Here is a 485,315-nt window from a genome sequence, read left to right as displayed (position 1 = left end):
GTATTTTGTACGTTGGGGATAACGCGAAATTCAGATTTTGATATAAAAATTTTTTAAAAAGATGGTTAGTTTGGGTTGAAATAAAGTTATTTTCGCGTAAAAAAAAGATTTTAATAAAATATCTGAAAATAGGGTTAATTTTGGTGAAAACAAGATTTTTTGACAAAAATGTATTTAGTTTTGGCTAAAATAAAATAGTGTAAGTTTTGGCGAACACAAAGATTTACATATATTCTACAGTTTTTAAAACATTTTTCTGCTTCGTCGAACATAGCGTGGGTGCTATGGATCGACACATTTAGTAAAAACCTACGGTTAGAAGTTCAATATTAAAAAAAATCTTAAGATTCTATCACATACATTTTAAAAGCGAACAATTGAAATTCTACTAGAAAGAATTATACTCTACTGTATGAATATAAAAATTACAAACATATTAGGCTCAGCCTGTCATAGGCGTACGTACATGTTGGCATCTCCTTTAAGTTGTAGGACATATCTTTGATTGTTTCTTTAGTTTTATCGAGCTTCAGTAGCAATAACGGTCTATAATTATGGATCATTGTCATCAACTTAATCCGCTTAATGACAAACAAGTGTGTATAACCGTTTGATGTTGCACATTTCGGATGAAGCAGAAACAGAAACATGTTAAAATACTTTCAATTAACATTGCTTAATTTACTTAAACTTACAAAAACATTATTATTTCGAAACATGTATGCATATGTGTTATGTAGACCAAATAAAAACATTTTGGATTAAAAATTGTCATTTACGACAACAGAACTATGTTTTCCTGTTTTTATCAAAATCTTTTTTCGCGAAAATAACTTTATTTTCCCCTAAAACTAACTACATTTTTTGTCAAAAAGGCTATTTTGGCAATAATAACTTTATTTTAGCCAAAACTTACTGAATTTTTGTCAAAAATGTTATTTTCGCCAAAACTAACCATATTTTCAGATCTTAGCAGATTCTTATTTTCGCGAAAATAACTTTATTTTAGCCCAAAACTAACTACATTCTTGTAAAAAATGTTATTTTCGCCAAATAACTCTACTTTCAATTTTTTATCAAACTCCTTTTTTCACGAAAATAACTATTTCATCAAAACATTATTTTCGTATTTTAGTTAAAAAAAGCTATTTTCGTATTTTAGTTAAAAAAAGCTATTTTCGTATTTTAGTCATAGCGTTTCAAAGTAATTTTATGTAATACTATTTGCTATACTGTTTTGTAGCTACTACATACAACACATACAACACACGCACACACACACACACACACACAGCAGTCATTCAATGCAAATATTGCGTAGTCACTATTTATTCACAGTTTTATAATTCGGTGTTATTTTGTGCAAACTAGTCATTTGACTAGGATATTTGTTTAGTTGTCTGTAACCTATATATAGATTTGTGATAATTTACGACATGATCACAAACCCCGGAAGTGGCTTGCAGACAAACTTGGAAAGATGAATACAACGTAATTTAGTACAGTGAATATCTCCTCCGCTCCTCACTGAACCGAAATGACAACCTTTAAGCTTGGGTCTTCTAAGCCTGTTCTTCATATTGTAGTTATAGGCTTTCATCACAAGAAAGGGTGCCAGGTAAATATCTGACATATACTATAAGTATCTTCCATGGCCGAGAGTGTAAGATAGGCTCATTCCGACCCGAGCGTAGCGTGTTTTGCGGAAGCGAGGTTTACCGAGTTTCCGCAAAACACCCTGCGCGAGGGTCGGGATGAACCTATTTTACACGAGCGGCTATTTTAGATGCTTTTTCTCCCATCTCAGTTAAACAAAATTAAGTCAAAATGTATTTTTTTGCTGGAACTCTTTTGTGGTTAGAAAAAATAATTGCATATGGATATGCGATAATTCGTGGTCTTCATGGATATACGCGCAGTGATTCCGATTATGTTAATAGTCAAATCCGTCTCAGTTAAATAGTTCTTTTGAGAGTGACGCATTATTTTTTGAAAGGTGCGTGAAAACTGTTTTATGGTAACATTTGAAGGGAGAAATAGTTAACTAACGTTCTAAATATTGCCACAAGACAAGGTTTCCATGACGACAGTATTCAACAAGGGAGGTAATTACAATGTGGTGACCATTAAAAAGGAGTTCCATATGGGCATTTTATCTTCGCCCGTGGGCAAGGTAAGAATTTCTAGCCTGGTTAAATTATTGGATCTACTTATCTGAGGTGGGAGAAATAAAATTCCTGACTTCCACTAGTGACAGATAAATTTGTCATTCTTATTTATATATAACAGAGTTACACAAAGCTTGATAAACAGATAAGCAAGAGGGTTGTATCATTTGTTTATAGAACCTACATTTTGCATTTTCAGGTTGACTATGCCTTCCCTCCTCTGATACCTGGTGGTGCGGTGCATAGTTCTGAGGCCCCTCCTGAGTGGAAGCACCTTCCATCACTTGCCATACCTGATGGTGCTCACAACTACACTAAAGGTAGGAATATTATTGCAATGTCTTAGTTGATCCAAGCTGATTGGACTGCCTTTTGCTTATAATGCTTTCAGTGAGTATAAGACAAATTCATATCGCAACTTAACACAGCAGGTAAAGCCATAATGCAGCCATTATAGGGCGCGGGCAGACCTATATAAACTCAACAACAACTTAACACAGCTGTGGTTAAATTCAGACACTCTGAGTTTCAAATATAGTGTCAAGCATCACTTTTTATAAACAATATCATTTTAAGATTGATACCAGCAATTTTAATATGATAGATTTTTTATAACTGTTTAAAGCAACCTATATGTACTTGAAATGTGAACATGTTGCCCAATAATAATCTAGGTAGAAATTATGTGTCTGTGTTTATATAGAATTGTCATGCTGGTTTTCATAGCCTAGTTACCTAAGACTCTATACCACACAAATCAATAACATAAAAAGGCAATATCAGTCATGGAAGACTCAACTGAGCGAGAGCGTTACAATTATTTAGTAAATAATTAAATAAAACCCAAATATTTTGCAAAAATTGTGATGCAAGCTTATTACAACATTACATTTTGTTGGTGTGACATTGCTAAGAAAGTCTTAGAGGTATTCACGTTCTGACAAAGAGCATAAATTATTTTAATATTAACCAAAGCAAAGCCTGGATGTTTTGTTCTTTAAGACAGCATATATTTCCACCTTCCCGGAAAAGATGGCAGTGACAAAACTGTGTATGGAGTGGCATGCTATCGCCAGATTGATACAAAGGTATCAAACAACACTTATATATCAGTTTTAAAGCTGCACTCTCACAGATTGAACATTTTGACAACTTATTTATTTTTTTGTCTTGGAACAGGCCAATTTATGTGAAAATGCATGGAAACCAGTTAAATAAATCATATTTAAGTTCAAAAATTGATGTTTTATGGATTTTTCTTAAACTGTTAGTAATGCTTTTAGCCATAAAACATTAATTTTTGATCGGAAATATTAATTATATATTATAATAATAATTATTAATATTATATTATTTTGTCAGCAGTCTTAAATCTCTAATTTGCAGATGTTAACCAAAATATTGGCTCATTCCAAAACAAAAAACAAAAAAAAGTTGTCGGCACAGTAAATCTGTGAGAGTGCAGCTTTCAAAGCTAACAAGATATTTACTAACGGTAAAAGTTTAAATTGACGTTTGTAAAATTTTGACTTGGTCAGATATTTCCAGCGACAGGAAAAAACAAAGATTATAACAAAATTAGTTTAAAGCCATCTTAAAATACATATAGAATGTATTTACATAGGTGTCTGATTGTTTTCATCTGCTCTCAGGACTTGAAGATCAAGACCGATGATATAACCCGAAGTACTGTGCAAAAAAGTGTCTGTGTACTCAGCAACCTGGTATGAACATTTGTATTTACATTCTGTATAAAGGCTTTGTGTTTATCATGGGTGTCATCTTGCCGCCTCTTGCAGCAGATGAAATAATTTTATTGTATTAAATCATGAATGTGTTGAGTCTAGATCTTTTTAATAAAGTATTTATATTAATTCAAACTAAACTATTTTTTAAATGTATGCTCTGTTTTTTCGAAATAACGAAGCATTTCTTGATTTTAAGAGTCAAAAAGGCGTATTTAGAGGCACTCAATAACTTGAACGTATATAAATCTGAATTAATAGATCAGTTTTGAGTGATAAAAAGTGTGCATTTAAAACGCGTGTTAAAAAGAAAAAGAGAGCATATAGGACGCGTAAAGCTAAAGAATTGTACGAGTTGCGAAGTAAAAAACCAAAAGAATTCTGGTTGTAACCGTACAATCACTGTTGTGACCACTAATCATCTGCATTTCCATAATGTATCTAAATAACTAGATAAACAGCTTTTTATATCTATTATTATTCACAATATTGTTCTACGTGAATATTCTCCATATTTTTTTAGCTATTCTTGAATTGTTATTGATATTGGCTGCCTTGTAACGATGATCACACGCATGAATATTTTGTTTAATTGTATATATTTGTTTGACGAGATGCTTTGTTCCATAAGTCGAAATAAACTTCTGTTCTGTTCTGTACTTGATTTTAAGAAAAAAAGGTTAAAGCATAATCCTTAATCCTTAAATTTATTAATAAAATTCCTGTTTTAGCCACTGTATGGACTGATCGAGGCAAAATTGGAGCTGATCACCCACGCATACTTCCAGGAACTAGATTTTAGCCAGGTGTCCCTTCTAGAGGAAACCTATAACAACCTGAATGCCTCCCTTACAGAGTCACTGCTAGATGGGGGCTCACAGGTACAAAGCCAAGGCCTGGGTAGGTGGGTTGGTCCTTTCGGAGTCACTGCTGGATGGGGGCTCACAGGTACAAGGCCAGGACCAGGGGAGGTGGGTTGGTTCTTACAGTGTCACTGCTAGATTGGGGCTCACAGGTACAAGGCCAGGACCAGGGGAGGTGGGTTGATCCTTACAGTGTCACTGCTAGATTGGGGCTCACAGGTACAAGGCCAGGACCAGGGGAGATGGGCTGGTCCATACAGTGTCACTGCTAGATGTGGGCTCACAGGTACCAGGCCGGGCCTGGGGATGTGGGTTGGTCCTTACAGAGTCACTGCTGGATGGGGGCTCACAGGTACAAGGCCAGGACCTGGGCAGGTGGGTTGGTCCTTACAGAGTCACTGCTAGATGTGGGCTCACAGGTACAAGGCCCGGACCAGGGGATGTGGGTTGGTCCTTACAGAGTCACTGCTAGATGTGGGCTCACAGGTACAAGGCCAGGACCTGGGGATGTGGGTTGGTCCTTACAGAGTCACTGCTAGATGTGGGCTCACAGGTACAAGGCCAGGACCTGGGCAGGTGGGTTGGCCCTTACAGAGTCAATGCTAGATGGGGGCTCACAGGTACAAGGCCAAGGCCTGGGGATGTGGGTTGGTCCTGACAGAGTCACTGCTAGATGGGGGCTCACAGGTACAAGGCAGGGACCAGGGGATGTGGGTTAGTCCTTACGGAGTCACTGCTAGATGGGGGCTCATAGGTACAAGGCCGGGCCCTGGGGAGTTGGGTTGGTCCTTACAGAGTCACTGCTAGATTGTGGCTCACCGGTTCAACGCCGGGCTTGGGGATGTGGGTTGGTCCTTACAGAGTCACTGCTAGATTGGGACTCACAGGTACAAGGCTGGGACCTGGGGAGATGGGTTGGTCCTTACAGAGTCACTGCTAGATGGGGGCTTACAGGTACAAGGCCGGACCTGGGGAGATGGGTTGGTCCTTACAGAGTCACTGCTAGATTGTGGCTCACAGGTACAAGACCGGGCCTGGGGATGTGGGTAGGTCCTTACAGAGTCACTGCTAGATTGGGGCTCACAGGTACAACGCCGGGACCTGGGGAGATGGGTTGGTCATTACAGAGTCACTGCTAGATGGGGGCTTACAGGTACAAGGCCGGACCTGGGGAGACGGGTTGGTCCTTACAGAGTCACTGCTAGATGGGGGCTCACAGGTACAAGGCAGGGACCAGGGGATGTGGGTTGGTCCTTACAGAGTCACTGCTAGATTGGGGCTCACAGGTACCAGGCCAGGCCTGGGGATGTGGGTTGGTCCTTACAGAGTACTGCTAGATGTGGGCTCACAGGTACAAGGCCCAGACCAGGGGATGTGGGTTGGCCCTTACAGAGTCACTGCTAGAGGGGGGCTCAAAGCTACAAGGCAGGGACCAGGGGATGTGGGTTGGTCCTTACAGAGTCACTGCTAGATGGGGGCTCACAGGTACAAGGCAGGGACCAGGGGATGTGGGTTGGTCCTTACAGAGTCACTGCTAGATGGGGGCTCACAAGTTGAAGTCAGAGGGTGGAGGTGTACTCCTGAATGCCTCCCTTACAGAGTCACTGTTATAGGGGGGCTTATAGGTACAAGTTGGGTAAGGGGAGGGTGTACTTCTTACAGTCTGGGTGTGTGAGGGTATGTGATGTATAATGCCTGGTTTGGGTAGCGAGGTGAATGTGCATGCAACTTAAGTCACATGCCAATGCTACCCAGCCTGAGGAGACTGATAACAATTTGACTTACACTGCTGGATAGAGGCTCACAGGTACAAGACCAAGGGTGTTTGGTTATAGGTCCTCCTTACAAAGTACATGTAACGGCTAAATGGGGGTTCATAGGCAGAATCATAGGTAGAAGGATGGAGGAGGGGGTTGAGTACTTCTTATAAAGTCACTGCTTAAGAGGGGCTCATAATTAGGGCTTTGATACTCATTCCAGAGTGGCTGTTAAATGGGGAACACAGGTATAAGTCCTTGAATGGAGAGGGGAGGGTCATCCTTGTAGAGTCACTGCGAAATGGTAGAAAACTTGGAGGGGGGTGGGGGGTAAAGTTTTATAAACCAGCACATTATCATAATGAGTAAATTTACTATCACAACTAGTCAACAAAATAATTGTCAACAGTCGTAAACAAACTTAATGTCTTAGGCCACATCACTGAATTTTCTGATCTTTTTAAGAACCACAAGCATATCAATTTTTATTGCTCAAAGTAGCTCTCTGCTCCCCCACTAGCAACCGGTATTCCTAAGATATACTTTCCGGGAGCAATTTTCAACTTGATCACAGCGTTGTACCGCTGTTCAGCCATTTTGACAACACTACCTAAATCATGCTATTACAACATGTTTAATTAGTTGAAAGTCAACGCAGAACCAATCAGAGTGGAGGTAACAAAAGGTTATGGGTTATGTCAAAATACGAAGGAAACCGAATTGGACGTTGTCCATTCATACTTTAAACCATTGAAGGTAATCAAGGTATGCCCCATATCGCTGTTAACTGTTACACCTCTAATGCAAATGCTTCACAACTTAAGGAATCTGACAACTATTTGATTGTTATGCTTCTGCCTGTCTGTCCGTCAGACCCTTCTGGAAAATAACTTGAAAATTTCTGATGAGATTGAAATAAAACTTTGTATATAGATAGATGGCAATGATAATAAGTGCAGTGCACAAGAACCATAATCTTATTGTGCATATTTATTAAGTTTTCTTTCCTTAACTATACTCAGTGCTTGGCTGGGTCATATCTTTGGTAGTACTAAAGGGATTTAAATGAAACTTCAAGTATAGATAGATGGCAATGAGAGAAAGTGCAGTGCATTATCATGCTCAACACATGTTCTTGTTATCTCCCCTAACCTGATATTTGTTGTGGGCCATATCTTAGAAATTATAATTATAAGTTAAGGGATTGAAACTAAACTTAAAATATAGAATGACAGCAGGGAGAGGAAGTGCAGTGCACAAGAACCATAATCCTATCATGCATTTATTGTAAGTTATCACCACTTTACCTTTTTGAGAGCATCCACAGCTTCATGCGATACTCTTGATAGTTAGATTACTGTCTCAGTTCCACTTTCATTAAATTTAGACAATAAATGGTTGTGAATATTGTGCTTCATGTATTTGTTAGTTTCTTGACCTGGTATGTTTAAGATACAAGATGTCAGTGTTTGTTCCACAGTTGGATTACACTTCCTGTCTTGACACTGATTTCTACCATGGCTACAGATTAACTCTTGTTTCCAGTCAGCTATTAGCTTTCCACACACTGATTTCACCTTTACTACTGTAAATGACTGGGTATTAGACACACTTTTTTTCCCTCAGATTTAGGTGTAAAAAAAATGCCTGCGTCTTATAACCAATAACAAGCTTTTGAACTTTTTTTCCGAGGTTGATTTAAGGCCGAGCGTTTAGATTTATGTAGAAAGGGATGTTACTCTCATCATATTGATCGAGTATATATTGGTTAAAACGGCAATTGAAGATTGGGATACAGTATATCGTAGTCGTTTATAATTTTAAAATAGAATTGTACGATTAAAATTATTAAAATTATTCAATATTAGTTTGAATATAACAATAATGAAACATGCATATAAAGAAGCAAAGCTGTGCACTGTCAAAATATATTTTTTTCAGTTGTATGATAAGGAGTGAAAAACTAGCACTGCCTTTAAAGCTGTTTAACATACCAATACTACAAACTGTTGCGATAATGGTCTTGTTTTTTCGCACTTTGCCACATTCTTTAATTTTTTCTGTAGGTGTTGACGTTTTGAGAACAAACCTGTACAATATAAGGTTTTTGCATTACTAACGTTTTCATTCTCGGCAGGTTAACGTTTACGATATACTGTCAGAAAGAAATCTTACAAATTGTCATAAAAGGTACTTTTCAGTGCCATCCAGCTACAAATTTAAAAAAATTGTTATGTTTTATATATCATGAAACGAATGAACAATGAAACCTATTTTGCTTTGTATTAGAATTGTTTGGTTTTAAAAATAACCATCGCCATTTTCACGAAAAAAAAAATCGTCACTGTCAACAAACATTGTGGCCGATCGTGGCAGACGATTTTGCCTTTTTTTCTATGCGTCCTATAACCCAAAACATAGATTAAAAGATTTTTCACAGATTTTTTGCCTGCGTCTTATACCCCCTTTCGTCCTATACCCAGTCATTTACGGTACAATGCCTTAAGGGTGTCATATTTGTCCATTCAGGTATACCTGGGTATGGATGTGAAGGAGTTGGTGCAGATGTTCAGACACAAGGTCGTCATGCTCTTCAAACTTGTGCTGCTCGAGAGAAGGGTGAGATGTGCTCACATTCATTTAACACTTGTGTGAATGTTTGATGATGTTTACACTGATTCAAACAACACTGCAAGGTTTTTATTACTTTATTTAAAATGGCCTTGTAAGAAAGTTAGGATGACCTTACATCAAATTTAATAAAGACACCTCTCAAAATAATTTGAATATATTTTATATTGAGATCCTAGATACTTAATGGTGTTTATCATGTGTTAACACTTCAATGATACATCAGAATCATCACTAGATACTGTTGATGGTCACGTTTCTGATTACGCTGGCAGTGTAGCTAACTCATTGACAATGTTTCCCTGTATCTGCTACCACAGGTGCTGGTTACCGGAGCCCCTGTAGAGAGACTCGGCAACACACTCATGTCTCTACTCTCACTCTTCCCAGGTATCACATTTTTAGCTTGTCAACCAATCAAGTTATTGTTGTAGACTTGATGTCTGTGATGTGCAAAATTGTTAACCTTTGTCATAACTGAAAAACTTTTCTTCAAGGGTTTAAAACAAAATTGGTATACATGTTGCCAGAGGCAATATGCATGTGTAAAGCAAGGCTTATAACTCTGGCTTCAGGCTTGAATAGCAGTTTAGTTATGCCCCTTGTATGATTGGATAATGGACAAATATTTGTGTCACTCCTGTGCTGTGTATAATTATGTTGTAACACTCTTGCTTTTTTTAAATATAAATAATAGTTGCTACTTATTTTATACTTATAAAATAGACACATTGCTGGGAGTGTTGTTGATTAGTGGAAAGACAATCACTATGCTAGAAGAAGCTCAAACAAAAATAAGATGTCACAAAGTAATAGTAATACATTTTTTATTTTGATTGTATTAGGACATAACACAAAACATTATAGCATTAGCTCTTGCTGAGTACATTGTGGCAAAGTGTGCACTCCAATTGGTTGGAACATTGTTTGCAGTATTTATTATACAGTCAAGCATGAGTTTCTTCTTTGTGTTATTGCAAAGCTGGAGTAATTATGTAACAACATAATTATACACTTATGACTCAATACTGTTATATTGTTAAACTTTGGTATTCTGGAAGCAAGCAGATAAAATCATTCCATTACTTTTTAAGGCAAATCTCTCTGAAACTGGTTTTCTTCTATATTAAATGAGAACAGTTTATTCTTAGTTTTCACTGTAAGATGCACAAGTTACTAAGAAGATCATAATTACGGCATAATTTGTTGTCCTGTTAACTTTGCCTCTTTATTATGCCACTTAGAAATTCTGGTTAATGTCTTGCATGTTAGCACACATAGGATAATATCTCAGCAACTACTTGATGTGTTGCTTTGAGACTTTATACAATGGTATTCAACCACCAAACCTAATTGAATAACCAAGTTAGATAACTGTATTTTGCAAATAATGGCCCTTTATTACTAAACTTAAAAATTCTGGTTAAAATTTTGCATGTAACCAAATTTATGTTAATATTGCATTGAAATCTAATCTAACAGTGATCCATGCATGTTTCGCCAAAACTTTTCAATCCTTACACTGAAAAGCGGCGGAATAGTCGAGCGCGCTGTCTCTGTGACAGCTCTTGTTATACTTATTTTTAGCTGTTCATGGTCAGGGTGAGCTATAGTGATTGGTCTAAGATCGCGGTCTGTACAGTTTTGATAATACTTCACAGGGATTTTCCTTAGTTGGTACCCTCTCAAAATTATTCCAAGAAATGAGATAGGCCTAGAGGTTAGATATTTAGTGTATGACATTGTCTAGTGGTTCTCTACCAAGACTGATCAATTTAAACCCCTGGGGTCAAAATAGACCAAGCCCTGGTGTCACTCATTTGACATAAAGATATATAGGGATATCTTTGAAAATCTTTTCATCCAAAACAGCTGGGCCCCTTGATATTTGGTATGTAGTATCATATAGTCCTGTTACAAGTTTGTTCCAATTATGCCCTTTGGTTCAAAGGCATTTGGACCATTTGTTCAGTTCTGAAAACAAATATCAATGTTTTCTTGTCTGACACTGCAAGCCGTAGAGCTTAGATATTTGGTGTGTAGCCTTGTCTTGTGGTCCTCTACCAGTTTGTCCAAATTATGCCCCTTAAATCAAAATTGGTCTGGCCTCTTGGGTTATATGTTGGTTTGCATAAAGATATATAGGATAAAGCTTTGAAAATCTTCTTGTCTGGAACTGAAAGGCCTGGTGTGTGACATTTATGGTATTCACTTTCCTTGGATGTTTGTAAATTACAATTATTAGATAAAAATTATGTATAGGTGAACTCCTTCCAAAAATGTTTCCACCACGGTTACTACCAACTTCATTTCAAAACAATTTTGAATTTTTCTTAAGGTCACCATCTACCACTTTTGTTTGAGCCATGTCAATTAATTAGACCAACATAACCACTATTGGCAATACTTGATCATAGTTTAATCCTTAGTTGCATTGCCATAAACCAACAAACTCATTCATTGTCATAATAAACAAAGGTTTTAAACTTTCACTCAGGAAAGTGATTTAGGGCCATCATTGTTTTACTTCTCTCCATAACTTCATATGGTTTTGAGGTATTGACTTCAAACTTTATACACATATTGACTTGGTTTAGGAGAACTGCTGTGCAAAAGAAACAAAAGATATACCGTATTATATCATGCATAGGAAGCACTTTTTTACCCCCAATTCTCGTCTTAAAAATTGCTTGCGTCCTTTCTATGCTATTAGAATTTCATCTGCGTTTTTTCCAAGTCCATTTTAGGTCGAAAATATTGGACCGGGGAAGAACGCTGTAATAGTAAGTATCTGTACTGCGTCACCGAAGAGAACAACTGACATAGGTAAAATCACGCAAGTTAACACACGCAGAAATATATTGAATGTTTACTTTAAAATGATTTATTGAGAAATAAATTGAAAACAAACATGAGTGTTTACTTTTTTTACGAAAGGGACGCTACTCACAAAAACTCGATGTGAGTCTTCACTTTAACTGGATTGAGTTATAATGGCAACGGAAAATCGGGAAAGGAGATAAATATCAATTAATCGTTGTTCATGATTTTAATGTTTCGATATTTTACAAAACATTTTTTTGTATGTTACTGCTTTAAAAAATTAATAAAGGAATGTGCATAATGCAAAGTAGCAGTATTGTCTCTATCAAATCTTTTCAAATGTGCGAAGGTGTGAAAAACGCCCGCTGTCTGTTATTAGAAAAACATCAATAGAACGAACTATTGCGATGGTAATACTGTATGGTTGTTTGTTCGCACTTAACCCGACGTGCCTTCCGCTGGCAAGGCTAATTACGGACACGCATTAATTATGCCGACATGCTTTAATCCGCGCAGCGACAAGTCTTATCAAAACAATCATCAGTTTTGACAATACACTGTTTTGCTGCAGTTGCAACGGTTGACTGTCATTCAGAAGGCATGTCGGGACTATTGCAAGGGTTGCAAAAGTTGACTGTCAGTCAGAAGGCGTCTCGGGACTATTACGGCATTTGTATAAGTCTTATAATATACGTGAATGTTCTCAAAATGTCAAGACTTATATCATTGTTGTGTACGCTTAATAACCGAAATACGACGATAATTAGCGAAATACATAAGACACAATTTTGTGTTTGTTATTTTTACTTCAATATATGTTATAAATACTTTACCAACCTCAATTTGTCGGATTCGATTTTGACATTTTTCCGCTGCGTCCTATCTTATATATTAAGGCATTTTACCCGGGTTTTTTTTTTTCCAACTATTTTTTTGCCTGCGTCCTATCTATGCTGGCATCCTATACATGATATAATACAGTATGTATGGTATTTTTAAAAGTATTGCCTTTGAGTATTTGTACTGGGACAAGTCTACATTTCTCCATAAAAATCTGTTTTTGAGTATTGACTTCATAAATACATATTGACTGTGTTGAGGAGAAGTGTTGTGCATAAGAAACATTATTTCTTGTGTGGTATTTTTAGAACTATTACCCATTGATTATTTTTATATGAATTAGTTTTTTATTACTTTTTATTTCTCTCCCTATAACTTCAGACGTTTTTGAAGGATTGACTTCAACTTTACAAAAGAAACATTATCTTGTGTTTGATGTTTGAATTATTGCCCTTTGATTATTTTATACAGAATTTTGTTCTTTTTAATACATTATTCTGTACACTTTCCTTCACTCTCCTTACACTGATTGAACAAATAATATTAAAGGTTATTAAATAGTTAATACATGACCCATAGGTATCCTGCTATTTATACAGCACTGGTCAATTTAACTCAATAAAACCTTTGATTGCTTTTATAAAACTAAATGAAAAGTGCATGCCTTATTTCACAGATGTTATAGTCCTTACTTCTATATAGTAGAACTTTTGACCATTACCTTAATTGATGCCTTCTCACTGACATAGGGCATATAAGGAGTATGCATCATTCCCAATGGGTGGTGTGGTGGGGGTATTAATCACATCCAATGATAGCTATAGTGGTTACATGTGTAGTCACTAAGTACCTCTTGAACAAAAAAGGCTGAATTTCACACAAAACGGAAAATATGATAGAGGATCCTTATTTATTCTGTGAAAGATTTCACAAGTTTATAGAAAAAACTATTTTTTAAGAGTGGATTAGTGAAATGTAGTTTTTCTTTGATGAACCTTTTTTCTAAATATCCCCTTTTTTGCATAACGCTTGTATACCCTGCCACCCATGAGACGCTCTGCACAGTTTTGGTCACCAATGATTAGACTATTCGATCTTCTCAAGAAATAGTTCCCAGGATTTTTTTAAGGTTATTATTTACTTGTGTTATTTACTTATTTGAGTGAAAACATTTTATAAACATTCATAAATAAACTTTCATCAATGCATTTATGTTAAAAATAACAACTGTGCATTTTTTTAAATTAAACAGCTCCTGAATATACTGACCTAATTACACTGGTTGCCATTCACTAGATCACTGTCAGCGTTCAGTCTGATTTGCTTGTAAAAGGGTCTTTGACATGTTCAGGGATGTGATTTGTCTGCGGCTTCGCATTTATTTTTAACCTGAAAAAAAATTATTTGGTTGCTTTCAGTTGTTTAAGTTAATATTCCAGTTTGCTTCGAATTTAAAGTCAGTAGAGCCCTCAAAAGAGCTTCTAAAAAGCCATTTTTTCTTTTTCGCAGTGCGCTTTTGACCCAAAGAGCGCCTCATAAACCCATGGCCGAAAATGTTTCAGCCCTCCAGCTTCTTGGCAATCACATCCCTGATGTTTCAGATGGTGGCATATTTTAGTTTATTTATCAGTTCATTGTTGTGTGAATTTTCTTGGAAGTTTCATATAACAAAGTCAGACAGTTTGAAAAGATATTAAAAAGATGATAATATTAAACCTACGTTCGAGTTTTGTTTTTGTTTGTTATGGTTTTGTACAAAAGCAAATGTTCCAGCATTCAGGTTCATTTAAATGTTTAAAAAAAGGATAACCAGTTGTCATGAATGGTAAGTACTGATTATCAATTAATTTATTTATGTCAGGCATGATAGAACATGGTCTTGACGAGAGCACGAGCTACGGGAAACATAAAAGTGTCAGCCCAACTATGAAGAATGTAGGGCTGGCAGAAGATTCTGACGACTTCCTCGAGATCAGGTACATGCTTTTTGATTTATAATGACTCTGTCATTACATTTTCGCTTTTTTAAAGGACTGAATTCAATAAAGGCTATGCATGTCACTCATACTCAGTCCAGTAATGTCTTTGGTTGCAACTTATAGTAAGACCAGTAAAGTCTATAGTTGTGACCCATACTAAGACCAGTAAAGCCTATGGTCGTGACTCATACTAAGCCCAGTAAAGCCGATGATCGTGACCCATACTAAGTCTTGTAAAGCCGATGATCGTGACCCATACTAAGTCTAGTAAAGCCTATGGTCGTGACCCATACTAAGTCTAGTAAAGCCTATGGTCGTGACCCATACTAAGTCTAGTAAAGCCTATGGTCGTGACCCATACTAAGTCCAGTAAAGCCGATGGTCGTGACCCATACCAAGTCTAGTAAAGCCTATGGTCGTGACTCATACTAAGTCTAGTAAAGCCTGTGGTCGTGACCCATACTAAGTCTAGTAAAGCCTATGGTCGTGACCCATACTAAGTCTAGTAAAGCCTATGGTCGTGACCCATACTAAATCCAGTAAAGCCGATGGTCGTGACCCATACCAGGTCTAGTAAAGCCTATGGTCGTGACTCATACTAAGTCTAGTAAAGCCTGTGGTCGTGACCCATACCAAGACCAGTAAAGCCTGTGGTCGTGTCTCATACTAAGCCCAGTAAAGCCGATGGTCGTGACCCATACCAAGCAAAGCCTATGGTCGTGACCCATACTAAGTCTAGTAAAGCCTATGGTCGTGACCCATACTAAGTCTAGTAAAGCCTATGGTCGTGACCCATACTTAGTCCAGTAAAGCCTATGGTCGTGACTCATACTAAGCCCAGTAAAGCCGATGGTCGTGACCCATACCAAGTCTAGTAAAGCCTATGGTCGTGACCCATACTAAGTCTAGTAAAGCCTATGGTCGTGACCCATACTAAGTCTAGTAAAGCCTATGGTTGTGACCCATACTAAGTCCAGTAAAGCCTATGGTTGTGACCAATACTAAGTCCAGTAAAGCCTATGGTTGTGACTCATACTAAGTCCAGTAAAGCCTGTGGTTGTGACCCATACTAAGACCAGTAAAGCCTGTGGTTGTGACTCATATTAAGCCCAGTAAAGCCTATGGTTGTGACTCATACTAAGTCTAGTAAAGCCTATGGTCGTGACTCATACTAAGTCTAGTAAAGCCTATGGTCGTGACCCATACTAAGTCTAGTAAAGCCTATGGTCGTGACCCATACTAAGTCCAGTAAAGCCGATGGTCGTGACCCATACCAAGTCTAGTAAAGCCTATGGTCGTGACTCATACTAAGTCTAGTAAAGCCTATGGTCGTGACCCATACCAAGACCAGTAAAGCCTGTGGTCGTGACTCATACTAAGCCCAGTAAAGCCGATGGTCGTGACCCATACCAAGTCTAGTAAAGCCTATGGTCGTGACCCATACTAAGTCTAGTAAAGCCTATGGTCGTGACCCATACTAAGTCTAGTAAAGCCTATGGTCGTGACCCATACTTAGTCCAGTAAAGCCTATGGTCGTGACTCATACTAACCCAGTTAAGCCGATGGTCGTGACCCATACCAAGTCTAGTAAAGTCTATGGTCGTGACCCATACTAAGTCTAGTAAAGCCTATGGTCGTGACCCATACTAAGTCTAGTAAAGCCTATGGTTGTGACCCATACTAAGTCCAGTAAAGCCTATGGTTGTGACCAATACTAAGTCCAGTAAAGCCTATGGTTGTGACTCATACTAAGTCCAGTAAAGCCTGTGGTTGTGACCCATACTAAGACCAGTAAAGCCTGTGGTTGTGACTCATACTAAGCCCAGTAAAGCCTATGGTTGTGACTCATACTAAGTCTAGTAAAGCCTATGGTTGTGACCCATACTAAGTCCAGTAAAGCCTATGGTTGTGACCCATACTAAGTCCAGTAAAGCCTATGGTCGTGACTCATACTAAGCCCAGTAAAGCCTATGGTTGTGACCCATACTAAGTCTAGCCTATGGTTGTCACCCATACTAAGTCTAGTAAAGCCTATGGTTGTGACCCAAACTAAGTCCAGTAAAGCCTTTGGTTGTGACCCAAACTAAGTCCAGTAAAGCCTTTGATTGTGACCCATACTTAGTCCAGTAAAGCCTTTGGTTGTGACCCATACTAAGTCTAGTAAAGCCTATGGTTGTGACCCATACTAAGTCTAGTAAAGCCTGTGGTTGTGACCCATACTAAGTCTAGTAAAGCCTGTGGTTGTGACCCATACTAAGTCCAGTAAAGCCTTTGGTTGTGACCCATACTAAGTCCAGTAAAGCCTATGGTCGTGACCCATACTAAGTCTAGTAAAGCCTATGGTCGTGACCCATACTTAGTCCAGTAAAGCCTATGGTCGTGACTCATACTAACCCAGTAAAGCCGATGGTCGTGACCCATACCAAGTCTAGTAAAGTCTATGGTCGTGACCCATACTAAGTCTAGTAAAGCCTATGGTCGTGACCCATACTAAGTCTAGTAAAGCCTATGGTTGTGACCCATACTAAGTCCAGTAAAGCCTATGGTTGTGACCAATACTAAGTCCAGTAAAGCCTATGGTTGTGACTCATACTAAGTCCAGTAAAGCCTGTGGTTGTGACCCATACTAAGACCAGTAAAGCCTGTGGTTGTGACTCATACTAAGCCCAGTAAAGCCTATGGTTGTGACTCATACTAAGTCTAGTAAAGCCTATGGTTGTGACCCATACTAAGTCCAGTAAAGCCTATGGTTGTGACCCATACTAAGTCCAGTAAAGCCTATGGTCGTGACTCATACTAAGCCCAGTAAAGCCTATGGTTGTGACCCATACTAAGTCTAGCCTATGGTTGTCACCCATACTAAGTCTAGTAAAGCCTATGGTTGTGACCCAAACTAAGTCCAGTAAAGCCTTTGGTTGTGACCCAAACTAAGTCCAGTAAAGCCTTTGATTGTGACCCATACTTAGTCCAGTAAAGCCTTTGGTTGTGACCCATACTAAGTCTAGTAAAGCCTATGGTTGTGACCCATACTAAGTCTAGTAAAGCCTGTGGTTGTGACCCATACTAAGTCCAGTAAAGCCTTTGGTTGTGACGCAAACTAAGTCCAGTAAAGCCTTTGATTGTGACCCATACTAAGTCTAGTAAAGCCTATGGTTGTGACGCAAACTAAGTCCAGTAAAGCCTTTGGTTGTGACCCATACTAAGTCTAGTAAAGCCTATGGTTGTGACCCATACTAAGTCTAGTAAAGCCTGTGGTTGTGACCCATACTTAGTCCAGTAAAGCCTTCAGTTGTGACTCATACTTAGTCCAGTAAAGCCTATCACTTTTTTATGTTACAAAAATAAGTATTTAGAAATGTTTGTCTACAGGTCACTTGCTAAATGTTATTACAAAATGAAAAAATAGAACTGCATTGTACATCTTGAAATGCTTGTGTCTGTTTCAACCTTTTGTCTGTAGAGCTTTTATTATTTTCTTAATACTTCTCACAGTTTACCTTTGTAGTGCTATAATACCATTAACAACCATCTTCATGGAACAAATGTATGTTGTTTCACAGGTATAGTGGCGATAAGTCTCCAGAGCTGTCCGTCATATCTGGGGGAGATACATTTCCAGCTGTGGAGCCTTCCTCCCCTACCATGGATCGTGGACTAGATTGGCCCAATTTTACATTGAAAGATAATCACTCAAAGGAATCACTCACATCTTTAAACCATTCTAGTCTCACAAATAACAATTCCAAGGTCGCAAATACAAACAATTCAGACTTAAAAATTCATAAGGCTGTGAAAAGGAGAAATAGTAGTGAACCTTCAGTAAGTAACTCTGAACTTGGCGAGACGTTGGACTATGTGGATGATTACTATACATCGGATGCAAAACAAAGGGCTGATACACAATTTGACAAAATAGGAACTGAGCATGCAAATGCAAGTGATATAAATGAAAGTTATTCCGGTGATCACCAGAGGATTGTACTAGCGGAGGACAGCAATTTACTGACCGGGGTCACTTCATATGAGGCAGTACAGGTAAAATATGCTTATACATGTTCAATTTTTTTTATGGTGGCTACCTGCATATTGCAGTTATACTTGATTTTTAGTTTATAATAAATATATTGATTTATTTTAACTCAAGAGTGATTCTGTTTGCTGAGTAGAATCCAGAACTAGTAACTTTTTTGAAAGGCTATGAGAAAGTATCCCTAATGGGGATCAAATCTACAACCTCTTGGTTGCGAGGTAGACACCTATACCACAGGGCTTTTTTCACTTTGCAATACAAAGCCTAAATAAGAAGTGCCCAGTGGGGTTCCACAAAACATTTTGGAAAAAAAGACACTACAAAAACTGTATTTTTTAGATCAGTAAAAAAGTTTTTCAGTGGTTTTATTGAATCCCTGTGTAGTGTGGATGGCTGTCATGTTTTGTTCCAGTGGGCATGCACTCTCAAGTTTAAAATAAATAGTTTGAGCATCAGGCCTTGTCCATAGAGATCATATTTTAATAAATGCAATAAAGGCACCCTAAACCCCCACCCAGTTAAACCTATTCAAACTCCTGTTGTTAGTTTGATTATTCGAAGAATAAGGAAGGCTATATTATGCGCCCCAATACTCTTCATTCAATTGACTTAATACATCACACAGTTGTTCAAGACCATCACACAATGAGGTTACATAACTTCATATTATCCCTTTTTTCACTTTTAAGTCAAAGCAGCGTAGTCAAGCCCGCTGTCTTACGACAGTTCTTGTTAACTTGACCATTCAGCAAAATAACTTGGCAACAATGTTGGCACCAATTTTCGCCATGACAAGACCATATGTTGTTTGCACAGACCCATATCCGTAGTTCAAAAGTCAAGGTCACTCTTAATTGTAAAAATTATTATAATTTAGCTTGTCCAGGCTATGACTTGGGCATTCATAGGGAGATTTTGAAATATCTTGGCATAAATGATCAACATGACAAGACAATGTGCCACGTGAACCATGTCTGTAGGTAAAAGGTCAAAGTCACGCTTGTGAATTTTGCTTGTTTGAGCTATAACATGGCCATGCATTTAGAGATTTTGGCTCAACTATCCAAAGAATAAGGAGGCTTGACTAGCCACTTCTGCGTCCGGTTAAAGTTTTAGGGAAGGTTGGCATTTTCACTTATAACTCCAATCCCTTTATTTAATTCATTTAGTACTTCACACAGTTGTTCAGGACCATCACACAATGAGGTTTCATAACTCCATATTATCCCAAATAAAAATTATGGCCCCTGATTGACTAAGGAACCTAGGTTAAAGTTTTAGGACACATTGTGTCAGGTTAAAGCTTTAGGGCACATTGGGATTTTTATTTACAACTTCTATACCCTTCATTCAATTGACTTAACTTGCCCGAATAAATTTCAAATAAAATATAAGCAAAGATCACATCAGAGTTGATGTATAATAATTGACAACCATCTTACAATTAGGTTACATAATTCCATATTAACCCTAAATACAAATTCAGTCTGCGAAATAACCCATGTGCCCGATGCCCGGGGCAAGTAAAAATCCCGCCGGGCAAGTAAAAAATCGTATTTGCTTGCCCGATCGGGCAAGTGAAAAAAGAGAACGAAATCGTTTATCCGAAAATCAACAAACAAAGTAAATACTCTAAATTTGATGACGTATTACTCGACTTTGTAAAAGTCGCTAAATTTGATGACGTTTTACGCGGTCTGTATCGACTGGTACACTTACTCCGCAGTCCGAATCAATAGACGCTTATAACTATGCGTATAAAATTGAAAGCCGATTGGACGCTTGATTTAAACCAGTCCGATGCAATGGTTTCAAAGACAACTCTGATGTGATCTTTGCTTATATTTTATTTGAAATTTATTCGGGCAAGTGAAAATTGGTCCGGGCAAGTTAAAATTGCCAGTGAGATGCCCGAAAGGGCAAGTTCATCTGAAAAGTTATTTCTCAGACTGCAAATTATGGCCCTTAATTCACATAGTGAAACCTGGTTATTAAAATGATGTACGTCTTGATTTGGCAGATGGGTGGCCCAGTACCTATGAAAGAAGAGTTTATGGAGACCTTTTATTGGATTGCATTTGGGACCCCTGGGGTCAAAGTCAAGGCCACTGTTACTAAAATTATAAAATGGTTTAACCCGAATTATTTCAGTTGGGGTGACATATCTTGACTGAATTTGGTATTTAGGATGAGTTGATGGAGACCTTTCATTGAATTATGTTTGGGGCCCCTGTGTTCAAGGTCACTGTTACTGAAAATAGATAATGATTTGGTACTGAATAACTTTAGTTAGGGTTGACATATTGTGACCAAATTTGGTATGTATGAAGAGTTTATGGAGGACTTCCATGGGATTGCATTTGGAAGTCCTAGGGTCAAGGTCACTGTATCAGAAAAAACAACAACAAAAAACAACAGTTAAATATGAATCTGACAATAAAGGCTGAAGTTCTTCTGTCAAACATTGAAAACCTGGTTTGGTCAAATTGCGGCATTTCTTGTTTACATTTAATTTGTCCTATTTTTATTGGTTTTGACGGGCACACATTACATCATTATTGTATTCATTTCTGATCAGCATATAGTTGAGCACACTGTTCTACAACAGCTCTTGTTTTGAATACACTGCACAATAATTAGATTACTGTTAGAAATAAGACTATGAAACTCCAGTTATATTTTGCCCTTGAAAAGTATATAAACCCGATAGTTTTTGTGGTCAGTAAATCACAGGTCCAATATGATCAAGGTCAAGGTCACTGTTACTAAAATAGAAAAGACTTGAAACTGAATCTCACAACAAAGCCTGAAGTTCTTTTGTTTACCATTGAATAAGTTGGTTTTGTTGCATCGCTGGGTTTCTTGTTTACTTTTTAATTTGATTTTTTTATTGCTTTTGACATATAACATCATTATTATATTCATTTATTAGACAAAGTGGTGAAAAGTCGACATGCTGTCTCATGACAGCTCTTGTTGAAATATCGTGCCACAAATGTTCATCATGACAAGAAGTTGTGATATCGATTCGACCTAAAATATGTTTGTTTCTCAAATACCATATTATTTTTTGGTTAACAAATATGTTTCTCTTCAGAAGGGTAAAAGCATTCCAAAAAAGGGTTCTGTGATAAATATAGAGGAATACTCACTCGAGATTGCGGAAAACCATTTTGGCAGCCTGCCAAAGGAAATCCTTGGTCAAGGTCAAGATGGCAAAGAGGATGTTTCAAGCTCATTAAAGCAAAGGTCACAAACAGAAGAAAGTGTTGAAGATTTGGATTCTCCAGAGAGCATCAGCAAGATTGATCAAGAAGATTGTTTCTCGTGGGAAGATGATAACCTATCTCTCGCCATTAACACTGACAAAGGGAGTCTAAGCCTGGATGAGAGTGCAGGACTGGCTAGCTCATTTAAGGATATGCCAACTCTTCAGCGAAACTTGTCTGAAGGATCACAGGGCAGTGGGAATGGTAGCTCTGCTCTGGACAGGACAAACTCTACAGGTAACTCGAGATACAGGAAGTTTCTTCTTTTCAATAATTATCTTTATTAAGAAACAAATGCCTTTTCACATCTAAATCATTCTTATATCAGTCTTCGTCGTAACTGGGTCGCCCGAAGCCCGGGACAAGTAAAGACTGTTTCAGACAAGTCAAAATTCCCAGGTGGTTGCCCGAACGGGCAAGTGCATTTTTTTGAAATTTAAATCCCTCAGTTTTCATATTTCTTCAGCAACAATTCACAAATCCTAAATGAATGTTCTAAATATTGGCTTTAGCATATTCACACATGAATTGGTGACGTTACAGCATTCAGCGTGCTCAGCATTTCCTGTATTCAATTTATAAACGTCTAAGCATCTGCCTGACACTTGAACGCTTATAAATTAAATACTTCCTTATTTTGTTTGTTATGTCTTCCCCAATGATTAGGGGGACATATTGTTTTTGCCCTGTCCGTCAGTCCATCAGTCCGTACGTCACAGTTCGTTTTTCTCTCAAAAACTATAGAACACTTAGACATAGGAACTTCATACTTGGTATGCTAGTTGGTCATGACTAGTAGATGACCCCTATTGATTTTGAGGTTACTAGGTCAAAGGTCATGGTGTCTGTGACCTTGAGGTGAAGAAACGGTTTCCGCTCAATAAACTAAAGAACTCTTGCACCCAGGAACTTCATACTTGGTGTGCTAGTTGGTCATGACTAGTAGATTAACCCTATTGATTTTGAGATCAGTACGTCAAAGGTCAACTTCACCGTGACCTTGAGGTAAAGAAATGGTTTCCGCTCAATAACTAAAGAATGCTTGCAACCAGGAACTTCATACTTAGTATGGTCATGACTAGAAGATGACCCCTATTGATTTTGACATCAGAAGGTCAAAGGTCAAGGTCGCTGTTACCTTCATGTAAAATGTTGGCAGTAACCTTAAGCTTAAAAATGGTTTCTGCTCAATAACTAAAGAACGCTTGTACACAGAAACTTCATACTTAGTATCCTAGTTGGTCATGACTAGTACATGACTCCTATTGATTTTTGAGATCAGTAGGTCAAAGGTGAAGATCACCGTGACCTTGAGGTGAGGAAACAGTTTCCGCTCAATAACTAAAGAACGCTTGCACCCAGGAACTTCATTTTTGGTATGCTAGTTGGTCATGACAAGTAAATGAACTCTATTGATTTTGAGATAAGTAGGTCAAAGGTCAAGGTCACTGTGACCTTGAGGTGAAGAAACTTACGGCTCAGTAACTAAAGAACGCTTGCACCTAGGAACTTCATACTTGGTATGCAAAATTAGCCATGTAAATGACCCCTATTGATTTTGTGTCAAAGGTCAAGGTCAGGATGACATTGAGCTGAAAATTGGTTTCCGATCAATAATTGAATAACACTTGCTCCCAGGAACTTCATACAATACAAACTTCTTTTACATTTTCCAAGATTAATCAACAACACTTTCTCCTCTTCCTCAGTAAGTATATATATATATATAATTTAAACATGTATTTATACTATATGGCACCATTCAAACTATGTACTTGTTAAAGTTTAGCGCAATATCTGTAATACTAATGACTTCACATTTGGTACAGATGATTGTATACTCTAGATTGAAATAAAACGAAATGGTACTTCTTGCATCCATCTATCACATTAAGTCTTAATATTCATAGATCACTGATCGTATGCAGTAGATGTTCACTATTTAATACGGGTGAATAAACCAAACTTTACTGTCGGTTCGTCTCCAGTCCAAAATTACAAATTTCATGTCTATCATTTATTTTTTCTCAGCTACGACCACACAATAGGGGAGCACTTTTTCAATAAAGCAATCTCTAGTTTTGATTATCTTTTAATCATTTAGGGCAAGTAAAACTGGGCAAGTGGTTTTCTTCAATGACTTGCCCGAATGGACATTGCCCGAAAGGACAAGTGCTGAAAAAAACAAGGCAAAAACTGTTATATGTATAAGAAAACAAAACTACAGTACTTCATGGAGAGTACTGGAGGAAAATCATTGGTTTTAAAATAAACATACTTCTTGCTAATATTTGCTTTTTCCAAACTGCATAACATGTTTTCAGACATTCTGTTAATGCAACTGATATGACTGTCAAAATTAACTTACATAGCAAAAATTACCTGGATTAATATTGAATTGACCTTGTTCAGAATGCATTACCGGTAACATATTTGATTTGATTTGTTTGACTTGTTTAAAATAATGTTTTCAAATGAGGTCTGGCCTATAATCAATTCCCAGTCCTGCCATTTGTAGCTGACTTGGTATATGTTTGTCCTCAGGGTCCCAGAATGAGGGGAAAGAAGTTGAAGAGCACAGAGAGGGGCAAGACCAGGTGGGGGAGGGGCTTAGTCCAGGTACATGTATTTTATTGTCTAAAGTTATGTGTTCTACATTAGACTTGATTTTGCTTGTGGTAAAAATCCTTTTTCAAATTTGGATATTTGCTTTATAATACTTTTATGTTCACTGAATTAATACAAATGCAGACTACAAGAGCTGTTATTTGTTTCTTTTATTTTATTACTTGAATATAGATTGATACAATTTTTTATATTTTTTGTGTTATTATGTTTAACTCATTTGACTTTAATGATTTAGACAAAAAATGAAGATGTTTTTTTCTTTGTTTGCATCAACCTATACTGTGGCCCTTTGAATCTTTTTTGCATCTCATACTATCTAATGATAAAATTACATTAGACACGTTGCAAACTACAATATGCTTCTTGAAAAGACATTTCGGCCATTTGATGCTTTATCATTTAAAGGCGTAAAAGCAGCTGCCATTAAAAGTCGTCTTACAAATGCACTGAGTGGCCTAAGTTTAAAGCAGCGACTGTCCCGCAGTAAACCTGGATCAAGGGAGACAAGCGAGCCCCCATCTCCAGTCAGCAGTGAGTTACCTCCCCTGTCACAACTACACCAAGATGATATGGGTTTTCCCCTCGCTGTCTTTACAAAGGTATGGTCTATTTACTTTCACCCTATTTACTTTCACCCTATGTTGATCTATGATATTTATTTAAGGAATGCAAACTGCAATCCTGATCAGAGTGAAGTGATGTATAAAACTTAAAACTTAAAATCTACCAATAAAGAAGGTAATTATAAAAGTTTTTGGTTTTTGAAATAGTAATTCAGAACTGACATTGGTTGACTGTTTAAATGCAATTATGGTTATGAAAACAAAAGCAACTTTGGTTTCTGCAAAGCATTCTGAGAGTATGGTCGGCATTTTTCACATTATGTCAAAGTATTCCATCTGCAATATGTTGGTAGACCTCATGATTTGTTGTCAGTGTATTTCATGGTATTGATATAATTGCAGGGTTGTGTATGCTACCCATACCTATCCCTACAGTATTTTGATCTGTTGAGTGACGTGAACATACGTGGCTTTCTTATTGGAGCCACTAACATGCTGTTCAGGCAGAAACGACATCTTACAGACGTCATTATTGATGTAAGTGGGAAAATTATTGAATGTTCCTTTTTTTTTAATTCTGGAAATTTTGGAAGATTTAAAAGAAGCGTGATGATTTCGTACTGTTTGTTGGTCTTTTATAATTACGACCATATTCGTTATCTGATTCTTTTTTACTATATGTAAACTTATAATACTTACATCCATCCCATAGGAAAATGTTAGTCATTTTGTTGTAAAAAGTCCACTCTACTTTTTCTGCAGGTTACAGACAACAAGATTGAGATGCATGATCGTGAGTTACAGCGCCACCTTGTGTTGACCACAGCAGACCTCAGGTTTGCTGACATTCTGGTGAAGGCTGTTACAGGCTCCGGGGATGATGGATACTTTGAGGGCACGGGTAGGGGCTGGTTTGTGTTAGCTCAAGTATTACCCTAAAAAAATATCCCCCAGATCAGCTACAAATAGTAGAGACATCTGTCCCGATTTTTCTGATCAATCACTAAAGATTTCTTGGGCCCAAGAACCTCAAACTTGGAAGGCAGGTTGGTCATGACCATCAAATGATCCGTAACAAATTTGAAGTCAGTAGGTCAAAGGTCAAGGTTGTGGTGACCTTGTTAAATATCAAGATTAATTCATGAAATTGTCTCGCTCCATAGGAAAGTGTTTAGTGCATGAGATTTGTGTTTTTGACCTGGAGGTCAAGGTCACATTTTGTGGTCAAAATTGAAAAAAATCAAAGCCATCATTTTTTATACAATCTACACAGATATGTAGAGTATCTCTTGAAGACTTTTGTTTTAGATAATCGCATATTATTTTTTATTCAACATATATGTTATATACTGATATAACCATCCATCAAGACCCAAATTCACATTCACAGGTTGTTGTTTTTAAATGCTTAACATCTAAACAATTCACAATATCAACTTCATGGATTTGCTCACAGTAACAATACGCTGTTTTATCACTAGTTATATTAATGTTGTCAGCTTTTCGTTTTAATCTGAACTTGAAAAAGTCTGAAAGGAATTGAATGGAATTTGAGGCAGCATTATAATTATTATTGTTAATTCAAGTTATGGCTGCTGATTGACTTCGGAACTCAAACTCAGGTTAAAGTTTTAGGGCAAGTTTGGATTTTAATAAAAAAAACTACTATACCCTTCATTCAATTGACTTAATACCTCGTATAATTAATGACGACCATCTTACAATAAGGTAACCTAACTCCATTTAAACCCTAAATACAAATTATGGCCCTTGATTTACTTTTGTAGATTTTTTATTTTTTTTATTTTTTTTTTTTTTTTATTTCTTTTGACAGGCACATTTTTATATTCTTAACTAGGTTTTCACAAAGGGAAAACAAGTTATTAGAATGACTTGCCTCATTGTTTGGGCGTGCTGGTGGGAGGGCAGTGTCAAAGTCACCTTATATATCAACTAATTTTAGCATAGTTTGACATATAGGGATCAAACTTGGTATATAGGAAGAATTTATGAAGACCTTTGGGATTACGTTTGAGGACCCTAGGATCTAGGTCAAGGCCAAAGCGAGCATACTTGGTGTATATAAAGAGTTTATAGAAACCTTTCATGAGAATGTGTTTTGGGCCCCTGAGAGTTATGGTCACTGTTTACTTTTTAATTTGATTTTTTTTGTTTGCTTTTGACAGGCACCTATGTCATTATTGTATTCACTTCTAAGTCAAAGCGGCGTAGTCAAGAGCGCAGTTTTGCAACCGCTATTGTTTACACATATACCATTATGAAAACTTTTTTTACTGGAAAAATGTGCATGTGCCCTGCTTGCATCGATGATAAATTGGCGTTTCATGGGTCAAACTGTATCGTGTATGCACATACACGCTTGCATATATTTCTTTATATAAACAAGTTTAACTAGTTTATTTTTGTACACAGCCTTGTGGGACAACTTTGGACTTAATTCTTGCAGAAATTGTGACAGTTAAATGCTTGCTTGTGTATAATCTTATTAACGAGGTTTGAATTCTTAGTGTTTTAAGAATATTGATTTATATGAACTAAAATGAACTTGCACCCTCCTGTTATCAGTTTATGTTTCCTATGATTACAGAGTGGGAAGGGAATGATGAGTGGTTGAGGGCCCAGTTCCGACTCTACCTTGAGGCACTGATTGCTACCATCAACACTGATGGTATGTTCCTTATGTATGACAGTGTCAGAGTAGGATGGAAACCTGAATGCATATAAACTTGATCATAAGGAAAAAAACTGTTTATTGTCTTAAAAACATTATTATTCACTTTCAAACTCCAACCAAACATGTACAAAGTAAATGTTTTGTATTTGTAAACTTCAGGTCATATAAGAGTATTATATTTTAGATGCTAAGCTGTTGGAGGATTTTGGTGGGTCGTTTGTGCAATGCTGGAAGACAACACATAACTACCGGGTGTTGGCTAGCACAGAGAGACCCGGGCTAACTGGGGAACAGGCAGGGTAAGACTACACATAACTACCTGGTGTTGGCTAGCACAGAGAGACCCGGGCTAACTGGGGAACAGGCAGGGTAAGACTACACATAACTACCTGGTGTTGGCTAGCACAGAGAGACCCTGAATAACTGGGGTACAGGCAGGGTAAGATTACACATAACAGCCTGGTGTTGGCTAGCACAGAGAGACCCGGGATAACTGGGGTACAGGCAGGGTAAGATTACACATAACTACCTGGTGTTGGCTAGCACAGAGAGACCCGGAATAACTGGGGTACAGGCAGGGTAAGATTACACATAACTACCTGGTGTTGGCTAGCACAGAGAGACCCGGAATAACTGGGGTACAGGCAGGGTAAGATTACACATAACTACCTGGTGTTGGCTAGCACAGAGAGACCCGGGATAACTGGGGAACAGGCAAGGTAAGATTTCACATAACTACCTGGTGTTGGCTAGCACAGAGAGACCCAGGCTAACTGGGGAACAGGCAGGGTAAGATTTCACATAACTACCTGGTGTTGGCTAGCACAGAGAGACCCGGGATAACTGGGGAACAGGCAGGGTAAGATTACACATGACTACCTGGTGTTGGCTAGCACAGAGAGACCCGGGATAACTGGGGTACAGGCAAGGTAAGATTACACATAACTACCTGGTGTTGGCTAGCACAGAGAGACCCGGGATAACTGGGGTACAGGCAAGGTAAGATTACACATAACTACCTGGTGTTGGCTAGCACAGAGAGACCCGGGATAACTGGGGTACAGGCAAGGTAAAATTACACATAACTACCTGGTGTTGGCTAGCACAGAGAGACCCGGGATAACTGGGGTACAGGCAGGGTAAGATTACACATAACTACCGGGTGTTGGCTAGCACAGAGAGACCCGGGATAACTGGGGTACAGGCAGGGTAAGATTACACATAACTACCTGGTGTTGGCTAGCACAGAGAGACCCTGGATAACTGGGGTACAGGCAGGGTAAGATAACACATAACTACCTGTTGTTGGCTAGCACAGAGAGACCCTGGCTAACTGGGGTACAGGCAGGGTAAGATAACACATAACTACCTGTTGTTGGCTAGCACAGAGAGACCCTGGCTAACTGGGGAACAGGCAAGGTAAGATTACACATAACTACCTGGTGTTGGCTAGCACAGAGAGACCGGGCTAACTGGGGAACAGGCAAGGTAAGACTACACATAACTACCTGGTGTTGGCTAGCACAGAGAGACCCGGGCTAACTGGGGAACAGGCAGGGTAAGATTACACATAACTACCTGGTGTTGGCTAGCACAGAGAGACCCGGGCTAACTGGGGTACAGGCAGGGTAAGATTACACATAACTACCTGGTGTTGGCTAGCACAGAGAGACCCGGAATAACTGGGGTACAGGCAGGGTAAGATTACACATAACTACCTGGTGTTGGCTAGCACAGAGAGACCCGGAATAACTGGGGTACAGGCAGGGTAAGATTACACATAACTACCTGGTGTTGGCTAGCACAGAGAGACCCGGGATAACTGGGGAACAGGCAAGGTAAGATTACACATAACTACCTGGTGTTGGCTAGCACAGAGAGACCCGGGATAACTGGGGAACAGGCAAGGTAAGATTTCACATAACTACCTGGTGTTGGCTAGCACAGAGAGACCCGGGCTAACTGGGGAACAGGCAGGGTAAGATTTCACATAACTACCTGGTGTTGGCTAGCACAGAGAGACCCGGGATAACTGGGGAACAGGCAGGGTAAGATTACACATAACAGCCTGGTGTTGGCTAGCACAGAGAGACCCGGGATAACTGGGGAACAGGCAGGGTAAGATTACACATGACTACCTGGTGTTTGCTAGCACAGAGAGACCCGGGATAACTGGGGTACAGGCAAGGTAAGATTACACATAACTACCTGGTGTTGGCTAGCACAGAGAGACCCGGGATAACTGGGGTACAGGCAAGGTAAGATTACACATAACTACCTGGTGTTGGCTAGCACAGAGAGACCCGGGATAACTGGGGTACAGGCAAGGTAAGATTACACATAACTACCTGGTGTTGGCTAGCACAGAGAGACCCGGGATAACTGGGGTACAGGCAAGGTAAGATTACACATAACTACCTGGTGTTGGCTAGCACAGAGAGACCCGGGATAACTGGGGTACAGGCAGGGTAAGATTACACATAACTACCTGGTGTTGGCTAGCACAGAGAGACCCGGGATAACTGGGGAACAGGCAGGGTAAGATTACACATAACTACCTGTTGTTGGCTAGCACAGAGAGACCCTGGCTAACTGGGGTACAGGCAGGGTAAGATTACACATAACTACCTGGTGTTGGCTAGCACAGAGAGACCCGGGCTAACTGGGGTACAGGCAGGGTAAGATTACACATAACTACCGGGTGTTGGCTAGCACAGAGAGACCCGGGATAACTGGGGAACAGGCAAGGTAAGACTACACATAACTACCTGGTGTTGGCTAGCACAGAGAGACCGGGCTAACTGGGGAACAGGCAGGGTAAGATTACACAAAACTACCTGGTGTTGGCTAGCACAGAGAGACCCGGGCTAACTGGGGTACAGGCAGGGTAAGATTACACATAACTACCTGGTGTTGGCTAGCACAGAGAGACCCGGGCTAACTGGGGTACAGGCAGGGTAAGATTACACATAACTACCTGGTGTTGGCTAGCACAGAGAGACCCGGGATAACTGGGGAACAGGCAAGGTAAGATTACACATAACTGCCGGGTGTTGGCTAGCACAGAGAGACCCGGGATAACTGGGGTACAGGCAGGGTAAGATAACACATTACAACCTGGTGTTGGCTAGCACAGAGAGACCCGGGATAACTGGGGAACAGGCAAGTTAAGATTTCACATAACTACCGGGTGTTGGCTAGCACAGAGAGACCCAGGATAACTGGGGTACAGGCAGGGTAAGATTACACATAACTACCTGGTGTTGTTTAGCACAGAGAGACCGGGCTAACTGGGGTACAGGCAGGGTAAGATTTCACATAACTACCGGGTGTTGGCTAGCAAAGAGAGACCGGGCTAACTGGGGTACAGGCAGGGTAAGATAACACACCACTACCAGGTGTTGGCTAGCACAGAGAGACCCAGGCTAACTGGGGTACAGGCAGGGTAAGATAACACACAACTACCAGGTTTTGGTTAGCACAGAGAGACCCGGGCTAACTGGGGTACAGGCAGAGTAAGGGTTTTGGCTAGCACAGAGACCTGGGCTAACTAGACTCGGATAGTAAAATTATAAATAAGTTTTTTTGTAACATCAACATTGTCAAGACTTATTTGACTGTGTTTGGAAACTGGCCCCAGTTTTATATATATATATGTATATAGGTTAATCTGAAAATAATTTGATTGAGTTCTATCGCTGGTAAATGTTCATGAAAGTTATGTTAGAAAGCCAGAGGTGTGTGATTTTTTCCATTTTTTTATCTGTATACAACTTGAAATATAAAATACTTTCTTCTGCAGGCATCCATGTCAAGGCAACCTTAGTATGGCTGATATTAAAGTTCGGCTTGCACAGTAAGTATACATGCTGCAAGTAATTATCAAGGATGTGAGAAATCTATTGAAAACTACAAAGGACCTCATTCATACCAGTTTCATAAGATTTTTTGTTTATTTCTTCTTTGTTTGATAAAAAATTTCATCAAAAATCGCTATTTCAAAAATTATCGCTATTTCAAAATTCACAAATCAAAATCGTAACAAGGAAAAGTATGACAACAAAGTGCAGCAGGACATCACATCATTCTCGAGAAATTAACCAGATCAATACTGAGTTAATCTGAGTTTATTTTCAGTGCATGTATTCTGAACGATGTAACATGTTGGTAACATGTGGCCCTCATTGCAATCTTTAGGACTAAATATTTAACGTTAACAATAATTCGTGAACGCTGTCATTTTCTAATTATTGTTAACTCTAAATATTGTTAATCAGAAGAATTTTTCTGGGTCCAGTAGACTTCCGATAAATGGTGTTTAAATGTATGCATAATTGATGCTGGATTCTGTCTTACTCATTCCTTAATTGACATGCATGCAGATGATTGAATGTTGTATGCAACAGACAGCAACATTAAATGTTAACAGTCACAACAACAAACAGACAGCAACATTAAATGTCTACAGTCACAACAACAAATTGATATTGACACTGTGGTTTACTGGTGTGAAGCCAACAATTTGTTCATCCTTAAAAGTCAAAGGGTACGTTAAAGAGGCTCTTCAAATATATTAAAACTTGAGGTAAACTTAACTTATCAATATACATGTACAGCCCACAAATAGAACAAGTTGAAAATCAAAAGGCATTTACATTGATCAAAATTTAAATTTAAAGTACCAATTAAATCATGCTTGCACTAAAGTAAAAAATGCACTGCTATTGGAAATAAATAATTATCTTTTCAGGATATGAAAAACCTCTATTTTAATTCCTACATATTATCAACAACCTTCTATGGAGCAAATGCAAAAAATCTTACATTTCTGAAATATCAATCCTGCAAAAACATTGCGCTGAAATAGTTCTTCAAAAACTTACTTGCACACCGTTTACGTCCTTGTTTTAAGAGTTGCAATGGCTATCTTTTGAAAAATCAATTTGAATATCACGCAGCAATCCTGGTTCACATACGGGATATTGTGCACTTAGCCAATAACTAATCGCAGACATTAAGATCCACCACCAATAACAATATTTTTCATGTGAAAAAAATATTTGGTACTAAATCCTCATATATTGCAATGCAGACATGGAATGTCTATGAAAGATATTTATGTAACCATATTATGTCTTAATGTGTTATTATTATTACTATTATTATTATTATTAACCCACAGTACCATGCATAATACGGAGGGTGGCAAGAAGATTAATGCTGCCGTGTCCCAGACAGGAAAATATGTCGTACAGACGGGAAAGGCTGTTGGTAGGTACTTGATTCATGGACGATTTAGTAGGCACATCTTCATTTGCTTTTGAACCAGGTTTTCACAAAGTGAAACCCAGTTGTTAGAATGACTTACGTTGATGTTCAGGCAGGCCCCCGGTCTGGAGGGCAGCGACAATTTAACCTATGGTATTGAATAATTATGCCCCCCTTCGAAGAAGAGGGGTATATTGCTTTGCACAGGCATGTCAGTATGTCGGTCGGTCCGTCGGTAGACCAAAGCTTGTCCGAGTGATAACTCAACAATCCCTGGACGTATGGTCATCAAACTTCACATGAAGGTTGGGGCTGACCAGTAGATGACCCCCATTGATTTTGGGGGTCATCGGGTCAAAGGTCAAGGTCACAGTGACCTTTAATGGTAAAATAATTTTAAAGCTTGTCCGAGTGATAACTCGACAATGCCTGCACCCATGGCCCTCAAACTTGACATGGAGGTTGGGCCTGACCAGTAGATGACCCCTATTGTTTTGGGGGGTCATCAGGCCAAAGGTCAAGGTCACAGTAACATTGAATGGTAAAAGGTTGTCCGAGTGATAACGTGACAATGCCTGCTCCCATGGCCCTCAAACTTGACATGGAGGTTGGGCCTGACCAATAGTTGACCCCTATTGTTTTTGGGGGTCATCAGGCCAAAGGTCAAGGTCACAGTGACCTTGAATGGTAAAAGGTTGTCCGAGTGATAACGTGACAATGCCTGCACCCATGGCCCTCAAACTTGACTTGGAGGTTGGGCCTGACCAGTAGTTGCCCCCTATTGTTTTTGGGGGTCATCAGGCCAAAGGTCAAGGTCACAGTGACCTTGAACGGTAAAAGGTTGTCCAAGTGATAACGTGACAATGCCTGCACCCATGGCCCTCAAACTTGACTTTGAGGTTGGGCCTGACCAGTAGCTGACCCCTATTGTTTTTTGGGCTCTATGGGTCAAAGATCAAGGTCACAGTGACCTTTAATAGTAAAAGGTTGTTCATGTGATAACTCAACAATGCCTGCACCCATGGCCCTCAAACTTGACTTGGAGGTTGGGCCTGACCAGTAGATGACCCCTATTGTTTTTGGGGGTCATTGGGCCAAAGGTCAAGGTCACAGTGACCTTGAATTGTAAAAGGTTGTCCGATTGATAACTCAACAATGCCTGCACCCATGGCCCTCAAATTTGACTTGGAGAATTGGCCTGACCAGGAGATGACCCCTATGGTTTTTGGGGGTCATCTGGCCAAAGGTCAAGGTTGCAGTGACCTGGAATGGTAAAAGGTTGTCCGAGTGATAACTCAACAATGCCTGCACCCATGGCCCTCAAACTTGATTTAGAGATTGAGCCTGGCCAGAAAATTGTCCCTATTAATTTTAGGGGTCATTGGGCCAAAGGTCAAGGTCACAGTGACCTTGAATGATAAAAGGTTGTCCAAGTGATAACTCAACAATGCCTGCACCCATGGCCCTCAAACTTGACATGGAGGTTGGGCCTGACCAGTAGATGACCCCTATTGATTTTAGGGGTCAAAGGTCAAGGTCACAGTGACCTTGAAAGCAAACTCGACAATTGTTGGACCTTTGGTCATCAAACTTGACATGAAGGTTGGGCCTGCCCAGTAGATGACCCCTATTGACTTCGGGGGTCATCAGGCCAAGGTCAATGTCACAGTAACCTTTAACGCAAAAAAGTTAACAAATCTTCCCCCACTGATTTCTCAACAATGCCTGAACCTATGATCATTAAACTTCCATGTCAAGCCTGACCAGTAGATCACCCTTATTGATTTTAGGATTCATAGAGCCAAAGGTCAAGGTCACAGTGATTTTGAATGGTAAAAGGTTGTCAGAGTGATAACTCAACAATGCCTGAACCCATGGCCTTCAAACTTGACTTGGAGTTGCATCTGACTTGTAGATGACCCCTTATGATTTAAGGGGTCATCAGGTCAAAGGTCAAGGTCACAGTGACCTTGAACGAAAAAAAACTTGTCTTGTGATAACTTGACAATGCCTGCACCCATAGCCCTCAAACTTGACATTTAGGTTTCTGGTGACCAGCTGATGACTCTGGATTTTGAGTTCATAGAGTCAAAGGTCATGACGGTCATAACACACTTTATCCTCACACTTTAATGGTCATAATCTTAAAACAGCAACAAATCAGCTGTCATTTCGGTCCATGCATATTTCATTCAATTGTCCATTTAATCCTGACAACATGGCGCTCGGGGGGGGGGGGGGGGGGGGGGGGGGCATAATGTTTGACAAACATCTCTTGTTTTAGTTAGGTTTGATATATATGTCGACCAAACTTGTTATATAGGCAGAGTTTATGAGACCTTTCATCGGATTGGATTTGGGGACCCAAGGGTCAAGGTCAAAGTCACTTGGCTACAAATGAATGGTTGGTTCTGAATAAAATTAGTTAGAGTTGACATATTGCATCCAAACTTGTTTCTTTATAGAAGAGCATAAAGCTTTGAAAGTGTTGGGTATCAACACAGGTAAATGTAAATGTTGTTTCCAGACTTGGAATTAACACTGGCCAAATCCTCCCTGTCCTCCATGTACATATGTCCTGGTGAATTGTTGTTTCCAGGTAGACATTTACCCAGACAAATCCTCCCTGCCCTCCATGTACTTATAACCTTGTGTTATTTTTGTTTCTAGACTTGGGATTAACACAGGCCAAATCCTCCCTGCCCTCCATGTACATATAACCTTGTGTTATTGTTGTTTCCAGGCTGGGCAATAACACAGGCCAAATCTTCCCTGCCCTCCATGTACATGTAACCTTGTGTTATTGTTGTTTCCAGGCTGGGCATTAACACGGGCCAAATCCTCCCTGCCCTCCATGTACATATAACCTTGTGTTTTTGTTGTTGCCAGGCAGACATTAACACAGGCCAAATCCTTCCTGCCCTCCATGTACATACAACCTTGTGTTATTGTTGTTTCCAGGCTGGGCATTAACACAGGCCAAATCCTTCCTGCCCTCCATGTTCATATAACCATGTGTAACTGTTGTTTCCAGGCTGGGCATTAACACATGCCAAATCCTCCCTGCCCTCCATGTACATATAACCTTGTGTTTTTGTTGTTGCCAGGCAGACATTAACACAGGCCAAATCCTTCCTGCCCTCCATGTTCATATAACCTTGTGTAATTGTTGTTTCCAGGCTGGGCATTAACACAGGCCAAATCCTCCCTGCCCTCCATGTACGTATTACCTTGTGTTATTGTTGTTTCCAGGCTGGGCAATAACACAGTCCAAATCCTCCCTTCCCTCCATGTTACGGCACCTTGTGCTATTGTTGTTTCCAGGCTTGGCAATAACACAGGCCAAATCCCCCGTGCCCTCCATGTACATGTTACCTTGTGCTATTGTTGTTTCTAGACTTGGTATTAACACAGGCCAAATCCCTCCTGCCCTCCATGTACATGTAACCTTGTGTTATTGTTGTTTCCAGGCAGACATTATACTGGCTGTACTCTGTGTGATGAAATAGCGAAAAAAAAGAAAACTGTCCAAAACTGACATAAGCTTGGTATCGATGTGTACTGAAGTACCACATAGTTAACAATTAATTTATTTTTCGCATTTTTTTTTGAATTTTTCATTAAAAAAGATTTCTTGGTATGTCTGCCTAGTAGAATTCATTCCTTATGCGTGCTGGTTAGTCGATGTTATCACGTGATATTACCAAGTTAGGTATATAGCTTAAATATTCCAACTGTTTAGGGTAAGCCTTCGTGGCACAGTGGATACAACACTGGACTGCAATATTGGCGACACGGGTTCGAACCCTGGTGTCATTAACCCAGCCAAATCCTCCCTGCCCTCCATGTATATGCAACGTTGTGTTATTGTTGTTTCCAGGCTGGGCAATAACACAGACCAAATCCTCCCTGCCCTTCATGTACATATAACCTTGTGTTATTGTTTATTTCAGGTGGGGCATTAACACAGGCCAAATCCTCCCTGCCCTCCATGTACATATAACCTTGTGTTATTGTTTATTTCAGGTGGGGCATTAACACAGGCCAAATCCTCCATGTACATATAACCTTGTGTTATTGTTTATTTCAGGTGGGGCATTAACACAGGCCAAATCCTCCCTGCCCTCCATGTACATATAACCTTGTGTTATTGTTTATTTCAGGTGGGGCATTAACACAGGCCAAATCCTCCATGTACATATAACCTTGTGTTATTGTTTATTTCAGGTGGGGCATTAACACAGGCCAAATCCTCACTGCCCTCCATGTACATATAACCTTGTGTTATTGTTTATTTCAGGTGGGGCATTAACACAGGCCAAATCCTCCATGTACATATAACCTTGTGTTATTGTTTATTTCAGGTGGGGCATTAACACAGGCCAAATCCTCCCTGCCCTCCATGTACATATAACCTTGTGTTATTGTTTATTTCAGGTGGGGCATTAACACAGGCCAAATCCTCCCTGCCCTCCATGTACATGTAACCTTGTGTTATTGTTTATTTCAGGTGGGGCATTAACACAGGCCAAATCCTCCATGTACATATAACCTCGTGTTATTGTTCATTTCAGGTGGGGCAATAACACAGGCCAAATCCTCACTGCCCTTCATGTACATATAACCTTGTGTTATTGTTTATTTCAGGTGGGGCATTAACACAGGCCAAATCCTCCCTGCCCTCCATGTACATATAACCTTGTGTTATTGTTTATTTCAGGTGGGGCATTAACACAGGCCAAATCCTCCATGTACATATAACCTTGTGTTATTGTTTATTTCAGGTGGGGCATTAACACAGGCCAAATCCTCCCTGTCCTCCTGGTTTTCGACATGGAAGACCAGCAACAATATATAACTAGTGGCATTCATAGATGCAAGGGGGGGCATTATGATATCTTTATATTAAAGTAAATGGCTAATACTTAGATTCATTGCTGATGTCAAATTTTGTAATAAATATTACTGAGTGTCCATTTATTGGTCATTGAACATTTATATATGTATGGTACAATCATGCTTTGTTAGTTAATTGAAAAAAGGTTTTTTTGTCTGTTTTCTCGTAGATTTATTTAAATAGAGTTAAGTTTATTAATCATTTTAATGGCTTATTCATTATACATGTATGTTTGTGACATATCCATTTGCTTGTTGGTGTTTTTCAAATATGATATTACTTCTATCTTTTGTCATAATTGTTTGTGCAATATCATGTGTCATTCCTGACTTTGTTTAGTAATTATTACTGTATGTGAAATAAATGAGAAATAACTTGTAAAATTTTGTTTGTAAATCCTCCTCAGACTTCCTCATACTATTATGCATTGGTTTTGCTGTTTTCTTTGATACTAAAGGTATATAGTGTTGTATTAAGGATGCTTTTAAAAAGTCATTCAATTTGTATATTTTATATATGTTGAAATTCTTGATAACCACCTGCTTACATTTTTATGTCGCCTGCGCAGACATGTTTGTCTGTCTACATCATCGGTGGCGATGTTCTTCATATTCAATCACTTACTTATTTTATCTTTACCAAACTATTCACTCTAGAGTTATGGCCCTTGATTTGTCAAAATATAACCAATTTCATTTTGTCTGCTCCTATTTTTCCTTGGTCATAGAGGTGGGACAATGAGGTCATGTTTGAGCTACAGGAAACACGGAGCCAGGCGTGAAGGGTTCGATTTTTTGTCAGGCCAATATTGCAAAGGGCGGAGTAGACTGATGATGTGGAACAGGATTTAAAGTTGATTTGGAAGCTGCAAGGGAGGGTTGTAAGGTGAATGTTGGGTGAAGGAGATTCCATTTACGAATGATAGAAGAATGAATTGGTAGAATTGTGATTTGCAATATTTATGCAAAAAGCTACAGAAACATGCTCAGTAGCAAAAAGTTTAAACATAAACCCGGTTTTGTGGCAATGGGTAAACGCCAAAGACATAGAACACAAAATCACAAACAAGAAACATAGAACAGCACAAAACTCTACACACAGCACAGTGCATAAATATTATATATATATACATATAAAAATAATTGGTATGTTTATCAAGAATTGTTAGGTACCGCCTTGGAACGGTCAGTAAAATGTAAATTTACTGGGGGTTTAAACCAGTTTATGTGCACAAACCACACTCTTATCCCAACAATCCTTAATAAAGATAAAACGCAAAAGGTAAATCTTATCAAAAAATGCATTACTTGGGGAAACTTGTCAATAAAACAAATGATAATAAAAAAACGAAAAGGTAAACCCGAAGTACTTCTATGATTAGAGATCCCAACTCGATCTGCAGACAGAGCACCTAATGCAAATACTTATCAAAGATACGATGCAGTCATCGTTGGAAACCAATAACATCACACACAGTCTGCCCTATGAAATAAAAGGTTTAAAACTGTGTGATCATCGAGTTTCATAATAAAAAGCACCATTGTACTAAAACTGGGAACAAATAAAGAAAAACATTACCAAAAATAAGAGCGACTTGTATATGCTATTCTCTCCTTCCAAATGATTTGAAAAGGTAAAATATATGAAGAAAATTAAGTCACAGCTAAAACACTCGGAGTCAGTCAACACGTGTTCGCCAAAAAAGGTTTTAAAGATAACATGAATTAGCAAATTCTTCATAAAAATCAAAGCACTCAAAGTTTAGTAATGAAAGAATGCTATATTCAACCCAATATTTTGTTTCAGGTATTCATCTTCAAAAACAAGAAGGCAAGTGCTCTTCAAAATATTGCCTTTATATCTACGGTTTTTATAAAATCCAAGTAATTCATTAAGTCTATCTGCCAAACTAATTAAACATTTTAATTTTACGAATTTTCTTTAAAACATCACCATAAAAATCGGGATGAGCATTACTATCAGCAATGAGTGATTTAAGACTACTATTGTACTTTGATATGAGATTATAATGACCATTAACACATTTTGAGAAAGTTTTCCTTAATTTAAAAGCAATGATGGAATGGAATTATTTTTCTGAAAGTGTACCTGTGGTCGGGCTCGTCAGCAAGCGAGAGCGATAAATATGTAGGTGTTAGATAATGATTCATTTTATACAAAACGGTAAGTTTGTTTGTGCCATCTGTTCAGAGGTTCAATGTTGACTCCATTGTAAAGTTTCAATATATTATATTTTTTATACGAAAAATATACAAAAAAACGGAAGCCCATTAACGTTGCTTTATAGAATTCACAAAGCAGTTGACTCTGTTAACTATTCATCATTTTATGATGTTCTACGTAAAGCAATATCTCAAAACAATATCTCGGGTGTTCGTATTGAAAAATTAAGTCAATATATGCCTTTGTCATAGGTGTTGTTAAAACCAAAATAGGACTTTCCGATATTTTTATTGACCAATAGGATAGCGTCAAGATTGTAGTTTAACTCCAATATTGTTTGCCTTGTTCATAAATGAATTGTATAGCTTGTAAGTTTCAATATATTATATTTTTTATAACGAAAAATATACAAAAAAAAACGTATGCCCATTAATGTTGCTTTATAGAATTCACAAAGAATTTGACTCTGTTTACCATTCATCGTTTTATGATGTTCTACGTAAAGCAATATCTCAAACAATATCTCGGGGTGATCGTATAGAAAAATTAAGTCAATATATGCCTTTTGTCATTGGTGTTGTTAAAACCAAAATAGGACTTTCCGATATTTTTATTGACCAATAGGATAGCGTCAAGATTGTAGTTTAATTCCAATATTGTTTGCCTTGTTCATAAATGAATTGCATAGCTTGACGTTGTTCTTAAACGAGAGTGTAAGAGGTATTCAATCTTTTCCTGTATGTGTATCTGACACCATTGTAGGCCTACAAATGCAGGTAAATATACTACAGGGCCCAGGTCTTTTGCGATGAATGCAAGCTTGTGGTTAATATAGACAAAATGAAAGTTATGGTATTTAAGAATGGTGGGATATTATCAAGGCATGGGAATTGGTTTTATGCAAATAGTAAACTGTAGATGTTGTAAAGAGTTTTGATTATATTAGGGTTCATTTCTAAAGTACATTATTTCTTTATAAAATCGCCGAACATACAGTACTGTTAAGACCAAACTTGACAGTAAGTGAACTTCTTGTTCACTATCAGTTCACCATCAGTGCACTTCGTAGTGCACTAGGGTAAGACCAGGGAAAGACTAAATGCAGATAAGGCTTCTTCAGTCTATCATAAAAGCTATCTTTACAGTGAAACTTAGAATGATGAGTGTAGTTTAAACAGATGTTTTTATGTTAATTAATACATAGAGAATAATTATAATCCATTTGGACCTTTCATGTAAATAATATAGATTTATAAAATTAAATAACTGATGTTGTTTTATAAAAAAAATGGCAAACAAAGATATTTAAATGTTTTTTGTTTTCTTTTGAAATATGCATTGCATTATTTTGATATAAATTGATAGGTATAATGATATAATTTTGGTTCTGGGTTAATGGGTTTCATCTTCAAACACTTATTGAACATAACAATGAAAGGAATTCACGAGCCTTTATTTAAAGTAAAACAATGAGTTTCACAAGGTGATAATTACAAGTTGTTCGTTATTTGAAATAGTAAATCATCAAAGTTCACGTCTTATTGTTTCAAGCTCAAACTGTGAAATTGTAGATTCATTCAAAGGTTATAGAAACAAAGATTTTCTTCCATCTATTCTGAAACTTTCAATTTTATGTTTATTTTTGTTTAACAAATGTATTATGACTTAAGGTGACAACCTGACAGCAATCATTATCAAATAAGTACATCATTAATTATTATAGAATATTTAATACATTGTACCCAGATTTATTAATTGCATTTCTGATTTGAAACACATAATAGATAAACACATATTTTAAATGTTTTGTATAAATGAAAATACAAATGAAATACTATCCATTGAAGGCTAATTTAAGCCTTCTTTAAGTGCCCCCCCCCCCCCCCATAGTACACAATTCTGTGTATTGATCTGTATCTTTATTGCCTCCTGCTGTCTATCAAATCTCAGATCTGTCAGTGTTTGAATAATCGTTTATTTTTTTAAATCATATTAAAGGCATTATTACGATGCTTTAGAGTAAGAATAAGAGTAATGTTAGATATTATTTATAATATCCAATTAATATCATTTATATTATACAACATAAATGGAATGAAACCCTTTTAGCTTTATGTGTTTATTATTTACTTCCCATCAGTCAAATTAATACATTGGCTATGCATACATTGTTTATGCAAGAATTGGTTGTGTATTAGAGACAATGCTATTTTCTTCTCTAAATGGTGTCACCTCTAAATGGCCCCGCGCCAATAAACAAATACACAGGAAATTGGCCCTGCAATGACACTAGTGCAATAAACAAGGGATACACAGCAAATAATTATCATGACAATCATTCCTAAAACTAGGCCTTTGAAGGAAACTCAATATATTTTTATAAATTTTGTTTTAGAGAAAAGATATAAACAAATATGTGTTGATAAAATATATGAAATAGGCTATATTTTGTGTTGCAACTGCATTATAAAATAAAAGTACTATTTCTTTAGGACACTTTTCATCATTTGTTAATCAAATTGTATAGATTTTTTTTATTTACCATGCATATCATGTATTTTTACATCAAATAGCAAGTTTAATAGGAACTCATTCATTGTAATGCCTGCTTAATGGTTGCATGCATAGGATAATTCCCTTTTTTGGTTCCTGACACTTCCTGTGTTTATTCTATTGGTTCCTACCTATCGGGGCTAACACTGTTACAATCTCATAATCTCATCACAAAAGTATGAATAAGCATTTTATCATTTTGCTAAAATTCAATTAATTTTAATGCCAGGTTAGTCGGCCATTTGGTAGGATAATTTCCTTTTGTGCTATTTTTATAGACAAAGATAAATAGATACATTCAGTATCAAATGCTCAAACTAGGCTTTTAAAATGTTAATGTTTGAAAAGTAATGAAATAAATCGTGAATATAGTTACATAACATCTTTACAGGACAGTATCAGACAATTGCAATATCATTTAGATTAGCATTTATTAACTTTTTGATGAAGTTATAATGTAATGCATATGAAAAAGCCTGAGCTACTATTTTTAAATCATTTTTTTTTCAACATCTTTAAATCACAATTACTTTTTTATCTTAAACATTGGTTTTGCATTCACAGTTTGAATATAAAAGTGCTGTTCTCTTATATACGTAGGATTCAGAATTATTATTTTGTAATCACTAATTGACTTTAATTAAATGTCTGAATTACCAAAAAAATCATAATTGTTTGGATGTTATAATTGTAGCACAATTATATTTATATCACCCCTATTTTCAAATATTGGCTTACAAAGAAATTTATTGTATTTATTTAAGAAATGTTTTATTCTCATTTCACCTACATTAGAATTAAAAAATTTGTCAAATATAGTCAGTAAATGACGGGTAGAAACCCCTTGTCTTTAGTTACTGGCCCATTAAATGATTAACATCATAAAGTCATCAGTAAACTGTAACTGCTTGAGGAAATGATCTTATCAGTAAAATTAAATTAATATAGTAAGGCCAATCTGAGTGGACCAGTAAAATCAATACTGACTTATCTAATAGACTATAGACTACATTAGTTTATCCATAGTGCACAAATTGTTCACTACGAGTGCACTCCTAGTGAACAATTTAAGAGTGTAAAGTTTGGTCTTAACAGTACTGTATGCCAATTAAGGCAAATCGAGAATGTTTGCATGTTTTAAGTTCATTTCAGAATTATAGTTATATACCGTATAAAGCATTTTCCAAAGTATTTGATGCACAAATTATGCCAATTATGTAATATGGCTCAGAATTATTGGGACTGAAACGTAATAGTATTGCACGAGCGAAAATACATTTCTATGTATTGCTACGTATAACTATTGCATGGGCTGTTCTCTCCCTGAGAGCATTGCGATCTTTGTGGACACCAAACGAAGCAACAAAATGCTTGTAATGATGTGATTATAATTGACTTTGGACGTTTCCCTATGTATATTTATTCATCGAAACGTTGTATTAAATACTGGACTCGTCTTCTTAATATGCCAAAATACTAGATGCCCTAGATTTTGTTATGATATGCGTGTATATTATGATAGGTTTGGCTTGATAATTGAGAGAATGCTGTTAAAGAAAATATATAATAACGGCGTTGGCTACATTTGGGAACGCCAACATGTCGATAATGTTACACTGTTTCCATTTAATATGCATATACTAATAGGTTAAAAGATCAGTATTTACAAATGCGGAGGGCCAGATGTACAGCGAATGTATACGCAACATTAATCAAATTTATCAATTGAACCATATGTTTATGTTTGAAATGTAGGTAAATTTTGGAAATGTTTTGCATCATTTATCATTTAGATGTTCTATAAATATTAATTCTAATGTAGCTGGTAGAAAATGTGGCATACACCGAGAAGAACGCTCTTGTCCATACTGCGAATGCCGTGTATTGAAGATAAATTAATTTTTGTCGTTGACACGTCCTTTATATACTGTTATAATTATAAGGTAGGTATTACGCATTTTGATGAAAAAAGCTTATAGAAGTTTAGTTATGAAATCTTTACATATAATTGTCACAATCTATCACATTTGTATTATATACGTAGGTTCTTGTGTTTGAGAATGGGCCGGAAAAATCGAGCTTGAATTTGATCTATTGCTGTATTTTGTAGTACCAGTTATGACCGCCTCAATGTCAGCTTTTAGCTGCTCTGAGACATTGTCCCAGATCAGGTTTCCGTTTTAGAAGGATTAAACAAGCCAATTTAAAATTTCTGTACAATCAACAGGATTACAGTGTATTAACACTTATAAGTATATATGCTAGTGTCAACAGTAAAACGTCTGACATTGAAACGTATGTGATGTGGGTGACTATTAAATTGATATAGATAAGAAAGAATAAGGGTCCAACAATATATTGTTCGGGGACCACGGATGAGATATAAGACAAGATTGATTGCCCGTAAGCAACGACTACTCGTTGTTTGCGAGAAGACAGGTATGAGTTTATTCAGTTAAGGGGAATTCCTTTAATTCCGAGATTCTGTAGCTTGAAAAAGAAGGCGCTGTGCCAGACACAGTCGAAGGACTTTGATATATCACAGAAAACAGCACGGACTTCTGTTCCTTCGCCAATGGCCCTACAGATATCATTGTAGATGTAAATGAGTTTATTTACCGTTGAGTATCCGCGGATGAAGCCATCGTTCCATTAGTTTGCCAACACAGCAAAGAAGAAAGATAGGCCGGTAGTTCTGGGGAGCTACCGAGTCAGATTTCTTCAAAGATCGGAGAGACATTTGAAAGTTCCAATTTGAATGGAAGCGTGATGACGATATCAACTTTGTAAAGAACAACGATAGAAGACGCACAAGAGTATCTCAACCTTCGTTGGGGAGTTTAGGACTGACCATGTCCAAGCCACATGACTTAAAAGGATTGACCTTTGTAAGAGCGTCTCTGATGTCTTGTGGGGGAAATAACAGTTGTTGATAGGAAAAGGATGATTTCACCATAGGCAGTGGATTGTTGACAGAAGAATGCATTCAATAGTTTTCTAAGTCACTGATTGCAGTGGTTCCAGTAGCTGTTAGGGTGATAAATCAGTTTGATTGCTTTTTATTTAACCGTTTTAAAGTTATATGTAGCTTGAACCACTCCTTGATACTTATGTTTTCGCTGATTATTCGTTGATTTAGCTTATATTTGAAAATCGAGTTAGGGTTTACGTATTTCTCTTGTGACTTCGTTGCGTTCAAAGTTTTACCATACCATTTAATTATTTGTTACTGATTTAGCTTTTTTGTGAAGTATTTTACATTTTTTTTATTAAATTGCGGAGGTGAGAATTGAACCAAGAAATGTTGATTGGGCGTATAGTTTCTTTTGATGGGATAGTTTTTAAAGCTCCATTTAGTAAGTTTTCATTTACTAAGAGACAACTAGATTGTTACTGTTAATAATTTTGTTCCAATCAACATTTTAAAGTTCGTTTCCAAACCTGTCAAAATATTTCGCCTGGTCGTATATTTTCCTTTTGAAATTTTATATTTTAGGTTTATTTAAACAGACTTAAATTGGTACCTGAAGAGTTCTTTCCCTGCCAAAAAGCAGAGAGGGAATAGTATACACGCCTTCCAAAGAAAATGCCTGTTTTTTTTTCGTTTCGCTTCACATCCCGTTCATCCATTGATTATATTTACTACAATTATACTCACTAATGAAACATGGGGTCAAGCTCAATATCAAACGGTTAGGTAAAGGATTTGAGTCTCGGCTCTGTGTTCATTCAATTCATTTAACAATTGTTCCAATCAACCTGGGACAATACCAGAATGTGTTTTACGTCTGTGTAAATTTTGGAGCGCGTTAATTTCTTAATTAGGGCTAAGACATGCGGAACATTCGCCAAACAGTCTTCCATGTCGTGAAGTCCAATTAAAAGTACACCTAAATCAAACTAATGACAGCAACAAGGTAACCTAAATGTTGATTTTACAACAACAATAACACACTTCTAAGAATGACGGGCATCATGCTCTGCTCCGTCAACTAGCGTTTGTATTTTGTATGATGGGACACACAGCCTCAAAAATAAAGTTACAAAACTTACGATTATTTTACGATAGCGTAGCAGACTCTGTCCGTAAGTATGTAGACCTGTATGTTCCTTATTTCTACACTATACCAATTAATTGACTTTCAGTCTATCGTTTGAATCCTGAACGAAGAGTCAGCACCAGTCCTGTGTCCGAACTGGCAATGGTTGATCGCGGTACATAATGTAAGGGCGGAATTGCAAATTCTGAGCTGAGGTCCACGAATACCTCTGGCACTTTAGAGCTATTTGTTGTCAAGTTTGCCCTTTTACAGTCATTCTAGTCTAACTAGATTGTGCTCAGATGTATGATTGACTTTGCAACCTGATTGGAATTTTAGTTTGTTGGTTTCAAGGAAGTTACATGACCTAGATTTCATTGTTTGCATTAATTCAGTGAAAGTTAATGTGCGTGGCCGGCAATGGTTACAGTCTCACTCCATGAATCTGGTGTTGAATCTGATTTCCAGGATTGGTTAAAGGGGCCTAGCAGCGTTTCGGTTTTGAAGAGGGTTTTTTAAGAATTGTATAGTGTACATGCTACCCTCACCTGGTGCCTACTTTCACAATTCCAGTACACGTAGCGCTTAAAAGTGCCTGGATAATGACGATTTCACCGAAACGCCGTATATTTGCTGTTTTAATGATGTTCTTTATACGGTTTCTTTGTTCTACGGTTCACAAAATATGAGATTTTTTTTCAAACGTGAATAAAACAAACTTTTGAGTTGTTCAATGTGTTTGAGTAGCTACCAGATTTAATTGCATTTTTGGGCCATTGACATTTTGTTATTTTTCAAAAATGTTGTAATCCCGGGCCTACATGTATACGCCCCTGAGTCTTCAGACAAGTTGTCTTTTGATAGAATCGCACACGCGTACATGCCCAAAAAGGCTACACACAATTACAGCTTTACCAGATATAGCTTTAATAAGCAAACTTATCTGTACTCAAAGCTATAAACAGCAATAGGCAGTAGCTAGATAATGGGGGGGGGGGGCAGACACCAGGAGCCGTAAACCAGGAGCCGTAAACCAGGAGCCATAAACCAGGAGCCATAAATCAGGAGCCATAAACCAGGATTTTTTTAAAGCAAATTTCCATCATGATACAAGTATGACGTAGTCGAGCTAACCTTTACTCGAGTCCTTAACCTCGACCTTAACCCTAGAGGTGGGGATGAATATTGTCATACGTTACGAGCGCTATACCAGGGGAGGCAACTGCATAATCTTTTGTCGGTGTTTAACCTAGCCGAGCAGAATGATGACGTTCGATATCTGCTTTGTGCAATTGACATACTATCGAGAAGGCTTTGGGTGCAACAGCTAAAAAGGAAGACTGCAAGAGGTTTTAAGCGCTATGAAGAAACTATTTTAAGTGGCAACGAGGGCGATGATGCGATACTTTTTTCGTACGAAGTCATACAATAGCAAAGGGTTTAAGAATATGAGATAGTATTTTGAGTATTAGTCATACTTTGTAAAATGTGTATTGACCTAGTTTTCATGTTATCTATTCATACTACTTTCTGCGGTTACGTTTACCTTGGTTTTCAACACTAAACAGTGTTAAGTTTCTTTACTCATTGGTAAAACAGATTCGGTTGAAAGGTATTGAACGAGTTATTATAAATTAATGTTTATGTTAAAATATAAGCGATTGTTTCCCGTTTAACGAAGGAAAATGCAATGTATAATAGTTGAATCTAAACAGCGGTTTAAACTAACCTAAGGGTATTATTTCCGGGTTTATGTATAATAAAGGAACACAATTATACAGCTGTTTAAAACGTATCTTAGACTCAAGTTAATACTAACAATACATTAATCAGACGTCTCATTTCGAATCGAGTATTTGGTATTTCAGAATGATATTCGCGTGATAAGCTTTCATGAGTCAACGATACTTATGATTTCGTTTTCGCGCGTATACTCATTTGTATTCAATTATTCTTATTTAATAATTTCGTAATGATATTCTCGGTTTCCTTTTTTGAATGTTATAACACGATGGAATGACGCAACTTGGGTATGCCACTGAAGTGAATATCAGAGTACAATCATGTTGAGGCTTAAAGAAGAGGCGATAATTTCATATTTATTCGAATGTAAACTTTAAAACTGCGACTCTTTTAAAGTTATGATTACTCATATATTTCAAGAGACATTCATTGATTTCGCGATATTAATCGTGTCACAAAGGGCATACAAAGATGAATTAGTTTTAAAACAGTAACGATATCTGACGTTATGTTTACAGCGACAGTTTTACAAATTGTGTGCATGTATGAGGAGGGTGCATTTTCAGTCCTGTTAACGAAGACGTTTCTCAGTTATGTTAAAGAAAACGTTTTTTAGTCTTTATGAGGAAGTATAAGGTTAGTTAAGGAGTGAGAGATCAGGAAGCGAGGCATGCCTCTCCATTGCCTGTCTCCTCATTGCCTCCTCGTACCTCCTCATTGCCTCCGCATTGTTTCATCACTACCTCATCATACCTCCTCATTGCCTCCTCATCCCTCCACATTGCCTCATCATACCTCCTCCTTGCCTCCTCATACCTCTTCATTGCCTCCTCATTGCCTCCTCATTGTTTCATGACTACTTCATCATACCTCCTCATTGCTTCCTCATCCCTACACATTGCCTCCTCATACCTCCTCATTGCCTCCTCATACCTCCTCATTGCCTCCTCATCCCTCCCCATTGCCTCCTCATTGTTTCATCATAACAATGAGATGGACTTTTGAGGGATAGAAAACGTCCGCAAAGATGGAACAAAATGCTCAAGAAAATAGCATATTTCAATGTCCCAAATGCGCCTACGTGTTCTTCTTTTGGAGAAATATTTTGACACGTTTCAAGATAGGAGAACATTTTTTGATCATTTGAAACTTAGACTTGAAACTAAAATCTCGTGACACAATACTGGCGGATGTCGAAAGGTAAAGACGTGTATTTAAAAATGGATTTGTTCGATAAAAATAACAAGACGGCGAACAGGAAGTTTAAAAAGGGTGTTCGCAAAACAAATCAGGTGCCTTATTCCAAAATGGTAATAAGAATGGTTTTACCAGCTGAGCAGACGACGGCTATCGCCAAGAGTATGCTAGAACGTCAGTCAAAGCCTACCCGGATATTGATAGATCTGGAGTTACAGCGAATGGCGCTAGCCAGTAAAAGACGAAATCGCAAAAGTCCCGGGGCCAAGTCGGAAAGCCTTCGTAAGAAGAACAACAAGCGATCTAGAAAATAGGCGTCCTCTAAGGAAGGAAAGCCCAGGCAGAACTCCAACAAGATCGAGTCCATCACGACCATTGGAGAAATATTAAGCTGAATGCTGTCCCGACTCCTCCTCAGTATCGTTCGAGACGTTGAGGACAATGCACCAGTGCGATATTTGTTTAAAGTATTTTGGAAGGCAAGATAATATGTTACGACACAAAAAGTCTGCTCATTCCGACGTGGACTCTAAAGTAGACGCGATGTCGGATACTAGTGTTCAAGAGGATATTTTTGGACCTGTCCCCGAAACCGTTTCCGATAGCAGCGACGACGAAGACGATGACGTATCTGTTGCCTCTGAGGACTCTGTCGATAGTGATCCCTGGCAAGACATTGTTGAGGAAGCGTTTGATAAGTGTCAGTCACAATACGAGGCTGATGTAAATGGACTTATGGAGGAGGATGCAAGTATGAGTGAGCGTGAAGCTAAGGAACATGTCTTTGTAGACATGAAAAACACTTTTCGAAAAGCTATGATGAACGTTTTTGGTAGCAAACTAGGCTAGTTCACCGTTATGAAAAAAGATCCGGTGTATAAAGCTGTGAAAAATACAGCGAATAAGCTCGTAGCGGAAGAAAACTATGAACCGGAGGAAGCTTTAAAGTACGCCATTCTGAAGCGGAGATTCCTCTTTGATAAAGTCTTGGATACTTACGATATTCCTCAGTTAGAGAACGACGAAGACATGGAACAAGAATAAAAGTCCAGAGTGACTTTGATACGACTCGTGTTATGCTGCCCGTTGGACATTTGCGGGTACTTTCTCTCGCAAAAGCGCCAAGAGGACTATAATTATATATTTATACTTGATTAAAGTTGTGACTTAAATCTGAGACGACTGTGTGTTCTATTACAAAATGTGGATGCTGCATAAACGTTTTGATCATGTTGCATATATTTGGTTTATGTTGCATATATCGCATTATAGCAAATACACATGAAATAGCATGTACATTTTGCTGCCAATGATATAACATGTTATGTTAGCAGCTATTATTATAATACTTATACTTGCGCGGTATCATTCGACTTATAATATTGAGAATAAAGCTATATTTTCTAAGTCTCACCTGTGCAGAATTGCTTTCATGCTAACAAACTGACGTTTATAGACAAATGCATTTGATATAAACGGTTAAAAGAAAAGAATTAAAAGTGAACAAAATACGGTGTTTGCCTTTTTTTCTTCTTTTTTTTATTCAGCATATATATACAATTAGGATGGATTGCCAAAAAACAACGCTAGCAAACGCATAACCGAACAAAGTATGAATCGAATTGAACCGAAATAATTTTAAAAAGTCAACTGAGGAATTGTTTAAAAATTCGTAAAATATTATGGATTCAAACCGAGTACTAAAGAGTTGAATGAATCCCTTATCAAATAAAGTCTATACCTGAAAGCGCGACCCTATAGTATCTCAAGTATAAAACATGATTGATTTTTTAAAAATGACCGCGCTTTATGAAAACCGTATGATATCGGGTGTTTATCTAAATAAAGCGCGTTATCGCATTTAAACAAATTTATTTTGCTATAAAATAGACAACCACTTCTGGTACGATTTTAAATTCACTTTAATGACGCCGGCAAGTTGTGCCATTCCATCATGTTAATACTCTCAGAAAAGCGAACAAAGAATACCAAACGAAACTGTTCAATAAATGTAATAGAATACTAATGAATATGCGCGCGAAAATGAAAACATAATTATCGTCGAGTCAGGAATTCTTTTCACATGAATGACATTCTGAAATACGACACTCGATTCGAAATGAGATGTCTGATTTGGTAAATACGTTATTAGTATTAGCTTTACCCTTAGATACGTTTTAAACAGTGGTATATATTCCATAATTATACATGAACTCGCAACAAATACATGGTCTACCCTTACATTAGTTTAAAGCGGTTATTTATATTCCACATTCATATATAAACTAACCAGACTGTACAATAACACATTTCAATGTCCCTTTGTTAATCGGGAAACTAATCGCTCGTATTTTAAAGTAGCTGTCTCACGTATTGGCACCAAAAAAAAAATTATAATTCTTTAACGAATCTCAGGACAATTATCTAATAGAATGTGTTACGCTTTGATATCATAATTGAAAAAAAAGTACCAAAATGTAAAAAAAAATTGTGTCGGAGACCGGGTACGAAGGCTAACTCTAATCGGGTGACATATTTAAGCTATACACCTACTCGGTAATATCACGTGATAACACCGACTAGCCAATCAAGCATAAGGCATGAATTCTACCTGGTAGACATACCCAGTCTTTTTAAATGGAAAAATACGAAATAACTGCTAAACTTAAATAAATTGTAAACTTTGTAGTACTTCAGTTAATAAGTTTCAATGCATTGTACAAATCGATGCCAAGTTTATGTCACTTTTCGACAATTTTCTTTTTTCCCCGCTATTTTATCATACGTGAAACAGCCCCTTTAACATAATCGTTAATTAAAGATAACCCGTTTAATACATTTTAACCGATTCTATTTTATCAATGAGTAAAGAAAATAAACGGAGTAAAAAGTGTTCAGTGTTTCAAACCAGGTGTCGATGTGTACAATGTTATTGAAACTAACTTACTGGAGAATCACATTGTTTACAATTAAATCATTTTTCATAGATTATTCAATTATTTTTTTCATATACAAAAGTGAATGGGCTTTTCTACTAAGTAAACTCAACATTACGTTATTTTTCGTGCGATAAGCTAGACGATATGATCAGAGGGTAGGTAGGTAGGTAGGTGGGTGGGTGGGTGGGTGGGTGGGTGGTAGGGTAGGGTAGGGTAGGGTAGGGTAGGGTAGGGTAGGGTAGGGTAGGGTAGGGTAGGGTAGGGTAGGGTAGGGTAGGGTAGGGTAGGGTAGGGTAGGGTAGGGTAGGGTAGGGTAGGATATGATATGATATGATATACACGAACATCAAAAGAACATTGTGATATAATATAGATGGACATTACGAACATTAAACATTTCCAGTAATCATTTACAAAACCAACATCTTCCATGCACATACAACTATGTATAGATAGTCAGATGTAGTCTAAATTGGCAAAATATATGAACGATAATTATTCAGAGTTATCTACTCAAGATGTATTACAGACAATCTCTACATGGCGCTTTCTGGGTAAAATACAAGTAAAGCACATTTGTCCAGATTAGTAATAGCGAAGCAAAGTAAACACTAAGGTTGCCTTAAACAAAACGAAAATTAAGACAGTTTATAGTGAAAACCGTTTTTGAAGCTATTCAGTAATCTAAAGTTACACCCTCCGCAAGAGTCTGACTATTGCAACTGTGACAGGATAGTTGGCAAAACTGTCATCATATATATCGGTACTAAGTGAAAATAGATACACACATTGATCAGTACATGTCATTGTCATTATCGACTTAAAAATGTCGATCCCACACTGTTCGTAAATTGTATCCCAAAGGGAATTACGGTACTCTTCTTTCGCATGACAATAAAGTAAGAGATGAACAATAATATTGTCTGTCCTTAAATTACAGCATTTACAAATTTGTAAATATGAGCGTGACACAAATAGACCAAAATCACTTAGAATCTGCTTACAGATTGATCGCAGTTTGGGTTTATTTCTTGCAATAATCCATAGTGGCGAACAATTATTAAAAGATATCATATTTTGCATTGCTCGATTTTCGTTCACGGTTCGTTCAAAATGAGTTTGTCTAGCTGGGAGTAACACGCTTTTATGAATAGTTTTTTTTCCATTCATATTTGGATGGAAATTGCCCAGTATTTATATATTGCGTTATAGGTATTTTTGGTACAAGCGATAAATTTCAGGTACAAAACCTACAGTTTGTCTATCAAAGTTGATGTAGCGTATTAGTCTACTGTTGAAGATGATCTTCGCTAAATATTGACACGGAAGTCTGCACATTTGACCGAAAAATTGAAGTTTTTTACAATCGATAAGTACTTCAATAGATGTAATGTTCAAAGCAGATAAAACGAATTTAGTAGCAACACTTCTTTGAAATCCTTGCATGTGTTTTACACAAAACCTATGCGCAACTTCTAGTCTCTGAATTTCATTCTTTGATATATTAGTCCATAGTTCACACCCGTACAGGGCCCGTGGTAGGATCGCTGACTGACAAGTTAGGTATATATATTTTCTTATTTAATATTCCAGTAGTGTAGTGTAAGCCTTAAGTTAAAGATCCCGATTTGAATCCCCGCTCCGACCACGGATATTTATTTATTTCATTTACCTCATGTGTGTCAATCTGATGCATAGTCCCTTTAAACTTATATACACCCACCACGGTCGTCACTCCTTTAAACGAATGTTAACAAATATATATCAAAATGCATTTCTTGCTTTTGTAATACTAGCCTTGTCAAAAAGGTCTCACAAAGGTGAACTAGTTGAAATACTGCGCTGTGAATTATCACTGTGCTAACCCGATGATAAAAGTACACATTACGCTCTAATCATCTCCTTACCCATTTCTGACGACATGAGGATTGAAAGGTTATATCAACTTAGCAAGGTAGGTTATGTATCAACTCCAATTTCTTAAATGAACTGCCTTTCGGCAATTGCGGTTATCATCTCAGATTGAAATAACTGTTGTTTTATAAATGGTAGTGTTTTTTTGAGTGTCTGTCGGCGTGTACATGATGTTTATTGCAATAACTTAAATTGTTATGTTAATTAAACATGATTTGTATAAAATAATTATATTCAAAACATCAATATTGTGATGTCATTTGATAACATGATTTCGGTTACAGTCGGGCCGTTCTATTTACGGACTGGGTAAGACAGGATTACTGAAAGGTTTTCTTAAATAAAATGAAGAATTTTTGTTTACAATTCCTGAACGCAATAATCAACTATTGGTGTAAATAAAATTAATGAATTGCGGGATTGATGTCATTATCGGTAATATGAACGCAATTGGGCTGGTTACAGTACGAATAGAGTCCGTCTAAACATTGTATTGTCTCAGTTTCAATATTATCCATTCACACTACTTTTTAAACTAATGTAAGGGTTGACCATGTATTTGTTGCGAGTTTATGTATAATTATGGAATATATACCACTGTTTAAAACGTATCTAAGGGTAAAGCTAATAATAATAACGTATTTACCAAATCAGACATCTCATTTCGAATCGAGTGTCGTATTTCAGAATGTCATTCATGTGAAAAGAATTCCTGACTCGACGATAATTATGTTTTCATTTTCGCGCGCATATTCATTAGTATTCTATTACATTTATTGAACAGTTTCGTTTTGGTATTCTTTGTTCGCTTTTCTGAGAGTATTAACATGATGGAATGGCACAACTTGCCGGCGTCATTAAAGTGAATTTAAAATCGTACCAGAAGTGGTTGTCTATTTTATAGCAAAATAAATTTGTTTAAACACCCGATATCATACGGTTTTCATAAAGCGCGGTCATTTTTAAAAAATCAATCATGTTTTATACTTGAGATACTATAGGGTCGCGCTTTCAGGTATAGACTTTATTTGATAAGGGATTCATTCAACTCGTTAGTACTCGGTTTGAATCCATAATATTTTACGAATTTTTAAACAATTCCTCAGTTGACTTTTTGAAATTATTTCGGTTCAATTCGATTCATACTTTGTTCGGTTATGCGTTTGCTAGCGTTGTTTTTTGGCAATCAATCCTAATTGTATATGCTGAATAAAAAAAATAAAAAAAACAAAGGCAAACACCGTATTTTGTTCACTATTTATTATTTTTTTTTAACCGTTTATATCAAATGCATTTGTCTATAAACGTCAGTTTGTTAGCATGAAAGCAATTCTGCACAGGTGAGACTTAGAAAATATAGCTTTATTCTCAATATTATAAGTCGAATGATACCGCGCAAGTATAAGTATTATAATAATAGCTGCTAACATAACATGTTATATCATTGGCAGCAAAATGTACATGCTATTTTATGTGTATTTGCTATAATGCGATATATGCAACATAAACCAAATATATGCAACATGATCAAAACGTTTACGCAGCATCCACATTTTGTAATGGAACACACAGTCGTCTCAGATTTAAGTCACAACTTTAATCAAGTATAAATATATAATTATAGTCCTCTTGGCGCTTTTGCGAGAGAAAGTACTCGCAAATGTCCAACGGGCAGCATAACACGAGTCGTATCAAAGTCACTCTGGACTTTTATCATTGTTCCATGTCTTCGTCGTTCTCTAACTGAGGAATATCGTAAGTATCCAAGACTTTATCAAAGAGGAATCTCCGCTTCAGAATGGCGTACTTTAAAGCTTCCTCCGGTTCATAGTTTTCTTCCGCTACGAGCTTATTCGCTGTATTTTTCACAGCTTTATACACCGGATCTTTTTTCATAACGGTGAACCAGCCTTGTTTGCTACCAAAAACGTTCATCATAGCGTTTCGAAAAGTGTTTTTCATGTCTACAAAGACATGTTCCTTAGCTTCACGCTCACTCATCCTTGCATCCTCCTCCATAAGTCCAGTTACATCAGCCTCGTATTGTGACTGACACTTATCAAACGCTTCCTCAACAATGTCTTGCCAGGGATCACTATCGACAGAGTCCTCAGAGGCAACAGATACGTCATCGTCTTCGTCGTCGCTGCTATCGGAAACGGTTTCGGGGACAGGTCCAAAAATATCCTCTTGAACACTAGTATCCGACATCGCGTCTACTTTAGAGTCCACGTCGGAATGAGCAGACTTTTTGTGTCGTAACATATTATCTTGCCTTCCAAAATACTTTAAACAAATATCGCACTGGTGCATTGTCCTCAACGTCTCGAATGATACTGAGGAGGAGTCGGGACAGCATTCGGCTTAATATTTCTCCAATGGTCATGATGGACTCGAGCTTGTTGGGGTTCTGCCTGGGCTTTCCTTCCTTAGAGGACGCCTCTTTTCTAGATCGCTTGTTGTACTTCTTACGAAGGCTTTCCGACTTGGCCCCGAGACTTTTGCGATTTCGTCTTTTACTGGCTTCCGCCATTCGCTGTAACTCCAGATCTATCAATGTCCGGGTAGGCTTTGACTGACGTTCTAGCATACTCTTGGCGATAGCCGTCGTCTGCTCAGCTGGTAAAACCATTCTTATTACCATTTTGGAATAAGGCACCTGATTTGTTTTGCGAACACCCTTTTTAAACTTCCTGTTCGCCGTCTTGTTATTTTTATCGAACAAATCCATTTTTAAATACACGTCTTTACCTTTCGACATCCGCCAGTATTGTGTCACGAGATTTTAGTTTCAAGTCTAAGTTTCAAATGATCAAAAAATGTTCTCCTATCTTGAAACGTGTCATCGCAGCATACACATTTATTAGAATAATACGCGCTAGTATGCCATATTCTTAAATGATGCAAAAAATTTCTCCAAAAGAAGAACACGTAGGCGCATTTGGGACATTGAAATATGCTATTTTCTTGAGCATTTTGTTCCATCTTTGCGGACGTTTTCTATCCCTCAAAAGTCCATCTCATTGTTATGATGAAACAATGAGGAGGCAATGAGGAGGGATGAGGAGGCAATGAGGAGGTATGAGGAGGCAATGAGGAGGTATGAGGAGGCAATGTGGAGGGATGAGGAGGCAATGAGGAGGTATGATGAAGTAGTCATGAAACAATGAGGAGGCAATGAGGAGGTATGAGGAGGCAAGGAGGAGGTATGAGGAGGCAATGTGGAGGGATGAGGAGGCAATGAGGAGGTATGATGAGGAAGTGATGAAACAATGCGGAGGCAATGAGGAGGTACGAGGAGGCAATGAGGAGACAGGCAATGGAGATTCATGCCTCGCTTCCTGATCTCTCACTCCTTAACTAACCTTATACTTCCTCATAAAGACTAAAAAACGTTTTCTTTAACATAACTGAGAAACGTCTTCGTTAACAGGACTGAAAATGCACCCTCCTCATACATGCACACAATTTGTAAAACTGTCGCTGTAAACATAACGTCAGATATCGTTACTGTTTTAAAACTAATTCATCTTTGTATGCCCTTTGTGACACGATTAATATCGCGAAATCAAGGAATGTCTCTTGAAATATATGAGTAATCATAACTTTAAAAGAGTCGCAGTTTTAAAGTTTACATTCGAATAAATATGAAATTATCGCCTCTTCTTTAAGCCTCAACATGATTGTACTCTGATATTCACTTCAGTGGCATACCCAAGTTGCGTCATTCCATCGTGTTATAACATTCAAAAAAGGAAACCGAGAATATCATTACGAAATTATTAAATAAGAATAATTGAATACAAATGAGTATACGCGCGAAAACGAAATCATAAGTATCGTTGACTCATGAAAGCTTATCACGCGAATATCATTCTGAAATACCAAATACTCGATTCGAAACGAGACGTCTGATTAATGTATTATTAGTATTAACTTGAGTCTAAGATACGTTTTAAACAGCTGTATAATTGTGTTCCTTTATTATACATAAACCCGGAAATAATACCCTTAGGTTAGTTTAAAACGGCTGTTTAGATTCAACTATTATACATTGCATTTTCCTTCGTTAAACGGGAAACAATCGCTGATATTTTAACATAAACATTAATTTATAATAACTCGTTCAATACCTTTCAACCGAATCTGTTTTATCAATGAGTAAAGAAACTTAACACTGTTTAGTGTTGAAAACCAAGGTAAACGTAACCGCAGAAAGTAGTATGAATAGATAACATGAAAACTAGGTCAATACACATTTTATAAAGTATGACTAATACTCAAAATACTATCTCATATTCTTAAACCCTTTGCTATTGTATGACTTCGTACGAAAAAAGTATCGCATCATCGCCCTCGTTGCCACTTAAAATAGTTTCTTCATAGCGCTTAAAACCTCTTGCAGTCTTCCTTTTTAGCGGTTGCACCCAAAGCCTTCTCGATAGTATGTCAATTGCACAAAGCAGATATCGACCGTCATCATTCTGCTCGGCTAGGTTAAACACCGACAAAAGATTATGCAGTTGCCTCCCCTGGTATAGCGCTCGTAACGTATGACAATATACATCCCCGCCTCTAGGGTTAAGGTCGAGGTTAAGGACTCGAGTAAGGGTTAGCTCGACTACGTCATACTTGTATCATGATGGAAATTTGCTTTAAAAAAATCCTGGTTTATGGCTCCTGGTTTATGGCTCCTGGTTTACGGCTCCTGGTTTCTGCCCCCCCCCCCCCATTATCTAGCTACTATAGGCCTCTACCTGGGACCAGTAACAAATCCTACTCCTAGCCTGTACTAAAATCTTTTTTTTTGTCAAAATGATCTCCAAGCCTTCGGAGTATTGGCCTTAAGGAAGCTACGCCGCTTCAGTAGTCAATCATCTAACAACTGTAAAAGACAAAATGATTAATCGCATTAATTAAATGACTGGGGCATGTATAAGTCTAACTTTGAATAGCGCGTGTTCTTCGTGTCACGTGCTTATCGACATTTTAGAAGAGTAATTAGGGAACCTGGTTAAATAGCCCCCAAGTCAAATAGCCCCAAAGTCAAATAGCCCCCATTTTGGTCAAATAGCCCCCACACTTTTGGTCAAATAGCCCCCACTTGGACACGCCTGACAACAGTAGCTAAGTGACAGAGGTGGAACACTTTGAAGTGTTAATTGTTAATCATAGTGTCTGATGACAGAATTAATATAATACTTTTTTATTTTTAGTTTATTTTTTTCGCTATTTTTCTAAATAAAAATAAAACTAAATGTTGAACACATGATGAACATACATTCGAGACTATAATATTCTGCAGATCATATAGTAAGATTTAGTTACAGAAGTAACATAATAGGCAAATTTACTACAGGATATGAATACTATTGAAATCAATTTAATTTCGAACCATTACTGAGCGCTTCACTATTTTACATGTATTACTATATTTACCCCAAACATTTTATTTTCGCCACTTACCTTTACTTATCTCTAATATCTTTTTTTTCGCTAAAAAAGCTTGTCAAGTCTTCTTTACTAGATACACACGATCAAATTATGGAATGTTCAGTTTCATTACGTATGTAGTATAATTATTTAAGATATTTAATAGGAAAAAATATAGATGTTTTTTCTTATTTTCGCTCAAATTACTTTTATTTTCGTCTTAAAAATCCAGCCTTTTAAAAAGCTCAATAAATATCACCTTTGTATCGACTAAATTCGAAAATGACATAATTTTTGCTCCTATTTAAACCAACTTAAAAAGTCAATTTTGTTTACCAAACATCGGAAACACAGGGACCGGGAATTAGGAGACCGGATAATACGGTGAGAGACCGGGAAATAGTATCGCCCTTATCCGTAAGAGGTCAAAGGTAAAGATGCTGACGGACCACTTTGCAACCGATTATAATACAGAAAGTAGTTCGGTATTGATCTATGACAATTTTTAAATATATTCTTAGTGGAAACAGAATAATGTACACGCACACGATCCAGTGGATAAAGAATGTTTTTATATACGTTGATCTATATATTTAGCTCAAATGCAAAACTGGTTATTACGTACGTCACAGCGTAGGAGGTAATTCGGCTGTTGATGAAACTGCTATAAGTTGGAGAACGTTAATGAGACCATTTTGTTTTGTTTTGAGATTTTAAAAATGTTTCAAGTGGTAAAAATGTTGATGTCAATTTCTTCTATCGTGTGTATGTATTTGCAGACATGATGCTTTTATTTTGCTTACAAACCATTGCTTACATTTTGATGACGAAGGCTGCCAACAGTATTGAAGCAGGTAAAATTCTATTAAAATTTAAATAAAAAAATAAAATATTTCCATGATAAAGTTAGATTACTGAGAGCGACTAGTTTGTGCGTACAAGCTTTGTCATACATGTAGCCAACCTGATTGCCAATCAGGGAATTTATTCCCTTTGAAAGGTGTTTGCTCTACAGGTGGCGGTATCAGTTCCAAGGGGTGGGTGTGGGATTAAAAAAAGTTCCCTTAATGCGCATTATTGTGGCTAGGTAGGGGATTTGTGTAGGTACTAGGGATTTGTGGCAAACTTGGCTTTTGTCGGCCCCACCCGGTACTCGCCCCTCTTAAATCTTCTTCATTATGGGAGACAAAAAAGTAATCAAATGCGCTAAAATGCACCATTTCTGAATACAAATTCTCTCTCTAGAGTTACCTCAACTCCCATGCATATAGTTTATGCCAAGTTTTGACCCTGATAAAGTTTTTCAAGTTAAACTTTTTAGTCAATATGGTAATAAAAATATTTATATATAACACCTTATGCACCATTTTTGATTAAAATTTGTCAAGGACTAGCCACAATAATGCGCGTATAGGGAACTTTTTTTAACATTTGGATATTCGACTGATTCGTACCAATGTAAAATATATTCTTCAACTGTAACTCCACAATATTTAACACTGCATTGTTAAATTAAAACACAAAAGTTAAACATAAATTATTTTTAGCCAATACCTTTCTCTTATTACACTTAGTGTTTTATAAAACACAAATTTAGATCGATCTATCAACAAAGCATCGCCATTTTTTAACTATCTAGCAGTTGCCCGTTATCTTTCCACTCAATATACTTAGCGTTGGGATCTGTCATTCTTGGCTAGGAAAACAAGTGGGATATGGACTTGTAGAGACGCAAACACAAAAATTGTCAAAGACTCTGAAGCGGCTGTTTATATGGACAAGGGGAGGACTAGCTACAATATATACCCGACAGTGATCTGAACAGGATTGAATTTGTCACGTCTATATATTCTGGGGTAGGAATACTCTATTATACATGTACACAACCTGTCAGATTTGTCCCAGATTTATAGATATCGTGATACTTGATAAACAATCGACACATGTGTTTTATGATATCTGAACAGGTTTTTGGTATAATGACATAAAAATAAATATGTGTTTAATAGTAGGCAATAATATTTTCGTAGAAATTTAAATTTATAACAAATAATTTCAAAATTGTGGCCGCAAGGATTTTCTGCGCAAGGACCGTTCGCTACTTTTTGCTGGGATGGTGTCATGACACGAGTCTGCCATAGTAAAAAAAAAATCTTCAAAAGACTCGTTGATGGCCAATTAGGTGGATAAGGGGAGGACCACCCATATGCATAATTCACTGATAGACAGTTGCAGTTCTCGTTTGATCAAGTACTGATCAATCGATATGCTATTCACTGTTTACACTGGCGAATGAGGGTTTCATGAGGTTCAATAAATGATCAATAATAAACAATGCAACAATGTTTTTGTGAAAAACTGAAGATTTTTTTTTTTAATCTTTATAAATGCATCACTAACTTATAATCAAAATAAATTAATATTTGATGATCGATAATCAAACCCTGTTTCTTGTAGTTACGTATTTTTGTTTAAAGTTGATACTTCATTGACTTATCAATACATTGATGCTGCACCCCCAACCTGCACCGATATTTACTCAATTATTGCAGTTGATTTAACAAACAAGACAGTGAATTGATGCAATATTTTTTTTGTCAGAACGCAGGTAGGTAGCAGGTCAAAATTCAAGCCCACATAGACCTTGAACACAAAAACTTTAACCGATCAATATAAAGAGAATGCTTGGACCTATGGTCCTCAAACTTGGTGGAGAGGTTGGTCATGACCTTCAAATACCACACAGATATTTTATGCAAAAGGACTGATTTGCTGCCATTAGGGGGACATGTTCTACAAACATCCCTAGTGCTCTAATAATAGCTACCCGTAAGACAGACAAAGCCCAATCAGGTGCACTTGTTACCTGACCGTGACAGCTCTTGGGGTGATGATAGTTTAACCTACGGCTTACAAGGAGGCAGGCGGTCATCCTGTATGTTGTCCAATCAATAACACGAGAACCATTTGTTCAATCATCACCAAATTTGGTCAGAATATTAATGGCATTATATCGCAGAAAAGTTTGATAACCAGCCATATGCATGTAGCTCTAGTCATTCAAGGTTTATAGCCCTTTAATAATATAAATCTCTTAAAATTGGTCTTGTTTGATCAATATCTTTAGAAGCCTTTGTCCAAGCAGCACCAAAAGTGATCAAAATGTGTAATATAATATGTCAGACAAGTTTGATAACCAGTCATATTGCTTGAGTCACTCCAGAGTTATCACTCTCTAGTTATAGAAAAAATACCTAAAATTGGTCTTGATCCATCAATAACTTCAGAAGCCTTTGTCGAATCATCACAACATTTAGTCAGCATGTGTATGGGCATAATATCTTGGACAATTTGACAGTTTGATAATAGATGTAAATATAATGTTGGACTTATTATCTATAAGTTTTTCATCTACCAATAGCACAAACTACTCATTGCTGTCTGCCACCCATAATGATTTAAGTTTGCTACAAGACAAACTGTATGGTAAGAAGTCATTTACTTATCCTGAGAATCATTATCTTTATTTGCATTTAAAACACAATTCAAAAAACACCTTATGACAAAACAATGACCTTAGTGAATGATTGTTTGTTTAAATGTGATATATTTTTGTCTTTCATAATTTTGAACATTGTATATGTTGTGTTTGAATGTTGTAGTGTTTGTTATTGTTTGAATGAGAAATGTATACTAATGCATTTGAAGAATCCATTGAAGACCATGTTGTAAAGAAGATACTTATGTAACTTAATGTGTTATCTTCACGAAATAATAATAATAATAATTATTATGCCCCCCTTCGAAGAAGAGGGGTATATTGCTTTGCACATGTCGGTCGGTAGGTCGGTCCGTCGGTAAACCAAAGCTTGTCCGGGTGATAACTCAACAATTCCTAGACGTATGGTCTTCAAACTTGACATGGAGGTTGGGCCTAACCAGTAGTTGACCCCTATTGATTGAAGGGCTCATCGGCTCAAAGGTCAAGGTCACAGTGACCTTTAATGGTAAAATAATTTTAAAGCTTGTCCGAGTGATAACTCAACAATGCCTAGACCTATGGTCATCAAACTTGATATGGAAGTTGGGCCTGACCAGAAGATGACCCCTATTGTTTCTGGGGGTCATTGGGCCATAGGTCAAGGTAAAAGTGACCTTGAATGGTAAAAGGTTGTCCGAGTGATAACTCAACAATACCTGCACCCATGGCCCTCATACTTGAATTGGAGGTTGGGCCTGACCAGTAGATGACCCCTATTGTTTTTGGGGGTCATCGCGCCAAAGGTCAAGGTCACAGTGACCTTGAATGGTAAAAGGATGTCTGTGTGATAACTCAACAATGCCTGCACCCATGGCCCTCAAACTTTACTTTGAGGTTGGACCTGACCAGTAGATGACCCCTCTTGACTTTGGGTCATTGGGTCAAGGTCAAGGTCACAGAAACCTTGAATGGTAAAAGGTTGTCTGTGTGATAACTCCACAATGCCTGCACCTATGGCCCTCAAACTTGACTTGGAGGTTGGACCTGACCAGTAGATGACCTTTAATTATTTTGGGGGTCATCAGGCCAAAGGTCAAGGTCACAGTGACCTTGAATGGTAAAAGCTTGTCCAAGTGATAACTTGACAATGCCTGCACCCATGGCCCTCAAACTTGACATGGAGGTTGAGCCTGACCAGTAGATGACCCCTATTGATTTAAGGGGTCAAAGGTCAAGTTCACAGTGACCTTGAATGCGGAAATGTTTTGAGTGATATCTCGACAATGCCTGCACCCATGGCCCTCAAACTTTACTTGGAGTTGCGTCTGACCTGTAGATGACCCCTTATGATTTTTTGGGTCATTGAGTCAAAGGTCAAGGTCACAGTGACCTTGAACGAAAAAAGCTTGTCTGTGTGATAACTTGTCAATGCCTGCACCCATGGCCCTCAAACTTGACATATAGGTTTTTGGTGACCAGCTGATGACTGCTATGGAATTTGAGGTCAATGGTCATGGTCATAACACACCCTATTCTCACACTTTGAATGGGCATAATCTTAAAACTGCCTCGATGGCATCTTATGTCAGTGACAAATCAGCTGTCATTTCAGTTCATGCATATTTCATTCAGTTGTCCACATAATGCTGACAACATGGCACTCAGGGGGGGGGGGGGGCATAATGTTTGATAAACATCTCTTGTTAGTATTATTATTATTATTATTATTTTTATTATTATATTGAGGCAAGTTTTCCAGATATTCCTATATTTTCCGCTATATTCAGGGATACTTCTAGTAAGTGATTTTCGCGATTTCTTTCATTAATATCATCTAAATCACATTAAAAATAAATAAACAGGGTCGACAGATTTCATAGATTCTGCCCCCTTTTTTTATCGCAATGTTCCCTTTTTGGGTAGTGCCTTTTTCACAATTTCTCTATTAACACCTTCTTATCCCATTAGTGCCCTTTTATTACCGGGATGATCACCAAAAACGGACGGCTCTGTAATCCGCTTTCATAATTCAGACATATTGCGCAATACTCAGTCAAAGGTCAAGGTCACAGTGACCTTGAACGAAAAAAGCTTGTCTGTGTGATAACTTCTCAATGCCTGCACCAATGGCCCTCAAACTTGACATATACCATATTATATCATGTATAGGACGCTAGCATAGATAGGACGCAGGCAAAAAAATAGTTGAAAAAACGGGTAAAAACCCTTAATAAATAAGATAGGACGCAGCGGAAAAATGTCAAAATCGGATCCGAAAAATTGAGGTTGGTAAAGTATTTATAACATATAATGAAGTAAAAAAAAAAAAAAAATTGTATATAAGGCATATTTCAATAACTGTCTTGTGTATTTCGATAATTATCGTTGTATTTTGGTAATTTGGCATACACAACAATGATATATGTCTTGACATTTGAGAACATTCACGCATATTATAAGACTTATACAAATGCCGTAATAGTCCCGAATGACAATCAACCGTTGCAATCGTTGCAATAGTCTCGACATGCCTTCTTAATGACAGTCAACCGTTGCAATCGCAACAAAACTGTGTATTGTCAAAACTGATGATTGTTTTGATAAGGCTTGTCGCTGCGCGGATTAAAGCATGTCGGCATAATTAATGCGTGTCGGTAATTAGCCTTGCTAGCGGAAGGCACGTCGGGTCAAGTGCGAACAAACAACCATAAGGTACCCCTATTGTTTCTGGGGGTCATTGGGCCATAGGTCAAGGTAAAAGTGACCTTGAATGGTAAAAGGTTGTCCGAGTGATAACTCAACAATGCCTGCACCCATGGCCCTCATACTTGAATTGGAGGTTGGGCCTGACCAGTAGATGACCCCTATTGTTTTTGGGGGTCATCGCGCCAAAGGTCAAGGTCACAGTGACCTTGAATGGTAAAAGGATGTCTGTGTGATAACTCAACAATGCCTGCACCCATGGCCCTCAAACTTTACTTTGAGGTTGGACCTGACCAGTAGATGACCCCTCTTGACTTTGGGTCATTGGGTCAAGGTCAAGGTCACAGAAACCTTGAATGGTAAAAGGTTGTCTGTGTGATAACTCCACAATGCCTGCACCTATGGCCCTCAAACTTGACTTGGAGGTTGGACCTGACCAGTAGATGACCTTTAATTATTTTGGGGGTCATCAGGCCAAAGGTCAAGGTCACAGTGACCTTGAATGGTAAAAGCTTGTCCAAGTGATAACTTGACAATGCCTGCACCCATGGCCCTCAAACTTGACATGGAGGTTGAGCCTGACCAGTAGATGACCCCTATTGATTTAAGGGGTCAAAGGTCAAGTTCACAGTGACCTTGAATGCGGAAATGTTTTGAGTGATATCTCGACAATGCCTGCACCCATGGCCCTCAAACTTTACTTGGAGTTGCGTCTGACCTGTAGATGACCCCTTATGATTTTTTGGGTCATTGAGTCAAAGGTCAAGGTCACAGTGACCTTGAACGAAAAAAGCTTGTCTGTGTGATAACTTGTCAATGCCTGCACCCATGGCCCTCAAACTTGACATATAGGTTTTTGGTGACCAGCTGATGACTGCTATGGAATTTGAGGTCAATGGTCATGGTCATAACACACCCTATTCTCACACTTTGAATGGGCATAATCTTAAAACTGCCTCGATGGCATCTTATGTCAGTGACAAATCAGCTGTCATTTCAGTTCATGCATATTTCATTCAGTTGTCCACATAATGCTGACAACATGGCACTCAGGGGGGGGGGGGCATAATGTTTGATAAACATCTCTTGTTAGTATTATTATTATTATTATTATTTTTATTATTATATTGAGGCAAGTTTTCCAGATATTCCTATATTTTCCGCTATATTCAGGGATACTTCTAGTAAGTGATTTTCGCGATTTCTTTCATTAATATCATCTAAATCACATTAAAAATAAATAAACAGGGTCGACAGATTTCATAGATTCTGCCCCCTTTTCTTATCGCAATGTTCCCTTTTTGGGTAGTGCCTTTTTCACAATTTCTCTATTAACACCTTCTTATCCCATTAGTGCCCTTTTATTACCGGGATGATCACCAAAAACGGACGGCTCTGTAATCCGCTTTCATAATTCAGACATATTGCGCAATACTCAGTCAAAGGTCAAGGTCACAGTGACCTTGAACGAAAAAAGCTTGTCTGTGTGATAACTTCTCAATGCCTGCACCCATGGCCCTCAAACTTGACATATACCATATTATATCATGTATAGGACGCTAGCATAGATAGGACGCAGGCAAAAAAATAGTTGAAAAAACGGGTAAAAACCCTTAATAAATAAGATAGGACGCAGCGGAAAAATGTCAAAATCGGATCCGAAAAATTGAGGTTGGTAAAGTATTTATAACATATAATGAAGTAAAAAAAAAAAAAAAAAATTGTATATAAGGCATATTTCAATAACTGTCTTGTGTATTTCGATAATTATCGTTGTATTTTGGTAATTTGGCATACACAACAATGATATATGTCTTGACATTTGAGAACATTCACGCATATTATAAGACTTATACAAATGCCGTAATAGTCCCGAATGACAATCAACCGTTGCAATCGTTGCAATAGTCTCGACATGCCTTCTTAATGACAGTCAACCGTTGCAATCGCAACAAAACTGTGTATTGTCAAAACTGATGATTGTTTTGATAAGGCTTGTCGCTGCGCGGATTAAAGCATGTCGGCATAATTAATGCGTGTCGGTAATTAGCCTTGCTAGCGGAAGGCACGTCGGGTCAAGTGCGAACAAACAACCATAAGGTATTACCATCGCAATATTTTGTTCTATTGATGTTTTTCTAATGACAGACAGCGGGTGTTTTTCACACGTTTGCACATTTGAAAAGATTTGATAGTGACAATAATGCTACTTTGCGTTATGCACATTCCTTTATTATTTTTTTAAAACAGCAACATACAACAAAATGTTATGTAAAATATCGAGACATTAAAATCATGAACAACGATTAATTGATATTTACCTCCTTTCCTGATTTTCCGTTGCCGTTATAACTCAATCCAGTTAAAGTGCTGACTCGCATTGAGTTTTTGTGAGTAGCGTCCCTTTTATAAAAAAGTAAACACTGGTGTTTTTTTTCAATTTATTTCTCAATAAATCATTTTAAAGTAAACATTCAATATATTTCTGAGTGTATTAACTTGCGTGATTTTACCTATGTCAGTTGTTCTCTTCGGTGACGCAGTACAGATACTTACTATTACCGTGTTCTTTCCCGGTCCGATATTTTCGACCTGAAATGGACTTGGAAAGACCCCAGATGAAATTCTAATAGCATAGAAAGGACGCAGGCAATTTTTAAGACGAGAATTGGGGGTAAAAAAGTGCGTCCTATGCATGATATAATACGGTAGGTTTTTGGTGACCAGCTGATGAATCCTTTGGAATTTGAGGTCAAAGGTCATGGTCATAACACACCCTATCCTCACACTTTGAATGGGCATAATCTTATAACTGCCTCGATGGCATCTTATGTCAGTGACAAATCAGCTGTCATTTCAGTTCATGCATATTTCATTCAGTTGTCCAGATATTCCTATATTTTCCGCTATATTCAGGGATACTTCTAGTAAGTGAATTTCGCGATTTCTTACATTAATATCATCTAAATCACATTGAAAATAAATAAATGGGAGATATTCTAGCACTTGTTATTAAGCGTTTTTGTGAGCTGGATGAGTTTATGGCTCCTTTTCAACAAAGAATCTGCCAAAAACTATTGTTAATTCCTTATCCCCCACCAAACAAAGTTTTGGGAGTTAGCTTGTAGTTGGTCAGTCTTGTCCTGAAGAAAACTTATGACAGGGTCGACAGATTTCATAGATTCTGCCCCCTTTTCTTATCGCACTGTTCCCTTTTTGGGTAGTGCCTTTTTCACAATTTCTCTATTAACACCTTCTTATCCTGTTAGTGCCCTTTTATTACCGGAATGATCACCAAAAACGGACAGCTCTGTAATCCGCTTTCATAATTCAGACATATTGCACAATACTCATGATAGTAGTATTTTCAGGAGGTGTTTTAAGCACCTGCCAACACCATGCTGCCCCTTTGACTGCCGAAAATGTGACATCTTTTTGTGTATTTGCATAATGAGCAGACAACCTGTGTTTTCATTATTGGTAATCTCCTAATCCGATAATTGGGTAGAGTAACAGCCGATTAGTGAAACATCACCAGTAGGTGGAGCTATTGAAAGTCAGCCAATCAGAATGTACATTAAGAACTCACTCATTATTTGATTAAAGTTCATGATATGCTATAGAAAAAGTGAAAGGATGGTGATAAATGTTGTAAGGCACTAGTAATTACCTTTTAAAATAATGGATAGTTCAGGACTCGATTTTAAGCTCGCATGCTCGCTAATTGCGAGTAAGTTTTGCCGATATCGACCTGATAAAAAATCTACTTGCTAAAATTTGCGAGTCCCATATTTCAAAACAAAATGACATAGGCCGAATGCTAATGAGTACATAACGAATACCATGTCGCATAGACGCTTAACAACTCATAACAGGTAAGCATAAAACGCTTTTTGTGACACTGATCGCGAGTGCCGATTTTTATGACGTAGTACACATTTTTAGTACACAAAATTCCAACACAGTGATCTCCCTTGACAAGCAGACAAGTACAGCAAAATCCACTGTTTTTTTCCTGAATGTGTCGTCTGCAGATATAAATAAACTATGTCAGAATAAAGTCTATTGTTCTATTGATTAAAAAAATATTGTTATGTGTTCTTATTAATAAGGAAAAGTAATGTTTGACACTTGTTCATTAAACATTTAACTAGAACTTGCTTGTATTGACTTTTGTTTCTTTATTGTTCGGCATATAATGGTATTAAAATTAACCTAATTCAATAGTTAGGGAAAAAAGCAATTAACTTTTTGAAAATGTGAGTAAAAAATTTACCCACTTGCGAAAAATTGCAAGAAGGAAAAAAGTTTAAATTCGAGCCCTGTAATTGTATTGTACAAACCTGGCACGCCATTTTAAACATTGTTGCTTTGAAGTAGACGGTCATTGCAAGTTTGTAAACATTGGCAAGGTGGCGCTAAGACAATCTCAAACATCACTTATTAAAAATGACTTATTGAAAACTGTTTTGATAGTTTGTTTGTGAAATGTTCATGATGAAATTTGCTTTGTAACCCAAAAATATATTTTAATGCTTTATGTAGCATTTTATCTATCATGTCAGAAAATGGAAGATATTGGAGACCGATTTTTGGAGTTTTATTCAATGTTCCATTCTGAAATAGTGACTTTTTCAGCAAGGGCAGTCATTTTAAATGTAATTTGGTTCCATTTTAAACATTATTTAACCAAAGACAATTAAATAACAGCCAGACTGAATGTAACCCTTCCCTGATCGTAGCAAACTAAGATTTGCCAGCTGCATTTTTTTATATGTATTTATGCCATGATGAAAGGATGAAATGTTGAACTGTCTTTGTTCCTCATTTAAGATGCTTTTTAGGAAAAAAAGTGACATTGCACAAAAGGAGACTCCAGACAAGTACACTTATACTACCTGCAAAAAGAACCATTTTAATTATGCATATGAATTTTGATATTTAGACACCCTTCTAAATTTGGAAAATCAACAACAACAACATTTTGTTAAAGCCTGGAAATGAAGGGAAATGCATTTATTTGGGTATGAAAACCAAATTTTAGTAGGGGGAGACCCCCTTGACTCCCTTAAACACCCCCATTCGCCACTATGCAACTAATGTAGCTTGCCCTTTTTGAAACTCTACCCTGTCCTTTTCAAATCCTGGCTGGAGCACTGCATGTTTAACACAACAAAATACAGGTGAAGTCTGATATTGGTTACAACCCACCAATGTTTGACAGAGTTATGGCCCTTTTCAAAGAAACATTGTTCAATGTGTTTAAACAGGCTGTGTGTGAGGGTATTTGTCCCTCATATGGCAGCTGTCATTCAGCTTAATGAATACAGGTATGATAAAATTCCGGATTAATCTGGAATTCCGGATTTAAGGCCTCACGGATCGATTTTGAGATTAATGTAAATCCGTTGAGTTTTTTTCTGGGGGGGGGGACAGGGAGCGATTCGAGCTCACTTCGAACAATATGGGTACGAAAGGTGAGTTTTCGGAAGTGTAAAGCCGGAAATTAACGAACCTATTTACGTCTTGGCAATCGAGCTATATGATTGGTTTAGATAGCATCCGGTGATTACGGAAATTACCGATGGGACAAGAAGACAGTATCTAGATGGTCGTATCCAGCTATGACAGACGACGAAGACGAATAAAGGTATATTTGCCATTTATTTTTACGAGAAATTCCCGAAACGTTTCTTTTTAAGTTAATAGAAAGTGATCAAACTGAGAATGAATTTTGCGCATGTAGCATTATTTCGGACATCCCGATTCGGATTGTGTCATAATAATTGATTTTTATTTTACAAATTTTATTTGGCTGATTGAAGTTAACGCTCTCAACTGTTTCTTTATTATTCTCATAATGTTTGAAGCATTGTTCTCAATAAGAAGTGGCTGTTGACCATAATGGGAGGTTCAAATGAAAATTAGTTTGGTTCAAATTTAAAAAAAAAAATGAATAAATATTTTGTAGTAGTAATATATATTACGTAGAGGCAGTCATTTTATTTATTATTTGAGACAGTTCAACAAAACTTTTTGAGGACCCAGTGAGATTTCAATTCTATAGTTGTAATTTGTATTTCCCCATCCAGGTATGTTGATGGTTACAAAAGTCAGGGATGAAAGACACCTCAGCCAGTGCATCCAGTTGTTCCTGTCAATGACTGACAATTCAATCCAGAAAGAAATAGTGTTGAGACATTTGGCCTCCTTAAAAATCACAAGGGCTGATTCTAAATCAATTTTCATAGAATTTGAAAGCCTGTTTGAGAGACTTGAACTGCCGTGGGACAATCTAGTTTGTGTGCTACTGGACTCATGTAACACCATGAGGGGAAAAAATCTGGCTTGGGGACCAGAATACGTCAATGTCCACCATGTCCACAACGGCTACGCTGCCAAAGCATTTAAGTCCTGTTTGGATATTACTTGGAATAATATATATACTTATTAATAACATTATATTCTCATCAAATGGAATAAATACTCTTATGATACATAAAAATTGAATAAATACCACTTTTACAATAAACATTTGCAAGCATGGTAATTGATATGTTGTTCATTATTATTAATCAAACATCCCACAGTGTAGATTGTTCATACATAGGCATTTGATCATAGCCAGTTGAGTTTTATGGGAAGTGGACAACTGAACCAAAATGTCAGGTACATGTCTAATGCCTGTGACTTCAGGTAAAAAAAAGAGTAAATTTAACTTTGTTTAAAGACAAAGGTGTTAATCTTCACTGCTAAGATTCCTGATAATTGTTCTGATTGAGGATGTCTCGTGTTGAACATAATTATATCTACCAAACGGAAAGGTGTACTCCTTGAACACTATTTTAAGGCAAAAAAGGGTATTAGAATCCCTGAAATACGGAAAGCTTCGGGGGGCTTTGCCCCCTTTGTCCCCCCACCAGGGCTTTGCCCTGGACCCATCGGGGACCTTGAGCGGCCCCCTGAACCCCACGCAGACATTTTCAGGATTGGCAACTTGGCTCTGTTATCATCCCTGTCAATAATTGAAGTATACAGACTTGCCAATGGCTGCAGGCCTGCGGTTAAGGACTTTACCTCTGGGCCACAGAGGCAGTTAACACTTTTGGGTTATATATTACATAGACAAAACATTGTAATGACAGTGCTCCAGATGAAGTGCATAAGTACACGTAAAAATGTAATGAAAATTTATATGAAAATACAGTGATCTTTAAACCTTTGCTTTTTAAAACAAAATGGATTTAGTCAATATGCAGTGTTCTGCCAAGGATTGAAAAAGATGGGGCCGAATGGCCCAGCAGTCATGAAAATTAGGGGCCATGACCTTTTCCAGGGGAAAAATGAAAACTTTTAAATGAAAGTGTTTTATTTACCCATTATATAATGGTGTAACATCCACATGACATCAATATTCTCAAATATTGGACAGATCCATTTAACATTTAGAAAAAAACTTTAAACATGGCACAAATGAGACACCATGATATATGTTAATGAACAGTTTCACGTGTCAATGTGTTGTTATGCTTTATCAAGGATGTGATTGACCTGGTCGCTGGAGGGCTGAAACCATTTCTGTCATTGGGGCACTTTTGGGGTCAAAAGCACACTGCCGTAGCAGAAAAACTGGCCCTAAAGCACACTTGTATTTTTTTCAATCAGCTAAAAAAACTTAAAAAAAAACTTTTTTTTTAATTTATTTCTTCTTTTTTTGGGGGTGGGGTGGGGGTTGGGGGGCGGGTCCTTGGGGCCATTAGATCTGCGGAATTCCGCGAATCCGCGGCAAATCACATCCCTAAATTACAACCCTCCCTACCCAGGAACATTTTCCTCTGTTTTGCATTCCTTTAATGCACCAGGCCCTCATTGAAATTGAATTTGTTTATATCTCCCCACTCTACTTTGAGGTGTTTTCTTTTTCTCAGCCATGATGATGACATTGAATTTGGTAAAAAAAATATACTACCCCTCGCGGTTGGATAGTTACACATAAACGGACCAATGAAAATCGTTGTTTTATCGAATGAAAGCTGTGCTGTAAAACTTCTGAAAAATAAATCGATTAAGTCAAAAAGGCTCTTTAAAAATTTGATTAAGTCAAAACGGCTTTTCTAAAAACGGGCGCGCCAATCGGCCCATCTACAGGTATTTCGTTGCGCCATCCCGATTTTTTCTGCGCCAATGGCGCAAGGGCGCGTCCTTGGCAGAACACTGCAATATGTATTTATATTCGACCATAGTTTGAATCCAGACAAGGTAATACTTGATCGAAATTGGCAGGGATGAGTATAGCCAGTTTTTTCGTACTGCTTATTTCCTTTGGAAGAACAATACTATTTTCTGTTCATCAGGGAAGGTCAGTGGGTAGAACTGACAGAAATAGGTTTTGCTTCTTTGCAGCAATAAAACCAAATGTGACACACACTGACCACTGACAATTTGGGACAAACTAGGTTACTTTAATAAAGAACTTGATTCCCAGGTTTATATAAATGCCCTGGAAAAATATTTAAATAATGTTCTGAAATAATCTAGGGGTATGAAATATTAATCATCATTTTATGGACAGTTTTCACCATCAGGTAGTTGGGTAAGCATTTTAAAGGCATTAATAATTCAACCTTAATCTTTATTCAGAGATATAAATAAACTAATTTTACTTCAGGACCTGCAGACAGTTGGTTCCATGGATGTGTTGGTAACCTTGACCATGAACTCTTGTCCTGGGTTACAGACGGGTCACAGCTGGATGTGGCAGCATGCTCAAACACCTGTATGGATAATGGGTAAGGCCTTCTAGTCAACTGATAAGAGCAGAGGTGAATTTCCCTACTTAAATTGTGGTCGGAGTCTAAACCACAGATGGCAAAAAGTGTATATATAATATGATATTTCTTTATAATTCTAATCTTCATGTAAAGATCTATTTGAACCAGTCAACTTTGTATGTGAAAGCTAAGTTCAAGACGACTTGCACAGCAATTTACTCTTCCTTATACCATATAGTTTTGTCCCTTGAAAAGTGTTGCCTCACCATGACACTAGCCAGGAAGCTCCAGTGTGCCAGTCTGCAGATGAGTGTCTGGCTGGATAGTGGATTAGCCAATTACTAGAACACCTGCCAAGATAACAGGCCATTACTGTTAATTGCTTCACATTGTTTCCCTAGCAACATGTTTCAGGGTCACAGCCAAGAGTTGTAATTGTTAAAGAATTAATAATAAGCAATTTGCATGTCAATTTGAATGAAGTGTGAATTGTTAGAACTGCCAAATTTATGGACTTAAAATCATGACGCCAAATAAATGGCAAGCACACAACATTAGCCCATGCTCACAATGGGTTCAACTTTTCAATATTTTTTAACAAAAATGATATATATGTATATAACGTTAAATAAACATAATAAGAGTTTAAACAATATTTAATATTTTAAAGAAAACTACAGTTAAATGTACAAAGTTAGATTTTATCAGCAAGGTTATGTTATGCTTGTTGTGCTGTCCTCTAGGTTCAGATGGTCGTTGGTAGGACAGACAGATGGCAGGCAGGACCTGCAGTGCTCTTGTACCAACATTACAGCCGCACAGTATCTGCTCCACAACACAGCATCCTGCATTTTGAGGTACTGTAACTGTGTGTGTTACAGACTATTTCTGTTAATTCCCTGGCACTTCTGGAATTATAGCAATATCTGTGGTAGTTTATACCACCTAAATTTGTCAAATGTTATGGTATTGTCTTATCATCTGTATGGAAAGCTCTTCAATATGTTTTCAGAATGATAAAGGTTCATTTAGGATAGGTCTTAAGCTGATGGTTTATATACAAATTTACATTTGTATCTATTGGTACTAAAAATATGTCTAAGACTCACTAGTTGAATGATGTTAAGGTCATGGGTAATTTTCTTATATCAGATAGCTGAGCCTTGTATTAAAGTAACAAAATGCTTCCATGGTAACTACCATGAGTGATATATACAAAAACAATGTTGCTTATAGCTAGAGCCCATTTTGTGTCTTGTAGGAAAGGTTGACTAGGTATAATGCCAGTTTTGTAGTTTTCTAGCTGGTAGAGATAAAGCCAATTATGTTTCTTCCAAAACATATGCGGGGGTATTTCATAGATGAGGGTTGCCTCTACAAACATATCTGTTTATCCAATTCTTGAAGCATTTATCCCATGGATCAAGTAAAACAGATGCATCACATTTACAAATTCGGGAATGCATAAACAAAACTTTTTCCTTGTGCTAGAAATAGGTTGCTTGTAAACATTATCTGATGTACAGAATTAGATAGGAAATGAAGCTTGAACGAATATTGTCTGAAAGAAATTGAGGATATAGCAGGGCTGACAGGCAAGCCAATCTCCCAGAAATATATCCAGGCAGCAAGCTTTTTTTCCTTGATATAAAATATGATAGCCATCGCGTATATAATATTGAAAAAGCATTTATAAATATATTGAAGATTTATGCTAGCCCCAAAAGGCTAGCACTGTCACATGCACAACTAAGCTAGGTGGTACCAGTTTGGATAATATTTCACCTGCAGCAACTAATTTCTTGACACCAGCTGCTTGAAATACCTTTTTTGAAAAATGTTGGTTTAAAAATAAGAAAAAAAATAATAAGTGCTTGAATTTAACAAATGTTTTTTGTGATTGCTTGAAACTCCCTATCAGCTGTGTCTATACTACTTTAAAATCATGTTGACTAGAAATAATATAGTGAAAAATGATAATACCCTTGTGAAGACGTCATTGTTTTATGGGAAAACAAAGATAGGTTAATAAAAGCTTATGAACAGGAATTGGAAATTTCTATTTTTCCCAGTATGATTGCAAGTATTTTAAAGAGCATTTTCAGATTTAAACTTGCAAAATGTGAGTGTGCACTCCGTGCAAAATATATAGAAAATTACTTGTTCTGCTTAATTGGTTTCTGTAAAAATGCACATAATGAAAGGGAAAAACAATCAATCAATAAACTGTACATTACAGGTCTGGTTTACCAGTTGGTGAAATAAGTAATGGATCCACTCCACATAGTTGGGCGGTCTACAGAAGTGATGGCCCCTTTCTCTCCTCTGTCACCATAGCAACAGATGTTCCCTTGGTTGTTATTGACAAGCTGGTTGCGATAGAGATACATATTACCAGGCCAACAGCTAGAAGTGTTTCGAAAGGTGAGATTTAATTCCTTCCATGTTGGTATGCAAAACAATAATATTTCAGTTATGGTTAACTGAATGTGGACCCAGATTATACAAGTTAGAAATTCCTGTACCCTTCTTGAAAATATTTCATTGACTCCATTTCAACCCAGATTGGTGCTTAAACCCATAACATAAGCATCAGTGTAGCATGTCAGGTTTATATTTACTGCTGCTAGTTCATAAAGAAAACAGTGCAGATTATGTTATTCATTTATTGGCATGGATAAATCATTCCTTATCAGAAAAGATTTCATTTGTCTTGGCATTGAGAGATTATTCTCATGAAGTTTGTGCTGAGCCCCTTCATGTATGTAAGATGATGTATATCTCTCTCTGAACTCTTTACTGTGACAGGGGCATTGATTTTTCCCCAGCAATCAATCATGATTTAGCGAAATAAGTTAGTTTTCCATGCAAGCTAATTCACAGCATCTACTTCACTGACTTTTTCAAATGTTATTGTCTCCCATCAGTTTTGGGGAAAGGCTCGTTGAGCTAATGGAATTGCACAATTTGTCATCGTAGAATAACAATGTTAACATTGACAAGGGACCACAAGGGACTGATCTTGCTAACACATGGGTACACTTCTCAGAAATAATTGACTTGATTTGTACTCCTTTATTCATGGCGGGGAATATTTCAAGCCGTAACATTTTGTTATGCTTTGAAAAAGCTCCAACAAGCATCTTCTATGGTGGTGCCAATTAGTTGACAAGTTGGTACTCTTTGAGTATGGTTTGTTTTTCCTGTACAGAGGTTTATAGGAGTAAAATTTTATAAATCTTGGAGTTTAGTTCCACATATATATGAACGACTGTTTTGTTTGGTTAAATGTGAAATCTGATCGTCTAGAACTTAATTTGCTAGAGCTTGAAGTTGACAACAAAAACATCTGCGTTATTATGAAAAGTGTTGTCAATCTGTAGGTTTTAGTAATTCCCTCATGTAATTGTAGATTCTTATTGACAACTGATTGCCTTTAGGTTCATGACAAATGGTTGCCTTTAGGTTCATGACAAATGGTTGCCTTTAGGTTCATGACAAATGGTTGCCTTTAGGTTCATGACAAATGGTTGCCTTTAGGTTCATGACAAATGGTTGCCTTTAGGTTAATGACAAATGGTTGCCTTTAGGTTAATGACAAAAGGTTGCCTTTAGGTTCATGACAACTGGTTGCCTTTAGATTCCTGACAACTGGTTGCCTTTAGGTTCATGACCAGTGCTCCAGCTAGCCTGTTTTTCAATGGCGCAGCGCCCGTGCCCCTTTTCTTACCGCCCTAGCCCCTTTTTGAGAAGTGACCTTTTCACAAATGCTCTATTAGCGCCAATTATTCCGTTAGTGCCCTTTTTACTATTAAAATAGTTACGAAAGAGCGGCAGCCCTTAATCCGCTGTCATATTTATTGAGACAAATTACGTAATACTTATGACAATAGTGTTCCCGCTAGGTGTCACCATGCCCCTATTGACTGCTTAAAATATGCCGTACTGGCCTTTCATCTTCCCATGTGCCTTGTCCAAGTCATTTGACAGCTAATTGTGTATTTGTGTAGTAAGCAGACGACCTGTGTATTCATAATCGGTCATCTTTTAATCCAATAATTAGGACGAGCCAAATAGGGAAACATCGGCAGAAGGCTGGGCTATTGAATGTCAGCCAATCAGAATAAACGATGAGATCTCGTTCATTTATTCATGAAAGTTCGTAAAATGCGATGGAAACTGCGAAGGGCTGGATTTTCGGAGTTATTTTACCAATGTTCTATGTTTAATAAGTGATTTTTTAAACCAGGGTAGTGATTTTTATTGTCATTTTATTCTAAATCATCAGCATATTAAACATTATTTTACCAAAGGCAATTAAATAACAAACAGGCTGAATGTAACATTCGTACCAAAACCCGATCGTACCAAACTAAGATTCGTCCCCTACATATTTGTGTTTTTTTTGTGTGTATCTATTTATTTGATGTTTAACTGTGTTTCACAGTTTGTTTTTGTCTTCATTTTACAAACTTTTAAAAGAAATATGTGACATTGCACTAAAGAAGATGCCAAACAAGTACAATCATACTACCACAGACAAAAAGACAAATTTTTATTTTGATATTAAAACACACCCTTCCAAATTTTGAAAATCATGGAAAATGATTTAAATTGAGTATAAAAACAAAACAAATTCTAGGGGGAGACCCCCCTCAAAAAAAACAAACAAAACAAAACAAAACAAAAAAACACATTGTGACAGGGGTGGACCCCTCCCACAATCACCCCAATTGCCCATACACGACTCTTGTAGCTTGCGCTTTTCAAAACTCCACCCTGCCCTTTTCAAATCCTGGCTGGAGCACTGATGACAAATGGTTGCCTTTAGATTCATGACAAATGGTTGCCTTTGGGTTCATGACAAATGGTTGCCTTTAGGTTCATGAAAAATGGTTGCCTTTGGGTTCATGACAAATGGTTGCCTTTAGATTCATGACAAATGGTTGCCTTTAGATTCATGACAAATGGTTGCCTTTGGGTTCATGAAAAAAGGTTGCCTTTAGGTTCATGACAAATGGTTGCCTTTAGATTCATGACAAAAAGTTGCCTTTGGGTTCATGACAAATGGTTGCTTTTAGGTTGATGACAAATGGTTGCCTTTAGGTTGATGACAAATGGTTGCCTTTAGGTTCATGACAAATGGTTGCCTTTGGGTTCATGACAAATGGTTGCCTTTAGATTCATGACAAATGGTTGCCTTTAGGTTCATGACAAATGGTTGCCTTTAGGTTCATGACAAATGGTTGCCTTTAGGTTCATGACAAATGGTTGCCTTTAGGTTCATGACAAATCGTTGCCTTTGGGTTCATGACAAATGGTTGCCTTTAGATTCATGACAAATGGTTGCCTTTAGGTTCATGACAAATGGTTGCCTTTGGGTTCATGACAAATGGTTGCCTTTAGGTTCATGACAAATGGTTGCCTTTAGGTTGATGACAAATGGTTGCCTTTAGGTTGATGACAAATGGTTGCCTTTAGGTTGATGACAAATGGTTGCTTTTAGGTTTGATGGCACCACAACTTTACCATTGGCACAACAAAACGTTCAAAAAATCAAGCCCACTTCACCAAGAATATCAAATAAAGTTCCAAACTTTAAGGAAGGAGGCAACCTTTTGTTTATAATAAGCTACAAATATATATATACATATACATATATGATGGAATTGCTAAAACCCATTTTAACTTTTTTAATGAAAAAGGCAGATTTTTACATTGCCAAGTTATGGAAGTTCTAGAAGGTCATTTTTTTTATAGAACTTTTACATTTAACACAACTGGTAGTCATCCCATATGTGAATACATTCCTGAATTTTATTTTCTGATATAAATCTCTGAAAAGGAAAACCCCAGACCATACTCACAAGTTGCCTTGGTTTTCTACTAATTCGCATCAAAACACTGAAATTTTTTCAACGCGTAACACTTTTTTAGCTCACCTGAGCATAAAGTGCTCAAGGTGAGCTATTGTGATCGGTCCGGCGTCTGTCATCCGTTGTCCGTCGTTTGGCGTCAACAATTGGTTGTAATCATCTTCTTCTCCTAAACCGCTTGGACAATTTTGATGAAACTTCATAGGAATGATCCTTGGTTGGTGCTTTTTCATAATTGTTCAAAGAAATGAATTCCATTGAGAACTCTGGTTGCCATGGCAACCTAAAGGAAAAATTACAAAACTTTTTTTGGCAAATACTATGAAGCCTAGTGCTTAAATATTTGGTGTGTAACATTGTCGATTGGTTATCTACCATGTTTAATCAAATTAGGCCCCTGGAGAAAAATTGGCCTCACCCCGTGGGTTACAAGTTCATTATGAATACATTTTGTTAAAATCTGATAGTTATGTAAAGTTTACTCTTGAAGCAAGGGCAGCAAGTCTTGCTATATGGTCTCCCATTTTGTTGGAGATTCCACTACTTTCTATTTTTAGTAACAAGATTTTAAATTTTATTTAGTCTTCAACATAAGGCAATTTATTTATTTCATTGGATGGTGCACTGTTTGTTGTTTGTGTATCCATACCAAAATGTCTTACAGTGTGCAAGCAATTTAACATAGTTTTGTCAGTGTGCAGGCAATTGAACCAAGTCCTGTGTGTGTGCAGGCAATTGAACAATTTTAAAGTCCTGTCAGTGTGCAGGCGACTGAAAAAAATCCTGTCAGTGTGCAGGTATCTGTACGAAGTGCTGTCAGTGTGCAGTCAATTATCAAGTCCTGTCAGTGTGCTGGCAACTGAACAAAGTCCTGTCAGTGTGCAGTAATGAGAATCAAATTCTGTCAGTGTGCAGTCAACCATCAAGTCCTGTCAGCGTGCAGGCAACTGAACAAAATCCTGTCAGTGTGCAGTCAATCACCAAGTGCTGTCAGTGTGCAGGAAACTGTGACAAGTCCTGTCAGTGTGCAGGCAACTTTGTCAAGTCCTGTCAGTGATTATCCAGGCAACATGTTTCACCAGTATGTTTTTCAATATTCTTTGAGAACAAATATCAAGCAATATTGATTACAAAGGTTAAACTCTTTTGCTCAGGTGAGCGATTTAGGGCCATCATGGCCCTCTTGTTTATAATTGTAGTGCAAATGATGTGATTTCCTGCATTCTTACTTAAAAAAACCCTGCTATATAGTCCTGTAACTGGAAAATAGTTGTTTTTCATATGTTTTTGTTTTCTTCGAATTATTTTAATTTAACAATATCTCCAGGTAGTGAGTAGTAATGTTAATATTAACACCGTTGACGTACCCAATGAAATGTGTAAAATGCGTCTCCTGCTGTCTGCTGTCCTTGTACATAAAAGGGGAGATCACATGAATCAAGCGATAGTACTCAAATAATTATTAAATGCAATAAAGTAATCTATCAAACACTCATTCATTCAGATAGGAGACTATCAAGTAGGAAACAATATCTTATTCAATAATATTACAGTGACAATATTGCAAACTAAACCTTCAAGCTGGTTGATGTCATCTGCATGCGCGTGCATGTTTTTGCTTAGAGAACTATGAGATCGCCGGACTCATATGAGGCATGAGGAGTTTGTGTTTAGACATGTTGAAATTCTTAGAGGGAATGTTTTGTTTTTATGTAAGCTTACAATCGAAAATTCAACTTAAATTGGCATTCTTAATTTCCGATGCTCAATTGCAATGTCAATGTGAGGAATCACCTGATTTCAACAGGGTTCTCACATTGGTCACCACGGATCAAAACGGATGTGACAGAAAAGATATGAAAATATTTCTCAGTCTATAAGTGACATTGAGAGAAACATTTAAGATTTGCTTGTATTTTAAAGATGCAATCCTTGGCCAAAATCTTTTTGTGTTAAATTACAAATGGAGTACCCCTATCAATTAACTCATCTTTTTTAATTTGAAATCAAAGGCCAATAATGTTTTTAATTGGAAAGATGTATTTGTCCATTGTATTTCACACGTAATGCCAGTTTATAGTGGGGAGAGTTGGGTTGAGCCACGAATGTGGTTGTCTGATGCAAAATATTCCAGACACGCCTTCTGGCGATCAGCCAACCATTACAATAGCAGATTAGCACGTGACTATACAGCCTACACACCTTCTTGCTATCCTAAGATGTTTATTGTGAATATTGATTACTGTTTTGATAAGGCTTGTTGCTGCGGGGCTTTAAGGTGTGTGGTGTTGATAAGGCTTGTTCTGCGGGGCTTTAAGGTGTGTGGTGTTGATAAGGCTTGTTGCTGCGGGGCTTTAAGGTGTGTGGTGTTGATAAGGCTTGTTGCTGCGGGGCTTTAAGGTGTGTGGTGTTGATAAGGCTTGTTGCTGCGGGGCTTTAAGGTGTGTGGTGTTGATAAGGCTTGTTGCTGCGGGGCTTTAAGGTGTGTGGTTTAACAAATGTGTGTCGGTATTAAGCCTCCCCGCGGGAACACACGTTGGGCTTGGCAAGGCATATTGGCCGAGTATAAACTCTGTTAGAGCAAATAAATAGGCTTAAAATTCAAAATACATAATTGTTAAGATTGTGCAAGGAGGTGTGATTTTGGATGTTCAAAATGCTTCCAGCGGAGGAATGAGCATTTGTTTTGCAAAGAGCAATTGATTTCACAAATCAGTTTTAGCTGTAAATTCCACTTAACACTACAGTCTGGAAACCAAGGTTATTTTATGTTAGGTGGCAGTAGGAAGAATATTACAAATGCATGTCTGTCTCAATGATTGAATTGAGATTGTGTCAGGCCTGTCATATAGGCAAATTCTGGTTCAAGACAGGAACTCAATCTAGTTAAGCTGTCTGATGGAAATGGTTTGTTTAGGAATAAACTTTCAGAGAATGTAAAAGATCAATGTTATATGTTTTTTGTAAATCTTGGGTATGGTTAGAAATCACTTTAATTGGTATAATGGATGCCTTAACCCATTTCATTCTGAGACCAAGTTAGATATGATACCTTGAATATCTGGGCATTTTCCAATAACTGATAAGCCATCTGCCTTTTTATGACCATTGTGTTGTATAAACACTAATAACTTCTTTATTATTGGTACAAGACCCAATAAAGATTACATATTTGGAAAGGAAATAAAAATATGCACATGTTTATGTAAGTTTTATTAGCAAATGATTTTAAATAAATTATTTTTTGCAAGTTAACCAGGTGATGATGAAAAAAAAAACACCAAAAAATAAATATGCACAAATTGAAAGCAAAAAAAGCACACATAATTTTTTTCAAATGTCACATAATCCAACGTATGAAAGTTTCTAAATTAATCTGTCTTTAAAATGCAGAAAGAATTATGCATATATTTCAAATCTATAAAAAGTTATAACAGTTTATATCATCCCATGTCCACTTCGGAGCAAATCGGGCGGGGGGATATTCATCGCGATGTTGGTTGGAATAGCAGTTTGAATCCTCGACCAGTAAGGTCCAGAAGTCTTGCCCCCATAACAGTTTTATTGATAAATGACAGTAATGCAATATCCTGGCTTTCTTGGGTCATATTGTTCTTTAGGACCACCATTCTTTGTATTCCCACTTGGAAACCTTGGGGTGATCCTCTTTGTCATTCAATCATTCTAGAACTCCTCAAGATCGTCATAAAAACTCCACCAAATAATGCAAATGTAATAGTTTGTGATTTCTATCGATGTTTTAATATGTCTTCTGTTTGTATCAAACAAATTCACATAAACTTCGTCATTATAACCATCCCAATATCACTATCGTCACTGTGGTCGAGAGTCCTATCCATTTCAACCAAAATTTGCATCAAAATCGCAATAAAAAGCTTAAATTTAACTCGATTTTAGAGTTTTAAAATTATTTCTTCATTAAAATTTTATGCGCATCTATCTGCGCATAACATCCGGTCATTCCGGAAAACGTATAAACCGGAAACAATACAGTCAAAACGAAAGTAAATAAAGTGAAAGTTCAGTACGTCAAAAACTACACCTTTTGGTGTATCCCGCATGTAAAGGGTAACTACACCAAAAGGTGTATCCCGAATGAAATGGGTTAAGATAGCTTTTGTTTTTCTTGCATACAGGACTTGTGTTTCCGGTCATGTGACCGGTTCTGGAAAAACTTGTCTTACACCCCCCATGTAAGATGAGTCACGTGCAACAACGCTCCACTGCTTATTTCTTTTATTCTATGGTTTATGAAAAGTATATTATGCAATTTCAATAAAGCGCAATTAAAAATATAAGTATACAATGCTTTTAATTAAAATTTAAAATAAATAATCATAGAAGCGCGATTTTTAAAAGAAATATTTGATGTCGATAGTGATTTAAAATTACTGTGCTTAATGATGTCAGTACACAACGTCGCACGTGCTTTTGGTGAAATGTACATAAGTGCGTTTTCTACGTCAAATTTTCCTCAAATTCATAATTTTAGGTATGCAAGAAAAAATATCAATCATGTTTTTCTGGTCCGGATCCAAAAATCCTACCCTCTGGCAAGCCTCGTTACCGGTTTATGCGCGTTCCCTCGGTTTGCATTTTTCTATCCGTACCGGAAACACATGATCGATACTTACAATAAAGAATCTGTGTTTGAACTTAAAGGGACTGTACACCAGATTGGCACCAAAAAAAAGTTTTTTTCTGTAACGAATCTCAGGTCAATTATTTAATAAAATGTTCTACTCTTTGATAACATAATTGGAAAAAGAAATACTTAAATGTAAAAAAAAAAATTGCAGTCAAGTGTTGTATCCACTGTGCTATGAAGGCTTACCTTAAACGGTTGGAATATTTAAGCTAAATACCTAACGTGATAATTTCGACTAGCCAATCACGCATAAGGAATGAATTCTACTAGGTAGACATACTTTAGTAATCTTTTTTTAATGGAAAAATATGAAAAAACTGCAAAAAATGTTTTATTTGTTAAATATGTGGAACTTCAGTAAGTAAGTTTCAATGCATTGTACTCATCGATGCCAAGTTTATGTCAGTTTTCGACATTTTTCTCTTTTTTTTCGCTATTTCATCATACAGAGTACAGCCCCTTTCAACTCTGTAGATATTGCATGCCATTTTTACAAAATCCCATTTGAAAATGAGGTATCAAAAAAATAAAAAAATGTGGTTGTGTTAGAATTGCTCTTGAAATTAATATTTTGTGAAAAGGCTGTGTTCCATATATCAGTAGTGGCATCATCTCTCTTAATTAATGTGCTCTTGTTTAGCAGATTTATTTTAACTTAAGGCATCTATTGTAGTTGAAAAACTTGTATTGGTAGAAAAAACTTGTCACCAGAAAGGTGATTTTATTGCTTGTTACTTTAGTAATAAGATATTTGTACAATGCTACCTAGAAAACAGTGTTCTTTTTGTAAACAGGAAAGCTGAAGGGCACAGATTTATGTGATTGCTTTTCCATGGACAAGTAATTCCTGTAAATATTGATGAAATCTCTCAAGAGAGTAAGGAAAAATGCCAATATGAAGTATGAACATGACAGGGGTAATGGGGCAGACATGATTAATAACTGCTTGCACTCAGCTTATTCTTTCTCATTATCATAATGCTTTGTAAAGTATTATTCAGCATTTTTTCAGGTTTTGATGCAATTGTCTGATGTTTTAAAGGTGTTTAGAGATATATAAATGTTAGCTGTTTTTATTTTGTTTTCAAAAGGTGTATTTTAATGTATGCCAAACCATTCTGCAGCCTTTGCATGTTGTATTTCTACTTTTTAACAACAGCTATTTATGTCAAAACCTTTCTTTTCCTGAATGTGATTGTGTGTGTCTAAAGAACAATTGAGGTGTTTAATTTTCATTCCTATCAGACTTGCAGAATCCTGTTCCTGCAGGTGTAGGTCCTACCAGACTTGCAGAATCCTGTTCCTACAGGTGTAGGTCCTACCAGAATTGCAGAGTCCTGTTCCTGCATGTGTAGGTCCTACCAGAATTGCAGAATCCTGTTCCTGCATGTGTAGGTCCTACCAGAATTGCAGAGTCCTGTTCCTGCATGTGTAGGTCCTACCAGACTTGGAGAATCCTGTTCCTGCATGTGAAGGTCCTATCAGACTTGCAGAATCCTGTTCCTACAGGTGTAGGTCCTACCAGAATTGCAGAATCCTGTTCCTGCATGTGTAGGTCCTACCAGAATTGCAGAATCCTGTTCCTGCATGTGTAGGTCCTACCTGAATTGCAGAGTCCTGTTCCTGCATGTGTAGGTCCTACCAGACTTGGAGAATCCTGTTCCTGCATGTGTAGGTCCTATCAGACTTGCAGAATCCTGTTCCTGCATGTGTAGGTCCTACTCAACTTGCGGGTAAAATCAAGTCCCTGCATGTTAAGGTCCTCCCAACCCTGCATGTTTAGGTCCTCCAATCCCTGCATGTGTAGGTCCTACCCTACTTGCAGATTACTGTCCCTGCACTTGTAGGTCCTCTCGTCCCTGCATGTGTAGGTCCTCCTGTCCCTGCACATGTAGGTCGTCCCGTCCCTGCATGTGTAGGTCCTACTGTCCCTGCATGTGTAGGTCATCCTGTCCCTGCATGTGTAGGTCCTACCTGACTTGCAGATTACTGTCCCTGCTTGTGTAGGTCCTCCTATCCCTGTATGTGTAGGTTCTTCCGTCACTGCATGTGTAAGTCCTACCTGACTTGCAGAATTCTGTCCCTGCATGTGTAGGGCCTCCTGTCCCTGTATGTGTAGGTCCTCCTGTCCCTGTATGTGTAGGTCCTCCCGTCCTTGCATATGTAGTTCATCCCGTCCCTGCATGTGATGGTCCTCCCGTCCCTGCATGTGTAGGTCCTCCCATCCCTGCATGTGAAGGTCCTACCGTCCCTGCATGTGTAGGTCCTCCTGTCCCTGTATGTGTAGGTCCTCCCGTCACTGCATATGTGTAGGTCCTCCCGTCCCTGTATGTGTAGGTCCTCCCGTCCCTGCATGTGTAGGTCCTCCTGTCCCTGTATGTGTAGTTCCTCCCGTCACTGCATGTGTAGGTCCTACCGTCCCTGCTCCCGTCCCTGTATGTGTAGGTCCTCCCGTCCCTGTATGTGTAGTTCCTTCCGTCCCTGCATGTGTAGGTCCTCCTGTCCCTGTATGTGTAGGTCCTTCTGTCCCTGCATGTGTAGGTCCTCCCGTCCCTGCATGTGTAGGTCCTCCTGTCCCTGCATGTGTAGGGCATCCCATCCCTGCATGTGTAGGTCCTACCGGTCTTGCGGAATACTGTCCCTGCATGTGTAGGTCCTACCCAATGTGCAGAATCCTGTCCCTGCATGTGTAGGTCCTCCCATCCCTGCATATGTAGGTCCTCCCATCCCTGCATGTGTAGGTCCTCCCGTCCCTTTATGTGTAGGTCCTCCTGTCCCTGCATGTGTAGGTCCTTCCCTCCCTGCATGTGTAGGTCCTCCCGTCCCTGCATGTGTAGGTCCTTCCCTCCCTGCATGTGTAGGTCCTCCCGTCCCTGCATGTGTAGGTCCTACCGTCCCAGCATGTGTAGGTCCTTCCCTCCCTGCATGTGTAGGTCCTCCCATCTCTGCATGTGTAGGTCCTCCCGTCCCTGCATGTGTTGGTCCTCCCGTCCCTGCATGTGTAGGTCCTCCTGTCCCTGCATGTGTAGTTCCTCCCGTCCCTGCATGTGTTGGTCCTCCCGTCCCTGCATGTGTTGGTTCTCCCGTCCCTGCATGTGTAGGTCCTACCGTCCCTGCATGTGTAGGTCCTTCCCTCCCTGCATGTGTAGGTCCTACCCAACTTGCAGATTTCTACATCCCTGCATGTGTAGTTGAGGCATGATTATCATGTAAATTGGTCAATTTGTTTTCCAGTCTCCCTATGGCTCAATCTTTCTCCTTTGTCTTCTCCAATTACCAAGATGGAACATTGCAGCTCTATGGACATTCATTGTTTTTACTAGCGTATTTTATTTTATTTACTTTTCAAATGTTTTGCTCCTCTTCAGAATACAGATATAAGTATGTGGGTATTTATAGCATGCAAGCAGTTTGTCTTGAGATGGGCTTTAAGCGGGTGCGCAAGCAGGTGGCACAGGTGGCGGCCTAGCTTTCAGGTGTTAATAACAATTTTCTTTTTCTCTGTCATTAATGCAATATTTTTCACCAAATCTACATGAAACTTATATTTGTCAGCATGATATTTATGACCAGTGTGGATATGGGTTATGTCTCATAAACAACTATGTCAAATATTTAGACAAAATTTTGTGTTAAAGTTTCTTAGTTCATCAGTAATCATCCAATATTCAAGAAACTCCAAATATTTGTGAACATAATATTTAAGCCCAGGATGAATATGCATCATCTCTGGTAAAAAATAGATCTCTAGGTCAAATCAAAAACAATAATGTGACCATAAATTCAACAGTGTTTATCCAATCTTCATGTAACTCAGCTGGAATGTTTGTCAGATCAATGTGAATATGGGTCAGCAGCATTTACTTTTTCCTGTTTAAACATTCAAACATCCTGTTGTTAAATCACATTTGTCAAAGTGAAACATTATGTGTTAATGCAATGTCCGCATTAATTCCTTGTCTGTTACTGGTTTGGTTCTGATCAATCAGCATGCTGATTGTGATTGGTTGTAGAGGATACTTACCTCAAATTGTCTTGATCTCTGCTCTGTGTTCCTAGTGAACATAAGTGAGCATGTTATAAAAGCAAGCCATCAAATAAATGCGCTTTTAAAGAATAAATTAGAAAGTGTTCATATCTTTCCTGTGTTTAAAATGAAAACAAATTTCTAAGGAATATTACCTTGTCCTTTTCAGACGACAGCAATTCGAGTCACATGGTGATGGTGACCTGGCAGGTTTCTGGGGATATCAAAAGTTACCATGAGAACATCAGCATCATGGGGTATACAGAGGTGCTGATCAGACCCCGGTTCACGTTCTCCACAGTGGGGCATTACACAATAGGTAAGGATTAGCATGGCTGGGTTAACATAGATGCTGACCAGACCCCTGTACACGTTCTCCACAGTGGGGCATTACACAGTAGGTAAGGATCAGCATGGCAGGGTAAAAATAGATACTGACCAGACCCCTGTACACGTTCTCCACAGTGGAGCATTACACAGTAGATAAGGATCAGCATGGCAGGGTATACAGAGATGGTGACCAGATCCCGGTACACATTCTCCACAGTGGGGCATTACACAGTAGGTGAGGCTCAGCATGTCAGGTTATACAGAAATGCTGACCAGACCCCTGTACACGTTCTCCACAGTGGGGCATTACACAGTAGGTAAGGATCAGCATGGCAGGGTAAAAATAGATACTGACCAGACCCCTGTACACGTTCTCCACGGTGGAGCATTACACAGTAGATAAGGATCAGCATGGCAGGGTATACAGAGATGGTGACCAGATCCCGGTACACATTCTCCACAGTGGGGCATTACACAGTAGGTATGGATCAGCAGGGCAGGGTATACAGAGATGCTGACCAGACCCGGTACACATTCTCCAGAGTGGGGCATTTCACAGTAGGTAAGGATCAGCAGGGCAGGGTATACAAAGATGCTGACCAGATCCCGGTACACATTCTCCACAGTGGGGCATTACACAATAGGTAAGGCTTAGCATGTCAGGTTATACAGAAATGCTGACCAGACCCCAGTACACGTTCTCCACAGTGGGGCATTACACAGTAGGTAAGGCTTAGCATGTCAGGTTATACAGAGATGCTGACCAGACCCCGGTACATGTTCTCCACAGTGGGGCATTACACAGTAGGTAAGGATCAGCAGGGCAGGGTATACAGAGATGCTGACCAGACCCCGGTACATGTTCTCCACAGTGGGGCATTACACAGTAGGTAAGGATCAGCAGGGCAGGGTATACAGAGATGCTGACCAGACCCCGGTACACATTCTCCACAGTGGGGCATTACACAGTAGGTGAGGCTCAGCATGTCAGGTTATACTGAGATGCTGACCAGACCCCGTTATACTTTATCCACAGTGGGACATTACACTGTAGGTGAGGCTTAGCATGTCAGGTTATACCGAGATGCTGACCAGACCCTGGTACATGTTATCCACAGTGGGGCATTACACAGTAGGTGAGGCTCAGCATGTCAGGTTATACCGAGATGCTGACCAGACCCCGTTATACTTTATCCACAGTGGGAATGTCAGGTTATACTGAGATGCTGACGTAACCCCTGTACACGTTCTCCTCAGTGGGGCATTACACAATAGGTCAGGCTCAGCATGTCAGGTTATACACAGATGCTGACCAGACCCTGTTATACTTTAGCCACAGTGGGGCATTACACAGTATGTAAGCTCAGCATGTCAGGTTATACAGAGATGCTGACCAGACCCCTGTACACGTTTTCCACAGTGGGACTTTACACTGTAGGTAAGCTCAGCATGTCAGGTTATACAGAGATGCTGACCAGACTCTGTTATGCTTTCTCCTCAGTGGGCCATTACACAGTAGGTAAGCCAAGCATGTCAGGTTATACAGAGATGGTGACCAGATCCCTGTACACGTTCTCCACAGTGGGACTTTACACTGTAGGTAAGCTCAGCATGTCAGGTTATACAGAGATGCTGACCAGACCCCTGTACACGTTCTCCACAGTGGAACTTTACACTGTAGGTAAGCTCAGCGTGTCAGGTTATACAGAGATGGTGACCAGATCCCTGTACACTTTCTCCACAGTGGGACTTTACCCTGTAGGTAACTCAGCATGTCAGGTTATACAGAGATGCTGACCAGATCCCTGTACACGTTCTCCACAGTGGGACTTTACACTGTAGGTAAGCTCAGCATGTCAGGTTATACAGAGATGCTGACCAGACTCTGTTATGCTTTCTCCTCAGTGGGCCATTACACAGTAGGTAAGCACAGCATGTCAGGTTATACAGAGATGCTGACCAGACCCAGTTATACTTTCTCCACAGTGGGGTATTAAACAGTAGGTAAGGCTGAGCATGTCAGGTTATACACAGATGCTGACCAAACCCCTGTACACGTTCTCCACAGTGGGGCATTACACAGTAGGTAAGCTCAGCATGTCAGTTTATACAGAGATGCTGACCAGACCCCTGTACACGTTCTCCTCAGTGGGGCATTACACAATAGGTCAGGCTCAGCATGTCAGGTTATACCGAGATGCTGACCAGACCCGTTATACTTTAGCCACAGTGGGGCATTACACAGTATGTAAGCTCAGCATGTCAGGTTATACAGAGATGCTGACCAGACCCCTGTACACGTTCTCCAGAGTTGGACTTTACACTGTAGGTAAGCTCAGCATGTCAGCTTATACAGAGATGCTGACCAGACCCCTGTACACGTTCTCCACAGTGGGACTTTACACAGTAGGTAAGCTCAGCATGTCAGGTTATACCGAGATGCTGACCAGACCCCTGTACACTTTCTCCACAGTGGGACTTTACACTGTAGGTAAGCTCAGCATGTCAGGTTATACAGAGATGGTGACCAGATCCCTGTACACGTTCTCCACAGTGGGACATTACACTGTAGGTAAGCTCAGCATGTCAGGTTATACAGAGATGCTGACCAGACCCCTGTACACGTTTTCCACAGTGGGACTTTACACTGCAGGTAAGCTCAGCATGTCAGGTTATACAGAGATGCTGACCAGACTCTGTTATGCTTTCTCCTCAGTGGGCCATTACACAGTAGGTAAGCACAGCATGTCAGGTTATACAGAGATGGTGACCAGATCCCTGTACACGTTCTCCACAGTGGGACTTGACACTGTAGGTAAGCTCAGCATGTCAGGTTATACAGAGATGCTGACCAGACCCCTGTACACGTTCTCCACAGTGGGACTTTACACTGTAGGTAAGCTCAGCGTGTCAGGTTATACAGAGATGCTGACCAGATCCCTGTACACGTTCTCCACAGTGGGACTTTACACTGTAGGTAACTCAGCATGTCAGGTTATACAGAGATGCTGACCAGACCCCTGTACACGTTCTCCACAGTGGGACTTTACACTGTAGGTAAGCTCAGCATGTCAGGTTATACAGAGATGCTGACCAGACTCTGTTATGCTTTCTCCTCAGTGGGCCATTACACAGTAGGTAAGCACAGCATGTCAGGTTATACAGCGATGCTGACCAGACCCAGTTATACTTTCTCCACAGTTGGGTATTAAACAGTAGGTAAGGCTGAGCATGTCAGGTTATACACAGATGCTGACCAAACCCCTGTACACGTTCTCCACAGTGGGGCATTACACAGTAGGTAAGCTCAGCATGTCAGGTTATACAGAGATGCTGACCAGACCCCTGTACACGTTCTCCACAGTGGGGCATTACACTGTAGGTAAGCTCAGCATGTCAGGTTATACACAGATGCTGACCAAACCCCTGTACACGTTCTCCACAGTGGGGCATTACACTGTAGGTAAGCTCAGCATGTCAGGTTATACACAGATGCTGACCAGACCCCTTTATACTTTATCCACAGTGGGGTATTACACAGTAGGTAAGCTCAGCATGTCAGGTTATACAGAGATGCTGACCAGACCCCCGTTATACTTTATCCACAGTGGGGTATTACACAGTAGGTAAGGCTCCGCATGGCGGGGTATGCAGAGATGCTGACCAGACCCCCGTTATACTTTATCCACAGTGGGGTATTACACAGTAGGTAAGCTCAGCATGTCAGGTTATACAGAGATGCTGACCAGACCCCCGTTATACTTTATCCACAGTGGGGTATTACACAGTAGGTATGGCTCCGCATGGCGGGGTATGCAGAGATGCTTGTGGTTGGGAAATTGTCTCTTAACCTAGGACCCACAATCTCGTAACGTGTCATCTCTGCAGTGTGAGACACTGCATTGTCTATATGCAATATTGAATTATTGAGGGGAATCCCCGGCCTTGTCTTCTGCTGGGCATGTAGAGGTCCTGGTGGACTACCTGTTAAAGTAAAAATGTATATAGTTACGACCCGCTCAATTGAAAATATTTGTGGCAAGAAAGGATTCATAATAGATTACTTACAAAATTATGCAAGTTTTATTTTTTGAACTAAAAGTGATAAGAGTAACTTAATAGTTTTTAATGTACTAAAATGTACCGTAAATGACTGGGTATTAGACGCACTTTTTTCCCTCAGATTTCGATGAATAAAATGCCTGTGTGTAATAACCAGTAACAAGCTTTTGAACTTTTTTTTCTGATGTCGATTTCAGGCTGAGAGTTTGTTTAGATTTATGTAGAAAGGGATGTTGCTCGCATCGTATCGATCAAGTATATACGGGTTAAAACGTCAGTAAATGAAGATCTGGATATGGTATATCATAAGATGTTTATAATTAAAAAAAAAAATTGTACGATTAAAATCATTAAATATTTTTTTGAATAAAACAATAATTAAACATGCATATAAAAAAGCTAAGTTGGGCACTGTCAAAATATTTTTTGTCAGTTGTACGATAAGGTGTGAAAAATTTGCACTGCCTTTAGACCTGTTTAACATACCAATACTACAAACTGATGCGATAATGGTCTTGTTTTTTCGCACTTTTCCAGGTTCTTTATTCTTTTCTGTCTGTTGACATTTTGAGAACAAACCCGTACAATTTAAGGTTTTTGCATAACCACTTTTCATTCTCGACAGGTTATCATTTACAATATACTGTCAGAAAGAAATCTTACAAATAGTCATAAAAGGTACTTTTCAGTGCCATCAAGAAACAAATTTTTAGTGCCTATCCTAACATGAAACAAATAAAAATGAAACATATTTTGCATTATCATTGTGTGGTTTTAAAGATAATCATCGCGTTTTTCACGAATTTTTTTTTTTCATCACTGTCAACGAACATGGTGGCCAAGATTGGCAGACGATTTTGACATTTTTTTTTTGAGTCCTTTAACCCAAAATATAGATTAAAGTTTTTTCTCAGATTTTTCACGGATTTACGGTATGCATTTGGAAATATCTGAACAAAATAGGCTTTGGTCAGTGTGGCTTAGAATCATCCAGTGGATGTCTACAAACATGAGGAACATGTATTTTGCACAATTATTGGTCAACCAGGCCATCTTGGGAGGTGGGGATCTGCTTCTTTTCCACATGGCCGACTGTAACTTTTCTTCGGGGTCATATATATGCTGTATCATTTATGAGCAATTATTTTTAAGAATTTTTTTTTTTATATTGCATTATTAATGCACAAACCTTCATATTTTGTAGATCCTCGGTAAGTATTTTATGAATTGTTCCAAAGCCGACACAGAACATCTCACATAGCGTCATTAACTTTAACCATCGGTCCTTTGTATGCATCAGCGATAGACGTCACCAACGTCGGACCGTATTCCTTCTTTCTTTCTCTACCGTCGTCATCTTTTGGTGCCATTAAAAAGTGCGACTGTTCTTAACACTAGTCATCTGTATCAAATTTTATGTTTATTCTATGCGATTGATGAGGCCATTTTGTACAATGTGAACATTGTTACTTGTATTGAATAATAATTGCTTTTTATGCCCCCAAAGGTGGGCATATTAAAATCGCACCGTCCGTCCGTCCGTCCATCCGGCTCTGTAACTTTCCCTTGTATGGACAGATTTTAAAATAACTTGCCACATGTGTTCCACATACCAAGACGACGTGTGGCGTGCAAGACTCGTGTCCCTACCTCAAAGGTCAAGGTCATAGTTAGTGTTTATTCACAATGGAGTGCTGCATATAAGGACATAGAGTATAGGTTGTCTTGTCCGGGCTGTAACTTTCTCTTGTATGGACAGATTTTAAAATAACTTGCCACATGTGTACCACATACCAAGACGATGTGTTGCGTGCAAGACCCGTGTCCCTACCTCATAGGTCAAGGTCACACTTAGTGTTTATTCACAATGGAGTGCTGCATATAAGGACATAGAGTATAGGTTGTCGTGTCCGGGTTGTAACTTTCCCTTGTATGGACAGATTTTAAAATAACTTGCCACATGTGTTCCACATACGAAGACGACGTGTCACGTTCAAGACCCGTGTCCCTACCGCAAAGGTCAAGGTCACACTTAGTGTTTATTCACAATGGAGTGCTGCATATTAGGACATAGAGTATAGGTTGTCGTGTCCGGGCTGTAACTTTCTCTTGTATGGACAGATTTTAAAATAACTTGCCACATGTGTTACACATACCAAGACAACGTGTAGCGTGCAAGACCCGTGTCCCTACCTCAAAGGTCAAGGTCACACTTAGTGTTTATTCACAATGGAGTGCTGCATATAAGGACATAGAGTAAATGTTGTCGTGTCCGAGCTGTAACTTTCCCTTGTATGGACAGATTTTAAAATAACTTGCCACATGTGTTACACATACCAAGACGACGTGTCGCTTGCAAGACCCGTGTCCCTACCTCAAAGGTCAAGGTCACACTTAGTGTTTATTCACAATGAAGTGCTGCATATAAGGACATAGAGTATAGGTTGTCGTGTCCGGGCTGTAACTTTCCCTTGTATGGACAGATTTTAAAATAACTTGCCACATGTGTTCCACATACCAATATGACGTGTCGCCTGCAAGACTGTGTCCCTTCCTCAAAGGTCATGGTCACACTTAGTGTTTATTCACAATGGAGTGCTGCATATAAGGACATAGAGTATAGGTTGTCGTGTCCGGGCTGTAACTTTCTCTTGTATGGACAGATTTTAAAATAACTTGCCACATGTGTTCCACATACCAAGACGACGTATCGCCTGCAAGACCCGTGTCCCTACCTCAAAGGTCAAGGTCACACATAGTGTTTATTCACAATGGAGTGCTGCATATAAGGACATAGAGTATAGGTTGTCGTGTCCGGGCTGTAACTTTCCCTTGTATTGACAGATTTTAAAATAACTTGCCACATGTGTTCCACATACCAAGACGAAGTGTCGCGTGCAAGACCTAACAGTGTAGGTTGTCAAGTATGGGTGGTATTTTTTTATGTTCAGAGGCAATTTAAAATAACTTGCCATATGTATTTGACACGTAAAGGCAAGATCAACTTTTCATGCACTGACCTTGTTCATAGGTCAATGTCACATTCAGGGGCATTCGTCACATACTGTGACGTTTTTTTTTTCATTATAAATTGTTTTGAAGGTAGTTATAGTTGCTTTAAATAATTTTATACCTTTACTGCACATTGTACTGTGCCGTGTGTGCCTTACCATGGTATTAAAAGGGGCCATTTAGAGAAAAGGGTACTTTAAACACAATCAACATTTCCTGAAATTATTGGAAATAGATTGCGGGTTAAAACGGTGTATATATATATATATATATATATATATATATATATATATATATATATATATATATATATATATATATATATATATATATATATAGTGTAACACTTAACAACTCTATATTGTTATGAGTATTCCAGTCCTGTTTTTTTCTATCATCCCTCGTATTGGAGCTACTCTGTGGTCGGTCAGTCGGTCCTTTGCAATTTTCTTTGTCAGCAAGATAACTTGTTTGTCAGCAAGATAACTAGAAAACTACAGGATGGATTTCAATTAAACTTATAACAATGCTAGAATATTATGTGAGGATGTGCATTATGTACTAAAGAAGCATAACTATATTTTAACTAATTACAGAGTTATTTCCCTTTGTTACTTTTTCTAGTCCAGAGGATATCTTGAGAACTAAATGATGCCTATAACATTGTAATTTTTACAATAAGGTGTAATTATTTTGGCACAAATATTTTCCTATTTACCAGTCCTTTCCAAGTTTTTACCATTCAGAGCTGGCAGACCAATGGTATTCAGTCTGTATGGTATTCTTTTTTAATCATTTATATGTAAATATGAATAAAGTTTGATATATCTACTGCTTTCTCTGTCATTAGAACTCCAATTTCTTGTTCCTCAGATTGTTTGCCCATTACATTAAAGGATTTAATTAGTTACATAAAAGCCACAGTGCAACTTTGACGAATTTGTAAATGGTAGTTACAACTTATGCCAATGATCAACCCTGAAATAGTTTCAATAATAATAAGATGCATTAAAAATAACATGATTGACTTTTGTTTTCCATCATTTGAGACAGCATAAACAATGATACATTAATTCCAAGCTGATATAATATTCAAAAACAGTGATTGGATATAATTTGTAAATATGTAATCATAATAGAGAGCATAGTCTCTGTAAACCCAGAATATATCCATGTGAGGCTGGGGAATGTGTCCTGAAGTGGGATTTATTTGATAGCTCCCCAGTGATGCTATTGTTATTCTAAGATGAATACCAAGTGTCTGTATATGAGCTAATCAGAATTTCAAAACCAACCAGGCAATGACAGGATTATAGAAGATGGAGACCAGTGGGCTGTTACCAGGGAATATAGATGCCAGGCCTTGTGACTTTTGATGACACGCCATCATTTTCCAGAACAAATGTACTCCAATACTGGGAAATAACGAGCCTTTTAACCGCTATATGAACAATTTCCTCGGCTCATGAATATTTTTCTGCTATGGTTTGAACTCTTTCCAGATTATTAGTTTGATTATAAATAAAGTATTTGGTTGATTATTAGATGCAGCTAGGAGGTCACGTTCACTACTATGATCATTGTGTAAATTCCTCACATGCATTGTGGGTACTGAATCTTATTAAAGACATTTATGCATTTATTAACACACTTTCTCAAAAGTAAGTTTCCTGTTGGGTTTAAGACATGTTTTTAACAACATGCAAATAACCAAGAAAAATACGAAAGGAGAGTGTCATAAAAAAGTTATATGGACGGCTATTCTAAAACCGGGGCTGCCATTCACCGCACTGTACACTTTAAGAAAAGTGTTTAAGCATTTTTTTATTAGTCAGCTGCACTAAATAAAGCAGGTCTCATCCTACCAGGCGACTCGAGTGACTAAGTCGCCTTGCCCGCAGCCACTTCGCTATTTTTAAAGATCAAAGCGAAGTCAGATTCAAAGATCAAAAAATAAATGAACTAAATAAGAGTAAAAAATCTCGAAAATTCTATCAACCATGCTTAAATACCCCATAATCTGTCACTTTTAAGGAAAGGGTGCAATTAACAACTTGTCAAATCACTTGACACCTCGGCCGAGATCGTTGCTAAGTGACGGCTGCGTTGATCTGCTAAGCAGCATTGTCTGTTTATTTAAGACATAATCACCATCAAAATGCTTTCAAAACAAAAGAAAAATAACATTCCCGAGTTACATAAAACTAAAGTGTTATTAATTTATAGTATAAAAATGATCTTTGATTCGGGACAAAAATACATGTTATTTTACTCGATGTATAAAATTTACGACATAAATCATGTGCATATTTGGCGCTAAAAATAACATCGTAACGCAGTTCTGCAGGCGTCAGCACTTGCCGGGACCCGTTTTGGTAGTCTGATTGATTTATCAGCACTTTTAAAAATGGGCTTAGTTTTCACAAACCTGTTGGGTTTTTTTCAATCAAAAACGCCGACATTTAAACACAACCCTGACCCATGACATGTGACGTCACACGCATGACTTGAAGCACACCCCAATATCATTGGTAGTTAAATATAGCTTGTGGGACTTCTGGTAATTTTCCAGTAAAAAAACCCAGGCAAAACTGCATACAGTTGAATAGTGACCTAGTTCCTTTTCATCGTATTTTCCGAAATTCTAAAAATAGTAAGGATCGTCAAGTTTTTGTTTACATCGCATCCATCATTGTTTGTGACTGAAAATGCAAGGGATTTGCAAAAAAAGTGCATTCTAGAAATTCTACTGTTATTGAACCTTATATATCAGCTTGGAGATACATGACTATTTCTCTGACACTGCCAGAGGTTCACATGACTGCATTTTGGCTTATTTCAAAGTCAGACCTAAAAAATTTATCTGTATATAGGTCAACGGTCTCAAAACTGCTAGATAGGGAAGGAACAGTTTGTTTTTTTCAAATTGTAAGTCCAGTCAAAAACTGCCAAGCATTTAAAAAAAAAAGAGAATCATTTCTTCGGGGGGGGGGGGGGGGGGGGGGGGGGGGGGGGGGGGGGGGGGGGGGGGGGGGGGGGGGGGGGGGGGGGGGGGGGGTAAAAATTAAATCCTCGGCGAGAAGTCACTTCTCCCTAAAATTTTAGCCTAGGATGAGTCCTGTAAAGAGTTTCATTACAAACATAAATGGTTTTAACATAAACGGTTGTTTTTTCATTCATAAATTTAAAAAAATACCAATTCAATATATTTTATCAAATTTTATTAGTTTTACACATGTTTGGCAGATTGTACTGTGTAGACAATGCTAGGCTTTCTAGGTAATTTTTAAACTTATAATATGGTACATTGATGTTATAAGTGTTATGCTATAAAATGTTATTATTAATTATCTGACTTGACTATATTGTTGTCCTTTATTTTTTATATTGAATTATAACCTATTAAGTGACTATTTCAAGACTACTAAACCTTTACATGGGGTGATCACATGACCATCCCAGTCTGGTCACATGACATGCTGCCGAAGTGAAACACAGAAACCTGTTCCATATCATTCTGTCTGTGATATCCCTCTACTGCCAGTTTGGAACCATTGAATTATTGAAAGATTTTCAACATTCTCTTCAATTTTGTTTTCAAGAAGATATCTGTTCCCAGTGCTTCATTAACATTTCTGTGAAAACTTTGTGGAAGAAAAGACAGGAAAGTAAGGTAAATTATTTGCATTCTTCAAATTCAAGTTTAAAAAGTAAAATTTAAATAATTGTTAACAGTAGCACGATAAAAGTGATAATTTCAAAGTGAAGAGAGAGAGAGAAAGAGTATCTCATTTATTTTATGCAAAATTTACTTCAATGAATTTGTGCATTTTTTTCATTAAAGTACAGTTTTCTAAATATGTTAAACTTGTTTGTTTTCTTTACTGTAAATTCAACTCAAAGGCACTGTTAAGGTATGAAAAATTAATGTAGTTTATGCTGGGGTTTTGGGGAAGATGGAAACATTTAAAAAAAAAAATGAACAGACAAAAAAAATATGAGAGAAGGTGGTTTATGTTAAATGCATTTTACCTTGGAAGAATTTGACAGGAATTTCTGGGAAGAGTTTTTTACAGGGTGTTAAGAGCAGGGTTACAGGTTGGAAGATTCCTCTGTCTGGGAATCTTATTCATGCAGGAAGGACATGAGAATGACTCAATTTTGTTTTTGTGCCTGGTAAAACCCATAAGGCTAGAAGTAAATATCTTGTAATGTTATGGTAATCTCTCATAGGCTTTTCTTTATGTTAGTCTGTGGGTAGTAAAATTAGGCATGGAACTGTTTCAAAGGTGGGTGTTGTGCTTACTATGTGGCATGCTTGTTCTCATAGTTTCAATTGCCAGAATAAAAACAGCCCAAGTCTCCCCATTCTTCCTATTTCTTTGTTCTCTAATTAACAGACATAAACCATTTAGGGGTGGCACCGAGCACTTGAGAAATGACAAATTTAATAGTCCAATTTCACATGTGGCTGGGAGAGAATCAGTCTCCTGTAGCTTGGCAACAGGTGGTTGGACATTCTGAATGAAAGTCATACTATGTTTAGCTACAGTAAAACTGCGATCAGCCTCGGCACTGTTTATGTATTATGTTGTGGAAATTGCTGTCATGCTGTTATGGTGATATTTGTTTTTTCGCAGTTTATCAAATATCCTTTCATATGTTGTTGAAATTTTTACAATTTGTGAAATTTTTAACACCTGGCAATTGATTGTGTATTTTGGAACACACATTTTGGAAAATGTGTGAAATTATGATGTTGAAGTAATCTCATAAGGTTTTGTGCATGATTTGTGTATATGGGACCGGCAATGATGCTGGAGTCTTCGACTTAAGCTATCAATCCATCGTTAGTATAGTTTTAATGCAAATAGGAGGAATAATGGTTTGGACAAAGCCTTGACCCGGATCAATCGCAAGTTCTTGAACTGTTACTGTTGTCGCTTGAATGATTGCAGTTTTACTGCAATTTCACACTCTGAACAGAGATAACTAATTTTCTAATTATTGTAAACCTATAAAGCATAAGTTCTGTGTAAGGTTTGAGCCCCCCCCCCCCCCCCCCCCCCCCCCCCCAACAGCCACATTACTTTATCAGATAGATACTGAAGTTTATGAGCTTCTAGCCAGGCTTGTCTTGGCAATTAAATCTCTACAATTAATGGGAGGTGTCAAGGTGATAAGGAGCCCTGGTTTATGTTCAGTATGGAGCCAAAGCCCTGGTGTTTATTAGTTGATACATGAGGGGGGTCAGATGTCTTGGTGTTTAGTTTTCTCCCATCTTTTATAATGCTTTAAAGTTCTTGTAAATGTATGTGTAAGAATTTTTGCAACTGGCAAGACCTTTGCCTTTGCTGTGGTGTCAAGTGTGTGTGTGTGTGTGGGGGGGGGGGGGTATATGTGGTTGTGATGAATAGATTGTCAATTTGAATTTATTATCAGTAGCAAATTTTCAAACACTAGTATGTGGTGTCAGAGAATGTATGTTGTGCTGGAGAATGTATGTAGAGTTGGAGAATGTATGTAGTGTTGGGAGAATGTATGTGGTGCCAGAGAATGTATGTGGTGCTGGAGAATGTATGTAGTTTTGGATAATGTGTGTAGTGTTGGAGAATGTATGTAGAGTTGGAGAATGTATGTAGTGTTGGGAGAATGTATGTGGTGTCAGAGAATGTATGTGGTGCTGGAGAATGTATTTGGTTTTGGATAATGTGTGTAGTGTTGGGGGATTGTATGTGGTGTCAGATAATGTATGTGTTTTTGGATAATGTTTGTAGTGTTGGGAGAACCTACGTGGTTTTTGATAATGTATGTAGTGTTGGGAGATTGTATGTGTTTTTGGATAATGTATGTAATGTTGGGAGAATGTATGAGTGTTGGGAGAATGTATGTTGTGTCAGAGAATGTATGTGATGTCAGAGAGTGTATGTGGTGTTGGAGAATGTATGTGGTGTCAGAGAATTAATGTAATTTTATATATACATCATTAACTTATATACATAAATCACACGCTTTAATTAACCTATACACTAAGTATAAGCTAAACTAGGCTAAAAGCCCATTTATCTACAAAATGGCGGTACTAAAACGCGCCCTATCTCTCCGGCATAATGCGGCTAATCTCGCCGCTGTCGGTTGAGGTTACATACCACTATTTATCGTGACAGCCATCACAACAGAATGGATGTGGTGTCAGGGAATGTGTGAAGTGTTGGAGAATGAATGTAGTGTTGGAGAATGTATGTAGTGTTGGGAGAATGTATGTGGTGTCAGAGAATGTATCTACGGTTGGAGAATGTACATGATCATATAACTCATTCAAAGCAAGTATTGTGAACAGAGACATAACTCATTCCAAGCAACTATTGTGAACACAGACATAACTCATTCCAAGCAAGTATTGTGAACAGAGACATAACTTATTCCAAGCAACTATTGCGAACAGAGACATAACTTGTTCCAAGCAACTATTGTGAACAGAGACATAACTCATTCCAGGCACCTATTGTGAACAGAAACATAAATTATTCCAAGCAACTATTGTAAACAGAGACATAACTTATTCCAAGCAACTATTGTGAACACAGACAACTCATTCAAGGCACCTATTGTGAACAGAGACATAACTCATTCCAGGCAACTATTGTGAACAGAGACATAACTCATTCCAAGCAACTTTTGTGAACATAGAAATAACTCATTCCAAGCAAGTATTGTGAACAGAGACATAACTCATTCCAAGCAACTTTTGTGAACAGAGACATAACTCATTCCAGGCAACTTTTGTGAACAGAGACATAACTCATTCCAGGCACCTTTTGTGAACAGAGACATAACTCATTCCAGGCAACTATTGTGAACAGAGACATAACTCATTCCAGGCACCTTTTGTGAACAGAGACATAACTCATTCCAGGCACCTTTTGTGAACAGAGACATAACTCATTCCAGGCACCTTTTGTGAACAGAGACATAACTCATTCCAGGCAACTTTTGTGAACAGAGAAATAACTCATTCCAGGCAACTTTTGTGAACAGAGAAATAACTCATTCCAGGCACCTTTTGTGAACAGAGACATAACTCATTCCAAGCAACTTTTGTGAACAGAGACATAACTCATTCCAGGCAACTTTTGTGAACAGAGAAATAATTCATTCCAGGCACCTTTTGTGAACAGAGAAATAACTTATTTCCAGGCACCTTTTGTGAACAGAGAAATAACTCATTCCAGGCAACTTTTGTGAACAGAGAAATAACTTATTCCAAGCAAGTATTGTGAACAGAGACATAACTCATTCCAAGCAAGTATTGTGAACAGAGACATAACTCATTCCAAGCAAGTATTGTGAACAGAGACATAACTCATTCCAAGCAAGTATTGTGAACAGAGACATAACTCATTCCAAGCAACTTTTATGAACAGGGACATAACTCATTCCAAGCAAGTATTGTGAACAGAGACATAACTCATTCCAAGCAAGTATTGTGAACAGGGACATAACTCATTCCAAGCAAGTATTGTGAACAGGGACATAACTCATTCCAAGCAAGTATTGTGAACAGGGACATAACTCATTCCAAGCAACTTTTGTGAACAGAGACATACCAAGCAAGTATTGTGAACAGAGACATAACTCATTCCAAGCAAGTATTGTGAACAGAGACATAACTCATTCCAAGCAACTTTTGTGAACAGAGACATAACTCATTCCAAGCAACTTTTGTGAACAGAGACATACCTCATTCCAAGCAAGTATTGTGAACAGAGACATAACTCATTCCAAGCAACTTTTGTGAACAGAGACATAACTCATTCCAAGCAAGTATTGTGAACAGAGACATAACTCATTCCAAGCAAGTATTGTGAACAGGGACATAACTCATTCCAAGCAACTTTTGTGAACAGAGACAGAACTCATTCCAAGCAACTTTTGTGAACAGAGACATAACTCATTCCAAGCAAGTATTGTGAACAGAGACATAACTCATTCCAAGCAAGTATTGTGAACAGAGAAATAACTCATTCCAGGCAAACATTACTCATTCCAGGCAAGTATTGTGAACAGAGAAATAACTCATTCCAAGCAAGTATTGTGAACAGAGATATAATTCATTCCAAGCAACTTTTGTGAACAGAGAAATAACTCATTCCAAGCAAGTATTGTGAACAGAGAAATAACTTATTCCAGGCATTTTTTGTGAACAGAGACATAACTCATTCCAAGCAAGTATTGTGAACAGAGACATAACTCATTCCAAGCAAGTATTGTGAACAGAGAAATAACTTATTCCAAGCAACTAGTGTGAACAGAGACATAACTCATTAAATTACAAACTCTTTAAATTACTCAAGAAGTAACATTTTGTAAGACCTATGGTAAACACAAATTTATTTGGATTCATTTGCAAATTAAAATGGTAAAGATTTGCACATACAAATAAAAACATAGAGTGGAGTGTGGGATTGTAAATAATGCATGGTGACATTAATGATCAGTGTTGGACTGATACAAAACTTGTTAATTAGACAGAACATGGCTTCTCATGTTACATGCACTAGATAAAAGAAATAATTATTTAGCAATAACAATTGCTACAAGCTTGTTTTTTTGTAGGAAAATAGTTTGTTGAGTATGAATTACTTCCAAGTACAAAATGTGTGCCTCAAGGAAAGTGTGCTGCATCTTTGAAGTTGGATGAGAGTTTGTGTCTGATTTGGTGCAAATCAGTTAGGATCAAGTGGTGTAAGGCAAGGAAAAGAACATGAATGTACTGGTAATATACATTTTACGGCCTGTGTTTTGTTGCAGAAATTATATATAGAAGGTTTATAAGTGAAGATTTGTCTTCTGTTGGTTTATTTTCCATTCTACATTTAGAAGAAATTCAGTGTAAAAATAAATAATACAGCATTTCTTAGAAAACACCTAAACTTTTTCTACTCTATTTTAACGAAAAGTGCATGACATCAAATTAATTAAATGAAAATCTCAAAGAACTAGAAAACAAATTGATTTGCAACTCACTGAGGGGCATTTTTAGCTCGACTATTTGAAGAATAAGGAGGGCTATACTACTCGCCCCGGCCTCGGCGTCGGCGTCCGGTTAAAGTTGTAGGGCAAGTTGGGATTTTCACTTATAAGTCCAATACCCTTCCTTCAATTGACTTAATACTTCACACAGTTGTTCAGGGCCAGCACATAATTAGGTACTCCATATTATCCTTTATACAAATTATGGCCCCTGATTGACTTTGGAACTTAGGTTAAAGTTTTAGGGCAGGTTGGGATATTTATCGATAACTTTCAACTTTCAACCCTTCATTCAATTGACTTAATACTTCACACAATTGTTCAGGACCATCACACAATGAGGTTACATAACTCCATATTATCCATTTTAACCCTACATACAAATTATGGCCCTTGAATGATTTTTTTTTTTAATTTTTCTTTTTATTTCTTTTGAAAGGCACATTTTTATATTCTTAACCGCATTTTCATATTGAATGACTTGCGTCATTGTTTGGGCGGGCTGGTGGGTGGGCAGCGTCAAAGTCACCTTATGTATCGAATAATTTTAGCTTTTTAGCTAGGTTTGACATAAAGAGACCAAACTTGGTAAATACGAAGAGTTTATGGAGACCTTTCATTGGAATGCATTTGAGGCCCCTAGGATCAAGGTCAAGGTTACTATTTATAGAAAAAGGGTTGGTATTAATAACTTAAGTAAGGGTCTACATCATATTGTGACCAAACTTGGTATATAGGAAGATTTTAAAGAGACCTTTCCTGAGATTGTGTTTTAGACCCCGAGAGTTATGGTCTAGGTCAAGGTCACTGTTGCTGAAAATAGAAAATTGGTTAGTACTGAATAACTCAAGTAAGGGTTGACATAGTGTGACCAAACTTGGTATATAGGTTTATGCAGAGCTTTCATGGATTGCCTTTTTAGGGTCAAGGTCACTGTTTCTAAAAATAGATAACTGTTTCAGTTATGGTTGACATACTGTGACTAAACTTGATATGTAGGAAGAGTTTATGGATGACTTCCATGGGATTGTGTTTGGGGCCCTTAGGATCAAGGTCACTGTTACAAAAAATAGAAGGAAGCAGTTTAAACTGAATCTCTTCTGCCAATCATTAATCAAAGCGCTTAAAGCATTGAATGGCTTTCGGCCTGCAACGTTTTGTGAGTATAGTCATGTAATTCTAAAACATAATTATTAACATAAAAATCTAAAGATAGTATATGCTCGCTCATAATTTCCTTTGGAAAACTTTTAGAGTTTTATGTTGATTCTCAATTAGATCATGTAGTATAAGTCACTTGAAATGTGTAATACGTCAAATATATACGAATAAGGTATGGAGTAATTCTCAATATCATATAAAACCTTATCTGGAGCTTTGGTTTCAAAAACAATGCACTGCCACGGATAAAGCATTTAGGAATTTTAGTAAAATCTACTCTACATTTGAACTTGACTTAGGCGTATTAAATTTACTTCCAGGATATGCCAGCCTAACCAAATGCATCCCAACAAAATGCATTGGACATATTAATTAGGTTTATGTTTAAGGCTTCCTTCTACAACAACAAATACCTCTGGATCGAATCACCCAAATACTATTTATTCCCTGTATGTTTGATGTATATGTATCTTAATAATGCCCTCAACAGATTACTCATTTATATCAGTGGTTTTTAAATATGCATATGCATTATACTACATGCTCAAGACTTTGGTCTGAAATTACTGAGACAAACTGGGGAATATTCACACACTCTCTGTTTCATTCGGCATTACATGACTATGACACAAATTTTAGCAGGTCGATAGCCTGTCAATGCTTTACACGATTTGATTTGAATGATAAAACTGTATAATATGCATTTAGTACTGGTTAAAGGTTGTTAGTATGTACGTACACAAGAGAATGGTCTTATGCGACACTCATTTTACAAACACAAGGACAAACTATCAATCTCAATAAAAATGTCAAGTAAGAGCGATTTAAGCAATTTAAAACATAGAAAATATTCTTATGAATGAACTTCAATAACCAAAAATAAACTGATTGTAGGATAAAATGAAGTATATCATTTCATTTAAAACATTATGGTTTGATATCTTACGCCTAAATAGCATTTAATTGCATCATAATACGATCCATATTTTTCCGGGAAATAAACCTGTCTGAATGTGATGACCCAGATTCTATTCTTAACTACAAAGTACATGTAGATATTATCAGTCCTCGGCCTTAGATGTATTTATTTGATTCAGTACGCGTTCATTTAGAAACTATTTGCAGATTCTGCTTTTTATATTGCGTTCTGTAACTTGCCGATATTGAAATAATTGCTTTTTGTACAATTTTAATCGTGTTATGTTACGCAAAACGCAGCTTATTTGAACTATGTTAACCGCATAACAAAGATTGAAAACACCTAACAGTGCTACTTTTAGCTAGCTTATTAATACGCAGAACACAGTCCGTAGCAATTGAAGCAGATTGCTTACTAGGTATTTTTGGCGTAACTGTTAATGTAAATTAGGTTGTTGACCAAAGCAGTTCTAACTGCTGGGGTTGATACGCCTGTGTGCGCATTAATTCGCCAAAAGTTAAAAATGTTATGTCGATCTGCCGATGCGATTTCTGAGATATGGTTATAAAAGTCTGCAGGCCTAGTGGCCTACAGCCTAAAAACCTGGTTTTGTCACATCACGATTCTTGTTCACTTTTTAATTTGATTGTTTTATTGCTTTTGACAGGCACATAATACATCGTTTTTATATTCACTTCTAAGTCAAAGCGGCGTAGTCAGAGCGCTGTCTTATGACAGCTCTTGTTTGAAGAAATAATTTGGTTGTCTTATCTTCATGAAATCAGTATGTAAAATAATTTCAATATATTGCTTTAAGAATCCATCTGTTTGAAATCACTGATTTGATGCATGTCAGCTCTTTGATAAAATGTAAAATTGGGAAGCCAGAGGCTAGAGAGATTCTCCCTTGTTCATTTTGTGCTGGGCAAATGGGATGAAATTGAATTCATATGGAATTTCCTGGGAGCCATGTCTCTGTGAATTTCAAATTATTGCTTATCCCAGTGGGGTCAAATGAGAAATTATGGAAGATGGAAATCATCAGTGATATAACAGGATATTGTGAGAGAAGTTGAGTTTTTCTGCTGCTTGGCTTGCTTGAGGCCCTTTGGTAGAAAAAAAGAAAAAAACAACTAAAACCAACGGAAATGAAGACAATTTGTTGTCATCAAATGATTTAATTAAGAAGGGCTATGAAGCTGTGAATGTTTCCTTTCACCTAGGAAAACAGTTTTATAGTTTTGTGGAAGAGGAGAAAAAACATCACAGAAACAGTTATTGCCATATCACTTCAGTTGATCATTTAAAATCTCTATAATAATAGCTGATTCACTATTGTACTAGTAGCCGAAACAGTCATATACCAAACGTTCAATGCATCTAACCTTTCATTAGACTGTCCAAGAGGACTTCAGACACAAGAAATATAACTATGATTTTCATTTGAAACTTACATTTCCCTAGCCTATATTAGACATAAAAGAGCATCCCAGACAGTTGGTTTCATTACTTTGAAGTGAAATGAGCTGAGATGAACTGAGCTGAGTTGGTGATACATTGTGTACTTGAGGGCATGATCATTAATTGACTGTTTCTTATACCTGCTTCATCAACACTTGGCCTGCATTCACATTTTAATGTGTTTCAGACCTTCATAAGCCTTTCTCAAATTTCTTTGAGCAGTTTTATAGTTCGCCTCTAATTAGAAATGTGGTAAGGGCAAACAACATGTAATTTTAATGATTAGCAGATGGCAGGAGTTTTAAAGGAGTTTTAATTTTGGGTTTACTTTTAATTGTTTCCCTTTCATCTGCCTATTCTTCTTGGCCATTTTTGCATGATGCTAAAATTAAGCAGAGGTGCAGACAGCTATATAGATATCTTTTTTGCTGTTCTGTTCTGTTCTGTTTCTGAGAGACTCAGTTTTTATTTTCGATAAGAATTATTTTTTTGGCAAATGTATGTAACCATGGGGTCTCGATCTCTCTTGAAAATGGCCAGTCTTAAACTATTTGTGTTAAATTTACAGGCCTTTATTCTTGTGTAATTGTACAAAAATAATGACATCCTGGAGCTTCCCTTGTTTGGTACACAGTGCCTTGTACATGAAGGCTCCTTCTATATTATATAATTTATTTTCATGGAATTTGAGATAAATCGGCTACAAACGGGGAAATTAAAATACTGGTTTCCATATATGACAGTTCAAACCACTAGCAGATATAGGGTGATTCCCCCCTTCAACACCCGCCAATAATTGACCAAGCTGTACATTGTAACGTCAATATCACCACAATGTACCATTTTAGACTACAAATATAAAAATATCATAGATGAGGACAGCGAACCCCGCCTACCAACTTTTTACTCTATATATTTGGGTTCTGAGGGGGCGAATGTCCAAAGTTGCGCCCACTCTACTACCGTATTTATAATATTTTCAACTCACCAAACAGTATATATCTCTATCTGTTTTTATCGATTTCAGATGTGAATGTTACCAACGGGATTTCAGCATTGTCTACATCCATTGACCTTGAAGTAGAGTATCCATTCCCCCGTGACCTTCAGATTGGCATCCCTGGTGACCCAAATGACCGTGACCTTCCCTCCTGCATTCCCGACAACGTCATCTCATCACAGGGTCAAAGTCAGGTGCTGGCAGTATTTGCGGGGTCATCGGTGGAGTTTGAAGCATCTGTTGCCATGGGAGATAACCTGACTTTCACCTTTGACCTTGGTGGGGAGACAAGATTGACCTCCCCTAGTGGTGGATGTTTCAGTGTTAAGGAGGTAAGAATGGAGTAGAATTAGGATATGTTGTGCATAGAGAAGAGGAAACTAGTTCTTGTCATCCCTATAGTTTCTACACATGTTTTTAGGCTTACCAGATTCTTCATTTGCACTAAAAAACAATTATTAGTAAATTTAAATGTTTTTGATTTCTAAGGTTTTTGTCAGTATTTGATATATGTTCTGAAACCCTGTCTGCTTTGAGGAATTGCTGATTGTTCAAAGTTTACCTTGTTGCAGAAAATGGTAATTTTCTGATTGGCTGTTAGTTGTGTAGGAAGCTTCCATTTTCCTGGAACACCGATAATACATCATGTTTTGTGCTGTTACTGACAGCCTGGTTTTAACTAATGAAGTAGTCCTGATTAGTAGATTAAAATTTCTCAGAATACAACCATTCAGAGTGAAAAAGTCTCTCACTACAGGAAATAGTGATTTGGTTGTCATGGTAACAAAACTCATTAAGTAATTACAGTGAAATGTTTCACTTTGTTTGAACAGAAGTTAATTGTGGTACATTGAAAGGATATTTAACAAAGATTCCACATGAAATTACCAATGTAGGCACTAATGAAGCAAGTTCTACTGTCAGTTCTCCATGTTAGTCCTCAATGTCATGGGTGATGACCAGGACATATTTTTTTTATGTTCAGGAATTGCTTTACAATTAGTGGTTCAAATGTGAAGTTCGGCTTATTGTAATGCTAATCATTGTTTGACTATCATTAATTGGTTATTACTAGTCAAATACTGGTTTGCTAATGATTATGCAGACACCACAGAAGAAACTTTCCTACCTGTTTTATTGTCTTGAAGAAAAAACAGGGTTCTTCATTTCTTGTTTTGTCATAAAAAATGTTTTAGAGCATTTAATTTCTTACGAATTGAACTTAAACTGAAGTGAGTGAAATGGAAATATAGGTTTTGTCACGAGTTGTCATACAATACCAAATTTTAATAAAATCCAAATGTAATACTAATGCATTTCCTGGATGAGTTGTGTATTATATAGTGATGAGTGTCAGATTCTTTTGATCACATGCTTTATACATCAGATCATTGTGAATTCCATTTATAAATCAAATGAGTACTGAGATGATGTCCACTAAGAATTACAACATAAACACCATACAATAAAACTGTTAAATCAAAGACGCCATGGCCCACCTAAAACCTCAAGATTTCAGAGTTTGAAGTCAATACACATCTAGTAATAGTATTGTACCATATTTATATTGTTTCAAATTCCTAACTTGAATTAGTTTCATCATTCAAAAGCAAAATTACAGTTACTTAATATTATATGTAAACTCATTTACGTTTTCTCACAATTTAACTTATTAAGGGCGATTATCAATTTTTACACCTTATTAATTTCCCTTTCGTCTGTGATTGCATACAACTTGCGAAAGTTTTTAACACCTGTCAATTTTATATGTTTATTTTTGAAGACACTTTTGGGGATAATATGTGTAACTATAACCTCGAGTTATTCATAAACTTTAGTGTATGTGTTTTTGGGACCGAAAGATAGTGCTGGAGTGCTAGCTTATTTAAGTTTCCGAGTTCTCGTTAGTATATTTAATATAAAAATAGAAGAAATGATGGTTGGGACTTAGCTATGACCTTGACCAATCGGCAGTTCTTGAGTTATTGCCTGTTCAAGTATTTGCATTTTGACTGTTCTAATGAAATTTGAAATTTGCAATTTTATAAATGGTGATGTCAACCGCGGTTATATGACACCATAATTTTTTTTATATGCTCATGTTTAAATACAGAAAGTGATAAACATTCATGAAATTAAGAAAAAATATCAAGTTTTCTTCTGATGATTCAAATGTTTCAATATTCAAATAAATCTTAATTATTAAAACAAACCAAGAAATAAGTGTATGATTTTCTTGAAAATAACTAGCTATTAATCAATTCTTGTTTCCAATAAGTTGTTTACAAACATGCTGAGTGATATTGTTAATACTGTAAAACTGCGATTGCTCGAGGACACTGGGGACTGAGCTAAAATCTCAAGATGTTTCAAACAACCGAAGTTTCCATCTTAGTCTGTTATGAAATGTCTTACAATGTATTTTCATAGTTTTAAGTTCAGCACCGATTATGTATTGCTTTGTGGAAGCTGCTCATATGCTCAAAAGCTGCTGTTTACTAAATGGATAAATATAAAAGAAAAACCAATAAATGAATAAATAGCAAAGTTTATTTTTAAAAAAACGACAACACATTTTCTAAAGAAACAACATAAGAATATGATTGAATTCTTGTCATTAACATTTCAAAATTGTTGTCTCAAATGACCTTATCAAGTATAAGCAGTCATGCGTAAAAAGTGATAATCTGTTTTTCACACCTTATCAAATTCCATGAGCCCTCGACTTATTTAGGTTTCAATCGAAAGTCAGTATATTTTATATGAAATTAGAAGGAATAATGGTTGGGACTACTTAGCATGACCTTGACTGACCGCTGGTTTTTGAACGACCACCTGTTCTAACGACCAGTTTTACTGTATTACACATGTTGGAAATGCAGAAAAATATGTGATGGTAATATTAAACCAGAAACAATGTATATCATGTAATAACTATTAAGAAATAATTGTGTTATTTGATGAGATGTATTATTTGCAGTTTTGCTAAATTGAGTGAAGAGTCTTTGAGTTCATGTTTGAATTTTGGTTTTTGATTAGTGATTGTTTTGCAAGTTACTTATGTTAACCTTTTGTGATAAATCATAAACATATAAAATACAACTATAGAATATCTTCGTAAACAATTGCTGAACTCCTTAAAACTGTAAAAAATATTGAAGGTAGTTAAGATAGTACATCGACTGTAAAAGCAATCAAAAATAAGAAAAGTAATAATATATTGTTGTTGTTCAGTTTTGACTTGCAGCTCAAAAGCCTGTATGTTGCCAGAATGATGATACATCAGTGTAGTTGAACCATACTTTGACACTGCCAAACCAGTCTATCACTATCATAGTGTCCCTGATGTTGGATTAGGAGGTGGGTGAGAGTGTGGGAGGAGTTCAGTGTGGGGGTGGGTGTTGAGATGAGTGGTGGGGGTTGAGTGAAGGGAAGAGTATATCAAATAACTGGCTAAAATTGTTTGATGCAAGCCAACATAATTTGAAACTTTTTTGTTGAATTGTTTTAAATATGCCCCCCTTCGAAGAAGAGGGGTATATTGCTTTGCACATGTCGGTCGGTATGTCGGTCCGTCGGTAGACCAAAGCTTGTCCGACTGATAACTCAGCAATTCCTGGATGTATGGTCATCAAACTTGACATGAAGGTTGGGCCTGACCAGTAGATGACCCCTATTGATTTAAGGGCTCATCGAGTCAAAGGTCAAGGTCACAGTGACCTTTAATGGTAAAATAATTTTAAATCTTGTCCAAGTGATAACTCAACAATGCCTAGACCTATGGTCATCAAACTTGATATGGAAGTTGGGCCTGACCAGTAGATGACCCCTATTGTTTTGGGGGATCATCGGGCCAAAGGTCAAGGTCACAGTGACCTTGAATGGTAAAAGGTTGTCCGAGTGATAACTCGACAATGCCTGCACCCATAGTCCTCACACAGTGGCTTGATGACAAAGGCTCATTAAAGTCACAATAAATAATTTCAACTAGCCAAAATTATATTTTATACATACTTGAAAATGTATATAATCAATATAATACATTGCCATAAACATTAATGAGATTTGACAAAATTCAAAAATAACCTATACTGTAATATGAAACAAGTGAAGAATGTTCGCCCGGCGAAAATGTAAACAAAGACCAATTCTCGTTGAAAATTACAAGTTCTTCGTAAGCTACAAACAAAATACCTGGCTCATAGATGCAGTGGCCCGTTATATACATGTTAAAACTGGTATTCTTGTCAAGAGAAACAGTATACCACGAAAATGCTTCAAAATGCGAATTATCACACAAGCGCTAGCCAGAGATTGTTCTGTCAAAATGAAATAGTACCCGGCTCGCCTTAATCGATTAGGGAAAGTGGCCGAAGGGCCGGAACCACCGGAACACTCAACTCTTTTCCGATGGTTCCCGTCCTTCGGCCGCTTTCGCTATTTGATTAAGGCGACTCCTATGGATTTTGAGGTCAAAGGTCATGGTCATAACACACTATCCTCACACTTTGAATGGTCATAATCTTAAAACTGCCTCAACGGCATCCAATGTCAGTGACAAATCAGCTGTCATTTCGGTCCATGCATATTTCATTCAATTGTCCATATAATCCTGACAACATGGCGCTCAGGGGGGGCATAATTTTTTAACACAGAGCTGACTGAAGGCTAAATCAATGCTTTCAGGGCTTTTTGCTGTCAAGTTAAACTGTTTAAAAAATCAATAGGAAGTGTTCAGTACAACTCTTTTCCCAATTCCATTTTAGTGGTGTAATGCTATTAACAACAAGCACACATGCCCATGCCGTATTCCCATTTGTGAGGAGGGGTATTTTTTAGGGCAGTGCTTTTAAAAGTTTGAAATCTGAATCCATTTGGGCCGATCAACCCCCCCCCCCCTAAGAAAAAACAACGGCCAACAAAAAATCCAACAACAACAAAACATTAAAAAAATCAAAAACAGGCCGGTTCCTATTAAATATTGCAATTTATACAAAATTGCTTTTAAATGAGATTCTTATTGAGTTTCAGTGGCATTTCTTACTAGGAAAGCTGTGATCGTAATTCTTGATACCCGGCAGAAAGTGGTCAGATGATAAATTAATAGTTTTGGTCACAATAAGTGGGTCTTAGGCCAAAAAAAAAAATAGGTCTGTTTCCGGTCGCCCGACCGACCCTCTTATTTCCGCGCCGACCCTATACTTTTTATTGGTGTAAAAGTTAACTGCGCGCATATTTAGTACTTTTCGGTACTTTCTTTCCGTTAATTTTCTTATCTTTGGTCACAGTGCTCCAGCTAAGCATAATTAGCGTGGCGGGGCGCCCCGCTGCCCTTTTATGGCGCCCTGCTGCCTTTTCAAACGCCCCGCTGTGCCCTTTTCATTGACAGAGCCGCCTTTGATGATAAATAAAACAAATAAATCGCCCATTTGTGTCATCAAAGCGACATTGACCTCGCCGAAATTTTAACACATTGTAAATCTGTCAATCAGCGAGTATTTGGCCACTGTCCCATTAGTCAAAACATCGCAATTAGCCATAGGGTAATCCCCTAATCCGATAATTGGGCCATGTCATCCAATTACCAAAACATCGCCGGTAGGCGGAGCTATTGAAAGTTAACCAATCAGAATGTACATTGAGAAGAACCTGATAATATGATATACGTTCATTAAAATGAGATAGAAAAGCCGACATAATTATGAAAAATCGTGTCAAGCATTGATGAAGTTAAAAAGTAATTGTTATATGTATTGAACAAACAATGCCAGACATTTTAAACATTGATGTTTTTGAAGCAGACGGTCATAGCCATCTCGGGCCATCGGCAAGGTGGCGCTAAGAAAATCAAAAACATGACGTATCACCAAATATTTAATTGGTTTTCGTGAAATGTTCATGATAAAAAATTGATTTGTAAACACAAAAACATATTATTATTTTTGCTTTATGTAGAGTTTTAATACTTACAGTATTTTTCTCCTGTTTACGATGTCAAAAATATCGGCGAGATCGCCATTTTGTCAGAACAATTTTCCGAGTTAATTTCTCAACCTCCCATTATGTATTGGTAAAGTTTTCATCAAGGACAGTGATTTAAATGTCATTTGGTTCTTAAATGTCAGCATATTATTTAGCCAGAGACAAGTAAATAACAGCATAGCTGAATGTGACATTCGTACCCTATCCCGAACGTACCAAAATAAGATTCGTCCCCCTACTATATTGACAGGTCATTTATTAGTCATTTTGATTGTTTCAAATCCTTAGCTGTCTTGGTTTTTGTTTCATTTTTAGATGCTATTTGGAGATAAACTATGTGACATTGACACATACACTTTTGCTGAGCCAAAAATGATACATTTTTTATGAACATTTTATATAGTTATAGCAATCAGTTTGAATGTGAATATAAACTGAGGTATGTGTTATGGCATAGTTTTTGTATCAGGTGTTACGAAAGTATCACTTCTCCTTAAAGTCTCCCCACTTCTCCCTAAATTGACTGAAGGGAGAAGTCACTTCTCCCGAAGTTTTCAGGAGAGTTTTAGAATTTTAATATTCTATCAAATATAAGAATAGCATTATAGCACAAATGTAAAATTGGTAAATATGAAAAATTGACAAATCTGAGGCACTCTTTTTCGACATCTGTCATACAGACAAACATGTTCAACAATACATGCATTTATATTCTAGAAAATGTATATCTATACATTATAATTAATACACATTATACAGTTCTTAATAAATGAATGGACTTGTATTTACATTATATGCTTTAGTACCTTTTAAAATTGTCTCATACGCAGTTAATATGGTTGTTTTTGAATAAAAGTCAGCCGCCTTCTATTCTAGATCACTTCCCCCCCCCCCCCCCAAAAAAAAAAAAAAAAAAAAAAAAAAAAAAATGCCTACCTACCTACCCTCTTTTTTTTGGGAAGGAGACCGGAAACGAACCTATTTTTTTTTTTGGCCTTATACTATGAGTGAACTGTATGCAAATGGTCAGTTTTCAGAAGCCCTGTTGTTGTTGTTTTATAATACCTTTGGTGAAGTAAGGCGTCTAAAAACAAAACTGTGTTTTCAGCCTTCATTTGTTCAAACTATATAAATCGGGGCGAGGGGGTTAAGGTGGAGGGGGGTTTAACTCGGTATTACTGACAACGAATGGTGATGTGATTATCTGTTTACAAAATTAATTTTGCAATGAGATATTATTTTTTAACCATTAAGGCCATAGCCACATTATCCAGTGTTAAGGGGCAGTAAAAATGACGACTGTCACATGGTTCCGCTACGGAGGCAATACCATTGCTAGCTGACAAGGGACTATTTTAAGCTCTACTGGCCATAGGCCAGAAGAGCTTATGCGATGGTAATGTGTACGTAGTATGTGCGTCTGTGCGTCTGTAAACAATTGCTTGTGAACACAATACAGTCTTCAGTTTTGATTGTATCTCGATGAAACTTGTACAGTATCTAGATATCCATATGAGCTCGGTTCCTTTCGAAAACCAGATCTGCCCATGCATGCCTAGAATATGGGCCTTGATAGTATAAAAAAAATGCTATTGTGTAAAAAATTGCTTGTGAACACGATACAGTGTTCAGTTTTGATTGTATCTCGATGAAACTAGTACAGTATCTAGATATTTATTAGAGCTAGGTTCCTTTCGAAAACCAGCCAGATCCGCCCATGCATGCCTAGATTATGGGCCTTGAAAGTATAAAAAAAAATGCTATTGTGTAAACAATTCCTTGTGAACACGATACAGCCTAGATTATGGGTCTTGAAAGAAAAAAAAAATGCTATTTTGAGCTAAGTCTATTTTTAGCCAAGTCTACACGAGCGACGTCTATTTTTTGCCAAGTTTACATGTAGTCACAATTTCTTGTGAATGTTTGTTCAAGTTATGCCCGTGGGGTCATTACTGGCCACGCCCCCGGGATCACAGGTTTGGTATACTTAAATTGGGAAATGTTAAAAACCTATTTGTCTGAAACAGCTATGCAGATCCTTGCTATTTTGAACAAGTCTTAATTTAGTGGTCCACTACCATGGCTGTTCAAATTGTGCCCCTTTGGTCAAAACTGGCACTGCCCCGGGGGTCACAAGTTTCTTAGAGACTTATTTAAGAAATATTTTCAAAATCTTCTTGTTTCAAACCACAAGGCCCATTGATATTTGTTGTGGAGCATCATATGAAGACTGTCTAGCAAAACATTTGATTTTAGCACCTTTGGCAAAAGCTGGCCCAACCCCTTTTAACTTATTTTTTAATTTTTCAAGCTACAGCAATGAAATTTTAACCATGTATACAGTTTTGCAAACGAGCATCAATGTTGTCCTCGGATGTCCTTGACTTTGACCTTTGAACCAACTGTGATCGGTCTATGTCTGTCGTATGTTGTCCGTTGTCCACAATTGATTATAATCATCTTCTTCTCCTAAACAGCTTGGACAATTTTGATGAAACTTCATAGGAATGATCCTTGGCTGGTGCTTTTCCAAAATTGTTAAAAGAAATTAATTCCATGCAGAACTCTTGTTGCCATGGCAACATAAAGGAAAATGTCAACACTTGGTTATAATCCATCTTCTTCTTCTAAACCACTTTGACAATTTTGATGAAACTTCATAGGAATGATCCTTGGTTGGTGCTTTTTCAAAATTGTTCAAAGAAATGAATTCCATGCAGAACTCTGGTTGCCATGACAACCTCAAGGAAAATGTCAACAATTGGTTATAATCATCTTCTTCTCCTAAACCGCTTGGACAATTTAGATGAAACTTCATAGGAATGATCTTTGGTTGGTGCTTTTTCAAAATTGTTCAAAGAAATTAATTCCATGCAGAACTCTGGTTGCCATGGCAACCTCAAGGAAAATGTCAACAATTGGTTATAATCATCTTCTTCTCCTTAACCGCTTGGACAATTTAGATGAAACTTCATAGGAATGATCTTTGGTTGGTGCTTTTTCAAAATTGTTCAAAGAAATTAATTCCATGCAGAACTCTAGTTGCCATGGCAACCTAAAGGAAAATGTCAACAATTGGTTACAATCATCTTCTTCTGCTAAACCAGTTGGACCATTTATAATGAAACTTCATAGGAATGATCCTTGGTTGGTGCTTTTTCAAAATTGTTCAAAGAAATTATTTCCATGCAGAACTTTTGTTGCCATGGCACCCTAAAGGAAAATGTCAACAAAAGGTTATTATCATCTTCTTCTCCTAAACTGCTTGGACAATTTTGATGAAACTTCATAGGAATGATCCTTGGTTGGTGCTTTTTCATAATTGTTCAAAGAAATTAACTCCAGGCAGAACTCTGGTTGCCATGGCACCCTAAAGGAAAATGTCAACAATTGGTTATACTCATGTTCTCCTAAACCACTTGGACAATTTTGATGAAATTTCATAGGAATGATCCTTGGTTAGTGCTTTTTCAAAATTGTTCAAAGAAATGAATTCCATGCAGAACTCTTGTTGCCATGGCACCCTAAAGGAAAATGTCAACAATTGGTTATAATCATCTTCTTCTCCTAAACCGCTTGGACAATTTTGATGAAACTTCATAGGAATGATCCTTGGTTGGTGCTTTTTCAAAACTGTTCAAATAAATGAATTCCATGCTGAACTCTGGTTTCCATGGCAACCTCAAGGAAAATGTCAACAATTGGTTATAATCATCTTTTTCTCCTAAACCGCTTGGACAATTTTGATGAAACTTCATAGGAATGATCCTTGGTTGGTGCTTTTTCAAAATTGTTCAAATATATTAATTCCATGCTGAACTCTGGTTGCCATGGCAACATCAAGGAAAATGTCAACAATCTGTTATAATCATCTTCTTCTCCTAAACCGCTTGGACAATTTTGATGAAACTTCATAGGAATGATCCTTGGCTGGTGCTTTTCCAAAATTGTTAAAAGAAATTAATTCCATGCAGAACTCTTGTTGCCATGGCAACATAAAGGAAAATGTCAACACTTGGTTATAATCCATCTTCTTCTTCTAAACCACTTTGACAATTTTGATGAAACTTCATAGGAATGATCCTTGGTTGGTGCTTTTTCAAAATTGTTCAAAGAAATGAATTCCATGCAGAACTCTGGTTGCCATGACAACCTCAAGGAAAATGTCAACAATTGGTTATAATCATCTTCTTCTCCTAAACCGCTTGGACAATTTAGATGAAACTTCATAGGAATGATCTTTGGTTGGTGCTTTTTCAAAATTGTTCAAAGAAATTAATTCCATGCAGAACTCTGGTTGCCATGGCAACCTCAAGGAAAATGTCAACAATTGGTTATAATCATCTTCTTCTCCTTAACCGCTTGGACAATTTAGATGAAACTTCATAGGAATGATCTTTGGTTGGTGCTTTTTCAAAATTGTTCAAAGAAATTAATTCCATGCAGAACTCTAGTTGCCATGGCAACCTAAAGGAAAATGTCAACAATTGGTTACAATCATCTTCTTCTGCTAAACCAGTTGGACCATTTATAATGAAACTTCATAGGAATGATCCTTGGTTGGTGCTTTTTCAAAATTGTTCAAAGAAATTATTTCCATGCAGAACTTTTGTTGCCATGGCACCCTAAAGGAAAATGTCAACAAAAGGTTATTATCATCTTCTTCTCCTAAACTGCTTGGACAATTTTGATGAAACTTCATAGGAATGATCCTTGGTTGGTGCTTTTTCATAATTGTTCAAAGAAATTAACTCCAGGCAGAACTCTGGTTGCCATGGCACCCTAAAGGAAAATGTCAACAATTGGTTATACTCATGTTCTCCTAAACCACTTGGACAATTTTGATGAAATTTCATAGGAATGATCCTTGGTTAGTGCTTTTTCAAAATTGTTCAAAGAAATGAATTCCATGCAGAACTCTTGTTGCCATGGCACCCTAAAGGAAAATGTCAACAATTGGTTATAATCATCTTCTTCTCCTAAACCGCTTGGACAATTTTGATGAAACTTCATAGGAATGATCCTTGGTTGGTGCTTTTTCAAAACTGTTCAAATAAATGAATTCCATGCTGAACTCTGGTTTCCATGGCAACCTCAAGGAAAATGTCAACAATTGGTTATAATCATCTTTTTCTCCTAAACCGCTTGGACAATTTTGATGAAACTTCATAGGAATGATCCTTGGTTGGTGCTTTTTCAAAATTGTTCAAATATATTAATTCCATGCTGAACTCTGGTTGCCATGGCAACATCAAGGAAAATGTCAACAATCTGTTATAATCATCTTCTTCTCCTAAACCGCTTGGACAATTTTGATGAAACTTCATAGGAATGATCCTTGGTTGGTTCTTTTTCATAATTGTCGAAATAAATTGATTCCATGCAGAACTCTGGTTGCCATGGCAATCTGAAGGAAAAATTACAAAACATTTTTGGCAAATACTATGAAGCCTAGTGCTTAAATATTTGGTGTGTAACATTGTTGATTGGTTATCTACCATGTTTATTAAAATTATGCCCCTTGAGAAAAATTGGCCTCAGCCCTTGGGCTACAAGTTCATTATAAATACACTTTGTTAAAATCTGATAGTTATGTAAAGTTTTTTCTTGAAGCAAGGGCAGCAAGTCTTACTATATGGTCTACCTTTTTGTAGGAGATTCCACTACTTTCTATTTTTAGTAACAAGGGAATTTATTTTATATTTTATTAAGTCTTCAACATAGTCACTTCTGAAGTAATTATTGTTCTTTTTTTAGGTTCAAAGATTCAAAAAATTATTATACATTTTATTTTTTAGAAGAGATTTTATTTTTACTTAATAATAAATTAATAATCAGACTTTTCCATTGAACTTAATGTAGATTATTGTTCATGCAGATGCTATAATCTTATTTTCTGTGTGGATAGTGTTATTAACTTATAACTTATATAAAGAATTTTTTATTATTATCATTAGAAGGAATGTGATGTTGTCCTAGACGGGTAAAAGTGATAATATTAGTTGAAGGTGTTGAATGTGATCTGATATTTGATTTTTAGAGCTTAAGGCAGTTTATTGATTTTATTGGGTTGTGCACTGTTTGTTGTTTGTGTATCTATACTAAAAGTTGTTTCAGTGTGCAAGCAATTTAACATAGTTCTGTCAGTGTGCAGGCAACTGAAAAAAGTCCTGTGAGTGTGCAGGTATCTGTACCAAGTGCTGTCAGTGTGCAGTCAATTATCAAGTCCTGTCAGTGTGCAGAAGTCCTGTCAGGTTGCAGGTGAGGATAAAATTCTGTCAGTCTGCAGTCAATCATAGAGTTCTGTCAGTGTGAAGCCAATCATCAAGTTCTGTCAGTGTGCAGCCAACTGAACAAAATCCTGTCAGTGTGCAGTCAATCGACATGTCCTGTCAGTATGCAGGCAACTGTGACAAGTCCTGTCAGTGATTATCCAGGCAACATGTTTGACCAGTATATTTTTATGACCCCGAAGGTGGGAATATTAAAATTGCACTTTCCGTCCTTCCACTTGTCTGTCCATCTGTCCGTCCGTCTGTCATGTGTCTGGCTCAATAACTCGTGTCTGTGCTGTAACTTTTTCTGTATGGACAGATATTAATATAACTTGCCACATGTGTTGGACATACCAAGACAACGTGTTGTGTGCAAGACCCGTGTTCTTACCTCTAAGGTCAAGGTCACACTTTTTGTTTATTCACAATTGAATGCTGCATACAAATACGTAGAGTATAAGTTATCATGTCTGGGCTGTAACTTTCTCTTGTATGGACAGATTTTAAATTGACTTGCCATGTGTGTTTGACATACTAAGACGACGTGTTGCGTGCAAGACCTGTGTCCCTCCCTCTAAGGTCAAGGTCACACTTAGGTGTTTATTCACAATGGAATGCTGCATATAAGGAGATAGAGTATAGGTTGTCGTGTCGGGGCTGTAACTTTCTCTTGTATGGACATAATTTAAAATGACTTGCTACATGTGTTTGACATATCAAGACGACATGTAGCGTGCAAGACTTGTGTCCCTTCCTCTAAGGACAAGGTCACACTAACTGTTATTCACAATGGAATGCTGCATATATAAGGACATAGAGTATAGGTTGTCGTGTCCGGGATATAAATTTCTCTGGTATGGACAGATTTTAAAATAACTTGCCACTGTTCCACATACCAAGACAACATGTCGCCTGCAAGACCTGTGTCCCTACTTTTAAGGTCAAGGTCACAATTAGTGTTTATTTACAATGGAATGCTGCATATATAAGAACATAGAGTATAGGTTGTTGTGTCCGGCATATAAATTTCTCTTGTTTGGACAGATTTTATAATAACTATTAAGGTCAAGATCACAATTAGTGTTTATTTACAATGGAATACTGCATATAAGTACAGAGTATAGGCTCTCGTGTCCGGGCTGTAACTTTCTCTTGTTTTTAAAATGACTTGCCACATGTGTTCCACATACTAAGACGACATGTCCCCTGCAAGACCTGTGTCCCTACTTTTAAGGTCAAGATCACCATTAGTGTTTATTTACAATGGAATGCTGCATATAAGTACATGGAGTATAGGCTGTCGTGTCCGGGCTGTAACTTTCTCTTGTTTTTACAATGACTTGCCACATGTTTTCTACATACCAAAATAACGTGTCATGTGCAAGAGCCATGTCCCTACCTCTAAGGTGAAAGATAAGTGTTTATTCACAATGGAATGCTGAATATGAGGACTTAAGAGTGTTGGCTGTCAAGCATGGTTGGTATTTTTTCTATGCTCAGAGGCAATTCAAAATAACTTGACGTATGTATTTGACACATAAAGGCAAGACCAACTTTTTATGTACTTGTTCATAGGTCAATGTAACATTCGGGGCCATTCGTCACATACTGTAACAGCTCTTGTTCAATATTCTTAGAGAAACAAGCTATATTGATAACAAAGGTTAAACTCTTTTACTCGGGTGAACGATTTAGGGCCATCATGGCCCTCTTGTTAATTTTTAAAGCTACAGAATTGAAATTTTGACCATCAGTACAGCAAATATTTTTTACCCTCAGATTACCTTTCTTGGCTTATATTAAGATAATTCATGCAACTAATCTGCTTACAACACTTTCTGTCCTCGGATGTTGAATGTGCAGCGTTTTCAGCTAACCCAAACACAAAAAGTGAACTATATATTTGTTGCCTATTACTCATATGTACATGCTCTGGATTGAAAATGACCACAAGAGCCATGCCAGTAGAGCATAGGCCCTTTTGGGCTTCTTGTTGGTTCTGGGAGCGGTAAACAACTTTTACCAGTCCACTATTTTTTAGCGACAGGGACGGAAACAACACTGACAATTGCCCAATTTTCAGCGATCCTCACTGTTAAAACGTCAAAAGGCTTACGCATTTCAGCTATGGTGCAGTAACCAAGACCATGGATGCATGAGGGGTTATAAAGCGGACGGGTTCACAAATTTTAGGGATCAACAAGGACACACACAGTTCAGAGCCAAGAGCGCCTTAATAATTTTCCGGGGAAGGCATGTATTACATTTAATGGAAATCATTGTTTCTGAATTTGTATAACTAAATGGCAGGAAAAGCTTTGAAAGGTGTTTTATAAAGCTGAATTTCAGGAGCTTCAGGGGAGCCTCAAGCCCCTGGACCCATAGCCAGGGGAAGCTAAATTTTTCACTATTTTGTAAATTTTGAACTCTTGCCCATGCAAATCATTATTTTACGACATAAATACTCAAAACAGTTAAAAAGAAAGGCTATTTTAATAAAATGCTTATAAAAGTAAATCACACAAATAAATAAATAATCTGAGATAGATGAATAAATACGAATAAATATATTTGTCTTGCATCTAAAATTGTGTTGAAATTTCCTTTACTAACCAGTAGATGTGTTAAACAAATTTCTGGGAAGGTCTCTAGAAATGTATTGGATGTATGCACAGGGAATGCTTAAAACAGGTGCAAAGCATTAATAAGGGGAAACAGCAGCTGCTGTAAAAACAGCCCTTTTGTGAAATAAAATGAATTAATTAAGTTTTATATGTTGATGATGTATATTTTACAGGAGATACATGTTACAGATACTGGAGCGACTTTTATCAATGTTACAGATACTGGAGCGACTTTTATCAAAATAGGAATTTCACTGTTTCTATTATTTTAGCCCATTTCCCTGTGAAAAATAAAGGTTGGTGCAAAAAAAGCTTCGTTAAGCTGAAAAAGCACAGCTATGGGGTATTAGCCCAAAAAGGTTTTTATGTATTAAAAATCTCAAATTTTGGAAAAACCGAGCTTTTGCGACCCGTCCCACGGTATATGATACACATTCATATTTTTTTTTACATTATGACTTGATGGAAGGTTAAAACAAGACACAACATAAAAGTTAGTGTTTTCCTTCAGTAAATACCTAGAAAGGTAGAGCAAGGAGTCAATTAGTTTATATGTGACAAAATTTACCTAAAACACACAAAACAGACACAAAAACTAAAGACATTGCAGAATTCGCGCATTTGGTAAAGTTTACCTCTCTGAACTCAAATCTATCTCTCTGGCATAGCCAGTTAGCTTCACATGTCTGATATAGTTCTCTGATGATGAAAAAAAAATCAAAATTATATTAAATGTTAAAAATATGAAAATATGAAATTATAGATGCGATTGATTGATCGATTGATTTTAAATCAAATCAGTGTGTACTGGAACAAAAACCAACTTGACCAACATACATTCAACTTAAGTTTAAGATAGAAAAATTTGAACTGAAGTGTTAAGATTGACCTGTTTGGCCTGAATGGACTCACTGAAGCCATTCTTTGGATAAGAATAAAAATACCAACTTCGAATGCTGCACCTAAGGAATGGCTGACACATATTTAAAGACCTGACAATGGAAAATCCAGCGTTTTAGTTCAGCTTTTCTGAAAAAATAACACACATAAAATGTTTATTTTCAATTATACTGAATATCTAATTAATAATAAAAATGCTAGAATAATGAATTAAAACTTTAAAAAATTAACCTTCCTCTTATTTTCCAAAAGCTTTAAGTCTTTTGTTTGAAAAGCTTTGTCTTTTGAACAAATACTAAGCCAACTTCAATTTTGGAAAAGTCAAAGCAATTGATGAAAAAGTCAAAGCATTTGATGAAAAAGTCGAAGCTTTGATGAAAAAGACACAGCTTTTCTTGGAAGCATTTAATGAAAAAAGACATAGCTCGAGTAAAGCTTAATAAAACTTAAATTAAAAAAAAAAACTTCATAAAGTTATACAAAAAGCCAAGCTTTTTGGGGAAAATCATAGACCCAAGCTTTTAACTCACCTGAGCACAAAGCGCTCAAGGTGAGCTATTGTGATCGGTCTATGTCCGGCGTCTGTCGTTCGTCGTCCGGCGTTCGGCATCAACATTTGGCTAAAATCATTTTCTTCTCCTAAACCGCTTGGACAATTTTGAAGAAACTTCATAGGAATGATCCTTGGGTGGTGCTTTTTCAAAATTGTTCAAAGAAATTAATTCCATGCAGAACTCTTGTTGCCATGGAAACCTAAAGGAAAATGTCAACAATTGGTTATAATCATCATCTTCTCCTAAACCAATTGGACAATTTTGATGAAGCTTCATAGGAATGATCCTTGGTTGGTGCTTTTTCAAAATTGTTCAAAGAAATGAATTCCATGCAGAACTCTGGTTGCCATGGCAACCTAAAGGAAATGTCAACAATAGGTTATAATCATCTTCTTCTACTAAACCGCTTGGACAATTTTGATGAAACCTGATATGAATGATCCTTGGTTGGTGCTTTTTCAAAATTGTTCAAAGAAATTAATTCCATGCGAAACTCTGGTTGCCATGGCAACCTAAAGGAAAAGGTCAACAGTAGGTTATAATCATCTTCTCCTAAACCCCTTGGACAATATTGATGAAACTTCATAGCCATGATCCTTGGTTGGTGCTTTTTCCAAATTGTTCAAAGAAATGAATTCCATGCAGAACTCTTGTTGCCATGGCAACCTAAAGGACAAAATTACAAAACTTTTTTTGGCAAATACTATTAGGCCTAGTGCTTAAATATTTGGTGAGTTACATTGTTGATTGGTTACCTACCATGTTTATTTATATTATGCCCCTGAAGAAAAATTGGCTTCACTGAATGGGTTACAAGTTCATTATAAATACATTTTGTTAAAATTTGATAGTTATGTAAAGTTTATCCTTGAAACAAGGGCAGCAAGTCTAGCTATATGGTCTCCCTTTTTGTTGGAGATTCCACTACTTTCTATTTTTAGTAACAAGGGAATAGATTTTAAAGTCTATTAAGTCTTCAGCATAGTCACTTATAAGGTAATTATTGTTCTTTTTTAGGACCATAGATTAAAATAATTGTTATACCCTCTATTCCTTAGAAGAAATTTCACTTTTACTCAATGATAAATTTAATAAACAGACTTTTCCATTGAACTTCATGTACATTATTGTAAACTTTATGTAGATTATTCAAAACAACAAATCTTATCTTCTGTGTGGATAGTGAATAAGCCTTACACAGAAAAAAATGATTAGGATGTAGAGTATAGGTTGTCGTGTTCGGGCTGTAACTTTCTCTTGTACAACCCAGACCCGTGTCCACTACCTCTAAGGTCAAGGTCACACTAACTGTTATTCACAATGGAATGCTGCATATAAGTACATAGAGTATAGGCTGTCGTGTCCGGGCTGTAACTTTCTCTTGTATGTACTGTTTTTAAAATGACTTGCCACATGTATTTGACATACCAAGACGACATGTCGTGTGCAAGACCCATGTCCCTACCTCTTAGGTGAAAGATACACTAAGTGTTTATTCACAATGGAATGCTGAATATGAGGACAAAGAGTGTAGGCTGTCAAGTATGGGTGGTATTTTTTTATGTTCAGGGGCAATTTAAAATAACTTGCCATATGTATTTGACACGTAAAAGCATGATCAACTTTCCATGTACTTGTTTATCGGTCAATGTCACATTCGGGGGCATTCATCACATACTGTGACAGCTCTTGTTCAATATTCTATGAGAAACAAGATATATTGATAACAATGGTTAAACTCTTTTACTCAGGTGAGCGATTTAGGGCCATCATGACCCTCTTGTTCTTAAAAAAGCATAGTTAAAAAAGCGCCTTTAAAAAAACAAACAAAAAAACTTAGCTTAGCTAAAGCTGTGCTTTTAAAGAAGCTGTGCTGATTTTTTGGCATGGGTGTAGTACACTCATTTCTGGATAGATTAATCAATGACATTTTATCTGATTATGAATCAGTTGGGTAATTTTTGGCCCAATAATCCAATTGGTGTATGATAGCAATGTATTCACCTTCACAAAAAGTGAAAAGTAAACCATTTACTTGTGGTAGAGCCATTCATGAAATATAAATTTTGGTGCTCACTCTGTGAAATATATTACTATCTTTCATTGAAACAAACACTTATCCTCTGTATCATTTATGCCAAAAATTGTAGACATATTCTGGAAGAAAAAATATGTTGGAAGATTAATACTGCTCTCTTTTCTCTAATTTTCATTGCAGAAAATAGAAAATCATAAAATAGAAAATCTGGACAAATACCTTGCATAGTTACATAATTATAGGGCTGCCACGATATGCCAAGACCGTATCGCGGTATATCGTGATACAAGAGCAGCGTATCGCGACACGTACTGCGATATTTTTGTGTATTAATAATATTGGTTCGAATTGGAACATTTTTATTCAAAACAGCAAACTGCTTAAACAATTCATAGATATGATGATACCATATGTTGACTAGAACATATCTAACTAAAAACAAATGAACCAAACACAACAATAAAACAATCACAGTGTTTAAAACTTCTATATCATTTCAGTCTTTAACTTTGGACTAGAAATATGTAAACAATTAACACAAGACCACACATAGTAATTAGACTGTCTCAAGTCCTTTGTTTAACTTAGTCACATTTATGACAGTTTTTCTTACAAAAAAGTAACATGTCTACAAGATCTGAAGCTAGGCAAGATCTCTGGGCGGTAACTATATCTCCCGCTGTGCTGAACACGCGTTCGGATGGTACTGACGTCGCTGGGATGCAAAGCCGAGCTTTAACTAGATTGGCAAGTAAAGGATAGTAGAAGCAATGCTCCTTTCACCAAACAAGAGGATCCATTTCAATTTTTATTGGTTGAACCATTTTGTACTTGGAAATCTCCTTATCCACCCTCTCATAAATAGATTTGCTGCCCTTCTCTGCCTTGACAACGACAACGTCGTCGAAGATCGCTGCCAGACCAACCTTCTTCTCGGTTGAATCCGTATCTGTATCTACCTCTGCAATCATATGGTAACACTTAGGTTTGATATTGATAATGCCAATTTGTATATGTTATATATGGTTATGATTGTTTGTTCGTCGTGTTATAAGTCTGGCTAAGCCCCTTTTGAAGGGGAATATGATAAACGTTTGACTTCTGAGCTTGTCTCTGTACTTTTCTTTGTATTATTAAATACAATGTATGTTATAAATTTATGAGCCTAAATGTATGCATGTTGCCTGTTGAAAAGTATATTTTGTTAATAAACTTCATTACTACTCAAAATTTATGTATATATAGAACTTGGATTTGATACAAAAATAAATTTCAAAGTGCTTATTTAAAATGTATACAGCCTACCGGTATATTATTTAAAAAATACCTAGATCAGGGTTATCTGATGACGCAGATGGCTGGTCAATATCCGATAGGAGAGGTAGATGGGGCAACTGGGGTGTCTCCTGTTGTAGTACTGGGGTAGTTTCTTGCCCACCTTTAACTTTTACCCTTACACCACCAGAGCTCAACAGGACGGACAATCTTTGATAAGTCTCACCGAGTGTCTCTGGTGCCAATTTGGTTTTGAACCTGGGGTCCAATACTGTACACTCCTCTAGGAAATGCCACAGCTCCTCACTGGTGTACCTGTGCAATATTGAAAATTTGAAATATATGAATATAATTTCTAAATAATAATAATCATAATCATTTGTTTTAAAATGATTCAAAGCAGAAAACCTGTGATAAATTGTGGTCTGTGATATTTATAATTTATTTCATAAATGATTTTAAGTTTTGACAACATATTACCTGTTGCAATGATTTCATGTATTAAAGTTTTGTTTACATTTGATTGTTAAATATTTCTTTGTTTATGTTAAATTATATTTTATAAATTCATTGTAATTCATACCTTTTTTCTATATCCTTAAGTACTGCTTCCTTAATAGACCGAACTGTTTGGCCGTCATCCTCATTGTAAGCCATTACCTTCTGTACTTGTTGTATTAAAGGAATGATGACAGAGACTGTTGGCATCTTTTCAGAAGAAATGGCATCAGTCACAGTTTACAATGGGCTGAGACATTTCATAATCACTTGAGCTGATTTAGGGTCAGTTTCACTTAAGACATTGATCTCGGACCCTTTGGCAGGATAAACTTCGTTGGATGTAAGTGTGGCGTAGATAGCGGGTTGTAACCTTAAATAAATAGTGCTCTAGCATATCTGCTGCCGAGTTCCAACGAGTAGGCACATCACAGATAAGCTTTACATTTTTTACCCCAAGATGCTTCTTTTTTGTTTTGAATATGCTGCAGCTGTAGTGTTATGGTGAAAAAACCCTTACTACCTTTCGCACACGACCTAAAATTCTGGACACGGCATTGATTTTCAGCGCAGCTAAATTCAGCATATGTGCGAAGCAGCCTATGTGCAGTTTACTTGACAGTTCTCTTCCCGCCACAATCATATTGGCTGCATTGTCTGAAACAAGAGGTGGGTGGGCGATAGGAATGCCCCACTCGGTTATAGCTTCTCTTATCACCTTTGCAATATTCACACCTGTGTGGATTTCGGGCATCATCCGAGTTTGGAGAACAAAGTTCTGTAGTCTCCATTTCTGCGTGATATGAATAGATGTAATAGTCACATATGACTCATTAGCCTTACTTGTCCAACCATCTGTTGTAAGTGCTACAGTCTGGGCACTTGACAAACTTGATTTCACTTTTAATGCAGTTTCCTCGTATATGTTTGGAATAAGTGTTGTAGAAAAGTATGTTCTCCCTGGAATTGAGAAACGGGGATCCAGGGATTTTATCATGTTCTTAAACCCAGGACCTTCAACAACTGACACTGGTCGTAAGTCATCAATGATGTATCTCCCAATTGACCTGGAGATAGCTGCAGCTCGGGCCGAATTGAATGCATACTTAGCACCCAACATACCTTCAATTGTTTTTTGTTTTTTAAATTCTGGTTCATTTTGACTAGATTCTGGTGCAACTTTTGATTTGAGACTTTTAGAACTACCCAGGCATGGATGGTGACGTTCAATGTGGGTTTTTCGGTTGCTTGTTCCACCACCACTAGTTTTTGTGTCGCCTGAAAAGACGACATATAGGGGTTACTTTTGTCGGCGTCGGTGGCGGTGGCGGCGTCCGCATCCTATTTTCGCTTGTCCGGGGTATATCTCCTAAACTATTAGAGGTATCAACTTGAAATTTCATATGTAGATAGATCTAATTGAGGGCAAGTGCAGTGCACAAGAACTGTTACTCTTGCTTCCATATTTTTAGAGTAATTGCCCTTTGTTATTTTTCATGCTTAATGTTTTGTCCGGGGCATATCTTGTAGAATATAAGAGTTATCAACTTGAAACTTCATATGTAGATAGATCTTATGGAGGGCAAGTGCAGTGCACAGTAACAGTAACTCTTGCTTTCTTAGTTTTAAAGTTATTGCCCTTTGTTAATTTTCATGCTTAAAGTTTTGTCCGGGGCATATCTTGAAGAATATAAGAGGTATCAACTTGAAACTTTATAGCTAGATAGATCTCATTAAGGGCAAGTGCTGTGCACAAGAACCGTTACTCTTGCTGCCATATTTTTAGAGTTATTGCCCTTTGTTAATTTTCTTGCTTAGGTTTTGTCCGTGGCATATCTCGTAAACTATAGGAGGTATCAACCTGAAACATATTCCATAGGTATATTTGATTGAGGGAAAGTGCAGTGCACAAATACTGTAACTCTTGCATCTATATGTTTAGAGTTATTGCCCTTTGTTAATTTTCATGCTTAAAGTTTTGTCCGGGGCATATCTTGAAGAATATAAGAGGTATCAACTTGAAACTTCATAGCTAGATAGATCTCATTGAGGGCAAGTGCAGTGCACAAGAACTGTAACTCTTGCTGCCATATTTTTAGAGTTATTGCCCTTTGTTAATTTTCATGCTTAGGTTTTGTCCGTGGCATATCTCGTTAACTATAGGAGGTATCAACCTGAAACTTATTCTGTAGGTATATCTGATTGAGGGAAAGTGCAGTGGACAAATACCGTAACTCTTGCATCTATATGTTTAGAGTTATTGCCCTTTGTTAATTTTCAAGCTTAAATTTTTTGTCCGGGGCATATCTTGAAGAATATAAGAGGTATCAACTTGAAACTTCATAGCTAGATAGATCTCATTGAGGGCAAGTGCAGTGAACAAGAACCGTAACTCTTGCTGCCATATTTTTAGAGTTATTGCCCTTTGTTAATTTTCATGCTTAGGTTTTGTCCGTGGCATATCTCGTAAACTATAGGAGGTATCAACCTGAAACTTATTCTGTAGGTATATCTGATTGAGGGAAAGTGCAGTGCACAAAAACCGTAACTCTTGCATCTATATGTTTAGAGTTATTGCCCTTTGTTAATTTTCAAGCTTAAATTTTGTCCGGGGCATTTCTCGGAAACTATAAGAGTTATCAACTTGAAACTTTATAGATAGATAGATCTTATTGAAGGGGATTGCGGTGCACAAAAACTGTATCTCTTGCTTCCATATTAGAGTTATTGCCCTTTGTTAATTTTCATGTTTAACTTTACCTTGCACACTTTTTTAGCTCACCAGAGCACGAGGTGCTCAAGGTGAGCTATTGTGATCGGTCTTTGTCCGTCGTCCGTCCGTCAACAATTGCTTAAAGAACATCTCCTCTGAAACTACCTGGCCATATTAATTTTTTTTTATTATATAACCAATTGCTTGCTCCTGGCTTAACGTTGTTACCTTCAGTTCAAATGCCACCTACACTTGAAAGTTAAATGGCAACATCATTGTCTATAAATGAATAAAATGCCAATCTAACAGCTATAATGTCGACAGTAAATAATTCGTCAGACGACACATCCGACTCGCGGAGTTCTAGTTAGCTCTTCTGGCCAAAGGCCAAAGGCCAGAAGAGCTTATGCGATGGTAATGTGTACGTAGTATGTGCATCCGTGCGTCCGTGCGTTCGTGCGTCTGTAAACAATTGCTTGTGAACACGAAACAGTCTTCAGTTTTGATTGTATCTCGATGAAACTTGTACAGTATCTAGATATCCATTAGAGCTCGGTTCCTTTCGAAAACCAGCCAGATCCGCCCATGCATGCCTAGATTATGGCCCTTGATAGTATAAAAAAATGCTATTGTGTAAACAATTGGTTGTGAACACGATACAGACTTCATTTTTGATTGGATCTCGATGAAACTTGTACAGTATCTAGATATCCATTCGAGCTCGGTTCCTTTCGAAAACCAGCCAGATCCGCCCATGCATGCCTAGATTATGGCCCTTGATAGTATAAAAAAATGCTATTGTGTAAATCAGTTTGTCTGTAAACAATTGCTTGTGAACATGATACAGTCTTCAGTTTTGATTGTATCTCTATGAAACTTGTACAGTATTTAGATATCCATTAGAACCCAGTTCCTTTTGAAAGCCAGCCAGATCTGCCCCATGCATGCCTGGATTATGGGTCCTGAAAGTATAAAAAATGCTATTTTAAGCTAAGTCTATTTTTAGCCAAGTCTACATGAGCGAAGTCTATTTTTAGCCAAGTTTACATGTAAAGTTACAATTGCTGGTGAAGGTTTGTTCAAATTATGCCACTGGGGTCATTATTGCCCCCCCCCCCTCCCCTACGGAGATTGTCCCGCAAGGGACCAGAGTGCGGCAAATGCAAACGACCTCGGCAATGTTGGCGGAGGCCCAGGGAAGAGTTATCTTTTCTTTGTAAGGGACGGACTCCCCCCCCCCCCCCTTATATTGGGAAATATTAAAAACCTTTTTGTCTGAAACCACTATGCAAATCATTCCTATTTTGAACAAGGCTTTATTTAGTGGTCCACTACCATGCTTGTTCAAATTATGCCCCTTGGGTCAAAACTGGCACTGCCCTGGGTGTCACAATTTTCCTAGAGACTTATTTAAGAAATATTTTAAAAATCTTCTTGTTTGAAACCAAGGCCCATACCTTTGATATTTGTTGTGGAGCATCATATGATGCAATTGAAAACATTTGAAATAATGCCCCTTGGGCAAAAGCTGGCCCCACCCCTTTTGACTTACTTATTAATTTTTAAAGCTACAGTAATGAAATTTTGACCATGTGGTCAGTTTTGCAAACAAGCATTAATGTTGTCCTCGGATGTCCTTGACTTTGACCTCTGACCGACTTTTCATTTTTAAAGCTACAGAAATGAAATTTTGACGATGAGTACAGTTTTGAAAGCAAATATTTTTTATCCTCAGATTACCTTTACTTGGCACGTATTAAAATAGTTCATGCAACTAATCTGCTTACAACACTTCCTGTCCTCAGATGTTGAACGTGCAGCGTTTTCAGCTAACCCAAACACTGAAAGTGAACTATATATTTGTTGCCTATTACTCAAACGTACATGCTCTGGATTGAAAATGACCACAAGAGCCATGCCAGTAGAGCATAGGCCCTTTTGGGCCTCTTGTTTGCAAAAAAGCGGAACGCTATATCCAACAGAAAGTGTCAAGTTTTATTTTGTAAACTGAATAAATTTTTTTACTGTACTGCGGTTTTAATAGTGAAACCGTGTCATTTCATTTATGTGCTCAAACACATCGTGCACGATAGATCTATAACATATTAAAATATGTGGTAAATTCACTGTGAAAGAAATGAAACATCTGTTATTATCTATATTCGGCTTATTGTTTATCATTACGTAACTGTAATGAAACAAATTATTAACTGTTTAATTACAATACTATAAACTGTAAGAAAACACAAAATTGATCGGTAACAAATTGATTGGTACGGTGATTCGGAAACCCGGGTTTTAGCGATATTGCAAGCGCCTACATGACTGGCACAGGAAGTTATCGATTATTGAATCTGCACACGTCAATTTTTTCATAATCCAAATTATGAAAAGGCCGAGAAGTTTTGAAAATTGAATTTTAATGGAAAAACCTGGTACGCTAATGTTGTACCGCGGTACGATTTTTTTTTGCTTCGTACCTCGATATACCGGTATATCGTGGCAGCCCTACATAATTATGCACTAAAAGTGCTTGTACTTTCTGGTTGGGAAGTGAGAAGGATTTGTGAACTTTTTATGTTATTCACACAGTTAGCCTAAGCCCTGTAACATTTCATCTGGCAGAATCCTGTCTCAATAGCTTGACAGTCCTGATATTTATTTAATTGTTCCAGAATGTTATTAACTTAATAGATTTTTCTATTCAGTTAGCTGTTTTAGTGCAGAGGACATTTTTACCGACCATATTAAAGAAGCCTTTGAATGAAGCTGTATAGATCAGTAAAAATATATGCAGTATTGCCTTTGGAGCCAAGTCAGTTGAGACGTAAATCCATTTCCTGAGAACAAGTGCTAATTCTCATGATTGCTTAGAAACTCAATCATATTGGCCATGTTCTCATATGATTTTACAGAGAAATAAAACTATTTTGGAAGCTATAGTTGCATGCCAAGTAAGAATCTGCTTGCTATTTAGTAATGAGGTGAAATTTGTGGCAGAAATGGTGGGGAGGCAAGGCTAGGTGATAATCAGTGGGAAGGAGCTCCTGTCACGCAACCAGTCCCCTAATATCACCACCAATATGTAAATGCGTGATTAAAAGGTTTTCCCCAGGGCATAAGATGATTTGTACTGCATGCACAGCCATAATAGTGGGGACATTTTCTTCCCAAATGATGATATTGTTTGTACTGCCCTTCGGTCACAATGAGGGATGCAAGATACTTGGTGATTAAAGCCTTCTTGTGTGTATGCTAGCTTAATTCAGTTTATTTCCTCAATATTAATCTTCGAAAAATAACTACAAAACATGAGAATTTTATGGGAATTTAATGAATTTTAGTTTTTATAAATGTTAAGGAGTTGCCTCCATTGCATAAGTAAATTTTCAAAAAAGGGATGTTTATGTTTAAGCCGGATGATTTTAGGCCTGAATACTTTTTATCTCAACTATTGTTCAAAGAAAAAAGTTGGGGCAGTGTTAGGCTACAAAAACTTCAAAACTGGACAAAACTCTGACCATTCAAAACCCTGAAATGAAACTTGCTACCTATCATAAACAATCCACCCATGAACAACATGGCCCCTAACTCATAGTTAGTTGTTGAGTTGTGCTCAATTATTAGATTGAAAACCAACAGATGGGTGCTGGAAATAGCTTTGCTATGTGCGTGTTTCAAATGTCTTAACTATTCTGACTTATTAGGTATACTTAAAGCAACATCAATTCTTTGTGAAATTACCCAGCGGAGACCTTGCAAAGGTTGTGCTGTTTATCACCAGATCTATGTTTTATAATAATAAATTTAACTTATATTCAGAGCTAAATAATGGTCATTATTGGCATTAATACTCTTTTAAATGCACTAATTATGATATACAATTAAACATCTGTTCATATTGGTACGAATACAAATTGTTAGAAGGGCGCACTGTTACTGCAATTATGACCTTTTTGGGAACAACTGCTTTGACCAAACTGAAGATACACTAAGCCTCTGTGGAATCACTTCAACTCCTACGCAGCGATTTTCCTTGACAAGTGTTGTGCTTTATAATGCAGATTTAAAGCACTGTCCGGTGTAATAAAAATCAATTAAGTTTTGCTGTTAGGATCAAGACTAGCGTGTATGTAAAATACACATGATGCATGTTTGCAATTCTATGTGCCTGAGTAGACTTTAACAATCGCCATTACACTTTATTTAATGAAACCAAAGTGTACATTACACTTTTACAAAGAGCTTCCAATACACTTAAAGTAAAAAATAGCTCTGATTTATATCAATATAAATACGCAGAATTAAATTGAACTTCAAATCTGTGAATTCAATCTAAATAATAACAAAAAAACTATGATTTTCAAATGTAAACAGTAAAGGTAACTATATCATACAAAAACACTCAAGTTCATTTTAGCTTGTTTGTTTTCTGGAATAGCCACCTAATACAAACTTGTCTGTACAAAAATTTACCTATAACTTAGTAACAAAAACAAATCCGTTTATGTTTTTTGTTCATATCTCCACCTCTTCTTTTTTTCATTGCGATCAAGGGACGTTGTTTTTTTCATTGCGATCAAGGGACGTTGTTCTTTTCACTGCGATCACGGGACGTTGTTTTTTTCACTGCGATCAAGGGGCGTTGTTCTTTTCACTGCGATCAAGGGACATTGTTCTTTTCACTGCGATGAAGGGACGTTATTCTTTTCACTGCAACCAAGGGTTGTTTCTATCAGCATCAGTCCCGCACTTTGATTGGCCTTCTGTGACCAATGATGCGTTGACTGATTTTGTATTGTTAAAAGCTAGCCACTCATTTTATCACTTAACTTTCAAAACAACAAGAAGCAGCCAACAATTTTTCAAAATTCAATAAAGAATGGATTTCTACCAGATGTAAAAAATTGGTTGTCCATATTGAAAAAAATGAAGGACTGGACAACCTTGACCATGGATTTCAGAACCCCGTGCCCTGCCCTAGATTTAAGTGTTTATTATCATGTCATATCATAGTGCAGTGTGCAAGAGCCATAACTCTAGGTGCAGTCTGTTTTGATTTATTGTCCATTTTTAAGTTGATACTGTTCTTAATTCAGCTGGGGATATGATATGGCAGCCTGTGACTACTCTTACTAATAATACACATGTAGCTGTTGTCCCTAATGTAGAACATGTTGGATTATTCAATGATTTGGTACTGAAACCTGAATATTGCATTTCATTTTCACCAATTTCAAAGCAGACTAGGCAATTATTTAAAGGTATGTGATTTGTCAAAAGTCTGTGGCTTTGCAAAACAGAAAATGGACATGATACATTGTGACATTCAATTTTGCCTTCAATTACCCAGTTAGAGCTACAGAAAGCTACAGACATATTTCTATGAAATTCACTGCAAGAGACCAATTGGAGTTACTGAAAATGAGTTATCATTACAATATGGGTTGACAATATAATTGAGATAAAGACAGTGTTGCTAAACTACAAATTTGTTTGTGAACTTGCTGTTGAGTATAACCTGCTGGCAAGTGTTTTACAAATGAATCACTGTTAATATTCAGTGTGTTAATATTTAATGGGATTTAAACAACACCAGTTTTTGTTTTTTTGTTTTTTTCCCCCCAAGTATAAAGGTTTGACTTAGATAAACATTGCATAGGCTTAATTGTAGTGTAAATGTAAAAGTACATCTAGGCAGAAAGGGTCTTGTGCCCTTATATCAATCACACAGTCTTTCTCTGTTGAATCCAGATTGATTAGTTTCATGGTACATATGCATCAGATAAGTGGTTAGTTTTAAAATAGGTTTTTGTTGGCATAAGTAAAATGGAATATGTCGATGTCCTGTGTGGATATATGAACGATTATTGCAAAACTGTATTGTTGTCTTTTATATTTTTATTTGTTTTCAACGAAAAAAACTATGATTTTTGAATTATTTTCAGGAGTACATGTTTCCAAATGCTGGGACGTACCTGATTGGTGTGCAAGTCGTCAATACATATGGGTCTCTGGAGTCAAATCTCACAGTGGTAAGATGTGCTCTATTCTCCAAATCCTGCCTTTGCTAAGGGTGATGTTAAATACACCCCATCAATACATTGTCCAAACATTACGTCTGGACCTCATGCAAATTTTGCACCTCAACATTTCTTCAATGAACAGCCTTGAATTGTCATTTATTTGAATCACAGTAGAATATTGTATAATAATGAAATGATTTCTTATCTTCTAATGAACATTCATCGACATTCTCTACTATTTTTAGCCTTTTAGCAACATAATATGTACATAATAATCTGTACTAGTTTGAATTTAATGTGTTGCAGTTTTGGCGCTTACGTTGAAAATGAAATGAAAATCTCTTTATTAGAATATGCAGACATTAAACCACCATTTAATTTTTATTACAGGTGGTCATTGAGAAAATACTTAGCAATATCACCTTTGACCTTGACCCAGAATCGTCAACAATGGCGACCATGGCAAGCCCAGTGGTGTTTACTGTCTCCATGGTAACTACGTCACGTTCAGGCAGGTGGTTGAAGGTCTGGTACGGAGACGGCCATGACAACATCGTGTCTCTAGCAGACACTGACTCCCCACAACTTGTGCTGCTTGGAAACGGTAATAAGATGGACATTGTAGCGAGTTATGGGCAGGGATGTACTCTCACTGTGGAGTTTATGTACATTTACCAGATGGAGGGTAAGTACAGACCAAGGGTGGCAGTGTTTGATGATGCTAGTGTAGAAACTATGGACTTAAATGATGGAATTGAAAACCTAGCAATGAACTTAAATCTTACTGATTCAACTCAGAAGACTGATATAATAAGAATTTTTACTAATATGAAATTTGACCAGAATGTTGATATTATAAACACTTCAGATGACATGAGAATTAAAAGATCTGCACGTGGCATTATTGAAATGGTAGAAGCAGAGTTAGCTAGTGATCTAAATGTCTTATCAGAGGTGAATAATGTAAAGCTTCTGGGACCTAAAGTGGCTAAATGTGGTGAAGATGTAATGTTTCAGCTGAATGTAGTGTCTAAACTCAACCTCACAGTGCATTGGCTGGTTGTCAAAATAAACTCTGAAGATTTAGATTCAGATGATCCTATAACTGTTGAAGAACTTAATGAGACCTGTAAAACACCTGAGGGTGAAGTTGTACTTACTGAGAGTGATGAAAAGCAGATAAATGATGTGGAAATAATAGAAGATTTCACATCAATGGAAACTGTCTTTTTCTACAAATTTGACCAATCTGGTGCATATGTTGTAACAGTTAGGGTAAAAAATCCAGTCAGTGAATCTAAAACAAGTGCTAATTTTGATGTTCAATGTCCTGTTGAAGGCCTCAGAATAAATTGCCCGGAAGTTGTAGAAACATATGCTGAGGTGGTCTGTAATGCTGATGTTACTCAAGGTTCTGATGTAACATTTACTTGGTTCGTTGAAGGTCAAATTGCCTTTCAAGGTCAACAGAACCATGGATCAGTGTTTCAGTACATATTCCCATACGCCTATACTTACTATATAAGCGTGAAAGCTTATAACAACGTGAGTGCAGATACTAAAGACATTGATGTTCTTGTTCAAGAACGTATCAGTGCACAGTGGGTTCACATATTAAAGGCCCCACATACAATGCTGGGCAACAGGACAGATTTTGCTGTCGTATACAAGCCTTCAAAAGATGATGCATATACCTTCTTCTATATGATTATGTTTGACTTTGACTTCGGAGATGGAAGAGCGAACCAGGAATTGACAGAAAATGACCACATGTGCTATGCTCAAACATCCTATATATTTCCAATCATCGGTCAGCACAGTGTAACTGTCTATGTCTACAACAAAGTGTCCGAGTATTCAGAAACCATCCAAGTTGGGGTGTACCCAGATTTGAGGCCAATTACGGTAGAGACAGTCCAGCCTGCAGTGGTAGGGATGCCAATCAGATTCATCGCCCTTAACAATGGTAGGTCTATTTTTAAACTCTTTGTAAATGTGCTTGTTTTTAGCTCGACTATTCGAAGAATAAGGAGGGCTATACTACTTGCGTCAGCGTCGGTGTCTGGTTAAAGTTTTAGGGCAAGTTAGGATTTTCACTTATAAGTCAAATAGCCTTCCTTCAATTGACTTAATACTTCACACAGTTGTTCAGGACCATCACACAATGAGGTTACATAACTCCATATTATCCTTGTTACAAGTTATGGCCCCTGATTGACTTCGGTTAAAGTTTTAGGGCAGGTTAAAGTTTTAGGGCAAGTTTTCACTTATAAGTGCAATACCCTTCATTCATAGATAAGTAAAATTGTGTATCTATGAAGTAAAGGGTTAAATACTGATGTAATATCAAAGGTGCATGTAAGTAAGGTTGAAGTAACTTTTCTCATCTTATTATTTTTGTACTGTATTTTCGTCAATATGAACTAAATAAAATATGTTTAAACTAAGGTTGATGTTGTATAAGGCAGTGCCCTGAAGGGCGCCAGCTGTATTTGATATTGTCCAAAATATAGCTCAAACTAGGGGACCAGTTCATAAATTGCAGAAGGATGCTTTCAATATTGTCCATATTGCACAGTATAATGTGAAGTACAGTGTGTTTTATAAAAATCTGAACTTCAATTGATAATGAAGTATTTAATTATAACAGCCGTGAATATTGTTATTCTGAAAATATTGATTTTGAATACCAACTTTTCCCGGAATAGATGAAGGTTACAAGGTACTATAACAATTTCCTTTATGATTCTCAACCTCCTAAGCAGTAATAACCCTTGGTGAGCACTGAAAAAGGGAATTTTGAAAAGCAAACATTCTGCTTAATTGTTTGTTTTGCAAATTGTTGCCCCGTTATATTTACTCATAAAAGTAGTGTGTTAACAAAAACAAATACAATTCTAACAGTATTATCAAAAATAATATATTTCAAACACATGTATACCTATCATGTTATCATTGAAGTAAAAAATAGGTTTTTTTGGTGAACTACATGTACGTTTTTCTTATATTTTAATTGCACCCACTTGATGCTATGCATCATGTTTTTCTTGTATTCTCTAAAATGGGTGGGGTCATTTCTGGATAGGAGAAGAAACAATCTGGACCGATTTTAACTTGAGTTACAATTCTTCAAATTGGTGAATCTTGTAGCCTTGGATAAAAGTTAGGACTGGAGCATGGTGATAAGTGAAAGACGTTAATTGTTTGAGAGACGTTAATTGTTTGTTTATTGAAAAAGGCAAACACTGATAAGAAGATTGGGCATGGTGTTTGTTTGTGTTTGCACATGAGTTCATGATTTCTGGGCTTTTACCTGCAAGGGAACTTTATGATGGAGGAGATTAAAACCTGATAAATAATACATCTGGTAACCTCGGATTTTACCTTCCTAACAGACAAGGCTTGTCTTAAGTTCTTCAATCTGACATGCACAAGTTTTCATCAACAATCAAGACAGTCAAGCAGGGTATCAAAATTCATGATGTAATGGTTATGGGTGAAGCATTGAGATTTGTATATTCATCTAATGGAAAAACAATGATTTAATTATGTGCAACATAAAGCAACTTAGCATATGGTTAATTGTAACGCAAGGCCTCAGGCCCATCATTCATGTAAATTGTTACAACATGATTTATTAATACAGTAATGAAAGATGTCTGCCTGCATAAGCTAGAAGTTATTGAAACTTAACATTGGTATGTATTTCAAAATTGAGGTTTAAGATTACATAAAAATATGCCTATACAACATTATTCCCAAGGTAAAATATGCTCTCAGTAACTTTCAGAAAACACTCTTACAGGTATATATAGATTAAAAGAGAATTTTGAGGATGAACGTTATAAAATATTTATGTTTGAGCTCACTCTAGCCAATAAAGGATTATACAATCCAGATGTAAACCAGATGCACGAGATTCACTTTTTCCACTTCCTCATTGTCTGGCAGGGCTTATCGAACAGGAAAAATATCTTGCTTTCTTTGAGCTTTAAGTCACTTTGAAGTTTTATATAGTAATGGTGGTTAAAGGTGGAATACATTTTATAAATAAATAAATTTTCTTTAAACGACTAGTGTTAGGCTTGTAACTTGCTGATATAAAGAGCAACTGAATACACCGCACAGCGTATATACCCCTCACAACCATATATACCCAACAGAACTGTATAAACCCCATAAAGCCATATGTACTGAACACCACCATCTGTACCACATACAATGAATATACCGCACACAGTTTTAGCTCAACCCTATGTAATTATGTACCACACACAACTGTATCTATCGAACACAGCCATACATACTCTACAAAACCATATATTTCCCACGAGACTATATATCTATACCAAACACAAACTATATAAACCCCACAAAACCATTTACACAAAACGCAACCATATATACCCAACAAAACCATGTATACCAGACACTATGTTCATGTATATACCCCACACAACCATAAACACCTCACAACTGTATATACCCCGCACAACAATATATACCCCATACAACTGTATATACCCCATACAACTGTATATACCCCACACAACCTTATATACCCCTCACAACTGTATATACCCCAAACAACTGTATATACCCCACACAACTGTATATACCCCACACAACTGTATATACACCTCACTACTGTATATACACTTTACAACTGTATATACCCCAGACAACCTTATATACCCAACACAACCATATTTACCCCTCACAACCATATATACCCCTCACAACTGTATATACCCCACACAACTGTATATACACCTCACAAATGTATATACACCTCACAACTGTATATACCCCAGACAACCTTATATACCCAACACAACCAAATATACCCCTCACAACCATATATGCCCCTCACAACTGTATATACCCCACACAACTGTATATACCCCATGCAGCTGTATAAATCCCACATAACCATATATACCCCACACAACAATATATACCCCTCACAACAATATATACCCCACACAACAATATAAACCCCACATAACAATATATACCCCACACAACAATATATACCCCACACAACTGTATATACCCCACACAACCATATATACCCCACACAACAATATAAATACAACATAACCATATATACCCCACACAACAATATATACCCCACACAACTGTATATACCCCACATAACCCCCACACAACTGTATATACCCCATGCAGCTGTATAAATCCCACATAACCATATATACCCCACACAACAATATATACACCACACAACTGTATATACCCCATGCAGCTGTATAAATCCCACATAACTGTATATACCCCATGCAACAATATATACCCCACACAACAATATATACCCCACGCAACAATATATACCCCACACAACAATATATACCCACACAACAATATATACCCCACACCACTGTATATACCCCACACAACTGTATATACACCATGCAGCAATATATACCCCACACAACCATATATACCCCACCCACCAATATACACACCACACAACCATATATACCCCACACCACTGTATATACCCCACACCACTGTATATACCCCATGCAGCTGTATATACCCCACACAACAATATATACCCCACACAACAATATATACACCACACAACTGTATATACCCCATGCAGCTGTATATACCCCATGCACACAACAATATATACACCACACAACTGTATATACCCCTCACAACTGTATATACCCCATGCAACAATATATACCCCACACAACTGTATATACCCCATACAACAATATATACACGTCACAGCTGTATATACCCCATGCAACAATATATACACGTCACAACTGTATATACCCCATGCAACAATATATACCCCACACAACAATATATACCCCACACAACTGTATATACCCCATGCAGCTGTATATACCCCACACAACCATATATACCCCACACACCAATATATACACCACTCAACAATATATACACCACACAACTGTATATACCCCATACAACAATATAAACACCTCACAACTGTATATACCCCAAACTACTGTATATACCCAACACTACTGTATATATCCCATGCAGCTGTATATACCTCGTACAACAATATATATCATATATACCCCACGCAATCATATATACCCCACTCAACCATATATACCAAACACAACCATATATATACAACACAACCATATATACCACACACAACCATATATACCCCGCACAACTGTATATACCCCACTCAACAATATATACCTCATACAACTGTATATACCCCACACAACTGTATATACCCCACACAACTGTATATACCCTATGCAGCTGTATATACCCCACACAGCAATATATACCCCACACAACTGTATATACCCCACACAACTGTATATACCCCATGCAGCTGTATATACCCCATGCAGCTGTATAAATCCCACATAACAATATATACCCCACACAACAATATATACCCTGCACAACTGTATATACCCCACATAACTGTATATACCCCACACAACTGTATATACCCCATGCAGCTGTATGAATCCATATATACACCACTCAACCATATATACCCCTCACAACTGTATATACTCCTCATAACCATATATACACCACACAACCATATATACCCCTCACAACCATATATACCCCTCACAATCTTATATACCACACACAACCATATATACCCCTCACAACGATATATACCCCTGACAACTGTATGTACTCCTCACAACCATATAAACACCACACAACCGTATATACCCCACACAACCTTATATACCCCTCACAACCATATATACCCCACACAACCTTATATACCCCACACAACCTTATATACCCCACACAACTTTATATACCCCATGCAGCTGTATATACCCCACACAACCATATATACCCCACACACCAATATATACACCACTCAACAATATATACACCACACAACTGTATATACCCCATACAACAATATAAACACCTCACAACTGTATATACCCCACACTACTGTATATACCCAACACTACTGTATATATCCCATGCAGCTGTATATACCTCGTACAACAATATATATCATATATACCCCACGCAATCATATATACCCCACTCAACCATATATACCAAACACAACCATATATATCCCACACAACCATATATACCACTCACAACCATATATACCCCGCACAACTGTATATACCCCACTCAACAATATATACCTCATACAACTGTATATACCCCACACAACTGTATATACCCCACACAACTGTATATACCCTATGCAGCTGTATATACCCCACACAGCAATATATACCCCACACAACTGTATATACCCCACACAACTGTATATACCCCATGCAGCTGTATATACCCCATGCAGCTGTATAAATCCCACATAACCATATATACCCCACACAACAATATATACCCTGCACAACTGTATATACCCCACATAACTGTATATACCCCACACAACAATATATACCCCATGCAGCTGTATAAATCCATATATACACCACTCAACCATATATACCCCTCACAACTGTATATACTCCTCATAACCATATATACACCACACAACCATATATACCCCTCACAACCATATATACCCCTCACAATCTTATATACCACACACAACCATATATACCCCTCACAACGATATATACCCCTGACAACTGTATGTACTCCTCACAACCATATAAACACCACACAACCGTATATACCCCACACAACCTTATATACCCCTCACAACCATATATACCCCACACAACCTTATATACCCCACACAACCTTATATACCCCTCACAACTGTATATACCCCTCACAACCATATATACCCCTCACAACCATATATACCCCTCACAACCAATTATACCCCACACAACCTTATATACCACACACAACCATATATACCCCTCACAATCTTATATACCCCACACAACCTTATATACCACACACAACCATATATTCCCCTCACAACCATATATACCCCTCACAACCATATATACCCCTCACAACTGTATATACTCCTCACAACCATATATACACCACACAACTGTATATACCCCACACAACTGTATATACTCCTCACAACCATATATACCCCTCACAACTGTATAAACTCCTCACAACCATAAATACACCACACAACCATATATACCCCTCACAACTGTATATACTCCTCACAACCATATATACACCACACAACTGTATATACTCCTCACAACCTTATATACCCCTCACAACCATATATACACCACACAACTGTGTATACCCCACACAACCATATATACCCCTCACAACCATATATACCCCACACAACCATATATACCCCTTACAACCATATATACCCCACACAACCTTATATACCCCTCACAACCATATATACCCCACAAAACCTTATATACCACACACAACCATATATACCCCTCACAACCATATATACCCCACACAACCTTATATACCCCTCACAACCATAAATACCCCACACAACCTTATATACCACACACAACCATATATACCCCTCACAATCTTATATACAACACACAACCTCATATACCACACACAACTGTATATACCAAATACAACCTTATTGATCCCACACAACTGTATATACTGAACACAACATGGTAGACCCCACACCACCATATATACTGACCACAACTGTTTATTCCTTGCACACTATTGTGGTAGAGCTAAGGGTAGTGCTAAGGCTGATGGACAGGCAACAAACTACATATCTTTATTTAATACCTTGACATGCATTTGTACAGCACAAATGCCACTTTCCTATAAGATTTTGCATGTTTTTAGGTAGAGTTTTTCCTTCAGTCTCTGGGTGTGGACATAAAAAGAGGACATAAGCAGAATATGTGTATATCCCTGATCATGATCGCTGTGTTACTTTGACAGATAGTATATTTAGTCAGAATTTGAAACCAATTTTCTGGGATGTTTTTTATTATACCCCTGACAAACGAAGTTTGAAGGGGGTATATTGGAGTCACCCTGTGGTCAGTTGGTCGGTCGGTCGGATTGTCGGTCAGTCCGTTGCAATTTACCTTGTCCGGAGCATAACTTAAAAACTACTGGATGGAATTGGATTAAACTTCATACAATGGTAGAGCATAATGAGAGGAAGTGCAGTGTACAATAACCATAACTCTATTCTTGCTTATTACTGAGTTATTGCCCTTTGTTATTATTTTTTTTGTCCGGAGTATAACTTGAAAAGTACTGGATTGAATTCATTGGAACTTCATACAATGGTAAGGCACAATGAGAGGAAGTGCAGTGTTCAAGAACCATTACTATACTTTAGCTAATTACTGAGTTATTGCCCTTTATTTGTTTTGTTTTTGCTGTCAATTTTATTTCCAGACATAAACTTGCAAACTACTAGATGGAATTTATTGAAACTTCATACAATGGTAAAGCACAATGAGAGGAAGTGCAGTGCACAAGAACCATAACTCTATTTTAGCTAATTACAGAGTTATGGCCTTTAATACTTTTTTCTTGTCCCGAGCATAACTTGAAAACTATTGGATGGAATTTAATAAAGCTTCATACAGTGATAGATCATAATGAGAGGAGGTGCAGTGTACAGGAACTGCAATTCTATTTCAGCTAATTACAGAGTTACTGCCCTTTGTTACTTTTTCTTGTCCGGAGCATAACTTGAAAACTATTGGATGGAATTTAATAAAACTTCATACAGTGATAGATCATAATGAGAGGAAGTGCAGTGTACAGGAACCGCAATTCTATTTCAGCCAATTACAGAGTTATTGCCCTTTGTTACTTTTTTCTTGTACGGAGCATAACTTGAAAAAAAGTAACTTAACTCATTTATAGATGGTCATAGGCAATCGTATATTCTGTGCTTTAGAACATCAAAAATATCAGTATTAACATCTCAGTATTAGCATCACTGATATTTTTTAAAGTCTTTTTTCTAACTTTTAAAAACATAATCAAAAAATCAAAAAATGAATAACTGACGATAGTCCATAAAATAAAGTTGGCATTTATAGGTTGGCTTTCCAAATAGTTGACTGCAATTTCATATCAGGGTGGCGTTCGGGGGTATTAATCCACTTCAGTGATAGCTCTAGTTTGGTTCTAGTTCAGTTGGCTTGGTCCCCAATATATCTTTTGACTGCTCAATGGTGTAACTGTTTACACATCTACTTCACTTTGTTTTAGTTGATTATTTTCTTGAAAAAGCTCTGATTTTTATAGCGTTGTTTATAGAAAGAAGGTAGTTAATGTGTTTTGAAATATATTTTTATGATTCCAGGAAGATTGAAATTAAGAACTTTAATGAGATGACATTGGTACTTGTAGTACATTTCATCACATCACCCTTTATTGCAAAAACATCGCATATTTATACTATATTTGTTATACTTTTTCAAGAGTTTTGCCCATATTAGTCTCTATAATGTAAGAAGTAGAAAAAAACTGCTGCTTTTATGTCCTAATATATTAGGTGTATGATTGACATGGGTTTGTCTGAAAGCTTTGGACTTTGCATGTCAGACTGACTAGGCTGGCAATTATAGATGACAAGGTGGAGCAAAGCTCTTTATTTCAATAATGCAAAAATGGCTCTATTAGTGTTTTTTGTTGTGTTCAGAAATTTATTGGAAAACTTACAGACTCACAGACAACATCAGAATTGGGCATGTTTTTGTTAATTCAGCTATCCACCCAAATAAACTTTTTCCTGGAAGTTGAGAAACTTAAAATAACAGTGGTTAAATAAATTTGCATCATTTTTGTTGTTCTTGTAGGATTGAATGTGAAATACTTGTGAATGGATTCAGCCAAAAGTAATTTCTTTCTAAATGTTTATGAAACAGGAAACATTGCAAGAAGAAAAAAGACTAACTGGCAGCATTCTGGCAGTTAAAGAGTACTGGGTGCCATGGAACTTTGCGATATTTATGAACATTTTAATTGATTTAATCAAGCTAGCACGTTAAACCAGGCTGCTGTGTTTACATTTTCCAACCAGGTGGAATAAGTTAAGCAGTTGTGTTTATATTTTATAAAGGTAAAACCATGGAAACGGGAGCTGTATATTTTACGTGGATGTTGGGCAATGGGGAAGTGAGGAACACCACATCACCTCTAGCGGAAACTGTGTTTGAGCGGGAAGGAACTTACACCGTATATGTTGAGGCTACCAACCCAGGTCAGTGGAGACATTAGTTTAAATACTTGGCATGTACTCATACTGATGTGTGTGTTTTAATGATGTGTTTGTTCTTTTGTCTATCACAAGTGTTGTACATAAATTGAAAGAAAATTTCTTCAAGCTTTTAAAATATGCTCACCATGCCACTGAATAAAAACATTCAAGAGCATGTACTGTCATCAATCTTCAGTTTGTGGAACTTGACTGGGGTTACTATAATTTTGCTGTAAACATTGATGTGTACAATATACATAGCCTTGGTGTCAATATATACAATCACTACGATCATTGTGGCCTTGGTGTCAATGTCAAATACACAATTACTATGATCATTGTGGCAATCACTATGATCACTGTGGCCTTGGTGTCAATGTCATATACACAAGCACTATGATCATTGTGGCCTTGAGGTCAATGTCATAGACACAATCACTATGATCATTGTGACCTTGGTGTCAATGTCATATACACAATCACTATGATCATTGTGGCCTTGGTGTCATTGTCATATACACAAGCACTATGATCATTGTGGCCTTGGTGTCAATGTCATATACACAAGCACTATGATCATTGTGGCCTTGGTGTCAATGTCATATACACAAGCACTATGATCATTGTGGCCTTGCTGTCGATGTCATATACACAAGCACTATGATCACTGTGGCCTTGCTGTCGATGTCATATACACAAGCAGTACGATCACTGTGGCCTTGGTGTCGATGTCATATACAAAAGCACTACGATCACTGTGGCCTTGGTGTCGATGTCAAATACACAATCACTGCGATCACTGTGGCCTTGGTGTCGATGTCATATACACAATCACTGCGATCACTGTGGCCTTGGTGTCGATGTCATATACACAATCACTGCGATCACTGTGGCCTTGGTGTCGATGTCATATACACAATCACTGCGATCACTGTGGCCTTGGTGTCGATGTCATATACACAATCACTGCGATCACTGTGACCTTGGTGTCGATGTCATATACACAATCACTGCGATCACTGTGGCCTTGGTGTCAATGTCATATACACAATCACTGCGATCACTGTGGCCTTGGTGTCAATGTCATATACACAATCACTGCGATCACTGTGGCCTTGGTGTCAATGTCATATACACAATCACTGCGATCACTGTGGCCTTGGTGTCAATGTCATATACACAATCACTGCGATCACTGTGGCCTTGGTGTCAATGTCATATACACAATCACTGCGATCACTGTGGCCTTGGTGTCAATGTCATATACACAATCACTATGATCACTGTGGCCTTGGTGTCAATGTCATATACACAATCACTATGATCACTGTGGCCTTGGTGTCAATGTCATATACACAATCACTATGATCACTGTGGCCTTGGTGTCAATGTCATATACACAATCACTATGATCACTGTGGCCTTGGTGTCAATGTCATATACACAATCACTGTGATCACTGTGGCCTTGGTGTCAATGTCATATACACAATCACTGTGATCACTGTGGCCTTGGTGTCAATGTCATATACACAATCACTGTGATCACTGTGGCCTTGGTGTCAATGTCATATACACAATCACTGTGATCACTGTGGCCTTGGTGTCAATGTCATATACACAATCACTGTGATCACTGTGGCCTTGGTGTCAATGTCACATACACAATCACTGTGATCACTGTGGCCTTGGTGTCAATGTCACATACACAATCACTGTGATCACTGTGGCCTTGGTGTCAATGTCACATACACAATCACTGTGATCACTGTGGCCTTGGTGTCAATGTCACATACACAATCACTGTGATCACTGTGGCCTTGGTGTCAATGTCACATACACAATCACTGTGATCACTGTGGCCTTGGTGTCAATGTCACATACACAATCACTGTGATCACTGTGGCCTTGGTGTCAATGTCACATACACAATCACTGTGATCACTGTGGCCTTGGTGTCAATGTCACATACACAATCACTGTGATCACTGTGGCCTTGGTGTCAATGTCACATACACAATCACTGTGATCACTGTGGCCTTGGTGTCAATGTCATATACACAATCACTGTGATCACTGTGGCCTTGGTGTCAATGTCATATACACAAACACTATGATCACTGTGGCCTTGGTGTCAATGTCATATACACAAACACTATGATCACTGTGGCCTTGGTGTCAATGTCATATACACAAACACTATGATCACTGTGGCCTTGGTGTCAATGTCATATACACAAACACTATGATCACTGTGGCCTTGGTGTCAATGTCATATACACAAACACTATGATCACTGTGGCCTTGGTGTCAATGTCATATACACAATCACTATGATCACTGTGGCCTTGGTGTCAATGGCATATACACAATCACTATGATCACTGTGGCCTTGGTGTCAATGTCATATACACAATCACTATGATCACTGTGGCCTTGGTGTCAATGTCATATACACAATCACTATGATCACTGTGGCCTTGGTGTCAATGTCATATACACAATCACTATGATCACTGTGGCCTTGGTGTCAATGTCATATACACAATCACTATGATCACTGTGGCCTTGGTGTCAATGTCATATACACAATCACTATGATCACTGTGGCCTTGGTGTCAATGTCATATACACAATCACTATGATCACTGTGGCCTTGGTGTCAATGTCATATACACAATCACTATGATCACTGTGGCCTTGGTGTCAATGTCATATACACAATCACTATGATCACTGTGGCCTTGGTGTCAATGTCATATACACAATCACTATGATCACTGTGGCCTTGGTGTCAATGTCATATACACAATCACTATGATCACTGTGGCCTTGGTGTCAATGTCATATACACAATCACTATGATCACTGTGGCCTTGGTGTCATTGTCATATACACAACCACTATGATCACTGTGGCCTTGGTGTCCTTGTCACATATACATAATACCTTATACCTATATATATTTATATAAAATAAAACAAAACATGGAATGAAAAGCACATACACACATTCAGAAATAACAAATTGCTAATAAGAAATAGCAAAGTATTGGGATTTTAGACTTTTATGATAGGGTTGTATTCATATGTTTATTACCCTTTTATTATGGACCTCACAATTAATTTCTCATTATTATCTTCTCACCATTATCATCTCAAATGTCCTTTTCGGTCATGCATAAATGGTGATTATCAGTATTCATATCTCATTAAGGGCCGGCCACAATGCAAAAGTGGGTGAGGAAGGTCAAAAACTAAAACTTCATGTTTTATTTACCAGGTTTTCACAAAGTGAAACCTGGTTATTAGAATGACGAACGTCTTTCTTTGGGCGGGCGGGCGACAGGGCGGCCGGGTGGCGTCAAACTCACCTATGAAACTGAATAATTTCAGTAAGAGTTGACAAATCTTGACCAAACTTGGTCTATAGGAAGAGTTTATGGAAACCTTTCAAGTGATTGCATTTGGGGTTCCTAGAGTCAAGGTCAAGGTCACTGTTACTAAAAATAGAAAAAACGGTTGAAACTGAATAACTTCAGTTAGGGTTGACATATCATGACCCAACTTGGTAAAAAGGAAGAGTTTATGGATACCTTTCATGTGATTGTGTTGGGGCCCTATGGTCAAGATAAAAAAGCATTCACATTATTTGAGAAAAGTCTGTTGACATTATTCCTTTGTTTTTGTGTCAAAATGTCCAAGACCACCTATTCAACAAAGTCTTGAGAGTTCTTGACGATCTGTTGTCAAATAAGAAAGTTATTTAGAAAAATAATGAAAAATAGTGGATGAAATTTATTTCCGGGGTTACAAAAATGCATATATCTCTTTTAAAATAGCTTCACTCAACACAATGCCCCAAGACATTATTGATTGGACAGTTCCAATAAATTTTACTCATAAACATATTCTTTTTGTAAAACATAAAAGCTTTTTGATTGGAAATCTGATAAAATATTCTTTCGTAAAATTTGCTCAACTCCATATTACAGCTTTTCATGTTGCAACAAATTTATGAATCATGCTTGCTAAATATTTAACCTCAAAACTAAATAGAAATTTAGTAAGTAACGGTTTAAGCCATAAAACAATAATTTTCGAACAGAAATATGAAAATTTACGATCTGATTTATTGTCAGCAATCTTATATCATTGGTTTGCAGATATCTACGCAAAAATTTGCTCTTTCCAAGACAAAAAATAACAAAGTTGTAAAAAGGGTAAATCTGTCAGAGTGCAGCTTAAATGTTAAATGGTAAGACTTCATGATTGCCACAATCGCAGCATACTGGTACAGCCTGTATTTTACTGAAATCATCAAATTTTACTGCCAAAAAGGTCAACAACAAAAACAAGCTGAAAATAACAGAAATTATGTATTTACTTAAACGAGATATGGAGCAATAATTTTAAAAGAATACATAAAAATAAATAACAAATTAAAACTGTTCCATATTTAGGTACTCCGAGGACGAAAATGGCAGTCAATGACTGTGGGGTTAATAAAGTACTTTTCATGCAGATTGGTAGCATCTTGAACAATGCCATTTATATCAACCAATTGGCCATGAATCCTAGCATGCTGATGGAAAATTTTGTACTTGTGGTGCATGTCTAACTAAAAATATTTCAAAAATAGTGCCGAAAGTGTTTCGATTTAGGTACTCACGTAGTATACAATCACAATAATCTATATGGCATTGGTGTTGATGACATAATTATATATAATAACAATAAACTATATATACCATGACAATGGTTATATAATGGCCTTGTTGTCAATGTCATATATTAATTCAATGGCATTAAATTATTGTCTCATAATGGTCCTTGATCAGGAAACAGTCAGACTTGGCAGACTTCCCATTAGTCATATTATAATGCTTCAGTACCTTTATAAAACATTTAGCATTTAAGATATAGAAGGAATAATAATAATAATAACTGAATTGTTATAGTTAAGATGCATTTAAATTCTGAATTTTATTTGACTTTTTTATTCAAGCTGTCCGATTATAGAATTTTTTATGACATTCCAGATTGCATTTATGCATTATATGAAATAGTAAAAAATATAACAAACTGAATGCTTTGAAAACATGTAAATATCTCTACTGAAGGCTCACTCATGATTCAAGCTATGACTAATTTTGACATGTGACACAATGATGAAATATAAATTGACATTTCAAGTTTTGCTTAGACGCATTTTATATTTTTATCCCCCACAAAATGAAATTATTTTGTGTTTTTTTTTTATAGTAAATTGACCAATTTTCACTGTAAATAACTATATATGGAAAGAAAGTTTCACTTGTGTACTTAACATAAAGTATGTTATATTTTTTTATGAGAAAAATAAAAATGAAACATTTGAAAGCTAATTGATACTTTAAAAGAAGTTAACCTTGAATTTTTCAGTTAAAACTCTGCTTGTCAATATTTCATCTAGTTATAATATTAGTCTCATAACATACTGGGTAAACGTGAACAATGAAATAACTTGTCAGGTCAAATGACTTCTTTTGAAGACTAATTAACAGAAACTTATAAGCAACTTATGGTTTGGGTTAAATATGGAAAAATATGAATTTTGAAGTTATGATTGGACAATGTTAGAAAGTTTGTACTGACCTTTATTTGGCCCTCATTTGAATATTTCTTGGAATAAGTTCTAACGAATAGCTTACTAGAATGGTCGTGCAATTCAGGTATGCTTGTAGAGTGTATAATAGAGTTCCATTGTAACATGAAGTTGAAACTTGCCACCACCTATCACATTATTTTCAGTTTTACACTTTTACAGATGTGTATTATTGTGTTCTTGGCAAAACATGCCTGAATATGCACCATTAACAATGCAAAACCTGAAGATCTGACATAGTCTGGCCTTTTGCTTAGTGATTGTTCTTGCAGCCTACAGAATAAAGGCATCATTTACAAAAGCTGAAAATTCATTTTTCTTTCTTGGCAATAATGGTTTAAAAATATAAAAAGTATCCCCCCATGTATTTTGAGGAGGTAACTTTCTCAAGCATGTTCCTGATAAGCCTGTATTACCCATGTACTGTACATTATGAGAGTTGTAATGGATGAACAGATAACACTTGTGATGGAATGGTGAAAGCAAGCTTGTATTCACAGGAATTCAAGGATTAAATTGTACAAAATATCTCATCTCAGTAAAAGTTTTCAGTCCTCCCCATTTATACTAGAGACCTTCTGAAATTCAGTATATATCATTATTAGTGTATATAACTGTAAATTCTGACTGTCTTTGGTGTCAGAAACTTGACCATCACAAATTAGGGTCATAATGTTGATCTTCCCTTGTTCTCTCTTCAGCACAGCTTGTTATGTTGTCTTTTAGTTTGTAACATTAAGGCTGCACATTTATTTTTTGTCTCAGCATCAACCCTTCAATTCAGTCAAATAAGATCTCAATTGTTTGGAAAACAGTTGTACATTTAATTTTTCTTTAAGTGTTAGTAACGGTTTAAGCGTAAGACATCAGTTTCTGAACATAAATATGAAAAACTGCGATCTGATCACTTGTCAGCAGTCTTAAAGCACTAGTTTCCAGACATGTATGCAAATATTGGGTCATTCCATGGCAAAAAAGGTTGTCAAAACAGGTCAATCTGTGAGAGAGCAGCTGTAAACAGAGAATATTTCAGAAACAAAAAAAACAATGCTTTTGTTTTATTATGTATATGGTTTCCATTTACATGCTATTAAAACGTGAATAATCTAGTCAACATATTTTAAACATGTTCATGAATTTAAAATTAAATTGACTTGAAAGGTGATATGGATAGGGAAAATGTATTCTGGAATAGGGCATCAAACTTTGTTTGGGGTATTACTATTTCTTTAAAATAAAACAAGAACAGTCACAGAAACTGTGACATATGCCTGCATAGTTTTTGGCATATGCTGATGGATAATAAGTTGGTGAATAAAATGTTATATCATACCTTCAATATGAATAACACAATGCCATTTGGTCCAGGACTGGTCACCCTGGATGACACATTTTTCCATGGGTCATTTATCTTTACATCATACGAAAATGATGTATTTTCGGGTTGTAATGAATAAAAGAAACTTTTATTAATTTAAAACAGGTTGTCAATGTGAGACATATGCTACAGGGTTAGTAGTGACCCTTTATTGGAAATATGGGATGCAGGAAACCATATTCGGGTTTGAGCTTCCATTGCCCCGTATATCCCATATTGGTTCACCTACCAACCCTGTTACTTATAATATCAGAGCACAAATATACACTGCTGCTACCAATTATTAAACAACAATAGTTATGGCTGTGATTATTAGTATGAAATCTGTTTTTTAACGTTGACTTCCAAGTGATTTAGACTATATATTTCATGCGTAACTCATCCTTCCATGATGCTCATCAATTCTGTGAAGTTTTGTATGTAAACCTATTAATGACCAAGAAAAAGTTGTAACTGACGGAAGGACGGACAACATAAGTAAAGGAGTTGTGGTGCGTGTGTGTGTGTGTGCATGTGCCTGTGTGTTTGTAATTCTTAGTTGATAAAACCAAGAACATTTGATCTGATCCTGACCTCAAAGCTCCAGAAAATGTATAAATTTACAATATGTTGGTCATTTCTTCTCAGTCAAGGCAGTGAATTCAATAGTCATCCCAGAAGATGGTATCTGCTAGTTTCATGAGCACCCTGTTATTTTAATGACAACCACACTGACCTCCAGATAAGACATTTTTTTAGGAAAACTAAAGATTGGGTATAAATAGTAGTACTGTTTCGGGATTGTTAAAAGATATTTCATAACAGGATATGTAATGTCCTCCATATCAAATTCACCTTAGGCTCATACATACATGTGTAATATTGTTGCACACTTACAATATCCCAGACATTAGAAAAGAACTTCTTATCATAAAGATATGTTAACTCACAAGTTAAGTAACTTTTTTACTGCTTATTTGAAAATAAATTTACATTTTTTGACATTTTACTTGGACTTAATTTCAGTTTCACATATTGAGCGTCAGGTGACAGTAGTGGTCAAGGCCAGCTTGGAGGACAACTTTTACCTTGACCATGACCTTTTTGCGACCCCAGGTGAACATGTCACCTTTGACCTTCAGTCTGGCATTCAGGTGAGTTCTGTTCTTAAATAGGTAGTTGTATTCAGAAAGCAGGTGTCAGTCAAAGCATTGCCTATAAAACATTCTCAAATACAACTAAATAAATGATTATTTAACCAAAAACTGACCTACATGTATCTGCACATTTGATTAGAGCATGATAATGCTAATTACAGGCAGAATAATACAAATGAGGTATTTATGTGATTTAATTAAGTAAAATACGAATTTATGCAGGACCTTTCAGACTATATAAGTATTCTAGTAAAAAGATTTCATCATGAGTGTTGTTTATGATGTTGTGGTATTCTGCCAATGTTTGTTATGACAGACTTGATTGTGTGGTAATGGCTTCTTATTTATTGTTCCATTCCTTGGTCTGCTGGTTGTACAAACCACAATCATGTTAACCCTGGTTTTGTGGAGAGTAGTTGAGGAGAGATGTCTGTCGATACTGCCACTTATTGTATAGACCACAACAGGTGAATCAGGAAGTATGTACCAGAGGGGTTTTCAGAGGCCTTTTACTTTGTTGTCTTGTCAAAACCAGTTTTGCTGTACATTATGTGATGCTCCAAGTTATATAGCATTCAGGTTCTTTACCTGTTGACGAAAATTCAAAGTGAACATAACTTTGCTTGATAAAACAGTTATAATTATGATCAGGAAAAAAAACAACACTGTCATTTTGTATATGCACCCTGGGTGTTTGTGTGTATGCGTTATTTGGGGTGTTGGAGTAGATCATTCATCTTTGATTTTACTTCAGATGCAAGCTCTACTTTAGGCTGTTATTCTCTTCAGTGTCATAAATTGATATTTCACAGAACTATGGAGCACTGTGTGTTAGTAAACATATTATACTGTGTATAGGACTCCAGCATAGATAGGACACAGGCAAAATAATATGTGAAAAATCAGGTAAAAAACTTTCATACCTTAGATAGGACAGCCATTTATTGTATGTAAATGTTATCAACATGTCAACAACTTCAGCTAAGTATTACAAACACGTGGTATAATAATGCAACAAACAACACTACCATCGCAACAGTTTGCACAGTTGGTATATGTTACGATTTGTACTCACCCGAGTGATGCTAACCGTACACCATTTTCCACTACCAATATAACTAAATTAATCAATCGATGTGAGTTACGGTTAAAATGTAAACAAACACCATTTTTCTCCACCCCAAAAAGTCAAAGGCCTTATAAATACTATAGATAGGATACAGGCATTTTTTCAAATTGAATTGCAGGATTAAAAAGTGCATACTATACACAGTATAGTACAGTAAATAAATTATGTTTGCCAACAATTTGGGTGTTTTCTTGTTTTTAAAATTTATATTTCAAATTATATTGATTTAAAAATGAAGCCAGTCAGTGACATTAGTCAATTTGGTCTATTTTTTAACACAAAACAGTTCGTACAAACCTGATTGAAGCATTCTGTCTGGTTAGACTGATGAAGTTGCAGCCTAATTAGCCGGAAATTGCCAGATGAAAGGAAGGAAATATAAACCAGCATGCCAGAAAGCTGACTGGGGGCTTGCAGGAAATGGGGATGATCTGGTGTAAACTCAGTCATGGTGATTACATGTGCATACTGCATATACACTTCTCTGTTTTGAATTGAAGCTTATGTGATTAACATTTCAAGCAATGTGACTCACACTTCTGTGTGTGTTCCTCAGAACGTTTGAAGTTTAACACCGTAAATCAAGAAACAATAGGAAAGTCATTTTTAAGTCCTTAGATTTAGGTATTTTATTTTTATTTTTTATTTTTAGGTAAATTTACATTTTAGATTTCAGTATAACACTGATGTTGCAGGTACACTTCTAAAGAAAATGTTCAGTTTTGAGTTTTTTTTCATTACATCTGTTTATTTGTATGATAATATTGTTTTCGATGCGAAAATGATCAATTGCTTTGCTGTGCAATTAGCAGATAAATCTCACCTTGCAAGCACTTATTCTGTTTAAGTTTGCCAACTCGCCAGTTCACCATGGCAAAAGGCCAATCATTAAGAAACTACAGGAAAACTTGGCAAACTCTCTTGGTTTTAGACTGATGTTTATGGCTCACCCACTGTCCTGGGTTTAGACTTATGTTCATGGCTCACTCACTGTCCTGGGTTTAGACTGATGTTCATGGCTCACCCACTGTCCTGGGTTTAGACTGATGTTTATGGCTCACCCACTGTCCTAGGTTTAGACTTATGTTCATGGTCTTACCAACTATCCTGGGTTTAGACTGATGTTTATGGCTCACCCACTGTCCTGGGTTTAGACTGATGTTTATGGCTCACCCACTGTCCTGGGTTTAGACTGATGTTTATGGCTCACCCACTGTCCTGGGTTTAGACTGATGTTTATGGCTCACCCACTGTCCTGGGTTTAGACTGATGTTTATGGCTCACCCACTGTCCTGGGTTTAGACTGATGTTTATGGCTCACCCACTGTCCTGGGTTTAGACTGATGTTTATGGCTCACCCACTGTCCTGGGTTTAGACTGATGTTCATGGCTCACCCACTGTCCTGGGTTTAGACTGATGTTTATGGCTCACCCACTGTCCTAGGTTTAGACTTATGTTCATGGTCTTACCAACTATCCTGGGTTTAGACTGATGTTTATGGCTCACCCACTGACCTGGGTTTAGACTGATGTTTATGGCTCACCCACTGTCCTGGGTTTAGACTGATGTTTATGGCTCACCCACTATCCTGGGTTTAGACTGATGTTTATGGCTCACCCACTGTCCTGGGTTTAGACTTACTTCCATGGCTCACCAACTATCCTGTGTGTAGATTGATGTTCACAGCTTACCAACATTCCTGGGTTTAGACTGATGTCCATGGCTCACCAACTGTCCTGGGCTTATACTGTCATTCACATCTCACCAACTATCCTGTGTGTAGATTGATGTTCATGGCTTACCAACTATCCTGGGTTTAGACTTTCAATCATGGCTCCTCAATCCTCCTGGACATATACTGTTGTTCATGGCTCACTAATCCACCTCATTTGGAACACCTCGGCCATTTTTTATCATAAACAACTCACCAACTGTCCTGAGTTTAGACTTATGTTCATGGCTGCCCAATTATACTGGGTTAAGACTGACTGTCCTGTTTTTAGAATGATGGTAATGGCTTCCAACTGTCCTGGGTTTAGACTGATGTTCATGGCTCACCAACTGTTCTGTATTTAGACTGATGTTCATGGCTCACCAACTATCCTGTGTTAAGACTGATGTTCATGGCTCACCCACTGTCCAGGGTTTAGACTGATGTTTATGGCTCACCAACTGTCCTGGGTTTAGACTGATGTTCATGGCTCACCCACTGTCCTGGGTTTAGACTGATGTTCATGGCTCACTTATTCTCTGATGTTTAGACAGATGTTCATATCTCATGTGTCTCCTGGGTTTAAAATGATGTTTATGTCTCACTTATTCTCCTGTTTTTAGACTGATGTTCATGGCTCACTTATTCTCCTGTGTTTAGACAGATGTTCATGGCTCATTTATTCTCCTGGGTTTAGATTGATGTTCATGGCTCACTTATTCTCCTGTGTTTAGACATATGTTCATGGCTCATTTATTCTCCTGGGTTTAGATTGGTGTTCATGGCTCACTTTTTCTCCTGTTTTTAGACTGATGTTTATTGCTTACTTATTTTCCTGTTTTTAGACTGATTTTCATGGCTCACTTCATTTCCCTGTGCCAGGAAAATTTCATTAAAATTTTGCATTTTTAGTCACCATTGTCCTTTGATTGTACAGTTTCTTAGGTTTGATAAATGCCTGTAGTTGTGATAGATGCAAGTACAATGTCCTTAGTAATGATAAATGCCAATATTTGTGATAAATGCATGTACAATGTCCTTAGTTGTGATTAATGAACGTACAATGCCCTTAGTAATGATATATGCCCATAGTTGCGATAAATGCAAGTACAATGCCCGTAGTTGTGATAAATGCAAGTTCAATGTCCTTAATTGTGATAAATGCCAGTACAATGTCTGTAGTTGTGATAAATGCCAGTACAATGCCAGTAGTTGTGATAAATGCAAGTTCAATGTCCTTAATTGTGATAAATGCCAGTATAATGTCTGTAGTTGTGATAAATGCAAGTTCAATGCCTGTAGTTGTGATAAATGCAAGTTCAATGCCCGTAGTTGTGATAAATGCAAGTTCAATGCCGGTAGTTGTGATAAATGCAAGTTCAATGCCCGTAGTTGTGATAAATGCAAGTTCAATGCCCGTAGTTGTGATAAATGCAAGTTCAATGCCCGTAGATGTGATAAATGCAAGTTCAATGCCCGTAGTTGTGATAAATGCAAGTACAATGTCCTTAGTTGTGATAAATGCCAGTACAATGCCCATAGTTGTGATAAATGCAAGTTCAATGCCCGTAGTTGTGATAAATGCAAGTTCCATGTCATTAGTTGGGATAAATGCAAGTACAATGTCTGTAGTTGTGATGATTGCAAGTACAATGCCCATAGTTGTGATAAATGCAAGTACAATGTCCTTAGTTGTGATAAATGCAAGTTCAATGCCCTTAGTTGTGATAAATGCAAGTTCCATGTCCTTAGTTGTGATAAATGCAAGTGCAATGCACGTAGTTGTGATAAATGCAAGTTCAATGCCCGTAGTTGTGATAAATGCAAGTACAATGTCTGAAGTTGTGATAAATGCAAGTTCAATGCCCGTAGTTGTGATAAATGCAAGTTCAATGCCCGTAGTTGTGATAAATGCAAGTACAATGTCTGAAGTTGTGATAAATGCAAGTTCAATGCCCGTAGTTGTGATAAACGCAAGTTCCATGTCCTTAGTTGTGATAAATGCAAGTTCAATGCCTGTAGTTGTGATAAATGCAAGTTCAATGTCCTTAGTTGTGATAAAAGCAAGTTCCATGTCCTTAGTTGTGATAAATGCAAGTTCAATGCCTGTAGTTGTGATAAATGCATGTTCCATGTCCTTAGTTGTGATAAATGCAAGTGCAATGCCCGTAGTTGTGATAAATGCAAGTTCAATGCCCGTAGTTGTGATTAATGCAAGTTCAATGCCCGTAGTTGTGATAAATGCAAGTACAATGTCTGAAGTTGTGATAAATGCAAGTTCAATGCCCATAGTTGTGATAAATGCAAGTACAATGTCCTTAGTTGTGATAAATGCAAGTTCCATGTCCTTAGTTGTGATAAATGCAAGTTCAATGCCTGTAGTTGTGATAAATGCAAGTTCAATGTCCTTTAATGTGATAAATGCAAGTTCCATGACCTTAGTTGTGATAAATGCAAGTTCCATGTCGGTAGTTGGGATAAATACAAGTACAATCTTTGCTTTATGATAAATGGAAGCACTTGTGATGAGTGAACGAACAATATCCGGTGTTGAAACTAACCCAAGACAGTTTTGATATTGCTGTGAGGTTGTTGTGGCGAAACATAACTATAGGATATTGTGATTTCATTTTTATGCCTCATTTTGAAAAAAGGAGTGTATGCTGGTCTGCAAATGTCTGCAGGTCATGTTGTTGGATAGTCTGACTGTTGGTTTGCCCTTAGACCATGTCTTTCTTGCCTGCTTATTAACTTGAGAACAGTTCAGCTAAGAACCATTCAACTGCAGTTTAAGGTTGCCCTTCCATGATCCCTATTGTTTTTTTAGGAAAGTAGGTCAAAGGTCAAGGCAACAGTCAACATTCTAATGAAAACATTTCCCATTTGTCTTGGGACCATGGAACTTCTTTGGTACGGTGCCCTTGACAAGTGGCACCTATGTCAAGGTCGACAGTTAGATGAAAACTTTGTTGGCCCAATAAGTTAAGGACGGAGTGGTACATGTATGTTGCTCTAGACAAGTTGATTCCAATTATTTTCAGAGCCGGTGGTGTATTGTTGAAGGCAGTACATCAAAGGTCAAGATTATGGGCATCATTCTTATGAAAAATAAACCCTTTATTCAATGTTCCACATTTTTCTGACAAAGCGGCACTCAGGGAGTAAAATGTTTGACAAGTTTTTACTTATGGCTATATGAAAAAACTTCCGAAGCAAAACAACATCAAAGTTCTTAACAACCACATGTTTTCTTAGTTAGCATAGACTACAACGACCATGACTGAGCAATCATGGACCTTCTCAGCAACACTTACTTCCTCAGCAGCCGCCCTTTGTCTTAGCTTTGCAAACAAATAGCTTGCTTCGCAAGTTTCTCCAGGTACTCAGGTCAGCGCTGTTATGAAGAATAAAATCATTTGTGTAAAAAAAATGGTCTTAAGGGCTTGGTAGCAAAAAAAGAAGTTTTTTAAAATTTATAGCCATGCTGGACACTGAACAATAAATTCCAAACATTGTTTCAAATTATTTTAGAGTGGAAACAGCGTTAAGCAGTTGTTATGGAAAGTACATTATTATGTGAGAAGAGTTTTTCATCTATAATTATGCAATGAAGAAACATGAATCTTCTCATTACCCACTCACTGAATGAGATCAAAGGAATGTTTATATAGAATGAGATGAGAGGAGTATTTTATAGGGAAATCACCAGGAAGCAATTAAATTCAAGCCCTACTGCTTGCATACTTAAAACAATGAGCAAGGGGAGGGTGCTCCTCACTCCTGAATTCATAGCATGTCTGATTAAACTGTGCATAATGTGCAATATGCATTTGGCTGTCAAAACTTGTCATCGTCCTATTTTCGCCTGGTTTTCAGGTAATTATTGCAGGGAGTGATTTGTGTGTGATGATGCTGTCCCACTCTCTAACATGTAGTTGTCTGTATCCAAGTTAAAAAATATAAGCAAATCGGCATTAATCTCTTTTTCAGAGATAGTCTGTGCATTTAGATAATTGACCATAAAAAGTCATTCTCTACCAACAGATGGGCAGAGTAGACATAGTGGCATTTGTTCTACATGTATGAGGATAATGTAATGTAATAAAGACCAGTGGTATATTATAATTGCAGGTGGAGAGGGCTGGTTGGTCTGTGTAATGCAGTACGTACCAGTGGTGCTTGCAGGTGGACAGGGCTGGTTGGTCCATTTAATAAAGTAATGACCAGTGGTATAATATGATTGCAGATGGACAGGGCTGGTTGGTCCATGTAATGTAGTACTGACCAGTGGTATATTAAGATTGCAGGTGGACAGGGCTGGTTGGTCTGTGTAATGTAGGAATGACCAGTGATATATTTTGTTTGCAATTGGACAGGGCTGGTTGGTCCCTGTACGTAGTACTGACCAGTGGTATATTAAGATTGCAGGTGGACAGGGCTGGTTGGTCCGTGTAATGTAGGACTGAACAGTGGTATATTTTGTTTGGAGGTGGACAGGGCTGGTTGGTCCGTGTACGTAGTACTGACCAGTGGTATATTAAGATTGCAGGTGGACATGGCTGGTTGGTCTGTGTAATGTAGGACTGACCAGTGATATATTTTGTTTGCAGGTGGACAGGACTGGTTGGTCTATGTAACGTAGTACCGACCAGTGGTATGTTTTGTTTGCACATGGACAGGGCTGGTTGGTCTATGTAACGTAGTACCAACCAGTGGTATGTTTTGTTTGCACATGGACAGGACTGGTTGGTTTATGTAACCTGGTACCGACCAGTGGTATGTTTTGTTTGCAGGTGGACAGGGCTGGTTGGTCCGTGTAATGTAGTACTGAGCAGTGGTATATTTTGTTTGCACATGGACAGAGCTGGTTGGTCCATGTAATGTAGTACTGAGCAGTGGTATATTTTGTTTGCAGGTGGACAGGGCTGGTTGGTCCGTGTAATGAAGTACTGACCAGTGGTATATTTTGTTTGCAGGTGGACAGGGCTGGTTGGTCCATGTAATGTAGTACTGACCAGTGGTATATTATGTTTGCAGGTGGACAGGGCTGGTTGGTCCATATAATGTAGTACTGACCAGTGGTATATTTTTTTGCAGGTGGACAGGGCTGGTTGGTCCGTGTAATGAAGTACTGACCAGTGGTATATTATGTTTGCAGGTGGACAGGGCTGGTTGGTCCAAGTTGCTTGTCAGATACGGTGATGGCACGCTGGATCACTTCGACAAGGAACAAACTGCGTAAGTTAATGCTTAGTTAAAAAAAAATGTAAACTTGATCTTGCTGGCTGCATATGCATTATAGGATAGTGTGTTAACAGAATGAAGCTATGTTTTAGTTTTATTTGTATAATTTTATTTTGGGGTGCCATTTATTTATCACTCTGTCTATCTGTCTTTTGCCTAATTACATTTTAAGCTCACTTGAGCACTTTGTGCTCAAAGGTTAGCTATTGTGGTAGGTTCGGGTTGTCTGTCAGCAGCTTGCTGTTAACAATTGCTTCAAACAAAATTTCCTTTTATACTATGCTTGTAGCATTGTTTTGTGGTCCTCTACAAAGTATGTTCAAATTGTTGGCACTGCACTGGTGGTCACATGTTTTACATAGACTCGTATAAGGTACATATTTACAACTCGTTTTTTCTAAAACTGCAATGCACAGAGCTGAGATATTCAGTAAGTTGCTTTGTCTATGTGTTCTCTACAAACTTTTTTTTATATGACCTTACTTCCCTAGCAACCATTACTTTCCTTGGCAACAATCAACCTGCTTAGCAATTGCAAATTTGGTTTGCTACAGTCTCTTTTCTATGCAACCCATGACTTCCTAGGCAGCAACTTGCTTCCTTAGCTACCATCTCCACTTACCAGCAAAACTTCCTTAATAGTTACAACCTTTAGTGGGTTTTCTCCGGGTACTTCGGTTTCCCCCACAACACAACACCACACTCTTGCGCAACATCGTGCCAACGAGAGTGACTAAGTATAAGCTATCATAGCTTTCTTCACAATTGTTGTAAAATATATAATGTTTAAACTAACCTTTAGTCTTACCAACCAGTGATTTCCATGAGAATAGCTTATTGCCTAGTTCCCTTAACAACCAAGTTAATCAACTTCTATAGTAACCACATTTTTAGCTTTTGTGGTAGGTATTCTTCGTCATTTGTGGTTCATCATATTTCTAAGCAACCTTTAACTTTTTTCGTAGCAACAGCTTGCTTTCGAGCAACCTATCTGGTTCACTATTGCCTTCCTTGAATTAAAATGTTTTCACAAATGGATTCACTTTTCATCAGGGCCCTCTTGTTGTAGATTTTGATTTTGCTCGGCTTGCGCCTTGTGAAATCCGAATCTGCAAAAATCTACTTGAGTATAATACAACCTCTTGGACCAAAACGCAGTACTTATAACCCTATTATATACAAAACATGTTACCCCTTGGACAGAGCATCTTTAAACCACAGGGCCATTGTAACTTTGAACAATTTTTCTAAAAGACAACTACATGTATGTCAGACTACATACAAAATGCTAAGGAAGTAGTTTGGGAAAATAAAGAATTATTTTCTCTGTCTTAATTTGTATGCATTAGATGGCTCATTAAATGCAATGGTTGGCTATTCTTGTATTGTCCTCTGTAACTGTCCTGATAGCTCCCTATCTCAATAGTAACAAAAGGATGTAGGTTCATGTTTATCGTGGTCCAATGTGTCATGCAGAAAGATGTTGAATGTAGAATCAAGTAGCTTTCTTTTCAGGCACTCCGAATTGAATAGTACTGTAACATTTGGAGTGCCTAGAATTTGTTGGATTCGTAGGCAACATGTATCAGGTGTTGCAGTACATTTGGCAAATGCTTTTACCAGTCCTTGTAAATCTAAAAAAAGCTTTCATTTTGCAAAAATTGTTCATATAACTATAATAAGGTTGCTTAATCAGAGTTTGAATATTTCTGATATCTAGATGTGCCTTTAATTGCAGCAATTTGAACTCCAACTCATAATGTTAATTGAGCTGGTTAAGCAATACTGCAGTTCATTGGTCACTGGTGTGGGGATTGCTTTATTTACTTGAATAAACAAACATTCCTTGCATTGGAAAGTACCAATTTTGTATTAACATGCAATTTTCTTGCCTTGACTCCATCCAAGCGTAATCAATCTAAGATCAATGTGTAACATGTTATATCAATGAGAACTATGAATTATGTTCAATTTAGTGCCACTTATTATATTTCATTCCACATACAAACACACTAGCATGTTCTTTAAAAACAATAGCATTAATATCCTATGTTATGATAAAACCATTGCCAAGTTGGTAATTATGTCTCCCCCTCTCTGGGGGAGACATATTGTTTTTGCCCTGTCCGTCAGTCCGGTAGTCCGTCAGTCCGTACGTCACACTTCGTTTCCGATCGATAACTGGAAAACCGCATGACCTAGGATCACCAAACTTGGTAGGGAGGTTGGTCGTGAGGTGTAGAGGATCCCTATTGTTTTTGGGGTCACTAGGTCAAAGGTCAAGGTCGCGGCGACCCCCAATATAAAAAACATTTCTGCTCAAAATCTTGAGAACGGTTTGACCTAGGTTCACCAAACTTGGTAGGGAGGTTGGTCGTGAGGTGTAGAGGATCCCTATTGTTTTTGGGGTCACTAGGTCAAAGGTCAAGGTCGCGGCGACCCCCAATATAAAAACATTTCTGCTCAAAATCTTGAGAACGGTTTGACCTAGGTTCACCAAACTTGGTAGGGAGGTTGGTCATGAGGTGTAGAAGATCCCTATTGTTTTTGGGGTCACTAGGTCAAAGGTCAAGGTCGCGGCGACCCCCAATATAAAAAACATTTCTGCTCAAAATCTTGAGAACGGTTTGACCTAGGTTCACCAAACTTGGTAGGGAGGTTGGTCGTGAGGTGTAGAGGATCCCTATTGTTTTTGGGGTCACTAGGTCAAAGGTCAAGGTCGCGGCGACCCCCAATATAAAAAACATTTCTGCTCAAAATCTTGAGAACGGTTTGACCTAGGTTCACCAAACTTGGTAGGGAGGTTGGTCATGAGGTGTAGAAGATCCCTATTGTTTTTGGGGTCACTAGGTCAAAGGTCAAGGTCGCGGCGACCCCCAATGTAAAAAACATTTCCGCTCAATATCTTGAGAATGGTTTGGCCTAGGTTCACCAAACTTGGTAGGGAGGTTGACCATGAGGTTTAGAAAACTCCTATATTTTGGGGGGTCACAAGGTCAAAGGTCAACGTCGCTGTGACCTCTAATGTAAAAAAATATTTCCGTGCAATATCAGGAGAATGCTTTGATCTAGGTTCACCAAACTTTGAAGTGAGGTTGGTCATGATGTCTAGTTGATTTTGCGATCAGTTGGTCAAAGGTCAAGGTCACTGACCTTGAGGTGAAGAACCGGTTTCTGCTCAATAACTCAAGAACGTTTACACCCAGGAACTTCATACTTGGTATGCCAGTTAGTCATGACTAGTTGATGGCCCCTATTGATTTTGGGATCAGAAGGTCAAAGATGAAGGTCACAATACTGTGAGGTAAAAAATGGTTTCCGCTCAATAACTAAAGAATGCTTCCACCCAGGAACTTAATACCTGGTATGCCAGTTGATCATGACTAGTAGATGACCCGTATTGATTTTCAGGTCAGTAGGTCAAAGGTGAAGGTGACCTTGAGGTAAAATAACAGTTTCCGCTGATTTACTAAACACAACTTCGGCCCAGGAACTTCATACTTGGTTTGCTAGTTGGTCTTGATTATAAGATGACCACTATTGATTTTGAGGTCAGTAGGTCAAGGTCAATTTCTTTGTCACCAGTACGTACGTCACACTTCTTTTGGCTCAATAACTTATGAAAGCTTGGACCCAGGAACTTCATACTTGGACCCAGGAACTTCATACTTTGTATGCAGGTTGGTCATGACCAGTAGATGACCCCTATGTTTGTTCGTCTCCAGTCCAAAAGTACAAATTTCATGTCCATCATTGATTATTTCTCACCTACGACCACACAATGGGGGAGACATGCGCTTTTTCAAAAAAGCAATCTCTAGTTTGAAAACACAAATTTTTTATCTGGTTAGGGTTTGACATAATCTTTCTAGACAGCTGGACTTGTCATTCGGAACTCCTCGGCCATTTTTTTTAAAAACAACCTCGGATGTATTTGGACGGTTTACATACTCAAAAAGAGGTACGTTTAAGTCCGCTGCAAGTAGATCGCGTAGTAATTTTATTTAGCAGTTAAACTTTATGTCTTAACTCTCGGGAATCTTAATTATGTTTGCAATAATACACTTCACTGGTAATCAATTTAAACTGAGATCAATAAATACAACTCTAAAACACTAAATTTAATTAACGATATAATTCAAACAAATACGAACTACTTCAACTGATGTACCAGCATACATCCGAGGTTGTTTTTTAAAAAAATTGGCCGAGGAGTTCCAAATGCTGGACTTGTTTGCAGTTACTTTGGAAATCTTCAAAAGCTAAACTGAACAAGACTGGAGCATAAAACTCACAATACAAAAAGGGGTTTTAAAGACTTATGAGATCATTCTCACATCACCTATACCATTAGTTCTTATCTACAAACTTAAGTCAACATAATAATGTTTTACATAAATATTGCAATGAAAAACATATTGCAATAACATGGCAATCAAGTATGATCACTATAGGCCTAAACATAAGATTTCAACATTTTTTTGATAAACAAATAATAATGTACATTGAATGACCCTTCATAAAGCATTATTGCGAGGGCCAATGATAAATTCTTATTGTGTATGTGTAGTAAGGCCCTTTTTTATTTTTTGGTTTACAAGAATTTTTGGAAAAAATGTCCACCGGGTGGTGGAAAAAAAAAAAAAAAAAGGAAAAAAATCCCAAAACATACTCTTAAAGGGTGAAAATCAGAGAACAACATAAACACATTGAGCATTTATATCATTTACTTGAAATTTTTAAACTGCTATTAATGAATGTTTTAATACACTCAATGTTTCAAAGTTCTAATTAAACAGACAGTTACATACTGTGCATATAAAACATCAATGAAATTGCCTATAAAACATGTTTACATGTATAAACTACACTTTTTATCAAAGATACATTGAATATCACTCAGCAAGACTTTTATTTAGCTTTACGGGTATGCTTAAGCAAAAGTGAATGCAGAACACTTAAAAACTGACCAATATTAAATAGAAAAAAAAAAGAAAAGGCGAATTTTACGCATTAAAATACACAAAAATTGCACTGTATTAAAACAATACATTACATTTAAAATATTGTTTCAGTTATTTAAATATTGGAAAATGTCAATAAAGTGAAATAATTACCAATTTTGTAAATAAGGAAGTAACATTTTATTGAGCTTTAATATTGTGAAAACAATTCCTGAAAAACTAAAAACCAAACTAGACCTAGATTTGAGTTTTAATAACTTTTACCACGTGGGGTCCTAGTTGTGTGTAACCCGATCCATGCTAAGGCTGGATATTTTCGAACCGGGATACTTACCATGGGCTGTTCACCAAATCCATTTCAAATTCAAATCTTGCAGCAAATTACCACATCAGTACATAAAAATCACATAGCAAAATAATAAATCTAGCATGTGGCTTAACTTTATGTACCAATGATAGCAAACTGACAGAGAAATCCATAATTATGTATCAGATATTTTCATCTTCTCCCAACTCCGCCATTTTGTGTATATATGCGTTCACAGGGCATCTATACTTAATGCTTGTTTATTTTTTTCATTTTAAAGAGTTTTCCTTGGTGACAACAACAAATCTCATTTATAGTGAAATATCAAGTTCATTACAAATTGAAATGGACTTATTCAAAATAGTTTTCCGTGTTGTTTTATCTAAATGTTTTGCACACAACTCCCGGCATGAGTTAATGTCATTGACACATGTGTTCAACTCTTTGTTTGTTTTTTAACCCAAACATGAATAAACATGTAATCTAGAACAAACACAAGCTTTACATTGACCCAATGACAAGTATTTCAAAACCATTATGTGATTTAAAATTCATAAACACCACCGACCGTACTTGTGAAACTAGGTCACCGGTGTCAACTTAGAAATTTTACTTTCGATTTCACCACTCACACTTAGTGCACTGTTATTTGATATATAACCATAAAATATTATAAAATGTTTTTCTCACACATAATTTACAGATATTTGGGTCTACTTATTCGATGGCAGCCGCTGACACTTTTATTTTTTATCTATAAACAACAATATTTTCATGACCTAAATTAGCGGGAAAAAACAACAATCATGTGACAGTTATTGTTTGTGTCGGCTGTTAAATTTGCCAATGTTTATTGCTATTGTTATTTTAACAACTCCTTCATATTTTAATTAATTATTTCATACAAAGAATGACTGCTATCGTCAATTCCCCCATTGCCAACAGCGCTGCCATAACAGTTGACTTGCTCATATGCTATCACTATAAATTGGCGAATACGGCTACGGAACAACAAACCAGTCAAGATCTACTGCATTCGTACTCTTACCTATTCGTTTTTCTTTCGTTTCGCACCAAAACCAATACGGTCGGGGAAAATAATTTTGAAAATAAAAGTGAAACTCGTTTTTTTATTTTTTTTTGTACTTTTCGGAAAATTACACCCGCCGGTTTTGTAAACCAATTTATATAAAAGTAGTGGCCTAACTACTTTCATGCTATGGACACCTTAGCTGTTATCTTTACTTTAATTAGTGTCAAAATTAGGTATATTTTTTATACACTAATTTCTGAAATACTGCTCTGTCAAACAAAAGGGCACTGGTAAAAAGGCAGCAGAAGGCTGGAAAAGACCAGCAGGTTACCACACCCTGCTATTTAGGTCTACATGTAGCCTGAGCACTGGACTATACCTTGTTGTCTTATTTCCTGCTCTTAGGTGGTTAAAAAGTCCCAGGGTCAAAACTTGGACATTTATGTTTTGACTTGTATGAACGTATTATTTATTTACTGCATGTTCAGTGAAACAGGAATTATGCATGTACTATTCTTTATGTAACCCTATGCATCCTTGTCAGAATCCTATATGCAACAGGGATTGTTTAGTTGCACCGACATCTCTCATTTCTACTTTCAGTTTCACTTTCATGTTTTTATTTTGTCCGGAAGTAAACAAAAACATTCAACGTTCCTATTGTCAATATTGCAACATTGTTTTTATTTTTTCATAAATGGCATAACAATTAAACTAAAATATTATATAACTTTACTCTACACTGGCAACGTTTTACGCAGTTCTCCTTTCCCTTTCATTAAAATTGACAGAAGGTAAGCGCGCACCTGCTACCGCGCTTTTTAGACCATGTGCTACGAAAAATGTTTATTATGCCCCCTTTTGAAAAAAGTGGGGTATATTGTTTTGCACATGTCGGTCGGTCGGTCGGTCGGTCGGTCGGTCGGTCTGTCGGTCGGTCGGTAGGAATACCAAATGGTTTCCGATCAATAACTTGAGAACGCTTTGACCGAGGGACCTCATACTTGGTATGTGTATTGGTCATGACCAGCAGATGAACCCTATTGATTTTGAGGTCAGTGGGTCAAAGGTCAAGGTCAGTGTGACCTTTACATGAAAAACGGTTTCCGATCAATAACTTGAGAACGCTTTGACCCAGGAACCTCATACTTGGTATGTGTATTGGTCATCACCAGCAGATGAACCCTATTGATTTTGAGGTCAGTGGGTCAAAGGTCAAGGTCAGTGTGACCTTTACATGAAAAACGGTTTCCGATCAATAACTTGAGAACGCTTTGACCCAGGAACCTCATACTTGGTAGGTGTATTGGTCATGACCAGCAGATGAACCCTATTGATTTTGAGGTCAGTGGGTCAAAGGTCAAGGTCAGTGTGACCTTTACATGAAAAACGGTTTCCGATCAATAACTTGAGAACGCTTTGACCCAGGAACCTCATACTTGGTATGTGTATTGGTCATCACCAGCAGATGAACCCTATTGATTTTGAGGTCAGTGGGTCAAAGGTCAAGGTCAGTGTGACCTTTACATGAAAAACGGTTTCCGATCAATAACTTGAGAACGCTTTGACCCAGGAACCTCATACTTGGTAGGTGTATTGGTCATGACCAGCAGATGAACCCTATTGATTTTGAGGTCAGTGGGTCAAAGGTCAAGGTCAGTGTGACCTTAACATGAAAAACGGTTTCCGATCAATAACTTGAGAACGCTTTGACCCAGGGACCTCATACTAGGTAGGCTTATTGGTCATGACCAGCAGATGAACCCTATTGATTTTGAGGTCAGTGGGTCAAAGGTCAAGGTCAGTGTGACTGTAAGCTGAAAAAAGGTTTTCTGATTGTCCATATTTTATTTTCTTATATAGTAGACAGTAGAAATTTATATGTCACTAAATGCATGAGTTGAAGTATCAGTTTTCAGTGAACATCTAGTTTAATTATGCCCCCCTTCGAAGCAGAGGGGTTATATAATTGCTTTGCACATGTCGGTCGGTCTGTTGGAAGACCAAAGCTTGTCCGAGTGATAACTCAACAATTCCCGGACCTATGGTCATCAAACTTGACATGAAGATTAGGTATGACCAGTAGATGACCTGCCTCATATGCATCCAATGACAAATCAGCTGTCATTTCAGTCCATGCATATTTCATTCAATTGTCCAAATATTTCTGGCAACTTGGCGCTCAGGGGGCATAATGTTTCACAAACATCTCTTGTTTTTATCTGTTTCACATTAATATCTAATACCAATATATTTTTTAATTGATATAGACATGGTATAAAAAACTTAAACAAAATATATTTAAGCATTGTTGTTTTTTAAACCATCGTACTAAGCGAAAAAGCCAAAGGTATCCGTTATTTTGCATAATGGGCGGAGTTATCACGTCATTGAGTTTGAGTGCTGCTAATTGACATAGAAACCGTATAGATTCCAGATCGATAATAAGTTGTCACTTCGGGTGTTAATTGCTCTTGACTTAAATTGATTAAAAAGGCATTTAGAGCATGCCTTGCGGCTCCTTTCAAATGATAATAATAGAAATTTACAATAATGTTACAAATTTATTATGCATCATTTTCGGGTCATTTACGATTTCTATTCGTCAAAACCCGAGGAGCTCGGGTCGATAAATGCCCTGATTAAGTTGGTTTGATCAAGTAAACATAGGTTAGTTAATAAAATTAACAAGTTACACGTTTGACACATATTTATTAAATAATTTTGCCCCAAAAATTATTGCCGGACACGCGGGCCTACAATATAGCTGTGATCATCAGACCTCGCCATTTATTATCGGCGGGAGCCGAGGTCCGGCGAACTTTCATACAGACTGTTTGTATCGCTATGAACTAGGCCACAAGTGCCCTAGTCCAAAAACAATGAAGTTTCTACCTGAAGGGAGTAATACTAAAGAGCTTGAACAGACTGAGAAAAACAAATGTAGATGGCAGAGGCGCTGTCAGAAGTACAGAAGATTCAAAGAGTTTAAAGTGGAGCCTATTTTACTGTGACAAAGTATGCTATTATGTTCATGCAACATCTATTGAACATAATCTTTTTTAGTTTTTGACAGAAATGTGAGCAAAAGTCTCTCAATTTGCGTGATATGTTTTGTGATTTTTCTAACCTGCCAGAGCACAAAATATCCAAGAGGCTTTGTGTTAGATATTGTGGTAGTAATGTCAGGAGGGGCTTTGAAATTCTTTATAGAAAGCTTAATTCCAGGAGCTTCGTGGAACCACCTGGGGCACTATTGGCCCACTGGCTCCCAGCAAATTTTTCAGTATTTTTCAAGTTCTGTTTTTTCACCCATGTATTTGCATAGTTATCCCAATTGACTTTTAGCATGCCTTCAAATTGCTGCCTGTGAAATATGGTATCATTACATCACCTTATCACATCCTTTGGTGACTCTAGTTTAATCTATCAATATAGGCATGTTTTAAAACCTGGTCTGGCCTGGCCTGGCCTGCTTACTCAGCATTTTGTGTCAGGCCATCCCGGGCCAGGCCAGGCCAGATTTTATACAATTTCAGATTACAAGCAGGGAATATACTGGAACACAATGATAGACCTTTATTTGGAAATAAAACTGAATGTTTAATGTATTGAGTTTTACTTAGATAAAAAAAGTAGTTTAATTGAATGCATGGGAACATTGTTAACACTAATGAGATATAGTTTTAAAGTGCACAGAAGTGGGGTTTACCATCGAATCTTTAAATCAATGTGTTCAAACTCAAGTTTAACATACATATATTTTATTTTTTACATTCATATATATTTTTTTTGTGATGATTTTTTTTTATGTTTTGTCTTTATTTAAGATGTAGAGATTCAATCTTACATTACAGTTCATATAGTTTAACATCAAGCTGTTAAAAAATACATGCATAGTTCAACTGAAAACCTGATTTTGTATAAGAAAATTAATTATTTATGCCTTCAATTAAACTAGATGTTTTATCTTAATAAAATCATTGTGTTCCAGTATTTTCAGAGATTTTACCGTCCTTATGTATAAAATCTTGGAATAAACAGGCCAGGTTTTAGAACATGCCATTAATCTATAGTGTTAGCTACAACCATTTCATTACCACAAAGGGCCCAGTAGGTATTAACAACAAACAAACTTGTACTTGTTTACATTGCAGGTGGCAGCATCAGTTCACCACTGCTGGTATCCAGCATGTCAGTGTCACAGTGCTGGATGGGCAGGGAGTCAGCCTGAAGGAAGTTACATCTCATCTCAGTGTGCAAACACCAATAGCAGACATTGCGCTATCAGGAACAGAGACTGTTATTTACACATGGTAAATCTGGCACACATATAAGTTATAAGCTTGTCTATTTTTGGAAGAAACAAATCCAGTTACTGCATGTGTAAAAAAAATCATTAAATGTACAAGAAACATGGTACACTTGTTTACTATTGCTAATGTATCAGTTTACTGGTATTTGTTCATTTATAGGCCTATTCAGGTACCTGTTCGAATTTAATTAGATCATTGTACACTTACATTTCTGGGCAAGAACATGTCTAGGAGTGTGTGTGTTACTGCATTTCAGGTTAAACACATTTTACCAGATAGCCATTTTCCATCTGAACTCGATGTTTCCCTGATGAGTGCTAAACAGTCTGTTAAATGTCAGCAACACTAATGACATTTATAGCCAACCAACATATAAAACTCCCAGAAAAGAGTTGAAATAAGCAAATAAAACAATAAAGAGGGAAGTGATGGGATCTAGATAAAGCGTAATTGGGAATATTATCTCAGTTGAAGTGTGAGGTATGAATTCATGGGTTGTCTCAGATAGTGGCTGGCCACACTAATTGGATATGCATTGCTCCTATCTAGTTGGTAATGGGCTTTTCCAGAATTGTGCCTGATAACATGTCCTCATTTTCCTCCTTTCTGTTGCTATAAGAATAATTATATATAATTTACTGAAGCCACACATAAAAGGTATAACACGCACTGCCCAAACCAGTCAGCTTTCATGTATTACAATTAACATTTTGAAGCTTTATTGAATTATAATTTGCAAACAATGTATGGGTATGCTTTTTGTCACTTTTTAATGCCATTATATTTTCATTGTCAATCTTTTCAAACAATTATTGAAGTTGGACTGCTCACAGTCATCTTAACCCATCTGCTTTGGAAGTTTTTATAAAGGCCCAATCATTCTGACTTTGATAATTGTCAAGGTATGCCCCCTTTTCTACAAAAATATGAACATCAAAAGCTTAATCATGGCTATAACTAAAAAAGAATGTTTTAGATATTCAAATGACTCTTAGTAAATAGTTATCAAAGACAATACGTCCATATAGAGCAAGGCCAATACCTGTGACTTTAATAATATTTGACTTATGCCCCTTTTTCAATAGAAAACAAAACGATAAGCAAAACCCAAAACTGTTAAACATTTTCAAATTTTTGATACAAATATTTCAAGAGCCAATTTGCTGATGTATAACAAGGACGGCACTCTTGAGTTCATTACTCGTTGACGAGGCCATCCATTTTTGAACCCCCAAAACAACAGATGAGCTTTGGCATTCCATGGCACTCTTGTTCAAATACCAGTTAGTACAGCATCAGTTGAGTGCACATTTCAGGTCAATCTTATTTTGTAGGAGTGAATATGGCCAGTATGGACAATGGCGTGCTAATCTGGACTCTGGGACAGGGGTTTTATACCAGTGGTCGTTTGGAAATACAGAGCTACTGGCCCCCACTGACTTGGTAAGAACCATGTGTGTTATTAAAAGTGTGGGAGAGGAGTCTAGTGGTACAGGTGTTTACCTTTCACCCAGTTGCTGGTGGGTTCAAGCTACTAAAAGAGCCCAATTCTTTGGCCTCTCATAATACCCAGGAAATAGCCAGGTTCTGCCGAGGAAACAGCCTGGTTCTACCCAGGAAACAGCCTGGTTCTACAGAGGAAACAGCCTGGTTCTACCCAGGAAACAGCCTGGTTCTACAGAGGAAACAGCCTGGTTCTACCCAGGAAACAGCCTGGTTCCACCCAGGAAACAGCCTGGTTTTACCCAGGAAACAGCCTGGTTCTACAGAGGAAACAGCCTGGTTCTACCCAGGAAACAGCCTGGTTCTGCAGAGGAAACAGCCTGGTTCTACCCAGGAAACAGCCTGGTTCTACCCAGGAAACAGCCTAGTTCTACAGAGGAAACAGCCTGATTCTACAGAGGAATGTAGTTTCACTAGACTAAACTATTATATCTGCAGTACTTAAGTTGTTTATAGAAAATGAAAAACATTAGTTCTCAACAGGTAGGATTGTTAATGATATTTGGCTATAATCCTAAGCACAGGGAATTTAGTCATTAAAACAGTCCAGACTATTGACTTTGCTCCAACTTAATGAAATCAAAGACATTAATCAAGATACGGAAGGAGGTTGATTAGAAATTTCTCATGGCTGAGTTTCCAGGATTGATTTTAATGTAATAATTACCATGTTCTATAGAAAATAAACTGCTTGTCGAAGTAATGAAGCCTATAATTGAACTTTGTATTGGAAATCAAATGAGAACTGGGTACTTTCTCTAGGCCAATCTTTATATGGCAGGGCTGGAATTACGCTTGAAACTGATATTCAAAGTTTTAATTATTGCCAAGAATAATCAAGACTGTTTTTATATCTTTTCAGAGGATTCCATGTACTGTTTAGGTGCAATCTTCGTGAAGTTGAAAGTGAAATTGACGGGCAGGATTGATAATGATTGATTTTTCTTGAAAGACATGGAAATGCATGATAAGACTAATTTTATTAGCTTTCTAGCAATGTTGAAATGATGGTGAAAAAAGTTGTCAGGAAAAAGAAAGCTAATGAACAAAACCATGCAAAGTTCAATCATATGTTTTAACTTTAAGCCATGCTTCCTGAACAAAGCTGCACATCCTTAATAGAAATGGAATTGTAACACTGTTTATTACAATGCAGAATTAAAGGATTGTACAGAAGTTATAAAAGTACTTATGCTCAGGAGATTTTTTTATGTATTTCAGTTTGAAATAAAGCTGCCAAAACCTGGGGAGTATGTTCTTCAAGTTTCTGCATTCAATGATGTTACCCATAAAACCCACACTGCTAGCCTCAATGTCAAAATTGTTAATGCCTCACATGAAAACACCATTCACCATGTTGGACTAAGCCTGCTGGGAGGTCTAGTTGGGGAAGAAACCTATTTTAAGCTGAATATCACTGGAAGACATTTCTCACAGATTGACCTTGTCTTCGGTGATGGCACAAAAATGTCCTTGACTTCCCACAGTTCTAGTGTCATGATAACAAGCCTTAGAGATGACCTTCATATTGTGTACCTTAAACACAGATATCTATCAGCTGGGTTGTACGATGTCAAAGCCAATGTTTCAAATAGCATTTCCAGCTTTGAAGCTACCACTAAATTCAGCCCAATCGTTAATGTGACATTGACCTCCAAATCTCGAACGTTGATACAGACCCCTGGGCATGTGGTTGCCATAGCGTATGTTGAAGGCGGGGAGAATGTGAACTTTGTCTGGAACTTTTCTGATGGATTCGGAGAGACTCTGATAAGAAGGTAACATAGCAGAAAAAAATGGCAAATGGTAGATGAAGTCAATACCCTGAAATTAAAGAACTTGTTGGAAACAAAAATCTGTGTATGTTGAGGGATCCTTTAGATTTATATAATTTTACTAGATCAAACAAATTTTTCAGACCAGCGTTTTTTATAAAAAGGTAACTTCTAGTTCAATTTAGAAGTTCACATTATTATTGCGATCCTACACAAAAATAAACAGTTTTTATGTCGCCTGTCTGCGGTGGCGGTCGCGTCCCGTTTTTGCTTGTCCGGGGTATATTTTGTAAACTATTAGTGGTATCAACTTGAAATTTCATATGTAGATAGATCTCATTCAGGGCAATCGCAGTGCATAAGAACTGTTACTCTTGCTTCCATATTTTCAGAATTATTGCACTTTGTTAATTGTCATGCTTAAAGTTTTGTCCGGGGCATATCTTGAAGAATATGAGTTATCAACTTGAAACTTCATAGCTAGATAGATCTCATTGTGGGCAAATGCAGTGCATAAGAACCGTAACTCTTGCATCTATATGTTTAGAGTTATTGCCCTTGGTTAATTTTCAAGCTTAAATTTTGTCAGGGGCATATATCGTAAACTATAAGAGGTATCAACCTGAAACTTAATAGGTAGATAGATGTCATTGAGAGCAAGTGCAGTGCATAAGAACTGTTACTCTTGCTCTTGCCCTTTGTTAATTTTCATGGTTAATTTTTGTCCAGCTTAAAGTTGTTACCTTCAGTTCAAATGCCATCATTGTCTATAAATGAATAAAATGCCAATCTAACAACTATAATGTCGACTGTAAGTAATTCGTCAGGTGACACATCCGACTTGCGGAGTTCTAGTTTTATTATTATTTGTTAAAAAGTTGTACAAATGACAGTTTATTGTAGTTTTACAGAAAAGCCCATCATATTGAACGCGACTGTAGCGTAACATCAACTCAGAAATGATGTTGGTGAAATTTTACTTCTGCCCTGTGCATGCTGACATTTGTTCTGGATGTGAGAGCTGGCTGAAATTTAAAAAAATGTGAAAAATATCAAATTGGTATATTCACTGTTTGGAATGGTGAAATTTATTGATAAATCTTTATAAACAACAAGAAAGCATAAAATAAGTAGGAAAACTTGTAGTTTCTGTGTAGGTGTCAATACTTGTAACAAACCTAGATTATGTGTTTGTTGATGAGCTATCATTGTACTTTTTTGTGGAAATAATTATTCCTGTTGCTTACACGTTTCCTTCACACAGGTTTGACAATAACACAGTTGTTGCCAAGCATCCATATGGCTTATCTGGGGAGTATGAGGTATCGGTTAATGTGACAGGAAAACACTATCCTGCCCCGGGCATCTCCCGTAAACTGCCCAGAAAGTTTATAGTGCAAGATGCCATTGACATGGTAAAACTCTATGCCAACCAGAATGCCTCGGCCTGGATGGGCAATACCTCTGAACCTGTCACCTTCAGTGCAAAGTAAGTCCGGTTGTTGTTGTATCTAACCACAGATAAGACATTTAAATTTTTATTCCGTTTAGTCATATACCAAAACAGCCTGATACCTACCATGCAGTCACGCACACTCTTTATCTTCTGTGGATATGTGTCATCATGGGAAATCCAGAATGTGATCTCTGGAATTGAACTTCTGACTGTTTAATTACAAGCACAACTTGTACAATCGGCATAAGGTTTGATTTTTTCAATTGCAGCTAAAGAAAAACAACATTTAGTAACTCTGAAATAATAAATTATAAACTATCCCCAAACAGCTGGAAAGCTGCTTTATATGGTTATTAAAAGTTTGGAATGTTCTGTCTGTAGGTCATCTGGTTCTCATGTGTGGTTCATGTTTGACTTTGGGGATGGACATCAGGAGACAGTCCCTGGACTGCTGGCCTCCCATATGAATGTAGATGTGACCATGTTTGCTGACACCAGCCACACTTTCACTGGCAGTAAGTACTAAGCACTGAGACTGATATTGTAAACATACTCCACATAGTATTTGAGTGTGTTAGGGTACTAGAAACAAGTACAAGTAAGTTGACATTGGACAAAATGCAGATAAGGCCACAACAAATTGATCATTTGTTCGTCGGATTTGCCACACCTAAAATTCGAAAAATGAAAAAATATTAGATTATTTTGTCGCGCGTTTTTTTTTTTGTATACTTTTCAATTTCCCCTATTTTCTGAATTTCCTTTACTTAAAATTTAAACTTGCAACATCGACGTCGTTTTTTTTTGAAGGTATTTCTATGCTTTACATTCTTCGCGAGCAATCTTTCCTCGTGTCAGGACATAATCAGGTCAGGGTAACCGCAAAACAGCTGATTTCTGTTGACAGTCTTTTTTGTTAGGCATATTTTGCAGGACGCACCGTTGTTATTCATTTCCGGTATTAATTTTCAGTTTACTAAATCAGTTTTAATAGTTTTCATAATGTAAAATACACATTTTAAGTGAAAATCAGTGTCATAGTCAATGGATTATAGTCTTCAGTAAACAATAGCAGTTTCACAGCGTCGAAGGCAATAATTATCTATGTGTGTTTTTAATAATTCATTGTTTTGTACTCAAAATTTAGTGGTAGATAATAACTAAATCTGATTTTGAGTGTAAAACTTCTATTCAAATACACGCCGGACACACGACTTACAACCATTTAACATGTTCACGTGAGTTTTTTTTTTTATTCTAAAATGCATTTCTTAGTATTCATATACTCAAGTGTTATCAACAGATAAAAAATTAGGACTTGTAAATGTTTTAGAAACTGTCTGTATGTACACATATAGTATTATAATAACATCAGTAAAACCAGAAAATACAACCTTTTATAAATATAATGACTGTTTTAATTTTCTAAATTCTTTCTTTTTAAGCACCATTCAATTGTAGCCACTATTCCCCGGGCCTGGAGGGGGGGGGGGGGGGGGGTTACAATTGACTGGTGCATTATCGCACTTATTTTCTTTGATCAATTATTGATAAAGTGGCCTGTTTCTTACAGGCATTGAAGCTATGGAGGCTGTCATGTTATTCTGTTTCCAGGCATGGACCTATAAACCATAGGTTCGTGGTCAAGGCGAGGTCTTGAAACGGAAACATCTTTAATCCAACACCTGCACTTAATATAATGACCAGTGCCACATTTGCAGATTTGTTTGCTACTGCTTCAATTATATTTTCCCACAATTCAATTCACAGTGTATTTTTTTTTTCAGAAATGTTCTGTGTTATTTACATTTTCAATATTCTGCCATGTCATTTATGTCACTACAATTATATCGTGTGATTCAAGAGGTTCAAATTTAGACCTGACCCAATATTTAGAAATGCTCAAATGATAAATTACTCTTACTTGTCTAAAATGTTTTTTGTGATAGTAAGTTAGATTAGTACAGAATGAATACAAGTTGTTCTTTTTATCCCCCGCCTATGAAATAGGGAGGGGGATATTGAAATGGCGTTGTCCGTCCGTCCTTCCGTCCGTCCGTCCGTCCGTCACCTGCGTTTTCTCAGTAACTAGCCGGTAGAAATTCATGAAACTTCAAATAAATATGAACCACTATACTGGAATGATGCCCGTCCAAAAAAAAATTTGATTGGTCAATTGTCCTTGGAGTTATTGCCCTTGATTTTTTGAAAAATGCACATTCACAGCCATTTCTCAGTCACTAGCTGGCAGAATTTCATGAAACTTAGAATAAATATGAATTACTATACTGGGATGATGCCTGTTCATTTTTTTTTTGGATTGGTCAATTGTACTTGGAGTTATTGCCCTTGATTTTTTGAAAAACTCTCATTTACAGCCATTTCTCAGTAACTAGTTGGTAGAAATTCTTGAAACTTGAAATAAATATGAACCAACATACTGCGATGATGCCTGTTTATTTATATTTTGGATTGTGTAATTTCTATATGAGTTATTTGCCCTTGATTTATTAAAAGATCCATGTTTGCAGCCTTTTCTATGCAACTAGCTGGTAGAATTTCATGACACTTGGAATAAATAAGAACCAACATACTGTGATGATGCCTGTCTATTTTTCTTTTGGATTGGTCAATTTTCCTTAGAGTTATTGCCCTTGATTTATTAAAAAATCATTGTTTGCAGCCGTTTCTCAGTAACTAGCTGCTAGAATTTAATGAAACTTGAATGTTATATGAACCAACATCCTGCAATGAACTTCTTCGGTGAATTTCTACGGCTACATTTTTATATCAACTATTGAGTACTATTTTGCAATGATTGATGTTTCCGAGTAAGCAGTTTCGGAAAAGACAGTTTTATTTAATCATCCCTCTGATTTATTTCGTTAAAATTTTTTATCATAAAGTAGTCCCGGTCGATATTTTATAATTTGGCTCGGAAAGGGATAAACCAATGTGCTTATCTTATTCTTTCAGAGATTTTTTTTAACCTTCAAGCACAAACAAGCCATCAAGCACAAACAAGCCATCGTTGGCGGGGGATATCTTTTCACTGAAAATGCTTGTTGGTCTTCGAATAATTGCACGTTACTGTGAGGAATGCTGTCTTTACAATAATATCCACTTTTATATGCAATGAATATTAATAGTAAAGCACTGGATCTTATTGCATTTGTTAAATATTGAGACAGATTAACATGTGATACAATCAAAACCTTTTTTATAACTGAGAACCTTTTTTTGCAATTAAAAAGCTAACTTATCATAGTTGTCTGATAAATTTGGAAAGAAATATACATTTTTTTTTTAAATTTTTTTTTTTGCTTTTCGCTCGCCTCTGATTTGCCTTAAATTAAAAAAAAAAAGTTTTTTTTTCGCTCGCTCGCTCCTACTTTTTTTTTGCAAAATCCGTAGAACAAATGGTCAGTTTGTGTATATTTCACTGGTCACCTGTGTATGTTCAGTCAGAATGTGTCACCTGTTTTCGGAATAGCAGTGTACAACTGTATTTACAAACTTCATAGGGAGGAAGGATAGGTCACCATGAAAATATGTTAGATACTGAAGGCTTTCTGTATAGACAGGCCAAAATACTTATGTCTGTCTGTCCCACCTGGCCATCTGAGGGCATTTGTCAAGTTTTTGTGACTTCTCTTGTTTCTTTTTAAAAAGGATAGACAAATTCTTGGAAATAATTGATTGTCATTCTTAGATTTAATTTGCAATTTTATACTTCAGTTTTATGACGTAAGATATCATTTTACTTATCTAGAGGAAGATGTCCTTTCTGAACAAATATAAACATGTGGTTCACATGTTTCAGTCGGAGAGTACAACGTAAGCGTGACAGCATACAACTGTATTGGAAAAAAGATGGTTCATCTAGCGAAGACATTTTGGGTTCAGACTCCACCTTCTGACCTCCACTTTTGTGCAGGTCAGGTGTCCTCAGTCAAGGTTGGGGAGGTGATGACACTGTGTGCCAATGTAACATCTGGAACAGATGTGATCTATGACTGGAAACTAGGCGACCAGTCAGACTTGGTAAAAGCAGGTACGCACTGAAGGGATTGTTTTATGGATTTTTATAAGCATATTGGTGTATTGTAAGATCATTATAAGACTGTAATGTATGAAGGGTGAGAGTGGTGTATAGAATTCTGACTCTCACCCAAGAGGTCAGGTGTTCAAGCTGACCAATGTCACCTTCTTTTGGCCTCTAAAAAATACATCAATATTCAGTTCCTCCATGGAAGACTTAGGTCTAAAAGTAATTCAAATAATCTTACAGCTGTCATTTTCTTTAATGTGTGTATGCCCTACAGGTCCATGGATTAGCCACGTTTACATGACATCAGGAACCAGGAAGGTCTCTGTGACCGCCAGGAACCATGTGAAGAAACTTGTGCAATCCATCAACATCCTGGTCAACTATCACATACAAGGTAAAGTTTACTGTTTAATATGTATGTTTAGTCAATATGTGTTCATCAACTGTTCACCTTTGTATGTTCAGTCAATATGTGTTTATCCACTGTTCACCTGTGTATGTTCAGTCAATATGTGTTTATCGGCTGTTCACCTGTGTATGTTAAGTCAGAATGTGTTCATCAACTGTTCACATGTGTATGTTCAGTCAATATGTGTTGATCCACTGTTCACCTGTGTATGTTAAGTCAATATGTGTTAATCGGCTGTTCACCTGTGTATGTTCAGTCAATAAGTGTTTATCCACTGTTCACCTGTGTATGTTAAGTCAATAAGGGTTTATCCATTGTTCACTGGTCACCTGTGTATGTTCAGTCAGTATGTGTATAGTCCACTGGTCACTGGTGTATGTTCAGTCAGAATGTGTATAGTCCACTGGTCAACTGTGTATGTTCAGTCAGTATGTGTATAGTCCACTGGTCAACTGTGTATGTTCAGTCAGAATGTGTATAGTCCACTGGTCAACTGTGTAGGTTCAGTCAGTATGTGTATGGTCCATTGGTCACCTGTGTATATTCAGTCAGTATGTGTATAGTCCACTGGTCACCTGTGTATGTTAAGTCAGTATGTGTATGGTCCACTGGTCACCTGTGTATATTAAGTCAGTATGTGTATAGTCCACTGTTCACCTGTGTATGTTCAGTCAGAATGTGTATAGTCCACTGTTCACCTGCGTATGTTAAGCCAGTATGTGTATAGTCCACTGGTCACCTGTGTATGTTCAGTCAGTATGTGTATAGTCCACTGTTCACCTGTGTATGTTCAGTCAGTATGTGTATGGTCCACTGGTCAACTGTGTATGTTCAGTCAGTATGTGTATGGTCCACTGGTCAACTGTGTAGGTTCAGTCAGTATGTGTATGGTCCATTGGTCACCTGTGTATATTCAGTCAGTATGTGTATAGTCCACTGGTCACCTGTGTATGTTCAGTCAGTATGTGTATAATCCACTGGTCACCCGTGTATATTAAGTCAGTATGTGTATAGTCCACTGTTCACCTGTGTATGTGTAGTCAGTATGTGTATAGTCCACTGTTCACCTGTGTATGTTAAGTCAGTATGTGTATAGTCCACTGGTCACCTGTGTATGTTAAGTCAGTATGTGTATAGTCCACTGTTCACCTGTGTATGTTAAGTCAGTATGTGTATAGTCCACTGTTCACCTGTGTATGTTAAGTCAGTATGTGTATAGTCCACTGGTCACCTGTGTATGTTCAGTCAGTATGTGTATGGTCCACTGTTCACCTGTGTATGTTCAGTCAGTATGTGTATAGTCCACTGGTCACCTGTGTATGTTAAGTCAGTATGTGTATAGTCCACTGTTCACCTGTGTATGTGTAGTCAGTATGTGTATAGTCCACTGGTCACCTGTGTATGTTCAGTCAGTATGTGTATGGTCCACTGTTCACCTGTGTATGTTAAGTCAGTATGTGTATAGTCCACTGTTCACCTGCGTATGTTAAGTCAGTATGTGTATGGTCCACTGGTTTCCTGCGTATGTTAAGTCAGTATGTGTATAGTCCACTGTTCACCTGTGTATGTTAAGTCAGTATGTGTATAGTCCACTGTTCACCTTTGTATGTTCAGTCAGTATGTGTATAGTCCACTGTTCACCTGTGTATGTTCAGTCAGTATGTGTATAGTCCACTGGTCACCTGTGTATGTTAAGTCAGTATGTGTATAGTCCACTGTTCACCTGTGTATGTGTAGTCAGTATGTGTATAGTCCACTGGTCACCTGTGTATGTTAAGTCAGTATGTGTATAGTCCACTGTTCACCTGTGTATGTTAAGTCAGTATGTGTATGGTCCACTGTTCACCTGTGTATGTTCAGTCAGTATGTGTATAGTCCACTGGTCACCTGTGTATGTTAAGTCAGTATGTGTATAGTCCACTGTTCACCTGTGTATGTTCAGTCAGTATGTGTATAGTCCACTGTTCACCTGTGTATGTTCAGTCAGTATGTGTATAGTCCACTGTTCACCTGTGTATGTTCAGTCAGTATGTGTATAGTCCACTGGTCACCTGTGTATGTTAAGTCAGTATGTGTATAGTCCACTGTTCACCTGTGTATGTGTAGTCAGTATGTGTATAGTCCACTGGTCACCTGTGTATGTTAAGTCAGTATGTGTATGGTCCACTGGTCACCTGTGTATGTTAAGTCAGTATGTGTATGGTCCACTGTTCACCTGCGTATGTTCAGTCAGTATGTGTATGGTCCACTGGTTACCTGCGTATGTTAAGTCAGTATGTGTATAGTCCACTGGTCACCTGTGTATGTTAAGTCAGTATGTGTATGGTCCACTGTTCACCTGTGTATGTTCAGTCAGTATGTGTATAGTCCACTGGTCACCTGTGTATGTTAAGTCAGTATGTGTATAGTCCACTGTTCACCTGTGTATGTGTAGTCAGTATGTGTATGGTCCACTGGTCACCTGTGTATGTTCAGTCAGTATGTGTATGGTCCACTGTTCACCTGTGTATGTGTAGTCAGTATGTGTATGGTCCACTGGTCACCTGTGTATGTTCAGTCAGTATGTGTATAGTCCACTGGTCACCTGTGTATGTGTAGTCAGTATGTGTATAGTCCACTGTTCACCTGTGTATGTTCAGTCAGTATGTGTATGGTCCACTGTTCACCTGTGTATGTTAAGTCAGTATGTGTATAGTCCACTGTTCACCTGTGTATGTTAAGTCAGTATGTGTATGGTCCACTGTTTACCTGCGTATGTTAAGTCAGTATGTGTATAGTCCACTGGTCACCTGTGTATGTTCAGTCAGTATGTGTATGGTCCACTGTTCACCTGTGTATGTTAAGTCAGTATGTGTATAGTCCACTGTTCACCTGTGTATGTTAAGTCAGTATGTGTATGGTCCACTGTTTACCTGCGTATGTTAAGTCAGTATGTGTATAGTCCACTGTTCACCTGTGTATGTTAAGTCAGTATGTGTATAGTCCACTGTTCACCTGTGTATGTTCAGTCAGTATGTGTATGGTCCACTGTTCACCTGTGTATGTTCAGTCAGTATGTGTATAGTCCACTGTTCACCTGCGTATGTTAAGTCAGTATGTGTATGGTCCACTGGTTACCTGCGTATGTTAAGTCAGTATGTGTATAGTCCACTGTTCACATGTGTATGTTAAGTCAGTATGTGTATAGTCCACTGGTTACCTGTGTATGTTAAGTCAGTATGTGTATAGTCCACTGTTCACCTGTGTATGTTAAGTCAGTATGTGTATAGTCCACTGTTCACCTGTGTATGTTAAGTCAGTATGTGTATAGTCCACTGGTCACCTGTGTATATTAAGTCAGTATGTGTATGGTCCACTGTTCACCTGTGTATGTTCAGTTAGTATGTGTATAGTCCACTGGTCACCTGCGTATGTTAAGTCAGTATGTGTATAGTCCACTGTTAACATGTGTATGTTAAGTCAGTATGTGTATGGTCCACTGGTCACCTGTGTATATTAAGTCAGTATGTGTATAGTCCACTGTTCACCTGTGTATGTTAAGTCAGTATGTGTATGGTCCACTGTTCACCTGTGTATGTTAAGTCAGTATGTGTATAGTCCACTGGTCACTGGTGTATGTTCAGTCAGTATGTGTATAGTCCACTGGTCACCTGTGTATGTTAAGTCAGTATGTGTATAGTCCACTGGTCACTGGTGTATATTAAGTCAGTATGTGTATAGTCCACTGGTCACCTGTGTATGTTAAGTCAGTATGTGTATAGTCCACTGGTCACCTGTGTATGTTCAGTCAGTATGTGTATAGTCCACTGGTCACCTGTGTATATTAAGTCAGTATGTGTATAGTCCACTGTTCACCTGTGTATGTTCAGTCAGTATGTGTATGGTCCACTGTTCACCTGTGTATGTTAAGTCAGTATGTGTATAGTCCACTGTTCACCTGTGTATGTTCAGTCAGTATGTGTATAGTCCACTGTTCACCTGTGTATGTTCAGTCAGTATGTGTATGGTCCACTGTTCACCTGTGTATGTTAAGTCAGTATGTGTATAGTCCACTGTTCACCTGTGTATGTTCAGTCAGTATGTGTATAGTCCACTGTTCACCTGTGTATGTTAAGTCAGTATGTGTATGGTCCACTGGTCACCTGTGTATGTTAAGTCAGTATGTGTATAGTCCACTGTTCACCTGTGTATGTTCAGTCAGTATGTGTATAGTCCACTGGTTACCTGCGTATGTTAAGTCAGTATGTGTATAGTCCACTGTTAACATGTGTATGTTCAGTCAGTATGTGTATAGTCCACTGTTCACCTGTGTATGTTCAGTCAGTATGTGTATAGTCCACTGGTCACCTGTGTATGTTAAGTCAGTATGTGTATAGTCCACTGGTCACCTGTGTATGTTAAGTCAGTATGTGTATAGTCCACTGTTCACCTGTGTATGTTCAGTCAGTATGTGTATAGTCCACTGTTCACCTGTGTATGTTCAGTCAGTATGTGTATAGTCCACTGGTTACCTGCGTATGTTAAGTCAGTATGTGTATAGTCCACTGTTAACATGTGTATGTTAAGTTAGTATGTGTATGCTTCACTGACCTGACAACGTAAGTTAGGGTTGAAATATTTCGGCCAAAGTTTTTATACAGGAATTGTTTATGGACACCTTTCAAAGGATTGTGTTTTGAGCAAAAGGGTCAAGGTCACTGTAACTACAAATAGAAAAATAAAACCGATGAAACTGAAGCACTCTAGTAAGGTTTGTCCTATTATGACCAAACTTGGTATGTAGGAAGAGATTATGGAGACCTCTCTTGGAATGTCATTTGGGGCCATTTGGGTCAGGTCAATGCCACTGTTACTAAAAATAGAAAAAAACTGAATCTCACAACAAAGGCTAAAATTCTTCCATTCATCATTTAAAACCTGGTTTTGTCGCATTGCAGCGTTTCTTATTTTTTCCATCATTTTTGGAACTGTGTCATGGCCTTTTTATGCCCCCACAAAGTGGCGGCATATAGGGTTGCCCTTGTCCGTACGTACGTCTGTCCGTCTGTCTGTCTGTCTGTACGTACGTACGTCCCGAAGATTGTTTCCGATCTAATTCTTGAAAACCGTTTGTCCAATCCTCACCAAACTTTAAACACATGTTTGTGACCATAATATCTTGATCAAGTTGGATAGTCATGGAAAATCGCTTTAGTCATTTAGGAGTTACGGCCCTTTTTTGCCAAAAATACTTCAAAAATATATGTTTCCAATCTAATTCTTGAAATGTATGTGTCCAATCCTCACCAAACTTTACATACATGATTGTGACCATAATATCTTGATCAAGTTCGATAGCCATGGAAATCGCTTTTGTCATTTAGGAGTTACGGCCCTTTATTTGCAAAAAAAGACTTGAAAAATACGTCCCGAAGATTGTTTCCGATCTAATTCTTGAAAACTGTTTGTCCAATCCTCACCAAACTTTAAACACATGTTTGTGACCATAATATCTTGATCAAGTTTGATAGTCATGGAAATCGCTTTAGTCATTTAGGAGTTACGGCCCTTTTTTGCCAAAAATACTTCAAAAATCATGATGGCTTATTTTCTGTGACAAAAAACCGAAGTGGGGGCATCCGTGTCCTATGGACACATTTCTAGTCTTATTAGGTTTTATTGTAAAAACTTTGATATTGGTTTATTACTTTACAGTGACAAAGGTAGTCTAATGTTGCTTATTGTCAACTGTTTTATAATTGTTTACCTTGTATACAAATAGCTAAAGAAGATATACAACAATGAAAATCAATTACATTGTCAAATATGGTAAACATCAAATGTGCAAATTTGGTTAAAATAAAATGTGCATTTAATAGTAATATATACAGATATTATTGATAATCAAAGAATATATCAAATATACTAAAACATAGAGACATAAGAACTGAAACAAAACTAACTCTAAAAAATAGTGAACACACACATACATAAAACAAATATTATGTGACAAAACCTTGTCACAAATTCCCCTGTCACATAAAATCAATGCTCCTGCATTGAAGATAATTATCAAACAACATGAGTACACAAACATGAAAAAGAAATTCGAATGAGTAAATGACAAATGATTGAAATATACATTATTTAACACATACAATGAATATATACATTTCACAGTGTAGTAAACATCAAATGTGCAAATTTGGTTAAAATAAAATGTGCATTTAATAGTAATATATACAGATATTATTGATAATCAAAGAATATATCAAATATACTAAAACATAGAGACATAAGAACTGAAACAAAACTAACTCTAAAAAATAGTGAACACACACATACATAAAACAAATATTATGTGACAAAACCTTGTCACACAGGCTTTATTTTTATTTCATAGTCAATTTATACTCTGGAATGGCATTTAATACCCTTAAAATTCTTAAATCTCAGAAGCTTCCGGGGGCCTCTGGCCCCCTGCACAACCTGCCAGGGCTTTGCCCTGGACCCACCGGGTCCCTGCGGCCCCCAGCAAAATAGTTCAGGTTTTGCAAAATTTCCAACTTTCACCCATGGGCTTAGAAGGAGTTATGGGGATCAGATGTTGTACACAACAGTATGGTCTTACTGTTGACACCCATGTACTTTCAGGTGTGGAGTTACAAGTGAACAGTACCATTGTGGCTGCTGGGGAGCAGATGCCATACACTGCCATTGTGAGGCCTTCCTACCCTAACTCCCCTTTGTATTACAAATGGAGGTTCAAGTCCTCTATTGTGAATAGAAATCAATGGAATGGAGAATTCAAGTCAATCTCAAACTATATGAGATATGCTTTCCCCTACATTGGCAGGTATATAAATTGTACAATAAATGTAATGATAAATACATCCAGCTTTACTTAAAGACAGCTGGACAAACAAAGGCATAAGGAATTTATAAGGAAACATAAAAACTATTTTGCTATTCAATGTTAAGTGCTATGTTATTGTTCTGATACTGTCCTGTTCATGCTTCCAGGTGTGTAGTGAGTGTGACAGCCTTCAACGCTATTAGTAACGCCTCTGCCTCCATTGACGTCTATGTGGTGGCCAGAATCAGTAAACTTGAAGTTGTATTGCTTAGCAACGTCACTGAGAGAGTAATCAATCGACAAATCAGATTTAAGCCCTTTGCTTATGGCTCAAACATGACTTTGACTTGGAACTTTGGAGATGGCTCAGGAGAACTGGTTACAAATAAAACAGAAGTCAATCATTCCTTTGCAAGGTATTTGATATTAGAAAAATGAAACCAAATATTTATATAAGTCTTTATATACTTCTATACAATAAGCTCCCTATGTCAGATATGCTATAAATTTGTGCCCTTTCAATCCCTGAATATGTCACATCTTTGAGTTGTTATATATCTGTTACCTTTCAATCCCTGAATATGTCACATCTTTGAGTTGTTATATATCTGTTACCTTTCAATCCCTAAATATGTCACATCTTTGAGTTGTTATATATCTGTTACCTTTCAATCCCTAAATATGTCACATCTTTGAGTTGATATATATCTGTTACCTTTCAATCCCTGAATATGTCACATCTTTGAGTTGTTATATATCTGTTACCTTTCAATCCCCGAATATGTCACATCTTTGAGTTGATATATATCTGTTACCTTTCAATCCCTGAATATGTCACATCTTTGAGTTGATATATATCTGTTCCTTTTCAATCCCCGAATATGTCAGATATTTGAGTTGTTATATATCGGTTACCTTTCAATCCCTGAATATGTTACATCTTTGAGTTGTTATTTATCTGTTACCTTTCAATCCCTGAATATGTCACATCTTTGAGTTGTTATATATCTGTTACCTTTCAATCCCTGAATATGTTACATCTTTGAGTTGTTATATATCTGTTACCTTTCAATCCCTGAATATGTCACATCTTTGAGTTGTTATATATCTGTTACCTTTCAATCCCTGAATATGTTACATCTTTGAGTTGTTATATATCTGTTACCTTTCAATCCCTGAATATGTCACATCTTTGAGTTGTTATATATCTGTTACCTTTCAATCCCTGAATATGTCACATCTTTGAGTTGTTATATATCTGTTACCTTTCAATCCCTGAATATTTCACATCTTTGAGTTGTTATATATCTGTTACCTTTCAATCCCTGAATATGTCACATCTTTGAGTTGTTATATATCTGTTACCTTTCAATCCCTGAATATGTCAGATCTTTGAGTTGTTATATATCTGTTACCTTTCAATCCCTGAATATGTCACATCTTTGAGTTGTTATATATCTGTTACCTTTCAATCCCTGAATATTGTTTTATACAGTGAAACTGTAATCGCTCGAGGACACCGGGGCCTAAGTGAAAACCTCGAGTGATCCGATGTTTTGAACTGTTGAACCCTTGTCATTTAATAGCAGTCATTATATGATTTTCATACCTTATTAAATTTCCTTTCATCTGACATGGCAATTTTTGCAACTTGCGAAAAATTTAACACCTGCAATCTTTTGTTTATTTTGGAACACCCTTTCGGAAAAATATGTGAAATTATGACCTCGTTCTAATCATTAAGTTTTGTGCATGATTTGTGTATTTGGGATTGGCAATGATGCTCGAGTCCTCGACTTATTTAGGTTTCAATCCATCGTCAGTATATTGTATATGAAAATGGAAGGAATAATGGTAGGAAGTAAGCCTAGACCTCCACCTATAACCAGTTCTTGAACGAATGTCTGTTCAAATGATCGCAGTTTTATTTTATCTGTTCCATTTCAATCCCTTCATGGGACAAATCATTGAGTCGTTATATATCTTTATATATCTGTTCCCTTTCTAGGTAACAAATCTTGAGTCGTTACATGTATGTTCCCTTTCAATCCCTATATGTGTCATATCTTCGAGTTTGATATCAGTTCCTTTTCCTTTCAATCCCTATATGTGTCACATCTTCGAGTTTGGTATCTGTTTCCTTTCAATCCCTATATGTGTCACATTTTCAAGTTTGATATCTGTTTCCTTTCCTTTCAATCCCTATATGTGTCACATCTTCGAGTTTGATATCTGTCCCCTTTCCTTTTAATTCCTGTATGTGTCACATCTTCGAGTTTGATATCTGTTCCCTTTCCGTTCAATCCCTATATGTGTCAAACCTTCGAGTTTGATATCTGTTCCCTTTCAATTCCTATATTTGTCACATCTTCAATTTGATATCTGTTCCCTTTCAATTCCTATAATTGTCACATCTTCGAGTTTGATATCTGTTCCCTTGCAATTCCTATATGTATCACATCTTCGAGTTTGATATCTGTTCCCTTTCCGTTCAATCCCTATATGTGTCAAACCTTCAAGTTTGATATCTGTTCCCTTTCAATTCCTATATTTGTCACATCTTAGAGTTTGATATCTGTTCTTTTCCTTTCAATTCCTATATATGTCACATCTTCGAGTTTGATCATATGTTCCCTTTCAATTCCTATATGTGTCACATCTTCGAGTTTGATATCTGTTCTTTTCCTTTCAATTCCTATATGTGTCACATCTTCGAGTTTGATATCTGTTCCCTTTCCTTTCAATTCCTATATGTGTCACATCTTGGAGTTTGATATCCGTTCCCTTTCCTTTCAATACCTATATGCATCAAATCTTTGAGTCGTTATATAACTTACACCACTACTGGTTTGCTTCCTAGCAAACACATTACAATTTGTATCACATTTGAAGCTACTTTTGCATATGAGCTTTGACCAAACTTTAAATGAAATAGAAGTTTGACTGCCGGGAAGATTATAAAAGATCTTAATTATCACATTTCTACTTGGAATCTAATTAGAGAATAGTGAAGCTCTCTTTAAAATGAATAATATTAAGTAGTCTAGAATAGAAGCTGTTCACTTTCAGTGAGAGTGTATACAACATCACTGTGCTGGCCAAGAACTCACTGGGCTCCCAGATAGCCCATAAACTGCTGTTTGTACTGGACAAGCCCTACTGTGATGAACCCAAAATTGTCATTATCAGTAAACCTTACACCAAGGTAGGGGGGTAAATAATAATAGAATAGGGGAATTAGTATCATCAGTATACCTTACACTAAGTTAGGGGGTAAATAGGGGGAATAGGGGATTTGTGATCATCAGTACAGCTTACACTAAGGTAGGGGGTAAATAGGGGGGAATAGGGGAATAGTGATCATCAGTACACCTTACACTAAGGTAGGGGGAATTAGGGGAATTATGATAATGGGGGGGGGGGGGGGTTGTGATCATCAGTACACCTTATACAAAGGTAGGGGGTAAATAGGTGGGGATAAGGAAATTGTGAATATCAGAACACCTTACACCAAGGTAGGTGGGAATTAGGGGAATTATGATCATTAGTACACTTTTCACCAAGGTTGGGGGGAATATGGGGAATTGTGATCATCAGTACAGCTTACACTAAGGTAGGGGGTAAATAGGGGGGAATAGGGGAATAGTGAACATCAGTACACCTTACACTATGGTAGGGGGGAATTAGGGGAATTATGATAATGGGGGGGGGGTTGTGATCATCAGTACACCTTATACAAAAGTAGGGGGTAAATAGGTGGGGATAAGGGAATTGTGAATATCAGTACACCTTACACCAAGGTAGGTGGGAATTAGGGGAATTATGATCATTAGTACACTTTTCACCAAGGTTGGGGGGAATATGGGGAATTGTGATCATTAGTACACCTTACACCAAGGTATGGGGTTAAATAGATGGGAATAGGGGAATTATGATCATCAGTACACTTTATATATACCAAGGTAGGGGGTAAATAGGTGGGGCATAGGAATGGTGATCATCAGTAAACACCACACTAGGGTAGAGGGTTAGACACAGGTCGGGGACAGGGATTGTCACAAACAGTAAACCTCACACCAACGGTGGGGGTCTAACATGGGAATTGTCATAATCAGTAAACCTTACACCAAGGGTGGGGGTCTAACAGGGGAATTGTCACAATCAGTAAACCTTACACCAAGGTAGGGGGTTTAACAGGGGAATTGTCACAATCAGTAAACCTTACACCAAGGTAGGGGGTTTAACAGGGGAAATGTCACCATCAGTAAACCTTATACCATCAGTCATCCTTACACCAAGGGAGGGGGTTTAACAGGGGAACTGTCACCATCAGTCATCCTTACACCAAGGGAGGGGGTTTAACAGGGGAACTGTCACCATCAGTCATCCTTACACCAAGGGAGGGGGTTTAAGAGGGGAACTGTCACCATCAGTCATCCTTACACCAAGGGAGGGGGTTTAACAGAAGTACATTGGAAACATAGTTCTTGTCTTTATACTGTTTAAATGAAGAGAAACTTACATAGTAACTGTCAAAGAAATTAGATTGAATTAAAAAAAATGCAGGATGAAACAGTTTAAACTGATGTTTAATTTTAAGTCATGATTTTGAAAATGTATTAAATACAAGAACTAATGCTACACCTTTTTATATGAATAGATGATTTGCATCTTAATCTGGCATTGTTTCAATTTCATTGTTTCATTATTTCCTGTATTTTTCAGAGGTTATATTCCCAGCCTTTTACCATAGAAGCAGATGTGAAGTCAAACTGTAACCTAACTTCCACCATGGCTTACAATTGGTCAATTGATGATCATGTAACAAGAAATAAGAGCAGGGTGCTGGTTCTGCCTCCTGGCAGACTCTCCCTTGGAAACCACACTGTTAGCTTTAGGGTGAGTAGAAAATAAATGGTTGGTATTTGCATGAGTAAAGTTTTCATTCTTTTAAAACTGAATTCCATATTTTCAGCCTTCACAGAGGTAATTTCTCCAAATTGTGTAAATCCGGAGAGATTTTGAGGGCATTATGAGGGTTGAAGAGGAGGGTTTGACCTTGTGTCTAAGAGATGACTGTAGACTTCTGCAGCCAATTATATTAAACCAGTTAGTTCTAACCAGTGGATATCCAGTTTTATACAATTGGCCCCTGAAATATATATTCTAGTTTGGTTTCCCCATTTAATTCTAAAAATAGCCTCGAAGATGATCCAATTATCACAAAAATTGGTCAGAATGTGTATGGGCTGAATATCTTAATCAGGTTTTATAACCAGCCATATCCCCTCAGGCACTCTAGAGTTATGACCCTTGAATTGGCTAAACTGTCTTTACAGTGTTTGCTCTCTAAATTTGGCATAATGTACAACCACTTGTCACCAAACTTGTTGTTCTAAAGTAAGGACGGGTGTATTTTGTGACAGTTGGCTCTTGTTGAGTTTAAATAAATGAAAACTGCTATGGCAAAGGAACCTCGAACATCGAAGGCATCTTTGTAATGTCAAGCAGAGGAACCTTGATATTGATGTCAGTGGGTCAAAGGTCATGGCCTTGTTGACCTCAAGCTGAAAATCTGGTTCCTATCAATAACTTAAGAACGCTTAGGCCAAGGGCCTCAAACTAGTTATGCAGGTTGGTAAAGACCAGCACATGTACCCTATTTATTTTTAGGTCAGTGTGTCAAATGATCAATAACTGAAGAACGCTTAGGTGGAGAGATGAGTTGACATCCATCTTGCAGTGACTTATCATTTACATGTACATTCTTTGCTCTTGAAAAATGATTCAGGTTAATATGTCCAAACTTCATGGGAAGGTAGGGTTAGTCATCATGCATATATGTTACATACTTAAGGATATCTGTCCATACTGGCCCAAATACTATCCATCCAAAGAGGCCTTTCGGGGCCATTCCAGTGACAGCTCTTGTTGTGTCGCCTGACTAGGCGACATATAGGGGTTACTTTTGTCGGCGGTGGCGGCAGAGGCAGCGGCAGTGGCAGTTTTAGAGTAATTGCACTTTGTTAATTTTCATGCTTAAAGTTTTGTCCAGGGCATGTCTTGAAGAATATAAGAGGTATCAACTTGAAATTTCATAGCTAGATAGATCTCATTGAGGGCAAGTATAGTGCACAAGAACCATTTCTCTTGCATCTTTTTTTGTTAATTTTTGTTGTTAATTGTTGTCAGGCTGAATGTTGTTACCTTCAGGTCAAATGCCATCTACACATGAAAGTTAAATGCCAACATCATTGTCTAGAAATGAATAAAATGCTAATCTAACAGCTATAATGTTGACAGCAAATAAATTGTCAGGCGACACATCTGACTCGCGGAGTTCTAGTTTATTGGGGAATGCATTGATATTTTTCAGGTGGACATGGTTGGTACTTTAGTGTATTCCAGTGTTATGACTGTGGTCAGTATTTCCCCCAGTCCCCTTGTGGCTAAGATATCTGGGGGTTTACTGCGGTGGTTCAAGATCCGAGATGTTGTAACTGTGGATGGGTCACAATCATTCGATCCAGATGACAAACACAGTCAGAATTTTAGGTGAGATCATCTGTAATAAAAATAATGTGTTAAACCTGTATAAATATGTTTATTTTTTGTTCAAGAAAAAATACACATTTTAGAAAGTTGAAGATTGCTAAATTGTATGTGATTGACAAGTTTTCATTAAGTAGTGGTAAAAGTGGGGTACATTGAGAACTAATCATTGCTTAACTGGTGATGCATCTGTTCCTTTTAGTTGCTCTTGGACCTGCCAGTACCTCTCAGAAGATGGAAGCTATGGAGATGGCTGTTTCCATAGCAACAAAGAGAATACTAGTGCCTGTAACATTACCATGAACACATCAATCCTGGAGTTTCCATCAGAGTGCCTAGTGCCTGCCAATAATTATACATTCGAGCTGACTGTGCACCAGCAGGGGAGGGAGAATGGCACAGCTTTCCAGACAATAACTGTTGTTAAAAGCGGTCTACATTTCCTAGAGTAAATATCTCAACAAGTAACTTGTACCTCTTTATTTGTTTTGACTTAAAAGCAAAATTGGTTAGTGTATGTTTCAGAAACATATAAATGTGAACATTTTAATGGTGTAAGAGACATTGACTTTAATTGTCATTTTTGCATACTGTATACAATTTATACTGGTTTTAGCCTGATAATGTCTTGCATCTTTTTTCCATATGACAAGGGTCAGTTGCTCATAATGTACATGATGTGCTTATTATTCCCCGACAAACAAAGTTCGAAGGGGATATATTGGAGTCACCCTGTGGTTGGTCAGTCGGTCGGTCCATCAGTTGCAATATTCCTTGTCTCAAGCATAACTTGAAAAATAGTTTTTTAATTAAACTTAATCCAATAGTCAAGCACAATGAGAGGAAGTGCATTGTACAGGAACAAAAACTCTCTTGCAGATAATTACAGAGTTATTGTTAGTTTTCTTTGTCCAGAGTATTTTGAAAACTACTGGATGGAATTCAATTAATCTTCATACAATTGTGAATTACAATGAGAGTGAGTGCAGTGTACAAGAACCATAACTCTGTTTAATCTTAAAGCAGAGTGATTTCCCTTTGTTACTTCATTTTGTCTGGAGCTTAACTTGAAAACTACTGGATGAAGTTTAATTAAACTGCATACTATAATAAAGCACAATTATAGGAAGTGTATTGTACAAGAACCATAACTCTGTATCAGCTTATTATAGAGTTATTGCTGATTGTCACTTTTCCTTGTTTAGAACATACCTTGAAATATATTGGATGGAATTTAATTTAACTTATACAAAGGCAAAGCACAATGAGAGGAAGTGCAGTGTACAAGAACAATAACCCTATTTTAGACAATTACATAGTTATTGACCTTTGTTACTTTTTCTTGTCAGTTGCCAGTAGAGCATAGGCCCTCATTGGCCTCGTTTTTTATGGAATTATGCCACTTAATACAGATCAAGTTCTACTTTGATTAGAGTCCACCAAATGTTTTGACAGAGTTATGGCCTCTTTTGAAAGAAATAGTTTTCTATGACCAGGTGGCAGTCGGGGGTATTCGACACTCCTGTGACAGCTCTTGTTCCATTTGCATGTATAGTGTGTCCATAGTGCAGCCAGACAACTGCCTCAACCCCGTGAACCCGGACAGGAAAACCTCATTTTCTGTGGTTTGCCAGAACTGTCCCCATACTGGGGTTCACTACTCATGGTTCCTGCGACATGTTGCAAACTATAACATACACAGCTATGCTAGGGTTCATGATATGGGGTATGAAATTTAATTTTATTGTTTCTTGATTTAATGTCCTTTGAATTTTACGTAACATCCAGAGTACATTTTGTTGATGACTTCTCATGTGGTTCTTTTTAAACATCTATTTGTGTTTCATTGAAGATGCATTTATTCTTTATACTCCCTCAGAAATGCATGGAATGTATTTTATACATGTATTCTATGCTTGATAAGATGTGTATTCCATACGTGAATTTTCACCAAACCAAAAAACCTTCCAAAGCATGAAGTGATATTTTTACAGGTGTGTCGACAAGGATGGTATGGCATACCAGCTGGTTCAGGAGGAAGCTGAGGCTGAAAAGAGGAGGAAAGAAGCAGCAGAGACTATCAAGATAACAACCACTAGTCCTGTACAGACAGGTATTTGTTTCTTGTTTTTATTGAAAACTTTGTTTGTTCTGGAAGCTGTTCCTTGTCAGTGCTGGAAATGCTGTTTTTGTTTTAGAGCTTAGAGTCTTGGACTTGCCCACATCCCAACAACATTGTCTATTAAACAGCTGGCCTGGTCTAGTAAAACCTATATCTAGCTAGCCGGAATGGTTATGTTGATAATTTTGAGTGATTTTCTGTAAGACATGGATGTCCTCCACAGTGATACATGCATGTGCACACTGCAACTTATACATGTAATATGTCATATAAAGTATTTGATCTGATTGGGGAAACAATAAACAATGCTTCAGTTTTGAGCCATGTTATATCATTTCCTGTCAAAAAAAATGTGAATATAAACAGATGTTAATGTCCTGTTTTCTCAAATATAACGACACTCATTACCAGTTCTCAATTTCTTTCATGTTGCTTTCAAGCAGACGAAACTAAAAATGGACCTGCTTAAATATGGGTATTTTTTGCTGACAAAGAAAATTCAGGGAATAGAAATGGTAAAGAAGGTCAAAAGAAAAGTGTGAAAGCAATAGTCTAAAATGCAGTTTAGTGAGAAATGAAAAAAAGCGATTTTCCTGGCTTGATTATGAGGAAAGCAACATTATGTTCTGCACCCTGTGTGAAAAAAGTCAATTGGTTAGTAGAGGTAAAAAATAAATAGAATTAATTCAAAAGTAAATCAAAATGTTCATGTTCTCTCAAGAGAAACTGTAGGCTGTAATGCTAGAGTTCTTTATTTAGAAAATTGTGTATGTACGAATTGCTGTTATTTCAGACATGCCATTAGAGCAAGTGACTCGGGCCCCATCCCTGTATGACATGATGAAGATAGAGGAGGCCCCTTCTGACAGTGTCACCAAGCGCGGTCGACCACCCTTTGGCTATGTTAATATCCTGGAAGAAAAGACCTCTGGCAGCATGCGGGGAAACTTCCGTGATATTGATTTCGGTAAGTGCTGACTTGAACATTTTTAAACATGACAGGAAATTTCCGCGCTGGCTTGGACAGTTTCAAAAATGTGCTGAAACTTCTGCAATATCATTGTCAGTAAGTGCTGGCTTGAACAGTTTCAAACATTACTGGAAGCTATCGCGCTGTCTTGGGCAGTTTGAAACCTGATCTGAAACTAATGTGATATAATTGTTGATAAGTGCTGACTTGGACAGTTTTAACACGTCGGGAAACTGCTGCGATATCATTGTTGATAAGTGCTGACTTTGACAGTTTTAACATGTGGGGAAACTGCTGTGATATCATTATTGGTAAGTGCTGACTTTGATAGTTTCAACATGTGGGGAAACTGCTGTGATATCATTGTTGATAAGTGCTGACTTTGACAGTTTCAACATGTGGGGAAACTGCTGCTATATCATTATTGGTAAGTGCTGACTTTGACAGTTTGTGCTGACTTTGACAGTTTTAACACGTGGGGAAACTGCTGCGATATCATTGTTGGTAAGTGCTGACTTTGACAGTTTTAACACGTGGGGAAACTGCTGCGATATCATTGTTGGTAAATGCTGACTTTGACAGTTTCAACACGTGGGGAAACTGCTGCAATATCATTATTGATAAGTGCAGACTTTGACAGTTTCAACATGTGGGGAAACTGATGCAATAAAACTGCTGCAATATCATTATTGGTAAGTGCTGACTTTGACAGTTTCAACAAGTGGGGAAACTGCTGTGATATCATTATTGATAAGTGCTGACTTTGACGGTTTCAACATGTGGGGAACCTGCTGTGATATCATTGTCGGTAAGTGCTGAGTTTGACAGTTTCAATATGTTGGGAAACTGCTGTGATATCATTGTTGGTAAGTGCTGACTTTGACAGTTTCAATACGTGGGGAAACTGATGTGATATCATTGTCGGTAAGTGCTGACTTTGACAGTTTCAACATGGTGAGAAACTGCTGTGATATCATTGTTGGTAAATGCTGACTTTGACAGTTTCAACACGTGGGGAAACTGCTGTGATATCATTGTTGGTAAGTGCTGACTTTGACAGTTTCCATATCATTGTTGATAAGTGCTGAGTTTGACAGTTTCAACATGTGGGGAAACTGCTGTGATATCATTGTTGGTAAGTGCTGAGTTTGACAGTTTCAACATGTGGGGAAACTGCTGTGATATCATTGTTGATAAGTGCTGACTTTGACAGTTTCAACATGTGTGGAAACTGCTGTGATATCATTGTTGGTAAGTGCTGACTTTGACACTTTTGATATCATTGTTGATAAGTGCTGACTTTGACAGTGCTGACTTTGACAGTTTCAACATGTGGGGAAACTGCTGTGATATCATTATTGATAAGTGCTGACTTCGACAGTTTCAACATGTGGGGAAACTGCTGTGATATCATTGTCAGTTAGTGCTTGCTATGACAGTTTCAACATGTGGGGAAGCTGCTGTGATATCATTATTGGTAAGTGCTGACTTTGACAGTTTAAACACGTGTGGAAACTGCTGTGATATCATTGTTGGTAAGTGCTGACTTTGACAGTTTCGATATCATTGTTGATAAGTGCTGACTTTGACAGTGCTGACTTTGACAGTTTTAACATGTTGTGAAACTGCTGTGATATCATTATTGATAAGTGCTGACTTTGACAGTTTCAACACGTGTGGAAACTGCTGTGATATCATTGTTGGTAAGTGCTGACTTTGACAGTTTCGATATCATTGTTGATAAGTGCTGACTTTGACAGTGCTGACTTTGACAGTTTTAACATGTTGTGAAACTGCTGTGATATCATTATTGATAAGTGCTGACTTTAACAGTTTCAACATGTGGGGAAACTGCTGTGATATCATTGTTGATAAGTGCTGACTTTGACAGTTTCAACATGTGTGGAAACTGCTGTGATATCATTGTTGGTAAGTGCTGACTTTGACACTTTTGATATCATTGTTGATAAGTGCTGACTTTGACAGTGCTGACTTTGACAGTTTCAACATGTGGGGAAACTGCTGTGATATCATTATTGATAAGTGCTGACTTCGACAGTTTCAACATGTGGGGAAACTGCTGTGATATCATTGTCGGTTAGTGCTCGCTATGACAGTTTTAACATGTGGGGAAACTGCTGTGATATCATTGTTGATAAGTGCTGACTTTGACAGTTTCAACACATGTGGAAACTGCTGTGATATCATTGTTGGTAAGTGCTGACTTTGACAGTTTCGATATCATTGTTGATAAGTGCTGACTTTGACAGTGCTGACTTTGACAGTTTTAACATGTTGTGAAGCTGCTGTGATATCATTATTGATAAGTGCTGACTTTGACAGTTTCGATATCATTGTTGATAAGTGCTGACTTTGACAGTTTCAACATGTGGGGAAACTGCTGTGATATCATTATTGGTAAGTGCTGACTTTGACAGTTTCAACATGTGTGGAAACTGCTGTGATATCATTGTTGGTAAGTGCTGACTTTGACAGTTTCGATATCATTGTTGATAAGTGCTGACTTTGACAGTGCTGACTTTGACAGTTTTAACATGTTGTGAAACTGCTGTGATATCATTATTGATAAGTGCTGACTTTAACAGTTTCAACATGTGGGGAAACTGCTGTGATATCATTGTTGATAAGTGCTGACTTTGACAGTTTCAACATGTGTGGAAACTGCTGTGATATCATTGTTGGTAAGTGCTGACTTTGACACTTTTGATATCATTGTTGATAAGTGCTGACTTTGACAGTGCTGACTTTGACAGTTTCAACATGTGGGGAAACTGCTGTGATATCATTATTGATAAGTGCTGACTTCGACAGTTTCAACATGTGGGGAAACTGCTGTGATATCATTGTCGGTTAGTGCTCGCTATGACAGTTTTAACATGTGGGGAAACTGCTGTGATATCATTGTTGATAAGTGCTGACTTTGACAGTTTCAACACATGTGGAAACTGCTGTGATATCATTGTTGGTAAGTGCTGACTTTGACAGTTTCGATATCATTGTTGATAAGTGCTGACTTTGACAGTGCTGACTTTGACAGTTTTAACATGTTGTGAAGCTGCTGTGATATCATTATTGATAAGTGCTGACTTTGACAGTTTCAACATGTGGGGAAACTGCTGTGATATCATTGTTGATAAGTGCTGACTTTGACAGTTTCAACATGTGGGGAAACTGCTGTGATATCATTGTCCGTTAGTGCTTGCTATGACGGTTTCAAACATGTGGGGAAACTTTTGTTCTACGAATGTCAGTAAATGCTTGCTGAAAAGGTGTCAAACATGCAGGGTAACTTCTATAACATCAATGTTGGTTAGTTCTGGCATTGACAGTTTCAAACATGCAGGGTTAAGTTTTTGCAATATGAATGTCAGTAATTGCTGGCTTGGACAGTTTTAACACATGGGGAACTTCCACAAAATTAATGTCAGTAAGTGCTGGCTTGGACAGTTTCAAACATGTGTGGAAACTTTGGCCATTTCAATGTCAGTTAGTGGTTGCTTGGACCATTTCAATCATGTAGCGAATCTAATGCTTTTATCAATGTCGGTAAAAGCTGGCTTTGATAGTTTCAAACATGCAGGAAAACTTCCATGAATTCAATGTTGAAATATTTTAGAGTTGAAAATTTGTTAAAAAGGGTTAATCTTTATCTCATGTCAAACCAAGCCATATAAGGCCTGCCAGTGCTTGGCTTATCAGTACATTGATTACCAGTAGTCAATAGATAATGAGCCCCTATCCCCTACTGCATAGGAGAATTATTGGTGAATATTGGAAAATTGATATGCATTTCAAACTTGTTTTTCTTAAACTTATTTCTTTTGGGTTTATCAATTATTGATCAGTATAATGTTTGTAGGTAATTAAATTTTCAATCCAGTGATAATTTTTTTATCATATCGTCAAATTTATTTTGGCAAACTATTTATAAACAAACACAACTCATGCAAAAAGTTGGAAGATATGTTTCATATTATAATATTATACACTCAAATTGACACCTGTACATTACAAACTTATATTTTTGTAGTATTTCTTATGATTTAATCAATTATAGATGAAAATAATTTATTGTAGCATAATAGATTTCACACCAAAGATCCAAATTTTATTTAAAAGGAGATTAAAACAATAACAAATATTCAAATCAAAGGAGTCATGTATTGTATAAAGTAAAAATAGTAATATCTATTTTCTCGAGTTATATAGTTATCGATATACTTATATATTTATACTTCATAAAAATGCATGAGTTGCGAAAAAATAAGCAACAAATATGTTAGTAAATTACCCTTATCAATGATAGCGCATTTTGGTGCAATCATGCAGGAATCGATAGAAGAACATTTCAGCGCAATTATAGGGTAATCGATAAAGAGACCATTTGGTGTGATCATGTGGAAATAGATTAAGGCGCATTATTGCACAATTATGCGGTAAAGGGTTAAGGAACTCATAAATATGCATTTTTTTTACTTTGGATAAACTGACTGATAATGATAAGTATGATTTAATTTTATGGTAATTTATTTAATTTGTGTTAATTAAAAGCCTTTTTTCTCAAAGGCCTAATGTGATAGACAATACAAGGTTTATTTATGCTTCTCATCCTTCACAAAAAAATAGCTCAGATGAACCTGCTGAATTTGTTGGCTGTAGCCATGGAATTAGGTTTTAGACATTTCCGGTGCAGTTAAATCTCGCTGAGAAAAGGATTAAAATGCTGAGAGTTTATTGTACTTAGCTCCTATCGAGTTGTAATCAGATCATTAACATCGTAAATTCTGTGTTAAAGATGATGAACATTTTTTACTTTGAGTTCATTGTAGTTGCAGTAGTAGTTTCTTTATCTTCAGGCATTTTTGTCTTTTACAAAATCGATATCTGTGTATGCAGAACATCAATGTTTCTGATAGTTTTGTTTGTCTTTTGAAACTAGATATGTTCAAACTTATGGCTGCAGTCCATCAACAATTGCTTCAAACGATATCTCCTCCCAAATTGACGGGCCAATTTAGATAAAACTTCACTGGGATGTTCCTTGGATGGTGCCCTTTCAAAACTGTTCAAAGAAATGAAGAACTCTCATTGGCATGGCAGCCAAAAGGAGAAAAAAATCTTGACAAAAACCATGAGGCCTAGAGTTTATTTCATGTGTTAAATTGTCTAGTAGTCCCCTACCATTTTTTTTAAATTATGCCCCTTGGGTCAAAGCTGGCCCCGACCTAGGGTCACAAACTTCTTACATACTTATATATATATATAAAAAACTTGTCTTAAACATCTAGGCCCAGACCCTTCATAAATTTGTATGTACCATCATACAGTGGTCCTCCACCAAGTTGGTTAAAATTATGCCCTTCGGGACAAAACTGGCTGTGCCCTGAGGTTCACAAGTTTCCTAACAACTTGTATGGGGAAATTATTGAAAATTTTCTTTTCTCAAACCACATGGCCAAGACCTTTGATATTTGATATGTTGTATCCACTACAAAGTTTGTTCAAATTATTTCCTCGGGGTCAAAGCTGGTGCCAACCCTTTCTACCAACTTTATTTTTTTATGCCCCCACAAAGTGGCGGCATATAGGGTTGCCCTTGTCCGTACGTACGTCTGTCTGTCTGTCTGTCTGTACGTACGTACGTACGTACGTACGTCCCGAAGATTGTTTCCGATCTAATTCTTGAAAACCGTTTGTCCAATCCTCACCAAACTTTAAACACATGTTTGTGACCATAATATCTTGATCAAGTTCGATAGTCATAGAAATCGCTTTAGTCATTTAGGAGTTACGGCCCTTTTTTGCCAAAAATACTTCAAAAATATATGTTTCCAATCTAATTCTTGAAAAGTATGTGTCCAATCCTCACCAAACTTTACATACATGATTGTGACCATAATATCTTGATCAAGTTCGATAGCCATGGAAATCGCTTTTGTCATTTAGGAGTTACGGCCCTTTATTTGCAAAAAAAGACTTGAAAAATACGTCCCGAAGATTGTTTCCGATCTAATTCTTAAAAACTGTTTGTCCAATCCTCACCAAACTTTTAACACATGTTTGTGACCACAATATCTTGATCAAGTTCGATAGCCATGGAAATCGCTTTAATCATTTATCCTGAATAATCATTATGGCTTATTTTCTGTGACAAAAAATCGAAGTGGGGGCATCCGTGTCCTATGGACACATTTCTAGTTTTAGGCTACAACAATGTAATTTGGACCATATGTAAAGATAAAAAAACAAATATCAATATTTCTGGGATGCTTTTGACATTAGACAGTCCTATTTTTATCCCTCGCCAAATCGAAGGTTTCGGGAGGGGGATATTGTTTTGGCGTTGTCCGTCGTTCCGTCCGTCATTCAGTCCGTCCTTCTGTCAGTCCGTCCGGCACCATATCTTTGTAGGCATTGATCAGAAAATGTTCAAACTTGGTCAGAATGTTCCCCTTGATCAAATCGACCACTTGTAAAAGTGGGTCACATGGGGTCAAAAACTAGGTCACTAGGTCAAATCTTAGAAAAATCTTTGGAACATACTAGAGGCATTATACAGGGATGATAAAATTCCGGATTTAAGCCTCACGGATCGATTTTGAGATTAATGTAAATCATGTAAATTAATGTAAATGTAATGTAAAATTAATGTAATGTAAAATGTGTACGAAAGGTGAGTTTTCCGGAAGTGTAAAGCCGGAAATTAATGAACCTATTTACGTCTTGGCAATCGAGCTATATGATTAGTTAAGATAGCATCTGGTGATTACGGAAATTCCTGATGGGACTAAGAAAACAGTATCCGGATGGTCATATCCGGATATGACAGAAGAGGAAGACGAATAAACGAGTATTGGAAAATTGGAAAAAAAAACGACCACCAACAACTTCTAAAAACATCGATTCATCGATTTTAAGGGTATATTTGGCATTTATTTTTAAGAAAAATTCCCGAAACGTTTCTTTTTAAGTGAATAGAATATGATCAAACTGAGAATGAATTTTGCGCATGTAGCATTATTTCGGACATCCCGATTCGGATTGTGTCATTATAATCGATTTTTATCTTGCAAATTTTATTTGGCCGATTGAAGTTTCTTTATTGTTCTCACAATGTTTTAAGCATTGTTCTCAATAAGAAGTGGCTGTTGACTATAATGGGAGGTTCAAATGAAAATTGGGTTGGTTCAAATTTAAAAAAAAATGAATAAAATATTTTGTAGTAGTAATATATATTACGTAGGAGCAGTCATTTTATTTTCTATTTGAGACAGTTTAACAAAATTTCTTGAGTACCCAGTTTGAGTGAGATTTAAATTCTATAGTTGTAATTTGTATTTGTATTTCCAGGTATGTTGATGGTTCCAAAAGTCAGGGATGAACAGACACCTCAACCAGTGCATCCAGTTGTTCCTGTCAATGACTGACAGTTCAATGCAGAGGCCACGATACATGGATTTATGGCTGACATGCTCCCTGGCACCACAGTAGTGGGTCTTACTAAAGAGAAGTTAAGACACTTGCCAAAGATACAAAAGCTCTCAGCGAATTAAAACTTCAAAGGTGTACAGCATCATACAAGATGACTTACGGAGTGGCTAGCCATTTTAATGATGAACATGTGGAGGACATCATGAAACTCGATTTGGTTTCAACTTAGACAAGTCAACAAACATAATGAGAACTGTTGCAGCTATTTTTCTGCTATAGAGAAAGAAATAGTGTTGAGGCATTTGGCCTCCTTAAAAGTCACAAGGGCTGATTCTGAATCAATTTTCATAGAATTTGAAAGCCTATTTGAGAGACTTGAACTGCCGTGGGACAATCTAGTTTGTGTGCTACTGGACTCATGTAACACCATGAGGGGAAAAAATCTGGCTTGGGGACCAGAATACTTCAAAGTCCACCATGTCCACAACGGCTACGCTGCCAAAGCATTTAAGTCCCGTTTGGATATTACTTGGAATAATATATATAATAATTAATAACATAACATTCTCATCAAATGTGCAGAAAATGGAATAAATACTCTTATGATACATAAAAATTGAATAAATACCACTTTTACAATAAACTTTTCCAAGCATGATAATTGATATGTTGCTCATTATTATAAATCAAACATCCCATAGTGTAGACTGTTCATACACATGCATTTGATCATAGCCAGTTGAGTTTTATGGGAAGTGGACAACTGAACCAAAGTGTCAGGTATATGTCTAATGCCTGTGACTTCAGGTAAAAAAAGTAAATTTAACTTTGTTTAAAGACAATGGTGTTAAACTTCACTGCTAAGATTCCTGATAATTGTTCTGATTGTGGAAGTCTCGTGTTGAACATAATTATATCTATCAAACCGAAAGGTGTACCCCTTGAACACTATTCTAAGGCAAAAAAGGTATTAGAAACCCTGAAATACGAAAGGCTTTGCCCCCCTTATCCCCCCACCAGGGCTTTGCCCTGGACCCATCGGGGGCCTTGAGCGGCCCCCCTGAACCCCACGCAGACATTTTCAGGATTGGCAACTTAGCTCTGTTATCATCCCTGATTATACATGGTCAAATATTCTTCAAACTTAATCAGAATGTTTACCTTGATGAACTCTTGTTCGTAAATAAAACTGGGTCACATATGATCGAAAATTAGGTCACTAGGTCAAATCTTAGAAAATCTTGTCGGGAACCATATCATGGTAATGATTGGTCTAGTTATTTTTAAAATTGGTCATGATGTACCCCTTGATGAAATATGGACCACTTAAAAAAGTGGGTCACATGGGGTCAAAAGCTAGGTCACTAGGTCACTAGGTCAAATCTTAGAAAAATCTCTGGAACATATCAGATGCATTATTCATGTTCAAATATTCATAAATCTTAATCAGAATGTTTTCCTTGATGAACTCTTAGACTTATTTGAAACTGGGTCACATATGATCAAAAATTAGGTCACTAGGTCAAATCTTAGAAATTTGTTTGAAACACATCAGAAGCATTAAGTATGGTCTAATATTCATGAAACTTGATCAGAATGTTTTCCTTGATGAACTCTTGGACATGTTTTAAACTGGGTCACATGCAATAAAAGTTAAATTAGGTCACTAGGTCAAATCTTTCAAAAATCTTGTCTAAAACTATTTTATGGTGGTGATTGGTCAGATTATGTTCAAACATGGTCAGAATGTTCTCTTGGGTTAAATTTCGACTGCGTTTTAAAAGTGGGTCATATGGTTCAAAAACAAGGTCAATAGGTCAAATCTTAGAAAAATTATTGGGAACACACTAGAGGCAATCTAATATTCATGAAACTTGATCAGACAGTTTTTCTTGTCTTATTTTTAAAACTTCAGCAGTGGACAAACCCCACAAAGATTTAAATGTTTCAGTCAGGTGAGCAATTTAGGGCCATCATGGCCCTCTTCTTGTCTGTTGGCATCATCAGATTACACAGGCTTTATTCTTGGCCATTTCTAAAAATGCTTTCAAGACATTCGCATGAAACTGTATGCATGTAACCAGTGCCAATATGCACTTGTATAGCAGGGCCGATTACTCTGGATTAACCCAGCACATAGGCAAGAAGCCAGATAAGACCCCCCAGTCAATAGCTAATTTCCTGATAAACAGTTTGTATTTGTATAGGTCCTTTTTAGGGGAATTGGAAAAGTGAAAATTTATATACCGGTATATGATTATATTTTTTACAGATAATTAAATAACCTAATAAATAGTTTCATTGCTCAAATATTAAATGATTTTGTTAGAAGGGGACTCAAGGTTTACCCTCCGTCCGTTGGTTCTTCCGCACACACAGAATAGGGCATTAGTGGGTTAATATATATTATAGGATTATGCACATTGGTTTTTTTGTTTGTTTTGTCATACAAATTAATGCAGTTATGGCCCTTGACTTATGTATGTGGATAGAGGGTAAAATGGAGATTATGCATATTAGTTTATTTTTTTGGTCAGGCAAAGTTATGCAGAGTTATGGCCCTTAACTTACTAAAAATATAGCTGTTGACTGAAAAAAATCTTGGTCCTGGGATAACTCATTTGGAAAGAGGGCAATATGGAGATTATGCACGTTAGATTATTTTTTTCGTCAGACAAAGTTATGCAGAGTTATGGTCCTTCACTTATTAAAAATACAGTCAGTTTGGTCCTGGGATAACTCAAAAATTATCAAAGTTAGGTTAATGAAACTCAGTATGTGGAAAGAGGGCAATATGGAGATTATGCACGTTAGTTCATTTTTTTCTCACAGACAAAGTTATGCAGAGTTATGGTCCTTTACTTATTAAAAATATAGTCAATTTGGTCATGCTATAACTCAAAAAGTATCAAAGCTAGGTTCATGAAACTTAGTAAAATGAAGATTATGCACTTTAGTTTAGTTTTTTCATCAGACAAAGTTATGCAGAGTTATGGCCCTTGACTTATTAAAAATATAGCTATTGACTGAAAAAATTCTCGGTCCAGGGATACATAAAAAGTATCCAAGCTAGGTTAATGAAACTCAGTATGTGGAAAGAGGGCAAAACATCAAAAGTAGACATTGGTTTTATGGCTAAAACTGTTGCATTTTGATGGATAAAGTTTACTGTAAATGCCATTAGTTCACTATCACATGGGCTGGGGTGACTTAAACAACTATGATTTATTGGTAGGATTTGTTAAAGTTTTCGTGGAGATTCTCTTGAGTCACGCTCATCTTTTTCACAAGGCTTTAAACCGGTAGAGATCTAGAACACTTGGCGCCCACTGCCTGGTGCACTGGTTTAATCTGAAAATGCAGTTTGAAGATGGACTTGTACTTCATAATTTCATAATTTGATGCACCCAATTGGTCCAAAAATGCTGTGATCGAGCTTAATTTTATGACCCCATCATAAAATAGACCCATTTCAAGATTTAAAAGGCGCCTATTGATGTTTCAATGTATAATACATAGAAATATGGCAGGAATATCCTGTGTCATCCAGCAAAGTTATCAAACTGGGTGTCTGTTTAAAATTTCTTACCCCCTCATAAAAATGCACTATGAATAGCCCTGTTGTGTCATCCAGATGCTTGCAAAGTTGCCAAAAATTTATTTAGTGACCAATTTTACTCCTGTTGTACATTAAATTTTGACCTCTATGAAAATTGACGCCATAAGAAACTTCAATGGTAATTTATCAATTATATTCTCACTAACATTTTATTTCTTTTGTATTTAATCACAATTTAATCTTAATTTCTGGCCTGATGCTTCTTAAGTCACAGTGGAAAACTACTTCTTTGATTGGCAGTGTAAATAAACACCTTCTGATTTTATTCAGTGAGATATCCAACTGGAATTCAATACCCAATATGCTTAACTTTAATTTTATAAACATCTGGGATAATGCTTACCAAAGGAATGTTGTAAAATTGAAATATGGTCAAACTTGTTAACATACAGCTCGCTTATATAATTTCTTTTGAGAAGTATTTTTATTTTGGGTCTGCAAGCTATAAGTCAAAGGGAAGGGATGTATGTAAATTAAACATGCTCTTTTACAGGGGAGGGTAAGGATGTAAATGGAGCTCGAGGCTTGCCTGTGTACAGCCAATCAGATCTTTTTGATGGGGAGGGGATGCCAGGAGAGAGCGGCAGTGCCGGCGGGAGGAAGTACCACAACAGTAAGTAGACAAGGGGTATGGGAGTGGGAATTGGGCTTGCACTATCTTTCAGTGTGCATGCATCATATCTCTACTTTGCAAGGATTGAAGTAACAGCCCTAAGAACACTCACTTAACATTCAAGTCAGGGAGTACAGTTCAATATCATGTTTGTTCTTCCTCAAATCTAGTCTAACGAAGCTGCTTTGATTTCTCTTTACTTATAATACTGCAGGGGATTCTAAGATCCATATTCGTCATTACTCAACACATTTGTTGACAAATTATAGTCAGGCCTTGCTGGTGTTTTTGCTAGACTGCCCATTTTACACAAACAATGACCATATTAACATGTAGGGCCTATAACAGGGTTCGCACAGACTTGAAAAGTACTTGAATTTTAGTCTGCTAGATGAAAAGTCCTGAAATGTTCTAAAACCTCCTTGAAACTACTTAAACAAAAATTTGTCTTGCAAACTGCTTGAAAAGAGCTTGTTTGCCCTTATGTCCTTAAATCTCCTTGTTCTGCTCCAAATGGATGTCTAAATAATAAAAATGGTCCATCTCTACAAAAAATGTTTGGTCTTAGTGGGCGCTTTGCTAGTAACTCTTAGCTGTTCGAATCTGTTGGCGTGCGTGTGATAGTACAGGTATGGTACAGGTTTTAGACACCAGTGGTACATTTTATATGAGCACTGGTCCAGTCTATATATCAGTTTCTGGTTTCATTTTTGCTGTGAAAGAATGTCTTGCGTTTAACTAAATGTGTCTTTGGCTGGTTGACCACAAAAATAAATACAAAGCAATGCAAAAACATTTCATAAAAGTTATTGACATCAGTAGAATAAGGGAGTCTGTTCTGAAAACCCATGTAAAGTAGGAAAACCCTTAAAGGACAGCTTAATGTTTGACACTATGTCACAATTATGGGTTATTTTCATAGTTTGCTATAAATGATAGTCTTTGAAAATAGGTGTTGATATTTGTATTTTAAGACAATCCTTGAAAATCAAATCAAGGGCCTTGAAATCTCATGATTTTTTTGCCTTTTTGGCTGTATGAACCCTGTTAGCAGGGTCAGTACTTCCTTAAAATAACAATGTATTTAATACCAGACAGTTTCAACACACAACATTTTATTCCAGTAGTATATGCGCAAACTTTGACAATGACTGTAAATAGCCACAAAACTTGAAATGCTATCATGATATTAAGTGTTCAGCATTTCTTTTTGAGTGGTATTTGTACTGTTCTGCCATGTGTTGCAGCATATCCAGACATTGGGAGGGAGCAGGCCGGAACCCACAGGGGTGGGGTGGGAAGATATACAGACACAGAGGGTAAGTCTCAACGACAGGGGGCTGACATGGGTGGGTTGGAAAGATATACCGGCAGAGGGTAAGTCTTAACTACAGGGGCACTGACATGGGTGGGAGTGGAAAATATACAGACATAGAGGGTAAGTCTTAACTAGAGGGGGGGGGGGCTGACATGTGTGGGTAAGGAAGATATACAGACACATAGAGTAAGTCTTAACTACAGGGGCGCTGCCATGGGTGGGTTGGGAAGATATACAGACACAGAGGGTAAATCTAAACAACAGGGGCGCTGCCATGGGTGGGAGGGGAAAATATACAGACACAGAGGGTAAATCTAAACAACAGGGGCGCTGCCATGGATGGGAGGGGAAAATATACAGACACAGAGGGTAAATCTAAAAACCAGGGGCGCTGCCATGGGTGGGAGGGGAAAATATACAGACACAGAGGGTAAGTCTAAATACAGGGGGGCTGACATGGGTGGGTGAGGAAGATGTACAGACACAGAGGGTAAATCTAAACAACAGGGGCGCTGACATGGGTGGGAGGGGAAAATATACAGACACAGAGGGTAAGTCTAAATACAGGGGGGCTGACATGGGTGGGTGAGGAAGATATACAGACACCGTGGTAAGTCTCAACTACAGTGGGGGGCTGACATGGGTGGGTGAGGAAGATATACAGACACAGCGGGTAAGTCTCAACTACAGGTGCGCTGACATGGGTGTATGGGAAAGATATACAGACACATAGGGTAAGTTTCAACTACAGGGGCGCTGACATGTGTAGTTGGGGAAGATATACAGACACAGAGGGTAAGTCTCAACTACAGGGGCGCTGACATGGATGGGTGGGGAAGATATACAGACACAGAAGGTAAGTCTCAACTACAGGGGCACTGACATGTGTAGTTGGGGAAGATATACAGACACAGAGGGTAAGTCTAAACTACAGCGGGTCTGACATGGGTGTATGGGCAAGATATACAGACACAGAGGGTAAGTCTCAACTACAGGGGGGCTGACATGGGTGTATGGGGAAGATATACAGACACCAGGGTAAGTCTAAACTTCAGGGGGGCTGACATGGGTGTATGGGGAAGATATACAGACACCAGGGTAAGTCTAAACTTCAGGGGGGCTGACATGTGTAGTTGGGGAAGATATACAGACACAGAGGGTAAGTCTCAACTACAGGGGCGCTGACATGGATGGGTGGGGAAGATATACAGACACAGAAGGTAAGACTCAACTACAGGGGCACTGACATGTGTAGTTGGGGAAGATATACAGACACAGAGGGTAAGTCTCAACTAGAGGGGCGCTGACACGGGTGGGTGAGGAAAAATATACAGACAGAGAGGGTAAGTCTCTACTACAGGTGCACTGACATGGGTGGGTGGGGAAGATATACTGACACAGAAGGTAAGTCTCAACTACCGGGGGGCTGACATGGGTGGGTGGGGAAGATATACTGACACAGAAGGTAAGTCTCAACTACAGGGGGGCTGACATGTGTAGTTGGGGAAGATATACAGACACAGAGGGTAAGTCTAAACTAGAGGGGCGCTGACATGGGTGGGTGAGGAAAAATATACAGAGAGAGAGGGTAAGTCTCTACTACAGGTGCACTGACATGGGTGGGTGGGGAAGATATACTGACACAGAAGGTAAGTCTCAACTACCGGGGGGCTGACATGTGTAGTTGGGGAAGATATACAGACACCGGGGTAAGTCTAAACTACAGGGGGGCTGACATGTGTAGTTGGGGAAGATATACAGACAACGGGGTAAGTCTAAACTTTAGAGGGGATGACATGTGTAGTTGGGGAAGATATACAGACACAGAGGGTAAGTCTCAACTACAGGGGGGCTTACATGGGTGGGTGGGAAAGATATACAGACAAAGAGGGTAGGTCTTAACTACAGGGGCGCTGACATGTGTAGTTGGGGATGATATACAGACAACAGGATAAGTCTAAACTTTAGAGGGGCTGACATGTGTAGTTGGGGAAGATATACAGACACCGGGGTAAGTCTCAACTACAGGGGGGCTGACATGGGTGTATGGGCAAGATATACAGACACAGGGAAAGTCTAAACTACAGGGGCGCTGACATGGGTTGGGTGAGAAGATATACAGACAGAGAGGGTAAGTCTAAACTACAGGGGCGCTGACATGGGTTGGAGGGGAAGATATACAGACACGGGGGTAAGTCTAAACTACAGGGGCACTGACATGAGTGGGGTGGGAAGATATACAGACACGGGGGTAAATCTAAACTACAGGGGCGCTGACATGGGTGGGTTGGGAAGATACACACAGACCGGCGTAAGTCTTAACTAAAGGGGCTGACATGGGTGTATGGGGAAGATAAACAGACACAGAGGGTAAGTCTCAACTACAGGGGCGCTGACATGGGTGGGTGGGGAAGATATACAGATACAGAGGGTAAGTCTCAACTAAAGGGGCGCTGACATGTGTAGTTCGGGAAGATATACAGACACAGAGGGTAAGTCTAAACTACAGGTGGGGCTGACATGTGTAGTTGGGGAAGATATACAGACACAGAGGGTAAGTCTCAACTACAGGGGGGCTGACATGGGTGTATAGGGAAGATATGCATACACAGAGGGTAAGTCTAAACTAGAGGGGCGCTGACATGGGTGGGTGAGGAAAAATATACAGACAGAGAGGGTCAGTCTCAACTACAGGGGCGCTGACATGTGTAGTTGGGGAAGATATACAGACACAGAGGGTAAGTCTAAACTTTAGGGGGGCTGACATGTGTAGTTGGGGAAGATATACAGACACAGAGGGAAAGTCTAAACTACAGGGGGGCTGACATGGGTGGGGTGGGAAGATATACAGACAGAGAGGGTAAATCTAAACTACAGGGGCGCTGACATTGGTTGGAGGGGAAGATATACAGACCCGGGGGTAAGTCTAAACTACAGGGGCGCTGACATGAGTGGGGTGGGAAGATATACAGACACGGGGGTAAGTCTAAACTACAGGGGCGCTGACATGGGTGGGTTGGGAAGATATACACAGACCGGCGTAAGTCTAAACTAAGGGGGCTGACATGGGTATATGGGGAAGATATACAGACACAAAGGGTAAGTCTAAACTACAGGGGCGCTGACACAGGTAGGTTGGGATGATATACAGACACAGAGTGTAAGTCTAAACTAGAGTGGCGCTGACATGGGAGGGTTTGGAAGATATACAGACACAGAGGGTAAGTCTAAACTAGAGGGGCGCTGACATGGGTGGTTTGGGAAGATATACAGACACAGAGCGTAAGTCTAAGCTACAGGGGGACTGACATGGGTGTATGGGGAAGACACAGAGGGTAAGTCGAAACTAGAGGGGCGCTGAAGTGGGTGGGTTGGGAAGATATACAGACACAGAGGGTAAGTCTCAACTACAGAGGGGCTGACATGGGTGGGTGGGGAAGATATACAGACACAGCGGGTAAGTCTTAAATTCAGGGGTGATGACATGGGTTGGTTTGGAAGATATACAAACACAGAAGGTAAGTCTAAACTACAGGGGTGCTGACATGGATGGGAGGGGATGATATACAGACACAGAGGGTAAGTCTAAACTTTACAATTTGATATAAATAATGAATCAATTTGCTTGAAAAAATACTTAAAACTCTCTGATGATATCACATGTTATTTCTTGTTTCCAGTTTAATATAGCTATTATCTTTGTTTCTGTATTACACATGTGTAATAAAACATTGCTCTATTTCTATTGGTCAGAAAATATATCATTTCACATGTTTGTAAACAAATTAATTGGCAAAAATAATTGGCAATATTCTAGCAAGTTCTACGTTTACTTCTCATTTTGTATTTATGATGAAGATTTGAATTTGAATACAGTATTCCATTGTACATCTTAATTTTAAGAGTTCAGGATGCACCCATAGATAGGACGCATGCATTTTTGAATTGGGAATTCAAAAGGAAAAAAAACCTACAAACAGATGTTTACAGTAGTTGTGATGAAGATGATGAAAACAGTAGAGAATGTGGCCATACTAATTATGTAATGTTGTTCCCTGATTAGATGATGTGGGGTCTGGTGGAAGTACAGATAGTCTGGACAAGCTTGTGGGTTCAAGGAAGGACATCCGCAGGAGACTGACCATCCTGGATAAGCCACTGACCACAAGGCTGTACTTGCCCCCAGGGAGAACAAGGACTGGACTCCATAGCGAGTCCCTCGTCATCAAACCTGGCTTCCTCAGACAGGGTCTCACATATATAATAGGGGTCAAAGTCACTGCTGATGGTAGGTGGATAAGGGACATTTATACTGATGGTAGGTGGTTTAAGGGGACATTTATACTGATGGTAGGTGGTTTATGGGGACATTTATACTGATGGTAGGTGGTTAAGGGGGAAATTAATACTGATGGTAGGTGGTTTATGGGGACATTAATACTGATGGTAGGTGGTTAAGGGGGACATTTATGCTGATGGTAGGTGGTTTATGGGGACATTTATACTAGAGATGTAAACAATTGGCAAAATTGATATTCGAATATTTGGTAATTCTTTCGATCGAATATACGATTACCAAAATATATACTTTTGAAGTTGTAGTAAACTTTTTAGCTCACCTGAGCACTAAGTGTTCAAGGTGAGCTATTGTGATCGCCCTGTGTCCGTCGTCAGTCGTCGTCATCCGTCGTCAACAATTTGACTGTTAACACACTATCTTAATGAAACCGAATAATACCCTCAATAAAATCTTGGATGAGTTCGATATAGGGTCATCTGGGGTTAAAAACTAGGTCACCAGGTCAAATTAAAGGAAAAGCTTGTTAACACTATAGAGGTCACATTTATGACTGTATCTTCAGGAAACTTGGTCAGAATGTTAATATTAATACTCTCTAGGTCAAGTTCGATTCTGGGTTATGTGCGGTCAAAAACTAGGTCACCAGGTCAAATTGAAGGAAAATCTTGTTAACACTCTAGAGGTCTCATTTATGACTGTATCTTCATGAAAGTTGGTCAGAATGTTTATATTAATAATCTTTAAGTCAAGTTTAAATCTGGGTCATGTGGGGTCAAAAACTAGGTCACCAGGTGAAATCATAGGAAAAGCTTGTTAGCACTTTAGAGGTCACATTTATGACTGTATGTTCATGAAACTGAGTCAGAATGTTTAGATTAATTAGCTCTAGGCCAAGTTTGAATCTGGGTCATGTGTGGTCAAAAGCTAGGTCACCAGGTCAAATTAAAGGAAAAGCTTGTTAACACTCCAGAGTTCACATTTATAAATGTTTCTTCATAAAAGTTGGTCAGAATAGTTACATTAATTATCTCTAAGTCAAGTTTAAAACTGGGTCATGTGCGGTCAAAAACTAGGTCATAAGGTCAAATCATGGGAAAAGCTTGTTAGCACTCTAGAGGTCACATTTATGACTGTATCATCGGGAATCTTGGTCAGAATGTTTATATTGATTACCTCTTGGCCAAGTTCGAATCTGGGTCATGTGCAGTAAAAAAACTAGGTCACCAAAGCTTGTTAACACTCTAGAGGTCACATCTATAACTGTATCTTAATGACAGTTGGTCAGAATGTTTATATTAGTAATCTCTAAGTGAAGTTTAAATCTAGGTCAATTGTGGTCAAAAACTAGGTCATTAGGTCAAATCATAGGAAAAGCTTACTAGCACTCTAGAGGTGTCATTTATGACTGTATGTTCATGAAACTTAGTCAGAATGTTTATATTGAATAGTTCTAGGCCAAGTTCGAATCTGGATCATATGTGGTCTAAAACTAGGTCACCAGGTCAAATTTAAGGAAACGCTTGTTAACACTCTAGAGGTCACATTTATAGATGTTTCTTTATGAAAGTTGGTCAGAATGTTTATATTAATAATCTCTAAGTCAAGTTTAAATCTGGGTCATGTGCGGTCAAAATCTAGGTCATAAGGGTCAAATCATAAGAAAAGCTTGTTAGCACTCTAGAGGTCACATTTATGACTGTATGTCCATGAAACTTAGTCAGAATGTTTATATTGATTAGCTCTAGGCCAAGTTTGAACCTGGGTCATGTGCGATCAAAAACTAGGTCACCAGGTCAAATAATAGGAAAATGATTTTAACACTCTAGAGGCCACATTTATGACCATATGTTAATGGAACTTGATCAGAATGTTATTGTTGGTGATCTTTATTGGATTAGGTGAGCGATTCAGGGCCTTCAGGGCCCTTTTGTTGATTATTATTTGCTAAAGTAATAGCCGGGGCATTTTAACCCTTCTTTGTTCTAGTCAGTACTCGCTGCGGACCCTTATTTCCCCAAATAAGCCTCTGAAATTCCCCATTACCAGAAAGAAAAAAGCAATACATTATGAACAAACAAAAAACAAATGTCTACTGCCTTTATATTTGTAAACAATGTGATGGATTTCTGGTCAAATGGTGTTATGGAAAAGCACTCCGACAGTTTAAAGCACATACATGTAACTACATTATTGTAGCACATGCCATTCATATCATCTTGGCGATTTGAGCTATATTGCACATCTGAATTTGCCGCCAAAACAACAAATTGGTGTGAAGGCCGATTCCTATAATCCTCAACTGGCTAAGGCTAAATTTACTGAAATTAATTGAAGTTTTTATGTCACTTATCTAATGGCCAGTTTTCAAGGTGAGCTTTTGTGATCGGTCTTTGTCCGGCGTCTGTTGTCCGGCGTTCGTTGTTCGTCGTCCGTCATCAACAATTGGTTATAATCATTTTCTTCTCCTAAACCGCTTGGACCATTATGATGAAACTTCATAGGAATGATCCTTGGTTGGTGCTTTTTCAAAATTGTTCAAAGAAATTAATTCCATGGAGAACTCTGGTTGCCATGGCAACCTAAAGGAAAATGTCAACAATTGGTTATAATCATCTTCTTCTCCTAAACCGCTTGGACAATTTTGATGAAACTTTATACGAATAATCCTTGGTTGGTGCTTTTTCAAAATTGTTCAAAGAAATTAATTCCATGGAGAACTCTGGTTGCCATGGCAACCTGAAGGAAAATATAGGCTGTCGTGTCCGCGCTGTGACTTTCTCTTATATGGACAGATTTTAAAATGACTTGCCATATGTTTTCGACATACCAAGGCAACATGTTGTGTGCAAGACCCATGTCCCTTCATCTAAGGTGAAAGATACTCTAAGTGTTTATTATGCCCCCGAAGGTTAGCATATTAAAATCGCACCGTCTGTCCGTCCGTCCGTTCTTCCGTCCGTCCATGTGTCCGGCTTAATAACTCGTGTCTGGGCTGTAACTTTCCCTTGTATGGACAGATTTTAAAATAACTTGCCACATGTGTTCCACATACCAAGACGACGTGACGCGTGCAAGACCTGTGCCCCTGCCTCAAAGGTCAAGGTCACACTTGGGTCTTTATTCACAATGGAGTGCTGCATATAGGACATAGAGTATAGGTTGTCGTGTCCGGGCTGTAACTTTCCCTTGTATGGACAGATTTTAAAATAACTTGCCACATGTGTTCCACATACCAAGACGACGTGTCGCGTGCACGACCCTAGCCCCTACCTCTAAGGTCAAGGTCACACTTAGTGTTTATTCACAATGGAGTGCTGCATATAGGACATAGAGTATAGGTTGTCGTGTCCAGGCTGTTACTTTCCCATGTATTGACAGATTTTAAAATAACTTGCCACATGTGTTCCACATACCAAGATGACGTGTTGCGTGCAAGATCGTGTCCCTACCTCAAAGGTCAAGGTCACACTTAGTCTTTATTCACAATGGAGTGCTGCATATAGGACATAGAGTATAGGTTGTTGTGTCTGGGCTGTAACATTCCCTTGTATGGACAGATTTTAAAATAACTTGCCACATGTGTTCCACATACCAAGACGACGTGTCGCGTGCAAGACCCGTGTCCCTACCTCAAAGGTCAAGGTCACACTAAGTCTTTATTCACAATGGAGTGCTGCATATAGGACATAGAGTATAGATTGTCGTGTCCGGGCTGTCACTTTCCCTTGTATTGACATATTTTAAAATAACTTGCCACATGTGTTCCACATACCAAGACGACGTGTCGCGTGCAAGACCCGTGTCCCTACCTCAAAGGTCAAGGTCACACTTAGTCTTTATTCACAATGGAGTGCTGCTTATAAGGACATAGATTATAAGTTGTTTTGTCCGGGCTGTAACTTTCCCTTGTATGGACAGATTTTAAAGTAACTTGCCACATGTGTTCCACATACCAAGACGACGTATCGCGTGCATGACCAGTGTCCCTACCTCTTAGGACAAGGTCACACTTAGAGTTTATTCACAATGGAGTGCTGCATTTAGGACATAGAGTATAGGTTGTCGTGTCCGGGCTGTCACTTTCCCTTGTATGGACGGATTTTAAAATAACTTGCCACATGTTTTCCACATATCAAGATGATGTGTCGCGTGCAAGACCTGTGTCCCTACCTCTATGGTCAAGGTCACACTTAGGTTATTTATTCACAACGGAGTGCTGCATATAAGGACATAGAGTATAAGTTGTCGTGTCCGGGCTGTAACATTCCCTTGTATGGACAGATTTTAAAATAACTTGCCACATGTGTTCCACATACTAAGACGATGTGTCGCATGACAGACCCGTGTCCCTATCTCTAAGGTCAGGGTCACACTTGGGTGTTTATTTACAATGGAATGCTGCATATATAAGGACATAACAGTGTCGGTTGTCAAGTATGGGTGGTATTATTTATGTTTAGAGGCAATTTAAAATAACTTGCCATATGTATTTGACATGTAAAGGCAAGATCAACTTTTCATGTACTGACTTTGTTCATAGGTCAATATCACAATCGGGGGCATTCGTCACATACTGTGACAGCTCTTGTTCACAATGGAATGCTGAATATGAGGACATAAAAGTGTTGGCTGTCAAGTATGGTTGGTATTTTCTATGCTCAGGGGCAATTTAAAATAACTTGATATATGTATTTGACACATAAAGGCAAGAGTAACTTTTTATGTACTTGTTCATAGGTCAATGTCACATTCGGCGGCGTTTGTCACATACTGTGACAGCTCTTGTTCAATATTCTTTGAGAAACAAGCTATATTGATAACAAAGGTTAAACTCTTTTACTCAGGTGAGCAATTTAGGGCCATTATGGCCCTCTTGTTGTAAAATTGCGGGAACGTTTTATAGAACCAGACCATATTTCCCTAAATGACATATGACACGTGTTTAGTGTATGGTCATCCCATTCACACCTCTGCCATTATGGGCCTATTGTTGTAAAAACAAGACAAACAAACTTTATGCACAACAACAGAGTTGTAGGCAAAATATTTATTGTTCTATTTATTCAACAACAAAAAATCAAATATTCAAATACCGATTTTGACATTCGAATACCAAACGTTCGATCGAATATTCAAGTATTTGTTTACATCCCTAATTCATTCTGATTGTAGGTTGTTGGTGTGGACATTTATACTGATTTTAGGTAGTTTAGGGGAACATTAATACTTGGTCTAAAGTACTTTATGGATTTCACGGTAATAATTTTGGTCTCAGCTGTAAATATCCTTCATATTATACAAATGGTAATCACTCCACTTCGGGGCATTTGTTCAAATGACAGCTTTTGTGGTTAAACATATGCTAAATGTTAGGCCTGGAAGTGCTAAAAATCTTGAAAAGTTGAATTCCAAAGTTATCTCCACTTTACATTGATGTTGAATATATTGTTCTAATTATTTTTAGAAAAGAGATCATCAGCCTATTGTATTAAACTGGATAAGATATCAACTGGTTATCTTTTGGCTAGTTTTCAAATAAAAGCAATTTGATTGCTAAACAGTAATAATTGGATACATTTCACAGTAAGCAAAAATAATGGGGGATTCTTAACATTTATTTTCAGATGGTTCTCTAGAAGGTGAGGCATTGCTGAATTTTGATGTGAATGAGAGTCCAGTGTACGGTAACTGTCGAATACGACCAGAGAATGGTACTGCCCTCGACACATCCTTCACTGTTCACTGCTACTCTTGGAGAGATCAGGTACTGGGGTATGGGGACAAGGTGTTGCTGAGTTGTTTGTGAAGGGATCAGGTACTGGGGGCATGGGAACAAGCTGTTTCTGAGTTGTTTGTGAAGGGATCAGGTACTGGGGGTATAGGGACCGAGGTGTTACTGGGTTGTTTGTGAAGAGATCAGGTACTGGGGGTATGTGTTACTGAGTTGTCTGAGAAGGGATCGGTTACTCAGTAGGGGGACAAGGTGTTACTGAGTTGTTTGGGAAGGGATAAGGGATCTGGTACTGGGGGTAGGGAGACATGGTGTTACTGAGTTGTTTGTGAAGAAATCAGGTACTAGGGGTAGGTGGACCAAGTTGTTGCTGGGTTGTTTGTGTATGGGTCAGGTACTGGGGTAATGGTTAACTTGATGTTACTGCTTTGTTTGTGAAGGGATCTGGCACTGGGGGTATTGGGACGAAGGTGTTACGGAGTTGTTTGTGAAGGGATCAGGTACTGGGGGTAGGGGGACAAGGTGTTATTGAATTGTTTGTGAAGGGATCAGGTACTGGGGGTATGAGAATGAAGGTGTTACTGAGTTGTTTGTGAAGGTATCTGGTAATGGGGGTAGGGGGACCAAGGTGTTACTGAGTTGTTTATGAAGAGATCAGGATTGGGGGTATGGGGAGGAAGGTGTTACTGAGTTGTTTGTGAAGAGATCATGTACTGGGGGTAGGGGGACAAAATGTTAATGAGTTGTTTGTGAATTGGTCAATAACTGGGGGTATGGGGACCAAGGTGTTACTGAGTTGTTTGTGAAGAGTTCAGGTACTGGGGATATGTGGACAAGGTGTTACTGAGTTGTTTGTGAAGAGTTCAGGTCCTGGGGATATGTGGACAAGGTGTTACTGAGTTGTTTGTGAAGAGTTCAGGTACTGGGGATATGTTGACAAGGTGTTACTGGGTTGTTTGTGAAGGGATCAGGTACTGGGGGTAGGGGGACAAGGTGTTACTGAGTTGTTTGTGAAGGGATCAGGTACTGGGGGTAGGGAGACAAGGTGTTACTGGGTTGTTGGTGAAGGGATCAGGTACTGGGGGTAGGGAGACAAGGTGTTACTGGGTTGTTTGTGAAGGGATCAGGTACTGGGGGTAGGGAGACAAGGTGTTACTGAGTTGTTTGTGAAGAGTTCAGGTACTGGGGATATGTGGACAAGGTGTTACTGGGTTGTTTGGGAAGGGATCAGGTACTGGGGGTAGGGAAACAAGGTGTTACTGAGTTGTTTGTGAAGGCAGGGTTCTTACACTACCGGGAAAACGGGAAAAAGTCGGGAATATCGAAAAGTCTGTTCCCGGTCGTGAAAATGCCTTGAATTTTGCGATTATAGGTTAAAATCGGGATAAAACTGGGAAAAGTAATATTTAAAGTTCGAACTTTTTTGGGTACGAAACTAGTAAAAGTAAGTACTCTCGATCATCTAGACACTTGCATCTGACACTGTTCTGTTGAATTGACTCTGATCAGAGGGGCTGAATGATCGAGACTAAGAAGGTTTCCGTTACCACATGCAAGCGTTTATTTGTCATAGTAGCTGGGTCTGCACTGCCGTCTGCATTTAAAAGTTATTTTAAGTTAAAACGAGAAATTGGCCGCAGTTTGTCGGGATTCGCTTTATATACGCTGTCAGTTAGAATCGTGGGTGCAATATACAACGATATTTTTAATCTACAGTATGCTAATGATCATGGATAATTAGCGATCCCTGCATTCATCGAAATATATTTAATACCTGAAATTGGCCCTAGTTCATTAAAATAAACTTGAGATACGCTGTCAATAACATACATGAATGTTAATTGCAATGATCTTACTAGTCTGCGAAGTGCTACACAGCCTAACAAATATTTGCTATTCAAGTGTGAATCTATGAATGATCATTCTTTTAGACTGGTCTTGCTGGTATTTATAGATATTGAGAAGACCACAGTTCTTTGGCCAGTAGACATCAAATAGTAGGTAAGCCTTTAAGTTTCCAAGTAGCAAATACAAATAGCCTAGACCCTGATCATGCCAGCTGATCTGTGTCTACACTGTTCACAGAGGCCAACAATATTCAGCATGCTAAAGGTTAATCATATTGTTCAATAAATGTCTAAAAAGTTCAGAAAGTGAAAGGTTTTGTTTTTGAGAATAAAACCCTTTGAAAATGACTTTTGATGTTTAAATGACATTTGATGTTTTTTTAACAAGTTGTTTAATAAATGTTAAATATGGCAAATAAGTTATTTCACTGAAATGTTTCGTTGTAATACTGTGAAAAAGGTTGAGAGAAAGTCTGGAATTTGCAAAAAAAAAACTTGAAAAAGTCTGGAATTTTACTTGCAGAAAAATGTGGGAACCCTGTGAAGGGATCATTTACTGGGGTATGGGGAACTAGGTGTTTCTGAGTTGTCTGTGAAGGGATCTGATACTGGAGGTAGGCACACCAAGGTGTAACTGAGTTGTTTGTGAAGAGATCAGGTACTAGGGGTAGGGGGACCAAGTTGTTGCTGGGTTGTTTGTGTAAGGTTCAGATACTTGGGTAATGATTAACTAGGTGTTACTGCTTTGTTTGTGAAGGGATCTGGCACTGGGGGTATGGGGACAAGGTGTTACTGAATTGTTTGTGAAGAGATCAGGTACTGGGTGTATGAGGATGAAGGTGGTACTGAGTTGTTTGTGAAGGGATCTGGTAATGGGGTAGTTGTTTTTGAAGAGATCAGGATTGGGGGTATGGGGAGGAAGGTGTTACTAAGTTGTTTGTGAAGAGATCAGGTGCTGGGGGTAGGGGGACAAGGTGTTAATGAGTTGTTTGTGAAGGGATCAGGTACTGGGGATATGTGGACATGGTGTTACTGAGTTGTTTGTGAAGGGATTTGGTACTGGGGGCTATGGCGATGAAGGTGTTACTGAGTTGTTTGTGAAGGGATCAGGTACTAGGGGTTTGGGGACGAAGGTGTTACTGAGTTGTTTGTGAAGGGATCTGGTACTGGGAGGTACAGGGATCTAGGTGTTACTGAGTTGTTTGTGAAGGGATCAGGTACTGGGGGTATTGGGATGAAGGTGTTACTGAGTTATTTGTGAAGGGATCTGGTACTAGGAGGTACGGGGATCTAAGTGTTACTGAGTTATTTGTGAAGGGATCAGGTACTGGGGGTATGTGGACGAAGGTGTTACTGGGTTAATTGTGTAGGGATCAGGTACTGGGGGTAGGGGGACAAGGTATTACTGGGTTGTTTGTGAAGGGATCAGGTACTCGGTGAAGGGGGACAAGGTGTTACTGGGTTGTTTGTGAAGGGATCAGGTACTGGGGGTAGAGGACAAGGTGTTACAGGGTTGTTTGTGAAAGGATTAGGTACTCGGTGAAGGGGGACAATGTGTTACAGGGTTGTTTGGGAAGGGATCAGGTATTGGGGCATGGGGACCAAGGTGTTACTGAGTTGTTTGTGAAGGGATCTGGTACTGGGGGTAGAGGGACAAGGTGTTACTGAGTTGTTTGTGAAGGGATCAGGTACTGTGGGTAGAGGGACAAGGTGTTACTGGGTTGTTTGTGAAGGGATCTGGTACTGGGGGTAGAGGGACAAGGTGTTACTGTGTTGTTTGTGAAGGGATCAGGTACTGTGGGTAGGTTGACCAAGGTGTTACTGGGTTGTTTGTGAAGGGATCAGGTACTGAGGGTAATGGGACCAGGTGTTACTGGGTTGTTTGTGAAGGGAGCAGTTACTGGGGTATGGGGTTGAAGGTGTTACTGAGATGTTTGTGAAGGGATCAGGTACTGGGGTATGGGGACAATGTGTTACTGGGTTGTTTGTGAAAGGATCAGGTACTGGGGTATGGGGACAAGGTGTTACTGGGTTGTTTGTGAAGGGATAAGGTACTGGGGGTAGGGGGACAAGGTGTTACTGGGTTGTTTGGGAAGGAATCAGGTACTGGGGGCATGGGGACAAGGTGTTACTGGGTTGTTTGGGAAGGGATCTGGTACTGGGGGTAGAGGGACAAGGTGATACTGGGTTGTTTGTGAAGGGATCAGGTACTGGGGGTATGGGGACAAGGTTTTACTGGGTTGTTTGTGAAGGGATCAGGTACTGGGGGTAGGGGGACAAGGTGTTACTGAGTTGTTTGTGAAGGGATCAGGTACTGGGGGTAGGGGGACAAGGTGTTACTGAGTTGTTTGTGAAGGGATCAGGTACTGGGGGTAGGGGGACAAGGTGTTACTGAGTTGTTTGTGAAGGGATCAGGTACTGGGGGTAGGTGGACAAGGTGTTACTGAGTTGTTTGTGAAGGGATCAGGTACTGGGGGTAGGGGGACAAGGTGTTACTGGGTTGTTTGGGAAGGAATCAGGTACTGGGGGCATGGGGACAAGGTGTTACTGGGTTGTTTGGGAAGGGATCTGGTACTGGGGGTAGGGGGACAAGGTGTAATTGAGTTGTTTGTGAAGGGATCAGGTACTCTGTATAGGGGGACAAGGTGTTACTGGGTTGTTTGTGAAGAGATCAGGTACTGGGGGTATGTGGAAAAGGTGTTACTGACTTGTTTGGGAAGAGATCAGGTACTGGGGTTATGGGGACAAGGTGTCACTGTGTTGTTTGTGAAGGGATCTGGTACTTATGAATTGTTTGTAGACATTACTTAGATTTAAAAAGAAATATTTTTTTTGACTGCTGATGTCACTTTATATCATATATATATATTTTAAAGTTTAAGTTAATATTTATTTTATGTCGCAATAATGAACAAATTATTTTAGCTATGAAGAGCTTTATTTACCCTTACTGGATGACAACCAATATTAATCTTCGAAGTAGATCTAAGCACAGATGAACACGGGACCATCTGAAAAAACAATCTGAAAAACTACCATTTTGCCTTATTATCAATATTTATTGATAAATAAATGATAGAAATCTTATTAGCTGTCAAACATGATCAGTTCAGCAACATAGAATGGTGGTGTTGCTAGAGTGTTATTGTTGCATATGTGTTATGTAAATGGAGCTAGGCTTAAACTATTGCTTCAAAATTCATTGTTACAAATTCTACCTGGTATATATGCAGCATGAGCCCCTGATGTATGAGGTGAGCTACTCACTGGGGGAGAGGGAGCCCCGACAGCTCATATACCGCGGTGTGAACCACCAGGTTCACTTCCAACTACCTCCAGGAAAACCAGAGCTCCACTTTACAGGTATATTATGATGCCTACCTTAGTAAACAGGATGGATTAGCTTTTCATGCGGGTCAGTCTGTTCATCCATCTGTCAATCAGTCATCAGTTTTGAGATAAATAAATAATATATGAAAATGTTTTATAAATGCTCCTGAAATTGTTTGCAATTTCCTACAAATAACATTATGATGCATTATTCATGCTAGATAACATGATTTCTTTAATCTTTGAAATGGGCAACTGTGGTATGATTCAATGAGGTTTGTTGTAGTTATTTCCCTTATAGATTGGTGGTATTGAAAGGACCTCGATTTGCTATTTCATGTATTCGGATAAACGATATGCTTTGGCCATGTATGATAAACACAGCTGCAAAAATTATGAAACTTCACATTTGTAGTAATATATGTGCTTATCATTATTTAAAACTTTATTCTGCTATTAATCTTAATTAAGTATTAGTACACACATTTCAAGAGACATTACAACCCTTGTTCAACTGGTTCAACAAACAGTACCTGATGAACGCTGCCATTTTCTCTGTGACACGTTAGCTTTATTTCAGTAGTACATCTTCATGAACAAATTGTCAAACTTGTCCACCCACCCTCTTGAAATATTTTATTAATTTTATCATACATAGATAATCCTTTGTACATTTTCCTATTTAGATCTATAGAATAGAAACTAACAGGCATCTGTACTTCATATAATGGCAAATGGTTATCTGCTATTTGGAATAATGCTGTGTTATGCGAGACAACAAAATATACCGTCTCGGAGACTAAATCCATTTAAATAGATAAATCATGGTATATTGTTCAATTTCCATCACATTTGTAACATGCCCAAACACAGAATATCATATAAATTTCTCTATAATAGGTCATTAGACTCCTACTTTGAAATTGTGGCTGTCCCTATTGTGGGAGATTCATTGATCTCTAGCGAAGGGATTTGTATATCTACATGGATGTATGCATAATCATTAGTGCGATAAATTGGACTCTGTGAAATCGAGATGTTAACATATTTAACCTTGTTTGCATGTATCAAAAGAAGTTGAACTAAAAATGCTAATTTTATGAAATTTTCATCTTTGAGCTTATCTAAACCTACTATTGATCTTTTGATATTGGATGTATTCAATTTTCCATTGCTTGCATTCAAGATTTATAGAATTATATCCATTTTTCATGGTAAATGACGTATGCAAAAAGAAACTGTGCTTTTTTTGTTAGTTTACTTTTCCTGTGAAATTGTCAGAATAAATTGACTAATTGTTACAAATAGGTATGAAATGGCATCCATGACATTTTAATGATTTTAATGGGAAATTAAACCTCCCATGTCTAAAAATAATTGATGGGGAAAAACTTGATTGTATTAGATTTCATTTGATTATGATCAATCTTGGCCATTTCAGGAAAATGGATACTTTGTTTTGCTCAAGCTTGTTGCATAAACAATGCAAGTTTGGTGAAGACTGGCTTCATGCCCATTTCACAACAAAACAAAAACTTTCATTTAATTAGAATTTAATCATGAAGCAAATTTTTAATGAGAGATCCGTTTTTCAAAGGACTGAGTGTTGATACAGGAATGGCATTGATTAAATTAAGAATAATTTGATTGTAAGGTTGAAATTGTACACACATACAATCTTTGCATGAAACAAATATCAACATTTTTGGTAGTGCAGTTTAATTTAAACAAGTACCTTAGTTTTGGAATTGTGCATTTTATGTGAGAACTGTTTTATGATCTATGTTAGGTATTTCATGCATACTTGTTATAAATGGTTTCATAAATGAAGATGCTGTGTCTCAGGTGTTCCTTTAGAGACACTCATATTGCAAGTATATTAGTTTTTTAGTCTTTACTGAAACCACTCAGTTAGCCACTAAATATCATTTGTTCATCAAAATGTTGTAAAATATTTTTTTTTATGATATTTTGAATTATAACAGATTTACAAGTCAGTGATTTAGCCCAACCAACTTGCACACAACTAGACTCGTTTGAAATTCTTCATGAGACTCTTTGTTTGGAGCACATTCATGCAGGGCTTCTGCCAGCGGGCGTGTTATAAAACAGGCTTTATCAGCTCATAAACACAAGCTTTATTAATAGGCAATTGTCACTCAGTATCCCACGGGACAGATTCTGGGATGTGTAGCCATATCTCTTCTTCTGGCATGTGGTGGCTCAAATACTGCAGGCATCAGTAGTGGGTTTCTGCAGGCAGTGTTTGTGGTGGCTCAAATACTGCAGGCATCAGTAGTGGGTTTCTGCAGGCAGTGTTTGTGGTGGCTTGAATACTGCAGGCATCAGTGTAGGGTTTCTGCAGGCAGTGTTTGTGGTGGCTGGAATACTGCAGACATCAGTGTAGGGTTTCTGCAGGCAGTGTTTGTGGTGGCTGGAATACTGCAGGCATCAGTAATGGGTTTCTGCAGGCAGTGTTTGTGGTAGTTTGATTAGTGCAGGCATCAGTGTAGGGTTTCTGCAGGCAGTGTTTGTGGTGGCTCGAATACTGCAGGCATCAATACCGTATTATATCATGCATAGGACACACCTTTTTACCCCCAATTCTCGTCTTAAAAATTGCCTGCGTCCTTTCTATGCTATTAGAATTTCATCTGGGTTTTTTCCAAGTCCATTTGGGGTCGAAAATATCGGACCGGGGAAGAACGCGGTAATAGTAACTATCTGTACTGCGTCACTGAAGAGAACAACTGACATAGGTAAAATCACGCAAGTTAACACACGCAGAAATATATTGAATGTTTACTTTAAAATGATTTATTGATAAATAAATTGAAAACAAACATGAGTGTTTACTTTTTTACAAAAGGGACGCTATGTGAGTCAGCATTGAACTGGATTGAGTTATAACGGCAACGGAAAATCGGGAAAGGGGGTAAATATCAATTAATCGTTGTTCATGATTTTAATGTTTGGATATATTACAAAACATTTTGTTGTATGTAACTGTTTTAAAAAATTAATAAAGGAATGTGCATAACGCAAAGTAGCATTATTGTCAATATCAAATCTTTTCAAATGTGCGAAGGTGTGAAAACACCCGCTGTCTGTCATTAGAAAAACATCAATAGAACGAACTATTGCGATGGTAATACCGTATGGTTGTTTGTTCGCACTTTACCCATCGTGCCTTCCGCTGGCAAGGATAATTACCGACTAGCATTAATTATGCCTGACATGCTTTAATCTGCGCAGCGACAAGCCTTATCAAAACAATCATCAGTTTTGACGATACACAGTTTTGCAACGGTTGACTGTCATTCAGAAGGCATGTCGGAACTATTGCAACAGTTGCAACGGTTGACTGTCAGTCAGAAGGCGTGCTATTACAGCATTTGTATAAGTCTTATAATATGCGTGAATGTTCTCAAAATGTCAAGACTTATATCATTGTTGTGGACACTAAATTACCGAAATGTTAAATTACCAAAATACGACGATAATTATCGAAATACACAAGACAGTTATCGAAATATGCCTTATATACATTTTTTTTTTTACTTCAATATATGTTATAAATACTTTACCAACCTCAATTTTTCGGGTCCGATTTTGACATTTTGCCGCTGCGTCCTATCTTATATATTAAGGGGACCCGTTTTTTCAACTTTTTTTTTTTGCCTGCGTCCCATCTATGCTAGCGTCCTATACATGATATAATACGGTAGTAGGATTTCTGCAGGCAGTGTTTGTGGTGGCTCAAATACTGCAGGCATCAGTAATGGGTTTCTGCAGGCAGTGTTTGTGGTGGCTCAAATACTGCAGGCATCAGTGTAGGGTTTCTGCAGGCAGTGTTGTGGTGGCTGGAATACTGCAGGCATCAGTAATGGGTTTCTGCAGGCAGTGTTTGTGGTGGCTTGAATACAACAGGCATCAGTGTAGGGTTTCTGCAGGCAGTGTTTGTGGTGGCTCAAATACTGCAGGCATCAGTGTAGGGTTTCTGCAGGCAGTGTTTGTGGTGGCTTGAAAACTGCAGGCATCAGTGTAGGGTTTCTGCAGGCAGTGTTTGTGGTGGCTCGAATACTGCAGGCATCAGTGTAGGGTTTCTGCAGGCAGTGTTTGTGGTGGCTCGAATACTGCAGGCATCAGTGTAGGGTTTCTGCAGGCAGTGTTTGTGGTGGCTCGAATACTGCAGGCATCAGTAATGGGTTTCTGCAGGCAGTGTTTGTGGTGGCTCAAATACTGCAGGCATCAGTGTAGGGTTTCTGCAGGCAGTGTTTGTGGTGGCTCGAATACTGCAGGCATCAGTAGTGGGTTTCTGCAGGCAGTGTTTGTGGTGGCTCGAATACTGCAGGCATCAGTAGTGGGTTTCTGCAGGCAGTGTTTGTGGTGGCTTGAATACTGCAGGCATCAGTATTGGGTTTCTGCAGGCAGTGTTTGTGGTGGCTTGTATACTGCAGGCATCAGTGTAGGATTTCTGCAGGCAGTGTTTGTGGTGGCTCAAATACTGCAGGCATCAGTGTAGGGTTTCTGCAGGCAGTGTTTGTGGTGGCTTGAAAACTGCAGGCATCAGTGTAGGGTTTCTGCAGGCAGTGTTTGTGGTGGCTGGAATACTGCAGGCATCAGTAATGGGTTTCTGCAGGCAGTGTTTGTGGTGGCTTGAATACTGCAGGCATCAGTAGTGGGTTTCTGCAGGCAGTGTTTGTGGTGGCTGGAATACTGCAGGCATCAGTATTGGGTTTCAGGCAGTATTTGTGGTGGCTCAAAAACTGCAGGCGTCAATTATGGGTTTCAGACAGTATATGTGGTGGCTCAAAAACTGCAGGCGTCAATTATGGGTTTCAGGCAGTGTTTGTGAAGGCTTGAAAACTGCAGGCATCAGTAATGGGTTTCAGGCAGTATTTGTGGTGGCTCAAAAACTGCAGGCGTCAAATATGGGTTTCAGGCAGTATATGTGGTGGCTTAGAAACAGCAGGCATCAGTAATGGGTTTCAGGCAGTATTTGTGGTGGCTCAAAAACTGTCTGTGGTGGCTCGAAAACTGCAGGCATTAATTTGTAGTTTTCTGGCAGTGTTTGTGGTGGCTTGAAAACTACAGGCATCAGTGATTGGGTTCATGCAGTGTTTGTGGTTGCTTGAAAACTGCAGGCATCATATTTTGGTTTCAGGCAGTGTATGCTCTCTGATGTTTTAATGCAATACAGTAATTAGCATTATGACACATGGGTGCAGTTTCACTTATTATTATATCAAATGAACATTTACAGTATGTTTGTGTTGTGACATGTAATGATTTTACTTGTGATATAAAGATTGAAGTTTGCTCCAAGATAAAAATTTATAGAACCTTTAAAAAATAACAACATGTATGCTTCATTAAATATACATAGCGCCATATATGTGATATCTTGGAAAGACTGTGATCAGTAAACACCAAGAGTTGGAAAAGATAAACAGTTTCTATCGCATAGTTTTCTCATAAATATCCTGTACAGATTTCCAAGTAACTGTCACAAGGTAATAGATGGCCGGATTGATCTCCGTTAGAATGCTGCCAATCTCAAAGAAACAAATAACAAGAGAAGGCTTGCCCAGCTACTGAAGTGGACGAATATCTTCATAAAACCATTTAAGTCTTAGTTTATATTGAGGATTCCAGCTAAGTACAGGGCCAGTTGATTAGTTTTGGTTCTTAGGCGGCATTATGCCAGTTTTGTGGGTGACAGTCTGGCTGATGTATGGGACAAATCTGCTTATACCAGTCCTAGCTTGTCAGTCTTCTCGCCCATCGTAAGAATGGGCAAAATATTTGCAGCAAGTTATGCAAAGAGCTATGAAAAGCATTGCAGTGCTTGCAACTCATTTTGAACATTTTATAAGTTAAGGAATTGTTACCATTCTAGTAATTTAGATCATTCGTTATGAATAATGTTGACATTCCCAATGATGCAATGACAATCAAGATACAATGTTTTCTGTTTTTAATGTTTCTGAATTTCCCGAAGCATTGAAGCAAGTTTCTGCCAGTTTTGCTCATTTTGCACATTTTATTGAACTTCCCATCCTGAACATTGTTGGCAAACATTTTGTAAAGTCTGAAAGACAAGTCATTGCAAATCAATGAAATCTTAGGGAGGATTGGAAATAATATTCATATTGATGACTTATTAACCACGTCTTTCATCTCTTGTATCTTAAAGTGTCTACTGTATAGCGATAGTTATCAGTTAGGGCTTCTTTCCTCATTATAACTAACCATTTTCCATGGATCCAAATAGTGGACCTGCATGTGCCTAGTACTTAAATACTTTTGTTTTATAGACTGTACTAAATTATATCAAGGCCAATCTTTTCTTGAAAATCTAAAAATATACATTTTATGAAATTTATGAAAATCAAAGCTTACAAAATGACAGCACTGTACAGTACACCTTAATATTATCAGAGTGAGTTGATAACGGTGGCCATAGAAGGCAATAAAGATGGCCATTGTTGACAATAAATAATACATATTGATTACAGCTGCTCAGCCCTTTTGTCATCTCTATGGCGTGCCAAGGACATGGACAGGATAGCTGTCACTCGGTTGTCATTACATAGAAGGCTTGCAGGAATTGTCTCACATCAGAGGATGAAAATGTATTGTTTAAGAAATGAAGGGGAAGGAGGGGGCCAGAAGGGGTCTTGTGGTTGCAACTGACCCGTACAAACCTGGATGAGTCCAGTATGGTCAACAGCCTTATAGGGGACAGAAATATTCATTTGATTGTAAGCAGATGACAGGGCTTGCAGAAAATTTAATGCCTCTTAATACGATTAAAACAAAACTTTAAAAAGACAAGAGTCATCAGGTGTTCGTTGAATTTTGTTTAAAAAGATGCCATCATTTTTGATAGTACAAAGGACTTAAATGCTTTTTATAATGACCGATGCACCTTTAATATTACAGCATAACTTTATTGATACCATTTGTGAATTTCAAATGAAGCTTCATTTAATTGCTTGTGTATAATGGCAGACTTTATTGACTGGTTATCAATTTCTTGTGGAGAGCCCATCTCTATAAGTGCCTTAACAATGAAGCAGTCTCTGTTTCCTTGGTAACAAATAGTAAACAATCACTCATCAATTTTGCCTTGTAGTAAATGATCCTAATAGTATTAAAGTAATCTGTAAGAAGTTCCTCTGTTTCTTGTATGTAATGATTATAACTTGGTATTGAACTCTATAACTATGCAGTATTCTAAAAATCTGAAAATGAAAAAAGATAATAATGTAAATTAGGTCACAATTTTTGTGAATATAGATCCATCAAAATTATTTATATTCTTTCTTGTTGAATAAATTTTCTATGAATGACTTGCAATATAAACCCTGTTTTTATGACAAATATTTACACCAGGGGAAAATAAACCCACAAATGCAAATTGGCTCTTGTGGTATTTTCGGGACACATTAATATGGCAATTCAAAAAAATGAATATTTTCAGTTTGTGTTAGAAAAAATGCATAAATTGTATTGATAAAGCTTTAACATAAACAACTTATCAATATATTTATACCCCCTACAAATGAAGTCTGAAGGGGCTATATTGGAGTCGCCCTGTGGTCGGTCGGTCGGTTTGTCGGTCGGTCCGTTGCAATTTACCTTGTCCGGAGCATAACTTACAAACTACTGGATGGAATTGGATTAAACTTCATACAATGATAGAGCATAATGAGGGGAAGTGCAGTGTACAATAACCATAACTCTATTCTTGTTTATTACTGAGTTATTGCCCTTTGTTACTTTTTTTTGTCGGGAGTATAACTTGAAAAGTACTGGATGGAATTGGAACTTCATACAATCGTAAAGCACAATGAGAAAAGTGCAGTGTTCAAGAACCATAACTATATTTCAGCTAATTACAGAGTTGAAAACTATTGGATGGAATTTAATAAAACTTGATACAGTGATAGATCTTAATGAGACGGAGTGCAGTGTACAGGAACCGCAATTCTATTTCAGCCAATTACAGAGTTACTGACCTTTGTTATTTTTTCTTGTCCGGAGCATAACTTGAAAACTATTGGATGGAATTTAATAAAACTTCAAACAGTGATAGATCTTAATGAGAGGGAGTGCAGTGTGCAGCAAGCGCAATTCTATTTCAGCCAATTACAGAGTTACTGACCTTCGTTACTTTTTCTTGTCCGGAGCATAACTTGAAAATTATTGGATGGAATTTAATAAAACTTCAAACAGTGATACATCATAATGAGGGAAAGTGCAGTGTACAGGAACTGCAATTCTATTTCAGTCAATTACAGTGTTATTGCCCTTTGTTACTTTTTACTTGTCGGGAGCATAACTTGAAAACTACCGGATGGAATGTAATAAAACTTTATACAATGGTACAGCACGATGAGAAGGAGTTCAGTGTGTTCATGAATCGGTACACCATTTTAGCAAATTACAGAGTTATTGCCTTTTTCTGTGTTTTTTGGTCAAACTTTTGTTCGGACAGTAACATGAAAACTACTAGATGGAATTTCATAAAATTTCATACAATGATAAATCATAATAAGAGGCGGCGTTCGGGGGTATTAATCACCTTCAGTGATAGCTCTAGTTATATTTGATTATATTTTGCATTTCGCTTAAGTAAGTCAACAACCATCCAGTAGAAAATTTAGAGATACTTAGATATAGAAGTCCTGTTTCTTTTCATTCATTTATTGCTAGAGCGTTAGAAAAATGTTACATAATAATTGTTTACATTTATTTAACTGTTTTGAAAATTATTTAAAAAATATATATAAGAACAGAGGATGTTTTCAAAATTTATAACTTCACTAGTTCATTGTAAATACTAAATTGAGGGCGGTAGCAATTGACTTATTGCCTATTGAAAGGTTTTCGCACTGACCAGTTTGATACTTGAATATGAGCCTCAAATGAGACCAAATAGCTGAACGCGAATTTATAAGTTGCTTTTTAGAAACAATTTGCGCAGGTATTTTGAAAAAACATTTCAATAGCTAAATAATTATGTTTTTATAAAAAAATGTTCTGCCTATAATTTTGTAATTATGGTGAAAATTTAATGAAAAACCCTGCCAAAATCAAAATACCTCCGAGCAAAATTGCCTCTGAGGGTGAATTTACCGAAGTGTGTATTTGGGTTTATATGCACATATTTGCCCCTTGGGTATAATCTGCATATAATATGTTAAAACACATTGCAAGGTTGTTTCTTCTGTCAAGTTTTGTGAACTAAATAAATATGATAGGCGCTGATAAGTACAGTATGATAGAAATGGCCCTATAACTTCACATAATGATGGATAAAGATGCTAAGAAATAGCCCTGAAAGTTTGTTATGATAGATATGGAACTATGAAGTACAATATGATAGATATGGCACTATGAAGAACAATATGATAGATATGGCACTATGAAGTACAATATGATAGATATGGCACTATAAAGTACAGTATGATAGATATGGCACTTTTAAGTACAATATGATAGATATGGCACTATGAAGTACAATATGATGGATATGGAACTATGATATACAATATGATAGAAATGGCACCATGAAGTACAATATGATAGATATGGCGCAATGAAATACAATATGATAGAAATGGCACTATGAAGTACAATATGATAGATATGGCACTATGAAGTACAATATGATAGATATGGCACCATGAAGTACAAAATGATAGATATGGCACTATGAAGTACAATATGATGGATATGGAACTATGAAGTACAATATGATAGATATGGCACCATGAAGTACAATATGATAGATATGGCACCATGAAGTACAATATGATATAAATGGCACTATGAAGTACAATATGATAGATATGGCACTATGAAGTACAATATGATAGATATGGAACTATGAAGTACTATATGATAGATTTTGCCATAATTTTGACAGATATGGCTGTATAGGGTATAAAATATAAAAAATATGGCTTTGTGAAGTACAAATTGATAGATATGAACAGGGCTTCTTAAATTTTGGAACCTTAGTCGGTTTGGACCTGGCGTCAACCCCCCCCCCCCCCCCCCCCCCTCCAAAAAGACCTGTTCAAAAGTCTGATTATATAGAAATGTCACACATTTTCGCGATGTGTATTCTGTCAATATTTTTTCGCGATGTGGCATTTCGTAAGATGGCTCCAGAACCGTCATCAGATAGTAATTGATACAAACTTACTTTCAAATGAGTTTCTCATTGAGTTCTGCGGCGTTTTTAACAAGAAACGCTGCGATCGTTAATAACTGCGGCCGGTGGAAAGCGGTCAGACGACAAAAAGTGAAACGGCATTATGATTTATTTGCATATTGCTACAACAGTGGGTCTACATTCAACTGATAATCTTGAATAATCATATATATCATATAATCGGGGCATCTAGCTATAAGATTGATATCGACAACGAAATTTTCATAACAGTGTATAAAAATGACGTAAGCGACGCACTCAGCTTTCAGACTCTGTAGTTAATCAAGCGTGTCGCTGTCAATATCCTATAGAACAAGGTTAATAAATTCAGAATTTTAATGCTTTCCTGGATTAACAATGACAATTGTATTTGATCAACAACAAAGCAGATTGCTATGTGAAAATATGGACCCATTTTAACACCTAAGCAGGATAGCTGCAAGCGCATTAATTACATGAGATTTGTTTGAGTCTTCTGCTAATTATGCCCCCCTTCGAAGAAGAGGGGTATATTGCTTTGCACAGGCATGTTGGTATGTCGGTCGGTCGGTCCGTCGGTAGACCAAAGCTTGTCCGAGTGATAACTCAACAATCCCTGGACGTATGGTCATCAAACTTCACATGAAGGTTGGGGCTGACCAGTAGATGACCCCTATTGATTTTGGGGGTCATCGGGTCAAAGGTCAAGGTCACAGTGACCTTTAATGTTAAAATAATTTTAAAGCTTGTCCCAGTGATAACTCAACAATGCCTGCACCCATGGCCCTCAAACTTGACATGGAGGTTGGGCCTGACCAGTAGTTGACCCCTATTGTTTTTGGGGGTCATCAGGCCAAAGGTCAAGGTCACAGTGACCTTGAATGGTAAAAGGTTGTCCGAGTGATAACGTTACAATGCCTGCACCCATGGCCCTCAAACTTGTCATGGAGGTTGGGCCTGACCAGTAGTTGACCCCTATTGTTTTTGGGGGTCATCAGGCCAAAGGTCAAGGTCACAGTGACCTTGAATGGTAAAAGGTTGTCCGAGTGATAACGTGACAATGCCTGCACCCATGGCCCTCAAACTTGACTTGGAGGTTGGGCCTGACCAGTAGTTGACCCCTATTGTTTTTGGGGGTCATCAGGCCAAAGGTCAAGGTCACAGTGACCTTGAATGGTAAAAGGTTGTCAGAGTGATAACGTGACAATGCCTGCACCCATGGCCCTCAAACTTGACTTGGAGGTTGGGCCTGACCAGTAGCTGACCCCTGTTGTTTTTTGGGCTCAATGGGTCAATGGTCAAGGTCACAGTGACCTTTAATGGTAAAAGGTTGTTCATGTGATAACTCAACAATGCCTGCACCCATGGCCCTCAAACTTGACTTGGAGGTTGGGCCTGACCAGTAGATGACCCCTATTGTTTTTGGGGGTCATCAGGCCAAAGGTCAAGGTCACAGTGACCTTGAATGGTAAAAGGTTGTCAGAGTGATAACGTGACAATGCCTGCACCCATGGCCCTCAAACTTGACTTGGAGGTTGGGCCTGACCAGTAGCTGACCCCTGTTGTTTTTTGGGCTCAATGGGTCAATGGTCAAGGCCACAGTGACCTTTAATGGTAAAAGGTTGTTCATGTGATAACTCAACAATGCCTGCACCCATGGCCCTCAAACTTGACTTGGAGGTTGGGCCTGACCAGTAGATGACCCCTATTGTTTTGGGGGGTCATTGGGCCAAAGGTCGAGGTCACAGTGACCTTGAATGGTAAAAGGTTGTCCGATTGATAACTCAACAATGCCTGCACCCATGGCCCGCAAATTTGACTTGGAGAATTGGCCTGACCAGGAGATGACCCCTATGGTTTTTGGGGGTCATATGGCCAAAGGTCAAGGTCACAGTGACCTGGAATGGTAAAAGGTTGTCCGAGTGATAACTCAACAATGCCTGCACCCATGGCCCTCAAACTTGATTTGGAGATTGAGCCTGCCCAGAAGATTGTCCCTATTAATTTTAGGGGTCATTGGGCCAAAGGTCAAGGTCACAGTGACCTTGAATGATAAAAGGTTGTCCAAGTGATAACTCAACAATGCCTGCACCCATGGCCCTCAAACTTGACATGGAGGTTGGGCCTGACCAGTAGATGACCCCTATTGATTTTAGGGGTCAAAGGTCAAGGTCACAGTGACCTTGAAAGCAAACTCGACAATTCTTGGACCTATGGTCATCAAACTTGACATGAAGGTTGGGCCTGCCCAGTAGATGACCCCTATCGACTTTGGGGGTCATCAGGCCAAGGTCAATGTCACAGTAACCTTTAACACAAAAAAGTTAACAAATCTTCCCCCACTGATTTCTCAACAATGCCTGAACCTATGATCATTTAACTTGACATGGATGTTAAGCCTGACCAGTAGATCACCCTTATTGATTTTAGGATTCATAGAGCCAAAGGTCAAGGTCACAGTGATTTTGAATGGTAAAAGGTTGTCAGAGTGATAACTCAACAATGCCTGAACCCATGGCCTTCAAACTTGACTTGGAGTTGCATCTGACTTGTAGATGACCCCTTATGATTTAAAAGGTCAAAGGTCAAGGTCACAGTGACCTTGAACGAAAAAAACTTGTCTTGTGATAACTTGACAATGCCTGCACCCATGGCCCTCAAACTTGACATTTAGGTTTCTGGTGACCAGCTGATGACTCTGGATTTTGAGTTCATAGAGTCAAAGGTCATGACGGTCATAACACACTTTATCCTCACACTTTAATGGTCATAATCTTAAAACAGCAACAAATCAGCTGTCATTTCGGTCCATGCATATTTCATTCAATTGTCCATTTAATCCTGACAACAGGGCGCTCAGGGGGGGGGGGCATAATGTTTGACAAACATCTCTTGTTTAAGTTTTAAGTTTCACACGTGATTGGACCGATTGCAAGCGTCGGCTAATTAACAGAATCTGATATCGAGTGTTCAGCCTAGCGGAAAAAGCAGCTGGTCTGATGGTAACTAGGACACTTTTATTGAGTGTAATTTTGAATGTGTGAATGACCCAATAATGTTTGTGTATTACAATTTCTACAATCTTACTGATTTAGGCAATTTGGACCGAAATTATTTTAAATGAGATCATTTTGGACCAATTTTTTCGAAACTTTTTGAAACTGAAATCGGTCTGGCTTTGTCAAAATCGGTCCAGACCGGCAAATTGCCAGTTTTTAGAAGCCTTGGATATGAAGTACAATAATTTTGATAGATATGCATGGCACTATGAAGTACAAAATCATAGATTTTTTAAAATAACAATAGTTTAAATACAGCTATTATTTTTTGCATTCTAGCATCGAAAAAGTTTTGAATGCTTGGGGTAACTTTTCTTGTTTCCACAAAAGACATTTAAAAGAAACAAGTATTGAACCTAGTCTAATTTAAGGTCACGTCAATGCATGAACACTTTCAACCTTTTTGCTAGTATTATAAAATGTCCTTGGTTTTTCCATGTATATGCTGTGATGCTGTTTTTCCACTGATGTAATCTTTTAAAAGTGATTTCTTCAGAAATATAAAACCATTATCAGCGCATTGTCTTGAAACTGCAGACAGGCACCTCAAGTGTAACAGTAATATCATTTCAAAGGACAGAAAAAATTGTCACATTCATACTGGAAAAATTGAAATGCGTAGGCCATAACCAAGTTTTGATCTGTGAATTCACTTAAGTTAGGTGATGCAAACTGGGAAACACACTTTGGATGTGTGGCTGTATTATGTCAATCTATTTTAAATATTTTCAGATAAATCCTGGTCCGTTACCCAGAATATTTATCCAATCTGCATTCACAATTCTCTTGATTAATCCATCATTGTAAAATATTTTATTTATTTTGCTATGGCAACCAATTTACTATATGGTCATTTGTTCTGCTAGGTTAGCCATTCATTTGAATTGTCCATGATTTTTCTGTCAAAAATGTGTCCCATTAGCTGAGGGCTTGTTTCCATGGCAACAATGAGATGGATTTGTTATATCAATTTGGTTTTGTCATGGTATATAGACATGAGGCAAACTAATATAATGAAAGAAGGATGAAATATGATCACAACAGAATTGGCAATAGATTCTTCCAGTCTCAATTTCAGGAAATGAAGGGTTGAAATTTTCCAGTTGCTAATGCTTTTTATGCATCTCTAAAGAGCCAAGAATGAAAATACCTATCAAAGCAATGGAATATATTTATCAGGAAATTGCATGAAAATAATTTCCATTTCAGGATAGACCACAGCTTTTATTGCAGCTATTATTAGAATAGTTTTTGATACTTGAACAAAAATCTCTCAAAAAGTTGATAACATTTGAGTTCTTGGTAGTTCAGTCACATGCACATTCATGTACAATAAACAAAAAGTTGCTTTTCAATTTGTTCGCAAAAATAGGTTGTCAATTTCAGTGGAAGGGAGACATTGGACGGAAATGAGGCGAGTTATGGATGGTTTAACAATATGCCTTGTTTTTCTTCTGTATTTGCATGATTTCCCGTGTGGTTTGATGGAAAAAACCTCCTTATTGGGCACTGATTTACTTCATTTACATTCGTTTTCCCGTAATTTCACTACTTCAGTGATTTCTAATGCTACATTTGCCTTGGTCTTATTTACATGAATGTGATTTGTTTGTCATAATGGGCTGTTGAAAGGTATGAACTGCTTCCAAGGAGACACTAACATGTCTTACGTCAATAAATAAATACAGAGTTAAGATGCAACTGTGCTAACTAATATTTTAAGTTTTGTCAGTACTTGCATTCACATCATAATAATAAAAAGTGTTTCTGTTGATAATGTGTGGCACTGCAAAATGATTCAGATATAAAATTCTCTATCCTCTAAGTTCAGATCACCTATGTAATTGGACAGGGAAGTTTTTAAGGGAGACAATGATGGCAATACCATTGAGTTGGTCCAAAAACTGTTATTAAAGTTGCATTGTAAAGGTTTACTGTTTACATTAGCTGTAGATCAAAGTTGACAGTTTCTTCCAGATCAGAGACCTGGGGAAGATAGCAGTCTTTATTGATCTAGGAAGATCTCTATTTCAACCAAACATACAATGCTCTTGAAATTCTCTCTGAGACATAAACTTGACTTTTGAGGCATTTTATGCCTTCAGTTGACATTGTAAAAGGTTTTGGGACTTGAACAAAATGAGACATTAAAAGGATCAAGTTTCTGAAATATATTCTGTTTGGTATTTCTTTTCCTTTTCATGTTTTAAATGACACAGAAACATTGCAAAGCATTAGAGTAATACTTCTTGTTTTGTTTCTTGTTAAATATTTGTGTTGAAGTTATCACATTTTCAGTTTGATGTTGACTTGGAAAACTAGTTGCAGAAAGTTTTCATTTTAATGAGGTCTATAGAAGTCGTGTTACCAGTCTCGTCCCGAAAATATTTTTATGTTGTATGTGCAGGTCTTATCCTACACAGAAATTTTAGGGAGAAGTGAGATCGGGGTGGGAAAATTTTGAGATATTAGATGTCAAATGGTGGGTTCTGGTGTGTCCTGGACAACTTTTCTATGCATTCAAATAGATGTTGTTCTTGTTTTAAAATGGTCATACTGGTTGTTTTTAGTTGGTATTAATTTGTTGTATTTACCTTTAAAAAATATATAAAACAATGCAAGTTTCAAACATTTTATTTCATGCAAACCTATCATGCACACATAAATATATCAGAATTTAAATACTGCATAAATAAATCAAATAAGCTTAAATACAAACAGAACTAGCTTATATCAAACAACATGACATCAATTGTAAAAAAAACAAAAACTAGTCAATATATCATCACTGAAACTCCTCCTTGGGGAGCTCCCGCTTGGCCAGGTGGAAGGCAGTCTTAAGGAGCTTGACCCCAAGCTCATCATCCTTGGACAGTTTGGCCAGTACGATTTTCTTCATGGGCTCCTCGGACCGCAGAACTGTGTTCTCTAAGACGGCCTTGTGCTGATTGGCTGAAAATACACACAATATTTCACATAAAAAGTTTGTACCAACTGAAATTATTTTGATAATTTGACTTTTTGAATGATATCTTATTTGGACTGTCGATCATGTCATCACTTTCAACATCGTCAGCTTTACGTTTCAGGCCTGGGAAATCTTGCAGAAGCCACGTAGAAAGGAAACAGAATGCAAAATATCTCATATAGAATATTGATGTGAACCAATCGAAGAAAAAATAATGAAAGCATTTCTGAAATAAAAACAACAAACCTGGAATAGTGATTCGCACTTGCCCTTCTCACTAACTTCGCCGTTATCACACCCAGTTAAATTCATTTGTCATCAGTGCACATCTTTTAAACCGTTATTGTCATAAAGTATAAATCCTAATTAGCACTAATTGACATTTACAAACAACGGCATGTGTAAATAATAATCCCTTACAATTTTATTACATCAATGATGTAGTGCATGTACACAAAATCAATGGTGCAGACACGTGCCTTGATTGAATAAAACAAGCTTTTTCATTGGCCGAAGTCAATGGAGCAAATTTACTAAGTTGAAACACGATTGGCTGTTTGTCAATCGCACTGACAGGCGGGAGGCGGAGTTGCTCTGTTTTGACAAGCAGTAGTTCTAAACGATGTCGAGTGTATTTGAGAGCGATATCGCTTTTTTGATCTCTGAAAAAATCGCGAAGTTGACAACGCTTTGATCTTAGAAAATAGCGAAGTCGCCGCGGACAGGGCGACTTAATCGCCCAAGTCGCCTGGAAGGATGAGCCCTGGTATGTGGCTCCAAATGTATTTCACCTGAAAGTTTATAGGTATGTTGGGCAGCATGAGCCCTTGTACATCAACAATTTCTGTCACATAGCTTGTGCTAAGCAAGTTAAGGCCCTTCACTTACTTAATAGTCAGATTTGTTTGTGTCACATGTTGCACCAAAATAATTCATCTAAACACATGAAAAGTCATGTATGTTTGTGAGCATGGACTGTTGTGCACTTACCATTTTTTTCACACTTGCTTACAAGCTTTATGGCCCTAAGACATAGTAAAAAAGGATATAAAAAACATTATTGCACATACACTTATGAAACTTTATAGGTATGTTGGTCAGCATGGGGTGTTGTAAATCTGCCATTTCACTTGGGCTAACAAGAGTTATAGCCCTTAACTTTATAAAATGGTATGAAAAAGCTGCTTAATACATGTTGCATTCAGCACCGTAAGTATTGCACATACACACACTCATGAAACTGCATATATACTGCAGGGATGTTGGACAGCATGTTGTTGTTTTTTACACATGACATTTCTTTAACATTTTACTCTTATAAAAAGAAAACAAATGTCTGGAAAATCTTGTGTTGCCAGCACCTCCAAAGGTATTGCACTTAACTCATGAAACTTATATATGGTGCTGCACCAAAATTGTTTTAACTACACACATGAAACTTCATAGTTATGTTGGTCAGCAATGGGGTGATGTGAACCTTCAATTAAAAAAAATGCATTAACAATCTTGTTTGGCATGCATCTCAAAGTACTGCACTTACACTCATGAAACTTTAACAAGCATTATGGCCCTTTAATTATCAAAAGATGGTCTCAAAAATCTTGTGTCCTTGTAGTTCCAGAAGTATTGCACCTACACACATATAACTTTGTAGGAACATTGGTCAGCATTGATTGTTGTGCACCTCCCTTTTCTTTTATGATTACTGACAAGCGTTGAGACCCTTGACTTGGTACAAAAATGGTCTAAAATAATGGTGTCAAATGTAGCACCAAAGCTATTTCACTTACTTATGATATATAGTTAATAGGAATGACATTCGTGATAGGCTGTTGTGCAACTATGATTTATTTAATGCACCTATGATTTATTTAACATTTCACTCCTTTAAAATTTGTATCAACTAAACATTCACCTATTTCTGTTTGGAGGCTGGGTCTGGGGTAATCATTATGACTTGTAGTCTTGGCTGGAGTTTATTAATTAAAGCTGTCTAACTGATAACCATTACTGTGTAGAAGAAGAAACGTTCCAGATTATTTATATAAACATGGCAACAGATGTTAAAATCTCTGCAATTTTCCATTAAAACTCGGCCAACATTGGAGAATGGATTTTTATTGTTACGCTGAAGTGTCTCCTTAAATGGAAACTTCTCAAGTTTCAGAAACGCGGACCGGGAAGCTTGGTTGTTGTGTTCGTAAGTGATCCAGGCTGGTCAATGGTTGTCCGGATATGGAGATTGGGGCTCGTTTCCTTCAAGCTGTGGTTTTGTTCCCCGACGTTCAATAATCATTGTTTGTACTGAGGGCGATTGTTGCAGGAATTGATGCAAAAATTACACAATATTGTTTCATTTTCCAATAAAGTTTATTGTTGTCAGACTCACTGTTGACATCACTTTTTGCAATAAAATATTTTTTGTTCCACGCATTTTCTATCTGCAAACCCAGCCTTTCCTTTTGTTCAAATATCACAGGTGGAGTTTTAAGTAACAAACACGTTCCATTTTGAATATTTATTCAACTATGAAGCCCCATTTTTTTAATTATGAAAGCATTAGGCCATTCATGGCCAGGGAAATAAGGAACATAAAAGGTACTTTAATTGTAATTATTGTTGGCAACATAAATCTAGTAAAGAGAAGTGTACAATATCAATTGTTAATTTTACCAACAGTCTGTATCAAATGGTTTTGTCACAAGATGATTGAAATTCTGATCAGGTCGTCAACTTGAAATCAATCTGTGTATCACATTTCTCAACCTTGAATACATTAACATGTGTAACTGTCCAAGCATTTAATTGAGATTAAGCATTTAGAAACTTGTCCTTTCATTGCTATGCCATTAAAATTGTCCTGCCAACCCTAATTTAACAGCAAATTGAAGCTAGGGTTTCCCATTAAGGTGTAACTTGTTGCTGTGGTGGTTAACATTGTCTTGTTCAATCTAGGCCTGTCATTTCTTCTTTTTGCAGTCTCTGCACTTTTATTTCATGCCACTTTACATTTTTCTCCTCAATGTCCTTTCATTTACCCTATTGTGTGTCCACTCTGGTTGTTTTGTTGAGGCTGAATCAAGCCTAAGGGGTATGGTATTGTTACCAGGAAGATTTCATCACAAAGATGTGCCGCTGTGAATGTTCACCCTCACAGTTCACGCTGGTACATAATGGTTCACAATGGTACAGGAGGTTCAACATCAGTATTATGTTGACTGCTCAATCCTGTAAATTTATTAAACTTTATAATTCCACTATGTTTGCTTGTGTGTGTCCATAAAATGTGGATCTTGGATTAGGGTGGATCTGGGACTCGGGGTGAATCTGGGACTAGGGTGGATCCTGGATTATATATATAATTGTCGTTCTGCTTTATGTTTTTCCAATGGAGAATAACTAAAGTGCAAAATAATCAAGTTTTAAAATGATATTTTAATCAGTTGACATATAACCTTTAAAGCTGAAACTGGAAATGAAACACAAACTCAATTGACAGCCTGCTGCAGGTGCGTTGTTAGGTTCAGTATACAATGTTGTACATTAATGGAGACAAAAACACAATGTTGTACATGTACAGCCACAAATATAATCATGTACATGACAGAATACAAGGCTGCACAATAGTGGGAAAGCTCTGTTTGATCGAATGTCGTTACAGAATGACACATTGTAGGGAAATTATGTTATCTAGCGATAGATTGATGGCAAGCACAGGCACTGCCCAATATATAGATTTTTCTTGCTAGACCTTTTTATTCAGGAATCAGTGGCTGAGCACTGTGCTTGTATGATTTTCAGTTAACGTTTATATTGACATCTTGGATGCCCTGCTTGCGAAGACATCAGTTTGCCTCACTGAAGTAAAGGTTGTGCCAAAATCGGAGATGCTGTTGGACACGCTTCAAGGATGGACTGACACCTTGCCAGAACTCACACTGTTGACCGAAGCACAGCTCATGTAAGTGGCAGTGTTCTTGTGCTATTGTTAAATCAGTAGTTCAGTAGTGTTGTGTTCATATGTAATAAACAAATGCTACATCATTGTATGTTTCCATATGCTACATTAAAATGTATGAAAAAAGTGTGCTTAGTGGAACTAGTAAACCTATATAATGTTTTAAGGCATGAATAAAGCTGATAGTTAACAATCTCACTATATATATATTCATATATGTTTGTATGGATTAATGTAGTTGTGTTATAAGATTTAAATGATAGTATTTCATTACAAGTGTTCATCTTGTGGGGGTTTTGGTGATCAACAATGAAAGGAAACTCATTAAATATCACTAGGTTTAGAGTCTGCTCTTGGCTGACAAAGGTCAGATTACTGAAGTAAAGATCTGCATTGTTAAAGATAGAGGAATTTCGTCTTATTAGCAACCCAGCTAGGCGGATGAAACGTGGGCAAATATGGGCAATCTCTGTATAGCTAGTGTAAACTAAAAGTTGTATCAAGTTTGTCACATTTCTGACTTGGCTTGTTTGAAGGAGGATTTTCTGATCACCAAAGCCGTACAGCAACTGGCTTGGAAAACAGAAGAAATTAATTATGCTGAAAAGATCCCCTCTTAATTTTAAAACTTGACTGTGTACAGAATGCTGAAGGTTACTGTATTGTGATGTAAAATTCTTGCAACTATGATAAAAAGTTGAAGGTGACTCATAATATTCGTACAAAAGAATATGTTTTTATTCTTTTTAATAGAGTTTTCCAGTGTACTCTGAATTTGGTGTTTGCACTTTAATATTTGTGGACCAATGGCAGACAAGGATTTGTCCACTTTTCTGTAGCTCAATTTCACATTGATGGACTCTGTTGATGGAGACTAAACCTGTATGTATAGGTTATTGTTTATTCAAAAGTCTGTGTTCAGTGAACCATTTTATTGATTAACACTCCAGGGGGTTTATACAGCTATGATGCAGCCAACACTATTGGTTGATTGGTCATTCCCGGGCCTTCCTCTCTGCCTATGGTCTAGGGGATGGTTAACTGTGACAAGGGTAATGGCTATCTAATATTTATGCCCCCTTTTGAAAAAAGTGGGGTATATTGTTTTGCACATGTCGGTCGGTCGGTCGGTCGGTCTGTCTGTCTGTCGGTCGGTCGGTCGGTCGGAATACCAAATGGTTTCCGATCAATAACTTGAGAACGCTTTGACCGAGGGACCTCATACTTGGTATGTGTATTGGTCATCACCAGCAGATGAACCCTATTGATTTTGAGGTCAGTGGGTCAAAGGTCAAGGTCAGTGTGACCTTTACATGAAAAACGGTTTCCGATCAATAACTTGAGAACGCTTTGACCCAGGAACCTCATACTTGGTAGGTGTATTGGTCATGACCAGCAGATGAACCCTATTGATTTTGAGGTCAGTGGGTCAAAGGTCAAGGTCAGTGTGACCTTAACATGAAAAACGGTTTCCGATCAATAACTTGAGAACGCTTTGACCCAGGGACCTCATACTAGGTAGGCTTATTGGTCATGACCAGCAGATGAACCCTATTGATTTTGAGGTCAGTGGGTCAAAGGTCAAGGTCAGTGTGACCTTTACATGAAAAACGGTTTCCGATCAATAACTTGAGAACGCTTTGACCCAGGAACCTCATACTTGGTAGGTGTATTGGTCATGACCAGCAGATGAACCCTATTGATTTTGAGGTCAAAGGTCAAGGTCAGTGTGACCTTAACATGAAAAACGGTTTCCGATCAATAACTTGAGAACGCTTTGACCCAGGGACCTCATACTAGGTAGGCTTATTGGTCATGACCAGCAGATGAACCCTATTGATTTTGAGGTCAGTGGGTCAAAGGTCAAGGTCAGTGTGACTGTAAGCTGAAAAAAGGTTTTCTGATTGTCCATATTTTATTTTCTTATATAGTAGACAGTAGAAATTTATATGTCACTAAATGCATGAGTTGAAGTATCAGTTTTCAGTGAACATCTAGTTTAATTATGCCCCCCTTCGAAGCAGAGGGGTTATATAATTGCTTTGCACATGTCGGTCGGTCTGTTGGAAGACCAAAGCTTGTCCGAGTGATAACTCAACAATTCCCGGACCTATGGTCATCAAACTTGACATGAAGATTAGGTATGACCAGTAGATGACCTGCCTCATATGCATCCAATGACAAATCAGCTGTCATTTCAGTCCATGCATATTTCATTCAATTGTCCAAATATTTCTGGCAACTTGGCGCTCAGGGGGCATAATGTTTGACAAACATCTCTTGTTTTTACTCATACATGACTGACCATTGAATTTAGTGGATTTTAAAAAAGGTAGCTGATTGGGGAAAAATGTCACTGTGTTACTTAGCATGTGGGGTTCTCATAAATACTGGAGCCCAGCATGTTTAATATGGCATTTACTGTTATTGAAAATATCCCCTTACTTCTTAGAGCACTGTTATGGAAGTATGACACTTATGTCTCACACAATGGTCAGACACAATACAGCACTGTTATGGAAGTATGACACTTATGTCTCACACAATGGTCAGACACAATATTGCTGAGATCCTCTATTTCATGTAAAATGCTTAAACTGAATTTGAACACATACCTGGGGTTCTTCCAAGAAACAGATTCACAGTGACATGGTTGTCCAAGACTCAACTCTGTCTGTAAAGATAAATAAAATACATGTATTTCAAAGAACTCCAATTCAGAAGGAATCAAAGTTTGAAAATAAGTTTTATTGTCTTTAACTGAGGTTTGTTGATTAATTGTAAACCTCCAGTTTGGGCTATTATAATTTACACCAATTCTATATTTACATTAATTTTAGTCTAAATTTATATTATAAATAAACTAGAGGATGCAGTTCATTGTTATTTCAGGGAAATCTGAGTGAGTCATATAACTTTATGTGCCATAATCTTTCTTTAATGAATTCTTTTCCTGGATTAAATGGAGCCTGAAATATCCATTAATACACATTGGAAAATATTTCCTAATTAATGGTTCAATATTAATTTTCTCCATAAAACAGTTACAAAAATATTTATGTTGCATGCCAGTTGGTCATAAAGCACAATTATTGGAATATTGTTGACTGTTTACAATCCTCAGCACCATTTAAGTAGTTGTGTGTTTAATTTTGCGGGGATTTAACCAAGATAATTACAATCTTCATGCACTCACTCAGAACCCGGGCACGAGAAAATTTATTGTCTTAAAGGGGAATTAGACATGGTTTCGTCTTTGAGTAAGAAGCTGTTTTATAATCAAGTTGGTTTTTGAATTTTGTAATGGATAAAGATAGTTAGTATGACCTTACAAAAACAAAATTCATGCAACTTAATTTTGTGACAGTACCGGTACATACTTAATCTTTTTTAGTGGTCTACATTATATTGAGTTAACTACCAACTAACTGGGCTAGCCACAGTTCATATCTACTGCTTCACCTGATCAAAAATGGCTGACTGCTGATTTACTTATATAAATGATTGGAAATCTTGAGAGATACTGCCTTCTCTTTGGACAAAATATAATGTGGCCCTCTGATAGAGGTAAATCAATATAACAGTCATACCATATCCCTCCGGCGGGGGTGAAAAATATCCCTAATTTTGATTCCTCAGTGTACCAGGGGGGGAATATCCCCCGCATTGTTTTACAAACATTTTACAAGAGGGTTGAATTTTAGCAGCAATTTTACATACATGTCCATTGCCATTTTTCGGAAAATGACTAAGTGAAACCACAGTCTGTGAGTGAAACTGAATTTAAACAAAAAACTGAGAAGAAAATGACTATGAATTACAATAATTATATAAAAAATAAAATTAATAAATGCCATGAGGAAACATGATTATTAACTTGTTCAAGAAGCGATAAATTTATTTGTAATAATGATCTGAAGGGCAAATGAATATGACAATTTGGGAAATGTAAGAAATGAATAATATTTATTATGCCCACCTTCGAAGAAGAGGGGTATATTGCATTGCACAGGCATGTCGGTCGGTCGGTCGATCCGTCGGTAGACCAAAGCTTGTCCGAGTGATAACTCAACAATTCCTGGACGTATGGTCATCAAACTTGACATGAAGGTTGGGCCTGACCAGTAGATGACCCCTATTGATTTTAGGGCTCATCGGGTCAAAGATCAAGGTCACAGTGACCTTTAATAGTATAATAATTTTAAAGATTGTCCGAGTGATAACTCAACAATGCCTAGACCTATGGTCATCAAACTTGATATGGAAGTTGGGCCTGACCATTAGATGACCTCTATTTTTTTTGGGGGTCATCGGGCCAACGGTCAAGGTCACAGTGACCTTGAATGGTAAAAGGATGTCCGAGCGATAACTCGATAATGCCTGCACCCTTGGCCCTCATTCTTGACTTGGAGGTTGGGCCTGACCAGTAGCTGACCCCTATAGTTTTTGGGGCTCATAGGGTCAAAGATCAATGTCATAGTGACATTGAATGGTAAAAGGTTGTCCGAGTGATAACTCAACAATGCCTGCACCCATGGCCCTCATAATTGACTTGGAGGTTGGGCCTGACCAGTAGATGAACCCTTTTGTTTTTGGGGGTCATTGGGCCAAAGGTCAAGGTCACAGTGACCTTGAATGGTAAAAGGTTGTCCATGTGATAACTCGACAATGCCTACACCCATGGCCCTCAAACTTGACTTGGAGGTTGGGCCTGACCAGTAGATGGACCCTTTTGTTTTTGGGGGTCATTGGACCAAAGGTCAAGGTCACAGTGACCTTGAATGGTAAAAGGTTGTCCATGTGATAACTCGACAATGCCTACACCCATGGCCCTCAAACTTGACTTAGAGGTTGGGCCTGACCAGTAGAATACCCCTATTGTTTTGGGGGGTCATCGGGCCAAAGGTCAAGGTCACAGTGACCTTGAATGGTAAAAGGTTGTCTGTGTCATTACTCGACAATGCCTGCACCTATGGCCCTCAAACTTGACTTGGAGGTTGGGCCTGACCAGTAGATGACCCCTATTGTTTTTGGGGGTCATCGGGCCAAAGATCAAGGTCACAGTGACCTTGAATGGTAAAAGGTTGTCTGAGTGATAACTCGACAATGCCTGCACCCACGGCCATCAAACTTGAATTGGAGGTTGGGCCTGACCAGTAGATGGCCCCTATTGATTTTAGGGGTCATTGGGCCAAAGGTCAAGGTAACAGTGACTTTGAACGATAAAAGGTTGCCCGAGTGATAACTCAACAATGCCTGCGCCCATGGCCCTCAAACTTGACTTGGAGGTTGGGCCTGACCAATAGATGACCCCTATTGATTTAAGGGGTCAGAGGTCAAGGTCACAGTGACCTTGAAAGCAAACTCGACAATTCCTGGACCTATGGTTATCAAACTTGACATGAAGGTTGGGCCTGACCAGTAGATGACCCCTCTTGACTTTGGGGGTCATCAGGTCAAGGTCACAGTAACCTTTAACGCAAAAAAGTTAACAAATCTTCTCCCAGTGATATCTCAACAATGCCTGAATCTATGATCATCAAACTTGACATGTAAGTTGGGCCTGACCAGGAGATGACCCTTATTGATTTTAGGAGTCATTGGGTCAAAGGTCAGGTTCACAGTGACCTTGAATGCGAAAATGTTTCAAGTGATAATTGGACAATGCCTGCACCCATGGCCCTCAAACTTGACTTGGAGTTGTGTCTGACCTGTAGATGACCCCTTATGATTTAAGGGGTCATTGGATCAAAGGTCAAGGTTACAGTGACCTTGAACGAAAAATGCTTGTCTGTGTGATAACTTGTCAATGCCTGCACCCATGGCCCTCAAACTTAACATTTAGATTTTTGGTGACCAGCTGATGACTACTATGGATTTTGAGGTCAAAGGTCATGGTCATAACACACTCCATCCTCAAACTTTGAATGGTCATAATCTTAAAACTGCCTCAACGGCATACAATGTTAGCGACAAATCAGCTGTCATTTCGGTCCATGCATATTTCATTCAATTGTCCATATAATCCTGACAACATGGCGCTCAGGGGGGCATAATGTTTGACAAACATCTCTTGTTCCATTTCCTTTAAGTCTGAAAGTCATCATTTCTGATGGTTAGCAGAATTGTTAATTAAAGAGTTAAATAGAAGCATAAAAAAATACTTCTGGATGTACAAAAGAAAAAAAACTTGATGATTGATCAAAATCCCCTGGTCTAATGTCTAAATCCCCTATCCCCTGGTCTAATGTCAAAATCCCCTGAAATTCAACACAAAAACGATAGTTATAGGAAGGGAGATAATTCATGATGCTGTATAAAGATATGTTTTTTTAACCAGGTTTTCAACGAGAAAGGATAAAACATAAAGCTTAGAACGCGGTAGAGCAGGCGTCAAACATTGGTTTCCGTCCAATAACATAAGAAAGCATTGATGGATAGTGATGAAAGAGAAGAGCTAGATTGGGATTGCTATGGGGGGGGGGTCAAAGTCACTGAAAAATGGTTTCCGCCGAATAACTTAAAATAGATTTGATGGATAGTGATGAACGTTGCAGAAGGTTGAAGGTCGGACACAACTGTTCTGTTATTCAGGTCTTCAGTTGCAGAAGGTTGAAGGTCGGACACACCTGTTCTGTTGTTCAGGTCTTCAGTTGCAGACGGTTGAAGGTCTGACACAACTGTTCTGTTATTCAGGTCTTCAGTTGCAGAAGGTTGAAGGTCGGACACAACTGTTCTGTTATTCAGGTCTTCAGTTGCAGAAGGTTGAAGGTCGGACACAACTGTTCTGTTATTCAGGTCTTCAGTTGCAGACGGTTGAAGGTCGGACACAACTGTTCTGTTATTCAGGTCTTCAGTTGCAGAAGGTTGAAGGTCGGACACACCTGTTCTGTTATTCAGGTCTTCAGTTGCAGTCGGTTGAAGGTTGGACACAAATGTTCTGTTATTCAGGTCTTCAGTTGCAGAAGGTTGAAGGTCGGACACAACTATCTGTTATTCAGGTCTGAGTTGCAGACAATTGAAGGTCTGACACAACAGTTCTGTTATTCAGGTCTGAGTTGCAGACGGTTGAAGGTCTGACACAACTGTTCTGTTATTCAGGTCTTCAGTTGCAGAAGGTTGAAGGTCTGACACAACTGTTCTGTTATTTAGGTCTTCAGTTGCAGACAATTAAAGGTTGGACACAACTGTTCTGTTATTCAGGTCTTCAGTTGCAGACAGTTGAAGGTCTGACACAACTGTTCTGTTATTCAGGTCTTCAGTTGCAGACGGTTGAAGTCGGACACAACTGTTCTGTTATTCAGGTCTTCAGTTGCAGACGGTTGAAGGTCAGACACACCTGTTCTGTTATTCAGGTCTGAGTTGCAGAACATTGAAGGTTGGACACAAAGGTCTGAGTTGCAGACAATTGAAGGTCAGACACAACTGTTCTGTTATTCAGGTCTGAGTTGCAGACGGTTGAAGGTCGGACACAACTGTTCTGTTATTCAGGTCTGAGTTGCAGACGGTTGAAGGTCTGACACAACTGTTCTGTTATTCAGGTCTTCAGTTGAAGAAGGTTGAAGGTCGGACACAACTGTTCTGTTATTCAGGTCTTCAGTTGCAGAAGGTTGAAGGTCGGACACAACTGTTCTGTTATTCAGGTCTGAGTTGCAGATGGTTGAAGGTCTGACACAACTGTTTTGTTATTCATGTCTTCAGTTGCAGAAGGTTGAAGGTCGGACACAACTGTTCTGTAATTCAGGTCTTCAGTTGCAGAAGGTTGAAGGTCGGACACAACTGTTCTGTTATTCAGGTCTGAGTTGCAGACGGTTGAAGGTCTGACACAACTATTCTGTTATTCAGGTCTTCAGTTGCAGAAGTTTGAAGGTCGGACACAACTGTTCTGTTATTCAGGTCTTCAGTTGCAGAAGGTTGAAGGTCGGACACAACTGTTCTGTTATTCAGGTCTTCAGTTGCAGAAGGTTGAAGGTCTGACACAACTATTCTGTTATTCAGGTCTTCAGTTGCAGACGGTTGAAGGTCTGACACAACTGTTCTGTTATTCAGGTCTTCAGTTGCAGAAGGTTGAAGGTCGGACACAACTGTTCTGTTATTCAGGTCTTCAGTTGCAGACGGTTGAAGGTCGGACACAACTGTTCTGTTATTCAGGTCTTCAGTTGCAGACGGTTGAAGTCGGACACAACTGTTCTGTTATTCAGGTCTTCAGTTGCAGAAGGTTGAAGGTCTGACACAACTGTTCTGTTATTCAGGTCTTCAGTTGCAGACGGTTGAAGTCGGACACAACTGTTCTGTTATTCAGGTCTTCAGTTGCAGACAGTTGAAGGTCGGACACAACTGTTCTGTAATTCAGGTCTGAGTTCCAGAACATTGAAGGTTGGACACAAAGGTCTGAGTTGCAGACAATTGAAGGTCAGACGCAACTGTTCTGTTATTCAGGTCTGGGTTACAGACAATTGAAGGTCGGCCACAACTGTTCTGTTCTTGAGGTCTAAGTTTCAGACAATTGAACATCTGACACAACTGTTCTGTAATTCAGGTCTGAGTTGCAGACAATTGAACATCTGACACAACTGTTCTGTTATTCAGGTCTGGGTTACAGACAATTGAAGGTCGGCCACAACTGTTCTGTTATTGAGGTCTAAGTTTCAGACAATTGAACATCTGACACAACTGTTCTGTAATTTAGGTCTGAGTTGCAGACAATTGAAGGTTGGACACAACAGTTCTGTAATTTAGGTCTGAGTTGCAGACAATTGAAGGTCAGACACAACAGTTCTGTAATTTAGGTCTGAGTTGCAGACAATTGAAGGTTGGACACAACTGTTCTGTTATTTAGGTCTGAGTTGCAGACAATTGAAGGTCGGACACAACAGTTCTGTTCTTTAGGTCTGAGTTGCCGATAATTGAAGGTCTGACACAACTGTTCTGTTATTCAGGTCTTCAGTTGCAGACAATTGAAGGTCTGACACAACTGTTCTGTTATTCAGGTCTTCAGTTGCAGACGGTTGAAGTCGGACACAACTGTTCTGTAATTCAGGTCTTCAGTTGCAGACGGTTGAAGGTCGGACACAACTGTTCTGTTATTCAGGTCTTCAGTTGCAGAAGGTTGAAGGTCGGACACAACTGTTCTGTTATTCAGGTCTTCAGTTGCAGACGGTTGAAGGTGGGACACAACTGTTCTGTTATTCAGGTCTTCAGTTGCAGAAGGTTGAAGGTCAGACACAACTGTTCTGTTATTCAGGTCTTAAGTTGCAGACGGTTGAAGTCGGACACAACTGTTCTGTAATTCAGGTCTTCAGTTGCAGACGGTTGAAGGTCGGACACAACTGTTCTGTTATTCAGGTCTTCAGTTGCAGACGGTTGAAGGTCGGACACAACTGTTCTGTTATTTAGGTCTGAGTTGCAGAACATTGAAGGTCAGACACAACAGTTCTGTTATTCAGGTCTGAGTTGCAGAACATTGAAGGTCAGACACAACAGTTCTGTTATTTAGGTCTGAGTTGCCGACAATTGAAGGTCGGACGCAACTGTTCTGTTCTTCAGGTCTGAGTTGCAGAACATTGAAGGTCAGACACAACAGTTTGTTATTCAGGTCTGAGTTGCAGAACATTGAAGGTCAGACACAACAGTTCTGTAATTTAGGTCTGAGTTGCAGACAATTGAAGGTTGGACACAACTGTTCTGTTATTCAGGTCTGAGTTGCAGAACATTGAAGGTCAGACACAACAGTTCTGTAATTTAGGTCTGAGTTGCAGACAATTGAAGGTTGGACACAACTGTTCTGTTATTTAGGTCTGAGTTGCAGACAATTGAAGGTTGGACACAACTGTTCTGTTATTTAGGTCTGAGTTGCAGAACATTGAAGGTCAGACACAACAGTTCTGTTATTCAGGTCTTGGTTGCAAACATTTTTCAGACAGTTGAAGGTCAGACACAACAGTTCTGTTATTCAGGTCTGAGTTGCAGACAGTTTGCAGACAGTTTAAGATCCGACAAAGCTTTGGATGTGCAATCAATATTTCTGGTTTAATTATGGCAACATTGATACAGCAATATCCATGTTCAGAGGCTTAACTGCTGTATAAATTGCAATAATGATCAATTGATGAATAATTTGCATGTTCATGACTTATAAGTTACATCAGTTGTGGTCAAAGTATTTAATGTAACTTAATTTGCGGTCATCATTTATTTGAAATATATTAGGATTTCTTGGATCACAGGGGGACAATAAAATTGATAATGCAGGGTTCGAATTTGAATTTGAGGAGCACTCCCAAAATTTTGCGAGTGCTTTTTGAAGCAACTCGCAAAATGAAAAATCAACTTGCAATGTTATTATTTGCTTAATTCCCTGATAATATTGTCTAATTACAGTAGAAATTTACACCTAAGACATATTATGAATATTAAAAAGTATCAATCTTGAGTGACTCGACTACTAGAACTTTAAGATGGCTTATATTTTTTGGGGGGTACGGAAAGACTCATCAGATGCTGGCCGCGTTGTGATAACAAAGCTGTCCAATAATTTGACATTGTTCACTTTGTATATTTTCCCTCGCCATAGGGAAATACCCCTTCGGAAAGCACGCTGGCTTCAGATTCCATTAAGTCTATAAGTATTAAAAACAATAACATTATAAATTTAAAAGAAATAAAGCAACAGTAAACGTAGCGTGGATGCTTTGAACCATGAAATATATCGATCGACGAAGTCTATTCACTTTGACAGTTGGGCGGAAATATATTCAAAGGTTGCTGGGGTTTACAATTTAGTGCGCGAAAGCGCTAAATTTAGCCATTGATTGAGCTAGGTGATTACGTCATTTGTATTCATTATGTATAGTGCAGGCCTCGGAGCATCCTGGAAAGATTCGAAATAAAACTTGGCCTTTTCCGTATTTGTTCTATTTTTTAAAACTTACTAGAGCGTTACTCCATACTGTCTTCTTTATACTGGTATTTTAAACATGCCACTTATAGGCTGTTTACACTCAACTATGTAGCGGAGTTACGTTCATGTTTATTATGCCCCCTTTTGAAAAAAGTGGGGTATATTGTTTTGCACATGTCGGTCGGTCGGTCGGTCGGTCTGTCTGTCTGTCTGTCGGTCGGTCGGAATACCAAATGGTTTCCGATCAATAACTTGAGAACGCTTTGACCGAGGGACCTCATACTTGGTATGTGTATTGGTCATCACCAGCAGATGAACCCTATTGATTTTGAGGTCAGTGGGTCAAAGGTCAAGGTCAGTGTGACCTTTACATGAAAAACGGTTTCCGATCAATAACTTGAGAACGCTTTGACCCAGGAACCTCATACTTGGTAGGTGTATTGGTCATGACCAGCAGATGAACCCTATTGATTTTGAGGTCAGTGGGTCAAAGGTCAAGGTCAGTGTGACCTTAACATGAAAAACGGTTTCCGATCAATAACTTGAGAACGCTTTGACCCAGGGACCTCATACTAGGTAGGCTTATTGGTCATGACCAGCAGATGAACCCTATTGATTTTGAGGTCAGTGGGTCAAAGGTCAAGGTCAGTGTGACCTTTACATGAAAAACGGTTTCCGATCAATAACTTGAGAACGCTTTGACCCAGGAACCTCATACTTGGTAGGTGTATTGGTCATGACCAGCAGATGAACCCTATTGATTTTGAGGTCAAAGGTCAAGGTCAGTGTGACCTTAACATGAAAAACGGTTTCCGATCAATAACTTGAGAACGCTTTGACCCAGGGACCTCATACTAGGTAGGCTTATTGGTCATGACCAGCAGATGAACCCTATTGATTTTGAGGTCAGTGGGTCAAAGGTCAAGGTCAGTGTGACTGTAAGCTGAAAAAAGGTTTTCTGATTGTCCATATTTTATTTTCTTATATAGTAGACAGTAGAAATTTATATGTCACTAAATGCATGAGTTGAAGTATCAGTTTTCAGTGAACATCTAGTTTAATTATGCCCCCCTTCGAAGCAGAGGGGTTATATAATTGCTTTGCACATGTCGGTCGGTCTGTTGGAAGACCAAAGCTTGTCCGAGTGATAACTCAACAATTCCCGGACCTATGGTCATCAAACTTGACATGAAGATTAGGTATGACCAGTAGATGACCTGCCTCATATGCATCCAATGACAAATCAGCTGTCATTTCAGTCCATGCATATTTCATTCAATTGTCCAAATATTTCTGGCAACTTGGCGCTCAGGGGGCATAATGTTTGACAAACATCTCTTGTTTTTACTCATACATGACTGACCATTGAATTTAGTGGATTTTAAAAAAGGTAGCTGATTGGGGAAAAATGTCACTGTGTTACTTAGCATGTGGGGTTCTCATAAATACTGGAGCCCAGCATGTTTAATATGGCATTTACTGTTATTGAAAATATCCCCTTACTTCTTAGAGCACTGTTATGGAAGTATGACACTTATGTCTCACACAATGGTCAGACACAATACAGCACTGTTATGGAAGTATGACACTTATGTCTCACACAATGGTCAGACACAATATTGCTGAGATCCTCTATTTCATGTAAAATGCTTAAACTGAATTTGAACACATACCTGGGGTTCTTCCAAGAAACAGATTCACAGTGACATGGTTGTCCAAGACTCAACTCTGTCTGTAAAGATAAATAAAATACATGTATTTCAAAGAACTCCAATTCAGAAGGAATCAAAGTTTGAAAATAAGTTTTATTGTCTTTAACTGAGGTTTGTTGATTAATTGTAAACCTCCAGTTTGGGCTATTATAATTTACACCAATTCTATATTTACATTAATTTTAGTCTAAATTTATATTATAAATAAACTAGAGGATGCAGTTCATTGTTATTTCAGGGAAATCTGAGTGAGTCATATAACTTTATGTGCCATAATCTTTCTTTAATGAATTCTTTTCCTGGATTAAATGGAGCCTGAAATATCCATTAATACACATTGGAAAATATTTCCTAATTAATGGTTCAATATTAATTTTCTCCATAAAACAGTTACAAAAATATTTATGTTGCATGCCAGTTGGTCATAAAGCACAATTATTGGAATATTGTTGACTGTTTACAATCCTCAGCACCATTTAAGTAGTTGTGTGTTTAATTTTGCGGGGATTTAACCAAGATAATTACAATCTTCATGCACTCACTCAGAACCCGGGCACGAGAAAATTTATTGTCTTAAAGGGGAATTAGACATGGTTTCGTCTTTGAGTAAGAAGCTGTTTTATAATCAAGTTGGTTTTTGAATTTTGTAATGGATAAAGATAGTTAGTATGACCTTACAAAAACAAAATTCATGCAACTTAATTTTGTGACAGTACCGGTACATACTTAATCTTTTTTAGTGGTCTACATTATATTGAGTTAACTACCAACTAACTGGGCTAGCCACAGTTCATATCTACTGCTTCACCTGATCAAAAATGGCTGACTGCTGATTTACTTATATAAATGATTGGAAATCTTGAGAGATACTGCCTTCTCTTTGGACAAAATATAATGTGGCCCTCTGATAGAGGTAAATCAATATAACAGTCATACCATATCCCTCCGGCGGGGGTGAAAAATATCCCTAATTTTGATTCCTCAGTGTACCAGGGGGGGAATATCCCCCGCATTGTTTTACAAACATTTTACAAGAGGGTTGAATTTTAGCAGCAATTTTACATACATGTCCATTGCCATTTTTCGGAAAATGACTAAGTGAAACCACAGTCTGTGAGTGAAACTGAATTTAAACAAAAAACTGAGAAGAAAATGACTATGAATTACAATAATTATATAAAAAATAAAATTAATAAATGCCATGAGGAAACATGATTATTAACTTGTTCAAGAAGCGATAAATTTATTTGTAATAATGATCTGAAGGGCAAATGAATATGACAATTTGGGAAATGTAAGAAATGAATAATATTTATTATGCCCACCTTCGAAGAAGAGGGGTATATTGCATTGCACAGGCATGTCGGTCGGTCGGTCGATCCGTCGGTAGACCAAAGCTTGTCCGAGTGATAACTCAACAATTCCTGGACGTATGGTCATCAAACTTGACATGAAGGTTGGGCCTGACCAGTAGATGACCCCTATTGATTTTAGGGCTCATCGGGTCAAAGATCAAGGTCACAGTGACCTTTAATAGTATAATAATTTTAAAGATTGTCCGAGTGATAACTCAACAATGCCTAGACCTATGGTCATCAAACTTGATATGGAAGTTGGGCCTGACCATTAGATGACCTCTATTTTTTTTGGGGGTCATCGGGCCAACGGTCAAGGTCACAGTGACCTTGAATGGTAAAAGGATGTCCGAGCGATAACTCGATAATGCCTGCACCCTTGGCCCTCATTCTTGACTTGGAGGTTGGGCCTGACCAGTAGCTGACCCCTATAGTTTTTGGGGCTCATAGGGTCAAAGATCAATGTCATAGTGACATTGAATGGTAAAAGGTTGTCCGAGTGATAACTCAACAATGCCTGCACCCATGGCCCTCATAATTGACTTGGAGGTTGGGCCTGACCAGTAGATGAACCCTTTTGTTTTTGGGGGTCATTGGGCCAAAGGTCAAGGTCACAGTGACCTTGAATGGTAAAAGGTTGTCCATGTGATAACTCGACAATGCCTACACCCATGGCCCTCAAACTTGACTTGGAGGTTGGGCCTGACCAGTAGATGGACCCTTTTGTTTTTGGGGGTCATTGGACCAAAGGTCAAGGTCACAGTGACCTTGAATGGTAAAAGGTTGTCCATGTGATAACTCGACAATGCCTACACCCATGGCCCTCAAACTTGACTTAGAGGTTGGGCCTGACCAGTAGAATACCCCTATTGTTTTGGGGGGTCATCGGGCCAAAGGTCAAGGTCACAGTGACCTTGAATGGTAAAAGGTTGTCTGTGTCATTACTCGACAATGCCTGCACCTATGGCCCTCAAACTTGACTTGGAGGTTGGGCCTGACCAGTAGATGACCCCTATTGTTTTTGGGGGTCATCGGGCCAAAGATCAAGGTCACAGTGACCTTGAATGGTAAAAGGTTGTCTGAGTGATAACTCGACAATGCCTGCACCCACGGCCATCAAACTTGAATTGGAGGTTGGGCCTGACCAGTAGATGGCCCCTATTGATTTTAGGGGTCATTGGGCCAAAGGTCAAGGTAACAGTGACTTTGAACGATAAAAGGTTGCCCGAGTGATAACTCAACAATGCCTGCGCCCATGGCCCTCAAACTTGACTTGGAGGTTGGGCCTGACCAATAGATGACCCCTATTGATTTAAGGGGTCAGAGGTCAAGGTCACAGTGACCTTGAAAGCAAACTCGACAATTCCTGGACCTATGGTTATCAAACTTGACATGAAGGTTGGGCCTGACCAGTAGATGACCCCTCTTGACTTTGGGGGTCATCAGGTCAAGGTCACAGTAACCTTTAACGCAAAAAAGTTAACAAATCTTCTCCCAGTGATATCTCAACAATGCCTGAATCTATGATCATCAAACTTGACATGTAAGTTGGGCCTGACCAGGAGATGACCCTTATTGATTTTAGGAGTCATTGGGTCAAAGGTCAGGTTCACAGTGACCTTGAATGCGAAAATGTTTCAAGTGATAATTGGACAATGCCTGCACCCATGGCCCTCAAACTTGACTTGGAGTTGTGTCTGACCTGTAGATGACCCCTTATGATTTAAGGGGTCATTGGATCAAAGGTCAAGGTTACAGTGACCTTGAACGAAAAATGCTTGTCTGTGTGATAACTTGTCAATGCCTGCACCCATGGCCCTCAAACTTAACATTTAGATTTTTGGTGACCAGCTGATGACTACTATGGATTTTGAGGTCAAAGGTCATGGTCATAACACACTCCATCCTCAAACTTTGAATGGTCATAATCTTAAAACTGCCTCAACGGCATACAATGTTAGCGACAAATCAGCTGTCATTTCGGTCCATGCATATTTCATTCAATTGTCCATATAATCCTGACAACATGGCGCTCAGGGGGGCATAATGTTTGACAAACATCTCTTGTTCCATTTCCTTTAAGTCTGAAAGTCATCATTTCTGATGGTTAGCAGAATTGTTAATTAAAGAGTTAAATAGAAGCATAAAAAAATACTTCTGGATGTACAAAAGAAAAAAAACTTGATGATTGATCAAAATCCCCTGGTCTAATGTCTAAATCCCCTATCCCCTGGTCTAATGTCAAAATCCCCTGAAATTCAACACAAAAACGATAGTTATAGGAAGGGAGATAATTCATGATGCTGTATAAAGATATGTTTTTTTAACCAGGTTTTCAACGAGAAAGGATAAAACATAAAGCTTAGAACGCGGTAGAGCAGGCGTCAAACATTGGTTTCCGTCCAATAACATAAGAAAGCATTGATGGATAGTGATGAAAGAGAAGAGCTAGATTGGGATTGCTATGGGGGGGGGGTCAAAGTCACTGAAAAATGGTTTCCGCCGAATAACTTAAAATAGATTTGATGGATAGTGATGAACGTTGCAGAAGGTTGAAGGTCGGACACAACTGTTCTGTTATTCAGGTCTTCAGTTGCAGAAGGTTGAAGGTCGGACACACCTGTTCTGTTGTTCAGGTCTTCAGTTGCAGACGGTTGAAGGTCTGACACAACTGTTCTGTTATTCAGGTCTTCAGTTGCAGAAGGTTGAAGGTCGGACACAACTGTTCTGTTATTCAGGTCTTCAGTTGCAGAAGGTTGAAGGTCGGACACAACTGTTCTGTTATTCAGGTCTTCAGTTGCAGACGGTTGAAGGTCGGACACAACTGTTCTGTTATTCAGGTCTTCAGTTGCAGAAGGTTGAAGGTCGGACACACCTGTTCTGTTATTCAGGTCTTCAGTTGCAGTCGGTTGAAGGTTGGACACAAATGTTCTGTTATTCAGGTCTTCAGTTGCAGAAGGTTGAAGGTCGGACACAACTATCTGTTATTCAGGTCTGAGTTGCAGACAATTGAAGGTCTGACACAACAGTTCTGTTATTCAGGTCTGAGTTGCAGACGGTTGAAGGTCTGACACAACTGTTCTGTTATTCAGGTCTTCAGTTGCAGAAGGTTGAAGGTCTGACACAACTGTTCTGTTATTTAGGTCTTCAGTTGCAGACAATTAAAGGTTGGACACAACTGTTCTGTTATTCAGGTCTTCAGTTGCAGACAGTTGAAGGTCTGACACAACTGTTCTGTTATTCAGGTCTTCAGTTGCAGACGGTTGAAGTCGGACACAACTGTTCTGTTATTCAGGTCTTCAGTTGCAGACGGTTGAAGGTCAGACACACCTGTTCTGTTATTCAGGTCTGAGTTGCAGAACATTGAAGGTTGGACACAAAGGTCTGAGTTGCAGACAATTGAAGGTCAGACACAACTGTTCTGTTATTCAGGTCTGAGTTGCAGACGGTTGAAGGTCGGACACAACTGTTCTGTTATTCAGGTCTGAGTTGCAGACGGTTGAAGGTCTGACACAACTGTTCTGTTATTCAGGTCTTCAGTTGAAGAAGGTTGAAGGTCGGACACAACTGTTCTGTTATTCAGGTCTTCAGTTGCAGAAGGTTGAAGGTCGGACACAACTGTTCTGTTATTCAGGTCTGAGTTGCAGATGGTTGAAGGTCTGACACAACTGTTTTGTTATTCATGTCTTCAGTTGCAGAAGGTTGAAGGTCGGACACAACTGTTCTGTAATTCAGGTCTTCAGTTGCAGAAGGTTGAAGGTCGGACACAACTGTTCTGTTATTCAGGTCTGAGTTGCAGACGGTTGAAGGTCTGACACAACTATTCTGTTATTCAGGTCTTCAGTTGCAGAAGTTTGAAGGTCGGACACAACTGTTCTGTTATTCAGGTCTTCAGTTGCAGAAGGTTGAAGGTCGGACACAACTGTTCTGTTATTCAGGTCTTCAGTTGCAGAAGGTTGAAGGTCTGACACAACTATTCTGTTATTCAGGTCTTCAGTTGCAGACGGTTGAAGGTCTGACACAACTGTTCTGTTATTCAGGTCTTCAGTTGCAGAAGGTTGAAGGTCGGACACAACTGTTCTGTTATTCAGGTCTTCAGTTGCAGACGGTTGAAGGTCGGACACAACTGTTCTGTTATTCAGGTCTTCAGTTGCAGACGGTTGAAGTCGGACACAACTGTTCTGTTATTCAGGTCTTCAGTTGCAGAAGGTTGAAGGTCTGACACAACTGTTCTGTTATTCAGGTCTTCAGTTGCAGACGGTTGAAGTCGGACACAACTGTTCTGTTATTCAGGTCTTCAGTTGCAGACAGTTGAAGGTCGGACACAACTGTTCTGTAATTCAGGTCTGAGTTCCAGAACATTGAAGGTTGGACACAAAGGTCTGAGTTGCAGACAATTGAAGGTCAGACGCAACTGTTCTGTTATTCAGGTCTGGGTTACAGACAATTGAAGGTCGGCCACAACTGTTCTGTTCTTGAGGTCTAAGTTTCAGACAATTGAACATCTGACACAACTGTTCTGTAATTCAGGTCTGAGTTGCAGACAATTGAACATCTGACACAACTGTTCTGTTATTCAGGTCTGGGTTACAGACAATTGAAGGTCGGCCACAACTGTTCTGTTATTGAGGTCTAAGTTTCAGACAATTGAACATCTGACACAACTGTTCTGTAATTTAGGTCTGAGTTGCAGACAATTGAAGGTTGGACACAACAGTTCTGTAATTTAGGTCTGAGTTGCAGACAATTGAAGGTCAGACACAACAGTTCTGTAATTTAGGTCTGAGTTGCAGACAATTGAAGGTTGGACACAACTGTTCTGTTATTTAGGTCTGAGTTGCAGACAATTGAAGGTCGGACACAACAGTTCTGTTCTTTAGGTCTGAGTTGCCGATAATTGAAGGTCTGACACAACTGTTCTGTTATTCAGGTCTTCAGTTGCAGACAATTGAAGGTCTGACACAACTGTTCTGTTATTCAGGTCTTCAGTTGCAGACGGTTGAAGTCGGACACAACTGTTCTGTAATTCAGGTCTTCAGTTGCAGACGGTTGAAGGTCGGACACAACTGTTCTGTTATTCAGGTCTTCAGTTGCAGAAGGTTGAAGGTCGGACACAACTGTTCTGTTATTCAGGTCTTCAGTTGCAGACGGTTGAAGGTGGGACACAACTGTTCTGTTATTCAGGTCTTCAGTTGCAGAAGGTTGAAGGTCAGACACAACTGTTCTGTTATTCAGGTCTTAAGTTGCAGACGGTTGAAGTCGGACACAACTGTTCTGTAATTCAGGTCTTCAGTTGCAGACGGTTGAAGGTCGGACACAACTGTTCTGTTATTCAGGTCTTCAGTTGCAGACGGTTGAAGGTCGGACACAACTGTTCTGTTATTTAGGTCTGAGTTGCAGAACATTGAAGGTCAGACACAACAGTTCTGTTATTCAGGTCTGAGTTGCAGAACATTGAAGGTCAGACACAACAGTTCTGTTATTTAGGTCTGAGTTGCCGACAATTGAAGGTCGGACGCAACTGTTCTGTTCTTCAGGTCTGAGTTGCAGAACATTGAAGGTCAGACACAACAGTTTGTTATTCAGGTCTGAGTTGCAGAACATTGAAGGTCAGACACAACAGTTCTGTAATTTAGGTCTGAGTTGCAGACAATTGAAGGTTGGACACAACTGTTCTGTTATTCAGGTCTGAGTTGCAGAACATTGAAGGTCAGACACAACAGTTCTGTAATTTAGGTCTGAGTTGCAGACAATTGAAGGTTGGACACAACTGTTCTGTTATTTAGGTCTGAGTTGCAGACAATTGAAGGTTGGACACAACTGTTCTGTTATTTAGGTCTGAGTTGCAGAACATTGAAGGTCAGACACAACAGTTCTGTTATTCAGGTCTTGGTTGCAAACATTTTTCAGACAGTTGAAGGTCAGACACAACAGTTCTGTTATTCAGGTCTGAGTTGCAGACAGTTTGCAGACAGTTTAAGATCCGACAAAGCTTTGGATGTGCAATCAATATTTCTGGTTTAATTATGGCAACATTGATACAGCAATATCCATGTTCAGAGGCTTAACTGCTGTATAAATTGCAATAATGATCAATTGATGAATAATTTGCATGTTCATGACTTATAAGTTACATCAGTTGTGGTCAAAGTATTTAATGTAACTTAATTTGCGGTCATCATTTATTTGAAATATATTAGGATTTCTTGGATCACAGGGGGACAATAAAATTGATAATGCAGGGTTCGAATTTGAATTTGAGGAGCACTCCCAAAATTTTGCGAGTGCTTTTTGAAGCAACTCGCAAAATGAAAAATCAACTTGCAATGTTATTATTTGCTTAATTCCCTGATAATATTGTCTAATTACAGTAGAAATTTACACCTAAGACATATTATGAATATTAAAAAGTATCAATCTTGAGTGACTCGACTACTAGAACTTTAAGATGGCTTATATTTTTTGGGGGGTACGGAAAGACTCATCAGATGCTGGCCGCGTTGTGATAACAAAGCTGTCCAATAATTTGACATTGTTCACTTTGTATATTTTCCCTCGCCATAGGGAAATACCCCTTCGGAAAGCACGCTGGCTTCAGATTCCATTAAGTCTATAAGTATTAAAAACAATAACATTATAAATTTAAAAGAAATAAAGCAACAGTAAACGTAGCGTGGATGCTTTGAACCATGAAATATATCGATCGACGAAGTCTATTCACTTTGACAGTTGGGCGGAAATATATTCAAAGGTTGCTGGGGTTTACAATTTAGTGCGCGAAAGCGCTAAATTTAGCCATTGATTGAGCTAGGTGATTACGTCATTTGTATTCATTATGTATAGTGCAGGCCTCGGAGCATCCTGGAAAGATTCGAAATAAAACTTGGCCTTTTCCGTATTTGTTCTATTTTTTAAAACTTACTAGAGCGTTACTCCATACTGTCTTCTTTATACTGGTATTTTAAACATGCCACTTATAGGCTGTTTACACTCAACTATGTAGCGGAGTTACGTTCATGTTTATTATGCCCCCTTTTGAAAAAAGTGGGGTATATTGTTTTGCACATGTCGGTCGGTCGGTCGGTCGGTCTGTCTGTCTGTCTGTCGGTCGGTCGGAATACCAAATGGTTTCCGATCAATAACTTGAGAACGCTTTGACCGAGGGACCTCATACTTGGTATGTGTATTGGTCATCACCAGCAGATGAACCCTATTGATTTTGAGGTCAGTGGGTCAAAGGTCAAGGTCAGTGTGACCTTTACATGAAAAACGGTTTCCGATCAATAACTTGAGAACGCTTTGACCCAGGAACCTCATACTTGGTAGGTGTATTGGTCATGACCAGCAGATGAACCCTATTGATTTTGAGGTCAGTGGGTCAAAGGTCAAGGTCAGTGTGACCTTAACATGAAAAACGGTTTCCGATCAATAACTTGAGAACGCTTTGACCCAGGGACCTCATACTAGGTAGGCTTATTGGTCATGACCAGCAGATGAACCCTATTGATTTTGAGGTCAGTGGGTCAAAGGTCAAGGTCAGTGTGACTGTAAGCTGAAAAAAGGTTTTCTGATTGTCCATATTTTATTTAAGTGTCCAAATCCTACTAACAATTTGGCTCCCAAGGGGGCATAAATGTTTCACTAACATCTCTTGTTCTACTTTCCTTTTAACATTTTGTAGTCTAGAAAAAGCCACTTGCAGAATTTTGCGAGCTTGAATAAAAGTCACTCGCAATTTGCAAATGTCGCTCGCATTTTGCGAGTATGCGAGTCTAAATTCGAACCCTGTAATGTTAAACTGAATAATTCTTAAGTGATTGGTACATATTATATACACCAAGAAATCATTAACCAATGTAATAATTACTCTTAAAAGCATGAGTTGTAATACCATGGTATTTGTTTCTTTTTCTAGTTGATAAGTAGTTGTTTTATAACTAAGTTGTTTTATACGTGAGATATAACAAAATACATGTTAGACATTGAGCATATGTAAAACATAAGGTACATGGTGGATATTAAGCACAAGGAAGCAGTAGGCACAAGGAAGACTTGAGGCACAAGGAAGACATTAGGCACAAAGAAGACTTAAGGCAAAAGTTAGACATTAGGCACAAGGAAGACATTAGGCACAAGGAAGACATTAGGCACAAATTAGACATTAGGCACAATGAATACATAAGGCACAAGTTAGGCATTGAGCACATGTTAGACATTGAGCACCAGAAATACATTGAACACAAGTTAGACATTGAGCACATGTTAGACATTGAACACAAGATAGACATTAGGCACAAGGAAGACATTGAGCACAAGTTTGGAATTTAGCACATGTTAGACATTGAGCACAGGGAAGACATTGAGCACATGTTAGACTTGAGGCACAAGTTAGACATTGAGCACATGTTAGACTTGAGGCACAAGTTAGACATTGAGCACAAGTTAGACATTAGGCACAAGTTAAACATTGAACACAGGGAAAACATTGAGCACAAATTAGGCATTGAGCACAAGATAGACATTAGGCACAAGGAAGACATTCAGCACAAGTTTGGCAGTGAGCACATGTTAGACATTGAGCACATGTTAGACTTGAGGCACAAGTTAGACATTGAGCACAAGTTAGATATTAGGCACAAGTTAGACATTGAGCACATGTTAGGCATTGAGCACAGGGAAGACATTGAGCACAAGATAGACATTAGGCACAAGGAAGACATTGAGCACAAGTTAGGCATTGAGCACATGTTAGACATTGATCACAGGGAAGACATTGAGCACATAGTTGGTATCAAGCACATGGTAGACAATCAAAACATGTTAGACATTAGGCACAGGGAAGACATTTAGCACAAGTGAGGTATTGAGCACATGTTTGACATTGAGCACAGGGAAGACATTTAGCACGTAGTTGGTATTGAGCACATGGAAGACATTGAGCACAAGATAGACATTAGGCACAAGGAAGACATTGAGCACAAGTTAGGCATTGAGTAGATGTTTGACATTAGGCACAAGGAAGACATTGAGCACAGGGAAGACATTGAGCACATGTTAGACATTAGGCACAATGAAGACATTGAGCACAGGGAAGACAATGAGCACAAGGAAGACATTGAGCACATGGTAGACATTGAGCACATGTTAGACATTGAGCACAGGGAAGACATTTAGCACATAGTTGGTATCGAGCACATGGAAGACATTGAGCACATGTTAGACATTGAGCACAGGGAAGACATTTAGCACATAGTTGGTATTGAGCACATGGTAGACATTGAAAACATGTTAGACATTAGGCGCAGGGAAGACATGGAGCACAAGTTAGGTACAGTCAAACCTGGTTGAACGGTCACCTGCTTTAAATGGCCACCTGCCTTGACGGGCCACTCCAAATTGCCACCGTACGTTTTTACTATATAATGTACGTGCATTAAGCGGCCAACTGTCCAACGCTGCCACGGCCACTAATTTTTGTCCCCATGAAGCCATATAAACACTAATTAGCGGCCACTAATCCCTTGTCACTTACACTTCCGCTGATAAATTTTTCCAATACACAGCATTAATTGCGCATAGAAGTTTACAGAAAAGAACGACGGCATCGGGTATCTCCGTCATCCAATGAAAATGAATATTGCATCACACGATTGCCATGCGTGTTTACTCTTAGAGAAATAATGTTTATTACACGTCGGCAAATGTTTTGATCAGAATTGACCAATTTATAACACAATTAATAAGATAATTAAATAATTACGAAGTTAATTATTAAATACCGAAGTTAATTATTAAATACTGACAAAAACACCGGTTATTATGAATTCACAGTTTGCATTGTCATTCGAAGGCGTGAAACAAGTTACGATTTTTATTCACCTCAATATTATTTTTCAAAGTGCACTGATTTATGTTTCTACGAACGGATATTTACAATGCATTGTTCTTGATATTTTTTTAACTTTAATTATGGCTGAAAATAAGACTAATCGAAAGTGTTTGACTCTAAAAGAATGTGTCGAGTGTATAAAGTTATTAGAAAACGGCCGTAGTACAAGAAGTGTTGCCAAGGAGTTTAACTGTGGAAGGACTCAAATCAAATTCTTACTTAAGCATAAGAGTGAAATGTGTAGACTGATATGTGGTGTGTTTTGTTTATTACTTGTATCAACATTTATCTAATGTATTTTATTTATAAATTTGAAATAAATTTATTTTATCTATACAAATGTATTTGTATTCAACCTTCTTCAATAATATTAATACCGATGTTACTGATTGTGGTGTGAGGTGGTGGTTAAGATACATACTCCATCTCTGAATAAAGCTAAAGTGGCGGAAATGTCAAACCTGGATTAAGTGGCCACCTGTCTTAAGCAGCCACTTTGATCATTTCCCAAGGGTGGCCACTTAATACAGGTTTGACTGTATTGAGCACATGTTAGACATTGAGCACATGTTAGGCATTGAGCACAGGGAAGACATTGAGCACAAATTAGACATTAGGCACAAGGAAGACATTGAGCACAGGTTAGGCATTGAGCACATGGTATTGACAATGAGCACATGGTAGGGACTGAGCACATGTTTGATATTAAGCACATGTTATACATCCAGCAAAAGTGAAGAACCTCAAATCTTTTAGTAGGTATACTATTGATTCTAAGAAAATTACCATGGTATTATTTGACTCTGAAAAAAAATCTGATGTGGCTTTTTAAGTTTGCATTAAGGCTAAACTCTGTTTTTGCCATGAAAGCATGACTGAGTAAAATTTTGCCATCTTTTTAAATGTCATAGTATTGCTAAAGATTAATTTCCACTATATACCATATAAGGAGTTTATTGTTTATAGAAATATACTGAATCACAACACCATCTGCTGTTTAAGATAACGCTACTATTGCGTCAGAAGCAAGTTAAGTGCTATTAATATGGAGATGTAATGTCAGTATATACCATATTTATTAGCGCCATCAGTGCCCACCATAATTGTGAACCATAGGAGATGCATTGATTTACCATTAATTTGCAGATAGCCCATTAGGTCGGCAGAACTTTGTACATGAATCTTTTGTACCTTCCATTTGCATCAAGGCAGTACATGGTTTCAATTGGTAGCAATTTAATGAGGGTTCTAGATTGCCATAGAAATGATAGTCAAAATAAATAGACAGACAGAAGCAATTAATAGAATGATGATTACGGTATGATGAAATAATATTACCGAATTTGCATCATGCCACATGAAAGCTGATGGTTTAATTAGAAAAAATCTAATAATTATAGTTGAAGGTTTGCAGTATTGCATACGGTGATGAAAATAATGGTTGAGGGGTTGCGGTATTGTGTACGGTGGTGGAAATAATGGTTGAGGGGTTGCGGTATTGTGTACGGTGGTGAAAATAATGGTTGAGGGGTTGCGGTATTGTGTACGGTGGTGGAAATAATGGTTGCGGTTTTGTGTATGGTGGTGGAAATAATGGTTGAAGGGTTGCCGTTTTGTGTATGGTGGTGGAAATAATGGTTGAAGGGTTGCAGTATTGTGTATGGTGGTGAAAATATTGGTTGAAGGGTTGCAGTATTGTGTATGGTGGGTGAAATAATGGTTGAAGGGTTGCAGTATTGTGTATGATGGGTGAAATAAGGGTTGAAGGGTTGCAGTATTGTGTATGGTGGTGGAAATAAGGGTTGAAGGGTTGCAGTATTGTGTATGATGGGTGAAATAAGGGTTGGAGGGTTGCAGTATTGTGTATGGTGGTGGAAATAATGGTTGAAGGGTTGCCGTTTTGTGTATGATGGGTGAAATAAGGGTTGGAGGGTTGCAGTATTGTGTATGGTGGGTGAAATAATGGTTGAAGGGTTGCCGTTTTGTGTATGGTGGTGGAAATAAGGGTTGAAGGGTTGCAGTATTGTGTATGGTGGAAATAATGGTTGAAGGGTTGCAGTATTGTGTATGATGGGTGAAATAAGGGTTGAAGGGTTGCCGTTTTGTGTATGGTGGTGGAAATAATGGTTGAAGGGTTGCGGTATTATGCATGGTGGTGGAAATAATGGTTGAGATATTGTGTATGCTGATGGCAATAATGGTTGAAATATTATGTATGGTGATGGCAATGTAAGGCTAGGATGGATGCTGAAGTATATGTATAATGATTGTCTCTAAGTAACATTGATTTCCCCCCTGAACCATTTCTTGCCTAGCTTTTCACTTTCTCTCCAATTTTCATGTCTTAATGGAATCCTACACAAACTCTCACATTATTTAATTCTAGTGTAAAAAGTGATTTAAAGTGACTGGGTTTTTTTTTTGGTTTTTTTCTTAAGTTCTTTATTGATCTCTACAATACTATGAATTTAATTAAATTTATAGAAATAGTTCTTAAATGGTCCTTTTCTGGAACCCATTTACATAAGGGTTATTGTTGGGATTTTTAATATATCTTATGCCAAGCAATTGAACTTTCTAACCTTTCTTGAAAAATAATATGTTTAGGAAAAAAAAGCGTTAGATTTAGGTTTGTTTAATTGTGTGGAAGTTACAAATGAACTTTTCTTGGCAAAACATACGCATTTTAAACAATTACAATGCACCTTGGGAAACTCCAGTGTTTGTGCGGGTGATTTTTTATGGAAAAATGTACAAATATAGAACATTAATTTAGATAGAATCCAATTGAGAAACAACATTTACATTGGAGACACCATATCAGAAATGGACATAGTAAGAGTTGCTCTGGTATTGACAGGGTGGGCATGCAGGTGGAGGTGGGAAATGAAATATTAGATTTCTGGGCATTGTATTCCATATGAATTCAGTTCGGTCACATAATTCTATGTGCACATTGTATGGTAAACCATGCGCAAACTGTCCAGTGTTCCATGTGCATGCAGTACGGAAAACCATGTGCATGCTCTTCAGTATACCATGTGTTCTATGTGCACATTTTACAGTATGCCATGTCCACTCTGTATGGTATTCCATGTGCAGGCTGTACAGTATTCTATGTGCACATTGTACAGTATGCCATGTCCACTCTGTATAGTATACCATGTGCAGGCTGTAGGGTATTCATGTCCACGCAGTACAGTATACCATGTGCACGCTGTCCATTATTCCATGTTCACACTGTCCAGTTTACCATGTACTTGCTGTAAGGTATTCCATGTGAACACTGTCTGGTATACCATGTGCACGCTGTACAGTATTCCATGTGATCTCTGTACGTTATTCCATGTGCATGCTGTACAGTATTCCATGTGATCTCTGTACGTTATTCCATGTGCTCACTGTACAGTATTCCATTTGCACGCTGTGCAGTATTCCATGTGATCTCTGTACAGTATTCCATGTGAACCCTGTCTGGTATACCATGACTGTGCACGCTGTACAGTATTCCATGTGATCTCTGTACAGTATTCCATCTGCTTTCTGTACAGTATTTCATGTGCACGCTGTACTGTATACCATGTGCAAGCTGTACAGTATTCCATGTGCAGGCTGTACGGTATTCCAGGTGCACTCTTTACAGTATTCCATGTGCACTCTGTACGTTATTCCATGTGCAAGGTGCCTGCTTAAAGCAAAATATACAAAAACTTACAACTTTATAATACAGCCTTTTGTTGTAATTGCATTGCTTTTGTATCTGTAAATGTGAAAAAGAATTTTGACTATTAAAGTAAAGTTGTGAGATATTATTTCTACATCAAAATATGACTTTTTGTGATCTCTTTGTGTACATATGGAATATAGTTTCTGTTTTAACATGCAGATGAAGAAAACAGAACGGTACAGCTTGCACATGGAATATCAGCCTTAATGTGGAATACAGTTGTATTAGGAGTTGTGAACTGCTTTTTTTCTTGATTACTTACCGAGTCCCCTCAGGAATATTCCAGTAGAGGAGATATGAATTTAGCGAAGTGTCATATTCTATTCCAATCTTTCTGTCAGGAGATTTGCATGTGCCATTGACATGAACCGTGTAGCCTGTCCAGAGCTTTGTAATCAAATCCATGCACTAAAAGTGTAATAATTTGCAGGGACAATTCCCTGCCAGCACTGCAGGCCTGGCAAAGTACATGGCAGGCGTTTATAAGCGTCTCTGCCTCACATTGTCAATTATCCAATTTATTCCCTCATCCTGTATTCTTGGTGACAATGAGGATGCTTATTTATATGCAAATTGCCTTCAACAAAGTTGAGCTGCTGAATCAGGCTTTAGATGCTGCTCTCTGGAAAATCAGAAAATCTGTTTATGAAATGTGGAACATTGAATAAGAAACTTTTCTTGGTATTTCTTGATTATATTTGGGGAATTTTAGGCAAAATATGGAGTTCACAGTAGGTGTTGGTGTATACTAAATTATTGTTCGCGAAAGGAATGAGGAATACAGAAATTATTCATAAAAGAAGTGTCTCTCAAGTCATTTAATTATTTGAGGTAACTAAAACAAGAAGAGGGACATTTTAAATACTCAAATGGCCTTTGATAGTTGCTGCTGCAATTCTGCTGGTACTCATTGGGCCAACACTGAGAGTATTGATTGGAAAAGGTCTTGTGTGGTTAAGGTTCAAGACCTCCAGTAATCTTTTAAAGGATTTATTTTTTGAAAAAGTAATGTACAGTGGAATAACAAATGGAAAGTCATAACAGATGGAAACCTTGCTGTGAAAATACATATGATATAAGCAAACTTTTCTTCTCTGTAGTTGACTCTTAGATTACATTAAATATATTCATCTGGCTACACTGGTACTTGGCTATAATGATACCTGGCTACATGTGTAGTTATACTTGAGGTATTTGGCTACATTGGTTGCTACATTGCAAGAACCTGGCTACAATGGTAGCTACATTGCAGGGACCCAACTACATTGGTAGCTACATTGCAAGAACCTGACTTCATTGCAGGAACCTGGCTACATTGGTAGTTATATTGCAGGAACCTGACTACATTAGTAGCCACATTGCAAGAACCTGCTACATTGGTAGCTACATTGCAGGAACCTAGCTACATTGCATGAATCTGACTACCTTGAGAGCCACATTGCAAGAACCTAGCTACATTGATAGCTACGTTGCAAGAACCTGACTTCATTGCAGGAACCTGGCTACATTGGTAGCTACATTGCAGTAACCTGGCTACATTGGTAGCTACATTGCAGGAACTTGTCTACATTGGTAGCAACATTGCAAGAACCTGTCTACATTTCAGGAACCTGGCTACATTGGTAGCTACATTGCATGAACCTGGCTACATTGGTAGCCACATTGCAAGAACCTGGCTACATTGGTAGCTACATTGCATGAACCTGGCTACATTGGTAGCTACATTGCAAGAACCTGGCTACATTGCAAGAACTCAGATACATTGGTAGCTACATTGCAAGAACCTGGCTACATTGGTTGCTACATTGTAAGAACCTGGCTACTATGTTGCATGTACCTGGCTACATTTGTAGCTACATTGCAAGACCACACTTACATTGGTAGCTACATTGCAAGAACCTGGCTACATTGGTAGCTACATTGCAAATACCTGGCTACATGTGTAGTTATATTTGAGGTACCTGGCTACATTGGTAGCTACTGTGCAGGACCCTGGCTATATTGGTAGCTACATTACAGGATCCTGGTTATATTGGTAGCTCCATTGGTACCAGGCTACACTGGTAGGAACATTGCAGGAACATGACTATATTGGTAGCTACATTGCATGACCCTGGGTTCATTGGTAGTTAAATTGGTACCAGGCTAATTGGTAGCTACATTGCAGGAACCTGGCTACATTGGTAGCTACATTGCAGGTATCTGGCTACATTGATACCTTGCTACATTTGCACCGGGCTACATTTGCAAGTGACTGTGCATGGGTTGCTACCATGCAGATACATGGCTACATTGTGGCTACATTGGTACCTGGCTACATTGGTTTCTGGCTACATTGATTCCTGGCTTCATTGGTAGTTACATTGCAAGTACCTGGCTACATTAGTAGCTACATTGGTTCCTGGCTACATTGGTAGATACATTGATGCCTGGCTACATTAATAAGTTTTCTATCATTATTGGAAACAAAAGGCACTTCAGTCAGACCATTTTGCTAAAAGAATTATATATCTTGATGTTGCTCATTTTTCACTTAATGGGAATGAAGCATTTTACTAACATGATGGGCTGTGCTCTGGAAAGGTTAAATGTTATTGAAAGGGAAGATTTATGTAAAGGTGGTTGCTGCCAGGAGATTTCAATTGAAACCTAAGGTATGTGCATCTTTTCACTCTTGTTTTCCTAAATATTTACCTTGGATTCTTATTGATTATTTCTATTTTCTGAGGTGAGTTCCTACTAATAAAGAGTTATAGAAGCAGTGTTGAAATATTTTAAAGACATGATTTTGTGTTTATTGACTTATCCTGCTAGTTTAAATAGTATTGTCTCTGTATACTTGATATAAAACATCATAGGTCTTATTCTGATGAAGTGTACAAATACCTTTGAAAAGGTTGCCTTATTATATTCGGTTTTAAAAGATGAAAGACTACATAAATCCATATTGACAAGATTCTTTATTATACATATTAAATTGTATTGGAATGGGATTCATCTCTGTTGGCTCATTTTTTATTTTTTTATTTAAAAAAAAATGTTTACCATAAATGGCAATATGTCCTATCACAGTTCCTGTACTCTCTGAGTACAGTTTTGAAGTAATTTTCATTCAAGTGAATGATAAGTTGATAATTTTCAATTTTGTATTTCATTGCCTAAAATTATATTATTGCAGTGTTACACATTACTAACAATGTTTGTGCTATATATTCTATAAACTATACTGAATTTCTATTATCTGAAAAACTCCCCTTTGCCATATGGTGTGGATCAGACCTGGTGCAGGAGAAGGCTTTACTGCCTCTTTATCAACTCCACCAAGGTTCTAATCTCAAAGTAAATGGGTTCTAGACAACAATGGATTCAGATTTCATTTTCTCTTTATACAACATGTATAGCAACTTGTTTGGTAACACTTACCTTTCCTGCTCATATCATAATACCAAGAACAATGAAATGCTTTATTCTGGTTTGACCTGGGAGGCTGAGTAATTAAAATTCATATAAAATGTGTTAAATTAATCGTACATTGTTTTTGTTAAAAGTTTCATGATGAAATTTTTGAAACAATAAAGAACATTGTAAAGAAAGAAATACATGTTTGTCATTCCTCAACATGCTTTTATAACAGATAACACACAACCAATTTTATAATACAATTTGAACAGCTTGTCGTGTTGTTGTGTATATATCTTTAAAACATGACAACATTATTTATAGAGAAGCATAGCAGACAATATTTTCAGCAGTCTGGTGGTACCAATATAGTTACTCCCCTTTGATAATATGTTTTAAAGCTTTAGACTTTGCTTATGTTTTTATGGTTGACCCAACAGCAGGCACTGACAGACATTAATGCTAATGTAACATAAAAATAGTTAAAGCCAAGACTTGATGCTATCATAAACAGAATTTTATTAGTTTCATGTAACCTTGAATAACTTTGGTATTGTATCACCATTTGCAACAAATGAATAGTACTGTTAAAAACATGCAACTGTAATAAAGAAGTTATATGATAATTGAGAAATAAGTAGACAGTAATAGTATATTAATGAAATGAAGTAAACATATCACAATATACACATTGACTGGACAAAAGTAGTCATGTGGTGAATGACTGGACGAGAGTAGTCACATGGTGCTTGACTGGACGAGAATAGTCACCTGGTGCTTGACTGGACGAGAGTAGTCACGTGGTGTTTGACTGGACGAGAGTAGTCATGTTGTTAATGTTAAAGTCTCTTCAATCGTCGTAATCCCCCTATCCCTATGCATTTAATGTTACAATGCATGCCCCTTTCAATCGTTTCTAAAGGGTTTTCGTTGCTTTGATTAGATATCATACGATAGGAAAGTATAATACACCATATATATAATTTCCTTTTATGAACATACACGTTTTGTTTAAGGAAATTCATTTTTTACAAACAACTTCAGCAATAATTCCATTCAAAATGCACAGCTTATCACGTCAGTCGACGTATCATCGACCCCCATGTAATTAAAGTTATAATGCATGCCCCTTTCAATCACTTCTAAAGGGTTTTTTGGTGCTTTGATTATATATCATACGTTACGCAAGTTTTATGAACATACACGTTTAAATTGTTTAAGGAAAATGATTTGATTTTACGAACAACTTTAGCAATAATTCCTTTCAAAATGCAGAGCTTATCAGATGGTCGTTTTCCCGTGGTGAGGACAAACATGTGGTCAGTTAATGTATGTAGAACATATTTTTAGATTATCGGAAATTGTCAGTTCTAAGAATGGGAATATGATTGTGCTTTTTCAAGTTTTATTGATAAATAAATGTTATTTATGTTTTATGTAAGTATCTGTGTAGAAATAGCACTAGTGCTGTTATGAATGCTTCGCACTCTTTGGATGTTTAACAGGTTAAATCCGAAACACTTTGCTTCACCAAACGTATGCATAACTAACTGTCGTATCAGGGCTTGTCTGCTAAAATAAATTAAAAGCCTACTGTCTAAAACTATGCCAAGAATACACTGGAACGAAGCTTTTACACAAAAAAATTGAAAACATCTTATTAGGAAATCATAGAATGAATAGTATTTTGTTATTGTATAGCAGGCAAATCATAGTATTTAAAGTATTGGCAACGCCAAACCCAAGTTACAACTATTTTGACTTTCAGACAATCGTTTTTGTTTCTTATCTCATAAAAGTAATATAAAAAATACACGTTTACAAATAAGCGTGCTTCAGGGTCACGCCAGGTTATAATAACAAACTCTGCAGACGATGGGACACTTGCAGTCAGTAATAATTTCTAGAACATCTTGGGCTAAACTCAGAGTGAATATTACCTTCCTTCCAGAGCCTACATTATTTTGACCCACATTAATCTTATAAATATAGCGATCTAAAAATAAAACACCGGGTTACAGAAATACAGCGCGGAAATAGCCGAACAAGCGAGAACTCATACTCGGACTGCAATACAACTAATCTATTTTTATAGTTTCGACATCATTCTGCTAAACATAGAGCGCATTGAGACAAAAAAATGGGTTAAAACGACATGAAAAGAAGTAGTTCTTTGGATTTTGCGGTCTTAAGACTACCTGCGCACATGCGTAGATAGTCTAAAAACGTATGGCAATATTTCATGATCCAGATTTAGCATATCGCAATCTACATCACGATCTGTTTTATGGCAATTGTTACAACCTTAATTGTACACATTGACTGGATGAGAGCCGTCAAGTGGTATTTAATTGAAACCGATAAAAAAACACCTATTTTTATATTTTGTTTGTCATTTATTTCCAATAAATTTGTTTATTTTACAAACTTATTTATGGTGCCCTTTGATGCTTTGGATCAATGGTCTTTCTTGTTATTTATTTGGACGTCTTTATGGAAAGTCTAGTACATCAAGCCTAGTGTACTGGCCAAACATAAAAAAATTATAAAGGCTTCCAAATAAGTGATAATATATAAAATCGTTGAACTCATTTTTGTTACCTGATAAGGCACTACCCTTCCAATAGAGCATTTTTTCGCCCCAAACGCCTAATATACACGCCTAAGAAACTGAAGTAATATGAATACATACAGGTTTTATGTTTTCGCATTCCAACATGTCTAGTGTTTGACATATTGCTTTTAAGCTCAAATATGTTATTACTGAAATCTGTTTTGGGTAAAACATTATTATACTGCATCTAAGGTAGTGTTGTTTTTCCAAGAAAATATTATAAGGGTGTGTCTGTCACTGATGAATAACAATACCATTTTCATTGTTTATTAGAAATTATCAGGCCAAAATATATTTTGATAAGTGAGCTCCTTGACTAACCGAGGAGCGTTGTAATCTACGTGCAAAGCTGTGGGTTTTTTTGTTTTTTGTTTTAGGACATTCATAGTATTAATAGTCAGTTTCAAAACGGAACACATTTTCGCATTTTCAAATATTGTGTAATCATGAAGCAGATACCCGCGTTCTTACAGCTCTGTCATAGAAGTCATACAATAATACAACAGGCTCTTTCGTTTCAAATTTGATGTGTATAGCCAATATATAAGCAATTTAACCAATAGGTACAGCTTGTAAAACATTGATCAATATGGAATTTAAAAGTAAAATATTTTGAAAAGTACTGCAATCCAATTGGTTCAAAAATGATTTCAACCCATACAGAAGCATAATGAGGATCAACACTGCACAGATATCATAAAAAACCTGTTTTAAACATCAAAGTGGTTCGATCAATAGTTGATGAGGTTAACAGTTGCATATATTGATTACTTCGAAATGGATCCTTTTAGTTTTGTCTGCGAACCATGGCAGACACATAGCCATTACAGATAGCCATTACGTTGTCTTGCTGCATCGGCTTTATTCTCACACTTTCATTTCCAATCAATATTTTATAACAACATATTGTAAAGCTTTCAAACTTGGTATACACATTGGTCATGGCCAGTAGATGTTCCCTATTGATTTTGGCGTGAGTAGGTTAAGGACATAGATACCTTAACTAGAAAAAATATCAGGTGACACACCTGATATATAGTACTCTAAATCTTCCTCAACATTTTGTCTAAATTGTAATGGTTAGTTCTTTAAAGAAACATTGACCATTAAAGATTGACCACTCCAATTGTCATTGTGTTGACCACTTTTTGCTCGCCTTTCTTGTTAGTGATTATTTGATATATAGAATTCTCATGCAAGTCATATATCAAATAAACATATGAAAAGGAGTTGTTTGATCTATTACTTGTTTTATCAGACATAAAAAAATACATCTTGTCAAAACTGTGTACAACAATATTTAGTTTTCATGAGAGGCAGTTGGGTGTAACCTCATAAAAAGATAACTTGTAATTGATAATGAGTTGCTGTGAGCACTTAGATAGATTTACCTAGCCTTCCTTGCCCATAGTTGGATGTGCTCTCCCTCCCAGCAAATTTCATACTTATTCAAGCAACTATACAAAGACAACAAAATTAATGAAAAGATAATAGATGTACTGTCCCAAAGCTAAATGCACATCCGTTTGATAAAGTTTGTAGTTAAAGGGTGATGTATACAGAAACACAGCACTATTTCATGAAAAATGAAACAAACATTTCTTAGTTATGCATCGTTAAGTAAGTAAAGATATTCAATATTAGATTTATTGAAAGAACTTTCTAGAATTGATAAAAACAATCCTTGTTTAGAAGACCAAAATTAAACGCTAACTTCCTTAGTGTTGATTGAGTGCAAGATGCCTCTATACTAGCCAGCATGCATGAGTGATGATCGAGTGCAAGATGCCTCTATACTAGCCAGCATGCATGAGTGATGATCGAGTGCAAGATGCCTCTATACTAGCCAGCATGCATGAGTGATGAACGAGTGCATGGCGCCTCTATACTAGCCAGCATGCATGAGTGATGATCGAGTGCAAGATGCCTCTATACTAGCCAGCATGCATGAGTGATGATCGAGTGCAAGGCGCCTCTATACTAGCCAGCATGCATGAGTGATGAACGAGTGCAAGATGCCTCTATACTAGCCAGCATGCATGAGTGATGAACGAGTGCAAGATGCCTCTATACTAGCCAGCATGCATGAGTGATGATCGAGTGCAAGATGCCTCTATACTAGCCAGCATGCATGAGTGATGATCGAGTGCAAGATGCCTCTATACTAGCCAGCATGCATGAGTGATGATCGAGTGCAAGGCGCCTCTATACTAGCCAGCATGCATGAGTGATGATCGAGTGCAAGGCGCCTCTATACTAGCCAGCATGCATGAGTGATGATCGAGTGCAAGATGCCTCTATACTAGCCAGCATGCATGAGTGATGATCGAGTGCAAGATGCCTCTATACTAGCCAGCATGCATGAGTGATGATCGAGTGCAAGATGCCTCTATACTAGCCAGCATGCATGAGTGATGATCGAGTGCAAGATGCCTCTATACTAGCCAGCATGCATGAGTGATGAACGAGTGCAAGGCGCCTCTATACTAGCCAGCATGCATGAGTGATGAACGAGTGCAAGGCGCCTCTATACTAGCCAGCATGCATGAGTGATGATCGAGTGCAAGGCGCCTCTATACTAGCCAGCATGCATGAGTGATGATCGAGTGCAAGGCGCCTCTATACTAGCCAGCATGCATGAGTGATGAACGAGTGCAAGGCGCCTCTATACTAGCCAGCATGCATGAGTGATGATCGAGTGCAAGGCGCCTCTATACTAGCCAGCATGCATGAGTGATGATCGAGTGCAAGGCGCCTCTATACTAGCCAGCATGCATGAGTGATGATCGAGTGCAAGGCGCCTCTATACTAGCCAGCATGCATGAGTGATGATCGAGTGCAAGATGCCTCTATACTAGCCAGCATGCATGAGTGATGATCAAGTGCAAGGTGCCTCTATACTAGCCAGCATGCATGAGTGATGATCGAGCGCAAGATGCCTCTATACTAGCCAGCATGCATGAGTGATGATCGAGCGCAAGATGCCTCTATACTAGCCAGCATGCATGAGTGATGATCGAGTGCAAGGTGCCTCTATACTAGAGTGCATGGCTGAGCCATGGTTGTACACATTAAAGAATGAAGGTAGTATTCACTTCTTTTCTTATGATTTTTCAACTTACACAGAAAAAATCCACCCGTAAGAATGAACCAATTGGGAGTCAAGTTTTATCACAGAAAGTTGTAGGCTGGTTGTGAGATCCCTTCACATCTGATATTAACCTCACTTCACTTCAGGTATAGTGATGTATTGAGAGAGCAAATTTAACAATGTTATGTGTCCTAATGTTCACCTTTCCTCTCTCCATATCCCTATAGTACTAAAATGGAGTTTATCTCTGGTAAATTAAATGGGTTTTAAATCAATTGTCTGCAAACCATTATTTCCAGGCCATGGAAACTGATCCCATGTTTTAGCAAGAGTCTGAGTAAGACTATGTCTCCCGAGGGCCTTCCTCATGTAAGTAATGGCAGGGATGGATAATTAATTTTCATCTACTTTGGGGATTAGTCAGGGCAAGTCTTTGTTTGCTGCAAGCTTGTTTTTCTGACATTAATGGGGTGTATGAATTTATCTGGTGTAAGAAAGATGAGGAGTATGGCCTGTACTTGTTTAGAAATCAACCTTGCACAATTATAGTACTGAATCCTTCTACAGACCATAATGGTTTTAAGAGTACCGAGTGGGGTGTATAATACATCACAGTTACATTTCCTCATCAACATTGCATTGTGCATATATACTGGTAAGTAGTGAAACATTTAAAGACTATTAAGGTTTAAAGGATAGTTGGTGAGGTGTATACATGTAGTCCCAACGTTATTTTTCTGTGCACAGACAACATTGCATAGATATTAAACTTTCTAAAGGTCATGAAGATTTGAAAAGTGGTGGGTAATAAGTGTATATTCCCAAAGGCATATGTGCACATTGCAGGTAATAAACATTGAATAGATGTTGCATTTATAAGCAATGTTGTTTGAAAGACAGTGTGTATGATGTACTTTCCCTATGAGATTTTGACATATTGAGAGATATATAATAAAATACTATCAGCATTGTGATTATGAAAATCATTGATGTTTTCATTTATTTTCAAATGATTTACTTAGTATTGATATTGGTCACATTGTGCAAAGCATTTCTGAGGAAAGAATCAAATCACAAAGGAAATTAATTAGCAGGTAGTGTGTTAATTATTGATTGGCTTCAAACTGAATGATGTTTCTTGTGCACCCTCATGTCCATGTTAGAAACTTCTTGAAGATTGTTTTAGGTTATTATCTTGGCTGGGATGTTGGCCCAGTTCTGGCTGTATTGATCATCAATTAAGACAATTTATCACTTCTCAAATGAAATCCTTATCAGTGACTGCTTTATTCCAAACCTTGACAGATCTGTGTTCCATGTTTGTACAAAATGGGTAAAATCAATTTCCAAGTGTGGATATTACAGGCTTCAGGTATTTCCTGTTGATGGGGTATCTTGTTTCTCTTTTAGAATAATACTTTGTTAATTTAGGAAAACATGGTCAATGAGCTGGAACATTCTCCAAAATGATATATACATGTTGGTGCTAGGTTCAATGTTTTATTCCCTTTTATAGGCATTAGTTTTAGTCTGAAAGAGACCTACATGTATGTCCACACTTGATGGTTGGGCAGGAGTAGACTCAGGTATCTGTCAGTGCCATGGCGTCCTGAGAAAGACCATCTGCTTTGATTTGTAATTGACCTTTCTCAATAAATGACACTGGCGCTGTTCCAAGTAAATTGTTTGAAACCTGTATTAATTTCACTCTCAGTATTAATTTCACTCTCGTAGATCTAAATACTGCTTTGGTGGTTGTATTTGCATTAAAGATTTTTTTCTCAGCCTTTGTCTTTGAAGCATCTCATTTGTTAATCAAGCTGTATTGCATTTTTCTTTGATGTGTATTTAGGTTATAATAATTAAAATATAAGATCTATATTAAATATAAGTTACACAAGGATGTATAAGTCTTTAGTAGTGTGACTTTTATGCTTATCTTGTTTTCTTTAACAATGAATCTCATGACCTGAACGAATGGTTAACATTTTGATGTGGCCAATTGCACCAAATGAATCAGTACAACATTATTTTGACATGGGTTTATTGAGCTGGAAAATATGTATCAAAGTCTGAATTGCCCTGGATTTTGCAATTATTTTAATGCTTGATCTGTATGAATGTGTTTCTACAGGGACATGTATTTTGTATGCATTATATCATTTAACATAGTGTTATCCAGGCTCAAAGAGATGCAATTGAACAACTTTAACTTGCATATTATTAAGTAATTTATATTCCTGCCACACCCATAAGGTTTCTGGTTCATTATTTGATAGATGTGCAATTAGGATTAAGTAAATTTAGCATAAATAAATATAAATGCATGCTCTGACATGATCTAATGCAGGGTAATTATTTCCTCACTTGAGGTGTAACACAGTAAACTTGTTAATTTATTGATTGCTGAAGGGTGCAAATAAGCATGGCTGATAAGTCCTTGGAAATCAATGGAGAAGTAAGGAGTTAGCATATTTTGGTGAGGGGCTTATTAATAACTAGCAATTCCATCTGTAGACTAGCATTTTTAGGCGAGGGGCCAGTAGCAATTCCATCTGTAGGCTGTTCAGTACATCTCTCAAGTTATATTTAATACAAGTCTTCATAAATAAAGTGGACACTGGCAATTGTATCAGAATGTACACCTGTTGGAATTATACTCTGTTTATCCTTAGCACAAAATCACTAACTAGGAGAAATACTAGATAATTAGGTAGATAGGAAGACTGGCCTATCATTGTTTATCATGGAAAGTACAGGTGCATCGTGTCCAGTAATTGATATTTTCCCTCAGTAATTGGGCCTAGTTGATCATTGAATTTTACATCCATCCATCATGTACATACTGTATCCTAAACTGAAGGTTTTAATACCTAGTGGTGAATGTGTACTAGGTGGGCACACACTACCTACAACAGCATTTTATAACGCTGCTTTATGTACAGAAATGGTGATGAAGATTTGTTCATGGAAAATAATTGATAGTAAGTTTGATTGTTGTGATGTATGTACATAACTATGTTTAATCATCAGATGTTGGACTTTCAGAAACAGTGCAACCGTTTGTTGAAATTCATAATGAAATTCATTGGCAAATTTTTGGCAGATGAAGCTTTTGTTATATAAATCATGCTTTTGGCAAAAACTTCTTGGGCCATTAACCATAATATATGCAGTTACAAGTTGACTAATACAAGTGCTATGTGTTTGTGTGCAATTTGGTATTAATGTCAAATGGAGATATGTCAGGTCCTGTACTAATTGTACAACAGGTCATATCTGTGTAGTAGAGCATTGGAGGGGTTTTATTTTTATGGACTTAATTAGAATTCATTTTCAATGTAATGCCCTTGTTCAATAGTTTATTGCATCTTCATTGCTATGTTTAAGTGCAAGTTCACGAGCTGAATAGTTGAAGCATTATCTGTGTTTCTAGTGTATACCTTATAAACAATCACTTCACCTATACTATACAGCATGAGGACTGAATTTCAAACAAGTAGTGGCAATAAAGGCGGGTATTGTTTGGAGAAATTTATCTTGATTTTGCTATAAAATCCTTAGAGCTCTTTGTGTGGAAAACTCACTGTGTGCAAGTTGCAGGTTTAGACAGGCTGAAGTGTTTGACATTGTGGGAATGGTGGAAGGGAGAGATGATGGGAGAGAGAGAGAGAGAGAGGGTTGAGTCATTTGTAGTTCAACCACTGGTGTTACCACAATGCTCTTCTCCTTGATGCAGTCAAGTCTGTGGTCACACTGTATCAGTATTGAATTTGTGAAGTATTTGTGAAAGCTGTATGTAGTGTACAGAGGAAGACCTTTTGTGTATAATCAGACTAAACTGTTGAAAAACGAAAGGACAATTATTTATAATATATAAAGAGATTTATAGTATATAAAGAGAAAACAGTGAAGTCTCTTAAAGCTTGGTGGTTCAGAAAACAAATCTTTAAAATTCAGTGGAAAAGTTTAAACATTTCTTTCATGTGACAATACTTTATGTGCAGTGAAAGAATGTTGAGATAATTGTAGGTTTCAAGTCCAGTTTGAAATGTACCAATTTGAACATTGAGAGAAGTGCTTTGGAGAAACTAAGTCAGGAAATGAAACTGATTATACCTGAATGCAATGATGAATGAGTTAAAATGGTTCAAGTGTTCCAAGAAACGAGAAGGAAATCAATTAAGGCTGGATACATGAGGGAAACGCTAGCTGCTGGAATGAATTGGGGTAGGAGATCATTTTGTCTGTGAAATTAATTAGATATTTCTTCTCATAAAATGTGAAAATACTCATGTTTTTCTGTGCAGCTGATATAATTTATCTCTGATAGTTATTTTCCTTTGTTCACTTCTTTACAGTTTTCAGGTATATCTAATTTAATAAGATTAACAATACTTTTATGTGTTAAATAAGTGAAAAATATGTACTTGTTTATTCATTTTTATTAACACAGACAATATTTCAGACTTTGTATGCACGATGTAGTGATTTGTTACAATTTAAATGACCATTTTAGTGCAGATAAATCATTATTCCCAATTCTATATCAAAAGCCGGTATCTACATACCATAGAATTTATAGTATCTATAATGAACCATCGATTTTAGCAAACATGACTGCAGTCATTAATTCTCAATCTGCAATCAGTCATTTCACTGTAATTTACCAAATTGATAAAAGTAATGGGAAAGTAGGGAAGATAAGACTGAAATTGGGTGGTAACTCTAATTAGGGGAATATTTTCTCCTTGCAGGACAGGTTAAATCAAGTGGACATGTCAATATGCTACTGTGAGGGCGAGGGAACCCAGGAGATTTAAGTGTGAAATGGTGTGAAGTTTTAAATGTTTGCACTCCTGATTGTCTCAATTTCCCATTAATTTGAGTAACTAATGTGTCTGTATGTAGCGCTTGCCACTGTGTAGGTGTTGCAATAAAAAGAAACCCACCTATATATAAATGGCAATGAGAGTAAACATTCATTTCCACTTGATTTCATAGGTTCGGTAATTGTCTTAATTGAAACAGTAAGCTCATCAAAACTCATTTGTGGGCCAGGTATGGACGCAATTTATTTCTTTGCCTTTCAAATCGAAAAAAAGCAATTTGATTGTCTTGCAAATTTATCCAAATAGACTAAGCAAATGCAAAATACTTTCTAAACACAAACCACATCGAACATGAGTGGATTGTTTAAAAATTCACGGTCTTTGAAATACTGTCAGGGATTGTGTATAAGGATATGCTTCGCTAGTTTTTCATATAACCATGTTATTTTAGGATTTGAAGAAAATACATATTTGATGATGAAATACATATTTAATTTGTTATTGGAGATAATGTTAATGATACTGAAAAGAAAAAGAAAATGTTTTGTTGTTGTTTTTTTTTGCAAATATGAAATCAGGTGTTATTGGCAATTTATGAATGGTTACAGAGTGTGGTTGATATAGCATCCAGATTAGTTAGTGATTATTTTGCCACAATGATTTCAGTTATTATACCCCAGCAAAAATAGTTTTAAGGGGGGTATATATTGGAATCATCATACTGTGGGATGGTTAGTCTTTTTGGCATGTTTGTAAAGCGAACTCCTCCAACAGTTTAAGAGACATCCCTCTCCATACTTGGTACACATTGCAACCATGATGGGAAGTAGTGCATGACATATTTCACACACAAGAGTTATGTGACATTGAATTAGATTTTTACACTTTTGGGGATGTTGGAGGTTGTGGAGGGTACTCACCTCAGTGTATTCTACAGTTTGAAAGGAATCACTGATATTTGGCACACATTACCACCATGGTGGGTTACAGAGTGCCTGACATATTTTTTTGGTAACCTACATATACCGCAACTTTGTCTTGTGTGTCCTTGAATACAATTTTTACACTTTAGACTTTTTTGTTTCCACAGTTAAGTGGGTGGGGAAGGCAAAAAATGAAAATCTTTCAAAAGATCATGTTTAATTTTGTTTTCAGGAACAATATTTTTCAGGAGTAAAACACATATCCATGGGGACATGTTTTGCGGTAATAAGGAGTTGACCAAACTTTACGAAAGATTTTGGATCATAATGCATTTGCATTTTTTATTCGGAAAAGTCTGTTGACTTTTATAAGTGTTTTTTTGTGTCATAGTGCCCTAGACTACCCCAATCAACAATGTCTTGTGGTTTCTTGATGATATCTTTTCAAATAAGAAAGATATTCAATAAAATTGTGGGTTAAATTCATTTCCTGGTTATAAAAATGCTCGTACTGTATCTTTCTGAGAATAGCTGCAATCACCACAAAGTCACACTAGGGTAGTGTTGACTATTTTAATAAAAAAAAAACATTGAACCTTTTGCACTGTGGAAGGCCCTTAAGATTAGTTTAACTACCAGGTGTTTCAAGGGGGCGTGCGTGTGGGTGTAGTCATCACTTCTGTGATAGCTCTAGTTTTTTTGCCAGTTTATTGGTTTTTGTGAACATAATTAACATAATGACTGTATTTTTAACCAAGGAAAACCCTTAATGTATGTGTTATAGCTGGTCAAACGATCATGGTCTGAATTATAAATGAACATGTTGATTGACAAACTATGGAGAAAAAAAGCAAACTTTTCGTTATTTGTACGCTTTGAGTGAGTGAATCACTTGTCTTGAACATAAGGGGCATGTGATGCTTATCTGTATACAACCATTTACCCCTTATGATCCTTATGGTAAATGTATCATGTAGCCTGTTTTACAATTAATTGATATCAACTGAAATTACCGTGGTTATCCATTCATGTATAAAAAAATTAAGTAAGTGACACTCTCATATTATATGCAGGAAATGAAAAATTGTGCTGTGTAAAAGGTATCCTTCAATAACATTAGGTGGGGTGTCCTGTTTCAATGTTTATAGCCTGGGTTTCTGATTCAGTCACTGACACCTACACCATGCAATCCAACAATCAACCTGAAGTTAAAAATCATACCATAATACATTAAAACACCGTTTATCCGAAGTCAAGGGGATAATTTTAATTAACAATTTCTAATTAACAATTCTTAGAAATTGTTGATGCGTTTGGGAAATTATTGGTGACGTAAAATATTTAGTTATTAAGATTGCAATGTTGATTTCAGATTACATGTTGCATTTCGTATCAGTGAAATTGATTGTTTTCAGAATTCTAATCTTTGTTAAATTAATGTTTATTAAATGGGGTAAATTTTCAGATTTTCAATGAGAGAATTGCTCCTATTTGTCCAAAATTGGTGAGAGACTTGTAATTTCAGTGAGATTTTTAACCCTTTACTTCATGTAAAACCAAGCCATATCAGGCTGCCAGTGTACGGCATATCAGTTCATATCAGTACCCCTACTTCATAGGAGATTATTGGTTATTATTGGAATTTTGACCCTCATGTATTACAAACCTATTTTCTTAGTATTCTTTTGGTTTAATCAATAAGGCATATATGTAATGCTTTTAGAGAATTAAATTTCCAATCCAGTTATATACATTTTATTTTGCTATCTAATTTATTTCCACATGATATTCATAAACAAACAGAAAAACATGTCAAATTTGATGAAAATTAAATTTTATTACACCTTTATTTATCAAACTTAACACAAAATATTACATAAACAACACATTATTATAATTCATTTAATGCAACTTGAATTGAAACAGAGACGGAAAGAATGAAAAAATATTTCAAACATGGTATATAAGATATGAAACAGAAGAAATAAAAATAAAAGTTGAACCACAGTCACAGTACGTATTACATTCGGTAATTAAAACTACAATGAACAAATAAAGTTATTATTCAACTACTTAATGAGGTCTACATGTTGTTGTTTACTAAATTAATATCATTTATTGCATGTCCAGGTATTGTCATTATTGGGTTTGATTATAAAAATCTCATTTGGCATATCTTTGTGCGCGTGACGCCAAGGTCCGACTTCGCCATCTCTACATCTTACTCAACATCACTTTAATCGAAGCCAGAATGTTCAGATTCACCAGACAATCACTGAAATATAAATGACATTATTCAGCAATGTTGTTTTAAACCAAAGTGAACAAGGGCATAAATTAGTTCTAAATTGCATTCTTGTTTATTTGAAAACACGTGTTCAATAGCTGATCGATGTTAAATTGGGTCATGTCAAAGTTAAACAATAGGGATAGTCATTCTTTTATAATAACATATTAGTACTTATTTTCAATTTGTAGAAGCAGATGCGCATTTTTATGACTGGATAAGGGAAACAGAAGTGACACATATTTCCCATATAATGATTTATGGCCTTTGTTTACACAAGCCAGACGATTTTTTGTTTATCCAACATGGCCGATTTTTTGTTTATCCAACATGGCCGACATTTTGACATGATTCTGAACCATGACCTGTGACGTCAGGTGCATGATCAATAAAATATAGTTGTATTATTGGTATTTGATAACAACTTGCTTCATTGTGTAAATTTCCACGAGGAAAACGAGACAGGAATGCCCACAAACCTGCGCAGTCAACGTTTTACGCATCTTTGATACCAATGACCATATTTCGTGATTTTCCGAAATTCTTAAAATAGTAACATTGTGGTTTTTTTAGTGCATTGTATCTATCAATGTTTATACTTCATGAAAATGAATTTATAGCAAATAAACAAGCAACAGGTATGAAAATAAATGACCCTACATTACAAATAGAATAAAACATTTGTATCGAAATAAACTGATAATGCAATATTATTCAAATTACTTTTCATCACTTGCGGCAATGATAACAGTTCACATACCTTGCACATTAAAATAAATCCTGGTCTTTTTCATATGTAGAATATTTTGAAGAATAATGAAGAAAGTGTGAATCTTAATGTTTTATACTTAATACATATACCTCTGTGAAAATTATTGTGTTGATGATATAGGTGAAAACATATGATTATGCACAGGTAAGACCATAGTTGATCTGTAATTCGATAAACAACAGAAGTGAAAAAGCACAAGAGCTAGTGTGATAATTTCTCCCGTAAATGTATTTTTGATGCAATTTAAACTATTTTTATGCAGAAATGGCGAAAATGGCTCACTAAAATTATCCCTGATAAATGTTAAATAATTTATTATCATACTTGTTATAAAAACAGCATTATGCATGTAAAACAAAATGACAGCACATGCAAGCCAGCTGTAAGAAGTGGTCATATCTGTTAGGATGTGTGATCTGCTGTGGAAAGATTGCTTACGCTAGCCCATGCGTTACCATTGCGTTCATTACATCGGGTACCCTTTGAACAAGCGTTTGACCACCGCAAGTCAGCGTCTCATGCAGTCGTTGTTTGCCAACAAAGTCCAACATTTGCAAACTCTTTTGGTTATCTCCCTTGCTTGATTTGACGGAAATAAACGAAAGAAAATCTGGTTCCTTAGCTCCGCCCATTCACCTTCATTTCTTTCGGTAACATTTACCATATAAGGTATAGGCGAAATCGTCTATCCTTGTAATTCTGAACTTGTCAATTGACTTTTGTAAAACTGGACTTGTTGGACTGCAAATGTTCATTTTACGAATGCGAGTGTCGACTGTAGGATTGCAGTTTTACATATGCATGATTCGGCTTTCTAAATTACATCATCATATTGTTAAAGGCAAGTTATACGATCTATGTTTTAGTGAGTTTATACAGGGTCGATCTGACAAATATACATTTTGACTACTATAATGACAAATGACAAATCAATACGGAAAAACTGACGAATAGAAACAACAAATAGCACGTCTACATTGACAAATGTAAGAGATATTTAGTACGATTAAGAAGCACATTGTGGGAATTACACGTCTGGACTTTTGGCAACGAATAGCCTCCATATAGCAGGCCCAAATGTTTGTAAACGTCGGTCCAACTGTTGTAGTGACTGAACCGAGTTTTACACTTAATTCTTTGGAATACCCCCTACAGAATCACATTCTTCATTCTTTGATGTTATATGAATATAGCAAACAATTTAGGCCAGTGCATTCTCTCACATATTTACCATTCCAATAATTACCATATTTACTTTTGTAACATTAAAGATAAAAAAAATGACTGAACTTGAAATGTTTGAGTTACCAAGGACTGTTAAGGAATGAATGGAAGAATTGATCGAAAGATGAACTGTTTATTTATTATTTAGTTTTATCAAAGACTTGCATATCTGACAATTAGCATTTCATTGTTGGAGACCTGATTTAAGCAAGTTTTATACTTATTGAAAGGTCCTCTCATACAAATATAGGACCAAGGTTAAAGTTTTCATTGATTTATCAATCACTAATGTATTATTTAAATAAGCTTTGACAAATCACACTGGATGGATAAAACTGGAGCATGTGCAGGTATGTCATGTACATAGATTTTACTTAATTCAATAAGGATAACTTAATTTGATAAATGGTGGTTACATTAACATTGCTGGAGGACAATTACTATGGAGCTTTTTTATTTCGGGTTGAAGTCTTTCTTGAACACAAGGGATAAAATTGTTGTATATTTTTTTTAATTTTCAACTTGGCAAATTACATATTGATCAACTTTTTACCTGCTGTACCTATAAGTTGAAACACTTATATACTGGCTGTCCACAGTAAAGCTTAAACAAAATATTTTGTTTGATTACTTTGACACTGAGTTTTAATACTATTCATGAAGTAGAAAAAAACCCTCAGTGCTTTGCTTGGTGATGAAAAGGCTCAGTCTGTAAGTCAAGGAGCACAAGTCAACATCTCTTTTGGCCTGATTACTTATTCAACAATGAAGATTGTTACTTCAGTGATGGTAGTCTTAACAGTTTTAATCATTGTTCAACAATTTTCCATGATGAAAACTTTCAAATCCACCCTGGCTGCCGTGTATAAATTGCAAGCCCTTGAGAGATTTTCCTACATGAAAGAAAAAACAAAATAAACAAAACGGACACCGACATGGTAAACAGTGGTTAAATGGGTAATGAAAAGCTTCTTCGATGAAGTCTTATCTCAGCTTCGTATATATTTCAGAAAAAAAAATGTCAAAAACTAGACAAGTTCACACCACATAGAATGTGTTCATATTGCTTCAGTTTCTTACTCTACATGTTTCCGTGGTAGGGACAAAAACATATTCGGTTGAAAGGGGTGTGCCTTGTCATTAAACAGAGATTGGATTTCAACCATAATATATACATTATCATTTATCTGAAAATCTTTATTAAAATAAAAAGTTCCACTGCCTCTGCAAGTCTTGAACCCATATTGTCCATAAAGATCTGCAAATAAACAACAATCATTTGTTAAAGGGTTTTCCAATGAACAAATACTTAAAGATTTAAAAGCTACCATGTCCAATTACCATGATTAAGGTTTTCATCGATATGCATCATGTTACTGGGTAGAAAAAAGTACCGTATTATATCATGTATAGGACGCTAGCATAGATAGGACGCAGGCAAAAAAATCGTTGAAAAAACGGGTAAAAACCATTAATATATAAGATAAGACGCAGCGGAAAAATGTCAAAATCGGAGCCGAAAAATTGAGGTTGGTAAAGTATTTATAACATAATATTGAAGTAAAAAAAAAAAATGTATAAAAGGCATATTTCGATAATTATCGTCGTATTTCTGTAATTTAGCATTTCGGTAATTTAGTGTACACAACAGTTATATAAGTCTTGACATTTTGAGAACATTCACCCATATTATAAGACTTATACAAATGCTGTAATAGTCCGGACACGCCTTCTGACTGTCAGTCAACCGTTGCAACCATTGCAATAATCTCGACATGCCTTTTGAATGACAGTCAACCGTTGCAACCGTTGCAAAACTGTGTATCGTCAAAACTGGTAATTGTTTTAATAAGGCTTGTCGCTGCGCGGATTAAAGCATGTCAGGCATAATTAATGCTAGTCGGTAATTATCCTTGCCAGCGGAAGGCACGACGGGTAAAGTGTGAACAAACAACCATACGGTAATAATTCGTTCTATTGATGTTTTTCTAATGACAGACAGCGGGTGTTTATCACACTTTCGCACATTTGAAAAGATTTGATAGTGACAATAATGCTACTTTGCGTTATGCACATTCCTTTATTAATTTTTTAAAAAGTAACATACAACAAAATGCTTTGTAAAATATCAAAACATTAAAATCATGAACAGTGATTAATTGATATTAACCTCCTTTCCCGATTTTCCGTTGCCGTTATAACTCAATCCAGTTAAAGTGCTGACTCACATCGAGTTTTTGTGAGTAGCGTCCCTTTTGTAAAAAAGTAAACACTCATGTTTGTTTTCAATTTATTTCTCAATAAATCATTTTAAAGTAAACATTCAATATATTTCTGCGTGTGTTAACTTGCGTGATTTTACCTATGTCAGTTGTTCTCTTCGGTGACGCAGTACAGATACTTACTATTACCGCGTTCTTCCCCGGTCCGATATTTTTTACCTGAAATGGACTTGGAAAAAAACAGATGAAATTCTAATAGCATAGAAAGGACGCAGGCAATTTTTAAGACAAGAATTGAGGGTAAAAAGTGCGTCCTATGCATGATATAATACGGTATTAGTAAACTGCCCATTTACATAAGCCATAAGTAAGTTTCCCTGGAGAGGCTGGAGCCCAAGAAGTGTTGAGTGATGAGAGAGGGGACACATGGACCACTAGACCAACTTGTTCTCATCTCACTTCTGACAATAACAGGATTCAACAGACAAACATGCACTGAGAAATTGAAGTTAAACTGTAGTTATATATCACTGTCAAGACTTTAGATTGATCTGAGGATACAGTGACAGGTTCATGTTTTGTTTTCCCTGGAGTTTTCAAGTGCATAAGGTAAAAAAAACATGAAAATAAAAATGATTTGTCAGAAGTCCTGAAACCACAGCTTATATTTCGCAAGCTGGGTCTTTCCTTATATTGAGCTGGGATACATTTACAAAAACATTTTGGTGTTCATCAAAACAGACAACCTCATTATTCTAACTGACATTTGGAACAAGATTATAAAGGGGAAAAAAGCAGAAAATAACAAGAAACTGCCTGTAGAAAACATAGTTTGGATACTTCAGTTGTATAGTCATCAAGATAAAAACACACTAAATTGCATGAGAAAGATTTTGCCCATTTAAGTATTCTGGCCTCATTGATATCAAACAGAAATCTAAACATGATATCCTGTGAAACGAAAACAAAATTGCCCCATGCAAAAATTAAATAAGCTTGTAGGATGACAGAGGTTGAAAGTGTTTTCAGCAAATTACAGGTGGGTGAAGCTTTGAACTGGTGCATGGTTGTAGGTATGAGTCATAGAGGTAAACTTAGCAAACTTGCTTAAATCATACAAATATGTCTCTGTGTTATATTGCATACCAATGAAATACAAAATGGGTCCTTTGTGTTGGGCTTTCTACAGTAGGTTGAATTATTACTCTAGAGGGATTTTTTCCCCAAATATGTTCATTTAATGGCTAGAAAAAGACTAAATGTTTAGGTCGGATTTTCATAACATTGTTGTTCAACCACAACCTTGAAGAAGATATTGAGAGCTGGCATTAAACAACCATAAAAGAAAATAAGGGTTAAAGTTTTCAGTGGATAGTTATCATTCAGCACCAGCAGTGGTCACTGGACTGTTATCATTCAGCACCAGCAGTGGTCACTTGACAGCTGTCATTCAGCACCAGCAGTGTTCACCAGTCTGTTATCATTCAGCACCAGCAGTGGTCACTTGACAGCTGTCATTCAGCACCAGCAGTGTTCACCAGTCTGTTATCATTCAGCACCAGCAGTGGTCACTTGACAGCTGTCATTCAGCACCAGCAGTGTTCACCAGTCTGTTATCATTCAGCACCAGCGCTGTAACGTTCACCAGTCTGTTATCATTCAGCACCAGCAGTGTTCACCAGTCTGTTATCATTTAGCACCAGCACTGTAACGTTCACCAGTCTGTTATCATTCAGCACCAGCAGTGTTCACCAGTCTGTTATCATTTAGCACCAGCACTGTAACGTTCACCAGTCTGTTATCATTCAGCACCAGCAGTGTTCACCAGTCTGTTATCATTTAGCACCAGCACTGTAACGTTCACCAGTCTGTTATCATTCAGCACCAGCAGTGTTCACCAGTCTGTTATCATTCAGCACCAGCACTGTAACGTTCACCAGTCTGTTATCATTTAGCATCAGCACTGTAACGTTCACCAGTCTGTTATCATTTAGCACCAGCACTGTAACGTTCACCAGTCTGTTATCATTCAGCACCAGCACTGTAACGTTCACCAGTCTGTTATCATTTAGCACCAGCAGTGTTCACCAGTCTGTTATCATTTAGCACCAGCAGTGTTCACCAGTCTGTTATCATTCAGCACCAGCACTGTAACGTTCACCAGTCTGTTATCATTTAGCACCAGCACTGTAACGTTCACCAGTCTGTTATCATTTAGCACCAGCACTGTAACGTTCACCAGTCTGTTATCATTTAGCACCAGCAGTGTTCACCAGTCTGTTATCATTTAGCACCAGCACTGTAACGTTCATCAGTCTGTTATCATTCAGCACCAGCACTGTAACGTTCACCAGTCTGTTATCATTCAGCACCAGCAGTGTTCACCAGTCTGTTAACATTTAGCACCAGCACTGTAACGTTCACCAGTCTGTTATCATTCAGCACCAGCACTGTAACGTTCACCAGTCTGTTATCATTTAGCACCAGCACTGTAACGTTCACCAGTCTGTTATCATTTAGCACCAGCACTGTAACGTTCACCAGTCTGTTATCATTCAGCATCAGCAGTGTTCACCAGTCTGTTATCATTCAGCACCAGCACTGTAACGTTCACCAGTCTGTTATCATTTAGCACCAGCACTGTAACGTTCACCAGTCTGTTATCATTTAGCACCAGCACTGTAACGTTCACCAGTCTGTTATCATTTAGCACCAGCACTGTAACGTTCACCAGTCTGTTATCATTTAGCATCAGCACTGTAACGTTCACCAGTCTGTTATCATTCAGCACCAGCACTGTAACGTTCACCAGTCTGTTATCATTCAGCACCAGCAGTGGTCACCGGACTGTTATCATTCAGCACCAGCAGTGGTCACTGGACTGTTATAATTCAGCACCAGCAGTTGTCACTGGACTGTTATCATTCAGCACCAGCAGTTGTCACTGGACAGTTGTCATTCAGCACCAGCAGTGGACACCGGACTGTTATCATTTAGCACCAGCAGTGGTCACCGGACTGTTATCATTCAGCACCAGCAGTTGTCACCGGACAGTTGTCATTCAGCACCAGCAGTGGACACTGGACTGTTATCATTCAGCACCAGCAGTTGTCACTGGACAGTTGTCATTCAGCACCAGCAGTGGTCACCGGACTGTTATCATTCAGCATCAGCAGTGTTCACCAGTAGATTTAAGTGGACTGTCTTTGTTTGCTTCATTGAGTGTATGTCAGTTAAACCAGCCATTTTTTCTTCTTAGAAGCTTTGTCAGGCAATCTTTGGGCTCATATAATTGACTTCACAATTTTTATAAAATGAGCTCATCCAAAGATTCACAGTGACATAAAATACCAGCAGATGAAATTGTTCACATTCTTTCACTGATAAAGATTGAAGAAGACTTTTATATTTGGTTCAAACCACCATGAAACTTGAGTGGGTATTTTCTGCCCTGACCTACTGACAGTGTGCAAGGTTGGGGCTTTTTGTGTTTAGACTAACAGCCTTCATGCAGACACTCAGTTAAAATACTTTATCAGTTGTTGTTGTTTTTTTAATTTAAGCACTGCTATGAACGGTATTGGAGTGGGGGTGAAAGGGATTGGAATTTGAAGGTTAAACGATGCTTACAAAAGCTTTTATGCAAGTTATTCATCTAGTCTTTTCAATTCAGGGTTTGTTAATTTGTTGTTTTATGATTGATACTTGAGAATCTATGTGGTAACATGGGGCATTAAATTTCAGTGTCATTAGTTTTTTGTGAATAACAGACTTGGTATCATGGTTGGTTTGAACCAGCACTGTGGTTACATATCATAAAGTAATCGTAAATTTGCAAATATTTTGTCTGAATTTTTGTTGTTATTAGGATGTGGTTGTGATTTGCTTGTTCATAGATACTCTTTGGTTGTTGGCAGCAACTTGTTGAATGTTTGAGTTATCTTGGGCACTTTTAGTATCAGGGTATTGATAGTGAACATGGTTCCCATATCTGTGTCAATAATTATCCACTGTCAGGGTGAGACAGTCACCTGATTAGCCTATCAACAGTAGTAGACTCTCCCTGAAATGTGGCCTGGTGTAGTGACTCCATGCTCAATATACCAATGTACTCAGTATATATGGTTTCCCCTGTGGGAAAAGTTTAAAAAACTAACACTCATGTCTAGAACTTGAAGAACTGTTCTAGAACTAAATTTTTGTGTTCCTAAACTTAAGCATTCAATCTATGCTTCAATAATGGAATTTGAACTGTCATTAAAATTGGCTTAAAACCTTGTATCAGTTAAGAACATTCATACTCTTTAAATGAAATGTGCAAGAGAGAGAGAGAGAGAGAGTGTGTGAGGCCTGAAGCACCGAGATTCATGAGTGTATTCAGTCGTATAAGGAACTGACTATTGATGAGATTCATGAGTGTATTCAGTCATTTGCAAGGAACTGACTTTTGATGAGATTCAGGAGTGTATTCAGTCATTTGCAAGGAACTGACTTTTGATGAGATTCACGAGTGTATTCAGTCATTTGCAAGGAAGTGACTATTGATGAGATTCACGAGTGTATTCAGTCATTTGCAAGGAAGTGACTATTGATGAGATTCACGAGTGTATTCAGTCATTTGCAAGGAACTGACTTTTGATGAGATTCACGAGTGTATTCAGTCATTTGCAAGGAAGTGACTATTGATGAGATTCACGAGTGTATTCAGTCATTTGCAAGGAACTGACTTTTGATGAGATTCACGAGTGTATTCAGTCATTTGCAAGGAAGTGACTATTGATGAGATTCACGAGTGTATTCAGTCATTTGCAAGGAACTGACTTTTGATGAGATTCAGGAGTGTATTCAGTCATTTGCAAGGAAGTGACTATTGATGAGATTCACGAGTGTATTCAGTCATTTGCAAGGAAGTGACTATTGATGAGATTCACGAGTGTATTCAGTCATTTGCAAGGAAGTGACTATTGATGAGATTCACGAGTGTATTCAGTCATTTGCAAGGAACTGACTTTTGATGAGATTCAGGAGTGTATTCAGTCATTTGCAAGGGACTGACTTTTGATGAGATTCAGGAGTGTATTCAGTCATTTGCAAGGGACTGACTATTGATGATATTCAGGAGTGTATTCATTCATTTGCAAGGGACTGACTTTTGATGAGATTCAGGAGTGTATTCAGTCATTTGCAAGAAACTGAATTTTGATGAGATTCACGAGTGTATTCGGTCATTTGCAAGAAACTGAATTTTGATGAGATTACACTGTGATTCATGAGTGTATTCGGTCATTTGCAAGGGACTGACTTATGATGAGATTCATTAGTGTATTCAGTCATGTACAAGAAACTGACGATTGATGAGATTCATTAGTGTATTAAGTCATTTGCAATATTACTATAGGAAATGACTATTGATTAACAATTTCACATTACAAACATGATTATGACTTCTGTCTACAATTCCCTGTGACAGTTAATAAGTTAAGCTTTAAACACCCCACTACGTATGTGGAACCATTATGATTATAGTAATTTTGGTATGTTGTTCATTTTTTTTGGAAACAAACAAACTAACATGCAAACAAACAGTATCTGTTTAAAGATATTCTCACTAATATATATTACAACCATATATGGGTGTGGGGAACACTGTGAGGGTTCATGGGTGTGGGGAACACATGGAGGGGTTCATGGGTGTGGGGAACACAGTGAGGGGTTCATGGGTGTGGGGAACACTTGGAGGGGTTCATGGGTGTTGGGAACACAGAGAGGGGTTCATGGGTGTGGGGAACCTTGGAGGTGTTCATGGGTGTGGGGAACACAGTGAGGGTTCGTGGGTGTGGGGGACACAGTGAGGGTTCATGGGTGTGGGACACACAATGAGGGGTTCATGGGTGTGGGGAACACTTGAAGGGGTTCATGTGTGTGGCAAACACAGTGAGGGGTTCATGGGTGTGGGGAACACTTGGAGGGGTTTGTGGGTGTGGGGAACACTTAGAGGGGTTCATGGGTGTGGGGAACACAGTGAGGGGTTCATGGGTGTGGGGAACACAGTGAGGGGTTCATGGGTGTGGCAAACACAGTGAGGGGTTCATGGGTGTGGGGAACACTTGAAGGGGTTCGTGGGTGTGGCAAACACAGTGAGGGGTTCATGGGTGTAGGGAACACTTGGAGGGGTTCATGGGTGTGGGGAACACAGTGAGGGTTCATGGGTGTGGGGAACACAGTGAGGGGTTCATGGGTGTGGGGAACACTTGGAGGGGTTAATGTGTGTGGCAAACACAGTGAGGGGTTCATGGGTGTGGGGAACACTTGGAGGGGTTTGTGGGTGTGGGGAACACTTGGAGGGGTTCATGGGTGTGGGGAACACTGGGATGGGTTCATGGGTGTGGGGAACACTTGGATGGGTTCAAGGCTGTGGGGGACACAGTGAAGGGTTAATGGGTTTTGGGAACACTGGGACGGGTTCATGGGTGTGACAAACTCAGTGAGGGGTTCATAGGTGTGGGGAACACAGTGAAGGGTTAATGGGTGTGGGAAACACTGGGACGGGTTCATGGGTGTGGGGAACACTTGGAGGGGTTCAAGGGTGTGGGGAACACTTGGAGGGGTTCAAGGGTGTGGGGAACGCTTGGAGGGGTATAAGGTCATGGGGAACACTTGGAGGGGTTCATGGGTGTGGAAAACACAGTGAGGGGTTCATTGGTGTAGGGAACACTTGGAAGGGGTTCATGGATGTTGGGAACACTTGGGAGGGTTTCAAGGTCATGGGGAACACCTGGAGGGGTGCATGGCTGTGGGGAACACAGTGAGGGGTTAATGGTTGTAGGGAACACTTGGGAGGGGTTAATGGGTGTGGGGAGCACTTGGAGGGGTTCTTGGGTGTAGGGAACAAAGGGAGATGTATCGTAGTTAACAGTTTGTAAGAACAATTCTCCTGCCTTTGTTTTACTCATTAATTGTATCCTACAAAAGCTCCTACATATGAGTTGTCATAAAATGCTAGTTGTTTTCTTGTACAACATTTCTTCACACAAAGAAAATAGGCCACATAGTATCATGACTGTAGACTGAGCTATTGGTGTAGCAATGTTTAACATCCCATTATTTAATGAGATTGTGACTAGCCCTTTGATGTTGACAAGTAATGCATGTTCTCTTAATGTAACTGGCTTTTATTCCTTTGAACATTGTGTCTTACTTTTTATGGATCACTTTATTTCCTTGTGGAATATATTATCAACTCTTTTCATGAAAATGTTCTGATATCTGTGACAAATTGTAGATTCCCGCTGCTGTCTTGATTAGAAAAGCCCATTAGCATTAGTATGAATGTAGTTTATGTGGAAATAATGTTTTATCAATGCAATCATGTTTAATCAAAGAAATACATGTATGCAACTGTAACGTTATTAGTTATTGTTGAAACTATTTGACTTTGATGGGTCATTACTGAAGTGGGAGACCCTATCTTCTTACCTATATTTAAAATCATTTACTATATATGTAAATAATTGACGCTTTTTTTATGCGCATAATCCCCCCCCCCTCGCATAGCCAGGGAAATAGGCCGTGTTTTCACCTTACAGGTGGCTGGGCAGTGCCGGATGAATGCGTTGGACTTGTCTTTACCACAAAAATAGCGGGGAATGGGCCTTACCTGGGGTGCGGGGCCATTTGGCGGGGATTTATTAGCAGTTCGTCCTCACTATTCCCCAAACTGGGGGGGGGGGGGGCGTGGTTACAATTGACTTGTGCATAATCAATGCGATTCATGCTCTATATATTCTGTATATAAAACTGTTTTACGAGCTATATGTAAATAAATATGTACCGAAAAAAGCTGAATTCAGCACCTCAATAGTAACATATGATATATTAAGCTGCAATTATGGCAAAACAAGGGTCAGAAGTCAAAGGCAAAGTGGGCTTAAGTAGCCAATCATGTTTTTAACAACATTATGTATAGAGCCCCTCTAACAGACATACAGCCTGTGCAAACAGTCACATCAAACAGGGATCCTATACACAAACAAGAAACTCTTTATATTATATTTGCTCTCCTGTATAGATTTGTACAAGTTGACTCTAGTGGATATAGGTGTGTCTGTTTGCAATATTGAATTCATATGTAACAAGATTCCTCACTTGTGCGCTCAATTTCAAGAGAAATTTTCTAAAGTGATTTGATTTTTGTTTGTCATGAGGATGGAATTTGCCAACTCATAAATAATTTGCGAATAATGTAGTCACATTGACATGAGTTGCAATTTGTTAAATTTGATTAACATCAATTTGTTTAACCCAGTGGAAAACTATTTTTCATGTTCAGGTTTAAGGATGCAATATCTTCATGCAGTTTCCTTAATCTAAAAAAAAATGTAAAAAGGTAGAAACACATGTGATATTACGATTGTTAACTTCTTGAAATTCTGTCTACTTACAGATATGAGGAAGTGACCTCACCAGAAAGAGGTTTACAGACATCATTGAAACATGGAGATGATGCTGTATCCAAGGTGTACATTGGTTACCTGGCAACCTGGATCAACATTCTGGTCTTTCCCTCCATGAACACTTCAGTAGACAAGAACAGTGACACTGTGGACAGTGACATTTCCTCTACAGCAGCTTATGTTCTTGAAGACAGAAATATAACGTTTTCTCAGAACTCCATATTATCTGATGATGCTTATGTCATTGAGGAAGATAATTCCAAAGAGGCCCTCCATGCTTTAGAGAGAGCATACAGGCTGGTTGAAGACTTGCGGACACAACTGCTGACTATTCTGGAAACACTTCCAGTCAGAGATGAGGTAATTAAGCTAACATATTTGTTAAATAGTTCCCCTCACAATCATTTATTGCAGACCAATTGGAGGAACAAAAATTACGTAAATTTGACTTCCAGATTAGTTACATTTTATTTATTTGTTATTCAGATATGATAAACCAGTAGGACCTTAAGGCCAGAGCTTTTTTATTTTTCGTTTTACGGGAAATTTTTCAAAAATAAGCGCCAGGAGGAGGGAATAAAATTAAGAAAAAGATGTCCAAATATGAGCATAAAATAAGATGGATTTTCCGTATTTTTTTCTTTTTTTCGGAAAAATTTATAGAATGTATGTTTTGAAGTTGTGCACACTTGTTTTGTACTCCATACTGCCTGTTATATAATAGATCTGTATAATAAAGTCAAAACAAGATGTCATTTTCACAAATAGCCACAATAATGCACCAGTCAATTGTAACCACGCCCCCTCCTCCCAGGTTCGGAGAATAGCGGGGACTTTGACTTTCAGTCCAACCAATCCTTGGTAAAATCCCCACCCTGCGGAGACAAAGTACTGGTCAAATCCCCGCCAAATTCCCCCCGCACCTCGAGGTAAGGCCTTTACCCACTATTATCTGCGCAAAAACAAAACCACCGCATTCACTAGGCACTGCGGGGCCATCTGGAAGGTAAAAACACGGCCCATTTCTTGCATTATCCCCTATATACCCAAGGACCTCGGGGGCCATGGTTACAATTGACTGGTGCATAATCTGGTGCATAATGCACATTTAAGGAACTTTTTTTAACATTTGGATATTCATTTTAAACCCCACAAGTCAACTGATTCACACCAATGAAAATATATTCTTCAACTGTAACTCCACACTGCACGGTTAAATAAAAATTACACATAAATTATTATATATGCATGATTTTAATATGAGCATCTATACTTTTGTAGTGCTTTTAATAGTCACTGAAACTCGCACTAGCAAAACATAAAGCATCTGGCATATTGTTTGTGTCTAAAATGTTGATTAATATCATTTTGGGTTCATATATTGAGATAAACAACACATATGAAGAAATGTAATGTCTTTAAGATACAAGAAAAGAAACAAGGTATGTAACTCAAACTTACCAGATTTTACAGTAGAGTCCATTTTTTAGCTCGTCTGTTTTTCGAAGAAAAAAAGTCGAGTTATTGTGATAGCCTTGGCGTCGTCGGCGTCGTCTGCGTCTGCGTCTGCGTCGTCGTCGTCCAAAAACTTTAACCTTACCTCATAACTCAAAAACCGTTCAACATTTTCACATTAAACTTGCTACACGTGTTCCTATTAACACTATGCATGTTTATAGCAGGTCATATAATTTTGCCTTTAATTAATATTGAGTTATCCCCCCTTTTCGACTTGGAAAAAAAAACAGACGAGCGTTGGCACCCACTCCGCGGTGCTCTTGTTATAGTTTCTTAATCAACATACAAACAATCCATTTTAAAATGGGTGACATGAAAAGAGGAGCCAATGCCCATTAAAACGGTATGCGATATGTTGGTATAACTTTATTGTCTTTAGACAAACAAGCCGAATCCAATGTCACATTCTCGTCTTTTTCTGTTGTCACTGTCAGAAACTGTACAGCAAATTCAAATTATCAGTTTATCCCCATGTAAACCGGTCTACACACAGAAATATTTAAGAAATTTTAGGCTTCGGTATAAAAAAAAATACAATTCCGTTCCGAAATATCACAAAATGACAAATGCACAGATTTTATGAACAACAGTATATTAGTCTTCAAACTCAAATTAGTATTAGGTTAAATAACACTAAATTTTATTTTCTATCAGAGATCGAAAAACGGGCAGCAGAAAAAATAAAAATAAAATTTGGAATTTGAATCTTTTTCTTATTTGGGTTTTTGCAATATTTAGGTACGGCGCTCCCGTAAAACAAAAAATAAAAAAAACTCTGCCCTAATTGGTAATAAAGAGTAGAATAGTTCGCACAATATTGATATACACAATGAAGGCATAATTCATTGTGTGTTTTACAATATGAAGGTCAAATTTACAGGCGAGTGAAAATATACACAATGTCTGTATCCTACAAATTTTATTGAATTATGTTAACCAAATGTATTGGGCTTTTATGATGCATTTTATCATGCTTATTAATAATCAAAATAACATTTATTCAGTTAGGTCATATGCCTTGAATATATTTATGAATGAATTTAAGATCATACAGTGTTCCTGCAGAGCTGAACATCATTATATGCAAAATTACTGTATACTTAATTGATTGACATGGAAATGCCTCATTGAATGAATTTACAGCAAATTTACTTGAAATACAAAATATGCTATCAAAAAAGCAATAAGCATGGCTGAACTTCGATACATGAAAGTTTAGTGTGAATGTTTATTGTCACAACAGCTGAATGAATAATGATATAATTAATTCAATACAGTGAACTTAATCCATGATAAGACTACTAACATTACATGAATAGTACTGTTTTTTTTTAAGTATTAATATGAATTCTCGTAGTTAACATCAAACATTTACTATGGTTTTCATGCTAATTCTTTTAAATTGAGTTATTTAGTCAGTTGGGGTAGTGAAATGCTAGTATTATCAAATCATGTATACAGTGTGCATGTCTTTATTGCCTGTACTTAATCTGTCAGATCTAAACAACTACCCCCAACTGACACAACAAAATACAGCTATTGGCTGTGCCCACTGGTCTGGTGTAAACAAGTACACATCTCCACCCCCTCCAGCAAGCCCTTCCCCTCTCCTGCCACCAGACACACACACAATTACCACAGCATTTTGAGTTTATGAGTTTCCAATGAAGTAATATTATAGTTTTAACTTAGAGTAAAGTAGTATGTGGTATGTATGAGCTCAGACTGTGGCAATATATGAAGTCACTTGAGGACATATCACACCTTAGTAACAATGATGTAGGGTGGAGAAACTATTTGTCATCATTAGTTTGTCCTCCCAGCTGGCTGGAGGGGGAGATTTATTGTCTACCCTACCTAGGGGGAGGAGGGGGAGAGATCTATTCACATTTGGTTTGTATAAAAATGTTTATATCTTATTAATCATTGTCGCTATAAGGTTAATCTTGTTTGTTTGCTGAAAATTCATTAAGTGCTCATTGTCATGTAATTTATAATAAATCAATATCTGAAATAAACTAAAGAAAATAACACACATTTTAACACAGCAGGTATTTGTTCGAAGGAGACTAAATGTATAATATGTATTTTGTGAAAGCTGCACAGAAGTTGATGTACTAAATAATGTATTCATGCACCGTTGGCGCTGTCAAGAGAGGGGAAGAAAGCTCAGGAGAAGCGCTAGGGTGCAGGCATTGTCACAGTGACAGCAAAAATTGCCAGACTACCGCATTAATATAAAAGTAATGCTACATGCTGGACATGAATTATTTACTCATGATTAGATTTCCATAGTTGATCCAAGTTGTATAAAACTATGTTGTTTCTTTCCCTGCCAGTTAAACCTGTGCTTGAAGTGTACTTAATGTACATGTAAGGACATATTATGATGTAAAATCTGTCAGTGATCACTTCTTAGACATTAAGATTTTATGTATATAATGAATATAAAAACTGACTTAGGTTACAATGTGTTTTGAGCTAGCGGAATAAAAGGATCCTACCTGCTTTTCCTGCGTTGATGATTAGCCAATACCACAAACTGCCAAAGCAATGCCATTTTGCTCGTTACATGGATATTACTTCCCTTTATAAGTTACAACATGAATACTGAGATGATATTCTAGGGCGATAAGAATCACAACAACATTTTAACAAATTTTGCTATCTTTTAAATGGTGACATATCACACCCTGTAAGATGACATCATTACTTTAATTGTTATATGTCCAAGACTTCAATTACTGTTTAAAGGTAGTTTGTTTTCATCTTGTGATTTGAATTAGGTTCAAGTGAATTCTAAATCATCGTAAAAACAACATGAGAAAAGTGATGTATGACTTGCTGGAATTTTACCAGCTATTGTTTCCAATTTCATTGTTTACAAACAAGCTGAATGATATTATTATATTACACATGTGTTAAATACAGAAAAATATGTGATGGTTATATTAAATCAGAAACAATGTATACCTCGGATAAAACAGGGTATGCAATCTATCATATATTTCTCTTGATATAAATAACAGTTAATTCTTAAAATAAGTAACATTTTTATTATGTCAAAAAATCCAACTTGCTGACCAGTATGGAAAATATAAAAATGTATTGAAACAGATCAGACAAACAAATGCAGGTGATTATTTTTAAAGCATTTCATTAGCTATGTTTGAGCTACCTTTGACTTCATGGCAAATGGTTTGAATATAAATTGAAAAACAAGGCAAAAAGTCATTATCTTGAAATTTAACTGTTTATGTTAACTTTGAAACTCACCAAAATACGAAGTATGTAAATGAGATATGCGTAATTTAGATATGCAAATTAAAGGGTATTTGTTAGGAGAAAAATAGATAGCCAAAGATGCCTTTTAATATTGCTCTTGCAATCTTTAACAATAAATTGAAATAGGAGACAGTTAAACACTGTTGAATTATAAATTCCCAATCCCCCCAGAGAACACATTTTGATTTGTTTACGCCAAATGCATTGCTCATGTGAAAAGAAGGTAGTGATTACATTTCCTTTTCCATTTTGCTAAATTTTAGATTGGAAATAAAAAAAGTTATCTCTGTAATAAAATATTACTCTGGAATGATTTTCTGCATTATTGGCATTCTATGGTGAAATCTGATTAAAATGTTCTGCTTGTCTAATTGTTGCAGAAATACAAAAGATGAGCTATGTCATTAGTTGCTAATCTGCATAATGGTTGTCATCACTTACAGTTGGGGAAGGATTTGTTCTATTAAATGGCACCTTCAACATAAGAGATGCACCATCCATGTGCAGCATTCATGTAAAAAAGTATTGAGACATTATGATATTTATACACTAACAGTGTTATATCTGTACACTTATGTGTGATATACATACAGAGTGATATCTGACACTTCAGTGTGATATCTGTATACTTCAGTGTGATATATGTACACTTCTGTGTAATATACATACAGAGTGATATCTGCACACTTCAGTGTGATATCTGTACACTTCTGTGTGATATACATACAGAGTGATATCTGCACACTTCAGTGTGATATCTGCACAATTTAATATGATATCTGTACACTTCAGTGTGATATCTGTATACTTCAGTGTGATATCTGTACATTTAAGCATGATATACATACAGAGTGATATATGCACACTTAAATGTGATATCTGTACATTTCAGTGTGATTTACATACAGAGTGATATCTGTACACTTTAATGTGAGATATGTACGCTTATAGTGTGATATCCATATACACACATTGTTGTATTTGTATGTTTCAGTGTCATATAAGTACACTTCTGCATGATATATGTACACTTCAGTGTGATATATGTACACTTCAGTGTGATAGCTGTACACTTCAGTGTGATATCCATATACAAACAACATGATATCTGTTTGCTTACAGTGATATCTGTACACATACAGTATTATATTTTGGATATTTAAAATTTTAATAATTTAATTGGTAAATGGTAGGCCCTGGATAAAAATATATATCAGCCAGTGACAAAGCGGAACCATTACGTCATGTCCATTACCAGTGCACTCATAGCTAGTCACCATGGCCCAAACTTACTACACTTATGGAATAGCATTGTTTAATAGTTTAAACAATCAAGTGCTCTACTTTCGATGTGAGACAACTTAATATGGTTTCTACTCCCAGAGTATTGCAAGCTAAAAATAGGCTAAAGTCACAATATTAAATTTCACTGATATTTTGCGAGCATGTGGGTCCAAATTTGAAACCTGTATCAGTATAAAAAAAATTCCTATGATCAAATTGCTAACAGAATTCTAAATATATATATAAGATTTGCTGTATATTTACAGGCTGAAGTAATGCAGACTGCCCAGGCCTTAGACCTGGTGACGGCCAAGCCAGAACAGGTACGTTATGTATCACTTTCTGTCTCGAACACAGGGATTTTGTATATTAAATATGGTATATTATACTCACAGCTAATGGAAGACTCTTGAAACAACTCCTATTAATGTAGAATGTTCGGACAGTAAATCTCTGAACTGTGTCTTTATGAAAGCTCTACTACCCAGTAAACTTGTTACATGTGGACTTAAGGAAATCAAAACCAAGTTTGCATAATAATTTGCCTTTGAGTTTAAAGCACTGCTTTTTCCACCATTTTGATGAAAATATTTTGGCACATAACTGAATTATTCATTACGTGAAACAATCTGGTATATAATGTATGGAATATTAAGCTCTATAAGATTCATTTTCTCTGTCTGCACAAGCTCTGGCATGTCTACACAGGAAACACTCGTCACAGCTGAAGTTTGTACATGGTCGACCCGCCAGTCAGTCTGTTAGTTAATTTCCATATTTGGTCAACTTTGGTGTAAAAGATCTATACCCTTTTGGAAAATAAAGTAAAGGTACACCGATAATGTTGTTAAACAAAAGTGCATAGTTTCATTCCTTGGGTATTGAATAACACACACAACTGTATTTGATTTCAATTGTAAGTGAATTATTGATGCCTGAAACTTGTCCAATTGCAAGACTTCAAGAAAATCCAGCTAAATTTCGGGCCTCTAATGGATGTTTTGCTTTCAAATTATACAGCTAAATAAATGCAATAAAGTATCAACAATCATTCTTTTGACATTTCTTTGGAAAGTTAATTGAGGCCTAGCATGCTTTTTCTCCATATTCAAGCTATTTCTCTAGCTTTTTGCCTGAGATTGGGGAAAATGGGTTCAATGTTGCATTGTGGAAATGAGATGGGCATTGCGTGTTTTCGTGTTATCGTACTTGATTGCCTGTGGACCTGTTGAAACTGCGAGGTTTAGAAGGCAATGCAGTTATTGCCGTTTTAATCGGTGAGGTTTAATAATAGGTCTGAAGTGTGCAGGGCTTTTTATGCATTTTAACAGGAAAATTGCTGCGCCATTGGAAATGAGAAATATTTTCAAGTAATCTCCGATGCATCATAGCACGGCATGGTATCATTTCAATAAAAGGCTTCTTTGTTTCAAGCCTTGCATTTGGTAAAAATAAAGATTGATGTAATTTGCAGTCAAATAAATAAAGCCAGAAATTACAGGCTGGAGTTTTTGAACAAATATTTGATAAGGCATTTGAGGGATTCTGTAAGATGAGCCCATAGTTTTTGTGTTCAGGAATGTTTATTCTCACAGAAAAGTTAGGTATGGTTTAACCATAGAAATGCATCATTTATATCATGATCTTCAATTCATGTGAACATGCAGTCTGGTTTTCACAATCCAAACTTTCAGTGCATACATATGGCTAAAGGACTGCAACACACAACCATGACTAGTGAAAGTTACTGTACCCACCACACAAGTTATAAAGAACATACATGTATAATTTTAATAACAGGAGTGGGATGTAGTAACTTGTGTAACATATTGTTAAGAACAGCATTCAATAAAAATAGTACATAATATAGAAATATTGTTGTATTTTACCCATAAGCTATTTTCTGCAATCCATTTATTGCACAGTAAGAGCTCTGCCTATAGGATACCATTTTGAATGAACAAAAATAAAGAAAACAGTCTCCAATATGGTACATTTACAGTTTATGATGAAGTATTGTTGTCGATATCACATGAATACTAATATTCTACATGTGTTATTTCTTCCCTAGACCATGTTGAATGATTGTCTACATCAATGGACTGGATCCTTGTTGCTTGTTGATTTTTGTTTGTTTTAAAAAAGCACTCTGTTAACATATTGAAAACCTTACAGGCATGACTTTTGGAGTTTACAGTTAAAGCTTTGTTCATGTTGTAGATCCAAAAAATAGACCCACTAAAAACACTCTCTGTGCTTGCAAGTTTACTGGGACTTTTCGTGTACATCTTCAGTAAAGATATAAGAGGGGGCACACTGAGATTGCATCCCCAGGTTAAATCCCCTCTAATATGAAATCCTGGGTCCACTCCTGAAGCTTCTGTTTATGTGAACTGTATTGTTTGCAGGCAGCTTAAACATTGGAATCTTAACTCAAAGAATATATCATTGTTCATAAGTTGCAAAACTTTTTTTTTCCTTTTATCCTGATATACTATTATTATTATTATTCCCCTCTGAAGGTTTCTGTGGAGGCGATATAGATTTTGCACTGTTTGTCCAGAGCCATTACTTATAATGTAACTGCTGGTCAGAAATAAATATGTCATGTATGCAGGTATGCTAAAAATGCACTGATATGTATAGCTTGAACATGGATAAAGGTATGGTATTATACTGTGTATAGGACACACTCTTTTGCCCTGAAACTCATTAAAAAAAAAAAATCTGCATCCTATCTATAGTATTATCCATTTTTTTCCGAATCTACTTTAATAGACAAATAAATAGAAAAGATTTTAATATCTTGATCAAGTTCCTTAGCCATGGAAATCGCTTTTGTCATTTAGGAGTTACGGCCCTTTATTTGCAAAAAAAGACTTGAAAAATACGTCCCGAAGATTGTTTCCGATCTAATTCTTGAAAACTGTTTGTCCAATCCTCACCAAACTTTAAACACATGTTTGTGACCATAATATCTTGATCAAGTTCGATAGTCATGGAAATCGCTTTAGTCATTTAGGAGTTACGGCCCTTTTTTGCCAAAAATACTTCAAAAATATATGTTTCCAATCTAATTCTTGAAAAGTATGTGTCCAATCCTCACCAAACTTTACATATATGATTGTGACCATAATATCTTGATCAAGTTCGATAGCCATGGAAATCGCTTTAATCATTTAGGAGTAAGGGCCCTTTATTTCCCAACAATACTTAAAAAATATCATCTCGATGTAAATGAGATGTGGATCCAACAAGTTTTTTCCTGCCTGAATGGCGCCATATAACCTATACAGTCTTGCGATGCCGTAAAACCCAACTCAACTCAACTTATCCTATATGTGCAGATTATCCTGAATAATCATTATGGCTTATTTTCTGTGACAAAAAATCGAAGTGGGGGCATCCGTGTCCTATGGACACATTTCTAGTTTAATTCTATATCAAAATAATAATAAATCAACATGCTCAGTGTGAATTGAATAGAATAGAATCATTCATTCAGATTTAAACATACCATTCATCATTCATCAACATGGTTATACATATATATACACTAGTCAATACATAGATAGTGACAGAGGTTCTTTGTCTGTACAGTCCCATTTCTATGTGAACTAATTGAAAGAAATTATTGAAACTTATAATACGATGTTTGTATTACTAAAGTGTGGTTGTGCATGTGCAGGATTAGTGTCCGGACCAGAAACACAAAAGTTATTGTCTATTAATGAGGCTGGTGCAACTTGGCCAATGGTGCCAAATTGCTCAATTTGGCAATTATAGTTGGATTTAGCAATAACTAGAACAAAAGAAGCAATATTTGATGCCATGGTTACAAAGAAGCAACTAACTGGCAAGTTTTGGTGCACCCAGGAAATATACATTATCATGAAACATCTACAGTGAAAACACTCGCAGACTTCGCAACATGTGCCTAAACCACTTTGACTTTTAGTAAGAAAAAACAATGGATCTTTAGCAGATGATAAAAGTATTTGTCAAATTTGCTTGTATAATCTTTATCTTTCCAAAAATGTATACAAAATTTAAGATTAAAATTATGAAATGAAATAAGGCTCTAGATTAAAGCAACATTTCCTCAGACAACCAGTTGTTTTTCTTGAGACTGTAAAAAATGTAGAGCTTAATGTTCTCAAAACCTAGAGAGAAAAAATTGAACTTTACCTTTAATCTGGAGTTGTCCCCCTTCCATAGTCTCCTCTACAGTCCCTAGGGTTTGGTTCCATGAAGGATAGATTCTCACATTGCTAGCAAACTTCCTAATGAGACAGACAGAATTAATTTTCTGTCACCAGTCCTGGGCAAGGTATTTCCCCAGTTGTCCTCCAAATCATGGTGAATGATTGCTCTAATTATTTTGGGGGTACTGTTCCATTTCCTGGTTTTCTCAGAGAGTTGAATGTGGGGTGTCTGCAAGAGTTCATTTTTTACTCCTGTTGTAGTGGTACAACTGTCAAACTAATATCAAGCTCTAAGAGCAACTACTTGGTTGAATGTACAACTGCAACCTTTCTCTGTTTCAAAAAATCACAAAACAAGCATTCAGGTCTATGGTCAAGTTTTCTTGATATGACATTTCCTTAAAAAAATATAAATATAGTTACATATTTTTCATGTCATTTGTCAGTGATAATGATTGTGTTGCTTGATGATATTGGTTTATTAAGTATAGTAGCAGCCTCAAAAAGTTCAGAATTAATCAAATGAGACAGATCGCAAGATTTTGGGCTTAAAGATATAAATATGTTTGCTTTTAATTTTTTACTGTGTATTGTATTTCACTTAAAGCAATACGGATAAAATCATGAGGATATCTCTTAGGCCAAAAAAAAAAATACCTGTGTTTCCAGTGACCCGACCGACCCTATTTTTTCCTCGCCGACCCTAATCTTTTTAGCTCTACTGGCCAAAGGCCAGAAGAGCTTATGCGATGGTAATGTGTACGTAGTATGTGCGTCCGTGCGGTCGTGCGTCTGTAAACAATTGCTTGTGAACACGATACAGTCTTCAGTTTTGATTGTATCTCGATGAAACTTGTACAGTATCTAGATATCCATTAGAGCTCGGTTCCTTTCAAAAACCAGCCAGATCCGCCCATGCGTGCCTAGATTATGGCCCTTAGTATAAAAAAATGCTATTGTGTAAACAATTGGTTGTGAACACGATACAGTCTTCAGTTTTGATTATATCTCGATGAAACTTGTACAGTATCTAGATATCCATTAGAGCTTGGTTCCTTTCGAAAACCAGCAAGATCCGCCCATGAATGCCTAGATTATGGACCATGAAAGTTTTAAAGAAATGCTTTCTATTTTTAGCCAGGTCTGCATGAGCGAATTCTATTTTTAGCCAAGTTTACATGTATATGTTAATTCAAGTCTAGAGTTAAGGGAGACAATTTGCAAGACTAGGATTTTGAGAGACAATTTGCTTTTTGCTTCTTCAGTTGATTTTGTGAATTACTCTGCCTTGTTCTTGTTGAAAGCCCAAAGGCCATTTTTTAGCTTTAAGTTCTGTAGTTTGCGCATTCATCTTAACAAAATTGATTGTGAATGTTTAAGTTATGCACCTGGTGTCATTACTGGCCACACCCAGGGTTCACAGGTTTGGTAAACATAAATCTGGAAAGGTTTGAAATATTTTTTGTGTGTTCGTGCATCCATCTCAGCACAATTGATTGTGAATGTTTGTTCAAATTGATCAATGTTGTCCTAGGATGCCCTTGACTTTGACCTTTTGACCAACTTTTTTTAACTTTTAAAACTACAGAAAATTTTACTATGAGTACAGTTTTGAAAGCATTTTTTTTTTGTCAGATGACTTTTACTTGGCACATATTAAAATAGTTCATGCAACTAATCTGCTTACAATACTTTCTGGGCTCAGATGTTGAACATGCTACGTTTTCAGGTAACCCAAACACAAAACATAAACTATGTGTCTGTTGCCTTTTACCCATACATACATGCTCTGGATTGATATGACCACAAAAGCCATGCCAGTAGAGCATAGGCCCTTTTGGGCCTCTTGTTTTTAGACATATTAAAAAGCAAAAAAAAATAAAATTCTATCGTACTTTTTTTTTTAAATATATCGTCATTATTTTCGTTCTTTGTCTTTCTATGTACCCGGAGAATAAACTTTCATTGCTTTTTATGTATTACCAAGACGCTATGTCAACAGGAATGCAAAATGGCGGAGGGCGGCGAACCTTGTCCGATATCTTCAAATTGGCAAACGCATGTTTACGGTCCAAACACGTGGTTAATCACAAGAGACACATTTTGCAGTCTTTAAAATGAAAATATTTAGGATTATAGCTCGCGGTGTTATTTATTCATGTCCAAAATAAAACTTTCTTTTTACGATTAGGCATTGCGTATATCATGCAGGCTTCATACGATTAAGCTTTGCTCCATCTAATGCAGGCTACTTGCCAGGTTCCAATACACATTTCACTAATCGTTACATTAATTTATCCGCAATTATCAATGGTTATTTATTTCGCCTTATTAAAAATAAGTCCCATCAACTGAAATCCAATTAAAAACCTTCGAAGGTTAACGACACATTTGTTGGAATGTGTCGGCTGCAGATCAAACGGTACTATTTGTGACGTCAGTGCACGAGCGGTGATAATATCAAAGGCGCGTGGCTATGGTTTGTATTTAATTCGGTCAGTCCGATACCGTACGATCCCATTTGATTGCCAAGATTTCGCCTAGGCTGGTAAGAAAATACCTAAGATCGAAAAAATAATAATCAATAATCGTCATGTGGGAATCTTATAACAATGACCGAAATGTTTGAATTCACTATAAATATGAATGAAACTTTGATTGTACGAAAAAAAGATAAGTAAAATAAATCCATATCCGCGTTTACTTGTTCTATTTTTAACCTACCTCCACTTGAAGGCCTAGTTTAAGGAGCTCACAGTTGACAAGAAAATCGACGATTTTCCTCATGCAAATTAACAAATTAGTTGATAATTGACTGTTTGGGTAGAACATTATCACAGATCTGTAGAAATTGAAGTACTGGATTTGTTTTCTAAAAACCGATCGCGACTTATAAACGAGTATTGTATACAAAAAAAACCCAGATTTCATTGGCAAAATTTGCGGGAAAATACGGTAGTCGAAGGTGTTTTTCTGTGACTTTTTGTAAATTATGAAACGCTTAGATATAACAATTGTTATGATCCAACAGAAAATTGCATGATATGGAAACTGTAAAAAAAAAAAAAAAAAAATCCCAACCGACCGACCCTATATTTTTTCGCCATGTCACCGGAAACCATACATGCCATATCCCCCGGCGGGGGGAAAAATCCCCCGGAATTTTGATCCATCCCCTGGTCTTTCTGGGGAGGTAAAAATCCCCCGGAATTAAAAAAAAAGTTTTTGTTTTTTTTAATTTTACATCAGGCAATAATGACAAAGTCAAACCACAGTATGTGAGTGAAACTCTCCAAAAGTAAACTTTTATAACAAGTGATCAATTAATTTGTAGTAATTATCAAAGGCAAAGAAATATTACTCTTTTGGAAGGAAGAAATTAATAATATTTATTCTATTCTCTTATTGTCTGAAAGTCATCAAAGCTGATAGAATTAAGCACAATTTTTTAAAAGACTTTGGAGGAAGGTAAATTTAATTTAATTGTCTCGAAAACATATTTTTCCAATGACATATTTTGTTTTGCAAGTGCATTACAGTATGACATGACAGTTTATCATAAAAATATGATAAATCATGACATAAAATAATTCTGTATAATGAAAAAGTTAAGAGGTTTTCAAAGCAAACTATATTTGAATACATTTTTTCATACTTGCGTCTAAAAATACTTTAAATACTGCCAACTTAGACCTGCTAAAAAAAAAACCTGAATACAACCAAAATCCCCCTGAATTTTCAGCCATTTGAACAAATCCCCCTGAATGGTCTCCAAAAAATATGGCATGTATGCCGGAAACACAGGTATTTTTGGGCCTAATATTGCATAACATACATTTTATGATTCATTTCTGTACATGCCTTTTATCAATCAGGCCAATTTTTTAATTGAACCAGACAATAATACAGTCAAAATAGGTCAGGTAAAAAGGTTGGAAGCATGAGTTAAAAGATTGTCATAAATCATCAAAATCTGATGCCTATGATAATCCATTGAAAGAGCAAAGTTTAAAAAGAAACTCTTTTGGAAATTTTTATTTATGATTATTTCATTCGTAATAATTACGTGAATTGTTTGAACAGAAACTTGATAGTATTGTTTAGTTGAAATAAATAAAAAGAAATGTGTGTTTGTCTATTCTACAGTATCAAAGTTATTGAATTTTCTCTGGATATATAGTATCAAAAGTATTGCATTTATCTGGATGTACCATTATTGAAGCCATTACATTTTAGCTGTAGTATCGTATCAAAACTATTGCATTTATCTGGATGTACAATTATTGAAACCATTGCATTTTAGCTGTAGTATCGTATCAAAACTATTGCATTTATCTGGATGTACAATTATTGAAACCATTGCATTTTAGCTGTAGTATAGTGTCAAAACTATTGCATTTATCTGGATGTACCATATTGAAACCATTACATTTTAGCTGTAGTATCGTATCAAAACTATTGCATTTATCTGGATGTACCATATTGAAACCATTGCATTTTAGCTGTAGTATAGTGTCAAAACTGTTGTATTTATCTGGATGTACCATATTGAAACCATTACATTTTAGCTGTAGTATAGTATCAAAACTATTGCATTTATCTGGATGTACAATTATTGAAACCATTACATTTTAGCTGTAGTATCGTATCAAAACTATTGCATTTATCTGGATGTACCATATTGAAACCATTACATTTTAGCTGTAGTATCGTATCAAAACTGTTGCATTTATCTGGATGTACCATATTGAAACCATTGCATTTTAGCTGTAGTATAGTATCAAAACTGTATTATTTATCTGGATGTACCATATTGAAACCATTACATTTTAGCTGTAGTATCGTATCAAAACTATTGCATTTATCTGGATGTACCATATTGAAACCATTACATTTTAGCTGTAGTATCATATCAAAACTATTGCATTTATCTGGATGTACCATTATTGAAGCCATTACATTTTAGCTGTAGTATCGTATCAAAACTATTGCATTTATCTGGATGTACCATATTGAAACCATTACATTTTAGCTGTAGTATCGTATCAAAACTATTGCATTTATCTGGATGTACCATATTGAAACCATTGCATTTTAGCTGTAGTATAGTATCAAAACTGTTGTATTTATCTGGATGTACCATATTGAAACCATTACATTTTAGCTGTAGTATAGTATCAAAACTGTTGTATTTATCTGGATGTACCATATTGAAACCATTACATTTTAGCTGTAGTATAGTATCAAAACTGTTGTATTTATCTGGATGTACCATATTGAAACCATTACATTTTAGCTGTAGTATCGTATCAAAACTATTGCATTTATCTGGATGTACCATTATTGAAGCCATTGCATTTTAGCTGTAGTATCGTATCAAAACTATTGCATTTATCTGGATGTACCATTATTGAAATCATTGCATTTTAGCTGTAGTACTGGATCAAAACTATTGCATTTATCTGGATTTACCATATTGAAACCATTACATTTTAGCTGTAGTATAGTATCAAAACTGTTGTATTTATCTGGATGTACCATATTGAAACCAGTACATTTTAGCTGTAGTATCGTATCAAAACTATTGCATTTATCTGGATGTACCATTATTGAAGCCATTGCATTTTAGCTGTAGTATCGTATCAAAACTATTGCATTTATCTGGATGTACCATTATTGAAATCATTGCATTTTAGCTGTAGTACTGGATCAAAACTTTTGCATTTATCTGGATGTACCATATTGAAACCATTGCATTTTAGCTGTAGTATAGTATCAAAACTATTGCATTCATCTGGATGTACCATTATTGAAACTATTACATTTTAGCTGTAGTATCATATCAAAACTATTGCATTTATCTGGTGCATTTATCTGGATGTACCATTATTGAAATCATTGCATTTTAGCTGTAGTACTGGATCGAAACTATTGCATTTATCTGGATGTACCATTATTGAAATCATTGCATTTTAGCTGTAGTACTGGATCAAAACTATTGCATTTATCTGGATTTACCATATTGAAACCATTGCATTTTAGCTGTAGTATAGTATCAAAACTGTTGTATTTATCTGGATGTACCATATTGAAACCATTGCATTTTAGCTGTAGTATCGTATCAAAACTATTGCATTTATCTGGATGTACCATTATTGAAACCATTACATTTTAGCTGTAGTATCGTATCAAAACTATTGCATTTATCTGGATGTACCATTATTGAAATCATTGCATTTTAGCTGTAGTACTGGATCGAAACTATTGCATTTATCTGGATGTACCATATTGAAACCATTGCATTTTAGCTGTAGTATCGTATCAAAACTATTGCATTTATCTGGATGTACCATTATTGAAATCATTGCATTTTAGCTGTAGTACTGGATCGAAACTATTGCATTTATCTGGATGTACCATTATTGAAATCATTGCATTTTAGCTGTAGTACTGGATCGAAACTATTGCATTTATCTGGATGTACCATATTGAAACCATTGCATTTTAGCTGTAGTATAGTATCAAAACTATTGCATTTATCTGGATGTACCATTATTGAAATCATTGCATTTTAGCTGTAGTACTGGATCGAAACTATTGCATTTTTCTGGATGTACCATATTGAAACCATTGCATTTTAGCTGTAGTATCGTATCAAAACTATTGCATTTATCTGGTGCATTTATCTGGATGTACCATTATTGAAATCATTGCATTTTAGCTGTAGTACTGGATCAAAACTTTTGCATTTATCTGGATGTACCATTATTGAAATCATTGCATTTTAGCTGTAGTATAGTATCAAAACTATTGCATTTATCTGGATGTACCATATTGAAACCATTACATTTTAGCTGTAGTATCGTATCAAAACTATTGCATTTATCTGGATGTACCATATTGAAACCATTGCATTTTAGCTGTAGTATAGTATCAAAACTATTGCATTTATCTGGTGCATTTATCTGGATGTACCATTATTGAAATCATTGCATTTTAGCTGTAGTACTGGATCAAAACTTTTGCATTTATCTGGATGTACCATTATTGAAATCATTGCATTTAAGCTGTAGTATAGTATCAAAACTATTGCATTTATCTGGATGTACCATATTGAAACCATTACATTTTAGCTGTAGTATAGTATCAAAACTATTGCATTTATCTGGATGTACCATATTGAAACCATTACATTTTAGCTGTAGTATAGTGTCAAAACTATTGCATTTATCTGGATGTACCATATTGAAACCATTACATTTTAGCTGTAGTATCGTATCAAAACTATTGCATTTATCTGGATGTACCATATTGAAACCATTACATTTTAGCTGTAGTATAGTATCAAAACTATTGCATTTATCTGGATGTACCATATTGAAACCATTACATTTTAGCTGTAGTATAGTGTCAAAACTATTGCATTTATCTGGATGTACCATATTGAAACCATTACATTTTAGCTGTAGTATCGTATCATAACTATTGCATTTATCTGGATGTACCATATTGAAACCATTACATTTTAGCTGTAGTATAGTATCAAAACTATTGCATTTATCTGGATGTACCATATTGAAACCATTACATTTTAGCTGTAGTATAGTGTCAAAACTATTGCATTTATCTGGATGTACCATATTGAAACCATTACATTTTAGCTGTAGTATCGTATCAAAACTATTGCATTTATCTGGATTTACCATTATTGAAACCATTACATTTTAGCTGTAGTATCGTATCAAAACTGTTGCATTTATCTGGATGTATCATATTGAAACCATTACATTTTGGCTGTAGTATAGTGTCAAAACTGTTGCATTTATCTGGATGTACCATATTGAAACCATTACATTTTAGCTGTAGTATAGTATCAAAACTATTGCATTTATCTGGATGTACCATATTGAAACCATTACATTTTAGCTGTAGTATCGTATCAAAACTATTGCATTTATCTGGATGTACCATATTGAAACCATTACATTTTAGCTGTAGTATAGTGTCAAAACTGTTGCATTTATCTGGATGTACCATATTGAAACCATTGCATTTTAGCTGTAGTATAGTATCAAAACTTTTGCATTTATCTGGATGTACCATATTGAAACCATTACATTTTAGCTGTAGTATAGTATCAAAACTATTGCATTTATCTGGATGTACCATATTGAAACCATTACATTTTAGCTGTAGTATAGTGTCAAAACTATTGCATTTATCTGGATGTACCATATTGAAACCATTACATTTTAGCTGTAGTATAGTGTCAAAACTATTGCATTTATCTGGATGTACCATATTGAAACCATTGCATTTTAGCTGTAGTATAGTGTCAAAACTGTTGTATTTATCTAGATGTACCGTAAAACTACTTGTCTCTGGTTGTTAAAGTTGGTATTTAAGAAACAGTGTGTGGATACCACGTGATAAATTGTGTCATAAATGCTACGTCGGAAGGCAATATTTTGCATCAAATGAAAACTTTAAACAAAGATAACTTTACTCTTTCTTCACCATTTTAAATGAAATGTAGCGCAGTCTACGCCGCTTACAGAGCCCCAATCTTTGGTCTTTTACCAGAGTTTGATTGAGCGTTAAGTTTCTTAAAGGAGTTTGATAAACCTTTTCACAATACGGCCGTCTGATTGTGCACTGTCAAAACATTATTTGAGAACAGGTTTGTCAAAGTGTTTGATGAAACTAATCACATTATTAAACTTCTGTTATAACAAGAAGGCGGGGCTCTTTCAGCAGCATATTGACTGCCCTTTGTATAATTTAATTAAAATGGTGTAGTAAAAGAAAAGTTATCTTTGATTTAAGTCTTTATTTTAAGAAAAATGTTGCCTTCTGACACAGCATTTATGACGTAATTTATCACGTGGTATACACACACTGAGAAATTGATTTTGAAATCTCTGTCTGTGTTTTTGTATTGTTTGATGGACCTGGTTAATCGTTCATTCGAGCATCGGTGTGATGGACCTGGTTTAGTGATCATCGCCATCATCTGAAGAACCTGGTTTAGTGATCATTGCTGGAAGGACCTGGTTTAGTGATCATTGCCGTCATTTGAAGGACCTGGTTTAGTGATCATCGCCATTATTTGAAGAACCTGGTTTAGTGATCATTGCTGGAAGGACCTGGTTTAGTGATCATTGCCGTCATTTGAAGGACCTGGTTTAGTGATCATTGCCGTCATTTGAAGGACCTGGTTTAGTGATCATTGCCAGCATTTGAAGGACCTGGTTTAGTGATCATTGCCGTCATTTGAAGGACCTGGTTTAGTGATCATTGCCATCATTTGAAGGACCTGGTTTAGTGATCATTGCCATCATTTGAAGGACCTGGTTTAGTGATCATTGCTGTCATTTGAAGGACCTGGTTTAGTGATCATTGCCATCATTTGAAGGACCTGGTTTAGTGATCATTGCCATCATTTGAAAGACCTGGTTTAGAAATCATTGCCATCATTTGAAGGACCTGGTTTAGGGCTCATTGCCATCATTTAAAGGACCTGGTTTAGGGCTCATTTTGGCATTGCTTCATGGACCTAGTTGTTCATTCCAGCATTGTTTGATGTACCGGGTGTAGTGTTCATTCTGGCATTTTTATGGTTTTCCTCAGAAATCCTATGTAAGCAATGCAATTTATACCATAAAACCACCACTGAATCATTGCCCTCTGAAATATGGAGGACAATCCAAAGAGATTATTATCCAATTTCTCATATAACTATGTAGAGATTCCAAGAAAAAGCAATATAATATGCAATAAAGGCAGCCATATATTTTGTTGGATAGCCTGCATTTTATTGCTGTATGGCTTTTACCATGTTGGAGAGAGGAATTTGAAAAGCTGAAATGTGTGTCCTGAAGTCATTGGAGACTTGTCAAACTCCATTAGGAAAGCTTCATAAACACCATTCATTCGGAGACATAAAACCATTTTTGGCAGCATTTGTCATTGTTTGTTTTTTTCAGATATTGATCTGCTCCAGATGCATAATACAAACATTGTTTTTTCACTCCATGCCTTGATTCTACAAATGTGCAATGATAGTTAACCTTATTAAATTTCCTGAGATGCATTTTTAATAGTTTTCAACTTTACCTTTATACCTACTTAGCTGTGTCTCCTGAGTAGCGTAGCAGACACAAATGGTTCATGTTGTCCAGTATTGTTGTATTCAGCATCCGTGGCGTCACACTTTTATATCTGCTCTCTTACCTTGACCTTTATTCTCCTATCTTTACAAAACCTGGCAGGGATCCTTATTTGCATAATATTTAGACTGAGTTTGATTACAAGTAAGATTGCTAGTGTTCCTTACTGTCTTTTGAAGTTCTTTGAAATGAATTAATCAAATGAATCAAAACAAATTGAAGCATATTTCTTTCCAGTGAATTCGAATGAGTTTTGCACTTTCATAGGGCATGCATGTGTCATAACATGCATTTGATATATACTAGGGGGAAAAGAACAATCTTAAAAAGTGGACGATATTCCATATGTTCAAATATTTATTTGCTTTGAAGCAAATTCTATTTGCCATCTTTAAATGATTCCATGAATTATGCAAACCAGTAAATCAATCGTTATGTCTCAATTCATTGACTTGAGTATTGACATCAAATTTTGATGCTTAACTAGGAATATTTCTGGTCAATACGAGTTCATGGAAACAAAAATGTGGCAACTGTCCGTTGTAGATGATTACATGTGAAATCGCGCCTCAGCTAGTGTAGGAACATAGCAAGCAGTGCCTGGCCCTCTCCTGGAGAATGGGGGATATTCATGTCTGAAGAAATTGGAAATCAATCGGGAAATCTCGGCAGTAGCGAGACTGAGACACTGGACCTCTTAGCTTCGTTGTCCCAGAGACTCACAGAAGGAGAGGCACATTGATTCATTAGTCACTGGTCCTCTCTAGTCTCCATGGACAGTTACACAAATACAGAGACTAAAATGGTTTATGTGCATACACTAAGGATTCAGACTGGGCAAGCATTGTAGAAAGTGGACGTTGTTAGTGATAAAAAAGGTTAAAGAAAGTGGACATTATTACTTATAGAACAGGATATGGAAAGTGGACATTGTTACTGATAGAAAAGGTTACAGAAAGTGGACATTGTTACTTATAGAAAAGGTTATGGAAAGTGGATGTTTTTACTGATGGAAAATGTTATGGAAAGTGGACATTGTTACTGATGGAAAAAAGGTTAAATAAAGTTGACATTATTACATATAGAAAAGGTTATGGAAAGTGGATGTTTTTACTGATAGAAAAGGTTATGGAAAGTGGAAGTTTTTACTGATGGAAAATGTTATGAAAAGTTGACATTATTACTGATGGAAAAAAGGTTAAAGAAAGTGGAAATTATACATTGTTACTGATAGAAAAGGTTATGGAAAGTGGACGTTGTTACTGATAGAAAATGTTATGGAAAGTGGACGTTGATACTGATAGAAAAAAGGTTAAGGAAATTGGACGTTGTTACTGATAGAAAAGGTTGTGGAAAGTGGACATTGTTACTGATAGAAAAGGTTGTGGAAAGTGGACATTGTTACTGATAGAAAAGGTTACGAAAAGTGGACATTGTTGCTGATAGAAAAGGTTACAGAAAGTGGACATTGTTACTTATAGAAAAGGTTAAAGAAAGTGGACATTATTACTGATAGCCAGGGCTATGAAAAGTGGACGTTGTTACTTATAGAAAATGTTATGGAAAGTGGACATTGTTACTGACGGAAAAAAGGTTAAAGAAAGTGGACATAATTACTGAGGGCCAGGGCTATGGAGAGTGGACATTGTTACTGATAGAAAAGGTTATGGAAAGTGGACATTTTAACTGATAGATAAAAGGTTAAAGAAAGTGGACATTATTACTGATAGCCAGGGCTATATAAGTGTTCAAATCCACTTTAACAGCTGAATGTTGTGTGTGTTTTTTCTTAAATAGAAAACATGTTTTAGTTGCACATTGGCATGGAATCATTTAGTATTATAAATTACATTATCGGAATATTTGTTTCCCTTTGCATCAGAAGCAAGATAAACTTGGTTTCATGGAAATTATTGTGGTTTTTCAATCTATTGTTTACCATAAGTTATAACATGATATTTCAAAGAGTTGTCAGATATTTTGAAGTGCTTCAGTTTAAGGTAGAAAGAAATTTATCAGCAGGAATTTAACAATTTTCAATTTTAGCTGTGATAGTTTTTTTATACATTACTAGGATACAAAACCTTTTTTTGCAAGAGTGTGTTTAATGTAAAATCAATGTTATTGTAACAAATTGCAACATTGAACATCTGAATCATTGAAACCCTTGTGTGCTTTCAGTTGACCTTGTCAGCATTGGACAAATGTCTGTTTGTGTTACGCCTGGTAACTGATGGGGCTCGCAATGTGTACAGTCATGACCTTGTGCCCACTGGCGACCTCCTATCACATATCTCTGGCTGTGTGGCTAATGTTGTCTTGGTAGCCAACATGAGGCAGGATTCTGGGGATGAGAGACTTGATCGTGTATACAGCAGGATGGTGGCAGATTTTCTGTACCTGGGACAGGATATTGTTTGGGTAAGAATTAGACTAAAGAACAGCCATATAGCCAGTTGATGGTATGATGATGGCAGATTTTCTGTACCTGGTACACGATACCGCTCAAATAGGTGAGAGTGAGAGGATAGAGTAGTCATATAGCCAGTTGATGGCTCGAATAGGTGAGAATGAGAGGATAGAGTAGTCATATAGCCAGTTGATGGCAGAGTGATGGCTAATATTCTGTAAATGGTGCAGGATATTGTCCTAGGTTTGAGAAGCCATGTAGCATGTAAATGGGAGATTCTGGTGCAGGATATTAGATGATACAGTAACCATGCAATCTGATTAATATCAAATCCTAAATATACACTTTGTATTAGGATCTGAGGTTCACAAAGATGAGGTCATTTTCTGGCAACCGTTCCGTCAGCCAATCAGAAACCCACTTACACTTAGTTGATAAGGAGTTTAATTCTATTTAATATTTAGCCAGGATTCCAAAACCGTTTCAGATACATGATTTTAAAAGTTTAAGCAAACTTTCCTACACTGATATGTGTAAACCGGAATAGCTCAGACAGTTAAGCTCTTGACTACAAATCAAAGTCTCACTGCAGGCACTATTTCTGATTAAAAAATCCCCCAACAAAATCATGAAAGTCAATTATACCTTTGTAATTGTCTGTTGTCAAAACATTTGTTGGATGCTGACTATGTAGTTCAAAAGTCCTGTAAAAGTAGGAAAATGAGATCACTTAGAACATACATCTCAAAAAAAGAACATCAGATCTTCATGTAAGCCAGTATGATGGACTCTGATTGAAGAGCCATAGAGCCAATTGGTTGCAGAATATATGATTCTGGTGCAGGATATTATTTGGGAAGGTGGGAATGAAAGTATAAAATAGCAATGTAGTTAGTTGATAGCAGGATGATGGCAGAAAGTCTGATTCTGGTGCAGTGTAGAATAGCAATATAGCTAGTTGATAGCAGAATGATGGCAGAATGTCTGATTGTGGTGCAGTGTAGAATAGCAATATAGTAAGTTGATAGTAGGATGATGGCAGAAAGTCTGATTCTGGTGCAGTGTAGAATAGCAATATAGTAAGTTGATAGTAGGATGATGGCAGAATGTCTGATTGTGGTGCAGTGTAGAATAGCAATGTAGTAAGTTGATAGTAGGATGATGGCAGAAAGTCTGATTCTGGTGCAGTGTAGAATAGCAATGTAGTTAGTTGATAGCAGAATGATGGCAGAAAGTCTGATTCTGGTGCAGTGTAGAATAGCAATATAGCTAGTTGATAGCAGAATGATGGCAGAATGTCTGATTCTGGTGCAGTGTAGAATAGCAATATAGCTAGTTGATAGCAGAATGATGGCAGAATGTCTGATTCTGGTGCAGTGTAGAATAGCAATGTAGCTTGTTGATAGCAGAATGATGGCAGAAAGCCTGATTCTGGTGCAGTGTAGAAAAGCAATTTAGTTAGTTGATAGTAGAATAGCAATGTAGCTAGTTGATGGCAGGATGATGGCAGAGTGTATATACTCTGAGATGTAACCAGGTGCGTATGACTTTATACAGTATTTTGTACATCTAATATTTCTGACTGAAACTTTCTACAGCAATAAGACATTAATATGTACCATAAACTTGTTTTAAGGGTAAGAGAAAAAACCCTTTCTTGTCTTATTCTTTTTTAAATGTGAAGTAATCTTTTTAGCTCACCAGAGCACGAAGTGCTCAAGGTGAGCTTTTGTGATCAGTCTTTGTCCATCGTGCGTCCTTCTGCCTGTAGGTAAAATATTGCTTAATAAACATCTCAGAAACTTCCAAATTCAATGAAACTTTACTGGAAGCTTCCTTGGGTGTCCTTCTACAAAAATACAACAAGGGGTCGCGATTGATCAACAACAACAACAATCTGGCCAACTTCCTATTTTGCTTTAAAAAAACATCTCCTCTGAAACTGCTGGTCCAAATACAATGAAACTTTACAGGAAGCTTCATTGCATGACACTCTACAAAAATACAACAAGGCATTGAGATTGATCAACCACAACAACAAAATGGCCTACTTACTGTTTTGCTTTAAAAAAATATTTCTGAAACTACAAGGCCAAATTCAATGAAACTTACCACATAGCTTCATTGCATGACCCTTTACAAATATAAAACAAGGCATTGAGATTGATCAACAACAACAACAACAAAATGGCCGACTTATTGTTTTGCTTTAAAAAAATATTTCTGAAACTACCAGGCCAATTTCAATGAAACTTACCACATAGCTTCATTGCATGATTCTTTACAAATATAAAACAAGGCATCGTCATCAGTTAAGATATGTTCAAATTGCAACATTTTTATTAATGCTTTATCACAGAGTTGTTGCCGTTTGCTTAGGTGAGATTTTTAGGGCCATCATGGCCCTCTTGTTTAGATTTTTAATTACTATATTCTCTAAGTTTTTTCCGAGACAAGTTCTTCTGTGTGTTAAAACTGAGAAGATACCGGTTTAAAGCTTACAGACAATACAAAATAGTATAGTATTACATTCTTGTAAAAAAAAGAAGAATATCATTTTATATTTAATTTAAGTACTATGAAATTGTTATTGTTATTATTATCAATAATACTGAGAAAAACCTAAATAAATGTATGTTATTTTTTCAGACGGAAATGCGTTACCAAGCTGTGTCGGAGACTCCCCTCGTTTCCACGTCAGACCATTACTCTATAATGGCAACCCGTCACTCGTCCTGGAACACTTCCAAGATACACCTTTCCCTCGCTCAGGCATCCTTTGAGCTACCTGCAGACCTTAGCACTGTCATTGAAAGTAGTCTCCCCATGGAGCACTGGAGGGGTATGAAGACACCAGCCAAAGGGCCTAACAATCACAGATGTTTCCAGAGCCACATGACTGCTCTTCAGAGTAACCCATACATAAGCGAGGATAATACACAGGTATTCATGAGTTTTAGAGTATCATTCCTATTTAAATTTATGGACCCCATTAGGATGCTATTGATTATGTTCTTCATTATTACTTGATGTTGTACTCATAGATTAGAATTTAGTATTTTATTATTTTGTGCTCATGCATATTATGCAGTCTTAATAAGATTATTTCTTGATTTATGTAAAATCAACTAAGATTAATTACAATTTCTGTTTGAACAAAAGTAAGTGTTTACTTTATTCCTTGGAGATAGTCAATAAGTGTTTTCTTGCTATCAGTGTGGAGTAGCGCCAGTCCTAATTGAGGCAATAAATTTTCTTCAAACAGAAAATGATTTACGCATTGATTAATAAACTAAATGAGTTTAAATCTCTGACCTGACTAATTATGGTTCTAATTTATCTCTCAATCATTAGCTCTCCTGGTACCTTTATGTTATGAGCAGTTCACCAAAATGAGCACCACTCACCTGAGTGACTCCAAACAATGAACATTATGCATACGTAATTAATTTTGACATGTAAAGGTCATTTGGGGGTATTTTACACAAGATTATGTTTGTTAAATTTGTAACTTTTCTTTGATTGACAGGCTTGTCTGTTTAAGTATAGATTTTCCTTCCCAATTTGGACTTTTAAATAATGATAAATATAAATAAGCTGGAAAAATGAAAGTATTCTTACCTGATGTTTCTGGGGAAGTGCATGATGTGTTCAAGGAGTTGAAATAATGAATCAAAATTATTATCAAAAGTACTATAGTTCATTGGAATATAATGTATATTAGATAACTGTCAGAGTTCTTAACTTCTATATTGTGCATTTACAGCTAAGCAGTGTATTCTTTCAGAAGAGAACTAAGTTCATGAAATAAATTACTTTCCTTATGGACTTGCAGTGTTGATGCAAGGTGATTTATTTTTGAAAAATATTTTCTTTTTACGAATGTTTTATGTATTATTCAAACATTATTTAATTATAGAACTTGGGCATTGCTTAAGAACTCCAATCAAGTGTCTGTTCTTGAAGTTAAGGAAATGAGGCTCGGCTGTGTTATTGAGACATGACGTGTTTTGTACATTGGGTTTTTGTGCTCAAGGAACATTAAAGATAACGTGACTGAAAACACAAGTAGGAAATTAATGAAAATACAACATGATGTGTTTGTCATTGTTGGTTGTGGTAAATGTTCATGTTCAACATGAAAATGAAATGCTAAATAATGGAGCATAGATACCAAGATGGCAGTGTCATGATTATCATAAGAGGTAACTAAATAAATGACTAACTTATTATCATGTTTTTTATGTACCATTTTTTCAAGTTATTTTTCCATCTGTCAATTGCATATAAGATTATAAAATAAAAATAATTGTAAAAAAGTTGGTGTGCATATTTGCCTTGACAAGTTAGTCTATTGCAACTACTTCAATGAATTGTTTTACTTCTCAATGATCTCAAAATTTATATTTCAATGAGAGTATAAATGATACCAGGGGTGACATATGAATGAATGTTAAACTGGTGGGGGGTTTGTGCACATGTTGTACTGCAACAGACGATTATGATGCAGTCAATTTTATGGAACTTTGTTTGAGATTTTCCGGTATACTTCTTTTTCATATTGCTCATAAATAATGCATAAAACAGTCAATTTATGTACAATTTCAAGCCCCACTTTAACAAGTGATACAAATAATGCATTCAAATCTCACAATATATGTGTCCTGTATAAACAAAATAGCCTGCTTATGTTTGAAACTTATTCTTTACATATTGATAGGAAATTGCACCAAATTTAATGTTTATAACCAAACTTTATACTTGTTAAGAGAGGAGACTTGAAGCCTGACTCTCACTCATTTGAAGGACAGAAAAAAACCCACTTAAGTCAAATGTCACAGCAATTTAGCCCATTAAGGGAAATTTTATCTGGTTTCATTTTCCTGTAGTGACAGATACAAAGTATTTCAGTTTTGGCTGTTCATGTGTCACTGGATTGTTTGGTTCTATTATACAGTTATGTAGTGGTAGTCTCATATCAAAATTGAATTTCAATACTACACGGATGGGAAACAGTGGCTCCAGCTCTTTTAGGAGCTGAATATACAAAAGAACCAATGACATCTCGGAACTAGAGACAAAGAGCGGACATCTTGATAAAAACAGTAGGTATGAATCGTTATTTTATCTACTACCACGATTATGAGAGCTTATTTCAGAAATGGGAGAACACTTAAAAACTCTTAATGAGTCATACTTACTTTTTATAATGATCTCTGCTCTTTTGCTCTAGCTCAGAGGTGTCATTGGCTCTTTGTTTTTATATACAGCTCCAAAAAGAGCTTGAGCCACTGTCTCCCATCCATTTACTATGAGAGTGTTTTGTTGACTAAGCATGTTTCTGTTACTGATTTGTTCTGCATGCCAGTAAACATGAGTGTGGTAAAAAACAAAGATCTTAAGTAAAGAAAAGTGCATTTTGATGAAAGCCACTTAGCGCATAATTGCTACATTTATAGATACAGGAAATGAAATGGTGTAATTACTTTAGGTTATGACAGAAAAATGACACTTAAATCAAGGACAACCTATTTTCATATATGTTGATTTGAGTTAAGCCCATTGGTTTATACAGTACACTCCACGCGGAACTACCACTTTCCGTTTTCCTCGGTGGATTTTGGTCATCGCGGACACGACATCCAATTGATCATAATCCTCTTTCCTCGGCGTTCACCCACCGAGGCCGATCAGTGGACCTTATAATTACAATCGCCGCGTTACTCGGAGGTAAAAACACCGCGAAACTCGGAGGAAAACCAATAAGAATCTCCCACTGTATCTAATTTTGTTTAATTTATTTGATATTTTTTGCTACACCCGTAATTATTTATAAAAATAATTTATTTTGCGTACCTAATTTTCGGACATCCAAAGGACATCAATCGTAACTTTCACACTTACCAAGTTTCAAAGACGAAGATTATCTATCTATCTATCTACCTAACCGTATACACCACTGTTGACAAGTTAATTAGTAAATACCCATCCTAAACGATGTATTGCATGTAGAAAGAGGAAGTGTGAAAAAAACTGGGTAAAACTGTGAGTTATGTGACGTCACACAGTGTGACTGTTTGATCTGAAGCCGATAGAATGTGTTATTCATTTCAATGCATGTATAAAATGGTGTTTAATGGGATTTTAATTAACTTGATGAAGGATTTACACTTATATGCGTAATAAATAAGTTTAGAACCATTGATAACTACGGATAAATTAATTAGTGTTAATAAGTGGTAAAATGCAAATTAAGAAATAATGACTGAAAAATATTCACACTTAACAAAGTTCTCAACACCTTCATTACTCCAATCTAATTAAGTTCTCAACACCTTAATATAGTAAGAGAAAGATGACAATAACAAACACAAATGCACGCTATGGTATATCTTTTAATTACATAATGTGAAAAACAACAGTTGTTTGACGATGCTGATGAAAATTTACAATAATTGTTTTTAAAAAGAAACTTACTGTACTTCGAAAAATTAATAATCTAATTATTTAATACTGTTTTAACAGAAGCAATGTACTGTAGTAGCTATGCACAAAAAGCGGAGTTCCGCGATTAGGTCAATAAATCGATACGATCACCGACGCAATAAAACCCTCCATAGAAAACGAACTCGGTGCAACTCGGCGAAATTAAGCGAGGAAAAAGGTTGCGTACTCCGCGGAAATCGGCGATAAATTAAAAACGCCTCCGAGTCACCGAGGAAAGTGGTAGTTCCGCGTTGAGTGTACTGTATGTATATCTGGGTAGGATTATATTGAGTTTCACTATATACGCCCCCCTCGAACATGAAACATTGGGTTCGCCCAAAATTAGATGAATCATTTTTGGTGAAAAGATATTTTAGTTTAAATTTACCAAAGTTTTGCAGCAAAGGTTCAGATTAGGCCAATATAAATTAATTGCTCGATATTCATCCATTTCTTATTTTCAATGGAGTGGGGGGGGGGGGGGTTTATTTTTTATTGCTTAGATGACTGTTGAATATGTGTTCATGCATGTCTTTATTGAAATGGGATTACATACACGTGTTTCTAGGCGAACCATGAACACAATTGTAACAGTTCTCCTTTTTATGCATGTGAAAGTTATTTATCGACATCCAAGGTATGAATAAATGCTGTTCCCAGGCAGTACAGGACCGGTTTGTAAATACAGACCCTAGTTCAACATTTATATATGAGTCAATAGATTTAAGGGGCGCGGAAAAAAAGATGGGGCATGCGATGATGAAAATCTAGTTTATACTAGTCACATTACCTGTTTTGATTGGAATATAATATTTATCAGATATTAATATTTGTGTAACCTGAAGAATTTTCAATCTGTTGGTAAATATATATTATTGCATCTTGCATATTTTGTTTAGAGAGTTTTGAGTACATACTTATTAGCTACATGTCTGCCATATATAGAGCAAGTAAGAGTTGCCACCATTTATTATGCTAATTAAATATTGCACACCTCGTATTTATTGTGACAAGGACGATGGCATGAACAGATACCATCATGACACTCTTGGATAAGTGCAGTATGGACACGATACAATCACTGTATACACACCTGCCAGATGGGCATTCAGTGTACACTCACTGTATACACACCTGCCAGATGGGCATTCAGTGTACACTCACTGTATACACACCTGCCAGATGGGCATTCAGTGTACACTCACTGTATACACACCTGCCAGATGGGCATTCAGTGTACACTCACTGTATACACACCTGCCAGATGGGCATTCAGTGTACACTCACTGTATACACACCTGCCAGATGGGCATTCAGTGTACACTCACTGTTTACACACCTGCCAGATGGGCATTCAGTGTACACTCACTGTATACACACCTTCCAGATGGGCATTCAGTGCATTGAAGGCACCTTCTCTGTATTAGGTTTATTTTAGTGATTCGAAAAAATAGAATCAAATACAGTTGCATTGTATTTAGAGTTTGAATTGTTGTGCATTGAATTGGGGATAATGTAATGCCTGCTAGCATTCCATGATCTAAATTGTCATTTTATTGTCTTCCTTTTTAAATATAAGTAGTGTGTACATAGTAGGAATTCATGTATATTAAAGAATGATGCGGTTTTGATAAAATACTATTTTTGTTTTAAAAGGTATGTATCAAAACTCAAAATAAACTAATTTAGTGGTACATTTCCAATGTGTTGGTCATGCTTGTCAGGTGGACAGGCTGTGTCAGGTGGACAGGCTGTGTCAGAGGTGGACAGGCTGTGTCAGGTGGACAGGCTGTGTCAGGTGGACAGGCTGTGTCAGAGGTGGACAGGCTGTGTCAGGTGGACAGGCTGTGTCAGGTGGACAGGCTGTGTCAGGTGGACAGGCTGTGTCAGAGGTGGACAGGCTGTGTCAGGTGGACAGGCTGTGTCAGGTGGACAGGCTGTGTCAGGTGGACAGGCTGTGTCAGGTGGACAGGCTGTGTCCAGCATAGAAGACAGGTCTGGTGTCTCTTTTGAGAGACCCTCAGGTGAGCTTTAAACCCAAGACCTCTCCTCGTCAGATGATCCTGATACTCAATTTCTCTCTGAACTTGGTCATTTACTGTAGTAAAATCTGATATTTCTGCCCATTTCGGTTGTGTGAGTCCAGTTGCCTTCCCACGAAGTGTTTGTCTGGTATTGGCATTCTGTGCTTACATGTCAGAGAAATGTGGACATTTTGCATCACTCCTGTCTGCAACCCCCATAAACTGATGTGAAACAACAGACTTCTGCATTGATTTCTCAAATAAGTGATGAGCAGTTTTATTATTTGAATCAATATGTATCAATTAACTTTCCATAAAATACTTTTTAGTTCAATATTAAAAAAGTAAGAACAGCAATTGCAAGTCTATTTATGGTGAATCAAAAAAACTTTATGGATCATTTATGACTTGGAGTAATTTTAAAGTTATATTTACTGGTGACATTCAAAATAAATCGGATATTGTATATATTGATTACAGTGGAAAAAATACATTTTTCCTGTTCTTGGGCAATAAAGGTAATGAAGCACTTAAAATATTTGCCATAAATGCTAAATGAATGTCTGTCTTAAATACAGAGCTTTTTTGTCTATCATAAAATAATTTTTTTATTTTTTATTTTTGCAAGAGAACCCAAAGAAAATTATTGTCTCAAGCTAATGTTAGATATTCCAAATGGTGCAAAGTTAGGCATAAATCATTCCAACAGTGCAACAGAATCTACCCTCACACTGAGAAAACATGCAAACATTCTAGTTGCAATGCTAAAAAAAACCATTATGGAAATTCAGAATCAATTACTTTGCCTTGATTTATGCAAGCCATCAGTAGTGATTGAATTTATTCTGCCCAAAGAGACATCTTTTTTTATACTCATTTGAATATCAAAATCTCAGTCGTTTCGGTTTTGTCAAAAATAGGGAAGAAGTTTGGTATAATAGTTTATCTCTCCAAATGTTGTAGAGCTGGAGAATTATTCAAGTCATGATATCTGTTAACTTCACTGTTTTACAACAGTAGCGGCTCAGGATGTAAAAAATAAGAACATTTGACTTGGAAATCTGATTTTTTGGGCTTATTTTATGTAAGCAGCACCAAAATGATTATTTCAGAAGCAACATTTCTGAATGTCATATTTTCTTGTAACTGATGCAAATATGAGTGATTGTCAGTCTTGACATTAAAGTTTCATGGCCAGAAGAAGAGTGCTTAGTAAAGGAACTATTCATATCTGTAATGCTTAAAAGTGACACTCTTATTCAAAATCAATACATACACATGTTTAACAAACTCAGGTTTTGAGTGATAAACCTTTAACTACTTAATCTAATGCATTTATGGAAATTATTAATTACTGATTACAAGATTTTCACCGGGTATTGAATAGCTGGAAACGCAAACATATTAAATGATTGGTGAGTGCTAAAAGATTTAAGTACTGTGATCTACTGTAGTCTCATAAGGTTGAAATACTGTGTTTTCTGCACCTTTCTTTTAAATTAAACTTGGTATCCTTTTTGTTTTTTTAAAACAATTGTAGTAATTGTGATAAATCTCTTTTGGGAGTAAGAGTGCATCTTAAAGTTTCATGGCAGAAGAAAGGCTTAAGTAATGGCACAGTTCAAAGTTTCATTTTTGAAGAAGGAAGTTAAGTTATGGCACCAATCAGAGTTACATTGCAGAAGAATTGTTTGTTATAAGTTTTGGCAACATTCATATTCAGCAATGCGAGCAGGTTTTGACCAGGTTTAATGTCATACAGTTTTAACAGTGTTGTGTCAGCTAAGGTTAGTGCACACTGTTTCAGCACTGTAAATGATGAAGGTTTTCAGACATTGTCTTGAATTGATGGTGTCAGAAGGGTTCACACTCATTGCCAGTCCATTCAAACTTGATTGTGGCATGATTTATAGTTATTTGCATCCTTCCTCCTAGAGGATGTGAAATACTGAATATTAGTTACAAGTTGGTGAAAGAAATGGAACATGACTTATGTATTATGTTCTATATTTTCAGATCAGCACATTGGTGATTGGCCTGGAGTTGTATGATTGTGAGGGTAAGCCAGTGAACGTGTCCCATCTACCCCCGGAGAGTCCCATCCACATCCAGCTGCCTATACGTCCACAGCAGGTAGAACCTGTCATCATACCCCAGATGTTCTATATAGGAGTGATAGGCCAGCATGATGTCTCTAACAATCCCATATCACACCTGTCATCATACCCCAGATGTTCTATATAGGAGTGATAGGCCAGCATCATGTCTCTAACAATCCCATATCACACCTGTCATCATACCCCAGATGTTCTATATAGGAGTGATAGGCCAGCATCATGTCTCTATCAATCCCATATAACACCTGTCATCATACCCCAGATGTTCTATATAGGAGTGATAGGCCAGCATCATGTCTCTAACAATCCCATATCACACCTGTCATCATACCCCAGATGTTCTATATAGGAGTGATAGGCCAGCATCATGTCTCTAACCAATTCGTCTTGCTGCTACCTTCATTTAAAATCTGAATTAAAATCTTAATTTAAATCATGTTCGAAATGTAATATCAGATACATATACAATACAAGTTCTTTGTTTTCTTTAAAAGTAGATATATTCCACAGGAGTGTTTGTTTTAAAGCTTGGTAGTTCTATTGGACAGAATTGGAAGTAATCCCACAAAACGGTCATAAACCAGCAGCGGGGAGAGACAAAAAAAAACTGTATACCAATTAAGGTTCTAGTCCCAGTAATGTGCTGTAAAAACACACTGAACCCATCTCTGTTAGCCATAAAGGGATATGAATAATACAGTGCATGCCAGTGGAGTGTCTGAAAAATGTGCCTCATTGTGCAGACGAAACAAGAAATACTTACAAATGAAGTGTATGTTACACTGATACTCGATCAAGGGAGAAAGAGGTGAAATGAAAAGTAATAATGCTTATGTTATGTAATGATTGTTGTCAAATATTCAAGGAGCACAAAGTTCTTCACAAACACACCCCTATCCCAGAATTTGGCCTCAATGTTACTATCCAAAAGAAAACCAGTTTCAGGTATGGTTGTTTCATGTAAGGACAGTTCATACATGGTTGTATCCTGTTAAAGATTCCTCAGATGAGATTAGGGATTCTCTCATCCTGTGTCATCGATGTGTGATAATCATGTTACATCTCTTGCTACAATGAAGGTTTCCAAGGCTTGTATCACATCCTATTATAAGGCTACACCATTGTTTGCTATTAAAAGTTATTGTGCTTCCCTTGTATGGAGGTCTGGTCATTCAAGAAAATTATTTCTTGGAACGAAACATGGCATTAATTGCATGGTTTTCATGTAAATGTTGTTTATATTGTTAGGAAGAGCCTTTCCAGTTGGCAGGTCCAACAAGATTTGGTAAAACACAGGCTACTGTTCAAAGTAATAAAGGCATTAAGCATTGAACAGCTTATGTTATTGTTCAATTATTACAATAAAACTGGTGTTTATGAGTCTAGTAGGCTGATTTGGTGTTGAGAACAGTGTTTTATGAAGCGCTATGGTTACTTTTTGGGTAATAAACTTGTAGTTTATGGTGGGGTTTGCAGACATAATCAATCTGGGTCCACTGTGGTTGATTGAACACCCTGGATCAATATAAAAGCAGGAACGGTGTAAATACATATCAATGCTTTTCCATTAGTGAGGAGAAATGGGGAGATTAAGTATAGAATTGGTCGAAAAATCTGCTGTTTACCAGATATTTACTAATTACAGAACAAAAATTAATATAAAATTACCTTTTAAACTAACTCATCTTTCATAACTTCAAAAAGACATAAAAAGTCTTTCTAGAGAAGGACATAAATTTTGATTTTTATCCTGTAGTAAAAACAATTATATACACAGTCATTATAGTGGGACTTAATTTGGAGCAATTGTATGTGAGGTAATTGGTGGCACTGATTTTGTACATGCGTGTTTAAAAAATTGTATGGCCAATTTGATATTTGATGGCAGTGGGGTGGGGGTGGGGTGGGGTGGTCACAGTCGGTTGATTAGTCATCAATCTGTGCTATAACACTGTGGAGATTATACAGAACAGTCAGTGATATAAGTCAAAGTCAAAAACAGTTGTTCATTTTTGTAAAAACCTTTATTCCATTTGATGCTGTTCAGTTTTCTTCCACCTCTTCTGTAAAGGAATATATGTGGATGGCCAAAAGTTAAATGAAATGTCTGAAATGCATATACACTCATATAATGTCACTTGACATGTTTAGAAAATTTGTGAGCATCTAATACTATGTGAAAAAACAAGTGGTGCATAAGGAAATAATGCATTTATGTTAAAAAATGAGTGATATAAATTTTTAAAAATAATAAAGTCATGCTTCTTGTGTGACAAACATGAGCTTAACTATTGTGGATATCTTATTTGGACATCCAATTTGACTCTTTTTTTAACATTTAATAAGACAAAAATATGAGCAATCTTAAATTAATAATGAGATATTAACATAACAGTTCTTTTAATGACGATTTATGAAACAAAAGACCAAACCAAACAAAATTCATGTCTGTCAGGCTGGCATTGAGTGCGTTTGTGTTGGCCTGGCTGGTATGGAGTGACTATGTGTGGCTTGGCTGGCATGGAGTGACTATGTGTGCCCTGGCTGGCATGGAGTGTCTGTTTTGGCCATGCTGGCATAGAGTGTCTATGTGTTGGCCTGGCTGGCATGGAGTGTCTATGTGTTGGCCTGGCTGGCATGGAGTGTCTATGGGTTGGCCTGACTGGCATGGAGTGTCTATGTGTTGGCCTGGCTGGCATGGAGTGACTATGTGTGGGATTGGCTGGCATTGGGTGAATATATGTCTGTCAGGCTGGCATTGAGTGACTTCAGGTCTGTCAGGCTGGCATGGAGTGACAACATGTCTGTTAGACTGGCATGGAGTGACTTCAGGTCTGTCAGGCTGGCATGGAGTGACAACATGTCTGTCAGGCTGCAGTGGAGTGACAACATGTCTGTCAGGATGGCATGGAGTGACAACATGTCTGTCAGGCTGGCATGGAGTGATAACATGTCTGTCAGGCTGGCATGGAGTGACAACATGTATGTCAGGCTGCCGTGGAGTGACAACATGTCTGTCAGGCTGGCATGGAGTGACTTCAGGTCTGTCAGGCTGGCATGGGGTGATAACATGTCTGTCAGGCTGGCATGGAGTGACTTCAGCTCTGTCAGGCTGGCATGGAGTGATAAGTGCCTGTCAGGATGGCATTGAGTGTATGCCTCCGTCAGGCTGGCATGGAGTGTATGCCTCTGTCAGGCTGGCATAGGTTGTATGCCTCTGTCAGGCTGGCATGAAGTGTATGCCTCTGACAGGCTGGCATTGAGTGTATGCCTCTGTCAGGCTGGCGTGGAGTGTATGCCTCTGTCAGGCAGGCATAGATTGTATGCCTCTGTCAAGCTGGCATGAAGTGTATGCCTCTGTCAGGCTGGCATGAAGTGTATGCCTCTGACAGGCTGGCCTGGAGTGTATGCCTCTGTCAGGCTGGCGTGGAGTTTATGCCTCTGTCAGGCTGGTATGGATTGTTTGCCTCTGTCAGGCTGGCATGGACTGTATGCCTCTGTCAGGCTGGCATGCAGTGTATGCCTCTGTCAGGCTGGCATGAAGTGTATGCCTCTGACAGGCTGGGGTGGAGTGTATGCCTCTGTCAGGCTGGTATGGAGTGTATGCCTCTGTCAGGCTGGTATGGATTGTTTGCCTCTGTCAGGCTGGCATGGAGTGTATGCCTCTGTCAGGCTGTCATGGAGTGTATGCCTCTGTCAGGCTGGCATGGATTGTATGCCACTGTCAGGCTGGCATGGATTGTATGCCTCTGACAGGCTGGCATTGAGTGTATGCTTTTGTCAGGCTGGCATGGTGTGTATGCCTCTGTCAGGCTGGCATGAAGTGTATGCCTCTGTCAGGCTGGCATGAAGTGTATGCCTCTGTCAGGCTGGCATGAAGTGTATGCCTCTGTCAGGCTGGCATGAAGTGTATGCCTCTGTCAGGCTGGCATGAAGGGTATGCCTCTGTCAGGCTGGCATGAAGTGTATGCTTCTGACAGGCTGGCATGAAGTGTATGTCTCTGTCAGCCTGGTATGGAGTGTATGCCTCTGTCAGGCTGGCATGGATTGTTTGCCTCTGACAGGCTGGCATGGTGTGTATGCCTCTGTTGGACAGGCTGGCATGGATTGTATGCCTCTGTCAAGCTGGCATGAAGTGTATGCCTCTGTCAGGCTGGCATGGAGTCTATGCCTCTGTCAGGCTGGCATGGACTGTATGCCTCTGTCATGCTGGCATGGAGTCTATGCCTCTGTCAGGATGGCATGGATTGAATGCCTCTGTCAGGCTTGCTTGGAGTGACTATGCATCTGTCATATTTTTGCATTATGACTCTTCCTCTCTGGATAGATCAGTAATTAAGTGGCAGCTATTGATTCCAATCCAACAACATATAGCCCAGAGCTCATTTAATTTCAGCCTTTCAGGATTTCAGCCTCTTGAAAAGAGCTGGAGTTATGAAGACCGATGTCCGGACAATCATCTTGAATAGGGATGTATTGATGTGATCAATCTTTATTTGTGAGTTGACAGGAGCCCGACAGCAAGACGTAGGCACACAAATAATGCCAGCCTATGAATCATTTCGACACATTTGCAAATTGCTGCAGAAATGTTTTCTCGTTCTTCCATGTGCTTATTTAAGGAAGTTGGTGAAGGCTGTTGAATGAATTTGTCTATTATGTAAGACATTGGGCCAAATAAATGAGACTCCAGAAGTGTTGCCTAAGAACATGGCTTAATTTGTCAGGTTTCCTTGCAAGCAAAACCAAGAATTATTTTGATAAAGGAGAAAAAAGCACTTAATCTGTACAAATGAACAAAAGCTATATTCATTTGAATAATCATTACTGATGTTGATAAACTTCATGGAGAGTTGAGTTTGTCTGAAATAACTTCCTGATTCAATTTAAAATGTAACTTTGAAGTTGATTTTTAACTTCCTTATATTGACAAGATTAATATTAAGATAACTATAAAGATAGACACAATTAAAATGATTTTTTTCAATTTAAAAAGTAATTTCCAATTTCATAGGAGTTTCTAAATCATGGGTGCTTCTAAAAGAGTGCAAATCCAGCTTGTTAATGCTGCTCGAGGGAATCCCATTAGAAAGGTTGAAAATGCAGCTTTATGGCCGAGTGATGGTAATATTTCAGAGTTACACTCACAATGTTCACATCATCAGTAAAAAAGGCCATATTTAGAAAGTGCAGTTTTAAACTAAGTAAAAGCTGTTTTCAGCCTTTCAGTGTTTGCTTACAATAACATATTGTATTTGGTAATTATAATAACTGATTAAAAAACAAGAATATATTTTATATGCTTCTTTTTGTATATTATTTATAGCCATGGAATATTGAGAGAAAATAAAATAAATTTAGTAACATAGCCTGATAGTGTTGTGGATTTCAGGTTCCAGAGTTTCACAACTTGACCTTGAAGAAATGGGAGATGAATGTTCACCAGTTCAATGTCACCTTGACCCACTTGAAGCACGCCCTTCACATTGTCGTGGAGCTGAAACCATGGCAACAGGGGAGGCCATTCCAGCTCTCTGTTCTCATCAGGTATGTTACCTCCTTATGTAAGCTTTTCTTTTATTAAAAAAGTTTCTACGCTCAGATTCATGGAACTTCTAGTTTTATATATTTATGGACAGTACTTGTATGATTTATAAAAAATAAGTAAAGGTTGTTTAAGGGTGTGAAATTTAACAATTGGTATGACAAAGATAAACGGAAAGAGCAGCAGACAGACCTGTTTGTGTTCAGTGAAAATCTGGTATTTGTGGTGATGCATGGCATCAAAAACAGGCCATTAAGAAGGGACTTGTGTGACATTGGAACATGTGTGGTGGACCAACACTGAAGAAGGGACTTGTGTGACATTGGAACATGTGTGGTGGACCAACACTGAAGTGGTTGGATATTACAAGGAGTGAGGAATATTGAACAAGAAAACTCCACACAAGGCACATCTTTGTTGAAAAAAAGTCTCAGGATTCAAAATTCAGAATGCTAAACTGTCACTTAATGTTCATATCTGATACTCCTGGGTTGAATGGCGTGCCTGATATTTTGTCTCAAGCCTGTGCAGATACAAGGTGAGCAAAGTTTCAGGTGTCATTTTGCTCTGGATGCTCATCCAGACCCTCCGGCCCTGTAAAGTTGGAATGAAATACATAGAATTGTATACCTACTTATAAAATATTCAACCTCTTCTGAAATAAATGGGACATTTGTGAAATAACCAGGCATTTGTGTAATGTTTAAGCCTTTTGTGACACGTTGACTGTTTGTGACTATTCCAACCATCAATAAAATGAAAGAGCTTTCAATTTTTAAATTTAAAATATTTTGAAGTTATTTTGAGTATTATTGTTAAATAAGGTTTTATTCTGATAGCTTTTTGATTTTTATATTGTATCTGTAGTAGATAATCTAAAGTCTTCTAATACTTATTGTAGACGTATACCCAAAATGGTAATATTGAGATGGTATGTGATAGGATGATGTTGCCCCAGGGGTGAGGCTAGATTTCCAGTTAAATGTAAGACATACACAATGTTTTCAACAGGATCTGTTCTGCAGATAACAAATGATGCAAGGATAAACTCTGTTCTTTCCTACATGATTCAATTATGATCACAGCCACAAGGATATGTCTTCTTCTGCTTATGAATATTAAAGTTATAGAAGGCCTGGAGGGGCAGAAAATGTCTACTTTGGCAAGAAACTAGCAAATCAATATGCTATTTAAAAAAAAAGTGATAGTAAGTACAGGAAACATTGCGAGGAAACTAATATTTGCCTGAGAAGGAACTAAATGGGACTGTTTGAAGGCACAAGGGAAGGGTCATACGAGGAATGTATTATGAAGCAGGCAATGAAACAAGGAATCTAATGGACAAGTTTCAAGTGGGAAGGAATGGTTGGGTGAGCAACTCTGGCTGTGTTACTTAAACATTGAGGAAGAATTGTAAACAAGCAAAGGTTTTTGTTTGAAATATACCACTGAACATTAATATTATCACAATTATAAAAGTGAATATGACTTTTAAGTCTGAGCCTAAGATTTTGTCTCAAGCCTGAGAGTTGCAGGTGAGCAAAGTTTCAGGTGTCGGCCTTGAAGGTTACAGCTACAGATGTCCGCCTTGAAAGGTTACAGCTACAGATGTCCGCCTTGAAAGGTTACAGCTACAGATGTCCACCTTGAAAGGTTACAGCTACAGATGTCCGCCTTAAAAGGTTACAGCTACAGATGTCCGCCTTGAAAGGTTACAGCTACAGATGTCCGCCTTGAAGGTTACAGCTGCAGGTGTCCGCCTTGAAGGTTAAAGCTACAAATGTTGGCCTTGAAGGTTACAGCTACAGATGTCCGCCTTGAAGGTAACAGCTGCGGTGTTAACCTAGAAATTTACAGCTACAGGTGTCTGCCTTAAAGGTTTCATCTGGACAGTGAAACAAGTCCTGGAAAGAATTTTTTTTGTTAAAGATAGAAGAACACACATTCATAATCCCTAATTGTATTACAAGTCACAGGGTGAAGAAATGATTGCAAAACAAAGGGAAGGTCAAAAAGTTGACAGAGGAGCATAACATCCAGAGTGAATGGCCTTATAACTTGAGTTAAAATGTATGGAGACAGTATTACATGTCAAAGGGATAAGTTAATAAAGACGTTATAGGGAGTAGTTTATGTACACGGTGTAATAAGTCATAGGGAGTACTTTATGGAGACAGTGTTATAAGTCATAGGGAGTAGTTTATGGAGACATTGTTACAAGTCAAAGAGAGTAGTTTATGGAGACAGTGTTATAAGTCCTAGGGAGTAGTTTATGGAGACAGTGTTATAAGTCATAGGGAATAGTTTATGCACACAGTGTTACAAGTCATAGGGAGTTGTTTATGCACACAGTGTTACAAGTCATAGGGAGTAGTTTATGGAGACATTGTTACAAGTCAAAGAGAGTAGTTTATGGAGACAGTGTTATAAGTCCTAGGGAGTAGTTTATGGAGACAGTGTTATAAGTCATAGGGAATAGTTTATGCACACAGTGTTACAAGTCATAGGGAGTTGTTTATGCACACAGTGTTACAAGTCATAGGGAGTAGTTTATGGAGACTGTGTTACAAGTAATAGGGAGTAGTTTATCCACATAGTGTTGCAAGTCAAAGGCAGTAGTTTATGCACATAGTGTTACTAGTCATAAGGAGTAGTTTATGCTGGCAGTGTTATAAGTCATAGGCAGAAGTTTATGCAGACATTGTTACAAGACATAGGGAGTAGTTTAAGGAGACAGTGCTACAAGACATAAGGAGTAGTTTATGCAGACAGTGTTACAAATCATAGGGAGTAGGTTATGGAGACAGTGTTACAAGACATAGGGAGTAGTTTATGGAAACAGTTTTACAAGACATAGGGAGTAGTTTATGGAGGCAGTGTTATAAGACATAGGGAGTAGTTTATGCAGACAGTGTTACAAGTCATTGGGAGTAGTTTATGCACACAGTGTAACAAGTCATAGGGAGTAGTTTATGCACATAGTGTTACAAGACATAGGGAGTAGTTTATGCAGACAGTGTTACAAATCAAGGAGTAGTTTATGCAGACAGTGTTACAAGTCATAGGGAGTAGTTTATGCACACAGTGTAACAAGTCATAGGGAGTAGTTTATGCACATAGTGTTAAAAGACATAGGGAGTAGTTTATGCATACAGTGTTACAAGACATAGGGAGTAGCTTATGCACACAGTGTTACAAGTCATAGGGAGTAGTTTATGGTGACAGCGTTACAAGACATAGGGAGAAGTTTATGCAGACAGTGTTACAAGTCATAGACAGAAGTTTATGGAGACAGTTTTACAAGTCAAAGGGAATAATTAATGCAGACAGTGTTATAAGTCATGGGGAGTTGTTATGGAGACAGTGTTACAAGACATAGGGAGTAGCTTATGCACACAGTGTTACAAGTCATAGGGAGTAGTTTATGGAGACAGTGTTACAAGTCATAGGGAGTAGTTTATGCAGATAGTGTTACAAGTCATAGGGAGTAGTTTATGCAAACAGTGTTATAAGTCATAGGGAGTAGTTTATGCAAACAGTGTTATAAGTCATAGGGAGTAGTTTATGCAAACAGTGTTATAAGTCATAGGGAGTAGTTTATGCAAACAGTGTTATAAGTCATAGGGAGTAGTTTATGCAAACAGTGTTACAAGTCATAGGGAGTAGTTTATGCAAACAGTGTTATAAGTCATAGGGAGTAGTTTATGCAAACAGTGTTACAAGTCATAGGGAGTAGTTTATGGTGACAGCGTTACAAGACATAGGGAGAAGTTTATGCAGACAGTGTTACAAGTCATAGGGAATAATTAATGCAGACAGTGTTATAAGTCATGGGGAGTAGTTAAGGAGACAGTGTTACAAGTCAAAGGGAGAAGTTTATGGAGGCAGTGTTATAAGTCATAGGGAGTAGTTTATGCCGGCAGTGTTTATAAGTCATAGAAAATAGTTTATGCTGGCAGTGTTACATGTCATAGGGAGTAGTTTATGCACATAGTGTTATAAGTCATAGGGAGTAGTTTATGGTGACAGCGTTACAAGACATACGGAGTAGTTTATGCAGACAGTGTTACAAGTCATAGACAGAAGTTTATGGAGACAGCGTTACAAGTCATAGGGAATAATTAATGCAGACAGTGTTATAAGTCATTGGAAGTAGTTATGGAGACAGTGTTACAAGTTATAGGGAGTAGTTTATGGAGGCAGTGTTATAAGTCATACAGAGTAGTTTATGCCGGCAGTGTTTATAAGTCATAGGGAATAGTTTATGCAGACAGTGTTACAAGTCATAGGGAGTAGTTTATGGAGACAGTGTTTTAAGTCAAAGGGAGAAGTTTATGCAGACAGTGTAACAAGTCATAAGGAGTCGTTTTGCACACATTGTTACAAGTCATATGAAGTAGGTTATGCACACAGTGTTGTAAGTCAAAGGGAGTAGTTTATGGAGACAGTGTTACAAGTGATAGGCAGTAGTTTATGCACACAGTGTTACAAGTCATAGGATTGTTTATGCATACAGTGTTACAAGTCATAGGGAGTAGTTTATGCAGACAATGTTACAAGTCATAGGGAGTAGTTTATGCAGACAATGTTACAGGTCATAGGGAGTAGTTTATGGAGACATTGTTACAAGTCATAGGGAGTAGTTTATGGAGACATTGTTACAAGTCATAGGGAGTAGTTTATGGAGACAGTGTTATAAGTCTTAGGCAGTAGTTTATGGAGACAGTGTTACAAGAAATGAGGGAGTAGTTTATGGAGACAGTGTTACAAGTCATAGGGAGTAGTTTATGTACATATTGTTACAAGTCATAGGGAGTAGTTTATGCACACAGTGTTACAAGTCATAGGGAGTAGTTTATGGATACAGTGTCACAAGTCATAGGGAGTAGTTTATGGAGACATTGTTACAAGTCATAGGGAGTAGTTTATGCACACAGTGTTATATGGCATAGGGAGTAGTAGTTTATGCAGACAGTGGTACAAGTCATAAGGAGTAGTTTATGCTGGCAGTGTTACAAGTCATAGGGAGTAGTTTATTGAGACAGTGTTATATGGCATAGGGAGTATTTTATGGAGACAGTTGTAAAAGTCATAAGGAGTTGTTTATGGAGGCAGTGATATAAGTCAAAGGGAGTAGTTTATTGAGACAGTGTTATATGGCATAGGGAGTATTTTATGGAGACAGTGGTACAAGTCATAAGGAGTTGTTTATGGAGGCAGTGATATAAGTCAAAGGGAGTAGTTTATTGAGACAGTGTTATATGGCATAGGGAGTATTTTATGGAGACAGTTGTAAAAGTCATAAGGAGTTGTTTATGGAGACAGTGATATAAGTCAGAGGGGGTAATTTATTGAGACAGTGTTATATGGCATAGGGAGGGAGTAGTTTTACAATTGTAATAACAAATGGAAAAACTCAGGGTTGACAAAGTACATGTATGCAAGTGAATATTACTTGCGATTTGGAGAAAGAAAATGGTTAAAAGAATATAGAGAAGTAGTTTAACGTTAAAGTATCTATTGGTCATTTAAGTATGAAGAACAAAAATTGTGAAAGCCAAAGAGGTTTAAATCTGCTTCTAGTTGTGAATATCACACAATAATAGCTTTTGGCTATGCGGATTGGTCTCTATTTATTCACATGTAATCCTGAAGACATCCCTCATAAAAACCTTCACAGCAGCAGCTGGATTAAATTCCCCCTTTGGGTTCAAAATTTTGTTTAAGTGAAACTTGGGTATGTGACGGGGTCAGCCATAATGCAGCCATTATAGGGTTCGGGCAGACCTTCATCAACAACAACAGCTGAAATGGCAACCGGAAGGAGATATTGTGTTGAAACTGTCTGGTTAAACATGCATTTCGTTTTCATTTATGAATCATTTTGGCTGCTACAGGCTTTGCTTATTTACTTCCCACTCCAGTAAAGAGAATCATCAGCTAAGGAATGGATATCAGACATGCTCATGGTACCATACAGCTAATAGAAATATACCAGTTTTCTCCTGAATTTATTTTGTAAAATTGTTCTCTTTGTTAAAACTAAGACTTAACTGGGATCTATTCCTTTCAACATCGTTTTTTGGTCAAGTGGTAAAAGTTGGGGTTTTGTTTGTATGTTATTGATGTGTTGTTTTTTCTCTAAAACAGGAATACAACTTAAAAAGGAATACAACTTAAAATGTGTAATAGCGGACTGGTATTTTCTATTAAATTGTTGATATGGATGATCATACTGAGATTGATTGATAGAAAAGTAATTTGTGCGGTTACAAGTTTTAAGTCAGAATGCCGTGATATTGGATGCTCAGTGCTTTGTTACCGAAAAGAATATTGAATTATGCCAAACAAGTGGATATTAAATAAGTGGAAAATTGATTTTTCAGTTGTTTCCTTTGCAGCTCGCGTGGACTACTGATTTACAGTGTTGTGAATTTCTTTAATGTAATTGCTAAATTAAAAAGCTCTGTAATGAAGCGAGAGATTTCTATTGGTTTCTGCTAACGGGGATGTGCTCTGTTTTAACACCGGATATTGTTCAACATTCTCCTATAGCTGTAGGAAATGAGCAAGCAAAGTTAAATGTCCTCTGTTCCACTCTGCATGGTAATTGATTCTCACCCTAAGGTCATTGTTTCATGGCGCAAATCTCGGGCAGGTCACCTGTTTTCTGAGGAGAGAGACTTGTTCATATTTAGAATATATCACAATGCAGTAATTGTAGACAATTGACATTTATACATTATATGGTTTTGTAAAATCTTCCAAATGACATCGAAGTAGTTAAAAGCATCAAACTCCACAATAGCACTACAACATAGTTCATACATTGGAGTGTTTTTTTTTGGAATTATTTTTTGTGTAATAAATTGAAATCTCGACGTGTAATCCCGTCATTGTCTGAATATACTATTATTTATACACAAAGTGCTTTTGAATGATGATTACTGTATAATTATGATTCTTTGAATGAACAAAAACAGCAATACCACAAAACCAAAAAAATCTTATAAATTTGAATGTTCTAGCATTTAAAGGTATTGCATAGGCAAGTTTTTTTTTGGCTGTCCATATTCTTGATAAGCCATAACATGTACAATGTAACAAACTGGACTGGTGGATAAATTATCAAGATTTTGAACAGGATGGATGGGTGCGCTTGAATCTTTAGCTCAGACCTTGGACTGTATAGGTGAGCAAAGTTTCAAGTGTGTCTAAACTCCTGAGTACTCCAAGTGATGAAATATGGGTCAGGGTTGGACTTTGAAATCTGAAACAAATTAGATGAGCAAACATGAAAAATATATGGACTCATGATAATGGACATGAAAACTAAGAAAAGGACATGGAAAGCATTTAAAATGGATGGGGAAATAAGAAATCTGGGAATGGATTTGGAAACAAGGAAAGGTATTTGGAAACATGGGAAAGGACTAGCGATATGGAAACTGATTAGAAAGCAAGGAACAGATTTGGAGAAACATGTAATATACCAGGTAACATACAAAATGACAGAGAAACATAGAAAAGGACTGGAGAGACATGAAATATAACTGGTACATATGGAAAATGTCAGAGATATATGGAAATTGATTGAAAAAGATATGGAGAAGGGGTAATAATTATATGACAGTGAAATAAGGATGAGACTTGGAAACACAAGTAAACATGGAACAAAACATGGAAACAAAGCGCAAAATAGGGAGGAAAAAGATGTACATATGTTATTTAGAAGAACATGTCTCTGGGAATTTGCAGTCATATTTAAAATGTAAACCTCGCATGTTCAAAAAAGGACGGAAGCCATCAGATTTGGTTATACGATATTTTGTCTGGAATATGGATCCTTTGATGGGGTTATAATGCTGCATTGGTAAGTGCTAGGAAATTAAATTGCCAGAGACTGCTTTGTCATTTTAAGTGCCTTAGTTTAAAGGAAATTCAAGATAAAATAACCTTTAAATTGAGGCATGGTAGCATCATAAAGTTGAACCTTGATTCATGGGAGGCAATTTCAACAAGACCTTAATGGGATATTTGCTGCAATTTCTTTCATTTTTGTCATCCACAAAGTATAATTTAGAAAATGATTGTTGAATGTGGACAAAAAGTTATGAAAATAATTTCAAAATTTTTAGGCAGTAGCACATTTCATTGTTTTATATGCATTGTTTATTTTTCTTGCAGTTTTCTGAAACCACCATCACCTAGCAACTATAAATTCAAGTATGACCTTGGCATTGATGAGAATGTCCTTGACATTTTTTTGCCACCTGGGTCATTGAATGGTGAGCTCATGCCTTGAGCATGATGAAGTTATGCATGATAGTTGAAGACAGACTAACAACAATGACTTTAGCAAATAATAAATTGCCTGCTCAAATATAGAAACTTGAATGCCCTTTTGATTGCAAGTGTCCTTTTGTTCCTCATCATGTGTGTATTTTTGTTTGGATATTTGTAGAGGCCTTTGCCTGTGAATTGAACCTATTTGCAGGATGTCATAGGATGAGGGAATGGCATTTGTGTGTTCTGTTTGAAGGAAGCTGAACCGTATACATACCACATTTATGGAAGGCTTTCCAGGGGATTTTTCTCAGAAAAACTAGGGGATTCCGCCCTTAACCAGGGCAGGGGGATTTTCATATATCATCATTAGTGATGAAACGATAAATCGTCGCTGACAATCCTATGTCGTGACAATCGATAGTGGTTGTCCAAAATCTATGTGGCTAATGTTACTTCCGGTAACTACGTAGTTTTTGTTATGCGGTAAAAGTAGAGTAAATGTCAATTTTTTCTTTCCGGTAAACTCTCGTTGTGTTCATTTTAACAAGGAATGTCACTTTCTTACACAAATGCGGTGAATGTAAACACTTTGCATAAAAACTTACAAACTCTCCCAAAATTAAAAATTGCTTTTAATTGTTAAAATTCTTGAAAAAACTTCAATAATCTGTCTTTATGGTGTTGTGGGTCCGGGCTAATCTGCAAATACTGGGATCCCGGCTTGATGCATTCTGTTTTTGAAACAAAATTCTTTTTTGGTATTGATTGTTATTAACAAATTTGTGTGAAAGTTTTATAAAATTAAGATATTTTACTGAAATCTTTAATATTATAGGTTATTGAATGCTAAGCTGGTAAACAAATAATTAATATGCTATAATATGGATAAAACACTAAGATAACTTACTTGATGCAGTTTAATTAACAGAGCATAACTCCTGAAGTCCTCAAGGTATTGACTTCAAACTTCATATGCAGGGAGATCTTTTTCAAGAGGGGTGCACTTTACAGAAACAATAATGTTGTCTTTGGTATTTTGAGAGTTGTTGCCCTTTGCTAACTTGCTTACTTATTTTTTTGTCTGGAACATAACTCCTTGAGGTATTGACCTCAAATTTAATGTACAGATAAATCTTATTTAGGAGAGATGCAGTGCATAGGAACCATAACTCCGCTTTGATATCATTTTTAACCACGAACTTAAGTTAAAATTGATGGATAATAAGTAAAATTGTTATGTAGGTTTAAGTGAAGAGCTAGTTTGGGAATGCTTTTTTGGGGATGTGAAGCTCAAAGTCACCATTCCCATATAAAGAAAAATGGTTTCAGTTAGGATTGATAGAGTGATAGCATTGGTGTGTAGATAGCATATGTGAAGAGCTAGCTGTTAGTGACATTGCTACATTGCCTTGCATGAATATTATACTGTAATGAAATAACAATGTTTAATTACTGATCAATGTTAGAAATTATTAAATGTTGAAAGCATAGGAATACAGAAAATAAAAAAGCTTTGGTCCTTTTCAAAATATTTAATAAATATTATTCCAGATTCCAGTCCAATGATAAGGGGAGTTCCAGATTCCTGTTTATAAACCATATTCTTGTTTCCAAGTGGGGGAGGGGGTCACATACACCCTAATTTTTTCTCCAATTATGTATTCATGATGAAACTGGCCAAGAGTGTTTGTGGTTTAAATATCAAAGTCAAGTTTTATCCTCAGATGAATTGTCCCAGATACTTCAAAGTAACTCCAATTTTACATTGAAATACACAGTTGGCTTACTTCTTGCAAACAATCAGACAAAGTTCTCTGTTTTCAACACAGTTATTCCCCATTTACATTCAAACTGGTATAATATTAGGTTTGACAATGATGGATGCTTCCATCAGGTGACACATCCAGTTCCCAGGAATTCTAGTGTGTTTTTTATGAAGCATTTGTCTTGTCATAATGTGTAGCCTTCTTTAAATAAATATGTTAGAAGTATACCACAAGTTTAATAGATATAATTAAATCTTAGGCTGAATAGGAGTTGTGTTTAACCTATCTGTTCCTGTCTTAACATCATGTGTTGTATGTTGCTCCAAAAGTAAAGCCTCTACCACATGTTGTGCACTTGCCATTTCTGTCACATTTCACTTGGTCTTACATGAGATGTGGCCCTTGAATAAATAAATCATGGTCTAAAAGATTATCTGTCAATTTAATGTAGCACAAAAAGTTTTGCACCTGCACTGACGAAACTTTATAGGAATGTTGGTCGGCATAGGCTGTTGTTCACCTCCCAATATTTACACCTCAACTTTCATTCCTGAACTGCCTTTTGGCAATTGCTGTTATCATCCGATGAACCCAACATCTTCGTATATGTTCGCTTCGCAAATTCATCGCATAACAATATACATGAAAATTGTTCATCTTGTTATTGTTTGTATTGTCTCAGCAAGGCCCGTAAAATATAAATCAACATTTTAGAAATTGTTAATTTATGATATGTTAAATGTATTGTTGTCATAAGTGTTTCAATTTTACGTTTAAAAGTGATTTCAAGTAATTGATCTTTTCCCGCGTTATTGTGACGTCATTTGATAAAATGTTTCCGGTTACAGTCGGGTCGTTCCATATACAGAATGTGTAAGAAAAGATTACTGAAAGGTTTCTTAAATGAAATGAAGAATTGTTTAAACAATTCTTGAATGAAATAATGAACTATTGGTGTAAATATAAGTAATAAATTGTGGGTTTGATGTGATTATCGGGATATGAATGCAATTGGGCTGGTCAAAGTACTTTTGGAGTCCTTTGGACTCCACACACTTTGACCAGCCCATTTGCGTTCATACCCCGATAATGACATCAACCCCACAATTCATTCCTTAATATCTTTCACATTTCACTACATGATACACAACTCAACATTTAAGCTTTCCTGTGGGCAGAGGACGTCTGGTTTTCAGTGGTTTATCCCTTCTCAAAAAAGTGCGGAAAACGCGCGTTAACGTTAAACGCAGCGGTATTGGCACTGCGTTTTAAGCGTATTTTTCTTAACGAGTGCGTAAAAAGTGAATAAATTGAACAGAAAAGCGCACTTAAGCATATTTTTTTCTGCGCTTTTTACAGAAAACGCACTAAAAACGCACTTGAGTGTATTTTAAGTGCGTTTTTTAACCAAAAAAAATATACTTAAAACGAACTTACACAAAAAAACGCACTAAGTGTGTTTAAACCGTGTTTTTTTTAATAAAAAACGCACTCAAAACGCACTTCTGTGTAAAAACGCACTTAAAAGTGCGGAAAAAAACGCACTCCACAAAGAAGTGCGTTTAACTGCGTTTTTAACCCTAAAGTGCGCACTTAAAACGCAGTTGAGTGCGTCTTTTCTGAAAGTGCGTTTTTTACCTCCAAAAAGCGTAGTTAAAACGCACTTAAGTGCGTTTTTTGAGAAAGAATACGCACTTCTTGAAAGTGCGTTTTTAGTTCGCTTTTTGTTAATCATTACCAAAAAATAACCCCTTTTGAGTTTGGGATCAGTAGGTAAAAGGTCGCAGGCGCAGAATAGGTCGCAGTGACCATGAGGTAAAAAAAAAAAGTTTACGCTCAATAACTAAAGAACGCTTGCACCCAGGAACTTCATACTTGGTATTTTAGTTTGTTATAATTGGTAGATGACCTATAATGACTTTCAGGCCAGAAGGTAATAGGTCAAGGTGACTTTGGGGTAAAATAACAGTTTCCGCTTAATAACTAAAGAACGCTTAGGCCCAGAAACTTCATACTTGGTTTGCTAGTTGGTCTTGACCCCTATTGTTTTAAGGTCAGTAGGTCAAGGCCACAGTGACTTTCAGGTAAAATACAATTTGTTGGTCACCAGTCTGTACATCACACCTGGTTTCCACTCAATAACTAAAGAACACTTGGACCCAGGAACCTCATACTTGGTATGCAGGTTGGTCATGATCAGTAGATGACCTCTATGTTAGTTTGTCTTCAGTTCAAGTTTATATCCATCATTCATTATTCCTCACCTACGACCACACAATGGTGTAAACAAGGGCTTTAAATTAAAAAAAAGCATTCTCTAGTTATCCTCTTTGTCTGTTTTATGAAGAACAAATAGTCATTATACCCTTGGAATTGGGGTTGTAGTTGCAGTGCAAAAACTTCGACCTTGGCCATACCTCAAAAGCAGTTTGAGATATCCCAATAATACTAAGTAGACATGTTGCAAGAGACAATACGCACACAAACAGCACATATTTCAGGCATTAATAATTATTGAGGATGCCTCTGGTTTAACTGAAAAAAAAGACAAGCGTTGGCATTCCCTCTGTGGTGCTCTTGTTATATTAAACAATCCCTGCTATCAAAAGAAGGCAACTTTTTACCTGCTAAACACTTTATTTTTTGAAGAAAACTAAGATTTATAATACATGAGTTTATGCCCTTCGTGTGCCCCTGAAGGGTGGCATATAGTATTTCCTCTGTCTGTCTGTTTGTTAAATCATCCGTCCGTTCCTTCTTCTATGTTTAAGTCCCTTTCAACCTTGTATCAGTAATGACTTTGTTATCAAAGATGGGATATCATTTAAACCTCACAAAAGAGTTTCATGGGAAGGTATGTCGTGCATAAAATCCAAACTCTTATCTCAATCAAATGCCAAAGTTATGCGTGCAGGTTAATGTGATCAAATATGGATTTCAAAGCAATAATTATTTTCTCAGCTGTAACTTTTTAACCATCAATGGAAATTCAATCAAACTTAACACTTTTATAGAGAGCCATGAGACGGTGTAATACACAAACTATTATGTGTTCTTATCTGAAAGGTCAAGGTCACTTGAAGGTTAATTTTATACAATATGGATATTAAAATGATAATGTATGTCACAGCCATGACTTTTTAACTATTAATAGAAATTCAATTGATTTCCACATATTTGCATTGCTCCATAAGTTTGTATATCACATATAAATTTGGTGCTTTTATCTGAAAGGTCATGGTCACACATGGAGGTCAATATTGTACAATATGGATACTGGGATTTCATTGTATCTGTAATAATTTACAAATTATGGCTATTGCAATCGATCGACAAGGCCAAATGGGGTATTTGTCACAAGGCCAAATGGGGTATTTGTCACAAGGCCAAATGGGGTATTTGTCACAAGGCCAAATGGGGTATTTGTCACGTGTCTGAGATAGCTGTTGTTCCATTTTTATTCCTTCTCAGTTGATACAAGTTTTATTGACAATAGTACCTAACCCATTATTTATCAGTTTAAGATAAATACTTTGAAATTGACAACAATTCTATACTTATAACTTGTGAAGCAGTTATTTATTTCGTACTTTAAGTGAATTATTTAAACATATTGGTGAATTGTAGTTAACAGAAAATTTGCTGCAGTGAAACCAGGTTTTCAATGATTGACAGAAGAAGTTCAGCCTTTATTGTAAGATTTAGTCTTAAAGCTGCACTCTCACAGATTGAACGTTTTGACAAAATCTTTTTATTTTTTTTTGTCTTGGAAAGAGCAAGTTTTTGCGAAAATATCTTCAAAACAATGATATAAGATTACTGACAAAAAATCAGATCGTGGATTTTCATATTTCCATTCGAAAATTATTGTTTTATGGCTTAAACCGTTACTAACAGTTTAAGAATTATACATAAAACATCAATTTTTGAACTTAAATATAAAATTATGGGATCTGATATTTTGACAGCAGACTTATATAACTGATTTCCATGGATATTCGCAAAAATTGGCTCGTTCCAAGAAGAAAAATAAAAAAGTTGTCAAAACGTTCAATCTGTGGGAGTGCAGCTTTAAGCCCATAATCTCAGATTTCAATTCAGATTTACTAGTATGAAGCTTAGTTTAATGCAATGTGAGACTGTGAACCTTTGACCTTTAACCTTGGCCTTGAGCCGAAGCGCCTTGAACATGGGTTCTTATGGGGGTTTTTTGAAAAATAATAATTGTGTATAGTTTATTTCATATTTTATTTATAGAGGATAGCCTGTTAGGTCTATGACCATTCTTACATGGTACTGATCAAGACTTGAGTGTGACTGAGTGAGATCTGGTTTCTTTTATAACGGATTTTGGCAACTACAACAGGGGTTTGGACTCCTTTATAGTGATAAATGTTACATTGCATCCATTAAATGTTTTGTTATTCATAATGTTTTTGTTATGTTTCAAGTAATATGGACAGTTAAGTCAAGAAAGATGATAAATTTTAACGTTAACATTTCTAGCTGAAAAGAAAATGGTTCATTATATATTTAATTCAAACTTAACCAATCTAATGAGTTTAGTTTTTATTACAAAGACATTGTTATTTGCAGACACAGGATTGTATTACATTGGCCTGGTTGACTCAACCTTCAACACAGGACGGCAACGACCACTGGAGGTGACACACAGAAACTACTCACTCAAACTGTGGTGGGGGCAGTGCCTCTACTGGAACAGCCACAAAGAGCTGTGGCTACCAGATGGCTGTTTCATCACACCTTCCTCCTCCCTTGAGGTATGCCTTTGTAATTTGCAAACAGAAACAATCAAAGCTGCTCTGGGAAGGAAATTGTTAAGCTTCAAGTATAGGATAGACAACAAGTGGATGCATCTATGAGATATATACCTGAGCGTAGCCGACTTAGACCACGTGAACTAAAGCAATGAGGTTCGGTTCTTGTCTTCAATCTTAAGACTCATAAAATCTTAAAACCATTTAACTTTGTATACCGCAAACAATGCGTGATTTGGTTTGGCTCAAACAAGAATTTTCCATGGTTAGAGAATTAATTTGGGAAATGATGTAATGTTTTTTCTCGGTATTAATAATTGATGTTTGGATGTATAATTGTCACCATTGAACTAGTTACCAACACTAGTGTCTGCTCATAGAGATAAGTAAATTGAGAACAGCATCATGCACAAGTAAGTGTTTTTCGTAAATATTGCTCAGTCATTGGTGCAGTGGAAGGGTGATCTTTCGGGTTGACCTGATATTGATACATTGGACAATACACCACAGTCGAGGTTGAGAACGCCACCCTTGGATTTTCTTTATGCCAAAATAATTTTACGCAATCAACAGGTTGTCTAAATATCCTTTGAGTTCGAGCTAAACACACCATGCCCCGACCCTTACCTATTGGGGAAAAACTACTATAGGTGCATTTCGTACTGTTATATAATAGTTTTGTCATGAATGACTCGAGTAAGGGTTTTGATAACTATACTTGTGTCATAATACAGTTCATTTTTGTTTTAGACGGAATTCAACATGATCAATATAATCAATTTGCAACTGGCATTTGATTGTTTTTCATTGTTCTTTATCTTATATAGCCGATGTATACAGTATTAATGGTTTTTTTGAGACGAAATAGATACCTACTGATGAACAGTCAAACCATAAAACTTGATAACTGTTTAAAGTTTTCATTATCAGCATATAAATAAATCAGTACAATTGAAGAATGTGACCTGTACAAACTATAATGTTATTCATGATAATAGTATATAGCATTGAACCTTTTTTGAATATGTAACTAAACCAAACGTGGTAACAACTAATTTTTAGAAACTTAAATACCACTTAATTTGTCTATTTACATCCCATTATAGTTATTGTTCCAGTATAAAATACTGTTGCCACTTTGTGTAACATTCGTTTAACCAAAACATGCATTTAGAATTTATTCAATGATTATTATTAGATCATGAAAGAAGTTTAAAAAAAAAGGTGACTGAAAATAATGCAGATTATTTTTCTTGGCCTATGAATACAGTTTCATGCTTAACTGTTTATCAAATGTGATCCATTTGCCTCAGGAAATTGTGTTTTAGGAGTTGTATATATATTTCTGATGGTACAACATGTATATGAGAAATGGAGCAATAAAATAGCGAATGCTGATTGGTTGGATTAGAGTGAGCGTGGTCTAAGGTACAAGATCCATGAGTGGCAATTCTGACTTAGCCAGTATAACTGTATTGTCTTGTAAGAGTATAACTATTTATATCATGGTGTTTGAAGTGTTCATGAAATAGGTCATTGAATGGTTTGGCTCCACTAACCTCATGTATGTAATATAACAATGAATCATTCTTAGTAAGGAACTTAACTTTTATGGTTAAAGTTACATGTAAAATACATGTATGCTCATTGGTGGCTAAGAAACCCTAATACACAATGCAGAAGAACTTCTAATTATTGTGGCATAAGACATCAAATCATGAATACAATGTGAATAGTATGTTGGTCATAGAATTGTGCCTTGTTACAGGTAACAGAGTGTAGCTGTAACCAGTCGACAATGTTTGGAGCCAGTCTGCAACTCACGCCCAACAAGCTCTCCTTCACCGACATAGAGGGCTTCTTCAGGTAACATCTCACTGCAGAGTTTAAATGGATATTAAATGAATCATTTACCTTTTATAAGTACACTTATTGTTGATATGTATATGGGTATACAACATATATGGCAGTAACATTGTGCAAAACACAGATATTTATGTCTTTTAAATTGCTTTATTAATTGTAAAAACATTGAACTTTGAACTACTAACAACACAAATTCAAAGCGGTTAGAACATCAATAAAATTGTTTATTTTATATTCGATGGAAATATACAATTTTAGGAAAATGTCTGTAACATTTACATACCTTATGTTCAGCTGATCAGTTTATGTCAGAAATAACACAAATTCTGATTTTTTAGTAAATTCCGATGCAAATTCACTCATCAATAATTATCAAAATATTGTGAAATGAAAGATTGTGTTATAAGTCCATTTCCTTCATGCATATATTCAGTATTTCCGATATCAACACAAATTCAAATGCATTACTGCAGCATTTAACGGTTAACTTCTTGAAGCACTTGGGGTGAGAATAAATGTTTGACTGCTCACTCACGGTTTGGGAAGGTTTTTATTGTTACTTCAAGTTAAAACCGTGAAAACATGATGAGGCCATCCGGGGTCATTTATCATGTTTCGGTGACATTTTTTGTTTCTTGATGGGTCACATGCTTACTCTACTTGGCTCCAATGTTGGTGGTCTTTCTTACCATTTACATAAATGTAAATACTGTGTATAACGATCATGTTCTTTTTAAGTTGTTCAGTCATGGTTTGTTTTTGCTATTATAAAGTTCATTAAAACCATACAATGTTATGTAAGCCATCTTGGATTCTATATGATCATCAATGACAGGGGTATTAGGCCATCCTTGCTATGTTTAGGTGTCAGCAGACAGATAGGTTTTGGGCTAATTAATTGAAAAAAACAACACATTGTTTAGGATCAAGGGTCTTGCTGAAAAGTTTTAATTTCGACTACAGGAAACAAGCTTAAGCAACATATTTCATACGCTGTACAAGTATTCTTGACATTTGGTATCAGAAAATGATGCATTCTGGGTGATTCCCATGATCAACACACTTAAATACAAGTGTTATTTGATCTCTTTTTGCAGTGGATATCTATCTTTCTTTTGAGAATGGTCCAGAATGGACTAAGGAGGCTCTAGTGTCTATTTTCTACATAGAATGTCACTCATTTAGTATTCAGTTTTTTAAGAGACTGGTTTGTTTTCAGAAAAGCTAGATAAGACTTTTTGTTAAAGGTTTACGCTAATCATAAAAATCAAAGCGCATTAAGCGTAGAAAGGCTTTCAACCTACATTTTGTAATTATAGTCATGTTACTATAAAACAAATTAACTTAAAAAATTAAAGATAGTATATGCTTGCTTGCTAATATTATGTGGAATACCCAAATAATTACAGGTATAGAGTAGTACTCAATTAAATATGAAACCTTATCCGGAACTTTGGTCTCTGTTCTGGCTATCTATATAATTTGTAAGGAACATGTTATCAAATTTGGAATAACACTTCTTACAAAATCGTTCATGCTAGGAAAGATTAAGATTAAATTTAGTTAAATGCACATGTTTCTTTTGTTTCAACTTGCTGGACAATAATATTTAAATATTCTGTGAAGTATGCAAATATGCTCTTTCAAAGGCAACTGTTGAAAATTTGTGTTTCTGTTAGGTGACAATAACATTAAGGCATTTTTTTTTCTAATACTGTCAGAAAATTTAAACTTTTTTCAAGGAGTAAAACATATAGGGTTTAATTTATTTCATTTTTGTGTGTGTTTTATTTTCACATTTCAGTCCCAATGAAAACCCAGTTGCCCTGACTCTGCTAGGCATAGTTGTGTTGCTATATGTCCTGCTACTGTTCTGTTGTTACCATGGTGACCTGCATGACAACAGGAAGGGAGGCATTGTATATCTCCTAGACAACACACCCCTTGACCAGCAGAAATATGAAATCACCATGGAAACTGGGTTTTGGAGAAATGCAGGAACAACTTCAAAGGTATGATGCTCCATATGTGAGTGTGCAATACATTCTGATGGTTTATTCTGTATTATGTTGGCTTGAATAAAGATCCACAAACATCAGCCATTAAACATACATCAATTATCCTTCATTCATCAGCTATCATCAATCATTTTACATACTATTGGTCAGCAATCTTCTACCATAATACTTACCATAGATCAGCAATCTTCTACCATTACACTAACCATAGATCAACCATCTTCTACCACTACACTTACCATGGATCAGCCATCTTCTACCATTATATTAACCATGGATTGGCCAGTGTCTACCATTACATTTACAATAGATTAGCTATCTTCTACCATTACACTTACCATGGATTAGCCAGCGTCTACCATTACACTTACAATAGATCAGCAATCTTCTACCATTACACTAACCATGGATCAGCAATCTTCTACCATTACACTAACCATGGATCAGCAATCTTCTACCATACATTTACCATAGATCAGCAATCTTCTACCATTACACTAAACATGGATTAACCAGTGTCTACCAGTAAACTTACCATGGATCAGCCATCTTCTACCATTACACTTACCATGGATCGACAATCTTCTACCACACACTTACCAAAGATCAGCCATCTTCTACCATTACACATACTATAGATCAGCCATCTTCTACCATTACACTTACCATAGATCAGCTATCTTCTACCATTACACTTATCATGGATTAGCCAGTGTCTACCATTACACTTACCATGGATCAGCAATCTTCTACCATTACACTTACCATGGATAAGCAATCTTCTACCATTACACTTACCATGGATAAGCAATATTCTACCATTACACTTACCATGGATCAGCAATCTTCTACCATTACACTTACCATAGATCAACAATCTTCTACCATTACACTTACCATGGATTAGCAATCTTCTACCATTACACTTACCATGGATCAGCAATCTTCTACCGTTACACTTACCATGGATCAACAATCTTCTACCATTACACTTACCATGGATCAGTCATATTCTACCATTACACTTACCATGGATAAGCAATCTTCTACCATTACACTTATCATAGATCAGCCATCTTCTACCATTACACTTACCATGGATCAACAATCTTCTACCATCACACTTACCATAGATCAGCCATCTTCTACCATTACACTTACTATAGATCAGCCATCTTCTATCATTACACTTACCATAGATCAACAATCTTCTACCATTACACTTACCATGGATTAGCCAGCATCTACCATTACACTTACTATAGATCAGCCATCTTCTGCCATTACACTTACCATAGATCAACAATCTTCTACCATTACACTTACCATAGATCAGCCATCTTCTACCATTACACTTACCATGGATTAGCCAGCGTCTATCATTACACTTACCATAGATCAACAATCTTCTACCATTACACTTACCATGGATTAGCCAGCGTCTACCATTACACTTACTATAGATCAGCCATCTTCTACCATTACACTTACCGTAGATCAACAATCTTCTACCATTACACTTACTATAGATCAGCAATCTTCTATCATTACACTTACCATAGATCAACAATCGTCTACCATTACACTTACCATAGATCAGCCATCTTCTACCATTACACTTACCATGGATTAGCCAGCGTCTATCATTACACTTACCATGGATCAACAATCTTCTACCATTACACTTACTATAGATCAGCCATTTTCTACCATTACACTTACCATGGATTAGCCAGCGTCTATCATTACACTTACCATATATCAACAATCTTCTACCATTACACTTACTATAGATCAGCCATCTTCTATCATTACACTTACCATAGATCAGCCATCTTCTATCATTACACTTACCATAGATCAGCCATCTTCTACCATTACACTTACCATGGATTAGCCAGCGTCTATCATTACACTTACCATGGATCAACAATCTTCTACCATTACACTTACCATGGATTAGCCAGCGTCTACCATTACACTTACTATAGATCAGCCATCTTCTATCATTACACTTACCACAGATCAACAATCTTCTACCATTACACTTACCATGGATTAGCCAGCGTCTACCATTACACTTACTATAGATCAGCCATCTTGTACCATTACACTTACCATAGATCAACAATCTTCTACCATTACACTTACCATAGATCAGCCATCTTCTACCATTACACTTACCATGGATTAGCCAGCGTCTATCATTACACTTACCATGGATCAACAATCTTCTACCATTACACTTACCATGGATTAGCCAGCGTCTATCATTACACTTACTATAGATCAGCCATCTTCTATCATTACACTTACCATAGATCAACAATCTTCTACCATTACACTTACCATGGATTAGCCAGCATCCACCATTACACTTACTATAGATCAGCCATCTTCTATCATTACACTTACCATAGATCAACAATCTTCTACCATTACACTTACTATAGATCAGCCATCTTGTACCATTACACTTACCATGGATTAGCCAGCGTCTATCATTACACTTACCATAGATCAACAATCTTCTACCATTACACTTACCATGGATTAGCCAGCATCTACCATTACACTTACTATAGATCAGCCATCTTCTATCATTACACTTACCATAGATCAACAATCTTCTACCATTACACTTACTATAGATCAGCCATCTTGTACCATTACACTTACCATGGATTAGCCAGCGTCTATCATTACACTTACCATAGATCAACAATCTTCTACCATTACACTTACAGGTTATACACTGCTAATTAATTCCCCATACATTACAATGCAAACAAGCAACACTTCAGATTGGAAAAAAAAAATGCCATTTCTAGCATTTCGCAGTCATGTATGACCTTAAAATTCAGTTCAATTTCACTTGGAGGTCAATGTTACACAAGGTGGATTTTAAAGCAATAATTTTTGTCTAAGCTATTATTATGTCAACCTTTAAGATGACTGACTGAACTTAATGCATTGCACAATATGGATTGAATTGCAATACTTTGTATCTCAGGTGCAACTTTTAAACTATTAATCAATCAAACTTTACATAATTATAGAGCAGTGTGCAAGGTTTGTTTTCCTTAAAATTCATGCTCTGATCACACACTTGAAGGTCACATAGCAATATTTTGTGTCTCATTCATATAATTTTAACCATAAATGGGAATTAAATCAAATTCAGAGAATTGTAGAGTACCATGGGAAAGAAAGTCGATCTAGTTTTGAAACTTACACTTGGAGGTGGATATTGCACAATATGGATTCCATTGCAATGCTTCATGTGTCAGCCATAACCTTGTTACTATAGATGGAAATTCAATAAAGCTTCACAGATTTGTATAGCACTGTGGGACTGGTATGTTGTACATAAATTCTTGCCTTCATTCAAAGGTCAAGGGCACTGAGGTAATTATTGCACATATGGATTTGATAGCAATACAGAATTGTAGAACAGCATTGAAAGGTGTGTCAAACATAAAATTCAATCTCTCATTCCAAAGTTCAAGGTCACACTTGGAGGTCAATGCTGCACCCTTTGGATTTCAAATCAGGGGCAGCTGTTGCTTATTTTTATTTTTATCTTATACATATTCATTTCTGTTTTTGGTTAAAATAACCAAAACAAATCTAAAAAATGTATTAAAAACGTGACTGGGCATTACTGAAAAGCATGTTGTGCAATATGGAAAACATGCAAACATGCAATGTTTTCATGTATAAAATAAGATTTGTTATTTCACAGATCAGCATTATTCTGCATGGGGAGGAGGGCATGTCGGAAACACGGGAGTTGATCAGTGAAGATGATCGGCCCATGTTTGAACGGAACTCGAGAGACAAGTTCATTCTCACGTTAGTGATTTTTTTTTTAAATTTAAGCTTAGCCAGTGCTAGCATTGAAGCATTTTGTATGTGAGTGGCATATTTGTATATAAAAATTTTATCATTATAAATACATGTATATACAAACTGATTGAAACAAATAACTGTTTACAAGTACTACTTCAGTTTTCCCCTGGCTTTTATTGCTCCACAAAGATATGCTAAAAAAAATCAGGTTGCCAGAAGTATAGTATATATTTTGAAGTTTTACAATTTAAGTTTAGCATACATAATAGATTACTAATATTGTGGCAGGCTGCCAGACAGTATAGGGCGTATCTGGAAGGTACAGGTCTGGCATAACAACTTTGGCCCCTCCCCAAGCTGGTATCTCTCCAGGGTCATCGTCAGGGACCTTATTACAGGTATGCAGCCTAAAAGCAAAAAGTGGTAACTCTGAAATTGTCAAAGAAGAAATGGTCATAATACCCCCATCACACAAGTGGAAGACCATGAAGACTGCACTATTTTCGGGCAATTTCGAAGATCGCAGCGAGGATGCAGTCAAATTCAAATTCTCAAGTTCATACTATATCCGTAGTGCGTCCTTGCGTCTCACACGTTTCAAATATGTTCTTAATGGTAAATATCTTCACACGCGCACCACTTCCAATGCGTTCTTAATGCGTGTGCACTACATCGAAACCATGTCCAATGTGTTCTTTGAATGTTCTTACAATGACAAGGAAGATTGCACCATGCGCTAACCAAGTGCTTATCACATCCTCATTACATTCATATGACCTGAATTTATTTCTGAAAGTGATCAAGATGGAATTACCATGTTCGTTTTAAAACTGGCCTATTTTTCAATCATATCTAGTGTACGTATAAAATGAAGTTATATGGAATTTGAATCCCGTATTTATACATGATCACTGTTCAAACCTGACAGTACATGGTAAAAACCTGATGCAAATGTGTCTAAGACATGTTCAGCGCAGAAAGAACATATTAACTACCAAACAATTTCTTCTACAACATGGCACAATGAAAACGCCGTTCAATATTTGCCGTCCAGTGCCACTCTTTTACTACATCAATCAAGTTCCTACTAGGTTTTAGTTACCCTGGCACTACCTCAAAGCTTTTGTTTCTACATTTTCATTAAGTTCTTACTACCTCCTCATTCGACCACGTCCTCACTACCTTTTTTTTTTAACATGTTTAAAGTTCGCTCACGTCCTTCATGTCCATAAAGCCCATGCCATGTCCTTATCGGTGTCTACTGCGTTCCTTCTACGTTGACCAAGTTCTAACTGCGTCCTGTCAGATTTTTGAGGATGTAGTGGGAATGTTGCCTAGTGTGATGGGGGCAGAACAAGGTATCATCCTCAACATATTCCCAATAACAATTCACTCCACATTGGTATGTAGCTTTGTTTCTTGTTTTACATTATTCCATTGACGTTTTTTACAATAACAAGATGATAATTTAAAGTTTTTAAAGGCATTTTTATTATCTGTTTAAATATGTTCCGGAGCAATTTAAATTGCAGATAGAATATTACAAAAATGTGGCAAAGAAATGTGTAAAATCCTTTGATTTGTGTTCAGTTGTATAATATGTTATATTATATCCTGTATGTTCCTGCAGGGGTCCAGTATATGTTCCTGTGTGAGAAGTGGCTGGCTGTGGAGGAACAGGATGGCAAGGTAGAGCGAGAATTCATGGTCCTGGATGGAACACTCGACTTTACCAAGGTGTGTATGAGCATTTAGCAAAGAGTTCTGTAATGTGTTTAGATCCACAAGTACTATAATGGTCTGCTGTAGGCGGCGGATGTGTGTTCATAATAGTGTAACAGTTGGGTGTAGGCGGCGGATGTGTGTTCATAATAATGTAACAGTTCGGTGTAGGCGGCGGATGTGTGTTCATAATAGTGTAACAGTTCGGTGTAGGCGGCTGATGTGTGTTCATAATAATGTAACAGTCAGCTGTAGGCGGCGGATGTGTGTTCATAATAGTGTAACAGTTCAGTGTAGGCGGCAGATGTGTGTTCATAATAGTGTAACAGTTCGGTGTAGGCGGCGGATGTGTGTTCATAATAGTGTAACAGTTCGGTGTAGGCGGCGGATGTGTGTTCATAATAGTGTAACAGTTTGGTGTAGGCGGCGGATGTGTGTTCATAATAATGTAACAGTTCGGTATAATAGTGTAACAGTTCGGTGTAGGCAGCGGATGTGTGTTCATAATAATGTAACAGTTCGGTGTAGGCGGCGGATGTGTGTTCATAATAGTGTAACAGTTTGGTGTAGGCGGCGGATGTGTGTTCATAATAATGTAACAGTTCGGTATAATAGTGTAACAGTTCGGTGTAGGCAGCGGATGTGTGTTCATAATAATGTAACAGTTCGGTGTAGGCGGCGGATGTGTGATCATAATAGTGTAACAGTTTGGTGTAGGCGGCGGATATGTGTTCATAATAATGTAATTTTTCGGTGTAGGCGACAGATGTGTGTTCATAATAATGTAACAGTTCGGTGTAGGCGGCGGATGTGTGTTCATAATAGTGTAACAGTTCGGTGTAGGCGGCGGATGTGTGTTCATAATGATGAAACAGTTCGGTGTAGGCGGCAGATGTGTGTTCATAATAGTGTAACAGTTCAGTGTAGGCGGCAGATGTGTGTTCATAATAGTGTAACAGTTTGGTGTAGGCGGCAGATGTGTGTTCATAATAGTGTAACAGTTCGGTGTAGGCGGCAGATGTGTGTTCATAATAGTGTAACAGTTCGTTGTAGGTGGCAGATGTGTGTTCATAATAGTGTAACAGTTCGGTTTAGGCAGTGGATGTGTGTTCATAATAGTGTAACAGTTTACTGTAGGCGGCGGATGTGTGTTCATAATAATGTAACAGTTTGCTGTAGGCAGCGGATGTGTGTTCATAATAGTGTAACAGTTCGGTGTAGGCAGCGGATATGTGTTCATAATAGTGTAACAGTTCACTGTAGGCGGTGGATGTGTGTTCATAATAATGTAACAGTTTGCTGTAGGCGGCGGATGTGTGTTCATAATAATGTAACAGTTTGGTGTAGGCGGCGAATGTGTGTTCATAATAGTGTAACAGTTTGCTAGAGGCGGCGGATGTGCCTTCATAGTATAACATTCCGTTATAGACAGAAGTATGTTCATAGTTTTTATGTTTACTTGGTTGGTAATATGCAAATTAGCAAAGCCTAGGCTCTGTGTGGATTGAGAATTGAGTGAATAACAAGGCCAGTGAACCCCTTCAGGGTCGAGCATGCTTTTCTCTGAAGGGATCTGTTGGCATTTTGACATCGCACTTTACAAATGGTTGCAGTAGTGGGATGATGACAACTGCTGGAACGGAGTAGTTGCCTTACGCATAAGATTGCCAGACCAAGGCTCCGAACGAGTCTTCTCGGAGAGGAAAGTAATGTAACGGTTCGTTGTAGGCAACGGATGAGCATTCATAATAATGTAATGGTCCGCTGTAGGCTGCGGATGTGCATTTATACTATAACTACATTGAAGGTAGTAGTACCTACACTGAATGGTTACAGAGACATAGAAAATGCATTCAAATTATGTTGAAAAAGTATGACTGAATCTCTGACTTTATTATGATGTCACTTGTTGTACCCTGGTGTGCTCCGGGTACGCCTTACTGTGTTATTGCTATTTGCTCTAACTATTTATTTTTCAATGTATTTACCTAATATTTAAACATCTTGGACAAAATATATCTACCTTCAAAAATATATATGCTTTCTAAGTATATAGTGATTTATTTTATTTTTCAAGCAATAGTCTAGAAACTTCCAGATCCTCTCGTTTTTGTATAATTTATTATATATTTATTATATAAAAATATACAACATAACGTGGGTTTTTATCCTTACATATTTATATTTATTAAATAGGAAAAACTCATGTAATGTCATTTATTAATATAAATATATTTTACATTACCTTTGACAAACATATGCATGTATAAAATGCATACATGGCTGTAACTCTTGTGAAATGTTTGCATGGCTGATAAATTTATGTAGTGTACAAATTGATGTTGCCCTTGTAAAATGTATGCAAAGATGTTACGCTTGTAAGCTGCATACATGGCTGTTACTTAAGGCTGTAACTCTTGTGAGTTGCATACATGGCTGTTACTCTTGTGAGCTGCACTTGTGAGTTGCTGAAATGGTTGTTACTCTTGTGAGTTGCAACAGGGCTATTATTCTTGTGAGTTGCATAAATGGCTATTATTCTTGTGAGCTGCATACATGGCTATTATTCTTGTGAGCTGTTACTCATGGCCGTTATTCTTATGAGTTGCATGCATGGCTGTTACTCTTGTGAGTTGCATACATGGCTGTTACTCTTGTGAGTTGCATGCATGGCTGTTACTCTTGTGAGTTGCATACATGGCTGTTACTCTTGTGAGTTGCATACATGGCTGTTACTCTTGTGAGTTGCATGCATGGCTGTTACTCTTGTGAGTTGCATGCATGGCTGTTACTCTTGTGAGTTGCATACATGGCTGTTACTCTTGTGAGTTGCATACATGGCTGTTACTCTTGTGAGTTGCATGCATGGATGTTACTATTATGAGTTGCATACATGGCTGTTACTCTTGTGAGTTGCATGCATGGCTGTTACTCTTGTGAGTTGCATACATGGCTGTTACTCTTGTGAGTTGCATACATGGCTGTTACTCTTGTGAGTTGCATGCATGGATGTTACTATTATGAGTTGCATACATGGCTGTTACTCTTGTGAGTTGCATGCATGGCTGTTACTCTTGTGAGTTGCATACATGGCTGTTACCCATGTGAATTGCATGCATGGCTGTTACTCTTGTGAGTTGCATACATGGTTGTTACTCTTGTGAGTTGCATACATGGCTGTTACTCTTGTGAGTTGCATAAATGGCTGTTACTTTTGTGAGTTGCATAAATGGCTGTTACTCTTATGAGTTGCATGCATGGCTGTAACTCTTATAAGCTGCACTTGTGAGTTGCAGAAATGGCTGTTACTTTTGTGAGTTGCATACATGGCTGTTATGCTTTTGAGTTGCATACGTTGCTTATACTTTTGTGAGTTGAAAACTTGGTTGTTATTTTTGTGAGTTGCATACATGGCTGTTACTCTTGTGAGCTGCATACATGGCTGTTACTCTTGTGAGTTGCATGCATGGCTGTTACTCTTGTGAGTTGCATACATGGCTGTTACTCTTGTGAGTTGCATACATGGCTGTTACTCTTGTGAGTTGCATGCATGGCTGTTACTCTTGTGAGTAACATACATGGCTGTTACTATTATGAGTTGCATACATGGCTGTAACTCTTGTGAGTTGCATGCATGGCTGTTACTCTTGTGAGTTGCATACATGGCTGTTACCCTTGTGAGTTGCATGCATGGCTGTTACTCTTGTGAGTTGCATACATGGTTGTTACCCTTGTGAGTTGCATGCATGGCTGTTACTCTTGTGATTTGCATTCATGGTTGTTACTCTTGTGAGTTGCATACATGGCTGTTACTCTTGTGAGTTGCATACATGGCTGTTACTCTTGTGAGTTGCATACATGGCTGTTACTCTTGTGAGTTGCATGCATGGCTGTTACTCTTGTGAGTTGCATACATGGCTGTTACTCTTGTGAGTTGCATACATGGCTGTTACTCTTGTGAGTTGCATGCATGGCTGTTACTCTTGTGAGTTGCATGCATGGCTGTTACTCTTGTGATTTGCATGCATGGCTGTTACCCTTGTGAGTTGCATGCATGGCTGTTACTCTTGTGATTTGCATTCATGGTTGTTACTCTTGTGAGTTGCATACATGGCTGTTACTCTTGTGAGTTGCATAAATGGCTGTTACTTTTGTGAGTTGCATAAATGGTTGTTACTCTTATGAGTTGCATGCATGGCTGTAACTCTTATAAGCTGCACATGTGAGTTGCAGAAATGGCTGTTACTTTTGTGAGTTGCATACATGGCTTTTATTCTTGTGAACTGCGTACATGGCTGTTATTCTTGTGAGCTGCGTACATGGCTGTTACGCTTTTGAGTTGCATACGTCGCTTATACTATTGTGAGTTGAATACTTGGTTGTTATTTTTGTGAGTTGCATGCATGGCTGTTACTCTTGTGAGTTGCATACATGGCTGTTACTCTTGTGAGTTGAATACAATCATGGCTGTTGTTCTTGTGAGCTGCATACAAAACCGTTATTCTCGTGAGCTGCTTACATAGCTAATACTCTTGTGAGTTGCATGCATGGCTATTATTCTTGTGAGTTGCATACATGGCTATTATTCTTGTGAGTTGCATACATGGCTATTACTCTTCTGAGCTGCATACATGGCTTTTACTCTTGTGAGCTGCATACATGGCTGTTACTCTTGTGATTTGCATACATGACTATTATTATTGTGAGTTGCATACATGGCTTTTACTCTTGTGAGCTGCATACATGACCATTACTCTTGTTAGTTGAATACATGGCTATTACTCTTGTGAGCTGCAAACATGACCATTACTCTTGTAAGTTGAATACATGGCTATTACTCTTGTGAGTTGCATACATGACCATAACTCTTGTTGCATACACGACTATTATTCTTGTGAGCTGCATACAGTGCTGTTACTCTTGTGAGTTGCATACATGGCTGTTATTCTTGTGAGTTGCATACACGACTATTACTCTTGTGAGCTGTTTACATGACTATTACTCTTGTGAGCTGCATACATGGCTGTTACTCTTGTGAGTTGCATACATGGCTATTACTCTTGTGAGCTGCATACATGGCTGTTATTCTTGTGAGCTGCATACATTGCTTTTACTCTTGTGAGCTCCATACATGGCTGTTACTCCCTACGAGTTGCAGTGTCAATGAACAGATTTAACTGCATTTCTAAAAGGCACAAAGTGATGGGACTGTAACCTGCAACGTCAAAAAGGCTAACAGATCCCTTTAGAGAAAAGCATGCTACCCTGAACCAGTCACTGTCGTATGACCAAACGACATTTTGTGTATACATACGAAGCTCACTGGCATCCTCAAACAGCAGGCCTTGAAGTGCTGCCTTGGTTTCCGGGAAATCTCTTAAATCCATTGGGGCAAGATCGGGACTGTAGGGTGGATGCTGTAGCATTTCAAAACCAAGCAAGTTGATTTCAAGGAGAGTTGAGTTAGCTCTGTGTCCTGGTGCATTATCTTGGTGGAATATTATGTGCTTGGGCTCGAGATTGAAGCTTTTCTACTTCAATGCATGCATCAAGTCATGCCTGAGAACCTGAAGTAATAAATTTAAGTCAAACTTAGAATCGTGACAGTGATGCCAAAAATAGAGCATTTGAATATTTTTTGTAAACATCAAATTCATATATTTTTAAACTTCTTAGTAATATTTTAATAGTTAAAATAATGTTTAAAATGTTAATCTGCTTACCTTTGAATAGTAACTAGCAGTCACTGCCTGGCCATCGGGAAGTTGGTGCAGTAGGATCAAGCCCTTCTTGTCCATAAAAAACATGAACATGTGTTTCCCACCACTTTTCTGTACTCTTGCCTTCTTTGGGGGAGGGGTTCCCGGGGTTTTCCATATACAGGACTGGGCTTTCGTCTCCGGGTCGAAGTGCCATAATCAAGTTTCGTTGGTTGTAACCATGCAGTCGAGGAATTCTTCGCCTTCACGCTCATACCGACCGACAAACTCTTGCGAGCTGCGAACCCTTGTTGCCCACGCGCGCACACTTTAGATATGCCAAATTCAGTTTTCAAAATTCATGCACAGTAGAAGTGGAAACATCTAGTTCAAAGGCTAAGCTTCTCAAAGTGTGTCACCTGTCACTGAACACCATATCTTTCACTTTATCAGAAATCGAACATTTAACCTTAGACGGCCGTCCACATTGTTGATCGTCTTCTATAGAGCATCTTCCTTCCCAAAACCATCGGAGCCACTTAAAGACAAGCGCCCTACTGCATTTCTTGGTCATACTGAAACTCTGTAACATATTCAACGTTTCACTTGGTGTCTTGTCTAATCCCACACAAAATTTAATGGCTGCCCTTAACACGACATCGCCCGTTGACGTCATGGTTTTGAAATTTCGGTTAGTGACAACACCTTAAAAAATGCTTATATCTTTCAACAGTTACTGGAAACAACGACAAATGTCACAATTTCAGGAAATAACGTCATAAACAACGTTGGACAGCAGATTATTTCGCGCAGTCATACGCAAAAGAAAACGCATTCAAATGCGGCAGTAATCAATTTAATAAATGTTGAAAAGTGCATAGTATTTTACGTGCTCCGGGTATGCCGATGCGCGTTGCTATGGACACTGATAATTCAGTGAATAATACAAAATGTTTTTGTATTTCAACTGCACGCTTATTTGATAATCATAGTTTATTTTAAATTTCATAGTAATGACACAAATAATAAGGAAGTTATACGAACAGTCTACGAACATCCCCATCACCCCTCGTATATGCAATTTAAAACATGAAAGCTTTTTGCAAAATGTTCATTGATTGAAACATATTATTAATTTTAAATGATTTGTGTATGTGTATAATGGACATAATGATCTGTGAAAGTTTACAATTGTTTGTCTGTACATCACTAAAAGGTAACATGTGCATAACAAGTATAATAAGTATGAAAAGACTAGATCATGCTTGATCTAAAGATGGAAAAGATATTGTGATAGATTTCTACACAACTATTTTATTTGGCAGGCATACATGACAAAGGCTGTGGAGTACATGGCGGATTTCCACATCTGGCTGTCCATACTGACATGTCCACCAAACAGCGGCTTTATGAGATGTGAGCGTCTTACAGTCTGTCTCACCATGATCTTGGCGTACATGTGTCTAAATGCCATGTGGTACAGGACTGCTGTCACAGAGGTATGTTCAGGAGGGTGGGGAATGATAAGCCCATCATTGTTTTTATTTTGTTTCTAGTAGCTTGATCCAGATCTTTTTTATGCCTATTCAAAAACTGTAAATGTCTACTCTCTCATTTTGCAATTTTGAAAACCAATAATTACCAAATTTCTGTAACAATGTTTATGAGTGTTTATGTGTGTAAAACTTGGAGAATGTTCATAACCAGACAGATCACGTAGTCACAACTAATAGTTGAACATAATTGTCAAGGTTTAACAAATTCAGCTTGTTTGCATCCTTCCTTTAAAGTTTACCATTTGATTTATCATGCAGTATTGACCAACATACATCAAAATGATGAATGGCATCAAAGAGGGATTTGATAACGAACCTAATCACCATTTCAGAAATGACCCTTTCATTGTAAATGACTAATATAACTTAATATCCAATTTTCTACCTGACCATTTTCTGATCAATTTTTAACAAAACTTGGCCACATTTTTAATTAGCATAATGTCTCCAGTAAGTTTGATAAAACCAGCCACACTGCTTTAGTCCTACTAGCTTATTGGTGTATTTCAGCAGTGAGGGATGAAAAGATGTAAAGAGCTTTCCTTGTCAGTAAACAAAAATGATTTCAACCATTATAATTATATATTATCATTTATTAAGAGGTGTATGGAAATTAAACAATTGCCTATCTGTGCAAGGCTTGAGACTTCAGTATACAGACTGTACTTATTCAAACACTTTTGTTATAAGTGTATCCGATATTGGGTTTGATAGATGGAAACAAATTGTTTCTGAAAAAGTTGATATTTTTTAATTTTTTTCTATGAATCAGCTGATTTTCGCATCAATCCCGTCAATTCAGTCATATAAGATAACTCTTAATACAACAGATCTCAATTGTTTTGTAAACTGCCATTTTTTTTTCTTAAATTGTTACTTACACGTTAAGCCATAAAACATCAATTTCATAAAGTGTTCAAGGTAAGCTATTGTAATCGTCCAATGTCAGGCATCCTTAAATAATGACCACTGACTTAGTTGGTCATTTTAATCAGGTGAGAAATATAGCGCCATTTTAGCAATCTTGTTCTAGTGATTTGTAACTGATTTTACAACAAAACAATTATTGCATTTTATTTTGAGTCATCGAAGCAAAACTGAATTATGAGATACATGCCCTGCATATTTGTTAGAAGTACCAGCACTGTATAGATATGGGACATTTATGTTACAAAATAAACAGATAAACTATTTTGTTTCTTGCTGATTGATTCAAACAATATACATGCACAGCATATAAATGTGAATATCAATATCACAATGTGTGGTCAATATGTAGTTTAAAGTTGAATATTTTGAAAAATACTGCAATGTCATTGGTTCAAAAATGATTTCAACTATTATTAAAGTCCCAGTGCCACTGAAGATTATTAATTAGAGAGAAAAAATAAAATTTAGTATATAACTATGATTAAGTCTCAGATAATGCTTGGTAACACCTGAGGCTCACACGATGCTTGATTTAACAGAAATGCCAAGGAAACCCCTAACCTGACCATTGACTGACTATAAGCTAATGAGGTAGATAAGTGGGCGGAGCATAGCGCTTTGCAATCAGTACCTGAGTAGTTGCTGGACTTTTTTGAGGTTTTAAACTGGAAAAATAACTAAAGAAATTTCCAAATAAAATTTCACATTGAAGAAAAATAAGCTCCTGTTTCTAAAATAAATGTGATGCAAGTATTTTTGAATGAAAATTTATCAATTTTGTTTAGTGAAAATCACTGATATAATGTGTCAATTCTGATAGTCTTATTACCTCCATTATTCTCAGTTGAATATAATTTAGCTTTCAATTGAAACATTTTGAGAAAATTACAGTGTAAGTATGATTATTTTGTTCATTTTTTTTTAAAACTATTTTTACCAATAACTTTTAAGTTAAGAAATGGAAATCATTAGTATATTAAGCAACATAGTATAAGTATACTAGGCATTAAGAAAGTCACATTACATGCAAATTTCATTAAGTGTGTTAAATTTAGATAAAAGTTACAGTCTTGTGTTGCATTTTGTAATTGCGTTAAAGGCAGATTTTATCATCCTGGGGGTTAAGAATTGTCAAAATTAGCTCATTTGGATAAACAAACAAAAAACAACAACTTTACATCACTAAAACATACTGGGATTTTAAGCCTTAGAGTGACAATTATGTCTCTCCCATTCATGGGGAGACATATTGTTTGTGCCTTGTCCGTCAGTCAGTCAGTCAGTCAGTCAGTCCGTCCATACGTCACACTTCGCTTCTGCTCAATAACTATAGAACGCTTATACCAAGGAACTTCATACTTGGTATGCTAGTTGGTCAGATGAACCCTATTGATTTTAAGATCACTAGGTCAAAGGTCAAGGTCGCCGTGACCTTGAGGTGAAGAAACGGTTTCCGCTCAATAACTTAAGATCCTTTGGGTATAGGAACTTCATACTTGGTATGCTAGTTGGTCATGACTAGTAGATGAACCCTATTGATTTTGAGATCACATGGTCAAAGGTCAAGTTTGCCATGACCTTGAGGTGAAGAAACGGCCTCCACTCAATAACTAAAGATCCTTTGGGTACAGGAACTTCATACTTGGTATGCTAGTTGGTCATGACTAGTAGATGAACTCTATTGATTTTAAGATCACATGGTCAAAGGTCAAGGTCGCCATGCCCTTGTGGTGAAGAAATGGCTTCCACTCAATAAATTAAGATCCTTTGGGTCTAGGAACTTCATACTTGGTATGATTGGTGTTCATGACTATTAGATGACTTCTATTGATTTTGAGATCAAAAGGTCAAGGTTACCTTCGGGTAAAAAAAGATATGTTGGCGGTGATCTTAAGCTAAAAAATGGTTTCTGCTCAATAACTAAAGAAGCCTGGTACCCAGGAACTTAACACTACGTATGCTGGCTGGTCATGACTAGTAGATGACTCCTATTGATTTTGAAATCAGTAGGTCAAAGGTCAAGGTCACCGTGACCTTGAGGTGAAGAAACGGTTTCTGCTCAATTACTAACTGACCGCTTGCATTCAGGAACTTCATACTTGGTATGCTAGTTGGTCATGACTAGTAGATGACCCCTATAGATTTTGAGATCACTAGATCAATGGTCAAGGTCGCCCTGAGCTTGAGGTGAAGAAACTGTTACCGCTCAGTAACTAAAGAATGCTTGCACCCAGGAAATTCATACTTGGTATGCAAGTTGGTCATGACTAGTAGATGACTCCTTTTGATTTTGAGATCACAAGGGCAAAGGTCAAGGTCGCCGTGACCTTGAGGTGAAGAAACAGTTTCCGCTCAATTACTAAAGATCCTTTGGGTTCAGGAACTTCATACGTGGTATGTTAGTCAGTCATGACTGTAGATGACTCCTATTGATTTTGAGATCAGTAGGTCAAAGGTCAAGGTTGCCGTGATCTTGAGGTGAAGAAACAGTTACCGCTCAGTTACTAAAGAACGCTTGCACCTAGGATGTTATGCAGTAGATTACTATTTAATATGGTTGAATAAACCAAACTTCACTGTTGGTTCGTCTCCAGTCCTTAATTACAAATTTCATGTCCATCATTTATTTTTCTCAGCTATGACCACACATTAGGGGAGACAAGTGCTTTTTCAAAAAAGCAATCTCTAGTTTGGTATGAAGATTCTGCCTACATATAATATGGTCAAACAAGGTGAAGGCATTGATGGTGAGTTGATCAATGCAAACAAGGTGAAGGCATTGATGGTGAGTTGATCAATGCAAACAAGGTGAAGGCATTGATGGTGAGTTGATCAATGCAAACAAGGTGAAGGCATTGATGGTGAGTTGATCAATGCAAACAAGGTGAAGGCATTGATGGTGAGTTGATCACTGCAAACAAGGTGAAGGCATTGATGGTGAGTTGATCAATGCAAACAAGGTGAAGGCATTGATGGTGAGTTGATCAATGCAAACAAGGTGAAGGCATTGATAGTGAGTTGATCAATGCAAACAAGGTGAAGGCATTGATAGTGAGTTGATCAATGCAAACAAGGTGAAGGCATTGATGGTGAGTTGATCAATGCAAACAAGGTGAAGGCATTGATGGTGAGTTGATCAATGCAAACAAGGTGAAGGCATTGATGGTGAGTTGATCAATGCAAACAAGGTGAAGGCATTGATGGTGAGTTGATCAATGCAAACAAGGTGAAGGCATTGATAGTGAGTTGATCAAGGCAAACAAGGTGAAGGCATTGATGGTGAGTTGATCACTGCAAACAAGGTGAAGGCATTGATGGTGAGTTGATCACTGCAAACAAGGTGAAGGCATTGATGGTGAGTTGATCACTGCAAACAAGGTGAAGGCATTGATGGTGAGTTGATCACTGCAAACAAGGTGAAGGCATTGATAGTGAGTTGATCACTGCAAACAAGGTGAAGGCATTGATAGTGAGTTGATCACTGCAAACAAGGTGAAGGCATTGATGGTGAGTTGATCAATGCAAACAAGGTGAAGGCATTGATGGTGAGTTGATCAATGCAAACAAGGTGAAGGCATTGATGGTGAGTTGATCACTGCAAACAAGGTGAAGGCATTGATGGTGAGTTGATCACTGCAAACAAGGTGAAGGCATTAATGGTGAGTTGATCACTGCAAACAAGGTGAAGGCATTGATAGTGAGTTGATCACTGCAAACAAGGTGAAGGCATTGATAGTGAGTTGATCACTGCAAACAAGGTGAAGGCATTGATGGTGAGTTCATCACTGCAAACAAGGTGAAGGCATTGATGGTGAGTTGATCACTGCAAACAAGGTGAAGGCATTGATGGTGAGTTGATCACTGCAAACAAGGTGAAGGCATGTATGGTGAGTTGATCACTGCAAACAAGGTGAAGGCATGTATGGTGAGTTGATCACTGCAAACAAGGTGAAGGCATTGATGGTGAGTTGATCAATGCAAACAAGGTGAAGGCATTGATGGTGATTTGATCACTGCAAACAAGGTGAAGGCATTGATGGTGATTTGATCACTGCAAACGAGGCAAAGGCCTTGATGGTGAGTTCATCACTGCAAACGAGGCGAAGGCATTGATGGTGAGTTGATCACTGCAAACAAGGTGAAGGCATTGATAGTGAGTTGATCACTGCAAACAAGGCGAAGGCATTCATAGTGAGTTGATCACTGCAAACAAGGCGAAGGCATTGATGGTGAGTTGATCACTGCAAACAAGGTGAAGGCATTGATGGTGAGTTGATCACTGCAAACAAGGTGAAGGCATGTATGGTGAGTTGATCACTGCAAACAAGGCGAAGGCATTGCTAGTGAGTTGATCACTGCAAACAAGGCGAAGGCATTGATGGTGAGTTGATCACTGCAAACAAGGTGAAGGCATTGATAGTGAGTTGATCACTGCAAACATGGCGAAGGCATTGATGGTGAGTTGATCACTGCAAACAAGGTGAAGGCATTGATGGTGAGTTGATCACTACAAACAAACAATAACTTAAGGGATGGCCTAGTTCTAACAATTATGATAATGGTCAAAAAAATGTTGGATACTGACTAAGATGATATAAAATGGATATGCATTGGACAAAATGAACCTCATATTGTAGTGTCATAGACAGCTATAATTGTACATGTAATTCAAATACAGTCATTGTGTGTAGGAGGCTTTTTTATTATAAAATAAAATGAGCATTTTAATTGTAACAGTTCAGATTTAAAGTATACCCTATATTGTAATTCAAGTTCTGTCTGCAATTTTAAACAGTCCTTAACATCATCATATATTTTAATGTTTCAGAATCATTTATATCAAAAGACAATTGATGCAGACATTTGTTTAAATTTCTGCCAGTAAATAAAATATGGCAGTGTAAATTATTGCATCTTCAGGGAAAATACAGTTAATATGTTCTGTAATTTCAGATTTTATTTCACAAGGGATCTATTGTTTGACACGTAATGAAAAAGTATTTGTCTTGAATGGAATGCCCAACTTTTATTTTATGTGCTGATTTTCAGAATTTGAAAAAAGTTCTTAATATTGCTGTACATCATAAAATATGGATAAAAACAAGAATAAGATGTCAGAAGAACCTGTTTTTCTCATTATTTTCAAGCACAGATAGATTCAACACAAAACTTCATTGATGCATTATTAATCATTTGCTTATGTCTACTCAAACTATTCTATGCTTTTTATGAACATTTATAAATGTATGAATGATGTACACACGCACACATGCACACACACATGGGCACACACATGCACAGGCATGCATTAATACACATGCACACGCACCAGCGATGTCCTCTAAACAGGAATGGAGAACAGATACTCTACAAAGAATATTTTATTTTTGTATTAAAAATAATTGTTTATGGCTATTTCTTTAGTCTTTCAATGATTTATTTAACTTTAATGTCATTTTGAATATATTCCATTTCTTGGTGTGGGTTTTGTACTTATCATTGCTAAATGCTATTTGCTATTCTTTTAAAATCCTTAAAACATCATGTTCGTGTCAAAAGATTGCAGTCTATTATAACACTTGTTTGAGTTTATGTAAAAGTTCATTAGAACAATAAGAAACTGACAAATGTAACTGTATGTTTAATTTAATACATGATATAACCAGTAAAGCCTCATTTTTCTTGCATACCGGATGTGTATTTCCGGTCATGTGACCAGTGCTGGAAAAACTCGTCTTACACCCCCCATGTAAGATGATTCACGTGCAACAACGTGCCACTTCTGATTTCTTTCATTGTATGGTTTATGAAAAGTAAATTAGGCCATTTCAATAAAGCGCAATCAAATATATAAGTATGCAAGACTTTTGATTAAAATTGACAATAAATAATAGTAAAATCTCGATTTTTAAAGGAACTATTTGACGTCAATAATGATTCAAAATTACTGCGCTTTATGATGTCAGTAAACAACGTCGCACGCGCTTTTTGGTGAAATGTACAAAAGTGCGTTTTCTACGTTCATTTTTCCACAAATTGATCATTTTAGATATGCAAGAAAAAACATCAATCGTGTGTTTCCGGTCCGGATTGAAAAATCTCTCCGTACCGGAAACACATGATAGATACTTATAGTATAATATGATGTTTATTGGTTGAATAAATAAAACTATTTAATTTGTTCCATAACTGTTGTGTTTCCACTCCTATATAATATAAAATATAAATATTCTATTGATTCAACAACAGGAACTTTTTATAAAAACTGTGTAAGGTGGTGTCGTTGATTTTTAGCTCTACTGGCCAAAGGCCAGAAGAGCTTATGCGATGGTAATGTGTACGTAGTATGTGCATCCGTGCGTCCGTGCGGTCGTGCGTTTGTGTGTCTGTAAACAATTGCTTGTGAACACGATACAGTCTTCAGTTTTGATTGTATCTCAATGAAACTTGTACAGTATCTAGATATCCATTAGAGCTCGGTTCCTTTCGAAAACCAGCCTGATCCGCCCATGCATGCCTAGATTATGGCCCTTGATAGTATAAAAAAATGCTATTGTGTAAACACTAGCTTGTGAACACGATGCAGTCTTCAGTTTTGATTGTATCTTGATGAAACTTGTACAGTATTTAGATATCGATAAGAGCTCGGTTCCTTTCGAAAACCAGCCAGATCCGCTCGGTTCCTTTTGAAAACCAGCCAGATCTGCCGATGTATACCTGGATTATGGGTCTTGAAAGTATAAAAAAAATGCTACATGTATTAAGTCACAATTGCTTGTAAAGGTTTGTTAAAATTATGCCCCTGGGGTCATTACTGCCCCCCCCCCCCCACGGAGATCATCCCACAAGGGACCAGTGCGGCAATACAAATGACCTTGGCGACGTTGGCGGAGGCCCCGGGAAGAGTTCTCTTTTCTTTGTAAGGGACGGACTTGCCCCCCCCCCCCTTAAATTGGGAAATGTTAGAAACCTTTTTGTCTGAAACACTATGCAAATCCTTACTATTTTGATGTTAAAAACCTTTTTGTCTGAAACCACTATGCAAATTCTTACTATTTTGAACAAGGCTTTATTTAGTGGTCCACTACCATGGTTGTTCAAATTATGCCCCTTGGGTCAACACTGGCACTGCCCTGGGTGTCAAAATAAAATTTCCTAGAGACTTATTTAAGGATTATTTTCAAAATCTTCTTGTTTCAAACCACAAGGCCTATACCTTCGATATTTGTTGTGGAGCATTATATGATGCATTTGAAAACATTTGAAATAATGCCACTTGGGCAAAAGCTGGCCCCACCCCTTTTGACTTACTTTTTAATTTTTAAAGCTACAGTAATGAAATTTTGACCATGTGAACAGTTTTGCAAACAAGCTTGAATGTTGTCCTCGGATGTCCTTGACATTGACCTTTGACCGACTTTTTATTTTTAAAGCTACAGAAATGAAATTTTGACCATGAGTACCGTTTTGAAAGCAAAATTTTTACCCTCAGATTACCTTTACTTGGCACGTATTAAAATAGTTCATGCAACTAATCTGCTTACAACACTTCCTGTCCTCAGATGTTGAACGTGCAGCATTTTCAGCTAACCCAAACCCAAAAAGTGAACTATTTATTTGTTGCCTATTACTCAAACGTACATGCTCTGGATTGAAAATGACCACAAGAGCCATGCCAGTAGAGCATAGAAATTCAAGAAATTTCAAGAAATTGCATTACCTCAATGATAAGTTGAGCATTTTCACCAATATATCTACCTTTAATAAACCTGTTTGCTCAGAGTTAATAAGTTTAGGTAAAACCTTTTTTTCTCTTTTTGATATTGCCTGCTTGCTATTTTATAAGGAGTATTAAGTAAGCAGATAGCATTCCAATTAGACAGGTTTTCTAAATTGTTGTCAGGTTTTGGATTTGGTGAAATTATACCCTGCTTTGAAGGGGTTACTATTAGTGACCCATATGACAGTAGGTATAAGGAGTCTATTAAAACATTCTGGATGTCGCTCCAAAATATTTTATAAAAATGAGTAGTAAGACCATATGAACACAGACTTTTATTTTTTTACCATATCTTTTAAAGCATTTCCACATTCATAATATTGAAAGTAGACCTTTGCAGGTCAGGTGCAATTAATTTCCGAAAATTTATTTATGGTAGCATTAAGAAAATAGTTTCCTATGCCATCTTCTAGGTCTGTGTCTTTGCTATACAGTTTTGGTAATTTTTCACTTCTTCTTGTACTGTATTTTTAACAACTGTCACTAAATCACTGTCAAATTTCTATTTGTTAACTAGTTTCTTTTCTGTATGTTTTTTCTCCCAATTTGAAAAATACTTTATTTTATTATACTGTATTTTTTATTATTTCCAATGTGTATTACTTTTAACCTTGAAATATTTCCATTTATAGTTTATACTTGCTTCGAAATTCATAGAATCAGAATGAACTTGGCGAGACTAAAACTATTTTTCTTTATTCCTTACCCCATTTGCTAAATTTACATAATTATCACAAGAGAATAATGGCGCAGTCACAAAATCGTAAAAATTGCAGATTATACATGCTTCTTAAATATTCCAAAAAATAGTCGTTACAAAACTGAGTCACCTTAATTTCAATACTTAAAGTTTCTAAAAGGACAATATCTTTAGATCTTTTCAAAATTATTCACACAATTTACATTTTCTTTGAATTACTTTGAAACTCCAGAGATTTATGTTTTGATAAAATGCTCTAAAAGTAATTATAAACTTGATAGATTCACAATTTCAATGCTAAAATTGTGCATGGAATGGACTAATTTACAATGTTTTGATAGTTTGCTTGGAAAAGTGGGATCACATTATAAACTATAATTGTGAATTTTGATGTTAACTAAAAAAGAATCAACACATTTTTAAGAGTAGTGCAACCATGAAAGAAAGTGTAATTATCTTTGATCGTGAGAAAACATACAATTGAGAAAGATCCCCTTGTGGTGCTTCAACCCATGACCTCAACCAGAGACCTTGTAGTGAATAGGCAGACAGCTACAACATCTCATTGTGGTGGGGCTGGAACCGGTGACCTCAAGGGTGAGAGTCCAACCACTTGACAAACTACTCTCTAGTGAGGCTTGAACCCATGACCTCAAGGGTGAGAGTCCAACCACTTGACAAACTACTCTCTAGTGAGGCTTGAACCCATGACCTCAAGGGTGAGAGTCAAACCACTTGACAAACTTCACTGTGGTGAGGCTTGAACCCGTGACCTCAAGGGTGAGAGTCAAACCACTTGACAAACTTCACTGTGGTGAGGCTTGAACCCGTGACCTCAAGGGTGAGAGTCAAACCACTTGACAAACTTCACTGTGGTGAGGCTTAAACCTGCGACCTCAAGGGTGAGAGTCAAATCACTTGACAAACTTCACAGTGGTGAGGCTTGAACCCCCAACCTCAAGGATGAGAGTCCAACCACTTAACAAACTACACTCTAGTGAGGCTTGAACCCATGACCTCAAGGGTGAGAGTCCAACCACTTGACAAAGTTCACTGTGGTGAGGCTTAAACCTGTGACCTCAAGGGTGAGAGTCCAACCACTTGACAAAGTTCACTGTGGTGAGGCTTAAACCTGTGACCTCAAGGGTGAGAGTCCAACCACTTGACAAACTACACTCTAGTGAGGCTTGAACCCATGACCTCGCTGTCACTTTGTGTATTCTGTTTTTCAGTATCGGGGAGAGTTTGGTCTGCTGGACTTGTCATCAAGAAATGTGTCAGTGGGTGCCATTTGTTGTGCAGTGGTTATCCCCCTTGGTAGATTTATTGAATTCCTGTTTAGGCGTAGCAAGGTAAGAATTATATCAGAACTTTGCTTTACAGAAGTTTCACACTTTCATTTTGTTAATATAAACTATTTATTGCTAAGGGTTTGTAAAAAGTGTTGTAACGTGCGACACCAACAAGGCCAACTGATGCCCAGAGAAAAGCATGCTCAACCCTGAAGGGGTCCACTGGTCTTTATATACAGTATATTCTCAATCAAAACAGAGTCTGGACTTTGCTAATTTGCATATTACCAAACAAGTACATCAATGTACTATGAATGTACTTCCGTCTATATCAGAATGTCATACTATGAACGCACATCCGCATACAGCGGACTGTTACAGTGGATGAATTAGAAAAAATATCCATATGTTTGATTCTGAAATTCTTTCATGTAAGAGATATATGGAGTCATTCATAAGTGAAAACAAGCAAGCATAAATAATAATAGTATAAATGACTTGTATTTACAAATCATCCATATGGCTACATTTTGGAAGAAGTACAGAATTGGTTGAAAGCCCTGGAACACCTGTGGCATATCTAAAACTACACTGCTAGTATCATGGGAAGGGGCATATTCCAAATTCTTGATCCCTTCCAGCCCTTATGTCAAATCTTGGAACCACTGCTAGTCACATTAAACAAATATTAAAGTGAGATTTTATATTAGCGAAAATGCGTAGGATTTCTACGAGGCTTTTGACTCATATTGCTGCTATTTCCTGGCGTCTTTGGGGTGGCTATAATTTATGTAGACTTGGTATGAAGGTCTGCACAGTTCTGAAAAATAACATAATAGCTGAACTGGCAAAGTGCAAAAGAGTTCTTAAGATGCAAAGCAAAGCACTAAATGTAAGGGTTTGATATTTGCACAAACTTCCGGTCAAATTCCAAAATGTCATCGCTATCTCTGCTTGCTAGTCATTCATATAATATAATTAAGAAATCATTTTTACATAATTGCTTGCTAAAGGTATTATTATGTAGTAAATATTAAACCTTACTTTCACTGGATTAAAGTTCAATGACTACATAGCAGGAAATATGTTACTATTCGTTACTTACCTTTTTTAGAAATGTTCCAGTAAGCCTATCATAAACAATGATTTTAAATCAAATATTTGAAAAAAAAGTATTTAATGGTATTCCAATTTCCAGTTCAAATTATGCAGTTTTCTAGATTCCAGTCCAAAAATTAACAGGTATTCCAGATTTCAGGGCATTCATTTAAATGTTTATGTTTCGGTATACCAGTTTCATGTGAGGACATGCTAATACAATCATGACAATCAAGACTGAGACTAACACTAACCCTTATTATTGCTGTCAAAAATTAGAATTATTCACTGTACATGTTAACCATGTTAAATATTGTTCTCTCATGTCATGTCCAGCCAAAGCATGCATCTTGCTCCCAGTCAAGCCCTGACACAGTGGCAGAGTGGGAGCCAGAGTTTCCCAGTGGGAAACCCAATGAGGCAGACAGTGTGGACTCTTCAGAACAGGTAAAGGGAGGCTAGTTTAAAGAAGTTTTTACCAGATTGGAGTGAGTTTCTTTGTTTCTTTGCCATGATTCTCATCAAAACAATAACAAGTATCAGAGCTCTTACCATACATGAGGGAGTAGCATTCAGATAAATAACAAAGATATTCCAATATACTCCAGCTACAAGCAAACATGATATAAGCTTTACGATATGGTACAATACAGTTACTACGCCCAATAATCATGGTACAATACAGTTACTACATCCAATAATCATGGTACAATACAGTTACTACGCCCAATAATCATGGTACAATACAGTTACTATGCCCAATTCTCATGGTACAATACAGTTACTACGCCCAATAATCATGGTGCAATACAGTTACTACATCCAATAATCATGGTACAATACAGTTACTATGCCCAATTCTCATGGTACAATACAGTTACTACGCCCAATAATCATGGTGCAATACAGTTACTACATCCAATAATCATGGTACAATACAGTTACTATGCCAAATTCTCATGGTACAATACAGTTACTACGCCCAATAATCATGGTACAATACAGTTACTACATCCAATAATCATGGTACAATACAGTTACTATGCCCAATTCTCATGGTACAATACAGTTACTACGCCCAATAATCATGGTGCAATACAGTTACTACATCCAATAATCATGGTACAATACAGTTACTATGCCCAATTCTCATGGTACAATACAGTTACTACGCCCAATAATCATGGTACAATACAGTTACTACATCCAATAATCATGGTACAATACAGTTACTATGCCCAATTCTCATGGTACAATACAGTTACTACGCCCAATAATCATGGTGCAATACAGTTACTACATCCAATAATCATGGTACAATACAGTTACTACATCCAATAATCATGGTACAATACAGTAACTATGCCCAATTCTCATGGTACAATACAGTTACTACGCCCAATAATCATGGTACAATACAGTTACTACATCCAATAATCATGGTACAATACAGTTACTACATCCAATAATCATGGTACAATACAGTAACTATGCCAAATTCTCATGGTACAATACAGTTACTACATCCAATAATCATGGTGCAATACAGTTACTACATCCAATAATCATGGTACAATACAGTTACTACATCCAATAATCATGGTACAATACAGTTACTACGCCCAATAATCATGGTACAATACAGTTTCTACATCCAATAATCATGGTACAATACAGTTACTACGCCCAATAATCATGGTACAATACTGTAACTACGCCCAATAATCATGGTACAATACTGTAACTACGCCCAATAATCATGGTACAATACAGTTTCTACATCCAATAATCATGGTACAATACAGTTACTACGCCCAATAATCATGGTACAATACTGTAACTACGCCCAATAATCATGGTACAATACAGTTACTACGCCCAATTCTCATGGTACAATACAGTTACTACGCCCAATAATCGTGTTACAATACAGTAACTACGCCCAATAATCATGGTACAATACAGTTACTACATCCAATAATTATGGTACAATACTGTAACTACGCCCAATAATCATGGTACAATACTGTAACTACGCCCAATAATCATGGTACAATACTGTAACTATGCCCAATAATCATGGTACAATACTGTAACTACGCCCAATAATCATGGTACAATACAGTTTCTACATCCAATAATCATGGTACAATACAGTTACTACGCCCAATAATCATGGTACAATACTGTAACTACGCCCAATAATCATGGTACAATACAGTTACTACGCCCAATTCTCATGGTACAATACAGTTACTACGCCCAATTCTCATGGTACAATACAGTTACTACGCCCAATAATCATGGTACAATACAGTAACTACGCCCAATAATCATGGTACAATACAGTTACTACATCCAATAATTATGATACAATACTGTAACTACGCCCAATAATCATGGTACAATACTGTAACTACGCCCAATAATCATGGTACAATACTGTAACTACGCCCAATAATCATGGTACAATACTGTAACTACGCCCAATAATCATGGTACAATACAGTTACTACGCCCAATAATCATGGTACAATACTGTAACTACACCCAATCCTCATGGTACAATACAGTAACTACGCCCAATAATTATGGTACAGTACAGTAACTACACCCAATCCTCATGGTACAATACAGTTACTACGCCCAATAATCATGGTACAATACTGTAACTATGCCCAATAATCATGGTACAATACTGTAACTACGCCCAATAATCATGGTACAATACAGTAACTACACCCAATCCTCATGGTACAATACATTAACTACACCCAATCCTCATGGTACAATACATTAACTACACCCAATCCTCATGGTACAATACTGTAACTACACCCAATCCTCATGGTACAATACTGTAACTACACCCAATCCTCATGGTACAATACAGTAACTACGCCCAATCCTCATGGTACATTACTGTAACTACGCCCAATCCTCATGGCACAATACTGTAATTACACCCAATCCTCATGGTACTGTAATTATACCCAATCCTCATGGCACAATACAGAAATTACACCCAATACTCATGGTACAATACTGTAATTACACCCAAACCTCATGGTACAATACAGTAATTACACCCAATCCTCATGGCACAATACTGTAATTACACCCAATAATCATGGTACAATACAGTAATTACACCCAGTCCTTATGGTACAATAAGTAATTACACCCAATCCTCATGGTAGATTACTGTAATTAGATCCAATCCTCATGGTACAATACAGTAATTACACCCAATCCTCATGGCACAATACAGTAAGTACACCCAGTCCTCATGGCACAATACAGAAATTACACCCAATCCTCATGGCAAAATACTGTAAGTTCACCCAATCCTCATGGTACAAAACAATAACTACACCCAATCCTCATGGAACAAAACAATAACTACACCCAATCCTCATGGCACAATACATTTCAATAACTTGTGCAGAAACCATTTCTTAACATTTGGGCAGAATATTTTGTAGTCAGAGAATAAGATAAATGGGCCATGCCACAGGATATGAGGCCTTTGGACATAATGCTAACAAAGGAGTAATCATTAGTAAAAATACCAAAAACTATGTATAAAATTGAGTTTAAAGTGTTATAATTACTCTTAAAATACACTACTTATTCGACTTATTGTATACATTCCTTTCTAAACAAAATTAATATTTCAGAATATTAAAATGAATCGATTGATCCTAGATGTATGTCTATGGTTCCATGTTTAATGAAAGCAAGTTGATATAATGATGTTGTTTCAATAAATCTATTTCATGGTGGGATGTCAAATTTAGCAGTCAAAATTTATACAATATTGTTATTTTTTACAATTATACTGGTGTTTTTTTCTGAAATGTTCCTCCTTTGAATTAGTTAATAAAACTAGAAAAGCAAAACTAATGTGTGTCTGAAGGCCCACTTTGTTGTGACAATGCTCAATTATAAAAACAAAAGAATGTACCTATGCATTTCAGTGAAGTAAAATTCATGAAAGATCGCTGCAGTGAGCAGCAGATGGCTGACAAGTTGGCAAAGTTGCATTAACAGTGTGCCAACTTGTATGGTGTTATGCTTTATTGTTAAATTTCAAACAAAAAGGTTGTTTGATAGTAATTTAAAAAGATATGACTTGTTATCTAAAATCCCTGTTCACACTTTTAGATTCAGCCAATCATGACATACTCCCTGCTGGATCAATCTATTCTCAACTGGCCGAACATTCAGACTTGGGCACAGAAACAGTGGAGGAAACGTCAGCAAACCCACACCAGGGGGAACCAGGTAAGAAGAAAATTGTTTAACAAGCCTTTTAATGTGTGCTTGGTGAAGGTACCTTATATATGTTGAGGTATTAAGTTCACTCATCACAAAGTTTTCTAAATTTTTGTATGGTTATTTACCAGTAGGTCAATATCTAGGTCAATATGTTATCTTGAGGAACATTGAGTTGCACCATAAACTGATATGAGATACTTGTAGAACAGTTCCTAGATCTATATGGAAGTTTATGGTTTCTCAGGAGTTTGTCATACTTGTTTTCCAGCCCTTTTTGTCAGATCTTGGCAACAGTGGCGGGGGCAGTGAGGTATTAGGCCACAGTAACCATTGCAATTTGGGGTTGAGCCCGCCCCACCATGATATCCCAGGGGTCAACCCCATGGACCTGGCTGCTCTGCAGAGATACGGTTGGTTTCCACAGCAGTTAGATGATTATCATGCTTATTTACAAATTGCTCAAAGGAATGTAATTCTTATGGAATTCCTCATTGTTAAAAGGTTATATAAGCCCCAACTAAGGACTTAATATTTAGGGTTTAGTGTAGCATTAGCTTGGTTAAATTCCAATTTTAATGAAGTGTTTTGAAAGGACTTGAGCACAAAGTAAATAAACTATTCATCAAATAATGCACTTTACAGGTCTGTCAGAGATGGACCAGGCCTCGAGTGGGTTTGAAGACTGCAGCAGTCTGATTCGCCCGAAGGCATCCATGGATAGCACCCACACAACGGCTGCCCCGTCCGTCAATGAGAGCACTCGGGTACACAAACCTCAGTCCATATCTGACAGTCTTGCTGTGTCGACTAAACTCCCATCTGAAGCGGGAACAGTAAAGACCAGCAAGGCCCCATCCATATCTAGCACAGCTAGTAATAAATCGAGTAAGTAGTCACAATCAGATGCTTTGTTCCAACTTGTACTTATGTGATAATTGACAATAACATTTAAGGCATAAATATCTATAAGATTTTAAATTGTTCATATTTCCTATGTACTTACACCAATAATAATGTTTGCTGATTTCTTAACCTGAAACAATGTACCTTAAACATTTCAACTGTAACTTGCTGAGGTTGAGAACCCCCTTTAAGGTACAAAGAATTATTTGTTTATGGACTAAAAAGTGTGGTACATGAAACACAGTACCTAAAAATGGAAGGTTTCACCCTTCTTAGCATAAATTTCCAATGAATGTGATGTCAGGTCATGTTCAACTTGTCTGTTATTTAAAGAAAAATAAGTAAAGTTGGCGTCATTGTCAGCAACATTGGCATGCACATCTTTTACTGTTGACTGTAACTTGAAAACGTTGCAAAATATTTAAATAACATGTTGCTAGAGACAATACCTATGGATAAACCAAGCCCTTAACTCTAGTTATAACTATTGTTCAGTTATGCCCCTGTTTTTGACTGAATAAAAAGAGACCATTACTGGCATTTGCATCATCAGGCTAATGTTTGTTATTACAGTAAAAACCAGCTTCTTCTTCAAAATATAACATACAAGGTTTGCAGCAGCTAACACTCTTTCCTATAAACTTCAATGTTTAATGGAATAAAATATACTTTCAGTTGTACATGAGAGAAGGAGGTGGCTTATGTTCGGGCGTCTATACCTGCCCTACTGGTGTCGATACATCGCTTGGGCCCTGTGTGCTGCTGTGTGTGTAGCATGTGCCACAGTTACCATCATGTATGGATACAGGTCAGAAATGCCTTCATGTATGGATACTGGTCAGAAATGCCTTCATGTATGGATACAGGTCAGAAATGCCTTCATGTATGGATACAGGTCAGAAATACCTTCATGTATGGATACAGGTCAGAAATACCTTCATGTATGGATACAGGTCAGAAATATCTTCATGTATGGATACAGGTCAGAAATACCTTCATGTATGGATACAGGTCAGAAATACCTTCATGTATGGATACAGGTCAGAAATGCCTTCATGCATGGATACAGGTCAGAAATCACTTCATGTATGGATACAGGTCAGAAATGCCTTCATGCATGGATACAGGTCAGAAATGCCTTCATGTATGGATACAGGTCAGAAATGCCTTCATGTATGGATACAGGTCAGAAATGCCTTCATGTATGGATACAGGTCAGAAATGCCTTCATGTATGGATACAGGTCAGAAATGCCTTCATGCATGGATACAGGTCAGAAATGCCTTCATGTATGGATACAGGTCAGAAATGCCTTCATGTATGGATACAGGTCAGAAATACCTTCATGTATGGATACAGGTCAGAAATGCCTTTATGTATGGATACAGGTCAGAAATGCCTTCATGCATGGATACAGGTCAGAAATGCCTTCATACATGGATACAGGTCAGAAATGCCTTCATGTATGGATACAGGTCAGAAATCACTTCATGTATGGATACAGGTCAGAAATCACTTCATGTATGGATACAGGTCAAAAATCACTTCATGTATGGATACAGGTCAGAAATGCCTTCATGTATGGATACTGGTCAGAAATGCCTTCATGTATGGATACTGGTCAGAAATGCCTTCATGTATGGATACAGGTCAGAAATACCTTCATGTATGGATACAGGTCAGAAATACCTTCATGTATGGATACAGGTAAGAAATACCTTCATGTATGGACCTTCATGTATGGATACAGGTCAGAAATACCTTCAAGTATGGTATAGGTCAGAAATACCTTTCATACAAGCCATTTCGGATGGCTTTAAGTATGACATCAACACTGAAATGGCTATTTATATTACACAACATTTATGTCTTTGAAAATTTGACCTTGCCATTTTCATAGAAAAGGAAAAAATGACAGCAACAACAATTTTCATGTGGTTATGTGACTGTAAATTTCATATCAAAGTGTGAATTTTGCAGGCATAAGCTTATAACTAGGGATGCAAACAAATGGCAAAATTGATATTCGAATATTCGGTAATTCTTTCGATCGAATATTCGATTACCGAAATTTTAGAAGATGTAGTAAACTACCATTATTATTCGCTAAAGTAATAGCCGGGGCATTTTTACCCTACTTTGTCGTAACCAGTACCCGAAGCGAGCCCTGATTTACCCAAAAGAGCCCTTGAAATTCTACATTTTCAGGAAGAAAAAAACAGTGCATTTTAAACAAACAAGTAGTTTATAGTAACTGACGATATGTCCCTAAATGACATATGACGCATGTCAAGTGTATTGTCATCACATTCACACCTCTGGCATTAGGGGACAATCGTTGTAAAAACAAATGAACTTAAAAACATAGTAAAATGTTCTTTTATTCTCTTTATTGAACTTTTTTTTCATACATTCGAATACCAAATTCGACATTCAAATACCAAACGTTTGATCGAATATTCGAATATTCATTTGCATCCCTACTTATAACTAATCATTAAAATTCTGGTTATTAGATTAAGACATAATTTGGAGCTGTCACCATGCCACTCATGGGACAGATGGATAGATAGACTACAGAGATATTTCCATATTTTCATTTTTGGCTGCAGTCCCTGTACTCCATCTCATGATATGTTGTATTTTCAGGTTTGGCACCACCATGAGCATGCTGTGGCTCCAGTCCCTGTACTTCAGTCTCATGATCTGTGTCTTCATCGCCAATCCCATACTGGTAGGACTGGTTTAAATTTCTTATTGTTTGTTTTGTAAAGAAGAAAATATCAGTTTTTTTGTATTGGCTGTAAATTAAAAACTGTTTTAGTGAAGATATATGTACGCATGTTGAAAATGACAATGTGCATTCAATTATGTCAAGCAAGATCCGTAACTTTTTATCAACTAATCTTTTAGTAATGCCCATTGTTAAACTGAGGAATACAAAAAGCATGTTTTCGCCTGTACATATTGTTAAAAAAGAGATTATGTGTAACTGAAACATACATGTAAGGTTATTTTCTGACATTCTTCTTCAGATCCTGCTGGCCGTGATCAGCACGGCCCTGGAATACAAGCGAGACCCAAATTACATAGATAACCATGGTTATGACATCTTCAACAGGGAGAAGGCCCAGGCAGACTTGAAACAGTGGAAACAACAACTGGACTTCTGGGACAAAGGGGATGCGCTAGAGAGGGTTGGGAACAAATTCTAAATTTGATGTAGAATGGAAACTATTTAAGCAGTTCTTTGTACTGTAAAAGACATACAAACTACAAACAAAATAAAATAGTAAGAGGGATAACCCTTATATCTATATTGGTCAAATAAAATTCTTTGATTTTAGGTCAGTATAAACAGATATTTGGACAGCTATTTTTGACAATGTAGTGGATAAAAATCTTCAAATGCTTACAGATAATACATTTGTAAGCATTTGAAGAAGGATGGTTGGCCTTTTTGTGTATTTAGATTCTACTTGCCTAGGTTATGTATACAAGTATTAAAATGTTTGAGGTTCAATGTTTATTGGCCACAGGTGTAATAAACAGCTGTATGTTTATATTAGGGTGTTGCAGCCAGACAGAGGTCACGTTACCTGAGGTTCACGAGGCCCCCACAGGAGAAGCAGCTCATTGAGGCCCGTAAAAGGGTTATGAAGGAAAAACGTGCTGTCACAATGTTTAAGTAAGTACCAGTTTAAAATATATGCTTCTGTTTATTTGTTTTAATAATATTATGTCAAATGTCTTCATGGACATGAAATATGTCTTCAAATATTGTAAACTGTTGATACAGTGAATTTCTTATTTTGTTGGATAGAGGGCATATTAAAATTCCATTTTACGTCCGTCCGTCCATCTGTCAGTCTGTCCCTCTGTAATTTTGTCATGTAGGTACAGATTTTAAAATTACTTGACAAACACTACTTGTCCCATGCAAGATCAACATCCCTACCTCCAAGGTTAAGGTCACACTTGCAGGTTTATCATTAAGAAATGCTGCATATGCAGTAAAACTGCGGTCGTTCCAACATGCAGTTGTTCGAGAACCGGCGGTCCCTGGAGGTCGGAGCTTGGTCCAGAACATTTTTCGTTCTATTTTCATATAAATTATACCTACGCTGCATCGAAACCTAAATATGTCGAGGAGTCGAGCAATTTAGTCAGTCCCAAGTACACAAATCATGCACAAAACATTATGGCTCCCTTGAGGTCATAATTTCACACTTTTACCCCGAACGCGTGTTCCAAAATAAACAAACAACTGCTAGGTGTTAAAATTGCAATGACAGTTGAAAGGCAATTTGATAAGGTGTGAAAAACCGTTTGTCACTGTTTCCTCATGACGGATAGCATTTTAGAAGGTAAGTATGAGAAGTTAATGACGAGAAGTTAATTGTGAGAAATGTAAATAAGTAATAAAAATATGAATAAACACTACCATATTGATCAAATATTGGAATCTTTGAAATGAATTCCTTCTTGTCACTTTGCTTTGCAATATGGCAATTTTGTAACAAATAAACATTTCTATATTTTAATATATTTATATTTCATTTTCATTTTACATTTAGTATACGACAGCCATTGAACATAAAGCGATTTCCACAACGCAACACATCATTTGTGTCTTAGTTAACAGTTGGTTCGACGCCACAAACTTTAAGTACATTGAAAGATATTTTATAACAGACTGGAAAATTGAAAATCGGTTCGTTCGAATCATAGGTTCCCTCGAGGTTTTGGCTCGTCCCCAACGTCCTCCAGCGATCGCAGTTTTACTGTATATGCATATTATACAGTATAGTTGGTCATGTCATTTTTACATAGAGTATACTTGGTTGTGTCTGATCTGTAACTTTGTCATACAGGCAGGGATTTTGAAAATTACTTGGCACATGTGTTCAGTACACAAAGACAACATGTCCCGTGCAAGTCCCTCCCTCAAATATCAAGGCCACACTTACAGGTTTATCATTATGGAATGCTACATATATACACAAAGAGTATAGTTGACTGTGTCCAGGCTATAACTTTGTCATGCAGAGAGGTATTTTAAAATGACTTGGCACCTGTGTTCAGTACATAAAGACGAGGTGTTGGGTGCAAGACCCACGTCCCAACTCAATAGTCAAAGGGCCGCTTGCAGGTTTATCATTGTGGAATTCTAATTATGCACATCCAGTATAGTTGGTCATGTCCTGGCTGTAACTTTGTCATGCAGAGAGGGATTTTAAAATTAATAACAAGTGTTTTTGGTACATATAGACATTGTGTCAGGTGCAAGACCCATATCCCTACTTCTTACTGCATCTCTCATCCACCCTTGAGGTCAACAATCATGGTGGCCGGCATATGCTTAAAGTTTATGATAGCCCTTTCTGTATGTTGGCATGTTAGTATACTGGTTGAGTTTGTGTTCCGAACAGTTTTAACAGTTTCTTAACAATATCTTTGCCATTTTTTGTTGTAGTAACTTTAAACTTGTCATGAACCATGTTTGGTTAAAACCTCAGAGTACATATTCACAAAATATTTTCACTCATGCTTGAAAAACCTTCATTTTAAACATAATTAATGACCCTTCATTTAGACTGGTTTGCAGAATTTAAATCCTGATAGCTTTTAAAATAAATTTTTTTCTAAAAGTAGATGGTTATTCCACAACTGTTGTGCTGTGAAGGGGAATAAACTCAATCAAAATCAGCTTTTGAAATTAAAAATTTGTTTCCCTTTCTTTAAAAAAAACTAATAATATTTCTTATCCATGGCAATGATAAGAATTAGAAATATAATGAGCCTAACTTATAATTAACCCAAACATGTCAGAAACCAGATAACTCTAATATAATTATGATGTTTGCCTAAGAGGGAAGAAAAATAACAATGTAATAGTGGAGTTAGCAAGGCAGATGCATCTACATGTATAACAGTTACAGTTATTTATTTGTTACAAAAGACAAGTCTTAAAAATAAACACGTTGTCGGTGACGTTATTCCCCTGAGACGAAGTGCCGTGTATAAAAAATAATAACTCTATTTTAGCTAATTAAAGAGTTATTGCCCTTTCTTACTTTTTCTTGCCCCGAACTTGAAAACTACTGGATGGAATTTAATTAAACTTAATACAATGATAAAACACAATAAAAGGAAATGCAGTGTACAAGAACAATAACTCTAGTTCAGCTAATCACAGAGTTACTGCCCTTTTTACACAGGTAAACGATTAAGTGTCATCATGGCCCTCTTGTATTTGTTAACATACATTTAAAAAAAATTTGGTTCCTTACTTATTATACCAAGAATAAAGATAGATTTCAATAAGATCATACAAAATATAATTGTCATTCTTCATCAGAGAGATTGTATCCATCATCCTGACCCTCAGCCTTCTACTTGTTATGGCATATGGCAAGGATACAACCCCGAGTTACCGTCTCAACCTTGCCGTCAAGAACCAGTTTACTCAAGGAGATGACTTGACATTCGACAGAATTACCTCTCCTGATGACTGGTACCACTGGGCTCAGACTGGTCTACTTGATGTGGTTGAGAAACTCCCAAAATTACCAAGATTGTATGCTGTGAGTAGAGTTTCTTTCTAGCTTGACTATTCCAAGGATATGATAATTATACCATGCACCCTGGTATTTGTGTCAGTTTCACACCTTGGTTTAGCTTTTGCATGTAAGCACACATAAGTTAATATCTCAGCAACTACTTGATACATTGAATTGAGACATGATGCATTGGTTTCGACCATTCAACCTACTTAAATTGTCAAGTTATATAATTCATTTTTTCATAAAATATAAATTAAGGCCATTTATTATTCTACTGAGAAATCCTGGTTAAGGATTTGCATGTAAGCACATTTAAGCCATTATCTTGGCATTTTTTTATATATTGTATTTGATTTTCAGATAAGTGTTCCCATCTATCCAATGTTCTTACCAGAACAAGTTAGATAATTATATAGCATGTAATGCAAATTATGGCCCTTTATTATTCAATGTAAAAAATTCTACTTAACTAATCAAGTCAGATAATTATCTCGCATGTAATACACATAATGGCCCTTTATTATTCAACTTGGAAATCATGGTTAAGGTTCTGCATGTAAGTACATATAAGTCAATATCTTAGCATCTTCTTGACATTATAAATAGTGAATTGAAACTTTATACAAGGGTTTTCAGCCATCCAAACAACATAATAAATCAAGTTAGATAACTCTTTTTCGCATAAAATGCAAATTATTGCTCTTTATCTTTTTACTTAGGATTCTTGTTAAGGTTTTGCATTTAAGTGTGCATAATTCAATATCTCAGCAACAAATTGATGTACTGCATTGAAAGTTTAAACATTAAAGGTCCCCCAACCATCCAACATATTGATCAAGTCAAGTCAGATTACTACCTTGCATCCAACATCTTGATCTAGTCAAGTCAGATTACTACCTTGCATCCAACATCTTGATCTAGTCAAGTCAGATTACTACCTTGCATCCAACATCTTGATCTAGTCAAGTCAGATTACTACCTTGCATCCAACATCTTGATCTAGTCAAGTCAGATTTCTACCTTGCATCCAACATCTTGATCTTGTCAAGTCAGATTACTACCTTGCATCCAACATATTGATCAAGTCAAGTCAGATTACTACCTTGCATCCAACATCTTGATCTAGTCAAGTCAGATTACTACCTTGCATCCAACATCTTGATCTAGTCAAGTCAGATTACTACCTTGCATCCAACATCTTGATCTAGTCAAGTCAGATTTCTACCTTGCATCCAACATCTTGATCTAGTCAAGTCAGATTACTACCTTGCATCCAACATATTGATCAAGTCAAGTCAGATTACTACCTTGCATCCAACATCTTGATCTAGTCAAGTCAGATTACTACCTTGCATCCAACATATTGATCAAGTCAAGTCAGATTACTACCTTGCATCCAACATCTTGATCTAGTCAAGTCAGATTTCTACCTTGCATCCAACATCTTGATCTAGTCAAGTCAGATTACTACCTTGCATCCAACATCTTGATCTAGTCAAGTCAGATTTCTACGTTGCATCCAACATCTTGATCTAGACAGTGCAGTCAGATTTCTACCTTGCAGCCAACATCTTGATCTAGTCAAGTCAGATTTCTACCTTGCAGCAAACATTTTGATCTAGTCAAGTCAGATTACTACCTTGCATCCAACATCTTGATCTAATCAAGTCAGATTTCTACCTTGCATCCAACATCTTGATCTAGTCAAGTCAGATTTCTACCTTGCATCCAACATCTTGATCTAGTCAAGTCAGATTTCTACCTTGCATCCAACATCTTGATCTAGTCAAGTCAGATTTCTACCTTGCATCCAACATCTTGATCTAATCAAGTCAGATTTCTACCTTGCATCCAACATCTTGATCTAGTCAAGTCAGATTTCTACCTTGCATCCAACATCTTGATCTATTCTAGTCAGACTACTACCTTGCAGCCAACAGCTTGATCTATTCAAGTCAGATTACCTCCTTGCATGTAATACAAATTATGGACCTTTATTATTCAAGTTAGAAATTCTGGTGAAGGTTTTGCATGTAACCACACATAAGTATATATCTCAGAAAATACTAAATGTATTGCATTGAGACTTTATTTTGATCTCAACCATCCTACCTACTTAATTAATGAAGTAAGATAACTCTTTTTTTTGCAAAGAATGCCAATATTCACTATTTATTAGCTTACTTGCTATAATTAAGTAAGATAACTTGCATATACTTTTATTTATCGCCCTTTATTACTGTGTATTCAACTTAGAAACTATTGTGAATGTTTGACATGTAAGCACACATAAGATGATATCTCAGCAACTTTTTGAAGAATTGCATTGAAACTGAATGCAAGGGTTTACATCAATAACCTACTTATGAAGTGAATTTATGGCCTTTATTTTGACAATTCTTTTAAAAGAGGTAAAATAGGCATGCTTTCCTTGTGACAGCTCTTGTTTCAAACTTAATTTGTGCTGTCTTGTATATGAGCACAAGTATTTCTTAATTGTTTGGTAAAAATCAACCATTTCTTGGAAATTCAGGCAAATTTATCTGTGTTTTTTCCAGATGGTTAACAGTACATCTTCACTTAACACCTACTTGATCGGGGACATTATTCTCCGACAGCAAAGGACTGTTGAGATCCCCTGCCCTATCTCTCTCCCCTATGTACACTCAAGTTGCCTTGGTAACAGTGCTACAGTGGATACAGGTTTCCATGGGAACATTACAGGCTTGGGCTACCGTGAGAGAGATGTTGGTAACGTGATACTGGGGAGAGATGGGATGTATGACGGCAGTGGATTTGTACTGCAGCTTAGTCAGACCAGGTATGTGGATACAGGGGAGACACAGGATGTATGACGGCAGTGGATTTGTACTGCAGCTTAGTCAGACCAGGTATGTGGATACAGGGGAGACACAGGATGTATGACGGCAGTGGATTTGTACTGCAGCTTAGTCAGACCAGGTATGTGGATACAGGGGAGGCACAGGATGTATGACGGCAGTGGATTTGTACTGCAGCTTAGTCAGACCAAGTATGTGGATACAGGGGAGACACAGGAAGTATGACGGCAGTGGATTTGTACTGCAGCTTAGTCAGACCAGTTATGTGGATACAGGGGAGACACAGGAAGTATGACGGCAGTGGATTTGTACTGCACCTGAGTCAGACCAGGTATGTGGATACAGGGGAGACATGGGAAGTATGACGGCAGTGGATTTGTACTGAAGCTTAGTCAGACCAGGTATGTGGATACAGGGGAGACACGGGAAGTATGACGGCAGTCAATTTGTACTGCAGCTTAGTCAGACCAGGTATGTGGATACAGGGGAGACAAGGGATGAATGATGGCAGTGGATTTGTACTGCAGCTTAGTCCGACCAGGTATGTGGATACAGGGAGGACACAGGATGTATGATGGCAGTGGATTTGTACTGCAGCTTAGTCAGACCAGGTATGTGGATACAGGGGAGGCACATGAAGTATGACGCCAGTGGATTGGTACTGCAGCTTAGTCAGACCAGGTATGTGGATACAGGGGAGACACAGGAAGTATGAAGGCAGTGGATTTGTACTGTGGATACAGGGGAGACACGGGAAGTATGGCGGCAGTGGATTTTTACTGCAGCTTAGTCAGACCAGGTATGTGGATACAGGGGAAACACAGGATTTATGACGGTAGTGGATTTGTACTGCAGCTTAGTCAGACCAGGTATGTGGATACAGGGGAAACACGGGATGTATGACTGCAGTGGATTTGTACTGCAGCTTAGTCAGAGGAGGTATGTGGATACAGGGGAAACACAGGATGTATGACAGGAGTGGATTTGTACTGCAGCTTAGTCAGACCAGGTATGTGGATACAGGGGAAACACAGGATGTATGACGGCAGTGGATTTGTACTGCAGCTTAGTCAGACCAGGTATGTGGATACAGGGGAGACACAGGATGTATGACGGCAGTGGATTTGTACTGCAGCTTAGTCAGACCAGGTATGTGGATACAGGGGAGACACAGGATGTATGACGGCAGTGGATTTGTACTGCAGCTTAGTCAGACCAGGTATGTGGATACAGGGGAGACACAGGATGTATGACGGCAGTGGATTTGTACTGCAGCTTAGTCAGACCAGGTATGTGGATACAGGGGAGGCACAGGATGTATGACGGCAGTGGATTTGTACTGCAGCTTAGTCAGACCAAGTATGTGGATACAGGGGAGACACAGGAAGTATGACGGCAGTGGATTTGTACTGCAGCTTAGTCAGACCAGTTATGTGGATACAGGGGAGACACAGGAAGTATGACGGCAGTGGATTTGTACTGCACCTGAGTCAGACCAGGTATGTGGATACAGGGGAGACATGGGAAGTATGACGGCAGTGGATTTGTACTGAAGCTTAGTCAGACCAGGTATGTGGATACAGGGGAGACACGGGAAGTATGACGGCAGTCAATTTGTACTGCAGCTTAGTCAGACCAGGTATGTGGATACAGGGGAGACAAGGGATGAATGATGGCAGTGGATTTGTACTGCAGCTTAGTCCGACCAGGTATGTGGATACAGGGAGGACACAGGATGTATGATGGCAGTGGATTTGTACTGCAGCTTAGTCAGACCAGGTATGTGGATACAGGGGAGGCACATGAAGTATGACGCCAGTGGATTGGTACTGCAGCTTAGTCAGACCAGGTATGTGGATACAGGGGAGACACAGGAAGTATGAAGGCAGTGGATTTGTACTGTGGATACAGGGGAGACACGGGAAGTATGGCGGCAGTGGATTTTTACTGCAGCTTAGTCAGACCAGGTATGTGGATACAGGGGAAACACAGGATTTATGACGGTAGTGGATTTGTACTGCAGCTTAGTCAGACCAGGTATGTGGATACAGGGGAAACACGGGATGTATGACTGCAGTGGATTTGTACTGCAGCTTAGTCAGAGGAGGTATGTGGATACAGGGGAAACACAGGATGTATGACCGCAGTGGATTTGAACTGCAGCTTAGTCAGACCAGGTATGTGGATACAGGGGAGGCACAGGAAGTATGACGGCAGTGGATTTGTCAAACCAGGTATGTGGATACAGGGGAGACACAGGAAGTATGATGGCAGTGGATTTGTCAGACAAGGTATGTGGATACAGGGGAGACACAGGAAGTATTACAGCAGTGGATTTGTACTGCAGCTTAGTCAGACCAGGTATGTGGATACAGGGGAAACCCAGTATGTATGACAGCAGTGGATTTGTACTGCAGCTTAGTCAGACCAGGTATGTGGATACAGGGGAAACACAGGATGTATGACAGGAGTGGATTTGTACTGCAGCTTAGTCAGACCAGGTATGTGGATACAGGGGAAACACAGGATGTATGACGGCAGTGGATTTGTACTGCAGCTTATCAGACCAGGTATGTGGATACAGGGGAGACATAGGAAGTATGACGGCAGTGGATTTGTCAGACCAGGTATGTAGATACAGGGGAGATACAGGAAGTATGACGGCAGTGGATTTGTCAGACCAGGTATGTGGATACAGGGGAGACACAGGAAGTATAATGACAGTGGATTTGTACTGCAGCTTAGTCAGACCAAGTATGTATGTGGATACAGGGGAGACACTGGATGTATGATGACAGTGGATTAGAACTGCAGCTTAGTCAGACCAGTTATGTGGATACAGGGGAGACACAGGAAGTATGATGGCAGTGGATTTGTCAGACCAGGTATGTGGATACAGGGTAGATACAGGAAGTATGACGGCAGTGGATTTGTCAGACCAGGTATTTGGTTACAGCGGAGACACAGGAAGTATGACAGCAGTGGATTTGTCAGACCAGGTATGTGGATACAGGGGAGACACAGGAAGTATGATGACAGTGGATTTGTCAGACCAGGTATGTGGATACAGGGGAGGCACAGGAAGTATGACAGCAGTGGATTTGTCAGACCAGGTATGTGGATACAGGGGAAACACAGGATGTATGACGGCAGTGGATTTGTACTGCAGCTTAGTCAGACCAGGTATGTGGATACAGGGGAGACACAGGAAGTATGACAGCAGTGGATTTGTACTGCAGCTTAGTCAGACCAGGTATGTGGATACAGGGGAGGCACAGGAAGTATGACGGCAGTGGATTTGTCAGACCAGGTATGTGGATACAGGGGAGACACAGGAAGTATGATGGCAGTGGATTTGTCAGACCAGGTATGTGGATACAGGGGAGACACAGGAAGTATGACAGCAGTGGATTTGTACTGCAGCTTAGTCAGACCAGGTATGTGGATACAGGGGAAACCCAGGATGTATGACAGCAGTGGATTTGTACTGCAGCTTAGTCAGACCAGGTATGTGGATACAGGGGAAACACGGGATGTATGACAGGAGTGGATTTGTACTGCAGCTTAGTCAGACCAGGTATGTGGATACAGTGGAAACACAGGATGTATGACGGCAGTGGATTTGTACTGCAGCTTAGTCAGACCAGGTATGTGGATACAGGGGAAACACGGGATGTATGACAGGAGTGGATTTGTACTGCAGCTTATTCAGACCAGGTATGTGGATACAGGGGAAACACAGGATGTATGACGGCAGTGGATTTGTACTGCAGCTTATCAGACCAGGTATGTTGATACAGGGGAGGCACAGGAAGTATGATGGCAGTGGATTTGTTAGACCAGGTATGTGGATACAGGGGAGACACAGGAAGTATGACGGCAGTGGATTTGTCAGACCAGGTATGTGGATACAGGGAAGATACAGGAAGTATGACGGCAGTGGATTTGTCAGACCAGGTATGTGGATACAGGGGAGACACAGGAAGTATAATGACAGTGGATTTGTACTGCAGCTTAGTCAGACCAGGTATGTATGTGGATACAGGGGAGACACTGGATGTATGATGACAGCGGATTAGAACTGCAGCTTAGTCAGACCAGTTATGTGGATACAGGGGAGACACAGGAAGTATGATGGCAGTGGATTTGTCAGACCAGGTATGTGGATACAGGGGAGATACAGGACGTATGACAGCAGTGGATTTGTCAGACCAGGTATTTGGTTACAGCGGAGACACAGGAAGTATGACGGCAGTGGATTTGTCAGACCAGGTATGTGGATACAGGGGAGACACAGGAAGTATGATGGCAGTGGATTTGTCAGACCAGGTATGTGGATACAGGGGAGGCACAGGAAGTATGACAGCAGTGGATTTGTCAGACCAGGTATGTGGATACAGGGGAAACACAGGATGTATGACGGCAGTGGATTTGTACTGCAGCTTAGTCAGACCAGGTATGTGGATACAGGGGAGACACAGGAAGTATGACAGCAGTGGATTTGTACTGCAGCTTAGTCAGACCAGGTATGTGGATACAGGGGAGACACAGGAAGTATGACAGCAGTGGATTTGTACTGCAGCTTAGTCAGACCAGGTATGTGGATACAGGGGAGACACAGGAAGTAAGACTGCAGTGGATTTGTACTGCAGCTTAGTCAGATCAGGTATGTGGATACAGGGGAAACACGGGATGTATGACGGCAGTGGATTTGTACTGCAGCTTAGTCAGACCAGGTATGTGGTTACAGCGGAGACACAGGAAGTATGACGGTAGTGGATTTGTCAAACCAGGTATGTGGATACAGGGAAGACACAGGAAATATGACAGCAGTGGATTTGTCAGACCAGGTATGTGGATACAGGGGAGACACAGGAAGTATGACAGCAGTGGATTTGTCAGACCAGATATGTGGATACAGGGGAGACACAGGAAGTATGATGACAGTGGATTTGTACTGCAGCTTATCAGACAAGGTATGTGGATACAGGGGAGACACAGGAAGTATGACAGCAGTGGATTTGTCAGACCAGGTATGTGGATACAGGCGAGACACAGAAAGTATGAAGGCAGTGGATTTATCAGACCAGGTATGTGGATACAGGGGAGACGCAGGATGTATGACTGCAGTGGATTTATACTGCAGCTTAGTCAGAGCAGGTATGTTGATACAGGGGAGACACAGGATGTATGATGACGGTGGATTTGTAATAATTGGTAAATAAAAATCATATATATATATATGTATATATATATATTTAGACCTTGTTGTGCGTACAGACTTGAATATATTTTGGTTAACATGTTAAAATAAGGTCATGCAAGTTTGTCCTTGGTATGCAAGTTTGACCTTGGTTACAAACTACGTACAATTTAAGAAGAAGTTATGGCCCCTGTTCAACTATGCCCAAAATATGGTTTCTATGTAATAGTTCATGACAGAGTTGACTGATTAAAATAATTTTAGTTCACATGTTCAACATCATAAAATACATGTTAAGACTTTGGCTACAAAGTACCAATATTTGATTGAGATATGGCCCTATTTTGACTTATAATTTACCAAAATTTGATGCCTGACCAATAGCATACAAGTCATACAGTACATACAATGGATTTAAACACAATCCTCAACATAAATCTGCAGTTGACAATAGATAAATGTTTCAATACATGTAGTTTTGGGTAAAAAACAAAAAGGATAAACAAATTATTAGGATAATGAAAACAAATGTTAAGATTTTTTTTAGATAATATGTGATTTTAATCCTTTTGCAATCAGATAAATCTTGTTATTAAAAGGTGGGCAGCATCAAGCCAGATACAAGAGTTGATGCAGACTGGCTGGCTGGACAGACGGACGAAGGCTGTGTTTGTTGAGGCTACCTTGTATAACCCGCCAACCAACCTGTTCACATCTGTCCGTCTTCTAACAGAGATGTCCCCTACTGGAGGAGTTAGTTCCCTTGTCAAGGTCACTTCTACTCAGCTGTTTAGATATGTCACTACCTGGGATAATGTGCTGTTGGCTTGTGAAGTAAGAGATACTTTAATTACTTTTAAAAGGATTCACTCCAAAACATAGTTTGAGTTATTCTACTTAATTTTATGAAAAACAGCAGCTGGCAGATGCTCATTTGAACTGAATTTTGTAAATCCAAGCCTAAGACAAATAAAATTCCAATAGCACTATGAATACTAAACATACTTATGCTGTTTTTTCAGTGTTTAATATTGTACTAATGCTGATCAGCAAAATAGAGCATTTTCTGCCACATTTTTAAAAAATAATTAACATCAATAAGACCTCGAATTAAAATGAGGTTTTATCATTGAAACAAGCATTTTTCTAAACATTTAACACATTTATTTTTTTGATATCTGATTTTATTAAGTGCAAAAAAGTCTTGAAAAAGTTAAAACGTTTTTATCTTTTTATACCGCCTTCAAAGAAGCGGTTTTACATGGCTTTGCACATGTGGTTTCGTCAATAGACAAAACCTTGTCTGATTGAGAACTAAAGAGCGCTTGTGCCTAAGGTTCTCAAACATGGTGGGGAGGTTGGTCATGACCAGCAGATGACTTCTTTTGATTTTGAAGTCAGTAGGTAGGTCACATTTTGTTGACCTAGGACACAGAAAGCTTCTCCAATTAATAACTTGAGTACCAAGGTCTACTGTTCTCATACTTTGTAGGGATGTTGGGCATGACCAGCAAATGATCCCTATAGATTTTGTGGTCAGTAGGTAAAAAATCAGGGCTACAGTGACCTTAAACACTGAAACTTTGTCCAGTCAAAATATAAAGAGAACACTTGGCCCTATGGTCCTCAAACTTGGTTGAGAGGTTGGTCATGACCTTAAATTACCCCGTAGACATTTCATGCAGAATGATTAATTGGCTGCCATGTGTTTAGTATAACGAATTTCGTCCTAGTTCATGCATGTGTTGCTTGTTATTTCAAGCATGCTCTGTAAACGTAACTCTGAATATGATATTCCAAGGTTTCTAGACTCCCCTTTAGCTGTAATGCTCCTAGGGAGTCTAAGACATTTCATAGCAAAACTCAACAACCTCATGGCTGAAATTAATCCACTGACTTGTCTTCAAAATGATTTGAAAATACAGTCAAACCTGTATTAAGTGGCCACCCTTGGGAAATGATCAATGTGGCTGCTTAAGACAGGTGGCCACTTAATCCAGGTTTGACACTTTTTCGCCACTTTAGCTTTATTCAGAGGTGGAGTATGTATTTTAACCACCACCTCACACCACAATCAATTACATAAATAAAAAAAACATTAGATAAATGTTGATACAAGGCATAAACAAAACACACCACATATCAGTCTACACATTTTCACAACGATATGTACAAGTACATTTTAGTTCACTTTTTAAAGTAGTCCGTTCATTAAATAAATGTTGATGCATAGCATAAACAAAACACACCACAGATCAGTCTACACATTTACACAACTACATGTGCATACATATTTCCTGTAATTTTCCTCTGTCTTTTTGCGTTTAGATTTCCATTGCTTTCATTCTCCTCCACAATTTAACGCTTACGCTTTAGTAAGAAATTGATTTGAGTCCGTCCACAGTTAAATTCCTTGGCAACACTTTTTGCACTACTGCCATTTTCTAATAACTTTATACACTCGACACGTTCTTTTAGAGTCAAACACTTTCGATTAGTCTTTTTTTCAGCCATAATCAAAGTTAAAGCAGGTGACCATTCAACCAGGTTTGACTGTAATCACTCTCTAAAACTAACATTTTGTTCGACCAATACATTATCTTCTAACATGATGAGTTTTCATAATTGTAAAAAAACCATTTACCTGAAAGTTTTCAACTACATATCAAAATCTACAAGTTTTTCATACTGAGCATTCCACATTATGACCGTAGCTTTTCAAAGAGCACTGACCGATGTAACCATGATCTCCAAAAGTCAATAACATGTTAGGGAAATAACTGAGTCACTGGAAGATATCACTAATAATATGAACATATTGTTATTCATGATAGTTTTGAATGTATGGAAGAACAATTTCAGTTATTTCTGATTTGATTTAAGATACTGAAATTTGTCCGATTATCCAACACTAAGTTTAACATGCATTGGGCATCACTTTATTAGGAATGCATTATAGGATAATACTAATTAGTGTCTGTGATATATGTATAACCCTGTGCAATATCTGCTTTGATCAACTGTATATACTTGTCCATTTAAGCTGCTGTTCTTTGTGATAATGCCGCTGTCCATAAAGACGCTGGTGCTGGGGATAATACAGGATGGCCGAGATTTCCTCTTCAATCTCTGGAATGTTCTCAGTGTATGATTTTTTTTTTAATGATAAATATAAACATCTTGAATTCAGAATGGTATAATAAAATAAAAAATAAAAATACAGTACAAGACTTGGTAGATATACAGTACAAGTGGATATACAGTTCAAGTGGATCTACAGTTTAAGTGGATAAACAGTTCAAGTGGATCTACAGTTCAAGTGAATATACAGTACAAGTGGATATACAGTACAAGTGAATATACAGTTTTTGTGGATCTACAGTACAAGCGGATATACAGTTCTTGTGGATATACAGTACAAGTGGATATACAGTACAGTACAAGTGGATATACAGTTCTTGTGGATATACAGTACAAGTGGGTATACAGTACAGTACAAGTGGATATACAGTTATTGTGTATCTACATTACAAGTGGAAATACAGTACAGTACAAGAGGATATACAGTACAAGTGGATATACAGTACAAGTGGATATACAGTCATTGTGGATCTACAATACAAGTGGATATAAAGTCCTTGTAGATCTACAATACAAGTGGATATACAGTTATTGTGGATGTACATTACAAGTGGAAATACAGTACAGTACAAGTGGATATAAAGTCCTTGTAGATCTACAGTTCAAGTGGATATGCAGTCCTTGTGGATATACAGTACAAGTATATATACAGTCCTTGTGGATCTACAGTACAAGTAGATATACAGTCCTTGTGGATCTACAGTACAAGTAGATATATAGTCCTTGTGGATCTACAGTACAAGAAGATATATAGTCCTTGTGGATCTACAGTACAAGTATATATTCAGTCCTTGTGGATCTACAGTACAAGTAGATATACAGTCCTTGTGGATCTACAGTACAAGAAGATATACAGTCCTTGTGGATCTACAGTACAAGAAGATATATAGTCCTTGTGGATCTACAGTACAAGTATATATTCAGTCCTTGTGGATCTACAGTACAAGTAGATATACAGTCCTTGTGGATCTACAGTACAAGTATATATACAGTCCTTGTGGATCTACAGTACAAGTATATATACAGTCCTTGTGGATCTACAGTTCAAGTAGATATACAGTCCTTGTGGATCTACTGGCAAGTGTATATACAGTCCTTGTGGATCTACAGTACAAGAAGATATACAGTCCTTGTGGATCTACAGTACAAGAAGATATATAGTCCTTGTGGATCCACAGTACAAGTATATATACAGTCCTTGTGGATCTACAGTACAAGTATATATACAGTCCTTGTGGATCTACAGTACAAGTATATATACAGTCCTTGTGGATATACAGTACAAGTATATATACAGTCCTTGTGGATCTACAGTACAAGTAGATATACAGTCCTTGTGGATCTACAGTACAAGTAGATATACAGTCCTTGTGGATCTACTGACAAGTGTATATACAGTCCTTGTGGATCCACAATACAAGTAGATATACAGTCCTTGTGGATCTACTGACAAGTACAGTCCTTGTGGATCTACAGTACAAGTAGATATTCAGTCCTTGTGGATCTACAGTACAAGTAGATATACAGTTAAAGTGAAACTATATTACACTTTGATCTATAGAACAAGTGGATATAAAGTACAAGCAGATATAAAGTACAAGTAGATATACAGAAAAAAGTGGATCTACAGTACAAGCAGATCTACAGTACAAGTGTATGTACAGTACAAGTGGATGCACAGTACAAGTGGAATTACAGTACAAGTGGATGTACAGTACAAGTGGATCTACAGTACAAGTGGATGTACAGTACAATGGATGCACAGTACAAGTGGATGTTCAGTACAAGTGGATCCACAGTACAAGTGGATCTACAGTACAAGTGAATCTACAGTACAAGTGGATCTACAGTACAAGTGGATGTTCAGTACAAGTGGATCTACAGTACAAGTGGATGTACAGTACAAGTGGATGTTTAGTACAAGTGGATCTACATTACATGTGGATATACAGTACAAGTGGATATACAGTACAAGTGGATCTACAGTACAAGTGGATGTACAGTACAAGTGGATCTACAGTACAAGTGAATCTACAGTACAAGTGGATATACAGTACAAGTGGATCTACAGTACAAGTGGATGTACAGTACAAGTGGATATACAGTACAAGTGAATCTACAGTACAAGTGGATCTACAGTACAAGTGGATGTTCAGTACAAGTGGATCTACAGTACAAGTGGATGTACAGTACTAGTGGATGTTTAGTACAAGTGGATCTACATTACATGTGGATATACAGTACAAGTGGATATACAGTACAAGTGGATATACAGTACAAGTGGATGTACAGTACAAGTGGATGTACAGTACAAGTGGATGTACAGTACAAGTGGATCCACAGTACAAGTGGATGTACAGTATAAGTGAATCTACAGTACAAGTGGGTCTACAGTACAAGTGGATGTTCAGTACAAGCAGATCTACAGTACAATTGGATGCACAGTACAAGTGGATCTACAGTACAAGTGGATCTACAGTACAAGCAGATCTACAGTACAAGCAGATCTACAGTACAAGTGAATCTACAGTACAAGTGGATCTACAGTACAAGCGGATCTACAGTACAAGTGGATGCACAGTACCAGTGAATGCACAGTACAAGTGGATCTACAGTACAAGTGGATCTACAGTACAAGCAGATCTACAGTACAAGTGGATGCACAGTACCAGTGAATGCACAGTACAAGTGGATCTACAGTACAAGCAGATCTACAGTACAAACAGATCTACAGTACAAGTGAATCTACAGTACAAGTGGATCTACAGTACAAGTGGATCTACAGTACAAGCAGATCTACAGTACAAACAGATCTACAGTACAAGTGAATCTACAGTACAAGTGGATCTACAGTACAAGTGGATCTACAGTACAAGTGGATGTGCAGTACAAGCAGATCTACAGTACAAGTGAATCTACAGTACAAGTGGATCTACAGTACAAGTGGATCTACAGTACAAGTGGATCTACAGTACAAGAAGATATACAGTACAAGGGGATGCACAGTACAAGTGTATGTACAGTACAAGTGGATGCACAGTACAAGTGGATCTACAGTACAAGTGGATGCACAGTACAAGTGGATCTACCGTACAAGTGGGTCTACAGTACAAGTGGGTCTACAGTTCAAGCAGATATACAGAACAAGTGGATGCACAGTACAAGTGGATGCACATTACAAGCAGATCTACAGTACAAGTGGATCTACAGTACAAGTGGATGCACAGTACAAGCAGATATACAGTACAAGTGGATATACAGTACAAGTGGATGCACAGTACAAGTGGATCTACAGTTCAAGCAGATATAGAGTACAAGTGGATGCACAGTACAAGTGGATGCACAGTACAAACAAATCTACAGTACAAATAGATCTGCAGTACAAGTAGATCTACAGTACAAGTGGGTCTACAGTACAAGTGGATCTACAGTACAAGTGGATCTATCATTTATATGACACAAATGTGAATTAACAATGAAAAAGTTCCTTACGTTTTAATGAAGAACAGAAATGTTTAAATATTCAACATACTTAACTATTTCTCCGTATCTAACTGATTCAGTTTTAAAGCATTTTTAACATACATGTTATGCTATATTGTATATTTCCATTGTTTCAGTTGGTGATAAGTATTGTGTCTGCTGCCTTCTGCGGCTGTTTCATCTACCGGTTTGCCATCATTGCTGACATTGTGGAGCAATTCAGGAGCACATACTATGAAAAACATGTCAACGTCGTCTTTGTCACATTATGGGATGAGGTAATAAGCCTTGTGTTTCTTTTCTTTTTTCTTGAGTTTGAACAGACAAATGCTTGGCAATGTGTTGTAAACATTAAAAATTTACCTACCATTTTAAATAAAAGTTAAAAAACATTTTTTCAAGTAAGTAAATACTAAAGAATAGGTATTTTTTATGTTTAAAAAATATCCCCCAAAATTGACTACTGTGACAAACAACCATTGCATAGGTATTTACCTTAATTTGACATTCAATTGTTGAAATGATAAAAAAATGAAATAATGTATGAAAAGGTCATGAATCAGTACATTTTATATGAAGCAAGCCTACTTTGATTGATCAGATACTCCGGAGCATGGTGGGAGTGTTGCTGTTTGTTACCATGGTGAGAGGTTTGAGGGCGCTGAGATTTCACCCACAGTTTGCCAGGTTTGGGGACGTATATAGGAAGGCTCGCAGGGAGATGATCATACTCTTTGTAAGTTGTCTGCGTTTTGACAAATATATTGCAATTTTTTTTTCAAATAAACGTTTAAAAGTTTTGTATGTCTTCGGTCAAGTCGCCAGAAGTTTGTGTAGGGATAAATGCCTCTAATAAAACAACTTCAATGGAAATATACGTGCATTTAGTATTTCTTTATGCATACTAGGGAAGATTTCACTGTTAAATGCATTGATGCACAAATTCCATGATCATAGTAACTTCACCTTTAGGCCCTGATAAAAAAAAAATTGTGGATTATCTTATTAAAAGATAAGCTGCATCCATTGACTGATAAAAATATCTGGTAAATCAACTGTTTGGGCCTCAAATATATGTATCAGTGATGGTTAAAATATAGATAATCCTTGAGGCTGTACTTCCTCACTGTAACAACAGGGAACTGACATGTGTAGGGATGTGAACTCTTGCTTCTCTTTTACTGAGTTTGTCAAGTCATTTATGTGATAGAAATATTCTATATTCTAAACTGCATATTTAAAAAAATGTTTGTTATTGCTGCAACTCTCAATAACTTATTGTCACTCTTAGTTTTAACCAATTGCAGGTGAATTTTTCTCACTTTCTTTAATTTTAGGCTTTATTCTCCATCCTACTGTTGGCTTTCTCTAGCCTGGGCCATCTGGTGTTTGGGGCCATGACCATGACCTTTCGTGACCTCTGGACCAGCCTGTTTGGAGTTGTGACTCTCATGTCAGGGAGGAATGTAAAATGGGGAGCAGTCAACAGGGAGCAGTCAACAGGAGCTAGCCTCTTTGTCTTTATAGTCTGTGTGTTTGGCATGGGGATTCTCTTGTCATATGTAAGTATATTCATGTGTATAGACATCATACACTATTCTTGATTATTGTGAAACTACTGGATGGAATTGGATTAAACTTTATACAATGGTAGAGCATAATGAGAGGAAGTGCAGTGTACAATAACCATAACTCTATTCTTGCTTATTACTGAGTTATTGCCCTTTGTTACTTTTTTTGTCCGGAGTATAACTTGAAAAGTACTGGATGGAATTCATTGCAACTTCATACAATGGTAAAGCACAATGGGAGGAAGTGCAATGTTCAAGAACCCTAACTCTACTTTAGCTTATTACTGAGTTATTGCCCTTTATTTTATTTTTTTGCTGTCATTTTTTTTTCCAGACATTAACTTGCAAACTACTCGATGGAATTCATTAAAACTTAATACAATGGCAAAGCACAATGAGAGAAAGTGCAGTGCGCAAGAATTATAACTCTATTTCTGCTAATTACAGAGTAACTGCCCTTTGTTACTTTTTTCTTGTCCAGGGCATATCTTGAAAACTATTGGATGGAATTTAATAAAACTTCATACAGTGATAGATCATAATGAGATGAAGTGTAGTGTACAGGAACTGCAATTCTATTTCAGCTAATTACAGAGTTACTGCCCTTTGTTACTTTTTCTTGTCCGGAGCATAACCTGAAAACTATTGGATGGAATTTAATAAAACTTCATACAGTGATATATCGTTATGAGAGGGAGTGCAGTGTACAGAAACCGCAATTCTATTTCAGCTAATTACACAGTTACTGCCCTTTTTTACCTTTTCTTGTCCAGAGCATAACTTGAAAACTATTGGATGGAATTTAATAAAACTTCATACAGTGATATATCATAATGAGTGGGAGTGCAGTGTACAGGAACCGAAATTCTATTTTAGCTAATTACAGAGTTACTGCCCTTTGTTACTTTTTCTTGTCCTGAGCCAGAAAACTATAGGATGGAATTTAATAAAACTTCATACAGTGATAGATCATAATGAGTGGGAGTGCAGTGTACAGGAACCGCAATTCTATTTCAGCTCATTACACAGTTACTGCCCTTTGTTACTTTTTCTTGTCCGGAGCATAACTTGAAAACTATTGGATGGAATTAAATAAATCTTCATACAGTGATAGATCATAATGAGAGGAAGTGTAGTGTACAGGAACTGCAATTCTATTTCAGCCAATTACAGAGTTATTGCCCTTTGTTACTTTTTTCTTGTCCGGAACAAAACTTGAAAACTACCGGATGGAATGTAATAAAACTTTATACAATGGTACAGCACTATAAGAAAGAGTTCAGTGTACATGAATCACTACACTATCTGAGCAAATTACAGAGTTATTGCCTTTTTCTGTGTTGTTGTTTTTTTGTCAAACTTTTGTCTGGACAGTAACTTGAAAACTTCTAGATGGAATAGCATAAAACTTCATACAATGATAAATCATAATGAGAGGCGGGGTTCGGGGGTATTAATCACCTTCAGTGATAGCTCTAGTTGTCTTTACCTTCTAACGCAGTGCTAAGTCCCTACTGGTGGGCCTGTCATTGTCTCCACCTTCCAGCGCAGTACTTAGTCCCTACTGGTGTGCCCGTCATTGTCTCCACCTTCTAGCGCAGTGCTAAGTCCCTACTGGTGTGCCCTTCATTGTCTCCACCTTCTAGCGCAGTGCTAAGTCCCTACTGGTGTGCCCTTCATTGTCTCCACCTTCTAACGCAGTGCTAAGTCCCTATTGGTGTGCCCGTCATTGTCTCCACCTTCTAGCGCAGTGCTAAGTCCCTACAGGTGTGCCCTTTATTGTCTCCACCTTCTAACGCAGTGCTAAGTCCCTACTGGTGTGCCCGTCATTGTCTCCACCTACTAGCGCAGTGCTTAGTCCCTACTGGTGTGCCCGTCATTGTCTCCACCTTCTAGCGCAGTGCTAAGTCCCTACTGGTGTGCCCTTCATTGTCTCCACCTTCTAACGCAGTGCTAAGTCCCTACTGGTGTGCCCGTCATTGTCTCCACCTTCTAACGCAGTGCTAAGTCCCTACTGATGTGCCCGTCATTGTCTCCACCTTCTAGCACAGTGCTTAGTCCCTACTGGTGTGCCTGTCATTGTCTCCACCTTCTAGTGCAGTGCTAAGTCCCTACTAGTGTACCCTTCATCATTGTCTCCACCTTCTAGCGCAGTGCTAAGACCCTTCTGGTGTGCCTGTCATTGTCTCCACCTTCTTGCACAGCGCTAAGACCCTACTGGTGTACCCGACATTGTCTCCACCTTCGCAGTGCTAAAACACTACTTGTGATCCTGTTACTGTCACCACGGTCTAAGGTGCCTCAGTTTTACTGGATACAAGTATACCTTTGTATAAGGAACAATTTTTTTTATCATATTGCATGTATATAGAGAAGGGATTGCTTGTATCAGTGTTTATGTTTTCTTTTCATTATTACCTATATAGTGTTAAGGATGAAGGCCACTAGGCATGCAAACTTTTATAACCATAAATCAGATTCTAACATTTTTAACATTTGATGAATTAATGCGCGGACGGGCAACACCAGTGCTGTAAGAACTGCAATGGTCATCAACCTAATTTACAGTACCATTCTGCTCCAATGGCTACAGAGCTGTATTCTGCATAATAAGTAGCTTGCTTAAAGTAGCGCTGTGCTGAGTATTTATAATGTGTTGTGCAGTTTATATAGTGTGAAGAAGCTGTGTTTTTGTGTAATTATACAATTAAAACCATAGAAAATGCAATTACTTTAGAAATTCCAATATAAAAAGCAAAAAGGTTAAAAAATGAACGCTTACTGAAACAAAACAATACATGTATATATTTGTGTTTACAATTTGGCCTTGGCCGGGGAACTAGATACTATCAGTCAAAAATAGAATCTTGTTTGTTGGATTGGGACAGGTTTTTTCCCGGGAAATTAGTCTGGAGAACTTTGAAAAACATGGATCTATTGAAGATGCAATTAAATGCTCATTTTGCATAAGATATCAAACCTAAAGGTTTTAAATGATGTTAATTTTTTTTTTTATCCTATGATATTTTTTTTTGGTTAAATTTTATTTATAAGTATATTTTTTTATGTCACTTGACAATTTTTGATAAAGATTGCTTGTATGTACACAAATTACCGTAAATAGTTATGAGATGTGTTGCGTCAAACCATTTACTTGTGTAAAAAACTAAAAATACATACTTACAACCTTCAACCATTACTAACTGCATATTATACACTTTTACAATTAAATCAAAGCACTTAAGTCATTGACAAGCTTTCCACCTGCTACAGTTGGTGAGTTTAGTCCCAAATGGAACAGAATGTGTGTGAAGATTTCTCACCAGTCATTTCAGCCGAGAGTCTTAAGCATGTTGAATATGCATTTTGTAAGCCACTGGTATGAAAATACTTTAAACAAAGATAACTTCACTATTTCTTCACCATTTTAAATCAAACAAAGCGCAGTCTACGCAGCTTACGGAGCCCTGCCCTCGGTCATTACCAAAGTTTGATTGAGAGTTTAGTTTCTTTAAACACTTCGACAAACCTTTTCACAATACGGCCTTCTGACGGAGCACTGCCAAAACATGCTTTTTGGAAACAGGTTTGTCAAAGTGTTTGATGAAACTCAAATGACTTCTGACGTAGCATATATGACGTAAGTTATCATGTGGTATACACACACTGATGAGGGTGATTAGATCCAGAGTAATATTGCATGAGGGTCCATTTATTGTAAAAAGAAACCTTAAGTATAAGCTTAATTTACATGTTTAAGGCATTTTGTTTTGATGCATTTGGCTTAGCGGTCATACCTTGGTAGTAAATCAAATACAACTCCAGTCATGTTTGAAGTGTAGAGTAGGTTTTTCTTTAAAATGCCAAAATGCTTTATCCGTAACAGTTCCAGATAAGGTTTCATATTGAAGTGAGTATTATTCCATACTTTAGTAATTATTCAGCGGTGGATCCAGGACTTTCTAAATGGAGGGGCATAACTAATTATAGACATATCAAACTTTTTTTGAATGCATTATTTTAATCATATAATGACATGTAATTAACTTTTTTCCTCACTGTTAATAATGTTTCGCAGATAAATTGAATTAAAAAGATATCATTTACTGAGATAAACCTTTCAAAAAAACAACAAAGATATCTAGCCATTTTGGGGAATCAAACCAGGGTCGACGAATTATTAGGCTCAGTCGTTAACCACTCGTCCACCTGAGACAAACATATTCATGGGTTAAAATTAGTGCTATATAAATCTACACTACAGTATATTGATTGCACTCAACGATACTGTACTGTTAAACTTTTGTTTAATGCACAACATGCACATACATATCTTGTCGGCACACAACGACATTATTAAAAGCAATGACAAACATATAATGCACACATGTTAACAGTTTAAAACAGCTGTCTGTGTAAAATGCGGCGCCGATTTTTTTTATCGAATGTTTGGGCCCCGATGTCATTTTTCAAAAGACTTTTTCGTTTCGCATACTATATTATACTCCATAATAAGGTTGTTTATTTGCTCAAATGCTGACATAAAATTTAAATTGTGACAAAACAACTTATTTGTACAGTTAAATCAATTAAGATGTGCCACTAAAAACATTACTTGCCGGCCCGCTGGGGGGGGCACGGGCCTTATGTGCCCCCCCCCCCCCCGGTAGACCCGCCACTGTTATTTGGGTATACCCCATATTAAATGAGTGTTTCAAGTGACTGATACTCTATGGTTATGATTAAATTGAGTGTGCATAAAAATCTAAAAGTATTAGTGAAGAAATTCATGAGCAAGCATACGCTATCTTTAGATGTTCATATTACTGTGATTTACAATTACATGACTATTCTCACCAAATGTAGCATGCTGAAAACCTTTCAACACGTTAAGCATTTTGATTCAGAAAAGTGTTCCAAATTGTATGGGAACATTCCGTTGTTGAAATTGTGTTACAGACCTGAATGCGCATATGTTTGATTTTAAGGTGAGAGCGGGCTAAAATTTCAAATAGTAGAAATATCAAATAGATATTTTTTGCTGTTGTAATGACCCACCAGAAAACATATAATAAATTACTATCACAGGCCCTGGTGTCTCAGTTAACTGGGATTAACTTAATCCTTTTATACAGAACAGACCCGTTCTGCCATATTATATTACTTTTACAGGCCCTGGCTGTGCTAAGCCACTATTTGCGATCCCACCGTCGTCGCCGCCTATTGTCATTGGGTGCTCTGGGGACTTTGAGGTTCTACTGGGAGCAGTTCCAGCTGTGGACCGGCCTGAAACACTTACCTGTGGAGGAGGAGCCCCCTGTCATCTTACCCCCTGTAGGTCATACTGTGGCTTTCACCACTCTGTTTGTGATAGTTGGGTGCCGTAGGCAACATAGCCATTTGCAGCTTTACAGATTATATCAGAGTGCAAATGTGAAGAAGTTCCAAGTGTGCTTGTTCTTTTTATGGTATGTAATGGTGTGAAATTCCAAAATTATTAACATAAAATATGGATGACTCAGACACAAAGAATTTTATCAAAAATGAATAAAAAATTGTTAAAAACTGCATAATTATGTCACCATTTCTGAAACTAAATGAATTATGGCATAAAATGTTTGAACAATCTGAGTGAGTGAGTATAAGGTCAGTTCTGTTTTACACCATTAAATATTGCTGGTCCCCAACATTTGTAACACTCTATTTAGGAAATGACTGTAAAATGGCTACACATTCATATAATGCACATCATAAAGAATGTTTTCTCGGTTTCCTTTTGTAGCTATAGATATGACGCATTACAGGAAAACAGACTCAAAATGACCCATTATTGTGTGCATGAAATTTGGGAACATTTTCACTGAATCATTTATTCCAGATGAGATTGCCTTTCAAGGCCATGTTTTTCATTCATAAGTAGGGTCAACAATCAAATAAGTTGTAAGATATGAAAATGTGTATCCATTTTTAAAAGCAAAGCAATGAAGACTTTGAATATATTTTTGTTAAAATACAACTTTACAATATTTATCTCTGAGTTGCAATTTCCATAAACTTAGCTCTGAAAAGCATGTCTGAATATGATACAGTGTGGACATACCACGTGGTTTGTGACGTCACATTTAGTTATAACGTGAAGTAAAATACCATTCAACTCAAAAAGGATTATCGCTGTAAGTGTGTTATTTATTATCAATTTTTATAAAACCTAGCGGAGGCTAAGCGGAAAAATGTACACTACACTCAGTAACTAAGCGACATGTTGAGTAATTCATAGTTTTTAGCTCGACTATTCGAAGAATAAGGAGAGCTATACTACTCACCCTGGCGTCGGCGTTGGCGTCACACCTTGGTTAAGGTTTTGCATGTAAGCACCTTTAAGTCATTATCTCAGTAAATACATCAGTTATTGCATTGAAACTTTTGATATGTATTCCCAACTATCTTACATACTAAATTAATGAAGTTATATAACAATTATTTGAATATAATGCAAATATTAGGCCTTTATTATTTGACTTAGAAATGCTGGTTAAGGTTTTGCGTGTAAGCACACATAGGTAAATATCTCAGCAACTTCTTGAGGTATTGCATTGATACTTGATACAATGGTACTCAACCATCCAACCTACTAATATAACCAAGTAAGATAACTCTAGTTTGCATTTAATGCAAATAATTGCCCTTTATTATTTGACTTAGAAATTCTGGTTAAGGTTTTGCGTGTAAGCACACATAGGTTAATATCTCAGCAACTACTTGAGATATTGCATTAAGACTTTATACAATGGTTGTCAACCATCCAACCTACTTAATTTACCAAGTTAGATAACTCTAGTTTGCATTTAATGCAAAATAATTGCCCTTTATAATTCGACTTAGAAATTCTGGTTAAGGTATTGCATGTAAGCACACATAGGTTAATATCTCAGCAATTACTTGATGGATTGCATTGAGACTTTATACAATGGTACCAAGGCTTTTTCACCTTCTTTGCTAGGGGCCGAAATTAGGCTACTTCACAATTGGGAAAAATGACATATTTTCCCAATTTCCAGATATTTTTTTCACAATTCCCAGATATTTTTCCCAAAAAGGAAGATCTTACTTCAAAAAATTAAAATAAAAATTTATTTTGTTTGAGCAAATTATTTTTTTTAACTTTTATGCTGACATAAGAAGAATGCTGTATAATTTAAACGTTATTCAAGGACCAATTAGTTCATAAAATTATATTGTTATCAATTCTTTCCCTCAATTTAGAATCAACTCTAGGAAGATTAAAACTAATCTCTCTCCCTCTCTTGTCATTACGTCATGTTAAAAAAGCGAAGTCAAAGACATGATTTCTCCCCCAATAAGATCTACATGTGTATCAATTGGAAGTCCATACAAAGACTCGTCATCATTAGCGATTCTCAGAACTAAAAACGTATCCTCTCAAGGCTAAACAATTGTGCAGAAGTTTGTTTACATTTCACCAAAATGTGGATAATGTGCTTGCAATAAACAAATTGGGGGGTTAAGGAACAAAAAATCGGCCAGGAAGCTTGTACAGTTGAGCAATAACCATGAAGTTTTGAAAATAGGAATATATACATGCAAGCATAGTTACAACATGCATCGATATGCCATATTTGCCGAGAAAATACGAAAAATTGTGGATAAAATGAACACGTTTATTTGTAAACATTGCCTCCTAAGCCACAATCTTTTCAATAACTTTTTTTATACCCCCACAAACGAAGTTTGAGGGGGTATATAGGAGTGAGCTTGTCTGTTGGTCTGTCTGTCAGTCTGTCGGTCGGTCGGTCGGTCGGTCGGTCTGTCGGTTTTCATGGTTTCCGGACGATAACTCATGAAAGGCTAGACAGATTTGAAAAAATTTGGTACACAGGTGTAACATCAGAAGATACAGGTCAAGTTCGATATTGGGGCTGGTGGGGCCAAGGTCAAGGTCACTGTTACTAAAAATAGAAAAACGGTTTCTGGACGATAACTCATGAAAGGCTTGACAGATTTGAACAATTTTTGGTACACAGGTGTAACATCAGAAGATACAGGTCAAGTTCGATATTGGGGCTGGTGGGGCCAAAGTCAAGGTCACTGTTACGAAAAATAAAAAAACGGTTTCCGGACGATAACTCATGAAAGGCTAGTCAGATTTGAACAATTTTTGGTACACAGGTGTAACATCAGAAGATACAGGTCAAGTTCGATATTGGGGCTGGTGGGGCCAAGGTCAAGGTCACTGTTACTAAAAATAGAAAAACGGTTTCCGGACGATAACTCATGAAAGGCTTGACAGATTTGAACAATTTTTGGTACACAGGTGTAACATCAGAAGATACAGGTCAAGTTCGATATTGGGGCTGGTGGGGCCAAGGTCAAGGTCACTGTTACTAAAAATAGAAAAACGGTTTCCGGACAATAACTCATGAAAGGCTGGACAGATTTGAACAATTTTTGGTACACAGGTGTAACATCAGAAGATACAGGTCAAGTTCAATATTGGGGCTGGTGGGGCCAAGGTCAAGGTCACTGTTACTAAAAATAGAAAAACGGTTTCCAGACGATAACTCATGAAAGGCTAGACAGATTTGAACAATTTTTGGTACACAGGTGTAACATCAGAAGATACAGTTTGGTACACAGGTGTAACATCAGAAGATATAGGTCAAGTTCGATATTGGGGCTGGTGGGGCCAAGGTCAAGGTCACTGTTACTAAAAATAGAAAAACAGTTTCCGGACGATAACTCATGAAAGGCTTGACAGATTTGAACAATTTTTGGTACACAGGTGTAACATCAGAAGATACAGGTCAAGTTCGATATTGGGGCTGGTGGGGCCAAGGTCAAGGTCACTGTTACTAAAAATAGAAAAACGGTTTCCGGACAATAACTCATGAAAGGCTGGACAGATTTGAACAATTTTTGGTACACAGGTGTAACATCAGAAGATACAGGTCAAGTTCGATATTGGGGCTGGTGGGGCCAAGGTCAAGGTCACTGTTACTAAAAATAGAAAAACGGTTTCCGGACGATAACTCATGAAAGGCTAGACAGATTTGAACAATTTTTGGTACACAGGTGTAACATCAGAAGATACAGTTTGGTACACAGGTGTAACATCAGAAGATATAGGTCAAGTTCGATATTGGGGCTGGTGGGGCCAAGGTCAAGGTCACTGTTACTAAAAATAGAAAAACGGTTTCCGGACGATAACTCATGAAGACTTGACAGATTTGAACAATTTTTGGTACACAGGTGTAACATCAGAAGATACAGGTCAAGTTCGATATTGGGGCTGGTGGGGCCAAGGTCAAGGTCACTGTTACTAAAAATAGAAAAACGGTTTCCGGACGATAACTCATGAAAGGCTTGACAGATTTGAACAATTTTTGGTACACAGGTGTAACATCAGAAGATACAGGTCAAGTTCGATATTGGGGCTGGTGGGGCCAAGGTCAAGGTCACTGTTACTAAAAATAGAAAAACGGTTTCCGGACAATAACTCATGAAAGGCTGGACAGATTTGAACAATTTTTGGTACACAGGTGTAACATCAGAAGATACAGGTCAAGTTCGATATTGGGGCTGGTGGGGCCAAGGTCAAGGTCACTGTTACTAAAAATAGAAAAACGGTTTCCGGACGATAACTCATGAAAGGCTAGACAGATTTGAACAATTTTTGGTACACAGGTGTAACATCAGAAGATACAGTTTGGTACACAGGTGTAACATCAGAAGATATAGGTCAAGTTCGATATTGGGGCTGGTGGGGCCAAGGTCAAGGTCACTGTTACTAAAAATAGAAAAACGGTTTCCGGACGATAACTCATGAAAGGCTTGACAGATTTGAACAATTTTTGGTACACAGGTGTAACATCAGAAGATACAGGTCAAGTTCGATATTGGGGCTGGTGGGGCCAAAGTCAAGGTCACTGTTACTATAAATAGAAAAATGGTTAAACCTTGGAGTTATGGCCTCTTTTCAAAGGAATGGTTTGCCATTCCTGTGTCCAGGCCGTGTCACTCCTGTGACAACTCTAGTTATCTTTAAAGTTATGATACCTAACTAAGATGTCGATCGAAGAACATGTTTTCAGCCACATACTGGACGCATACATTTTTAAAAAATTTAAGAAAAAGTCCATTAATACCAGGCAAAAATTGGTACCTGAATCAGTACTTTTCATTCTTAATCCGCCATTTTGTTTGCCATGAAACATTTTTCTCACTTAATGTTTGCATGAAACGAAATTACGTCCTCCCCCTTGTTTTTTTCTTTGCTCGCCTGCTGCTCTTCCCCATGGCAAGGGGAGGCCGCATCATTCTGAAAAAAGAAAACATTTTGTTTGATTAAATTATTGACCCTCTTTATTGTGCTGATAAACATGGTTTTGCTTTAGTTGTTCGACATCAAGGTTTATCACTGAAGTATCCACTTTAACATATGTCTATCAATATGCATTTAATCAAGTTTGATAATGAAAAAAGACGAAATGGCAACGTTTACTTCAATGAACGTTTGTTTAAGTTACATTCAATTGTTTCAATTGAACACACAATTAAATGTGAACTACATGTAGGTGCACTTCTAACCTACCGACAACACATAAACTCCATTTTTGTCAAAAAATACCAGATAAGCTTATGAAGAACATGCAACATGTTGTTGGAATCATGAAGTTTTCTGATCAATAAATTGAGTGACATACAATGTACTTAGCAGTGACATGTAGTTGTCATATGTCTTTTAATTGCTGTAAAACATAACAGATGCTCAACAGGTTCAAAGTGGGCTCATTGCAAGATGGTGAGAGGTCGGCAATTGTTCCTAATAAACTGCTTTTCATCATAACCAAATAGGTTTTGCTTTTCGTCATAACTAAATACAAACATTTGATATTTCTTTATACTGTATCCCTTACTTGTAGGTATGTATATATCCTGAGGATAGAATATGCATTCCGAGACATCCGTTTTAAGGCAAACATGGTGAATATATATATAAATAACTTTTTGGACCAGAAACGTAATTTGCTTCTCTTCATAACAAACAATATTTTGTCCATTTTCAGCATTTGCGCACTATTTTTGAAAAAACTATAAATTACTCAACATTTCGCTTAGTAACCGAGTGTAGTGTACATTTTTAGCTCGACTATTCGAAGAAAAGGTGGGATACACTACTCGCCCCAGCGTCGGCGTCGGCGTCTGCGTCTGGTTAAAGTTTTAGGGCAAGTTGGGATTTTCACTTATAAGTCCAATACACTACATTCAATTGACTTAATACTTCACGCAGTTGTTCAGGGCCATCACATGATGAGGTTAGATAACTCCATATTATTCTTTTCACAGATAATGGCCCCTGATTGACTATGGAACTTCGGTTAAAGTTTTAGGACAAGTTGGAATATTTATTAATAACTTCTATATCCTTTGTTCAATTGACTTAATACTTCACACAGTTGTTCAGGACCATCACACAATGAGGTTACATAACTCCATATTATCCTAAATACAAGTTATGGCCCCTGATTGACTTAGGTTAAAGTTTTAGGGCAGGTTAAAGTTTTAGGGCAAGTTGGGATTTTCACTTAAAACTCATTCAATTGACTTAATACTTCACACAGGTGTTCAGAGCCATCACATAATGAGGTTAGATAACTCCATATTATTTTTTGTACAAATGTTGGCCCCCGATTGACTATGGAACTTAGGTTAAAGTTTTAGGGCAGGTTGGGATATTGTTTAATAACTTCTATACCCTTCATTCAATTGACTTAATACTTCACACAATTGTTCAGGACCATCACCCAATGAGGTTACATAACTCCATATCCTTAATACAAGTTATGGCCCCTGATTGACTTAGGTTAAAGTTTTAGGCAAGTAAAAGTTATGGGCAAGTTGGGATTTTAATAAAAAAAACTTCTACACCGTTCATTAAATTCTTTTAATAAAATTCAAAATTATTTACAACCATCTTACAACAAGAAACATAACTCCGTTTTAAGCCTAAATACAAATTATGGCCCTTGAATTTTTTATTATTTTTATTTTATTTTTTTTTTTAAATTTCCTTTGAAAGGCATATTTGTATATTCTTAACCACATTTTCATAATGGGAAATCAAGTTATTTGAATGACTTGCGTCATTGTTTGGGCGGGCTGGTGGGATGGCAGCATCAACGTCACCTTATGTATCGAATAATTTTAGTTAGGTTTGACATAAAGAGACCAAACTTGGTATTATTACATCATTTTTGTATTCTAAGTCAAAGTGGCGTAGTCAAGCGCTGTCTTACAACGGCTCTTGTTCCGCTTAGCCTCCGCTAAGGTTTTATAAAAATTGATATAAAAATAACACACAGCGATAATCCTTTTTGAGTCGAGCGGTATTTTACTTCACGTTATAACTAAATGTGACGTCACAAACCACGTGGTATGTCCACACTGTGTATATATAATTTGTCAGTGTTATGTTTATCATTGTTGAAGTGTCAGCATACTCTACTTTTTCTGAGCAGTCACATGTGTATTTTGCATGGCAATTCCTTATTTTCATGTTATATATATCATTTTACCAGCAATCATTCTTATTAGTTGAATATCTACTTTTACTGGCAAGACTGATCATATCATGTTAAATGATCTCATTAGGAATTAGAATTGTAGCAATAACATATAAGGATGCTAAACTTAATAAATGTTTCAGATTTCTGGTTATGAACCTGTTCTGTTCAAAATGTAACATATATGTGTAATTTTCCATACTAGCTGTACTTAACATATGTAGTTTTGCTGAACCTGGTTTATGTAATTTTGCTTGACCTGGTATATGTAGTTTTGCTGAACCTGGTGTATGTAGTTTTGCTTGACCTGGTGTATGTAGTTTTGCTTGAACTGGTGTATGTTGTTTTGCTGAACCTAGTTTATGTAGTTTTGCTGAACCTGGTTTATGTAGTTTTGCTTGACCTGGTGTACGCAGTTTTGCTGAACCTGGTATATGTAGTTTTGCTTGACCTGATATATGTATTTTTGCTGAACCTGGTGTATTTAGTTTTGCTTGACCTGGTGTATGTAGTTTTGTTGAACCTGGTGTATGTGGTTTTGCTTGACCTGGTGTATGTAGTTTTGCTTGACCTGGTGTATGTAGTTTTGCTTGACCTGGTGTATGTAGTTTTGCTGAACCTGGTGTATGTAGTTATGCTTGACCTGGTATATGTAGTTTTGCTTTATCTGGCTTACATAGTTTTTCTTGACCTGGTGTATGTAGTTTTGCTGAACCTGGTTTATGTAGTTTTGCTTGACCTGGTTTATGTAGTTTTGCTTGACCTGGTGTATGTAGTTTTGCTGAACCTGGCTTATGTAGTTTTGCTTGAACTGGTGTATGTAGTTTTGCTGAACCTGGTGTATGTAGTTTTGCTTAACCTGGTTTATGTAGTTTTGCTTGACCTGGTGTATGTAGTTTTGCTTTATCTGGCTTACATAGTTTTTCTTGACCTGGTGTATGTAGTTTTGCTGAACCTGGTGTATGTAGTTTTGCTGAACCTGGTTTATGTAGTTTTGCTTGACCTGGTGTATGTAGTTTTGCTGAACCTGGCTTATGTAGTTTTGCTTGACCTGGTGTATGTGGTTTTGCTGAACCTGGCTTATGTAGTTTTGCTTGACCTGGTGTATGTAGTTTTGCTTGACTGGTTTATGTAGTTTTGTTGAACCTGGTTTATGTAGTTTTGCTTGACCTGGTATATGTAGTTTTGCTTGACCTGGTATATGTAGTTTTGCTGAACCTGGTGTATGTAGTTATGCTTGACCTGGTATATGTAGTTTTGCTGAACCTGGTTTATGTAGTTTTGCTTGACCTGGTGTATGTAGTTTTGCTTGACCTGGTGTATGTAGTTTTGCTTGAGCTGGTGTATGTAGTTTTGCTGAACCTGGCTTATGTAGTTTTGCTTGACCTGGTGTATGTAGTTTTGCTTTATCTGGCTTACATAGTTTTGCTTGACCAAAACTATGTAGTTTTGCTGAACCTGGTTTATGTAGTTTTGCTGAACCTGGTTTATGTAGTTTTGCTTGACCTGGTGTATGTAGTTTTGCTGAACCTGGTTAATATAGTTTTGCTTGACCTGGTGTATGTAGTTTTGCTGAACCTGGTTTATGTAGTTTTGCTGAACCTGGTTTATGTAGTTTTGCTTGACCTGGTGTATGTAGTTTTGCTGAACCTGGCTTATGTAGTTTTGCTTGACCTGGTGTATGTAGTTTTGCTGAACCTGGCTTATGTAGTTTTGCTTGACCTGGTATATGTAGTTTTGCTGAACCTGGTTAATGTAGTTTTGCTGAACCTGGTTTATGTAGTTTTGCTTGACCTGGTATATGTAGTTTTGCTGAACCTGGTTTATGTAGTTTTGCTTGACCTGGTATATGTAGTTTTGCTGAACCTGGTTTATGTAGTTTTGCTTGACCTGGTATATGTAGTTTTGCTGAACCTGGTTTATGTAGTTTTGCTGAACCTGGTTTATGTAGTTTTGCTTGACCTGGTTTATGTAGTTTTGCTGAACCTGGCTTATGTAGTTTTGCTTGACCTGGTGTATGTAGTTTTGCTTGACCTGGTGTATGTAGTTTTGCTTGACCTGGTGTATGTAGTTTTGCTGAACCTGGTTAATGTAGTTTTGCTTGACCTGGTATATGTAGTTTTGCTGAACCTGGTTAATGTAGTTTTGCTGAACCTGGTTTATGTAGTTTTGCTTGACCTGGTTTATGTAGTTTTGCTGAACCTGGCTTATGTAGTTTTGCTTGACCTGGTGTATGTAGTTTGGCTGAACCTGGTGTATGTAGTTTTGCTGAACCTGGTTTATGTAGTTTTGCTGAACCTGGTTTATGTAGTTTTGCTTGACTTGTTTATGTAGTTTTGCTGAACCTGGCTTATGTAGTTTTGCTTGACCTGGTGTATGTAGTTTTGCTGAACCTGGTGTATGTAGTTTTGCCGAACCTGGTTAATGTAGTTTTGCTTGACCTGGTATATGTAGTTTTGCTGAACCTGGTGTGTGTAGTTTTGCTTGACCTGGTGTATGTAGTTTGGCTGAACCTGGTGTATGTAGTTTTGCTGAACCTGGTTAATGTAGTTTTGCTGAACCTGGTTAATGTAGTTTTGCTGAACCTGGTTAATGTAGTTTTGCTGAACCTGGTTTATGTAGTTTTGCTTAACCTGGTGTATGTAGTTTTGCTGAACCTGGTGTATGTAGTTTTGCTTGACCTGGTATATGTAGTTTTGCTGTACCTGGTGTATGTAGTTTTGCTTGACCTGGTGTATGTAGTTTGGCTGAACCTGGTGTATGTAGTTATGCTTGACCTGGTGTATGTAGCTTGGCTGAACCTGGTTTATGTAGTTTTGTTGAACCTGGTTTATGTAGTTTTGCTTGACCTGGTATATGTAGTTTTGCTTGACCTGGTATATGTAGTTTTGCTGAACCTGGTGTATGTAGTTATGCTTGACCTGGTATATGTAGTTTTGCTGAACCTGGTTTATGTACTTTTGCTTGACCTGGTGTATGTAGTTTTGCTTGACCTGGTGTATGTAGTTTTGCTGAACCTGGTGTATGTAATTTTGCTTGACCTGGTGTATGTAGTTTTGCTTGACCTGATGTATGTAGTTTTGCTTGACCTGGTGTATGTAGTTTTGCTTGACCTGGTGTATGTAGTTTTGCTGAACCTGGTGTATGTAATTTTGCTTGACCTGGTGTATGTAGTTTTGCTGAACCTGGTTTATGTAGTTTTGCTTGACCTGGTTTATGTAGTTTTGCTGAACCTGGTTTATGTAGTTTTGCTTGACCTGGTATATGTAGTTTTGCTGAACCTGGCTTATGTAGTTTTGCTTGACCTGGTGTAAATTTTGCTGAACCTGGTTTATGTAGTTTTGCTTGACCTGGTGTATGTAGTTTTGCTGAACGTGGTTTATGTAGTTTTGCTGAACCTGGCTTATGTAGTTTTGCTTGACCTGGTGTATGTAGTTTTGCTGAACCTGGTTTATGTAGTTTTGCTTGACCTGGTGTATGTAGTTTTGCTGAACGTGGTTTATGTAGTTTTGCTGAACCTGGTTTATTTAGTTTTGCTTGACCTGGTGTATGTAGTTTTGCTTGACCTGGTATATGTAGTTTTGCTGAACCTGGTATATGTAGTTTTGCTGAACCTGGTTTATGTAGTTTTGCTTGACCTGGTGTATGTAGTTTTGCTGAACCTGGCTTATGTAGTTTTGCTTGACCTGGTGTATGTAGTTTTGCTGAACCTGGTTTATGTAGTTTTGCTTGACCTGGTGTATGTAGTTTTGCTGAACGTGGTTTATGTAGTTTTGCTGAACCTGGCTTATGTAGTTTTGCTTGACCTGGTGTATGTAGTTTTGCTGAACCTGGTTTATGTAGTTTTGCTGAACCTGGTTTATGTAGTTTTGCTTGACCTGGTGTATGTAGTTTTGCTTGACCTGGTATATGTAGTTTTGCTGAACCTGGTATATGTAGTTTTGCTTGACCTGGTGTATGTAGTTTTGCTGAACCTGGTGTATGTAGTTTTGCTTGACCTGGTATATGTAGTTTTGCTTGACCTGGCTTATGTAGTTTTGCTGAACCTGGTATATGTAGTTTTGCTTGACCTGGTGTATGTGGTTTTGCTTGACCTGGTATATGTAGTTTTGCTTGACCTGGTTTATGTAGTTTTGCTTGACCTTGTATATGTAGTTTTGCTGAACCTGGCTTATTTAGTTTTGCTTGACCTGGTGTATGTAGTTTTGCTTGACCTGGTATATGTAGTTTTGCTTGACCTGGTTTATGTAGTTTTGCTTGACCTGGTATATGTAGTTTTGCTGAACCTGGCTTATTTAGTTTTGCTTGACCTGGTGTATGTAGTTTTGCTGAACCTGGTGTATGTGGTTTTGCTTGACCTGGTATATGTAGTTTTGCTGAACCTGGTTCATGTAGTTTTGCTTGACCTGGTATATGTAGTTTTGCTTGACCTGGCTTATGTAGTTTTGCTGAACCTGGCTTATTTAGTTTTGCTTGACCTGGTGTATGTAGTTTTGCTTGACCTGGTATATGTAGTTTTGCTTGACCTGGTTTATGTAGTTTTGCTTGACCTGGTATATGTAGTTTTGCTGAACCTGGCTTATTTAGTTTTGCTTGACCTGGTGTATGTAGTTTTGCTGAACCTGGTGTATGTGGTTTTGCTTGACCTGGTATATGTAGTTTTGCTGAACCTGGTTTATGTAGTTTTGCTTGACCTGGTATATGTAGTTTTGCTTGACCTGGCTTATGTAGTTTTGCTGAACCTGATATATGTAGTTTTGCTCTACCTGGTGTATGTAGTTTTGCTGAACCTGGCTTATGTAGTTTTGCTTGACCTGGTATATGTAGTTTTGCTGAACCTGGTGTATGTAGTTTTGCTTGAGCTGGTGTATGTAGTTTTGCTGAACCTGGTGTATGTAGTTTTGCTGAACCTGGTATATGTAGTTTTGCTTGACCTGGTATATGTAGTTTTGCTTGACCTGGTGTATGTAGTTTTGCTAAACCTGGGTTATTTAGTTTTGCTGAACCTGGTGTATGTAGTTTGGGTGAACCTGGCTTATTTAGTTTTGCTGAACCTGGTATATGTAGTTTTGCTTGACCTGGTGTATGTGGTTTTGCTTGACCTGGTATATGTAGTTTTGCTTGACCTGGTTTATGTAGTTTTGCTTGACCTGGTATATGTAGTTTTGCTGAACCTGGCTTATTTAGTTTTGCTTGACCTGGTGTATGTAGTTTTGCTTGACCTGGTATATGTAGTTTTGCTTGACCTGGTTTATGTAGTTTTGCTTGACCTGGTATATGTAGTTTTGCTGAACCTGGCTTATTTAGTTTTGCTTGACCTGGTGTATGTAGTTTTGCTGAACCTGGTGTATGTGGTTTTGCCTGACCTGGTATATGTAGTGTTGCTGAACCTGGTTTATGTAGTTTTGCTTGACCTGGTATATGTAGTTTTGCTTGACCTGGCTTATGTAGTTTTGCTGAACCTGGTATATGTAGTTTTGCTTGACCTGGTGTATGTAGTTTTGCTGAACCTGGCTTATGTAGTTTTGCTTGACCTGGTATATGTAGTTTTGCTGAACCTGGTGTATGTAGTTTTGCTTGAGCTGGTGTATGTAGTTTTGCTGAACCTGGTGTATGTAGTTTTGCTTGACCTGGTATATGTAGTTTTGCTGAACCTGGTATATGTAGTTTTGCTTGACCTGGTATATGTAGTTTTGCTTGACCTGGTATATGTAGTTTTGCTAAACCTGGCTTATTTAGTTTTGCTGAACCTGGTGTATGTAGTTTGGCTGAACCTGGCTTATTTAGTTTTGCTGAACCTGGTATATGTAGTTTTGCTAAACCTGGCTTATTTAGTTTTGCTTGACCTGGTGTATGTAGTTTGGCTGAACCTGGTGTATGTAGTTTTGCTGAACCTGGTGTATGTAGTTTTGCTAAACCTGGCTTATTTAGTTTTGCTTGACCTGGTGTATGTTGTTTGGCTGAACCTGGTGTATGTAGTTTTGCTGAACCTGGTATATGTAGTTTTGCTAAACCTGGCTTATTTAGTTTTGCTTGACCTGGTATATGTAGTTTTGCTGAACCTGGTTTATGTAGTTTTGCTGAACCTGGCTTATTTAGTTTTGCTTGACCTGGTGTATGTAGTTTGGCTGAACCTGGTGTATGTAGTTTTGCTTGACCTGGTATATGTAGTTTTGCTTGACCTGGTATATGTAGTTTTGCTTGACCTGGTATATGTAGTTTTGCTTGACCTGGTATATGTAGATTTGCTTACCCTGTTATATGTAGTTTTGCTTTACCTGGTAAATGTAGTTTTGCTTTATTTGGTATATGTAGTTCGAATATGTTATTTTGCCAAATTACTTGGTATATGCGGTTTTGCTACCTTTTGTATGCATGTAATTTTGCCATACTTGGTATATGAAGTTTTGCCATACTTTGTATATATGTAATTTTACTATGCTTGGTATATGAAGATTTTCTTGGTGTATTCAGGAGTTTACAATGGCTGAGATTGAGTATCAGGTGGATGAGCTGTTGTTCCGCATGAATGCACTCACCGGGTCACATGGCCTGCCAGAGAAACCACCTTGCTACCTGACAGATTCTGACTGTACTTACGGCGGAGGAGATGATGGTATATCTAGTGGCGGATCAGAGGTATGACAAGTTCTAGTTTTAATGGCTGTATTAAGTAAACCACCTCCTATGTAAAATTTAGGACTAGTCTTTAGGCCACACCAAATTAATAATTTGTTCATCGGATTTCCCGCACCTATTTCTTCAGAAAAGCAAAAAAAATTTTTTAATTTTTTTATCACTTGTGCCCGCACCATCTGAAAAAAAATATTTATTTTTTTACGAGCGCTAATTTGTTTAGTAGAATGTAGCCTTTTCCCTTATAACTGCGTTTTTCGATCGTAACAATTATCAAAGCACTGGCTCAATCATGCAGCCGCTCTAATTAGAGACAATGAACGATATAGACCTGGATACAAGCGTCTAGATGATCGAGACTAAATTGGTAACATGAAAACATTGATTTCACTTCCTGATTCTTGAAAATTACGTCAACAAATGACAATTCTACCAAGGTGTAGGTTTTTTGTAAATTCTCTTCCAGAACTTATACCAAGGCCAATTGTGTAGTCAAAGCAAGAGTGATAGCTGTTATTTATATTTGATTGCAAATGCCTATATTGATTGTGTGAGTTATCTTTCATGTCACCTTGTCTAGTCATTTCCATGGCATGAGATATGACAATGTATTTTAATAGAGAATTTTTTATAATCATGTTTTTCTAAGGAAAAGTTGAAAACCTAGTTAATAGATTTGGATATGCCATTGGGCAGGCAGGTGGCTGTGACCATTGGCGCTTTGAGTTCTCTCATTTATGAAATAGTTTAAAGAAATACATTTGCTTGATCTCAAAACTAATATTTCTATAGAATTATCTTTTAGTGTTATCATTCTTTCACTGGATGTTATCCTTGCACTGTTTACAATATCATTGTTTAGTTAATAAGTGGATAAAATGTGAGCAAAAGTGAGTTAAATGACTATATGTATTTGTTCACTCTTGACGCTCGCTCCTCTTTTTTGCTAAATGCAAAACAAATATTTTTATTATTATTTTGCTCGCTCGCCCCATTATTTTTTGGAAAAAATCCAATGAACAAGTTATCAATTTGGTCTGGCCTTAGAATTAAGATAACATTTCACGCTTTGTATTACCAAATCATGGTGTTAAAACAAGAAGGTGTTCTTTGTAAAATGGAATAATAGTAATATTATGGAGGCATATAACTGCCGTAAGATAACCTGTTAACGTAAGACAAAAAACAGGCCCAGAACTGCCACCTATTACCTTTTTTAGCTGTACAACATCAACAGGTTATCTAGTTATGGTTTGCGAATTCCACTTAATAAGTAACATAATAACTGCTTAACATAACATAATAAGATTCGTGTTATCACTTACTAAGTGAAATTCACAAATCATAAGTAGTTAACCAGTTGTATAAATATATTTATAGATAAGTGATAACCTGTTAATGGTGTACAGCTAAAAAAGGTAATAGGTGGCAGTTCTGGGCACTTTCAAGCCTTTTTTTAGTCTAATGATATTTATCTTTCCAAAAAAGTAATGAGAATATTAACTAGATAGCTAAATAATTATCGTGAAAATGAAGTGGTTAACACTAAACAAATCGCAAATGTTAACAGATTATCTTACGGCAGTTATTTGCCACCATATAATATGCTTTGAACAAAAATTCTATTTTTTAACGTAAATGATCCATTGTGAAACTTGAATAAGATTTTATCAGGACAATTTGATTCATCTTAATTTTCAATAAGACAAACACACTTTGACTGGTGGTATTCAACCAAGTTTTTGTTTCTTTTTGTTATGTTCATCTGTTGAGCTTAAGGACCTTCTGTTCCAGACATATGACCTAAGTTTCTTATAAGCTATGAAGTCTGTATATTTCAGGGAGGTGTATTATGGAAAACCGTCTGGGTCAGCCTGTACATAATAGAGAACAATACCTGTGTTCACTCCCTTTAATAATCTCTCGTTTGTTTCTGGGAGGTGTGTTTATGGAAGACCGTCTGGGTCAGCAAGTGTAGAAGAGAGAACACAACCTGTTATAGTAGAGAATATAATGTTCTCTCCCTTTAATAATCTCCTGTATATTTTAGGGAGGTGTGTTTATGGAGGACCGGCTGGGTCAACGTGTACAGAAGATAGAGGACAACCTCTGTTCCCAGGAGCCTTTCCTTGCTCAGCTGTTGAAACTAGACAACGTACATGACAACAACATGTCACATGAAAAAGAGAAACAACTTAGGTATGTTCTTAACTTTTCTTTGAAAAATGATTTGAATTTAAGCTATTCGAATTATTTAAGCTACATCTGCACTATTATAAGAGGTTAAGAATGAACTTTTGCACATATTTTTTTTGTAATGTTTTTCTAAGCCTGATTTTTCATCGAAAGTTTCCAGATTATCAAAAGGCGGGCATTCAAGTGTCGTTTTTCATGTCTGAGAATATTTCTCAGCATGATATTTAGAACCAGTGTTAATATAAGTAGTCTCAGTTCAAAAACTAGATCAGACTAGTGTGAATATGCATCATAAGCATTTACTTTTTTTCTTGAAAAGAAATGTGCATCTACAGAATTGTTTTTGTCAGCTCAAACGCAGTTCCTGCATTAATCTGTTGTATGACAAATTTTAACATTTTATTTTAAGAAATATGCTTGGCATATAAATGAGTACATTTCTTTATGTACATTCTGCATAAATTGCAATTGAAACATAGAGTGCTGAATTCAGGAGTCACCTGGAGTTGGAGATATTCCGTCAGCTGCAGATACAGAGACAGGACCTCCAGCCTGGGGATCAGAGAAAAGCTGACAAGAGGAACAACTTGAACCAGAGAAAAACTGGAAAGGGAGATAATGATGAAGCTGACTCAGGAAACCCCAAGGCAGTGACAAAGACACCAAATAGTCCTGGGCAAGGTAGATATTGCTGTTTACATATAATTTAAATTTGCTTCATTAAATTTATTAATCCTAAGATTGTTTTTGATTTTAAGCTCACCTTAGCAGAAAGTGCTCAGCTAGAGCTATTGTGATAGGGTGATTGTCCGTTGTCCATCTTTATTCTTTTGTCTATCTGTTGTCAACATCTTCTTTCAAATATTGATTTCTCCTCCTAAACTTCTGGGACAATTTCAACCAAACTCCCAAGAGATGTTACTTTGTTGGTCCCCTTAGATTCCTTCAATAAAAGTAGTGTCATGCAGAACTCTGGTTGCCATGGCAAAAGAAAGGAAAAACGTTTTCTCTCATTTCCGAATTATTTCACAGAAATGCTCCTTAGGTGACCCTGTATTACATACTTCAACCCATGTTCATTTGTAAAAAGACATGGGTCTCCAGGAGACAGGGCTACATTACACTACATGTATATGCCTATATTTTTGAAATCTTTGAAAATATTTTCCTCAAAAACTATGGGCACAATTTCAAAATAATTTGTTGATTCATAAAAAAAACATGATATCCTGGGGCGGGGCTAGTTACCACTCTATGTCTATACGGAAAACCTTGAAAATATTCTCCTCAGAATCCGCATGGCTGATTTTCACAGAAATATTCATTAGGTGACTAATATCAAATTCCTTCACCCAGTGTTGATTTGTTAAAAAACATGGCAGCAAGGAGCATGGCTACTTTTCAATGTATGTCTGAATGGAAAACTTTGAAAATCCTTTTCTTCAGAAACTGTTGGCCCAATTTTGAAATAATTTCACAGACCTACTATCAAATTTTTTCACTCTATGTTTGATTCATAAAAAAACTGGGGCAGGGCTAGTAAGCAATATTTATCTCTATGGCAAACTTTTAGCATTTTTCCTCTTCAGCAAACATTTAACTGATTTAAAAATGAATTCACAGAAATGTTCCCGAGACAACCATTTATCAAATTCCTTCACCCTGTTGTGATTTATAAAAAAAACATGGCTGCCAGGGGCGAGGCTAGTTTTTAATGTTTGTCTCCATGGAAATCTTCTCTTTAGAAACAATTAGCCAGATCGTACACAGAAATTTTCTTTATCAAAAATATTTATGTATTTTTTAAAACATCTTTGATATATAAATTTTTCATTTATTTCTCGTGTTATATATTTTTATTTTCTTACAATCATTGAAGATATCAATTTCAAACTTTGTAAACGTGTTCACAGTTACAATGAGCTCCTTTGTGACAAGTTATATTACTCCAACTTAACAGTTGTAAGAGTTAAGGCCTTTTGTACTTTTTAAACAAATACATATTTTTCATGTTTTAATACGCCCATTTTAAAAGCGAGAAGTATTACAATTTCATCTGAGGCATAGGGGCAGGAGGCATCAAGTATGTTTTCTGATCAATAGCTTTTTAATCATTTGTCCAATCGGGTTGGCGATATAGGGCCATCATGGTCCTCTTGTTCAATATGTATTACTTTATGTAAATGGAAAGCAAATATTTAAAACTCTTCTCTTCAGATTCAACATCTTCAGAGGAAGCAGCCAAGAGCAAGAGTCCAGCCCTGAAACCCTTGAAACCTAGAAGAACCCGGTCAAACCTGACAGTGAAGACTATCCAAGACATCCTGGGAGGTGTCTTACCTCAAGACACTAAAGACACACATACACAGGACAACTCTAGTTCTAATCCTGACTCACCAAGAGACAAACTTGGTTTCTCTAAGTTACTGAAACCTTCAAGAGCTACCAAACAAGAACAAAGCAAAAGAAACAATTCAACGTCTAGTTCTGAGAAAATATCTGACTCTTCAAATTATTCAAATGAGCAAGAATTTATAAAGAAACCTACAAAACCAACGTTTCTACATTCTAGAGAATCATCTTTATCTGATGGTCTGAGGGGAGGTCCTAGCCTGAAAATACTTTCTCTGGGGACTGAGAAAACACTTAGATGTGATGGAGCTTACTTGACCTTACCTGACACAAGCTCTGGATCGGAGCAGGATGGAATGCAGAGTGGGAAAAAACCTCCTCCTCCCAAACATAGTCTTAGGAAGACAAAGTCTAGAGGCAAAGGGAAGGGACCGGATAGTCTAGAACCAGCCCTCATCTTGGATGAGCTAGATTGTGAAGATGTGAACATGGAATATGACAATACAACTGTTACTGAGGCAGCTGAAGAGCCAAGTTACAATGCAAATGTAGACAGTGAGCTTAGAGACTCGAAAACGCCTGGTTATCTGGAGCAGGTTGTGACTGCAGATGTTCACCACATCTTCCAATGAAGTGTTAGTGGGTTTCACCAAAAAACTTTGTCATTAACAAAGAAAAATGCTGCCTAATAAGAGCATTTGAGGCCAGATTATATGTTTTTGTTTTAGTAGAGATTTTAGTTATGAATACTTGCTTATCAAGTGAAAAAGACATTGAAATGTAATGTTAAACATTGGTAAAGTTATAATATTATTCTTAAATGACCAGCATTTTATCATGAAATAAGGAAGGAGGAAAATATTTTCATTACAAAATTGTAAGATAAGTTTTGAATATTCCACTATACCGTCAATTCACAAGTGGTAAACTTTTATATCAGGTTTGTGATGAAGAATAATGTTTATTCATCAATAAGTCCTTGTTACTTTACATATATGGAGATGTAAAACAATGCTTAAAGAATTGGAATAAGAATAAATCTGCATTTAGCTGATTTTTGTGAGATTATTTTATTTCTGGTACTCTAATTTTCCATAATAAAACAAATATACACACAGTCGGATGGAGGAATATGCTTCATTGTTGTAAGTCTCCTTTTGTTTGTCTGTCTATACATCCATCATAATGGTATTTGATGCTGCAATAACTCAAGAAGTATGCAAGTAAGGTAAATGAAACTTGGTATGTGGATAGAGGATGACTAGTAGGCTATGGAGTAATTTTATTGAATTTTTTGACAAATCTTGTGGTTGATATTGCAACACAAAACAAATATGGAAACACTTTTGTTCGGAATGTGCAATAATTCACCAAGCATTCAAGCTATGTAGCACTTGGTATGTTCTTATTGATAGAGGGCCTTGCAGTGATTTTGAAAATCCGTTTAAAATTTACTTACAGACAAAACATGTGATTGCTATGGCAAACAAACAGTGAAAACATCACTCTTATTGGTTGGACTCTTTTCTTAAAAGTATAAAATCTCAGTAGACATTTATGATACTGGGTATTCAAATGAGGCCATTTAGAGACTAAGCACATTTTTGTATTGACAAAAATTACGGTTGCTATGTATATTTTGATAATTCCAAAATCAAGTCAAAACTTTTTTTCACTAGAAAAAAGGTTTTGACTTGATTTTGGAATTATCAAAATATATATAAAACCTTCATTAATGAAGATAAGCGCAAGGATAGAGCACCATTAGGGGATAAGGTATTTTGTCATATAACAATTATCATTGTTAGTACGAAAAAACAGTGAAAATATCACTCTTTAGAACTGGATCCTGCAATAACTCAAGAAGCGTAATTAATGAAATACAATAATGATATTGATATGTGGATTTCGGGCAATTATGAGATAAGCTGCCTCATTTTTGGTCGCACAGCACAAAATAATAAAATGTGGTAATTATGGCAGCATAATGGTAAGAGTTAAAAAAAAAGTTTTGATTTTATGATTGGATTTATACTTCCCTGAAGAAATATAAATCAGGGTATTATCTCCTTTAAATATCATTATGTTTTCGATTTCACTTCGTTTATGACAAACATAAAGTATTTATTCTCTTTACTGCCTTTAGTAAAATAAACAAATAAACACAATGTACATACATTGTAGGTGTTCCAACAAGTAGGGTATTTTATTCCATTTGTAATTGCAATTCAAACACATGCACACATGCTCAGAGCTCCTATAAACTGGATTTATGCTTCTGCATTTTGGTAATGTCTGGAATTTTATTGTGTTTATCACATCGATAGACAACTGCATCCTGTTTTTTATCATTACTAAGAAAATAAAAAAACGCTATTATTTTATAACTTCGATGTTTACTATACCCACAGGGGCAGGTTGCGTTGTTTTGACACCACGCCCACGTCGATTTTTTTTATCAATTTTTTTTATCATTTTTTTTTTATCAAATTTTAGTAAGAATCTGATGTGGCAACTGTAACTTGCGAAATTTGGCAATTTTTTAATTTTTTTTTTAATTTTTATTTTATTATCTTTGTAAAGGGTGACGACTTGACCCTGAATTTCCATATATTTGCCGACATGACCCTGTTTAAGAAGCCATAACTTTATCAAATCTTAACTAAACTCTACATTTTTGGACTTTCCTTGTAGAGTTAGTGTCAATCTTTAAGAAAATGTACAGTTTAAACGAAAACAAATGCAATTTCAAACCCTAATTTCCTAAAATATGTTACTCGACGAACCAACTACCCACTTATTTCACCGAAATTTTCAAGACTAAAATGCATTATCCCGCTATTGCATTATCAATTCAACACGTGTGCCCAAGAGAAACAATATATCTATCACGATACAGGTGAAATTGAAGCATTATTTTGGAAACAGGTTTTTCTAAATGTTTGGGGAAGCTAATCAACTTTATCTAGTAATAAAACGAAGGCGGGGCTCTTTTTAGCAGCAATGACTGCCCTTTGTTTCATTTCAAATGGTGAAGAAAAAGAAGTCACCGATGGAAGCAAAATGTTGCCTTCCGACATAAGATGGTCCCAATGACAAGGGTCAAGAATTTGTTTTCCTGAAATGCAGGTTCAAATATCTTTCGTGGATATAATTAGGCCCGTCTTGTTTACATACAACTTGTTTTAGGAATGTCACTCATTTCGCCTGGATTGATACCGCTCCTTCGCATCTCCTTAAGGCCTGGAGGTCCCCTGTCCATTCAAAAGATGGTGATGGCTGTAAGAAAAATGGTTTTTGTAAGTTGTGAATTTCAAACTTGTTTTTGACAAAGGTTCAAATAGGTACTTTTGGGGCATGGACAATACTATTCAACTAATATTTTATTTAGTTGTGGTCTTTCATTGAATTCCCCTTTGAGAATTTGAAGTATATGGGTGTTCTGCTTTTATGGAAAGGCGATAATGGCCGTGGAATCTTCAACACATTGACATTAACGGCAGAACAAAGAAAGAGTCTTCAGTATGTAGCTGACAGTTTTGTTGCTCCGTGCAGCCGAAATCAAACCCTGTCTTTTGCAGATACAAATTCAAAAATGAAACTCAGGGAGACCATTCAATGTTACAAAATTAAAAACTTTGGCAATAGACTGTGCATTCGGTGATGGTTCAAAAGATGATATGATAAGAGATCAAATTGTTTTCGGTGTAAAATCTTCAAAAATAAGAGAAAAGTTAATAACAGAGGGCGAAAAGCTTTCATTGACTAAAGCAATACAAATTTGCCAAAGTATGAGTATGCACAAACGCAACTCAAATCAATGGACAGCAATGAACAGTCAATAAATGCTGTAAAAAAGGGACCCTCGAGATACACAGGCGACAGATGTGCAAAATGCAACGGGCAAAATGGAAAAGGGCAATGTCCGGCATTTGGAAAATTTGCAAGAAATACAACCATTTTGCAGTGTGTTGCAGAGTCAACAAATCAATCAATGAAGTGCAAAATGAAAGTGACGAAAGTGATTGTGAAAAAGTGTTTGTTGATACCGTTCAATCAAAAGTAACAAATTAGCAAGCATTTGTAGAAATTGGTGTGGGATCAAAGGAAAAGCTCGTGAAATTCAAAATAGATATAGGAGCACAGGTTAACATTTTGCCTTCTTCTGTTTTTCGATCTCTGGGTGTAAAAAGTGCTCTCAAACCCTCGAAATATATTTTTTTTGCATACGATGGTTCTCCATTGAATACACAAGGTATTGTTAACCTCCACTGTAGTAGCAGTAGTAGCACGGGTCATTCTCAAAATATTAATTTGCATGTAGTCGAAACAAATTCTACATCCCTGTTAAGCCTAAACGTATCAATATATTTCGGGCTACTCAAATTCACATATGCTGTGAACAGCCAATGCTCAAATGGTATGACAAAGCAAAGTATTTTAAAGCAGTACCCTCAAGTGTTAAAGGGAATAGGAAAAATATCCCTGGTGCATGCAAAATTCAGGTAAATCCTGATGCAAAACCTTTTGTTCACCCTCCACGTAAAATTCCTGTTGCATTGAAAGACAGATGCAAAACAGAATTAGATCGAATGGAAAAATTAGGTGTCATAGCGAAGGTCAACGAACCTACAGACTGGGTTAACTCCATGGTTATTGTAGAATAGTCTGGGAACAAATAAGAATTTGTTTAGATCCACATGACTTGAATAAAGCAATTGTACGACCACACTATCCGAGATAGATACGCACCAAAATTGTCAGATGTTACCAGTCCTTTAAGGGAGTTGCTTGAAAACAAAAATGAGTTTTCATGGCAGAAACCAAAAGAGGAGTCATTTAATAAGGTCCAGGACCAGGTCTTGTACTAGGTAACTACGACCCAAAGAAACCTTTGAAATTGCAAACAGACAGTAGTCGAACAGGACTAGGTTCTACGTTGCTTCAAGAAGGTCAGCCTATAGCATATGCATCGAAATCATTGACATCAAGTCAAAAGAATTATGCGATGATAGAGCTGGAATGCTTAGGTATATTATCTGGCCTCAAACGTCACCATGACTGGGTTTATGGACGTTAGGTCATAGTTGAAACTGACCATATGCCGCTTATACCGATATTCAAGAAAAACTTGAATAATGCTCCAGCAAGGCTGCAACGCATGCTTTTACATGCCATATTTGCAAAATTTGGCATTCCAGAAATTGTGATATCTGATAATGGGCCATGCTATTCATCAGGAGAATTTCGAAGATTCTCTAATGAGTGGGACTTCAAACACAAAACAAGTTCCCCAAACCACCCATCAGGAAATGGCTTTGCAGAAATTTATGTAAAAATATGCAAGAAAAAAATCTTAATGAAAGCCAAAAGGACAAAGAAAGATCCTTTGATTGCCAATTTCGAGTACAGGTCCACTCCTCTCAATATTGGCTACTCCCCTGCAGTATTGTTAATGGGAAGGCAATTAAGGTCATTTTTGCCAACTCAGAAAATGGAACTACATCCTCAGTATATTACTCCACATAAAGTTAGATCTAAATTGGCAGAACATAAGGATAAAGACAAAGTCTTTTAGGATAGAAATGCTAAATAATCGCCGGTTCTGAATGTATTCAGGGCTCCAATAACCGTTGGCGTAAAGCTGTTATGACTGAAAATAAAAATGATCGCTCGTATGTTGTGAAAACGGAGGATGGTGCTTGTTATAGCCGTAACAGAAAACACCTTTTAAAAACAAATGAGCACTTTATTTCACAACAAGAGATTGACTTTCAGGGTAACAGCGAAAATGAAAATTCAGCAAAAGCTGAAAACTCTGTGACACCCTCAAACTTTAATAATCAAGATTTGTCACCACGTGAAAATGTTCACACCCCAAATTTTCCAACCAAGCCCGTGAATGAATCTGTCAAGCCAGTGTATATCACAAGATATGGCAGACAGGTTAAACCCAAAGTGATTACTTCTATGTGAAAGTGTATTGTTTCAATTATAATCATATTCGTTTTGATAAACTGTTGTTTGTATGGCATTTAGCAGGAAGAATGTCAATTAGTGTGTTCTAATAAAAATTGTTATCATATGTATGTGTTGTTGAGTGAATGGAATTTTATTGTCACTGTGAACTTTGCGGTTGATTAACAGAACAGACGTTTTTAGACAACAATATGAACTGATAAAAATCATGACACACGATCATTTATTTTTATATATATTCATTTAAGAATTATTTAAATTTAATTAAAGAAGGGAGATGTTCTGATATTTAATGTTTAGCTTAAGTAATATGATACTCCCGCCTCTAGCGTTTAAACTATACTGTTATACTGCTAGGAACACAGTTGTCTTGCTGCTTCTTGGTGTACATATGTAGATGAAAAAATGGAATACAACATTATATTGTATAGTTATTCCATCAACACCAAACATTAAAACATTAAATGGTTAACAAGGCAGATAACATAGACCTGTAACCTGTTGTTGTACGATACAATAGACTCAGCTTAAATCTGCACATTGAGTTATAGATGCTACAAAGGAAGCAGTTTCCCGTTTACTAACCAGCTACAAAGTAATTCTGTACTTTCCATTGTAATAGTTTTGTGTCCCAGACCTCCAACTAGATTTAAACAGTTTTTTAAGCCAGTTTAAAATAATCTCTCTGTTCTGAAATATCTGTCGATAGCAACCATACAGTGTGATTAAATACTTGCGAGTTAGAATAAAGTATTTGTTGTTAGGCTGATGAAGCAAATTTGATATAATTGGTATTTGCAATGGGGATGCTACTGATAGATGTACATTTAGTTCTGGTTAACGAGGTTGTCACAGCCATTTCGGTGCTATCAGAAAGATTTTGCATTGAAACATATACTAATTCGTTGTGTGGAATCCAGAAAACGAACTTTTAGAACGTTTTTATTTAATTGACAAAAAAGAAGCTATCAATGGTTGACCCCATTTCCAGAATATCTGGTGAGCTATTGACCGGTATAGTGTCAAACGTATCACTGTACTTGATGATTGGTCTGGCAATATGTATTGAGCTTGCTCGCAATGTTAGCTGCTTTCAGGAATATATTGTGCTGAATTGCTAATAACCAGATTTTCTATGTCTGTAGACAGGGAAATGGGGATCGAGTACCACTCTGTTTGATCATCTCTTGTACCACTGTTGTATGAACGAAACAAAACAGTCTGAATTGCCAGTGATGGTAGTGATTGTACTAGATAAATGAATGCTGCTTCAATTTCTGAAGAATTTATATGCTATTTCTGTTCCTGCATTGACCACATTCACTGCTATCGAAGTGTCTATTCATGCCTTCATATTTTTTGACTTGCATCTGTCTCTTTTGTTATATTTGTCACAACTTGTTGAACATATATGCCCTTAGAACTATTTGAGTTATGGAGACACCATTTCAAATGCTCCACAAGGTGGTTCTTTAAAAAGGGATCTGAAAACTGCTCAAACTGGGTTACTAAAATGTTACAGGTACAACTGAATTGGTCTCAGTCGGAGTCTTGCATCAGATATCAATTATATGCACGAAGCTTAGGCCTAAAAAAAAATATGTCTGTTTCCTGTAACCCGACCGACCGTAATTTTTTACCGCCGACCGCAATTTTTTTATGCCCCAAAATTCGAAAAGTCAGATTTTTAGCAATCTCTGGCCTATGATGACAACGATAATTTAAATATTTTGGTAGTGTCCGAATCGTTGCATAGTTACAAACGTTTTCGGTTTGGCAAGTTGAAACAATGGCAAAAACCTTAATGGCTGTGACATTAAACTGCAGGGTTTTCAATTGACCCGAGCTCCCGGGTTTTGACGCACAGGAATCGTAAATGACCCGAAATCAACGCATCATCCATTTGTAATATGCATCAGTTTTGACACGGGATATTTCGGTGTGAGAGTCGGTATCATCTGAAAGGAGCCTCAATGCATGATCTGAATGTTTGTTTAACCCGCAAGAGCAATTTACACCCGAAGTGACAAGTGATTATCGATCTGGAATCTGATCGGTAACCTTGTCAATTAGCAGCACTAAAACTCAATGACGTAATATTAACTCTGCCCATTATGCAAATTAACGGATACCTTCCGCTTTTCGCTAAGTGCAATGGTTTTGAAAAACAACAATGCTAGGATATATTTTGTTCATTTATTTTAAGTTTTTTTTTTATTATATCTCCAGTTAATTAAAAAATATTCTTATAAGTTTTTAATGAGTTAACAGAAAAATAAACATTTTTCATACCACATGGTCTAAAAAGCACGGAAAACAGGTGCACGCTAACTTCCTGTCAATTTTAATGAAAGTGAAAGGAGAACTACGTAGATCGTTGTCAGTGTTATAGTTTAGCTCTATCACGGACCTGGTTTATAGGTCCTTGGTTCTATAACAAAACTGTTATGGTTTTGCCATTTATGAAAAATACGATGTTTCAATACTGGCAATAGGAACGTTAAATGTTTTTGTTTACTTCCGGAAAAAAAGATAAACCTGAAAGTGAAAGTTAAAGTAAGAAAGATGTCGTTGCAACTAAACAATCGCTGGTGCATATTGGAATTTGACAAGGATGCACTGGATTACATAACGAAGATGCATTAACTAAATAATATGTTCGTCAGAGTCAGAACATATTTTACCAAGTTTTGACTCTGGGAATGTTTTAACCCCCGTAGTCCAGTCAAGTCCAGAAAAGGAAAAAACAACAAGGTATTCCATTGAAAGTTACATTGATTATCGTGCTTGGGATTTTTACAGAATGAACAGTGGATCTAATACAGCAGATCTTTTTAAAACACTGAAAGTTGTTAAAAAAATAAGTTGTGGAAACTATTTAAGGTACTGTACGTGTACTAGTTTTGCTGTTTTACTGTTTAAAAAAGAAAATGGTATTACTTTTTATTAGTCAGTCTAAGCTTTTTTGATACTGATTCTAGTCTATTTAAACATATTCCAGTCCAATCTGTTATTTTACACTGTTCGCTGTCGAGTCAGCATGTAACGTTTAAGTGTCCAAGCAGTGAACAGCGTAGACCATGGGTCTACACTGGTCCTAATGATCTGTACAATTCTGACAGCCTCTAAGAGTTAAATGGTTTAGTCATTGATTCTAGTCATTTATTAATCGAAGTATTGATTTATATAAAATTATGTTTTGTGGAGATTCTTGCCTGTTCTTGTTGTAACAGCATTTTATTTTATAATAGTTGTCATGTACATTTAATTGTAATACAACTTGATATTATTACACAGTATATCTTAAAATAGTCTGTGCAATAATATCATGTTTTATTATTAAAAAATGTATGCATTTTGAAAGTTTTGTTTAAAACATTTGCCAAAAATAAATTGTCTAAATGTTCTTTGATTCACTCTTTCACTGGGTTATATTTGCAAAGTCTAAAGATGAACTGCTTCCCTGGTGAACATACTGACAATGCTCAAAATTGCACATAATGTTGCCACCGCTGGGAGTCGAACCCATGGCTTGCCCTTCAACAGGATGCATTCTACAACTGAAATACATGTACCATGGCTAAAAATAACTGATAAACAATGCTGTTTCTTTGTCAAGCTTCACCTATATATAGATGTGAAAAAATCACTTAGTCTTGATTTATTACAATGATGATGTATTTTATGTTTTGATGGCTGTCAAGCTAGCAGTTTTAGCTTATAAGTGGCAGAAAGATTGAATCTATATATCACACTGAATTCTTATTAAAATAATTCACCTGAAATAAACTTGAATATTGGATCATTCTGACATTTAAAAAAAAACAAAAAAACAAAAACAAAACAGATATTGAATGATTGTTGTTTTTGTTTGCCCTCATATTTTCTCGACTGCTAGACGATTTTGTTCAGTCTGTCTGATGTCGGAAAAAAGATCTAGTACACTTCCTATTTGAATGATATATTCAGTTGGAGCTTATCGAGACTTTTTCTTGTTCATCATGAAACATAAATTGGTATAAATGAGAATTAGCAATGTCCTTTGATCCTGCACAAGGTTTTGTCTGATTGCATTTAGACCTAACCAATTGTCAACGGTTAGACGAAGAGATTGTTCGCGGACTTTGGCTTCTATTACTGCAACTAAATTTGTAAAAATCCGAGACGCTACTATTGGACGGAACGCCATAACTCGCCATTGGTAAACATGGTTGTTAACACAAAACTATATTTTATAACTACAATTTATTACATATTACATGTCTCCTTTTTGAGACTAGAAAAAAATATACTGTAAAAACCTTGATCTATGTTCTGATTAACCTTTTTGGGGTTGTTGTTGTAACAAAACATATATTTCCTGTAACATAAAAGGAAGTTTTTGACAGGAAGATTAGTTTGTTTAATACCGTTGAGTTTTGGAATCGTTTCGAATTCTAATTTGTAACCTTTAATCAACGATAATACCAACTGATCGTTTGTGATTTTCCCCCATCTGCAAAACACATCTGATTCCGCCCCTACTGGCAATTCGGGGTTTATCAATTGTAGGTCATTTTGATTGACAAGTGCTACCTACTCCAAAGGTTTTTGTAGCGGTGGCATTCAGAAATCTTTATTTCGATTCTGCCTTGTAGCCGGTTCTTGCAGGATGTAAGCCATACGATATTGTCTGACTACGATACAGTGTCTGGGGCCGTTCCAGATCAATGAAAATAGTCTTTCCAAGTGTTGCTCTAAATCACTTCGCATTTTCAGTTCGTACCGCTGGTCAAAGTCGGGTGGCATATCTAAAATCTGTTCATTGATTTCCTGTCTCTCTTTTAGTTTTTGTTCAACTTCTTGCACCAAACAGTACAGAAGATGATAAGGGCCTTAAGTATGATTTCTTAATTCGTTGGAATCGTCTAGCCCCCAGTCATCCATTTCGGCTTTCCTCCGCACTAAATAATGTAAAGCTCCAGATTTAACTGTATTTGTAAGCGGACAAATTTGATGTTTTCTTAGTTCTCAAGGATTCGTTCAAAACAGATATTTGACAGTCATATACAGAAACACCTTTGTTGTTCTTTTCAGATTAGGTTGTGGCATCTGCGCCAAACATTTCTTGCAAAACATGACGCGTTTCCGAACTTTAATTTTGACTCTTCAGATGTCCCATTTCCACTCAATTCTTTTAAAAAGGATTAAAATTAAACTTGGTACAAATGTTTGTCTTTTTAAGACAACATGTTCATTTGGAAAGTACAATATAGGTCATGTGGTTAAAAAGTGTTAACAATCTTAAGGCATTCATCATCATCATCATCATCATCATCATCATCATCATCATCATCATCATCATCATCATCATCATCATCGTTACATTGTTAGTTTAATAATGTCTTACTCCACCAGAGGAAAGGAGACATGTTAGTATTGTGCTTTATGTCAGGATGTATGTAACGTGTATGAATGGATGGATGTTACAAAGTTTGTCCTCAAAAGCAAAAGTGCTAGAGGGGTTTCAGTGATACTTCACATGAATATAAGTACCTAGCTTACAGAAGTAGTGCATTGATATAGGCATTCTTGGGTTATATTTTGCATTGGTGACCCTTTGATTATTTGAAAGAGATATAAGTTTGTCAGAGCTTTCTTTGCATTATATAAACAAACACGTCTTGAACAATCATACAGTTGTATATATTCAATCAAATTCAGTTCAACATATAATGTCGTTGCTATTAACAATCTAATAGTTCAGTAGGCAATGCCCGTTCAAGAAATGTACAAAACAGTTCGGATTACCAAAAAAAAAAACAGGAATAAAAACAAATCAATCATTCTATCGTTCTATAACTCTCATGCACTGCCAAACTTTTCCACGAACTCGTCTACCCACAGTTGCTTCACACATTTGGAGAACTTCAACTATGAAGAGAATAAATAAAACCACATTTACTTGGTTTGACACATGAATTCGCAACATCAGCAATTACAGACAACTTATAAGCAGTTCAATCTGTTTTGCTATTACACTTTAAAGAAAAACTAGACTAAAATGTTCATAACAGCCAAGGAGTCAAGCTCTTGAAACGAAATTAATAGTCGAAAATAACATTGATTTATTTGGTATGTAGGTTTATATATGGAAGTTATAATATACTCCGAAAGTTAAAACAACACAAATATTTTCATATTAATGTTATTAAATTACGAAGGCTTTGAATACAAATAAAATTCTTACGAAAATATGTGACTATTGGTTGAAATAAAATGACAAATTACAATATCCTTGCGTTTGAACCTTGGCATATAGCCCATAAATTTAACCAAAATACAAACGTCATCTCATACAGTAGCCCAGTGATTTAACCCTAATACGAACGTCTTCTCATACAGTAGCACAGTGATTTAACCCTAATAAGAACGTCATCTCATACAGTAGCCCAGTGATTTAACCCTAATACGAACGTCTTCTCATACAGTAGCCCAGTAATTTAACCCTAATAAGAACGTTATCTCATACAGTAGCCCAGTGATTTAACCCTAGTATGAACGTCATCTGATACAGTAGCCCAGTATTTAAACCCTTATATGAACGTCATCTAATAAGTAGCCCAGTGATTTAACCATACAGTAGCCCAGTGATTTTACCCTAGTATGAACGTCATCTCATACAGTAGCCCAGTGATTTAACCCTAATATGAACGTCTTCTCATACAGTAGCACAGTGTCAACCCTAATATGAACGTCATCTCATACAGAAGTCCAGTGATTTAACCTTAATATGAACGTCATCTCATACAGTAGCCCGGTGCTCCAACCCTAGTATGAACGTCATCTCATACAGTAGCCCAGTGTCAACCCAAGTATAAACATCTTCTCATACAGTAGCCCAGTGAATTAACCCTAATATGAACGTCATCTCATACAGTAGCATAGTGTCAACCCTAGTATGAACGTCATCTCATTCAGTAGCCCGGTGCTCTTACCCTAGTATGAACGTCATCTCATACAGTTCCCCAGTGATTTAACTCTAGTATGAACGTCATCTCATACAGTAGCTCAGTGATTTAACCCAAGTATGAACGTCATCTCATACAGTAGCCCGGTGCTCTTACCCTAGTATGAACGTCATCTCATACAGTAGCCCAGTGATTTAACCCTAATATGAACGTCATCTCATACAGTAGCTCAGTGTCAACGCTAGTATGAATGTCATCTCATACAGTAGCCCGGTGCTCTTACCCTAGTATGAACGTCATCTCATACAGTACACCAGTCATTTAACCTTGGTATAAACGTCTTCTCATACAGTAGCCCAAGGATTTAACCCTAGTATGAAAGTCATCTCATACAGTAGCCCGGTGCTCTTACCCTTGTATCAACGTCATCTCATACAGAAGCCAAGTGATTTAACCCTAGTTTAAACGTCTTCTCATACAGTACCCCAGTGATTAAACCCTAGTAAAAACGTCTCCTGATACAGTAGCCCAGTGATTTAACCCTAATGTGAACGTCATCTCATACAGTAGTTCAGTGATTTAACCCTAATATGAACGTCATCTGATACAGTAGCCCAATGTCAACCCTAGTATGAACGTCATCTCATACAGTAGCCCGGTGCTCTTACCCTAGTATGAACGTCATCTCATATATTAGCCCAGTGATTTAACCCTAATATGAACGTCATCTCATACAGTAGCAACGTGTCAACCCTAGTATGAACGTCATCTCATACAGTAGCCCGGTGCTCCAACCCTAGTATGAACGTCATCTCATACAGTACACCAGTCATTTAACCCTAGTATAAGCGTCTTCTCATACAGAAGCCCAATGATTTTACCCTAGTATGAACGTCATCTCATACAGTAGCCCGGTGCTCTTACCCTAGTATCAACGTCATCTCATACAGTAGCTCAGTGATTTAACCCTAGTATAAACGTCTTTTCATACAGTACCCCAGTGATTAAACCCTAGTATAAACGTCTCCTGATACAGTAGCCTAGTGATTTATCCCTAAAGTGAACGTCATTTCATACAGTAGTTCAGTGATTTAACCCTAATATGAACGTCATCTGATAAAGTAGCCCAATGTCAACCCTAGTATGAACGTCATCTCATACAGTAGCCCAGTGATTTAACCCTAGTATGAACGTCATCTCATACAGTAGCCCAGTGATTTAACCATAGTATGAACGTCTCGTCATACAGTAGCCCGGTGCTCTTACCCTAGTATGAATGTCATCTCATACAGTAGCCCAGTGATTTAACCCTAGTATGAACGTCATCTCATACAGTAGCACAGTGATTTAACCCTAGTATAAACGTCTTCACATACAGTGCCCAGTTATGTAACCCTAGTATGAAGGTCATTTCATACAGTAGCCCAGTGATTTAACCCTAGTATGAACGTCTTCTCATACAGTTGCCCAGTGATTTAACCCTAGTATGAACGTCTTCTCATACAGTTGCGCAGTTATTTAACCCTAGAATGAACGTCTTCTCATACAGTTGCGCAGTGATTTAACCCTAGTATGAACGTCTTCTCATACAGTTGCGCAGTTATTTATCCCTAGTATGAACGTCATCTCATACTGTAGCCCAGTGATTAAACCCTAATATGAACGTCATTTCATACAGTAGCCCAGTGGTTTAACCCTAGTATGAACGTCATCTCATACAGTAGCCCAGTGATTTAACCCTAATATGAACGTCAACTCATACAGTAGCCCAGTGATTTAACCCTGGTATGAACGTCTTTTCATACAGTAGCCCAGTGATTTGACCCTAGTATGAAAGTCATCTGATACAGTAGCCCAGTGATTTAACCCTTATATGAACGTCATCTCATACAGTAGCCCAGTGATTTAACCATAGAATGACCGTCTTCTGATACAGTAGCCCGGTGCTCTTATCCTAGTATGAACGTCATCTCATACAGTAGCCCAGTGATTTAACCATAGTATGAACGTCATCTCATACAGTAGCCCAGGGATTTAACCATAGTATGAACATCTTCTCATACAGTAGCCCAGTGATTTAACCATAGTATGAACGTCTCCTCATACAGTAGCCCGGTGCTCTTACCCTAGTATGAACGTCATCTCATACAGTAGCCCAGTGATTTAACCCTAGTATGAACGTCTTTTCATACAGTAGCCCAGTGATTTAACCCTACGATGAACGTCATCTCATACAGTAGCCCAGTGATTTAACCCTTATATGAACGTCATCTCGTACAGTTGCCCAGTGATTTAACCCTGATGTGAACGGAATCTTCTACAGTAATCCAGTGATTTAACCCTAGTATGAACGTCATTTCATACTGTAGCCCGGTGATTTAACCCTAGTATGAACGTCTTCTCATACAGTAGCCCAGTGATTTAACCGTAGTATGAACGTCATCTTATACAGTAGCTCAGTGATTTAACCCTAGTATGAACGTAATCTCCTACAGTAGCCCAGTGATTTAACCGTAATATGAACGTCATCTCACACAGTAGCCCGGTGATTTAACCCTAGTATGAACGTCATCTCATACAGTAGCCCAGTGATTAAACCCTAGTATGAACGTCATCTCATACAGTAGCCCAGTGATTAATCCCTACGATGAACGTCATCTGATACCGTAGCCCAGTGATTTAACCCTAGTATGAACGTCATCTCATACAGTAACGCAGTGATTTAACGAGTGATTTAACCCTAGTATGAACGTCCTCTCATACAGTAGCTCAGTGATTTAACCAGTGATTTAACCCTAGTATGAACGTCATCTCATACAGTAGCCCAGTGATTTAACCCTAGTATGAACGTCTTCTCATACAGTAGCCACATATATAGTACTGTATATACAGTAGTAGCATACATGCATGACCACATAAGACTTCTGTTCTAAATTGGAAGCAAAATTTTGCAATTTCGGATCATTCCAGGAGAAAAAAGGCACAATTACATCCATGTTATGTGCACATTTCACACATCAAATTCTATATGCAATGGTTACAATAAAATCGAGCAATAAACACCAAACTTTTTTTGCTAATACATGTATTTTCTTCTTTTTGAGTTGTTCAAAGCAATTAGTTTTTATTGCAGTTTTGGTTTATTTAAATTTTGTCATTTTTAAAAAAAATGTCGGCCCATGCCTACAGGCCTATATATAGCATCGTCACTGCATTATGAAGCAACGTTATCTCTCCTTGTACTTTGATGTTCTTAAAAACAGTTTGTTTGCGCCAAAACTCAGAAACTAGTGAAAAAATTGAATGGGATTAACTAAAATGGATATGTGACAATGCAAAACTGTACACATCTTTTGAAGTATAACTTTTGAACATATTATTGCATTTTTCTCCTCGAACGAATAAGGAATTAAATAAATTTCACCACCCTGTTTTATTGTTATCACCCCTTATTCTTCGACACTGTCAATGATTACTTCTAACATTCCTTCGAATTTGCTGCCGTTACAGCTGGATTGGGTGATGAATTTGTTCAAAAGTAAGAAAGCCATGGGTTGTAGAGAGAGGAAAACTTGAGGAATCACCCAACTGAGTTTAAAGGTATTGTTTTGTGTTATTCATGAGCAATTAAACATGAGTAATTAACTTATCATTTCCTGGTTTAAAGACACCTAAGATATGAAAGATATGTTATAAACAACTTGTATTGCTCCGGGTTAAAAGTACTATACATGTAATGTGTACATGGTTTGGACAAACGATAGTGTTTACATTGCCCTAGTTTATTGTTATGTTGAAATTGCATGAACTGCACGGCCTTTTTGCGCCATTGAAATGTTTATTATATTTATGCACTCTGACTGGACAAGCATGTAACGCTCATCGTTGTAATGATATGTTTTGTTTTATGATTATAAAATATATAAAAATCTATTTGAGTTGAATAATACCACTTAGATCAATATTTTTTTGCTTTATTCTTTATAAATGACATAAATTGTTTTTTATTTCGCAGTTATTTGGAGAATACAAAATGAGTGGACATTAATACAAAAGCTTTCAGTCTGGTTTTGTCATTTTATAAGATGTGCTATCTGTTCTTTGAGACCCCCCCCCCCCCAAAAAAAAAAAAGAAAAGACAAAGAACAAACATTGGTTGTGTATTTAAAAACAACACCCGAAGTCAAACATTTTTTTGAAATTCATACAAAACCAATTTAGCATTTTAGGCAAATTGTCCTTAATAGATATTCTGGCCATGACATATTTCAAAGCACACCAACCTCAGCCAGTAATCCGACGAAGCCATTTTCCGTTATCTCCTCGTTACCTATCTGTCCACATCCACAAAACTCGAGACCTTTTCCCGCTACGGTTACCCCGCGTAGGAGACAATAATTACATCATACTGGGTGGGTTGTTTCCCCTGACACTTGCAGTGTTTTGGAACAATGGGGAGGATGAATCTCGCGAAAAAAGGCATCAAATATTTATTAAACATCATTAATCATTACAAATTGATTCAAATTCTGTTAAAATACAATGTTCACGGAAGTAATTAACGTAAGATGTCATTTTAAAATACTGCATGTCATGGCGTCAATTAACAAAGACGCATGCGCATTTTGAGAAATGTACACTAGCTATGGATCTACCTTTATATGCTTCCATTCCAAATAGTCATTTGATGTTACATAAATAATACGTATCCTATAGAAGGTTTAAGTATGAAAGAAAGAGTGAGAAAAAGAAATGTCATGATTTTCCAGTTTCGAGTGGATAATCCTACCCTCTTTTTGCTATACGGTTACCGGGCAACAGTGTGACCAACGGAAAAAACATGCAATATACTTATAATCCGGCAAACGGGGAATAGTGATCAGTCAGCCAGCTAACTCTTTCCCTAACCCAGTGTTCGTCTGTACCCCCATTTGAAGCGTACCGTTCGTGTATAGGACTCTCGCTGCTTGCCACACGTTCACCTACGAATATCAATGTATATTATACACAATCTAACCATTTTCTTTACTTCTAGCGCAGGAGAAGCTGCAATGTAACATTTCTTATATCGACATCATGCTTAAAGAGCAACGACTTCTTCTTTTCGACAGTTTTGCTACTCCTAAACGTTTCCCGATTGCATTTCACATCTTTATCATACTGTTTTAATTAAACCTCTGGCTGTGCTGAACGACTGACTGTCAGCTGCACCATTCCACTACATACCATTGTCAATCTGGTTGGAATGATTCAAATAGTTTAATATTTATCTTCATCATTAAATGCATCATATGCACATATGATTATAATTATGATCGAAATTTAGTTTGTATATCATTTCTGACTGAAAGCTTAGTCATATTCCGCTGGTAATACATATATGATTACTGTTCAACATCTATAGGACATCATGGTCCCGTCTATATGTCTACTTTTCAGCATCTTTAAGACATCATGGTCCCGTCTATATGTCTACTGTTCAACATCTATAAGACATCATGGTCCCGTCTTTATGTCTACTGTTCAGCATCTATAGGACATCATAGTCCCGTCTATATGTCTACTGTTCAACATATATAGGACATCATGGTTCCGTCTATATGTCTACTGTTCAACATTTATAGGACATCATGGTCCCGTCTATATGTCTACTGTTCAACATCTATAGGACATCATGGTCCGTCTGGTGTATACAAAGTGTGCAACAGGACTGATCATAGGAACATGATGCATGCGGTTGCTAAAATATGGTGCCGTGTAAATCAATGGACGGACTTGCTCGTCTGTGAACGCTGCAACTTCCAGATATCGGACACTATTGTGCATGTTATTAGCGAATCGACCGCCTTATTGAGGTCTCAACTACTGAGCGACAGTTTGTTTTGTGGCAGTGACTTTGTATCAGGGTTATTGAACTTGAGCCAAACTATGTTTGCGTTATTGCTAATGGGCGCTCCGATACAGCCAATTACTTGAAGATGACGTGAACAGGTCATTCTTACTGATATCATTTCAGTATATCTCCAAATGTGTTCACGGTGTTTATATTGAATGTGACAAATGTGACTCAATGAAGAGTACATATGGTAGACTAATCACCCTAATTGGGCACATGTTGTACATATTTGTAATGCTCCATTAGAATTTTGAATATTGACCTTTCTATGTGTATATAAAATGCATATCTCCTACAGGGAGGAAATAAAGATATTGAATTGAATTGAATGTTCACTCTTAAGTAGCGTATGATTTACGAATAAGATGTGTTGTTGGAACAGGGCCTGGACTTTTAAAACTGCATATTTACTTGAAAAGGTAGTTGTATAACGTCCGATTGTCCGGCTTCATCGTTGGTCACTACTTGAAGCTGTACATTTCCATTAAGGCGGGAAAGGTCAAGGGTAGGCGCACCAAGATCAAGGTTCATACAGTTGGACACCAGAACCTGGTGACCCTCATTAGCGTTATTGGCCGGTTTTGAAGTACACCTGCAATCAACATTTTTAAAATACTAATTGTTTCAAATCTCAAATTTTGAGAATATCACCATGAACACATACGTTTTATTTGTCAGTTCAAGTATTTAAGGCAATTATGTAAGTACGTTATAAATTTAAATCGAGATTTTAACATTGCATAACAATATCAAGAGTGCTTACACACATGCACTATTTGTGTGTTTCGACAAAGTGTTAAATAAAATCAAAAGAAAAAAAATATAAAGAACATTTACATGTCAGCCGGTCGGGCTACTGCAAAGATGGTCTTTAGACACAGTTTGCTACTTACGCTTATGAAAACGTTGTCGTACTGCTGCTGGGCAAACGGAACCTCGAAATTAGCTTTGCCATTGAGGACAAAGGGAAGCCTGTTGTTGACGGGTTCGGTGCCATTTTCGAGCTGGCCGTACTGGATTATTTGGGGGGGGGGGGGGGGTTGTGCGCCAGATCGCACCATTTTTCCATCGTCGAACACGATGTCCAGTTCCATGTTACACGCTGACAATATTACAAAAGTACAACTTTACCAAATAACATTCTATTGAAAGGTGAAAAGTCTAGATGGGTGCACTTAAGGGACGTTTCAATCACAATGCATTATTATGTTTAAATCATTTAACTTTAATGATCAAAACAAACATGTACGAGCATAAGCACAACTGGATGATTTTACAAATAGATCCCATGTTTGTAAGCCTAACTTGATGATGTTACAAATAGTTCACATTTTCATCAGCCAAGATGATGTTACACAGTTTCCAAGTTTATATCTAGCCCAACAAAAAAAATCACTCACAGTAATCTGGAACATCCACCCTCTCTGCACAGGTGCACGCTTTAATGTTAAACAGGCTCAAGACCACAGTTATCTGCCCCCCGTTGACCAAGATCCGGATGTGAATACAGAAAAAAAGAGTGCTTGTGTTCAAGTATCAATATTTTATTAAAATTGAATGAAAAAGAAGCAAAAAATGTTCATTTTGCAGAGAACTTGACTGAATTTGACACTCTATTGCAGAAATTGATAGTTTTCAATGTAAATATTGGAAAAATCATAGCTTGTGGAAGTCTGAAAATTAGTTGTTTGTAGCCGATTGACTCCCTGGCGGAAGGGTTATGTATTTGAACTCAATTTTGACAGTCGGGTCAATGGTCAACATGGTGTTTTCTTGTGATTATATTTTGTGTCTTGAATTGTTCTAGAGATGCCATGTCCTTGTTTTTCAATTGGGGTGTGTATAAAGTCAAAAGCCAGGTTAGTGTCTATATGAAACATATAGTAAAAATAACTGTGGTCTCACGCCAACAGTGACCCGCGAGCGCAGTCCATAACGGTCTTTGTTTTGCCATCAACGGTGATGTACTTGGATCGTCTGCGAGGTAGCACAGCTCCGTACGGCATTTGTTTCGGCACACTAGGAATGTTTTAAGGAGGTTTTAGAGCGTCTGCATTGAACGGATGATAAAGACATAAAATGCATACGATTAACGTCCAATAACGTGAATAAAAATGATTGTTAAACATTCAAATAAATGGACAGCATACTGACGGTACTATCAACGTTTATTTTATTCAGGACAGGTAGTAAACCAGCTTTGACTCATTATTCTTAAAATATCAAGCATCAGTTTGGAAAACGGGGAATGTGATCCGATGTGTGTTGGATTTATCTGCCGTTATTTCATTCAAAATAAGGAGAAACGCAACTTCTTTTTATGACGTCAAGTCAGCGCAGCCTACAAGGCGCGCGCGTTTCCCCTTGCAGATTTCTTTGATGATGTTTTGCTATTTTTTCTATTGTTAATATGTAAAATAAATGCTTTACAATTCCAGCACTGTCATACTCACGCCTGGTTAAAGCAGTGTCTGCAACTGAAAAATAGTGCCCTGTGAGTGACAGTGGAGAGATAATTTCAGTGAAATGAACATGTAAGCCTTCCTCTATTAAACTCAAGACATACTTATGCTTTGCATCAAGTTCTATTCACCGCAAGTGATCATATACTAGTGATTTCTTGATATCGATCAAACTATGTATTATATTTCAATTATCACTCGAAGGTTATTAATTTCATTTATAGATATTTAAGTCAAAATACATCAATCTAAGAATACTTATCCGAACCTGGTGCTGCTTTCTCTGGCGTTTCCGGTTTTGTGACTAAAATGAAAAATATGTGTACACTCCAAGGGCCGGAACCTTTGGGTGAAAAAAAATAATCAAAAGTCTTTAACAACGTTTTAAAGCTGCACTCTCACAGATTGAACGTTTTGACATCACTTTTTATTTTTTGTCTTGGAACGAGCCAATTTTTGCGAAAATTCATGGAAACCAGTGATATATAAGACTGCTGACAAAAGACATTAGATTGCAGAATTTCATATATAAGTTCAAAAATTCATGTTTTATGCATTTCTTAAACCGTTAGTAACGGTTTAAACCATAAAACATTAATTTTCGAACGAAAATATGCAGATCTGCGCTCTGATCTTTTGTCAGCAATCTTTTATCATTGGTTTGCAGATGTTTACGCAAAAATTTTCTCTTTCCGAGACAAAAAATAAAAAAAAATGTAAAAACGGTAAATCTGTGAGAGTGCAGCTTTAATCATTGCTTTAAAATATGTAACCATGTTCTCGTTAATGACAGTTATTTGGTTATAATAATCCAATGTCGAAAAACATATACCGACAAAACACACTTCTAAAGATCAATGTTTTTTAAGTGATTGTCATAAATCTTGTATATTTCGAAACACGATGCAACAGTACAGCGATCGAGATTATAAATCGTTACCTTTTACTTCAAAGAATCATTAAACAGTTGTCAGTGAGTTTAACCAACAGACTACACATGTATCCACAGGATCGGATTAAGAAAACCCATTCACAACGTGTGGAAAGGGTAGAATGCTGATAATTTCAAAATGTATTTCGACTGCCTTTTCCAAAGAGTTACAATTACCTACAAATCATTTTAAATGACGACGTAATATTTTAAATCATCTCTAATTAAGAGTGAGGGAATATGATGCGTCGAAATTGACATGTGTGATGATATTCCATTTCTTGAAATAGTAAATTTCAGAAATCTGACCTAATTCATACAGAGCATTTAATTCAGCACATAAAAATCCTCAAAGTATATCAGTGTGTGTATACCACGTGATAAATTACGTCATATATGCTACATCGAAAGGCAAGCATTTGCTTAAAAGGAAGACTTAAATCAAAGATAACTTTTCATTTACAACACCATTTGAAATTAAACAAAGGACAGTCTATGCCGCATAAAGAGCCCCACATTTGTTTTATTACCGAAAATTGATTAGGTCATTCGTTTTATCAAACACTTCGACAAACCTGTTTCAAAAATAATGTTTGACAGTGTTCCGTCAGACGGCCGTATTGTGAAAAGGTTTGTCGAAGTGTTTTAAGAAACTAAACTCTCAATCAAATTTTGGTAAAAGACCGAAGATGGGGCTCCATAAGCGGCGTAGACTGTTCTATATTTCATTTGAAATGGTAAAAAAATAGTGAAGTTTTCTTTGTTTAAAGTCTTATTTCAAATCAAACTATTGCCTTCCGACGTAGCATTTTTGACGCAATTTATCACGTGGTATACACACACTGAATGGTTAAAGCGTCTGGCCGTCTGAAATCACTCTGACATCCTGTGAAATAAACTGGACAAAAAAACTTTCATTTGTCATTATAAGTAATAGTAAGATGACATGAAGTAAATTATTAATGAAAAAGAGAGGACGGAGTGAGCGTAGCGATCGAGCCCTTCTTAATCATTAATGTATAACTCCAAGTCAACTTACTGACAAATACTACTACCTCATTCAATGATAGATTGTCAACGCAAAACCTAACGCTTCGAGTGTGTATCAGGTGAGTCCCTGTAGGCGGACCTTTTAACATCGAATGTTTAATTTTTTAATGACCAGACCATCTAGTCTAGTTTTAATTGCCCATCTGCAATATCGTTGGCTTATATTGTTGGTTCTGTTCTAAACTTATCTAATACAGCCTATTGGTCACTGTAACACCTGTTTAGTCAAAAATTGTACTGCTGTGCATGGTTGTGATATTCCTTTTAAAAACCTGCACTGACTCAGGAATTACCAAACAACTATTCAACCAAATACAATCTCTATTACATGTCAAACATTCAAACCAGTCGGATGCAGGTCATCCCGCTGGTTTACCACGGCAGAGCATATTTTTTAAAAACTATGTCTTGTTTCTACTCACCGTCCTGGCCCTGGAGCCCTTGCACACCCAACAACACAAATACACACTCAAACATCAATATCATGGTTCTGAAAGATAATATATGCTGTAGTGTAAGAGTGTGTTCCTCGAAACAGTTTATAAACAACTCGGTTTAAGGATATCGGTTGGAACAATCATATCCTTCAAGAAAATAAATAAACAATAATTATGCTTTTGTACAAGTGACATGTGACTACAGAGAACGTCGCCGATCAAACTAATACATTTATTTTTCGATGTTTCAATCAATTACAAGCTAAAATGAAGTTTCATACAAAACAACTAACATGTATAGCGGTGTATAACTTATTGTAACCGATGTAACTGAATAACTCTAATCATATGTCGACCTGAAAACTGGATTTTTATGAACATTTCGATTTAACTGATGTAACCAGTTGTAACCAATGTAACCGCGTAACCCGCTATTTGAGAGAGAAAAAAACACTTTTTCAAACTTTTCGAAAACTCTGCTGTAGCTCATTGTAACTGATGTAACTGCATAACTCTGATCATATGTCGACCTGAAAACTCGATTTTTGATGTTGAACTTCGAAAATTTTCGATGTAACCGATGTAACCGGTTGTAACCAATGTAACCGCGTAACCCGCTATTTCAGATAGAAAAACAAACACTTTTTCAAACTTTTCAAAAACTGTGCTGTAACTCATTGTAACTGATGTAACTGCATAACTCTAATCATATGTCGACCTGAAAACTCGATTTTTTGTAGTTGAACTTTGAAAATCTTCGATGTAACCGGTTGTAACACAATTTTCAGCATACACGCCTTACAATAAATCAGTGTAACCACTGTAACTATGGTCTTATAGGCGTTACAATATTCAAAGCTTTCATTTTATGGGCCAATTTTGAGCTCTATCTCTTCTCGTATGAATAACCAAACACCTGCCAACCAGAGTCAAGGAGGCAATCAAGTTGTATATGTATATGCGACATATAACAGGTTGTAGGCCACTTTTGTGTGAGAGCGCTTTTCCTTCCAATCTTTAAAAACAAGAAAGACCATTGATGCAAAGCATCAAAGGGCGCCGTTTAATAGTTTATGCATTTGTTATATGTTGAAAAACAAGGAATGTCAAAGCCAACAAGCATATTACAATGCATCGAACCGCATCCATGAAATTCTCAAAATATTTGTAGTATTCTGCTTAACAACAAAGGCTAAGGCATTGAAATTGAAGAGTTTCAAGTTGAACATTTCATTAGGGGTGTGGTACATTAATGAACACGACAGAATTAGGGTGCTTGTGCACTGTACTTTTTGTCATTACCACCTATCCATATACCAAGTTTTATTTCAATACCATGAGTATTTTGAAAGTAATGCTCTAGTCAAGAAAAAGAGGCAAAGGGCAATAATTCTATAATTAGCTGAAATACAGCTATAGTCATTGTGCACTGCACTTCCTCTTGTTGTGCTTTACCATTGAATGGTGTTTAATGAAATTCCAAAAAGAAGTTTTCTTGTTATGCTACGGACAGGAAAAGGAACAATGGGAATAACTCTTGCAATTCGCTGAAATAGAGTTATTGTTCTTGTACACTGCAGTTCTAATCATTTAGGGGGAGGGGGCAAAGTCACCATGCTGGAATGACAACTTGAAGGGAAGAATAAGTTTCCTGATTATATGGGGAATTCATCATGAAGAAGTGACATGAAAGAACAATTTTTGTAGTACTTTAATAAACATTATCATTTCGTATGAAAGTTACAAACATAAATAGAACATAATTATTGAACTGTTATATAAAAAGAGAACATTGTTTACTAGATGAAATGCATTTATAACATAACATGCCTTGTTTTTAGCTGTTTAATAATACTAAAATGTATGAAATTGGACAAATTGCATCAGCATAAAAAAACTGGTCAATGGAGTTATAATGTTAACTTCTCCATTTACATGGTAAAGAAGAGTTGAAAATGGATGTTTTTAGTTGATAGTGATATTAACACAAACATAGCATGTGTCTTATAGGACAATGGCAAATTTTTGAAATATGATTAAAGTAATGCATACAAACTGAATATGTATCAGACTATGCATGAAAGAAATAATACTGTTTCTATTTTTCACAAAGGTTTTGAAATACAACAATGCACATATAAGCATAAATAGGCCAAATATGCACAAAATAATAGTAAACAATGTGTGAAAGTGATACTGAACACTTAAAATAATTTCTTTGTGCATTAAATGAATATATACCAGAAAAGCAATACTAAATCAAGTCCAAAATGTATAATGAATATCTTCATAACAAATCAGGGTACATGTAAACAATAATCATTTATATAATTAGTATCAAATGTGTCTACTTTAAAGTGTGTTTTCACTTGCATTAAATTAATATATATCAGAAAAGCAATTATAAAAATCCATAAATGTATAAAAAAACTGAAGACAACAAAGAATAACACCCATTTATGAATATCTCCAAAACAAATCAGAGGTCACCTAAACAATAATCATTCATACAATTAGTATCATATGTGTCTAGTTTTTGTGTGTCTGTTCATTATTTTTAAATGAGCATCTTTAAAGTGAAACTCTTATTTGAAATCAAAACATATAACTTCCTGTCCATCAATTTTGAAAGTTTTACACTGAAATGTGGAAGTTAAAATCTCCAGAATACAATATCTTTTCCCACTATTTTTCAATTAGAATGTTAACAAGAGCTGTCCAACCTGAACAGTTATCAATCTCTACTAAGATTTCTTTGGTAAACATATTTTGACCAGTATGAATAAAGACCAAAGAGACAAGACCTGCCACAGAGACAGCGCGCTCGAGTATTCCGCCGCTTTTCAATGTAAGGATTGAAAAGTTTTGGCGAAACATGCACGGATCACGGATCACTGTTAGATTAGATTTCAATGCAATACATGGTGTGCTGAGATATAAACATAAATGTGGTTCCATGCAAACTATTAACGAGAATTTCTAAGTCTAATAATAAAGGGCCATTATTTGCAAAATACAGTTATCTAACTTGGTTATTATTATATTAAGTTGGGTGGTTGAATAACATTGTATAAAGTCTCAATGCAATACATCAAATAGTTGCTGAGATATTATCCTATGTGTGCTAACATGCAAGAACTTAACCAGAATTTCTAAGTCGCATAATAAAGGGGCAAAAATTATATATAATGAAAGATAGAGTTATCTTACTTGATTAAATAAGAAGGTTAAATAGATGGGAGCCTGTGTGTAAAGTTTCAATGCAATACATGATGTATTCGCTGAGGTATTGACTTAAAAGAGTATACATGCAAAACCTTAACCAGAATTTCTACGTCGAATGAAAAAGGGGCCATTATTTTAATTTAATGCAAACTGGAGTTATCTTACTTGGTTATTTAAGTAGATGATTGAGTACCATTGTATAAAGTCTCAATGCAATCCATCAAGTAATTGCTGAGATATTAACCTATGTGTGCTTACATGCAAAACCTTAACCAGAATTTCTAAGTCAAATAATAAAGGCCCATAATTTGAATCATGTTCAAAAAAGTGTTATCTGGGAAAACATATCAAATGTTTCAATACAATACATGATATATTTGCTGAGATATTGACTTAAATGTGGTTATATGCAAACCCTTAACCAGAATTTCTAAGTCGATTAATAAAGGGCAATTATTTTGCATTAAATGCAAACTAGAGTTATCTTACTTGGTTAATTAAGTAGGTTGGATGGTTGACTACCATTGTATAAAGTCTCAAAGCCATACCTCAAGTAGTTGCTGGGATATCAACCTATGTGTGCTTACACGCAAAACCTTAACCAGAATTTCGAAGTCGAATAATAAAGGGCAATTATTTGCATTAAATGCAAACTAGAGTTATCCAACTTGGTTAATTTAGTAGGTTGGATGGTTGAGTACCATTGTATCAAGTATCAATGCAATACCCTAAGTAGTTGTTGAGATATTAACCTATGTTTGCTTACACGCAAAACCTTAACCAGAATTTCTAAGTCGAATAATAAAGGGCAATTATTTGCATTGAATGCAAACTAGAGTTATCTAACTTGGTTAATTTAGCAGGTTGGATGGTTGAGTACCTTTGTATCAATGCAATACCTCAGGTAGTTGCTGAAATATTAACCTATGTGTGCTTACACGCAAAAACTTAACCAGAATTTCTCGTCGAATAATAAAGGCCTATTTTTTGCATTATATTAAAAAAGTGTTATCTAACTTCATTAATTTAGTATGTAAGATAGTTGGGAATACATATCCAAAGTTTCAATGCAATAACTGATGTATTTACTGAGATAATGACTTAAAGGTGCTTACATGCAAAACCTTAACCAAGGTGTGACGCCAACGCCGACGCCACCGCCGACGCCGAAGCCATTGTGAGTAGTATAGCTCTCCTGATTCTTCGAATAGTCGAGCTAAAAATCAAGTAATTTGTAACTTTAACTTGCCAAATTCAAAGACCTATAATAAATCATTTTATCTTAAGCCTGATTGAAATTGTGACCATAAAAGTAATATTGACACAAGGTTTGAATATTTTGAACTTCCAAGCTTTCTACTTTGGTGGTTTTCTTCAAAATTATGGAAGTTTTTGTACTTCCTAGAAATCAATTTGAAAGTTTTAACCCATTTCTAAGGAGTAATATACTTCCAAACTTCCTTTAATGGAAGGCCTGCATATAATTGTATTTATAACACACATCAAATTGACTGATAAAACAATAACTACTTACTTAATAATGCATTTACTGAAATATTGTTTACTGATTTATAACAAGCTTGTGACCCTGTTTATAATAGCAGAAAGCATGACAAATATTAAATGATTGGTGATTGCTAAAAGATTGACTGTGGTCTACTATAGTGTCACAAGGCAGAAATACCATGTTTTATGTTCATTCTTATTAGCAAATCGAACTCAAAATCCTTCATTGGAAACATTGTTGATGACATCTGTCAACCCATTTTTAAAAATCAAAACAATAATATTAATTGTGATAAGTCTTGTTTGGGAGTAAGAGTGCATTTTTTAAAAAAGTGTGTGTTTTTTCACTTTATATGAAATATGTACCAATTCAATATGACAAATGAGACAAAAAAATTAAGTTAGGAAATAGAAGTAGTAATTGTACATAATACAAAACAACAACAAAATTGACAAAGCTCAATATAACAGGAAATCCATATGAAAACAAAAATCATTAAAGGCCATAATTATTTAAACTGAATTAAGGTATTTAAGTAATACACACTTTAATAAAAGCTTTCACTGACAACATAGTTATTATCAATGTACACTATGGGACTTTTATCCAAATCTTGAAGATATTTTACCGTGAATTAAAAAAGTTATTTAAGTTTCATTACACCCAACCCCAAACTCCAAGGGCTGCAAAGAGCGACAAGTAAATATTTTGTCTATATTTGATTTTTGTTTCACATTATCAGAGCTTTATATGAAATAAACACAACAGTTTCTGGTGAAATAAACTCAACAGTTAACAGAAAACATAAGTTCAACCGAACAGCATTATTGACACACATGCAAAAAAATCATTTTGATTGATCTTGTGAGTCTTCTGAACAGAGCAGTATTTCGATGTTTGAAAATATAAAGCAGTTTTATAAATTCATAAAAAAATAATAATAAGACAACCTGCTGAAATCATTTAAAATATTTTCTATGACGTCTAATGAACAGTCTAAAAGACAATTTATGATATTTTACCGTTCAATTTTGAAGAAAATAATATACATAATGTCATGTAACCAAACATTTTTATAGCTAATAAAATGCTTAAAAATCAACCCTTTTCTTGTAAAAATTGATAAAGCTTTATTGGACTTATTCATTAAATGTAATCATTCAAATAAATGGATTTTCGTATGATACTAACTCAGAATTCAGATTTAAAAACAATGAATGTACTTTCAAATTAAAATATGTAAAGAAACAAGAACACATGTAGGCTGTAATGCCCCTCCAAAAATGTCGGAGTGAAAGTTCTCAACTAATTTGTCTTTTGATGATTATAACATGTAAACAGTCTCTATAGGTAATCAATGTCTATTTGTTTTATTTTGTCAATGGTATTCTTACATTTAGAATTTTTCACAATAAGTCTTCACTCTTCAACATTTGAAGTTTGGTCGGTTCCCATGCGTTTGTACTTGTAGTGTGTGCACAGATGATAATTACTCAATGCTGAGTCAATGCTGATTTGGTTTTTATGCCCCTTCAGGTTCTTTACCCATCTAGAATGTTTAGTGCTTGTGTTATGCTGTACGTCATGCCATACTTTGGATAAAATTGTTTTGTTAATTGAAACCATTTTCATAATTTCAGCGTTGGGTTATTTACAAATTATTTGTTAGATGTTTTTACACCTGTTATTTAAAATATGCAACTGTGTTTGTAACAGGTTGGCAAACGCCAACGATTTAGGATGTTGCTTATTGCCAAACAAAGGAAGTGTCATTCGAAGCCATATTGACTTAAGCTAACTGTTTTATTGTTCCTTTGTATCTAATTTAGCACCTTGACATATGTTTTTGATTAAGAACTATTTGAAATCAGAAGTAATTAGTTTGAGCTGAGCTGACAGTCTTTATGAAGTATTTCCTGTTTTTCTATTGGTTTAATTTATGGTAGGCATGACCGGGCTTCACAATATAAACTAACAGATTTTTTAATTGTTAAAAAAAGAGAGGAGAAAAAAAGGTAGTTCTTCATAGAAAACGGACTCTTGAAATTTGTCTGAGCTCGAAGGTGGTTTTACCACAGTCCAGCAAACTATAGCGTTGTCGCTGTTGTACAATATATTTGGTGTTAATTTTTGGACTACACATACTGTGTTATTGCATCAAGTATTTGTTAAGAAAAGAACAACAGAATAAAATCGTGAAAAGAACTTGGTGTCGTGAAAAGGATTTTGTTTTGGACTTCAATAGCTAATTCCCCATAGGTGTCAAATAACGGGTTTATAGTTAAAAACGCACGGCACAACACTGTAAAGGAAAAAAGTACTTTAAAAGCCTTTCTAACTTATTAGTATAGATAATAATACTGCCATACATATACAAAATAAAATATAAACAGTTTAATATTTCTCGACATTATTTAAAAAAAAAAAAACACAAAAAACTAGCTGATACATACATGTAAATAATATATATATATATAAAGAAAATTACTAAATTTATCAATAAAATTCATCATCATCATCATCATCATCATCATCATCATCATCATCATCATCACCACCACCACCACCACCATTTGATTATTGAATACAGTGAGTTTATAAAACAACAAACACCAACTCAAATATGTTTTATATGAAATACTCACATCATCTCTATCAGATGTGACTGCCTTGTGGATGACATGGATGTCAAATCTGTCTCAATGATCCAACATAGTATTTAATGCAGGCTGGAATTCTTCATAACCCCAATTTGTTGACTTAGTAATATTCAGTCATTTTCCTACCTGAAAGAAATTAGACTTCTGATTATCAACCGGCAGACACTACAACTGTGAAAGACAAAAGCACATGTATCAATGATACATTCTGTACTAATATCCGTTTTAGCCAAGAGTAAGTTGGTAAGCGCAAATGTGTAGTTGTTGTGCATATGGTTTATAATGATTCACAACAGTACGGGGTTTTAACGAGACCTACACCAAGCAAATGAATGTCGCTAGTGTCAAAGCTGTCGTGGCTTCCAGTTCGAAACCATGTACGTCTTTTCTGACAGGTTTATTTTGAAAATATGCAGTTTGTAAACAAATAATGGGTTACGGTATGTTCATGTATTATGGTATGTTAAAACTAGGTCACATACCCAAACACATCATTTTTAAACAAAATTTTAAGTCTAATATTTTTCTAAGATAAAACAATCAAATAAAAGATTACATACTCATATCAAATACATAAATAATGTGCATAAGTACATTTAAAAATATGAAACATGTACATAATGCACCAGTCAATTGTAACCATGCCCCCCCCCCCCCCCAGGTCCGGGGTTATGCCGGGAATAGCCGGGGAAACGGGCTGTGTTTTTACCTTTCAGGTGACCCTGCAGTGCCGGGTGAATGCGGTGGTTTTGTCTTCGAGCAAAATATAGCGGGGAATATGCCCCTAGGCACCCTGGGGTGCGGGGGCATATGGCAGGGATTTGACCAGCAGTTCGTCCTCGCAGGACGAGGATTTTACCTGGGGTTGGCTGGACCGAAAGTCAAAGTCCCGGCTATTCTCCTGACCTGGGGGGGGGGGGGCGTGGTTACAATTGAACAGTCAATTGACCAGTCAATTGTAACCACGCCCCACCATCGCTTTCACCCGACACCCGTGTGCACTTTAAGTGTTTACTTATTTTAAACGTATATTCATGATAAAATCATCACCCGAGTTTCCAACTACTACGATGTAGAAATTCCATTATTGACCTATGAATAGCGGGGAAATACCTTCTGGTTCTAAAAATAGCAACATCCGGTATGTGTTACAACTCTGAGATAATCGTAATAAAATTTTTAATGTCACCTTCAACACATTAACAAATACAGTTAGGTGAATATTTAATTCCAATATCGATTAGATTAAAGAAAAAAGATTACGTCATGGTTTATCAATGCAGTAAACATAACAAAACAACATAAAACATAATTATTCCCATTCTCATAATTACCGGTCCACACATTTTACATTTCCGGCACATGATATTTCAGATATTTCAGGTAACCAATCGGAAAACGTAAACGAATCGGGAACAGTTATTAAACTGATTTTTCGTTCTTCCGAAATAATGTTTTGAAGATAAATTGAAGACTATCTATTCAACCACAAAAAGCATTTTTAACACCCATGCAATCGCCACCCGTTTGCATTTTTTAATCATTAAAAATAACAGTAAAACCCAACTGTCAACCAACTTAAAAACCGCTTCTACCACTAACTAAAATTAATTCCCATGCCATAATAACTTCAGTGCGGCGCCAATAAGGGTATCCCTGATGATCAAGAAAGGGATAACAATATCAAGTTGTTCGGGAAAATTGTTGACTTCAGTCATAAATAAAATATTGATGGCTTTTAAGAAGATCCAAACTTACTGATTGAGGAACAAGCAGATGTTCGTGCAAAGTCTGGTGTTGTTGATCCTATTTTAGCTCTCGCAATGCTGGAAGACTTTTACCTATCAAAAAACAATCGAATGCATTTTTCTTTTATTGACTACCGTATTAATGCATTCGAGGGTTTGGTAAGAATGATTTTATTAATACTGTTTGAGTAGTGTTCAAAATGTCGCCTTACTTTAAATTCTGTTAAAATGAAAGTTTGAAAACGAACGTGTTTAGTACTTATATGATCTTTTTGGTGCAGATAAAAAACAGTTTATTGATTAGTATTACTATCAGTATCTAAACACATTGAAATTCAAGAATCTAATGTGTAGCAATGACACCTCTACTATAACTAGAATAAATAAATTCATCAAAATTATTCTGTTTAAACTTAAGAGATAAACATTTTTGTGTTCCAACTTCTCTTTCTTTTTCCGACCAATCCCATGCGAAATATTCATGTTTTTAAGGTTTTATGTATATTATGTTATAGTTGTGTTTGCTATGTGTAGCAGCTGTTCGTTATTGCATTTATTTCTTAACTCTGTATGCCAGTAACAAGCCAGTAACATGCCGGTAGTATGCCAGTAATATGCCAGTAATAAGTTATGAGTATTTAATAAAAGTTCAGAATTCAGTACCTGAACAAGGTGACACGTGGTTACGATATCTATAAATAGTATGGAACTGACATGTCATTGCCATTGTATTGTTACAAGGTTTTATCGAGGCTTAATGAAACTAAGAAAACCCAAACCGTATATAGTTAAAATAACACACGATGTTGTATGACTATAGTGATACCACTGTAGTGGTATATTATAATAAAATTATTATTATTAATATAGTATTATTATTATAAATATATTATAATTGTTCGTTGTGCTAGGGCCGTTCCGTAATGTTTTAGTTTATTAACAAATACAATAGACAATATGTCCATGAGTATACATTTACAAATAGAGAATTATATGCATGTAAGTAATCAAATGGTCAAATAAATCACCAATGATCATATAAATAAATATTCATGTTTCATGTCATAATAGAGACACAATATAGCATTATGTACATGTATATGACAGCGAGAGATCATTGTGTACATGAAAAACACATATTATTCATAGTAATAATGGTATTGGTTTCTAACATTAAATGCCTTATGTATATACATAGCTAAATTTCTATTCACTTTAACATTGTCCGATTGCATTAACTCAACAAACTTTGGTACATTTGGTCTAGTCCAATAATATTTACTAATATAAGTTTTTCTTAAATCACTATACAATGAGCATTCTAAAATAAAATGAAATTCATTTTCTAATACATAACAACACAAACATTTTCTATCAATATATGGTATTGGGTCAGGTTTGTGCCATCTGCCTGACTCTATTGACAGTCTATGTGAAGAAACTCTCAATCTACACATGTCTTTTCTAAATTTGTACATATTAACATTTGTCAGATAAGGTTGTAACATAAAATTACTAAACATTGTATACGATTTTGCACGAGATGAGTTATTTAATTCTGACATCCAATTCTGAATAAACATATCATTTAGTCTTGTTTTTAACAATGATATAAACATATTTTCATCACCAACTCCTTGGTTTAACCATACATAATGAAAGCCTAGAGATTGCAATAAAGAACACACATCATTTGCCCAAGATTTACAATTAGGTCTTGTTTCAATATAACTACACATATGAGAATACATACCTTTAACATATTTATGAGCATCTAATTTTATAACTTTCAACCAATATCTTATAACATTAACAACTCTCCTAGTGTACAATGTAGTTCTACCAAGTTCGCCATATATAAAGTTATTCTGAGTTTGAATTTTAACACCTAATAATCTTTTGCACAAATTTAAATGTACTCTTTCTAAAACAATAGAATCCTTTAATCCCCATACTTCTGATCCATAATTTAAAATTGGTAAGATTAATTTATCAAACAAATCTAACTTATTACTAATAGACATATATGGAAACTTAGCTAAATATGAGTTTAACTTGAAAATATCCTTGGATGCCTGTCCTGCTAAAGTATCAAAGGTGGTGGTGAAGGAACCATCACAGGTAAAAATAATACCTAAATATGTAACTATTTCTAAATTGACCCCCTTATAAGAAAAAACAATATTTTTCCTTAACCTGCCTCCCTTTTTAAAAATCATAACTTTAGTCTTGGTAGAATTAACACTTAATTTCCATCTATCACAATACTGCTCTAGTAACAACAAACCCTTTTTTAACTGGTCTTCAGAGTCAGCCATGATAACAATAGCATCTGCATATAATAACAGAAACAGTTTCAGCATACCTATATCAATACCATCAAAACCATTTAACATGTAATACTCTTCAATATCATTTAAATACATAGAAAATAAGAATGGAGATAAGCTTTCTCCTTGTCTAACACCAAGCATACATGTAAAGTCATCTTTACTAATAGTATTATGCATTTTAATTCTAGACTTAACAGTGGCACACATAGATTTAATAACATTAAACATATTTCCTCTAATTCCTAACTTCAAAAGTTTATACCAAATGACATCTCTCACTAAAAAATCAAAGGCCTTAGTAAAGTCTACAAAAACTGCATAAAGTCTCTTATTATTTTCTAACAAATAATTTATAACACCATGTAGTACAAAAATATTGTCAACTGTGCCCATATTTTTTCTGAAACCAGCCTGTGCCTCAATATATACATGATATTTTTCAGCCCAACAATTTAATCTATTATTTATTACTTTAGTAAACAATTTACCAAATGTACTTAATAATGTAATACCTCTATAATTATTTGTATCATTCTTATCACCCTTCTTATGCAAAGGTACAATTAACCTTTCAGACCAAGCCTCTGGAAAATATCCACAACTCAACAACTTATTAAACAAAGTACATACAACAATAAAGAAATTATTACTATTAATGCCATGTTTAAAAAACTCATTTAACAAATAATCAGGCCCAGCAGCTTTACCATTATTTAACTGGTTACATGCCTTAACAATATCCTAGTAATGTAAACTATCTAAGTCCAATGTTGTGCTACGGCCGTTCCGTTATGTAAATTATTACTGTCGGGTACTCAAAATCGTCTTTGTCGGGTACTCAAAACCGTCACTGTCGGGTACTCAAAACCATCATTTCTGGTACTCAAAACCATCATTGTCGGGCACTCATAACTATCATTGTCGGGTACTCAAAAACCGTCATTGTCGGGTACTCAAAACCATCACTGTCGGTTACAGCCATTACTGTCGTGTATTCAATATCATCACTGTCGGGCACTCAAAACCATCAATGTCGGGTACTCAAAACCATAAATGCCGGGTACTCAAAACTATCACTGCCGAGTGCTTAAAACCATCAATGCAAGGTACTCAAAAATATCTCTGCCGAGTGCTCAAAACCATCAATGTCGGGTACTCAAAACTATTACTGCCGAGTGCTCAAAACCATCAGTGTCGGGAACTCAAAACCATCACTTATCACTGTCGGGAACTCAAAATCATCACTGTCGGGAAATCAAAACCGTCACTGTCGGGTACTCAAAACCATCTCTGTCGGGTACTCAAAACAATCACTGTCGGGTACTCAAAACCATCACTGACGGGTATTCAAAACCATCATTGTCGGGTACTCAAAACCATCACTGTTGGGTACTCAAAACTATCACTGTCGTGTAATCAAAACCATCACTGACGGGTACTCATAACAATCATTGTCGGGTACTCAAAACCATCATTGTCGTGTACTTAAAACCATTATTTCGGGTACTCAAAACCATCACTGTCGGGTACTCAAAACCATCATTGTCGGGTACTCAAAACCATAACTGTCGGGTATTCGAAACCATTATTGTCGGGTACGCAAAACCATCATTGTCGGTACTCAAAACCATCATTGTCGGGTACTCAGAACCATCACTGCCGGGTGCTCATAACACTCACTGTTGGGTGCCAAAACCATCAATGTCGGGCACTCAAAATCATCACTGTCGGGCCCCCAAACCCATTTCCAAAAATAATCCTGGATGTAAAAAGTCACCAAGACTTGTGACCACACGGATGCCCCAACACTTATGTACGTATGGATATGATTGGCTATACATTGTTGTTGATGTTTGTACGCATGGAGATGATTGGCTATAGATTGTTGTTGACGTTGTTGTTGAAGTTTGTACGTATGAAGATGAATGACTATACATTGTTGTTGAAGTTTATACGTATGGAGATGATTGGCTATACATTGTTGTTGATGTTGTTGTTGTTGAGGTTTGTACGTATGGAGATGATTGGCTATACATTGTTGTTGACGTTGTTGTTGTTGAGGTTTGTACGTATGGAGATGATTGGCTATACATTGTTGTTGACCTTTTTGTTGTTGAGGTTTGTACGTATGGAGATGATTGGCTATACATTGTTGTAAACGTTTGTACGTATGGAGATGATTGGCTATACATTGTTATTAACGTTGTTGTTGTTGAGGTTTGTACGCATGGAGATGATTGTCTATACATTGTTGTTGAAGTTGTTGAAGTTTATACGTATGGAGATGATTGGCTATGCATTGTTGTTGACGTTGTTGTTGTTGAGGTTTGTACGTATGGAGATGATTGGCTATACATTGTTGTTGACGTTGTTGTTGATGAGGTTTGTACGTATGGAGATGATTGGCTATACATTGTTGTTGACGTTGTTTTTGTTGAGGTTTGTACGTATGGAGATGATTGGCTATACATTGTTGTTGAAGTTGTTGTTGTTGAAGTTTGTACGTATTGAGATGATTGGCGAAACATTGTTGTTGATGTTGTTGTTGAAGTTTGTGCGTATTGAGATGATTGGCTATACATTGTTGTTGATGTTGTTGTTGAAGTTTGTGCGTATTGAGATGATTGGCTATACATAGTTGTTAAAGTTGTTGTTGAAGTTTATACGTATGGATATGATTGGCTATACATTGTTGTTGATGTTTGTACGCATGGAGATGATTGGCTATAGATTGTTGTTGACGTTGTTGTTGAAGTTTGTACGTATGAAGATGAATGGCTATACATTGTTGTTAAAGTTTATACGTATGGAGATGATTGGCTATACATTGTTGTTGATGTTGTTGTTGTTGAGGTTTGTACGTATGGAGATGATTGGCTATACATTGTTGTTGACGTTGTTGTTGTTGTTGAGGTTTGTACGTATGGAGATGATTGGCTATACATTGTTGTTGACGTTGTTGTTGTTGTTGAGGTTTGTACGCATGGAGATGATTGGCTATACATTGTTGTTGACGTTGTTGTTGTTGAGGTTTGTACGTATGGAGATGATTGGCTATACATTGTTGTTGACGTTGTTGTTGTTGAGGTTTGTACGTATGGAGATGATTGGCTATACATTGTTGTTGACGTTGTTGTTGTTGAGGTTTGTACGTATGGAGATGATTGGCTATACATTGTTGTTGACGTTTGTACGTATGGAGATGATTGGCTATACATTGTTATTGACGTTGTTGTTGTTGAGGTTTGTACGCATGGAGATGATTGTCTATACATTGTTGTTGAAGTTGTTGAAGTTTATACGTATGGAGATGATTGGCTATACATTGTTGTTGACGTTGTTGTTGTTGAGGTTTGTACGTATGGAGATGATTGGCTATACATTGTTGTTGATGTTGTTGTTGTTGAGGTTTGTACGTATGGAGATGGTTGGCTATACATTGTTGTTGAAGTTGTTGAAGTTTATACGTATGGATATGATTGTCTATACATTGTTGTTGAAGCTGTTGAAGTTTGTACGCATGGAGATGATTGGCTATACATTGTTGTTGAAGTTGTTGTAGTTTTTACGTATGGAGATGATTGTCTATACATTGTTGTTGAAGTTGTTGAAGTTTGTACGTATGGAGATGATTGTCTATACATTGTTGTTGAAGTTTGTACGTATGGAGATGATTGTCTATACATTGTTGTTGAAGTTGTTGAAGTTTGTACGTATGGAGATGATTGGCTATACATTGTTGTTATAGTTGTTGAAGTTTGTACGTATGAAGATGATTGGCTATACATTGTTGTTGAAGTTGTTGAAGTTTGTACGTATGGAGATGACTGTCTATACATTGTTGTTGAAGTTGTTGAAGTTTGTACGTATGGAGATGATTGTCTATACATTGTTGTTGAAGTTGTTGAAGTTTGTACGTATGGAGATGATTTGCTATACATTGTTGTTGAATTTGTTGTTGTTGAAGTTTGTACGTATGGAGATGATTGACTATACATTGTTGTTGAATTTGTTGTTGTTGAAACTTGTACGTATGGCGATGATTGGTTATACATTGTTGTTGAAGTTGTTGAAGTTTGTACGTATGGAGATGATTGTCTATACATTGTTGTTGAAGTTGTTGAAGTTTGTACGTATGGAGATGATTGACTATACATTGTTGTTGAATTTGTTGTTGTTGAAGTTTGTACGTATGAAGATGATTGGCTATACATTGTTGTTGAAGTTGTTGAAGTTTGTACGTATGGAGATGATTGGCTATACATTGTTGTTGAATTTCTTGTTGTTGAAGTTTGTACGTATGGAGATGATTGACTATACATTGTTGTTGAAGTTGTTGTTGTTGAAGTTTGTACGTATGGAGATGATTGGTTATACATTGTTGTTGAAGTTGTTGTTGTTGAAGTTTGTACTCATGGAGATGATTGGCTATACATTGTTATTAAAGTTGTTGTTGAAGTTTGTACGCATGGAGATGATTGTCTATACATTGCTGTCCAATGTTGTGCTAGGGCCGTTCCGTTATGTAAACTATCAATGTCCAATGTTGTGCTAGGGCCATTCCGTTATGTAAACTATCAATGTCCAATGTTGTGCTAGGGCCGTTCCGTTATGTAAACTATCAATGCCCAACGTTGTGCTAGGGCCGTTCCGTTATGTAAACTATCAATGTCCAATGTTGTGCTAGGGCCGTTCCGTTATGTAAACTATCAATGTCCAATGTTGTGCTAGGGCCGTTTTTATGAAGCATCTTGGTGAACATTTTAAACTGAGTGAAAAAAAACGCACTTTTTAAGTTGAATTTAAAGAAAACGAAAAATGTTTTTGCACCAAAATAGGAACATAAGCAATAGCAGGTCCAAATAAAAAAGAATATGAACAGATTTTATGAAAATAGAAGGTTTTTAATATAACCGTCGATAAAAGTTCAAAAAAAGAAAATACAAATAAGTTCCATGAATTCGCATCTTTTCCAAACATTTTAACGTCATCGTCTAGCATTTTTTTCAGCTGAAGCAGTTGGCGATTTAACCATTTATAAAATGAAGAATAATTTTCTGTTTTCTCAGATATCAAAAGAATGTTTTTCGCCATCATCTCACAAAATAGGATATATAAAGTGATTGGCTCGGTAGATGATATAGCACAGTATTGGTTGGGTAGATGATGTGATATGGTATTGGTTGGGTAGATGATATAGCATAGTATTGGTTTGGTAGATAATGTGATATAGAATGGGTTGGGCAGATGATGTGATATAGTATTGGTTTAGTAGATGATGTGATATGGTATTGGATGGGTAGATAATGTGATATGGTATTGGATGGGTAGATGATGTGGTATAGTATTGGATGGGAAGATGGTGTGATATAGTATTGGATGGGTAGATGATATGATATAGTATTGGATGGGTAGAAGATTTGATATGTTATTGGATGGGTAGATGATGTGATATGGTATTGGTTGGGTAGATGATGTGGTATATTATTGGATGGGTAGATGATATGATATGGTATTGGATGTGTAGATGATGTGATATGGTATTGGATGGGTAGATGATGTGATTTGGTATTGAATTGGTAGATAATGTGATAAGGTATTGGATGGTTAGATGATGTCATATGGTTTTGGATGGGTAGATGATGTGATATGGTATTGGCTGTGTAGATGATGTGATAAGGTATTGGCTTGGTAGATAATGTGATATGGTTTTGGATGGTAAGATGATGTGATATGGTTTTGGCTGGGTAGATGATGTGATATGGTATTGGCTGGGTAGATGATGTGATAAGGTATTGGATGGATAGATTATGTGATATGGTATTTGATGGGATCTATGTTCTGATTAACCTTTTTTGGGTTGTTGTTGTAACAAAAAATAAAATATATTTGCTGTAACATAAAAGGAAGTTTTTGAAAGGAAGATTTGTTTGTTTAATACCGTTGAGTTTTGGAATCGTTTCGAATTCTAATTTGTAACCTTTAATCAACGAGAACACCAACTGATCGTTTGTGGTTTTCCCCTGCAAAACACATCTGATTCTCCCTCTACTGGCAACTCGGGTTTTATCAATTGTAGGTCATTTTGATTGACAAGTGCTATCTACTCCAAAGGTTTTTGTAGCGGTGGCATTCAGAAATCTTTATTTTGGTTCTGCCTTGTAGCCGGTTCTTGCAGGATGTAAGCCATACGGTATTGTCTTACTACGATACAGTGTCTGGGGCCGTTCCACATCAATGAAAATAGTCTTTCCAAGTGTTGCTCTAAATCACTTCGCATTTTCAGTTCGTACCGCTGGTCAAAGTCGGGTGGCATATCTGAAATCTATTCATTGATTTCCTGTCTCTCTTTTAGTTTTTGTTCAACTTCTTGCACCAAACAGTACAGAAGATAATAAGGGCCTCAAGTATGATTTCTTAATTCGTTGGAATCGTCTAACCCCCAGTCAGCCATTACGGCTTTCCTCCGCACTAAATAATGTAAAGCTCCAGATTTAACTTTATTTGTAAGCGGACAAATTTGCTGTTTTCTTAGTTCTCAAAGATTCGTTCAAAACAGATATTTGACAGTCCTATACAGAAACATCTTCGTTGCTCTTTTCAGATTAGGCTGTGGCATCTGCACCAAACATTTCTTGCAAAACATGACGCGTTTCCGAACTTTAATTTTGAAAATAATAATCATTATCGTCGCTACTAGGGATATTATGCATTTCATTTTCTTTTTTATCAGACAAAACGTGATTTCTATTACAACAGAAATATTGTAAATGCCTTCCTGTCCAAGTGGGAAAAAATGGATCTTGCGATAACCAAAGAAGTTTGCAATCTAGAGATATGGAACTTTGTATACAAGTGGCTTAGGGCCAAAGACACATATAATACATGCACACCATTTAAGTTCCTAGTTGCTTGGGCAACACAACTGGTAGGGGATTACTGAATTGCTAGGAAA

The 485,315-nt window shown here is 37.2% G+C and overlaps 2 protein-coding genes and 2 long non-coding RNA genes across 11 annotated transcripts; 2 read left to right on the top strand and 2 right to left on the bottom strand.

Moving 5' to 3' along the window:
* The first annotated feature begins 1,283 nt into the window (after positions 1–1,283).
* Positions 1,284–38,533, top strand: LOC128231936 (late secretory pathway protein AVL9 homolog). Of its 5 annotated transcripts, none has more exons than XM_052945206.1 (19): positions 1,284–1,618; positions 2,368–2,488; positions 3,171–3,256; positions 3,821–3,892; positions 4,645–4,794; positions 9,063–9,152; positions 9,485–9,554; positions 14,689–14,803; positions 18,367–18,841; positions 21,934–22,342; positions 24,650–24,724; positions 25,139–25,332; positions 25,699–25,833; positions 26,059–26,197; positions 27,905–27,985; positions 28,176–28,290; positions 31,794–31,847; positions 33,174–33,262; positions 37,213–37,310. In XM_052945206.1, the coding sequence occupies exons 1-19, from the start codon at positions 1,538–1,540 to the stop codon at positions 37,260–37,262; spliced, it is 2,601 nt and encodes an 866-aa protein (XP_052801166.1). In that variant the 5' UTR covers positions 1,284–1,537; the 3' UTR covers positions 37,263–37,310. The 5 variants fall into 5 exon arrangements, with proteins under 5 accessions (XP_052801166.1, XP_052801157.1, XP_052801176.1 ...); XM_052945197.1 differs by lacking the exon at positions 37,213–37,310 and adding an exon at positions 38,044–38,533 and having other exon boundaries at positions 1,285–1,618; XM_052945216.1 differs by lacking the exons at positions 4,645–4,794; positions 37,213–37,310 and adding an exon at positions 38,044–38,533 and having other exon boundaries at positions 1,285–1,618.
* Positions 38,534–60,858: 22,325 nt separating this feature from the next.
* Positions 60,859–444,236, top strand: LOC128232845 (uncharacterized). Of its 4 annotated transcripts, XM_052946615.1 has the most exons (68): positions 60,859–61,013; positions 75,012–75,132; positions 75,858–75,971; positions 77,354–77,538; positions 89,856–90,005; positions 110,692–110,996; positions 139,472–139,558; positions 139,940–141,515; positions 150,561–150,701; positions 158,727–158,854; positions 166,857–166,936; positions 177,404–177,562; positions 178,897–179,005; positions 180,287–180,843; positions 182,105–182,329; positions 182,678–182,811; positions 186,120–186,350; positions 186,622–186,741; positions 193,390–193,591; positions 193,759–194,007; positions 196,661–196,796; positions 198,317–198,490; positions 199,968–200,146; positions 200,346–200,591; positions 201,699–201,869; positions 202,138–202,256; positions 203,059–203,232; positions 214,800–214,919; positions 216,167–216,238; positions 220,301–220,525; positions 226,162–226,301; positions 231,349–231,478; positions 251,484–251,643; positions 309,031–309,400; positions 315,394–315,450; positions 331,683–331,922; positions 334,561–334,854; positions 342,438–342,554; positions 347,931–348,085; positions 356,271–356,371; positions 362,735–362,919; positions 364,685–364,782; positions 366,587–366,794; positions 370,546–370,655; positions 370,941–371,050; positions 372,283–372,389; positions 379,399–379,572; positions 390,272–390,391; positions 391,766–391,876; positions 395,597–395,716; positions 395,979–396,120; positions 396,353–396,595; positions 397,289–397,421; positions 399,263–399,347; positions 399,649–399,810; positions 400,183–400,301; positions 402,975–403,200; positions 405,738–406,000; positions 411,822–412,056; positions 414,266–414,367; positions 417,984–418,124; positions 418,448–418,582; positions 419,184–419,408; positions 424,590–424,751; positions 438,473–438,637; positions 440,685–440,833; positions 441,324–441,511; positions 443,048–444,236. In XM_052946615.1, the coding sequence occupies exons 1-68, from the start codon at positions 60,941–60,943 to the stop codon at positions 443,812–443,814; spliced, it is 13,311 nt and encodes a 4,436-aa protein (XP_052802575.1). In that variant the 5' UTR covers positions 60,859–60,940; the 3' UTR covers positions 443,815–444,236. The 4 variants fall into 4 exon arrangements, with proteins under 4 accessions (XP_052802575.1, XP_052802599.1, XP_052802591.1 ...); XM_052946639.1 differs by lacking the exons at positions 60,859–61,013; positions 75,012–75,132; positions 75,858–75,971; positions 77,354–77,538; positions 89,856–90,005 and adding an exon at positions 90,639–90,660; XM_052946631.1 differs by lacking the exons at positions 60,859–61,013; positions 75,012–75,132; positions 75,858–75,971; positions 77,354–77,538; positions 89,856–90,005 and adding an exon at positions 92,169–92,183.
* LOC128232867 (uncharacterized) lies at positions 264,214–313,120 on the bottom strand. Its single transcript, XR_008260577.1, has 3 exons — positions 313,063–313,120; positions 279,486–279,845; positions 264,214–264,272 (listed from the first exon to the last, which is right to left on the bottom strand). It is a non-coding gene; the product is annotated as an uncharacterized LOC128232867 (long non-coding RNA).
* A 19,744-nt stretch (positions 444,237–463,980) lies between the features above and the next one.
* On the bottom strand, positions 463,981–466,971 carry LOC128229229 (uncharacterized). Its single transcript, XR_008260057.1, has 3 exons — positions 466,873–466,971; positions 464,461–464,484; positions 463,981–464,026 (listed from the first exon to the last, which is right to left on the bottom strand). It is a non-coding gene; the product is annotated as an uncharacterized LOC128229229 (long non-coding RNA).
* Positions 466,972–485,315: the final 18,344 nt, after the last annotated feature.

The sequence above is a fragment of the Mya arenaria genome, chromosome 1 (genome assembly GCF_026914265.1).
Source record: "Mya arenaria isolate MELC-2E11 chromosome 1, ASM2691426v1".
NCBI classification, from domain to species: Eukaryota; Metazoa; Mollusca; class Bivalvia; order Myida; family Myidae; genus Mya; species Mya arenaria.
The sequence above is the reverse complement of the archived record's forward strand: the minus strand, read 5'-3'. Positions and strand labels throughout refer to the sequence as shown.

What these genes read in the sequence shown, in the direction of transcription:
- LOC128231936 (XM_052945197.1), top strand. Translation starts at nt 1,538, where the DNA reads ATGACAACCTTTAAGCTTGGGTCTTCTAAGCCTGTTCTTCATATTGTA. An exon ending in TCTACTCTCACTCTTCCCAG is followed by an intron (nt 9,555 to 14,688) that starts GTATCACATTTT and finishes TATTTATGTCAG; the next exon opens with GCATGATAGAACATGGTCTT. An exon ending in GGACAGGACAAACTCTACAG is followed by an intron (nt 22,343 to 24,649) that starts GTAACTCGAGAT and finishes GTTTGTCCTCAG; the next exon opens with GGTCCCAGAATGAGGGGAAA.
- LOC128232845 (XM_052946615.1), top strand. Translation starts at nt 60,941, where the DNA reads ATGATGCTTTTATTTTGCTTACAAACCATTGCTTACATTTTGATGACG. An exon ending in ACCATCATGTATGGATACAG is followed by an intron (nt 397,422 to 399,262) that starts GTCAGAAATGCC and finishes TTGTATTTTCAG; the next exon opens with GTTTGGCACCACCATGAGCA. An exon ending in CGTGCTGTCACAATGTTTAA is followed by an intron (nt 400,302 to 402,974) that starts GTAAGTACCAGT and finishes ATTCTTCATCAG; the next exon opens with AGAGATTGTATCCATCATCC.